Source organism: Microtus pennsylvanicus, chromosome 9 (genome assembly GCF_037038515.1).
Source record: "Microtus pennsylvanicus isolate mMicPen1 chromosome 9, mMicPen1.hap1, whole genome shotgun sequence".
In the NCBI taxonomy this organism is placed as follows: Eukaryota; Metazoa; Chordata; class Mammalia; order Rodentia; family Cricetidae; genus Microtus; species Microtus pennsylvanicus.
The window spans coordinates 25963222-26429591 of NC_134587.1; the positions used below are offsets into that span (position 1 = coordinate 25963222).

General features: G+C 42.0%; 4 protein-coding genes and 1 long non-coding RNA gene across 23 annotated transcripts; 3 read left to right on the plus strand and 2 right to left on the minus strand.

The window, feature by feature from the left end:
* Positions 1–7974: 7974 nt before the first annotated feature.
* Positions 7975–38605, minus strand: Arl6ip6 (ARF like GTPase 6 interacting protein 6). Its single transcript, XM_075985212.1, has 4 exons — positions 38078–38605; positions 36764–36817; positions 23776–23908; positions 7975–9117 (listed from the first exon to the last, which is right to left on the minus strand). Exons 1-4 carry the CDS (start codon positions 38481–38483, stop codon positions 9024–9026), a joined length of 687 nt encoding a protein of 228 aa, XP_075841327.1. The 5' UTR covers positions 38484–38605; the 3' UTR covers positions 7975–9023.
* Positions 38606–39000: 395 nt separating this feature from the next.
* Prpf40a (pre-mRNA processing factor 40A) lies at positions 39001–79088 on the plus strand. Of its 15 annotated transcripts, none has more exons than XM_075985195.1 (26): positions 39193–39654; positions 40571–40702; positions 51865–51945; positions 52802–52832; positions 53964–53980; positions 61444–61554; positions 62452–62572; positions 62809–62862; positions 64165–64189; positions 64996–65349; positions 67379–67487; positions 67916–67980; positions 68336–68500; positions 68952–69060; positions 69632–69782; positions 70672–70805; positions 71525–71639; positions 71800–71903; positions 71994–72110; positions 72372–72509; positions 72905–73000; positions 75317–75403; positions 75484–75580; positions 75677–75738; positions 76711–76842; positions 77952–79088. In XM_075985195.1, the coding sequence occupies exons 1-26, from the start codon at positions 39253–39255 to the stop codon at positions 78042–78044; spliced, it is 3102 nt and encodes a 1033-aa protein (XP_075841310.1). In that variant the 5' UTR covers positions 39193–39252; the 3' UTR covers positions 78045–79088. The 15 variants fall into 15 exon arrangements, with proteins under 15 accessions (XP_075841326.1, XP_075841314.1, XP_075841315.1 ...); XM_075985197.1 differs by having other exon boundaries at positions 39194–39654; positions 71812–71903; XM_075985203.1 differs by having other exon boundaries at positions 39195–39528.
* Positions 79089–83185: 4097 nt separating this feature from the next.
* Fmnl2 (formin like 2) lies at positions 83186–330463 on the minus strand. Of its 5 annotated transcripts, none has more exons than XM_075985192.1 (27): positions 330052–330319; positions 184776–184859; positions 164814–164894; positions 159069–159145; positions 150303–150386; positions 146509–146661; positions 134003–134111; positions 132214–132290; positions 130298–130391; positions 117541–117615; positions 114843–114953; positions 112556–112705; positions 110442–110543; positions 108290–108602; positions 107471–107680; positions 101741–101865; positions 101060–101262; positions 99249–99483; positions 98295–98363; positions 98116–98196; positions 96476–96605; positions 94907–95070; positions 93971–94072; positions 91012–91110; positions 90081–90204; positions 86459–86505; positions 84917–85101 (listed from the first exon to the last, which is right to left on the minus strand). In XM_075985192.1, the coding sequence occupies exons 1-27, from the start codon at positions 330166–330168 to the stop codon at positions 85063–85065; spliced, it is 3255 nt and encodes a 1084-aa protein (XP_075841307.1). In that variant the 5' UTR covers positions 330169–330319; the 3' UTR covers positions 84917–85062. The 5 variants fall into 5 exon arrangements, with proteins under 5 accessions (XP_075841309.1, XP_075841308.1, XP_075841307.1 ...); XM_075985190.1 differs by having other exon boundaries at positions 84964–85101; positions 86412–86505; XM_075985191.1 differs by lacking the exon at positions 86459–86505 and adding an exon at positions 88000–88125 and having other exon boundaries at positions 84980–85101.
* A 70956-nt stretch (positions 330464–401419) lies between these two features.
* On the plus strand, positions 401420–451360 carry Stam2 (signal transducing adaptor molecule 2). The gene is made up of 14 exons (XM_075985213.1): positions 401420–401577; positions 421040–421124; positions 421924–421999; positions 422103–422201; positions 423324–423470; positions 425046–425115; positions 425803–425989; positions 431822–431916; positions 434397–434479; positions 434598–434685; positions 436339–436393; positions 439398–439548; positions 442690–442859; positions 446019–451360. Exons 1-14 carry the CDS (start codon positions 401538–401540, stop codon positions 446245–446247), a joined length of 1575 nt encoding a protein of 524 aa, XP_075841328.1. The 5' UTR covers positions 401420–401537; the 3' UTR covers positions 446248–451360.
* A 9434-nt stretch (positions 451361–460794) lies between these two features.
* On the plus strand, positions 460795–462366 carry LOC142856757 (uncharacterized). Its single transcript, XR_012911718.1, has 2 exons — positions 460795–460867; positions 461390–462366. It is a non-coding gene; the product is annotated as an uncharacterized LOC142856757 (long non-coding RNA).
* The last annotated feature ends 4004 nt before the right edge of the window (positions 462367–466370 follow it).

Sequence of the window (466370 nt, forward strand, 5' to 3'; positions counted from 1 at the left end):
CATGAGTCATCAGCACTGTTTTATATTTAATATTCTATTCTATTCCTTCTGTTCTCCCTCCAGATAACCACTCCCTAAAATTCTGCATAATAGGCCTTTGCAGCTTGTACCATGTCATTGCTCTCTTGGTTTGCTGTCATTATTTCCTACCACAACTGTGCATTAAAAGGTTCTGAGATCTTGTGTACTTGGTATCAGGACTTCTTATTACACATGTTGCACTCGTGACCTTTTTTTGCCCGAGAAATTTCTAGACCATAGTATGTAGGTATATAAAACCAATATAAAAACCAAACATTTTCCGATAATAAATTACAAAAATAAATTTAAAAGAATTTTTTGCTGTACATACAATTTTACTATTTACTAAAGATGAAAGTCAACTTGCACAAAAATAAGATGGATACTCCTGGTTTTTTTTCACATAAGAATTAGATCATCTGAATATTTGATACTTCAGTATGTTGAGAAGGTTCAATGTTTGTCATAGTTGGTTAATATTTTGATCAGTTGTGACTAAACTATCCTGCCTAAACACATAGTACAAAATGATGGAAATATGGCAATTCCAGAATTGTTGAAACCCAAGCCAAAACTCTTTTCTTTTTCATGAAATGCAAGTCAACAAATGAGTGCCTGGCTGTTTTTTAAATCAAACATCCCAACACAACAAAGTCCAAAGATGCATTAATTTAATACTTACTTGTTGAGAAATGATGCTAGGAAAATAAATATTAAGTCTTGGTTTTCCACAATTAAACCAACGTCTCTGTAGCCGTAGAAAACTGTGTACACGGTAAAAACACTGCAGTTCACAACGTACATCATACCCTCAAATTTGAGTCAAGATGCTCTGGGTGGCTGTTAGCGCAGCATAGCATGAAGGCATGCCCAGTACAGAACGTGCGTGCTGTGCATTCATAGCAGAAATTGCTTGGTGCAACATGAGATGCAGACACTTCTTAGATTTGTCACATGCCTTATTTGAATTAATATGGGGTTGTTAAGTGTTCACAAGCTTGTTCCCAATTTTTTTTTGCTACCCCTACATTTACTTATGGGGCAGGTTGAGAAGCTTCGTTTCATGTTACTTCTTTAGGATACATCCAAAGAAGTCAACAAAGGAGGTCAACAAACTGAATTCCATTAGTGACTTCCTGAACTTCTGCTGGGCCATCGGCTGCTGGGTCAAGAAACTCCATATTCTAAACTATAATCTTAATACACTTTAAGTTCTTTAGTTTGATAGTGGTGACGTCAAATTACTATGGAAGTTTTCCTTTTCATATATTATCAGAATTTTTTTTTCTAGACAGGATCTCACTATGCAGCTTGGACTGTGGTGGAATGCACCATGTAGACCAGTGTGATGGCTATTTTTGATTGTCAACTTGACTATATCTGGAATGAACTATAATCCAGAAATGAAGGACACATTTGTGATTTGGATCTTGAGGCAAGACGACAATGTGCCTTTAATCTAGACTTTGAGGCAAGAAGACACCCTTTACTACGTCTACTGAAAGGACAATGGAATCAGGAAGAGAATGTGTTCGTCTATTGCCTGCTTACCCCCAGATTTTCAGCACATGCATTTCTTCACTGGCATTGGAGCCTTCTTCTTCAGAATACCAACATGTACAGAAGAACAGCTGAGACGACCAACCTCATGGGGCTGAGTAATTACTGGATTCTTGGACTTTCTATTCACAGTTTACCATTGTTGGTGTCTTAGTTAGGGTTTCTGTTGTGAAAAACACCATGATGAAAAAGCAAGTTGGGGAGGAAAGGGTTTATTAGGCTTACACTTCAGCATTGTTGCTCATTACTGAAGGAAGTCAGGACAGGAACTCAAACAGGGCAGGATCACAGAGGCAGGAGCCAATGCAGAGGCCCTGGAGGGGAGCTGCTTACTGGCTTGTTTCCCATGGTTTGCTCAACCCACCTTCTTAAAGAACCCAGGAACAGCAACCCAGGAATGGTACCACCCACCATGGGCTGGGCCCTCCCCCATTGATTACTAAATGAGAAAATGTCTTACAGTTTGATCTCAAGGAGGCATTTCCTCAACTGAGACTCCTTCCTCTGATGACTCTAACTTCTGTCAAGGTGACACACAAAATCAGCCAGTACAGTTGGACTGTAGCCTATAAGTCATTCCAACAAATATTGGAATGGTGGTGGCAGTGGTGGCTCATGGCTTTAATCCTTGAGAGGCAGAGGCAGGAGGATCTCTGGATTCAAGACCAGCTTGGTCTACAAAGCAAGTTTCAGAAGAGCCAGGATTATACAGAGAAACCCTGTCCCAAAAAAACAAAACAAAACAAAACAAAAAAATGACAACAAACATATCACTATACCTAGTGATGTGGGATGTCCTTCTGTATATGTGTTGCATTTATTGGATAATGGATAAAGCTATTTCAGCTAATGGCTTAGCAGAGTAAAGCCAGGTGGGAAATTTGAACAGAGATATAGAGAGAGAGTAGGTGAAGTCAAAGAGATGCCATGTAGCTGCCAAAGGAGACTTACTAGTTTGCTACCGGAAACTTACTGGTAGGCCATAGCCTTGTGGTGATACACAGATTGATAAAAATGGGTTAACTTAAGAGCTAGCTAGAAAAATGCCTGAATTATTGACCAAACAATGCTGCAGTTAATTTAGTTTCTGTGTGATTATTCAGGTCCGGGAGACTGGGGAACAAACAAGCAGTTTCTGGCTACAACTTAGCTCAGAGAATTTTTTTTTTTTAAAAAAAACAGGTCTATGGGACAAGCTCCCTGCTACTGCCCTTAGTTGCTGGGTCCTGCTTGGCACCTGGCTGTAATTAAGTTAAACTTACTTCAGTTCATAGGTGACTCCTGTGTTCATATACTTGTCCCTGTGGGATTGCTCATTGGATGCTATCCAGACAGGAAGGAAGATGAACAGCTAACTGCCTTCTGGAATAAGAGTGTGCTCTTTCAAAGGGAACTGAGGCCCGAGAAAGAAATAACTGGGAAGTAAAGACTGACTAAACCACAGAATGTTCACATTTTAAAAGCTATCGGAGAAATAAAAACATGTTTTTTTTTATTTTTTTTTTAAAAAGTCAGGACTGTATGAGCAAAGACAATTATACAAAAAGTTTGCTATAATTACTTTTAAATTGACCTTTTGTTTTTCTGTTCATATTCATTTGGGAGAATATTTAAGATAAATTAATGTGTATCATTAATATAACATTATGGAGATGGGATGTTAATATATGAATGTATTCTATGTAATATATTGATACATTATATATTAAAAGAATTACAATGAATTGTAACTTACCTACAAAATGACAAATGTGTGTGTATATACACACAAATAAATATATATGTATACAAAACAGAATTCCAGCTCTTACTGGCAAACAGATAAACATGAACTATCAATGATCTCAGTTTACAAAATGAACTTCCAAAGCTGTCCTTCAGTCCTTTGCCATGACATGGAGTATAAAACTTTGTTTTCAATAAAACCTTTAAAAAAAAACTTTCTGAGATTCCTCCTTGGTCTTTGAATTTAAAGAAATTTCTTGCATCAATTATATAAATTTCTTATTGGTGGCCTTTATGATACTCACTCACTCCGTCTCTCCCAACTTAAATACAAATGGAAATTTGTTCAATCTGAAAGAATGATTTGATGTAAAATTGATGTAGATTAAATGCCATGCTCTATATATTTTATATCAATATGAAACTCATAAAATCCAACACTGCAGGCACTAACTAAATGTAATGCCAAATAGAAAATGATACTGTCATTATGGTTTCAAATTCCACGTGTTGACTTTCACCTTAGGCAGATTTATTCAGCATTAAGAATTATCATGGGTTATAACTTGCCTAGAGGCAGCAATAACTTTCTCAGTATTTAATACAAATAGACAAAAGTCTTACATTTTTACAACGTGAGTTGTGCTGACAGGTTGTTTGTTTTTGATTTTTCGAGACAGGGTTTCTCTGTAGCTTTGGAGCCTGTCCTGGAACTAGCTCTTGTAGACCAGGCTGGCCTTGAACTCACAGAGATCCACCTGCCTCTGCCTCCCGAGTGCTGGGATTAAAGGCGTGCGCCACCACCACCTGGCTGTGCTGACAGGTTTTTAACATGGTAGCTTTCTAAGAGATTAAAATTCTAGCAGAGTCAACACCTATGAGAGAGTCCAGTTGGCCAGAATTCTGTTTATAATTTCAGTGTTTTCAGAAAGTCCTCTTTCCTCTGGCCTATCACAATGGATTGACTGTCACATCCACTTTGGAGCTCACCCCAAGCCTCCAACTTCTTAGGAGACAAAAGCTATGAGTGGTTTGAGTCTACAGTGGGATCATCTCAGCACTTATGTCTACATTAACAAGTGTAAAACAAAGATGCCTTCCAGGAATGGGAGAGGAGAGAGTGCTGTGCTGGTTGAGGTGCCAAGGAAATGGTGTTATTAAGTTTCATTGGACAGAAAAGGCTGCCAGGGAACACTGAAAGCTAAGTAGTTCATCCAGTTCCATACTCTTTCACCAGTAATACAAAACAAATCTTCATTACTTTCCACGGCTCTGTCTGCCTAAAATGAATTGTCTCTCTGAAGCATTACCCCCTTAAGACTGCAGCATCTGTCTTTCATGGCAAGACAAACGTTCATCAATGCTTTAGACTTTTAGCACAGAGTAGCTTCAGGTAGAAGCCCTATCTCATAAATTTGTAACTTACTGTGAAGTTTTAAGTCTAAGACCACCATTTCACTATAAGGAACCTTTATTATTCTTATGCTGAGAACTTGCACAAGACATTTTTTAAATTATTTATTTATTATGTATACAACATTCTGCCTCGATGTATGCCGGTACGCCAGAGGAGGGTGCCAGATCTCAGTACAGGTGGTTGTGAGTCACCATGTGGTTGCTGAGAACTGAACTCAGGACCTCTGGAAGAGCAGTCAATGCTCTTAACCTCTGAGCCATCTCTCCAGCCCCCTGCACAAGACATTTTAATCCTATTCATTTTCTTTGCTCTTTCTTAAACCAGAGTGACTACGTTCCCTATATTTGATGCATACTTCCTGCAATATAATATGATGTGGGAATCCCCTCTGTATGCTGTGAATACCATTGGTTAATAAAGAAACTGGCTTGGCCTGATAGGGTAGAACTTAGCTAGGTAGGGAAAACTAAACTGAATGCTGGAAGAAAGGAGGCAGAGACAGAGAGAAGCCATGGAACCACCAAAGACAGACACGCTGAAACTTTGTTAGTAGGCCAGGACTTCATGGTGATGCACAGATGAATGGAGATGGGTTAAATTAAGATGTAAGCGATAGCCAGAAATATGCTTAAGCTATTGGCCAAACAGTATTGCAAATAATAAAGTTTCTGAGTGAATATTTCTGGAATGTGGGTGGCCGGAAAACAAATAAGCAGTCTCCTTACAACAATAATGTTTTTGTTCTTCTATGAGGATTTCACACTCAGTGCCTTCTCTTACATTTTCAAACCAAGAATTTGTACTAAATAGAAGTCTAACTTTTTAGCATGAGTTTGGAGTGTTTCTTTTTCTTAAGGAGTAGTCGGGACTTTAGATGAAAGTGTGACCTGGATTTGAATGTTTTTAGTGATCCTATGTACATATGTTGGATTTTTCCGTGTTATCATCTTTGTACTGTCAAACATCTGATATTTTTTCTACCAACTTTATGGCTTTCTGGGACATTAATATAAATTATTTTCAAATCCCAATATCTAGGAGAGTTTAATGGCATTTCATCTGAATTTTGATGAAATTTCTCACATTGTTGGATTCTTCTTTATACAGAGGAAGTGACTTTTTGTTTTGTATAATTTATGTCTTTACATCTTTGTATAAATTCTAAATAAAACTAAAATGCTTTTATTATGGATACTTGTTCTAAAATATTAATTTATAAGTATAGAAAAAAATCACATTGTCTTTTCACTGATCTGCTCAGTCCAATGGCACTGCAAATGGTCAGATCCAAACATAAAAGTAGGTTTTGTTTAAAAGCATACTTATTACACGTTACCTTTACCTTTCTGTATTTTAGGTTTATTTTATTTTATTCATTTATTTTATAAACCAACCAGTTTCCCTTCCCTCCTCTCCAATCCAGTTTCTATTCCCTCCCCTCCTCCCATTCCTTCTACCTTCTCTCTCACCCCACCCCCATCTATTCACAGAGAAGGCAAGGCAAATTGCTCCAAGGAAGGACCAATGCCCTCCCCACTGTATTCAGGTTGAGCAAGGTAGCCGTCCAAAGAGAATGGGTTCCAAAAAGCCAGTACAAACAGCAGGGACAAATCCTGATGCAACCACTACTGGCCCTACAATCTGCCCCAGCTATATACAACTGTCACCCACATCCAAAGGGTCTAGCTTGGTCCTGTACTGGTTCCTTCCCTGTCTGACTGGAGTTGGTGAGCTCCCATTGGCTCAGGTAAGCTGTTTCAGTGGGTGTCCCCATCATGGTCTTGACCTCTTTGCTCATATTCTCACTCCTCAGTTGAGAGACTTTTAATGACTGCTTCTATTTCATTTAAATTGTTTATCTGGTTTTGACTTAATTTTGGTATGTGGTACCTATCCAGAAAATTGTCCATTTCTTTGAAGTTTTCCAATTTTTTTGGAGTAGAGGTGTTTGAAGTATGACCTGATGATTCTCTGGGTTTTCTCAGTGTCTCTTATGTCCTCCTTTTCATTTCTTTTTCTAATTTGGGCATTATCTCTTTTGGTTAGTTTAGATAAGGGTTTGTCTGTCTTAATTTTCTCAAAGAGCCAACTCTTTGTTACATTGATTCTTTGTATTGTTCTTTTTGCTTCAGCTCTTACTTTAGCCCTAAATTTGATTATTTCCTGCCATCTACTTCTCCTGGGTGAGTTTGCTTCTTTTTGTTCTAGAGTTCTCAGGTGTGCTGTTAACTCCCTAGTGTGAGACTTCTCCAAGCTCTTTATGTGTAGACATTTAGTGCTATGAACTAAGTACTTACTTCTCTTAGTACTGCTTTCATAGTATCCCATTATTTTTGGGTATGTTATACATTCATTTTCATTGGATTCTAGGAAGTTTATTTCTTCCTTGCATTTTCTTTTAGGGATTTGTGTTTTGTCTTTTGGTTTCTTTTCTCTCTGGTGTTCTGCACTAAATGGACAAGGGTTCTGGTGACTGAGTCTTCAAGCCTAGTAGGGTGTTCTCTCTGGGATTTGGGGTGCCTAGATCCAGCATGGCCTCTCATAAAGGCTGTCTACAACTTCAGAAAAAGGCAAAATAGGGACTGGAGAGATGGCTCAGAGGTTAAGAGCATTGCCTGCTCTTCCAAAGGTCCTGAGTTCAGTTCCCGGCAACCACATGGTGGCTCACAACCATCTGTAATAGGATCTGGTGCCCTCTTCTGGCCTGCGGGTATGCACACAGACAGAATATCGTATACATAATAAATAAATAAATAAATAAATAAATAAATAAATAAGAAAAAGAAAAAGGCAAAATATATCGTACAAAAAAGAGCCAATATGCAATAGAATCATTGTAATAGCCATAACTGATGGAACACTTAAGTCAAGGGATTGGGACTTAGTAAGACCCTATGTTCCCCTTCACCTCTTATTTTACTTTTATTCATTCATTTTATTTATTTATTTTTCTTGAGACAAGGTTTCTCTAGCTTTGGAGCCTGTGCTGGAACTTGCTCTGTAGACCAGGCTGGCCTTGAATTCAGAGATCCACCTGTCTGCCTCCCGGGTGCTGGGATTAAAGGGGTACATCACCACCACCTGGCTCATTTTAAATTGGGACATTATGAGTCATTTCTAATTAAATGAAAATGACTTTTTCTATTCTTTTCCTCTTGAGAATACAGGGAGAATGTGACTATGAAAACAACAACAAAAATCTTGACATGACAAAATACTTAAGCACAAAAGTTATAAAAGTATATATATTACAATATACATATTAAATTTTAATTATATATACATGTACAGAATATCAAAATACCTTTTCTACTTTGCCAACTATATTTTTGAGATTAAAAATAAAACAGTTCAAATATTTCTACATAAAAAACATTCTGGTTTTCAATTACTAAAAACAAAATAGTACAAGTTTTGCTGCCTTAATATATACATCAAAATAAATACTTTTAATCATGGAAAATAGAAATGGCCAACAGTCTCAAATTTTTTAACATTATGACAAATAGTTTACCCTGAATTTTCAGTATCATTTTTAAAAAAAAAATTTATTTAACCTTAAAATTAAATCAATGTGCTTTAATACATTAAAAAAATACTTAGTAAAGGACAGATTGACACCAACTAAAAAACAAAATTTACAGTTATATAGGTATAAAATGTAACCATTTAAAAAACATAAATTTAATATTATGTAAATATATAAAACTCCTAGGTATACTCCATAAAAATTATAAATGTACATTTGCATTCTACTGATTATCAAAAACTCTGATGTAGTTGCTATAAAATGTTAAAGATAAAAGGCATTGTTTTCTTTCTTTTTTTTAAAATGGTCTCACTATGTAGCTAGAGGCTGGCTTCCAACCCATGGAACCTGGTATAGCAGGTCAGCATTGTTTTCTTAATGTAATATAAAAATAAAAAACACTTCTATCTCAATCAGTAATATCAACATTTGTTAGCAAAAAAATGGATTATACATAGAAAGGTAGACATTATCCTGTATTCAAGTTTCCAAGTTAGATTTCCATTAAAATATCTTTTGGAACTGATAAAATTATATAAGCAAAAGTAAAAAGATGAGGTAAACATCTTTTCCTTTTAAGAAAGCATTTGAAAGTACTCAAACATTCCCATTGCCTAGTTTTTGAAACGATGCTCTATAAGGTCTTCCATAATAATGATGATAATGGTATGTATCTGAACCACATTCCATAGTCTTCTGAGTAGGTAATGTTCATCTCTGTTATTTTCAAACAATCAGGCCTTTTACTAACCATACTGCTCTATTGTGGGTTTACATGAGGCACCATGCCACAGTAAGAGCAGCTACAATGCCATTCAAAATTGCCATGCTATAGCCCATGTGGAAAGAATGTCCAGTCAGTTTCCTAGAGAAAAAAACAGAAACACAAATCAAATAAATAACATGTAATTTGGTATGATAAACTAGTAAGATCTTACTAAAAATGCTTAAGACATCACAATGAGTTTTCTTGAGGTTTTACAAATTAATGTATAAGATAAAAAAAAAAAATACCGGGCACTTGTAGGACTAGTACAGCATCATTAGTTTTAAATTCTTTTTCAAAAGTCCTCCTAAAAGACTCAAGAGATGGCTGGCTTGGTGGTTAAAAATACTGTCTGCTCTTCCAGTGAACTGCCCAGCACCCATATTGGGTGGCTCATTATTGCCTGTAACACCAGCTCCAGGGGATCCTATACCCTTGCACCCAGGGGCACCAGAACAAAAGGCACAAAAGGCACATGTGCAGACACACACACACACACACTCAGGGGGAGAGAAAGAGATAGAAATATTTTTAAAAAATTAAAGCCAACAAACAAATAAGCAAAACTGTCCTGATTTGCTGGTGGATATCTAGTTTGTACAAATAAAGCTTGCCTGAAGATCAGAGGGCAGAGCTAGCCACTAGCTAACTATAGAGGTCTGGAGGTCTGTACAGACAGAAAGGAAGTGATATGGCTGGGCAGAGAGAGGAAAAGATAAACTGGGAGAAAACAGGACCTTAGTCTCATTTCAGCTGGGAAGTTGAGAGGTAAAGCGGCCGTGGTTTTGCTCCCTCATCTCTCTGATCTCTCAGCATTTTCCCCCAATATCTGACTCTGGGCTTTTATTAATACCTACTAGAACTCATGATACATATTGGTGCTCAACATGGGGCAGGAATTCACAAAAAGCTGCTTGCCTATGGCTTTGCAGCCACCGGGATAGGCCAGAGCTACACAGAACTCCAGCTGAAGCTGGAGTCAATGCCATACCTGGCTAGGTTTTCTTTTCTCCCTAAGCCTCTAAGATTTTGTTGTTGTTGCAGCCTCTCTGCAACAAATTCCACAGGCACCTGGGCTCCAAATACCATAGGACTTACCTACTGCCCTAGAATGGCTGGCTCTGCCTTCATGCAGCCCCCACCAATTGTGCTTTTTCCATACAATCCCTTATATTCTTTCCAGACAGCTGGCTCTAACTCTCCACAGTGGATTGTGGGCTTTCCCTATACCACCTCTCCAAGGATAAAGAGTATTTTACATAGACAGGTCATCTTCAGACACTTCAGAGATCTACAGGATATGGCATTTAATATGTTTTCATAACATAGGTTCTTTTCTTTTTTATGACGAGACATAAAAATTATTGTGAATAAAGTCATTTCCTTAATGACAAGTTTTGATTTGTCAAACTTAAAGACATGGCAAGATTTAAAATAAAAAAAGAGGGAATATGGTGTATAAAGTACAGAACCAGAAGTATAACTCTCTTAAGATTCATGTTTATTTCCTTCCAGCCTTTCTTTCTGGCCTATCTCATGAGTGCTCCAATGTCTCTCATTCCCTGAACATTGTCTAGTTGTGTGTGTCTGTCATTTCCCACCTACTACAAGAAGCAGCTTGTAAGGCTGAGGGATATTATAATCTATGGGTATGGCAGTATAGTTTTAGGAGTCATTTTATTGTTTAGTATACAGTATAGTAGTATGTAGCAGAATAGTAGTATGCTTCCCCTAGGCTCTTGACTTATCTAGACTCAAATTCTTGACCACTTTAACAGAGAGACATTGGAGCACTCATCCTTAAATGGGTTATCTTTATCAAAACCCTCAAAGCTTATGGATCTACACAGAAGAGAAGGCATTGAGATTTTAATAGATAACTCTATGGAACCTCATCTTACATAGAGACACAATAGGACTGATACACATATGAACTCAGAGACTGTGAAAATACACACTCAAGACCTACACATGTTCAAACCACACAAAATTTCAGCACTTCTCAGAAATGGATACAAAGTCCCACTTCTAATTAAAAGATACCTACTACTAATACTGCTGACAAAGAGAAAAATCTGTTTTCTTCAATACCATCACTGGGTATGCTGGCTAGTTTTATGTGAACTTGGCATGATAGAGTCATCTGATACAAAGGAACCTCAACTGAGAAAATACCTTCTAAGATCAGGCTGGAGGTAAGCCTGCAGGGCATTTTCTTAATTTGTGATTGATGGGGGAAAGTGCAGCCCATTGCAGGTGGTGACACAATTAGGCTGGTCGTCCTAGGCAAACTGAACAAGCTATTAAGTAGCACTCCTCCACGGCCTCTGCATCAGTTCCTGCCTCCAGGTTACTGTTAGGTTTGAGTTCTTGCCTTGTTTTCTGTCAATGAACTGTGATTCAGGATATGTAAGCCAAAAAACAAACAAAAAAACTACTTTACTCCTGTATTACTTAGGGTTCTTTAGAGAAACAACTTGTTATTCTCTCTCTCTCTCTCTCTCTCTCTCTCTCTCTCTCTCTCTCTCTCTCTCTCTCTCTTCTCTCTCTAACACACACATACATACACAATTAAAATGGTTTATAGACTGTGGTCCAGCTACTTCAATAATGGCTTTCTGTCAAGAAAAGGTGTTCATTCCACGTGGATGGATATCTCAGTTGGTCTTCAGTTTATGCTAGAATTCTAAAGCAGTAAGTGCTAATGCCAGTGAAGGAATGGATTTACCAGGGAGAGCAAACAGGCAAATAGAAAGCACGCATCCTTCTTCCATGTCCTTTATATAGGCTGCCAACAGGTGTAGTCCATATTAAAGGTGGCTCTTCCCATTTCAGGTGATTTAACTAAAACATCTCTTACAGGTGAACCCATCCACTTGTATTTTAGTCAGTTTTAGATGTAGTCACGTTGACAGTCAAGAATCGTCATCATAACCCCCTAATTTGCTGTTGGTCATGGTATTCCATCGTAGCAGTGAGAAAGTAACTAAGACACTGGGTGACAACCACACTCCAGGACAGACCCCATGATGAGGAATAGCTGGGCAACACAAAATGGATTCCATGTTTTCCCTTCACTTTGTATGCTTTTGGTCTTTTTTTTTTTTTAAGTTTTGTTTGTTTTTCTTTAGAGACAGAGAGAGATAAAGAGTTTTAAGAAGATGGGTGGTAGGGTACAGGGGAGGATCTGGGAGTTGTTTGGGGAGGAGAAAGAAAAAGATCAAAATATACTGCATGAAAAATTTTCAGATAAAAAATTTAAAAAGACTACAGTTATCAAGTAGAAGACATATCTTAGAAATTTTATGAATTTAGGATCCCTTCTAATTGTAAATTTCTATGACTATTTCAGACAGAATAAGAAAATACTTCAAAGTTACATACTTGTGTAGTTTTTTTCCCTACCAATTAAGAGGTTACTTACTAATATCTGTACTTAAAGTGAAACAATGTTATAGGGACAGTTAACTACATAATTTATTTGCAAAAAGTCAATCAAGGAAATTCAATAATAAAAATTACTGAATAAGTTAATTTACTAGTTAAAAATCTTCACATGATGGTTCATTTGACTGTATAATAAGACAGAATAGGAAATTTAATGACAGAAGCAGATTGTTTCTAAAATTAGGATCCAAAATGTGAATTCTATCAGGCTTAAATATATTTTCCACTACATTTCTGAAATAAAAATGGAAATAAGTGGGAAATGCTGTTCAATAAGAATAAAATGACTGAAAATAGTTATAAAGAAAGGGTCATTATAATAGGACAATTTCCACGTTAGAGGACGAGTTGTAGAAGAGAAGCCATCTTAGTCTAGTTTCAAAACGTTTTCCAACAATACAGACATACAATGAAGTGCTTATGTGATTCCCACCAGTGGTATGAGTCAGGCTCTAGGGTTAGACATGGGTTTGAGCAACTCTTACAAGGGGTATAAAGACAGAAACGTTGTTTGATCTCTTTGGCTTTTAATTTCTTCTATAAAATTGATGACAAATTTACCCTTATAAAGTTGCTGTGAGGACTACATATCTGTTGCATAACAAATAAATGTTAGTTATATAGCTTGGGAGGAAAAAATTCATTTACTATACTGGCCGATTTGGTGTGTCAGCTTGACACAAGTTAGAGTCATCAGAGAGGAAGGAGACTCAGCTGAGGAAATGCCGCCTTGAAATCCAGTTGTAAGGCATTTTCTCTTTAGTGATCATTGGGGGACGGCCCAGCCCTTGGTGGGTGATACCTTCCCTGGGCTGCTGGTCCTGGGTTCTATAAGAAAACAAGCTAAATAAGCCATGGGAAGTGAACAGCTACCTTCCATGGCCTCTGCATCAGCTCCTGCCTCTAAGGATCCTGCCCTGCTTTAAATTTCTGTTCTGACTTCTTTCAGTGATGAATAGCAATGCTGAAGTGTAAACCAAATAAACCCTTTCCTCCCCAAATAAATTTTTAGTCACAGTGTTTTGTCACAGCAATAGAAACCTAGCTAAGATACTTACAGAAGATGTTTTTTTCTAACTTTACTTCTTCCTTCCTTTTAAGCAAACACCTAAACCTAAAGCACCTCAGCCTAGATATCATATAAATAAGCCCAGGAGGTAGACTAGAGTACACTGGAGTTATTAGCCTATAAACATATATGTGATTTTGCTTAGCATTCTGGTCCTGCTTGTTCAATATTACTTTTTTCATTAAAATATACTACAGAGCTAGTGGCATGGACTCAAATTCAAATCAGTCCTACATGAAGCAGGGAGAGAACAGGTTTCTCCAAGTTGTCTGTGGACCTACAATTACATACACATAATGCAGGCATACACACAAATGAAATATAATAAAATTTACTAGTGAGCATATATTTCCACTGAAATTTTATACTGAAAGTAATTTCTAGTAAAACATTTCTATTAATGTTTAATAATAATGTGTAAAGTAAATATAGAATTATCTTTGTTATTTTCCACAAATGGAAAACATTTAAAATTCAGTAACTGGCAATTTAAGGGACTGTTTTCTTACTTCTGAACCAGAAATCAGGGCACTGAATATTTATGCTATTTGAGCTTTGGCTGGAGAAACTACAGGAAGTACAAATTCCTACTTCAAAGACTTAAAATTTAAAAGAAAACACTGAATAACATTTCAATTATAATAGGTCTTTTATATCCCCACACCATCCTTTCATGTTATTGATCTTCAGATCAAAATATCTGGTGGGAGGGAAATGTCTCTATTTGACAAATAGACATTTTTCTCTTATCATCATTCCTTAAACAATATAGCATTTAAATTTCAACATGCATTCTACGTGACCTAAAGTTGATTTAAACTATGAAGGAGAACATGCTTTGTGCAGCACCTAGAATTAGCAGACTCAAGAAGAAAGTAAAAGTATCAACCATTATCGCTGGTAATTTGATTGACAGGAATTGCTGATAAACAGTACTTTAAGGGAAAATGCCATTTCTCTTACTTGAGTTATTAGCCAAATAAACTATCCTTTACTAATAGGGAGTCACATTATTGGAGGTGCAGCCTTGGAGGAAGTGTGACTTTGTTGGAGGAAGTCTGTCACTGGTGGTGGGCTTTGAGGCTTCAGAAGCTCAAGCCAGGCCCAGTGTCACTGTCTTCCTGCTACCTGCTATCCAGATGCAGAACTCTCAGTTACTTTTCCAGCACCATATCTGTGTGCCACATTGCTTCCCACCATGTTAACTGATCAAACCTCTGATCTGAAAGCCAGCCCAAACTAAATGCTTTCCTTTATAAGTTAGAGTGGTCATGGTGTCTCTTCACAACATAGAAACCTGACTAAGACAACTGCTGAACATACAAGAGGGGGTTCGAATGGTGTCTCTCAGTATTCTTGGTGCAAATAACACAATAGCAGCACGAAAGTATAACAGCAAACAAGTGCAAAGCAAGCAATCAGCTAGGAAACCATGTCATGAAAACAAGAAAACCAAGAATGAATTCTGACATAATTTCTTACAGGATTTTGTTTCATCTATACATATCTTTCACTCAGGAGTAATGGAATATATTTTATAAGGCACACGTGTATTTTAGCCCTAGTCTTCTAGAAGCCACATCTGCTACCTCCAATATAGTTGTTAATATGTTCATTGCAAGTCCCTAGTTAATGAATCTTCATGACACCAGATATCAAAGCCAAGCCCATGATCTATTTCTTTTGTCAGTAGCTTTTCTCTACTACTGCAATTAGCCATCTGACATCTGTTTCATTAGTTCATGATAATAATGAATCTGATTCAACAAGAGGAAGCTTTCCAAAATCTGTATGAAAGATAAGAGTTAATTCATTGTAATCAATGTTACAGCTAGTGTACTTGGAAAAAAAACTTCTAATTTAAATATTACATCAACTTTTCTTGATCCACAAGGTTTATATTAATGCCCAAGATAATCCATAGCATGTTCCTACAATGCTGTACTACTCTACTCAACCTATATTTTCTTAACTACAGTGTAAAGAGCAATGAGAAGCTACAGAATAATGCTAGTAACACATTTAAAACAAACAAGGTTTCAAGGCAGTATAAAAAGTACCATAACAAAGTAATGCCAACCCTAAAATCCAAAATTCTCCAGTAAATTTATTTTCAGTATTTTATTTTTTTCTACTGCATCCTATAACAAAAAGTAAAATAACACTGATCCACAAATTCCATGAAAATTCAACTGTCTCAGCATCTACTTACATACAGAATGTTTTCTCAAAGTAAAACATGTAAAAACATCACATGATTACAAAAATTATCAAAATAGTAAGTGGTTAAAAAAACAAACACAACCTTACAAAAACTTATTCTTTTCAAACTCCTAATTGTGTAGACTATAAGTAACATCTAGGGCGTATTTTAAAAATACGAGGCATGTATGCTAAATTTAATAAAATTTAAAATGTACTTTCTGAAATTAAATCCTCACCAACTCAACATCTGATAGAGAACTGATTTGCAAAATAAAGAACTCAAGAAGCTAAACATCACAATACCAAATAATCCAATTTAAAAATGGGGGGGGGGGTACAGAATTTCAGCCAATTCTCAATACTTAACCATTTAGTTACGTATGTGAACTCTCCTTTCTTAATTTGGGAATGTAGCATTATATAGAATATTGTTCAATTTAATTTTAGGCCTTTTTAACATTACCTTTTCTTTTGTTCTTTCTTTCTTTTTTTTTTTTTTGTTTTTTTTTTTTTTTGGTAAGCCAAGTGATTTACCTTTCAGCAGTTGTCTGGTTTTGATTCTCGAAACTGTGGTTTTTATTTTAATTTTTACCCAACTGTTGTTAAGTATTTTGTTTCCTGGAATTTTGTTTTGAAACAAAAGTAAAGGCTGTGTTAAATGATAAAGAAAAATGGGGTACAGATTTAAACAGAGAATTCTCAACAGAAGAATTTCAAATGACCAAAGACACTTAAGGAATTGCTCAACATCTTTAGCTGCCAGGGAAATGCAAAACAAAACAACTCTGAGATATCATCTTATACTTGTTAGAATGGCTAAGATCAAAAACACTGATGACAGCTTATGCTGGAGAGCATGTGGAGTAAGGGGAACACTCTTGCATTGCTGGTGGAAGTGCAAACTTGTACTCTGAAAATCAGTATGGCAGTTTTTCAGAATATTGTGAATCAATCTATCTCAAGACCCAGCAATAGCACTCTTGGGCATATACCCAAAGGATGCACACTCATACACAAGGACATTTGCTTAACTATATCCACAGCATTATTTGTAACAACCAAAACCTGGAAACAACCTAGATGCCCCTCAATCAAAGAATGGTGGTACATTTACCCAATGGAGTATTACTCAGCGGTAAAAAAATGACACCCCGAAATTTGCAGGGAAATGGATATAACTAGAAAAAAAAAACCATCCTGAGTGAGGTAAACCAGAACCAGAAAGACAAACATGGTATGTACTCACTCATCAGTGGATATTAGATGTAAAGCAAAGAATAACTAGCCAAGTCCACAACCCCAGAGAAGCTAGGTAACAAGCAGGACCCAAGAGAGAAATACATGGATCCCCCTGGGAAGGTGAAATAGACATGCTCTCCTCCGTAAATTGGGAGTGGGGGGGGGCGGGGACAGGGGAGGGTGGCAAAGGAGGGAAGAAGGGAGAAGAGAAAGGAAAAAACATGAGGGAATAGGTGGTTGAATTGGAGAAGGAAAGAGAAGGAGGAGAACAAGGAAAGAGATGTCTTGATAGAGGGAACCATTATGGGGTTAGTGAGAAACCTGCCACTAGGGAAATTCCCAGGATTCCACAAAGATGACCAGCTAAGACCCTAAGCAATAGTGGAGAAGGTGCCTGAACTGGCCTGCATTATTATGGGAAATAAATATATTCATATTCAAGATGCATCTGAGGCACAAATTTGAGTCAGGTTATAAGAAGGCAATATGTTTTCTTGGTTTAGATAACTCCAAATAGCTTCAAAATTTGAGGGATGGCATTAGCGCAAACTTAAAAGCAATCTACGAACATTTAAAATACGCCTTTCTTTTTCTAAAAAAACAAATTTATTTATTTATTTTATATCCCAGCCACAGTTTCCCCTCCCTCCTTTCCCCCCAGTCTCCCCAACCACCCACCTCTGTTCAAACTGCAGGAAGACTAAGCATCTCCCCATTTACTAAGGCTGGGCAACGCTACTCAGTATAAGGAGTAGAGTCACAAAAGCCAGTAAAAAGAGTTGAAGACAATCCCTGTTCCCACTGTAATTACTTTTCTTTTTAACAAATGTACATATTAAACAAAGATATTCAAGGTTATTAAACAGCATAAGGAAGAGATAATTTTTAGCATCAGGATCTCTAGTTCCAGACTCCCCTAGAATTTACTATGTAACCCAGGTTAACTTTGAACTCTCATTGGCAGGCCTCCTGCCTTAGCCTTGCAAATAGGCAAATTGTTAGTTGTGAAACTCAAGTTGAGCTATTATTACAAAAGGTGACTAAAGATTTATTTCTAAGAGTTGAAGCAATCTCTACACCTGCAATGCTTTTGACTACAGCCTGTCATTTCTTCAGTGTTACTCAACAGAAGCAGAAATCTATTTAAAATCACTTTCTTAGTTAAGTTATTCAACAATCTAAGCTTTAGATTCAATTACGCAATATACCAGAAATCTTAAACTTTTTAAACTATATTTATTTGGCTGGGGTGAAGTATACCATGGAATAAAAGTGAAGACAGAGGACAACCTGTGAGAGCTGATTCTCTCCTTCTAGGGAGTCAAACTCGGGTCACCCAGTTTGGCAGCAAGCACATTTACATGCTGAGCCACCTTGCTAGCCAAAAATAAATAATCTTTGATCAGCTTAAGCTTGAAAATTAGAAATCTCTAGCAGCACTTGATTTCCACAGTAGAGCTCTCCTATTGTAATTCCCTTGGAAATAAATCTTGATGTATAATCATAGTATAAAATAATTCATCTTTCTGACATAAGATACTTCCTTATAGCTGGGAATAGAGCTCAATGGTAGAATGCTTGCTAAGCAAGTGAAAGCCCTAGACTCAATGCCCAGCACTTGATGAAAAATAAAAAAAAAAAGGATTTTTGGTATAACTCATAACAATGTTTAGAGCTAATTAACTATGAAAGTCCACCAGACCTATGTTTAGGCTATACAAATTGGTTATTTTGGTTTTATAACCCTACAAAGGTTATAGAAATAAAAGCTGTTAAATTTGACTTCTGACCTAAACAATGGACATTTTTTCAAGTTAGAAACAAGATTTTATTTTTAAATTTTCCACTACATTTATTACTAGTCTACAAAGTAATGTTTGTATTAGGGTGAGATTTCTGGTAATTAAGTGGTTTTATCTTTAGCACGTGAAACATCTGCAAACCTGTAAACAACTAGATGGTGCCTGTACAGAGCTAATATAAAATGTGTGCAGTTTAAATCAGAAAGTGTCACTGACTTAGAGAAAACACAGAGGATGAGGACAGATGTTAAAAAAAAAGTTGTTACTCTACTTAGTAACACTGCAGAACAAAACTGCCATATTATAAAAGCTCAGAGTTCCTTGTCAACAAAGTAACAATTAGTAAAGCTTCTATTGGTTTATTTTATAATGCAGAAGTCAGGGAGTTTATAGGGCAAACTGAAAGCAGTCATATGCACTATGTTACATGTAATGAGTGGGCAAGTTGCTTCAGTTCTTGGGACTCGGTTTCTTCAGGTTATAAAACGGAAGAACAACACTAATGCTAATACCTATGGGTGGCTTAGAGACTTGGCTTCTCTATGATCTTTATTTGGAACTCCTAAGACATTTCTTGTACCAAGATACTGGTTTAAAAGTACTTTTTGGGAAAATTCAACTTTAAGCTAGCTATCCTACCTAACTCCTTCTCTAGTCATAGAACTTTGAGCTGGAGATAGTGATGAAACACTGTGAGGGAAGAACAGTGAGTTATACAAGATTGCTATATAAAACTATAACCTGATGACAACTAAGGAATGCTGTTGATATTTTACAAAATCCAAACTTCTGCTTTGTTTTTTAACAATGCAAATTCCAAGTAGCTAAGACATAGTTCTCCATGTAACTATTTTATAAGTTTATTAGAGCAAAATTTTCACTTTTACATAAGTACTGCTAGAAATAAAAGATAAAGGCACACCCCCCCCCCTTGTTTGTTTGTTCGTGACAGGGTTTCTCTGTATAATAGTTCTGGCTGTCCTGGAATTCAATTTTTAGATCAGGCTGGCCTTGAACTCACTGATATCTGCCTGTCTCTGCTTCTCAAGTGCTGGTACTAAAGGCATGTGACACCACCACAAGGCTTAAAGGTACATTTTCAAAAAGATACTTAATGGACTTTGACAGGAAGATGGCTCCATGTATTTGTATACTTAGCTAAATTAAAAGATATGTTGGTAGAGGGCAAGCTAGTTCAGCAGGTAAACATACTTTTGGTCAAGCTTGGAAGTCCTGAATTCAATCCTAGAACCCACATGGTGGAAGACCAGAACTGACTCCTCTAAGTGGTCCTCCGACCTTCACATATGTGCTATGACATATGTACATGCAGGAGCAGCATTTAATACAATTAAATAAAATGTAATAAAAATTTTGTTAAATAAAAATAAGTGACAAGAAAATTATTTCTTTTTTAGTATCAATCTAAACCAGTTAGTCAGATTGATAATTTCATTAAATGTTTCACTTCATATTTACTGAATAGCAAGAAACGTTACTTCATTTCATTGAGAAATTTGTTTCAGTAAAATGCAAGTTATAAAATAGTCTTGATTTTTTTCCCTTGAAATTATTTATTCTATCTTGTGACAAGGTCTCATGTATCCCAGGCTGGCTTCAAACTTGAATGGCCTTGAACTAGCTGGGATTACACACATGCACCACTACATACTGTCCAGTGCCAGGCATGAAACCCAGGGCCACATGCACACTAAGCAAGCATGCTAGCAACTGAGGTACATTTATAAGGCCATTTTAGAATCTTTCAACAAAGAATCAGAATTAAGCAAGAAAAATGCTTATATTAACTTATTTTAGCAATGTAACATATAACATTATTATAAAATTATTTTTATTAAATCATTATATTATCCATTAAGGAAATATATCTGATTTCTAAGAAAACAGTCTGAAGAGTTCAACATTTTCATAAAGAGTCTATTTTCCTGTGCAAGGACTCACTCTACTGGTAACACAGAGAATATATTCTTAGACAATGTGAAGTAATTATTTTAATGAACACTAGAGGGCAATATTTTCATTTCTAAACTAAATATCACTTTGTGTGTTTATGTGTATACTTGAATGTATTCTTAGGTTTCACTTGAATAAACATACAATTTTGTATTTTAAATTTTGTATGAATACAGCATATTAAAATATATTTTATAAGTACTTTAAAACAAGATTAGACCACCAAGTATACAAAGTATGTGATTGAAAACTATTATTTTAATGACAAACATTCAACAATAAGGGTTCCTTATTTCTACTTACAATTTAATAAAAAGATTAATACATTAAAGCAATACAATATATTTAATTAAGAGATCTTTAGGAGAACACTAAAACTCTTTAATCCTCAAAACTCTTAGTTGCCAAAATAGCTGGAAATTCAAAATTAGCAATCAGGGAAGAAATCAAATATAAGTGAAAGAAAAATGAACACATTACACAAAATTTACAGTCTCTGTTTAAAGATACTGGTGTTGACAGGCAGCAAAATAATATAAATTTGAACTCTTTTTAATGTCTTAGCCAAATAAATTTTCTGACTAAATACTACCAAGTAATCTATAGTATGGTATTTAACTCTTAGCTATAACTCTTAGAATATTTAATTATGAATTAAATTAAATATAACTATGCTGTGGGACAATGGTCTTGTATTGGTTTAATAAAATGCTGATTGGCCAGTAGTCAGGCAGGAAGTATAGGCAGTGCAATGAGAACAGAATTCTGGGAAGAGGAATGACTCAATTTGCAGTCCAGACACAGAGGAAGCAAGATGAGAATGTCTCACTGATAAAAGCTGCCAAGCCACGTGCCTAACAGACAAGAATTATAAGCTAATTTAAAGTGTAAGAATTTGTTAGTAAGAAGCCTGAGCTGATAGGCCAACCAGTTTATAATTACCGTAGACCTCTGTGTATTTCTTTGAAACTGAATGGCTGTGGGACCAGGTGAGACAGAAATCAATGTCAACAAATGGCACCAACGTGGATAACTGCATCCACCATAAAACCTGAGTGAGCTTGAGAACTAATTCTAGACACAAAAGAACAGAGTTAAGCATGGCTTATTGATAGCAGCACTTTCTCAGGTGGGCTCTGTTTGCTAGAGGCAAGTACTACTCTCTTTTAAGAGAGGCTTCCTGACTTAGCTTTAGCTCAAAACCTTGCAGCTCTTTTAAGGTGTTTTTGAAATGCTGACAGCATGTTTCTTGGTGGTGCCAGGGACTTTAAAACTCCATAGAGTTGTGGCAATAAACACAGCTCCCACCAGTAACTCTGCCATAACACTAGACTCTCAGAAAGCAAAGGAATGGGGTGGATCCAGCTGTTAAAGCCTTGGCTTTAATCCTAGCCATATCGCTTACCAAACTGAACATTCATGTGGTCAGAAAAAGAGAGCTATACAGTAAAGATAGATTCAGATGAAGAAAACCTCTAATGGTTGACAATGTATTTAAAAATGTATGTAGACTTGGGAGAGAAAAGAAAAAGGATAAAGTCCTTAAAATTAAAGAGTAGCTGGATGTGGTAGCACATACCTTTAATTTCAACACTTGGGAGGCAGAAGCAGGTGGCTGTCTGTGATTTCAAGGACAACCTGGCCTATAGCATGAGTGCTAGGACAGCCAAAGATACACAGAGAAACCTAGTCTCAAAAAAACAAAAATTAAAAATAAAAGAAACAGAGTTTAATACAAAGCCACATAAAGATGGAAAATACATAGAGAATCTGGGTACTGTATGTTATTCTGTTGTCTTTGAATGGTTTGATGGCGGAGGAAGGAACAACAGCTGCCAAAAGACATCTGGTTATAAATGCTGCAGGATTAATACAACATATATATTTTGAAAATGCCTTGACTTCATAAATTTAAGTTAAAAGATATGTTACTTCAGAAAAAAGGTTTTGCTTTTTTTCCACAGGAAATGAGAAGCTGTGGATTAATTCTGGGTTAAGAAAAATCAGGTTTGATCAAAGAAGACCTCCTGAGAAATTTCTGATAGAAGTGGATGGTCCAGATGACTAAGTTCTACATCCAGAATAGTTTCAAGACACGGCTGAGATGATCAAGCCTCAGAGAATACTCTAGTCAGGACTTGATCATAATTCTCATTTTTCTTTAGGTCCCCATAAGATTATCAGTACCCCTTATCAGCAGGAAGTAGTCTAGAAAACAACATCCACATTCCCAAAAAATGGATTATAGATGTTTGTCTTTGTTTAGAGTGTTAGTTACAAATTGTTATGAACAATGGTTAGGGATAAAGCTAAACAAAGGAAATTGGATTCAGAGTTCTTGTTTTGAAAAAAAGGGGGGGGGATTGCTATAGGACAACGGTCTTGTATTGGTTTAATAAAATGCTGATTGGCCAGTAGCCAGGCAGGAATAGGCAGGGTGACCAGGGAGGAAGTATAGGTGGAACAACAAGAACAGCAGAATTCTGGGAAGAGGAATGACTCAGTTTGCAGTCCAGACACAGAGGAAGCAAGACGAGAATGTCTCACTGATAAAAGCTACCAAGCCACGTGGCTAACAGACAAGAATTATGGGCTAATTTAAGATGTAAGAATTAGTAAGAAGCCTGAGCTAATAGGCCAACCAGTTTATAATTACCATAGACCTCTGAGTATGTCTTTGGGACTGAATGGCTGCAGGACCAGATGGGACAGAAACCCATGTCAACATAACTAAATTAAATATCTATCCATATCAAATGTAAATCTGAAGGCATACAAATACCATTTTCAATATTTTTTAAAATTACATTATTTAGATATGGAATTTAAAGTATTATTCTCCAGTTACCTAAAGGTGAGACCCAGATGCTGAAAAATCTTGTCATTTTTGTTTTAATATAGAAATCTAGAGCTTCAAAATATAACAGTTTATTGATCCTTACTTTTGTGTGTTTAACAGAACTCAGATTTACACACACACCCAACACCTCAAACAAAAAAAACAAACTCAGAAGTACTTACTTGAACCTAGCAGGTGAAAGAGGAGTAGGTGGAAACATTCCTGGTTCAAAAGAATCAAAGTAAGTCACTGTCCAAGAGAAGCTGCAGCAGGAGAATCCAGCAGTTAGAGATAGTGTCAGCAGAGACCAGAACCCTTAATGGGAAGAAAGGAAAAAAATTATTAAAATAATTTAAACTAGATTCTTCATGTCCAGATGCTGATGTAAATTTTATTGTGTTTAGCACATGCTAACTCAAATAAAGAAAAAATTAAGAATGCAGTTAGGTTATTTCATTAACTATTTTAATGAAATTATTACATGTAAAAGCAAAGACAAATTCTACCTAAAATTAGAAAAAAAATTGGTTTTATGACATTTAACTACAGCAAAAATAGTCAAAGCAATTTACTCTTAGCATGTCTTTAACAGTTCTCATTTAAATTCATGAGCAGTAGCTGGCATTTGCTATTGTTTTGTACTAAGTGCCTTCTTTCATTCCAAGACAAGAACTTTTTACATCAATCAATTGTACAATACCTCTTTATAACCTTCCTATGAAAATGAAATACTGATTCTTCATCCTTATTCAGTATATAAACTAAAGTTGACTCCCAACTTACCAAGGAGTTGGGAACTCAAATTGGTCAAGTGAGAACTTTTTTCTCACAGGAATCAAATCAAAAGTGTGGTATTATATATAGTGAACCACAGTTGAGGGATAAGGGTTAGGAAGCACTAGAAAGACATAAAGAAAAGTGACAGAACACAGGAATAAACTGATCTGAAGATTTTTGGATTCTATTCAACTCATTAAGGATATTAAAGGAATAATAGAAGTCTTTAATCTCATTCTCTTTAGTAGTACAGTTACATTTCTTAAAATTTCATTTCATGCATATGAAGGTTTTACCTGCATATATTTATGCATATCATATGTGTGTCTGGTACCTGCAAAGGTCAGAAGAGGTGTCAGCTCCTCTGGAACTGGAGTGAGAAACAGTTGTAAACGGCCACATGGGTGTTGGGCAACAAACCTCACTCCTTTGCAAGAGCAGGACAGAAAGTGCTTCTAACTACTGGGCCATCTCTCCAGTTCTCAGTTTTGTTTTTTTGTTTTTTTCTTTATTTAAGATTTCTGCCTCCTCCCCTCCACTGTCTCCCATATCCCTCCCCCTCCCCCAATCAAGTCCCCCTCCTTCATCAGCCCGCAGAGCAGTCAGTTTTATTTTAACTTCAAGGTTTTGGTTTTGTTTTTTTTTTTTTTTTTTTTTTTTTGGTTTTTCAAGACAGAGTATCTCTGTGTAGCTTTGGTGCCTGTACTGAAACTAGCTCTGCAGACCAGGTTGGCCTCAAACTAACAGCGATTTAACTGTCTCTGACTTCCGAGTGCTGGGATTAAAGGTGCATACAACCACCGTGTGGCTTAAGTTCAAGTTTTGAATAAGTCTTTCATAAATTTAATTCATTACATCTACTCAGCAAAATATCTGTATTTGGTACAGTGCTAAGCAATGGGAACAAAACAGAAAATACGTTGTCTTCACTGAGTAATTCTGGTGAGAAGAAAATAAGAGTATAAATAAATTAGTAGCTATAGATTGAGAAACATGTTTTTGAATAAATTTTACATAACCTAAGATCTCTGGGGAGATAACATCAGAATCTGATTGAGGCTGTGATTCTTGAAAGATGTTAATTCTAAGATTTATATAATTAGACAATAATGTTCAACAGCAGACAACTACCAAATACTGAATGCTATAGGACCTTGTATTTAAGAATTAATATGAACATATGGACCTAGAGGAATGAAATACATTTAGAAGAAAAGCCAAGTAAGTTAGCTTGCAACAGAGCAAGATCTCATAGTAAAAATCAAATAAATAAAAATGTTAATACAGGCTAGGAATGTAGTCCATTGGTAAAATCGTTGCATAGCAGATAGAGGGCCCTAATTTTAATTACTAGCAATTCCCCTAGCTACAAAATATTTCAATACTATCTAGAATATGGAAAACTGGTTGAATCATATTCCACATTATATACAATAAATTCTAAAATGTATCAATAAACAAGGCATAAAAGGGTATGGTGATATAGACCTGTGACTTCGGGTTTTCAGAGACTGAGTCAGCAGGATCATGAGCCTGAAGCAGTCTTCACCTGAGCTACACAGGATAACCCGCTGAAAAATTAAATCGAATATGGAGATGCATTTACTATATAAGGGCATATCCAAATAGAGTAAATCTATGTCCACTGTATATGGACTATATAAGAATGAATATATATTTAGATATTGATAAATAAAAAAATCCCAGAGAAGATTGAGAATTTATCACTGGCCGTCCACAGGGAGAAAAAATGTTGAAGGAGAAGACTATTATGAGTATACTTCATAACTACTTTAAATTTTGATTCATGTGATTTGGGGGAGTGGTGAGACAGCGTCTTATCATTATAGCTCTCACTGTCCTGAAACTCACTACAAAGACCAGGCCGCTTTAGAACTCAGACATCCGTGTGCCTCTGTATCTCTACTACTAGGATTAAAGGCATATGCCACCATGCCTGGGCTCATGTGATTCTTTTAATCCATTAAAAAAATTTTGAGAAGAAATATAGCTGGGAATATAGTTTAGTTAGCACATTGCCTGTGTATCATACATGGGTCCATCCACAGTGATGGGGGCGCCTGTGATCCTAGCATTGGGGAGGCAAAAACAGAAGAATTTGAAGTTCAAGGTCATTCTTCCACATAGGGGGAGTTCAGGGTCAGCCTGGGCTATACGAAACCCTATCTCAAAAATTTAAAAATTAAACCCAGGTTCCAAAATTATTTCTCTAGTAAGACAGTCTTTTCTAAACAGAAGAAGGGCAGAGAAATTATACAATAATGCATGTTTCAACCTATTCTGACTGCTTTTTTGTTTGTTTTTTGAGACAGGGTTTTTCCCTGCAGCCCTGGCTGTCCTAGAACTCTCTAGACCAGGCTGGCCTCAAACTCAGAGATCAACGCCTCCTGAGTGCTGCGATTCATGTGCTACCACACCAAGCTATTTATTTATTTCTTTGTTTTCGAGACAGGGTCCTCTGTGTAGCTTTGGCTGTGCTGAAACTCTCTCTAAAGACCAGGATGATCTCCAACTCACAGAGATTCACCCACATGCCCAGCTCTGACTGCTTCTTGATAAGAGAAGTTCACCAAGGTATATTCTTACTAAAAGCTTACGAGATGCTTTCAGAGTCCCGGAAAGAAAGAAAAAGATCATCAAAGGATAACAAGAATTAACAATTTCCTGGCTACCCAAAAACGATTTAGGGAATATTTTACCAAAAAGCAGGTAAGAAATATGTGCGCTGAGCTGTTTATGTATCATATGAAATTAATAACACTGACAACAATGCTGACATGTAGAGAGTAAGACATGAAACAGTAAGAAAGTGTAGAAGTGTTTTAAGAGACTGGCCTGGCAGTGGTGGGACACACCTTTAATTATAGCACTGAGGAGGCAGAGACAGGCAAATCTCTGTGAGTTCTGGATTACAGAGTTAGTTCCAGGACAGCCAAGGCTACACACACACACACACACACAAAAAAAACCCTGTCATAAAAAAACACACAAAAAGAAAAAGATTAACCTAAATGCTGATGGTTCCTCTTTTCCTGCCCCACCCCACCCCCCTTTTTAAAGTTACCCCATAAGAAGTCTGTGGCAAGGCAGAAAGGAGAAATACCTTATCTCTGACTTTTATGTTATAAAATTACAAAGCTAGTATACAGATATAATCAGTGATGGAAGGGTAAACAAACTTCTAGAAGAGGAAAAAAATAATGAACGTTTTGGAATACAGATGAATTGTTTATGTGGCGTACACAGAAAGATGTTCCTACTTGGAATAAATGTGCTTGTGTTTGCACCAAACCTGAGATATAAAGACGGAAGAGTGCTGCTGGGCTTCCTAGCACAGCCATCCAGAAAAGACGATACACTACAAAGGAAGGTGGTTTTGTACCTCTTGGCAAATGGCTCAAAGATCACTCTACAGATACCTCTAAGTGGGGCACAGAAATAGCAGTGGTCCTATGATTTAAGTACTACATCTAAAAGGACATCCTAAACAGAATGCAAGATGTTTCAACAGTAACTCACTTCAGCAAATGTCGTCAGAATTCACCTCAATTTCAAAACTCTGGCACAGTAACCAGGCTCTAGGATCTTAGCCCAACCTGGGACCAAGAATCACAATAAAGGCTGAGATTCAACCTTCTTGTTACCTAGTGAGAACATGGCAAAACTCACAAAATTTGTGAACTTCAATTTTGCAATGTTTCTACTGGCAAGTAAGTGTCATTTGCTACTTAAATATCTCCAAAGAGAGGTAAACATAACAAGAAAGTTTACTCCAAGATTAGTATAATTTACATAGTCTCTAAAATAAATGTAAAGAAAACCAATTATTACAAACTGTTATAACATGATGAAACTTATACATATCTTAAAAAGGCAAGGAAGGAACTATCATTTAAAACTCAGTATCTTGCTACTTAAACCAACCAGGCTTTTCTATCTCAGAGCTTTCAGAGCAAACCTGTCAAATTGACTAAAACTATTCTTGTGAGTAGCCATATCATTTTTCTCTACCTATTATTTATAAGTGACTTTTTCATAAATAGAGCTGTTACTCACACATGCAAAAAATATTCTTGACATTGTCCATTCTGATTATTATTGTACAATGTCATCAACAGACATTTAAATTATTTTATATTCATTCTCAAATAATAAAAAGCTGCATGATGAGGAAGTCATGTCATAATAATAAGGCTAAGGCTGCACTGCTATTGTAGTCTGTCAGTGCCTATGGTTCTGAAAATTATAAAACTCATCTACAAATAAGTAGGGGAAAAAAGCCAGAAAAGTAAACAACAATTTTGTCAGGATAGCTCCAAAATGAAAGCTCAGTTAACATCATTAGTATGCCATCCCTACAGCTAACAACTCGGAGCGTGCTGGGATCTCTGTGCAAGCAAACAGACACAGGAAACATAACACACAAAGTCCTCGGCTGAAGTTATTTTCTCAGTATATTACCCAGAAGTAAGATTCTCACTTTGCTTTTTGCATGGAGCAGTCTTTGTTGAAGGCTCTTATCAGTACACACAGTTACAGTCTTATCAGTACTTCAACAATGTTGCAAATGACATAGCACAATATATAGACATATGTTCAAGACTTTCAGTGTGAACTAAGTACACACACCTGTCTTCTCTTAAGCTCAACTTTTTAGTTGATATAATGATGAAACTTCATCTTTTCCATCAACTGAAACTTGGTGGACTCAGTGTTTTCAACTAATGCAATGGCGGGGGAGAGTGCACATTTCCTACTCAAATCTTTTTGTTAGTGCATTTTTCACATTAGTTTCAGGGTATGGTTACTTTTCAAATAAATATTAGCAACTGTCTGTATTTCTATAAACTTTTTGCATTAAAGAGGAAAGTATGATGAACTCATATGTGTGTTATTACTCAGCTTCAAACAACTAATGGCCAACTCTGTTCACTCTATGTTCTTTGTACCTGCTTCTTCAATATACAAAAGCAAACAGTCTCATTCATTTTTGGGGAACTAACATTTTGATGGACATAAAGTGGTTTAAATAAATTAGTATTTTTGGCATATTCACGGTATGAAGGTTAAAACTTAAAAATGTATACTGTAAAATATACAATTTTAAATCAATTTGAATTTGTGCTTTTTTTGTCTTATTGCTACAGGTTTTATACACCAGGTTGGCCTTGATACTACTATGTAGCTGATGATAACCTTGAACTTATGATTCTCCTGTCTCTGCCTCCCAGCATGCATTACCAGGCCTTGCTAAAGTTTTTCTTTTTAAAGTATTTTTCTGCTTGACAGTTACATTTGATACGAATATTATTAAAAATCAGAAAAACAATCCATAATCCAAAACCCAGATAAACTATCATTTTTGCTCCATCCTTCCAGTCTGTTTACTTTTCTTTTCCCTAGTTATTCTTTAATGAGGTTATACAAGTTTTTAAAGAGGGTACTATAACAGATATAACTTATTAGTGATATTTATGTGAGATAATTTGTGTTACCCCGCACAGGTGAAAGAAAACTGTATTTTTCCATAATAATTTGTGGGTTTAATTAAAATACACTGGAAATATCAAATTCTGAGTTTAGGTAATTTTTCACTCTAAGGAAAAACTGAGCTTTTCCTAATATCTATTTTACTCCATGTCAGCTCCAGAACTTTGGCTTTTCTTTAAAAATTTAACCATATTTCTAAAATTTTGTATCGTAAAGTCATGATGGAAGGAGCCTCATTTATTCCTCTGAAAAAGAAAGTTGAAATTTTCAGTGATTTCACTTAAGACTGAACCCAGTATTTGTCAATTATTTCTTCCCTGAACATGGGCAAAGATGTGGAAATTTGTTATGTATACAAACTATACAAGTAACTCAAAAACAAGAATAACTTGTTACTGAAAAGTCAATCTGGTCTTGGCCACACAAGGAAATTAATGTTAAATACCAAATGTTAAGGAATGATGGGCATGCATACACACACATGCATACAGACACATAAAATCATGTTTAGAAGCTGTGTATGTGTGTATGCATGTATGTATGTGTCAGTTGATTTGTTTTATTCTGTTCTAGGACTCTTCCTATGTTGCCCAGGCTGGTCTTGAGCTCCTGAACTCAAGCAAACCATCATCTTCAGCTGCCTAAGCAGCTGAAGTAGTTATAAGGAACACAACAGACCCAATCCAGAAGCTTCTTTAGTCACTAAAAGCTGTCCATCAAGTCTCACAATAAAATTTTTGTATAAGCTATGCCATGCATATAAAAATACTAGCCCTACATATTGTAGATGAAGTATTTTCTGCTAAAGGCAATTCCAAGTACTTCCTTAAGTATTTTTCCAAGTTTGCATAAACTGAAAGGTTTTCACACTACATGCTGGGAAACATTAAAGACTGCTGGAAATACCACAATGTTAGAAACAAGACTAAGTTGTCAAATGTGAGAAAATGTGGAAAACTAACAAGCAAAATGATATAACAAAATTTATATGTTTAGGACAATCAACCTGGCCCGAGAACAACCTTTAAAGAGGATTGAGTGGCATGCGTATTAAATAAGTAAGTTTATTAACCTCCCTGGAAAAGCACGTTCAAAGGGATGATTTGCAGAATTATTAAAAGGAGAGCCCAACATCTATAAAGTCTGCAGTGTGATCAATACCATCCAATACCCTGCCTGATTACGTCTGTAATATAGTTGTGCTATATTAATGCTATGATGTTAGTCAATCAGATCAACTAACTCTCCCAAATGCTTACCTCTGAATTTGAGGCCAGCCTAGTCTACAGAGATTTCTAGGACAGCCAGGGCTACACAAGGAAACTCTGTCTCAAAAACCAAACAAAACAAAAACTGTCCTAACAAACCTTTTCATTAAAAAACAAAAGAGGCATACAATCACAATAACAAAATACAAATCTGTATACAAGCTTCCCATGAAGAATTTTTTCAGAGAAAAAAAGATGACTAAATCAACTTCAGAAGTAAGATTTCCTAACAGGTATTAGGGCTTACACTGCTCATTAATCTGTTACAAGTTACCTTTCAGAACTTTTTTCAAATCTTCTTTACATTGTTTTGATTATTTGTCTGAATATACGCTATGCACCATGTGCATGCCTAGTGTCTTTAGGTCAGTAAGAAAGCAGTGGATGCTCTGGAACTGAGTTATGGATTGTTGTGAGCCACTATGTGGTGCTGAGAACTGAATCTAGTTCCTCTGAAAGAGCAGCAAGTGCTCCTAACTACTGAGTCATTTCTCTAGACCACCCAGTGTGTGAGTGTTCTGTTGCCATGTGTATATGTGTATCAGTTGTGTGCCTGAAGAAAACAGAGGTCAGGTTACATTCCTTGACACTAGCCTAATGGACGATTTTGAGTCACGATATGGGTGCTGGGAACAGAACTGGTGCCCTCTGTAAGAGGAGCAAGCGCTTTTTTAGCCCCTACTTTCAAGGTTTAATACATTTTTTAAAAAATGAGCTTAGAAAGAAAAGTGGGGGAGGGGGGGCACATGACATGGTCCTTTGAGTATCTGCTAAAAAAAAAATCTTTGGATCCAACCTTAGGCTGAATCATAATCCAAAGGCACTAAGAAAAAAAAATGTGTATCAGATTCTTTCTTCCTTTTTTTTTTTTTTTTTTTTTTTTTTTGGTTTTTGGTTTTTGGTTTTTTGATACAGGGTTTTTCTGTAGCTTTGGAGTCTGTCCTGGAACTCACTCTTGTAGACCAGGCTGGCCTGGAACTCACAGAGATCCGCCTGCCTCTGCTTCCCGCTGTGATTAAAGACATGTGCCACCGCCACCTGGCTGCCAGACTGCGTCTTAGCCATGTCAAAACAGAAATGCTACTAATGCTGCTACATTCTTACCATACTGAGCTTTATCCCAGCACTAGATTAGGATTCAAAAATATCTATGGTACTCAAAATTTTTAAGTCTATAGGAAGAGAACTCTTCTCATGGTAGAGTACTTACTGTGTTCAAATTACTTTTCTAGGAAAACAAAATAAATCAACCTACTATCAAACCATTGAGGCAGTTTTGTGATAAACTTTACATGTGTCTCAGTGAAATATTAAGTAACAGATCTAATAGCAATACTTACACTAAAAGACTAGTAATAAGAATACCTATAAATAATGTGAAATGATTAAATTATTCTCACATGAATGGCGCCCAGACGTGTGGACAACTGAATCCACTGAAAGCCTGAGAAAGCTTGGGAAAGAGTAAAGCGTGTTTTCTTGGTAGCTGCAATTTCTCGGGTCTGCTCTGCTTGCTAGAGGCAAGCAAGCACTCTCATCTAAGAGAGGCTTCCTGACTCAGCTTCAGCTGCAAAACCCTGCAGCTCTTAAGAGGTCCTGCCATGAAACACTTAAACGGTGTTGACAAAAAGCTGAACGCATTCTTTTCGGTTTTCAGCAATAGCAGGAAAAAAAGCTGCGCCATTTAAAAATGCCGGCTTTCTGGGCTGTCCTGCCAGGGCAAACTCTGACTCTTTTACGCAGGCGGTTCGTGCGGTTTGCAAGCACAGGCTGCTGCACCTTACTCACTGGCAGGAACCTTGAAATGCCATAGAGTTGTGGCAGTAAACATAGCTACAGCCAGTACATCAGCCATGAGGTTGGAAAGCTAAGGAATGGACTGGATCTAGCTGGCAAAGCCACGGCTTTAGTCCTACTGAGATTGCTTGGTAAATTAAAGACTCATGTGGTCAGAAAAAGAGAGATATACAGTAAAGAGAGATTCAAAGACAAAGAAAATTTCTAAATGGTTTACAGTGTATTAAAAATATATGCAAGCTAAAAGTTGAAGTTCTTAAAGTAAAAAAAAAAAGGAAGAGAGTTGTTGTGTGTGGTAGTACACACCTTTAATCCCAACACTTGGAAGGCAGAGGGAGATTGACCTCTGTGACTTCAAGGTGTGGTAGCACACGCCTTTAATCCCAGTGCCTAGAAGGCAGAGACAAACAGATCTCTGTGAGTTCAAGGTGTAGTAGCATACACCTTTAATCCCAAATGCCTGGGAGGCAGAGTCAGGCGGATCTCTGAGAGTTCAAGGACAGCCTGGTCCACAGAGTTATTCCAGGTCAAAGATATACAGAGAATATAAAATAGAAGTAAAAAGAAATGAAATAGAGATTAAAATAAAGCCGCATGATGATGGAAAATACACAGAGACTTTTGATACTGTGTGCTATTATGCTCTCTTTGAATTGTTTGAATGCTGAGGAAAGAGCAAAAGCTACTAAAAGATACTTATTTATAAATGCTGCTGAACTAATCCAACATAGATATTTTGAAAATGCCTTGACTTTGAAATTTGGATCTAAGGACATGATGCTTTGGAAAGGAGTTTCTTATTTTGTTTTCACAGAGGATGAGACCCTGTTCATTTCTTCTATTCCGATATGGTATGATGGACCACGTCCTCCTGAAGGGTTGCTGTGAACATCTTCAGAAAATTGCTTCGCTCAACTGCCAACTGAGATGAAACTAGCACACAGGTTATACCATGAAAGACCTAATTAACGACGCCCCCATTCAGCAGGAAGCAGTTTGGAGAGAAAAAACTGCGCCCATGTTCCCAAATATGGTTTATAAACGTTCTTTTACATTTAAAGGGGGATATGATATAGGTATGAATAATTTGCATTAGTATAGATTTTGCTTTATTGATAGAGATTTAAGGTCAATTTTGTTATATGTATATGTGTTTCTGATCTTGATTAAGGTACTGTGATTGTGTAGTTCATTTAAACATTTAAAAATGTAATGTATAATTAGAAATATAGATTGTTAATAGATAATCATAATAGTCAAGTTTGTAGTCATGTTAGTTAGATTTTCTAGATATATAGATATATATTTCAGCTTAGATCGGCATTCTTCATATCTTTCAAAGACTACGGAATATGCTATTAAATATTTTAATAACTTAGGACTTTTCATGACAATGAGACATGTCTGCTCCTGGCAGCACCAATCTACTTCAAGAAGAAGATGGGCGGGGCTGGAGAGATGGCTCAGTGGTTAAGAGCATTGCCTGCTCTTCCAAAGGTTCTGAGTTCAATTCCCAGCAACCACATGGTGGCTCACAACCATCTGTAAAGAGGTCTGGCGCCCTCTTCTGGCCTTCAGGCATACAGACAGAATATTGTATACACAATCAATCAATCAATAAATAAATAAATAAATAAATATTAAAAAAAGAAGAAGAAGATGGGCATCGAAGAGGCACCTTATGGAGTTTGATAGCCATTTGGGCAAGAAACTGTTCTTGCCTGGACTATTGCATAAACTGGACACAGAGAACCCACAGAGAGAGGACTACTGAACTTGCCTAAAGGTGAGATGATCTTTCGGGGTTCCTGATTCATGAAAGAGTCTGTGAGACATTCTGCCGGACACAACAGATAGTGACTGAACTGACTTTGAAATGTCCTGCTTCATGGAAATGTCTCTGGATACCATGGGCCTGTAGGCCGAAAATGGATGCCCCAACGGTACAGAGGAACTTTGGGTGACTGTCCAGGCAGCGAGATGTCTCTGTCATTTCTAGAGTTTTAAAAGTTGCCTTTTTCTTGTTTGCTTAGGTAATATTGTACCTTTCTGGAGTCTTTGATGGAGTTAAGAATAGTTAGTTATAGTTTTCCTTAGTTATGATAAAGATTATTGTAATTTTTACTTGATAACTGTTTTGTTATATGTAATTTTGCTATGTTAAAGTTAAAGCCTTCCTTTCTTTTTGTTTAAACAGAAAAAGGGGAAGTGATGGAGGAAGGCCATTGGTTAAAAAAAATAAAGAAACTGCTTGGCTCTCATAGGTTAAAATATAGGTGGGTGGAGTAAACAGAACAGAATGCTGGGAGGAAGAGGAAGTGAGCTCAGACTTGACAGCACTGCTCTCTGGAGCAGATGCCATGCTCCCCTCTCCCAGGCACATGCGATGAAGCTCCAACCCAGGATGGACGTGGGCTAGAATCTTCACAGTAAGCGCACCTTGGGGTGCTACAAATATTACTAGCAATGGGCTAGTCCAGGTGCGAGAGTTAGCCGAGAAGAGGCTAGATATAATGGGCCAAGCAGTGTTTAAAAGAATACAGTGTCCGTGTAATTATTTCGGGGCATAAGCTAGCAAACCACTGGGGTGCTGGGGACGCAGCCCCGCCGCTCCTATTACTACAGATTTCTTTAAAGAATTTTTTTTTGGGGGGGGGAAATTATCTGCCCATATACTACAGTAGATATATTTTCTACAAGTCAAACTATGCCTACTTGGTCCCCATGAATCTGACAGAATTAACCTATTACTCTATTTACTCTCCTCTTGATCAGAGACTCAGAGGTTTCTGTCTTGGCATAGTTGTTTCTGCTGTTAAAATAATTGTTTTCCTCAGTCCTGATTTTTAATAATAAAATACGCCAAGTAGGTAAACTCCTCAAAGCCATCTGTGAGAGAGACAGGTATCATAATAGCCCTCCCCACTGGAAAGCCATAAACTACATAAAGTATGACATTTTGGACACTAGAAACTTACCTGGACATTAATGGCAAATAATTCTTACTTTAAAATTTTTATCTCAAAAGAAACTGCTTACAAAAACATGTGAACATTAAATTCTTCTGAAGTCTGTTTCAGATACTATTTATGTTGGCTAAATCTGTGATCAAATTTCTAGTTCTAAATTCCTGAAGAATTGGAAGCCTCTCCCAAAGCATAATTAGAAACTACTTAATGATTTGCCAGATGCAAGTAACGCACAGTAATGTTGAATCCTGTACACACATGATGTGGGAGTCTGCTGTGTGCTGTGATTAACATTAATGAATAATCAAACTGTCTTGGCCTACTGATAGGACAGAACTTCGGTAGGCAGAGGGACTGGACTGAATGCTGGGAGAGAGAAGGGCGGAGTCAGAGAGATGCCATGGATTCACTGGAGACAGATGCTGGGAATTTTACCTGGTAAGCCACTGCCATGTGGCGATACACAGATGAATAGAAATGGGTTAAACTAATATGAGTTAGCCAGTAAGAAACTAGAGCTAATGGGCCAAGCAGTAATTTAATTTAATTCTGTGTGGTGTGGTTATTTTGGGGCTAAGCTAGCAGGGCCAGGACGAATAAGCGCCTGGCTTTCCTTGTCTCACACACATACACATTAGTGACCCATTATAAAATTATGGAAAGTATCTAAATGTCTATCTAAAAAGGAAGTCTAATAACATTTATAACAATGATATATATGAAAAATGCTAATGAATCACTTCCACATGGTATATATACACGATTTTATCCCAAAGCATGTATAACTTAAATATAATTTAGGAAAACAAAAAATAAGTGATCGGATGAACAGAATGAACAGTTCATACCTAACAGCCCAGTATCTACATCATCTTCATTTTTCGAATTTTCTGCATGCAGTTCTGTAAATACAAAAAGAGGTTTAGGTAGCAGAGTAGTACTTCTTCAAGACACGAATATCCAAAGGCTCTGAAGACACTGTTCAACTGTCAAAGGTAGCCTGAAGTCAGAGTGAACTTCTACTTCTCGTTTACCACCTTCAGCAAGCAAATACCTTTACAAGAATCATTGTTTATTTACAAGAATAACGTTTATCCCCTGGGTTGTGTTGAATACCGTTTGTACAAAAGAAACTTAAGAGCACAGTAGACTCTGACTTTAGTTCCTTGCTCCAGTCTCCAAAATACTAATGGCCTCTGTGATAAACTTGTACTTATGAGCATATAACTTTATATTGCAAAAGACAAACTGTGGGCACTTCAGGGTTGAAGTGAAAAAAAAAACGGTCAAAGGTGTTGACAGAGATTTGAAGCAATGGCAGTCAAACTTTTAAGACCCACAGTTAACAGCCCAATAACATATTATGAAGAAGTAATCTGCCTGTCTTCCTAACAAAAATCCCCTCAAACAATGGTAACCTGTCAAAGGGCTACCTGCATCCCGTTAGGGGCTGGGAGAAAATAAAGCAAAACTGGGATTAAACAGATTTAATTTTCAGTAGTAAATGTGACAAAGTGTTGAATCCTTTCAATACAAGATACTGTTTTGAGGTTTCTATTTAGCAATAAATTGGCAAAGTCAAGACTATCAGCTCTAAATTCAAATCTCTTTCCAGTATAATGAACACTAACCACACAAACTCAAATAGGGGAAGGGCTGAAGAGTGTCTTTGAGAGCGTTCCTATTTGGCCAGCATGTCAGTTTCTGACCCGGCAGAACACTCTGCCCTGCAACTACTCTACCTCGTTACAAACACAGAAAAGCTATTGTCTATAAAAGTAGACATTTGGGATGCGGAGAAGAAAGCCTTGTCCTTCGATTTCTCTACGGTCATTTGTGAATCAGCTTTAGAACACATACAGTCTATTTTTTCATGAAAAAACCACGGACTCTGATCAAATAGACGTGCTAATGTTTCAACTCAAGTGTTCAATGCCTCTACATTTCTTTAGAGTGTGGATTTAGTGAATGAAATCCTTTCGAAATGGCTCTCATTATGGAGCAGGGCTGTCCAGCTAGGGAGAGAAGACAAAAGGAGAAAAGAGCGAAGAAAGGTAGTTTCGAGGGAAAGCTTTGGGGAAAATGTGTTGAATGGGGGCGAGTGCTGTACTGGCTCGACTTGACCCTGGACAGACTTCCAAGGCCTGGGCTTCGGTCAGTACCTTTAACGATCAGGTAGGCGATGGCGAGAAGAAAGGCAAGGAGGCCGGCGAAGAGCAGCGAACAGAGAATGGAAAGGACCTGGACGGGCCACCGCCGAGGCTGGCTTCTGGCGGCCGCAGTGGCCGGGAAAATGCCATTGCGCTTCTCGGGCAGGACGGGAGACCCGTCCCCGAGCCGCTGGAGAGGCGGGGCCCTCCTGGGCTCCGACAACGCCCCGGCTGAGAACTCTGCCCGCAAATCGCGGGCCACTTGGTCGCACCCCTCGTCCTCGTCGACATCGCCCTCACCCCAGCCATCCCCCCTAGTGAAGTTGGAATTCACCCGCCGAGTCACGGGGCCGGGGGTGACCTGGCGGCGCCGTCGCGTGGACGCGGACGCGGACCCCGCACGCTCCATAAACGACATGGCGGGAAAGACGGAGAGACCCGAGGAGGTCGAACGTCCGCCGCAGCCCCGCCCCGTCCCGGCAACGGCCAATCAGCGACGGCTGCCGTCGGGCGAAACCAACGCGCGCGGGGCCGCGGGGGCGCGCGAGCGGCCGCCGCCAAGCGCGGCGGGTGCCTCTTCCGGAGGGGCTCCTGTGGAGCGCGCGCCCGCGGCCCGCTCCCACACACAGCCGAACTTCCTCGGCCCTTTCGGGTCCCGTCGGCTCGCACCGCCCGTCCCCCATAACAGCAGCTCCCCGGGCTGGGCTCGGCTCGGCCGCGTCCTAACTGCCAATCGCTTTCTCCCTCCGGCCGGCCATCTCCGCCCCTCGAGCTCCCCGCCAGCGACGCTGCGCGCGCCACCTCCCTCCGCCCGGGCGCGCGCTCAGCCGCGGGCAGGCGGGCGGGCGGGCGCGCGCAGAGCTCGAGCTCCCCCCCCCTCGGAGCACAGGACCCCTCCCCACGCCTGCCCCACGCGCGCGCGCGCGCACTAGGCCGATAACGCTGGGTGCCGCTTCCCCCGCCCCCACCCCACCCTCGGTGGCCTCAGGTTTGTGGGGCGAACGTAACTAGGGCGGGGGGGTGGCGAAGGTGGCAGGACGCCACTGCCGCACCCCCAGCGGGGTGCGGTGGTTCGAGCCCCGGAAGCCGGGTCCCGGCCGTTGTCCCCTTTCCTGGGGGAAGTTGGTGGAGTTTTCCCGGCTCAGCCCTCGACGCAGAAACTTCCTCCGTCCCCCTCCCCCCTCTCCATGCAGGCGACGCCGTGCGAGGCCGAGGCCGGGGGCGAATCGCCGCAGAGCTGCGTGTCGGCCGCGCGCTCTGATTGGACAGCAGGGAAGCCTGTCAGTTTATTGGCCCCGCTGATCCCGCCCCGTAGCTCAGGGCAGCCTTTACCCTTTGGCCCCGGCGGGCGCCAGCCACTCAGATCGCTGCTTGTTGGTATGTGCAGCGGCAGTGGCCGCCGACGGAGCAGTCTGAGCCCGACGATGAGGCCGGGGACTGGAGCCGAGCGTGGAGGCCTCATGGTGAGTGAAATGGAGAGCCAACCTCCCTCGCGGGGTCCCGGGGACGGGGAGCGGAGATTGTCCGGCTCAAACCTGTGCTCCAGTTCTTGGGTCTCTGCTGACGGCTTCCTGAGGAGACGGCCCTCGGTAAGGGATCGGCGGGGTAGGGGAAAGCGGCACAATGAAAAACCGAGTCAGAGAAACAGGAAGCTTTCTCCGAAAGGAGGAGAGTGTACCAGGAAGAGCTGCAGATGGTGGGCTGCGTCCCAGGAGAGAGGGCTGGAGGGCGGGAATGCACAAAGACGGACGTGGGACCTGGGACGTTCCAGGGGTCTGGGCCTACACAGACACCTTCGGAAGGTGCTGGCTCCCCGGCGGGCTTGTATGGCAGAGCCCTAGGCCTGTTTTACCGTCGGGTGCCTTAAGTCCCTGGGACTTGAGAGAGAAGCTGCCATCGTTTCTTTTCGCCGGGAGTAGTGGTGGGGGATTCTGTTGGGAGAATTGACAGCGGGTGTTTAGTTTCGGGCGAGGAACAATGGACATATGTCTGTATGTGTACGTACATATATATATCACCAGAAGTTTACGAAACGGGTCAGTTTGTTATTTACATTTAGTTTCTGGGACAGAATGACAGTCTTGATATTTTACCTGTATTAACAGATTTGACTTCCGAACTAGTATATTTATCTCCCAATGAAGTTACTCTTGGGTACCCACATTCTGTTTTATGTCAAAACCTCATCCAAATTAATGTAATTTTAAGTAATATAAGGTGGCTATATGTATAAAGGGGACAAAGTTGTGTTCTTAAGTTGGAATTCCATAGCCACCAAGGCTAGGCCGTCATTTAACATTGAGCAGATGAGGGGGCTGTAATCCGATAATGGATTTACTTTGTTAACTTTCAGATTCTTTAAAATAACCACTATAGTTTATTTTAAGATTAATATTTGTATATGCTAATATAATAACTTAACTTGATATTGTGCCATATAGGTCATTGATTTTTTAAAAAAAAAAACGTTTACTCAGTGTCTTTTCATGTTTTCATATTTTTCAGATGGGGCATCCTGGCATGCATTACGCACCAATGGGGATGCACCCTATGGGTCAGAGAGCAAACATGCCTCCCGTACCTCATGGAATGATGCCACAGATGATGCCCCCTATGGGAGGACCTCCAATGGGACAAGTAAGAATATGTTCTTTACTTAGTTTTGTTCATTTCTGTTTTATTGTGTGGAGATTTTAAAATGTAGTTCAGTGCTGGACTTCCAGCTATTGAAGGGTTAGTTTATAGCCACATGTTTTCAGACAAGTCATGTTGAGCATCATTGTGACCAAATTTTGAATGTAGTAATACTGTACAAAAAAATTATTTTCCTCAACAAAATTAAGATCTAAAGAATCTTAAGTTGGGTGTGGTGGCACACACCCACACGCGCCTTTAATCCTAGCACTTGGGGAGGAAGAGGCAGGAGGGTCTCTTGTGTTCAAGGCCAGACTGGTCTACAGAGTGAGTTCCCCAGGACAGCCAAGGAAATACAGAGAAACCCTGTCTTGAAAATCAAAATCTTTAAAGGGACATTATACGTATAGGCTCCTTGATTTAGTGACTTCTAGGTTGATTGTTAATGGTCTATGAGTAAATATATATGTGTGTGTGTATATATATACACACACACATATCGAATGATTTTGGTGAACCATGTAAATGTGTAGCATCAGAAAAATAGCAATTACTCAGGATTTTCATTTAGAATGAATTTTATTCTTGGAATATCTTCCTTTTGTTGGGTGTGGAGGGATTTTATGCTCTATTACTAATTCTTCCCTGGACAGTGCGAAATAGGTAGCTCATTTTCTACCTGATTTTTAAAATGATACTGCTTCTACACTCCTAATTGTGAGTTGCCCCTTGTGTCTCTAGCACAAATTGAAAATGGACATTCTGTGGGAGTGATTTGGATTGAAAGATTGTAGCTGAGTCAGTGACACTGGTAGACAGAATTTCTATTTCTAATTTAGAAGTGTTGAATGAAGAAAGGCCAGAGCTTCAGTTCCATGAGCAGTTGTGTCCTATGGAAGGTTCTATAGTACACAGATCCTTGGGCAGGCTGGGTCATCCCATTTGAATGTCTTGATAAGTCATGAAAAATTTTGGTTAACAAAATATTATGGAAAACCAGTTGTATATTTTCTTTTGCTAATGAGTACTGTTGGCTTTGATAATGGTCTAAGCAATGAAGACTAAAGTTATTGGTGAAATTGCAGTGGAAACAGGAGCTTGTGTTTTCTGTTTTTATTTAAAGTAGAATGGCTCAGTGTCGAGTATATATTTTTTTTTATATTTGGAGTATAGCCCTTAATTTTGTATAAATTTCTTATTCAGAGGCACCAGACTAAAAAGGTTCTTCCTGCAGGAGTTCCTTATGTAAAAGATTCCTTTGCTCTGTTACTCTAGAATATCAGTACCTGAAGCTCCCTAGGAGATGCAGAGACAGCTCTGATCCTCTTCTGTACCTTTCCATCTCTAAGCAGCACAAAGCCCTTCTTGTTTTCTTGGTAGAGCTGCTCTAACTAGATAATGAGCTTTTAAAAGATATTTATTCTTTAAATGCTCTGGTTCTTATTTAAAATTAGTTTCTTTCCACAGAAAGATAAAATAAAACAATTTGCTACTGCCAGATGCTTCTCTCTTTTCTGGGGCCTTCTGTTTCCATTGGGCCGGTCAAGGTAAGTTTTGCAAGGGGTTGACCTGCTTACCCTTGCTGTAATGGTGCTGTTGCACTAGCAAACCTGAGGTGCCAGTTAGTCATTTTCACTACAATGCGGACTTTATTTTTGAAGTAATTGGCATAAACTGGTCACAGTTTGTTTTATGGCCCCTTCTCTTTAGCTGTGCCAGTGACTGCCTTCCTAACAAGTTTACTTGCTACTCAGATACTTCAGATATTCTGAAGTTTGCTTCATGGTCTTATACTCCTTTTTTTTTCTAGTCTAGTATGTTTATGCACCATTAAGTACACCTGACTATTTAAATGTTTAGAATTCTTTCTCCCTCTGTTGGTTCCCTGTGAGGATAATGAATACTTTAGGATATTAGCTCTGAAAGTCTCAAGAGAATAGCCATTATTTCATTTTCTAGTACTCATCCCCCCACCAACAAATATGGGTCCTAACTTTTGGTAAAGCTAACTTTTTTTCAGCTTTATGATACTAGGAAGGCATGATAAGCTGAATGAATCCTTAAGGAATCTAGGATTCTTTCTCAAGCTCTGTGAACTTTCTCCTAATGATGAACTGATCATTTTCCTATATCGTTTCTTCTATTTGCATATGCTCAGAATTATTAATAAATAGTAGTCACAATGCAGATATTTGAGAAGAAGTAGGGTGTATGGTTCATGGTGGTGAATAAATGGTCTTGCCATACATCTTTTTAAAAGTTTACTTAAAACTTTTTAGTTTTGGGAATGAAGGCTATATAATTTTCAAAAATAGTTGACTGTAGCTATAGGGTTCTTCATCCATTGTTTGAACTAACTATAGAACACGAAAAATACATTTTTCCAGAACACAGACTTTGCTTTGTTGTATTCCCTATTCAATACATAAAACAACTATATAGTTACCTATGTATAGAGCGTGTATATCATATTAGTTATTACAAGTAATCTAGAGATAATTTCAATTTACAAGATGTCCATAGGTTATATGCATGTATTGCGACTTTTTTTTATGCAAGGGACTTAAGCATCTGGATTCTGATATGTACCAAGGTCCTGGAACAGGTCAGTCTTCTGTCAAGAGATCTGCTTTGTTGACCACATCTAAGTTATCTTTTCTTAGACCAACCAAAGACTAAAATAGAAAGCAGTCTGTATTGCTGAATGGTTATGATCTTTGAATGCTACTCAATATGACAAATTTAAAGCTTGTTTATAAAATAGTATGCAGACTAGACAGTAGTGATCTTGGGTAAAACTTGGCTTGCAAAATTGAAATGCAGCCGGGCGGTGGTGGCACACTCCTTTAATCCCAGCACTCGGGAGGCAGAGGCAGGCGGATCTCTGTGAGTTCGAGGCCAGCCTGGTCTACAAGAGCTAGTTCCAGGACAGGCTCCAAAGCTACAAAAAAAGCCTGTCTCGAAAAACAAACAAACAAACAAAAGAAGAAATGCAGCTAGTCACTTCAAAAAGGGTTTTGTTCAGGGTTTTCTTCACTTAGTTTGTAAGATAAGCTGGAATTCCATTTTCTCCATTTCAGGCGATTAGTGAATACCTAGAAATAGCAAATGTAACTTAATTGTAATGTCTTTTAAATTTTATCTCAGTTGCCTATCGTGTAGATTAAATTATCTCCTAATGCACCCAACTTTTTGGGAAAGTCATACTATACTTGTCAGTTATAAAATTCGAAGATTGTATTACTGGAAGAGCCTTAATAATAAATGAACTTTAAACAGTATGCAAGTTTTTGGAGGGGTCTCTCTTTAAAAAAAAAAAAACGTATTGCCAGGCGGTGGTGGCGCACGCCTTTAATCCCAGCACTTGGGAGGCAGAGGCAGGCAGATCTCTGTGAGTTCGAGACCAGCCTGGTCTACAAGAGCTAGTTCCACGACAGGCTCCAAAACCACAGAGAAACCCTGTCTCGAAAAACAAAAAAAAAACTATTTACTAAATTTTATTTTTCCTTAGTAACCATATTAAATACTTTCCAGAAGAAATTTCTGTCAATATGATCGTGTATAAGGCTGCCTTCCTCCATATCCATTCAGAATAAAACATATTCTGTCTTTAAGATGTTTTCTTGTTCTCTTTTTCTTTTTGTATGTGCTTTTTAATCACCAAGAACATTAAATTCTGTTGTCTTTATCAACTGAGTTTTGCCTTTGCCCAACAGAGTTCCATTAGCTGGCTCATTCTTAAGTGTTTATTTTACTCTTATTTTAATAAAAAAAAATATTTAATGAATTAAGGCTTGAGCTCCCTTCCAGGTTTAACAATTTATGGTATCTACTTTCTTTGATTGATACAGAAGTAAAATTCCTCCTAATTAATTATTAGGCTTTTGGGGGGTGAATTTTTGATAGTACATCAGTGAGTGATTACATTTTATAGCTGAATTTAATTATCTTATTTTAATACTGAGTAAGACAGACTCACAGATCTTTAACAGCCCAGGTTGTGTGCCGTTCCCATCTAAGAAGCTCATATGTTTTTGAACTGGTTTTTTTCAAGACTTCAATCTATCAAAAAATGAAAAGTAAAATATATTTCTTTGCTCAATAATCTCCTTTATTTTTCTCTATCTGTGGTCTAGTATTTAAATTCCACAGCTTAAGTTTGAAAGATCATCTCTAATACATGCCAAAACCATAAATGATGCATGTTCTCTTACTAATCTTTTCATGGTGCTTTAAATGGTTATATTAGTTCTTTACTTTAAGCTTATGCTGCTTTGACCTCTTGATTTCATGATCACTGTCACCATGACATCTTTGCTTGCCTAAATTATTTCCTCAGAAATAATTTTGAACAATGTTGACTTCCTCTTTAAGTAATTTAATACCTATTTGATATGCTTGGAATTTTTACTGTTTTATTTTGGCACTTAGTGACATTTTCTTTATTTTTTTCCTTACTTTTTTCTGATTTCCTACTTTCCTAATAAGTAAAAGATTATAAGCTCTACAGAGCAAGAACCAAGTTGTTCTTGTTAATAATTTTGTAGGTGCTGAGCACAATTCTTGGTGCATTGTGGGTGCTGAGTAATACTTGTTGAATGAATGAAACAAATAGATACTATTTGCTACAATGTAAGGTAGAAAGTAACTCATCCCTGTGTGTCTCCAGGTTACTTGTAACTTTACATTGTTACTGTGTTTAGTATCTGAATCATTGCTTTTTCATTTAGCAAAAACAGATAAAATCAAGTAGATAAGGGGTTTCTTTTTCTTCTTTCCTTTTATTTTCAAGTAAAGAAATCTGAGTACTTATTTCATTCAAGCTCGTCATGTCCTTGAGAATGAAATTTTAACATATACGACTATAACATAAAAGGTGATTGGTAATAGAGTTTTCCTGAGATGCCTTACTGAAATACTTTGTTTTTATTTTTAATGTTAGCCAGTCCTAAAAGCGGCACGTAATAAATTCTCACATAATAAATTCTCAAATCTAGGTAATATCTGTGTATTTACGTTTCTCAAGCAAATACTTTTCTTTATAAAGAATAGTAGCCTAGAACAAATGTTATCTTCACTTTTATACTGTGGTTAGATTTTGACATTTTTTACTAAGACTACAAATGTGCTTATTTCAGCTACATTTAGATGATAACATTTACATGTGAATGCATTCAAAGCTTGAAATACAGTAATGTTTTGAAGTGTTTAATGTTTGGAGTGATCTAAGAAAACTATCTCATTTCAAAAGAATGGCTCTCCCTCTTTGAGATGCACACAATGCTGTTATTGGGAAGTCTTGCAGGCAGGAACCTTTTAAAACAGACGCTAAGTGTCTTTCCCACCACCTTCCACTAGGAGCTTCTTATTCATAAGAAATACTGCTAGCACTTGGTGAACATTCTAATACACAAGTGTACTAGCGGATTGCTCCCCCTCGTTGATGCTGTTCATAGTTTTTCATTTGGTTACCTTATATTATACCTCCATATTTCTTTTTGTCAGACATTTATGTCTCTTAAGAATGTTAATATAAATGTGTGATGTGTAGATGGCTTTTAAAAGCCTCCATCATGTGGAGTGGCTGGCAATACTGAGCGTTCCGGACTATTCCTGGAAAGGTTATAGATACGTCTTTGATTTTATTTTTTTTTTCATTAGTCAACTTAGCGTCTGTTACTTTTCATCTATTTCAAGCAGGGGTTACTTCTAATTAATAGAGACATGATCATTTGCTTTGGTGGGCTTAAATCCATTGTTTCTTAGTGTGCTCAAAGTAGAAACTGACTTCTCTTAAAAATCTATAATGCCAGGGCTGGAGAGATGGCTCAGAGGTTAAGAGCACTGACTGTTCTTCCAAAGGTCCTGAGTTCAATTCCCAGCAACCATATGGTGGCTCACAACCATCTGTAATGGGGTCTGGTGCCCTCTTCTGGCCTGAAGACATACATGGAAGGAATGCTGTATACATAATAAATAAATAAATACTTTTTAAAAAAATCTATAATGCCAGAAATTCAGAACTGTTGGAGGTTGAAATACAGTTTGTTGTATCTAAGGCTCTCATTTTTCATTTAAACAAAATTTTATATGATTTGTCTTAAACTTTGATTTTTTTCAAATAAAAATTATTATTGTAAAAATAGGGTCATATTCATTAGGTCCTGATCTTCAGAACCTTAAGCTCCTTTTGACAATGGGTTTGGAATGGTGTATTTCATCATGTAGTCTAGGAAAGTTGCTGTCTCTGTAAATGAGACTTGATTAATTTCTGTGTGCTACATAATAATGTTTTAGTTAGCTTATGGCTGACTGCATGCATGATAGTAGTCTCATAAGATTAGAGTGGACCTGAAAATTTATGATTTACTATATTTTTTTACTATATACTTTTCCTTTATTTGGATAAGCAAATACTTGTATTACAGTTTCCTGTAGTATTTGGTACAGTAATGGCCCAGTGACATAGCTGTTTTGTGGTCATTGGAGAAAACACTGCTCATGTGTTTATGGTAATATTTTACGGTACCAGTCATAATAAAGACAAGTCATCTATAATACATAATACTTAAGTTAGTAATGATATTAATAGACTTGCTGTTTTATATGTTTACTATGATATCTTTTTTATTGGTTTAGAATGTGCTTCACTTACAAAAACAAATATCAGCTAGGATTGTGTAATAGCAAAATTATGTGTTGTATTTATCAGTGAGTCTGTCTCTACATGATGTATTTAATGTTAATAGATTACCCTTTGATACTAACAAAGTATAAAGATGCAGATAAGTGTAATATTGGTTATAGCTTGAAGAACGTGAAAAGGAGATTATAATGGTCTTCTGTCCCACCGGCTTTAAGTTATATTTTTTAGTATAAAATTTAAAACCCTTAATTTTGTAAGACTTAAGCACCACTATTTTCTGTTTCTCTAATTGAATTTAGAACTATCTTTAAAAAATACAATGGTATTCATTTTTATTCAACTATATTTATGTTGCCTGTTGTAAAGGATTATAAATTCTGTGTTCATGTCTATATAAACTTTGAGAAATTCATAATCCTTATTGAATTTAATCTCCCTTTCTGAAAACTGAATTGACTATTAGTCAAGGGTACATTTGGTAGCTGGATGGTCTAGAGAGTTAAATGAATTGTACACTAACACTGCGGAGCCAGCATTAAATTTGATACTAAATCTGGGATAACTTCTTATTACATGTACTATTGATTTCTATTCAAGGTTATAAAAGAGTTCATGCTGTTTGCTAGAGACCTTTAATGAAGAATATGAACAAAGCAAATGAGAAATAGAGAAGGAATGGCTGAGGAAAAAGTTAAATGAAAAGTTCATTCATTGTGAAAGGTTAAGAGTTACAATAAAATATTGTTGGTTGATCTTTCATGTTTTTAGGTGCTGGTGCATGTAGATTCAGCCATTGACCATTCAAAAATATTTAGAGAAAGATTTGTGTCTATACCGAATGTGTTCTGGCATTTTTACAATTTAAAAACTATGTAGCGTTTGATATTTATTAGGTAATATAAGAAATCTAGATATTTGAAATTTACCAGGATTATGCATAGATTTTATATAAATACGGTGCCATTTTATATGAGATAAACATTTGGAGATTTTGTTAGCCATTATTAGGTAGTACTAGAACCGTGAATACTGTGAGGAAACTCTAGTAGCTGTCATATCTTAGCACTAATTTTAATTGCCTTACATTCATTTTTGCAATTGGTGGCTTAAAATAAGTCCTATCAGGTAATATTTTTGCTGTTGATGAGAAATTGAGGTCCAGAGAGGTCAGTGTCAAAGTGGTCCAAGTTCCCAAAGCTGTTAAGTAGTCAAATTAAGATAGGAATTTTGCTAGTCTGACTTTATAGCTGTGCAAGGCTGCTTCTCAATGTAAAATTGTAAGATGTAATCAATTCAGTTAATCTCAGAGCATGAAGGGTAGCTATAAAGTGTTTCTCTTATTAGGTATATGTGTTCCGAGATTTCCTGTGGATTCCTGAAACTGAACCTTATACATGTTTACTGGTTTTTTTTTTATGGTTTAGGGCCATTATTAAGTAAAATGAGGTTTACTTGAAGTTGTACACACGCACACGGTGTTGCTAAGCCTAAAGTTTTATGTAATATTTTCAGACCTACATTGATCATAGGTTACTGAATATGGGATGTGAAACACAGATAAGAGATGGAAAGAACTATTTTACTTTAGAATTTCTAAGTTCCATAGGTTGTATTTAATAAACAAAACTAGGCATGTGAAATTGTCTTAGTAAATGTTTTCTCTGTGTTAACAAATTATAAAAACACCATTTACCTTTTTTTATTTAGATATTTAACAGAAATGTACTGTCTTTATTGTACTGTTTTTTAATTTGTTTTTGTTATTTTGATATGGGGACATCAGATCCCCTGTGTCTGTAGTTACAGATGATTGTGAGCCTCAATGTAGATGCTGGTTATTAAACCAGGGTTCTGGAAGAGTGGTCAGTGCTCTTAACTGCTGGGCCATCTCTCCAGACCTTGTTCAATTTCTGTGGCATTTATACTGCTTTTATTACTGTTCTTTTTTTTTAAGTATGTAAAGTGGTAAATAAAACACATTTATATCTACAACGAGAAACTATCTGGGATGCTAAAAGCAATTGAGTAGGTTGTGTGTGGGCCTTTGTTTTTACTCATTTATTTATTGTCCTCAAACTTGTGCTACTTCTGAATATTTTATTCTCCTAGTACTGGTCACTGATTGCAAGGCATCATGCATACTAGACAAGTGCTCTACTATTAATCTCGCATCTGCAGTCGTACTTTTATTTTTAGGGAATATTCTGCTGGGGAGATTGCCCATACTGATTATGAACTTTTGGTTTTCCTTCTTTGGCCAGTAGTGTAGTAACAAGAATTTATTTAGGGGGTTATCCACAATACCTGGCTTGAATACATACTGATAATTGGCTTTAAAACTTTCTCCACTCCAGGGCTGGAGAGATAGTTAAGAGCATTGGCTGTTGCTTCTTGGTGTTCACTTTTCCTCAAACACTCTGTCTCTGGTCTTAATAACTAAAACTTATGGTTATTATAGTACTTTATATATTGGCCAAAGTACTAGAAATGGAAAAAGCAACATGTTTTGATTTTATAAAATGTATTATAATACATTTCATGTTAAGCTAATGTGAATGTCCATTTGTACTTAGAAAGTGATGTGTTTCCTGAAATTGTTATGATACTATCATAGCAACTAAACTAAGAGTTTTTCCTTTTTTAGTAAACATTAACAATAGGAGGTGGTGGTCCCAAATAGGAAATCTAAAAGACTTTACAGTTAGAGCTAGGTAAACCCTCCATGTGAAGCAATATGTATGAAATACAGTATCTTATATATTGATGTTCTTCAGTTTCATATTCATACCATCACTTTTAGAATATTTATTTACATAAAATAAAAGCTCACAGATAGCTTTGTCAGGTAAAACAAATGTAACTAGACTCTGCCTGCCAGGACTTAAGAACTACAGGACTGTAGCTCTGTATTTCCTATCGGTCTTATTTTCTAGCCATAACTGATTTCCACACTCGTGAATAATGTTTTAAATTGTGAGAAGTAGGAAGGACAGTGGGATTTTGTCTTTATGTTATAATCGATAGTTAACTGAAGCTATATTAGTTTGCTCAGTCTGTTGATACTATGAATGGTCTCTTAAGTTAGTGAAGATTTTTCTTCTTACTCTACTTTTTAAAGTACTTTTTGCTCCTTAGAAATTACTATTTTTCTTTGTAGGTTTTAAACTTCCACTTCTAAAATTATCTTAGGGTTTTAGTTCAGAATGTAGTTTTTTATTTGTTTTATATATATATGCCATTTTAAACTTTTCTGCTGTGCTTTTGAAGTGCTTCTCATGACAAGTTATCTGTTGAGTTCACTGTTGTTTTCTGAAGCATGGTGGTGAGCATCTCTGAAGGGTAGATGGTTTTGGAAGCAAGCATAACTCTTCCATGTTTGCTGCTGCTTTTTTCATAAGATATGTTATTTCTTTAATCTCTTAGTTAGGTTTTGAAGATGTCCGTGCTTGTTTTCAAATTCTATGCTTTTTATAAAATATTATTTTGACCATATGTTCCAAGAATCATCACGTTCTTCTGATTATAATTTCTGTCCAGTAGATAATTTTTATCTTTTTTTAATCAGTTAACCCCATGCAAGCCTACAGGTGTTACAACCTGTTTCAATTTTAATTTTAACAAGTAATAAAACTACACATAGAAATTCTTCCCTAATTTTATATTTTTAGATTGACCAATGTGCTTATACTTTTCCTATTTTATAATTTATTCATTTAACTTGAAGCTTGAATAACCAGTTTCCTTGTTCAATACTCATGGTTATTACAATTTTTGTCCTCCAAGTTTCTTAGATCCTTTGATACTCTATGTATTAATGTCAAATTCTAATATAGGACTATATATTTTATTTTTTGTAATATAGATGAATACTGAGTCAAATTGTTTAGAAAAGAAACAATCTGATTTTTATTCATGCTTAGTATGTATTCAGATTTTAGTTCCAGTCATTAGTAGATAAAATTAAATTCTCACAAACTAGTATATGTTCAGGTATTTACGTACTTTTCTGTACTTAGGATTATTCTGTACTTAGGGTTTTTATTTATATATTATTTAAATCAGTGTTTAAATTTTAAGCACCAAAGATCTAAGATTATGAAAATGACCAGATTACTATCAAATTTATTTAGTACAGATAAGAATAAGAGGTGAAAATTATGAAAAATTTTTGTCTTATAGTCTCTTGTTTCAAAGAAAGGAGAATCAGTGTTCAATTGAAATGAATAGTCTCAATTTTAAGTTAGACTAAGAAAGTCTGTCTTCTTAATACTTATTTAAATTAACTAAGTAAATTAAATTACTTAAATATTGTTACCATACAAATGAATTATGACGTAAGTATTGGAGCAGTATCAGTATAGCATTCTTCATTCATTCAACAAGCACTTACTAAGCAAGCATATTATTCGTTTAATAAAATAGCATAGTTTCAGTGGTTACATTGTTTCTTAAATTATACTTGCAATCCTGTAAAGTGTTTTGTTCCTACATGGTAACCATTTTTTAACTTTTATTTTAGATGCCTGGAATGATGTCTTCAGTAATGTCAGGAATGATGATGTCTCATATGTCTCAGGCTTCCATGCAACCTGCCTTACCGGTTGGTAATCTTGTGAAAATAATTCTTTTCTGAGTTCTGATTGCTTTCATATGTGAGTAATAATGTGCATGTAGTTTGTAGGACACCTCAAAACTAAAATATAACATGGAAATCATAATTGAGCATTACATTGCAACATATGTACATGTTCAATGATTAAATTAATTCTGTAAGAAACAAGGCACTTAAATTGTGAGAGAAAACCACTGTGGTAGTCTGTATTTTCAAAGGTGACATTTATTAAATGCTAGTAAAAATTGGTATTCAACTTAAAAATGAGAAGACTTAATTTGAAATCCCCCTTTTATTGAAACTTCAGCTATTACAATTTAACTTGGTATGATCTTGAATAGACTTAATTGTTATACTTATGTAATATTTTGGTATATAAATATGATATTAGTATAAACTCCTGAGAGCTTACTGGTTTTAATAAATAGGTATGACATACTTAATTGGAATAGTAAGATTTTGGTGTTTTAATCAAATTATTGACATTTTATTAACATTTGCATATATTTACATTACAAAAATATCCTGTGGAGTCTTCGCCCCTATTTCTGATATTTTAGTATTGGTAAGTTTCATTGACTAATTAATAAGATTTGGTTTTCAGAGCTTTGTAGATTTCAGAATTGAGAGGGAAGGCCTGTGGTTCTCTGTACAATTAATAACCATGTAGTATCTTAAAATGCTTTGAAACGTATAGCAAGCCTGAGAGTTGACCTCTAGAAATTTTATGGTTGTTGAGTTAGTGGCTTATAGATTACACGTGGAATTGATTCATTGTACCATATTTCTATAAAATGTAGTTTAAATAATTTGAATGGTAGTAATTTAATGTCTCCTCTTGCAGCCTGGAGTAAACAGTATGGATGTAGCTGCAGGTATGTCTACAGTGTATGTTGGACTCCATATTATCTGGGGCTGAAGGGTTCAGCACTTGCTATTTTTTTAGAGGACTTGGCATCCTTTCCCCATTCTCACATGGTTAACAACCATTTGAAATTCCTGTTCCGAGGGAATCTGATGCCTTCTTCTGGTCTCCTTGAGCACCAGGTGTAATGTGCTGTACATACATGTATTCTGACAAACCGCTCATATAAAATTAGTTTTTAAAATGATCTTTATGATTGGTTTGTATTTTTGCAGTTTTTGACGATAGACAGATGGCATTTATAATTGCATTCTTAAGTCATAACAACAAAAATGACTGTTACCTCATTGGTGTTTGTAGTCAACCTACTTTTCCAATGCTTTGGCTCTATTGTTGATATTTCTAGTCAGTTGAATGCTTTCCATATATGTGAGCCTTTGTTTTGTTTTACAGTCTTTGCTTTCTCTTTTATTTAAAATTTTAAGTTGCCTAGTTTCTAAAGTTAGAAATTAATTATTTATATGAGCTTTGTCACTGACAAACACCTGAAAATCCCTTATGCCATAAAGCTTTGTGGGGGGGGGTAGTGTAGGACACTAACAAAACTTTCTGCAATAGTAGAAATATACTATAACCTATAATTGTTGTCATATAGTTGTTACTAGCTACATGTAATTGAGTTTGAAATGTGGCTGGTACAATTGAAGAAGTATTTCATTGTAATTTAAATTTTAAGCGGGTATGTGTGATATCTCATGAGTATGGTGCTATATGACAGCACAGGCATAAGATTAAAGTAACTGAGTTTGACAAAAGTTAGAGAATAGAGAGGCATTATTGTATTTTAATAACATATATAAGAAAGAAAGGAATTTAAGTGAGAGTGACAGATAGCCAAAGAGCAAGATGAATGTTTCTCATTTTGGCAGCTGACAGTTAACTTTGGAGATTGAAAACTCGAGTTTTGAAAATGCTTTATGCTATAGATGTTTCATTTGTTTTCTTCGTTGAATGGGAAGCAAGTAAACAGGAAATAAGGGACAACTCATGAGCTTTAATAAGAATAGAAAGGAAGAAATAATAAGTATTGAACCTACTGAGGAGCGTGTCATTTACCGCTGTAAATGTTTTGTCTTTTTAGGTGCCGCATCGGGTGCAGTAAGTACTATTGAAACCCATTACTTGTTCCTTACATTTTTTAAACATGTTACATTGATCCTTGTTTTCTAAAGATTATGTGCTAAACCGGTCCTCAGTTTTTCATGCCAAATGTTAAAGCTTTATTTTAGAATCTTTATTTTAGAGAGTTGGGAGAGATTATTTGTGTTTTATGTCACTATTTCAAAATACCAAGGCCAATTACTTTTATAAAGAAAACAGGTTTTTGGCTTTCCAGTTGCCCACCTGTGGTGGAACACTACCAACATACAGATTTTCATAAAGACCCTTATGGGAAAGACCATCACCCTTGAGGTTGAACCCTCAGATGCTATAGAAAAATGTAAAATCCAGGTTTAGGAAGGAATTCCTCCTGATTGGCTAAGGCTGCTCCTTGCTGGTAAGCAGCTGGAAGATGCCATACTTTGACTACAACATTCAAAAGGAGTCTACCCTTCATCCTGTGTTAGGACTTCATGGTGGTGCCAAGAAAAGGAAAAAGTCTTACAGCATTCTCAAGAAGACTTAAGCAAAGGAAAAAGGTTAAGTTGGCTGTGCTGAAACACACATTGAAATATTGTGAAAAAAATAAGATGGATGAAAATGCAAAATGAGCTGCCTTTGAGATTATCCTGAAGAATACTGTTGTTGTCTGAGGTTTCTGTCCTGCCCGGTTCCTGCAGTCATTAAGTCCCAAAGAAATCACACAGAGGTCTACATTAGTTATAAACTGATTTGCCTAGTAGCTGAGACTTCTTATTAACTCTTATAACTTATATTAGCTCATTATTCTTCTCTATGTTAGCCATGTGTCTGGTACCTTGTTCGGCAAGACAGTCACATCTTGCTTCTTCTGTGGCTGGGTCACGACTGCCAGACTCCTCTTCCCAGAATTCTCCTGTTCTCATTGCCCTGTCTCTACTTACTGCATGGTCGCCCTGCCTATACTTCCTACCTGGCTACTGGCCAATCAGCATTTTATTAAACAAGTACAAGAAACAAATGTTTACAGGGTAAAACCATTGTCCCACAGCATGCGGTGCTGGAGATTGCATGGCCAGTCACTTTGACAGACATTACTGTGGCAAGTCGTGTCTGACTTAACTTCTTCAACAACCCAGAAGACAAGGAGTTGTGCGTGAGTTAATAAAAAGACAGGAATTGGGGGCGGGGGGGCGAAAAATGTTTAGAGCTGGAGAGATGGCTCTGTAGGTAAAAGTGTTTGCTCTACAAGCATAAGAACCTAATTTTAAATCTTTATTTTCAACGTACATTCCTATAATTGGAGCATTGGGGGCCATGACAAGAGAGTCCCAAGAGCTAACTGGCTAGCTGAACTAAACAAAACAGTAAACTTGATGTTTCCCTATGAGAGTAAAGCAGAGAGTGATAGACTTCAAAGTCCTTCTCTGGCCTGTATCTGCATTTGCAAAAATGGTGTGTTTATAATGTGCTCCTACCCCCATCTTCCAAAGGCAAGAAAAGAAATGTATATTCCATACAGTTTTGAATACTGAATAATAGAAGGTCTGATGATTATTTGTTTGACCTGTGGTTAGTGCCACTGAGCTATTTAACAGCGTGACCAAAGACATTACCTTGCTGTACATGCAAGAAAAAAATCAACATGACCAGGGAGTAAGAAAGAGGTGAAGCCAAGGAAGGTTGAAGTAGAATTTTTACTGTTTTAGGCAGAATGTTATGTAACTCCTATAATGTCTCAGAAGCTCATATACTTTGCTAGAAGTATTTATGCAAATCTTTGTTAGATTTTCCAAAATAAACGTGTTGAATTGTACATATTCTAAGTCCTTTTAGGAGTCTCATACTTTTTAAAAAGTTGTGTAACTTCTAGGAAAATTGCTTTTAATTTGTTTTCATGTTTTTAATAGTAGACATTAATATAGCAAGTTTCGTAACTACTTAACTTGCATTATCTTGTGAAGAAAACTTTTCAACTGTCAATATTTGACTTACTGATTTAAACTATTCATCTTACTGTAAACAGACAGAATATTAAAACTTTCTCCTTAAAATACTAGATTGGATAAAAATCAAGAAAATGTATTTTTATTTTCATTAAATAATGGGTTTCATTATGATATATTTAGGTATGCATATAATAAACTTAGAATATATTTATCCTCCTTTGGTTTGTCCCTTTTCAAATAAGTCCCTATTTTTATTTTATAAAAGTTCTCCAATATTTATAGGGACCCAGAATGATGCAAAACTTGTCTGTCTTGGAGGGTGTCGTTTTTAAATGTGAGTGTGCAGCACTCACTTGTGCTTTGACTTGATTCCTTCAGAAATAACTGAGAAGTGGAATAGTGAGTCCTAGTTTAGTTTCTTGAAGAGCAGCAGTAGATGAGGATTCCTGTCTACAACCTTGACAACATTTGTAGTTTGATGGTATTTTTTCTTTTCTTGATAATTCCAGTTTTGACTGCCAGGAGTTAGAACTTCTTTCTATTTCCCTCCTAGTTAAGGATATTGAGTTATTTTCTTATATATTTATGAGTCTTTTGTTATTAAGAATTGTCTGCTTTCTGGGTATGGTGGCCACATGCATATACAAACACTTGGGAGCCCAAGGCAGGTGGATCTCTGAGGTAGAAGCTAGGCTAGCCTGGTCTATCTAGCTAGTTATAGGACAGCCAGGGCTTCACAGAGAGACCCAGTTTCAAAAAGCAGCAAAATATTTGCTCAGTTCACTTATCCACATGTTGTTGGTGCTTAATTTTGGGTTCTTAATTTGGGGTATTTCTCATCTGTGAGACGAACAGCTGGCGCAGAGTTTCTGCCATTCTTAGTCTCTCTACCCTGTTGCTTCTTTTGTTGTGCGTAAGTTTTTAATCTGATAAATTCCTGCTTGTCACTTTTTGTATGATTTTCTGAAGTAGAGTCCTACTCAGAAAGTAATTGTCACTATCCTGAAGTGTTTCTTTTATTAATTTCAGTAGTTCAGGTCTTGCAATAAGTTCACTTTGAGGACTTTTATGAAGTAAGAAAAAATGACCCAGTTTCATTCTCAGTGACTCACTACCCACCTAGTTTTCCAGGCATAATTTATCAAAGCTGTCAATTTACAATTTATTTTGTTAGGCCTACTTGTGAATCCAAATGCCTGTATACTCATGAGGGTTTCTTTGTTGCTTTCATCTTTTTTTTTCTTTTTCTGTAACCTGTTCCCTCGGTTGTGATTGTCAATGTAAACTGAGCTTTATGGAGACTCGTGTAGGAAGATCGTTGAGGTGTATTTCTGGGGATGTCTAGGTAAGGCAGGAGGGTCTCTTGAGTTTGAGCCTAGACTAGTTGACAGACTGTTTTAGGAAGCCAGGGATACATAGTGAAACCCTGTCTCAACAAACTGAAAATAATTTATTCCCATTGTGTGAAAAGTCCTTCCAGATTCAGTAGAACTCTTGGAATGCATTTTCTTCATGTTGCTGATTGTAGAAGTGTATTCCCTACAAAAAGCTGTCAGCATGTTTGAAGTAGTTAAGTTGGCCAAGTGCTCAGATATTAGATAATGAACTTAACAACTCTTCATTCAGTTTTCAAAGTGTTGGTTATATCATATGTTGTTAAACATTTTGGGGAAGGGTTGAGACCTTTCTGTTAATCATATCTGGCTGCAGGCTTTTGAGTATTTTAGAACAGCTATAAAAACTGTTCATCAGTATAGTGAACATACCTCTCAGATACAGTGGGTTCATAAAGCTGTAGCAGATCAGATTTACCAAACAGTGAACAGGACCATTTTTTGACGGAAACTTGACATTCAAAAGTACTTTGGAACTTCTGAGTCCAACCACTGAGCTGGTTGTTGCTGACTGTCATATATAAGCCCATTTGTTATAGCACATCATAATCTATTTAAGAAATGATTTCTTGGTTGATGCATACAATAGGAAGAAATGGAGATTCTGGGTTTTTTTTAATTATTTTTAATTTTTGGTTAGTTCATGAGGTACCCCACCCACTTAAAAATCAAACTTTTTCAGGCCAGGTGGTGGTAGCACACATCTTTAATCCCAGCACTTGGGAGGCAGAGGCAGGTGGATCTCTGAGTTTGAGTCCAACCTGGTCTACAAGCTCCAAAGCTACCGAGAAAAACCCTGCCTCGAAATCAAAAATAATCAATTCCAATTTTCTTCAAATACCAAATGACTACTGAATATTCCATACTGAACTCTTTGGTCACTTTAACAAATGATCATCATGGATGCTTGCGCTCACTTGATCTTTATTAGCTTTGGATATCCAAGCCCCCTAGCTTCTCATCTTCAAGACTCTCCTCTCCTTTGCAGACTTCTCAGTTCTCCCCTGTCTTATTTGTATTTTTTTTTTAGCAGTTCCTGAAACAAATGCAATGTTGATGTTTATTAGAGTTCTGTTTGCTGCTTTATCAACACTTGAAATTCAATTAAGAAAATTTACATTTTGTCTAACATTTCCATAGTATAAAGTATGAGTAATATTAGCAAAAAATGTGAGGATGCGTATTAAAACATTAATCACTTGTGTTAAGAATGTATTTGAGATCCTTGTGCGTAATGAAGTTGTCTCTTTTGATATCTTTTTTTTTTTAAACATCACTTAAACTTTTCTAGGCTGCCTTGGCTGTGTGCTTCGAAGGTGCTGATTTTTGATGTATTTTCATTATCATTTGTCTGAATTTTGTTATATTTTTCTCTGGTTATTTGGATGACTGATTATTCATATAAGAAAGCATTGTTTACTCTCCAAATATTTGTTTCTTTGTCTCTCTCTTCCTCTCTCTCTCTCTCTCTCTCTCTCTCTCTCTCTCTCTCTCTCTCTCTCTCTCTCTCTCTTCAGACGTGCTGATGCTTCTCTGTCTCTTGATATGGAGTTTATCCATAATATATTTTAGCTATGAGATTTCATTGTTTGTTCATAATTTGGAAGTCCTATCTAAATGTGGGAGCGTAATTGAAAACCCCCACTATTTGTTAGGACCTGTGTAGTCTTATCTTTTGGTGTTTGTTTCGTGGTATTGGGCTCTACTCCAGTATTGGTCCATAAATGTCTACAGTTATGGGAAATCCCACACTAGCTCAGAATTGAGAAATAGATGGTTATTTATTTAGGGGTAAACTCACAAATCAGAATATCTGCTTGAACAGAGAATAGAAACTGAACCGGAAAGAGAGCGCAGACGCACGCTCTATATCAGCTTGTATGGTATAAGGCCATGCCCCAGTATGCGGGTAACCACTGGCCATAATACTTCCTATAGCACACAGTTGTTATTCTTTGAATTATTTTCTCTATTAATATGTAGTGCCCTGATAAGAAAATTCTTGGTTGTCAACTATATCCGATAAAGAAACAAAAAAACAAAACTAAAACTAAGCAGCTAGGTGTACTTGGTAGGAATTAATTAAATCATTTTAAGTGGAAAGAACTATCCTAAGTCCAGATCTTAGGGTGGGAAGATCCATCTTAAATCTGGGTCACACCTTCTGGAGGTAGCCTATATAAAGGATATGGAAGAAAGATGTTCTCACTCTTTGCCTATTTGCCCTCATCCTGACTGACAAGTTCCTCTTTCACTGGTATCAGAGCTTACTTTTTGATGCTGGCATATACTTTGGAGCATTGGTGACATCCGGCCTCCTGGACTGAACAGCTGCTTGATTCTTGGACTTTCTGTTGACAGACAGCCATTGTTTACTAGCTGTACCACAAATCTAAAAGCCACTCTATTCTGTTTCCCTATTTGTTCTGTAACTTTCAAGAACCCAGACTAATATATTCTCTTTTTATTGCTCCTAATTAGCTTTGGCTTGAAGTTTATTTTGTTTGATACAAGGATAGCTCTGCCTGCTTATTTACATGGTAGTTTTTTACTTTTGATAGTAAATTTTTTGATCTTTGCTAGCTAAAACAATTGGCTCATCCAAAACACAGACTACAGATAATAATTAAGGAATAGGGAAGGAATTAATTGAAATCAAAACAAAAATATTCAAAATTGAGGAAGCAAAGCTGTATCTTTGAAAAAGTTACTAAGATTGACAAACCTTTAGCCAGTTTGACATAAAGAAAAGGGGAGCCCAGTGTGGTGGCAGAGGCAGGAGGATCTCTGACTTTGTGGCCAACCTGGTATACACAGAAAGGAAATCTAGAACAGCTAGGCCTACATTAACAGACTGACTCAACAGCAGCGAAAAAAAAAAAAGGAAGGAGGAATAAGAAGAAGCCGCAGTTTTAAAAAGAAAACACTATTAGACATTACTGTGAAAATGAATAATCGGAAAAACAGGATAGCCCAGAAGAAACGGAACAATTTCAAAATCTGTATCACCTACTAAAATTAAATTCCAAAAATGTGAGTAACTTAAAGCAGCCTATTACAAGCAATGATAGTAAAGCTGTGATTAAAAGTCTCCCCTTGAAGAAAAGCCTAGATAGGACCAGACTGAGTCGCTGTGAATTCTGTCAAACTCTCTAGAAAGAGTTCATTCCCATTCTTCATTTGTGCCATAAGATAAAAAGTGAAGAAGCAGTACATAGAAATTTATTCCATAAAGCCAGTATTATTTTCATACCAAAATCAGATAAAAACAGAAGAATGAAAGAAAAATCAGGAACAAGACAAGGATACCCACTCTCCCCCTTGTTTGTTTGTTGTTTTTTGAGACATGGTTTGTCTGTGTAACAGTCTGTAAACAAGTAGGTGATATCAGTTGTGTTTTATTTCTACTTAAGTGATGTGCATAGTAATCTATTTGAAAAAATAGTGTAGATTATTTTTAGCATCTCTATATAGAACATGGCTAAATTTGCTACCACTTAAAAAGCTGATGCCTATAAAAGAAGAACTTGTAAAACTCAAACAACTTAAATATCATACCTGAGGACTCATTTTTAAATTCAGTAGACTATTGAATTGTTTGGGTAGATCCTTGATTGGAAATAGATTTATTTATATTTATTATCACACAAAAATCTTCCCCCCTTTTTCATCTTGGTAGTGCTTTTTGCAATAAACCATCTTTGCTTTTCCTTGTTTTACAAACTGTGTCTTTATAGGGGATTGATTTAGAAAATTGTCTGAGTCCTTGTTTTGCTTTTTTAAAATTAGACTAGATAAATGCATTATTTATACACCTTTATATATTTATTATGTCTGTATTTAGTTTGTGTATGTTGTCCATAGGGATAGGTTTATATTGCTAGAGGGTTATCTTGTTATGCAGAAAATACAATGCTGCTATTCTTCTGGGGCAGTCATATGTATAACGCTACCTTTGAATGATTTTTAAAATGTTCTGTCTCTACGTCCATTAACAAGTGAGTTCAGGTAATTTGAACTGTTAAAAAATTATCATTTTATGCTTAAAAGTGGTGTTTTCGTATGCTTGCTGCCTTGTAACTCATGTGAATATCCACTGTTGGATATTTTATACTTGAGTAATTATTTTTTCCTTTAGAAATCAATGTGGACAGAACATAAATCACCCGATGGAAGGACTTATTATTATAATACTGAAACAAAACAGTCTACCTGGGAAAAACCAGATGATCTTAAAACACCTGCTGAGGTAAATGTTTGAGGATTGAGAGTCAGGATTGTTAGATAGCTTGAGTATAGTCCATAGAATTTTAAATTAAGCTATCCGAAGAGCAGTTCTTGCATGTGACAAAGAGTTAATAAAAACTTTTGGTTTACTATTGTCTTATGTTCAAATATGTCTTGAAGAATAAATTGAAGGGGAAAGCAGTTTTTCTCAATGGAAATGTGTTTGGTTTTTAAAAATTATGTGAACAGTTCCAGTTGACTGTGGGGTTTGATGTAATGCAATGAAACTGCCTATAAAATACTGTCTTGTCTTAGAGATAATATTTTCTCTTTGTGAAAATGCCTATGAAAGGGTATTTATTTTGTGTTATACATTTGGCCATTAAAAATAGATAAACTATGACGAAGTTAAGTTTGAAGCATTAAAGCAAGCAGTATTGGATGTTTAGTAGTCAGTGTGCTTAGGAACAGGTAATGTTTTTCACCGAAGAGTGTAAGTCTTACCCAGCCAGTGGTATTCCATTTTTAGCTTAAATAAAGAACTTAAGACAGTAACTGTATTTTCCCTGCACCCCCAAGTCATCTAAAGTACACATGGCTTGAGAAGGAAGGTTGTTAGCATTTTATTCCCCGTTTATTTCTTGTTCATATGCACACATGCTCACAATGTGTCTTATAAGTGTATTTCTTATATAAGTATATTTCTTACCTTTGACAAGTTACTTTCTCTTCAGGTAATATTGATTAATGGAGAAAATCTAAATTCTGTAGAGTTACTATAAATGTTAAATGGTGTATTAATTTAATTGACAACTTTGGTATTTAGAGTTACACAGGTAGACAATGTTTAGTGAAAATGAGTGGATAGTCAGCAGTCCTGAACATGTTATTCTTTGCTGAATGTTTTCCCCTTCTTTAGCAACTCTTGTCTAAATGTCCGTGGAAAGAGTACAAATCTGATTCTGGGAAGCCTTATTACTATAATTCTCAGACAAAAGAGTCCCGCTGGGCCAAACCCAAGGAACTTGAGGATCTTGAAGGTAAGATGGGAAAACAACTCTATTGGGAATTGTTGCCTATATGCCAGTCACTTAGAAACAGCCCTTCCTGAATAGGGATATTTAAACTAAGGCCTTATTCAAATTGGAAAAAAAAAATTGTCTGCACATTTTAAATGATGTAACAGTTTTATGGGCTCTTTATTTTCTTGTTGCTCTAGATCTCAGTTCTATAGATTTTAAATAGACTTTATTTGATTTGATTCCATTGAAACTAGGATACCAGAATACCATTGTTGCTGGAGGTCTTATTACAAAATCAAACCTGCATGGTGAGCTGCTTTGATAATTCATTTTCTGTTATATTTAACATTTAAAGTATGTCACTAATTTTCACTAACCTTGAATGGATGAATCTGCAGTGAAAGACATTAATTCAAACAATCAGTTTTATTTAAGAGTTATATTATAAATGAGCTTTGAAGTTACACTTTGTGTTGAACAAGTTGACATACAAACTCATTATCCTTTTGAATGTTGGTGCATACATGGAACATGTGATTAAGCTTAATAATGATAGTGGGTAGTAGTTGATCTTTAATAGCAATTATTTTGTTCATACATTATCAGTATACATATAAAATACTGATTTTGTTTTAATTATGAAATGTAATATTAATATGCTTTTTATCTAAAAGTTAGGGTAAATAAATATTTCATTTAGGGAAGGATAGTTTTAAACATTGTCAACTATTCACTACCTTTCAAAATTTAGAAAAGATTGTTATCTAGTGTAATACTCAGGGAATAAAATAGCGGACATTGTAATTAAGAACTCTTCTTAAAATACGATCTTTTATCATAAACTGATCTAGATTAGCTAAGCAGAAGGTTATGTGGGGGATTTTTGTATTTAGTTAAAATTTCAGAAATATTTTAATGAGTGATAACGTTTTTTAAATTATGTTTATAAATTTAAGCTTATCATTGCTTACATGGAGCGCCTCATTCCTAGTGATAAGAAATTAAAGTATGTGTCTTACCACCAAATTTAAAGTTTACCAGAGCCTAGAATGAAAACAGATATTGAGTGCTCAGATCTTTAAAGCTCTATCTAAACTGTCTGAGCATGAGTTAATAATGTTATCAATAGTATCCCAAATTGCTCACTTAGTGTCAAGCTCATTTCTGATATGACTACAAATTGTTGGTTTGCATAGCTGCTAATCTGCTTGTAAGTGCTAGTATGAAAAATGGGGGAAAAAAGAAAAATGGGCTCGAGTTTCATGAGTATGATACCAATTTACATTTTTTATCTTTTAAAAAATAGTCTTATTCCTGGAGGCAATACTATTGTATTCCAAAATGCTGAGTATTTTTAGAGTGATTGCAAGGCCAGCAGCCTTTGAAGTATCAGCACTAGGAAAGATTGCTGAACTCTTGCTATTGGCAAGTTTTCATTGCTGTAATGAGGCCTTGAGGAAACGAAAGCAAACACTTGCTCTTTAAAGTGAGTTTTAAATTGTTTTTCAGGTGATAAATTCTATGAGATTATGGTACTTTCTCCTTTTAGAGTTTGTTTTCAGTGGTTTTATTTAAAAACTAGTTTATGACTCTTCTTTTTTCTTTAATAGCAATGATCAAAGCTGAAGAAAGCAGGTAAGCGATTTTGAAAAACAGTAGGGTTTAAAAATTTGGGCCTTTTCCATGACATTCTTATTTTAGTTGTCCTCTTTAAAAAAAACTTATTTAACAGGATCAGGCTAATGGTTTGATGTGTTTGGAAGATTATGAGTGGGATAATATAAATGTGTGTGTGCGTGTGTGTGTGTCCTCCATTACACTAAATTTATTTTATGGTCTTGAGGAATAGACCCAAGGTTTTGTGCATGTTCGCCCTCAAATACTGAGCTATACAGCCCCAGCCCACAAAGTTTTCCTTTAATTTTTAAATATAGATTTAAAGTTCTTATTTTTGATATATGTCAAAGAAGATATTATGCAAAAGAACAGATTGAGATTTTCATGAAATAATTGAATGTTAGGAATTTAATTTGTATGGGCACTTATTTCATGTTACTGTACAGGTATGCTAAATCAAATAATGGTAGAAGCTGGAAGTGATAACACATATAATACTAATTCCAGCTCTACTCAAGAAGGTCAGAGCCACAGTATTGCCTGAGTCCCATGCATCTGAGCCCAGCATAGGCATCATGGCAAGATAGTCTCTAAAACAAACATAAAATTAATATTATCTTTTTTGTGTGATATTTTTGGGTGATTTTTTTAGTTTACTGTCAATGAATTTGTTTAGCCCTTTATTATTTCTTTAGTGTTATTATTTTAAGATTGGCTTTAGTTAGTTTTACTGTTACAGTATTGAAATGACCATTTCTCTCTCTTCCTCCCCACTTCCATACCTTGTATTCACTCTCATGCTGTTTCTCTATTTTACTGTGTAGCAAGCAAGAAGAATGTACTACAACATCCATAGCCCCAGTTCCTACAACAGAAATTCCTACCACTATGAGCACCATGGCTGCTGCAGAAGCAGCAGCTGCTGTTGTTGCAGCTGCTGCAGCAGCTGCTAATGCCAATACTTCTACCACACCTACTAATACTGTCGGAAGTGTTCCAGTTGCTCCTGAGCCTGAAGTTACTTCCATTGTTGCTACTGTTGTCGATAATGAAAATTCAGTAACTGTAGCCAATGAAGAACAAGCACAGATTGCTAATACCACGGCTATTCAAGATCTAAGTGGTGACATGTCCACTAGTGCTGGAGAAGAACCTTCTAAACAAGAAACTGTAACCGAGTAAGTTTTATAACTCAAGAGTTCTGAAAGTCAGTGCCTAACTTAACTATAAGAACTTGTTAATTTAGTCAATGAAATAAAAATCAAGGCAAAAATGAAAAAAAAATCAGTTTACAAACTTCGAGTATTTTAAATAAAGGCTTGGAGTAAGCCCTGGTTAGTTTGCTCTTTAGAGAAATGTGTCTGTTTTCCTTCTCTGATTTATGTGCTCTGTTCCCAGTGCTAAAGAAATAGTATAGATTTCTGTTGAGCACAGATGAGTTTTGGAAGGTGAAAAGCTCTGCCAAATAGAACAGAATTAAACTTGATTTCATTCCTTTATGGTTATTGGTGGTGCTTGTTTTTAAGCTTATTGTAAATAAATTGAAAAATATAAAGAGCTTTGTTGAAAAATGCCTCAGATAAGAGAAGGCACTCTATAGAAGAGTCACCAAAAGACACTCCTTGTAATGATTGCAAAACTGCCTTTTTCGGGCTGGAGAGATGGCTCAGAGGTTAAGAGCATTGCCTGCTCTTCAAAAGGTCCTGAGTTCAATTCCCAGCAACCACATGGTGGCTCACAACCATCTGTAATGGGGTCTGGTGCCCTCTTCTGGCCAGCAGGCATACACACAGACAGAATATTGTATACATAATAAATAAATAAATAAATATTTATTTAAAAAAACTGCCTTTTTCTACCATATGAGCCAAGATATACAAAAAAGGTAAAAATGGATGAATAATCTGAACAAACACTATTATCCAGTTAATATTTAGTCATATTGCCTCCATCTTTACTCCTGTCCGTGTTATTTCTCTCCTGTTAATTTCACCAATAGCTGCATAATGTTTTAATACTGACATAATTAAAAGGAAATGAAATGGTACATTAGGAGGCAATTAAGAGTAGAGGCAACATTTTCTTTTATTCTTTTTACCTTAACTATGCATAAATTTTAAGCATTTTGTGTGGGCATGTACATGTGTGCATTTATACACATGTATATAAGATATTTTCTGTATTCATAAAGGTCAAGTGATAGGACGTAAGCTTTGGAAATATCATTCTACATTTTATTATTGAAATTTTTGAGCACCAAAATACTCAGATGCTCAAAATACCTCTGCAACTTGGTATGATAAGTACATGTAATTATTTCAAATATATATATATATTTGAGTTACTTTTAATGCATAATCTGTTGTATGTTGCATAATCAAATTGCTTCCAAATGATGAGCGATTTCTGTGATCATCACAGACGTTTTATGTGATTACTTTTATTCTTTTTTATGAATATGGAAGGCAGGTTAATTGATTTTTCATGGTTTTAAAAAGTTTTTTCCTAATAAACATTCCACTATAACTCTTGAACTATAATCTTTTAATGATTTTAATTAATTTCTATGTAAAGGACACTTAAAGAATGTTATAGTGCATACATATTACATTCTTATAGCCATAGTTATTGCAGTGTCATTTCCATTGTTTAAACTAAATTATTTTCAGTTCAGTGGACCCCAAACAAGTTGTTGCTAATTCTGTATTATATTAATTCTTTCTGAAATCAGAATTTAGCAGTCTTATGCACAACTTGTCAAATAATATTTAAGGTCTTCTGGTTTAAACAATGATTTGGTGCTTGTGCCATAGTACAAAATCAACCAAAAAGAAGACATAGAATTATTGCTAATTGCTATATTCTCTTAATACTATGTTTAAAAAATTAACTAAGCTGACTTTTGCTAATTGATCACTTAGATTGTTCTGTATACCCTTTTTAGCTTTCTGTGTACATGCAAAAATAACAGGTTTATTAGAGCACTAATATGAAACATGTGAATAAATATAATGAGCTATTTATTACCCTGGAGACTAGTGACACAGGTCAACTTAGTGTCTTCAGACAGTTGTATTTTCAGGGTTCATACAAGAAACTTTCTTCCTAAAATTGGCAAGTTTTAGGTCACAAATAGTTAAATGATTTTCTAAGCAGAAAATAGTTATTGAAATTATGAATAGCATGTTTAAATTTCTCTCTCTCTAGTTTTACTCCTAAAAAAGAAGAGGAAGAGAGCCAACCTGCAAAAAAAACATATACTTGGAATACAAAGGAGGAGGCAAAGCAAGCATTTAAAGAATTATTGAAAGAAAAGGTATTATAGACTTTTTAAGTAACCCTTAATAATTCCTAATAAATGTTCAGTTTGGTGCCTTTATTTAAAATACTAATCTGAACTTTTGTAACTGAAAACAAACTAAATTTGTTGTGTTTTTATTAAAGAATGCTTTTGGAAATTCAACAAGGTATTAGTTCACAGTCATATTTTTTGCCTTGATAAATAAGACTTTTTTATTTAAATTATTGCTTATCTTTTAGTTGGTGGTGATGCAAAAAATACTGTTTCAATTTCAGTGTGAACTTTCTTTCAGTCAATAACTGTATCACAAATTTGCTTCATTGAAAATTTTAGACTAAAAAAATCTGCAAAGGGGGGTGCTTGATACTTTCAATGAGTGTTAAACTTGCTATCCTATAATACCATTCTCTCTGAAAAAAAATTTTTTTTTAAATAATTTTCAGCGGGTACCCTCCAATGCTTCATGGGAACAAGCTATGAAAATGATTATTAATGATCCTCGGTACAGGTAATACAGCAATTTTTAAATTAACTTTACATTAATCTTAGGACATTTAAAATTGTGTAAGAGAGTATAACTTTGTAATAAACAGCTGTTCATAGCTATGTAATTAGCATAAATAAAAGTATTTTATGTGTGCTATGGCCTAAAGTCCAAAAAGCTTATCCTACAATTATAGTACCTTGTTCCAAATGAAATTAGAATATTTTAACACTAGAACTTGCTCTTTAGAATAATTTTGTATCTTTAATAAATTTCAGACCCTTTCTTAATATATGCATCACTTTTTTCTAAAGCACTAACTAGCATTTGATTCTCCAGTCTTTATGTTTACTCTTGTATGATATTTTCTATTATTTAGTGCGTTAGCAAAGCTGAGTGAAAAAAAGCAGGCTTTTAATGCCTATAAAGTTCAGACTGAGAAAGAGGAAAAAGAAGAAGCAAGATCAAAATACAAAGAAGCTAAGGAATCTTTTCAGCGTTTTCTAGAAAATCATGAGAAAATGACTTCCACAACCAGATACAAGTAAGGTTTTTAATGATGTAGGCCCTGTTGTTCCTTTCATGCTTCTTGCTATCTCATCCAAAATAGATGCTAATGAAAACAGCTGTGTAAATGAGGATGTAGCAATTTTATAAGATACCAAAAAATCATTAACTTACAGGCTTACTGAAAGCATTAATTAGGGAATGAACATAGTACAGTAATGGTTGCCTGTTTTATAGTCTGCAGAAAGTGGTGTTGGGGATAAGGGCTATTTACAATACAAAGCCTTACCTAATATGAATTGTTCTAAGAGAAAATAGAGGCTTTTGCTCTTTTTTAAATAATTTTATTGAGTGTTATAAAGTTATCCTGAGTACTGTATTTGTGAGCTTATAGTGGAGAGAATGTCTGTCTTTGAGGGAAAAAAAAAAAAAGATCTAAAATTATAGTGATACAGTAAGCTAGTAACACTTGATTTCATAATCTTTAGAAAAGCCGAGCAAATGTTTGGGGAGATGGAAGTTTGGAATGCTATTTCCGAGCGTGATCGGCTTGAAATCTATGAAGACGTTTTGTTCTTCCTTTCAAAAAAAGAAAAGGTGCGTTTTAAATTACTAATATTTCAACATTCTGCGTAAGACTTTTTCCTTATTTAAATTAGTAAAAGTTGTAACACCAGTTTCTTTAATTTCTTATGTTGTATTTGTATGTTGTATATTATATTGATTCACTAGAAGCTATGTTAAGAGATATTAGTTACACATACTAATAAGTGATTAAATCATGGTGGTGCTGATTTATTCAATATTTATCTGTTAAGTTGTTTTGCGTCTAGTATTGAAGGACACATAGATGAAAGTGCATGTGTCACTGAAAGTTGAGCATAGCTGAATTTCCATGTTGTGAGTGTAACCGTAGCCCTCATGGATTGTATCTGTACTGCATGCTGGTAAGGACATGTGTTTATGGACTGAGGATAGAAAAGCAATACAGATTTTTGGATTCCAACTTCAAAGAGTGATGGAAAACTGAAGGTAAGGACTCTACTACACATTAAGAAAGAACAATAAGAAAATGAAGCATGTTACATTTATGTTAGAATATCTTAAGTAATTATAATTCAGATCCCTTGTTTGAATGTTAAAGGAATTATTCAAACATTTCTTGTAGGAACAAGCAAAGCAGTTACGAAAGAGAAATTGGGAAGCCTTAAAAAACATACTTGACAATATGGCTAATGTTACGTACTCTACTACTTGGTCTGAAGCCCAGCAGTATCTAATGGATAACCCAACGTTTGCAGAGGATGAAGAGTTACAGAGTAAGAACAATGCCTACATAAGGAAAATAGTGAGAAGCAGTACCCCTCAGTGGAACTGCTCTGACTTTTTATGCAGTTGCCAGCTCAGTTTTACACAAGGATTTGTATTTTTGGGAAAAAATACTTTATTTTATAATGGGTTGTTTCTAATTGAATTTTGCTTTAGGGAAAAATACTTTTCTAGAGATCCAAGTTACCTTTAACAGATAATTATTGAAATATGTAATAAGTCAACCGTTTGTAGATTACTGGTGTCTTCTAAACAAAGTGAAGCAGCTACACATAGGAATTCAACAGTGACTGTGGCAGCAGTCACACCTGCATAAGACAAATCGCAGCATGGAGATGGGTGTTGGCTGCAGTTTGCGTAGCTGTAGAATGTTAGCAGCTACTGATGGCTGCTGGAGAGGGAGGCAGTTTTTTTCTGAAATATAGCTCCTGATAAATTTGACCACCCTTAAGTGGAAGACTCTCTCTCCCAAGACATTGTTCTTGACGGGTTTAAATAAGTGTGGAGTGGTAGGGACCACAAAGTTAGCTGAGTAAGTGGAGAGTTTATCTGTAAAGAGGCAGAGGGATGAATATCATCAGAATACACACAAAACTCTTAGAACTAATAAAAATTTGTATCAATAAAATAATGAAAATCTATTTGGGATTAAGTATAACATTGTTCTGTTAGTTCATTTTGTCATGTACATGTGCGCTTCCCTTTATTCTTTGTAGTGTTTGAAGTCTTAAAATTTGTATCATTACAAGATCATGTCTAAGTTCAAATGCAAGTATTTTTGAGCACTGAATTTGAACTTGTAGAGTTTAATGCAAATCATTAAACTGCTATCTTTGTTAATATTTCAAATTTATTTTTTTTATATGAAAAATACTTCAGACATGGATAAAGAAGATGCATTAATATGCTTTGAGGAACATATCCGGGCTTTAGAAAAGGAAGAAGAAGAAGAAAAACAGAAGACTTTATTGAGAGAAAGGAGGCGGCAGCGTAAAAATAGGGAATCTTTCCAGGTAACAGAAAAATGCCTTTTTGAGTTTAGTTCTGTAATATAGTCATTGAATTTCAACAAGGATCAAAACAGCTTTGAGATCCTTGTTTCCAGTTCACTACATAGACTTTGCTTTGAACCATATATGTCAAACTCTTGAATTTCTATATTTTAGAAATTGTTCTTGGATATTTGAGGCAAGGCTGTAGCAAACATTATTCTACTTGAACATAAGATTTTAGCTGAGAAAAATAGCATGAGGGAAAAAGATGAATAATGAGTATATGATTTCCAAAGAACATGCTATAGTACAGTTTAGGAGTGTAACAATTAAGCTCTTATGGGAGTTTAAACACTTTGAAAGTAGTATATTTTTATGTCTGATTTTAGATTTATTATATATATGAGTTTACTTTCTACATGTGTGTATATACCATGTACTTGCCTGATGTTCAGATCCCCTGGGACTGGAGTTAGAAGTGATTTTGAGTGTGGGTGTTAAAAACAGAACCTAGGTCTTCTGCAAGAGCTGCTTCTGCCCCTAACCCTTTCTTTGGATAGTTTGTTTATGCTCATTTGTGATCTAAAAACATTTTTACTCCCATGAAATGGGAAATATTCTTTGTACCTAAAAATGTTGGATAGCACTAATAGAAGCATTTGTGATTTTATTAACAGGTTTTAACATGTTTCTGTATATTTCTAAGGATTTTTCAAAAGTATTTATTTCCTCTTATACAGATATTTTTAGATGAATTACATGAGCATGGACAACTACATTCTATGTCCTCTTGGATGGAACTGTATCCAACTATTAGTTCTGACATTAGATTCACTAATATGCTTGGTCAGCCGGGTGAGATTCTTTTCTTTCCATACCTAAGCTGGTAGTTGGAGTGGAGTGGAGGGTGAGGGGCAGCGGTTGGTGGGGTAGGTGTGTGCCTTATTTTATGTTTGTTTTACAAACAAAAAGTAATTGCAGCTCTTGGTTAGAGCTAGCTTTTTGACTTCTTTAGTTTTTTCATTAGGATCAACTGCACTTGATCTTTTCAAGTTTTATGTTGAAGATCTTAAAGCACGTTATCATGATGAAAAAAAGATAATAAAAGACATTCTTAAGGTAAATAAGACACTTGTTCTTACCTATTTGAAAACTTGGATTCATTCCTTGGAGTTTTGTGTTACTTATAATAAGATTTCTGGTTTTTAGGATAAAGGATTTGTAGTTGAAGTAAATACTACTTTTGAAGATTTTGTGGCAATAATCAGTTCAACAAAAAGATCAACTACTTTGGATGCGGGAAATATCAAGTTGGCTTTCAATAGTGTAAGTTTGATTATCACACATCTAGATTATTATTCACCTAAAAATTACTTAAAGTTGTAGGCTAGTGGGATAAGATACTGTGAATGGATGTATAAGGTAAAGTCAAATAAAATTTATAAAAATGATGGCTGTCTTACCTTTTATTGTTATAGGTCAAGTTGAAACATTTATAAATGATACTGCGATACTGCTTTTCAGAACAATGAATATTTGAAACAGGACTTACACTATCATAACTTACTAGATATGATTTTTTGATAGTTACTAGAAAAGGCAGAAGCCCGTGAGCGTGAAAGAGAAAAAGAGGAAGCACGGAAAATGAAAAGAAAAGAGTCTGCATTTAAGAGTATGTTGAAACAGGCGGCTCCTCCGATAGAGCTGGATGCTGTTTGGGAAGATGTATGTATACTAATAAATTGTCTGTAATGGGGGCTGTGCCTTACAGTTGAAATACACTAAAATTATTCATAAACCATACTAGATATGTCAAAAGTCTTCTGTGATTTGAATTTTAGAGAGGGTTAAAAATTGTTTGAACAACCGCCACCACCTGGGGTCAGGGATTCTTTGGGGTAGCACCTGCTGTCTTGGGACTCTGTAGGTCAGGATGGCCTTGATCTCAGAGGTCTTCCTGATTCTGCCTCCAGACATGCACTACCCTGACCTGCTAGAATTTTTTTGAAAGACAAAATACACACTTTAGGGCTTATCACAGTTTTAGCTCAGATACCTTTTAGTCGTGATAAGATTTTCTTGGCATTATCATATATTCATTCCATGTCATTGCTTTTCAGATCCGAGAGAGATTTGTAAAAGAACCAGCATTTGAGGACATAACTCTAGAATCTGAAAGAAAAAGAATATTTAAAGATTTCATGCATGTGCTTGAGGTAATTCTTAGTTTATTGTGACATAAAAGGTGAAACTTTGAATTTAAAATGGTCAAGTATATTTCTTAACATGCACTGCTGTTTTATAATTCTGATCAAGGAGAGTGAGTGTTTTCTTTCTGTAGAATTGTTTCAAATGAAAAACAGGTTTGCATGGCCTATATGAAAGCTAGCATCAGATTTGCTGTTTGTTTGTCAGCCACATAATAAGTTAGTAGCTAACAATGAGCCTCGGAATATCCTAACGTTTTCTTGGAAAACAACTAAAAATAAAACTATTTGTTTCAGAAGCTGTACTCTTATTAGATGTGTGAACTAAGTTCTCACAAGTCAGTGATGGTACAAATAAGCCAGCTGTGACAACTTGAAGTAACTTGCAGGAAAGGGTTTTCTAGCATTGCTGTTTGACTCAATTGGAGTTAAGGAGACAATTGAACAGGCAAACTCGTTCCCTGCAAGTGTAAGAACTGGAGTTCATGTGCCCCAACATGCATAAATTCAGGGAGGATATGGTAGAATGCCTGTTATCCTAGTGGTATGGCTAGCTATAATATCAGAATCTTCTGTTTCTGGATTCCAATGAGCTATATACCTTGCCTCGGTATAAGGTGGAGAGCAATCAGTGTAAACTTGTGAATTCCATGTATAGTTGCATGTCCGTTTGCACACACGTGTTCCCACACAAACTGAGACCACACACGTGCATACACTTTTTTTTAAAGTTCACTATGAAGTCAGTTCTAGACAACTAATGACTTTTAAGCCAAAAGATAGCATGCATTTATCATAGTATTGGTATGATAGCACATGAGTAATAAAATTATTAGCTGTTTTTGACTTTGTTCTTGATTAACATCAATGTTAACAAATTGCTCTGTTACCATGAAGTCATATGACCTCTATGACTGGTCCTTGTTGGCCTTCAGTTGTTTATATACCTTAGACCAATAACATTTGTATTGTGTAGGATCCTCACAGAAATATAGAACCTCAGGCTCAATTCACATAAATTTTGCATCAGTTTTAATCATGCCCAGATTCTGAAACATTTGACTGTATTTGGAATTTTGAGATAGTGTGCACTAGAGAGTGTATTACCTATCTTTTCTTAATTCAGGAAACTTCCAGGTGCTGAAGAGATGGTTCGGTGGGTAAGAGTGCTTGCTGTGGAAGTATTAAAAACAGTTTAAATCCCCAGCACCCACTAAAAAGTAAAGCATGCATGGCTGTGTGTGCCTGTAACCCAAGCACAGGGGATGGCCAAAAGTAAATCTTAGCTGCTTCGCAGCCAGCCACCATAGTCAGAACAAGGGATTTCTGATATAGTGAGAAACATGTCTCAGGAGAAAAGTTAAAGAAGATGCCTGTGTCCTCATCTGTCCTCTGCATGAGTCCACCTCCTCATATTCTCGTGCATACATCACACACATAGGATCTTCAGCTGTGTGATTTTGGTGATTATGAACTAGAGCTAATGTAGTGAGGTGGTAAATTAAGCTAAAGATGATAGCATAGAAAAGAGCTAACACTTCCAGATTTTGAGACCAGTTAAATTAGGCCTTGAGACAGCATTCAGTGCGATAAAGATGGACTCCTTCTTAATCATATTTTCCATTTCTATTTGACCAAAGGTGGTGTTTTCTGATACATGGGTATAAGCATTAGGAATAAGCAGCTTTTACTGCAGCACCTCTCCTTTCTAAGTAACCTCATAAGTATTTTATGATTGTGTATGCACATGTGTAAGTCACAATGTGCATTTGGAAGTCAGAAGTTCTCTCCTGCTACCGTGGGTCTTGGTCTTAGTGGCAAGCACCTTCACATACTGAACTGTTTTGTAACTGTCCCCATGCCCACAACAAGTTGTTCATTGTTACGAACACAGTTACATAAGTATTCCCTGTCTGAATAAGTAGGAAATGCTTCTCAGGATAAAAGAAAGAGAAATAGGTTTTATAAATCTCAGTTTAAGGATGCCTGTGAGGTTTTACCTTATATCAGTGCTTAGCTTACTAAACAAAATGCCTAAATGTATTATTACATCTAATCATTATGGAAAGAAGTTATACCTTTCTAGGATATAATACTTTTCCTTACCAACCTTTGACAAAAAGCACCTCATTTTGTAAAATATCTAAGGTGTAGAATAGCTAATAAGAATAAGAAAAACAATGATTTCTTATACAGTCATTGGGCACCTTGTCCTAACAAGGTATTATTTTTTTTAAGATCTCATGTGTTGAACTTGTAACATTTTTGTGTGATTGGCTATGTAAAACAAGTGCAGTTCTTTAAAGTTTTCTTTTGCCACTCTAGCATGAATGCCAACATCATCATTCAAAGAACAAGAAACATTCTAAGAAATCCAAAAAACACCATAGGAAACGCTCCCGTTCTCGATCGGTAAGGATGTAAATTGACTGTGACATTTTATCAAAATATTTGTGAGCATTATTATGAATGAATTTATGTGTATTGTTTAGGGATCAGAATCAGATGATGATGACAGCCATTCAAAGAAAAAAAGACAGCGATCAGAGTCCCATTCTGCTTCAGAACATTCTTCTAGTGCTGAGTCTGGTGAGTTTTTTGGGTCTTTTGTTTTGTTTTTTAACTAAACCGTGACATTTTGATTTCCTCATTTTCTTACCTTTTTTTTCTTTCTATGCTCTACAGAGAGAAGTTATAAGAAATCAAAAAAGCATAAGAAGAAAAGCAAAAAGAGGAGACATAAATCTGTAAGAAAGTTTCTATTTCTTAACAATTGCTAGGCTTTGATCTAAGAAAGGATTCATAGGGCCTCTCATCTAATTCTTTATAACCATTTAGCTTGGCACACAAGAACAGAATGTATATAGGTCTTTTGCCTTAATCCTTCATTAAAATCACAAGCTTCAATCAAAAGACATACACCAGCTCTAGATGTATATTAGGTTTACACAGGAGTCTTTCAAAAATGTTAGTGCTTGAGTCCTACCACAGGTGTATGCAATTAGTTAGATTGGCTGTTTTTGTTTTTCCTGCTGCCCACTAATACTTGCCCCAGTCTAACACAAAACTTTTATTTAAGCACTAATGTTTTAAATAACTTTTTCTTTTTGTAATAATTTTGATGAAGAATTATGCCCCTGTCAAACTTGTACATGACCTAGTGAGCAGCTTTGTTAGCCTTGTATATAGCTGTATACATAAACCATAGTTAAATTTGCTTGATGGGAAATGCACATGAGCTGAGGGTGCATCTTATTGGGGTTGTTGGTTGGAGGGGGGGTGCCTGGATTCTAAGGAATAAGTAGTTACACCGTAGTTATTCTTACCCTGTACTTACACTATGATCTAATCTGCTAGTGAGGCTTTTCATGGTGTTTACCCTATCCAAATGTAATCCTTCCTACTGGAAACACTGCATCTAACTCTTTCCCATGACAATGGAGAAATTCAATCAAATCTCGGGTTCAAAGTGCGATATGGTGGCACCCACCTTTAATCCCAGCACTCAGAGGCAAATCGAGGCAGATCTCTCAGAGTTTGAGGACAGCCAGAGCTACACAAGGAAACCCTGTCTCAAAAAAACCTTAAAAACAAATTACATTTTACCTCTCTAAATACACCTAACCTAATAAATGTGAAATTCTCAAATATTGCCTACATAAATCTATTTTTAACAGAATGTTATCAAAATTCTGACACGTTCATTTTTATTTACATAGGATTCTCCAGAATCAGATACTGAACGAGAGAAGGATAAAAAAGATAAAGATCGAGAAAGCGAAAAAGACAGAAGTAGACAGAGATCAGAGTCAAAACACAAATCACCTAAGAAAAAGACTGGAAAGGATTCTGTAAGTACCTTGAATTATGTGTTTCCTGTATGCACAAAAATGAAAGAAATGCTGTTTAAAACAGAATTGTTTAAAGAACAGGCTCTTTGTCTTGGGTCTGCTAACATTGAAGAAAGGATGAAATTCTCTTCACTGCTCCTCATGAGCTACCATCTATTTGAGTCTTTTAGATTTATATTTCTTAAAAAAAAAAGTTAACAGCACAAAATATTTTTCGCTTTAACTCAGAAAGAAAGATGTGGTCTGAATGGTGCAATACCACTAAGAAGTACATTGTGCACTTTGTCCTAGGTTTTCAAATTATCAGGGTTTCTCTGTGTAGCCCTGGCTATCTTGGATCTCAGAGATCTACTTGCCTCTGCCTGCTGAGTGCTGGGACTAAAGATGTGTGCAACTGTGCCTTGCCTTCTCCCTGTAAGATTTAGAAGGCTCAAATCAGGGTCCACAGTCATCTTGTTCATAACTCAATAATTTTCTACAATGTAATTTGATTATATCCAACACTTTTCATCAACTCTTCCCAGATCTACCCCATTTTTTTTACATCTTTTGAATGAATGTGTCACGACCTCCATAAAGTGACTTATTCTCTGTACTTACTTCTTCTGTAGCAGTCATTTAAACAAAACATCTTACAGGTGTGCTCCACTTTTCAAAGGGCGTATCTCAGAAATGATGCAGTATTAATCTTGTTTACTTAAATCTTTTCTGCTTATTTGCGCATAAGATTGCAAGTGTTTACCCAAAATCTCTTTAAAATTATCAAAGAACATACTGCCTAGGAAGTGAGCATCTGGCTTCCATTAAGTAGGATTGTTTCATATTTAATTGTGTGTAAGGAAAGAAACTAGTATATACAATTTTTCCTTGATTACAAATTTTAGCATAAACTGAAGTAGTACCATATATAATCCCAGTCTTTGAATTTTTCTCTAATGAGATCCAAGGAATACTTAATAACCCATTGTTGGGCTTTGGAGTTTTAAAACCCTGTGAAATGTGTTTAAGTGAATGAAACTCAATGTCTACTTTGAAATGTTTGTAGTTAATTTTTTTCTTAATATTTTCTGGGTTAACTTTAACTATAATTATGCTGAATGTCTTTGCAGGGTAACTGGGACACTTCTGGCAGCGAACTGAGTGAAGGGGAGTTAGAAAAGCGCAGAAGAACACTTTTGGAGCAACTGGATGATGATCAATAAATTATACCAAATATATGTTTATAGTATGATTTAAAGTCTAATTCAGACCAGGGATTATTTTAAGTTCAATTTACAAAATAACACTGGGTTTTAATTGTGTCACAGGAAAAAAAGTGCATTTATGTATTGTTATTGTGGACTTTATAAAAGCAAAGGAAATTGAAAATAACTTGATTCTGTATCAAGAATCATATTTTCCTACAGTCATAACTGTCTTTCTGTGACCCTTTCCTAGGGCACTGCAGGATGGATTAAAAGTGGCAATTTACTGATAGCTGCAGACGTCTTTACTTTGTTCTAAGTCATGAGGTGATTTGATTTACTTTATAGAAGTTGGATTTTGACAATGAACATTTTTTTTTATAATGTAGTACAAAAAAAGCACCAGCAACCCATGATTAGACTGCTTTTTTGTGCACTACTAAACTGGTTAAAGCCAACGTTATCTTTTATGGTGAGCTCTTAAGAAATGGGTGTTTTTGCTGGAAACTTGGTAGACCTTTACCTGGTGGTGCTAATGAGCACTGCTGTAATAAAGCCACCATTATTTTTTATGAAACATCTGAATACATTTTAAAAAAGGCTGTGAGGGCATTATTTTGAGCATCTATTTTGAGGTGATGTTTTAAAATAGCTAACATCAAATCAAATTGTAAATTACTTTAAATATATTGCCTTAAGGACCTACTAAAGAATGTGCCACCGAACTTTTGAGTGATAGTTGAAATATCCTTGTTGGGGGGGGGAGAAAAATCAATGTTGACTGAAACATTTTCTTTGAATTTTTAATCCAATCTTTCTCTTTCACTTTTTTTTAATTCCATTGAGGAGGTTGTAAATTGCCTTCCTTATTCACTGAGAAGTATTGAATCCATGGTACACAGTCTAAAACATTTCTGATTTCAATATTTTTGTACATTTTTATCTATTAAACCTTCTCTTATAGTGTGCACTAGTGTTTATTTCTACACAAACTACTCAGCGCTAAGGAAATTGTATGATCATTTACAAGATAATAAATCCCTGAAATTTTGTTTCATCCTTCCCATGGTAGCAATATTACTTTTCTTTTTTAATATTTATGAACATGAATTAGTGCATTTCAGGTCCTTAAAAGTGTTTTCATCTATAAATTTCCTATGGGATATTTTAGAAAGGCAATGGCTTAAAGATAGAATACTCTGTACGTGCTAACTTTTGAAGGTTAGTAATGTCGTTTATACTATTTTCCTTCAGTGTAGGAGGGTGTTTTTGTGTGTGTGTATGGTTTTTTGTTTTTGTTTGTTTAAGGATAATTTAGCACTTAGTCTTCTCTTTCATCTTAGGTGTTATCTTTGTTCTTTTCATTTGATCTCACTGAGATTGTCTCTTTCAAGCTGAGATTTAGATAAAACAAATTGTTTCATTAATTTAAGTGAGTTGGGACAGATCAGTACAACTATTTTTCCATCCTGTCCAGTGTTTTAATTAAATCTAGTGGCCACTCTTAAAAAACTCAAAAAAGGGAGATTCTTTGTTTCTAACCTTCTCCTTGCCATGTCATTTTCTGTTGTGAAATAAGACATGACTTTGAGTAAGATCACTATCTTTGAGAAAACGTTAAATAATCAGATTTCTTGCTTGAGTTTAGTCCTTCCTCTATTGTATGTTACTCAAAATACCTAAGTTTGGCAACAGAATTTCCTTGGATTTAATTTTCAGAGGTGCCAGGTTAGCAATAGTCAAGATTGTTAATGAGTCTGAGCACCTGATGTGGAGGTCAGACGTAGTCTTTAAATCATGCATATGATATTGGAAGGAAACCTGTAATGTTTCACAAGCGAAATTAGAATCTGTAAAACTTGCTTTTAAAGTACAACCTCAAGTTTTTAATACATTTGAATAAAAAGCTATTGATGTGTTTTAGCATGTCCTCAAAATAGATTTCTGTATTTATAATTTCTTCAAATTTTCAGATCCCTATAAAACATTATAAATTGCAAAATATCCCTGCATTAACCTATGCAAACCAGACATAGCAAAAAAAAAGTGATTATCTTGATTAAACAGATTTTTAAAGGCAGTTCTTGTAAATATTACTGTGAACAGATCAATATCATAACAACCCTGTTGATTTAAATAGAAGTTTTATATCAGTGTACTGAATTTTTACTGTAGGAAACTGGAAATGTAATATCATTGCTATAAAATATGTAAATCAAGTCTATTCCATTGTCTTCTTTTAATTGTCCCATTAAACAACTTTAGTTGTTAGAAAAACTTAGTGTGAAGATACTAAATCTTTGGATATTTTAAATCCAGTAGATCATGTTTCTAAATCTTAAATTTGGTAAGACATGATATATCTTTGAATACTTGTTCTTCTGAATCTGACTTATTCAAATGGGGAAGCATTTAATTTGTTTATACATTTCAGTTATGACTAGGACTCTAATGTTGAGACCTTATTTTTCTCAGCATCACTATTAAGCTTGCTTTAAAAATTAATATTGCGCAAAATCATGGTCTCAGAATATTTAATATTCTTATTTTCTCCTATTCCATCAATTTTATGTTGGGAAGATTTGTAAGAGAAGTTAGTATGGCCAGTTCAGCATGGGGATCATTGCAGTCTTCCCAAATGAATTTAAATATGTGACTGAACTATGGATTTTCTTGCAATGTTACTATTTTTTTTCAACATGTAAAGCTTTCTGTGCCTTCTGGTAAGTTTGATAAATGACTAGTCACAATTACTTCATCTTTTCGATTTTTCTTAAGTGGGATCTGATGTTGAATAGCTATGAAATGAAAGAGGATGGTCCTAGAGTAAGGCAATCCATTTAGAGTGGTAATAGCAACTAACAAGTCTGTATGTGGTTTTCTGTGAACTGTGTGTGGTCTCAGACTGTAGTGCACGGCTTTCACTCATTTCTATGCTTTACTAAGCATTTGCTGAATGCGCCTGCTTTTACTCCATGCTTAAAAGTTGATATGTACTCATTAGACATTTTGCATCCAGAAGAGAAAATTTGGATTCACGTTTTACGTAAGCATTCTAATCAGATAGTGCTTAGGGAAGAGTTATGAAAAATGACTTTAAGATTGTAGAATTTTAACAAACGTAATTTTTAAAGTTTTAAAAACAATCTAGAAATCAAACTAGACTAATTCCTTAAATATTTTTATATATAATATTTTTTTTTTGTGGAACTATGAGAGGCTTATGTTTTCTGCTGATGACATATCCCAGGCTAACAATGGTTATTCTGTTTAGTTCATCATTTATTCTGATATCACTGGTAGTCACACAAATTCCTTACCTGGGATATATCTCTTAATTAGGACTGCACCTGGCGCAGAGTAGGTACTTAACAAATGTGGCACATGTACTCATATTAAAAGGCTTAAACAGGCATCATTGCAGTTAAACCATACACTCAGAACTGATGCCTCATTCAAAACTTACAAAATAAGCCTAGCGACTGTGACTTAGAAAGTGCCCAAAGCTTAATGAGAACATCAAATGCTGACTTACAAGGTGCAAACATTTTAGGGTGTCTATAAAGAGGATGAGTCCTGGTAACATAGCACTCCGTTTACTGGATCTCACCTCAGATTAATAAGAAAAGGTGCCACATTCTTTGCTTAGCTATCCTCCATTTTAGCTTGTTTTTCTGCTCTAATTTCCTTAATAAGATGCTATCCTTAACCCTGCTGTACTCACAGCTGCAATTGAGTGGATTGTCATTCAAGGTCATCTTCTGTAATTGATCTTTGACAGTGATTACCCTAGTGCAATTAATGTTTACATTTCAGAGAAACAGGCCAGCCCACAGCCCTGCTCTTCTGTCTGGGGTATGGAGCAGATCACAATCAAGCTAAGCCATTTTTTGATACTATGCTGTGATTGTTACTAGAATATCTATTTGTTACTGATATTTTTTGTTTGTTTTTTTGATCCTGACTATTAACATTTTGGGTAGGTGTTAGTCTGCTCGCCTTCCTCTACAACTGAACAGAGGACTTACTCAAAAAGGTGAGTAATTGGGAAAAAGTTTCTCTTTTCTATGCAATCACCAGATTTTTACTTCTGTTTATATATTTTCTTGATGTAAAGGACCTCATAGCTTTAATAGTAGACCTTTTGTAAATAGAAAAATGGCATATTTTATTAAAAGTTGGATTTGTGTTGCCGTTTTTAAGTCTGCCCATAGCAGTTCTTTGCTGTGGGTTGAAGTGCCCACGACTCTTAGTGCAATGCTCACTTTACATAAAAAGTTAAACCTTACTCTCCCCAAAAATTTATCAACACAACCTCATGCTGGTTCTTTCTTCAAGTCTTTCTTTAAATCTTCACATCGAGAAAATGGATTCCAACAACTTTAAAGAGATGGAAAATGAATCCCAGCACTCAGGAGGCAGAGCCAGGCAGATCTCCCAAGTTTGAGGTCAACCTGGTCTACAGAGCAAGTCCCAGGACAGCGAGATCTACACAGAGAAACCCTGTCTTGGGGGGAAGACAAGACCCAAAACAAGAATTTTATCATATACTGAATAGACTAGCATTCTAAAAGTAGTCATCTGCTATTGCAAATTTTGCTAATTCTGCAGGAATTACCCAATCTTACAAAATGTATGTTGAACACCAAAAGCAAAGTTAGCAACCAGATACTTGGTTACATTTGCGTCCAGTAGAAATTGACTCAAATAGGTCATGGCATTACATTGATTTGTGTTTGTTTGTTCATGAACACTGGGTGAAAGCATACTTAATTCTGAGTTAGAAGTAGAGCATTTGCCTAACATGTGGGCCTTGGTTACATCCCCAACAAAAACCACTGATAACAAAATGCTCTAAATCTAACCAAATCTTTCTTTGAACTTTACTGCCATAGTTAAGATGTGTTAACATTCTAAATGTGTGGAATGGTTAAGATATTTTAAAAATATTAACAGTATCCCACAGTCCTTTGACCACAGCATGTGGGAAACTGTATGAGAGGCTCATGTTCTCAGCCTGGATGTACAACGTTGTATTAAAGTAATAAAGCATATGAAGGAGTAGTTTTTCTAAATATAAAACAATCAGTTTTTAAAGATGATTAAAGTCTATCAAAAAAGTCAACACAATTCAAGGATTACTGCATATGACAGAATAGTAGTGTAAATAGTTTATTTGCTCAAATGGCATGAAAAGACCAGAAAAGTAACATGAATTGCTTTCATAAAACATTTCTAATATTGCTAAGAAGCAGGACCATTAATAGACAAAAGAATATGCCAACATTACTGTCCATTTTGCACTGGGAAATGATCAATTTTTAAGCAAATGCACACCTTTGGAAAACAGCTGCTTTATTTGATAAAATGTCCAATATTCTTATGATCAAATTAATAGTCATCAAAATGAATGTTGACTCAACAAAAAGACAACAATTTTGGCATGTTCTTTTAAAACTATACATTTATGAATGTGCCGGTGGGTGACAGTTTAAAGGGGTCTGTAAATAGGCATACTACTGTGAAATGTGGTAGCTGACTCTTAAAATGTCCTTGTAGTTAAATATATATATATATATATTTAAAAAAACTATAAGTTAAAAGTAACATTCAGATTGTGTAGCATAGTCAGATGAGCATTTTTAAACAATATTTACAATATTACCCAGGAGCTTAGGTAGGAATTAAAGAGAAGTGTAAAAACCATAAAAAACTGCACCAATCTTATAGCAAAATATCTGTACATTTTAAAAGATCATATAACTACACATCCATGAAAAAGGGGACTTTCACCAAGGGGTTCACATGAACACAAGAAATTCAGTGGTTAAATACTATACAATAATTTTTACAATTAATATACTGATGTACCAACAAGATAAGCCAGAAGCAGAATATGTATTATGGGATAGTACAAATTTAGCTTCAGTCCAGTCTTTGACTTTGGAATGGATCAAAATGCCTTGCCAGTGAAGAAGTAAAAATAAGTGACTTAACCACTTAACCCTATCAGTATAATTTAAACTTAATGTGAATTTTCTACAGTCTAATTGGAAATTCTCATATGTGAGAAATACACAAAGCAGTTCAGCCTTGAAAACTCAATACAGCTGTATTGAGTTTACAAAAGGAAAAAAGACCTTTCGATTGTCAGAAGAGAAAAAGGCCAGGTTCAAACATTACACTAACATGTAATCTTGAATGCTTAGAGCTTGTGGTAAATTCTCCCTGACTAACAAGGCACCAATTTCTATTTTAAGGATTGACCCATAATGGTAATTTTAGTGCTACTTAATAAATATATTTGTGTTACTAAAAGCTGCCTCTAGCTCAAGAACAGTTTCTGCAATTAAGTCTTATACAATGTTTATGCCATCTTGCAGTCATACAAGTGAATGCCATTGTGCATGGTACCCTTGCACAGAAACAACATGAGACAAGACAGACTTCTAGTAACACTGCAGTTGCATCCGGTTTGTACTTTGCTGGGGCCAAATGATAGGACATTATCCTGTGACAGTTTCCTTCTCCCGTGTTACAAGTCCTTAAAAATACAGTTGATGAGTATGGCTCGAGCACACAATTTCTTAGACTTCTCAGCAAAGGAAGCCCATAGCAGACACATCCCTGTTATTTACAAATTACCAAGAAACCAGGGTGGGTCATAAGGAACAATCACAATAGCAAATAATGAATTTAATATGAAATTTACATTTTGGTTAAAAAACAGTAACATACTGATGTAAAAAGATTTAAGTCAAATTCTATTGCTTTGATTAATCTGAGCAAGTTATTTCCAATTTTAGGCACTTGTTAACAGGGGTTAAAAGGAAATTCCTATGTGTTTACTAAATCTGAGCCCTTAAGGAAATTTCAGCTGTATTGAAGGCTGCAGCTAAATGGTAGCACATAAAGTTCACATCGGCAGTTTCATGTACACCCTCTCATGAAGGCTATTCTTGGGGTCACATTGTTATTTCTGCACCATTAACGGAACGCAGGTTCTGATCATCAAAGCGCCGCCTCACACTTCGTCTCACCGCATCGGCTCGTCTGTATGGTTGGTTTCTAAGATCTGTAAAGAGGAAAATGCCAATGAAAGAACAGCAGCTTTAAATATGTCTTAGCAAGACAAAGCCAGTTGGCAGCCAGTCAAAGCAGCTTGAGGAGAGTCAACTAATGGGCTCTTCAAACCAAAGACATTTGCCTTTGGTATTTACAGTTTAAATAAGATGTAATACTGGTAGGATTCTGAGATTTAGAGATTTTCTATCATAGTCAATATCTCAGCTGGTTGAAGTGTTTCTGAGATCAGAAGCAACTACTCAACCTTCATGAGGATCTTAAATATCAAGAATGATTGCAATAACTATACTATAAAACTCACAAATCAGACTGGTTTAAATTTGTAGTTTTGACAAATATGCCAGGAAGAACAGCAGAAATGGGTTCCGTTGTTTGCTTGGTAACTGAGAACAGGTTTTTATGAATTAAAATAATATCTCACTCCCTCATTAGTCTTTCCTGCCACCTATTATGTTTGTGCTCCAATCAACAGGGAAAATGGGCCCTAGACCGAGTCTATTGCTAATGCAAGGCAGAATGCATGACATTTAAAAAGATAGCTATGAAGGAGTAAATGAAGCTAGTGCATTCTGGTTGAAAGAGACAGGGCTTTAGTGGGATGAAATGAAGTAACATGAATTTTAGGTAAGCACTCTTAGTATGAAGGCATGCTTTCATGAATAAGGCTAGTCTAGCATGTAGCCTTTGATGAAGTGAAGACATGACAAAACAAAAAAGCAGGTTTTTAAAAATTAAAGGGAGAATTAACATTGTAGACACACTAGACCACATTCTATACTTATCTTTTAAAATAATCAACCTTTAAAAAATCTTAATGCTTTACATAGAAAACAATATGTAAACATTTCGACAAGGCAAAAATGAGTGGGACAGACCTATCCTCTTGGGTTTGTTCCCAATCGGCTTGTTAGCTTCTAAGTCTTAAGTCACTGCAGATTGTGGCCCTTCCCCTATTCCCTTTCACTCTAACCAGTACATTCTAGTCCTTTCAAGGCCCTGTGGTTTGGGGATCCTCAGGTCAATTATTTGTAAAATTCCCAATCTTTCAAAATCTGTAGATCATCTTCCCTGGCCAATAGCCCCCACTGTACCCATTCAAATAAAACTATAGAATTACTAATTAACTTTAAGACCAATCAACTATTTTGCCAATTCATCACAAAAGAATGAGAAAGCCACACGATATTAATGTGAGGCACGAAGACTGGTCAGAGTCTCACCAGTATTACCCTTAACCATAAATAAAAACCATTGAACTGCATATAGAAAGGAGGAAGCTAAGTAAAAAGTGATGCTTGCCAGCTCTGTGTATCCTCCACCACCGGTGTGCTAGAAGAAATCCTTACCCTCGAGTGAACATTTGGAAATTTAGTGATATTATTCTTCTTTAAGGCTAAACAGAAAACAAAAAACACAAAATGATGGTTAAGTAAAAATGGGATGAAAACAGAAAGCAACTCAACTTAGTGTTTAACATTGCTGGGCATGTTAGCTAACAGAGGGCATGGGTTTTACTACAGGTTGTGTTAGGTGAAACAAGGGAAGAATGAGTGTCTTTCTACCCAGCCCTGACCACCTAGTTTCAAGCTGCTTTGAAGATTGGCTCCAGAAAGATATGTAGTCCAGCAGCAAACAGCCAAGCAGATGACAGTTCGGTTTGTTAATTAGCACTGGTGGGTAAGTACACTGGAGAGCAAGGCAACGACAGTGACATCTTTTGATTCAAAGACAAGCACATCTAGCAAATTCACAAAACATACCCAGTTCCATGTCAATCTCAGCTCAGAAGACAATGACTGTTGACAATGGTACTATGTAAGCAACTATGCAAAGACATATCTTTGCTTCTTTTTAAATGTAAACACTAAGCTAAGGAAATTACTTGGACAAATCTTACACCTTTCCCATTTTCAAGTGCATTGACAAGTTTTCCAATAGTGAGTGTGCTATGTCTCTGCCGCCACTCTCTGGCTATGGCCTAATCACAAAAAAAGTACTCTGATTTGACATGGAACGGAGTTACCAATGAAGGGATACGAGAAAGACGGTAGGGAGCTATTTACTCTTTGCTTATACCTCCTGCCTTGCATCTGCTGCAATAGGACATGACAGTGAATAGAGGCCACCTGCCTAGGTCAGAGTTGTTAGGTTGTGAATTGCTGATGTCAGTGTTTAGAAGATTTTATGCCGAAAGGCTCCCCATCGTAAAGCTAATATCGAGTTACAGCATACCTAGGATTATATAAAACACCCGAGAGACCCAATTTGAAGCTACATAAATGTAGCTTTAGAACCTTTCTAGTTTTCACACATAGTATGAATGATTTGATTATCTTAGGGCAGGGGGAGCAATACGTGCCATGGTTCAGGTATGGAGGTCAGTGGACCATTTGCCAGAATTGGCTCTTTTCTTTCATCATGTGTGTATTAGGGCTCAGTCTTAGCAGTCAGGCTTTGTGGCAGGCATCATAACTCATGAAGCCATCTCATTGTTCCCTGCCTCTCATTTTTCTGACCACTTTATGGAATATTTCATTACCATTTTAGCTCAGCATAAGGGTTGTGGTGTCTGTAAGCTTGTTAGGGCACAGTAAATACTCAGTAAACACTGGCCTAGGTAGTTACTGCTTGTCATTTTGCATTCCAAATATTAACCCCAGCAAGTGGTTCTATTAACTGTCACTCACATCCATATCATTGCAAGAATGTGGTATATACATATACTGCAAGTGGCAGTGAGTGTTTAGTAATGACAAACACAAACCATGCAGCATGAAGACAACACATGTAAAATGAAGACGATGGCATTCCATGCTAGCATTTGGTTGGTCCTAAGACACAAGGGCTTGGGGTGGAATAAAAGGTTTTAAAAAAAATCTATAGCAACCTTTTAATAGCGTCAGTTGACAAAGACCAATAGTTTAGTAATGGTATTCCTCAGTGAGAACAGGTTCGCAGAAAAACCGAGACCCACGCTTGGCGGTGCGAGCAGTAAAGGGCACAGTCTTCAGCACTGCATTGAGAATAACAGCCAGACAAGAAATGAGAGTAAAAGGCCAGGGTCTGTTGCATTAGTACATGGTTAGTGTGAGAGGAAAGATAAGCGAGAAGGCAGTATGTATTCCAGTTCACTAAAGTCTAGAAGGAAATCTGGAACCTGAAGGGTGAGGAAGCAGGAAGTGAAAAATGTTCCAAGGCAAAACTCTTCTGGGATACAGACAAATACCAGATATGTGGCTCGTTTTTAGGTAAGGTGGGGGACATTTTGGTTCTTTTTGTTCTTGAGGCAAGATTTGAAACTCATTCTAGTCAAGGATGGCCTTGGCCTCCTAATCTTCCTTCCTCTAGCCCCCTAAGTACTTTGATTGCAGGCAGCCTATGTCCTGAGTTCTTACTGTGTAAAGTTAGATGCTTCCCTAGTCTCAATTAAGCTTGCAGTGGCACTCGGGTATTTACCTTGATTGGACATCCATCCACTCCTACTCTTGCAGAGTAGAGCTTCCCCCATTGCAAAGGAGACAGGGGTGCCCTACAAGGGGTATTCGGCAAGCGACTAAGTACGGCATACTGACACAAATACATGTGTATGTACACTGAGAACAGACTGCCATTTCTACTAGTCACTCGTGCTTTAATAACAGGCAAGGAATTCTTTATTGCTTTAAAAATCTAACCTACATATTTACTTGATTTCCCTATGTTTAAGATGGTCAAAATTCTGTGGTTTAGTTGGGCGGTGGTGGCACACGCCTTTAATCCCAGCACTCGTGAGGCAGAGGCAGGCGGATCTCTGTGAGGTTGAGGCCAGCCTGGTCTACAAGAGCTAGTTCCAGGACAGTCAGAACTGTTACACAGAAAAACCCTGTCTCGAAAAAACAACCACAACAAAAAAATCTGTAGTTGGTTTTTAGAAACTTGACATGCCTATTCACAATGCTGAGTAAGCTAAAAGAAAATTCACGGGATTATATTTCTGAAAAACTAGAATTTGGGAAATACATTTAATAGTAAGAAATTGTTTAGTTATGCGTATGCTTAAAATGCAATGTGGTTATATTTTGGCTTTGTTTTTAAAAGGTGTAATATTTCCAAATGAAGTTATAGTTATGGGAAATGCCTGAAAAAGACCCAGCGACTATATCCTAAGGATAGCATGTACATGCAACAAGACTGATCGGTCACAGTTTACTGTTGAGGTGTATGAGGAATACCTGGAAATACATCATACGACTGTCTACACTTTAACATATTTTTAAGCCTTACCATATGAGCAAAATGCTTTAAGTATCTTAGCTGATAAACAGCATTCATGTGCAAATGAAACTGAAGAGAAATCATTTACTGCCACTGCTAAGCAGGCCAGTGGTCTAAGTATGCTGGTCAGTAAGAGGCTGTATGAAACCCTGGAGAACTGATTCAAAGAGAAAACATGAAGCTAGAAAAAAACTCAAACTAGATTAGCTGAGAGCAGTCCTCAGTTCTGAGCTAGGACCCCATGGATACATCCAAACAAGAGTACAACTTCCTTTTCGCCTTGTTACTTTAAATTAGTAAACAGGTTTTTAAAGAACATGCCACAAAAAAAAAAAAAAAAAAAAAAAAAAAAAAAAAAAAAAACCTACATTGCCTGCTGGTACAGAGAATGGATTCTCCTACAGTATTCCTATTAGGCAAGCACATGGAACCGGCCACAAGGTGGAAAATGGCAAAGGATGTCAAATCAAAGCCAGTGGGAATCTGTTAGGGAAGATGACTTACGGGTCCCACAGGTACAAAAGCGCCAAGATTGTTCAGAGTGTTGGACAAAAATGTATATCAAACTCTAATTTACATCTTGCTGCATAACTCTAAACCTCATTAACCCACAGCTTGCCAACTGTGAACAAAAGGATCTACAGTCTTTGTATGTGGCTCTACTTATGTGAGCAGTGTAATCACTACAGACCACAAAGACGAAATACCCTTTACCTGTGATAATGTCTTCAATGGCGCCATCTTTTCCCTCATATACATGTCGGTTATCTTTAACTTGTCGCCTTCTTAATTCCGCAATTAACTCTTGCTGCTGCCTCTTTGATTTATGGGAAGGAGACTGAGAAGAAAAGCAGAGACTGATGACACTCCAATACCCATCTAGACTTCAGTTTTATATTGAACACCAATAGCTTTGGAATTATAGGCATCCATTTATATATCAGTGTTAGGGATAAAACTCAGGTCCTGATGCATGTAAGCCAAGTTTTTTATTGCCTGAGCTCTCTTCTTGGTTTGATGTAGGCTAGGTTCTGTGGCCACAGAGATAGCTGATAATAGTCACAGACTTTTCTAACTTTGCAGCAAAAACCTGCCTTCCTTTATGGAATACTTCCTTCCAATGCTCCTAGCAAAGACGGCATTAATAAAGGTCAGTACCCATGGACACCATGGAGCATTTCCTGATTTAAAACCCTGATTATCAGATAATCAATCTTGTATGGCTTCTCTGAATATATAACTAAATTCTGTTTTTTTTAAAGATTTATTTATTTATTATGTATACAACATTCTGCCTCTATGTATGCCCCCACGCCAGAGGAGGGCGCCAGATCTCATTACAGATGGTTGTGAGCCACCATGTGGTCGCTATAATTGAACTCAGGACCTCTGGAAGAGCAGCCTATGCTCTTAACTACTGAGCCATCTCTCCAGCCCCTATAACTAAATTCTTGATCTCTATAAACTTGGAGATGCTTCACAGATACCCCTTTCATTCCAGAAGTAGTTGAACAAAGTAACAAAAGAAAAAAAAATTCTACATGCCAGTAGAAAGCGGTGATCAGGATTTTAGAGAGGCGAACTCATCATAGCCCTCTCTACTTTCGCTTCATTCAGGCCCATCTTAGAAGCAGACACTTCTTACCTTTGGGTCCTGCTGTTCCATCAAGGCTTCTTGCTCCAACAGTTTCTCCATGAGAGCTTGTTCCTGCTTTTTCCTCAGCTCATTTTCCTCTTCTGCTTGCTGGGGAAATACAAATTTAAAATAGAGACTGACAGTCACAAAAATGGAAATAATGACAGTTAAGGTTTCTTAAAGCCATTTGAACAATCGAGAGATCCTTCATTCCGCTCCAATTCTGTGTTTCACTGTCTGCATATGACAAGTCTTCAGACTGACAGCTGAGCTGCACCTCAACTAGAAGAACTTTCTTGATGTTCCCTGTCCTGTACAAATAGTTTCTGAGCCCTATCCCTCTGACACGGCATTCAATGATTTTCAAGTGAGTCTCAATTTCTTCTAGAATCTGCCTACTTAGTAACAGCTTCTCTAAAAGAAGGATCCAAGACTGATCTATTTTTTGCTGGAAAAAAAAAACAAAAAACATTTTGCTGGACTTATCTCCCATAAGGGCCATACCACAATGGGATTCTTGGCTTCTCACTACAACTCTCCAGATGAGTCAGAATGACTGATGTGAAGAGGAGAGAGAATGAATTCAGCTCTCTTGAAGTCTTCCTGCCCAAAAGTCTTCTGTTGAGCTATAAACTGACAGAAACGTCATCTGTTTGGTTTAGGGATCGAATATAATTGACAAGTTCCATTCTATCAGTAAGGTTTGCATTTTGATGTCTATTTCTCTCTTTTAAAACAAAGTCTTATCTATTCTTTGACGTGTGTGTGTGTGTGTGTGTGTGTGTGTGTGTGTGTGTGTGTGTGTTTCTCTGTCTGTCTGTCATGCTTCCTTTTGGCTCATAGGAAGGGGAAAAAAGGGCAGTGTTAACTTCCCAGTCTCACTGAATTTTCCATAGTTGCACCATGGCGAGAATGTTGTTCAGTGTCTGTAGAGCAAGGAAAGTATTCTGTGACATGACTATCCATCCTTAGCTCAGCAGCTAGGAGATTGCAAGGAGAAACTGTAAGGCAGAGGAGCACATGTGTAAACAAGCTTGACCACATCCCACAGATCACTGAGGACAGAGCAGCTTCTTCTTGCCTCTGTTCCATACATGTCCCAAATGAAGCCTTTGAGAGCAATCCCAGCACTTCCCATGTTTTATAATTTTTACATACTATTTCTCTTCCGACCTTAGGCTTAGAAATTTGTATCTGAAGAAATGTGTTTATAACACCTCACAGGAGCCTTCAGGGACATCTCTGCAGCTCTTCAGTATGGCCAGACCCCCAGGGGACCACAGAGTACCAGTTAACAGCAGCTGGAAGGCAATGGCCTTCCTCCCATCCCATGCCTTGTGCATCCTTATGCTAAGGAGACTTTCCTTACATTCTCAGCTACCAGACTGACCATGATTAAAGGAAGTAACAAAATAATCTTAGAGTGATAGGCCTGGGGGTGAGGGATCTCCAAAGCCATTAATTAGTCTCCACTCATTTTACAAAAATACTTCTCACATCTCCCATAGGTTTTTTTTTCCACAAAGGTATATATAAACTGCTCAAATCCTTTCTTTGAAATATTTTTCTTAATCCTATCAACATAACCAGTGTTAAACACAGAGAACTCCAGGGAATAGGGACTATTCTCAATATCTGGGTTCCACATTCAGAGTTTATTGTTTGGTTGCTGTGAAGAGACACTATGACCAAGGCAACTCATAAAGCATTTAATTGGGGACTTTCAGAGGTTTAGTCCAATTTCCTTATGGTGAGGAAAGTGGCAGCACACAGACAAATGTCAGAGTAGTGTTTGAGGCCTTTTTATCCTGAAGCAGAAGCAGAGAGAAAGAAAATCTGGGCCTAGTGTGGGCTTTTGAAACCTCAAGGCCAGCCCATATTGACACACTTCCGCCAGCAAGGCCCCACCTCCTAGCTTTTTCCTGACAGCTTAATCAATTGGCGACCAAGCATAGAAATACACGAGCCCATGGGGGCTGTTATTCAAACCAACATAGGAAGGACTGGGAGATGTGACCTTGTTGGAGGAGGTGTGTCACTGGGCTTTGAGGTTTCTAGGGATCATTCACAGTGGGCTCTCTGCCTATTGGTTTGTGTATCTAGATAGGAGCTCTCAGCTGGTGCTCGAGCTCCTGCCACCATGCCTTCTCTCTGTCATCATAAACTCCGGAACAATCAGACCAATTAAACTCTTTTATAAGTTGCCTTGGTCATGGTGTTTTATCACAGCAATAGAAAAGAAACCAATACACTTGGTGCATATATTACAACTAATTTAGAGACAAAATATACAGGAAGATATGCACAGGTTACATCATTTTATGTGAGGGAACTAAATATCACCGGAAGCAGGCATCACCATGCTGCTGAAACCAAACCTACAGGTACTACAAAACCACAATGCTTCCTAAGTGATGAGTTTCTAAAGTCTTCCTTGCTATTCTTTCCCAAAAGGGAAAATCTTGGGAAACAATTTTTCTAGTCACGTGATTTTCCCAACATCAAGTCCGAGGATGGGTCCAGATTTAAAAAAAGCCAAAGCTGAAGTCCTGTATAGCACCATCTTTTACTCCATAATATTGAATGCTAGTCTAAGAAACCCCACCACTCAAATCAGGTCTATAAACAGCACATAGGATCTCCTACTGACATGCCCTGGTTCATTTTGAAGTTATTTGAATTCTCTATGCCCTTCACCTTGTCTGTATGGGTCAACAGTCAATACTGGACAACATGGATGAATGGGGCATCTCCCCTGCTCCAAGCAGGTAACCGGTTGCCTTGTCTTTTTTGCTGAGAACCAGACATGGCTTCATGGAAAAACGAACCATCATGGGATAAGGGCCCTAAAAGCTCTCAGCCTCAGCAGGGCCAAAGAGGCCTCTGCAGAGGAGCCAGGCTACAAACATTTCTGGAGGAGGACACCTACTGGGAAAGTGGGCAGGGCTATGGGTGCTCTCCAACTTACCTTGTAGGCTTTCACAAACCGAACAAAGACAGGGAAGAACACGGAGGGTGGTGTTGTCTTGGGGTTTTCCCCAAAATACTTCACCACATCATCAAAGGCATCCTGGGAAGAAACACACTTTCATTGAATCAAGACATTAGTTCTGCTACCAGGACTAGAAGCTCTGGGGTAGATAAGTAAAACAAAGATGCTTGCCTTGGAGTCTGTGCCCCCGTGGGCACAGAAAACATTACCTGTAATACTTCACTAAAGGCAATCAGGAAGGTACAACTGCTGGACATAGAAACTCATCTCTAAGAAATTCTGTTTCTTCCCTAGGTCCATTAACTCCCCCACACTACACACACGCACACACAAAGAGCTATTTCTTTTATGAGTTTCCTATGGTCAAGACTCAACTCCTTAAACCACAAGGGCAGGAAGGATCTTGGAAGCAACTCTGGCTCTAAATCCCAAAGCTTTGGTTCATACTCCTTGCAATATCCTCACAGAAAAGGACAGTGTCTTCTGTGATCTACCTCAGCGCCTAGATCTATCATGATCTACCTCCGGTTCCCCACACGCCACCTCCTTCTCTTTGCTAACACGAACTCTCTTCTTTGCTTGCTCGTATATCAGAGGTCCTGGGGTGATAGAGGAGTATGAAGTCTAAGACCTACAGAACCTTATACTCCAGGGACCTTTCTTTGGGAGCCCAGGCCTGATGTTACAGAACTGAGTGCAAACGGATCTACGCTGGAAGGAATTTGGGAACATAAGAGAAGGGACAAACAGGGATTCTACAGAATAGCACAAAAGGGTGCACTTGGAAAAGGTACTTTCAAAGACAACAGGGGAAAACTAAACAGTAGCTACATAAGAAATTGACCTAGTAACATTATTCTCCCAGCCCAGAGCCTATGCCTCAGACTGAAGGAGTTCACTCTCATGAGCTACCTGAGCAATCTTAGCATCGTCTTGCAGCTTCTTCAGCTTGCCCTCGTTGTGAAGAATGAACTCTTTCAGTAGCGTGTTGTGGTCATGCATGGTATACTCTCTCTTGGTTAAATCCATTCCCCTCTGCAGCTCCCTGACATCCAGCAGGACATTTTCCAGGGAGACTGATGGAGAGAAAGCATCGAATCAGGATCACATCAGGAGAGGCAGTTCAACTGCTAAGCCAAGTTCTCGGGACTCTGTTTTACTCAGGACCCTTAGAGCTAATTCCAACCTTTAGTCACGGACAGCCTTTAATATCAATAATTCATGAAACGCCACTATCAAATACTACAATAAATTCTTCACATGCACTAATCCTACTCTTCTAGTAATATACTTTGCTAATGAGGAAAGGCAACATAAAGAGATTCTGTGGTCTGCCATGAGTCACACCGTTCAGAGACAGAAGACGGGATGGGAAAACAATCCCAGAGTCCACTTTTTGCGCTGGAGACCAAGGTTCCGCTGCATCCAGCCTATTGGTTTAGTTGTAGATTCAAACAAGCCCAAGCCTCTTACTTCTCTGGATGCTATTGCACTCCTGTAACTTTCCAGCAGAGGGCAGAATTCTACCGGCTGAACTTCAGTTGTATAGCCCACTAAGAACTAAGGCAACATTAGCTTTTTGTTAAGCCTTTCTTGCGTCTAAGAATTTGGGGTGAACCTTGCAATAGTGCTACCACCCAGAGCAGGCACACTCCCAGACTCTTATGAGCCACTCTCCCCAGAGCAGTTGGTCCCAGCTTTGTTTTGCTGGTTATTCATCTCTGCTCATGGATGGATTACAAATCAATGGGGTATGTTCTCCCCTTATTAGACCTGTACTGCTTTATTCCCAGGGCTTCCCCCAGGTTTGACCCCTAATACTTCTGACAGTACCAGCTACAGAGAACATACTCAAAACTCCTGATAAACAAAGGAGCAGTCCTACCTACATTAAGAGCATGTGTCAATCAGCCTGGGCACCATGGACACCAATTCATCCAGTGAGCATATCAATCTCTGTTATTATTTTTCCCCCACAGGCTTTTAATTTCAAAGGAAAATTTCCTGGTCAAACCATCTGTGCTGCTACTTAAGAAGGTAGTCTTGCTATTTGCTTTTCTTAATTGAGATTATACTTAATAACCTTGATTTAGGCAAAGGAAACCCATTCCATTCTGCTAGCTACATAAGTAAGCCCATGATGTGTCTTGTCTATTCCAGCCTGTTTGTAGCCACAAAACCATTTCTTCCTGCAGTTCAGACTCTATAGCTCATCATCGTATCTTATCCAATAGCAAGGAAACAGAAAGAATGATGGGCAGGCAATGGGTAAGGCATATCTCAAAGACCTGGATCTTTAGAGAGAAGGACGCTGACAGAAGGAGTCGGTGGCACCCTTACAATACATTCCAGCCCAGGAGGGCTGCCATACTGACCCTGCTTCCTGCAGTGGGTACTGAAGCGTTTTATCAGGGACTGACTCCCTCATAACTATGATATTAAACATCTCAAGGTAACACTGACAGCTGAAATTAAAAGTACCTGCAGCAGCCTTTTCCACATAATGAAGCTCGTTATAAAACAGAGTAACTTGCTGATACTTTTCTTTTACCACATTTGATATATAGTGCAACAGCGTTTGCTTCCGGTCTGTTGATTTTGTATCCAAGAGCTGGGAACAAAAGGAGACATGGGTTAGGTGCAAGAGCAAGGTGCAGGTGACCATAGTAAATAACCGAGTAAAACTGCAAAAAGCATTCCCAGTGGAGCCTCAAGATTCAATGGATTTCGTGCTCAAATAGCCTGCGAATGTCCTGACCAAGTATGTGCTAGGTGCCAGGGTAGACTGAGCTAGGAATACTTCAGATTTTCATCTTTCTTCCAAGAATTCTCCAAAGCCCTGCATCCGCCATCCATCTGCCTCCCTTCGCTCCGTGGGAAAAAACTCATCACGGTGTTACTGCTTCCGGACATGAAGAAGCAGAACAGAGATGAATGGTGGAGCCAGCAGCTGTATTGTGGCTCCACCCTTCTTCCCCAGCTCTGAGGACCCAAAGAGAGACAGCTGGCTCTGTGTCTGGGTATTCTGAATCTGTGACCTTACCAACCTCAGACAGAAAATGGTAAGGAAAGACCTTCCTTTGCACTGATTTGGTTTTTGTTTCTTTTAACTATTTGATACATAATACCTCGAAACAACTGCCTGCAATCAGAGCACTAGGCATTATAAATAAACTCAGTATGATTTTTTTTAAAATATTTATTTATTATGTATACAATATTCTGTCTCTGTGTATCCCTGAAGGCCAGAAGAGGGCACCAGACCCCATTATAGATGGTTGTAAGCCACCATGTGGTTGCTGAGAATTGAACTCAGGACCTTTGGAAGAGCAGGCAATGCTCTTAACCTCTGAGCCATCTCTCCAGCCCCTCAGTATGATTTAAAAGGTAGGGGGACACGCTTAGGTTAAAGCCATATATTACACTATTTTTTAGAAAGGACTTGAGAATCTGAGATGTTTGGTATCCTAGAAGGTCCTGGGACAAATCCCACACATTGATCAGATTATGATGGGGGGTATTAAATCATTAAATCAATACTGACATGACACTATCAATTAACCATGTCTTCCTTGACTTGGAAGCCACAGTAGATCTGTACAGTCTGAAGAGGATGCCATGGAAGATTACTTTACACTTTGTCCATACAGAAAAAAAGAAATTAAATATGTGCAACTATAATTTTCTAAACAAAATTATCTATTCGTCTGAAGTCTTTCCAGGTATTTAAAAAGCTAAGTAGTTCCCTGTAGTAACTGTTATCTTAAGTCGTTTTCCATCATACTGGAACTTGAGATTATTGCTATAAAATGCAGTATTCATAATTCAGTCTCTTGAGGAAAGAGTCATGGATAAGGGGATACTGAGTGAAAGGCTGTAAGTATCTGATCCTTCCTGTCAAATAGTGTTTCAGCAAATTTATACCAGCTCACCTTCCTGCACTAAGAGGATCCTACTCCAACCCCCCACCCTACCCCTGAGAATAGACCTCTCCCCCCACCACTCACCTTCCTGCACTAAGAGGATCCTACTCCAACCCCCGACCCTACCCCTGAGAATAGACCTCCCCCCACATCTCAGCCTCTGCAGCTGTATGTCCCATATCCCTTTAGTTCACACACCAGATCTAAACTCTGCAGTTTGAATCCATAAACCGCTCCTCGTTTGCTGCTATTCATATAGTTTCCAAGGGCCAAGATGATCTGGAAAAGCAAGAGAGAAAAGAAGTGTTCGTTAGGAAAGCATCCCAGGTACAGGCCAAGTCGGCTCTCCATGAACATAATAAGAAAACTGCACTTGCCTCCAGAATTTTCTTGAGCTTTTGAGAAGACTTGATAGAAACAGATGCTGCTATAATTGCGTGAAGTTGCTGGATTCCAATTAGAAGAAGGAAAAACAGGGAGAAGACTGTTAAGAATGGCAAACTAATTGGAAGCTAAGAACTAACTATACCTTAGGTAACCCTAGCATTACATATGCTCGTCTGAAAAGCTACTCACAGTGACAAGGAATGTGGGAACCCATGATCTGCAGCCAACCCAGAAGCCAGGTAAGATTTCAAGGTAGGAGTTCCCAGTACGCCACCTCTAATCACACACAATTTAGACTTCTAAATCACTAGAGATGTCCAAAAATGCAAAGAGTGGGGTGTGGTGGAAGAGCAGAAATATAATGTTCTCTACAAGTTCTCAAAACACGTTTTGAACAAATATGCTACTGTAAGCAGTAATTAAGGTTTTTTGGGTTTTTTTGGTTGAGAAACAGAACCAAGGACAAACTGATCTTTCTGACATCCCTAAGTTTCTGCCAGACTAAGACAAGGAAAGAGATGGCTGACTAATGTTTATTTCTTACATCCCCACAATCTACTTCAGGAAAGTCCTAAGAAGAAACATCCTCCGGTAAAGTCAGTGCTCCCAGGAATCTCTTGAGCCTGCTGCTCACTAAGGATATAGGGTTGTTTTTAGAAATGAGAAGCACACTTCTAGTCTTGCCAATAAGGAACTGGGTTGTAGAGTACTCTGTACTCATCTGAAAAGCAGAGGATTCTTCTAAACACGAAAACGGTATTTGGGGGGAGAATGGTCACATATAGAGATTTGGATTCACACTGTGAAAATGGGAGTTAAAACCCAAATGTAATCTCTCAAGTTCTGGAAGGACTCATTAGAGTCCATATTAGATTGAGCATAATTCATAGAGATGTACACAAATGAATGGCAATCTACTTGTACCCCTGTCCTGGTCAACTCACAGGAGTGAGCATCTGGATGCTTTCTGCAAAGTTCCCAATGAAGGCCATGATGGTCATCTTCTGCATGAGCCGCTCAATCTTACTGAACTGCATCATGAAGCGGTCTTCGTCTGACAAGTTCTCCACGGGCTTTCTCTCTCTCTCATAGAGCCGGAGCACTTTCACCTCATTCTCAGTGGGCAAGAACCTCATCAAACACTCAACAAAGTCAACCGGGAGTGTCTTCAAGTCAAACCTGAAACCAGCGCCAACAGGTCAGTGTTCAACCACCATCCAACACAGCTCATCTACCACCATGTCACTGGCCTTGGATTCACACAGCTGGACTGCTGAAGCCCCATTCTGGAGCTGGACCACATTGAGCGCCCATTATCCTAACTGATCACCTAGACCATGCTCAAGTAGGAGTGAGATCACCTTAGGGCTCCAGGTGGCTACAGCCATTAGAAATCAAGAGTAAAAAGCAGCATGCAGCCTTAGCCTGGAGCACAGGCCGGTAACGCAGTCCACGAACAGGGCTTTAGACTTTGGGAACATCTGATGAGTTTTGTAAGATAGTTTTGTCATTACTTTGCTATTTCTGGAGACAAAACTCAGTTAAATTCCCATTCTATTCAGATATTTTGATGCAGATACATATATTCCTTGAAGGAATATCAGTTCTTGGTAGTTCTTGCTCAGTTTGAACAAGGATTTGCTTAATTCCTATTTTATACTCCAGACAATCTTTATTCAACAAAACAATGGAATCAGCCATACATTAGTATGGCAAAGAAGCCATATGAGATTAAAACCCAGATTGCACACCATGTTTCAGTGTTGGAAAATAGGAAAGATTGCAGCAGACTGTATTAAATTATGACCTTGACCAAAGACAACAAAATCAGAGCAAATGATCTCTTAGGGTTAGGTAAAAAAAAATTATAAAGTATAAAATTATAAAAGTGATTTCTGAGAATATAGTATCACTGTCTATAAGTAGACTGGGAAGATTTTTTTTCTAGTAGATAAACAAAACCATTACCTTCTGGGCAATTTATAAATTTGAGAGAGAGAGAGAGAGAGAGAGAGAGAGAGAGAGAGAGAGAGAGAGAGAGAGAGAACGTCTTGTTTAAAATGACCAGGAAGTACTAAGAGCAAAAGAACTTGCATTCCTGTTGTCATGAATTAAAACATGCATCTGTATCATATCTGCAGCCAGCATTGGATTGTGTCATTGCAGGGATGCCATCAAATTTGGATTCATCAAATCTGGAGACCATCCAGATCCTCCAGGGAAAACCGCCACCTCTCCCTTTCCTCGGGATCTGCCCCACTCAGCCCTGCTCCCCTTTATGTGAGCACCACATATATAGACCTATATATAAGAGCAGAGCCAAAATGATAAATGCTGTCTGTCCATGCTAGATGTTCTTCTAGACCAGTGGTTCTCAACCTTACCAATGTTATGGTGACCCCCCAACCACTGTAATTTTGGTACTGTTAGGAAATGTAAACATCTGATATATCAGGATATCTGACATGAAAGGGTGGTCTGATCCCCAAAGAGGTCGCAGCCCACAGGTTAAAACTGCTCTTCTAAACTGGCAATGGTATGTGGATATGGCATTTCCCTGGGTACCAGCTGCTGCATTGCTTTCTGTTGTCATCTCTGCTCTGAGGAACAAGGGGAGCTCTGAAGTGTGGGTACCCAGAATTCCTCCGTGTTTGCACTTAGCTCTTGCCACCATTCCCATGATCTGCTGATTTGCACCCTTATTTTACTCCTTAGACGGAGCTCTCCGGGATCTATGCCCCTCCCAGGAACTTACACGTGAATGGCTTTGCATATCTCATCAGCTGTCTTCCCAGCTTTCCTTAGGGTGATGGCAAGATTTTTGGCTCTGTTTGCTTCTAATAATGTCACTTTACTTGATCCCTTCTGTGTTATTTTCTGCTTGCTTGAAGACAGATCAATGGCAGGACCTTGGGCTTTTGTTTTGAATATTTCCTCAAATTCATCCACATTTAAATCCTAAGGTGGAGAAGGCTGACATTGGCAAATTGGATCATGCGGTAAAACTAAGTCATTTCCCAGTTAGCAAACACCTCATCAGTTGGACACCCTCTTAAGCAAAGACTTTCCTTCTGTTGGGAGCTTATTCCTGTATAGCTGGCTGTACTTCTTTTTCTGTTGGGGATACCCCATCACATCCTATCACAAGGCCAGAAGTGAATGTCCAGAGAAGACTGATCCTAACAATCCAGCTCTGCTGCTACTCTCGATAGTTGGTTTACACAGACATCTGCCATAGGCTAAAGCCACGAAAGCTGATGGTCAATACTGAGTCCTTAACCAGCATAGCTCAGTAAAGGCTGTCTATAAATACAAGGGCGGGCGGGTCTGTGTCAGGCATTTATTTTGCAGCAAACAGGCGAACAGGACAGCCTCCTTTGCTCCGCGGCAGATGCACACTGGTGCACCTCTAGTTTATCAGCAAGGAGAAAGATACCTCTAGGATCCGCTCATCATCGATTTCATTGAAGACTGTGCCATTGATCTGATTGGGCTTCAGAGCAACCCAGTTAAACACTGGCATTCGGAACTTCGTCTTGATCGGCTTCTTAATTTTCACAGCTGAAGATGTCAGAGACAATGAAATTAAGTCGCAACTAGAACCCCATCAGCTGCAGGTACAATCGGACAACAGTCCTGCTAATGACCCTTTAACACTGGAGGAAGAGGGCAAGGGGGACCCAGGTGGTGATAACTATGAAGGGCACCTGGTCCTGGCCACAGCCATTCAAGGCCCCATTTGGCTGTGTGACACTGGACTATTATAAAAGCAGATGTACACACAGACGAAGTACCCATACACATAAAATGCATAAATACATACTCTGTCTGTATATACATCTGCCCACCAGAAAAGGGTATCAGACACTTGTCAGCTGCCGTATGTGTTCTGGGAACTGAACTCAGGACCTTTGGAAAATCAGTGAGCGCTCTTAACCACCGAACCATCTCTCCAGCCTCCCCATTCTCCTCTTTTTAAAGAAGTCAGTCATCTTTATCTAGACCTTGTCAGTGAAATGGCTAAATGTACTGAAACAGAGGGATTTATGGGATCTAACATTTACAGGCTAAAAAGAATGTCAACCCCTCTCATTTTGGGGAAAACAAGTTTTAAAAGATAATGGCTTACAAATTCTATAAATTAATTATACATCATAAACAAGGCTTTCAAACATTTATGTGTGTGTATGTATATATCCATACATCAGGCTGTTCTGGGTCCCTCACTTGCCCAGTGTGAGCCCCAATATCCACCATTATTATCAGGAAAGGGGAGGACAGAAGAAAACAAGGTGATAGCACCTAAGCTGTCATTTGGCAGCTACCTGCCTCCGTTGATATTCACCCAATAGGGAGACAGCCGGTGCCTCTCATCCCTCCAGAGTTACAAGGCCATTACAGAGAAGGAATGTCATCAGATAAATCCACACAGAAGCATGCAGAAACACAGAGACACAGCTTTTGCAAAAACAGGCTTTCTGTCACCAAACGTGGCACCCTTGCCCCTATATCAACAGGGTCAGATTCCTGGTCATACTTACTTTTGGTCTACACTGCCCAGGAGAACCAATGTCATCAACAGACAAAGGCTTTCTCTAATTGTGTTTTCATCCACAACGGGTGGAGGGTATCAGTAAGGGAGACAGATGATGGGACAGGTATCTCTTCAACCCAAGTAAGGAAATTTTTCCTGACTTCAGCTAGGCATAGGGTGTAGTTGACAGCAGGGGCCTACAGGTGACCATGACATACACTGTGACCCCAGGACACAAACTAAACAAAGTGGCTTTAAATGGGCAAGTGTTCCACGCAGTGAGACACAGACAGTGGGGGGATGTGGGTTCCTGGAAAGGTACAGCCAATGGTTTTCCCTTATTCTCCTTATTTCCTTAGAGCACAATTCTCTTCGAGTGGGAGGGTTATAACTGACTAAGAAATCTGAACCCTAAGAGAGAAACATTCCTTCTCTCAAAGGGAAGGAATGGATCACGGCCTGTGAATCTAGTCCCTGCCTAAAGGAGGAGCTACAGATTGAGCTGAAACACGGGGGCAAACCTGGAGTCACAGCCAGCCAGACTACCTAGAGACACAATGTCAAACGCAATGGCTCAAGGGAGGATGGAGTGGAGAGATGTCAAGGCACAGGGTGACCGACAGAACACACAGAGAATACTCAACACGCTTGGTGAGGAGCAACCTACAGAAAAGCTTGATTGGCCCATCTTTTGTGGAAGCAGAAAGAACAGAAAATACAAAATAGATATATATGTATTAGATACGGTTAGAGTCAAGTGGCCCAGCAGCTCACACACTCGTAGCAGAGAAGGTCATGCTTCGTGGACACAGTTCAGCAGCACAAAGCCAAAGACTCATTCTCCTGCCTTTGAAGACTCACTTTGTGGTTTTGTTTATATTTCTGTATTTCCCCCTCTCTGGGAGAAAGAAAAACAAAACAACAAAACAAAACATTTATTTGTAATGGTCCAAAGCAGCCATAATGAACTGTACTGGCTATTCCATAGGCTATAGACAAGTTCCTAATAACACAGAGCCAGTCACAGTTGAATAGTGACTGATTCAAGCTTAGCGGAGAGCAAAGGTCACCCACTGCACAGACAGCCTGCCTAGGAATGGAATTAGACTGTCCCATTAGACTTGGAGATGTGTTACACTTCAAGTGAATATTTCATGTGACTAAAACCTGCCTTATAAAATCCAAAGAATTCTCTCAACTAGTGCTGCTCTATTAGGACTTCCTCCTCTGGGACCCCACCGTGATTCCCCACTGGGACCGCTCCTGCACAGTGCGGAGTGGGGTATTCTGCCACGGTTGGCCATCTCAGCTCAGCTCTGGTTCTTAGTTCTCCTGAAACAACCTGCCAGGCCTCTGCATTCCAGAGAGAGAGAAATCAGTGAACAGATGAGGAGAGTAACTTACAAAATAAGCTTCAGTTACTATGCACTGAAAGCCAAATTAAGGATAAATATTAGGGAGATTAGGGAGCCTGCAGAAAATGCCTAATCCCAAGTCAGTAAACACTTAGAAGGGCTTTATAATCTTTTGAGACAAGATACATCCTGTAGCCACTTAATGAAATAAAGAGGACTTCTTCGATCCCACCTACAGAACTCTCCTTCGCTCAAGAACAGTAGAGACTTCTTCCTAGAAGGGTCCTGAGAGCAGCAGTCATAAACTGAGCACAGAGCTCTGTACCATAAATTTAAGACACGTCAGAATCAATAAATTCTAGAAATGAAGGAGTGGTAAAAGCTTAAGACAAAACAAAACAGTAAGAGGGAGCACGGCCCTTTGGAAGAAAGCTGCCTCTGCCTGCAGCTCATTCCCCTGCCAACAACATCGGAATTCTGTCTCAGCTCATGGTAAAGCAAGCGGACCGCTGAGCCACATGTTAGCTTTTGCAATGGAGGAAGCAGCAGCTCCAGGTGAGGCACAGTAGACACATCTCACAGAGGACGCTCATCCAGAGCGACAGGGAAAAGCTTAACCAGCAGCCCAGGTGCACAGGACAGCAGTGGCATCCACAGTCAGTCACCCAGAACAGCCTGGCAACAGAACAGACACCCAGAGACGGTGTGAGGTTTGTCATTTACATTCAGTCTACCGGCTCCACGGTGACTCTCCTCCACCTCTCCTCTTCAGAGGCACTAAAAGCTCTAGAAGAAAGTAGTAGCAGGGAAGACCTTGAAGGAGAAGAATCAGCCAAAAATTTATCATGAAACGGAACAGGCATCGGATTGGTGTCCTTGATATTTTCTAGATGTCAGGGTGCCAGCAGAATCACAGATCTGACATGAACAAATCTGAAAGGGCTGTGGACACTTGAAGAATTCTTGGTGGGGGGTAAGGGGTAGGACAGGGGTGCAGATAAAACTATAAAGCCTTTGGATGGATTGAGAAGAAGAAATTTTTATACTAAATGCTGTCATTTCGACTTGGATACTTCAGAAACAATCACAGCCTTGGAACTTGAGGCTAGCAGGGGAGGGACTCATAGTAACTGAGAGAGTTCAAACATGGGTGGAAGTAGACCCAGTACCACAGGGACAGCCACCTCAGAGCAGAGGGACCAGTACCACAGGGATAGCCACCTCAGAGCAGAGGGACCAGTACCACAGGGACAGCCACCTCAGAGCAGAGGGACCAGTACCACAGGGACAGCCACCTCAGAGCAGAGGGACCAGTACCACAGGGACAGCCACCTCAGAGCAGAGATGCCAGTACCACAGGGACAGCCACCTCAGAGCAGAGGGACCAGTACCACAGGGACAGCCACCTCAGAGCAGAGGGACCAGTACCACAGGGACAGCCACCTCAGAGCAGAGGGACCAGTACCACAGGGACAGCCACCTCAGAGCAGAGGGACCAGTACCACAGGGACAGCCACCTCAGAGCAGAGGGACCAGTACCACAGGGACAGCCACCTCAGAGCAGAGGGACCAGTACCACAGGGACAGCCACCTCAGAGCAGAGGGACCAGTACCACAGGGACAGCCACCTCAGAGCAGAGGGACCAGTACCACAGGGACAGCCACCTCAGAGCAGAGATGCCAGTACCACAGGGACAGCCACCTCAGAGCAGAGGGACCAGTACCACAGGGACAGCCACCTCAGAGCAGAGATGCCAGTACCACAGGGACAGCCACCTCAGAGCAGAGATGCCAGTACCACAGGGACAGCCACCTCAGAGCAGAGGGACCAGTACCACAGGGACAGCTATCCTGGAGCAGCACGACATAGTGTCACAGAGACAGCCACCTTAAAACACCTAGTAGCCCAAAGTGGCAACTTCAGAGCAGTGTTAGTGTGTTGGATCATTTTTATCAACTAGACACAAATTAAGAATCATCTTGGAAGAATGAGCATCAGTTGAGAAAATGTCTCCATTACATTGACCTGTAGGCAAGATGCGGGGTGTTTTACTGAGTGATGATTCATGTAAGAGGACCCAGCCTACTGCGAGCTGTGCCACCCTGAGATCCTCATATAAGAAAGCAGGCTGAGCACGCCAGTAAGCATAATTCTTCATGGCCTCTGCATCACTTCCTGCCTCTAGCTTCCTGCTTTGTATCCCTGCCTGGATTTGCCTCCACAATAAACTGTAAACTAAAATAAACCCTTTCCTCCATTTGGTGATGGTGTTTATCACAGCAATAAACAAACGCAAACAGTCCGCCTAAGAGGAAAGCTGCCTGGTGACACCAGGTGATGACCCAAGAGCAGGTTCTCAACAGGGACGGCCACCTCAGAGGAGAATTACTTAGCATCACGGGGACAGCCACCTCAGAGGAGAATTACTTAGCATCACGGGGACAGCCACCTCCAAGCAGGGTTCTCATTATTACAGAGAAAGCTACCCAGTATCAAAAGACGACAACCTCAAAGCAGTCCTCAGCACCACAGGACAGCCAGCTCAGAGCAGAGATCCCCACGGCACAGGGCAGCTCCCTCAGCACAGCGCTGCCCTCTCATAGGGACAGCCACCTCAGAACAACTCCAAACTCTCGGAGACACTCTAACTAACATGGCTCAGTAGTAAAGAGTAAAATTTCATTTCCAAGGGTCAAAAGTAGTAACTTATTTGAAGGCGTTAGAGCAATTCTCTTCCCCTCTCAGACCTGTCTCCCTTTTATTTCTGGTAAAGCGGGCACACCTTTATGTCCTGGTGAGCAGGAAGACATGAATTACTTGGAAGCTTTTCAAATCCTAAAGAAACGGCTGTTAGTACCACTTCCCCTAGAAGCTTAAAACTTCTAGCAATTTCTGACACCTATAAATGTTCAGAAAGCACGCCTACAAGCCTCTGTGGGCATTTACTCATAACGGCCTGTTCTCTTTTACAGACAGCACTCCAAATACCTTACAAAAGAATAACACTCAATATGAGCGCCTGACTCCGAGCTTTCGCCACTGTAGGGAAAGACAGGGGAAGGCTGGGTGACGAGGTCAGAGTGTGGCAAAGGCTATGCAGAAGACAGCGTTGCTCGTGTATGACAATCTCCCCTTCACTGACTATGTTAGCAGGGATGTCCTAAGGGGTGTGCACAGACAGAAAAGGATCTAATCACTGAAAGAGCAGCTTTAGCTCTCCAGAGGGAGAAATCAGGACTTCTCAATCAAGTACCTGCTTTCACCCTGTGTTCTCACCTGCTAAGCCTGAGTTGAAAACTACGGTGGGTGAAGAAGTCCCAGGCAGCGGGGGTGCAGAGGGAGGTGGGGGTGGTGGTGGCAGAGGTGGAGCTGGCACAGTCTCGGTCGCAGGGCCCGGGAGTGGTGGGGGTGGGGGTGGAGGAGGAGGGGGTGGAGGGGGTGGGGGAGGAGGCGGTGACATAGGCGGTGACGCTGGTCCGTTTTGCGCTGGAGAAAAGAACAAAATGTCATGTGCATATAAAGCATGAGAAAATGAGGTTCCAAATTCTCCAGGCGGCTCATCGGGGAATGCCAGTTAGATCCTGGGAGCCCACATAAAAGTGGGGTGACTACTAACTCCACACAGGTGGCTTCTGATTTTTACAAGCATAGTGTGCTATATACACACACATCGCTCATACATAACGCTAAGAAGCAATTAAATTTTTAAAATAAAATAAAGCATGTGGAAGAAAAAAAACTACTTAAAATGGTAAACATTTCCTTACTGACAAATGGGAAAACATTATCACACGAGCAACATGAAGATTCACAACCTTAATCTCCAATCGTAAACCTTTGTTCTAACTTATTGCATCTTCCTTATTATGGGCACACAAGGGCAGTGCCTGCATAGGGCAGAGGCAACAGCAGATCCTCTGGAGTGGGCAGTTGTGAGCCACGCTATGTGAACTGAGACAAACTCGGGTTGTTGAGAAGAGCGGTGCCTATCTTAACCACTAACCATTTTTCCAGCCACTCAAGATATAATATTTCTTAAGACAAGTAAAAGCACACACGAAGGCACATCTCTACCCCGCCCCCAGGACCCCTTACCTGCTTCGGACATGTCTGATGATGGAGGTAGTGGTGGGGGAGGGGGCAGTGAGGCTCCTGAGGAGGTGGTCCCTGTAACTGGTCCTCCATAGTTACCCGCTGCTAGTTCTGACCCCATGGGCAATGTGCCAGAGACCACGACTGGCAGGATGGCAATGTCCCCATCCCCTTTCTTCTGAATTTTAATGGTCCCTTGTTTCTCCAGTTCATGAATCTTTTTTTCCAGGGTAGACTGTCTTTGAATAGCTTCTTCTTTTTCTTTGACCATTTTCCTTAATGTGTGAACTTGGGTATTTGCATCTTTGTAGATTTCCTGCAAAAGAGATCACAGTCAGGATTTTTCCCCCTTTGGTTTCTTTTTTTTTTTCCAAGACAGGGTTTCTCTGTAACTTTGGAGCCTATCCTAGAACTAGCTCTTGTAGACCAGGCTAGCCATGGTCAGGATTCTGACTTCACAGGACATTCCCAGGTACACCAACTGCGGAAAACAGGTAGAGAGAGCACATGCACTCTGACATTTGGGGAAATCTCTAGAATTCAGCCAGAACATGTGGAGTCCCAGTAATTACCAACTCAACTAATAATGCATGCAATGTATCCTAGCATTGCTATTATTAATGAAGTCCTTTCCATTTCCTAAGTGGAGCTAACTTCATAGGCAGAAAAGAACAGAGCAGAGATAACTTTATCCCCCAAACTGGATTTGGAACATCCCACGGGTATCCTGGCAGTTCGGCATACTCTTTCACTAATTATAAAATCTATTTATAACTCCTGGATGCACATTAACTAATAAGAGACAAAGGGCCCTAAATCAGACTTTGGGAGAAATAAGACTAGGATTAAAACCTCTGCAAACGCTGGCCGTGATGGTGCATGCCTTTAATTCAAGCACTGTGGAAGCAGAGGCAGGCGGATCTCTGTGAGTCTGAGACCCAGCCTGGTCTATGCAGTGGCTTTTCAGGTCAGGCAGTGCTACATAATGAGACCCTGTCCCAAGAAGACAAATAATAAATAAGCAAGCAGGCAACCTCTGCAAAGCCTGCGGTGATCCAGTCATGAATGATCAGGAGCTAGAGGCATGGCTGGATTTCTCTGGCCCTGATAAAAGCTCCTTGACTAAGTTTAGGACAGCGATGGCTAGAATATTTTTGCTTTGGTGATGCTTTTAAGAAAACAACCCAAAGCTTCCCACAACTAATTACTTGTCTTTCTCAAAGTTTAGAGAATAAAACAAAGTTAAATTCAATTCAAAGGCTGTCCCGGCTATTCTGGTGTGAATGGCTCTGTGGAACTGAACTTTCCTGCTGGGCCTCGCATGTGTTATCTCTTCCACAGACCTGGAAACATTCTCCACACCTGTCTGTCATTAATAATCTATGTCTGAACTTGAATGGAGCCCATATGCCATATCAAAACTTGGTCTTGATAGTATGCCAGAAAATAAATATGCAAAGCTAACTGTAGGACGTGTCAGAATGCCAACAGCACACACAGCCATGATAACCATCACATAGAATGTGCCATCACTTTAACCAAGGTGTGAAGGCCAGCCATGTGCCTGAAAGGCCTCCAGGCATGTCGGTTGTGTGTTCTACACGGTGTCAAACACATGGATGGTACTCCATAAATGCCAGATACTTAAAGTAAAATGAGAGTAATGCAAAATCAAATAGCTAGGATTGTCTGATAATTAAGCCGCACTGGATTTTGTTTTTTGGTACCTTTAGGTCTACCCTGTGTGGTGAATTGTTTCCATAGTAACCAACAAATCTGGTTTTGAGTAAAAGCAAAGTAAATAAAATCAATGAAGTCTAAGTCCTAATAAAAATAAGCAAGTGAAATGAATGAATCCATGCTTTTGCTTTTATTTACAACTGCATGGAGGACCTACAGAACCAACTCATCCTCCCCAAGATGGGAAACCAATGTTGCTCCCAAAATTTGTAATCGGGAAGTACTGAAGCTGGAGGTTTTGATTTCGCACACATGTGTACACATACCTTATGTGTACTTTTGAGTGTCGCCTCTGAAATGGTTGCAATAAATACACTGCATCAATGCATTGCTCTGGAATGAACCTGCTCCACACTGGACCAGCCTCCAGCTGGAGCGCCATGCCTATCTGAGCAGCTGCCGCCAGCACACTTACCCGGACAACATCCAGTTCCTTATTCCTTTGCATGAGTTGCTTTTCCAGTTCAACAATCTTGGACATGGCTTCATTCTCCGTGTCCTGCAGCTTTTCAGATAGCTGTGAAATTGTGACGAAGAAACAGAAACATTCTAAGCAGGTCATTAGGCCTTTGGAATCACACATCCTGGCAAACTACAGTCTTGCATATATTCTACAGAATATATAAATTCTACATATATTCTGAGAACATTAATTTTTTATTCTATTTTTATTTAGTTTTTATTTATTTATTTTGGTATTTCGAGACAGGGTTTCTCTGTAGCTTTGGAGCCTGTCCTAGAACTAGCTCTCATAGACCAGGCTGGCCTCGAACTCACAGAGATCCGCCTGCCTCTGCCTCCTGAGTGCTGGGATTAATTGTGTGCACTACCACTGCCCAGCAATTTTTCTAAAACAGATATGATGCTTTGATACAATCACATTTACAACTATTTGCATAGAGGAAACCCTAGAGAACGCAGTCCTATGCTTGTGCTGCAGACTGCAGCTTCTCCCAGGGTAAAGGAACTAGGATGAAGAACACTTAGCATCTAGAGTCCCCTTGACGAGGAGAAAAGAAACAAAAGCAGCTGCATATTTTATCCCGATGCTTAGATTCATGTTCATTTTTTAAGTCCTCAGAAGAAAATCTTGTTGTTTGACACAGGCTTGGCCTCCAACTCATGATTCTCCTTTTCCCAGCATCCCAAGTATGGGATTATAGGAGTGGACCACCACACCTGCTGTGTCTTCCGACAGGGAATTCTAAAGTAACTCATATACCGAGATGTAATGAAAGTAACTTTAACATGACTCATTAATTGAAATCTGAGTGAAAAATATCACTAACATCGATATTTTTGAAGTAGGAACGAGCCAAAGAATTTTCTATTTCAATTGTCATGTCTGATCCTTGTATTTTATTTTATTTTTTACAGCACAAAAGAGAGCTATTGACCCAGAGGGGCAATCATGGAATTGGGGGACTGCCTGTGGATCAGGCAAGGACTGAGAGCAAGCAACGGGTGTTGTTTCCAGCAGTATTTTTTTTAATTGGAAAACACTAATTTTTATAGCTTGATCCTGAAGACATTGGTTTCTATCAAAATGAATAATGTGTACGTAGCCTCCATAAAATCAGTACAACAGCCCCTCCATATCTGAACATCACAGATCTCTGTGTGGACTCACAGAGATCCACCTGCCTCTGCTTCAAATGCTGGGATTAAATGCATGTGTCACCACTGCCCAGGGAAAATAATATCCTTACAAATAGAAACAATGCACCTAATAATTAATAAAGAACAATTCTAATAAACTCATGACAAGCATTTTGTTTTCAAGAGCTCAGAGCGGTACAATACTTCCTCACGTGGATAAGGATGAGGCCCAAGGTGCAGTACTGGGTGAGGGAACAAGAATTTAGGCCTCACAATGTCTGGGTTTTTAAGAAATACTGCTTTCTTGAATATTAAATATGTTAACATCTCAAAGCTTTTTGTTTCATATTAACTTGTGGTTAATAAATTTCTGTGAAAGAAAATCGGGACCCTGTCCCACTGTGCAGTTGACATTACACCAGAACTTGCTTCTTCAAAGACAGGCACAGTTGACAAAGCTGAGCGCTCTCCTGTAAAATGTCTGCAGTTAAAACAAACCTGACTAGAACCTGAGGCATTCCTAAGGAAGGAAAGAGAGTTCTGTATCAGAGACATGGGATAGTCCTGTCCCTCGGGCTTTGACGGCACTCTGAGAAAGCGTGTCATCTCAAGACTCCATTCAGGACAGATTCCTTTTTTCATAGCTACCACACCCTTACACTGTCAGCCACCCTACTCCTGTGTTGGCAACTAAGAAAGCCGGCGTATTTGACATGGGGGAGACGGAGCAGGAAGGTAAGAGGGAACAAGGAAGGGTTTCTCCTGTAAGACCCATACCTTCCTTCTTTAAAGAACCCAGAGGGAAACTGAGGGCGTGCTGGCCCAGAAGTTTCTCGTTCCTACACTCCAAATCCCTTCACTTCCTACCACAGAAGTGAGCACTAGCTCACCCTGGACCCCAGGGCACTTTCGTCTCTGAGATGCCCTTACGTGAGAGATGTTTTCTTCCAGTTCTTCTACCCGCTCCAAGGCTGCGTTCTTGGTTTCTGCATCTTCCAGCAGAGCCCCCACATCAAACACGTTGTCTAGGTAAGCCTGAATTTGAACTTGCAGCTTGTCACTCTCGGTGTGTTTCAGCTTCTGAAAAACAAAATGCCAGGACAGTATTAATTTATTTGTGGACACAGAACGCAATTACCCAGCCCTCTACTCATTCCATTGCAAGGAGCCTACCCTTCCGCATCAGAGTTTAACACATCATCCAGAAGAGAATTACAGCATATCCCTAATGAAGAAGGTATGACCAGACTATCTCCCAGATACACACACACATACACATACAAACTACATTATATATGTACATATAGACTAACTTACCTCAATTCCTTCCTACTCTAGCCTAAATCATTCTTACCTAGGTAAAGTCAAGGCCACAGAGACATTGAAGGAGCATCTGAAATGGAATAGTTACAAGTCCTGTGAAAACTAAGGGGTGTCCATGGAGAAGACCGCTGTGGGGGACATCGTACCAGGATGGAGACCACTGACTGGGGGCAGAAGACAGTTAGCGAGGAGCTAGCAGTTGGAGTCACGCTTGCCTTTGGGTTGTTTTAGTACACATTACCAGAGCTCACCCTGCAGGATTCCGTTCCTAAGATAGCGCCTCGCATGAATAGCTCAGGGCTCCCCAAAGCATGAATCAGAACGGATCTTCCAGTCCACTGGATCCCAGATGAGGGAGCCTGAAGCACCTCAGCGCGTTATTTCTCAAGAGACACTAGAGGCTGAAGAAATCCGAGCGTTCTCCCCTGAGAACCATGCGTTATGATTTCCTCTGGGAAACCATGGAGCTATCATATAGATGATGCCAGTACGTTAACGAACATATCAATGACCACCGGCAAAGAGGGCTGCCTTAGTAAACAAAATATTTATATATCAGAGACATATAATATTGTTTTTCTAATGATCTCTGCCCATCAGGGTCCAGAACCAACAGAACACAGAGAAGTACAGGGCTGGGGGTTGGTACCTTTAAGAGAAATTTCATATTACATAATTTTAAAAGAACAAACAATTTTTCTCTTAGGTTTAAACTGAAATCCTACAGTTTAACTTGTTTTACTTGTAAGGAGAGTACATTGCATCTTAGTTTAAAAGTCAGACACGAGAAAAGAAGAATCTAGAGCTAGAAAACAGTGAGCATCAGAGAAGCAGCTACATGTGCCTTTCCCAAGATTCACAGTCAATAATGGATGTGCACCAATGTCATCCGCTGCCATGACAACCTAGAGCCCAAAGCAAAATCTCACAAAACCGAACCTGCAACACTGATAGCAATTCATAATCCTGATTCTTGTTCAAATCCTGCAACTTGTGGAGCCTGTGAGGAGAGAGGATAAACTAATTTCGAAGCCTGCCAGGGGTGGTGAGGGGTCAATACATTCTGCACCCCAATAAAGTGGGTGCAAAGTAGGTAGTTTCCTGGCTCCACACCTAACAAAGATGAGCAGCTAAACACTGGACACAGCCAAGGGAAGGCGTCCCCATCATCTCCATATCAGGAAACAGCCTGGCGACTTAGGTCAGCAGGCCCTGCCCCGCCACCAGTGCGCTTCCGAATCCAACTGAACCGTTCTCGTGGGAAAGGGAAAACCAAAGCTATCTGACAAAGAGGGGTGCATCCAGTGGACACCAAGGTCCTGGAGGTCATCCATGAATACCACATATGCTTTCTGTTTCATACTGAGGAACTTCAGGGAACTGGCCGGCACGTCTGTGAGGCAGCAAGAGAAAGAAACAACTCCTTCCTCCCAGGGAAAGCTCCAGGAGGACGGCTCTCGTCCGTTTCCTCATCACACTTTTATGCTCTAAGCGCTAACTCATTCTACTGCGCTCTTGGCTTGATCTTGCCTGCTTGAATGGGGTCCCAAGAGTGCCCCCAAATAATATTTTTTTCTAGTTTTGATAAAGGATGCAATGAGACTTGACCCAGACAGAGCTCGAAAGCAAAGTAAAATTGCAGCAGTGCTCCCAGAGGCTGCCTGTCTCCAGAACTAAAGGCTGCAGGCAACGGACCCACAGATGTCCCGGGAATTCTGGAATAATCCAACTCTGCTGGCAAACCGCGCATTCAAATTGGCTCCCTTTAACTAGCACGGCAATTGTTAACCACACAATGCTTTAGGTATTTTGCAGTTACTATGGAAGAGAATCTCTGAGAACAGGCAATAAATCCATTTTTTTAAAAGACACCAAAAAAGATAGTTATACTCACATCCAGGTATTCATCCAGGGCTAATTTGGTAAATTCATATTGGAGGTGAACTCTGAAGTTCATGTCTTCTACCGAATGAACTACAATATTAATAAACTGCATAGAAGCCACCTGAAATGAAATTTCCAAGGGGTTAAATCAGTTCAAACTGCTTTCTCCCAATTTAAGCATATCCAGAACATTTGATTTCACAAGTCTCAGGCTATGCCAATTCCTTTTTCTTTAGCGTAATTAAATCTTCATTCATACACACACACACACACACACACACACACACACACACACACACTGTGTATAAGTGGAGAAATCAGTAAGAAAACAAGCAAGCAAATAAGAAGGCCGCCATCCATTGCTGACCAGCTATTGCTGTGATGTGATGGCTAGCTGGCTAAGGATTCTGCTGTAGGGGACTCTTCTACACTGACAGCTTATGACCTAGAATTGCAAGTCAGCAAAACCACTTTCTGTCCTTGAACTCACGCTATAGACCAGGGTGGCCTTGAACTCACAGACCTGGTTGCCTTTTGTCAGATCATTTCATCACAGCAACACCGGGAACTAGAAGAGTTGTGTGCTGGATAGTTTTGGAAGATGCATGAATTCTCTTAGTGGAAAGGGGACCCTCCTAAAATTATCTTGCCAGTTTTTTTTTCACTTCTTTTCACCTATGTAATAAAAAAAAAAAAACACCTGGGGCTGGAGAGATGGATCAGTGGTTAAGAGCACTGGCTGCTCTCCCAGAGGTCCTGAGTTCAATTCCCAGCAACCACATGGTGGCTCACAACCAACTGTAATAGATCTAGTGCCCTCTTCTGGTCTTCAGGCAGAACACTGTACATATAATAAATAAATTAAAAACTAATTTAAAAAACCACCCACAGAAAAAAGTTTCATGCTACATTAAAGGGATTTGTACCATTTAATATGGGGAATATATTGTTTGGGAAGCTGGAAAGTTCAATGGAATTCCCAAGGAAGTTTATCAAAAGCCTTTTTCTGGAGCGAAATAGAGTTAGACTGTTAACGTCTTTCAATGTTGCTTCTGTGCAGAAGTCTACATGATCTCCTGAGCTCCATGATAGCCGACGAGCCAAGGACAGCACAAGGACACTACTGTGAACACAGCACCACACTGTGGGCTGTGAACAAGGCCCTTAGAACCTGGACACGGGAGGAAATGAAATGACAGGAAATGGCTTCCAGTCTGTTTACAAATGGCACAAGTGTTCTAAGGGACTTACGCTAATTCGAGCACAAAGTCAAATGACCAGGTCAGCAGGCATCATAAACGAGTGAGGTGGGCAATCCACGGCACAAGTTACAGAGAGAGGACTTATCTTTTTAAATAAACAAAGGGGCACGGGCTCCTTGGCTGTAGTAGTTAATACTCCAGCAGGCAGGGGGCAGCCAACAGCCAATAGGGAGGTACTATATATGGTAAATATTATATAGTTGGGTACTTTTAACTTAAAAAAAGAGCAGACATCTATTTTCATGTGCCATACCTAAAGATTTTCACAGGAGAAACGCGTGTATGAATAGGTGCACACCCTGGCTATGGGCTGGCCTCCGCCTTGGCTCTACCAGAACAAGAAAGTTCCTCTTGAGAAGTCATGGGAGAAAAGCTGGCAATGAGCCAGTGCCCAGGGCTCGCGGCACCTATCAACACCTGAGGCCAACATTACTCTAACACATCCCCAAATTCTAACAAGAATGAAAGTCACGGTAAAAGGGACACTTGGTTTTACCACTCCACATCTTAAAAATGAAGTATTCACGCTGGAAAAGCAAGTCTCACATCTAAGGGAAGAGAAAAGCTCTAGAAAGGAGTTTACCTTCCTGAGTTTAGAAGGGGCTGAGGCTCAGACACACACAAATCAGAGGGACTTTTCACACAACAGACCTAACGTCTCTACACACGCTACACTGGAGTCACTGCAGTGGTTCAATGAAAACGTGGCTTAGCATCCAAACCGCAGGCTCTGCATGTGACAACTGTTAGGATGCCTCTTCTAGAGGCGAAGTGATCTGGAGAAGGAGCTCCTGGATCCAGAAGTTTCCTAAAAAGACTGAACTAGGTCAAACCTGTAGACAGGGGTGCACTGGAAAGGAATGGCTCAGGACGCCTCATGAGCAATTCTGGCTTGAGCCCTGATCGAGGAAGGAGGTGGAATTCAGAAGTGCCGAAACACCCTGCGTGCCTTCCTAAGACTAGGGGCTCCTGCAGAGGCAGGGCCATCAGCGCTGTCCTTCTAGGGCAAGCCAGTGGTCTGCAGAGCCAAGCAGTCTAGTCTCTGAGCATGTGGTCTAGAGAGGGCACTGACAGAGGTCAAGAGCAAGGTCAAGATTCCCTCTATCTTGGGACTCTACTATGTAGCACTGCTGGCAACTCAGCTTGGTGGCTACGGCCATTCACAGCAGGTACTAACTTCTTTACTCAACTACTTGGCTTTCCCTTTCATTGCTATGAATTCTTAGCATTCTGCCCTTTACTCAAATGAGAAAAACTTGAAAGAGCACCACAAAGGGAGCACACAGAAGAAGAAAAACATCCAACAGAAGAGTACTGAACTCATTTTCCCGCTCTCTGGAGTGGTCAATTTCAGTGTGGCATATCTTTTGGAGCCGAGACTTGGGGGGGGGGGGGGGGATCTGAAAGTGAGTTTGCATTGGTGAACGTAGTACCAAGTGAACTCACCATAAAATCTATGTTATTGTCTTCATTTCTGAAATGCTCCATCAACTTCTCAAAGCGCTGCTTTTCTCCGCAGACCTGAAACACACATTGTTACTGTGCTTATGACGTCAGAAACATAAGCACTCCAAAATTAGTGACAGAAATTTTAGCAGTAACAATTATTTTGCAGAATACGTTTTTCTATCTCCCTTATACACTCCTTCCTTTTCTTCAAAGCTGGTTAGCTACCAAAGGGAGGTCTGAAGCTGACGAGATGCGGGCCCTTGGCTTCTTTTCCCTGTGGCTTTGATGTTATCAGATGTGTGCTTCCACAACTCAGTTCATAGCCAAAGGCTGGCTATAGAGTTCCTATGTCACCAGTCTTTAGACTCTGTATAAAGAAGACTGACCATCCTCTCACGTCTGTCTTAAATAATCTGAGCATTGACACTACTGCATCATCACAACACAGTGATTATGTCACAAACTCAGGGAACGATTCTTCTTCATCCATTAAAGGTGGATAGAAATTTTCAGTCATCAATGAAGTTGCACCCCAATGACCTGAATTATACACATTTTAGCTCAAATTAATATTTGCATTGAACATGTGAAAGAAATTGGCAGAGTACTCAAAACTCCAGGGTCTACATGAAAGTTAAAGACAGGTAGTAAAAAACAGTTAAACATTTATATCAAAATAATACCTCTGCGGGCTGGAGAGATGGCTCAGAGGTTAAGAGCATTGCCTGCTCTACCAAAGGTCCTGAGTTTAATTCCCAGCAACCACATAGTGGCTCACAACCATCTGTAATGGGGTCTGGTGCCCTCTTCTGGCCAGCAGGCATACACACAGACAGAATATTGTATACATAATAAATAAATAAATAAATAAATAAATACCTCTGAGGGCTCACAAAGTCAAGGATAAATCTTAATTCTGGCATTGTCCTTGGGTGGTTTTATTGAAACCAAACCCTATACCCACTAGTTAGTTCATTCTACCTACAGCAGGTATTTACTTGAACTACAAGCTATATGTTAAATTAGGCTACACATGTTAATGACCACATACTCAAATTTCACTTGTGATCTCAGGGATACCTAGACCAATCCTCAAGAATTCTCCTAAAATGGCATTTCATAACGTAATAATGTAACCATTTAATCCAGTCATGTCAAAATGAACATATAGACAATTGAGAAAAAAAATACTACACTATCAAACATGTCATTATGTAGATCTAGATAATTCAATAAATCTGAATTTTCAAATGACCACTAAATATTGTTGCAAAATTATAAATTCACATACAAGACAGGCAAGGAGGTTTGGACACACTGTGCATGGTCATTAACATGGCTTCCAATCCACTGACCAGTATTTAGAAGGCATTCCTGGCCCTGTTACTAAAGAATACTGACTACAACCACATGACGCTGCTGAAACACTTCATGCTCTACCTCAGCGTAGGTGCAGGACTGGATTTCCTTCCCCTACTTCAACAGAAACCCAGGGGACTATGTGCAAAAGTAGGTTTAAGAACTGCACCTTTTCACCAGGCAGTGTTGGTGCACGCCTTTAATCCCAGCAGAGGCAGACGGATCTCTGCGAGTTAGAGGCCAGCATGGTCTACAGAGTAAATTCCAGTGTAGTCATGGCTACACAAAGAAACCCTGTCTCAAAAAACAACAACAAAAACTGCACCTTTTATTAAGCTACACATTTTGTTTTGTTTCTTAAGACAGAGTATCTCTGTGGACTCGCTTTGTAGATCATGTAACCTCAAACTCCCAGAGAACCTCGGCCTTCTAAAAGCTGGGATTAAAGGTGAGTGGCATCACACCTGGTTTATTAAACTAGACGTGGAAAGATACAGAAGCATAGCAAACAGTGTGACTGTTAGGAGCTGAACTGTCCCTCGCCCAAGCGGGCATGCTGACACTCGGTGTGACTGTAGATAAAAGAGTTCACACGGCAACTTCGGAGCACCACTGTGCAGAGCAAGGACATTGTGGGTACAGCTGAACGAAGCCCCAGGTTCAGAGCAAGCACATTGTGGGTACAGTTGAATGATTCCCATGGTTCAGAGCAGGCACACTATGGGTAGAGCTGAATGAAGCAGTGCTTTAATCCCACAGGGCTATAATCTTCTTCATGAGGTCACAAGGGAAGGTGTGAAGACCAGAAAGTGAGTATGCTCAAAACCAAACCAACTATATGCAGGCACCCTGGTCTTGGGTTCCCAGTCTACAGAGCAATGGGGAAATTATTTTTGTTTTATTAAGCAGCCAGGGGGGCTGGAGAGATGGCTCAGGGCTTAAGAGCATAGGCTCTTCTCCTAGAGATACTGAGTTCAATTCCAGCAACCACACAGTGGCTCACAACCATCTGTAATGACACCTGGTGCCCTCTTCTGGCCCGCAGGCATACATGCAGACAGAATACTGTATACATAATAAATAAATCTTAAAAATTATTTGAAAGATAAAGTCCATTGGGGTTCTGTTGTACCCCATGAAGATGAAGCCACATCTCTCAGAGGTTGCTAGAGCTTCCTTCTACAGACCAAGTACAACCCCACAATCCCTGGTTGTCAGAGAGGTGTCCACCCATATCACATGGAGGCTCATGACAAGACTAGATATTCTTTGGCCAAAGTTTAGATTTCCAAACAGGAAAGTGAGTCCATGCAGAAATAACTCTCCCCACAATGGGAGACGCGGGACTCGCATTCCCAGTTTGGAAAATTGACAATTGACAAGCAGTTTGCTTTGTCCTGGGAGGCTTGATGTGTTACATGTTAAGAGTCAAAACCAAATATGCAAAGGAACTCATCTTGCCCGTCGCCCTAATTGCATCCCTGCCACACGCACAAAGGAAGCACCACTTACTCGCCTTCCACCTATTCCTGGAAACAACCTCGGAATGGAAGGGCAGTGCTGCTCTTGGAGATGTCCCAGCAAACCTGGGAAACCACAGGAGCAGCTGGTGAAGGACTGGCGAGGAAGGAGCGCTTGTATTCCACAGCCAAACAAAACAGAGCCTGCAGCTCCTGTTACCACGATTGGCTATTTCCACCCTCAGTGAGGCAGAGTCCGGGGTCAGATCTGCAAAAGACTTCCACCTCAAGACCAGCGACTGTTGGAGCTCAGTCAGGAGCTGCTGGGCCATTTTCTTCTGCTGAATGTCTCAATTATGAATGAAAACTAAATGTGACTATCCCCTTGGCAGAGTGATTCACCAAAAGAGAGAGTTGACTCAGGTCCCATTGTCCGGGAAGGACAAATGGACGCTGAACTGCCACGGGCAGCGCAGAGTCTGGAGAATAGCTGGGGGCAGGGCAGCAGTGACGGGAGTTTAAACAACGCCTGCAAGGCTCAGTCATTCAACAGCGACACAAGCCAGCAATGCTTCCACCACAGAGAGGCACACCCAGCAGGCCCAGCTCATGGTTGCTGGGACAGAGAGCAGACATTGTAAATGTGACTTGATGCTCCTCACTCTACCCACACCAGGGTGGATAGAAAAGGGAACCAGGAAAGTTCACTGGTTATACTCTGCTGGAGGAGGGAAGTGGTGGGCCCCCAAAGGCATGTGTGCTAAAGGCCTGGGGCCCAGATGGGAAGATTAGGGGGTACTGTGGACTTCCAAAGGGTGGCTCTCAGCTCATTGTGGGTAGCCCCAAAGATGAATGCAGCAAGCTGGCCCCTCCCAGTCCTCAATGAGTTCACAGAGCAAACAGTTTGCTCTCCTATGTGCTCCCACCATGACACACGGGACTCAATATGGACAAAGAGTAATAGTCACCTGATCTTGGACTAAAATTTCCAGAGGCATGAATGAAAAGCAATCTGTTTCCTTTTATGATTGTGTCTCATCTCACATTGTCAGAACATGAAGCTGAGTAACACCAGTGTTAAGACAACGTGATCTACTTTAAACTGTGTCAAAAGGCTCGCACCTAGCCTTGGCCATGTGACTTCTGTTGTCTGTAAATAAAAGCACCTATTATTTCCACTATCTTGGCTAATTTTTATGTCTGCAGTCAAAGCAGCACTTAGCTCTTTGGAATTATCATACTTAGGGCAGGCACAAAGAATTGGTTGAATATAGAAGCTGAATGCTGGGATTAAAGGGGTGTGCAGCTACCACCCAGCTAAATCCTGCTCCCCCCTTTTTAAAATTTTACTAGTAATTTAAAACCGCCCCAAGAATCTACCTTATCGTGTGAGCCAGGCGGTGGTGGCGCACGCCTTTAATCCCAGCACTTGGGAGGCAGAGGCAGGCGGATCTCTGTGAGTTCGAGACCAGCCTGGTCTACAGAGCTAGTTCCAGGACAGGCTCCAAAGCCACAGAAAAACCCTGTCTCGAAAAACCAAAAAAAAAAAAAAAGTAAAGAATCTACCTTATCTATAACCATTCCTGTCATGTTTGTTTTTGTATGAGAAAATTAAGGAAAAATGTACAAACATGTTTACAAAGTGCTTAGACTATGATAGCATGTCATACAAAGCTGTATTCAAACCCAGAATTGATTGTGACTGTTCTAGAGGGGAAGCTTAGAAGAATGAGGGCAGGTCCACTTACACCAAACCTCTCCCTCTTCATTCCTTACTCACAGGATATACCCAGGAACTAACAATATGCATTACTCTGGTGATTAGGTAAACAATATATACTCAAATTTTAATGACAGAAAACTTTCTGGTAATTTCTCTACTTTGAACTATGTGAGGATGAAACGGAATCAACAACTGTGTTCAAGTCTTTGTTCCAAATTACTTCTCATGATTATGAAAAAAACCAGGAAACAAAACCCTTCGATAGTTACATAAAAACATGCTTGTGTTTCATAAATGTTTCAATTCTAAACAAAATTGCAGCTCGACTCACAGGAAGTCAAGCTCATTACATACCTACTGGCATTCTGGGTTAAATTATAGTAAGAAATTGAAAATAAGCAAAATTTTTTAAGTTTGGAAAGTGTCTGTCTTCCAGTTGATCTTGGGGCACATCTACTCCTTACCTAAATCCCTATTACAGTCAGTCTTGCCTTTATCAAGGCAAAGATACTGGGTGGGACACCTACCATGCCTCTTATTGTCCCTACAAAAAAACTTCTCCACGCTGAGAAATACATACAACTCCCTAGGCATTTCCATTACCTCCAAGTTTGCTTAGTAGTTCTTAAGGAAAGGGTGGTGAGCACAGATATTAAACAAAGACCAACCCAACATCTGTAGGAATGAAAACTAGAGGTATAAAATGTAAGTAGGGGACTGACTAGTCCGGAAACAGAAACCAACATACACCAGTGGTAGCAGGACAGCCGTGGCCAGTCTTGTCACTTTGCTTTTTTTAGAATTTAATTGTTGATCATAAAGGATCTTGACGCAATTGTGCATATATTAACACATACATAAGTATACACAAATATGACTTATCTTACCCTTCTTCCCAGAGAGCATGTCTAGTCTCTCAGAGCTATGACTGAACCTCACCAGCCAATGGAGCACTTGGCACTAGACTCTCAAACTGTGAAAACAACTGGCAACTTACAGTTCGATGACACTTAAATTTTTTTTTCTATTTTCACATGATAGAAATTACCTTTAAAAGCAACTAGAACAAATCTGAGATGCAAAATCTCAAGAGAGACTATTTCTTTTGAGGTAAGGTCTAGACGACTAGCTTCAAGGTCACTTGGAAGCTTCAAATGACCTAGCCTCTTACTTCTGGTTCCCAGTGCTAGAACTGTAGGCATGCATTGCCACATCCAGCAACTAGACAAGGATATTTTTAATGCATCTTTACCACACACGTCTGTATAGGATGAAGGAGAGGGAGGGAGGGAAGGAGGGAAAGAGGGAGGGAGAGAAGGAAGGAGGGAAGGAGGGAGAGAGAGGGAAGGAGGGAGGGAGGGAAGGAGGGTAGTATGGATACAGAAGAAAGCAAGGTGGCCCTAAAACAGACATTGAACATGGCTTTGCAGAAATCAAGACTGGACATGACTGCCAAATTCTGACGAGGAGCTGAAACCTCCGTGCTAATGTTTCCTGGAGTTGATACTACCAAAGCTGTCCACAGCTTGGACTTTATGTTATAATGTACATACTGCGCTTCACCCTGTTCTCATGTCCTGTACAACCACAGAACACATACTTCAGAGAACCAGTTCTGAAGGAAGGTTCTAGGCTTGGAGCTTAGCACCCAAGCCTGGGGACGGTGCATGTCTCCAGCAGCACGCAGCTCTTGCTGCTGCTCTCAGGGCATTCTCTTTGTCTAAGAATATGAGATGAAGCCGGGCGGTGGTGGCGCACGCCTTTAATCCCAGCACTCGGGAGGCAGAGGCAGGCAGATCTCTGTGAGTTCGAGACCAGCCTGGTCTACAAGAGCTAGTTCCAGGACAGGCTCCAAAACCACAGAGAAACCCTGTCTCGAAAAACCAAAAAAAAAAAAAAAAAAAAAAAAAAGAATATGAGATGAAGATGCACGTGCCAACTGCTTTACAGCTGCCAGAGGCATGGCTTAGAAGGTATTGTATGTGAATAAAAATATAAAGGAAAAAGGAAGCAATGCCCTGGTTTTTAAGAAGCTGTTCCATTAAGAAAATGAAGCTCCTCTTTGTGTAGTATTGTACTCCTGCTGAGAAGGGTTCTGCATTAAAGTCAGGGTGAGCAAAGTGCTTCCATTATTGCTAGCTGGGTCACCGGATAACCGGGAGCCTCCATGACTGCTAGCCGGGTCACCAGATAACCGGGTGACTCCATCACTGCTAGCCAGTCACCAGATAACCGGGTACCTCTGAGCACCTTAATCCTATCTTGCTTTCTCTTCTCTCTTTATTTTTCTTTTCACTTCCCCAGGTTCACAGAGAAAGAAGGTCCCGCTGACTTCAGAAGTAAATTCAAACAGCAGCTGGCTGTGGGTATAGGAAGAAGCCCAAGGACTCTGAAACATCAATGACAAATTCTGACACAGGCCACATAGGCCAGCCCACATCTTGCCCCATTGGAGCGATATCATACTGGCTCCGTGACAAGGGGCTTTCAGTCTAAACCCAAGAAGAAAGTCTTTACGGATGGAGGCTGTTTAAATAGCTAGAGACTGGAAACCACAGTTCCTCCACTGCCCCTTGCCTTGAGGATCTGGAAACATGAAGACTGTGTTCGTAGCCATGGCCTACTATGTGAACACTCCCCAATTTCTTCTCACGCATGGGGTACTTTACAAGTGGAGATTTGGGGGAAAATGCAAATTCTAAAACTTCATTAAAAGATTACCTTGACAAAAAATGGCATCCTAAATTCTCTTTATCTGCTGTGTTGCACCAGGGTAATCATGTCCTCATACCTGGTACTGTGACTATGTAACTTACATGGGTTCCTGACAGAGTTCACTTAATGCGAATTCTTCAGTCCTTTAGATAGCAGTATTCACTTCCTTACAAGAGGGTTAAGGCAATAATGATCACAACATAGCCATCACCAGGAAATGCACTGGGAAACCCTGGGCAACGTTTCCTTCCCCCACTAGGAAGATTCTCAAAACCACTCACTTGAAAGAAGCAGTAACCACCCTTCCTACTGTCAATCAAAAAGTTTATTAAAACGGACAGTGGTGGTGCATACATTTAATTCCAGCACTTGAGAGGCAGAGACAGGCGGATCGCTATGAGCTTGAGGCCAGCCTGGACTACAGAGTGAGTTCTGGAACAGACAAGGCTATATAGGAAACCTTGTCTTGAAAACAAAAAAAAACAAAAAAAAAGGATTATCAAACTTTTTATTAGGAGGAGGAATCAATCATTGCCTTGAACAAAGAGGAGAAAGGAAGATGAAAAACAACTATACATCTGTAGATAACTCTCCTCCAGCTACTAAGGCCAATGCCATGCTTGGTGCTGAGTGTCAACTTGCCTGCATAGAAAGATGTTTAGGCAAAGAAGCTCCGACATTGGATGTGTTATCATGGAAGTGTTTCCAGAGGTAGCGGGGAGGCTAACATGCGGGGGGGCCACTGAGAGGGAAAGACCCACCCTTAATGTGGGGGGCACCATCCAATAGGCTGGAGGCAAAGGAGTTAGAAGAGGAAGCCTGTACGTGCAGGCACCGTTCTGTCTGAGTAAGTATGAAGACGGCTGCAGCTACCATCCACAGACATTAAACTCCGGCGTCTCCAGTTTTTCAGTGTGGACGCAACCCAATCAGCTCTCTAGGAAGCACCAGACGCTAGCACCAGTTTGCAATTCCTGAGCCATCTGGTTTCACAGACTGACAACTATCAGATTCTCTGTCTTCAGCAGATAGCCAGTTACTGTTGGACTACTTAGTTCCTGCAATGATGTATCACCAACCCAATAAGTTCCCTTTATAAAATATGAATACATGTTATGTATGGTGTGTGTGTTTTCTATTATCCAACTACATTTTCCAAAAGCTATCCACAGCTGTCCCTTCCATTTCACCATGGACTTGGGGGGGGGGGGTCTGAGGGTCTCACTGGCAACCCACAGGATGCAAAAGGAACACTGCATGACATCTCAGTCTGTCTCTGGTACAGGCTTCAGTGACGCCCTTCAAACAGCACTCTCGGTAGATTGCTAGGCGCCATGACCTGGGAACACTCTGGTTGACAGGCCCAGTTGAGCCAAGCTTTCAAGAAATCATAGACCCCAAACTAGGTGCCCCAGTGGAGAAGCCTCTCAGTCAGTTCCATCTTCCCTGAGAGACGCTAGATACAGTCAGAGTGGAGACAGCCTCAGAGAAGCCGCAATCCTGACCCACAGAATCTGAGAGCTGCAGCACCCACACACATCAATGAACAAAAACACGTAGCATGTTAACAGGGCACACGACTTTGCTTCCCACACTCAAGAAAACAGAGCAGCCAGGTGTCCTGGTAAACTCGGTAATCTAGTTCAAGACTGGTATAATGCAGTACATACACACTCTACAACTATGGATCTCATGGCTTGAGAGTTGAAAAGAACTCTTCCTCCTGTGTTTAAAATGTTGAATACTTCCAGACTTAGCTGCATGGTCCATGCTGAATTTATAACCCCATGCCCTCAAACACTAATGAAGTCAATGAAATTAAACTCAGAGTAAATCTGGAAACACCCAAGACTGTCTGTCTTTTTTTTTTTCCTTTCCAGTTTGGACCATTGTGAATGACACTTGACAGGTGTGGTGGCTTCAACAGGGATGCCCCCCAGAGACTCATGGGTTTAAATACTTGGCCCATAGGGAGTAGCACTATTAGGAGGTGTGGCCTTTTTGGAGAAGGTGTGTCACTATGGGGGCAGGCTTTGAGGTCTCATTTGCTCAAGCTGCACCCAGTCTGGCACACGATATCCTTCTGCTGCCTGTGGATCAAGATGCAAAATTCTCAGCTACCTCTCCAGCACCGTGTCTGCCTGTCGCCACGTTTCCTGCCATGATGACAAGGGACTAAATCTCTAAATGTTTTCATTTATAACAGTTGCTGTGGTCATGGTGTCTCTTCACAGCAATAGAAACCCAAGACAACAGGCTTTCTTTAAAAAAAAAAAATCAACTTAATAATGCATAGTACGAGCGCTTTCAGTTGCCCAGTAGCTAGGCCTAAGTCTTCTAGCAACTAGAGGAGGATAAGGGATACTGCCAAAAGTCTTGCATACAAGAGAGCTGGTGGCCTTGAGTGACTCATTTTAGAGGGTTCTGTGTGTCTACACTTGGAAGTTCAGAAGTGGAGGGGGTAGGACCTTTGCTAACCAAGGGGGCTTTTATGCTCAAGCCAGATGTTGTCATTGCAGAAGCAGATGAAAATAGTTACAACTGATCTGAATCCTGAAAACGTTCAGGGATACATGCCAGCAGCCTGGGAGAACTGGTGGCTCAAAACCCCCAGGTCTTATCAACAGTGTTAACAAGCTCTTCTATGGCAGTCTTCTGGAACTCAGCACTTTTCCTGTAACCCAGTGAACGCTTTCTTTGCCGTGTTTTCAAAGTGTCTATTAATTAGGACATTCTCTCGACTATACCTAAGAACATAACGAAAGGAGGGAGGTTAAAGGGAGAGGATGGGAACAAGGTCCAGGGTGAAAACTTATGGGGAACTGACTAGAAACTGTCTGAATCTACAGTGAGGATTGGTCAAGACCCTACGCAGTAGGCAAGGGTTTATGAGTCCATGGATTTCTAGGCGAGGTACATGCTGCTTGAAAGAAAAGAAGGAGCATGACCAGAACTCCCAACAGTGCTGAGGGAGGCTCAGCTCAAGGAAGCATCCGCCAGCTATCCATCCACAGGCTAGTCACATCAGCAACGTCTGTCGTTCTCTAAGGGCCTCTCAGGTGCAAAGGTGGAAGCCAAGAGAAACAGAATCTAATCCACCAAACAAATAAGGCATTCCGGAAACTGCTGCTTTTGATACAAGTCATAATTTCACCTTCATCGTTGCCTGCCAGCGACTGGGTACAGGAATTCCTTTTTCTTCAACTAAGCATGTGCCATCCCCTAAATAGCTAAAACATGAACAATTTTGACAGAGAAATCCTTGACATGGGAAGCTCTGACTTGATTCTGCATGTATCTGTGTGTCTTCTACAAATAAGTATGAGAAAACAAAAGTACCTCCTAAATGGAGAGCTTTAATTCAAATTGATACAATTTTAATATACAATTTTGCTTACAGTATGATCAAATGGTTATTAAACTTATATTACAGGGTATGAAATCTATTATAACTATGGTCATTAATAAATGTGCAGTAAATGTTTCCAGTATAGACAAGATTTGGCATATGACAATGAAATATAGCATGTGATATTTTCAAGTATGGCCTCATGGTAAGGATTCTATTTAGCTTGTATTTTAAATTCATCTCCCAAATGCACTTATTTGTAGATGTGAAATGTATATATTTTTATACGCCATATAGACTCATACACAAACATTTATACATTCTTACCCCTGAAGTTCATTTGTTTTAGAAGCTAGATGTGAACATAAAGATTCCCTATTTTTCATTCTCCTCTTAGAACTCAGGAATGATTTCACTACCACTGAGGCTGTACATATATTTATTTTTAATGTCATTATTTGATGGGTCCCCCTGATTGGCATTAAGAGCACCATCTTCCCCTCTCAAGGCAGTCAGAGGATAGCTCTGAAGTCCTGTCAAATTCACTATTTCCTTTATTCCCCTTAGAAGAGTCGCAGGCATCTGAGAAGTTCAGAACCAGAATGAGTGTTGAACCTAGCATGGCCACTGACTAACCTGCCCATGTTGCTGTGGCTGTACCAGCTACCTGAAATTCTTCTACGAAATTAAACCACTGAAGATGGTTTGCACTGGAGTTGGTAATGCACTGGTGTATGGTTGGTGCTCAAGAAACATGTTCACAACCTTTTCTAGAGACATCCAGCAAAGGTGAAAGAGCTCCTCTGGAATTCCCTCAGGGAACCATATTTAAACTGGCTTGGTATGAACATTTATTGATTCATTGACTGGGACCTGATCTCTCTACACTACCCTGGCTATCACTAGACTGCCCTGGAACTCACAGAGATCCACCTGTTTCTGTCTCCTGAGTACTGGGAATAAAGGCATGTACCACTATGACTGGTAAGCCTGAGTCTTAATGCAGAAATGTTTGGAATTAAATAGTATTGCCAGGCTAAGGAATACCTTGGCTAAGAACCCTACCACCCTAGGGCTCTGAGTGCCTTCAACATTCTCCCAGGGCTGTTTGGAATTTTCTCCAAAAAGGCCTGAGGTGTGGCATACACAGGAGGAATATATAGAAGCAGTTAGTCAGTCTGCTTGGCCATAGTACTGCCTACTACGCCAAAGGAAAACTAGCTACTTCCTCAGTAGAGATGTCTTGATATTTCTTAGCAGACTCACTTGTACCTGTGTTTAATGGCCTCTGTTTTGAAGATCAGTTTTCCCTCCCACTAGTGCAAGGACCTGAACCAAGGCTTTTATACACAAGAGACAAATGCCATACCATCTACCATGGATACACTGAGCCTTATCTCCAGTGCTCAGTCTGTTTCAACCAAATATATCCATCTTTTGTTGTTGTTGGGGATTTTTCTTTCGGGGCGGGTGGGGTGGCACAAGACTCTCCTGCAGCCCAGGCTGACCTGGAACTCACTATGTAGCCAAATCATCATTTTACATCTTTTCTGCTCTGCCCCAATGCTCGGAATTGCAGAACTGTGCACCTCCACAACCACTTTTAACGTGTGTGTGTGTGTGTGTGTGTGTGTGTGTTGGGGGGCGTGGGGGGGAGTAGGTCTGTGGGGAGAGTGTTTGAGCATGCATACATGTGTATGTATAAAAGCATCTCTCAGAAATATAAAATCTTACAACGGGTGTTCCTATTTGACAGATTTGCTAAGTTTTACATACTTAGCATCCAGCAAAACAATGAAAATAAACAGGACATGGGAGAAATAATTATGATGAAAGAATTCATAAAATTTATTGGAATTTAGACTATAAACCTTAATTCAATGATGTGTATCAAAGCCTGCTTGCTAAACGATGTTTCCCATGCTCCAAAGGAAAATGAATACGGCACACAGTGGTAACATGTGCTGGGAATGAGATACCCAAAGAAATCTTCATTCAGCTACATAAGACACTTCAACTGAAACTCAGCCATGCTTCAAGAAAACTAGCTATCTATGCTTCCCTGGTCCTAGAATCAATGAAAAGGTAAACTGCTATATTCAAAGATGGGAGACATTTGTGTACTCTTATCAAAACTATGCGTCCTACCTCCTTGAAGTTATCAAAAGCTGATAAAATTATTTCATGCCCGCCTCTGACAAGACAAACGGCTGCCAACAGTTCCAAGACAAGAGCCTTTGTTCTGTCAAAACAAGAGGAGAAAAAAACATAAATCACTGAAGGAGACATAATGAGTCGGCTGCTCCTTCCAGAATGAACACCCAGGGAACTAAGCGCCGACCCGCACACTCATTAAACCTTCACAAACTACAGGGCACCAAGTGCATTCTGAGACCTTCCTAAGTACGCACTCTGCAGTGAGTGTGGACTGGGTTGGGGTGGTCAGCTTTAACGGTCAATAGCATAACATGACAAAATTTAAAAGCAGCTGGAATTAATGTTTTGCCTTTCACTTTTGGAACTGGAGCCATTGAAAATGCCACACAAGTTTCTAGTATTTCTTCTTATGTCGGAGACCAGAAAAGTGCCCAATTATAGCTGCAGTAATAGGAAAAAAAAACATTTTCTCTGACTCAAGAAAATAAAGTTGCATTTGCAATCATTTGGAAGAAGTGAGAGATGAATTCAAAGTCTGCAAATAAAACGAGAAGAAAGAAACAGCATTGTTTCTCATCATAAGACTACTTTCGCATTTCATCATTGTTCCAGAATAAAAACTACTGCCAGCCTCTTGACAAAGACTGCTCTGAGACTCCACAATGTTGATTGTCTTAAGAAAAATGAATGACGGGGCTGGAGAGATGGCTCAGTGGTTAAGAGCATTGCTTGCTCTTCCAAAGGTCCTGAGTTCAATTCCCAGCAACCACATGGTGGCTCACAACCATCTGTAATGAGATCTGGTGCCCTCTTCTGGCCTGCAGGCATACACACAGAGAGAACATTGTATACATAATAAATAAATATTTAAAAAAAAAAAGAAGCCGGGCGATGGTGGCGCATGCCTTTAATCCCAGAACTCGGGAGGCAGAGGCAGGCGGATCTCTGTGAGTTCGAGACCAGCCTGGTCTACAGAGCTAGTTCCAGGACAGGCTCCAAAGCCACAGAGAAACCCTGTCTCGAAAAACCAAAAAAAAAAAAAAAAAAAGAAAAGGAAAGAAAAGAAAAGAAAAGAAAAATGAATGACACCGTCCCTGTGGCCGAAGTCAGAAACAAGGAATCAAGACTATTTTGTATTTTAGTAAACTACAAAAGCAGTCACAAAACTAAAATATCCAATATGCATACGGGACTTTACAATTTGTATTCCCTTTGAAATTAAAAGGGACAATTGAGAATCAGAGTTTGTTGGGTTTTTTTTTTTAAGAGCAATTAACAGTTTCTAGATAATTCTTCAGTCCTTAAAAGGGCATCCGATGAGAGAGTGTTCACACCTGAAATGCAGAAACCACTGTAAGACAAACTACTTTACAACAACCAGAAAGCAAACAGCGAGTAAAATGTCTACACCATGTGGTGCTGGCCTTGACAGCACACGTAACAAAGGAAACGGTGCATACACTCTTATGTGTGTGTGTGTTTCTTTTTCAGTTTTTAACTTAACTACAAGCGTGAAGGTAACAAGAGACATAAGAGCACAGTGGGCTGCTGAGGTTTCCTGTTAGCTGGTGTAGCCCAACCCTTAGCAATACTCTCTGGACTCCATGCCTGGGTGAACTGGCAACCTAATCCTGCCCATCAATGTTTTCAGTAGAGATTCAAGAAACCAAGCTACCCAGGGAATGCAAGGTAAAGTAGAGAAAAGAGCAGGCGCTGTCACAGTGCTGAACTCTGTTCCCTACAATTTAACCAGGTCAAAGGGACCAACCATTCTACATAGGCAAGGGGTTTACAGCCAGTCTTGCTTGCCACTCTTGGATAATTTTCCATCCGAAAATGGGTAAATGTTGACTAGCCCTCTGCTTTCCTGGTAAGATCTAGACTTGAACATTACAAATGATGCTTACCTGGGGTTCTTGTTGTTCAAACTTAGTGCGATCTCATTGACAGCGTGGGGATGAGACATGACCATGTTGAAACCATACTGAAATGTGGAGGGGAAAAGGAAAGCATTACAAGCTGAGTTTCAATGTTGATTAAAAACCAAACACTTGGGCTGGTGGTATAGCTCAGTGGAAGAGCCTGCCTCCCATGAGCGAGCCCTGAGATCCAGTCCCCAACACTGCCAAAATCCACTGACATTTCTGCTTCATGTAACACTTAATCCTCTAGGAAGGCAGCTGAGCTCTTAGCACATCAGTGTGAGAACAGACTTCTTCCCCCCAAATTCTCAAAAGATGCCATCCATTTTAAAGGGTACTTTGCTCATGGGCATCCTTCCATTATTTATTAATGAACAATATGTTTTTCTTTCTTAAACCAGTGAAAGGTTCTAGTGATTGGAAAATCATATACTCATTAAATCACCATGAAGCCCAAACAAAATCAAGTCCTGGTTGAATTCCCAAGAGCCACCTAGATTTGTTTACTCTGCATTTCAAAGTCAAAGGCCCGAAATGTGAATTTTCCAAGCATTCAGGATGACTCCACCATGCACCTGGGTTGAAGTTCATCTCCCTAACACACCCCCTACCCCACCCCTTGGCAATGGCCGTTCTGATGCACTCTTCCCCTGTCACTCATACAAGCAAGCCAGTCCACATCAAGAATCCAGACACGGCTAAGTGAGCAACTCCTGGGTCTTCTAACCACCCACACAGCTTGATCATCCTCTCATGCCACCAATGGACAAGAGAAAAAATAAGAAGAAAAAAGACTTTTGAGACTGAGGCTAGAAACTGACATGCTAGAGGTCAGCATGGACCACACGGCAGGGCATCTCTCCAAAAAGCAAAAGCTAATCCACCTCCTCTGAGAGACAGACAGGTCTTCGCTCCAGTCTGAGGCCAGCCCCTCCGCTGGAATCCCTGACCTCACTCCCTCTCACCTACTCAAGAACATTCTATGAGCCAGCATGGAGGCACAGGGCTGTAACCCTAGTACTGAAGGTGGTGGGCAAGAGGATCAGGAGTTCAAAGCCAGCCTGAACTACCCGAGATCCTATCTCAAAAAGACATAAAACGTTCTGAAAGATTCGAATATACATAACAGAACCCTCGCTTGACCCCACAGCCAGTGTTCAGCTCGACCTTCCCATTTCCCTTCTGGCTGTCACAGCAAAGTCCCTTCAAAGAATCAAAGTCTAGCAGTGGTTTTCCAACCTGTGGGTCTCGGCCCCTTGAGGGGACACCTGTCAGATAACATTATGATTCACAACAGTAGCAAAATGGCACTTATGAAGTAGCAATAAAAATAAATTTTATGGTACAGGAGCTCACCACAACATGAGGAGCTGTATTAAAGGGGCATACATTGGGAAGATCGAGAACCACGGACTCCAGAGTTTTTATCTTACTGTGTACTCTGAAAGCCATTCTTTAACACCCCCCCACACACACACTTAAACTGCTCTTGCCAACAGCACTGCGGCTAGGCACTTAGCTAAAGATAATGTATCACTACATGATAAATTGTAAATACTAAAATATGAAGCCAAGGACCTAAATATTGAGCAATAGAATGAATCAGAATTTTCTGAATGGAATCTCATAAAATCATACTCTTCACTTCAAAGAATTATACAAAGACCAACACCCATATACATGCACCAGAGAGAGAGAGAGAAATCTAAACCCGATATCACCAGACTCTTTTAAGGCACTGACACGAACACATACTTGACAATTCAACACATACCTGATAATTCATGATGGCTCGTAAACACATGATACAGACATGAACGTCATCTTTCTTACTCACTAATCTTGAATTTTTCAGGGTTCTTCTGCTTGGCAAAGTATTATATCTAAAAAGAGGGGGCGAAAAAAAGGAGCACTCTCATGAAATGACAGGCTCCAGTGAGCACAAAGCATACCAGAGTAAAACAGGTGCATTCATTCAAAGAGCAGCAGGCTAACATCACCAACACCAGCCACTCCAGAGGGCAAGGCCCAGTGGTTCTGTGATCCTATCACCAACCCTTCAGGCTGTATCCCCCACTCAATGAAACTCAACCCTCCTTACAACAGGTCATGGTCAGTGGCCAGGCTAGGCGTGCTGAAGCACTCGAAGGCAGACTGCACGAGAGGGACTGGACTTTAACTCAGACCTTGACCTCCAATCACGGGACCAGATTTTAACCATTTCTTCCCGCTGCTGCCCTCAAGTCTCTGCTTTAAGAATTTAAACCTAGGGGCTGGAGAGATGGCTCAGCGGGTAAGAGCATTGCCTGCTCTTCCAAAGGTCCTGAGTTCAATTCCCGGCAACCACATGGTGGCTCACAGCCATCTGTAATGAGGTCTGGTGCCCTCTTCTGGCCTGCAGGCATACATGTAGAAAGAATATTGTAAAATAAATAAATAAATAAATATTTTTAAGAAATTTAAACCTAGCCAAAGTCACACATTAGTAACTGTGGCTTCACCTTGGCAGACTTGATCCTGAAGCCTCAGTTCTTTACAAATGTCCCCAAAATGTGACTGATCCCTCACCCTAAGTCTGATACAGCAGCTAAAACTTAAGGAGAAAATATGCTAAATATCAGCGTTCGACTGCTTCTGTGTTATGATTAATTTTCTCAGTGCTCCATTATTTTATATTAGTTTACAAATAGTACAGGACAGACAGTGTAATACCAGGCATATAAAACACATAATGCTAAAAGAGTCCGTTGAAGTTTTCCTTGGCAGGAACTCAGGACAGGCAACCTCTGTAACGTCGAGCCTATATAAAACACACTTCACATCTGTAACTACGTGGAGCTTGGAAGGAGGATGAAGGTAGAAGAGGGGATACTGAGAAAGGAAGAATACAATCGAGGGTCGAGGTCAACCCAAACTAGGGATGTATGACAAGGCCATAAGGAAACCTGCTACTTTGTAAGCTAATTAAAAGATTTTGTTTTTAAGTCTGAAACAAGTTCCATACATGTGAGGCAAGCAAGCTAGGGACTAACCTAGCAACCTATGACCCTACGGGGTTAGGCTGCACATTAACCCCAGGTCAGTGAATGATACACTTCGCAGCCTAGGACCCCAACCTCTATCCAGCTGCAACTGTACCTGCTTTAACTATGGAAATAAGTTACTGCCCTTATCAGCACCTTGAGAATTTCTACTTAGAATCTGCAAGGCCGATTTCAGTGTGTCTAGTGCAACTTACAACCATGTAACTTGGCCGTAACTGCAGCTAGTGTATGACACACTTCCTGGGGGTCTAACAGACACCAGGTCAGTCCAGAGAACTGTCACACAGCCAGGCTGACCTAAGCACACACGATTGTCTCAGTTTACACTGAAGTTCTTCCCTGCTGTACAGCAAGGATTAACACAAAGAACTGTATGTGCAGCAGCAAGGACGAACCCTGAATATATTTACCTTTTAAAATACACTTATTATGGTATATCATATGCATCTCACTAATGTTTAAAGAGATATGGGAATATAGCTCAGTGATAGGGCACTTGCTTAGCATGAACCGGGCCCTGGGATCAATTTCCAGTACAAAAAAAAAAAAAACCGAAAAAACTCAAAAGTATAGTAAGATTATATATGTACGATTTCAGTATGTTAAATATTGTATTCATTGATGATTCTCTATGCTCTAGAGCAAAATATCTATTTTTTTCAAAATGCATAGTACCTGGCTTAAATATTCCTTTCCTTAATATTTATGCAAAGCTGAAGTAGGAATGAATGAGAGAGAACAGTAGAATTTGTGTGTTTAAAATCATAACAATACAAAATTGTAAAACCCAACAGAACAGCCAATGATAACTGATCATAGTAATGATGACTCAGCAAATTGTATCATTAGTGCTAAAACTTTCTTCATACGGGAAGAGAACTGAAACTCAAGGAAGTTACATCACATGACAAGTAACAGACAGGAGACCAGACCCGGGGCTCTTCCCAGATTCAGGGACACTGTGCTCTTCTCTAGCAGATGCTCTCAACAGCAGCGTCATCAGCTGACATTCTGCCCCTCCAGCTCTTCAGGGCAGTTAGGACAGGCTGACGGTGTCCGTTCAGTCACTTTTAGGTCTCACCTGCTGCCCTCAACAGTACTGGATGCAGGATTAAGGTACAGTTTGCCCACAGCAACTGCATCTGGGCATCTCTTGAAGAAACCAGATCATTGGTTCCCCTCAGGAAACAAGGACTTTTCTGTTTAAATTTTGTCTTATACACTACATTTTAGGAAATGAAGTTGGTTTTGTTGTTGTTTTTAACTTTATGTGAAATTGTACTTTTCTATTGTGGAATTCTCATGCTAAAAGAATTTCCTTCAGTTCAATAAACGTAACCTATAAATGAACATACTTCTTTCATTTCTGAAAAATATAAGTATTTTCCAAATCTGTAAGGGAAGGTTTTAGAAAATGTCATGGGTTGATATGTATAGTTTTCTGTGTGCACATCTTATGGACCTTGAAAACTTTATAATTAGATTTCTAAGTTTATTTGCTTTAACTACTATCTCAAGAAATTACTGTCATTTTTGCTAAGTTTTAAATCAATTCCAATATATGATCTAGCTAATGCCATTTGATAAACAGTTCTCTATGGGGTGGGCTCTAACAGATGCCCCAAGATGTCCCTCAAATCCCAACAAAATTGTGAATAAAACTCTTATGGTCAATTTACTTCTACAAGGCCCTGAGGACAGGATAAGCAATCTAGTAGGACTGGCCATTAGTCAGGACAGGAAGCCAAACCAAATTTCTTCCTTCTGTTTCTTCTTTTCAGTTGCTTTTGTTTTGTTCTGTTTTTATTGAGGGGGGGGTCTTATTCTATAGCCCAGACTAGTCTGAAACTCACTATGTGTCTCAGGCTGCCCTCAGACTAATGGTAATCTTATCTTCTTGCTGCAGCTTCTCATGCTGGGATTATAAAATTGGCCAAGTTTCTGAGTGAAGGCAAGCCACCTTTTAAAGAGCCTACTGCTTATGCTAACTTCTGGTAAGCACCAATAGAAAACAAAAGATGAAGTTTTTATGTCTGAAGAGTTTAGGAACCAAAAGATAAATATAAAGTAGCAAGCTGGGAGGCCCAAGCCTGGGCATGTGATTGCTATCTCTATCGCTTTAGATTTCACCTGTGATGAACATGCACCCCTCCTCCAACAGGAGGAAAAAAGAAACACACTTCAAAACTTTTAGATGATCTCTATTTAAATCTACCTTAAAAAGTTGGAAAGATGACTAGCGATTAAGAGAACTCCCTGTTCGTGCAGAACACCTAAGTTCGGTCTTGGCATTCTTATGTGGAGGCTCACAACCACCTGTAACTCAGAGAACCCGATGCCCTTCTGGCCTCCTCTACACCCAACCTGAACATACACAGACATACATGCGCTCTAATGAAAAATAAATCTTGTTAACTAGAGACTGAGATCACCTAAGCACCCTCTGCATGTCACCTGGCCTTTGCATAGAGATGCTCAGCTGGCCATGATTCACCCCGATGGGGCCAATAGACTTGCAGCTTTCTAGGAAGAAAGCAAATCATACAACGCCTATAACAAAGCGGTATGTATCATTAGAAAACCTCAGCTTAAAACACTTTAATTCCTGGTATTGAAATATTGACCTAGGTGTCAATAAGGTGCAAAAGAGTGAATAACAGTTTGCCCAGAAAAAGAGGAAGTGTAATTGATGAGTGTTAAGAATTGATCCACTTAGGGATAAAAATATAATGATGATCCGACAGCAATTAAAATTTCCAACGGCAGCAGGCACAGTGGCATACACATAGTCTCAGCACTCAGGAGACTGACGGAGGCAAGAGAACGGTGATGCCAAAGACAGCTTTGCCCATTAGAATCGACCTCACACAGACTGGGTTTAGATTGAGTGGACATCTGGGTAGGAGGCCTGAGGCTGTTGTGGTAAACCACTATCTCTAATTTGAATTGTGCTACAGCAACACCTACAGAGAAACTGACCGCTAGGGTACTTTGCTCCTGAAGGGCACCATGAAACTTCATTTCAGAGATCTGAGCAGGATTCACTCGGAGAGTATCCCTCCAGTTCGTGGTAGTTACTGACAAAAGGCCCCAACAAGATGAGGGAACAGATTAGCCATGGTCTCCCATGGATAAGCAAGCAAATGAGCTTTATATGGTATATGTAATATGTGATTACATATAATATACAACACCTTGTTCAATCCCAGACTCTACCAACAGTGGCGCATATGCCCCTTGATGGCATTTGAAATCGGCTTCTTTGACAAGTTTACACTGAGGCCCCCCTTCTCACCAGCACACAAACTGAGTTTAAAGGAGACAACAGAGGGAAGAGGGGGATGGGAGAAAGGGAAGGATTTCCTGGTCTATTTTGCCCCCTCTAGGGACTACCAGGCTGCAGGTTTCACTCTTTGAAAAGCTGTGGTGGATGAAGAGAGGGAGACACTGGAGTCTGGCAGGAAAAAGAAATGGCACAAACTTCCTGCTCAGAGATTCCATTGTCATTTCCCAGATTGACTCAAAATTTTACTGAAAAGCTTCATTCTGTCCATTTTTGCCTTTCTCTGGTGGGAGCATCTTCATGGGCAATGTCAACAGGCATTTAGAGATCACTGTCTGCCTGTCTGCCTGCCTGCCTGCCTGCCTGCCTGCCTGCCTGCCTGCCTACTTGCTTGCCTGCCTGTCTGTGAAAGACAGAAGTGGGATGGAGTCCTGAGATGTACAAACTGGAGAGAAATTACTGGAACAGCAAAGGGAAGAACAGGAATGTACCCTGGACAATGTACCTGGACCACAAGGTTGGCATCTAACTGCCACCCTGACAGTCTCAAGATGCCCCATATGTAAAACAAGAGTAGCCCAGAAGAACAGCCTGGCTGCTTTCTTTGGAGTTCCTGCCATTTGCAGGGAAACACAAGAGAGGTTAGAGATAATTCTATAGTGAAAAGAAGCATCACGTTTCTCACGCATCACTTTTGAGGACTGCTTTGCCATCTTCCCAAGCAGTGAACTGCAACTGTAGATGCTACCCTAGCGATAAAGAGGAGATTCTGTTTTCAGAGAGCTGCCAATGAGAAGTCACAGGCAAACATACATATAGAAACAGATTATTATAAAACTGACTTAACATAGAACCAAACAGAAGGTAGATGTGGGGCTTGGAGTCATAATCACAGCAGAAAGAAAGTGGATGCTGAAGGATTAGGAATTCAGTGTCATCCAGGGCTACGTGAAATCCTGTCTCAACAAAACAACACACACGGCAAACTGGGCAGGCAGTAAAGCTCATGGGGAAAAAAACGCCTGCTACATAAGTCTGACAACTTGAGCTCAATTCCCCGGAACTCAAGTAAAGATAAAAGGGAAGGATATCACACGTTGTTCTCTGCCTACATATATACATATATATATACACACACACACACACACGCACACACACACAAAGAACTTTTCAACTCTATCCCTGACACTTGCATCTCTGCATGCACACCTCACCAAGCTTCTGTAGCTACACATGTGTGAGAAGTCCTACAACAATGCTAACATGGACAAGGGACCTAAATCTAAGTAGCATCCGCAAGTGTGCTTTGCAAGACTGATGCAGAACGTGTCTTGTTTAGGACCACGATGATACTCATCACCTGTGCCACCTACCTCACCAGTGAAAAAGAATCTCGAAAAGGGCGCACGGCAAGCACCTCAGCCTGCACAGCTGGTTCTTGTGGCAGGAATACACACATTTAGAAAAGAACAGTAGGTAATAAACTTGAGAATAAGTGACAAGCAGCGTGTCTATGGCGATCCTGAGCCAAAGCTTGAGGACAGACACTGCATTAGTTCAGACAGGTGTATTTACAAAGCCCCAGACACTTAGTGAACATCTGGAATCCAGCCACTGCTCACCCAGCGGTGTCTTCAGGTAAGTCATGGCCCATCTATTGTCACAATGCACACATTTATTTGTATACACGTGAAGTTACTCCAGGGGGGTGTTCAACACGTCCAGTGTCCTGGGTTTGGTCTCTAGCACACATATGTAAAAGTTAGTTTGGATGGGGTTGAAGAGATGGCTCCACGGTTAAGAGCACTGATTGCTTTTCTAGAGGACCTAGGTTCAAATCCCAGCACCCACACAACAGCTCAAACAACTGTCTTTAAGTCCAAGAACTGACACCCTCACACAGACACATAGGCAGGCAAAACACCAATGCAAAGAAAATAAAATTAAAAAATGAGTTTGTATAATGTGTAAACTCTGCCTTTCTTCTGTACTTCCATTGTCTAAGGACTGAATACGAACTAGAACACTAGCTGACTCTTGAACCAGGAAGTCCTAAAGTCTAGAGAAAGATTTTCAAAAACATTCTATGTAACTTCATTGTCAACAACTCTGGGATTCTTAAATCCAGCCCCTATTAACCGGGACGGGGGGATATATATTTTTTCTATTGTAAAGGCACTTTCAGCCATAGACATCAATCTAGCACCTATCTGAAGTGCAGGAATTGGAACTGCCTTGGACACTAAAGGTTCAACCAAACAGGAACGCAGTCCCCCACCAGGATGTCACATCATTTGACAGGACTAAACCAACAACCGTTCCAAGCTGGGCCAATAGCACTTTAACCAAAATTTGGGGTTTAAGGTTTCCACTCTTACCCTTTAGACATGACGTCGCTTGGGCATTTTTTTAAAATTAAACATAAAATATATGATGCTTAAAAATGAGCCAAGTACATTGCTAGCTGGATCCAAAGCCAAAAGAAACAAAGCTGAAATAGTTCCATGTAGACAGTTCAAAGTATAGAAAAGGGAGGTAGGAAGAGCGAAATGGAGACGGAGACAATGAGGGAAGGAAAGAGGGAGAAGCGGAAACGTCGTTTGTTCTTAGTAAGGATTGGAATGTTCAGTGTATTCTATATTTCCACTGGAGAGCCAGGCAACAGCTAGAACTGCTTCCCAATGGGACAGCAAGGAAGGTGTCAGCCCAGGATAAGAACGATAAGTCTTGGTTAACCTGCAATGTCTGGCTTCCCACCGTGTTTCCCTTGAAGGCATTTGTTGTGGGACAGCTAGCTTAGCGGCACATGGCCTAGAGAACAGTGTCCAAGGAAACTGTCTCACTTGTGACAGGAAAGTCACGGTGTGTCCACTCATCCTAAACTACCCCATTCTCACACGCTTCCAATAAATCACCACTGACGAGCACAGCCTGGCCTTCAGAATATGATGATGTGTGTTCAAGAGTATGTCTGCCCTCCTCTAAACTTACTGTCCCCATAAGTACTGCAGTGACAAGGTGGGCACTTTCTCAGCTCATTTACAGTGGTTTTTTTCCCTTTCTAAAGCAGGTGACAAAAATTCTTAATCACCATCTGCCACCTCATTTGGGGGCAGATAAAAAACCCAAGGTTAGAGGAGCATATTTTGAGAGTATTTTTCTTGGTAATGTTCCCCTTTTAAGTGATCCTCTCGGCCAACAGTGAGTCAAGTTCTTCACTAAGTAACCTGATAGTTGGAAAACTTAAAACAAATGGTAGATAACAAGAAGAAGAAACAGAAAAAGAATAAAATTCAGGTCGCAATAAAGAAAACCATAAAATCAGAATGATGTCCTATAATTTGGGTGGGTTTTTTCTTTTTCTTTTTCTTTTTTTTGGATTTTTCGAGATAGGGTTTCTCTGTAGCTTTTGGTTCCTGTCCTGGAACTAGCTCTTGTAGACCAGGCGGGCCTCGAACTCAGAGATCCACATGCCTCTGCCTCCCGAGTGCTGGGATTAAAGGTGTGCGCCACCACCGCCCAGTGTGTCCTATAATTTGGGTAGGGGACAAGGGAATGACGAGCACTTCAGGGGACAGTCTCTCCTCAGTAAGATGGAGACAAGCAGCTGAGTTCAGCCTCGTGTGTGTGTGTGTGTGTGTGTGTGTGTGTGTGTGTGTGTGTGAGAGAGAGAGAGAGAGAGAGAGAGAGACAGACAGACAGACAGACAGACAGACAGACAGACAGACAGAGGGATAAAGAGAGAAACTGAGACTCTACTAGTTGAAACTAAAAATGTGGTAATTCCCCCCCCCCAACAAATTCTAATTCTAATTAAAACATTACTTGCTAAAATTTTAACAAAGGGGAAAAACTTAACTCTCAAATAGTCCTATCTTGTAAGTGGAAAGACGCTGAGCTGGCGCTCCCATGCGTAGCATGAAACACCCAGTGAAAGCTGAGGGTCCAGCACAGTGGGAAGTTTAGCGTCAGACCACCTCACTGCCAGCCCTTCCTCCTTCTCTGATCACAGGCAGAGATGCTAAACCCTTAGAGATAATACTGGTGACACTGCCAATAGTCCCTATAGATCACAGGATGGTCTCAGCACAGGGCCAGCACACAGTGCTCATTTAGGAAACACTTTTCTCCGTAGTAAAGCTATGATGATGCTATCTATGTCTGTGTTTTACACTTCTTCTTGAACAATGTGAGGAATGGGATGACTGGGTCAGAAGTGTAAACCATGAGCTAGGCCTAAACTCAGCTCACTTCTGAGTGCACAGGTAGCAGGTATAATCTGTCAGCTCATAACTGTCTGTGAAACACTGTTCCACAGAAATGGCAGCCGGAGGGGTAACAACGAGCTCTCATTGAGGCAGAATATTCATTTCAGAAGGAATGCTGATTAGTGGTTTCTATCCTAACAGCAATGTGGATCACTATACCTTCACCCGAGTGAGAAGGCAGCTGGGGTGATGTCCATAGCATTTCCACCTTTGAACTCTGACCTCTGTCACACCACATGGCTTGTCCCTGAGAGGACAGACTTCTACTCCTCCTTTCTCAAACATGTCTGATTCTTGACACAAGGTTCTGTTCATCTCATGCCTTTTTACCTCTCCTCTGTGTGCCGTAGCTTTTTCTGTTTGTTTTTGTTTTTCGAGTGGGGTTTCGCTATAGCTTTGGAGCCTGTCCTGGAACTAGTTCTTGTAGACCAGGCTGGCCTCGAACTCACAGAGATCCGCCTTCCTCTGCCTCCCGAGTGTTGGGATTAAAAGCATGCACCGCCATTGCCAGGCACAGTAGCCTTTTCTTAACCTGAGAACCAACCCTACCCATCAACAACAAATCCAGTTTAAACCTGGCCCTTCTTCCAGGTCCAAGGTAGTTCTCCATTCATTTCCTTAAAAAAACTCAATATTTTGTCACTACTGTGTCTTATTCAAGTCTTAATAGCATTAATTTTGTCTTAAAATTCCTTTTTTCATGCCTCTTAAGCACCACAAGGTCCTCAGCCATGAGGTGCACAGATGTGCAGGTCTCCACCGGTTAATGAAGCCGGATCTGCAGGCACCTTGGTGGAATCCCTCTCCACTGGAGACAGCCCACGCGTTCTGGGGAAGGCACAAGCCAGGTTTCTGCTGCACCGACTTCAACACTTCTCCCATGGCCGAGCTTCAGAACGCAGCCAAAGGTCTAATTCAGGGCATGTGCTGTACCAGACGTGCTTGCCAGTCAATATGAAGTGGTTTAAAATACCAGGCTGGGATTCGAGAAAGAAACCGTGCTAGTGCCGGGGCTTTGCTCAAAGACCTTGTACTTAATAGCACAGCATTTCTTTTATCAAACTGTATTTATAAAATGTGTTAGAATTTCCTGAAATCTCATTTTCTCCAAGTTTCACCTATACTTTTTGGCAAGGGAACTTGTAAGAGTACGTATCTATGGTATTATCTGTAGCTGAGGCAGAGGAAACAAGTCTGTGTTTGCTATAAAGATACTTATTCACTAAGCAAAACAACCGGAAAACCAATAATACTTTCAGAAGAGTTTTAATATTAATAATAATGCACCCTACTGTAGAGAATCTGATTCTTGAAGAGCTATAATATGGCAACACACCAGAGTATCCAAGGCAGCGGGTGACACAGAGGCCACCATATCATAACATGGAGAATGGTCATGAGACCAGGCCACCATGTGCTACCAGATCTCTTGGGTGCTTTCTCCAGTGGCTTACAAGATGTTCCCGTTGGAAGCCTCATCATCAATATGTAAACTGAAGCTGCTCCAGAGCAGCAGAAGGAGAAGCAGCTTGGGTGGCAATGGAGCTGAAGAGACATGGCCAGGGAGGCCAGTCTGGTGGTGATGTAAGAAATGGATAACACCGGAACAAGGGACAGAGGGACAAGAAAGGACAAAGCAGAGAAGATGATCAGAAGTGAGGTGGCAGTATTAGAAACTAAAAACCAGAAGTTGAAGGGCTGTTGACAGCAGAGGAAGGGGAGAGGAAGAGAGAAAAAAATGTAAACAATCCTTGGGCATATGAAAAGTAACAAGAACCAGACAGCTGTGCCCCGGCTGCTGCTGAATCACAAAAGCTAAACTACTATTGATATAAATTGTTTAGATCCAATAATTATGAATGAATAAATAATAAGATTCAAATCAAAGCGGCATGCAAGTCACCACCATGCTGATTCTCTAATGACATTCAAGTGTCCCCTTCCTTGGGCTTTCAAACTGTTGACACACAAAATGGAAAACCATGACAGTAGTTTCCTAGTCATCTTGAGCATGCCCAGAGAGGTCAAAGGGCTCCCATGTCTCTCCAAATAACATTCCCATTATGCCTACCATGATACTTTTAGTGTAGCTTTCTAACTAAAAATGTAGCCAGGCAAGATCTACCTTGAGCCACTTATGAAGCAGTTCAGTGTAGTTTTGATGTCCTTGGACCCTGCCTACTAAGGTTCAGAGCAAGCAATGAATTACTGAAAAAAAAAACCAGAATCTGTGTTAAAGTGACAGCTGACCAGTATATACCTTTTACAAAAACAAAGATTAAAAACCAAGGTAAACTGTACTGTATAAAATAAAAGCCTATATGTAATTATAGTTAAATAGTAGAAGGCATTTCTAAGTATGAATGCTTACAGAATTTTAGCTACTAAGTAAGTACATATATTCCTCTGCCCATGTGTGAAGCTGACACACACTAGCAGGTTATTTAGCCACTGGCCCACTGCAAACACCGTAAAGTGAACTGCAACACTGTTCCTTATTATTTCTGAATCAATTCATCAGAAGTCCACCAACATTTTTCGTTGTTTGCTAACAAGCAAAATCTGAATGGTTTATTGGCAACATCATAGTCAAACATCAAATCCTTCAGCAGAACTGATGATCTTCATTGCAGAGAAGAAGATTCTCTTAAACATTCAACGACTTTTAAAACCCAAGTTGAAGGAATAAAAGGTAATAAATAGGCAACCAAATGTGCACTGCCTGGAAACCACAGACCCACGGGTTCCAACCTGACACGCGCACTCTGTGATCTAAAACCCATGGTGACCCGAAACACTTAGATGACACTGCCCCGCAGGTCATGTCAGAAACACATGAGAAGGTTTTAGTAAGCTACAGAAATCAAGCAGGACTCGGGAATGAAGATTTCAACCACAGAAGTCGGGTCATGAATCTGCAAAAACTTCAACAATTTCATTTAGACAAGACTTCTATCTTTATTAGCCGAAGGGGTAACTTCCTTATCAGTCAGCTCTAAGTACAATGCTTTGAAAATGATCAAAGCTAGTTCTACACTCAGTGAGTGACTGTAGGTCGGCCTGAATGAACGGCCTGAGATCCCACCCATCAGGGATGCAGGTGGTTAGTGCAGATCCTCTGAGAGCATCCTGGCACTCCAGCAGGCACTGTAAGATGGAGTCATTAGTACAAAATGTCAAGCTGACAGGAGGCATGCCTGGTGGCACTCATTATAAAAATGTATCTCTCTAACCCTGTGGCCTCTGAGTAGGGGCACACCCTGCACAGACACACACCTGAGCTACCCGTGGAGGAACCAGGCAGCACAGATAGATACGGAGTTACAGGGCTCCTTCGATGCTTACATGATAAAGTACAGCCTCTACCCTGCACATGGTATTGACTGAGGTCACTGCACCAACATGCATCCAGGTTAAGAACTTACCTGCTAGAGACTATTTCACTGTTACTTGGTCCAAGCATCTCACCTTCTCTGCTGAATCACAACATGGACTTTCTAAGACGTGTTATGTAAAGCCCTAGAGTACTAGCCAAGGAAACACACCATGAACACCTACGAAATGTTAGTTAGATTCACTGGAGAAGAAAGGTGCATGCGGAAAGACACAACGATGTCCACTCAGGACGAGAAGAGGCAGCGAGGAGCCTGCGCTGCCAAAGCATCTCTCTCGTTAAGGCACTTACCGAAGTGCAGAATGTCTTCCAGAGCGGGACACACTGTTGCCCACAGGGGAGGGCAGGTTGTTCCCTCTGTGCAGGTCCTCGATGGACCTACTCCAGGGCTTTGATTTGTCCACTGTACTCTCCACGGTACTTTCCACACTTTCAAAGTCAAAACTAAAACAAAAAAGGAATGCTACTCAAAACTTAGAAACTAACTTTCAGACACACACGTGGACATTCGTGACCTGCTATTCCTTAACCTCTTCTTCACCACAACGCGAGAAGTCTTTGCAGCCGAAGGAAATGCAAAAGAATCTCTGGGGTCCGGTCCTGGTGTTAGTTTGAAAAACATGAGGATTACAAACACAGGGTCTGGCCAAAGAATTGTTAACAACAAACAGTTAAAACCAGGTCACTGTACATTGCTGCATCTTACTTGGTGGCTGAACAATCACTACCACTGCTATGCTGGAAGGAGGAAGGAGATCGTACAGCTGTCTTCATTTTACTTGAACAAGTTGGAATGTTAGGCTTATACTAATTCATTCCTATCCATCGATTTTTTTCACTGAGTGTTTTCTCCTAGTGTGTTAGCAAGTACTTTTCCAGCCATGTGTGATGCATTACTAGCGAGGCTATGGATTTGCTTTGATTTTGGACTCTCTTCCCCGATGTGGTGGTGCTCTTTAAAGTAAGGCTGTTTTTCCTCTGACATTTTTTGAGGCTATTACTCATGTTAACCATGTTGGAATAAGTGGCAAGTTGAGCTGCTCATTCCTGTGTAGCCTTAGGAACCGAGTCTCTAAACAAGCAGGCCTTTGTATCCCTCTCACTTCCTTACTCACGCAGTGTGTTACTCCACTTTCTCATAAGAATACTGCAGTGTTCCTACCCCTAGTTGTGCCTGATCAGACAGCAGGACAAAATGAGACAGCAGCTATGGTTAATATTCTCTGAAAGACTATAAAAGATCTTGAAGAAAAAAAAAATAATGCAAGTTGGAAATCATCTCCAGATGCTTATAAAGCATGACTGCCAGAGGGGGGGGAAACAAAAACACCAGAATGGCCACCTAAAAACTAGGGAATATTCTCTTACTCTTCCGGTTAAATGCCTAGCAGGGATAGGCGCACAGAGTCTGCACAGGGGTTGATGACAGACTTTTCTGTCACGCCCGTGGATACAGGAGCAATGCTGAGGAGGAGAGGGGCAGAATGGAGCAGTCTAAGAAAGCCTGAAGTACTAAAACAAAAGGTTCTCACTGAAATGGAAGGGACTTGGAGGAACATAGGAAGAGCATTCATGGTACGAACATGCCACAAGCCGTTCACCAAAAGCTCACGTCACACGTTCGTTCGTCTTACTCCTTCCCATGTGCACAGGACCAAAACACAAGAAACACAAACTTTAGCAAACTGGTGGGTGCTTCTATTTCAGACAGATCCAGAACCTGTTGTATTACGTTCCATGCGCTGGAAAATTACTAATGCCGGGGTATAGTAAAAATTTTCAAAATAAAAGACAAATTATATAACTTATCCAGATACAGCAAAACAAAAATAAAACCAACAAACAAAGTGTTTAAAGGTAATGCCCCCAAACAAACCTAAAGACTCAAGAACGGGGAACACCAACTCTGAGTCGAGGTGTTTAGTTGGTTCTTGCCTTACACTGTAGCCTGCAGAATTCCTGCAAAGTATCCATGGCTTGCCTCCACTGGGCTGAGAGGAGGCCATATTTGAGAAATCTGGCTTCCAAGCCCTACTGTCAAGTAAGTAAAGAATTTATTATACATAGTAAACAATTATATTATTTCTCTTTTTTGTTGTTCCTGATTTTTCTTAGTCTTCCTCAAATACTATAAATATATCTATAGGTTTTTAAATTTGCAAGAGGGAATATTCTTTTTGTCATAATATATGATGCATCATGGGATTGGTTGACCTAAAGTAACAGAAATAGGTAAGAAATATTCTTGTAGCCAGGCGGTGGTGGCGCACGCCTTTAATCCCAGCACTTGGGAGGCAGAGGCAGGCGTATCTCTGTGAGTTCGTGACCAGCCTGGTCTACAAGAGCTAGTTCCAGGAAAGGCTCCAAAACCACAGAGAAATCCTGTCTCGAAAAAACAAAAACAAAAAAAAAAAAAAGAAATATTCTTGTGATGGACCATGGTATAAACACTAAGAATATTTCAGAAAACAATTTCTTCTAGTATATGAGAGGTATCAAAATAGAACCATCATACCAGATTTGGTTACTATACACGAATCTGTAAGGCAAGAATAATTGTAGTTTCCTCTACATAAGTATTGGGTGAAGGGATAGAGACTAGAGAAAACTATCCAGCTGCACATTCAGACTCTTCGGAGTGAGAAAACAAAAACAAGTAGTTACTGTTAAAAAGAAGAATGGCAAAGTTGGAGAGAGGGCTCAGGGTTTAAGAGAGCCTGATGCTCTTAGAGAGGACCTGACTTTGGTTCCTAGTATCCACAACGCAGCTCACACTGTCACACCAGAGGATCCGATGCCCTTTTCTGGCTACCATAGCATGGGCACTAAGCGAACAGGTAGTACACATATATTCATGCAGGTAAACGTCTATATACATAAGACCAAACTAAATATGTCTGCCTTGGGAAAAAACAGAGTGGGATGCATTCAGAAAGTGGACGCAGTTTAAAACAAGCATTGTGTACGGCCTGAGAGCCTGTCTTAAAACACATGCACACACTCACCCACTTACACACACTCTCACACTCACACATAGACATTCACACACACTCACCCATCCGCACCACTCACCTGCACACTCACACACACTCACACACACACAACCACAGCAAAGAGAAAAACAAATATCACCGAAGCTGAAGCATGCTCCCTGTCTGATTAGAAACACAGCATTGTTCCGCCTCACTCTGCACATGTGGGACGACCTGTGGAGATTGGACTGTTTCCTGATTAAAGGAGAAACGCTGAAAAGAGAACGTCTCATTCAAATGTACACTTTGCAGCCCTGTTATAAACCATTCCAGAAGTCATGAAAATGGAGAACCGCGAGGAGTAACATAGCTAAGCCACTTAATTTTTTCCTGCCCTGCGCCACGTTCTCATGTGGCAGGAAACTAGAGACTGCAAATGTATAGACAATTTTTTTAAAAAAGAGAATAAAAGTGTTCCTTCCTCCTGGGCCACTATGTTGGTGTCTAGAACTGCATCCTTATCTGTTCGTTTGCCAAAACACACATAAACACATCTATAGCATTTCCCCAATCAGTGCTGGGGTTGAATCCATGACCTCACACACGCTAGGTAAACAAACACTTTACTACTGACCTCCACCCCAGCTGTCACACAGGGTTGGGGTGTGGGCCGGTGGTAGAATACAGGCTTAGCTTGTGCAAAACCCTGCTTCAATCCCCAGCGTACCAAAATTTAATAAAATGCTAAAGGACATTTTTTTTTGCTACTTCTTTAATTTATTCAGCAATGTACCATATATCACTAGTTTTCTACCACATAGATTGATAGACCTTAAGCCCCCCAGGAAAGCCATCCTTTGGCATTGTGGATATTGCTCAGTAGCAAGGCCAGGTCCTGGGTTTGATTCCTAGCACAGCTGGCAAGTCTTCAAGGTGATTTTAACTCACCTGTTTCATTTCTAATACCATTTACGGGATATGTTTTTAGCTAAACAATCTCTAAAATGTCCCCCCTCCTCTGCTTGTGGGTGTCTGCTTTCAGTATGTGATTCTACCACTGGGCTGCATCTGCTGGACCATGTGAAGCTGCTATGCAAGCAAAGTTTTACTTACGTGACTGCGTACTGTGCAAAGGATAGATACTCCACAAGAACATCGAGGCCTTTGTTGTCTTCATTCAAAAACTCTCTGACCCATCTGGGGAAGGAAGAAAGAATGGTTGGCGACAGTGATCACGTGGTTTATGTCCAAGACATGGTGGGTAGCTTTGGCTTTTCCCTAAAACATCCCAAGTCTAAAAGGAAATACAGAAGATGGCCCCGACTGTTTTCATAGGGACTAGGTACTTCTGGATGGGGCATGAAAACCACAGGTCGCTGTGTAAGGACACGGAGCAGAAAGTACTTGCATGTCATCCTTGTATTTGACCATCTGAAGACTTGAGACGACGAATTTCAAAAAGGTTTCTAAGAAAAGGAATTTGTCCTAATGTACTTTCAACCGCACATCACCCCTAGCCTGGTTGCTGGAAGAGCCAAGACTAGACAAAGAATCAGGCAAACTGGGAACATGGTGCCATAGCCACTGCAAATCAGGCATGACTCCAAATCCATTCTCAGTTCCTCTTGGCGCACCCAGCCAAAGAAACCACTAAACCACCAATGAGAGGCCAATGTTTATGGGCCTCTGGAAATTCAGTAAGGATAATGACTTGCTTATTTTTTTCCACGAGTATGAAAACCTTTAAAAGACTGCAGGTACCACAGACCATCAGCAGGACTAACACGAGACAAGTAGCTTTAAAGATCCAGTCTTAAACCATTCTCTTTAGCTCGCTTTGGAGTGCTGTGTACTGGTTCACCAAGAAAATGCACACATTATATTTGCCTTTCATAATGACTCCAAAGGACAAGGTGATGAATCGGTACTTTAAGGCCTGAGGGTAAAATCCTGTCACCTGACTTCACACTCTTCCTCCTATGCATTCCTCAGCAGAGACTGCAGATATCAGAAGGAACCTTCACTCAGTGTGAAATTCCACCAGTTGATGGGTACAAAGATCACTGCGGTAACACAAGATCCACAACCACACACTGCAGTCCAAAGCGGTTGTGTCCCTCTGGGAACATGGTGTCCAAGGCTGCCTGGCTCTGGATGCACCACAGCTACTGTGGAGGCCATGGTTGTAAGCTATGAAAATAGCCGCGGGAAAATGGCCCGTGTGTCAAAGGATGTACCTTGAGAGGTTTGTGTGACAAGAAGAATCTAGTAGACTCCAGATACCTTTTCTGTTTATTTGATTGTTTTGTTTTCTGGTTTGTGCTTTTTCTCCCTTCTCCTTGGTTTCATCTTGATATACAGGTACAGAGAGGAAGTGTGAGGAGTCAGAAGGCGGGAACTCAGACACCCTGATTTATATTCCTCTTCCAAGTCTTCAGTTAGCACCAAAGCTATGCACTTAACCATAGCTGCGTGTAAATACAACATTTAAGAGGAGCCTGGAGTGGCAACATTGGCATAAAAAATCCATTGGTTGGGTCTCATAGAGTGGCTAAACACAGCTCACAGGACTGTTCACTGGTGGAGGCAGAAAATTCCAGAACAGTCACACACATGATCTCACCACATCTACTTCCAGATACTTTTGTTTCCTCCCTGTGCAACAAAGTCTCCAGAGACAGTGATCTCCTTCCCATCCCCGATACAGGGTTTCTCCGTGTAACAGCCCTAGTCATCCTACAACTCACTCTGTAGACCAGGCTGGCCTCAAACTCACAGAGATCGGTCTGCCTCTGCCTCCCAAGTGCTGGTATTAAAGGCGTGCACCAGCACTGCGTGGCAACTGAACGTTTTTAAATGTAACTGGTGGGGGACTAGGGAATGCCTAGCCCTCCCTGTGAATGCTGGCAAAGCTGCTACTTACTGAGGACCTGAGCGTCTTCCTCTTCATTCCTCCGCTACACAATGCAAACTGTCCTGCAGAGATTGCTGTCTTTTTTTTTAAATGATCTATTTTTATTTTATGTACATTTGTGGTTTTGCCTCCATGTGTGTCCATGGAGAGTGTAAGATCCCCTGGAACTGGAGTTATATACACAGTTGCGAGCTGCTAGGTGGATGCTGGGAATTGAATCCATGTACTCTGGAAGAGCAACCAGTGCTCTTAGCGGCTGAGCCATCTCTCTGGTTGGTGTCTTTTTCACATGAAAAAGAATCACTAAATTCCAGGCTATTCGGGACAGGCTCAGTTTCACATATTCTATTCAGTGCTCACTACTGTGGAAGTTCAGAACCACAGCCATTGGAGTTCTGCAGACATCTCCACAAGGAGCACAGATGCCCCAGGACGTCATGAGTACCTGCTACCACTCAAACACCGACACCTCCATCTCATATAGATAAAAACATCAGCCACTCGCATAAGCAGAAAACTGACCCAGACATGAGGAACTTGAACTCAGCCAAGCAGGAAATAGCCAAGGACAGCAGGTCCGTGCATCTTTTGATTCAGTGGGTAATGGGTGCAGTAGATTCTGATGCGGGAGCACGGTTTAATTTGCTTCTTACTTCAACGTCCTAACTGATATCTCACTTGGTAACTATAACCAAAAGCCCCAGAAAGATAACTTTCAGAGTGAGACAGGAACCTAACGCTTAGGTCCTAAAATAGCATGACTCACCTCTGGTGTAATGTCACAAAGCAGATTCAGGCCCTAGAGTTGCAGGATCCTCCTTGGTCGTTTGGTGTCACTCCAATGACATAAGGCATTCACCACTGATTGCCTTGCCTCCTCTATCAATGGCACTTAGCTAAGTCACCCCATAGTAAGGGTATGGCCTGTCAAGAGTCAGCCCTCTCTTCCCTCATCCTCTTAGTCACTACCCTTCCCTGACGGGGAAATGCTGCATGGCTGAGAACAGTCCAGAGTGATCATCCATGAACTGCGAGACTAAGGAAAGAAAACGGGTAAGGATGTCAGAAGACAAACGTTAAGGGAGTGTCTCAAAGCTCAGGGACTGAAAGGAACACGGGGAACAGAAACTTGGCTCAACAGGTACTGCCCCCAAAGCCTGACAACCTGAATTCAATGCATGGGACACACACAATAAAACAAAGAAACACTTGTCTCCCACACAACCCTGCCCCCATACACACAAAGGATAGAAATAACGGGAGGGGGGCACTCCACGCTCTAAACACACATGTCTGATCACACAGTGAGTACGTCACAACTGCAGAGCTCCCTCCTCTCTCCGAGCCTGCTGCTGGACTGTTTCATGTGTTGCCAATGGGCAAACAGTTTCAAATTGGGTGATTATAAGTTTTGGAAAACAGAATTATTTCTGACTCTGACAGCATGGATTACTTCCTGAGTGCCTTGCAAACTCAAATGTGATTACCATATGTTATAAATTTGAATTTAGAGAAATTCCAAATCAGATTCTTGGAAGCTTGGAGAGACAGGGATAATGAGAAAAAGTTCTGGAAAAAAAACAAAAATTGTATCCAAAGAAAGGGCTTTGCGGGCAAATGCAAACAAGTCAGTACTGAAATGCAGGCCGCTCACAATGTGGTTTCAGAGTTTTGTTCTCCCTGCCTCCCAAAGTATCAGAGCCGAATTTCTTCACACAGAAAATTAAGTCTGAAAAACCCTCCTGGTGTCCCAAGGACAAGCAAGATGGCAAGACACATGAAAGGAAGAAGGGACGGGTGTTACGCCTTTGCAGGCTCCTGTAGAGAAAGTCTGACCATTGGGTGGAGAGCTGGAATAAAAGATGCAGAAAAATTGGGGGTGCGGGGAGAAAAGCCAGCATCACCCAGAGCCTAAGCCATTACTCAACAGCGCAGAGATCCAGTTCTCAAAGTGTACCCCATCATGGCCAGGAGTCCTTGAAGGCCTCTCAGCATACCTCTAGGGTTGATCTAATTTCCTAAAAGTTTCTAGACTTGATACATGGAAAGCCTTGGGTTTAAACTGTCAACACCTAAACAAAGCCAAACCTTTGCTGAACCTGACCTGTGAAAGAGACCTGGGAAAACTGCTGAGAACAAAACAGAGATCTGTTTACCACATTCCTCACTCTCTGCCATGATGGGGAAAAGGGCATTCCCACGGAAGAACAGTCAGGAGATCTGTTACTGCTCGATGCTCAAAGCACACATCTTTCTCATTTTCTTCCTGAGAAATCCACAGCCACAGAAAAACACCTGCTGCCCACTCATGCCCCTGGACAGTCTCAGGAGGGTCAAGGATGGAGCCATTTCTCCACAGGCGGCCAATTCACTTGTAAAAATGACTTACAAACTATGATAACATTTTGGGTATTTGAAAGACATTTCCTCCAAAATTCATGAAGCTGGCCTGCTGATTTGGGCGAAACAGGCAGTATTTGTCACTAATGATCAATTTTCAGCTTCAATAAAAATTAAGAATTTAGGAAATGTGTGTTTATATTAATTTGATAGCTTTATGTTAACTAAAAATGTATCCCGATGGCAGCAATGGTTATTAACAAAAATGATTTTTTAAAAACGCTCAAGAATGACACATTGGAAGAGCAGAGTACCTCAGTAAGCCGGCTTCACAAATGATCAGGTCAGGACTCATGCTCCGGTGAAAAACATCACCTCAGTGCATAAGGAAGCACAATGGATTTGAACAGAAGACAGCAGGCGTTAGCGCCTCTGGGCATTGTCGCGCAGAGAATCTTAGTGTACTGCCAGAAGAATCTCCACAGAAATAAATACCAAACCAAACTGACACAGGGTCAGGAAAACTCAGCTGCCTGTTATTACAAAGATAGGAAAGAAGATTCTCAAGAGCTTTTATGAGGAAATAACACTATTATTTACAGGGACTTTTTGCTGTTTTGTTAGTTACAGTTTACAAAAAGTTATTCGTGTTAATATTCACAGTAGTGGATATGTTTAAATATCAAAGTTCGCTACTAAATATTACATATTAAATAAACTTAAAATTTGTCAATTTTAATTTTTAACATGGCAAATGTTACTAGGTTCAATTCATATAAGCAACAACAATTTGTTGGAGTTCAAAACAATTAGCTAGAATGAAGGTGTTCAGAATGTCAAAAAACGTGGGAACTGTTAGTGTGGGCAATAAGCTTTAGATGTAGCCAAATCATAGTTCAAGTCTCAGTGTTTCTAACTGGCATGGAGTGGAATAAAACAATTGGCAGCCGACCTTCAACCTTCCCTTATACATAACAGTGGCTCAGAGTACAGAGCAATAACCCAAACATTTTTATGTGAAGTAATGCAATTAAAGTGTCTAACAAATGCCAACACACACACACGCGCGCACACACACACACACACACACACACACACGCACGCACGCGCGCACACAATTTGTAAACATCTTAGAAAAACTCTGGCCACTCTCTTCTCTTTCTTCTTTGACCAGGTCCAGCTCCAGCCATCACTGGCCCACAAAAATCCTGACAGTCTAGGCAGTTTCTCAGGGCCTTCTCTTTTCTGCATACTTCCCCAACCCCTGGCCAGTTTGCCACAATCTTCATGCCTGTCTTTTTAACCAACCACAAGTGAAGTGAACATCTTTTAGAACATCTGTGACCTTGCATTCAGACTGAAAAGCAATTTTCCATCATTATAGGCGATGGTATTAAAATAAATCGCCTACACCGCAGTTCCGTGGAGTAAAACTAGCAAATCTCTCTGGCGGACCCCTCACCACCACAGCCGCTGCCCAGACATCTGACGCAATTTGGCTTCTGCCCACTCAGATCGCTTGCCAGGGTGCTGTAATGATACTCGGTTCTTTTTCAAGGGCATTTCAAGTAATTTCAGGGGTTTGGACAAGTCATAATCCAATTCTTCTCCAATGTTATAGCTCCTAACAGTAAGTGAATGGGATTATTCCCAGTCAAAGTCTTATTCGACATAGCTCAAAAATTAATTTTCTTTCTCAAAAGATTGCTCCATTTATGGAGTTTTAGGTTTATCTCAGAGCTAAGAAGAAACCTTCATGACAGCTGCAGCTGAGAATGCTACCTCAGCAAAGCCCACTCACCACCCTAACCTTGAAGCCCATGCAGGTGCCAAGAATAATTTTTTTCAGGACAAATGTCCTGGAATTTCAGCTTTTAATTTCTGGAAATTAAAATCTGCTAAGTGCTCAGGTCACTTTAAGTAGACAAAAATTACATTCTACACCTTAAGAATATGTTATTTACTGTTGTTAATTTGTAGATATTTTCCTCGGTGAACCTAAGAAAATTAAATATAAAAAATAAAATAGTTGTTGTATATTGAGTATCATGCATCAGATCCTATAGTAAGCATTTCATTCCTACGAGTTAAGCACTGCTACTCTCATTTAACAAGAAAGATTAATTTAGGTCATATAGTACGTGCAGAGAGCTTGTGTAATTTAAACTTATCAAAGACGAAATTAATGAAAAGGGTCATGGCAAAGGCGTGCACTAAGTTCTCTTCATCATACAAACATGTGCCCAATTATCTTTCTATTATTTTACCCAGAGTACAAAAATGACCTGTCCATCACAGCATACAAAAATTCCTCATGGTAGTAATTGATAAGTTCACTAGCCAGTAATTCTTCAGAATTTGTTCCTATCAAATGAGGTCAGGCCAGTAAGCTGGAAGAAGGAAAAGCCTGGTTCAGAGTTGAGTCTTCAAGGCAGGCAAGAGAAAGTCAGAATCCTTGAGTGTTTTCCTTCCATGTGAGCATGTGCGCTAGTCATCTGCATACAGACAATGCAGCCCTGGATTCTTCTGCAGCTATAGCCACTTTCCCAAGGGTCTCACATAAGTACTGGGCAAGTGGGGAATCTCAGCTGGTGAGGACATGCCTATTGTAGCACCGCCCACAACTCCCTCCAGCTGCTCACAGACTGCACAGGCTCATCTATTCCTCCTACTTTATATTAGAAATGAATGTCTGCTTTAGGACCTGGGGGCCTTTCACATCATCCCAACAATGCCTGAAGATATGCTTTTCACCAGTTGGCAGAAATCCTGCCTGTAAATTATTCCACCATTTTCAGTTGAGAATTGCCAAGGCATAGAACTGGGCCGTTATCAAACAGACTATGGTTCCTGGTTCCTAAGTAGCAGAAGCTATTTAATCTCCTAGGTGTAGGGGCCCCATTAAACTACCACTGCCTTCATTTTGAGGCAGACAAGCCTTGCTGCTTTAACCCCAGAGCCCTGACTGCCTTAATTCTTTCAGAAAGGGCTGCTAGAAAAAGCAATGCAGAGAGCCAACGTACTGGCCAGATAGCTGTAGACACTGCAGTCACACAACCATCTCCGAGCCTTAATTCTTTGAGTCTTGAAAAGGAGCTTAGACAATATTTTCCAAGTTTCAAAATCATGATTTTATGATGTTTTTTTCTGTAGTTCATTTTTGGAGACAAAACCAAGAATCCGTTAATTTTGTGAAGACTCTGTTCTCAAAGAGACAAGTATGGCAATGTAGCCTTTAAGAAATGGGCATTCTACCTCAAGTCTCCCAACAGGACCCTGCAATACCATTTCCTACTTAAATAAAAATCTGAAGCAACTGTGCTGATTAAACATCGAAATAGCTTATATCACTCAGTATAAAACAGAAGTAGATTGCTCTGTATGTCACACATCTATTTTACACACTACTCAGGGAGCAGTATGCTCAATAGAGTATGCTATTGATATATAATTTCACTTCAACAGATCTGCAAGAAACATCAAAGGGAAACATTTGAAAAGTATTGAAGCCTATAGTCTTCAGTCTTCTCTCTCTCTCATGGTAAATCCACAAAGTCAAAATCCAGAAAATATAAATAATTTACCAATGTTTTATTATACTTTGCTCATGTCTATATTCCTAGCATTTAACAGGCTAACACAGGAGGATTGCTCTGAGCCCAAAGCCTAGCTACATAGTGAGTTCAAGGCCAACCAGAGAAAGATTTGCCTATGAAAAAAGACTGATACTTTCTGAAGAACCAAGATTACAAAATAAGGTATCCAGTATCATCCAGACTTGAAGATAAACTACATTACTCAAAGGTCCTATTTATTATGCCATCCCAAGAAGTAGGGGAAATATAAACAAACTCCAATTGCCTGAGGCAAAGCAACCATATTGATGCTGAAAAGGAACTGTCAGAAATGTCTATCGCAGTGATGCTATGAACTTCATTTTTCCTGGTGGAATACTGCATGGTCTCAAGTGTTTAACAAGTAAGAAAGAGACTCAAAACTTGTCTCAAATGCAAAGACAGCACAACACCACCCCGGCTTCCATTCTGTTGTCAATGGAAAGAAATCAAGGAAAGGGAGAGCAGCTTCAACTAAGCAGGCTGAAGGCTGAGAGTTCAAGTCTCAGTTTACACCATTCTTAAATGTTCCTCAGCTGTCAGAACAGACAGGATGTTCACAGTCACACATACAGAAAGCCAAGCACTTGCCAAGAACTGTCCATATTTACTTCATCCAAGCAAGTAAATACAGAGTTGCTACGAATAGGACTGGAGAGATGGCTCAGAGGTTAAGAGCATTGCCTGCTCTTCCAAAGGTCCTGAGTTCAATTCCCGGCAACCACATGGTGACTCACAACCATCTGTAATGAGGTCTGGTGCCCTCTTCTGGCCTGCAGGCATACACACAGACACAATATTGTATACGTAATAAATAAATATATAAAAAAAAGAGTTGCTACAAATACCCAAGTCTGCCCCTCTTGATCCTTATAATCAGCAATCAGGGGATTAAACCCCCTCATCTAAACCTTGGTCTTTCAGTAAAAGGAGAAGCACAATTCTTGGCTATGATTCATTCACTTTCTAACATAAAATCTGAGTGCTAACATGTTGCAGGGGCACACTTACCCAATGTGGTTGGTTCTTAATGAGATTTCCAGTTCTCTTAGCACTTGCGTAGATTCTTGAACACGCCTCCTGAATTTCTATAATTCAACAAAATATGACCTTTAGTACCTGGTGCTCCTGTAGTTTATAATAAATTTAATGCAATATGAAAATACCTTTTCTTCTAAAGTATATTTCTCACGTTTCTTTTGTTTTATTCAAAAGCACACAAATCTTGATCATAAAAAAATTAACTTACAAGAAAGAACCAGAATGTTTATTTCCTGCAATCTCCTAGAGTTAACTATATTCCCTACCCCACATATACCATAGTTAGACCTCTTGTTCAAGAACCCCAAACCATCGCCAGTTTCAATGATTCACGAGGATGAACAGACTCGAGCGAGACACACTCACACACGTGATGTATTGAAATGAAACATTAAATGGCAAAACCAATAAAAGGAAGAGGTGCGTACGATGATGTGAGTGTATAGGAAACCAGACATGCATTTAAGAGTGCGCTTGACCAAGCAGACATGAAACTCAACGGGGTTTTCATTAGGGGCTGACCTCATTAACACACTCTGCCTCACTCAGGCAGCAAGTCCAGATTCCAGCAATAAAACACAGCATAAACCATGTTGTTTTCATAAACGATTGAGGCACAGTTAGCTTTTTACAGAGAATACAAATGATCCCTGATGGCCAATTTGTTAAGCTGGCCCTTCTAAAGACAGCAGTCCTGGGCCTACCAGTCTCAAGTTGATTCTTCTCAGCCTGACTTAAATGCTCAAAACACAAACCTTCAGAGTTAGCCCTTCCAACTAGTCTTCACTTGGAAGGTCAGGTTCATGTGCACATGCACGCATTCAGGAAGCCCTTCTGCACTCTTGCCGATCAAGAGCCTACCTGTCTTTCTAGACTTCTAGTCTTTAATGACTCCTGTCATGATGGTGAGTGTATACATGCTTTTAAATCTATGCAGTCTTCTACATTCAAATGGGGCTGCTATGCCCATCAGTTCTCTGGAGATTTTTTCCTATCAGGCCATTCTGAAAGAAGGAAATTCGAGGTGTAATGCCTTCTTTCAAGAGGCGCGGGCTCTCTGTGCTGTTGTCTGCCCCCCTCAAGCTTCTTTGTTGTCTGGGAAAAGCTTTGTAAATTCCAGCTCAGGGTAGGAAGGACCCTTGTCCTCTGCTGCCACCAAGTGCAACAAGAACAGAGGCCTCCACTTCCAGGCTACTAAGCACGGCTGCGGTTCTCCAGAGGAACAACACCCAGAGGCAAGAAGGAAAGGTTGGTAGCATGATTCCCAACTGAGGGTTGGTTGTGAGAGCTATGCCACAGGCATGAGAAGCAGCAGCCCAGGGAGATCTGTAACACTGCTTGGCACAGGCAGCCTCCTGCTGCCCCTTCTCCTCTTCTCAGAGTCCCTGGCTTTTCGCAGTTGCTATAACTGTTGTCACAAACACTATAAAAAAAAAAAAAGATCTTCTTGGCATTTTGTGACCAATATACAATGGGATATAGGAAATAAAAATATTTCAAATATAAAGAAAAAAATAAAGGTGTTCTGCTTCTGCTGCCGAGAAAGCCCTAATCAACAGCAAGGCCATTGATGGTTTGGAGGGATATCCTAGAACACCTCCCTGCAATGAGTGTACTAGGCATGGGATTAGGTAGAAAAGAGGGAGTGGGACAGGAGACTGACTAAAGGTACCAATGGTCCATGCTTCTTGTTAAGACATGCCAGACAGGTTCTCAGCGGTCCCTGCTGGTCCTGAAGCCTTCCTCAAGTCGAAGAAGTCATCCCTACCCCCCCATGATCTTCTACAAAGAACAAGCATACTACTGAAAACATAGCACAGTAGTAAAGATGTCTGACTAAAGGTCATGAGAAGGGAGAGAAGGAGGAAGGAAGAGAGGTAGAGAGAGGGGGGAGAGGAGAGAGAGAAGGAGAGAAGGGGGGGAGAGAGAAGTGGACTGTTATGAATGCTACATACACATATACAGACAGACACACAGCCTAACAAGGCAAGTAAGTCAAATGCTGAGCTAGAGCAACAAGCAGCAAGCAGCAGCTAGCATTCGCTCATCAGACATCAGCTATGCTGGGCACTGTAATAATGTCTGACCCTGTGACAAACGAAGCTGACTTCACCTGTGTTGCATTCTCCAGGGAGCGGCTCTATTTTTGTTTGGATTTTGGAAGGCAGAGAAGCCTTAGCATCCTCTTTGCTGAGACATAAACAGTGCATGTTAATATTCTGCAAGTCCGAAATACATCCACAAGACTTTAAAAGCTCTTTCAAGAGAAACCTTGAACCTATAGGGCCCAGCGGGAATGCAAGAGCCACAGAGGATCCACTACCAAGCAGTCTGCATCCTCTCTCTTTCCTGGCAGGTACAGGACGGCCAGCTATAGCCCAGGGAGGCAGCTGAGACTGGGTGAGCCACGCCATAGTTTTCTCCTCAAAAATGTAGAGCCGGCAAAGGATCAGACTCCTTTCTTCAGGATCTGTAACCTCTTTCCACGCAGACATGAACACAGCCTCCCCTGAGGCACAGGCTAATAACAGTTGGTATAAAATTAAGAGGCTGGTTTAAGGAGCTCTGGGCTCAGAGATATCTAATTGAGACGCTTCCTTCCCTGCCCTAGGGGGTGTCATTTAAAGCTATTTCTAAACAGAATGTGCTTGGAGGGGTTTTTTTTTTAATTTTTAAGGGCAAATTAAGTATCTTCTACTTAATTTGAACAAAAGATTAATGAATAAACTATTTGAGGACCCTAACCACAGTTAAAGGAAGCCTAGACAGTCTGGCTAAAATTTAAAGGCCTGATTGGAACACTCCCCAACCCCAGACCACAGCTGAGAATTTTAAGCTCATTTTAACTGAAAGTCATGCCTTATTCCAAACAAATCTCCTTTTTTTTCTGGGGCTTAAGCATTGCAATTATGTTGTGTGGAACAGATCTTCTCCTGCTCCCAGCTCCTGACAGAAACCTTACTACAGCAGGGGGTTGGGGTGCTAATCCTTCCCAGTTCATTTCTCCTGAGCTGAACGACAGAACTTGAAAGACAGGGCACAGACACAGAGATCTGTCTACCTCTGCCTCCCAAGTGCTAGGATTAAATGCATGCGCCACCACCGTCCAGAGCCACCACCATCTAGCCCAAAGAGATTTTTTTTTTATTTTTATTGAGCTCTACATTTTTCTCTGCTCCCCTCCCTGCGTCTCCCTCTGCTTCAACCCTCTCCCAAGGTCACCATGCTCCCAATTTACTCAGGAGATCTTGTCTTTTTCTACTACCCATGTTGATTAGATCCATGTATGTCTCTCTGAGGGTCCTCATTGTTGTCTAGGTTCTCTGGGATTGTGATTTGTGGGCTGGTTTTCTTTGCTTTATGTTTTTATCTTGACAGAAGGAGCCATTATGCAGTAAAGGAGAAACCTGGTGCTAAAAAAATTCCCATGAACCCACATAGATGACCTCAACTAAGACTACTAACAATACTGGAGAGGGTGCCTGAACTGGCCTTCACCTCTAATCAGATTGGTGACTTCCCTAATGCCATCATAGAACCTTCATCCAAAATTGATGGAAACACAGCCAAGCACTGGGCAGACATAGAGAGTCCAGATGAAGAGAAGGAGGAGGAATTACATGAGCAAAGGGGGCTCAAGATCATGAAGATCAACTCACAGAGACATCTCTGGACTGATAGCATGCAGGTGACAGTTGTGTAGATTGAACAGGGCACAGACAAAACAAGGACATTCAGGTGGACACATGGGTGAGGACAGAGAAATCAGCCGTCCACACGACCACCACCAGGCCCACTCCTCTTTATTAAGTGATCCCCAAAGGAGGAACTGTTTAACAAGATGATCCCTGGTTTCTTCTGCTTGGTTTGCTTTGTCTCCTCCTGAGGGTGTGGGGCTGGGAGCCCAGGCAGCCATTTCTAGATATGTATCACATGCTTTCTTTCTAGAATGAGGGACTGTTTCTAGAATGAGCTGTACGGTGCATGAAGGAAGAGTTCCCTCAGTCTGTATATAATCACTGCTATTTCACACACACACACACCCCTCAGCTCAGAACAAGCACAGCACTCGTTCATCATCTCAGGTCTGGGGGTTTCTAAAGAACCAGTAGAACCCTCGCAGAAACAAAGAGCATAGCCAAAACTTTTTTTAAAAAATGGGATTTATATTTTTGTGTGTGAGGCATTCCCTAACCTATAAAATTAAGGCTGCTCTATGCTCAGGTCAAGAGATAAATCAGAAAAACTAACAAGAATTAAACAGTTATTACTTTTTGAAGGGAGGGGGGTTGGATGCAGACCTTTTTACAAATGGCCATCAAATTACAAGCAGACACATTGATAGAAGATGTGGGAAACCACGGGACATTCAAGGATTGTATGGCATGGAACCAAAGTGTGGTTCTCTGTTTTCTTTAAACAAAAACTTACTTATGCATATGAATGTTTTATCTGCTTGAAGTCATGCGCACCACATACATTCCTAGTGTCCCCCCACAGGTAAGAAGAGGTGTTGGATGTCTTAGAACTAGAGTTACAGATGGGTATGAGTCACCAGTATATGCTGGGACTGAACTCAGGTCCTCTAAAGGAGCAACAAGTCTGAACTGCTGAGCCATCTCTCTAGTGCCAGGATAGCAAAGTTCGAGCGTAATTTCTATTGTTTAAATCCCTCTTGCCTGTAAATAAACCAGAGGACAAAGACTCAGTCTCAAGAACCCTCCAGAGAAAATAGGAGCTATGCTTTTTTGCAGGACATTTCTCTTTTTTGGGGGGGGAGGGGTTGGAGGCGTTTAGAAGTGGCAATATGAGTTCTAAAGAATTAGAACAAAATAACAAAGAAAAGAGGAAAAAAGCTAGAAGGAGGAGGGCAGAGTGGGTAGAGAGAGGGTCAAGGAAGGAGAGAGTGAGCCAAGATCACTGGAAACACCTGACCAAGAGAAGCCTGCTTTTCTTTTCCCGGGGATCAGCACTGATACAACACAGGCAATTCAGCTTGAGAAGCCTTGAAAGCCAGAGTTGTTGCGGATCAAGGGGAAGACAAGCACTATCTGTTACAAAGTGTATTTACCCATAGTCATCAAGGACAGCTCTGCCCTGAGCCAGCTCAGGGCTGACCCAGCCTGCGGGGCTGTGCCAGGCGACATGCTTAACCACAAGGCATCAGCTTAGGCCAATTGTGCATCTGCACAAAGCAGGGCTTGTTTGTAAAAGGAGAGATGGTTAAGAATGAAATCAGCTATTCCCTCTTTACCTTCCTAAGGCCAGGAGCTGGGCTGGCGTTGAGCCTGAAGCTGGTGCTGAGCCTGAGGGTCGGGCTGGGGCTGAGGCTGGGACTGGGACTGAGTCTGGGGAAGCAAGTTGAAACACCAGCACAGGATGTCAGTATGCAGCTGGGGAGGACAGCCGCAGTGATTTTTCAGGGTTCTAGAAGTGTTTTACGTCATGAAGGACATGCATTGCATTTGCAAGGCCTGCTTTGCTAGAGGCCTAAGCACCTCAGGCCTGGACTCACTACTCTGAGCAGTGGGAACTGACAACATCAGTAACCACCAGAGGGACTCGTTGAAGACTTTCTTTCCTCTTTGTCCTCTCCTGTTGATGGTCTCCAGCGCTTGTTTGCCTAAAGCGCTGGCAAAAAGAAAGTCTGATGCAAGACTCTGCCCACTCCTGAAGAAGCAACAACAGCCGAGAGTGGAAACACATCCACCTTACCTTCCTGGTTACAGCTGGATCCAGGTAGCCTTTGAGCTTCTGGATGTACGTATGGGGAGGGTTCTTCACCTGGAATCGCTCCTGCAGGAAACACAGCAGAAACAGTATGAAGGACTACCGCAGTCAGCCGCAGGAACCACAGTCATGCCATTACTTGTGACCAAACACACCTCAGCGAGAATGTGGCTTTGCTAATAATAACTAGCATGGGCTGATAGTATCTCGTCTTCATAGATTATGTGATCCCTTTGCACAGGAAGAAACCACAACTGGGGGTGGAAGGGAAAGCAGTATTCTCTTTGATAACACAGCTAGGGAGTGATACAGTGAACCTGAATCCATGTCCCCCAAAATCTAGAGGGTGGGCTGCTTCCCCTGCAGGCTACACAGCCGTCACCCAAAGGACCATGCTTTGCCCATTGCTTTTCAGATGTTCTGTGTATTTCTAGTGAATTCTTTGAGATATCTTCAATGTTAACAAACCCTTCACTGTGGAATATGCTACCCTTAGAAATGGCCATATTTGAGCCAAGGCTGGATAAAACCAATTTTTTTCGAAAGGAGTAATGATTTAATTGCTGAAAGGGTGGATGAAATATGGGAACAATTATGAGAGCATGTAAACATGCATGCATGTTATCATTACTAGGTTCCTAAAATGACCTCCCAATTAAAGATCCCAAACTACACACATACACACACACACAAACATAGGAACACATATGCACACACATACATGTGCATACACACACTAGCATGCACACGTGCCTCAAGATGATCAAAGCTAATGTCAAAGACTGAAAGAGAAAAGGTTTAAACTTAGGAAGAGAAGTTCTGAAGGGGGCTGTGTGGACCCGAGCAGCTGAACATAGGTTGTGTATTTTATGTTTAAGATGGATGGCGGTGGCGCACGCCTTTAATCCAGCACTCAGGAGGCAGAGGCAGGCGGATCTCTGTGAGTTCAAACCCTGTGGCACGTGCCTTTAATCCCAGTACTCCAAACTCTGTGGCACGTGCCTTTAATCCCAGTACTCCAAACTCTGTGGCACGTGCCTTTAATCCCAGTACTCCAGCAGCAGAGACAAGTAGATCTCTGAGTTAAGAGGCTAGCCAGGGATACATAGTGAAAGAAGGAGGGAGAGAGGAAAATTTGTATTTCTCTAGCACAGAATCACTAAATTCTTCATACTCCACTCAAATCCTACTTCGTTGCAGGCTTAAAAATGTTAAAAAAAAAAAAAAGGCGGTGGTGACACACACTTTTTATCCCAGCACTTGGGAGGCAGAAGCAGGTGAATCTCTGAGTTCGAGGCCACCTGGTCTACAGAGCGAGAGCCAGGAAAAGCTCCAACACTACACAGGAAAACCCTGCCTTGAAACCCCGCCCCTCCTCAAAGTTAAACAGTTACTTTGCCATATTGAAAATGACATCTTATTACTGACCTAGCCAGTGAAAAGACTACATTGTACTGGTCAAACTAAAGGAAGCAGCTGATGTTCTAATCTGCTTGATGCTACGAGATGACAGCGAGAGGAATATTCCATGTCTTATAAAGCATCGTATCAGGGGAAATTCTGACATTAGCAAACACACAAAAGATGAGAAGAAAATATTGCAATAGTGTATGTAGACAGACGTGATTTACTGTATAAGCGTGCACTGGCCAGGGGTGGCTGGCTTCGAGCGCAGTCAGAGTTCCGGGGAACTGAGGTAAACTGAAACACACAAACCCTCACAAAGCTGACAACTTATGCAAATAAAAGCTAAATCACACAAGTGGACCTAAACTCCCGAGGAATGAACAAGTACCAAAATCCCCAAAAGAACAATTTGTTTTATTTCCAAAAACAGTTATAAATGTCAGAGAAGTTGTTATATGGCACTGCCTGGTGCTATCTGACCATGGAGGGCATGGTGAGACAGGAGAGGACAATGGGGAAAATGAGTAAAAAAACATCTTAAACAGTTACCTACTTGGTCTAACAGTTGATGAAGAAGTCAGGGGCCGTAGGACAGTGGTTCTCAACCACTGGGTCACGACCACTTTAGAGGGTCACATATCAGATATCCTGCATATGAAATGTTTATAATTCACAACAGTAGGAAAACTACAGTTATGAGGAAGCATAACCACCACATGAAGAACTGTATTAAAGGGTCACAGCATTAGAAAGGCTGGGAACCACTGCTCCAGGAGAAGCCAATCCAGTCTTACAACTGTTCAGAAGAGCCTCTAAGGGCTATTAGACTTAAAAAGCATTCTGTAAAGGAAGCCCCTTCCCAGAATATTTTAAACCTCACTATCCTATTTAGACTCCCCATTTGAATTTATTCATATGAATATCAATTTCTGTTGGTCATATTATTCCTTCACTCACACATAATAGAAGACACTATGATTTTAAGACCCAGAGAGAAATCAATTCAATTCTTCAGTTCCAGGGTGTTAAATGTTGTCTCTCTGATAGAGTCCACAGAGTTATAATACAAAGTCGACAATGATAAGAGCCATATGCGATCCTCCTCAGTTCAAAGAGAGGTGAGGCACTTTCCAACTGTGCTGATCAAAGGGATCTCCCTAGAGAAAGAGGGGTTTGGATTGAATATTGAAGAAGAGGCAACACAGAGCTATCCCGAGTCTGTGTGTGCAAGGCAGGAGACAGAAAGTGCTCCATATGAGAGGGCCTGGGAACAAAGGCAGAGGGACATGGAATGTAACTTCAGGGGCTTTTAAAAAGCGGGGTCTCAGGACCTTGGTGTGGGAAAAGTCATGGCACAAAGAATCTCAGGTCAGCATTGGAGCAGACAAGAGAGGGTGCCAGACAGTAAGCTCAGGAAGAGCGGATAGTCAACAGAATCAAATGCAAAATGTTAACGAATAGAAAAACAAAAACATCTGGCTGAAACTGTGTAACTCTTTCTCTTCTCCCAACATTAAAAGTTGTTCTTTTGTGCAGAAAACTAGAACTGAAAAGTCAGCACGCCAGACTCCTTCCACAGCCATGGTTTCTTGGAGAGCTCTGAGGCATTCTTCAGCTCAGTATGAAATCACTTTCCTGGTCAGGGTAAGGGGGGGCATTACAGCTCTCAGACTGAAAACAACTTTGATGAGGCTTTTTCCAAATGATCTCTGTTATTTAGACTAGCCAAGGTTTCTTCTAGCGCGAACCAGTTCAACGGGGCTTTCTTGATCCAAACATTCCATAACTCATTTCCTAATATGTTGGGTTAATTAGGCTTGCTTAATCCATCCATCGCTCATCATTTCTTCTCAGCTGAAGGGTTCCCTCTGAAGTTTTTGATCTGGTGATAGAAGAGGCCACCCTGACAAGGTGGGGTGATGATTTCAGGTGGTCCATCGACCACCACGATGCCTGGAACACAGCGGTGTGCATCCTAAATGCTTGTTATCCTTACTGTGGATCCAGGAACTAGAAACAACAGTGAAGTGTCAAACTGGCACTGGAACAAGCTTTCAATTAACCTCCAAATTCTTCGCTCTCCTATTTCAACAGCCAAAGATTTCCTTTTAGATTGATATGTCTTAAAACATAAACAACCAAAGCCCTTTACCTAATACAAGCGGGGTGCTTTATTAAATGGCAAATTCTCTTTACCTAATCCATCAAATACCTAGGAATCGGCATTGACTTAAGTTCTCCATGTACGTCTCCTAGACAGCAAAGCTTATTCCACACAGCTGTGCACCTTAGCTCTATTCCCAATTAATTAATTCCTCTCTTTATTTGCTCTGCAAAGTAAATGGGCAAGTGCTTGCCAAAGATGATACAGGAAGATATTAAAATGTAGCTGATCTAATATCACTATAGTCTAGGCATTCATAAACACCGTATGAAATGACTGGGGACTACTATGGGCTTGTCTAGCGTATGAGAGGCTCTGGAGTAGACAGGCAGTACTGTCTGTTTTACAGCCTTGTTTCTTCCTTTGAAAAGTGGGGCTATGAAACCTTCCATCCCATTTATTACACAGTCCAAAACCTTTACTTGAGGACATATTCAGAGTGAGAATAAAGACTGGCGATCATTAAGAGTCTTCCAGAGGCGATCGTGTATCATAAAAAATAAAACACTGGGTAGCAGGAACAGAGCTCTCATGAAGATAGAGGGAAGGAGGAGGGGAAGAGGAAGAGAGGGAGGGAAAGGGAAAGAAGCATCTAGGTCAGTGAAGTGAGCCTCTGGGCATGTCTGTGATATCCTTTCCAGAGAGGATGAGACATAATGAATGGATTAATCCTTCAAGGATTCACAATACGATATCACTGTCAGAGATGATGAAAAGGAGCAGGTCACCATAGGAGCACACTCAGTGCCTACACCTCAGCCGCATTCCCTCTCTTCCTCCGCTTCTGACCATCACTATGCAGATTGCTCTAAGCTATCCCCCCTCCCCATCACTGGACAAACATGACCCTAGAGGACCCTTTCAATCATTTATGGCAGGTATTTTGACAGAGCAATGCAAAATTCTACCCACCCCACCCCCAAGCAGCCTCAAGCCTGGGTTTCTATCTTCAGATCACAAGATCAGACAAATAACAGCCTCACTCTTTGCTTACATAGTTAACATCAGTCATTAAACCAAGTACTGGGGAAACACTTAAGAAGGCCAGGTAAAACAGGGGTTGAAAGTAGGTCCTACTAAATGGCTCGCTGCAGAGGACATGCGCCAGCTAAGTGCACCTCCACCGTGAGCAATGTCCATCCTACGAGACTGTAACAGACTTTGAAAGTTGTCCTCTGAGGAGAGCATCATCAAGAGCTGGGTAGTGATGTCACTGTGAAGGAACAAGCAGAGGCTTCCAGGACAAACACCTGAAGATGACACCTTAGTATCCTGAACTGAACTGACTTTACTTGGTCTCCAACATTAAGCAGATGCTGACCTGGATTTGACTTGACAGAAACTCCTGCATCCCCATGGTATTCTGGGGCATCCCCATGGTGTTCTGGTAACTGACAGTTGCTGCACCCCTTGGCCTTCTCCACTGCAAGCATTCACCATGGTGACGGAGAATTTAAAGTCTCTGCCCCTCAGATCAGTGTCCTCTTAGCAAACGCCAAGCCATGTTACTATCATGTTCCCTACTGCCCAACTGCATCTCCAGTGTCTGCGGAATCATTAGAAATTAAATCCAGGAAAGCTGCTCTCCTCTACGGAAGCAAAGTAAGTTTGCTTCATCGCTGCAGCGAGGACTCCAACCCTCTCCTTGACAGTTCTTCCTGAGTGCCAGGTGACAGAGAACGCAGAACTGAGAACGCTGTTTTATGTGCAGACTCCGTGAAGTTGAGTTTCATTGAAAGTCCTTGCGTACAACATCTAGCCTGTCACTCTCACAGGACCAGCAACAACAAACCACATCAACTGGTGGCCCAGAAGCCATAATTACAGGGTGGTCTGAGGTCACCTGTTGGCAATTTTATCCAAGCACTGAAGGAAAAACCCAAAACACCTTAACTATTTGCAAGACATTCAGAAGTTATTTGAGTTTCCTTTTACTTTTCTTTTTTGTTGTGAAAGATGAGAAAAAGACAGGTTTCCACTACCAAGACTATGAACTACACATCCAAGTGTTAAGACCAATATAGAGTAGTATTTGTACGCCTCTAAAATTCTTAACTAACATACTTAAATTCCCCAAAACGTACTGCGTATTTGGCTCTCATCTCAGTGGTACAGTGACTGCCAAGCATATGTTATGAGGTGCTGAGTTTGGTGCCTACCATCACAAACATAAATAAATAATACAATAAAATAAAATTTAGGCTGAAAAGCCACTTCCAGTCAAACATACAATACTTCAATTGTCATGTTTTCCATATCCTGTAACAGTGTCTCCAGGATTACAAAATATGTTTTTAGAATAAAGTTTATTTCAAACCACATAAACAAGTAGTTTATTTCATGCCACATGACTAAGGCAATAAATTAATGTTGTGGTCCCTCCCTCCTTCTCTCTCTCTTCTTTTTTCCTAAAAGGCTGGGTGGACCCTGGCCTCAAATTCACCAAGTAGCCAATATCCTCCTAAGTGCTGGGATTCTACGTGTTCATTTTAAAGAGAAAAGAAATGTAGACTTCCATTCATATTACCAGTTACCAGGCAGGAAGGCAATCAATACTATGTGCTTTGGGGCAAAAGGAAGCCTAAGGCTTTGAGTCAGACAGTCACTGGAAGTCATGGATGCCAAACAGTACTCCTGACAAAGCATTTGTATCAAAAGACAAGTTCAGGAAGCGTTAATAAGATGGCAGCTCACCTGTTACCCCAACACTGGGGAGGCTTAGGCAAAAGCCTGGGCTGCTGAATTCAAAGCCAGTCTGGAATGGATTCTCTCTCAGGAAAAGGAAGGAAAAAGGGAGGAAGGGAGGGAGAGGGGGAGATAGGGAGGGAGGATTGATATATTCCTTTCTCTTCAGGCCATTTCTCCTCCCTCTCCTTGCTCCTCACTCTAACCCTACGTGGAAGGCAGCACTGTCCCCCTCTACAAAAGTCATAAGACAAAGGAACACTTTAGAAAAGGAAAGACACAAACTCAATTCAAAGAGCATAACATTTCCCGGGACTCCAGCAATACTTAAACTCAAAGAGCTTAAGCCCCAGGTCACTGACACCTGCTCCTTTGATAACTTCTCCAGGATCTCAGAAGGAAGCAGCTGCAGACAATGGACAGGGACCTGACTCTGGAAAGAAGCTGTAAGAAACCTGTCTTCTTGGTATCTGCAACTAAATGAGATTCAGTTGCTGAGATTGGGAGACCTTAAGAAAGATGGGCCCTTCAAGTCTCAAACAAAAGATAACCCAAGATAAAAGCATCTTTCAGACAACAAAAAGAGTTGGCACAAAAGTAACTATGCTCCCTAATCAGTTCTTGCCTGGCACACTGCAGAAACAGAGTGTAGGCGAACTGATAACAGTAACCATTTTAAGTATTTTCCCAACCCAGAGAATTACAACAAAGAACACACATCCTCATTTCTGCACCTCACTCTGTGCTCTCTGATAACTCACCTCCTGCTGAATTAATAGCTTCTAAATTTGTTTGTATAAATTCTGGCGGGTTTGACAATTTCACATACGAGCACAATATCTACGTCATTTCCACCCCTCTCTCTCTGACTTCCAACTCCTCGCTATATCCAACTCCTTCTCAAACTCATGAGCTCTTGTGTGTTAGTCTTCCTCTCTCTTGCTCACACAAACCACACACACACAAAACCACTCAAACACACATGTGCGCATGCATAAATACAACCTGCTAAGTACATTTGTGTTGCTCATATGTACGTGTGTTCATGGCTGACCACTTGGGACAGGATAACCTAACAGGAGAGCTCATCCCTGTAGCAGCCCGATGCTCCCTTTCTCAGCAGCCATGAATTGCCTGGAGTTCTGCATCTGGTGGTGGGGCCTTGGGCGATTTCTCCCAAACACGCAGGTATGTCAGCTGGAGTCCCACTGTGCTGGTTTTGTAAACCGTATTTTTGAGATTTCATGACTGTAACTTCCCTGTGCTATAAAGACATTATTTCACAGCGGAAGTCCTAGTCCACTGGCTCTTATGGCCTTTCTTCCACAACATCGCCCAGGTCTTAGGTCTGGGGCTTGTACTGTTGGTGCATTGTTGAGACGGGCACACCACAGTTAGTCATTGTTCTCGACGTTTTGACCAATTGAGAATTTCTCTAATATTCTCCTGTCTTCTCCAAAAGAAGCTTCTTGGATGAAGGGTAATGGTTGCATTTATTTGTGGTGGTGGGACCATTTGGAGTCCTGGCCTCCAGCTGCTCTTCCCTGCTAGAGATCTTTACTTTCCTTCTGATTTGAGTTACTGAAAGCTGTGTCAAAGTTGTTTACCAGCTCTGCTTCAAGAGCACGGGTTGCCTTGCCTTGAGGATCAGAGGATAAGGTTTTCACCTGTTGGCCCACCTGACTGTTGGGTACATAAGCCTCCATGATGTTACTGAATAGAGTAACTGGCTCCTTGCCAGTGACTAGAGGTCTGTGCCTCAGTCTCTTTGCATGTCTCTGTATGTTTCAACCTCCAGCCCCTTGCCCAAAGCTCACAAACTGTATAGTAGCGCATAGAGCGCAGACAGGCGTTGTGCGCTGCATTGTGGTATAAGAATAAATTTTTATAATACAGCTAGAGATTAGATATTCCGGAAAGGGCCAGTAGTAGAGTCTCCTCGAGAGTCCATGACCCCAACAGCAACGGCTAATTACCTAGGCTTACAGTCCCAGGCATGAACTCCCTCTTACAGAGGCCATACATCCAATTCAACAGCTGTTGCTGCCCCCACCGCTGTACCACAGGGGACATAGCCTGCCCTGCTGCTTGCTGTTGTGGCTGGTAGGCTATGGTCAGATTGCTTTTCTCCCACTGCAGCTTACGTAACACCTTCAGATAGTATGAGTTCCAGCTTGACTCCTGCAAGCAGTGTATCCACAGTGTGTGGTGCCTTCTACAACATGGCCTTACCTGCAAGCTACAGAAGGCAACCAAGAGCCATGATAATAGCCTATACTTTGGGGGAGTTTGGGAAGTCTCTTGGATTCCCCTGGCAATTCAAAAGGAGATTTCCCATACCTGATACTAGGGATTTTGTTATATAAATAATCATAAATGTTTATCTGTGGCATTTTCAATTATCCTTAGCATTATATATCTCTCTTCTAACCTCTTTTGCTCTCACTTCCCCCTCCAGTATTAAAGCACCCCCCCCATCCTGCCATCTCTCCTTCATAGCACCTGTGTCCTACTGACCCCCTCTCCAAAGTTCCTTTCCCCACTTCTGGCCCTTTTTATTATGCTGGTATCTGTGGCTGCTCCTGTCGTATACTCATATCTAGAGATTCAGAGCTAGAATCCACAATTTAAAAAAAAAAACAACCACCAACAACCAAAAAAACATGCAATGTTCTGAGTTGGGTTACTTCACTCGGTCGACTGTTTTATCCATTTGCCTGCAAATTCCATGACTGTTTGTTTCACTTTACAGCTGGATAGGATAGTTGTGTATATGTACCACATCTGTATTATCCACTCCTCTGCTGCAGGACATTTAGGTGTTTCCAATCGGAGAAATAGCGAGAAGAGCATCAGTCAACATGAACGAGCAGCATCTGTGGAGTAGAATGTCAAGGCACATGCCGTATTGGGCATCTGCCAAGGAGTGGCAGAGCTGAGTCATATCATGGACCTCCTTTCGGTTTCTTTGAGAATTCTCCACGGTGGCTGCCATCCCTGAGTGAATGGGTGTTTCCTTTTCCGCACAGCCTCACTAGCAATTAGTGCCAGCTCTTTTCTCGACCTTGGCTATTCAGACTAGGGCAAGATAAAATCTCAGAGTAGTTTTAATTGGCATTTCCCTAATTGCTAAAAATGCTCAACACTGTTTAAGGTTTGACCAAGCTACTTTTATTCTTTCTTCTGAAAATTCTTGCTCAGGTCTGCAGTCTAATTTTCAAATTTCGTCATTTCTTTACCTGACTCTTGTTTTCTTTTTCTTTATTTTTTTAGTTCTTTGTATATTCTAGACATTAATCCTCTGCCAGATGTGTAGTTGGCAAAGGTTCTCCTCCACCCTATGGGTTTCCTCTTCACTTAATTGTTTTCTTGGTTGTACAGAGGTTTTCATTTCTACTTGCCAACACTGGACTTAGTTCCCGAGTAAATGGAGTCCGGTCCAGAAAGTCCTCTCTTACACCTATATCTTCCAACATACTCCCTATGCTTCCTAGGAGTTCCGGTGTTTCGGGCTTCACACCAATGTCTTTGAGCCACCTGAAACTGATTTTTGTGCAGCTGAGAGATATGGGTCTAATGTCATGCTTCTTCGTGTCAACATCCAGTTTTCCAGGCATCATTTGTTGAAGATGCTATCTTCTCTCCAGTGTGTATTTTTAGCATCTTGGTCAAATACCAGATGCCAAAAGGTCATTTTGTTTTCTCAACTTTGAAACATTTATTTACTTAGCCAACCACCAGCTTTATATTAACTTCTCAAGAGAACACATCACTTATGAATAACCACAGAATTCTATGGAGTTCAGTGCTTATACATGTAAAAAAGAAAGAATTTTGATATGAATTAAGCCTAAAATAAATGGGCCAACCAAATCTGGCCATCATGGCAGACACAGTAGTTGCCGTTTCCTAAACATTTTCTTCTCTTTCCTGGACCTTCCGCTCTCGTTGTTCTCCATGGCCTACTCAATAGAATAAAAGGGCATAACAAGTGTGTTTCTCTCTCTCCAGCCTCTCCCAAATGTCATCCCATAAATACATCCATCTGTCCACTGTGTCACAGGTTAGGAGATGCTAACCCCCACCAGGTGAAGATAAAGCTATATGTCCAAATTAGCTTCATGTGGGAAAATAATGACATGATTTTGCCCTTGATAACTGCCTCGATCACCGGCCAGACACAGAGAAAGCAGGATGAGAATGCTTTACTGAGAAAAGGTAACAAGCCACATTGCTAAATATAAACAAGAATTATGGGCTAATTTAAGTGATAAGGGCTAGTTAATAATAAGCCTGAGCTAACAGGGCAAACCGTTTTTAACTAATAATAAGCCTCTGTGTGTTTCTTTGGGACTGGGTGGGACAGAAACTTCCATTTACTTAGTATCTAACTTTGGGTCTTGTAAATAAAAAGCTTATTAGAGAAATTATTATCTTGGCATCAGAGGTAGGTTAAACTGTGTCCCCCTAAAGTTTGTGCCCATGCTCTAAGCCCCAAACTAGTGAAGATGATCATAATTGGAAAAAGAGGTTCTAACAGATGTAATGAAATTAAGGATCTCAGCATTGGACTATTCTAGTGGGCAAAGCCCTCATATAGAAAAACTAAGAAAAAGAATACAAAGAAGAAAAAAGGCACATCAAAATGGAAGCAGATGTCGCACACACAGCCAACAGGCACGGAATACCCAAGGCCACCAGAAGCTGGAACTAGCACAGTAGGCATCTCCTCCGGGAACTTTGGAAGGAGCAGGGCCCAATCAGCACCTCATTTCAAATTTCTAGTTTCCAAAACTGTGAGAATAAATTTCTGTTATTTTTAGCCATCAAAGCAGATACTTTGGTAACACAGAAAATGACCAAGAATATGTATACATTGTTAATCTTATTAGTAGTGGTTTGGATGGCAAAGGTATTGTTGCGTGCTATGATTATGAATTTTTGTTTAGACATTTTATATTTTATTTGTTGCAGTGTTGGGGGACAGAACTCAAGGCCTCCTGCAGCTAGACTCGCACTATACCACTGAATGATATATGCCCTCACCCATAAAACCTTTTCATATTTTAAGAAAATAACAAATAATTGCACTAAGGTTAGGAATCACACATTTCAATAAAGCTGATAAATATCAAACCAAGGAGATTAGATTGATAATAAAAATTTATTTGGGGGGCTGGAGAGATGGCTCAGAGGTTAAGAGCACTGGTTGCTCTTCCACAGGTCCTGAGTTCAATTCCCAGCAATCACATGGTGGCTCACAACCATCCATAATGAGATCTGGTGCTCTCTTCTGGCCTGCAAGCAAACATCCAGACAGAATGCTGTATACATAATAAATAAATAAATCTTTAAAAAAATTTTATTTGGAAATATCAGAATGAACTCATAATTTTTAGAATTATTTTCAAAATACAAACGCGAGCTGGGAAGAAAATTTGCCCATTTCTTACCAATGTCACATTTTCATCTATATCATACCCCAGGAGGAGGGAAAAAGAAGGCTCCTTAGAGAAATGCTTGGTTTAAAGGGCAAAGAACTTACAATTTAAACCTAACATTATTTTTGTAGCATAAAACGATTTCTTGGGGATTGGTTTTGTGTCAAAAACATCTGCATGATTTTTTCCATCAGTCAAAGAAGCACTAAAAAAAAGTCTGAAAAATAATATCTAGATTGACACACAATGATGAAAATCCAAGAATTCTGAGTGATATTCCACAGAAGAAGTCAAAGAAACCTCATCAGTTACTTTTTTGAGTTATTCACTGAGCCAAATCGTTATTTTGAAAAAAATGGCATCCGAAACGAAAAGGTCGGAAAATACTCCAGGGAGAATGAAGACCCAGCTGCAAGGGCTAGCTGCTAAGCATGATGGTTGTTGGCTTTTGACACAAAACAGGTTCATCTGGGAAACAGGAATCTCAAAAGAGGAACTGCCTCCACCAGACTGCCAACAGGCAAGTCTATGGGAGTATTTCCTTGACTGATGATTGACAAGGGATGGCTAAGCTTACTCATGTGAAGTGTCACCCTTCAGGTGACAGGAGATGCTAGGTTGTATAAGAAAGCTGGCTGAGCAAACCAAGCAGAGCAAGCATACCTCCATGGTCTCTGTTCATTTCCTGACTTGAGTTCGTGCCCTGGCTTCCCTTCACGATGGACTGTGAGTGGGATCTTTAGGTGAGCCAAATGAACCTTTCCCTAGCTGTTGAGAGCCAGTCTGACCCATGGCTTTCTGATATGCCCTGATGATACGGCCAAAGAAACCTAGCTCTGTGTTCTTCCTTGCTCAGGAGCAGACTTGGCCTGGCCCAGTCTGGTGTTGGACATCAGGCCTTTGAAGAAGCTATGGTTTTGGTTGCTGGGTACTTGGCTTTTCTTCCTGAAGAGACTGGAGCCATCAGTCCCAAAGCCATTGGATGTTCCATCTGTTTTAAGAGTCCCTGTGCCCTCTTTGTATAACATTGCTTTATTAGCCTCCCGCTGACTTGGTATCACTGTATAACAGTTTCTGCAGAGTCTGTCCCATTTCTTTCCTGGAAATAGAGTATAAGATGCTATACTTCTTAGTAAGCTTGTTAAGCATAAGACACAACTTCTGCAACTCCTTTCAACACAAGCTTTCTGTCTTTTTCTTCTCATCTCCTGACTACCTCCCCTTTAGGACCCTGTCCTAAAAAGCAGCCTGCTCGTCTACATCACTGTGATTTTGGTTAGAATGCTTTATCACAGCAAAAGAAAGCAAACAAAGACACCAGTTTAATGTAGAAAGAAATTGGGCAACCATCAATTTGTAACACTCAATGAAATTGATTGAATCAAAGATTATCAGTTGGTTTTAAATTCACTGGGTATAAAACTGTTATGTAACTGATTATATCCAAGAGTGAGACAAAGTGACAGACAAAACTCCTTGCCAACACAAGGGAAAACACACTAAGACAATGGAGCGACCAGATCATACCTGATGGACTAGATAACCTCGATGACAGCCAGGACAAATATCACCTCCTGCGATATTCTCAACAAAACGTTCCATCATCCATCATTCATTAAAGCTAACTGTAGCACAAATAGTTAAAACCCAGAGACAGATGCTGGGGTTCAAGCTGAAGATCAGAAAAGCAAAACAGCCAAGCCACTAGAGGAGTCTCGCTCACCTCTACCAAGGCTGGGCGAATGCAGAATGAACCCTGAGCTCTGTTTCTTCCCTTTAGTACTGAAATTAAGGGCATGTGACTCCCCAGTTCCGGGATTAAAGTGTGAGCCCTCTACCACCTGGATCTGTTTCTGCACTGATCTTGTTTAGCCAGGGGTAGCCTTGAATTCCATCTGCCTCTGTCTCCCAAATCCGGAGATTAAAGGTGTATGACACCATGCCCAGCCTCTAGGGGCTTAGTTTTACCTTCTGAACTTTAGGCAAGCTTTATTTATGAAAACATAAATAAAATATCTCTACATCTTACTGTAGCCAATAGCAACCACAGGACATAAGCTGCTGCGAGGTAAGGAAGCAACAGGCAAAAGTAAAAGATAAAAACTTCCAGTAAGAGGGCCTGCCCAGCATCGTCCCTGGAAAATGGGAGGGATAGGAAGTATTAAGGAGTTATTTCTTTAAATCATGATGGTTTTATTTGAATGAGAGAAAACTCTGATTTCTAAGGCATATATTACCTTTCAAAAATAAACTAGAAAACAAAATATCAAAGGAAAATAACGCTAATTCAGCAGTTAAAAAAGGACTGATTAAATAGAGGGAGGACCAAAATAAAAGACAAAATGAAAGTTAGTAGACAAATTAAAAAGAAACAAATCCCCAAGAAACAATGAGTGAAAAATAAATAGCATGTCGACACACTACAACATTACAAAAAAATATAGTAAAATTTAGCATCAAACAATATCAAGGTAAGGATGTCGGCGGAGGGGGGCAAAGTACAGAAGGCTGGAGGCAGACAGTTGCTCTCCCAGCAGCTGGGGAAGTGGGGCTAAATGTAGAATCAAAGCCGGTTACTTGGGTATCGTGTAAATACTGCTTAAAGCTGACGTCTGGGAGCAGCTGGAGATGGACCCACTCTTGTCGCTGGTCTCAGCCTCCTCCCCTCGGTCTCCGCTGCACTTCCGGCCTGAATGACTTCCAGAACAGACCCTGACCAAGAGGCAGGTCATAAAGCACCATCCCTGCCCCGACTCTCCGCTCACCTATCACCACCGGTGTTCTGGGGAGTCCCTGGTACCTAGAATCTGACACGCCACAGGAGAAAAAAAAAAAAAGCTCAACACCCAGCATTTGCTTACTTGCCAAAGGCTCCAAGTGGTCCATGAACACTGGAACACAAAACCAGGGCTCAGTGAGTGGCTCACTAGGTCCAGACACCAGTTGCACCAGTGTGGAGACCTGAGTTCAAGCCCCAGAGCCCATGCAATGGAGTAGGAAGAAAACTAATTCCACAAAAGTGTCCTCGGACCTCCACGTGTGTCACAGCATGCAAGCTCTCACGTACATTCACAATAATAATGAACGATTTTTTTAAAAAAAAAAAAAAAGAGAGAAAATAAAGTGAGCCAGGGGGTGGTTCGTGCCTGTAACCTCAGATTTTGGGGGGCTAAAGCAGGATACTGCCACAAGCAACAGAGAGGCCGTACTCTACAGTGTGCGTTCTTGGTCAACCTGGGGTGCTACGGAAGAGCTTGCAGAGTAAAACAAAAAAAGAAGGAAGGGGAGGGGCGAAATGGAAGCAAGGGGGTGTGAGATAAAGGGAATAAGGGATGGACCTTCATAAAAAGTTTAAAACCTATTTTAAGTTAGACGTGTAAATTCTTCAGATCGTATTCCTGTGACAAATTAACTTAACCAGCATGTTTGTGAGAAGCCGGGGGCGCTGCACATCCGTATGTGTGAACATGGAGGCCCGGGGACAACCTCGAATGTCATTTTTCAGGAGCTATCTACAGTGTTTACTGAGATAGTCTCTCTCACTGGCCTGCGGGTGAAAATGTCAGTGAAACTGGCTGGCCATCTGTCTCCCCTTGCCCCGCACCGATACTGATATTCCGAGCATCCACCACTGGGACTCTCCTCTCCCCAAGGTTCTAGACTCAGATATTCATGCTGTGCTTAACTGAGCCACCTCTGCAGCCCAAGTTGGTTAACTTGCTTTTCAAGAGCGCCTTGCTTTTATTTTTAAGAAGTACTATAAGCTAACTGTGGGTTTTGTTTGTTTTTGTTTGGGTAGTGTTAGGAATCAGTCCCAGGACTAGGTACATGCGACTAATGAACTAGATTCTCAGCTCCTCCAGATAACTGTAATAGCGTATGCTAAATAGCCCTATCTGGTGGTACAGGCCTGGCTCATCTTTCACTGAGTGGCAGCAGAGCCTTTCCCTTCCCTGGGTTGGGATTCATGCCAAGCCTTGAGGACTGTTATCTGATCTCCCTGAAGTGCTTAACACAGGAAGCTGAGTTTAAGTAGGTATGATTTCCTGTAACCTTTTCATTCATCTTTCTTGTTAATCTTCTCCCATACAGTTCTGTACCAAGGAAGAAGTACTCCCATCTCCGCCGACCACCCCACCCCCACTCCCGCCGCTCCTTCCTCCAGGTACAATGCAAAGCAATACCCAGCTTTAAAAAAAGGCAAATTTGAGTACAAGCCAGAAAAAAAAAATCACAGAAAATAATCAACCATACTACAAATAGCCCAGAAACCAAGAGGCAAGCATTCTAGCTCAGCTTAGGCACGGCACCTCTGGACCACAACGGACATGGATGGACTTGACCCCATCAGCATGAGTCGCCTCAAATGGCCTGAATTTTCTAATGAAAATTTCATCATCTGCAGAGGAACAGTTATGAACCAAGTTCCTCCCTATCACCTGAGAAATCACAGAACAAAACTGTGACTTGCGGGGTTAGAGATTGTGGCATCTATATATGACAGGGAAGCACTACACATGGGATCTTAACAATATGGTTGCCCAAGCGGTTGCATGACACCACCGCCAGCTGACATGCCAAATGGATGGGGAAAACCTCACAGGACCCAACCACTAGAAGAAGAGATACACAGGCAATGAAGGACGACTGAGAGGGGAAGAATTGGTCTTCTCTGGGGGTGAGCACCCTGATAGGTTACCCACTTCCAAACAATAGTAACAGGGGCTGGAGAGATGGCTCAGTGGGTAAGAGCACCGACTCATCCATAGACCCTATGGGGAGAGCAGCAGAGAACACTGGTTAAGACATAAACGACAGTCTGCACCTTCCCCAAAGCCAGGCTGCCTACACCAGCCTTTTCACCGCTAGGCTTCCTCTCTGGGATGGGGCTTTCCCCTTACAGTACAGAGAGGCACTATTAAGAGCAACTGCTTCTGCTGGCTTTTGGCAATAGTAACCATTACTGTTAACCTGGCATCAGCAAGACAGCCAAGGCACCTCAGCGTCAGGAAGCTGCTGTAGGAACGGGGCGTGTGCGGAAGTGACTGGGGAAGGGCTAAGCATTCAGCATTCCAGACACCACCGTGAAGAGCAGCCACCTCTTACTGTGAGGATGGGGAAAACAAGAACTGGGACCTAATACCTGATATGCTCCTCCCTGTCTCAAGATCCCCACCTAATATCTGATATGCTCCTCCCTGTCTCAAAATCCCCACCTCCCCAACATCGGCCCTATGAAGAGACTTTTAGTCTGAGAGAAAACCATGGCTGTCACAAATCTTCGACCACGACGCCCTTTCGAACATATCTGAGGGGTTAAAAGCAATCATGAAATAAAGCTATAAAAAAGCCTGCCACCATGCTCCCTGCCATGCTGATAATGGACTAAACCTCTGAAACCGTGAGCCATCCTCCAGTGCAATGCTTTCCTTTAGAAGAGCTGCCTTGGTCACGGTGTCTCTGCACACCGACAGATCAGCGACGAGAACAACTACATACAGGCAGGCACCAACAATTTGTGAGAAAAGAGGTCACGGGTTTGAAGAAAAAGACAAGGGGCCAGACTGGAGAACTAGAGTGAGGGAAGGGAAGGGGAAATGATGAAATTACATTATAACGTCGAAAAATTAGAGAACCTATTTTTTCTCTAAAAAAAAAAGAAAAGAAACTATTTTTTACAAAGGAAGGCCTAGTTCCCTGTAATGTTAGTAATTTAGTCTACCTTTGCTTCTCTGTTCTCTGACCTCCCCACCTTGGGTCACTGTAATTAAACCCTAGGCCTTGGCAGCCTAAGCAAGCACTTTGCCACCAAATTATATTCCCAGTCCATTTTAATTAGGTCAATTTTGTAAAAGGGTCCCCAGACAGAGCAGGAACTTGAGATCCTCCTACTTTATCCTCTGGAGTGGCTGGGATTACAGATGTGAACCACACTCTTCACCAATGTCTTATCTCATGATGCAGCACACTGGAGAACAGGTCACTCTCTCTACCTCCCTTTAATCAATTTAGAGATTTATTTATTTTTAAGTGCGTGAGTGTCCTGCTTGAATGTATGCCGAGGCCCCATGTGCAGGCAGTGCCAGCAGAAACCAGAAGAGGGTGATGATCCCCCAGTACTGAAGACAGTACCAACAGTTGTGAAAACACCTGGCTGGTGCTGGAACGGGAACCTGGGGCTTCTTGAAAAGCAGCATATGCCTTTATGCTCTTGCTGAGAGTTGCCTCTCTGGACCCTTAATTTAATTAGGTTAATTATCTCAATTATATTTTTATTTGTTTGTTTCTTTGTTGTTGTTGGTTTTTCAAGACACAATTTCTCTGTGTAACAGCTCCGGCTGTCCTGGAATTTACTTTGTTGGCCAGGCTGACTTTGAACTCACAGAGGCCTGCCTGCCTCTGCCTCCCAAGTGCATGTGCCTTTATATATCTATTTTGGTGATATTCTTCTCCCTCTCAACTCGCCCCAGATGTTCCCCATTTTCCTATCTTAGATCGCTATTCTTGATTGTCAACTTGGCTACAACTGAAAATGAACTAAAACACAAAAATAGGGCACTCCTGTGTGGGATGTTTGCCTATCTCCTTCAAATCTGAAACTTGAAGGTAGGAAGACACACCTTCAATCCAGATCTTTTGATGTGGGAGGACCCACCCCTACTCTGGGCCACATCTTCTGCTAGAAGCCTACATGGGAGAAGGAATGAACATTTTGTTCTTTGCCTGCTTGCTTCACCGCCCTAGCAAGCCACATCCATTCCTTCACTGGTCTAGGAGACTGCTTCTTCAGGGTTCCAGCATACACTGAAGACCAGCTGAGGCATCCAGCCTCGTGAAGGGAACAACACCTGGATTCCTGGACCTTCCATTCAGAGGTAGCCATTGTTGCATTAGCTGGACTGAAGCCTGGAAGTCATTCTAATAAATATATCTAGAAAGAGATCCATTCTGTAAGATCTGTCATCACAGAGTGACTCCAAGTCAAAGGATCAAATGATTTTATTCTGACCTCCGCAGGGACCAGACATGCACACGGAGCATACACACACACACACACACACACACACACACACACACACACACAGAGAGAGAGAGAGAGAGAGAGAGAGAGAGAGAGAGAGAGAGAGAGAGAGACAGACGGACAGACATACACACAAACACACATTCACACACAACTCTTGATTAAAAAAAAATCTTTTCTTCTTCAGTTTCCATCTATTCTCCATGTTCATACATAATATGGAATAAGCAGGTGATTTTACTATGTGCCCCCTAGTCTACTTTATTTGTTCCTAGGAACCTGAGCAAAGCAACCTACATCAGGTGTTTAAAATGCTTCCAACAAACATCTTAGGAAAACAGAAACCTTTACCTGTGTTGAACAGAAAATCAATTCAGGTCACTGATACATTTTATCCTCACAGCAAAAGACCTATTTCCCTATTTATAAGGTAACATTTCCCCTTGATAAAAACCACCACCCTAAACAGAGAATAAGTACAGCAATGGTCACTGGCAAATGTATCAACACACAGAAGTGTGTGTGTGTGTGTGTGTGTGTGTGTGTGTGTGTGTGTGTGTGTGTGTGAGAAATGGGGGCCGAGGGGAGGGTGGGGAGGGGGAGAGCACACAAATATACTTGGATTATTAAAAGCAGAACAGGGGAAAATAGCTATATATTTCTAGGTTTTATGCAAAATAGAGAAAAAACCTTTTTCTTTTGAAGTGCATAGCTCACACGCTGGCTTTATTAAGGAGAGGGCCCAGATGGATACTTTAGACACAGAGTAAAATTTGAAAATTAGATGAAATACAACAAATACTCTTACATTTAATTTCATACCCCTCAGAAGGATATGAGTTTGTTATAATGAGTTAAATACAAAAATAGTAACCACCGGGAACTAGCTAAAGGAAGAAGCACTGTTCCAGGCTATCCCCCATTTCCTTATAAACAATTTACCTCCTAGATGAACACACGCCAGTCTACAGTCCTATTAAAGCATGGGACCTGTGCCATGTAAGTGAGCACAGAGCAGGAGCTGCTATGGACGGCAGACAGAAGAGATGTCTCATTCTGAGTTATCCATTCCACCAGCTTTCCCAGAAGACCAAATTGTGAAATCTACCTTTTCCTCTGCAGATTAAGAAAGCCAGAGGTCAACGCGTCAGAGCAGAGGAATCCCTGAGACAAGCTCAACACATACAGGCGGAAACTTGCTTTCTCCATAGAATACGGCTGCTTCTTACCTGATCGCAGATCAGCTCCCACTTTTTCTCATTGTCATACTGCCGCAGCAATCTGGCTTTGTCGGGAGGTAGGTTCATAGCATTCTGTGGAAATAAAACGTAAAAAGTCTTGTTACAAACCACAGTACCTCCCAGGTAGAAAAGAATCACTACGGCCCTTCCACACAATCACTGCAGTGCCCAGCATATGATTCAACCAGGACAGCTGCAGAAGACATTCCCACACCCCTCTGTATTTCATTTATATATGTAAATATATAATAGCATATATATAATATTATAATATAATATATAATACATATTTATATATTTCCATATTCGGTTGGTGAAAGGAAGGGTGGCCTGCTTTTAAACAACCAGACACGCATTTCAGCAAAAGTGACTCTGTCCATTTATTTTACAGTGGCCTCCCTTTGTAATCAATTAAAAGGTCAGAACTAGCTTTTCAGAAAGTATGGCTCCAGTTCAGACACAAAGACACCAACAGAAAACTTGATGGCCAGAATCACTGAAAGAAAATGTTGTTTGCACCAGGTGACAGTAGAGATGCTTTCTACATAAGCCTGGCAACCTGAGCTCACCCCCAGAACCCACATAAAAGTGAGGTGAGAACAAAATAAAGGCAGATAAATAAATAACAATAATTGTCTTCTGTGCTTTCTGTGAAAAGATGCCATTCCTTCTGGACTTGTTAAGACCAGCCATTTAATTCAAACTTTAACTGCACTTGCATATGAAGTTGAGCTTGCAGTGAGTAATCGGCACTAAGGTCAAGATATTTAGACATCAGCATCACACAAGTCCCTACGGCCACCACAACACACATGCTGCAGAGGGCAACATGAACTTGCCTGGATGCAGGCATGTGCTATGACCCTGGTGTCTCATATAACCAATCATACATATGATAAAGATCCTTAGCAACAGGACTTGAGGCAAACTCTGAGCCCAGAAGCAATCCAGATCAGTTTGTGTCCTCCCTAAAGTCCCCATGTTCTAGACAATTGGGTAAAGTACCCAGTAAGGTATTGTGTCTATTGATTATCCAGTCTCAAGCTTGACACATTACAGGCATCCTGTTCAAACCATGCAGCTCCTTGTCTAGGCCAACACTTAGGAAGACAGATACAAAAGTCTTGACCTGTCAATGCGCAAGACCCAACTCTCTGCAGGACTCGGTTTATAGCTAGACCGCTCCTCCTGCCGCAGGGTAAATGGAATTTAGTAGAAGAGGGCAAACTATGCTGACTTCACCGCAGGGAATCACCTGTGATGACTTGATAGGCCTAACCCTTTAAACTCAGCCTGACAATCATGATAATATTCCTAAAATAGATATCTACCATCTACCTATTTGAACCTAAGCCATCAGATTTGAAATCTAGTTACCTGCCTTCAGAATTTTTTAAATCATCTCTTTTAATGCTTTCGCTACTTTTATGCTGACAGTGTATTCAGAAGAACAGAGGATTTCCGAGTTTTGGGAGCTACTACTAAAGCTTCTTAAATATTGAAATGCCTAAAAAATGGGGGAAGGGGTGATAGTTTCATGTAACCCAGCTCCTTGGAGAAGATACTTAGAATAGAATGAAAAAGTATTTAATTGCACTTATGACTCTGATAAACATAAGCAGATAAACAAAGTGAAACAACCAACCCTGAGATACAGCAAGGAATTCCAAGTATATCTTTCTTTGGGGGAGGGGAACAAGATGATTTACTGTTAAATAAACAGCAGTTCATTGCTTATTTGTACCCTAGAGATAAATACTTCCCTCTTAAACCAGTTCCTGACCCTCAGATTGGCACCCCTGGGTATGATTATGTGCAGCACAAGATCGCAGGATAAGTTAAATGAGTTCCCCCCCCCTCCCAGGCCCTCATTAATCTCCAGAGGGATGAAAGAATTTTTTAAATGCCTGAACCACAGTGTCCAAAGCAGCGTATTAGGCATGATGCATATCTAATCTCAATCTTCTAGGCATAAGCATGTGAGCTTGATACGATTTCCCCCAGTTACATGGGAAAACAGGCCTGGGCAAACTTGGCTAACTTGCTTAAGGCTGCGCAGATTCATAGGAACAAACCCTGTGAAGTTTCCAGGATATGTTTTACCAGTTCTAACCGAGTTCATTTTGCAGAAAAATAAAATGTCAAGTTACTTAAAACATTGTGCCAGCTCTCTCTCTGCTCAGCCCTGGTGCAAGCGGTCAGCAGTCAGAACTGGAAGGCCTCGCTGATACAAAAAGACAGGTAAGGCACTGCCTCTGAGCTAACTTTTATTTTAATTCACAGTCTTCGGGTTTGACGAATGTTTATGCAGGATCCTCCCTGTACAAGTTCAATGCAACACCATGGGTGGCACTGGGGAAACCAAATACACATGGAGACTAGAGAGTCTTGTGTCATGCTGGGAAGACAAAAGCTTCTCCCACTCCAGAAGGAAAGGTTATCAGAGGGTAGCTGGGATCCAGAGTGGGGAAACAGCTCTGGGGAAAGGGGGGACATTATGGAAGTTTAAACATGACCGGGGGGTCAGACAAGTGAAGAGTGGGCAGAATCCTGTGGAGCAAAGCACACAGAAAGGAGGCTGTGAGACAGGATGTGGGGCAGAAAGAGCTCAGAAGTATCCAGTGTGGCAGGAGAGAGCCTAAGAGGGAAGGGAGAAAGGAAAGATGGGGAGTCAGAGCCACATCATTCTCGGAAATGCCACTCAAAGCCAGTAACTGTGCTTCTACGCAAAGCGCAATATGAAGCCTATAACTGCCTACATGTACGTCTTTGAACTGCATACATGCAGCTCCTGTGGAGGTCAGAAGAGGGCATGGAGTTACAGTTTGTGAGTCTCCGTGTGGGTGCTGGGAATGGAACCTGGGACGTCTGGAAGAGCAGGTAGTGTTCTTAAGGGCTGAGCCATCTCTACAGCCCCTCAAATGCTTTTAAACAAGAGAATAAGCAAGCAAGGTGCTTTGCAAAATTGCTGGAAGTGCTACATGAAGAAATGATGAGGAGTAGCAAACATGCAGGCAGAGAGACAGGGCAGCAGCACATAGGAGTGGTGGTCATCACCAGAGAACAAGAGTGGGCTGACGAGAGAGCTGTGCAGCTGAGCTCGCCCTCATCAGCAGGTAAAGTATACAGGTGTGAGGACCACAGTTCAGATCTCCAGAACACAGGTCAAAGTCACCCGGGTAGGTCAGCATCCTTTAATCCCAGCACACAGGATGGAGGCTCAGAGAGCAAGCTGGCCAGTCAAATCAGCCAAAGACCAAGTTCTGAGTTTAAAGAGATTCTATCTTAGTCTATGAAAAGGAAAGCAATCAAAAGAAGACACATGTCAACCTCAGACAACCACGTGCACTGTGTGGTGTGGATATGACCTCAGAACCACTTGAAAATGGATGAACATATACACAGCACACACACAAGCCAGAAAGAGGGCAAATGAGGTTCTGAGAGAAAAGTCCCGTGGAACCTGCCTGGAAAGACTTAGATAGCAAGAGGCAGCGCCTTAACTTTTGCTCAAGGTGTATGCTAGTCCATGGAAGGGGAGGAGCACACAGAAGGCAACGTCTGTGTGGAGGAAATAATAAAAACAAAAGCGAGATTTCGAAACATCCCTGTGTAGATCTGAGAACTTACAAGAAAGCCAAGAGAACAGTCAAAGCAGACAGACAGATCCATGGCTTTGGGAGGTTGGAGAAAAGGTCTACCTTGCCCTGAACGAAAAGTCTCTCAACTGCTTTCAGCCTCAAGGACTAGTTATTGTCAGGAGCTGTATCTTCAAATCAAGGTTAAAACTATAGGAAATTAAGTAATTATAATCTCAAAAGACAAAGGCAGTAATAGACAAAACTACACTTGCTAATTGTTCACCAAGCATCTGAACTACCTGCCCACCCCCTTGGTCAGGCCTCTGAAATGCTCAGGCATAGAGTACAGGTAAGTAATTCCGCTGGGATCAGGAGGACAACATCTAATTTAGACTCAGACACTTCACAGAATCTGGTAATAACCACTTGCTTCTGGGAGAAGGGAAGGTGTGAACGAGACAGATGGTTCATACAACCTCCTAGAGAGCTCCTCAGTTAACAGGGACGCAGGCTTTCTAGGAACCCAGGGAAGAAATCAAAATTTTTAAAATATCAATTGTGAGGGCCTGAAAGATGAGTCAGATTAAAAACACTTTCTGTGCAAGCATGAGGGTGAAGTCAACTCCCCAGCATTCACGTGAAAAGCCAGGCGGGGCTTTGTATGCCTGTGACCCTAGCGTCGGAGGACAGAGACAAACAGATCCCAGGAGCTCAACAGTCACACAGTGCAGCCAAAAAGGCAAGCTTCTGGTTCAGTGAGAGACCCCTCTCAAAGCAGTAAATAAGGCAGAGGGAAATAGAGGAAGACACAAAGGTTCTCCTGGGACCTCCACACGTGAGTGTACCCATCGATCAGTCAGTCTCTCTCTCTCTCTCTCTCTCTCTCTCTCTCTCTCTCTCTCTCTCTCTCTCTCTCTCTCTCTCACACACACACACACACACACACACAGAGAGAGAGAGAGAGAGAGAGAGAGAGAGAGAGAGAGAGAGAGAGAGAGAGAGAGAGAGCGCATATATCACATCATACAACTAACCACAAACGAAATGGTTAATTTAGTTGTAGCAGAGAAGCTAATATTTACCCTCCTAGCCAATTTCAAGTTCCATGCAACTATATTCATCTTGCTGTACAAAAAAAATTTTAGAGCCTTCATCTTTCAAAACTCTGTACCCACTGAACAACTCCCCATTCCCCTACCCTCAAAGTCATACGCTTTGATATAAACAAACAAAAAAAAAGAAAGAAAGAAAAGAAAAGAAAAAGAAAATATGATGCTGCAACCTGGAGCTTGGGCATCAAGAGTGAACTTGAGGGGGCTGGAGAGATGGCTCAGCGGTTAAGAGCATTGCCTGCTCTTCCAAAGGTCCTGAGTTCAATTCCCAGCAACCACATGGTGGCTCACAACCATCTGTAATGAGGTCTGGTGCCCTCTTCTGGCCTGCAGGCATACACACAGACAGAACATTGTGCACATAATAAATAAATATTTTTAAAAAATTTAAAAAAAAAAGAGTGAACTTGAGGAGGCAAATGGGGAAAATGCAGTGAGTATGTAGAACATAACTAGCTCGATCCAAATCCTGAAGCTAAGAACTGAGAAGATATAAACTAGAAGAACAAAACGGGGGACTGAGACGGACACTGACAATAAAGTACCGTGGCAAATCAGCCAATACCCAATAACCAAAAATGGAAGTGTGGAAGGAAATGTGAGGGCATCTCAAGGGACAGGGGTGCAGGGGATAAAGACACTAATGAGGCCAGAGCACCCTGAAACGGCACACCTTCAGAAAAGGGACTTTCTTCCTATGGATGGGGCCTGGTATGCAGGGATAGAGGCAAAGAGGGGCATTAAATGCTACAAAATAGTTACTGCTCACTGGACTCTGCAGATGTAACCATGACTCCCCTACTCTTTGCCTGTGTGACTTCAACTAACTCTCAGTTCCCCCTCTTGTGAAATGGAGATGTTCACAGTGTGGCCATGACGGTGATAGTGGTAACTGAGGTGGCAATAATGCCAAAAAAAAAAAAGCCCATCAGGTGATAATACATTTAAAATAGCAGTCAAGCACATGGGAACTACACCAGAGATTATTTATGCTATTGCTATTTTAGTCAAACGCGAAGTGTAAACAAAGGCAAGACTACAGGAGGAGGTAAGCGCTGTACTACACACAGAATGAACCAGAAGGGAATAGAGAGGTAATGTACCATTACTTAGCATGGACTCCAAACTACAAAGCTCATAAGTTACGGGAGAGCAGAGAGAAGTGTCAACTAAGGAAATGAATACACAGGAAAAGGAAGCTCCCATCAAAGTACTCAGAACACAACAGGCAGCTAAATCTCTTATGCTCTCCACGTTGGCATTTTCCCCTGCACCATTATTGGAAAACCAGGCAGTATAGCACAGCAAAGGACTGCAGGGACACGGGGAGCAGGGGTGTGGCTGTCAACTCAGCACGTGGCTCACGCTTCTGTTCCTTCTGTTCCACTGGAAAGCAGTCTGCCTCCGTGACCTCTATTCATGACTACCTGGCATCTGTAATCGTGAAATCTCGCTAATCCAGTGGATGCTGGTAACAGTCAGCTTCTCTCTTGGCACATGATGCAGGCAGGAAGCCAAGGAGATCACCGCAGCCAGTCATCTTTCATTGTCACTGTGACTTTATCTAATCCTTGAGGATACCGATGTCATTCTGAGTAGCCCGGGAAGCCGACAGGTAGAAATGAGTCTCTCCCTAATCTGATCACATCTATAAAATAAAACTTGACCAGAAAACTGTCCTTTGTAGGGAATGAGGCAAACCTCTGACCTCCCATTTCCATCTTAGCGGTAATCTGTTGTTTCAGAACTCTTGCTTTCTGCCAGGCGGTGGTGGTTCACGGGAGGCAGAGGCAGGGGAACCTCTGTGAGTTTGCAGTTAGTCTGGCCTACAGAGTAAGTTCCAGGACAGGCCCCAAAGCTACAGAGAAACCCTGTCTCAAAAACAAAACAATAACGAACCAAAAGAGAAAGAGAGAGAAAGAGAGAGAAGAGAGAGAGAGAGAGAGAGAGAGAGAGAGAGAGAGAGAGAAAGCTTTCTTCCTGCAATGTTGAATAAAATATATACTAATCCTTTATCATATGAACACGATCAGTAAACCCAGAGGTAAATTGGGCTTCAGTCTGTATAACCATAATCTATCCATCGGGGAGGAGAAGGCAGGCGATAACTATGAGTAACATAAGGAGTTCTAGACCAGCCTGGACTACAGAGTGAGACCCCCTGACTCAAAATAAACAAAAAGGTACAGAGCTGAAAAGACAAGCTAGCTGGTGGTCCTAGTCCCGCTGCCCTTTCCAAGTGGCCAGAGGATAGGTCTATGGAAACGGTCATGGTCAGCTGAGGGAGTAGCGAGCTCTGATGCAGGATAAGCTTCGGATCTGGTGCACACAACCAGCTACACTGACAAAAGTGCACCACACACTGGAGATCCTGGATGGACTGAGTGGGAGAGCTGGTCCCTACGGTACCGAGGGCAGCCTTCCTGCACGCCATCTCTCTCTTGCTCAACCACTATTGTATTTACGGTACCGAGAGCCGCCTTCCTGCATGCCATCTCTCTCCTGGCTCCTCGTTTCACGACCTCAAGTGATTCAATACCCGACAGGTGCCAAAACCACACAACCCCCTCTGGCCATACTCTCTGCTAAAATACAGATTCCAGGCAGGGAATAACAGAAGAATATATCCATACTCCAGAAACAGAGGTAGGTAGACCACTATGCACTCAAGGCCAACCTGGTCTACAAAGGGAGTTCTAGGCTTGCCAGTGGGAGGATCACTGTAGGACAATGCAGCCTAACTGGGACCCCTGACCTAACTGGGACCCCGACATTGACTAAGATAAGGAGGTTCTTTATTTTTGCCAGGCCCTTTTTAGGAGGATTTGAAGGAAGCTGCTGGAAAACCTACCAGTTTGTCTAAGGTAAATGAGGTACTATAATAACCGTGAAAAAAGAAACTGAACAGTGGTGGCAGTACTCAGGAAGACTAACAAAAGAGATCCTAGAAGAATCTCACAACAGTAGGTCCCAGGATAGGCACCACTCTACTTTAACTGGAAAATTTTGCTGTATGTGGGAAGAAAAAACTATGCACACAGCACATGAAAAAGGAATCATATGCATACTGTGGAAGGGGGGGGAGTCCTCCTATATTGATCTCCTGTATTCTCAGCTGGGTAAACCACAACATGAGGGTAGGGGCAGCTCCAGGAGCTGAACCCAGACCACCTACACAATGCGCTCTAGAGGCAGACATTCCTCTGCTTCCTACAAGGCAGTGTCATTCTTCTCCAAGAGAACTGGTAAGTATTTGGAGCTATGCCGAGATACTACAGAGGCCATGAAATCTTTACATTACGTAACAACCTGACCCTTCTCACTCAAAACACAAGCCATACCCAAGTCGTACACACCAATCTATCCTCAATTCCAGCCACCCCTCAACATTCAGCAACTGAATGATGAATCCCAAGAGTTGGTCAAGTGTGCCCTGACCCGGGTTTGTCCCCTTCAAAAGAGAAACTCATCTCCAGGTGCAAATGAAACACAGTTTGCCATTCGGCTCAACAACCAGCAATAGAATCACGAGATTTGACAAAGCACCTCTCCTCTTCCGAACAAGCCTTTTAAAAAGGGCCATCTTGCCATGCCCTGATATCAGGGCCTGCTGGCCTGGTGCTGCCACACGGTCGTTCCTGGGCCAGCCGGCCACTGACAAGCAGCCCATTCATCCCCTCCCTCTCCTCTCTGCATATATTTATAAACGGCAGGCACAATATAGCCTCTGTTATTTCTGATGGTGGGCAATGGGGACATTATTTGATAGCGAGGTGCCATACATACCATGCATGGTTTCTAAGCAAATAGGATTCATTAAAGTTTACCCACCCAAAGCATGTTATCCTAATCTCTCCATCTTGTCTTAATGATGAAAGAAAGATCTTAGAATGGCTTCTGGTTATCATGAAGGCAAGAAAGTTTAATCACCAATGTGGTAGTTAGAATCCTTTCTACAGAGCTCAGATTCTAATCACTTGTGATTCATTATGGAATGTAACAGATTTCTAAGCCACAATATTGTTATCTACAAACAATAACAACAACCACAAATGGAGACCAGCAAGAGAAAAACTGTCAGGATCCCTGTGAAACACTGAAAGTACTTCTCATGACAGACATACCGGATGTGGGTGTGGTGCCAGCAGGAGAGGCCATGGCAGAAGATGTTCTAGGCAGACTATAAAGTCAAATGACACACACGCACAAACATGCACAGACAGACACACACACACACACCATATTTTTAATACATCCTAGGATAACTACCAGTCATATGTTGACTGGCCAATAACCTTTTAACCTTAGTTGCCTATCTGCATAGTAAGAATGTTAGTTACTACAGAGGGATTTCCAAGAATCCGGACATACTTTGACAATTAAAAATTAAATGAGTGGGCTGGAGAGATGGCTCAGCAGTTAAGAGCACTGGCTACTCTTGCAGAGGTCCCAAGTTCAATTCCCAGAAACCACGCGGTGGCCCACAACCATCTATAATAGGATCTGATGCCCTCTTCTGGCCTGTAGGCATATATGCAGAACACTCATACGTTAAACATAAAATAAATTAATTTAAGAAATTAAATGATTGAGTACCTGAACGGTGTTTCATGGAGTTCACAAGTACTAGAATACAGACTTTAACACCACGAATTAGGGAGGGAGGGGGAAAGAACGGAGCCTTGGTCTTTGTGCCCTGGAGAACCCCTGCAGTGTAATAGAAATGTCTGCATCATGATTCCAAACCTAAGAGCTAAAAGCCCTACTGCACTACCGTGATGTCAAACTCGGGGTGACGGAAATGGTGAGGAAATATGTCTGACTCCATGAAAACCCCTAGCCTACAGAAGGAGCTCTAGAAGCAGGACTATGAGGATGCAGGAGTGGGTGGTAGCGGGTCGCACCAAAGCCAGACTACTGCCTTTGCTGGGTTCAGCAGCTACAGCAAATAAAAGGCAGGTACCAGGAAGAAGTCAGAATCTAAGACGCCCCAAGGGTACAGTGGGAACCGAAGGCCAAAGCTGCGCGGTACCAGCAGGCGGACCTCTCATTGGCAATCACCAATTCTTTCAGACCAATGGTTCCCAACCTTCCTAACGCTGCATCCCTTTAATACAGTTCCTCAAGTTGTGGTGACCCCCACAACCACAAAATTATTTTCGTGGGACTTTAAAACTGTAATTTTGCTACTGTTCTAAATCTTAATGTAAACTTCTGATATACAGGCAGGATTTCAGATATGTGACCCCTGTAAAAGGGTTGTTGAATCCCCAAAGGAGACAAGACCCACAGGTTGAGAACAGCTGCTTTAAAGAGAAAAAGGAAGGTGTTTTTCTCATAATCTATATGCATTTTTCTCAAATGATCACTGAGGTACTAGGACAGGACATGCCAAAACAAAACAAACAGGCTTACTTAAATAAATGCTTACTGTTTGGACATATGTGTTTAGAACAAGTGAAACAGGTTGTTCTGTTTGCCTAAAAGGAACTACATAAAATTATTTACATATTAACGGTCCTGTGACCTGAAGAGTTTTCAGACGCTAGCCTATGTGAAAACCACCATCCTTTCTTTCAATCATGCTCTGTATTACTGTCTCCTAAGAAGCAGTCTAAAATAAAGCCCTTTAGAAAACTAAAACTTTCATCCCAAGTTATCTAAAATAAATTATTTTAAAGACTTGGATGAGGCTGATTTAAGAAAAATAAGGGATCGCACACATTTTCAACTAGATAAATAAAATTTTATCTCAAATATGAGATCACTCACACACACACACACACACACACACACACACACACACACACACACACAGAGGTTCTACGTAAACAGCACATAGCAAGCAACTTGCCTTGGTGTATTGAACTCCAATCCAGACTCATTTTAGACTATATACACCAGGGGCATAGAAGCCTTTCTCACGGGGGGGGGGGGGGTGAAGAGGGAGGAAGCATAACTGTGTTTTGATTTTCTCTAACATATACAGGACAGAAATACAACAAAACTCGTGTCATGTTTCAGTGTCTGGAGAATCACGCTTCAAATGTGATGGTATTTTAAGACCATTAATCTTGCTTCTTCCCTATAGTATTCTAATCTCAGAGCCACTGAGGAAGCAGTTTACGCTCTATGTATGGCAAAGCCTGGTGTCTGGCACATTAGAACGGATCCAATTATCAGCCGCTCTCTGCGCTGTTAAGATTTCCCATGGGCAGTTTCCACTGAGCACTCTGAGGACAAAGCTTCACTCCTGTACCTGAGTGGGAAGAGGGTCAGATTAGCAGCCTCTTCAGATAAAACCCCCACCGCTGCCACCTTCCCCTACACACAGACAATGCAACCTTTTAAAAAACCCCACAGCCTCCTGACACACAGGGGAGAGGGTTTGCGCACCAGGACTCTCTTGCCTTTGCGGGTCTAAAGTCCGTTTTCAGGCCTACTTGTGCATGGTAGGTCCAACAACAAAAACTGCTTTCCTTCCCATGCTTGCTACAATACAATCTGTTACTAGTTTCCATCCAGAAAACTGTAGTTTACAAAACTTAAACCAGTAGAACATTTGGATCACATCCAAAGAATACGTGGTGTCTTGTTGTCAGTGTCTAAACCCTGGGGTACCCTGAGTCCATCAGAGAGACATTACAGTATACACATGCATTCCCAGGACAGGCTCGCAGACTATGGGACGGAGGGGCAAGTAAGGTCTCAAATTTTGAAGAAAGAAAAAAGTGAAACAGAATCTTTGACTGGCTAATGCTGGGAACAAGTACTCCTAACTCAGCGTGGGGGGACTTTGATTCTCAGGCATCAGGTCCAGCTGCCCAGTTCAACGTGAAGCCCTGCTCCACCAGGTAAATGCAAACAAACATGGCAAGGGGAAGAGACATCCGTTCCCCTTTCCTTGGCCTACCCCACTGGCCACAGCAGTTCATAAAGAATCGAACCTTTAGCTTCTAAGACATGTCTTTTAAAAAAGTCAGAAATCCGTCTCCAAGTCATCTTTCGGGAGAATCATTCTTCAGCGTGGGGGGGCATTCATTTGGTAAAACTGAATATATCCATACGCCAACAACACAGAAAGGACAAAACTCTCAGAAAAAGACAGTCCTTCAAGAAATATAGCTCTACAGAAAGTGCCCGAACTCTGGGCCTCTTATGTGGTTTAATTACACATCAGTGTAGGCTGTTTTTAATTGCCCATAAGCATTTAAAACTGTCAAATGGCATGAGAAATGGGGAAGGTTTCATATAAGAATCCAAATTTTCATCTGATCGTGAAAACCTGGAAGCCTCACCACGCGGGCCTGCGCTGCCAGCATGGCCCAGAGCTGAGTGGCGCCTGCCGCACAAGTCTTTCTCTGGCTTGCCAAGACCCCACTAATCCCTTCTGTCTCAAATCCAAGCACATTTTGCTAGTTTAAGGGATTCGCGTTACCCTTGTAGTCCTTGAGTTCTGATCTCCATTTTAAGGCACGGTTAGGATTCTGCTGTGTGCTACAGAGTAGGAGGGCATATGAAGAAGTTCGAAAACGACAGCTTAAGCGCTTTCTCGGTGGCCCAGAGATCCCCGCCCAGTCTTATCATGCTTTCTCGATTTTCCTCTGGGTGTTGCCTACAACAACAAGTTCTCTTTGGGATTCCCCCACCCAAGCTGTCCTGCTCTGAGGTCAGGACAGTCTCCTTTACTGTTCTGTTTTCTTGACATTGGGTGAGCTCTGAGAGCATAAACTCAGCATTGCTTCAGAGGTCACCACGCTGTCTCCCCACTGTGCAAAAGGGAAGACGGCTAGGCTGACGTCCACCAGGCTGGGACTCAGGACAGTCAAGTGTGGATGACCCTGCAGTACAGCAGGAAGTGGGTCTTACGGAAGCAACACTGTACAACTCGAGTCTCCAGAACCGGTATCAAGAAAGCCAAAACAACAAAGTGCCACCATCACTAAGAAAAGGCTCCACATCCTAACAATCGAGAAATGTACAACATGCCTCTGTGGGTCAGACTGCTTCCAGGCCTGTGCCCCCTAAGAGACTCCTCTTAGAGTTACAGGTGTACTAGAAATTTGCCAGGAGAGACTCACTGACTTACTAGCTGCCTCATATGGATAAGAACCAACTGGAAGGCGCTATGGTGGCTCATATTTGTAATCCCAGCACCTGAAAGGCAGAGGAACAGGGGGACTAGCATTTAAGACCAGCTTAGCCCACACAGCAAATTCAAGGCTAACCTTGGCTACATGAGACCTTGTCCAAATAAAACGGTTTTAAAAGATGCATATTCTAAAAATAAAAAAAAAATTCCTGTCCTATGTTGACGACTATGCCTGCAAGTACATGGGAGGTCCAGCAGGAAAATCAGGAGTCCAAAGTCCTCTTAGATACATGGCAATGTCTAAGCCAGCCTGGGTGACATGAGATTCTGTCTTACACATATGCACACAAGCACGCACATACTGATCACAACACCTGTCCTAGATCCTAGGTGTCCTGTAACAGAACCAGGGAAGCCTTTTCAAAGGCAAGCCCTTGTCATGCTGGTCCTTCCTTTGATTCAAAGTTTGTGACGCCACAGTTATTAACTACCACTCCTAAATGTGAGAAGTTCAGGAATCGTTTTGTATGAGAAGCCCGAATTCTCAGCTCTCCTGCTAACCACAAGTCAAAGGCCTACGAAGAGATGGAGCACAGGCTCTAGGGAACGAGAGAGCACGAAACCTAAGGATGCTTGAGCATCCCTAAGACATCAACAACACGAATTTCTACCACTTCACTCATTCATGCACAAGGCTCGTTTTTCTGGACCCCCAACAGCTCTTTAGCTGCAAAGCCCAATAAGTTCAGAAGGACAGACTGCATATCCATCTTCTAGAATTTATTCTCACCGGTGCTTTGCCAATTAGCAGGCATTCTCTAACCAGGCTGCACAGCAAACAGTCCCCAAGTTTCTAGAGAATAAAAGTTCCTCCTTACCTCTCACTTGTATTTTAAAACGCCATTCACTCGTCCCAAGCTACTTAGGTTGCTGAAAACAAATATCCTCCCTTGCCCTTCACGTAACTGATTGGTCACACAGGCCACTGTGTTTACAAATATGCCAAATCTCTCCACTGGTGTGCAGGATGCATTCCTTCCTTCTGCAACAGGAGTACTTGTCCTGTTTTCATGGATGCTAACTCGTAGATCATGCAGCTGACTCTACCTGTCAGGGTTTTGCTATGTAGCCCTGGCTAGCCTGAAGTAGCTATGTAGAACTCTTAGAGATTCACCCAGTGCTGGGCTTAAAGGTGTGTGCCACCATAGCTGGCTTCTTTGACTCTCTTGTCTTTGATGGTTTCTCCTTTCTTTCTTTCTTCCTCCCTTCCTCCCTCCCTACCTCCCCCCTTCCTTTTTTGTTATTTGTTCGTTTCCAGACATGGTTTCTCTGTGTAGTCCTCGCTGTCCTGGAACTCACTGTGTAGACCAGGCTGGCCTCAAATTTACAGAGATCCACCTATCTCTGCCTCCCAAATGGAGGCAGGGCTAAGCCACATACACAGCACCTGACATCTTTAATGGGTTCTAAAGGGGAAGGAGGCACACCCCAGCAGTAAGAAAGCAAGAATGCATTTTCAAGCTTACACAAGGCCACACCTTCACTAAAAGCTGAAGTCAGGGACATAAAAAATTCAAAGAATGATGTTGCCTGTTATTCACTGTGGTACTATACACCTAACACAACTAAAACTGTAGGCTAATGGAGTGTCTGAGTAGAAGCAGACAGCCTAAGCTTACTGACCCGGAACAGGCAATGGTAACGGCTTGGTGAGGATCGTTCCTAACTGAAGACTGGTGTAATTAAAGTTATAAGCATTTTAGACATTTTCTAAAACAAAGAAGAAGAGTAACTGCTAGGACAGAAATCCAAACGTTTCCAATGACCATAAATAGAAGTTTACTAAATCAAAGAGCCATGATGACAAGCTTCTCATAGCAGACTGAGCAGACACGAAACCGTCTTCATGGAACTCTGCAAGACGGGCAAAGCACGAGCGAACTAACACAGCATCCAAGATGCCTGCATCTGGTGCACATGGTCCACACAGTATCTTCCTAAGTGTGGCCAGGACTAGTGAGTGCGGCAGGCTAATCATTCCATCATTAGTTACCTTGGCCGAAGCTGAAATTATTGGCTGGACTGGAGGTTATGGGTTGGGTTGCCCTTATCAAGTAAGCCCTGGAGAACGTCTACTGACAGGGTGGCACAAACCTATAATCTCAGCAAAAAGAGGGGGAGACAAGGAGATGGCAAGTGTGAGGCCAGTTGAGTCTATAAAGAAAAAAAACTGGGTCCCTATTCTCAAGCAAACAAAACAAATAAAATAACTTTTTTAAGGTTTATATTCAGAAAACACTTAAGTGGCAGAGGTACTTCTGCGGATCTTAAAAAAGCTCCAAGGGGCATATGGCAGGAAGGGAAGGCACCTGCTATGGGGCTTCAATCCTACAGTCACCAAGAACAAAACCATGCCAACACACTGTTTGGAAAAGAAGAGACCACATCCTCTATCAAGATCTGGCAGTAACTGAAGCTAAATTAATACAACAATATGAAGAGAAGCTGAGTATTCAAAAGTGTGAGCATCAATGTTCGGCACCAATCACCACAGATTCCCTCTGATTCATCATGGAACCTCCCACGGTATCAGGAGCTTACCACTCTCCAGCACTCAGCAGTTGAGAACGTTTACCTAGAGTCTCCTGTCTGCATGGAATGAAGCATTTGCAGTTAGCAACTGTATAAAACAACATAGCTTTTTTTCCCTAGGCAATACAGTATTCATATAACACTTAAATTAGGCATAAGTAATCTGGGGATGATTTAAAGTATACGGAATAATCTCTTTCAACCACCCTTGGATTTATGATTCATGGATATTCACAAATGTTCGTATCCTCTAGGGGTACAAGAGCGTGTCGTAGTACCAATTCGTCACCGATATCAAGTAATAGCCTTATGTACATTTTAGAGACAAGCATACATAGCATAATATGTGTGTCCTGTTATCTCATTTAGGATGTAACATGAGTCTTAACTGCTTTTCCTCCGGCTTGTCATGTGACCTACAGAAAAACGGAAACACTAAAACTAAGAGAGCATATGCCCTTCACCCTATTCGTCGCTGTTGTTGTTTGTTTTTGACCTCCCCAGTGCTGGGATTAAAGGCATGGGCTGCTACACCTGCAGTGTCTCTATTACTTCAAAAGAATTAATAGGAATGAATGAACTCAAACATCCTGAGTGACTCTCCGGCTTCCTGTTAGTATTACCTTTAGCTAAAGTTCTTTCTAGGAGGCCCAGCCTTCAAATTCCAGCGGCCAGGCTCTGGAATACACAGAGTAACAGGAGCAGTGAACAGGCAGGGTAGGCAAGCAGGGTGTTTCCCTGCAGGACCGCCAGGTGTTGCTTCTTTCACCTTCTGTTTGTAAAATTGAACCAAAAGAGTTGACTTTTGTGGAGTGGTCTACTGTGTTCCACCCTGTCAGTAATTCCATTTCCTTGCCTACGGACTGACTCTACCTGCCCAAAACATCTCACTACCACATAAACACAGACCCTTCAACAAGTGCGTGTAAGCTGAACAAAACCAGAATTAGATGCTGTTACTTCAGAGCCAGGAGTCCACAGATAGACTAGTAGTCCCTTCCCTACCAGCCTGATGACTTCAAATCTTCTCTACCAACAGCCAAAGTATACAGTCATAGAACCACTACATAGACTTTCTACTTGGAACCAAAGTTAAAGAATAACTTGCCAAAGGAATCCTGTCTCGAAAAAACAAAACAAGAATAACTTGCAATTATTTGGACAAAAGCAATTCCCCCACTATGATATTTGTATCTTTCAAACATTCATTAACTAAATAAAAGCAATACTCTGATCAGATTTATCTGCTCTGTGTATGGTAAGAAAAAGAAACCATCTGGGGACTACAGAGATGTATGGGTGGTTAAGAGTACACACCGCTCTTCCAGACAGTCCCCAAATTCAGCTCCCAGAGCCTGCATCAGGCTGCTCACAATCACCTTAACTCCAGTTCCAGGGGATCCAATGCCCTCTTCTGGTACGTGTATGCACGTGCACGCACACACATACACACACACACACACCCGTTTAAAAAATAAAAATAAATCTTTAAACAGAACTTTACAAAGTCTCTCTGGTGGGCTGGGATTCAGTGTTCTCATTGCCACATCCTGGGTTTGAGTCCCCATCAGGGAAGCCTCTCTTGTGTCAGGCATGTTGGCTCATGCCTTTAATCCCAGCACTAAAAAGGCAGAGGTAGTCAGATAATATGGGTTCAAAGCCAACCTTGTCTACATAGTGAATTTCAAGACAGCCAAGGCTTTAGAGAGACCCTGTCTCAAAATAAAATATAATAATGATAATAACGATGTGAGAATTGCTCTTAGGCCCCGGCAGCAGCAGCAGCAACTGTGTATAAACACTGGAAGCACGTGAAGCAGCAGCAGCTGTGTATAAACACTGGAAGCACGTGAAGCAGCAGCAGCTGTGTATAAACACTGGAAGCACGTGAAGCAGCAGCTGTGTATAAACACTGGAAGCACGTGAAGCAGCAGCAGCTGTGTATAAACACTGGAAGCACATGAAGCAGCAGCAGCTGTGTATAAACACTGGAAGCACGTGAAGCAGCAGCAGCAGCTGTGTATAAACACTGGAGGCACATGAAGCAGCAGCAGCAGCTGTGTATAAACACTGGAAGCACATGAAGCAGCAGCAGCTGTGTATAAACACTGGAAGCACGTGAAGCAGCAGCAGCAGCTGTGTATAAACACTGGAGGCACATGAAGCAGCAGCAGCAGCTGTGTATAAACACTGGAAGCACGTGAAGCAGCAGCAGCAGCAGCAGCTGTGTATAAACACTGGAAGCACGTGAAGCAGCAGCTGTGTATAAACACTGGAAGCACATGAAGCAGCAGCAGCAGCTGTGTATAAACACTGGAAGCACGTGAAGCAGCAGCAGCTGTGTATAAACACTGGAAGCACGTGAAGCAGCAGCAGCAGCTGTGTATAAACACTGGAAGCACGTGAAGCAGCAGCAGCAGCTGTGTATAAACACTGGAGGCACATGAAGCAGCAGCAGCAGCTGTGTATAAACACTGGAAGCACGTGAAGCAGCAGCAGCAGCAGCAGCTGTGTATAAACACTGGAAGCACGTGAAGCAGCAGCTGTGTATAAACACTGGAAGCACGTGAAGCAGCAGCAGCAGCTGTGTATAAACACTAGAAGCACGTGAAGCAGCAGCAGCTGTGTATAAACACTGGAAGCACATGAAGCAGCAGCAGCAGCTGTGTATAAACACTGGAAGCACATGAAGCAGCAGCTGTGTATAAACACTGGAAGCACATGAAGCAGCAGCTGTGTATAAACACTAGAAGCACGTGAAGCAGCAGCAGCTGTGTATAAACACTGGAAGCACGTGAAGTATCAAGAACTGCACAGGAGTTCTGTGAACACTGCAGCATCCTACGGGGCTGCCTCCCTACACATTCTGCTCCCATCTAACTTTTCACAGTTTATAATCTTTCTCTTGCAATGAGGCTCCTTCTGAATTCAATTGTTTTCTAGCAGCTTTGTCCTCCGTTCCTAAGTCTTTGCTGTTTTGTGTCAGATCCTGACTATGAAATATGAAGCACACTGACACGAAAGGTCAAGGGGCTTTCATAAAACACTGGTCACACAAAAGCAGAGTTCGCAGCTTCCTGGAGATGACAGGTCTTCTCTGGCTGCCCTAATACAAGGGTGACCCCTGAGTATCCTTTCACTTCTAGAATTCCCGCCTGGGTTGGCTTTATCCTGCTGTGCACACATATGCACACATGCTGGGAGGGAGGGAAAGCGATCCACCAGGAAATGCTGCTTGCCAACTACGCATGTGCATATGTCTTTGTTATTAATTAAGGCATGCAAGCCATGATTGGTAATGTATGACTGAGTTTAAAGTTTCATAAACTATCCTAAAGGCTGGCTATCCTACCTATAAAATAAAGAATGGCAGAGACCATGTATCTAATCAACATCTTGGTTTGTTCCTTTCTTTATTCACACTTCCTATAAAGTTAGGGTGGCTGGTTTACTTTTGTTTGTTTTGGTGGAATTTTTATGTGGTTTTTACTGTTGTTGTTTTGTTTTGAGACCAGGTCTCACTCTGTAGCCGCGGCTGGTCTTGAGTCTGTGGCAATCCCCCTCCTCTAACCTCTCAGATGTTGAGATTACAGGTAGGGTTTCATGCCCAGCTGGGATGAATCAGTTTGTTTTTATTTCTTTAAATTCCTCACATCTTCCCTTCTATATTATTGTCGGGATTCTGAAGTTCATTTTGTAAAGAAGTCAAGGATTAAATTGTAACCCTATCAAATGCTGAATCTAAACAGGGACAAGTTTGGTATGAAAACAGTTCAACCTCCCCTGCTCAGAGACACTTCATGCAACTGCAGAAACATCTCTTGCTTCTTGAAATTGCCACAGCTCTTACTGGAGCACACCATTCGGAAGTGCTCCTCACAGTACCAATCTGATCAACCGGCGTCTCAAGATAAACCTCTCAGGACACAGCTAGATTAAATGGTGTTTAACACAAACAAATAGGCATTTGCCTTGGTTACAGGTGGCATCAAACTGGGCAGCAGTAGGTATTAAGTTCTTATCGACTGTATTCATAAAAACTGTTGCAACAATGAGACAGTGGAATACAGCAAAGGGAAGGAACAGCTACAAACATAGCAACTGTTTTCTTGTGATCATAATCCATGAAACCGTTCAACTTCCAATAAGAAAGTTTAAGGAAACTCCGCTGATCTTCTCTGGTCCTATGAAAAAGTGTCAGAAAGAAAACACACACACACACACACACACACACACACACACACACACACACACACACACACCTCTTTAATCCCAGCATTTAGGAGACAGAGGCAGGCAGATCTCTGTAAATTCGAGGTCAGCCTGGTCTACAAAGTGAGTTCCAGGACAGTCAGGGCTGTTACAAAGAGAAACCTTGTTTCAAACAAACAGAAATTACTTCTTTGAATTAAAGCTAACTAATTCTACAAGAATACAGAAAATGATGAAGACTCCAATAGGCGCCTTTCCTGGCCCCCCACTGTTCTTGCAGCATTCCCGACACACATGGCTGCTGATGAAAACGAAGAAAAAACTAACTTCAAACGAACTTAACCTAAAAGATGCTGCAGCTGACAGAGTTGTGTGGACAACAGAGCACATTTCCTGCTGAGAAGAGGGGGCAAAGCATCATGAAATAGCTCTGGTACCATGTTGCTTGGGAAAGGGATCTTTGTTGTTGTCCTTTGGTGATGTGGGAGTGTCATATATCAATCTGTTGATTTCATTGGCTAAGCAATAAAGGAACTGCCTCGGCCCATTTCATTGGTTAGAAGATAGGTGGGAGGAGTAAACAGAACAGAACGCTGGGAGGAAGAGGAAGTGAGGTCAGACTCTGCAGCTCTCCTCTCGGGAGCAGACGCAAAAGAGAGACGCCATGCTACCTGCTCCAGGGAAGACGCACGCTATGAAGCTCCCACCCAGGATGGACTTAGGCTAGAATCTTCCCGGTAAGCGCACCTAGGGGCGCTACACAGATGATTAGAAATGGGCTAAATTAATATGTGAGAATTAGCCAGTAGGGGCTAGAGCTAAGGGCCAAGCAGTGTTTAAAAGAATACAGTGTCCGTGTAATTATTTGGGGCATAAGCTAGCCGGGCAGGGCAGGCGGCTGGGGTGTTTGGGGACGCAGCCCCGCTGCCGCCCCATATTACTACACTTTGGATTTTGTGGGGGGGGGGGGGTTGTGTTGTTTTGTTTTGTTTTTGAGACAGTGTTTCTCTTTGTGACAGCCCTATCCTAGCTGTCCTGGAATTTGCTCTGTAGACCAGGCTGGCCGTGAACTCACGGAGCTCTCAGACTGTCTCTGCCTCCCAAGTGCTAGAATTAAAAGTATGTGCCACCAAGAATAACGAGAAAATGATCTTATGAAGGGAAGTGCCTGGTTTCTGTCGTCGTCGTCGTTGTTGTTATTTTTAAACAGGGTTCAATTTATCTATCCCAATGAGTTTGGGAGATAGGGATTTCTCTAACGTAAAATTACATAAAATAAGGAAAACGTTCTAGGGGCAAAGGGCAAAGGACAGAATGAATGGGTGTCAGTACCCAAACTTGTGTGACCCATGAACTCCTTCAACAAGAACAATGTTAAAACCAAGTCAGCCATGCTTGTACAGGTCAACTTTTGTTTTTCATCAGTAACTGGGTACTTGAGAAGCTAGAGCGACAGCTCGGCAATTGAGAACACTTGCTGCTCTTACAGAAAACTGGGGTTCAGTTCCCATTACCAACACGGTAGTTCATAAACATCTATAACTCCAGTTCTGGGGAACTCATGTCCTTTCTGGCCTCCATGGGCACCAGGTATGCACATGGTACACATACACATATGAATATAAAACACTCACACACACATACATTTTTCTTAAAAACGTTTAAAGATGTTCTTTAGCTTAGCATCCTTTTGTCGTACTGCAGAGTTTGTTTTGTTGATACTGTTGGCTTGGAGAATTTTGTTTTGCCTTTGAGCCAGAGTTTCATGTCGCCCAGGCTGGCCTCAAACTCCCTATGTAGCCAAGGATGACCTAGAACTGATCTCCCACCTCTGTTGGGAATATTATTTTAAGGTGTGTTACTTCTGTTTATGTTCCATCTGTTTAACTCTATGAAACGGTGTTTTTTTTTTTTTGCCTGTCCAAAACACCTGATCGTCTGATAAAGAGCTGAACGGGCCAATAGCGAGGCAGGAGCAAGGACAGTAGGAGCTGGCAGGCAGAGAGGACAAGGAGAACCAAGAGAACAAGGAGAGGAGGACGTCAGAGGCCACCCACCCAGCCAGCCACGGAGTAAAAAGAAAGACATAAAGTAAGAAAAGGAAGAAGCCCAGAGGCAAAAGATAGGATAATTTATGTTAAGAAAATCTGGTTAATGACAAGCCAAGGCCGGGCATTTATAATTAAGGATAAGCCTCCATATGTGATTTATTTGGGAGCTGGGTAGCGGGCCCCCCAAAAGAGTAAAGAGTAAAACAACCACAACACCCCTCTCCCTCCTGAACACCAGGAGGTGTGTGCCAACACCTCTGGTTTAAGCAGCACTAGGGATCAAACCAGGGCTTTGTACAAGCGCTTTATCAACAGAGCTACATTTCCAACCCTCTGGTTTCTTTAATTCTGCCTTTTGCAGGGTGTTGTTACCGCCTGGAGAAGTCAAGTGAGTTTAGTCTCCACCACGTAGCCCAGGCTGACCTCGAACTCCCAGGAAGCTTCCTGCTGCTCAGCCTCATGAGCATCTAGCCATATTTAATCTAAAACCATCTTAACGGGAAAACAGAAGTTTATCTCACACTACTGACTTAACTTCAAAAAAAGCAAGTTACTGAGGTAAAACTGAGGGCAGGAGCACGCATGACGTAGCAGACTGAAATTTCTCATGGCCAGGAAGGCTACCTCTGACTGGTAAACAGAGAACAAGCGCTCCTGGCCAATTCACACTCCGTGTCCTTTCACAAAACGGAGTCAGGAAGTAATAGCATCAAGAAGCCACAGGCTCAGCTGACACTGTTTATCTGACCCAGGCTGGAACCCGAATGGCCCCACTCACCGAGGACCCCTGGCCCCGGAATAAGTAACCGTGCAGTAAGACTTCACAGCCCAGCTCATCCCCAGTTCATATTAGAATGAAAAGGACAACTATAAACCCAGCAAACTTCCTCCTCCAACCAAGTTTCTCGGCCAGATGTTCATTTTCACTGGCTTCTTTCCACATCTTTCCACAGTGGAGTGGGGCAGGGTACAATAAGTAAACCCACGATTTCTCAAACAGCCACGCCAAGAGCATCGCAGGAAGGTACAGCTAACAGCAAACCTCACTAGGCGAGAGGGTGAGGCTGGCCGGGGTGGGGGGAGCTGGCAAGGGAGCGGTTCTGCTGGCTCTGTTCACGGCAGCCGTGCTGAGAGGCTGATGGAGAACGCTGTCCAGATGAGAGGAACACAGAGCACTGAGGCCGACTGCTTTCCACTTGGATACAGCAGATGTTTCTGGGCCAGCTGCCCAGTAGATTTGCTTTTCCGTACCCACCCATCTATATTTTTCCTTTTTTCAATCAAACATCCTGTTCACACAATGGTCCATAAACAACTTCTTTGGAGTCTAACTATTTTCATGTTGGTTAACATTTTTTTTTATTGCCCTATGAGCTGTTTCCTGAAAACGGACTGTCTGTTAGCCAATATGAAAGACAAAGGTAGACACGGATCCCAACTGCAACCCACGGCTCATCACCATGATACGGTATCAACAGGCTTGGTAAGTTTATCACACATATATACACACATACACTCACGCACACACGCACACGCACCCTAAAGAAAAGGCACACGGGCTATACATGTAGCAGAGCTAAATTCTTGGCTCACACACAACAGTCAAAAAGTCAGTTCTGAGGCCAAAGGCATCCTAGAAAGTTTATATCCAGGCGTATCATAAACTGTGGCAGGAAACTCCAATCTTCACACACTCTGCCTGAACATAGTGTACTAAGATTTGGATTTAAAAAAACAAAAAGTAAAACTATATATATGTGTGTGTGTGTGTGTGTGTGTGTGTATATACACACCTTGCCTTAGTTAGGCTTGCCATTGCTGTGATGAAACACCATGCTGAAAAGAGGTTTGCAGAGGAAACCTTCCACACCACAGTTCATCACTGGAGGAAGTCAGGGCAGGAACTAAAAAAGGGCAGGAACCTAAGAAGGGCAGGAACCTGGAGGCAGACGATGCAGAGGCCATGGTGTTGGGAGCAGTGAGACCCCAGATCCTGAATTTCTTGTAAACAACTTGTTTTCCCCTGATCTGAGTGCCTACAGCTGCTCTGAGCACGAGACCCTCAGGAGTTCCTGATGGCAGGAGAGTGGTTTCTGGTGGGTTTGGCTGGGGCGTGGCTATCTCTATATAATCTGCCCCTGAACACAATAAAGGGGGCATTCTTGGGGAATTCAAGGATGACCCGTGTCGCTGTCTCTCTGCCTGTGTGCGTTTGTGTATTTTAACCTCCAGCCCCCTTTCCCGAAGCTTGCGAACTGGGTGCCAGTGCACAGAGCACAGACACGGGGGTGCGGTGCGCGGCACCATGGATTGCTGCTTGCTCAACCTGCTTTCTTTTCTTTCTCTTTCATAAACACAATAATCCCTTGGCATCTTCATTTTTCTAGACACTGACTTACCCACTTCCCACAGTTCTCTATCCCAGTGAGCTTTCTCTACCAGGATCTCATCACCCTGTATTTGGGAAGTACTATTGGTCTTGCTGTAGGAGAAGGTCATCGATGCTTCCAAATTACATTCAGGGACTACACAGTTGAGCAAAATCTGCTTCTACCATGCACTTAGACAGGCGGTCATCTTGTAAAGAGGAGAGAGCTGTTAGAATCAGTTCCTGGGTATGAGGCTATTTGCAAAGAAGAATGTAAGGCAAAGAAGAATGATGATGTTAAAAAAAGTCTCCCAGTGGCTGTTATTTAACATTGTTTGGAGGGCTTTTTATGATTTTTTTATCTTAATCCTTATAACAATGTATATCATTATTTTCTCTTTTCTTCTGTCCTGTTGAAAATGATGAAGGCCCCAAGCTAGTGAGGACAGAAGGAGAAGCATTCTAGCCCTGACCCATGCACTCTTGAGTACCATGCTCGGCTGTCTTGATGTGTATGCAGAAAGTGCCATTGCTTCTAAGGCTTGGACTTCGATGCTCAGCTGGCAGATAGCAGACGAGGATTCAATTACATCTTGAGCAAGATGTCAAGATCAGTGACCCCTCCTCCTTCTTCTCCATCCCCTGTGGTAGTCAACTGCAGTGGGAATAATCTTGACCACGCTCACCGGTCTGTAGACTCAGAATAAACCATTACTTTCTGCAGGTGTGTGTTCTGCTTTCCTCGGGCCACTGCTATCAAGTCACCCTGTTCTCCTGCCCACTGACTGGGCTGATGCTCACCATGGACCCTCTATTCATTGATGCAGCTCTTGGTTCACCTCTTTCTCCATCCGTTTTTGCCTCTTTATGTTGACTGTCTTGACTTTCAACTCTTCCTCCAGAAATTCAGCTTTGGTTATCACTTTGCATATTTATTTATATGCATATATTCTCCCCATCAACTTCCTTAATGAACCTAGTCCTTCTGACCTTTGAAAGTATTGGAGATTAAAGGGAGCCCGGGAGTAGAAGAGAGAAAGCCTGAGGTCTGCAGATACTTCCAGGGGACTCTTCTCCCAATGTTGGCCCTCCCCTCCAGTGGCTGCAGAACCTGTCTAGTTGTATGTGGACGCCCTCTCTCGCCTTTTCAATGCCCCAGGTGCCATTATTGTCCAGCAATCGCCTCAGCTGTCCTATTAGCTAGGAGTCTACTCTCTGTTTGGCACCTGAACTAGAAGGGAGGGAAAGATTTACACTATGTAAATACACCCACCCTACACAAAGGTGCCCAAGATCCCTCTTCTCAGTCCCACCATCCTATTGGCCGCTATTGCACACTATTTCAAGCCAAGCAAATGGAACCCTCACGTTTAAGGCTATTATTAGTTTAGGAGGCAAACTGTAAGAGGCCAAATACATGCTGCAAAAACGGCATACATCTCCATGTTTGTGCATTCAGATACAGATATACAACCTGGCCCCAATGAAGCTAATCAATGAAATTATCTGATTATAATCAGTATGATGAATATAATTAATATCTCCTGCATAACTAATATGCCTTGGAAGAACAGCAAATATTGCCCGTGTGACGCCAGTAAAACGTGGGGCTTTAGCGGTGAAAAGAAAGTTTTCTGGCTTGCCAGCTCAGGGTTCTTCAACAACCTGATCTCTCTCCAGCCCTTAATGGTCAACCAATAAGATAAGGCATGCTGCTATCCCACAGCAGGCTCTTCATAAAGCCCTGAGCGTGGCAGGCGGCTTCATCTCCAAAGTGGGAAATTCCTTTAACATCCCCCAAATCACCAACCCCAGCGTTGCAGAGAGGCCATTGCTTTCAAAGAACTAAAATGAAACACTTCTGCAGATACATAGACAATAAATTTCTAAGAGAAATCATGTAAAAGTTTTCTATTTCAAGCCCCTACGAATCGAGACTTTAAGGCAGTTAGTTTCCATAATCTGGATCTACTTTTTCTGTTAAATCCCTTGCCACGGTTTCTTCAGTTTTTTCATGTGCTTTTCAAGATTATTTTCTTGCCATTACAATTTGGCTAGGCCAGGAACAAAATTCAGAAGGAAAAAAATACTAAAAACAATTGGCCCCATCCTTATTATTTAAGACAAATATGAACTAGAAACTGGTAGTCGTCTTTACTTCAAAGTATCTTTAGGTCTCATTAACATCAAGCTGATAATATAAACTCTTAGAGAGAACAAATTCTTAATGTCCTATTTGGTAGTCAATATTCAAAATTAACTTATATGAAATTAACGCATGAAAGGTCCCTAGATATAATCAAGAAATTTTTCTGTATTTGCAACTGCTATAGTTTGTTATTAGTGGGGGAAAGAACCCACGATTTTAACTTTAGAAATGACATTTCTGTATTTTTGAAGTACTCAGGACAAAATAAAAAGCCTGGAAACCTTACAACACATATAGTACCCATTTCTAACACAGACACCAGAAGCCTCCCAGGGCCAAGTGTCTGCTGCTTTTAGACAATACCAAGCAAGCAAAGTCTCATAGAACAAAATAGTAACTAATTTTTATTTAAAAAAAAAAAAGTCCTGGTCAGAATTCCAAAAGCCAAAGCAACACTGTTAACAAAAAAACTGGGGAAAGGGTAAAATGTTTAACCTTCAAGAGAAAATTCAATTAGCCAGAAACTGTCCTTTGTCCAATTAATCCGGTTAATTAAGGTTTTGTTATATAGGACAGCTCATAACAACCTTAAAAATCTATTTTTGAAGTCTAAATGCCAACCACTCAGCTCTGTTGAGCTCTGTTCACTGGCCCCAGCTATGTAAATAGCTTCTGAAAGAATTCAATATTGTTAGGAGCATAAAAAGTTCTTGAATAGAGGGTGGCAGGAAGCTGGAGTCGTGTGACTGTGTACACAGCCTGCAGTGTGGTAGGGGAACATCCTGGAACTTACACTGATTTTACAGTCTTCCTTTAGATGATCCAGGAAAAAGAGCAGAAACCAAAGAGAGGGAGGGTGACAAGAATACCCTGGCACAGGCTTGTTAGAAGGTCACTATCCACCTGAGCACAACGCCTGGTAACCATAGAGACCAGAAGGATTCCTATTTATCTTAGACCGCGTGATATCTGTGTTGTGGTCATTGCCATAAAAAAAATCAAATAATTCCTTCTAGAGATGAGCGGTTTGTTTATTCTAATAATAAAACCCCTCTTTCCAATTTTATTTTCAAAAATTACATGCTTCTTCATTGTACCCACACATCATCAGAGTGTGGTGTAATAAATACATACTTGTTTGGGAGCCTTCTTGCAGGAAGTGACTCCACTAAGCTTTCCCTCAAACTACTCTCTCTTTGCCTGCACAACAGGCAAGGATCTCGTCTTTCTTCCACTGAAGCCACTAGGTGAAAAGGACTCCAGGAAGAACAATAAATCTGGATCATCAAATAAATCTGGCTTCCTCTTCGCGGAGTGTTTGAACTATGCTACGTACCAGATGTCCTCTCTCTCGCTCCACACTACTACTTTGAGGCAGGGTCTCTCACAGAAACTGGAGCTCACCAGAGGTGTGTGCCTCTGTGTGTCTGTGTGTATCTGTGTAGGTGAGGGTATATATGCGCTTGTGCATGCACAGGAGCGTGTTTCTTCCCCAGAAGTCCAGAAGCCCAGCAAACCCCAACAATTCCCATTTCTACCCCAGTCAGTGCTGGGGTTGCAACTGTGTGGGACCATGTCTTGTTAGTTACACAGGTACTAAGATCCAAACTCCAATCTTTACACTTGCATAGCACCAAGTTATCTCTCTTCAACACTCAACCTGACCCCCGCTTTTTAGATGAGGTCTCACACATTTCAGACTGATCTCAAACTCTTCCTGTAGCTAAGGATGACTTTGAACTTCTGATCCTCCCGCCTTCGTTCCCATGTGCTGAGACTGCCAACCTACACTACATACATGTTTTCGAACATTTTAGTCACTATTTAAATACTAAATTATAAAGCACAGAATTGTTTTTTAAAATATAAGCTGGGTACAGTAGCATGTACCTGTAATCCCAGCTACTTAGGAAGCTAAGGTTGGAGGATTGCTTCAGACGAAGCAATTTATCAAGAGCTAGTTTCAAAATATATGAATAAATAAAGTGGAAAGTAAACATCAAATACCAAGTCTCCAAGCAGTAGTAAAGTAACCTTGGAAATGGCCCTTTGCTATTTATAAGAGTTCCTGTGTAAACCTCAGCATGCTGATGTGTCCAGCTTTTGTCAAGACAGGAAACATCATGTAGCAGACACGGCAATCCCCCCCTCCCCCCCAGCATCTATTTGCCTGGAGGAAAGAACAGTTCTTCTGTATTTACTGTATGGTAGGAGCCTTACCCTACCCCCGGGTGCTACTTCATGTTGCTCAGATGGGTCTCCTGCCTCAGCAACCTGAAAGCTAAGATTATAGGCCTGTGCCACCACGCCGATGGCATGTCTTTTTAACTCAGCTCTTTGGCTGAGAAAATGCCAACGTGGACTTTTTAAGTCAGGCAAGCAAGTCAAGAGGCACCAGGTGCTAAGACCTTACATAAGGACAAACATTTAAAGTCATTTTGTAAATGTTAGGGATCTGATGGGAAAACTGAGGAGGCTCCACACTCCCACACTGGGGGCACTGCCGTAGCCTGCCTTGTAGGAGAAGGATAGGTCAAAACAAGCCACAAAGAGATCAAGGACACCAAACACACTTTCTCAGAAGTTTCCCGAAAGAGTTTGAATAACACAACTGACCAGTGTAACAGGTCCATCTGGCCCATCTCTGTAAATACAGCCACCTAACACCTGCACGCTGGGCAAACATATCCTACCCACACAAACTGCGGCTTCCTGACAGGCGCAGGATCCCAGTTGTTGCTGTTTCGTTCTTCTCTCCATGGAAACTACGCACATTTCTCTGGTTCTCAAAAGGCATCAGATGCTGCAGCTAAAAAGATTCAAGAGATTCTTGTAGCAGTCTCGGCACACGTGTGTACAGTTACGGGACAGGAGCCTTGGCAAGCTCACTGCAAGTAAAGACGGTTGGAGAGCAAGGACACAGAGATGAGCTGTTAAAATGAGTAAACCACAATCAAATATCAGGCAAGGGATGGCAATGTGGAGCCTTTTCATGGGACGATGGAGGGATGGAGGGAATGTAGAGACAAAATGAGAAGACAGTGGTATCGGGTTGCCCCTCGCTGGTCAACCTGCCCACTAGGAGAGGGCTGAGCTTGCTTCTTTCTTTCTTTCTTCCTTCCTTCCTTCCTTTCTTTCTTTCTTTCTTTCTTTCTTTATTTATTTATTATGCATACAATATTCTGTCTGTGTGTATGTCTGCAGGCCAGAAGAGAGCACCAGACCTCATTACAGATGGTTGTGAACCACCATGTGGTTGCTGGGAATTGAACTCAGGACCTTTGGAAGAGCAAGCAATGCTCTTAACCACTGAGCCATCTCTCTAGCCCCCGAGGGCTGAGCTTCTATCGCTGGAACTGGGAAGGCTGCAATCCATGCCACCTGCAAACACAGATGATGTGGGATGTCCTCCTGTAGATGTGTTGTTAATGAATAAAGCTGTTTGGGCCAGAGGCAGGGCAGAATAAAGCCAGGCAGGAAATCGGAACAGAGAGAGAGAGAGAGAGAGAGGAGGCAGAGTTAAGGACTTGAGACACCATGTAGCTGAAGAAGAAAGACACCGGAACTCTTACCAGTAGGCCACAGCCTCATGGTGATACACAGATTAATAGAGATGAGTTAATTTAAGATTTAAGAGGTAACTAGGAATCACGCCTAAGCTACCGGCTGGACAGTGTTATAATTAATATAGTTTCTTTGTGATGTTTCGGTCTGGGTGGCCGGGAACGAAAGCGCAGTCTCCTGTTACACTGACCCAAATGAAAGCCCTCATCAGCCAACAAGAACAATCCGGTACAGTTCTGTCACTTTTTTAATGTCTGTCGCTCTGGTTCTGGAAGTAGCTGATTCTAATTATAACCGGCACCTACCACTATTTCAGCACATTCCTCTAGTTAAAGGAAATGATGACTTTCCAGCCAGAGACGCCCATGACACAGACATGAACTTGGGACACCTCAGCTTCTAGTTTCAGCCACTGTGAACGTCTTTGAGTAAATTTAGGTTTTTTTTGTTTTTTCTTTTTAAATTACTGTACCGCAGGAAAAAAAAAAGATGTCTGGTCTTCAAGAATTCCTATGGCGATAGGATTGTTCTATTAAAATTCATAGTAAGGGCCAGTAAGATGGCTCAGCAGTCAAGACACCACCAATCCTGACAGCATGACTTCAGGCCTAGGAACATAGGGAGTGGAAGACAAGAACCTGACTCCACAGGCTGACCCTATGACCACCGAACACCTATCATGGCAGGCATGGATACACACACATACACACAGAGGAAAAAAATGTTTAAAATGTAAAGAAATCTTGGCAGCCTCAAACATACAGTACAACTGACAGACATAATAGCCTCATGTCTCCAGACAGTACAGGTGGCAAACACACCAAAAACTTTGCATCAAGAATGGAGAGAACTTTCCGTGAATAAAAAGAGATTGTTTCCTGCCTTCAGGAACCCAGTAACCATCAAGATATCCTTTAAAAATCATAAAATAGAAAGCCCAGGGCTAGAGAGATGGCTCAGTGGTTAAGAGCACTGGCTGCTCTTCCAAAGGTCCTGAGTTCAATTCCCAGCAACCACATGGTGGCTCACAACTATCTGTACTGAGATCTGATGCCCTCTTCTGGTGTAGAGGCATACACGGAGACAAAATGTTGTATACATAATAAATAAATAAATCATTAAAAAAAAGAAGAAGAAGAAGAAGAAACCCCAAAGTAGACTAAAAAGGGGCTAGGAAAGCTGAGCCTTTATCTTAATGATTCGCCAGTGACCTTGGTCTCGCTAGTGTTCTGACACTGGGGTTCCTACATTCCAGTAGTCCCAGGACTGATGAGGAAGAGCTGATGCATCTCAGAGTTCGAAAACTGCCCGGTTTCTAGAACAAGATCCAGGATAGCAAGATATTCATCAAAAAAACATGACTCAAAAAGATTAAATAAAAAAGAAAACAGAAAGGATTGTTTCCAATTGAACCCTAAGACAGAAATTGTAAAGAGCATCAACGTACATACTGAACCATGCTGGAAATACGCAGTATAGAAGATGCAACAATGTCTCAGTATGTATGAGGCTCGTGTACCAGAGGACCATCGTCCAGTTCCCAAACCCCCCAGCATGAATGAGAGGAATGTGTAACTCTACATCCAGGGCACTCAATGCTGTTTTCAGGCACCTTTTGGCCCTGCAGGTGCTACTCTGAGATGTCTGCAAGCAAAAGCTCCTTACATATAATAAAAAATAAATGTATGAAAACATATTAGATTTAAAAACAAAATGAAACAGAAGACACCTAAATTGCTAAGCCTTAGTATGCGGTCCATGGGAAGTCTGCAGGCCTATGGATGGTTGTTGAGTCTGGAAAGTTAGTGTCTCCTGAGAAGCTTTAAAAGCTAAATACCCACACCAATGATGCCAGACTCTCTAGGAAGACACTCAGGAGTCACTGGTTTCTGAAGCACCACATGAAACCAAAAAAAAGACGTTTCAAGAAAGCCCGAAACTTGTTTTTTCCTGTTGAAAACTTCCTTCGTGGAAGGCACGAGCAACATCATTATGTAAAAGGAAAAGAATGATCACGAAAGGATAGTGGGATGGAACTTGATCAGTCAAAAGTATTTTAAGAAGCCACCAGACTGGACAGCTTCAAAGGAATAATCTACTTTGGGATCTAAATTTCATTTGTAAACTGGGCAAGCAAAGAACAGATGCGGACACAGCTAGAGATATTTACCTCATTCTTCATATAAATCTGAACTGTTTGCATGGCTGGTTCATTTTCTTTAGAGAACAGTAAATGTCCATGCAGTAAGTTAAAACACCACCGCAGAGTGACTACATACATGGGCACACATACGTGCAAAATCTGCAAAGCAGCATGGGAGGCAACTGAGTGTGTGCATATATGTAGCTTGCAAAATACAGCGAATGCGCACAGAGAGACTTTGAAACTATGCCCAACACAAAGCCTGAACTTTTTTTTTTCTGTTACACTCAAAATGAGTCATAGGCAAAGAACACCAGGCTTCTATTCATAGGCCTTTGGAGGTCTCAATGGAAAAATGAACACTGCACGCAAGGCTGGTAATACATTTTTTACTGCGTGCATCTGGTTTTCATGTATGCTGTATTCCTGAAAACGCCTACTGTCAAGAATCCCAGGTTATGGCATGGCCCGGGACACATGGTCATTATCTCTAATGTCAGTTTTCATTTAAAAATCACCTGACCTGTCTTGAATACAACCCCTTGTTCTGCTAATCCAGACAAAAGAAAAATAACAGAAATACGACTAGACATCTCTCAAGTTAGAGCTGTTAGGCCACGGGAGTTGCTGTTCGATGCACCTTAAGGACTTGTAGCTGGCTAAGTCCCCTAGGGCACTAACATCCAGAGATCAGGCAGATGAGGCAGCGGCTGGCTTGGGTCTATTTTTCTCACACAGAGAAGGACCGAAGTCTCACTGCGGTTACTGCTTTTGTTTGTATCATATGCACTTGTATTCTTCCATTTGATACTTATATGACCATGCAGGTTACATGCTTAGACCCGTATCCATAGAGCAGAAAATGTACTTCATGCAACTGAATTTGCAAAAGGAAAATGGAGATACGAAAAGAGTCAAACCGTCCACCTTCATGAATCCACCATCTGCTACTTACATACTTAAAAAGCCAATGGACTTTTCTCTCCAAATAACTACGTTTGACACCAGGTGAAAATTCCCGAAACATTAACTCGGCATTTTACCACCATCTGGAAATGCCAGCACCTGGGGTGCTGAAGGAGGAGAAGCACAAGTTCAAGCCAGCTTAGGCTCTATAGTAAGACCCTGCTTCAAAAAAGTAAAACATGGGAGGAAGGGGAAGCATGCTCATCAATCATGCATTCTGAGAACTGGAGAAGAGCCAGGGACAGTGCTGGTGACACGGAAGCAGGCGATGGCAAAGACAATTGTTTTAAACGAAAATGCACTGTGAAAACAGGGCCAGGAACCAGGCCTTTCTAATATAATGTTATCTCTATGTAATAGTAATAGTCCTTCAGTTGATCGATGTTCTCAGAGGGTTAAGCATGCACACTTTGTTTTTGGATATTCTTCTTCAGAATCTAGAATCCTGACTTTTGGGGATTGCTTTACGTGGTGGTTTGAAGGAGATGTTCCCCGTGGTCTTGGGCACTTGAACACTCGGATCTAGTTGACAGTGGTGTTTGGCGAGGATAAGGTGGTGCAGCGTTTCTGTTACTTGGGGAGGGCTTAGCAATTAAAACCCCAGCACTCAGGAGGCAAAGGCAGGTGGACTGCCTTCAAGGTCAGCCTGGTTTACAGAGCAATTTCCAGGAAAAGGGTTACAAAGAGGAGCTTTGTCACAAAAAGTCAAAAAGAAAAGAAAAGAAAGAAAAGAGGAAGGGAAGAAAAAGGAAGGGAAGGGGAGGGGGGAGGGAGGGAGGGAAAGAAGAAAAAACACAAGTTAAATGCTTTGCCTGGTGGTGAACACATTTAATCCGAGTGCTTGGGAGGCAAAGGCAGCAGATTTCTCTGAGTTCAAGGCCAAACTCTATCTACATAGTAAACAAACAAATAAATAAAAAGCCTCAACTACTTCTGCTTCTGCTTACTGAGCTCTCAGCTTCTGGTTTATAACAGGCCCACAATTGGAGACCAGGCCTCTGTTCAGCTACCAGGTACTCTTAACCCTCTGGAACTGTGAATCAAAATAATCTCTCTTGCCCTTAGCCATGGTGTTTTCTGAAGGCAACAGACAGGTAACCAATACAGCTCCATTCAGGCACGGGCAGCTGCTGTGAAGGTCGCGGGAGTCACAAGCTTTGCTTCTCATCAGCATTGGTCCTGACAAACATTTTTAGCAAAGCACACTTTTGACATTATAATGTTCTTTTCCAGAACACAAGGCAGGTGGCAACTTTCCTGTAATTCAGCTTTTCCACTCAATCTTGATTTAACAGATGTTGGCCGTCAACCAGCGTTCACAACAGATGATTCTCAAGTAAGCAATTGGGTCCCACTGCACCACAAACAAAACCAGATTTCACCCCTAACACTTGAATGTTTTGTTATGTTTCTATCAAATTTTTGAGCAATGTAACTTATGTCCCCAGGTCCCCTGAAGGCCCCAAGGGAGCCCAGGAAAATAGCACTGTTTGGCTTTTGTTATATACACTGTGGTTCTCTGCAAGTTTTAGTTTGGGATACAAGAATTCACTATTTAAAAAAAAGTTCACCACTATTTGTGAATTATCATCGGTGTTTAGATGAATTTAAGCAAAGACTCGAGTGTCTGGATGCTTGCTTCAGTAGGCTGTGCTGACTCATTAAAAGTGGCATGTGTTGTGTGGGGCAGTATTATATTTAGTAGCTGCTGGGCTCATGCGTATAGTTCTTGTGTGTGTGTGTGTGTGTGTGTATATATATATATATATATATATATCATGTCTTACCTCACTCGACCAGAGACACCTTAACTGGATCCATGTCAGACCATAATTATAAAGACTCTAACACATTTTTATACCTCTGTTGCCCAACCTACACTCAATGTCTATCTTCTACTTCCTCTGTTGTTTTAATTTGCTAGTGTGGAGTTATATATGAACCTCGGCAATTTAGACTGGCCAGGACCCAAGAGACTCCAAATGGACAAAAACCTAAACAATCATCAGCCATTTGCTTAGACTCCCGTCTAGATGCCTGCTGATCCTCAGACACCCATTTTCATGATCTATGAACTCCACCAAGCTGACTAGAGGAATGGAGAAGGAAGAAATAAGTTCAGGAAGAAGCCAGACCAAAATCCAGATACATCATTTCCATGCATGTGCGTGCGTGCGTGCGCGTGCATGCGTGCGTGCGTGCGTGTGTGTGTAGCACACATGCACATGAGCATGACGTTCAATGGTTAATTAATGGGCACCTTCCTTGAGTGCTCTCCTCTTGAACACAGAGTTCACAGACTCTGCTCAGCTAGCTAGCCAGCTTGCTCCCTGGATCCTGCCTCTATTTCCCAAGCACTGGCATGTGCATGGATTCTGGAAAAAAACCCAGTTTCTTAAACAGTAGGCTTCAACTCCATACAGAGAGTCAAAAGATGTGCCAACATTGAAAGATTCCTGAACATACACTGAGTGAAACTCTATCCAAAATCAAAAGAGCATGAACGAGCTGTTCTTAGCAGCATTTGACTGTGTTGCGTCACACGGCCGCACAGCAGTCTTTCTTGGTTCTGAAGGCACAGCTTACTCACTCCATGCTGCAAAACACGCCAATATGTCAACAATAGCTCTGTCTACAACACACCCGCTCAAATTTAACACCGCTACGTTATAAACTGTAGTGTTTTGACTGTACATACAATGTTCTCTGTTCTTACAAAGCACAGTGGCTTAATTATGAAAAATTATGAATAATTATGAAAATTATGAAAAATGTCTTTGACTCATGCCACACTCATCAGCATGTATCAAACTGATAATCTTTGGATTTTATTGGGTTAATTCTGTTGTTGATTTTGTTTATTGAGACAGGATTTCTCCGTGCAGCCTTGGTTTGATGTGGGAGTGTCATATATCAATCTGTTGATTTCATTGGTTAAGCAATAAAGAAACTGCTTGGCTCTCATAGGTTAAAACATAGGTGGGAGGAGTAAACAGAACAGAATGCTGGGAGGAAGAGGAAGTGAACTCAGAGACGCCATGTTCCCCTCTCCCAAGTAGACGTGATAGCTCTGCCCTCTGAGACACACGTGATGAAGCTCCGACCCAGGATGGACATAGGCTAGAATCTTCCCGGTAAGCGCACCTAGCAGTGCTATGCAGATGATTAGAAATGGGCTAAATTAATATGTGAGAATTAGCCTAGAAGAGGCTAGATAGAAATGGGCCAAGCAGTGTTTAAATGAATACAGTTTGTGTGTTGTTATTTCGGGCATAAGCTACCAAACAGCCGGGGTGCTGGGGACGCAGCCCCGCCGCCCTTACTACTACATTGGTTGTCCTGGAACTTTCTCTGTGTAGACCAGGCTGGCCTCAAACTCACAGAGATCTGCCTGCATCTGCTTCCCAAGTGCCGGGATTAAAGGTATACTCCAGCACCACTCAGTTTTGTGGCTGATTTGAGATACAGTTTTGCTCATTTAGTCCATGCTGACCTTGTTGTGATCTCTCACCCCTAAAGGAGTGTTGGGATTAGAGGTCTGAGCCACCACTACAGGCTTCCAGCAGCAATTTTTAAAATTAACACAATAAACCAGGCAGTGGTAGTGCATGCCTTTAATCCCAGCACTCGGAAAGCAGATGCAGGCAGATCTCTGTAAGTTTGAGGCCAGCCTGATCTGGGGGGGGGGGTAGGGAGGGGGAGAGGGAGGAGAGGGAAGAGAGAGAGAGAGAGAGAGAGAGAGAGAGAGATCCAAGATAGCCAAGCCTACACAGAGAAACCCTGTCTCAAAAAACAAAAATCAATCAAACAAACAAAAAACAGAAGCCCTAAACCCAAATCCCTCACTATTTTTCATAAAGAAAAATGGCAATCCATTTACAAAAGCATTTCTAATTTGCGGGTTATTCCTTCATCCCTCCAACACCAGAATCTGTGTTTCCCAGCAGAGGTCATTTAAAGAACACCAATGCCTTATGATGCTCCATGGGGCCATTTAGACTCAATTAAATGGCACCTACATCACCAACAACAAAGCCCAATCTAAATTTGTAGGTGAGAAGTTGCTGACTACTCTTAATGACATAACCTTACCTCACTTCCTCTTAATAAAAATACATTTATAGGTGAAACTCCTTCAGAAGCCAACAGTCCCAACACAATCGAGACTCCCAGAGCTAAGGGTCTTTACTGACGTCACGGGGCACAGGGTTAACTCAAAGGGCTCGAGTCCACGGAGCTTACCTTATCACTTCCTCAGTCAGGTTGTCAGGCAACCTGAGCCATGATTAAACGAACTGCCCAAGGAACAGAAATCCAAAATGTGATAAGCTACACAAATATCCTAGAGTTCAAGAAGCTTAGCATAAGCCTTTAGTGCAGAGCTTCTTAGCAGAGAAAATGTTGGCCCTGTTTTCTAGAGTGGTCTCTCAGTACTGCCTCTATTTGTGCAAAGTGAAAGAGTTACGGCAGCCAGGAGTGGTGGGGCCGGCATTGAATCCAGGAACCTGAAAGGCATAGGCTGTGAGTTAGAGTCCAACATAGTCTATATATTAAGTTCCAGACAGCCAGGGCTACGTAGTGAGACCCTGTCTTTAAAAAAAAAAAGTCACAGAAGCACCTGGGCTCATCATCAGAGATAAAAGAAGTCTTTGTTGGTAGGCAGGCTTTTTCTTTGGGGTACTGGCTCACAAAAAAATGACACCGAGACTTATAATAATTATGAAAGCTTGGCCTTAGCTTAGGTTTGTTTCTAACTAGCTCTTATAACTTACACTGACCCATGCTATTAATTTACTTTCTGCCTCATGGCTTTATTACCTCATCTCCCTACTGGCCATCCTGCTTGCTCCGTGTTTCCTGATGTCTCCACCTTCTTCTTCCCAGTGTCCTCTGGACCCAGAAATCCTGCCTCGCTATTGGCCATTCAGTTTTTTATTAAACCAATCAGAGAGACACATCTTCGTAGTGTACAAAAAGATTATTCCACAACACGTGTGTTTTTAGATTATGTATTGAAGAGGAACTTTCTCAGTTCTTGGATTTAGTGGTACACACATGTGGAAACTGTGCTTGCTGCAGAGAGCAAACAGAAACATTTTCTCAGAACTAAAATCCCAGTCATCATCCCTTTCTGTTTGCCAGTCAGTCCCACAAAGCAGGGATTGTGATCAGAGGACACATAAACAAATCCATAATTACACAGAAACTTTTCAGGAGAAGTCACTGTTAAAGGCCACAACCCTGGCCTGGAGGAGCTCTAGCGTCAGCTGGAAGAGAGACCTCTAGGCACAGCCACAGGTGATTATCTTGATGAGCTTAATTGAGGTGGAAATGTCAGTCCACTGTGGGCGGCACCATTCCCATAACTACTCCACCATGATGCCCCATACCCTGGAACTGTGGCCCAATAAACCCTTCCTTGCTTCCTTGAGTTGCTTGCATCATAAGTGGGGGGGGGGGGGGTTCACTGCTATAGGAAAAGTAAAGATGCCTTTACTTGAAACAGTACACCACTGTTTTCCTAGTATATAATTTACATGGTAAAGAGGTCATTAACTTGACCTTGAAAAAGAAACGTAAAAACTTGTGTCACTGAACTATAGAAAGCACACTTACTTGCACGTACGTGTATGTGTGCGCGCATGCACGCACACACAGAAACACATCCCTACAAAGTTGAGACAACAGTGTTCTCGGCCCACAACATTGCCAAGACTTCCTCTGAAACTTAAGGCCTACCCTAGCCACCAGTTCTTCTCAGATTAACACCTGGGCCACTAAAGGTCCACAGGAAGAACTTCGTCATGTGCACAGCTTCCTAAACATGCTGTATACATTATTTTTTTTAGACCTTTCAGTTTGCACCACTTTCTAGACGGGAAAGTATGGATGAAAGAGTAAATGACCCTCAGCCCCATGTGGCAGAGCTGAAGTGGACTGTAAATGAGACAGAAAAGCCAGCATAAGCCACGGCACAGACCCATAATCCCTTATCAGAATTGCTTTGTGCCTGATGCCTTCCACATTTGCAATTCCTCTCGAATCTGAGCCAGGAACAGACATGGCATTACGGTGTGTTCTTTTGAACAGTGGCATCTACAGCGGGTATCTCACAGGCAAAACTCAAAACCCAGGAATTTCTGCAGTAAAGCAAATCGGTCTCACTCAGTGAGACAAAATGAGTATTTTCTGTTCACCAAGGCCATGGAGTACAGATGTAGCCAGGCTCTGGAACCAAATCAATTATTTTTGATAAGAGGCAGGGAGAGAGGGAAGGGCAGAGGAGATGGGGGAGAAAGAGAGTAAGAAGCTTTTTAGTAAGAAATACAAATACAGGGTTGAGACGTGAAAACAAAAGGCACAAACTGAGACATAGCATATTGGAAGGGGCTCACAAGAGCATACTGGATATCTAGAGACCATGAATCTCTGGGTTAACTTATTAATGGTGAAGAGAAGATGCATCAGGCCACCACTGACAGACAGATCACTGTTTCTATCAAGGCAACTCACGACAATGCCTGTCTTACCAAGCCCTGACTACTAGAATATAGAGAGTAGATTAATCAGAGCAACAACACTGCTCTGCTTGGACACGGCGTCACAGCCAGCCAGAGCAAAGTTTCCCATCACTCAATCACACCACTTTAGGATGTGAACAAATGCGTTTTACCTACCGCTCCTTTGCGGGTAAGGGGGTAGGAGGGTGTATACAACAGGTTTAGGAGTATAGATCTAGTTACTCTTCTCAGTTCCTCCTAAAATTGGACTCCTCTCAGGGACTCGGAAACACCCCCAGGCTCCGATTCTGCCAGCATGGAGGTGGGGTGGGGGGACGGCCTGGCTTGTGGAACTTTTAAAAGCACTCACAAAGTCTCTGAAAGCGGCCAAGTTTGGAGAGTTGGGCTGAAAGGCACAATAAGGTGGACACCCGGGCTCACAGGAAGACAAGGCTATAAGCAAAGAACACCATTGTCCCAAGTGCCATCCTAATCCCAAACCCCAAACCGACCAAATGATAGCCTTCCCAGGGCCCTCTAATGAGAAACGACTCCTATTTATAAAGCTCCAGGCCCGGCTCAAAACTTGTCAATGTAACCACAAGGAAACGAAGTTGGCTCCATCTAAACACTCAGGCACTTCCCAGCTTGGCCTGCGTTTGACTGAGAGTTCATTCTTTTGGCTTATTTTGGGTCCTTGCTTTTAAGGCACCCTGTATTCAAGTGCTAGGTACAGGAAATGAAAGAGCTTTCTGGTAAATAATTTGGCTTTCTTTGTCAGAAAAATAAATATATCTTACTTGCTCAATCTAAATGGCTTCTCCTCAGGGAATCAAAACCTTAACAGCCTCCCTGTGTTTTATTTAAAGGGGGAAGGGAAACTAAAACACACACACACACACAAAACCGAGTTGTAACTTCTTGGTCCCAAATGGCCAAGTGAGTTCTCCTAACACTCGTGGCTGTTCATGTAGTACAAAAATCGCATGTAAGGCCCTTGTCAGAGAAAACTAAGAAACGGCAGTCTGTATGTACGACTACTTCCCTGCTCTTCTCTGTGGCACAACTCGGAGAATTAAGTCTTCCCAGCAACTTGAGATTGCATCCCTTGCCTCTTTAGACACAAAGAGAAGGCCTCTAATGTGAAGCCAAACATTCCCTAACACTTCCACAGAACAGGGCTTGGTCACAACCAAGAGAAACCCAGAGCAAGACAGTCAGTGGCTAGTAAGAGGCCAAACCTTCGCCTTCCAAAACCGAATCGCACAGATGTAATCTGAGAGGAAGGAACTTACTCACTCACACAGGAACGGAATAGGAATCAACAGAACTATAACCCAGATCTCGTACACCCTAAATACTCTGCCTCAGACACCATCTTTCTCTAAATCAAACAACACAGTCCTCTGTGAGCGGAAGGGGAAGACTATTCTTGACAATCAGAGCTACTTCTTAAGTTATTTTTATTCTGTGTGAATGTGTGCTTTGCCTACATGTATGTATGTATAGTACATGTATGCCTGGTGACCTCAGAGGTCAAGAAGAGGGCCTCGGGTCCCCCAAAACCGGAGTGGTAAGTGGTTGTGAACCACCACAGTGGTGCTGAAAGCCAAACCCAGGTCCTCTAGAAGAGCAATCTATATCTTAACCATGAAGCCATCATTCCAACCCATGGTTTGAAGTTGTTAAAGCAATAATGCGCACAAAACTCAGGAGAGCAAGGGTGGGGAAAGGAAACAGGGCACATCAATAACATGTTCATTTGCATCCTAACGTTTCAAGTACATGGTATTATTTCAAATGCGATGGCAGGTAAAGGACCAGAAAAGTGAGATATAAACCAATCATGGTACACTAGAGGTCTGTTTCTCTCTGATGGAGTAACACTTATTGATACTCTCAGGGCCCAAACAAAACTGCCCTTTCACAAAGGGAGACAGGGAAGAAATGAAAGCAGGAGGGGAGACAAAGTGGAGAAACTACACTTATTTCCTGGTTCTTATTGGCACGACTGATTAGACATAGAAGTTTGGGCTGCTGGCCTCTCAAGCGGAGTAGGACACACGGATCTCGCCAAACCTCAGGCAATAGGGCGCTGAAGCCATGAGAATCCATATGAAACTCAGGAAGCACACCAACAACAAGGACAGCGGGAGGAGGAAGGCTGCCCTGGGGACCTGCATTTAGGAAGACATCTTCCCACTCTTCTGGGGACTTTTCTAAACTTTGTGTTTCCCACAGTTTCAGCTACCCACTGTCAATTATGACTTGAAAATCCCACAAACAATCCATATGTTTAAAATTCTGAGCAGGATACTGAAACCTCACATGGTCCCCTCTTTGTGCTTCCCAGGACAGGAGCCATCAGTTTGCCCAGCGTATTCTCACTCTTTAGTAGGCTACCTGACCCCTACATCAGTCACCCCGTCCTTTCCGGGCTGTTAGGTCCGCTAAGTGCATCACCGCAGTGTTCAGACCACACTGATTTGACTTAATGAGAGTTCCAAAGCGACACGGCTGCATTGTATTACAGTAGATTATTATCGCTGCTGTTGTTGGTCTCTTACTAGACCTAACGCAGGTCAAACATTATGATAGGTCCATCTGTGTGTGCGTATAGAGAAGAGCACAGTACGCACACAACATGACAGTGCCCTTGGTTGCGTCAGCTGGGTCATCCCCATTGCTGAAGCAGTCAGACTAATGAAGAGTGGTTAGGATGGATGGGTGAGGGGAAGTGTTAATGAGAGTCTGTGTCACTCACGCCTTGGGCTTGTGGTGCTCTGAGGCAACGGAGATACATGCAGATAGCACACGTCATGACAAGAAGCACCAGACAACACGTACATGTTCTCTCAACACGAGAACGGCGAGCGCCAGGTGAGAAGGCGGCCTAGCAGGCGCTTCAGGCACCTACATGCAAGTCCCACCCAAACGAAGACAAAATGAGCCAGATGCTTCACTGGAGTCCCAACTCAGGGTGGAAACAGGAAACTCATCTTGAGCAAGACGTTAATTTCCTCTGACTTCACTTTATCACACGATCCCCAAAGTGGTCATTTGTTGAAAGAGTTTGGAAACATTGCGTATGCAATACGCAGCCTTAATAGTATCGTGATTCTGAGTTCACTTGGATTGTAAAATAAGTACCGATTGAGAAAAATGAACCAGGTCCCATTAAGCCTTCCCACTGAATGGCTTCTCAAGATTGCCGCCCACCTGGCAAGCAGGCCTTCAGCAATGCTCCTCAGAGCACCTGTATTAGCACCCTGCTGTTCTGTAGGGGAGGGGTCAAGTCACATCCACACTCCAGCCCAGAGCGGCCAAAACCAATTATAATGTGGATCACACAAAGAGCTAAATTTTCTGCCAGGCAGTATAGTGACAAGTGCCTTTCATCCAGGAACTCAGGAGACAGAGGCAGGCTGATCTCTGTAAGTTCAGGAACAGCCTGGTCTACAGAACGAGTTCCAGCCAGCGCAACACAAAGAAAGCCTGCCTGGGGGAGGGGGTTCTAAGAAAAATCTGATGTCCACTAGTTAGATACATTTGTTTAAATAAGGTATTATCTGGGATGTAACTCAGTGGTAGAGTGCTGGCCTCGCATGCACATAACTCAAGGTTCGGGTCTCATCACCACCCCCCAAAAAACCCCAATAATACAGCATATAATTTAACATGTAACAAACTTAAAATTATCAATTAAATAACAGGAAAAATGCAGTTTTAAAAATTGTATTTTACACTCACAGCACATGCTAAATTCTGTCAAATGGAATTTGATTTATATTTAGATCTCAGAAAATACATAACTAAAATATGAGTTTATACTCTCAGGTTATCCCAAGGTTACAAAAAGAAAAAAGGCCTATAATAACTGAACTCAGAGGCAGGCAGATCTCTGTGAATTCGAGACCACCCTGGTCTACAAGAGCTAGTTCCAGGATAGGCTCCAAAACCACAGAGAAACCCTGTCTCGAAAAACAAAAAAACAAAAAACAAAAACAAAAAAAAAATAACTGAACTCAGTATCTGCTTTGATTTGTTTATTTAAACTAGTGTCATGAAATAACACTAAAATTTCCTTCCAGTTGCCATAACCCAAGTGTTGCCAGTCACGAGGCTATGGTTCCTGTAACCAAGAGTGTGGCTCTAGACCCTTTCTTTCTTGCTACTAAAGAAGTGCGGATCTCAACCAGGCGGTGGTGACACACACCTTTAATCCCAGCACACGGGAGGCAGAGGCAGACAGATCCCCATGAGCTTGAGGCCAGCCTAGTCTAGAAGAGCGAGTTCCAGGACAGGCTCCAAAGCCACAGAGAAACCCTGTCTCAAAAAAACGGGGGGGGGGGGGGGTAAGGGGGAGGAGTGGGGATCTCAACCAGGCCGTGATGGCACACACCTTTAATCCATAGCTTGGAAGGCAGAAGCAGGTGGATCTCTGTGAGTTCAGGGCTAGTCTGGCTTACTGAGCTAGTTCCAGGACAGCTAGGGCTGTTACACAGAGAAACCCTGTCTCAGCAAACAAAACAAACAAACAAAAGAGGCAGGGATCTCATCCTGTATCAGGTAAATCTGCTTCTTAACCAGACCTTCCAGCGGGTAACAGGAAAGAGTTCTTCTCAACACCGAGGACGGGACTTAGCCTGGCATCTGAAGGAGTCCAGTCCAAGGATCAGGAGACCAAGGGCCTGGGAGGACTCTGGAGCCTCTCTCTCCTCATTACCAAGTAACTCTGCCTTGCTCTACTCTAGATTCCTCACCGATCCAACAGCGATCCTCACAGAACCCAGCCAGCCATGGTAGCTCACGCCTACAAATACCAGCACTTGAGAAGTTGAGGCAGAAGGATCGCCACAAATATTTGGCCAGCATGGGCTATGGAGCAAGAACCAGTCTCAAAGCAAACAAACTGCATAATGGTACCCACAACACCAGATTATTATAACCACTAATGAAGTGAGTAAACCCAGGTATAACTATGCGGTGGCTGGCACACAGCAAGCGTTGAATAAACAAAGCAGCTAGCTTGTACCTCCAGCTGACCAGGCTGTTTCGAAAAGCAAGAAGTGCCGCTCACCAAAAACTCACCCACATGCCCATGCTCTGTATACACTGTAAAAAAATCAAGCAAATTCACCTGCACATGGACATCCTCAAAAACAAATACACACACACACACACACACACACGTGAGGTTCTAAAGAACAGCACCTCCTATCCAAGCAGGATACACAGCTGTAGAGAAAAAAAGAAAAAAGAATCCAGGGCCTTGAGTTGCTGGAGGAGGCAGCAGCATCCAGAAAACAAGCTGTTCCCCTTCATCTCGAAGAAGCAGCGACCTCAGAAGAGGCAAGAGAGCGACTTACCAAACAGGGTGAACCAAATTCCTAGTATACATCCAGATGGTATTTATTAAGTCTAGGGGTCTGGTTACATCTGTTTTGAGATCTCTACTTCATCTCAGTTTGCCAAAAGAATGGCAACTCATCAAGAATTACTACTAAACAGGTTCAGCACGTAGAGGAAACATGCTCGGACTTCCAAAAAAGAAGGAGGTGGAGGAGTTTCTGGGGAACAAAGCAGGATTGGTGATTCTGACTCTATTAGGTTTTGGTTTGGCTTTTTTTTTTTTTTTTTTTTTTTTTTTTGCCTTTAGATCAGCAAGAAAGAGATTCTTGCTGGAACTGTGCTTGGGCACTGGGCTCACTCAAGGGTTAAGGTACAGCAGCATCAGTCCAAGGGGATGAAGCCAAGAACACCGGGGCTTGCCTTATTGCCCCCCTCCAGCCCCTCCGGCCTGAAACGAGGTTTCTGCAACGGAAGGGAGAAGCGAGAACATCCACCACTGTGTCAAAACTTCAGCCCACAGCGTTAAAGAGATGGCTTAGGGGTAAAGTGAGGAGATAAGTTTGAATTCCCCAGAACTCGCATAAAAAGCCCCCAGGCGTGGTGACACACGCATTTGTAATCAAGAAGCCAAGAAGGCAGAGACAGAAGGCTCTGTGGCCAGCCATAGCCTAGCCTGCTTGAAGACGTTCCAAGCCAATGAGATACCCTCTGTGAAAAAAAATTAAAAAAAAAGTCAGACGATATCAGAAGAATGTCTGAGGTTGTCCTCTGATGTCTCCCACATACAATCATGCACGCATGTGTGCCCACACCCATAACACCAAAACAGCAAGGAAAAATCTGTGAAGCTTGACATCCTGGTAAAGGCGCAGCATCTTGGAGCATCAACCAAAACCCCACTTGTGAATACTATCCCTGGCCTCAGACTCACAGTTCTTCTTGGGGATTAAGGAGGTTTCCATTGCCCTTGGAATGGAGCAGAGAGAACAAAGAAAATTTACTCTGCAAAGTCCAGAGAGATATCTACTCCTGAGAATCACAATGCTTTGGAGACAGCAAACAGAATGCCACATTTAAGGGGCTACGTATAATGCTGCCTTCTCCCTCCCCGCGACATCGAGGAAAACCTAAGTCATTTTAGGAACGAGAAAAGGAGGTCACACATTTTGCATGGCACAGCTTCAGCTCAAGTCCTCTTCAGGCCAAGCACCAAGTCAGGCCGTCTGACTGATTACTCAAGCCCAAAGTGGCCCAGAGTGTACCCATTCATCAATCAGGGCACTGAAATGGTACCTAGAAGGAGTAAGGGGACCAAGAAGAGAACGCTATATACACTTGCTAGAAATCAGCTAAGAATAGCCTTAAAGAAAAGAAATAAACCAAAGAGGAATGTCTGGTTCTAGCAGAAATGTTTTCCTCTAGGTAAGACGGTGAGCTGCATTACAGTGGCTCACTGAGCAGCAAAGGAAGCTCCTTCCTTCAGGGATGCCTGGGCCCTCCCAATAAAAGGATTTCACATGTCTAGTGAGCAGTCCCTGGTCATGGGGTTCTGAGCCCCCATGAAATGTTCTGTGTCCACCAGCCCACATGGACATTCTTTGGAGTGTCCCAACACCGCTTGCCTTGCCAGCCTGTTTAGGAAATGAAGTTTCGAAAAGGCTGTGGTCATATCGTTAGTTAGGGTACAGCAGAAATCAGACCGCACATTTCCCAAGTCTCGTCCAATGCTTTTTTCCCCTCAACATGCAATCGCTTCTTGAAAATAACAAACTGCTCTCCACTCAGCAGGCTTGCTATCGCCACCACAAACTGATGCCTCCATTGGGGCTGATGTCACTATCATACTGGCGTGTTCACCCAACAGAAAGGAAACTCGAAGGAACGCTTCTCCTTGCTCTGGGTACAGGGCCACTCGTATCCAGGGAACCAAGTACATTAATATCATTCTCCCATGGAGAAAAGCAAGGCTTTCTGTGTGTGATTCTCAGCCTTCTGTTCTCCATTCATGCCAACAGCTTAGCTTGGGCAGGGCGAGAATGGGCCCACTGGCACAATCTGGAATCATTCCTGGAGCTGAAGAGCAACAAATTCTTAAAGAAACAGCAGCAAAGCCAACTGAAATACAGCTCCATACGCGGACTCACACCTGAAAGTTACATCTGTTGAATGAAGGCCGAGCATCGTTGCCTCTAATTTTAGCACTTGAGAAGTAGAGGCAAGAGGATGGGGAAGTCAGCCTGGGATGTTTAAGACCTGGTCTCAAAAACAAAAGAATCCAAAGCAGGGACTGGCAAGATGACTCAGGGGGTAAAGGTATTGCCATGCACACCCGGTGACCTGAGCTGGATCCTTGGAACCCACGTGAAGTTGGGAGGAGAGAACCAGTTCTACTAAGTTGTCCTCTATGTGTACACCATAGCAAGTGCACGCATACTATGTACGTACATATACAAAATTTAAAACACATACACACACTAAAAGGGCCATAGCCTTCCCACCTCTACAGGGTCCTTCCCATGCCCATGCCGTCTTTCTTCTTTGTCTAATAAGTCCCACTGACCTAAAAACATCTCAGCAAAGTATTCTCAACTCTGGCTAGTTTTACCTCCCTGCTCTTAGCTCTTCTACATCTATTGTCCACAACACACACACACACACTCTCTCTCTCTCTGTTTTTATGGATTCCCCGACACATTATACCATTTTATACCTCCATGCCTTTGTATGGGGTGGCCTTGTCTTCAAAATCATCCCATCCATATTGGAAAAGTTCTGTTTGGTTGTTTGGTTGTTTGGTTGTTTGGTTGGTTTTGGTTTAAGACAGGGTTTCTCTGTATAACAGTTCTGACTCTCCTGGAATTAGCTCTTGTAGGCCAGGCTGGCCTCGAACTCACAGAGATTTGCCTGCCCCTGTTTCCCAAGTGCTAGGATTAAAGGCATGCACCACCACCGCCTAGCTGGAAAAGTTCTTAGACTACTCCCATTCCCCTGCTCCCAAAGCCCCTCTGACTTCAGTGAGCGATGAGCAGCAGAAACTACAAGAAGCACCCTACAAAGAGGCACACTACACTCAGTCTTTGCTGTACGGTTTGGTTTCAGAAGCAGGCATTACCAAGACCTTGGAGGAAAAGGCCTTGATTCTAACCACAATTCTCTGTCTAATAGGATGTGTGGCCTTCAGTAACTCACTGGCCTTGGTTCTTTAGTGAGACAGGCCTATCTCTCAGGACTGCTGAAAGGGTTGGGTTAATTCATGTCTGACATATGGGAAGTACTCGATATTGAAAACTGTTATTTAAGGAGGGCCAAGAAAAAAAAAAGCTATACTTTCATTAGTATCTCAGGGGCAAGGAAAATTTGCAGAGGGATCAATGCTCCTCTGTTTCCTGGGACAATGACAACACCCCCCACCCACACACACATCAATCCTTGAGTTTACAGGGCAGGCAAGTTTGCCAACCTTTGAGTCGGAATCTGATGTGCAAAAAGTGGTAATGCACGGTCACCAAGATCATGTGTTATATCAGGAAAAGAGCAAAGATCCCCCACTACCCAGAGCAGCACTCTTTAGAGGCCCGTGAATCTGCTGGACTACAAACGTCTGATTGTTAACGAGATTCCCCCCCCCCCAAATATCAAAAGAAACATTCTTTATAAATCCAAGCACAAGGGCTCTATTATGAAGAGCGAGAAAACAAGCCACGAATTGGAGGAAGCTGGATACTCTATTTCTCTGTTTATGTGGTGGCAGAAACAAGAGATTCTGGTTCAAGACAAGCCTCCAACACCCCCAGTAGCGTAACCTTTAGTAACTCAATTAGCCTTTGAGTTTCTTTTTATTAGCCAAATGGGTTGTTCTTGCTCCCTCTAATAACGCATGGAGTGTGGTCAAATAATAATATATATGTAAAGTCGTAGGAACCTAGAAAATAAGGTGCCATTTATTCCTTCTCCAAGTATACGCATTCCTAGCCGGTATGTGAAACAAACAGCCAGTGAGTGGGTCTCTGACAAATACATGGATACAATCACAGATTTGTTCCCAAATTTGCTACGATCACCTCAGCTCTGTAAAAGTCTATCGATGGCATCAACACTGCCAATGAAGTCTGCAAGCTGCAGCCAGGCAGATGTTTGGTTTTTAACCCCCACTTTAATTCCAGTGCACACTGATATCCAGAAGCCCTGGACTATGCTGCCCACCACTCAGTGATAATGCTTTACCTTTTCTCAGCCAGGTACCAACTTAAATTTGAACCAAACAAAACTGAATTTAGTTCCTAGGTACGGAACGAAAGGTTCAAGGGTCACCCAGGGCAATCTCCTGCTTGACGGAACCATGCTCATAAGCATGGTTTCCATCGCCGGAAGTTGAACTGCACAGGGCTGCTTGTACGCCGAATTTCACCACTACATACCATCTTGAGTTAAATAGCAAAGGCGTAGAAAGTTTTGCTTCAACATCCAACCTTACACTATTTGTTATTTAGCAAGCAGCCACAGGAAAATCCAGAGTGGCCAAGAAATTGCCCAGGGAACAATTTTCAGGAGATGGGAAGGAAAAACTGGAAGTCACTCTTGCCCCCGAGGCTTCCCTTCTGCCTTTGCGTTCAGAGGCGCCATTCTGCACGCTCTGTGGTGGAACTCTGCGGCCATCACCCAGGAACGCAAACTGGTATGAGACACAGGTTGCATAGTGGGCACCTCAGGCCGGCTTCTGTCCGGACACCTTCTCCTGGTTCTCTCATTTGTTTGGTTAGCACCCTCCCTTTCTTCAGAAGCATTCATGGGATTTGCTTCTACTTCCTTGCATGTTCGCTGTCTCCCTCCTGCCCTGTTCCCTTGTTCTTTTAGGTAGCTAGCCTCCACCCCCACGCTCCTGAGAGCACTTTCTCTTCTGCTTCCTGTCCTCTGTTCTCTGGTGCTGGGCTTCCCCTCGCCCTCCCTTCTCTCCCTTCCACACGGGAGAGTGGCCTCCTAAGTCCAGGGTTCCGTGGACAGTAAGAGCTCTGAGACAGGCTTTAAACCTTGGGGGACTTCCCTGTGGAGTGGGTCCAGAAAGGCCTGGGGATGCTTCTTGTCACATCTGAAGCAGCATCTCCTGGAGACTCCTTCTGCACACAGCCAAGGTGGTGCCCTTCCCTTTGTGCCCACTGCCCTTGGCCCTCTCTCTAATGCATTCAATGCCAGAAACAGCTGCTGGGCCCTCCAGGTTCCTGTGACTCCAGGGTCCTTGGAAATAAAGCTGGGACTTAATGAAGTGCTCCTGGAAACCAACCCCCACTCCCACTGCTACCCCCAGACGGCCCCATTCTAGGAAGGCGGAAGGGTTAAGGGAAGACAGTCAACACTATTCCTGAGTCTTAGTGGGAGATGAACCAATCCTGTGCTTTTTATACCCAATCTGACACCAGTGATTCAGCTGGGGAGTTTAACAGCTTTCTCAACTGCAGCGTCACACCACACAAAAAGCTATTTCCAGCTTGATGTGTGAGATTTTCACTTGTCTCTGGGAGCTACTAAGTCTACAGGCTGAGCTATGGTACAGAAGACAAAATGATGAACAAAAGAATGGAAATTGGCCATCATCATGTTACTGCATCTCCCAACTGTGCACATGCGTGTAGAAATGTACACGTGCATACATACACACATACATAATACCATTTATTTACTCCGCATTTCGGCATCCAAACTATTGAGGCTTTATAAAGTATTTACCATTTCAGCTTTTTCTTGTTTAGGAAACCAAGTTCTCAGCTACACAGAGGCACATTTGGGGCACGTTGTTTCCCCTGTCTTTCTGGTAAGCTGACTCCCTTTCAGCACTCTGCACACAAGGCCTCCAGCACGGAGGACAGTCTGGAACACACCTTCTTCCATCAACAGGTCAGCTCTCTACTTCCCCACTCCTAACTCACCTGCTCAGTCTTCCCAGAGAGCTGCTAACCCAGACGCCAAACCAAAGGGAGTTAAAGTTTAGCTCCCTTTGTTTCTTCTGGGGAGAAACAAAAGAAGCAGAAGAGGGGTAGATGGTAGGGAGAGCAGGGGAGGAGAAAGACAACCCCCCCATCCACACACTGGTTGGACATCCCACCCCCACAGTCCCCAGCACCAGGGCTGAGCATTTCGCTCTCCCCGTCACCACCCATCTCACACAGCCAGCTCTTAAACATATGGGCCACAGTTATTTCTTAGTCCATGGCTCCTAATTAAGGAATCTGCCAATCATCACGCAGGGTCAGCAGTCACCCCCAATCCACTCCTGACCTTTCAGCCAAGGTTTCCATCTAACACAGCACCATGCTGAGGCTAAAGTTGGTTTACTCTTGGCTGTGATGCTGAAGAACCAATCGTTGCATGAGATTAACCGGTCTCTGCAGCTCCCCTGGCAGGATGCCACCTCCTCCTGTGACCTTGGACAAAGAGAGGCCAGGGAGCCTCCTCCACTGTGTGGAGGGACATGCTGTCTTTCCCATCCAGCCCCTCTTGGAGGGGGAAAGAATATATCCCAGTGGGTCTTTAAGGGAATCATCTGAGCACCACCTTTGTCCCATTGCAAGGGGGTTTCTTGTTTTGTTTTAAGACAGGAGGCTGGACACCAGATTTCTAGCTAACCCCATTTATTTGTTTATAAATAAAATTTAATAAGATTTTGCTCCTTCAGCCCACTGTGGTTTCTGCCAGAAAAAGTGGCAGCCCTGATTAGCCCTCCAGTGGGGATTCCTGGAGGGAAACTGCGTGTGACAGGAAGCGGGAAGGCTTTGCTAGGAGATGGTAATGAAGACAGGAGAGCACACAGGCCTTGCCGTTGGCACAGCCTCTCAGTAAGCCGTATTCCAGAAACTCTAAAGCAATCAACCCAGAAGTCCCTCAGAATCTGTCCTGTGGCCCCTCAAGGGGGTTTCAGGAACAGGGAGCGGGAAAGAGTCTGATAGAGGGTCTCCAGTGACCAAAGCCACAAATGTAGTCACTTTGGAACGAAGAGTGAAGGCAGCCGGACAATTAGGTCAGGGTGACTGTGGGTATTGTGGAACACCACACAGGCATATAAATGAATCTCTCCAATCGCTGACGGTCAAGGCCAGGGAGCCTGCAAGACAGAGTCCATTGGGGCTTGGGGATTTGGGACCTGTCTCCTCTCTTTTCTCCACTAGTGGTCCTTTCTCTCCTGTTCCAATCCTCATTTTACCCACTCCCAATTTACCCCATAAGGTCCTAGGTTATCCATATGGTGAGGTCACATTCCTCCCCAAACCGAAAAGTTGAACCAGTGAATGTAAGTGACAGGTGGCTTGCTCCAACAGCTGGCTGTGTGGACTCTGGGGCAGGCCGTGAACTTCACTGGCTCTGCCATTTCAAAACGACAGAATCCTATGCCCCAGCCTACTGGGGTCAATACCTGCTTTAATCAGGTAGTAATTAAACACATTAACATACATTAAAGATTTAGCTCACTGCATGCAATAAGCAGGGGCTGCCCAACTGCCCAACTGTGAGAGACTCCAGCTCAGACACACACCCAGTCTATGTTGGAACAATACTTCTTAAAATTCCTAAAGCAAAGCAAAGGACCACAAGTTCAAAGTTAGCACCTCCAACAGAACACAGGGGAAGGCCCAGCATCTTAGCAGTTCTAGGAGCCTTTGGCTTTCAAACTTTAGTTTTCAAGCCCCGGAACATTTTGTACAACACAGCTTACAGGACGGAATGAAAGTGTCTGGGCTGGGTGAGAATGTGGACAAGAGATGGTGGCCGAGTGACCAGCCACACCCAGGAAGCCGTGCTGAGACCAGAACTGTGGGCCACGGGCACACAATGCACACACCCGCTCTTGTCCCACCTCTAAAGACGACAAGGCCAAGTGAATCTGAACAAGTGGTTGAGCCAGAGGCTGGTGATGATATTTCTGGGGGAGTGGGGAGAGCGAAGAATAGGGAGAACGAAAGACAGGCAGCCAGAGACCTGCCTGAGGAGAGTGAGCCGGAGCTGACCTCCCCTCTGCGTCTGCTGTCAGGTACCCTGGCTACTACCCGTGCCTTTTTTTAATAGAAGAATTGTAAGAATACTTTTTAGAATAATTAACCTAGTTGAATACAGAAATGCTTTTAAATTTTATTCCTGAACATATCCCCAAATGTTTAACAGGTTTTATCTATTGTAATTATAATATATGAAAATCAGATGAAAAGTTCAGATACCTTCAGGTACTGCCAGCTCACTCCACCGTAGAGCACCGCAGCAGGCAATAAGGAAGCTGCCTGCGCCTTTACCTCATTGTGTTATCCAAAACGCAAGCCGTGCAGATTGGTTGAGACTTTTACTCCAGCTATTTTGTGCTTGCCTCATCACATTAAGAAAAGAAACACCATGAGTTATTTACAAGTTCTGATGAATAGAGGTTTCAGGCATTTGGTTTTGAGGTGTATGTACTTTTTCCAGAATGTATTTACTTAATTGATTTCACTAATATAAATATTAAAATCTACTTTATTATTTAAGTACTTATTAACAGAAACTCCTGGGAAGCATTTTTTTAATGTGATTATTTTTACATAGTTACCAGAGAGGGAGTCACAGCTATGGGGTCCAGACAAGAGGAGAGAGCAGAGAAGGACAGTGGATAGTGCAGCAGGATGTGGCTGCTACCCTGGCAGTCTGTTAGAATAAAAAGTTCACCATGGCAACGATGTGCAAACATGGCGATAAGTCTTGCCATCGCTGCAGGAACTCAAGGGAAGAAGATGTGAACCTCCAAACAAGTGACCACGCTGGTACTTTAGCAAATAGGTCTAGCATAAGAACAGATAAACATTTTATTTATTTTTTTCTAAGTTAAAAGAAAAGCTTCTAAATAATTTAGTAACTATCTTTCTTTTTAAAGTCACAGTTCCCATATAAACTTGCTTGTACCAATCAAGGGCAACAGGCTTCCAAGTAGGAAACCATTTCTTCAACTCCAGGGTTCAGCGTCAATAACATGGACTTCAGAGCTAGCCAGCAGCATGGGTTTTTAGAGGGGCATTTACTGTGAAAATCTTGACTTCTACACTAGGGTAGGAGGACCACAGCCCTGCCAGAGAAGCAACAGGCTTGCAGGGGGAAAGTGCGGGTTTACACTATTAACGAAGTCTGCATAAATTCATTCAATGGGAGGAAACAAAATCTTATAGCCTCAGGCTTTCAGAGTCTAGTCCTGCATGTAAAGACACAGAAGCCGAGTTTAGATTTCACTAATCTAAGGGGCTATCACATTATAAAAATCTCACCTTTCAGATCGAGCAGCTACGAGGCACAGGAGTGTTTACAAGAGAAACATGTGACTCCTCTGATCTCGTAAGTTCCACTGTGCTAGTCTTGAGTGCAGAATACCATCCTACCCGAAGACATCTGAGGCTTCCACAGGCCTTTTAGCAGTTTAAGTATGAGTCTCTCTGTCTTGGTTTCTCATTCTGGTGTGTGTGTGTGTGTGTGTGTGTGTGTGTGTGTGTGTGTGTGTAGCTAAAAAACATTTTAACAATCCCATGCTGCAGGGGCTCTCCAAGGGCCAAGAGCAGGAGATGCAGTGGGTGGTGAAAGGGTTGAGAATTTGAGGTCAGTCTGGACTACTCTGTCTCAAAGGGAAACATAAAATCTCATGTAGCTATACAAGACTGAGAAAGTGTACTTTTCATCTCATTCACGCTGAATACCATTTCTACACTTAAAACAAAAAAGAACAAAAACTAAAAAACTAAATTCAGTACCCAGGAGAGTCAAAGTTGCCCACGAACACCATTGCCATGTCTTTACCTCTTATTGTAGCTTTTTTATTAAAATGTTTGTAACTTTCTTGTATTCAAATGCAAGAATGCTTTGGCACATCAGGATGGACACAGGTTATATTGGGAAGGCTTGAATGAAGAAGATAGATACTATCACTATGAGAGGAAACTGGCCAGGGCATATTTCCCTGACATTAATACGACACACATAGAAGTTCCTGGTGTGTCTGTCGGTTCCTCCGCATGAAGAGTGGATAATCCACAACAGTTCAGCATTTGCTATTCTTCCACATATTGTACATTGACAGTTAAAGTAAAGTCTCTCGTGGTGATTTCCCTAGAGTAAAAATCAACGACTTTCATTTTCAGCTTCAACTATCTACCTGGCACTTCACAAAATGCTATATTTAATTTTTCTAAGAGCATGGTTTTTTTTAATACATAAGATTTCTAGCAAGCACAAAAGCAGAGTGAATAGTATTCTATACCTGCATGCATTTTCAAGTATTCTATACCTGCATGCATTTTCAGTAGCATTCTATACCTGCATACATTTTTAATAGTATCCTACACCTGTATGCATTTTCAATAGTATCCTATACCTGCATGCATTTTCAATAGCATCCTATATCTGCACGTATTTTTCAATCATCACCAGCACTTTGTGCTTTTGCCTCTTCCCTCCATCGCGCAGTAGTCAAAAAAGAATCTCAATCAGCATGTCATTTCGCCTGGAGACACTCTGATTATCTTCACTTGAGAAAGACCTTTCTATAACTAGTTGCCAATGAAATAGCACTACTTACTCTAGAAACACGTATTAGGTGGCCTTTCTGAATATTAAAAATAGCTTCATGATTTGCTTACAATGTGATAGTAGTTAGAATGTGGTTTTGGAGACTCTCCAGTTGAGTGAATGTAGCCACTGCCTAGCCATATGATCACTAAGATAAGGTTGGCAAAGATGAAATCACTCCCACACAAGCACGAGGGCTCCCCACTCCCGCAACTGTAAACGGCTGGAGGTGGTGGCTCACCCTGGCAACGCCAGCACAGAGTTTCTAGCCTGTCACTCCGAAACCCACTGCCTGTCTGGCTTCTGCTTCTTCCAAGCCACTGAAAACTCTCCCCCATGGGTGAGCTCAGTGTCTAGCCCAGAGCCTGGCCCTAACCAGGCTGAGTCAGCACTGAGTAAAAGCACACTGGACCGCGCCCTGAGCACAGATGAACTTCCTCAGTGTAAAAAGACAGTCATTCGGGCCCTGCGATGGCACCGCACATTCCGCTGCTTTTCCCATGCTGCCCCTCCCAACCCTCTGATGATAGCTGGCAAAGTAAAAATCAACAGATTCGCTTGCCGCCTCGCTCAAGGCCAGTGTTATAATTGGGATCTGAATGCCACCCCCCAAAGCCCCAGGTTTACTTGGCTAAACTGGTACTAATGGAAGATGATGGAACCTTTAGGAGGAAGTTGGGTGAGCAGTTGAAGATAATATTAAGACCCGGGCCCCCTGTTGACTCATTTTGTTTTCTGGACACCATAAGGTGGGTAGTTTTCCTCTATCTACTGCCATGATGTTCTAGAAGCCTTATAACAGGGCTCAAACCAAAGGTCAAGGTACCACGGGCTGAATTGAGGAGCTTAAACAATTTAACTGAAACAAGGAGCTTAAATTAACTTTCCTTTTCCTATTAAGTTGATTTTCTCTGATATTTTGGCATGGCAATAGGAAACTGACTTATACAACCAATACACCAACAACTGTGCTAGACATGTCAAAAGCATACAATACAATATTATGAGCATCCCGGTCCGTGGGCCATCACAGAGAACCTGACCATTGTTTGGGTGCTTCTTACTCCAGTGGCCGGAACCAACATCTTCCTGCTTGCCCATGCAAGACACCGGAGGGTCGCTTCTGCTGAATTTCTACCAGCTCGTCAAACACCATCTTTAAGGAGCTCTCAACGAGACCCACTTTCCTTACCTTCCATATCATTTTTGTGGCTGCTCTGTTGAAAACAGGGCCACACTACATAGCACTGACCTTTAAACTTGTAAACTTCAGACTCCTGAGTGCCACTTTGCATGTCTCCATCCATTCAAAGAATTCACTCTCAACCGAAACACTGACTGCTTCCTAGCTCTTTCTCCTGCATGCTCACCCTCTGCCCCCTTCAAATGCAGCCTAGGAGATTACTCCCAAGGACCAGGTTCTCTACGGATGAATCCTGAGAGTAAGGGTGGCAAGTCGTGAGGCTTCCCGCCAGACCCACGGGATCACAACCCCTGCGAGTAGACCAAACAACTTGATGGGTTTTTGTTGTCCGATGTTTTTATTTGGGGGAAAAGAGGGGATTACCATTGTTTGTGTTTGAGACAAGTTCCCGGCTATATAGCACAAAAAGGCTTCAAACTCAAGATCCTCCTGCCATTAGCCTCCTTAGTGTTGGGACAGCAGGAGGCATCCAGCCCCTACCTCTCAGTTCTTATCTTAACAAGCCCTCCAGACAGTGATACACAAAAGAAGTTCAAGAACCAATGGATTTATTTTTTTTTAAAAAAAAAAAACTGCTCACAGCACTGCCAGCTCAAGGTCTTCATAGATGCGTCACTGTCCCTACAACAAAGGTCAAGTTCTTAGATGTCACCCACTGATTCCAGCAAGGATGCTAGAGAGAGTCCATAGGGTACAGACAAACAACTGAGCAGTCAGTCTCTGGGTGGGCTATGGAAAAGGTGCCGACAGCAAGGTATCACAGTCTGAGGTGAAACAGGGCTCACTGGGGAAACTGATGATAGTGGGGAGATAAAGCAACTGCTGGGCGGTGGTGGCACACGCCTTTAATCCCAGGAGGCAGAGGCAGGCGGATCTTTGTGAGTTCGAGGTCAGCCTGATCTACAAGAGATAGTTCCAGGACAGGCTCCAAAGCTAAGAGAAACCCTGGAAGGAAGGAAGGAAGGAAGGAAGGAAGGAAGGAAGGAAGGAAGGAAGGAAGGAAGGAAGGAAGGAAGGAAGGAAGGAAGGAAGGAAGGAAGGAAGGAAAACATGCAAGCTAGGAGCTTTCTCTCTTTCAGGTTCTAAAACTGCATCCATTGCTTACCCTACAATCCCACATACACCCCTTTGCAGAAATCCTCCACAACCGACATTTAACATAGAAAATCCCTAGCTACAGAGTAATACAATAAAAGCACCACAGGAAACCCAGGGGCAAGTACTCTCACTTTCAGTATCTGGTCGTTCGGATTACACTCACTTCACACTGTCCTGCAAGGTTCCATGATCAGCCACTTGCTGAGGCAGATCTCGTCTAACTGCACTGCCACAAGCCCCTCGTCACTGACTGAACTCAGTTACAACCACACCTCCGCTTTGAAATCTGTCACTACCACCAGGTTGGGGGGGGGGGGGGCATGCCTTTAATCCTAGGCAGAGGCAGGTGGATTTCTGTGAGTTCGAGGTCAGTCAGGTTTAGAGTCAGTTCCAAGTTAGCCAAGGCTGTTACACAGAAAAACCCTGTCTTTAAAAAAAATAAATAAAAAATCTATCACTACCATATAGTAGACCCTTCTCTCTCTATAAAGCCCCTGTGTGTGTAAATATTAACATCCAGCTACATCATAAAACTCAACAAATATTAAGACTAAGATGCTTTACTTTCAGAGTAAGTGTGTCAAATAAACTGATAACCAGTTCAATTCCAGTTCTAATACCCCATGGCTTATCATCTCAATTGGCAGTCTGTATATATATTAGACAGCCTTTAGACGTTACTCACTATAACACCAGCCTGAGAGCCAGTTAGTCAAGGCTAAGGCTAGACTGGGAATATCCCTTACAAGATGATAGATAGGTAGGTAGGTAGGTAGGTAGGTAGGTAGGTAGGTAGGTAGGTAGGTAGGAAGAAAGAAAGATGATAGATAGGAAGAAAGAAAGATGATAGATAGATAGATAGATAGATAGATAGATAGATAGATAGATAGACAGACAGACAGAGACAGACGGATGGACGGACAGACAGAGATAGAGAGATGGATGGATAGATAGCTGAGACACAGAGAGATAGATGATAGATAAAACAAGAGAGCTCCAAGCTCACATTTCCAAATCATACCAAGAAAATCTTGCCTTCTTTACACCTCCCTCCTTAAAAATGTCAGAGTGGAGGAAGTTTTTTTTTTAGATTCCTACAGTTTGTGCAGGTTTAAACTTTAACCACACTGTGCATGCTGACAAGATTTAGTCATATTTCAGGCATAAATATGAATTTAAAATCTTTTGATAGTAAGGTTCTTCTTAACAGTCTCCTAGTTGTTACAGTGTGAACAAGTTACTGAACACTCTCAGAAGAAAATATTGCCGATTTCACCTGTTTTCTGACACCGACTCTTAGGTACAGACACACAGCACGTACAGGAACACGTTGTCTAAGGATTCATCCTGCTTTATTTTGTAACCATGGTCATCTTTATAAGCCACAAGATGTACATCTAGAACGACTTCTGAAACCAACTCATCCCTCAAGAATGAGCCCTGGGGAGACACCTCAATTCCACGTTCCAAGAAAACACAACTTTTCCTCCAAGGCCCAGCAAAGAATCCCTGATGCCTATGATCTAGCAAAGCCCTCTGTTCCCTGCCCTTATCAGCGGCTGTTTGTCAAGAAGCAGGATGAGTTCACACTTAAAAGACCAGACTGAAAACCAAGATCTGTTGCAAGCATGAAGTCACAGCATGTTCCTTTAACAAAGTTCTCTCTTGTGTCTTCCCACGTGCACGCAGCTCGCAAGAGCAAAAAGTCCTGACTTTTAACTTTAGATCAAGGCAGGCTGACTCTGGTCTCTCAAGTCCGTACACTCTTTGTAGCTTTTCTTAGATGTGCCCCGTAGAAAGGGCCACCTGCCTGATTAAAACACCAGCCTCAGACCCAGTCTGAGGACAGACTGGGCTATATGAGACCCTGCCTCAATCAATCAATCAATATATAAAACAAAAAAGAGCCCCAAGCTCATACTTGCACATTACACAAGGGCATCACTGACGTTTCCCCAGCTGTGAGGGTGCACACCTGTAATCCCCCGGAAAGGACGATCACAGCTTTGAAGACAACCTAGACTCTACAGGGAGATCTTAGCTCAAAACAACAAACAAACCCATGACCAAAATGGATGGATGGTGTACCCACTGTCACCTCCTGCCACTTCTCTGCATCTTACAGGGGCCTCAGAAGACACAAGTGCTGATAAGCACCACCATCTCAGGTCAGTAGAGCCAGTTGGTCCCCCAGGATGCCAGTGAGAACTCACCAGCTAGGATCACTATGGCAGCCTCTTTAGGAGGGTGTGTTCTGACACTTCTCAGGTCAGACAGTGGAGAAAGGATGGACGCCCATCACCCACCAGGTACTGCAGCAAAGATACAGTATTGTCAATTAAGCGAAGGACAATTCAGGACTGGAAAGGCAGATGAAAAGCTCTGACTAATAAGGGTCATTTTAGGGCTCCAAAGACTTTTTAACATTAGAGTTTTTATTACATTAAAGCTCTAGTCTTACTTAATTACCACTGTTTATTATGTAAAAGAAAAAGAAGCTTGGTTTAATTTGATTTAAAAAATAAATAAATAAATACAGGCTTCTTCTCATGGAAGAAATCAATGTTAAATGTACCAAAGCACTCAGACCCTGACTTCATGGTGGGCTTTCCAATCAGCAGCTTATTTTAAATTGATATGAAAACTTGTCATATTTATAGGGAGCCGTAGAGGATTTCAATAGATGTATATATTGTACAGGTTCAAATCAGGACAAACATATGATCTCCTTAAACATTTATCCTTTCTTTCTGGTGACAACATTCAAAATCCTCCTAGCCTTTTGGAAATATAAACTGCTTTTAAACAGCCATTCCCTCTGATTACATTTCAGCGTTGTCAAGGTCCATGTGTTACTTGTTATCTTTAGTCTACTTTTTACCCACGAAGCCAAACTCCTGAGGAAAATAGGGGCATTAAATCTACACTCATGTGCCGTGGCAACACACACACACACACACAGAGACAAGGACAGAGACAGAAACAGAGAGGCAGAGACAGAGAGATCTCCATTCAATCTGTAGGACAGTCAAAATTCAGAATTTCAGTTTTCTTCTCAGTAGATGAGAGATTTCTCATTTGGTTATGCTTCCAATCCCAAATGAACTGCTTTTCTTGTTTCATAATATCAACAACTGGAAACACATATCAACTACATAGGTGTGGACAACTGAAAATTCAAGCATTTTTATGAAGTAAATAAAATTCTAGTTTAGGAACGAGTATTAAACACACCAGGCTCTCCATCTGGCCCTTCTAGCCCTTCACTGTAAGAGCCACAAAACGGCACTGGTCCCTGACTCTGGACTACAGGAACTCTGTCCAGTAGTCAGAGAGACATGCGGCTAAGACAGAGACCCCTTTCGTCCACCCCATCCCTAGAAGCAAATACGCCTGCCATTGCCATTCACATATAGACCACACCCAGTGTCCCCAGAAGGAAAGCAAGCAGACAATCCAGTCCACACAACACTGCAGACTAACATGAAGCTAACCTTAAAAATCGCACACATCCCAAAAGAAATGTGCCCTAAAATCACTTTTGAAGGCCAAAGAATACTAGTTCTGCATGTCTTTCTAAAGAGAAAGTATCAGTTTTCACCCTTTCCTCCAAGGACACATTAGTCCATCTGCCACTCCACCAGAGACACACGGTCATCTACACAGTCTTTGGGGCCTACAAAGGCAAGGTAACCAACTGCTTTCAATCGTAAAATAACCATCCCTAGGACACCATTTCCTACATAGGGTCTGTTAAATCCAGGGCTAATAGGCCTGCTTAGGTCTCATTTAAAGGCACCCCCCACTTTTCATCCCAAGTTTCTTTCTCTTTACATGTCACATGCTGGCATTTGCCTTCTTTCTCATTTTGACATTAGGAGAAGATAGCCCTTAAGAGCACATTTCTCTTAAAAACACCTTCCAAGGTTTCCATGCCTCTTAATTTATCGTGGCCAAATTGAGGACAAAACACCTCCTGCTTCAAGCATATCTCACAAGGGGACTAGTTTCTATTCCCACACACATTCTAATTTCTTTCACAACAAATGTGAGTGAGGCAGGCCAGAATAAACAGCTGAACATTTGCCTTTGAGAATATAAATCTAAGAAACAGCCAGAAGGCAACGATGTGCCAAAAATCAGCTACATAATTCGTGTAAGAGATGTTTTAAGAATAGACAAACTGGAGGCTAGAAGCTGGTCCAGCAGTTCAGAGATTGCATGCTCTTTCAGAGGACCTGAGTTGGATGCCCGGCACCCACCTCAGGAGGCTCACAACTGCTTGTAACTCTAACTCCCACAGGATCCAACACCATCTTCTGGCCTCTAGGGGTACCTGCACTCAGATGCCCATATCCAGACACAAACACATAGAAATCTTTTTTTTAATCTCCAAATTGGATGGAGTGGTCAAGTTCAAAGCCAAACTGAGCTACATGGCAGATTCAGGATCATCTTGGGTTGCCCTCATTTAAGAAAACAACCTCCTACCCACTAAAAAGAGTAACAATTGAGGAGGCGCCTGGTAGATAGAACAAGAAAGACTTTGTCACAGAGAGGAAAACTAAACTCCCAGGAACTGGCCACGGCAGAGTATGCTTGTGATCCTAGCTCTCAGGCAACTGACACAGGTACATCACCAGTTGGCCAGCAGCCTGCGTGACACAGCATGTTCCTGGCAATACTGAGCACACTGTGAGACCCTGTCTCAAAAATTACCCCAGAGAGACTCCTTTTGACCGTGTGGTTTAAATCTGGCGTTCTTTCCAAGGGTCTCTGGATCTTTGCTATGGCAATCACTGGAGTCATCCACACTGTTAGTTCTGTTAATTTCAAGCAGACAGACCCTCAGGGTTGGGCGAGCATAAACCTGTTTTCAAAACCAGCAGCTCTAAATCCATAGCCTGGTAGTGTAGACCAGGATCAAGCTCATAGACTCAATAGTATAATTTCTGAACTTGAACATCTTTTTCACTTCAAAAGCATATGTTACCCTTGTTTTACCAGTGCTTGGTGGCTAATTCTCTTCTCCTTAAACTACTAAGTCATCTCTATTTGATATTTAGAGCATCTGATAAAACTAAGCATGGTTGGGGAAAAAAGACACTCCAAGAGGTGTGCTCCATATCAGACACACATGGCTACACAATGCTAGCCCCCCCCCCAGAGGTGTGCTCTATGTCAGATACACAATGGCTACACAATTCCTGACCCCGCAAGCACACAATGTTGTCTGATAAACCCATGTGTGTGCCCTGCTCCAAAATTCAGGTCTTTTGTGACCTAGGTTCAATAGCAAGACTATCACTACCACAAAAACCAGGAGAATTGATGTACATAACCACCACCCTCCACAGACCACAAAGAATGTGTATGTGGTCTCCTGTACATATACAAGGGTGGCTTCAGGGAACACCAAGGTACCCATAAGACAGAGAAATCGTTCTTACCCACCAACCAAAAGACATTATGGATGGAGCTTGAGAGATGGATGGCTCTGTGGTTAAGAGCACCTGTTGTTCTTGCAGAGGACCCAAGTTTGATTCCCAGTACCCACGTGGTGGCTCACAAACCATCTATAACTCCAATTTCAGGTGATCTGTTACTTCTGGTAAATGGGGTGGCCACACCATTTACCTACATCCTACACTGCCTATCTTTGCATGAGAAAAAGCTCTATAGTCCCCTTCCCACATCTCTGCATCCTAATGTACTTATAGAAGCCAAAAACAGGGTTCTTCCAGTTCCTATAAAGTCTCATGCAAGAAAATGTCAGGGCACCTCAGCAACTTAGTATTTCTTACCAATGCAGTGTGATAAGATAGTTTTACTGCTCACCCCTTAACAACCAAACTCACTGTCTCTCATTCCTACCTTACTCACAAAACAACAACAAACATGTTAGAATCTGCATACTTCAGCATGACACTCGTGAAGACCCTTCACTTCCTTCTCCCTCTTCTACTGACACACAAAGCACCATGACTTAGTAGTGATTTTTAGCCAGTTTTATTTGGCCTCACTTTGGTTCTGCTTATATACAGTGTGCATCCCACTGAGCATACAGAAAAGCAGCTCTTCAATCATAACCTTCAGGTATTTGTCCTATGTGGTACATGCCCTACACACAAGTGGCCGAACAGAAGTGGTACCAAACCACAGAGTGAGAAACACTAGGGGTTGGGGATTTAGCTCAGTGGTAGAGCCCTGGGTTCGGTCCTCAGCTTCAGAAAAAAAAAAAAAAAGACAAAGAGTGATAAATACTTCAACGGTACCAAACTACAGTAGTGAGAAAAATACTTCAATATTTTTATTATTACAGGTGCATACAAAATTTCAATCCCCAAAGCTTTTTAAATAGTCTATCCCATTTGTCTTTAAAAAAGGATGTATGAGGAAAGCTTGAGGAATATATGCATGTACAGACACTTGGGTAAGGAAATCTAATCCCTGTGACCCCCAACCCTCCAGAGAGGCGTGGCATATAAGAACACCTTCCAGAATGTAGCTCTCTATCTTCTGAACCTTGGGTGTGGACAAGTGACCCAAAACTCCCAGTCCTTAAGAGCACAATCCAGAAGCTGAATGCTAGAGCCTGGTGGGCATTACTAAGCATGTGTTTGTGGATGTGGAAAACAAGCAGTCAGGTGTTCAGAGGGGCCGTCCTAGGGATTAGAATCAAATTAATGCTAAGCCTGCAGCTGGGCTGACCAAAGAATTCCCACCCAAGTCCAGGCCCTAGCATTCTGAATAAGCAGCTTATGCTTACCCAAAACAGCATAAATAATTCAAGTGGCTCAGCCTGCCTGCCTGGTTGGCCAACAACAAAAGTCATCTTCCAAAGGCAACGCCAGGCCCTCTGGACAGGTAGGAGGTAGCCCAGTTAATCGGCACACTGTTGTGTTCAGCAGGGGCTCTTAGGGCTTCGTGAAGACCCTGAAGCTGAGGCAACTCCTAGTCAGCATGGTACCACCTAATTGTTTCAGGAAAAAAATGCAATCTAAGGCCAGCCAGGGTCCAGATTATGCCAAAGCTGAGGAAAGACTAGAGTTCCTATTACCTGGTAAAATCCAGGAGATCAAATGTCTAATTCTCATAATATACCTAGTTTGGTTCAAAGGGATTAAAATCTCAAATTCTGATTTGGCTGCGCGCGGAAACATGAGCCCCCAAGCTGGCACTCTTCAAAGGGCCCTCAGATCATACAAGACTCCTCGCGCCTCCACCTACCCACGCCCACTGACATTTGTGCATCTGAGACTGGCCTGGTCTTCTGTGGAAACTCACTGCCCTTTTCATGCCTCCCTGCTACAGAACGCAGACCATAGGAAGCGCCACATCCTTTCTCGGTCGCCCTAGAGCAGGGTGTTTTTATATATGGAGTCTGTGCTAACAGCCTGAAGAGTGCCTCTCAGAAGCTCATTAGCATTGTCACAGTTAAGTTTCCTACTCCTCTGCTCGTCCGTAGTCGGCCAGTGCCCCCTCACAAATGTCCTGTTTTTAATCAAAATGGGCTTTCTCCTTACATGACCATTCACGGTACCCATTTCCTCTATCATGTTAGGAAGAATGCATTGTTGATCTTGCCTTGGAGATTTTCAAAAGCCAATGGAAAATAGGGTGGAACACAAATTTTCTCCAGACTACATCAGACTAGTTCTCCCTCATTGCTGTCTGCAGTGATTCTTCCTAAGCTGTGCGGGAGGTAGCTGTTGGGAAAGGACTAGAAGACAGTAGTGAGAGGGTTAAACACTGACTCTAGTTGATCTCTGCCCCCTGAGCACAGCTAGAGAGCAGCCCAGGCTATCTTCAAGGACAGCCCCTCCACACACCCACCCAGGCTGTTACAGTGTCCTCTCATTGACTTTCTCCAAGTTTCCTCCTGTCTCTCAGCCATGTTCAAACCCATTCCCCTCCAGAGCTGGACCTACTTCGGTATCTTCAGCCTGCGACCTTAAGGGCTGGCTCACCTCACAGGATGAAACAAGACTTCTCTGTCTCAAACTGAGCCTGCTGGTAGAAAGAGAAGGAACGGTGCGTTTATCTTCTACCTCCCAGAAGACCTGCACCTGTCTCTCTCGTCCACCTTTGAGCATTTCGGACCATGAATATATGAAAATCTAGGACATCTTCTATAATATGAGTTGCCACAAACAAGGATATACTTGGCGACCTCTGTACTGTCAGCCAGCAATAGTTGAAAAGCACAGAAAGTGCTGAATTAGACAGTGGACTGTAAAGATGGCCCCAATATGATTCCTGGGGTTCTTTTTCTGATACTGTCTGCCGGCATACTCTCTCTGTTTCCTGAGTCCCTGTTCCCTGTCCTTGGATACAGACATTTAAGAATGAGCCATTTGTTGAACAACTATTAATAATGTCCAAGAACAGGAAATAATAGTAATGTTTAAATTACACCACAGACTACAACACACTGAATAGATCTCTTCACATCCAGGCCTCATACAGTGCTAGCAGCTCCGCTGCTATAAGATCTGCCCATGCACAACCCAGCAGAGGCAGAACACAAACCTGCCTGCCTCTGAAGCCCGTGCCCTCGTCTGTTCTGCAGCCTGAAAACTCCTTTAAAGGCCAAATCTAAGCAGAGGGGTCCCTAGATTCTCCTGTATTAGCATGTGCTGCAGGACCCTGGCACTCTTGAGGAGCACAACATTCTTAAAACTTGCTACAGTCCCAAGAAAAGCTGTGCCTAGCTGGAAGCCCACTGTGCTATTTAAGCCTCAGGAGGAACAGCCACAGAGTTAAATTTATTCATAACAAATGACAAAAGGTCTACAAGCAATAGCCAGGAAGTTTATCCGCAGAAAAGAGTTGCCTTTCTCTGGGCTAAAGGTCACACAAGGTACAAATTTAGAGCTTTGGACCCAGCCATCTGCTGAAGCATCTGGAGACAAAGGGAGGAGACAGGAAAGGAACAAGAGGCAGCCAAATGGCACAGCTCGCTCGCTCTCCCTCTCTCTTTCCTCTCTCTCTCTCTCTCTCCTTTCTCTCTCTCTTTGTGTGTGTGTGTGTGTGTGTGTGTGTGTGTGTGTGTGTGTGTGTGTGTGTGTGTGTTCGTTCTGGTAGATCTTTCAAACAATACTGTAAAATACGATGGGAGTGTCCGGTCTCAAGAAAACTGCCATAATTCTCACAATGCTTCCCTTCCACTTTAAAATATTGCAAAATCAGAATGATTACATCATGGTGTCAGGCTTGAACATGCTCAGTGAAGATGAGCAGAATGAGAGTAAACTGGAAAGAAAACTGAGTCATCTGAGATTTCAAAAAGTCCCAGCCACTTGTCCCAGTTCATGAGGAGAGAACAAACACATCCTGTACGAGAGGCCCCTTTTCCTTCGGCATAGGCATTAGCCAACGGCAGTAACAAGGTAAAAATCACAGCTCATAAAACGTTGCGTGCATATAAACACATAGGTAACAAAGAAGGAGAGCGAATCTTTTCTCAAAAGTATTCAGGACACTGTCATATTTAACCCTTAGTTTCCTGAAATAATTAGAAAATGGTATATTTGCTATTTAAATGACTGAAGTTCAAAACTTAAAGGGATCCAAAAACTTGTTGTTCATCTGCTGGAGAAGGTAGGAGAAGACACATGCATATAATAAGATGATCCAAAACATATCCATTTTTCTCCACCAGCCAAAAGCTGAAACTCTTGGGTCACCTGTGTGCGTGCAGCAGCTTGGTAGACAAAACACATTTTCACCAGGCAGTAGTGGCACACACCTTTAATCCCAGCAGAGGCAGGTGGATCTCTGTGAGCTCAAGGCCAGCCTGATCTACAGAGTGAGTTCCAGGACAGTCATGGCTGTTACCTAGACAAACCCTATCTCAAAAAGAGAAAAACAACAACAATAACAACAGCAAAAACACATTTTCAGCTTTGGGTTGCATGTCGAGAGGTAATCCTGGAGCAACTCTACAGGTCGCACTCCATCCCACAGGGCAGGAGCACCATCTGCTCAGGAAGCCACCAAGACTTGACACCCGTTTATAAGGAACCCCACAAGGACAACCCTGTGAAGTAAGGGTTATTTTCTTCATTTCTGGAGGAAATCACAAAAAAAAACCTAACATTCAAGGAAAACGATTGAAGACAGCAGTTCCAAAAGGCAACTTCTTTTTCCTTCATGTAACACAGGAAATAGAAATGGACTTTTAAATGACTGCTAGTTTCCCTATTCTTGCAAAAGGCTGAACTGACTTTTTGGTGTCGATGTTGGAGATCCAAGCTCAGCTTTGCCCAGCGAGCCACCTCCCTTCCCAAAACAAAGTTTCTGAATCACAGGGACAAAATTACAGAGAAGACACAGAGGAAACTAAACAGAGAATGTTTCGAGAGAAGACAACTTGCAGGAACTGAAGCAGTTGGACACAGCTCTGTGGTCCTTTCCTGCAAGTTAAACCCCACACGTTACATACAACAACTGCTCCCTTTGTTTCCACAATAAACCTGGACATAACTAATGATAAATCGTGACCTATTGACTGGTCTGTCCCTCACTGCCATGACTAATTCACCATTGCCATGCACAACAGAGCACAGAACCAACACACAGCCATCACGTAGAACACTCCAGGAGCGACGGTTTTACCTATTAGTGGTCTAGTTTGCTGTCTGTGCTGTGATAAACACTGTGACCTAAAGCAACTCGCAGAGGGCAGGGTTGTTGAGTGTCTGTTGTTGTTTTCAGCTTTGTTTTTGCTTGCTGTTTTGTTCTTTAAGCTTACAGGTTCCAGTCCCTTATCAAGAGAAGCCAGGACAGGAGCTCAAAGCAGGAGACAGAAGTGGAAACCAATGGAAGGATGACTTTGTTCCCAGGCTCACGAGCAGGTAACTTCTTTCTCAGCCTGACCCAGGGCACGACACAGAGGGCACTAATGGTGCCTCTCACAGCAAATCAGCCAACAAGAAAGGGCCCTCATGGGCCAATCCCTCAGCTGAGGTCCCCTTTTCCTGGATGTGTCAGCTTGACAGCCTAGGTTAGTCATTACAGTCAGAAAACATCCTTCTCTTTGATCAAATGCAAAGTTGTCTTCAAAGAGAAGAGATGTGAATATTCTCAAAGACTGTTATAAGTCAGTATTTCTCCTTTTTTTTTTTTTTTTTTGATTTTTCGAGACAGGGTTTCTCCGTAGATTTTGGTTCCTGTCCTGGAACTAGCTCTTGTAGACCAGGCTGGCCTCGAACTCACAGAGATCCACCTGCCTCTGCCTCCCGGGTGCTGGGATTAAAGGCGTGCACTACCACTGCCCGGCTTTCCTTTAGTTTTTTGAGATAGCATTGCTCTGTAGCTTTGAAGCCTGTCCTGGAACTAGCTCTTGTAAACCAGGCTGGCCTCGAACTCACAGAGATCTGCCTGTCTCTGCCTCCTGAGTGCTGGGATTAAAGGCATGTGCCACAATCCCCCGGCGTTAGTATTGACTCTTAAAGGAGGGCTTTAACAACATCCATGATCCTCATAAGAAAAGAAAAAGAAACAGTTTCCCTAATATATGTCTAAGACAAAAGGATAAGATACACAGAGCCATACATTGGGTGTGATCTCATTTTGTTCAAAAGCAGTGTCAACTCTGTAAACAGGACAAGCATATACAACAAGGAAGTGAATGGGATATACTGTACAAAGTGTAACCCAAATATCATCCAGGTATATGATGTCATGAACCCTGCACAGAAAATTCTCAAACGACTGGAAAAAAAAGAAAGAAAGAAAAACCTTCAAGAGGTATTTATTTCAATAACACTGGGGAAAGAAATTCTAGCTCCCTACCACCCCAACGCCAAAGCAGGAGAAGTAAAGCAGGAGGATGCACTCCTCCCCTAGTAAGGTGGGGGGGGTGATAGACGAGGGACCTAGTGGGGCAGAGTCCGGAAGGGAAGGCAAGGCAAGAAGCATGCCCGTGTGCTGTGTGATTGATGTTTCCTTTCCTCAGAGGGATCAGCTGTGCTTAAAATGCCCTGTTCTCGCAAACAGCTTCTAGGCTTCGTAGAGACCATTATCTAAAAGAACGGGTGATGGACTTGACTGTAAGGCAGACTTCCTTATGGTAGCTCAACTCAACAACAGGAATGAAAAACTTTCCTAAACCAATCCAATAGTGCAATAAATAAAATACACTGTTGTTCTTTAGATCTCTTTGTGTTTAAGAGAAACACACCCCAATTTCGGCTGCCCATCCCAATCTGGTTCTTACTACTTAAACCAAAAACACTGTGCTGTTCAACTAGGATCAAAAGAAAGCAATTCAGATTAAGGTTGAGTGCTTAAGTCTTTCTGCGACTTGACAAAGATGAATTTAAACTCATGCGCAGAACAATCTTTGACTATCAAAAGTTAGTGGAAACGTTGTTTCTCCCTTGAAGCTAAACTCTAATAGGGGACAAAATGAAGTAAGCAATGCAAGACACTGACTGAGGGCTACGGCAGCTCTAGTCCAGGGGGATGAGGCTTTATGTCTCTTTCTACTGTCTATCAGTCTAGACTACTATCAAGGTTATACAAGACTTCAACATACACAAATACCAACTGGGACTGGCATCCCCTGTATGCCCATCGCGACACTCCAGAGGCAGAGAGAAGAGGATCAGGAGTTCAAGATCATCCTTGGTGACATGATCCAGAGGGGGAGGGGAAGAGAAAGAGAGAAAACTGCACATATGTAATAGCATTCTTTTATCCCAGATGATGGTGCTAAGTCATATTTATATATTGATTGTTTCAAACTCTGGTCAAAAAAATTAAAAATCACTAGAAAGAATGTTAAATAGTAAATAGCAGATTTCTATGCTTCCATTTACATAAATTTCACACATATTTCTATTGCAGGCGTTCAGATAAGAATCCTTCCGTCTCAGCTTGTGCTAACCAGAAAGCTCACAACAGAGGGCAACTATCAGACTTCCGTGCAGTGTGGTAACCTCAGGGAGCTGTCTCCAAGATTCCAGCACTGAGCACACACAACTCCTGATGACGCAAGGCCTACACCTGCTGCTTTATACACAAATGTAACCCTATGGTGGACCTTCGGGGGGAGTACAGAAGTCTATGTTGGGAAAGTAGACTTCATTTAACCCTTTCAGGACAACCACTCAGGCTTCATTGCCTCCAAAGATAAATATAGCAGATGGATTCTGAAGGCCCGGCCTCTTCTAATTTTCAACTAGAAAAAGAAAAGCGGTAAAACTGAAAAGTTAAAGGTGGATAAACACCCAAAATCAGCATCCTCTCATCAGCGCTGTCATTTGGTCACGATTGTTCTCAGTACCTGAAATACGGCACCACACACTGTGGGAGACAGAAAGGAATGTCTGGATTCTTTTTTTAATTGATTTTATTGAGCTATACATTTGTCTCTGCTTCCCTCCCTTCCCCTCCCCTCCCCTCCAACCCTTTCCCATCATCCCCATGCTCCCAACTTACTCAGGAGATCTTGTCTTTTTCTACTCCCCATGTAGATTAGATCCATGTATGTCTCTCTTAGGGTCCTAATTATTGTCTAGGTTCTCTGGGACTATGAATTGTAGGCTGGTTTTCTTTGCTTTATGTCTAAAAGTCACTTATGAGTGAGTACATACATTTGTCTTTCCGGGTTTGGGTTACCTCACTCAATATGATGTTTTCTAAATTCATCCATTTGCAAATTTCAGGATGTCATTATTTTTTTCTGCTGTGTAGTACTCCATTATGTAAATGTACCACATTTTCCTTATCCATCTTTCGGTGGAGGGGCATTATTTAGGTTGTTTCCAGTTTCTGGCTATGACAAACAATGCTGCTGTGAACATAGTTGAGCACATGTCCTTGTGGTACAATTGGATTCTTAATCTCCACAAACTGCTAAAGATAACTTATAAATGCATTCGCATGTGCATAAACTGGTTAAGTCAAAAGAAGCCAGTTAAGGGACTAGGGACCATATGGATTTCACAGGTGAAAAGGAAGATGGGTGAGAACCTAGGATCAGAAAGGTCAGTGTGTAAAATTCAGCAGGAAGAAGAATTATTTCCAGGCCCATCAAGTACCGGAAACACCACCAAGGCTTTAGTAGCTCACAGCTAAAATGTCACAGTGTAGGAGGAGGCTGTCACCACTGCCACATGACCAATGCTGTCCAGAGCACTGATAAGGAATGTCCACCCTGAAGAAACAGTGGAGAACTTATCTAAACAGTGGCTTTTTGTACTACTAAAACTGTCTATGTACAAAGGGCAAGTATCAAGACAATCTCTCCAACTAGGCATCTCTGCCCTAAGACTCAAGAGCTTCCCGGGCCCTGTCCCATCATTTCTTGGACATAGCTGTTACGTATGAGCCAGTACAGCTCCACAAAAGTAAACCATACAAGCTGCAAGTGTGTCACACCAATGCTTATCCTCAGATAAAGAAGCTCAGAGAGACTGGAAAATCCTGACTCGAAAGTCACACTGCCAATGGTTATTCCACAGAGCACAGTCCCTTGGGCGCGCTTGCTGCTGGAACAAGAAGTACCTCTCCATCAGTAATGTTGAAGAACATTGTTCCTCAAGCTCAACCACTGAAACACACCTAAGCTAGATGAACAGGCACGTGCACACACACTGCAGGGGTCAACAGAAAGAAGCTGATCAAAAAGAAAGGCTTAGCCGGGCAATGGTGGCGCACACCTTTAATCCCAGCACTTGGGAGGCAGAGGCAGGCAGATCTCTGTGAGTTCGAGACCAGCCTGGTCTACAGAGCTAGTTCCAGGACAGGCTCCAAAGCCACAGAGAAACCCTGTCTCGAAAAAAAAAAAGAAAGAAAAAAAGAAAGGCTTCTTAGACTTGTGAGGTATGCTCAGCCTAGTCCAAGACACGGATGTCCAAAACAGTTGTGGTTGTTGTTGACCTTATAAAAACTGATGCTGCAGAACCTTATGCCTGATTTTTACTTTGAAAAGTACGTGATCCCAAACCAAGTCACAAAGTTGCACAGGTAAACCAGTGGTGGGATTTCAAACTTAGCAGTTTTCTAATCTCTCATACAGTCCTGCGGGTCTGACCCTGGTCCCACAAGGCTCGCTCTCACTTGGGCAAGATGGCTGTCATGAAGGAGGCTCTAAAATGGATGGAAATCTGCCTGAAGCTAAGATTTCCTTTCTGACGACGATTAAACCCATCAGAATAAAAAGGTAGGGGCGTAAGGAGCAATTAATTAATTAATACATTGCAAAGACCTATAGATCAAATGCAAAGAGTCAGATTTTCCCAGAATATATGAACAAATATTCAGTAAATGCTACTGCAGTTTTCCCACAACCTTCTGATGGCCCAAGGACCGAGAATACCAAGCAAAAGCTTCTGTGGTAAGTTTTTCCTCTAGGGGCAACAAGGAACTATCAGCATGATGTCCATCTTCCAAATTCCCATCTCCACTGAGAGTTAGTTCGATCTGCAATCATGCACCTTTATGAGATAGGATGGATTAATTGGATCATTGATGAGGCTCTCAGAAGGCCTCCTTGTCAGACTAGCTCAGCTCTCCTCCCCAGATGTCTGCCATCTGCCGGGTTCACTATGCTTTCTTCCCGCTCATTCTGGTCTCATTTGGGGGGCTCTGGCATACTCAGAATCCCACGCTCTGCTTCCTGACTCGTCATTACTAGCCTATGGCAGTAGCCAAGTCAGCTAATTTGCCTGCCTTTGTATTTCCTCATCTGTAAAATATCCAAAATAAATAATAAAGTGTACTCAAAATGGGGGCTTCTCAGGTGAAACAGGGCTGGGGTCCTGGGTTCTGTCTAGTAAAACGGGAGCTGGGTGAGAGTATGAAACATACCTATTTCAGAGAGTACCTGAGTTCAGGAATTAAATGAGTTAATATTTATAAAATATTTTTTTAAAGTGCCTAATATTAGGTCAGTAATTTGATAGTTGATTAGAATAAAAGGTAAGTTTTGAAATGATTTCTTCCTCTGACAATAAATCATAGGGCACCATAAAAGTCAAGTTTACAAATGAGAGCCAAGCCGGGTGTGGTGGTGCACACCTTTAATCCCAACCCTTGGTTGGTAGAAATGGGAGGATTAGGAGGAGTCTGAGGCCAACCGTGGCTACATATTGGGAATTTAAGGCCAGCTTGGGTAGGTGATAGCCCATCTAAAAGAGAATGAAAGAAAAGAACGGAGAATGAAAGACAGGAAGGAAGGTTAAAAAAAATAGTCATAAAGTTTCTATGGGGGCAATGAAACCATTCTAAAATTAGACTGTGGTGGTAGTACACAACTCTATAAATCAATTATACTTTAAAACAAGTGAGTTTATGACAAAGTATACTTCAACAAAGCAGTTTCTAAAATAAACACACTTTTTAGTCATAATAACAGGAATCAACATTCCAGTTTTAGTTGGTGTTAGAATCCACTGTGCCAAAAGGCTGCTCTTGCTGTCTTGCTGTGCCTTCAGGTAACAGCACGGTCGTGATGGCCATGGGTGTGGGACACAGGAGCTCTTTCCACACAGGGCACCCAGACTCAGCAAGCAGCAATGGGTGGGGACAAAAGCGCACCAAGGAAGCGCGCAGCTCCTGGGAAGGATGTTTCACTCAGCCATAAAACAATGTAAGAACGTGGTAGCTAAGAAGACATGCCTCAACAAGAGTGTACTTTCCCTGAATTTCCTAAGCGTCTTCCTCAGAAGACGGGAGCAGTGGAGTGTAACCCCCATCAAGAAGAGCTCAAATCATGTGAGATTGGTGGTAGTGATTTCAAATCTGCCCCATACAGCCAACAACAGCTTCCTTTCACCTCTCCGCCACCTATTTCCTCCGCAATAAAACTACCTGTTTTCCAAGTGTTGCTAAGTACATGGTAGGCATCCCAGTTCAGGTGCAGTGACAACAAATACTCTATGCTGTAATTATATACAAACATAAAAAGCCACACGAAGAGACCAGCATGCGAAACGGGAAGGCTACCAACACTTTTCATTCATCTCTGTTCTCAGCTCTCCCGGGACAGCAATCCCTGGTAACACTGCCCATATTTACTCAGTGCAAAGGGAAATTAGCTCCACCGCAGTAGCCACGGTTCAACAACGGGAAAACGAGTCGACAGAATTCAACCACCCCATACTTGTTCAAGTTCCAAGAGGAGTCTGGTATTCTCTGAGGAGAGGTGTTTGAAGCGAGCCACTTGAAGAATTTGGGAAATCTGAATGTGAGAGCCCCACCCTTTTGCAGGGCCTATGGACAGTTCCTGGCATCTCTGAATTATGGCTTAGTTTCTTGAGGCACGTCCGCACTGATCTGATGACCTCACAAGTCTGAAGTTAGTAATTGTCCAGAAACATAATCACAATGCTGTGGTGCCCAGGCTACATCTCCATCCCCAGCACAGGTCACAGATGCAGTAAGACAATTGGTGGTTGGTCAAGTGCTTGAAATGACCAGCTTGAAAGTGAGGCAAATCATGGCAGGGTCCATAATAAACCAAAGATGTAGTATTAAAATTCCAAAGTAGTTCATTCACACTACTTCCTAGCCAGACATTTATGGTAGCTAGCCATGCGCTGACAAGGTTCCTAAGCAATGCTAAAAGAGGGGATGGGGCAAAGAGACGGCTCAGAGGTTAAGAGCAATGGCTGTTCTTCCAGAGAACCCAGTATCTACATCATGACTCACAACCAGCTATTAAAGTCCAGCCTCAAGGGATCAGATGTCATCTTCTGCCCTCCACGGGTACCAAACATATGCGGTGAACCGACATACATGCAAGCAATCCCTTATACACATAAAGTATGTTTTAAAAAGAGGAAACGGGCTAATATGAACATAACTATCAGCTCTAAACTGGTCAGCTTTAACACTAGGACTTCTAAAAGCAGTGTTCACATTATTATATATTTACAGAACATTCACACACACACACACACACACACACACACACACACACACACAATGCATCTTACAGGAAGATTAGATAACCAACAGTCGATATCTCCAGGTTGTTGCAAGAGATGGATTCTAGAACCCATATTGTCTTATTCCTGGTCTTCTGCTCAACCTCAGGCTGCCCTTAAAGGAAACCCAGCCTGCTCCCTCTGCCAGCCGATGTCCATGCATTTTGCAGTGCTGCTTGTCTGTGATCCTATTTGGGAGTTGGAGGCAGCAGAATCAGAAGTTCAAGGTCATACTCATCTACAATCGCGTCCAAGCTAGCCTGGGTTCTGTGAGACAGAAAAGGGGGGAGTGGCAGGAAGAAGAAGGTGGGGAGGAAAGAGAAAGGGAGAGGGGAGGGGAGGATTAATTTTCAGTTAGGTACTGTCACCAATTCCACCATGATGGACTAAGCTCCCAGAGTCCGTTAATTTATTCTTCTCTTTGTTCTAGTCACAAATCACCATGCAACCAACTAAGATAACCTGGCAGCCCAGAGCTGTGTCTGTCTGGCATTTGGGGTTCAGATGCGTTTGGTCAGCTCTATCTTGAAAGCTTGATGAACTCAAACCATCACCCACGTGACTGCGTTGAACAGAGCCCTCCTCCTCTCTGCAGTGTGAGGTAGGCATTGGTTACAGATATTTCCGTCCTGAAACTTCAGGTTAAAACCTATTCAGAGAGAAAAAAAAATTCTTTTCCCCCTACTTGGATTTTAAATAATACGTAGCTTTTATAACTCAGTTCTACCAATAATTCACTCTTTGCTTCTAGGCATTCTATATACTCTGAAAGATTCTCCATAGGATCAAATTTGTCTTTTCAGAAAGCATTCTTGGGCCAGAGATGCCTCGGCAGCTAGAGCACTTGCCACCAAGCTTGGCAACTTGACTTTGGTCCCCAGGACCCTCCTAAAAGATGCTTCTCTGGCCATGATGGTGAGCAAACATGCAAACAGAAACACATGTGCGCACACACGGAATAAATAAATGTAAAGACAATTAAAACAATCATTTAGCAAACGTGCCCTCTGAGATAACTGCAGATGGGATTTTTAAGATGCCTTTTCAAGGGTCTTTCACACAGTTGTTGCTTTAGCCTATTTGGTAAAATGGCTTTAACACGAGGCTTTATGGAGCAAAAGGTTTAAAATTACCCTCAGGCTTAAAACTTAACTTTAACTACTTAAAAATGTGTGAACCTCAGGGAAAGCATGAGAAACTGAATGGCTCTGTGGTCTGATGCCTGGTTCTAGCCTTAGACTAATCCATTCCTGTCTCGCCAGAAACTTGCCTTCTACAGCCAGACACTAGTCCAGATTTCGTAGCGCCCAGCAAATACGCTCACTACAAAGCTCCTTAGACGCTACAGGAAACCCCAGGGTGCCTACGCACTTTACCCTATCCTTACCTTTCAGTAATTAAGCCCATATTTGCATGCTTGGTTCAAATTCTAATTTAACAGGATGACTTCAAGATGGATCCCCCCCACAAAAAAATCTTTAGACAGTCAATTGAAAGGCAAAAAGAGAATGATGATGAAGTACTAACAGAACAAGAACTAACATTCTTGGATCAGCAAGGTGCTTCAACAGTTAAAGGTACTGCCAGGTGCCTTTTTCAGTCCACGCACAAATACAAATCGAAATGACGCTAATATGCCACTCCACGCTCAGTAGGGTGGCTTAAAGGAGGAGAGGGTAACAAGTGTTAGAAGTATACAGAGAAATGGGAACCCTCCACACTGTTAGCAGAAACATAAGGGGTCATCACTGCTGTGGGAAACAGAAGTTCAACAGAAGTCATTGAGTGGCACACACCTGTAACCCTAGAACCAGGGAAGAATGGTCAAGTTTCAAGACAGTGTGGTCTACATCCCCACCCCAGCACCAAAATCTAGACATGGAACTACTTTGACTCAGCAACTCCAGTTGAAGAATATACTTGAAATACTGAAAACAGAAATTTAAACAAATTCTTATACGCTAGTGTTCACAGTTGTGTTGTGTAGAATAGCCAACCAAAGTGTCCATTGACAGAAGAACGTCTGAACAAAGTGTGGTCTATCCATGCAATGAAACAGCCTTCAGCACTGGAAAAGAACCAAGTTCCCTTACATACTACAACATAGATGAATCTTGCAAAACAAATCGTATGCAAAGGATACAAAAGCTCTATCCTGCTCGCTCTAGAAAAAGCAGAGTGATAGAGATGGAGGGACTTGAAGAGAGGGACAAATGAGGAGCTGCTGTTCAATGGGGAGGGAGCCTCTGTTTGGAAAGACAGAAACATTCTACACGCAGATGGTGGTAGCAACTGCAACAACATGAACAGGCTTAAAGCCACTGAACCGCACTTAGGAAGAGCTATGAACTTTATCTACTTACTTTTCACCACAGAAAGAGAAAATACTACACATGGCAAAAAAAAAAAGGAAGGAAGGAAGGAAGGAAAAAAGGAAGGAAGGAAGGAAAAAAGGAAGGAAGGAGAAAAGAAAAAAGGGAGAAAAACAAAATCCCCCAAATTAAGCAATGGAAAGCTGAGAGTGACTTCCCCTGCATTAACACTTCCTAAAGAGCACCTAGAATTTCAAAAACTGGACACATTTACACTTACTGATGCTCAATGAAACACGCATTGCAGATCAAAGGAATGGTTCAGTGTCAACAGAATTCTTAGCACTGACAAAATGAGGCACATGGAAAATGAGATTATATTAACACAGGCCAGATTTGCTCCGTCAGATTTGCATTCCCTCATGAGTGAAGAACGGCAAATGACAGAACAGCAGTGTTCACTGCCATGCAGAGAGGACAATATTTGTCCGAGTCACTGAAGCTGAACTGCAAGATCTTCCATCCAAGTGCAATCTTGTTCCTGCCCCTCTTAAAGGCACACTGTCTATCTGGACCAGCGAGCGTTCACACAGATGAGAAGGCACAGCCTGCTCCAGTGTATTACCTGAGACACTCCAGTAAATTCAAGGAGTTACTACGTTGTTTAGTTTTCATCCTTTTTGCTTACTTGATCCACATGTCATGCATTGGCTGTATCACTTGGGAAATTAAAACTTATCTCAATAAGGTATAATTAGATGTTAAATACACCTGCTCAAATTTAATCTCATTTCGAGCCTCTACGTCCTAGAGCTATCACAACGTGAGCTTGGCTAAAAATCAGCAGGACAACTGTGGCTTCAGGAACTCCCAAATGTGATGCATTTGTAGAGGCTGCAGCTGAGGAACATCAACGAATCCACACCCATTGGATCTCATTCTAGCTTTGGTCCTTCAACTGTTACACAAGCCAAGACTTCAAACATGCTCTTCTCAGCATTTAGCCAGCCCTCTCTAGGGAGAGCTGAGGCTAGCATGGTTTCTTACAGACATTACCAAATAGATTCATTCCCCATGAAAGCTGGAGACCAAACCTAGTCACTAGTTACTGTCTTGCTTTGATAAATAAGTGAGCATCCCTCTCTGGCTGATTCTAGGATTGTGATAAAAACCCCACACTTCCCTGCTCTAGCCTAGAAGGGCTCCTTCCATTCTCCAGCATCCACCTCCTGCTTTCTGAGGAGCCCCAGAAAGATAAGGGTTCTTCCTTCTTTCACGCCACTGGGGAAACTATTTCTAAGTGTCTCTGGGGACTGAGCAGGATGTCTATAAAAACTTCCCCTCCATTCACCATCTCTAAGGAGTGTTGCAATCCTAAAAATCCTTATTCCACCCATGCCAGGAGATGTTCCAATGAATGGGGATTTCTCCAATTGCTGGCCAGACTAACACTGACCATGTTCGAGACTTCACAGGAGCTGACAGCAAGAAGAGGGCATCTGCATTCAGCTCTTGCAATTGCCCGGATCCTGCTGTTCCTGTCATCCTTGGGGACCACACTCACTTCTGCATAAAATGCTAGGGCAAATATTTCTCTGGAGAGTCTACTCATAACAATCGGGCATCTTTGTTTAAGTAAGTAACATCTTAGTATTTATCTTGAGAAAACTTTTCTCTGGAAGTCTCCAAAGTTGTGCAGTGGCATTATTACTCCATCTGGCTTCTATTGTATAAAATGGAACTCAAAACTGGCTCACTTGAAACAGACTTGACACAACAAAACAAGTTGGGGTGAGAAGGTAAGCTCTCTTAAACTCGATGTTGGTATCATCCACCTCAAAAATAAGCAAGCAAATTTGCTGACTGCGTGACCCAAATGAGAATGTCCAGGAAGAGCAAAAAGAGCATGCGAATCACATTTGTAGAGTGAATCACTCTACAAATACATGCTTAGGATTTTTGCCCCCACAAGTTTATGAAGTAAATCCAGTGTTACCATGCCCACAGCAAAAATCAATCTCAAATGATATTGTTCACCCAAACCTACTCAGAGTATGCCAGATCAGAATGCAAATCCAAGCTGCAGCTCTAAGAAAAGAACCTACACAACTAGCGATCCTTCATAATGGCTAAGTGGATGTCCGAATTACATGAAGGATCTCTGGGATTGCACGCACACTCACAGCAACAGAACTGACCACAGCAGCCACATGGGAACGCGGCTCACACCCCTACTACAGGCTTCTTTGGGACATGTCAGAATGACCAGATGATCCTCGCCACAGCTGAATCCACTATTATGTACTTCGATTTTATGACATTTTCTATGCCTAACACACACACAAAGCTCAAATCTGAGACGACCTCAAGGTCCTTGGACATGATATTCCCATGCTTGTTTCTCAGAGGTCCCTACGAGCAAAGGCAGCCACTAGCTAAGTGAAAGCTAACTGTCTGCGAATAGGATTAGAGATGACAACCAGCAAGTGTCCAGGTAACCATGATGGTCTACAGTAAGTGTGAATCCGCAACACCTAAGTCAGGAGAAGAACAATCCTCGTTCAACAGCGACAACCCTAAGAGATGCCAAGAGCTGCAGCATAGGAAGGACTCAAATTTAGCAAAACTTAAAAACTCCCCAGCTCTCACTCCAACCTGAATGGGCCCTCCATCTGGCTTAGGAAAGCCTAGTGGTCAAGCTCTCCTCCGACAGGCTCCCAGAGAGACAAACTGCAAGGTGGCGGGAAAACATCCGTCATCACGTTAAAGGTAACCACTGGCTGAAACACTAAAGAAAATAGAAAGTGCAAAGGGGCCATGGAGAACAAAAGCAGAAAAGAGCCCAGTCACACTTCAACACCATGAGAGTGGGCAGAAGCGGTCACTGGAGTCTGTCTTGCTGCCTGTGGCGGGTGTCTGCCAAGCTAACGCTAAGTCTGGGCCCAGCAGAGTCCATCACTTTCACAACTCACTTGTTAGACTCCACACACGGTTAGGAGAGCAAATGACTTTATTGGAAAAGACCACAGAAGATTCTGCCGTCTTGCTGGTTCTTTATGGAGAAAGCCCTTGTTCCTCCCGGCTAGAAATGATTCATTTAGTGCATCCTTGCATGTACACATCGGGCTGGCAGTGTGTCTAGAGCGCACTGGCTTACTGGAATCGGCCTAAGTAGTCTTCTGGGCAACGTCACTAATTGAGGCAAGGGACTCACTTACCCTGCCCACATTCCTAGCCCCTCCTGCTCCGTTCCCCCCACACTCCAGCCTCCAAGTACCAGGCTCCATTAGTACAGTAATAAAAACACTACTGTTTGGTTAGCAGTAATGAGTTCTAGAAGTATCAATGGTGTGTTTCACGAAGAAGGACTATTGTTAGGTGCAGCATCAATCAGGGACAGTAGATACAGCAGCTTTTTTTTCAAAGCATGTCAGGACTGCAAGGAAAAACAGCACAAACCAAGCTCCTCAAGGACAGCACAATGTAGCCTGGACAACTAAAGCAAGCGACCAGTGAACAAATGCTGTCATGGCCACAAAGCTGTCTCCACTGTACCCTCATGTTAAAATCCAGGGGTGACAGTTTTGAGAGAGGGCGTTTCAGTTGTCTTCTCTGCCCACTTCCCAAAAGTCACCCAAACTTGCCAAACTCCTTTATATCCTTAAATTTACTAATGTTTCAAAAGAAAAAAAGAAAGAACATAGTTAGAGAAAATAGTTCCCTGTCTACGAGTTTCAAGGGTAGAAAGTAGGTGAGTTAGCTGCTAACCTTCCTGGGTCTATTTCCTCAGCAGGTACTGTGGGTTGAAATGTGAACTTGATGGTTTGGGATGGATAATAACAGCAAGTTCATGTGGTCCAAATTCACTGCAATCAAATCAAAACACTTGGTCACTTGGCTGAGAAAGGATACTCAATTTCCTATGGAGCTAAAAATGACTGAATTCCTCCTGATCCTGCCTCCAGACTATAGGCATTTACTACCTACCATACCCAGTATAACAAATTATATCTCTAATATAGTTACCAGCTAGAGAAACATTCTGGTACCTTCGTCTTTAGTTAATACTAAAGTGTATCACATGTTTTCACTAGCCGGTATTTGTTTTCATTGAACATACAGCCAAATGCATGCTAGACAATTAGTCTAGATACTGAACCACATTCCTAGCCAAGGGTCTCCAATTTTATCTACCAAAAGGTCTTCCTAATTATCTCTTGGTGGTAGAGGGTTTGGGGTAACTGTTTTTGTTGTTTTTTTTTTTTAAAATAATATAAGGATCCACTAACCTATAGACGAGGAAATACCAAACATTCCCCATGCACTCCCTGATGGTGCTGCCTTAAGGCTCAGCACCAAGCCTGACCAAGCACTGTCTCTGCCTTCTGCACAAAAGGGACTAAGGCGAAAGGAAACAGAAACAATACTTGTTTCTGGTGCAGAGAACCAGCAGACATGAGAAGAGAAAGGAAAGCTGGTGGAGGAACATTGTCTTAACATTATCTAGGCAACAGTCTTTCTTTCCATATTTATCAATATTAGAATGGCTATTGTCAAAATTCCCCCAGCTGAGGGGAAATCGAATTTCTTCAAACAAATAGTAATCCACCCAAAGAAGAAATCTGTAGCAGACTTATACTGGGTGCTCTTTTCTTCTCTGGATTTTCCTGCATTAGCAGTCATGCCTCAGTATCAAGGGCTCTAAAAGGAAAAAAAAAATCCAGGAGAATTGAAATTACAATCAATCAATTCAACAGAACACTGGCAACAATTTTGTTCCACGCTTTTAAAAATAACATGTTATATTTATGTAGGAGAAAAAGGAAAAAAAAGGAAAAACAGAATCAGAAAGTATTCTACCCTAAAGGGCAGTAAAGGGAGATTCCCGCGAAAGCTGCACATTCCCCTGTCCGCCCTAGGACTCCACTGACCTCTACCCTGGGGAGGAGTCTAACTTTCGGTATTCCTGTTGTGTGTTACTAAGCTTATAAGGAACAATACAGAAATACAGCCTTCAGCAGCCTCCAAATGCCACCTGCCCAATAAGGAACAATACAGAAATACAGCCTTCAGCAGCCTCCAAATGCCATCTGCCCAAAAGTTCAGTACTGGAGAGGAAAACAAGTTTCATTTATGTAGCCCAGAGAAGGAGTGTTTCCTTTTTCCTCTTTGCAGTGTTAGGGTCCAAACCTTGAGTCACACCCCCAGGTCTAGAGAGCGCAGACTTCAATGAGTGGCTACATGATAAAGGAAATGCTCGCTCAGCACTCAGCTGCTAAGGACTCTTGAATACAAGATCTTTGGAAGAGGAAACTGAACTGAAATAATTATGTGACCTAGCATTTGTCTTCCAGGTGACAATGGGGTGTTTTTATTATCCTAGCTATGTGACCATCATAATAGAGATCACCTCCCCCGTATCACAAAAACAACACCCTCGGGCTAACACAGATGCCTGCTAACTTAAAATATTGATTGGAAAATTAGTCATCACACATCCACTGAAAGACCACAAAGTACAACAAAGGGCATCTGACACCCAAATAAATAGGTGCCATGTGGGGCTAGACAGCTGGCTCACTGGTTAAGCTCATGGGACGCTTTTGCAGAAGACCAGGTTCAATTCCCAGCACCACACAACGGTCTGAAACTCCAGTCCTAGGGGATCCAGTACTCCCCAAAGACACAGATTTACATTCAGGCAAAACACCCAGACACATAAAATAAAATGATGATAACAATAATTTAAAAATTTTAAGGTGCCATGTGTTCAGCATCCCAGGAATTTGGACACCAGAGAGTCATCGAAGTTAAATGCACTGGTCAGAGAGTGGAAGGTGGCTGGAAGAGGAAGTTGGAGGTGGAAAACGATGAAAATTCGCTGAAAGAGAAAGACAGAAAAGACAGATGACACCATGCCCAAGCTAAGACAGTGATCAAATGACCAGGCCTTTTGCCCAATACAGTTGGGAACATGTTCTGATACCTTACACAATTTTTGTGTCAACATCACAGAGAGGAACTTAAACAAACCTCGACAATATGGGTCAACCACTGGACATGGCCTCTTAGCAAAGTCAAAAGATTGGTAAACACAAGATACATGAAGCTACCACCAGCCAACACAACACGCTGGTTGCGATGAAAAGGGTTTTGGTGTTGCTGTGGTTTGCCTGACTTGGAAGAAGCACATTTTAATACAATAAATAGTGCAACAACAGCACAGACTAACAAAATCCGCCACGCTCATGATCAACATTGTGTACTCGGGACACATGGCTGTCTGTACTACACTTTTACCTAACAGGCGGCGGTTGACATCAGCATCAGTGTGAAGACATGAGATGCCTGTAGCCCTGGGAGACAGACTGTTACAACTCATGGTTATCTGTCATTCTTGTGCTCTGTTGTTATGTTGACCGTGATTGACTGAGCTAAGCAGTGCTATGACCCTGTTCACAGTAAGGAGAGAGAAGAACTGGTGGGCTCTTTATCTAGTCCAAGGTGGGCTAAAATCCTCTTAGAGAATGGAAGAGAGTTTTTTAGGATCCACTTCACACGTCACTTCTCCTTTCCTAAGAGTATTGTCGAGGAAATGTGTGTATAATGAGCGGGTTTTTTCTGCATAACAATCCTGGCTGTCTGTCCTGGAACTCACTTTGTAGACCAAGCTGGCTTTGAACTCACATAGATCCACATGCCTCTGCCTCGCAAGAGCTGGGATTAAAGGTGTGTGCCCGGTCCCTATGGATAGATTTCTAAGAAAAGTAATATGCTTCTTCAGAGAACACCTACTTCTCTTCCTATGGCATGTTTGGTGGTATATATACACTAACATATATTCCCCAAATATAACATCCACTCCTATTTCTTCAGGCTTTTGTTAGAAATTATAACTTCACTTCCCCCTATTAAAAAGTCTCTTTTCCTCAACTCTTGTCTGGTTGGTTTGTTTGTTTGTTTGTTTGTTGGAGACAAATATTTACTAGGGCAAGAGGGGAGGAAAAAAGTAAATGGTTCTTTCACAGTAGTGTGTGAAGTAAAATCAGAGAGCAGGTGGCTTGTTCTTCTTTAACTAAAGGTAATTAACAGTCACTACCACTGCATTTAGTGGCTTTAGACAAGAAACTGGAGGCATAATTCTACCCAATGAGACTTAGAAGGGTTCCCACAGCTAGGACAGTCAACAGAAGAAAGGACTCACCTTTTCACTAGAAGTATAAGCTTACATAAAATGAACAACTGCTATCCATCCTGAAACTGGTGGGTTTGAACCACAGTGCCTTCAAGTGACATCTCAGGAGCCATGTTTTGCTATGACCACCACCCTACTGTTTAGCACACCCTCCATCCCAAAGACAGGTCCTGAAAAATTAGAATTCTTCTTTCCCAAGGTAGGGTCACAGAAACCCAAACCCCCTTTCACCACAGCTAACCACAAAATCTTAAAATGCTAACTTAACTTTACCTTTTCTGAGTAAAAATTTACCAAGAAACTAAGACCCTCATTCATTCCAAAGATCATGTCTGTGCCTGACAAGAAATGATAAAACTGAGAAGCCAAAAAGACTGACTACCCTTGCCAACTTTACCTCTCCAGACCACATCAAACATTCTTTTGATTCATTCACACTTCTACATACCTATCCATGCTTCAATGAACATAGGCTAGTATGTATTATTATGTAATACATGATATATTAATATATATTAACCTAATATACAATATATTAACCTGGTATATTAATATTAAATACAACTTTAACTTAATATATTAAGCTAACATAAATGAACCTAATATATGTGACTATATATAATATATCAAACGAATATATGTATATATATTAGGCTGGCAAGATGGTTCATTGAGTAAATATAGTTGCTGCCAAACCTGATAACTTAACCCTGAACCCTAGAACATACATAGTGGGAGGTGAAAATTGAATCCTGAAAGATGTCCTCTGACTTCCACACATATATCATGGCACATGCATGCCACACACATACACATAAATGCACACAACAGATAAATACATGGTAGGTAGGTAGGTAGAAAGATAGATACATAGATAGATTTATTTTTGTGAATTTTTAAAAAGAAGGTTTAAAAAGATACTGCATTTGGAGGTCCTCGTTCTGAAGACTCTCCTGTCAAGAAACACTCCAGCCAAATACACTCCTAATGCTACACCTCGGGAAATTCCCTCCTCTCCTCCATTCCCTGAGCTTATGATTAGCAACTCAATGCATATCATAGGCATATCAACACTCCGGGGGAGTCTAGAGCAGAAGGAACAGCTCAGGAGTTGGATGAAGTGTTCTAAACCATCCAACACTGTGAAGTCAAGGCCAGCAAACTCAGAATCACAACAGGCACTAGCCACCAGGGCTCAGCTGACAGATCCAGCTCCTCGCACCCAGAGCTGTATCTAAAAGCATCACAGTGAGTTTCCAAGCATCTCCCACACCTACAGCCCCAATCTCTTTGCATCACAATGGACAAAAGAAAAACCAACACAAGTCGCCAGGGGGCTGGGACAGCGTTTGCACAGAACGTTTACTTAGACTATGCAAGGCTCCAAGCTCTGTTACACCGTCCCATCCTACACGCCCACCAAATAAATAAAGAAGAAAGGGGAAGTGAAAGAAAAGGAAAAAGAGAAAAGAAAAACCAGGAGAAGAACACAGAAGGTTTCACTTAAGGAAGCCTACATTGAAACAATGTTGGCTTTGGGTTTTTTCCCCACAGAGGTGAGCGCTAAACTTTCCAAAAACAAACAGTTCTCTCCAGAAAAAGAACAGGATGCTGGGGATGAGTCATTTTGTTGACATCCTAGGTACTGGACAGTTGGAGGCCAGGAACCAGATCAGCTTCCTAGAGAGGACAGATGAAAATGTCACTCCAGAAAAGATCGTAGCTGGGGACATAACTAATGTCAGAAACAGTTCTGTGGCCCAAACCCATTCTAATCTAGACCTTTGCTTAGTGATAATGCCCAGCTCACTTTGGAAAAATGATGAAGAAAATTAGTCCTATAACCCCAGAATCCATAAAATAGCTACATGCTACGGTTAAAACAGCTTCCCAATATAAAAACATCAATCATTTACAGCCTCAGTCTCCACTCCCAGGCATAGACACTTTCTCCACAACAAAGTAAAAACATAGGAATAAAAATATACATTCCAGCACCCTAGCCCATCTCGCCAAGTGTGAGGTTCCATGCTGTCTCGGCTTTTAATACCACCATCTCATCTCCGTATAAGCGCTTGCTACAGCGGTCTATGCAGACAAATTACGTGAAAGATGATTCTTGGGGGGGGGGGGGGGTTCGAGACAGGGTTTCTCTGTAAAACAGTCCTGGCTGGCCTGAAACTCTGTAGACCAGGCTTGCCTGGAACTCACAAAGACCCACCTGCCTCTGCTTCCGGAGTGCTGTGATTAAAGGCGCCACTGCCGCCTCCACCACCACCAGCCAAAGATAATTCTTCTAAATCTATTATCTGAATCATAATTCTATAAAGTCACAAGCATGTATCCACTCATTCATTTATTTATCCCCACTGGCAATCTAACATTAAAAACTCCTTTGTAAGTAATAGAGATAGTTTAAGAAGAAATGGCATGATCGCCAAACCGTTTTTCCTTTAAACTTTATTTTATGTACATTGAGGTTTTGCCTGCATGTATGTGTGAGGATACCAGATCCCCTAGAACCGGAGTTGAAGACATAAATTCTTACTGGAAGGGAAGGGAGACAGGGTCTGTGTAGCCCAGGCTGACCTTGGACTCACAACCTAGCTGAGGCTGAAGACCCTCAACTTCTGACCCTCCCATGTCCATCTCCTGGTGCTAAGACTACAGGTGTGTGCCACCACACCAATTTAATAAATGAATGGAGAAAAGGGACAAATGTCCTAGGAAGAAGTCACTCCTAAGGAGGGGGCAAAGACCCCAGTCACTAAGGACGCTGCACAAGGACGGTCTCGAGGAGTGCAGCGCACAAGGGAAGGACAACTCTTGATGGTTTTTTTAAGTGGGAAAAACCTGTCAACCATAACTTCAGGCAAGTGACTGGGGTGACCCCCCTGAGTTCAGCACTTGCACTTGAGGGGATGTGAGGAAAGCAGATTTGACCTCTGAGACTGTCCTCAAAACCCACAACCTTGCTCTAAGAAGAAAGACCTGACATATCCCTGCCGAGGGACAAACTACAAATCCCCGACAGAACTCCTGACAAAGCCGTCAAAGAGGAAAGGAAAAGTGAGAGTTTACTACAGCCCAAACAAGCACAGAACACACAAGTAAAAAAATAACCAGCATCCCTCATGGGAGGCAGGAACAAAAAAGGGCATCAGGTGAACCTGAAGAAGCATGAACAAAGTACACATTCACTAATAATGACATATCACTGACTGTGACAAATGGCACTAACAAAAAATGCTGGTAAGATAAACTGACTGCATGGCTCTGTCCTATCTTACCAGGCCACAATAGAGTTCACTACAGAAAATAAAAATAGAAAAGTCAAAAGGGAGTAAGAGCTATATACCAGGCTGCAGTGGATAACACTCTTACTATCCTTGGCAACTAGGAAGTCGTGAAGGTAATTCAGCTGGGGTCCTTACTGTTTGCTTCTGTTAAAAGCTGGAGCACTCCAGGACAGCCAGGAATGTTTCACAGAGAAACCCTGTCTCAAAAACCAGAAGGAAAGAAAAAAAAAAAAAAGCTGGACTGCTCATAGAGTCCAGATTCAGTAGACAGATTTTTGGAGAGTTCTCTTTATGAAGATAGAAACAATACTTACAGTCTGCATCTGCCCAATTAATACGATTAGAGGAAAGAAAAAAACTGCTTGGCCTGCTGAGAGAAAAGGCATCTCCAGCAGGCTAAACTCTACACACACGCACACGCGCACACACACACACCCGCCATCCTCTGACTTGAGGGCCCCTCCATTCAGTACTGCTTTTGTTTCGCTACAATTTTTAAATGAGAGCAACTCTAAGTACACGTTGACTTTCAAAGTCTTAAACACAATGCCTGAATTACTTCCAAATAGTCCTACTTTTTCCTTTGCATCTCTTTCCAGCCAGTTTCTTAAGACCTACAAACACAGCATTGAGTAAAGATAATAGCCGATTATTCACCAAGCACCTGTCAGAAAGCAGCCTGAGGTTCAAAGCCGAGGGGGGGACCTGGAGAACCGTCTCTCAGACAGCAAAGCCTCGACCTGCATCAAGATCCTCCCCCTGCTCTCCTGGCGAGCACACCAAATCCATGGCCAACCCAGAAGGGGACTTTCGAATAGAAACATGGATGCTGCTGTTCTTTGATACTTTGCACAGATGTAAGCTAAGGGTTCTTGCCTTCCAGCACTGCTCCTCCTTCCCCTCTCAAGATCAAAGGAGAGAAACTCCTCAAGCAGGAATGACAGCCAGGATGTCAATTCCATTCAAATAATTCAAGAGCAACTTGAAAGAGCAACTGAATCACAGTGTACTAGGGTACGAAGTCACCAGAACTGTGTTTCTAGAGGGAGTCCATTTGTAAGACTGAGCTGCTGAATGTAGACAGAACTTGCACCAATTTTTTGAGATTTTTATCATTTTTAATTGTGTTTATGTGTTCGAATGTGTTTATGTGTTGGTATGTACACAAGTGTCACCGAGCCCAGAAAGGGTGCTTATATCCTCTAGAGTCAATGGTACAGGCAGTGCTGAGCTACCCAGCACGGTGCAGAAAACCAAATTCAGATCCTCTGCAAAAGCAGTACCCACTCAACTCCTGAGTGTCTCTTGAGCATGTATGTGTGTGTGTGTGTATGGACACACCCACACGCACTCAGTTAAATACACATACTTTTCAATCAATGGCTCTTCAAAAACCCTTGAAGAATTGTTTAGGGACTTCTCTAAGATAACGTTTATAAAACTGGCAGATGTCTCTAATTTTCAAAGCTGAAGTCTGCTCCCCTCCCTCCACACACACATCGCTTTACACCACCACCCATGAGTGTGGTCATACCACACGACTAAGGCATGTTGGGACGGAGCTGAAAGTCCTCCAAGTCCATACTGCCTCTAGTACAATTTCCAACATCTTGCTATATGTCACTTTGAAAACTAGTCACAGAATGCTTATAAACTATCAACCGTTTTGTTGATACTATCTGTCCCTTAATTCCTCTCTAGGTAAAATACTCATGGAGAATTACAATCCCTAGAGCAGTGGTCCTCAACTATAGGGACTCCTGCCCCTTGCAGGCCAGGAGTCCCTATAAAGCAACAACTGCATTCAGCAATGTGTAGAAATTTTGGATCGTCACAACAAAGAGGAAACAGTGCTATCCTAAGCCACTCACTAGAACCCATTCATTGCACAATGCCCAAGGATGCCACCTAAACATCCTGCAACGCACAGGACCCCCCATTGGGTCATCAGCTGCTTGACCTGAGAAACCCATTCTAAAGCTGTGGAGGAAACCTGGAACCTGCATGAGAAAACAGGTAGGCGTCAAGTCATGTTGACCCCCATTCTCCCCACAGTACCTTCAAAGCTTCTGCTCCCCCAGCCCTGACCCATGTTACACTGATTCGCAAGGCCTGTCCCACTTGAAGTTCTACACCGCCATTCTTTACTTCCTGATCCTCTTTCAAACGCTGTTTGTCACTCATCTTTTACACCTCTCAGAATGTGGGAAGATCTTACACATTAATTGCTCCAAAAGTATCGGTCAAATATTGGTATGGTTACAAAAAAAATTAAAATTATTAGAAGTGCATTCCTTGACGATCTACCACCCAACCGTGTTTAGCAATACAGACAGCACAGGGACATTTTAACTCTCCCATTGCTTTGAACTAGATTTTATTCCTATTTCAGAGATGAGGATCAGAGTGACTTAAGAATTTTGCCTCAAGCTATATAACTTGAGTAAATCCAAGAACACTCTTCTTTCTACTTCTGCAATTGAGGGGCTTATGTTCATGAGACATTAAGGTAACCAAGAGGCTACCTACCACAGTGGGTTAATAAGCAGAATGCCTCTTTTGTAATTTTTTTAAACCAATTCCAATGTTGGCACATAGGGAAGAGCCTCCAAAAACTCAGGCTTGTATACATTTCCTTTTTTCTTTTTATGAAACCATGGATCGTGTGTTCTAGGCAAGCACTCTACCACTCAGCTATATCCTCATCCTTTTTCATGGGTTTTATTTTGTTTTTTTTTTTTTTGACTGAGACAAGATCTCATTAGCTCAATTGTGCAGGCCTTGAAATTGAGAACCTTCTGCCACAATTCCCAAGTGTTAGAATTACAGCCATGCACCACTATGATTGGCCTGTGTCCACTTTTCTTAGAAGAACTGGATCTATCAGAGAGAAGCATCGAAATAAGTCAGGGTAAGGGAACAAAAGTTAAAATACATACATGCATGCATGCATGCATTCACAAATACAAGCACACATGCAATGTTTTCACCAGAAGTTCCCCGACATTCACCATCTGCAAGTATCACATTCACTATGTCTCATTTTATTTTCCTATATCATACCAGACAATTAAATTTTTCCCTCTAAATTTTTTGGAAGGTACATAAACAATTCCAGCAGATAATTACGATATTCCAAAACCAATTCCTTTCTAACAATCCAAAACATAAAGGAACAAAGGTCTGACTTGTCCAGATAGTTACCCTAAATTCTCCAACATCTCGCCCATCTGGTTTCCTCGCAAACCAACCATCTGCGTTTGTGATGTTCAGTACTTCAAATCAAAGTTACTCCATTTATTAGGTTTCTTTCAAGTTTCCCTTCCTGTATGGATCAACTCTAACATCCTCAAACGGAGCAACACTAATTCTAAGACACAGATAACCCTGATATGTCATTTCCCATTAGTCAATTTTATAATAACATTAATTGTGATTTTTAAAGGAGTGCAACTTGTTCTGTATGAACCAAAGGAGTAATATAGTTATTATTTAGTCTACAAATTCATAGAATAGTGAACGTGCCAAGTGTCACACTCTGTGGTCTTGTGATTCACTAAGCAAGATAATCACTTAAAGAACTTCTAAAATAACAGAGAAGGGGCATGCTTACCCCCTGAATTACAGGTATGTTTTGCTCTAGGTTTTGGCTTTTGTAGGGTTTTGTTTTTTGTTTTTTAGCTGATGCATTTAAGTAACAGTCTTGGAATAACTGTTACTCCCAACGCCAAGTAGAAATGTCACAAGCACGATAATTTCCAAGTTTTGGTTTGTTTTTTTTTTTAATCTTCCTTGAAGAGGGCTGGAGATATGGTTCAGAGGTTAAGGGCACTGCTTTTCCTGAGGTCCTGAGTTCAATTCCCAGCAACCACATGGTGGCTCACAACCATCTGTAATGAGATCTGGTGCCCTCTCTGGCGAGTAGGCATATATGAAGACAGAACACTGTGTACATAATAAATAAAAATATTTAAAAAAAAATCTTCCTTGAAGAGAAGCCTGGAAATTTTCAATAACACTTAAGAGTTAACATCAGACTAAAATGAAGCCATTCTTGTTAACTGGAAAAGAAAACAAAATGTTTAGATTCCAAAACACTTTCAAGGGTACTGAAATGTATCCCTGTTCAGGTCCCGCCTACAGCCAGGGCCTGTGATCCTCTAGATACTGTTATCTTCCAAAATGAGAGAGCCTGCCAGGAGCCTGGGATTCCTCAGTCGGCTGGGCCTGCAACAATGGCTAACCAACAACAATGTTGCTCACTGCATTAATCAAGAAATCTGTTCCCTTAGCAACTACTCTCATTCCTGTTGGGGTTCTTTCTCTTTGTTTTGTTTTTCCAAGCCATGTAGATTCAAATGGCAAACATAGTGGACGACTTCTGATGCAGCTAAGGAAAAGTAATTCCCTCCTCTAAAAATCATAATTCTATCCAGCCAAGTTCTTACAGTTTTCCAATGTGGAAACACTTAGCAGGGGCTGTTCAAATGCTTAGTCTACATCTAAGACATGAAAAGAAATCGGAGAAAGCGGAGAAATGTGGGCGCGGAGCTTCAGTTCTGCAGAAATGCCATGATTAAACGGCAAGGCTGACATTTGTAGAACCACATTAAGGACTTCAGAATCCTACCCACTCTCCACAGTGACAATGCTTAAGCAGAACCTTTCTGCTAACAGGCAGGGGCACTGAAAAATGATTTGAAAAATAAAAGACCCCACATGACTTTTATTCTCATTTTAAAAGGAAAAAAAATATCCATTTTCTTAATTTCCCTATTTCATTTCTCCTATTCATCTCTAACTGGTCTTTGGCTGAAGCTTATTTGAAAGACAAAGACAAAGCCCAAGCCAATTATCCCAAGAACAAACAGTATTCTGGTAAAGGCTTATAAAAATAAATTTGGCCTCCAAAGAAGAATTCAAGAATTCCACATTGTCCTCTCATCTCCTGTGAGCCTGTTGATTTTTTTTCTTAACTCATTACTACTTTTCTCCAATTTCCATACTGGGAAGAGATGTTAAACAAAATCTCTAAGCATACCACTGTAGTCTAGTTACACAGACACGGGTTGCAGGTTTTAAATCAAAATATTTGCATGGTAATTCGGCAAGAGTAATTTTTGGTGATATCAGGGAACAAAAGCGCTACAGGTGTTCTTTATCATCAGCTGAACTGAGAGCAGACATGACTGAAGCTGGATGGGACGGCCAACCCTTGAAACCTAGCTTTGGAGATTAAGGTTCAACAGGTTTATTCTCAAATCACAATTTAAATCACTTTGGCATGTCTCTGGTACAAATAATTAATTCCTGCAAAGGGTTACAGAGTTACCTATCATAGAAAAGTTATTGTGCATATAAATTTGAGGTATGACATATTTCAAAGACGGGGGGCGGGGGGAGTCAATTTTTTTTGTGGTTTCCAGAGTTCCTACTTTAAATGACTGTGATTGATTTGCATGTGTTTGCCTGTGGGACTTACTATGCACCGTGTGCGTGCAGGAGATCTCTGCGTCCAGAGAGAGTGCAGATTCCTGGCACTGGGATCACAGGTGTGGTGAGAGGTCCCACAGGTGCTGTGAACTGACGTGGAGTCCTCTGCGCGAGCAATTAACTGTCTTAATGGCCTTGTTGGTTTATTTCTGAGCTAGAGTTTCACTCTGTAGCCCAGGCTAGTTTTGAACTTACAATCATCTTCCTGCCACCATGCCTGACTGATGTTGTAAATGTATTATTAACTACACACAGTTTCTTTACCTACAGAATCTGGTTGTCATTCTTAAAAAAGGAAAACAAAATGTATTTTTTAAATGTAAGGGCCGGCAAGATAGCTAAGCAGATAAAGGTACTTGTCATCAAACCTGATGACCTGAGTTCAATCCTTAGAAAACAGGCAAAGATGAAGAGACAGACTCCACAACGGGCTCTGGAAATGAGAAGCCTAGAGCAGAGAAGGGCAAATCTGACCATCCCAGGATTGTTCAACATTTGAAAACCTGGTTCTAAGGGAGCTTCAATTAAACCTTACTTTACAGAAGGGTCAACCTCTAGACAGACAGGAAGACCTTGGAATGGCTTTAAAAATCAGCACTCCTAAGAGGAAGCACTCAGTGAGCTGTGATTCTTGAGAGCCTTCTAATTCAGGCAGACCACAGGCAAAAATGCCTCCCTTGATCCTTATCTTGCTCACTTTGGCTTCCTTAAACTCAGAGCACAGCATTTCTCTCCTTGGAGCTCTCACTTTTTCCATCTCTAAACCAGGATGCAGAGAATAAAGCCCACAATAATCCTTAAGGATTTCTGTTATCCATGAAGAGCTGGTGAAGCAGGTACTGACTGATTCTTACATTCGCCTCATTCCCACCAGGCAGGACAAGCAACACTCCTCCAAAAGCCCTAAAATATTAGCACAAAATGTGCAAACTCAGTGTTGCAAAAGGAATGCAGCTTGAGGGCAAATTGCCATGATGACTTTGAAGGGAAGGTCCCAACTATTTGAACTGAAAACAACATGGAAATCACACCCTTGAGTGTCTTTAATGACACGTCCAGGTGGGTTTTGGAATCCCAGAACAGTCCCTGCACCTGTAGGTATCGAGAAACTTAAAGGTCCCTGGTAATTATGATCCACGGCACCAGTGACCCTGGCAAGTCCCAGGGCAAGTGGGGGGCCGCGGCGGGTAAGGGACAAACACTCTATGCAGAGAGAGCTTGGGTATGGAGAGTTTATTTAGTGGGTATTGGGAGGGAAGTGGGGGGGGGTGTAAGAGACAAATAGAAGGACAGAGAGAGAGGAAAGTAGGAGAGAGAAAAAGAGAAGGGGGAGAGAGAGAGAGAGAGAGAGAGAGAGAGAGAGAGAGAGAGAGAGAGAGAGAGAGAAAGCTGCCTCTTGAAAAGAAGAGAGAAAAGGGGACAGAGAACACACCAGTTGGCCTTGACAGGAAGGGGGAGATTGGGAGTGGGCGGAGATTCTCTCTGAAGGGACAGGGTACTGACAGGGAAGGCTAGCCAAAATTATAACACCTGGATTTACTATGATGGTTAACACCACCAAGTTTATTAGGCAGGTAAGCACCAGATAAGAATAAAATACAGAAGAATCTCTTTTTGGACCAGCATGGTGGCAACATTCATGTCATCTCAATTTCAGGGAATTGCCGCAGGAAGACTTTAAGTTCAAAGCCAGCTGAGCCACAGCGGGCAACCGCGTGCTGTCAAGATGAAAAGCTGGGAGGCTGGGAGGGAACCTACACCAAGGTATTCCTAGAAATATGTGAGCTGCCACTATGAAACCCAGGCTGTTCCTGGTTCAGGTTAGGCAGGAGCTCAACCACTGGGCTCTACCACACCCCCTTCCAGAGCAAAGGAGCCTTTTTAGTGCGTTGCCTCCTGCTCTGTTAACCAAGCCTCCACTTGATAGCGTCCATTAAAAAGTTTTAAAGCAACCACAGGAGTTGAGAGTCAAAGCCTCAGCTACTACGTGTGGTGGGAAGAGAATACTCAGGCTGTCTTTCGTCAGGCACGGTCATCCTCCCCGAGGCTTGCTCCATCGATCTCTTTTATACTTCATGGATTTTTAGGAAACATAAAAATTTTGTATTCTTTAAGTGAATAAATAATAGGTCTCAATGACAACAAAGAAGGCTTAATGTAATCCTACATCACTACTTCCTAAGTCACCAACCAATTAAACTTAACAAACATCTATCAAAACCCTACAACAAAGCAAGACCATGGGCTATTACCTGTCATTACAAAGGAGTCTAGGAGGGGCCATCGCCCCGCAAGAGCAAGATAAACCACTCTGGGCCCCAGTGTGGGCTCCTAACACCTGCACTTTCAAACAGCACAGACTACACATACCACTCAGACTTCAGGATTTAACCCACACCCTTTCTGATTTACTTCATTTGAAAATATAATTTAGTTACATTTCTCCCTTCTCTTTCCTCCCTCAAAACCTTCGCAGATACCATATACAACTCTCTTCCCACTCTCCTTCGAATTCATTGCCTCGTTTTTCAGTAACTGTTACTGCACGTACATACGCATCTGCATATACATATATGTTCCTGTGGCAGCATGTTCACTGCTCAGTTCACATTCGGGAGGTCACGCTGGAGAGACTTTATGGATGTAGTCTCTGATGTTTCAATAAGACACAATCTCACAGCAAACTTCCCGGCTCTCTGGCTCTTAGAATCATTCCAGCCCCTCTTCCACAGTGTTCCCTGAGCCGTAGGCATAAGAGCTGTTTTACAGATGTATCTATTGGGACTGGGTGCCACAACTCTGCATTTGGGTTGGTTATGGTTTTCTCTTGTGGTCTCCATCTGTTAGAGAAGTTTCCTTGATGGGGAGTGAAGACTGCACTTACCTGTGTTAACCCAGACCTTCTCATCTATAGCAAACACTCATCTACCATCTACAAGAGATGAGGAGCCCTTACTTTCCCGGAAGCTCGATCCTAGACAGGCCATTTTCATGGAGCATCTCTTAAATCAGCCTTCTATGTTGTCCCATCATTTCTCAAGCTTGGGGGACCATGCAGTGGAGAATGCAGAAGGGAAGATAAGAAACTTTGAGAACTCCTTAAAAGCAGCCAAGGTTTCTGTAGCTACTGCTTTTGACCTGTGGAAGCACTGATGCAGTCTGCAAGGCAGAGATGCCACCAAGACTGAGGTCCCACATCCAGGAGAGGGGTCAAGACACTGCCCACAATCTTTGTAGTTGGGCAGCCGGCCCGGTAAGGCACCGTTATGCGGCAAAAGCGATCACTTGAAGGCAATCTACAGCCTAAGAATACAATTTAAGTCATTCTGAGCAAGCATTTAGATAGTTCCTGTAAGCTGCTTAAATAAAAACTTCATGAAGAAAACCACAAAGCACATGAACTAAAAACCTCAAGTAATAGTAATAACCAATAAATTCAAACGTCTATGGTAAGTTTCTTGAGAGGCCAATCAGTCGAGTACAACTCTGCCGGCACAAAGATCTGCCTTTGCCTTCCCCTCACCCCGCCCCCTACCAAGGAAACACACACACGCGAGGACAGCAAACATTCTGTGACCATCCGATCTAACAATGTACTGCACATTCACAAGCATGGTTCTAATTACGGCACAGAGTCAGCCACCACCACAGATCTCAGCAAGGTGCTCCCAAATGAAAGAATTCTGTAGTTTTTTTTTTATTTTCTTTCAGAGTGCTTTTATTGGAAGCATATTTGTGAAATCTCTGGAAGAAGAAGAAAAAAGAGGTCTCTGGCCTGAGCTCACCCCCCCCATACACCCCTCCCTCCCTCCCTCCCAGCCTGTGTGGATGAGCTCACACCCTGGAAGAGAGGAGACCTGCTAGCTAAGGTCAAGAGCGTATCACACAGTCCCATTTAGACATTGCGTCTTGTGCCCTACATGTTCTTAGCACCAAATGCCTGCTTCCTTGCCCAAGGGTCACTGTCAATTCTTTTAAGAGAGAGAGGCGAACAGAAAGAGCACAGCAGAAGTAATCCCACCCCTCGCTCTGGACTACAGTGCTCACTGAACCTTCCATGTTCCCTGCTTTAAAAAATAAATAAAAACCAAGGCCTAGAGAGATTGCTCAGCCATAAAACGCAGCTCTTGCAGAGGACCTAGGTTCAGTTCCCAGCACCCACATGGCAATTCACAAAAATCTGTTACTCCAGTGTGCAGATTAACAGCCTCTTCTGTCCTCTGTACGGCCTGGGGTACACAGGAGCTAATTCAGGCATCCACACATACATGTAAGTGTAGATTAATTAATTGCAAGATTAAGATTTTTTTAACTGTCTCAGCTTTTTAAATTTAAAATTTATTTATTTTTCTGTGTACTGGTGTTTGGCCTTCTTGTAAATCTGTGCTAGGTATGCAAACAGTTCCCAAGGAACTAGAAGAGGGTACTGGACCCTCTGGAAACAGAGTTAGATGTAGTAATATGGGGCTGCGGCGGGGCTGCGTCCCCAACACCCCAGCCGCCTGCCCGGCTAGCTTATGCCCCGAAATAATTACACAGACACTGTATTCATTTAATCACTGCTTGGCTCATTTCTACCTAGCCTCTTCTAGGCTAACTCTCGCACCTGGACTAGCCCATTTCTTATCATCTGTATAGCACCGGTCTTACCAGGAAGATTTTAGCCTAAGTCCATCCTGGGTAGGAGCTTCATCGCGTGTGTCTGCCCGGGAGCGGGGCATGGTGTCTCTCTCAGGCATCTGCTCCCGAGAGGAGAGCTGTGGAGTCTGACCTCACTTCCTCTTCCTCCCAGCGTTTTGTTCTGTTTACTCCTCCGACCTATCTCCTAACCAATGAGAGCCAAGCAGTTTCTTTTAATTTAACCAATGACCTTCCTCCATCAGTTAGAGACTGTCAGCCTCAGTGTGGGTGCTGGGAATCGAACCCCAGGAATCTGGAAAAGTAGCCAGTGCTCATAACTGCCAGGACTTCTCTCTGGCACACTGTTTTGACTGGACCCAAGAGGTCTTTGGTGGCACCCAAGAGCATCCTGGTGGTCCCCCAGAGCAAGTGCCTGACAAAAGGCCACAAGAAGGAAGTCAAGAAGAAAGTGATTGATCCACTTTCTAAGATTGATAAAATGTGAAGACTCTGGCTATCTTCAGGATTAGAAATATTGAAAAAACAGTAGACACCATGGACTCAAAGGACCAAAGTCAGATCTGATTGGCCACAGGGGTCCTGTGTTTGAAGTGAGCCCTGCTGGCATCAAAAACTCTCTGAGGATGACCCTGTACTTCTGATTCTTCTGCATCAGCTTCCCGGCTGTACGCAGTGCTGGGGATCAAACCCAAGGCTTTGTACATGCTGTGAAGGTGTGTACCTCAGAAGCACTGAAGAGGATCAGAAAGGTCCCCCAGAGACTTCTAAGAAGAAAGTTCAGGCTACTCAGGACATGCAGAGAAGGAAAGGCATACTCTCATCAATGGGACAGCCCCTTCCACCCTGGGTTCTGCACGTCCACAGAAGCAGAGAGCACAGGTGCTTGCCATAGAAACTGCCCCCCCTCCATGCACACACACACAACACAAAAACATAGTCACGGGCATGAGGCAGGGCTCAGCAAGGGAAGGGGCTTGCTGCTACGTTTGATATGATACCAGGCAGAAGGGGGGAACTGACTCTCACGAGCTGTCCTCTGTCCTCCATATCCGCTCTGTAGTATGTGACTACCCACAAAGAAACAAATACATGATATGGATAGAGTCACAATCTTAAGCGTGAGTCATTTCCAGCAGCATGTGTAAACAAAGCGGCTAGCACTGGTATGTAAGGACACATTTTGCTATTTTTCCTGCTAACTAATAAGAAATATTCCTGTTTTCTTAAAGTGGCAAACATAAAGGACTACTGCATTATTTTCATTACTTTGTTAAATTGCTACAGCAGGGGATGCAAAACAGCTCATCAGACAAAAACCGAGTGACCTGGGTTTCTAGGGAAGGGAAGACAGAACTGACTCCACAAAGTAGCCCTCCGCCCTCCACAGTGCACTGGCACATGTGCCCCTCTCCCATGTCATGCACACTCACTACTACTACTGATGATGATGATGATGATGATGATGATGATGATGATGATGATGATGATGAGCCGGGCGGTGGTGGCGCATGCCTTTAATCCCAGCACTCGGGAGGCAGAGGCAGGCGGATCTCTGGGAGTTCGAGACCAGCCTGGTCTACAAGAGCTAGTTCCAGGACAGGCTCCAAAACCATAGAGAAACTCTGTCTCGAAAAACCAAAATAATAATAATAATAATAACAACAACAATGAAAGAGAGAGAAGGGTCCTGACGCCCCAGTCCTGGCTAAGGAAATGCTGGCAGCTGGTGGCTGCTAGAGGGAGAATGAGCCATTTTCTTTTGAAGTATGGCCACTGGTATGTCCCCTATGCACTAGTAGATGGTCATGCCCATGTGCATATATATGGGCTGAACTAACTGGACTTGGTGGATGTAATAAATAAATAATTATAAAAGGAGGACAAGAATTTGTGGGGAAAATGAGATGGGGCTTCTGGGGAAACTCCGAGGGAGCAGTGAAGGGTGGGCATGATAAAGACACTATATGCATACAGGAATGTTCCAAAGAATAAAAATATTTTTAAAAAACAACATTAAAAACAAAATACTGTCACAGCAATAGTGCTCAGTATCCAAGAAGATCGTAGGACATTTTTTTTTTTTTGATTTTTTGAGACAGGGTTTCTCTGTAGCTTTTGGAGCCTGTTCTCTTGTAGACCAGGCTGGCCTCAAACTCACAGAGATCCGCCTGCCTCTGCCTCCCGAGTGCTGGGATTAAAGGCATGCGCCACCACCACCCAGCTTGTAGAACAGTTCTTAAATGGTCATCTTAGAGTCCAGAACAAAGGCTGCCACTGTGTGACACACTCACAAGAACAATAAGACATATTCTGTTCTGACTTCTAGTAAGTTCTCTGCTGTGACCAAAGCTACTAAAAGTTCACAACTGCTGGCAGAGAGCATCCCTGGAGACCTGGCTTTTCTTCTGAAAGTGAACACATGTATGAGTGTGATGTCACATGTATGAGTGTGATGTCACATGCATGAGTGTGATGTCACATGCATGAGTGTGATGTCACATGCATGAGTGTGATGTCACATGTATGAGTGTGATGTCACATGTATGAGTGTGATGTCACATGCATGAGTGTGATGTCACATGCATGAGTGTGATGTCACATGCATGAGTGTGATGTCACATGACTGTGCTGTCACATGTATGAGTGTGATGTCACATGTATGAGTGTGATGTCACATGCATGAGTGTGATGTCACATGCATGAGTGTGATGTCACATGACTGTGCTGTCATATGTGTGAGCATGATGTCACAGGCTCCTCTGCTCAGGGATGTTCCAGACACCAAAGGAAGATGATTCCAAAGTGCCACTGAGGATTTTCGAAGCCTCCTGCTCTCGTAATCATTTCTACTTCCCGGGCAACCTATCTTTTGTAAACTAAAATCTAAGCGGAGACTGTGAGTCCTTCAATAAATCTCATAGCAACTTTAATGAGACAGGTGTTGTCGTCACACTGAGGTGACAAGTAAACAGCAATCAATATTCCTGAATGCTACCTGACAAAATTAGTAAGTCCTGATCTCAAGACAAGCCTCGCTTTATGACATTTGCAACAAAGAAGAAGAAATGCTCATGAGGCGCCTAGTAAGAGCTGAGAGACATTTTTCACGTTTTCTCTCTTAATCATGCTAAGATCTCATTCCATGTAGGAGAAAATTAAAACTCAGTTAAAAAAAACTCATCATAATCGCAGTTAATAGCTGGTAAAGCCAACAGTCTGGGTTGTGACGTCACTTATCTTCTTTACTAGGGCAGTTTCACGGGCCCTGTAACAGCCTCACTCAGCAGACACCATGCCCTGCATATCAACAGCATGGAGTATATAACAGAAACAAGAACGCTTCTCCGCTGCTTCGGGTGTTAATTATACACTGAGATCAGCTACAAGTGGTTATATAATCTCAAATCTCCAATTACGAAAGTCACGGGTGGGGGAGGGGGAGCAACACCTTTAATCCCAGCATTGGGTGGCAGAGGCAAGAGGATCTCTAAGTTTGAGGCCAGCCTGGTCTACAAAGCAAGTTCCAGAACAACTAGGACTATTACACGGAGAAACCCTGCCTCAAAAGACCAAAAGAAAAAAAGACGGGAAGAGAGGAAGGGAAGAAGGGAGGGAAGGAGGATGGGTTACAGAAAAAAAGAAAGGTAAAAAAGGAAGGGAAAGGACAGGACAGGACAGGACAGGCGGGACAGGACAGGACAGGACAGGACAGGCGGGACAGGACAGGACAGGACAGGACAGGCGGGACAGGACAGGACAGGACAGGACAGGCGGGACAGGCGGGACAGGACAGGACAGGACAGGCGGGACAGGACGGGACAGGACAGGACAGGACAGGCGGGACAGGCGGGACAGTCCTGGCGAGGACTCAGAGGATGTTCTCTGCAGAGAGGAGAACACCAGCAGAGCAGCAAGACTGAGAGCGCCCAGGTGTGTGGGACAAGTGGCTCCTTCAATTCCAAGACAACTTCCGAGGACTGTGGCATTTGTTACAGTTACAAAGGCCTCCGAAATTTACAAGAAGTCACTTCATCTGGCTGGCCCCGCGTGGTTACACTATCGATGTCCTGAACAAAGATCAGAGACAGTTGTTTCACTTTTTACTTGGGATTTCAGTTGCTAGGTCACTCCCTGGGGAAGGCTTTCCAACTGTTGCCTAAGGAAACCACAGGCTTTCACTCAAACACTTTTGTACCACTTTGCACACAAATGTTTTGTCCACGCAGTCAATGTTTACTGAATGATTTCTAGGTATCGGATTCTGTGCAGGGCAGAGAGACAAAGATGAACTGAGTTCCTGGATGCTGATGAGCGGTAGATAGCCACCTCGATTACAACCAGACAGAGCCATGGAAAAAGTAGAAACGGGCAGGGTGTGATGGTGCGGGCCTCTACTCCAGGAGGGTAAGGCAGGATCCCTGGATTTGAAGCCAGCCTTGGATATGTAACAAAACCGTGTTTCAAAAGGGTGAAATCAAAACATAACAGATAGTAAACACTACTAATTAGATAGGAGCATGCTGAGGAGGAGGCACTAGAAACAGGTTAAACTCACAAATTTGCCTACATCTAGACCTATTTACTTTGGTGACGGTGTCTCAATATTTAGCCCGGAAAGGATTTAGACTCATGGTCCTCCTGCCTCTGCATCTCAAGTGACGGGATTACATACCTGGTGCAGGCCCATCTTCCATCTTGGCGGATCTACAGTTATAATTTACCTTTATAACGTCACTAAATTTCCAGCCACGGCCTTTCTGACTCTCAATCTTAATGCTATTACGCGGAACAATAGTGTGTAAGACAGACAGGATCAGGTAAGAGCGGGTCCTTGAAGCAACGCTTTACCCCACCTCCACAGCCTCGCCACATCCGCGTGTCTGACTCATTATCTCTTTATAAAAGTCAGCTGAAAACTACCCAGTCAGAACGCCCTGCAATTCTCCCAAGCATCTAAGTTCCCGGTGGCTTTTCTCCTGCCTCTGGTACGGCACTGACCTAGCCCTGCCTCGCCTGCAGGAGCATTCACACACCTGATGCACAACATCCTACAGACACTACTGCAAAATGTACTTCAGCTCAAAGGCTAAGAAGAAATAACAGAAAAACTCATAAAAACATACGGTATCGCCAAACTTAAAAACAACTTAAAAGGACCAAGACCTAAATAAGCAAATAAGAGAATAATTTGAACACTCTGATATGCCACTTCACTTAAAACACTGAACTATTTGGACAACCCCGATTTCTGAGAGCTGTTAAATGAAATAAGGCAGCATGAAAAGAACTTTGGGGAGCTCCGGAGAAGGATGAGCAGGTGAGGTTCTTGCCATAAAGGATGACAAATGGAATTTCATCCATGGTCCCACATGGTGGAAGGTCAGAACCAATTCCCACAAGATATTCTCCAACCTGTGTGTGTGCACGCGCACACGCACACGCACACACACACACACACACACCACTCAAAAGGAGTTACATCAAAAATTTGCTTCATCACAAACCAATCAAAAACATTTAAATAAGAAATTTGCTTCACCACCAACCACCAGTTTTGAAAGGGACTGCAAATGGATTATGCACAATTCAGTGACCAAGTGAACAACAAGCCAACACCAGGCTGTCACTGTGCCTCACTGGTTCCCACATGCCAGTACTGCCCTAAAGTGGCGCCTAATTTCTGATCTCTTGGGCCCCTGCCTTATACATTAGACCCCTGCATCTACCTATAAAATACCATGAGTCTCTAAAGCCAGCCCCTCCTCAGCATCAGTCCTACATGACAGCATCTGAAAAGACAGAGACAGGCTCTCCTTCGCTCTCCTTTCGCTCTCCTTTTTCTCTCCTGCCCTTTGTGTTGTCTTATTATTTTAAGGCCACTCCGGTCCTTCTATGGTCATCCCTTTCAGCACCTGGAAGGCTTCTCCTAAATCACGTGCTTTAAGACACACCTTTTACCACTCTTGAAAAATCCCTCCGGAAAACTCATTCCGTAAAGGCTCTTGCTCATGGCCCACACTTCCTGCTAGCTTGTTAAAAGGACGCCAGTAATGTGTGCTCAGGCAGCAAGCATGTCTACACAGCATTTCATACTAAGCGTCTGCTAAATCCACCAACAAAGCAACCAGGCAGCAAGCCATAGATTACTGTCCCCATTTACTACACAAGAGCCCCTGGGCAGAAGCCACTGCGATCGCTTCTGCAGGCTCAGCAGCTCACACTGACATTGCATAACAAATAAGGAAGCAAGAAGTGAATACGGGATGGGTTAAAGCCACCCATACCCTGGCCGTTAATACAGTGTCCTGGGTACAAAAGGCAGAGACAAAAGTTAAACATGAAACAAAAGACATATCACAAATACGCAATTATGTATATCCAAATGGAACCAGCCAAAAAGTTAAAATGGTTCAGCAGGAGATAGGTGCTTTGCTGCCAAGCTTAACGGCTGAGTTAGATACCTGGGACTCCCATGGTAAGAGAGACTCCAACCCTGTGGGCTGGCCTCGTTTACACATACACACTAAATGGATTTCTGCGTCTGCATTAGGGTGTGGATATACAGTCCTTCCAGAAGTAACTTCAAAGACAGACTGGACTACACAGCCAGATCTTCTCTCTCTCTTTAATGCTTATCTAAGAATTTTAATACTAACAAAGACCTTCAGGAGCTAATGAAGTCTCTCTGACCAAGATCAAATAAACACCAAGTTAGTTATCAGTTAGGTGGCTCTGTATCCAAATCTCATTCAGAAATGGTAATTTGCCTAGAAATTCAGCAGTGAGCCACGTGAGAAAGGAAATTAATAACAAATAGTCTACAAGATGTCGGGTTCTGTGAGGGGCTCTTTATAACCACTGTCACAGTTTACCCTCACAATTAATCTCTATGATCTCAACTGAGTAACTTTGAGGTCAGGTGAGGAACGATGCACCTGGTAGGCCAGCAATTGCAAAATAGAGGCAAGAGTGTCAGGTCAAGATCACCCTCAGCTAGATACTTGGAGGCCAACCTCAGCTCTAAGAAACTCTGCAGAGAGGAGAACATCAGAGTTCTAGCCCAGAACTCTACAGCTCTGCTACTTCAATGCAAACACATCAGCTCCTGTGAGTGGAGCCCCTCTTAAGAGCTGTCACCCTCAATCTCTGGCTGAAGTGCTCGGCCACCTGCCTCAAAGTTTGCGGCTTCCAGTGATCTCTGCCGAGGATACTGGAAATTAACTGGAGCCTGACCAGGCACAGGCAGCCTCTCCTTTCCAAGACAGTGATGACAGCTGCCTTCCTCGGCATCCTTACAGATGTCACTACCTTCACAACACCAGAGCGGCCTCTATGCCGACAGTAGCCAAAAGCAGAGCTCAGCACAGCCCACAGTCGCTGAGTCATCCCTGGCGTCTGGAGGTCACAGTGCGAGGAGTACACACAATTCAGGGCACCCTTGAACTTTCTCCTTCCTCAGAACCCTGACTCAACCTCCTTTTTCCGTTCCTCGAGTCAGCTGATCCACTGGAGAGGAAAGAAGCTTCGTGACTCCAGGGGGTCACTCCTCACTCCTAAGGGAGGGTCATGCCCTCCTGGAAGGTTCTCTGCACTAGGAGCCTTGGCCAAACACCTAGTAAGATGCTAAGAAAACACTTCAACAAAACCTCTATTCAAGAATGCTTAGAAAACCAGGTGTGGAGAAGCACAGGTGGGTGGATTTCTAGGACGTTCAGGGCAACCCTGGTCTACAGAGCGAGTTCTAGGACGGTCAGGGCTATACAGAGAAATCCTGTTAGAAAAAAATGAAGACGCTACTCGGAGTGGCCCTGCTCAGCTGAGTTCAAGAATGCCCATCAAACGATAAAAGAAGCGTAAAACCTAGCACACACCTCAGAATCTACTTTAAAAGAATAATTCCAGTTTTGATTCCAGTTATCTGCTCATTACACAGACCGCCATGGAAAGTCACCTGACACAGTGTTCCCCAGACTCTCTATCGGCAACTGACAGAAGACCAGCAGTCACTTATCTACCGCTGTCGAGTTGCTGTCTGATCAAAACAGTGCAAGTGCTGGAGATCAAAATAACTGATAGTCATATCCTGTTTTTACAACCAAAATATTACACAATCCTAACAGTCACGAAATCTAGACTGTTTAACTCTATTCCAGGTCTGAGATGGCGCAGTGGGTAGAAGTACTTGCTGCAAATGCCGTCTATGATCTCAGATAAAGGGCAGGAGCCCAGAATGGATGCGGCCTATTCGAGGTGCATTTTGACTGCTAAGAAAGCCAAACGGTGGGTTTTCCAAGAACCCTCCCTAAATTCAGCTTAAGGCTTCACAAACAGACTGTTGTTGAAAACTAAAAGAAAAGTCAAGATCATCTCAAAGTCATAGAAAAGGAGGTCAAGTCTTAGGCATACATGAGAGTCTAGATGATTCCCATAGAGTAGAGCATAAAATTAAAATGCGGTGGGGAGGGAGAGGGACAGCCAAAAGCCTCAAGAATCCTTCCTTGTCTGAATTAAGCTTAACACTCGTTCCTCGTTACCAAACATAAGGGGTGCAGTTATAAGGTGAAGTGCAGTGTAGTTCTGGGGACAAAGGAATTACTCTGCACACAGGGACCGGGACATCTTCAAAAATAAACTAGCAGCCAGTTATCAGTCTTGCCTAAATGCCAGTGTGAACAATCCCACCCAATTCTCCCTGGTTCTAGTCTTCTATTCACACTCCAACACCAACTAAACCCTACCCAAGTATAAAGAGAGAAACTCTTCTGTAACCATACAATCCATAAGGGATTGCTACACTTCTCCACTGCCACAAAACAACCAAAACAACTTCGTCTAAGGTAGAACCTTCAAAACACTAAATGTAGGGCACTGGCAGCACACTCCTCTAATCCCAGCACTTGGGAGGCAAAAGAGAAGCAGGCAGATCTCATTCCAGGCCACCCTGGTCTACAAAGTGAGTTTCAGGACTACTCAGAGAAACCCTCTTCTGAAGAAAGGGGTGGGGAGATCACCCTTGACTAATCTCAAGACATTTCTCACCATTTACGAGGGCAATGGAAATCTCTAGAAGAATTTTAGAGACATGATGGACATTTAAGAAAACTAAATCTTTTTTAGGTCAGGACATTGATACAGAAAGTCAACACACATTCCCAGTCACACAACTTGTTTGTTTCAAGGCTGGCACTAGCACACTCATCTGTGACTTGGGTCCCGGCCTGTTTGAGCTTTTATGTTAGAGCTATCCCAAAGACACTCGGTTTGTGAGGACAGAACCGTGTCTTCCAGGGTTCATCTCCGTGAAGTTCTAAGCCCCTCCCTGCTTCCAAAGAAGCACTGGCTTCTTCCTCCGAATTTTATCAGCCCACGGAAAGAGGAAAAGTACTAAAATAGTCTCAATGAAATGAGAGGAAGCCACTATTCTCAGATTACAGGAATGCGGGCCTTAATGATTAGCAATCCACCGAGGGGAGAGGCACTTGCCTGTAATTGGTATTAAACAGCCGATCCTCCAACCAGAGAAACAGAGGAGTTCTGAGTCCAAGGTCAGGCCAGGGAGGTTTTGCCAAGGTTAAAGTACAAAAGGAAAGTTCAGAGCCTTCATCAAAACAGTGGGCCAAGCACAGTAAAGACTCTCTACTTACGTGCAAAAAGTATCCCAAAGTCGTTGGAAGGGATGAGATTACCAACATGAGCCCTGTGTCAAACGCAGTGATGAGCACTCTCCCAGAGAGCCCCAGGTCCAACTAGAATAAACAAATGACCCACAATTTCCAATTAACCACGAAGAGAATGACTATCAGCTCACAGTGGCTACAAGTGATCAACTTTCCCAAAGACATCTTCACATCATGAGCACACTGATCCACAAATCTGATCACACCGCCCTGGTGGACCACCGTAACCCTCCTCCTCCCTGCAGCGTGCACTCATCCGTACTCACATCTGTACTAACTAAAACATTTCCGTTCTTGACAGCAAAGTCCTCGCCCTGAGATCGATGATTACTCCCCACTGATTAGATGGTTCTTCTCCCATACACTATCCTCCATTTGTGAGCTAGGAATTGACGCCGGGTAAGTTAACAATGAAGCAAGGCATTTCAGGAAAAAAAAAAAAAGAACCAAGGGCTCTAATGAAAGCTGGCACCGCAGACCATCCTGAGACCCTATCCTAGTGTCTGGTCGTCTTTCACAGTCGATCAGGACCTATCTGTGTTGCAGAGTACCACATGGTGACACCTGTGGGTCGAGCTAGATGGTTTTGGGGGTCAAATGACTCTTTCATAGGGTCACTTAAGACCATTCGCATATCAGATACTTACATTATGATTCACAACAACAGCAAAATTACAGTTATGAAGTAGCAGCAAAATAATTTTACGGTCGGGGGTCACTACAGCATGAGAAACTGTATTAAAGGGTCGCAGCCTTAGGAAGATTGGGAACCGCTAGACAGTATGCATCTTGCTGCTTCTGACTGCTCACTCTCGGGAAACTCAGCTGCCATGCTATATTAACATGAAAGTAGTCTGTGGAAACACATGTGGAAAGGCACTGAGGCCCTCAGTCAAGAGGCAGTGGCCACGTACCAACCGTGACCAGAAAACACATCTGAAAGAAATCATCCCGTGCAGTCGAGGCTTCACGACTAACTGCAACCTCATGACAGGACCTGCGGCTGAACCACCCACTTCCTGACCCACAGAAACGGTGACTGGTGTCGACCACTGGGTCACACATGAGTGGATAACTTGTATACATGGCCTGGTCTGTGCAATCCTCAGAGAATGAGGGCAGCATCTCTTACTTCAATGATTTTAACTTTGTTCTTTCTGTGGTTAAGTGACGCGGATCACTTCTTCAACTCTTCCCACAAAGCCTCTAGCATTTAAATCAGCTACCTTGGCCAAGAAAGGCTGGAAGTTATCTCAGAAAACCTGACTCCAATGGTTCAATCAATATAGTACAACCCGATACCAAAAAGAAAAACCAAAAAACAAAAAAAAACCTGTATCATTTGAAGAGATGCAAGGGACTAAATTTCTGTACCTGTCCTTTCCTGTGTTGAAAAGGCCTAGTCTTGGTTGGTATGGTGGCATTGGCTATGGCTAATAACCCAGCAACATGGGTTAAGCAGGATAGGAAGAGAAAATTAACGGGACAGAGCAAGGGAAAGGGGCTTACCCAGGAGTCTGACTTAAGACTAAGGGTTAAGAATGTTGACACAACTCACAAAGCAGTCTTTGAAAACTGCTGCCCACAGACAATCCTCGTTTTCATAGGGACAGCAAACAAGGTGACTGCAGTGGTGAAGAAGCCTAAGGCCAAAGCGCATGTGACTTAATTTTAACCAAACTCCCTCCTCACTGGAACCCTGTAATTTTCCAACAGCCTCACAACAAAAATCAAGGACCTTGTTTACAGTCAAAACACACATCTTCATCCCCTTATGCCCCCCCCCCGCATTTGAATCCTTCCATGCTTCTGACTTACCAGTTTTTGTCTTATCGACTGTAGTCATGTCCATATGCCTCAGGAACCACCCTGAGTTCACATACCTGTTTTTCAAAATTCTATTTAATAGGCTCTTTGTAGGTTTTAAGTTTATTTTCTAGGCATGAGTGTTTTGCTTCCATATATATCTGCGCACAGTGTGCACCCCTGGTACCCTTGGAGGTCAGAAGAGGACACTGAATCCTCTGGAACAGCGGTTATGGGTGGTTGTGAGACACCCTATGGGTGATGGGAATCAAACCCACGTCCTCTGCCAGTGATCAGTGCTCTGAACTGAGCCATCTCTCCAGCCCCTATCCTGGCGGACTTTTTTAAAAAGCTAGATCTTGAGTTGCAAGCCTGAAATCACGGTTATTTGGAGAGCTGAGGAAGGAGGATTCCCAAGTTCAAGATCTGCCTGTGCTACTAGTGTTTAAAAGCAGCCTGAGGAACTCAGTAAACTGCTGTCTCAAAAGGAAAAAAGGTAACCACACTTGGGCAAATCTTAGATGCAACTCTGTCTCAGAGAAAGCTATACCACAGTCTTGGGTATATTATACTTTCCTCTGAGCACCTCTCTTTCTCCTAGCGCCTGTGGATAAGCCTATATTACAGTTTAAAAAAAAAAAAGGTGATGAGCTAAAGAAGCAACTCAGTGCTAAGGACCTGTCTACCATGTGTCAAGTCATTCATTCTTCAATACCAGCACACACCCACATAAAAAGTCCTTTCAATAACATTACTTCAGAAGAATGACATGGTATCCTAATGGCTTCTGTGCTGGCTAGTTTTATGTCAGCTTGACACAAGCTAAAGTTTTATGTCAGCTAAAGTCAGCTGAGAGGAGGGAACCTCAATTAAGAAAATGCCACCATAACATGGAGCTGTAGGCAAGCCTGTAGCGCATTTTCTTAATTAGTGATTTGTGGGGGAGGGCCCAGCCCATTGGGGGTGGTTCCATCCCCAGTCTGGTGGTCATGGTTCTATAAGACAGGAAGCAACACTCCTCCCTGGCCTCTGCATCAGCTCTGTCCTGTCCTGACATAGTTCCTGTCTTGATTACCTTCAGTGACGAGCTGTGATATAGAAGTGTAAGCCACATAAACCCTTCCCTTCCCAGCTTGCTTCCTGTGGTAGCTGGAATAGGTATGGCCCCCACAGACCCAAGTGAATGCTTGGTCCATACGGAGAGGCACACTATTGGGAAGTGTGGCCTTGTTGGAGGAGGTGTGTCACTGTGGAATGAGTTCTGAGGTCTTACATGCTGTGTACATAGCATATAAGATTTTAAGCATGTAAGTGTGACACACAGTCTCCTTCTGCTGCCTACAGATCAAGAAGTAGAACTCTCAGCTACTTCTCCAAGCCTGCATGCTGCCGTGTTCCGCCATGACGATAATGGATGTAAGGTTCTTTAGATATATAGAGATTATACTCAGTATAGATAGATAATCTTCAACCTCTTCAAAGAGCTGTAGAAAATGGCCTTTAATCTAACTCAGAGTTTCGTGATAGTGAGACACAATTGCTCCTGGCAACACCACTCCATTCCCGAGAGAATGTTGAGCACCAAAGACACTCCACCTGGAGCCTTTCTATTTGGCAGAACTGGCCTTTGGGCAAAGAAATGCCTATACCTCAACCACTGACACAGATACAGAGCATGCATCAATGGATAAAACAGGACTGTCATATCCTGCCAAGACAGGGTAAGATAGTTTTGAAAAGTTCCTTGCCTTTAATAATGGTATGTCAGTTATGTTAGGCCTTAGCCAAAATTGGTTGACTCAACGTTGCAAACGAGACTTTGGGTGATTGCCCAGGTAGTCAGTTGTCTCTGTCAATTGCTGTCGCACAGCAATACGAACCCTAACTAGGACACTCCCGGTCACGGTGTTTCATCATAGCAATAGTAACCGTCACTAGAAATGCTTTTTGTTTTTTTTGTTTTTTTTTTTTTTTGGTTTTTCGAGACAGGGTTTCTCTGTGGCTTTGGAGCCTGTCCTGGAACTAGCTCTTGTAGACCAGGCTGGTCTCGAACTCCCAGAGATCCGCCTGCCTCTGCCTCCCGAGTGCTGGGATTAAAGGTGTGCGCCACCACCGCCCGGCTAGAAATGCTTTCTACTGTGATAGAACACTGACCAAAACCAATCAGGAAAGAAATGGCTTACAGGTTGCAGCCCCCCATAAAGAGATAACAAGGCTGGAAGGAACTCAAGACAGGAGTTGAAAGAAGAACGCTGCTTGTTGTCTTCCTCTTGTTTCTGTCATCTTGCTCCTTGTACCACCCAGTAGAGTAGGCTAGGCCCTCCTCCACTAATGAATTGTCCATCAGGAAAATGCTCCTCAGGCATGTTCATAAGCCAGTGATCAATCTGATGGAAGCAATTCCTCAATAAGGTTCGCCCTTCCCGTGGCTGTCAATGTCCCAACCACGTCTGCTATCACATGTGGCTACTGGTAGTCTTTTGACCCTTCTGACTTAGGAGTTTGTCTTTTCCACCCTAGTCCTGTCTGTGCACCTCAAAAATCACCCTATGACTTCATATACCCATTTAAAAAGTTCTCGACCGATTCTTTTACTAATTTTTAGATTTATTTATTTTAAATATAGGAATGTTCTGCCTGTATATGTCTGTGTACTGTGTACATGCCTGGAGCCCGTGGAGGTCAGAAAAGGGAGTTGGATCCCATGGCCCTGGAGTTACAAACAGTTGTGAGCTACCATTTGGTTTCCAACTTCTCCAGAAGAGCAGTCAGTGCTCTTAACAGCTGAGCCATCTCTGCAGCCCCCCTATGCAGCTACTGTAATACTTAACTGCGGCTCTCTTGCAAATCCTATGTCCCCTTTAGGTGTATTCTGCCCTGCATCTCTGTGTCTCCGTTAACATCCTCGTTCACATCGATGTTCTTGTGTCATTTTGCTTTGATTCTGGAAATAAGGCCTGCAGTAGCCTAAACTGGCCTTGAACTCCCGATATAACTAAGAACGACCTGGACCTGATCTCCCCCAAGGCTTCTACCTCCCAAATGCTGCGATTACAGACAGACGTCACCACACCCAGCCTTAAAATCTTTTCTTAATAAACACTAACTCTGCTTCAGACTGACTCATCCCAAATTTTTCTGCCGTGTAGCCAAAATTTTGAGCCTCACCCTACCTGACTGGAGGGCCCTGAAAAGAACTCAGGCTGTCATGAGCAGTAGTGTGTGACAGTGATGTCTCTACTTCCACTTAGACAGCCACAGGCAGTAGTGTGGGGCTATGGTGTCTTTCTCTGCTTCCACTAAGGCTGCTGCTGACTGGGAGGCTGAGGCAGGAGGATCTTCAGTCTTGAAGCCAGTCTGAGTGGCATAGTGGAAACCCTGTGTCAAGAAGGAAGGAAACTCTAGTCTCCAATGTGATGGTTTTGGGAGATGAGACCTTGGGGGGAAAACTAGGTCTTGAAACTGTAGCCTTTGTGAGTGGAATCTGCACCCAGCTAAAAGGACCCCATCTTTCGATTTTTTTTCCCAATGTGGTAACAGAAAAAGTAAACAGTCAAACACTTGGAAGGTCCTCCCCAGAGCCAGAGTGTACTGGGTGGCATTGACAGTGGACTTCCGGCTTCCAGGACAATGGGGACTGTGAGTCTCTAACCCTGTGCTCACAAGCAATCCTTCCTCCTCAGAACTTTTCCTTGTTAATGTCGGTAAAGTCATGTGTTTCTAACATCTCCTCCCTCCCCTGGTCTCCACTCTCTGTTCACCGCACATAATACACAAGGAAAAAGCTAAAAACGACTATCAAATCCCAAGGTGCGGTACTTAGCCAGCAAGCAATCAATCCACTCATTACAAACCCCTTATCATCATCACGTATTTATTAATGGTTTTTGTTTCCTCAGATGATGAGCCTGAAATTGGAAAGAAAAAAGACAAAAGGGGAAAGAATCGGGGCAATGGCTGCTTAGAGAGGACAACAGAAGCTTGCAGAACAATCCCGAGGCCCTTATTTCCACATCCGTGCATTCTTTCACACCAAGTCAGGCCCCAAGTGCCTGCCTTGGGAAAGAAACGCTTTCATTTTAATTACCTACATGTCCAGTCTTGGAGGGCTGAATTGCATGTGTCGGTGGCCCAGACAATCAGCGTGCAATGTTTGCACAACCAGCCTCCACCTTCTTCACCTAACATCTCACCTGGCTCACAAATTTTGAATACTAACAGGAATACAAAGAAAATCAATAACGTGAAATATTTTTTTTAAAAAAACAAACACTTGTTTCGAAACAATGGAAACTGTGTTGAAGGTAAGTAGACTGGAATTTATTTCACACCCGATACTTGTGCCAATCAACCACATTGCGTACAAAAGTAATAATTTGATTTAAGATAAAGATACCCTTCGTATTCATTAAATTGCAACCCAGCCAGGTAATGCTGACCCTTCAATTCTGTGTTAATGTAAGAGTTACGAAATTAAACACCTATTGTTCTCTCTATTTGTGGCAACTGAACACAGGAAATGCTGACCTTCCCAGGGCTTCTCCAACTCTTAATGTTCCAAATTACACAACTGGAACACTTTCTTTGGAGGAGGGGGTAGTAAATCTTTTAAATTATTTGCAGTGATACCACCTGGATGACCTCCCCTCTTCCAAGTGGATCTTCTACTAAGGCTCAGCTCACTCAGCACTGACACTTACACCAAACTGCCAAATATCCAGACTACATCGTGCATAGGAAATGCACCTTTGGGGCTGTTACTACAGCCTTACCAAAATGAACTTCCTGCATGAACAAGAGGTAGCTAAAAATTCTGACACTTGAAATTTAGGTGGAAAAAAATGTTAATTGTTCAGTGGCTTCTGATGTGGGAGTGTCATATATCAATCTGTTGATTTCATTGGTTAAGGAATAAAGAAAATGCTTGGCTGGCCCTCATAGGTTAAAACATAGGTGGGAGGAGTAAACAGAACAGAATGCTGGGAGAAAGAGGAAGTGAGCTCAGACTGACAGCTCTGCTCTCTGGAGCAGAGACGCCATGCTCCCCGCTCCTGGGCAGACACACGCGATTCAGGCTAGAATCTTCCCAGTAAGCGCACCTTGGGGTGCAACACAGATGATTAGAAATGGGCTAAATTAATATTAGAATTAGCCTAGAAGAGGCTAGGTAGAAATGGGCCAAGCAGTGTTTAAATGAATACAGTTTGTGTGTTGTTATTTCGGGTAAAGCTAGCTGTGCGGGCAGCCAGGGTGCTGGGGAAGCAGCCCCGCCGCTCTTATTACAACAGGCTTCTCTTCTACAAACCCCCAAGTCAAAGATCTCTGGTCAAACAATCAGCTCTTCCGATCCCTCTGCTTGGATCATCAGCCTCATCCCCTCTCCTTCCCACTCCAGTCACTGTGGTGTGGATCCTTCAGAAACAGCCAGAAAGAGTTGATCCTTTGCGTGCACGAAGTTCTAGCAATGAAAATTCAGCTTCTATATTTATTGCCTAATATAGCCTTTCAAAATGAAACAAAAATTAATTATATATAAAGAGAAATAGAATTATTTCTTAAGAGAAATAGAAAACACATAGTAAGATGTTTGTTTAAAGAGCAGAAATTAAATGTATATTTTGCCCATTTCCAACTTCTGTCTTTTTCAGCACTGAAACCAGGGCTCTGTGCATGCTAGGCGAATACTCTATCACTGAGATATAATCCCAGGTCTATTTTCTTTCTCTCTTCCTTTCTTTCTCTTCTTTAAAATTTTGAGCTGGGGACTCACAATATAGTTGACCTGGTTTGTTTGTTTGTTTGTTTTGTTTTTTAATCAGGTCTGTTTAGAAAAGTCTGTCCAAACACTTGCAAAAATCAATTTTCCCTCAGTCTCTGAACTCTATTAGAACACAGGCATTTGCCCGGCAATGATTTTATAAATTTTTTTAAGCCAACTAGGAAAGAGGGAGCATAATAAATAAAAAGCTGAAAAACTGTAATCTCAGGTAAACAAGATGGCACAGCAGACACTTGCTGCCAAGTCTGATAACATACGTTCAATCCCCAGAACTGGTATGGTTGAGACCTCTGACCTCTACCCATGCTCAGTAGCACACGTGCACACATGCAAGCAAACACACACACACACACACACACACACACACACACACACACACAGGCTCTTACAGAGGCCCCAGGTTCCCTGCACTGGCATCAGGAGGCTCAACAGCTGCCTGTAATTCCAGTTCCAGGGAACCCAACACTGTCTAGTCTCCTGGGCACTTAAATATACATGGTGCACATACATCCATTCAGGCACACACATACAGACAAACAAAAATAATAAAAAAAAATCTTTAAATCTATATAAAGATAACCTGTTATGAGAAAAGAGATTCTATAAGGTTTAGTTTTGAAGCTTAAAAAAAAAAAGCTAAGAGGCATCTACACATCGCTTCTCTTCAGTTCTACGCGAATCACACATGAAAGATGATGAGCAGACAGGTTTTCCCCAATACCTCTGATTGGGAAGCAAATGTGAAAACCACGGGATCGGGGGCTGGAGAGATGGCTCAGAGGTTAAGAGCATTGCCTGCTCTTCCAAAGGTCCTGAGTTCAATTCCCAGCAACCACATGGTGGCTCACAACCATCTGTAATGGGGTCTGGTGCCCTCTTCTGGCCTGCAGACATACACACAGACAGAATATTGTATACATAATAAATAAATAAATATTAAAAAAAAAAAGAAAAAAAAAAAAAGAAAACCACGGGATCTCAGCAAAGTGGTTTTGTGAGCTCACCTGACAAGAACCGAGAAACTAGTAAGCCTCAGACGCCAACACATATATGCAACACTTGTGAGTTCTTGTTAATATGTATTCTGTAGGCCAAGGGCAAGAAAATCAATCTGCAGTTCTAATATGTAGCAAGGGGGTGCCGATGTTCCTTGTCCTGAGACCACATTTGCAAAAGGAAGCAAACCTCAAGCTAAGTGGTGGTGCATTGAGGAAGCCAGCTCCAGTGAACAGCACCAGTCCAGCGAAGGACCCTCGCCCTCACCTGCACTGATTAGGAAACTAGTCCAAAGCAAGCAGATGCTAACCAGCTCCCTCACTGATAAGCTTGAGATGCAATCACAAAGAACTGAGGAATGACTGATACATACCAGAGAACAAAATCTCTTTGAACCAGGTACAGTCAGCTTCCTGGAGCCCTGAGGTGTGGTTTTCACACAGGTGAGAAGAGGCAAGATGAGATGACCTCATACAGGAAGGCAGCCTGATTTCACAAGCCCTTCTAACCTGCCTTACAAATTACCAGTGCTCCCTCCCTCGCTCGCTCGCTCGTGGGGATTCATGGAATTCTCCAGGTGGGTCCTGTGATGCAAGTTACTACTAAAAACCGCATTGACTGGAATGAAAACCTTTCCAGACCGAGGCATTCGGAGCACAGAAAGCACAGAAACCGGCTCCTCTCGTCTCAGTGAGGGTTTCAATTAGTGTAATACTACACCACGGCCAAATGCAACTTGGGAAAGAAAGGATTTGTTCCAGCTTAAAACCCAGGCCACAGCCCATCATCAAAGAGTCAGGAAGGAACTCGGCACAGGGATGGAGGCAGGAACAGAAGCACAGGCTATGGAGGAGTGCTGCTTACTGGCTTGCTCCGCTTGCTGGCCAGGCACCATGTTTGATATCAAAGTATCAAATGCCCCCAATAGAGTCTTTGAGGGACTCTTTGAACTTCCCTCTGAAACTTCACAAGCCAGGTCTCCATGATCTGCTCTGCGCTCAACATTACCAACAGATTCCCATAGGGCCTCCCACTGAGTTCTGAACACACAATAGCTCTTCCAGCCCGAAGTTCCAAGTCCTTCCACAACCTTCTTTGGGATAGGATCAGGTCCATCACAGCAATACCTCCCCCAACCTGATTCCAATTTCTGTCCTAGAGTTTCTGTTCCTGTAATAAACAACTCGTGGGGTAAAGTGGTCCTTTCAGCTCACAGTTCCGTATCACAGACCCTCACTGAGGGAAGTCAGGGCAGGAACTCAAACAGGGAAGGGATCTGGAGGCAGGAACTGAAGCCAAGGAGAGAGAAGTGCTGCTTCCTGGCTTGCTCAATCTGCTTTCTTACAGCACCGAGGACCACCGGCCCAGGGCTGGCACCACCCAAAACCCCCACATCACTATTAAGAAAATGCATACAAGCTTGTTAACATGCCAACCTTATGAAGGCATTTTCTCAATTGAGAGTATCTCTTAGCTTGTGCTGAGCTAGCAAAACTAGCCAGCACACCTCTTTAATCCACATTTTTCCCACCCTTGTTCTGAGTTATCTGCAGCAGTTAATCACACTTCCACTTAAAGAACAGGAACACAAAAAGACCTAAAGTCAAGACTGAAAACACAAGAGAGATGGTAGCCTCGTACACTAAACAAAATGAAATCACTGCTAGAGGGCTGGGGTAAGTGTAGCTCAGGCAGTATAGTGCTTACCTACAATGCATCAGGCCCTGGGTTCATTCCCCAAGCACCATGCAAACTAGATTTGGTAGGACACTCCTATAATCCTAGGACTTAGGAGGTAAAGACAGGAGGATCAGAAGTTCAAGGCTATCCTCAGCTATATAGTGAGTTGAAAACCAATCTGAGCTATATAAATATAAAAAAAAAAAAAACAAAAAAAAAAACCACGTTGCTAGGAGCACGTTAAACCAGAACACATTTCCTGTGAAACTGCCAGGGTTAACATTTATCTTTGTGTATATCTACCCAAGTATATATCACCATGTTTAATGCAGAATCAGCAGAGTATATATGTTTAGCAAACACAACAGGGACATGCACTGCCTCTATTCTGATGGAGAAATCCCTCTATCTCCAAAATAGAGCTGATCTTAACCTCCATGACCTAACTGAGCAGTGTGCTGGCTATATCATTCATCTCCCATGTTCCTAGGGTCCGAGAAACAAGGGGTTAGTGAGAGTTACCCTTTCTTCTGCTCCATTACACTGAGGAGGGGTTCTGAACCTATGATAATCTATGATCTCCAGTAAAATCTCACTCAATGAACAAATCACACGTCAATTATCTGGCACAGACTAGGTCAACAACACCAAAAATAGATTTTAAAGTCTTCAGAACCACATTTTCTCCACCTTATACCTCAATTTCATGAATCCTCGACATAATAAAAGATATTACTTCGGGTTTCTGGGTTTTAAAAAATGGGAAGAAAAGACGCAGACAAGAGTAGGTTTTGTTAATAAATTTTCCTCATTATAGGCAAAAATACTGAACTCTCAGCACTGAATCAGCCAACAACCCAATAAAATCTTTCTTGAGGGGCTAGAGAGACTGCTCAGTGGTTAGACGCACTTGCTGCTCTTCTAAAAGACCAGAGTTAAGTTCCTAGCATCCATATCAAGTGGCTCACAATCACCTACAATTCCACCCCCAGGGGATCGATCCAACACCCTCTTCTGGCCTCCACAGACAACACTCATACACATGTGGTATACACACATATATACATATAAATGAAAAATTTTAAAGATCACTTCTTAAAAACTGTCTTTAACAAAGCTAACTTGGCTTCAGATACTAAGCAGAAACATCACTGAGGAAACTCATTTACTTAAGATCAAAGACATAGGCTAATCCCAAGATCTGGGTTAGTCTCTGGTTGCACAATTTACCATTTTACCAGGAAAAGAACCCACAGTGTATCTAAATAGATTAGGTTATTGAAAATACTAGTCGTAGAATTGCCTCAGAAATTCTGCCAAATTTGCTCTTGCTGCACTAGATTGGTTGAAGATATGTTTTATGGCTTGTCAATGTTTTAGTTTAAAACCCTGGCTCTCTGGCTATCATCAGGACAATGAGCAAGGGAGAAACAAGCAAGTCGGAGGACAAGATTGCCAACACCCCTGCAGCCATCTGTTTAACACATCCATGCATTTGGGCCTCTCTTTAAAGTAACTAAAGATGAATGCATGTACATCACTTAGAATAGAACCTAGTAGAAGAGCAACTCTGTAGCATATGGTAGGTAGATCCTGAGTTTGATGCTGGGTTCTTGTCCTAACTAGCTTTTTGTCAACTTGATACAAGTCAGAGTTATCTGAAATTTGAACCTCGACTGAGACAATGTCTCCATCTGATTGCCTGTAGACCAGTCTGTAGGGCTTTTTCTTGGTTAAAGATGCCATGAGAGGGGCTGGAGAGATGGCTCAGAGGTTAAGAGCACTGGCTGCTCTTCCAGAGGTCCTGAGTTCAATTCCCAGCAACCACATGGTGGCTCACAACCATCTGTACTGACATCTGGTGCCCTCCTCTGGCATGTGGGCAGAGGCAGAATGTAGTATACATAATAAATAAATAAATCTTTAAAAAAAAAGATGCCATGAGAGGGCCCAGCCCACTGAAGATGATGCCACCCTAGGCGCACTGTCCTGGATAGTATAAGAAAGCAGACGAAGCAAGCCCTGAGGGACAAGACAGTAAGGATGTCCATGGCTTCTCCTTCAGTTCCTTCCTGAGTCCCTGCCAACTTCCTTAGATGATGCACAGTGATGTGGAACTGCAAGCTGAAACAAACCGTTTTCCTTCCCAAGTTGTGTTGGGGGATATTCAATCACACTGGGAACCCCAAGTTAGCATTTGCACTAATTAAATAACATTAACCTTAGATAAAGAGGCTGAGTTAACAACTAGTTGACAGAAAGCAACCGTACAGCATTAACAGAGATAAAGAGACGTACCAGGAGTAGTAGGGAGGGATTTTGAATGGTGCATTTTCTGTTTTGTTTTGTTTTGTTTCCCCTCAGAGGAGTAGAAAGAGAGGCTCGTTAAGACATGCCAGCAAGGAAAGAAGAGGAGCTAGTTGCTACTCAACCCCTCTGAGCTAGCATCCCAACCTTTGAATCTCGAGTTTGATTTATAAATAGAATCATAGAGATTTAGCTAAAGCTACCTTTAGTGGCAGCAGCAGAACAGATGACCAAGGGAAGAAAATTCCTGCCAGACTGCAGCCTGCGTGGCTAGAGAAGCAGGCCAGTAACGCAGAGTCGCAAATGCTGGCAGAAATAGCAGTAGAATATAGTGCAGCTGCACCAAGATAAAAACATTTGGCGCCCCATGTGGGGTACCATATGTAACGAGTCTTTCTCTGTCCCACCAGCCCCCTCCCAAATAACAACACAGAGACTTCTTATTAATTATGAAAGCTTGGCCTTTAGCTTAGGTGTGTTCCTAACTAGTTCTTATAATTTAAATTAATCCATTTCTACTAATCTACATTCTGTCATACCACCCATCCCACTTCTTCCGTGTCTCCTAGCTTCTCTCTCATGCCTAGATTCCTCCTCCTCCTCTTCCTCCTCCTCCTCCTTTTTCCTCTCTCTCTCTCTCTCTCTTTCTCTCTCTCTCTCTCTCTGCCTGGAAATTGCACCTATAATTCCTGCCTAGTCATTGGCTGTTTGGCTTTTTATTATATCAATCACAGCAATACATCTTCACACAGTTTACAAATATCCCATAACAACATTGATTTTCATCATGGTGTTTATCTCAGGATTAGAAACCTTGATAGCTCTGTACACACAAAAGTTACTCATTTTTAAACTTAATGCCTAACAATTTAGTAAAAATTCCTAAAATAAGTACAGTTTTCACCAAAAATTATAAAATATGCTCTGCATTTCCAAGGGACCCAATTCTTATCCACTACTACAGTCCCTGCAAACTCACCGCTCCATAATTAACACATGAAAGGGGAGGAGGTGTGCAAATGAGCAAGTGGTGTCAGAGCACTTCATCAGTGTACCAAGGCAAACACAAATACTCCAGTATACCCATCCCAATATGAACAACAGTAAAGGCGGGACCCATGCAAGGTGACTCAAGTCTGTAATCCCAGCACTTCATGAACTGAGGCAGGAGAATCACCACGACTTAGAGGTCAGTCTTCTACACAGTAAGTTCCAGGCCAGCCTGAGCTACTGAGTGAGACTCTATCTCAAAGACACAAAGTTATAATAATGATTAGTGACACAACTCTGACTCAAGGCTAATTCTCCTAGCGCCTACTTTGTTGTTTTCAACACTCAGCTCTGTGCCTTTGAGCTGTATTTAACATCACCTTAGAAAAGGATCCCATGCTTGCCAAGACTGCTGTGAACCTTAGGAGTCCAGAAATATGGAACTAGTTAAATTTTGAAATATCCGCCAGTATAACACTGCACAAACATTCGAAAAAAAAACTCTAATTAAAAAATCTAAAAAGCATGTTCATGCACATGCATAAAACAAAACAAAACCATACTGGAAGAACATATCACAATACTAACAGTGCTTATCTCCATGAGTAGAACCAGTCATGTTTCTGTCTGTTTCTCTTCTCCATTTCGGGTTCTATCTGGTACCTTTACACTAGGAGAGTGAATGTGTGCATACCTCCTTCCACATATCATCACTAGAACGATTTCCCCACCAAAGCCCTTTGCAGGATGCACCCCATTGACCAATGCTTCACAATGGGGTGAATGGCACGCTGCTTTGCAGATGGTGGGGTGACAGTGGAGTGGTACTAGAGCAGTGTCAGCTAAAGTCCCAGGGTGTCAATCACCCCAGCTCTCCCGGCTTCACAGAAATACAAACATCAGGCCAGGAAATGAATGTGTCTAGGAGAACAGTGACATCTCCAGAGGGCTAGGGTACCAACATTGAGACTAAAGCACCAAACTACTTTTGCATATGATACTATTTTACTACTTGATATCAAGAGGGTCAGATGTCATTAGAAACAGATCCAATACACCAGGCTAATGATCGACAAGCTCTCCTCAATGTTAAATACGTATACATATATATTCATACGTACACATATACATATATTCATAGGTTAACATATAGCAAACAAGGCAAAAAGCCCAGAAATTACCCACAAACAACCTAAACACTGAAAAAGGTGGTCTTGTACTTTCAAGTGTTCATTCTTAGTTTAGTGGAAGCAATGAGTGAAAATGAAAATGAACATATCAAGCTAAATTTCAAACAAAGCCTATAACAATCTGACACAATTATTATGCAGATTCTCAACACTTAGACTAGAGAGGTTTGGTTTGGTTTGGTTTGTTTTCCCCAAAATTTTCCTTTAATAGTGTAGTGTCCTTCAGAGAAAAGCTTTTCTAGGTTGAGAAATGAAATAAAGTTCACTATAGAAATATGCCTGCTCTAATTTAGCATCTTCTGTTCATCCTCTTACCTCTTAAATCCTCGCTGTTTCTTCTGAGGTCAAACACTGTAAAAGGCAAATGTTTTTCATCTCTGCACGACCACAAAGCACAGTTACTGGGATGTCAGTGTGAGACCAGGGTACTCCTCAGAACAAATCTACAGGGGAAAACGTTCACACCAAAGAAGATATGGTGTCTGAACAGGTTACTTCAACCAATACACTACTAATTGTGGGAGTTAATTATGTGCTCTGTCTTCTCCATCTACAGACAGACTAGGGCCGGCTAGAGGGCACAGCAGGTGAAGCACTTGCTGCTACCAAACCCTGATGATGGGAGATCCAACCCCAGGACCCTCACAGCGGAAGGAGAAGCAACTCCTGAAAATTGGTCTCTAACTGAGACATGCCCCAAGGCAGATGCACAACCACGCACATACACAGAAAAAAATAAATGCCTTTAAAAATATAAAGTAAGAGCAGCATGCTTTTTAAAAGACTAGAACAGTATAGGAAATGCAACACCATCCATTTAGCAAACACAAGAATTGCTGGTTTTACTCCGCCTTTGGATTTATATATCATGAATGCATATATATTTATATATAGTATGCTTATATATTATGCATACATCAGGCCATGAATGGGAAATATATTTTAGTACAGGCTGTAATCAGTTACTCTCAAGATGTAATCCCAATTCTTTCAGGATAGGCATCAGTATTTACTACAGAAGATAACGTATGATCTTTAGTTAGTAATACAAAAATGACTGAGTCTCAGAAATGAGGCAGTAAGGGTTCCCATTTGTTCTGCTATGAACATCTCATTAATCTTGTTACGAATGGGTAAGAACCATCTGAGTAGCAAAGATGCCTCCTGTGGCTTTCAGAAGCCCCTGTTATGCTTTCATTGCATTTGCCTTCTCTGGCAGGAAAAGGGTAATAGAACAGTAGCGTTCCATTTCGGTGTCTGATCTTTGGGGTTAACAACCTAGTGTGTTGCTGAGATGTCATCTTCTAAACTGCAGCCACGGGCATCCACCCTCACTCTCAGGCAAGCTGCAGCCACGGGCATCCACCCTCACTCTCACACAAGCTGCAGCCACGGGCATCCACCCTCACTCTCAGGCAAGCTGCAGCCACAGGCATCCACCCTCACTCTCAGGCAAGCTGCAGCCACGGGCATCCACCCTCACTCTCAGGCAAGCTGCAGCCACGGGCATCCACCCTCACTGTCACCCTGTATCTTCACAGAGAGAGTAGTAAGGCCATTAACTGTGCTAGAGAGTCACAGGTATGAACCCACACCCCACTCTACCACATCGTAAGGGACACTGTGAAAATACCTTCACGCTGTCCTGAGAAATACATAGGAAGCCTTCACACTGGGAAAATACCTTCGCACTGTCCTGAGAAATACATATGAACCCTTCCCACTGGGAAAATACCTTCGCACTGTCCTGAGAAATACATATAAACCCTTCCCACTGGGAAAATACCTTCGCACTGTCCTGAGAAATACATATAAAGCCTTCCCACTGGGAAAGCCCTTAAAAAATGACAGAGGTTATGAACTCGACTCTTGTAGAAATCAACTCTTCCTTGAGCAAAGGTCAGGCAGAATACAAAGAAAAGAAGTTTCTTCCAGATTCTACTCTGCTGAAAACTGCAAGATATCAAGCATCAGCCGAACCAAACCAAAGACTGGCTGGACAACCAAGATCCTGGTGAAGACAGGCTTCTATGTGTCTTTTCTCACCACTGTTCTTGGTTTTACCAAAAAAAAAAAAAAAAAAAAAAAAGGGAGGGGGTGGTAAATAAAATCATCTCCACACTTACTTCCTGCGGCGTGATCTCTCAAGTTCCCTAGATTATTTCATTATATAAACATTTTTAATTTTTTATTAGATTTATTCATTTTATTTTATGTGTGAGTATTTTGCCTACGTGTATGCCTATGCACCATGTGCATACTTGGTGCCCAGGAGGTCAGAAGAGAGCATCAGATGCCCTGGAGCAGGAGTTCCAGATGGATCTGAGGTACCGTGCGGGTGCTGGGAAGTGAACCCAGGCTCTCGGCAGGAGCAGCCAGTGCTCTTAACTGATGAGCCACCATCTGTCCACCTCCCTATATACTTCTCCAAAAAAGAAAAGTGAAAACTACCACTTAAGCCTTCTGCAACGTAAAATTCAGTGGTAAACTGAGCTATGTATAATGCAATGATTAAGACCAAGAAGAGCTCAAGAGCTGGGAGCTTAAGTTCCAATTCCTGAGTGCATCACTTTAATAACTGGGTGACTGGGGAAGAGCAGCCCAGCCTCTTTGTACTTCAATTCCCACTTCAGTAAACCAGAGGCAGAATATCCACCTGCTTAGGACGTGTCTAAGAAAAAGCACAGATGCACCAATCAACCGCAGCTCAAAGGTAAAACTCAGGGAATATTGTCTGCCATAATTACAATGTTTTCCCCTAACACTTCCAACCTAAGTTCATCTTGTTCATAATTAAACCTTAGAAAAGCAACCAATTTTTTTAACATTCAAAGTTTTACCACAGAAAAATACACTATAAGTTCCTGCATAATAGCTCACTGTCAAAACAATTTTAGTACCAAGGAAGCATTAAGAAATATCTGTTAATTCATTAACATATGACCCTGATCTGTGCAGAATTGAGAGATACACTACACTTACTTTGACAACATTGGGCGAAAGCATTTCAGTGGCCATTACTTCGGGTGAAGATGAGAATGTAATTTCTAAATATATAACTTGGAAACTGACCTATGTGCATCAGGGGAACTAGACAAGTATCTTCATTGTAATGTTACACATAAATAACTTTAAAGAGTTTTTGATTGTTCCCTCTTCTTGGCTCATTAGCAGTGGTTACATTCTATAGAGTTATCATGTACACAGTCTTATCTAACAGTAGATCAAAGCCCCTAAGCAAAATATAGTATTGGGTACTATCTACTAGGAAACCCCAGCCATATAGCATCTCTATTGACTGACCAATATCTGAATCAGTACATAAGTCTGTTTTGTGTATTTGTTTATTAGACAACACACAGTAGATTCATGAACTCAGGACCAATAGTATTATAAATCAAGGGCACTTGCAGCCAAGATTAATGATCTGAGTTCTATCCCCAGAATCTGTAAGGAAGTAGAGAGCCAACTTCAGCAAGCTGTCCTCCAACCTCCTCCACGTATTCCCATGCCAAAGAAAAACAGGTATTAAAAAAAAGCATAGTCTGACCAAAAAAAACACAAACATGATTAAAAAAAAACAACACTAAAAGTGAAAAACCTACTGTATACAAAGTGCAAACTGTAACAAGGCAGCTGAGAGTCGGTCAGTTTTAATCTGTGTTAGTGACTCAACCTTCTCACTGTAGAGTCCATGAATACACAACTATTGATCTGGTGTTGCAAATGGGCAAACTCAGACGGGAGAGACGGCTCAGCAGTTAAGGGCAGTACTGTTTTTGCAAAGGAGCCCCGTTGAGCTCCCAATACTTACATTGGACAGTTCACAATTACCTGTAATTTCAGGTCCAGAAGAGCCAACAACCATTTCTGGGACTCTGTGGGCACCTACACTCAGACATGCACAGATCCACAAAGAGACACAAAGATAAACACACAACTAAAAATAAAAATAAATCTTCAATAGGCAAATGGACAAATCCAGAATCCTCAAAGAATGAAAATGGACTTAAAACAATGTATATATAACCCATTCATTCCATGAGCATGATTCAAAAGTCACTGAGCTGGGGCTAGCCACATGCACCCATAAACATTTCTCAGATAGATTACCAGAGCCCAGCTATAAATTCAGAAACTAAGTTATTTCTGACATGTGTGCACAGAAATGGCAGGTGACAACTGAACAGCTTACTTCCAAAGGGAAGGGGGAAGAAATGAGACTGGGGAGCTTGAGGGTCTCTGTATCATTTCACCTCTCATACTGCGTGGTACTTTACCCTGCTGTTCTGTCCTATTGGGATACGCCATCCAGAATATCCGATTAGGATACAGAGGCTAGTGCTTGTGAGGTCAAGGCAAAAGGATCAGAAGTTCAAAGACATCCTCAGCGACAAGTCAAGTTTGAGGCCAGACTGTGCTATGGGGGGCAGGGGGGACCCCTGAAACTAAAATCTGTCCACTAGGATTGCTTCTTGGAAGAGAAGGCGTACACGGCAGAGCACACACGAACAGTTCTTAAATTAAAACAGCACAAAGGGAGATTTCCTCATAAAATAACAGTCTACATAGAACACTGTGAGAAACTATGACTCTTATGAAGATCTGTATAAACAGAAGGAAAGAAAGAGGCGAAAAGGCGAGAGAAAGGGCCACATTTTCCTGTCCACGCACACCCTACACATCTGCGTCTCCTTTGAGATGGTTGGGAATTTCTTTGTAGAGCAGCGACAGCAGAGAACAGACGGACCCACAAGGAAGCTCGGTCCTGAGACAGAGAACAATGTGACTCCTAAGATAGAGGAGGAGAGTGGGGTACGGCTCTGAAAGCCAACACTGGGACCCTGGCGACAGCAGAGGACTCGGGATGGCCAGAGGGAGCTTTCCACTGGACCAGAGCTGGAATCCAGTGATAGGTGGAAGAAAGATCATCCTTTAGCTCCCAAAGCTGTTTTTGCTCAAGGGAAAAAAAACAAAAAAACAAACCCAAAAACCCAAGTGTTTGTGACGCCGCCGGTTCATTTATAATCGTCCTCTTTGTTCAGTCTTGGCAGCCGCCCCCCTGAGCATTAGGGTAAAGTCTAGCACCCCGCCAAAAATACCAGCATTGCGACTGATGTGTGATTCAAAAAAGCTGTCAAAATGAACACTCCAAGAGGAATGAGTCACGGGCTGGGCCAGGCAGGCTAATATTTTTGTAGCATATTATAATCCTTTTCATCTGGACTCTCTTGGGGGAGGGGAGACTATTATGTCCTTTCATGTAATTCTAAACTAAGTGCTTCAGCAAGTGTGCAAGGGGCATGACAGAACGGGTTCATACCTTCGTTAAAGAATCTATATCTTAAAATTACACACACACTCACACACACACACTACACACTACACACAAGATTCAATCCATGCAATTTTAAGAACCCTCAAAGGTCTAAAAACATGGACAATTGTTATCTCACAGTATTCTAACGGTGTTGTCAAATATTCTTTTATCCCACTAACTCAATAAAGAAAACTCAGGGCAGCCTCACCTGGGAGAATGAGGAGTGTGTCTGTCTCAGAAATGTCTAGACTAAGTTCTCGATGTCGGCGGAGCTTTCATGTGATTTGGGACGGTAGCCTTTGTTTTGCCCGATTCAGCAAGATTGGTAAAGTGTTCTTCCAAACAGATTACCGCAGAGCATTCTGGGGGGCACATGACAAGAAGTGCCCAGGACACTGCAACTACAAGGTTGCCCTTCTCTGCTTCGGAGAACAAGCCCAGTGGCTCGATATTCTTGGTTGGCAGAAATGCCAGGGGTGCTCTTATCTCAATCAGAAGACCATGTAGACACAAGTCACACAAAAATCCAAATGACTTCATTCATCTCGACACAGAGCTGGAACCCGCAGAGTCTCTTCTGTCTCGACGCCTGTGGCCTAGTAACGTTTCGCATGGGAGCTTCACCGCTCTAGTTACAGAGACACGCTGACGCTTCCATTAAGCCCTGAGTGAACTGACAGTGAAATTCCTGGCACTCTTTCTAATAGCGCAAAACACACAGGGTCAAGATAAAACAGCCAATTACAGGCTACCTATGTAGACCACAGTTTAAGACATTATTTGCATATCAGAATGGATGAGTAAATGCAATCTTAAGGCAAGAACAGCAAGCTCAAGCTACCGTCCATTCACTTCTGGGCATTCTGGGGCCTCCTTCCTCTCTCCTCCCGCCACACTGTTGCTGTTTGGTTGTTTGAGAGTTGCTCTGGTTTAGGTTTGCTTTTTGATGACAGGGTCTCATGAATCTTAGGCTAGCCTCACTCTAGCAACCAACCACTGCTACAACTCCACTTCCTGAGGGCTGAGGTTACAGGCATACACCAGGTTTACAGGGGGTTAAGGATCAAACCAAATTCTGTGTACACACTAGGCAAACACCACGTGAACTGCATCCCACATTCTAACAAACCCTGCCTTACAAGTTCAGTTAAAAGCCTGTCTTGGCGGGGAGGTGGTGGCGCACACCTTTAATTCCAGCACTCGGGAGGCAGAGGCAGGCTGATCTCTTGAGTTCGAGACCAGCCTGGTCTACAAGAGCTAGTTCCAGGACAGGCTCCAAAGCTACAGAGAAACCCTGCCAGAGGGGGGTGGGGGAAAGACTGTCTTGGAAGGTTAATGCCAATGCAGAATTCTTACAAATATGCTCTGTTAAGACTACAAGCTTTCCAGCAAAGCAGGTGTGACTGTTTGCCCACTTCTGACACTTGCCACCCACAAGAGTGAGACCCCCGTCCATCACCATCTGGGGTCCAAGCTCCTCCCCCATGAAAGCTGTCCCTGACGTGAGTACTTTCCACCATTTTCCAAGACCCTGGTACAGATAGAGACACACACCTAGTGCTTTAACTGCTCAGGTACAGCGCAAAACTCACTTTCTCTAAAGATTATGTGTTGCAGAACTCGACCCAATCAGTTACGAACATTCATCAGCATAAACCAAAAATGTTCTGAATCTTTAACCTGGGCGTGTACTTGTGGACCGTGCATGGCATGGTTCTGAACCTTTAACCTGAGCGTGGTGCACAGCACATCCATATAAGATCCCACCATCTCCACCTCCATGCCTCTCTTCCGCTAGCGGTTACCACCTTAAGAAGAGGGTATTTAAATCTTTACTTAGCTTTATTTTCTGTGTATGAGTGTTTTATCTGTATGTATGTCTGCGCACCACAGGCATGGCTAGTGCCTGCGGACGCCAGAAGAGGACAAGAGATTCCCCTGGACCCAGAATCGTAGATGGTTATGAACCATTCTATGGGTGCTGGGAATCAAACCCAGGTCCTCTGTTCTTAACCACAAGGCCATCTTTCCAGATCCTCCATGCTTCTTTGTGATTCCTTATTTGGTAGAATTTGCTGTTAAAGATATATAATCTCCTTGCCGTTAGTTCCAGCACACGGGAAACAGAGGCAGGTGGATCTCTGAGTTCCAAGAAAACCTGGTCTACATACAGAGTGAGTTCCAGGACAGTTAGGGATACACAGAGAAACCCTGTTTTGAAACATACATGTGTGTGCGTGTGGGCGCGCGCGCACACACACACACACACACACACTGCCCAGCATAAGAGTGACTAATACTAAACAATAAGAGTTGTTTTCCCACAAGGAAGTTCAAGTCTATGAGTTATCACTGGGGGCTGAACAAAAGGCTTGCTACACAGCCCACGAGGGTAACAACACAGCCATTTTACTAGCGACAAAAACAAGGTTCCAAGACAGTTATCTGAAAGAGAGCTTTGAAACGACCGGAGGACAACTGTTGCTGGAGAGAAAGCCAATTTGAGCACAGCTTTCCGGCCTTTCCTATTTCAACAGTGGGCTGTGCCTTATTCATCCGCTCCTTATTTGATCTCTATTTATAGAGGACATACCATAGCTTCAGGACATACAAGATGAATATAGGATGAAAAGATGCTGAAATAATAGGGACTTGGCTCCGGCTAAGCATCTGTTAGAGCTGTACTTTATTTTATATTATCTTTATTGGAACTGGAGGTCACCATGGCACCTTAAGAACACAGCTTTCTACTTAACAAATTTAGATTCTCAGGTGCAGAGGGAGCTTTAAGATACCTGCCCAAGCGGGTGTGGTCTCTTATACTATAAATGCAGCTGTAAAGCCTGCGGGGGCGCTCTCTCTCTCTCTCTCTCTCTCTCTCTCTCTCTCTCTCTCTCTCTCTCTCCCCCTCCCTCCCCCCCTCTCTCTCTCTCCCTCCCTCCCTCCCTCTCTCTCTCTCTCTCTCTCTCTCTCTCTCTTGCTTCTGGCTCTTGCTTCCTGATGTTAGACTCTGTTCCTGTTCCCCATTGATGCAGAGGACTGTGATCTAGGACAATGATCTGTGACTCTCCCCTAAATAAATAACCCTTTATTATATGTAATTCTGAACTGGTGTGGGATTATTTTGCAACTTCCATCATCACTCAGTTATAACATCCTCAGGCAGGCCCCTTTAGTCCCGGGTTTCTCACAATTGAAAGCTTCCCAATTTCCCAAGCTACCGTTCACATTTGCTAAAATATCCAAAGAAAGGCCACAGGCTGGGCTGGGGGTGTAGCCTGGTTGGTAAGGTGCCCACCTGGCAGGCATCAAGCCTGACATACCCACCTGTCATCTCTGCAGCCAGGAGGGAAAGACAGGAGGGTCAGAAGTTCAAGGTTATCCTGGGCTACACAGAGAGTGAGGACAGCCTGGGATGTGTAAGAGTCTATCACGATCTGGGGGAGTGGGTGAGAAACAGGTCAGAAAGCTCATTAACAATGTCTGTGGTTATCACTGGAGAAATCCTTGTTCAACTCCAAATGGCACCCAGAAAACCACAAACTATGTACATGTGGAACACTTAAGAGGGCTGAGGCAGCAGAGTCCCAATCCTAAATTTCCAGGCCAACCTGGGCTACACTGCAAGACCCTATCTCAAAAGGATGACAAGAAAGGACAGTGACATGGGTCAGTGGGTAAAGAAAGGCACTCGCCACCAAGTCTGACACCCGGAGTCCAATCCCTGGGACTCCATGGGATGGGATGAGAGAATCAGCTCCTGCCGGGTATGCTCTGGCCACACATCCCCACACAAAGATACACAATCACACAAAAGTAAATCACACACATCCCCACACATAGACACACATACACACAAAAGTAAATCACACACATCCCCACACATAGACACACAATCACACAAAAATAAATCACACACATCCCCACACAAAGATACACATACACACAAAAATAAATCACACACATCCCCACACAAAGATACACATACACACAAAAATAAATCACACACACCCCACACAAAGATACACATACACACAAAAATAAATCACACACATCCCCACACAAAGATACACATACACACAAAAATAAATCACACACATCCCCACACAAAGATACACATACACACAAAAATAAGTAATGAAATATTGAAGGCGAAAAGACATGTATAGTAAGTGACCTATACGGTATTATTTATTTGAACGCTGACTTAAAAATTCTCACAAGAAAAAAACTAGCACTATTTAAAGACATTATACCACTGAATAACATTTAAAGGCGTTGTGATAATAAATAGCATCTACAAAATGACAAGTAAGATTGTGTCCAAATGAGTTCCAGGTTCTATGGCTGGATGTCAGTGTTATCCTGGCACACACACATATATTTCTCTTGCAGCTTCTCCTTTAGCCAATCGCCAGGGCTCAACTTTATGCACAAAATTACTTTCTGGAATTATTTCAATGCAGAATTACACATGCTGTACTTTTATGGTCAACTTAGAGGATTTTAGGGAGATTTTTAACTATATACAACTTTTATTTTTAACTTCAGAATCAAGTCTGTATAAACTTTGTATATGTCCCTTGCAATACATTAGCTTTTGAAATAAACTTTTAAAAGTGCAACAGGGTACGAATCTGGGCCAGAGACTAGAAATTATAGATGCACTCTCTACCTGGAATGCCCAGGACCACGTGTGGCTTCAAAAAGATGAACCATGCCATTCTGAGCATCAGCCTTTGTGCACTAACCAGTCCTCCCTTCCAAGCCTGACATTCCATGGGTCTAGAACACTCACAAACTTGAAATTATCACGCATTTACACATCACACAGATTTAACAAGCAAAATGGTGACCAGAAGACACAGCTGCCGGGACAGTCAAAGCCATGAGCTCCTCAGCCTCCACCGTAGGGAGCCAAGAAGGTTGAGTACATCCCACAGGCCCGTTCCTACGCTACTTTCAAGGCCTGTGCAAGGCCCTTCTGAGCCATCAGGGGAAGAAACAGATCTCTTTCAGCCTGAGGGCTCTTCCATCACCCCAGAGAGGCTACCTGCTTCATATCCCACACAGCTATCTAACACAGGTGACACCACTTCGCATTGCTATTTTACTTCCGGCACCCCGGCTATCTCATTTCCATGTCTGTGTGCCCTCCCAGGTCTAGCTGACCTCTGCCCCTTCCCACTTAACTGTAAACTCCTGGATGGCACCCCAGGAGTCTGCCTCACTCAGCATCCTCCAGTGCCAACAGTACTGCCTAGCACGCAGTAAGATCTCAATAGATTCTCTGGACTGCCCCATTAAAAGTATGCACTTATCTTACACGGTGCTAAAGAAGCAAAAGTGCACCGTATAGAATTAAAGCTTTAGTGCAGGGTGTCTAAGATGGAGCTGGACTCTCAGGAGCATCTTCTGGCTTCCTTCCAAGGAAATCAAACACTGAGAACCCAGTGCAGCTTTCTCTCTAACCCTTGAAGTTTAGTCTAATTGTAACTATGCTGATTATGAAGATCTCTGGGTTAGATGACATACAAGATGGACCCTGTATATACATAAAACAGTTACTGCACAGAACAAAGAATGAGCAAGCGTACATTTCATGACACCTTATGGTTAATTTGGGAGAAAAAAAACCTGGGTTCAAATCCTGCCTCCAGTGTTTTGTAGTGACCACTATGACTCTGAAGCCCACTATCCCATTAGCGAGAGGAGGATAGCGCTTCTCTGGAAGGATGTCGGAGGCACCTGCCATGAAGTAGCATGAGTGAGCAGTCCCCTAAGCCTCGCCTTTCTTTACAGAAGAGTGTTCTCTGTAGTTTTAACACAACAGAATTGGATCGCAAACTTCAGTACTTCCAGATATAACTTCAAGCCTCAAACTCTCATGCCCCATTTCCCTTGTTTCTTTAAAACCCTTACTACTACAAGCAGCAATCAGAAAGCATTCTACAAACAGATGTGGCTCATTCAAACATACTTTACTTCAAGTCAAACATACACACACACACACACACACACACACACACACACACACAGGACCTGTTACTCTTAGAAAGCCGTTCACTACTCACTTGACAACCCTATGGCACAAACCAAGCCTGGCTTAAAGACTGTAACAAACCCCTGCTTGTCTCCTGCCACAGCCGCTGTCCTTTTTTCTACTCCTAATTCTTAAGTCAAGTGGAGCTTGATGCCAACTTCTTATCGCAGACGATGAGGTCATGTTGGGCACTTAACTGCCATCCAGTAACATGGGGAATCCCAAGATGAGTAAGAGCCCATGACAACATTTCAGCACAAAGTCAAGTGTGTGCAATTAACCATCAGCTCAGTGTGGTCTGTTCAATGGGTTCTCGGCAGCTACTCCAATTCACTGTCTTCTTCCGGCCCACTGGGTTGCCTAATGAGAGGGTCCCACCCTCCCAGATCAGGCCTTTGCAGAAGCAGCTGCCAGGACCTTGCCTTCCAGGAGCCCCAAGTATAAAGCAGCTGATAAAAGAAAGATGTAAGTAGGTGGCTGAGCCTACAAAAAGAACTACAAAGCCACGTATACAGGCAGCCCGACTGTGCAGCCGCACCTCACAAGGGTGCTGTTTACCAAGTGCCTTGTGAGTAAAGGCTGATTCATACAATAAAGAGATCAAAGCACAGGGAACTGTGTTCCCACCTTCTCCAAGATGATATGAGCCTGGAAGGGCACACAGAGAGAACAGGATTCGGGGTCCCCAAGAAGGCTACATGCGAGTCAGTACGCAGAGAAGCTGGGGGAATGTCTTCCATGCTGGAGCACCAATAGCTGAGGAAAGTTATAAGGAAGAGAGGAGCGAATGGAGAGAAAGCGAGCTGCAACGGAAAACAGGTCTGACCTAACCATGGTCACTGGGATGAGAAGCCTGGCAGAACACAAGTTCTGGAAAGCCGAGTAAGGAAGCCTGACCACCACCAACAAACAGCCATGGAGCGCCGGGTGTGGACTGGAGTAACCGGGGCCTGGATGAGAAAAGCCCACACAACAAAGTTCACAGTCAGATCTTTTCATGTTTCAAGAATTATCAAGAAAGACAGTTAAAAAAAAAAAACAAAGGTTACAACCATGGCTTGGGAGGGGAAAGAAATATAAGGCCGTAAGCAACTCTAGGCGCCGAAGGCCCCAGCATGCACTTGCTGGCTTTCAGTCTGTAAGTCCCTCCCCATGTATGCTTTATTCATGGAGTACAAATCAAAATGGCCTCTTCTCAGCATCACAAAAAGCAAGAGCACTATCTGGCACACCTCTAAAGTGACTGGCAATGGAATACCCAACAACAGAAAGGCACCTCTGTCCACACTGCTTAATACATCATCCTGGACTGAAGAGATCTCTCAACAGAAGTGGGAACCTGACAGTTACAGGCATTTAGAAGCACCACAAGGCACAACCCTGTGGTCAGCTTTTCTCCACTCAAGGGTGACCATCAGGAGAGTTGGCTCAGGCTGTCTGGGAGACAAAGAGTCCAACTTGGCTTGAGGAACAACTGGGGACGGAGGTGAGAATCCAATTCCTGATCTAGGAGTTGTGATACAATGGTGTGTTCAATCTAGAAATAATTTTTCAGTAGATGATTAGGCATTGTCAATCCAAAGAACAACACAAAATCATTTTTTAATTTTTAATATCTGCATTATCATTAAAAATAGGAAATCAACCTCTGGATATCTGGTAGTTATCATTAATTTAAAAATCAAATGGCTATTATTAAAGGACTACATCTTTAAATGAGGCTTGGAGCCTGTTTGATTCACAGATGATGGGAGATCTCTAAGCCAAACAAATGTTTTCCAAGAAAACAAACCCTGAGACTGAAACATTCTATGAAGAAACGGTGCTAGAAGGCAAGCTCAAGGTTTCACAAGCCCAAGGGGCTATGCGGTGACTAATGGTCTAAGTTTACGCCTGGATGGTCTGACTAGTGGGCAGCAGACAGGTTCCTGGCATCTTGGATCCAACATATTAAGGCTACACTGGCTTCCTGGGTCAACCAGGAAGAAAAGAAGACCATGGGAATAGTAAGTACCAACTAGTCCAGAGCCTGTGACCAAAAGAACAAAGTTCTACCAAGAGATCACCCGGGCTGACCGTCTCAGAAGCCGAAAGAGCCTCAATTGCAGCTCACCGATAAAGCTGATCCCCTGCTCACTGCTCTTCAATGCTGGTCCCCTAGATTTCCTAAGGAGATTTGGCAGGATTGACCTCACCGGACAAACGGAGTGCTGCTGCTACCGTGTGAATGGGAACATCCAACATCCAACCTCTGCTGCCTGTTATCACAACACTTCCTTCTATGCGAAAAGAAGCAACAGGACTCAGTGCAAGTGCCGGGGCCAGGGGTGCAGCTTGGCTGATGGAGGGATGTAAATCCTCACACTCTGGAGGTAGGAGAAGGCTACCATTGGCTGTTTATATAGTCAAGTTGAGGCTAGCCCGTTACAGAATACCTTATCTTGAAAGAAAGAAGGATTGAAAGAGAAAGAAGGGAAAGGGGGACGGAAATTGTTTTTTTTGGGGGGGGGTGAGAGTTCTGCCATTGTCAAAATCATCTTCTCTACCTTCCCCAACAACAACAAAATGATATTTTTATAGTCCTGTCCAAATCCAGACCTTCTTTAACTCTGCTCCCAATTACTAGAAACTTTTATCTGATCAAAGAGTCACCTACATACATTTCCTTGGAAGAACTGCATTTTTAGAAGAAAATGAGACACTAATTGCTTCTGTCCTCCCAGTTCCAGGAACAGCACATATGCTGCCCTCAAAACCGAAACCACAAATGTGACCAATTACGAGTAAGAGGAATGACTATTTGCTTACGCTATAACTCATAGAGGGATAACTAGACTCCAACACTGAGAACAATCAGCTCATTCTTGACCTAGCATCCTATTTATCTTTCTATTCTCAAAGCTAATTGCTTATATAAGCATGCCAATTTGCCTTGATTATAGGATTCTTAATAAATGAACGCTGTTTACATTTCACAAGTGTATTTGAATTTCACTCCAGGAAGCCAAGCTCATCAAGTCTTTGTGAGTGGGAAAGCCAGAGATCAAAGCAAATGGTCTGCGTTGAACCAACAAACAATTAGGCTTGAGAATAGAGGCTCAAGGAAGGCAGGAGCACATCTCTGCCTCCTCCCCTCCAGAAGTCCCTCAGAGCCACTGCTCAGTCCTAACCATGGCGTGGAGAGCCTTCTCTGCAAATGGCCATTCGGGTCACCCCACGGCCATTTCTGAAGTTAATAACTGTACCTTTCAACAGGTTTTTATTCTGATCTTCTGTTTTCCCAAACTTCCTGTTTTGGGTTGAATCAAATATCTATCTTCAGGGTTAGTTTTTGATTGTTTGTTGTTTGTTTTGTGTGTATGTATATATGTATTTGTTAGTTTTGTTTAATTCTTAACATTGCCTGATGCTTTCCTAAAATACTCATTCCGCCCCCCCAATGATTTTAATTCTTAACAAAGTTTGGGCTTGAAGTCGAAAGAATAAAATGAAACACTCCTTGAGCGTAGTAACTTTCAAGCTAGGTACTATCAGATCCCACTTGACTCTTAAAAATCCCAGTGTCCACTCACACATAAGTTCACCAAAATGACTACTAGTGAGATTCACGTCAGTACTTTTTAATTCTCTCTATTAGCACATTATTTATACATAATAGAAATAAGTAGTTTTTTTTTTTACTTTGAATTATTTGTATGTATGTCTGCCTGTGCATGAGTGCAGGTGCCCAGAGCCCAGAAGAAGATGTTGGTCCCCTGGAGTTGGAGTTACCAACAGCTATAACCCAAATTTGGATTCTCTGTGAGAGCAGTATATGTTCTTAACTGCTGAACCATCTCTCCAGCCCCAACACAAGCACCCGTGAGGCCCCGCATAGTATCAACACACAATCAGGTTTGTAAACTAGTACTTCAACTGATTTCTCTTTAATAGTTCCATGAAACTTCTGCGGGAAAAAGGAAAAGAAGTGAGTTCCCAAGCAAACATGCATGTGGACAGATCTGAGCGCCACCATTTTCAGATATTATTTGTAGCTTCGTGTCCTCAAAACAGGTACATGGCCAACATGTGAGCTGTATGACATCTTCCTCAAAGCCAATAAGTTTTAGAATAACCAGGACATGGGCACCAACAACCTCCCACACTCCCCCATTGCCCAGATAAGATCTCAGGTAGCACAGGAAAGTCTTGAGCTGGCAAAATCGCCCCAGAGAAAGCAGGGTCTACACATGCAGGCTGTCTGCTTCTCTAACAATGGGTACAGGAACTTAGAATCACGAACTCAATGACAGATACACAGGAAGACCTGTGAGGGGATCAATAAGAACTTCAGACAGTTTGTCCTAGAAAAATAAAATTCAGGCCACTTAAGGGGTCCACCTGGGAACAGTGAGGGCCATGTATTGTTTTAATTTTTCCTGTGAATCTAAAGAGAAAATACAATCTATAAGCATCACATACCATGGTATTCCCACGTACAGACCTGGTCTTTCCATACTTTTAAGGATTCCCAGGCTTCCTGACCAAAAGCTATGGTCCTTAAGTGAATCGACCCCTGATGAAGCACTCCAGCTGCCAGCTCACCCCTAGAAAACAGCCCGGTGCCTGGTGTTCTGTTCCTGGACCGGGTGCATGGGGTGTGGGTAGGGACAGGAAGATCTCCCTAAAACATAAGAATTCTCAAAGGCATGCTCTCTCTCCTCAACTGTGCAAGTAGGTGGAAACCAAGATGATGAACAAAGCCTCTCGAAAGATCATGAGTCCAAAACCTGGGGACACTTGCTGACTGGGAGGGGGGGATTCCACAAAAGTCACTCTAAAAGAAGGCCTCTGTCAAGCAACTGCATAGTTTGACCTCCTCTTCCCTGTTAAGGCCTTCCAGTGTGTTCTTTGACAACTTGCTACTCTGTTCCTAAAAGAATTCCAGGCACCAGTGGCCTCTTACAAAGGAAACAAACACCTATATAATCTGTGCTTGGTTTTGCTTTGGTTTGGTTTGGTTTTCTGGGGGAGAGAGTTGGTTTTTATTTTTTGAGACAGGGTCTCACGTGACGCAGGCCAAGAACGATCTTGAACTTCCTGTCCTCCTGTGTCTCCATCCCCAGTGCTGGTATTACAGGCATAAAAATCATGTTCTTAGGCAGTGCTGGGCAGCAAACCCAGTGTTTCATGCGTGCTAAGCAAGCACACTACTGACTGAGCTAAATCCCCAGCCCTGTGTTTCTTAGTCACTTCCTGACACCTGTGCTCTCTTAGTCCTTTGGGCAACCTTTCTTAAAAGCCAAAGAATCACCACAGGAAACATGGGTCTAAACATTTTCCCTTCTTCGAGTCCAAGAGGGATCTTCAAGGAGCTCCTGCCCAACTTTCGGGTGCCAGATTGTGTGCCTACAGCCTGCTGGTGATGATCCACCTCAAGCAGGGCATCTCAGGGCCAAGTGCTGGAATGTCAAACCACCTAGTAAGTGGGGTGGGAAGGATCTTCCTGCCACATCCTCTTCCACAGATGCTGTGTGCACAATGTCAGTAAAGATATCACTCTCAACTTTTTGGACAACTCTAAACATTCAAACATTCCCCCTATTTTCACCTGAATGTTGGTCACTGACCTCGGGGAGTTTTATTATCCAGGCCCTTATGGAATCATTACAAAAGTTTGTTGTTGTGTTTGTTTTTGCCACGGGGTCTCAATTCTACAGTTCAGGCTGGTTGTCATCCTTAGCTCCCCCAGTGAGGGATGAGAGATCTCGGGCACCACACCTGGCAGACTAAACAGCTGTCTATGACAAGAAGGCAGCACTAACACCAAGCAGGAAAGAATCACAATGTCTTATGTTCTACTCCTTCAAAGCGCTGTAATTTCCCTCAATTATCCTAAAATCTGGGCCAAACTTAATCCCTACCCACAAATGAAGAAAAGCAGGGGCTATGCCAAAAAACTCCAGGAAGTAGTTCCCCTCTTCCTAGCGCAATGCTTTTCCTAGATGATGGGGCAGGGGTGAAACAAATTCTTCTCCCTTGAGGATTTATTTATAGGTGCCCACACAAATTGCATTGCCTAGAATCTATCCTAGGCTCCAAAAACATGTACACTCTGAACACCCTCTGGTCAACCGGTACCTCACATAGCCACTAAGGAAATGCATACGCGTTCACAACGATAGTAGGAATAGCATCTCCACTGCAAGGGGAAGGGCACACAGCTCCAGGGAGCCGCTGCCCAGGGGTGAAACCGTCATGTTTCCAAATGACGACACTCTGCCCCCTTCCACACTCTTTCCCTCACACCAGGGGAAGTGAGAAAACAAACAGCCTCACTACACTGCCATCACCATCTTCTCCACAGACCTCACCCAAGCACTGTTCTTAAAGTAGAGCATAGTGGGAAACAAACCTAACTGTTGCAACCCGACTGTCTGTGTCCCCTTCACAGAGGGGCATGCATTCAAGTGACAGTTGGCTGTTGCCTTTGGTTTGCTAAACCCTAAGCTTTGGCCGGGTGATAGTGGCACAGGCCTTTAATCCCAGCACTCAGGAGGCAGAGGCAGGTGGATCTCTGTAAATTCGAGGCCAGCCTGGTCTACAGAGGAAGTTCTACGACAACTAGGGCTTACACAGAGAAACTCTGTTTTAAACACACGCACACGCACACACACACACACACACACACACTTTAGTTTTCCAATGCAAAATGTTTCACATCTGCCAGGAAAGAAAAGCTAAAGAGTACATTTTTGAGCCACATGAAGTTTTATCTCCATGCCTGGACATCCGAGAGCCAAGCAGATGCCACATTGTCGGGCACCTAGAGGGCAGCCTCAAATGCACCTCACTGCAGCCACTTCTAAAGACATTCTGCCAACTGTATACAGTTTGAACCCGGCACTTACCAGATTCTAGGATGTCTTACTGCTCTTCCCAAGCTCTTTTTCTCCCCAGTTTCAGATTTGAGAAATCATGACATAAGAGGGAAGCCAGGAGAATGGGAAGAAGACATCCGAATTTGGTTAAAATCCCAGGCTGGTGATTTAGTAACAACCACAACGTCAGGTGATTCGGGTAATCAGCACGTACACATCTCTAGCCCTGCGGATGGGCAGCCTGGCAGCAGGCACACACAGAAAGCGTGTGTCTTTTACAGTAGGCACTCAGAAGGGTTCCTGAGTGCCCCCAACTCCTCCCTAAGGCTAAGTGACTAAATCCCCTGGGGGAAGAGGGGGGAGACAAGGAAACTGACTCAGATGAGTCTGAAACTAAAGAAGTTCCCAATTTCAAGGCTAAGATTGCCCTTAAACCACTACTTCATCTTTCTTTCTATATCTGCTCACAGAGCCGTGTGACACATATATAGAGACTCAGGCGACCATGTCAGAAGACTTACACTCAAATCATCCTTTTCCCCTGAAATTCAAAGGAAGAATCCTTAAAACAGCTCCTCAACAAAGGCGACGACTTGTATTCTGCATCTGTAAACAGTGACTGGCACTGAAAATAAACAGTATTACGGAGCGCCTACTGGAAAAGTGGTATTCTTGGATGGACCACTGCATGCAACGCCCACTGAGAAGCTGCCTTCGCAGCATCCCATCTGAATACGAAGAATAGAAAAGGATTTGCTTCTGTGTGAGCCCAAGGACTAGACAGGGCTTAATCAATGCAACAGAAAGCCACACGGGCACGGGGTCATAAATGCGTGGGACCAAATAATGCAGCCTGATGTCACCTATAAATATATATGTATCGATCAAAGACTGCAGGAGATAACTAAACTCATAACTGAAGACGCTTTCGCTGACCAGCAGAATGGAAACATTCTGTGGGATCATATGTAGCCGCACACACGAAGACACACGTCACCTATAGCTCTACTGAAAGGTAGATACAGAAGGTCAAATGAACATTGAGTCAGCGAACCTTTTCCCTAAACATAAGTTTGCAACCACCGTTATAGCAATCCTGAATAAAACCTCGGAGAGGGAGAGACTTTCCTTAGAAGAATTAAAATTCTTAAAATGTGGATCCAGTTTTTAATAGGAACAGTTTACAGGACATTTTTAAATTACCCCTGCTGATCTTAGTCTGGTAGTTGGTGCGTGCCCTCTTCTCTCTTCTTCCTATTCATAGCCGGTGTTTTTTTTTTTTTTATTTTTTTAGGTACGTACAACTCAACTCACACAAGCTGCTGGGGTAAAGGCTATGGTCACCGAGTAGATGTCTAATCTCTGAAATAGGATGGACTTGTGTCACTTTAATTTTTATTTTTAGGTTTTAAGTATTCTAGAGCTGGAGGTTGAGAGGAAGTGCTTTTCTAACCTGAAACAGCTTGTTAACTGTTGATGTAAGCCGTGCTTACAATGAGGCGCTTCTAGACTTTCCTAAATCAAGTTTCCTTCCCAAAATCCCTTGTGATCTTTATTATATAAGGAAGTGAAATGGATCTGGTGTGGTGGCATACACATAAGCCCAGCACGCAGGGTAAGGTAGGTAGACAGAAGCCTGTGGTCAGCCTGGGTACACGGCGAGGTAGAGGTGGGAAGGGAACTAACATCAATAATGCCAACGTGTTTCTCCTTACTCCAGGACGGGAAATCATAAATACATGCATATAGAAAAGTACTAGCTCATAAAATCTCCCTCCTAAAATGTGTCCTTCAAGCTTAATGTCCAGGATTAAGTATTTCTGATGCCTCCAGCAACTCAGGAAACTGAAAGAAAAACAAAGCGGAGTACACTGAGTCAATAACCTCAGGGAGAGGGGACGGGAGAAACCAACAGCGGATGGGATGATCCGGGAGGGTTGCCTTCAGCCTGCTTCACGTCTCTCTCTCAACAGCAAGGGGAACTTAGACGAGTGTGTAAACATCAGCCGTCCAAGTATTTCCCTAACACAAGGATTCCAAAAGTCTTTTAACTTTCAAAAAAAAAAAAGGCAGCATATTTTCTGGTTTTGTTTTTTTGTTTGAGAAACTAGACTACTCTAAACAGCTTACAAAAGAATTGCATCCAGTTAACTGTGTGACACATGGTGGAGGAAAAGTAGCCACAACAAACTGCAGACACTGACACCCCAAGGAGCCTGGGATTTACAATCATAAAAGTCTTCAGACTTCACTCTGTGACCTGCTGGACTCAATAGGAGCACAAATCCACCATGTTAATGAAGGGCATTATTTTCCTAAAGATTAATTCCTACCATGTGTTATTAATCAGCAGAGTAACTGAAAGCTCATGCAAAAAATGCTCTCCCAGTTGAGTAGAACTTAATTGCATTATTGTTATTAGCATGACTGCTGCACGGCCTTCCCTGTGTCACAGGCTCCCCCGCTCCAAGCTCCAAGTACTCAGTCTGCCTCTGTCCTTCTCTCTCTGTCTCTCTCCCTCTCCCCCTCCCCCTCTCCCTACCCCTCTTCCCCCCTCTCTCTCTGGCACACAGAAAGACAAGACAGACAGACAGACAACATCACACTATAAAGAGAAAAGAAAAGCAGCAAACCCAAAGAAAGGCCTGAGAGGCCATGTCTGTCTGTCTGTCACCAACAGTTTTTTCAAGAAACACCGTTTGTCTCTGGAAAGCCAGGTCAAGTATGCACCAGACTGCCTTGAGAAGTAATTACGCTTGGGCTGTTTCATTTCACAGCGTCCCATCTTGCATAACGTGGGAGCAGCTGTGGGAGATCACAGACGATGCAAAGCAAAACAGGCAACCACATCTTTCTCCCCCGTGTTAACAGCAATTTCCAGGGGGCCTAAAAAGGCTGCAGCCTCTGTGCTCCCTGAGCGCACAAAGCCAGCCTGCCATCCAGAACGCGTTCTCGGTATCAAAGCAGCCCCTTTTCAAGGGGATGAAGAAAGGCAGTTCCAATGTCCCAGTCAACGGTCAAATCTCAGAAAACCAAATTTTGATCCAAGGCTTGAGACCTTTCCCAAAGTTCTTAAGTTACATGCCAAAATTCTCTCAGGTAGACACGGGGCTTGGCCGCCTCCATCACAAGTTCCTCTAGCTCTGGCTGCCTTGTCTTAAAGGGGTTTAGAAAAAGGGAAACAGAATGTGAAGTCTAGGAGCCAGGCGTTCGCCCACCCCACCCCCACTCCCCATTTCCTTCCCAACATCCCTTAAGAGAAGCTGGGACCTTAAGTGCAGGAACCAACTGCACTTGAGACCCTTGCTGGGGCAAGGGAAGAAGCGTCACACCCTTTTGAGTTCCCAGTAAAGCAGACTCCGGTTGGGAAGGGCCCAGAAACTTAGTCGCGAAAGGAAACGGAGAGGATTCCAGTCTTTGGTTGGGAAGCTGGAACGGGAAGGCTGAGAGATGGGAAATGCGGGAGGGAGCCGTGGACTCAGCTGGAAGAACTGGGGTCGCCCGAGAAGTCAGGACAGCTCTTAACACGTCCCAGCCAAACTGCACATTTTTGTGGTTTAAGATTTAAGACCAAAGGGAACACACTGAGGTTCTCCCCCGCTCGGGGCGCTTCTCCCCCTTCTGGGTTTCAGATGCCTCCTCCTCGCGGAGGGACCCCGGCGCCACTCTGCTGCCGGCCTCCCCTTTCTCTTTCGGGGGAGCTGTCCATCTGCCCAGCCGAGATGTCCACCCTCCAAGTTCGCCTGACCAAGTGCGGGCGCGGCGCCTGCGGCCAGCCACCTGCGCGCGTCTGCTGCAGACCCCGCAGGCCCAGAGCTGGGCGTCCAAGGGATGCTGCGCAGGGAGTCGGGGTCTGCTGGCTGGTTTTCATTCTTTAAACAAAAAGCCTTAGCTGCTAACCGCTCATTCGTCCCCGGCCAGCCACCTTCCCTTCACACCCACGCTGCACCTCCCGGCACACGCGCTGCGAGGTGCCGCTCCCGCCAGACAATGGGTTCGTGGCCGGCGGGGTAGTCCGGCCCACGGCCCTCTCCCCATCCCAGGACCCGAAGAGAGCGCAAGGAGAGAGACGGAGAGAAGCGAGGCAGGGAGCCCACAATGGGGAAGGTGCGAGCGAGCCTCGCCCTCAGGACGGGAGGACTGGGTCCAGCTGCGCCGCCTGCCCCACCGGGGCCCCGCCGCGTACTCACCAGCACGATGGCAAAGCGCTCCTCCAGTTCACCTGGCTCGGGCATCGGCAGCTTCAATGGCACGTTGTGCGCCCTGAAATCGGTCTGCTGCGAGTCCATGCTCCCCGCGTTGCCCATGTCGGCTGCGTGCTGGAGCCCCGGCTGGCTCCCGGCCCCTCGCGTCCGCGTCCGAAATGCCCACAGCCCCGGGCGCTCGGCTCCCGCCCTCTGCCGCGTCCCGAAGAGCGTTCCGCTCACACCGCTCCCTAGCAGAGGTCCGAACCCAGCCGGTCCCCAGCTGCCCTCATGCTCCCCGCCGCCCCGGCGCCGCCCCGGCCTCTGTGCCTCGCGAGGGGTCTGCAGGGCGCCGGGCGCCGATCCGCATGGTGCTCCCGCCGGCGCCCGCGGCCGCTCGCGCGCTCCTGCTCCTCGGCCTCACGCCCCGGACAGCAACCGCTCAAACACCTCAGCCCCGGCCCCACGGCGAGCGGGTGATCGCGCACCGCGAGCCGACACAATGCCCCCTCTCGGCCCCCGCCCCCGGCCCGGCTCCTCCCACACGCCCCGCGGACTGCCGGGACACGTAGTTTCGGCCCAAACCGGCCACGCGCAGAAACTGCTCGCGCTCCTGGAGGGCCGCGCTGTGGTTGGGCTGTTTGCAGCCAGGACCAGCTGGACGCGTGAAGTGGCTTTTGTCCCTTTTGACTTGACCTCCCTCAGTTTTGACTTTAAACCTCACCTCAGTTTAAAGATCTGCCTGGTCTGCGTTAAATCTGAGTCTTCAGCACTTTTGAGAAATGATTGAATGAATCCAGTCAATCAGAAAACGCATGATTTAAGTTTCAGAAGAGTATAACAATGTCAAAAGATATCAGTAAATAGGACACACATACACACAACACACGGTACATGCCCAACTTCATGAGCTGAGGGTGGAGGCGTGGTTCAGGTTCTTCGGTATCTATGTTGTATGTTTTTTGATGTGGTTGAATGTGTCCTAAACTAATGTGTGATTTATGTTATATGTAGTCAGGGGTATTTCTTAATCTCTGCTGTACATCAGTCTCACTTGGGGAAATGGGTTAAAACGGCACATACCTTGAGTTCTGCCATGTATCTCCCTAAACTGAGAGATGGAGCCTGGGTAGGTGAAGGTACTAGTTTCCAGGTGACTTTGGTACACAGCTTGGGCTATTACCATTCTGAAGGAAATGTCAAGAGTCAGGGCTTTTCCTTAGTAGCTTTGACTACCTGGCCCATGCCCTCCCCCCTCCCCAGTGCTGAGACTGCTGAGGGATGATTTTTAGGGTAATTGCTTATCTTTGCCTCAGTTTCATCATCTGAAAAAAACCATAATGTCTGTGCCTCTCTTACAAGGTTGGGTGCAGTCTCGCTAGAGCTGTGCTGTTCAGATAAAGAACTCAGAATAATAAGTATGGCTATATATTACTACCATTATCATCATCCTCATCATCTATTAATCTCAGCACTTCCTATTTCTGCCTTCGTACTTGTGATGGTTAATGTTATGTTGATTTTTGTTAAGTGGTATGGACTAAGGGCTGCCCAGAAAGCTGAGGGGAAAGAACCATTATTCCCTGGTGTGCGCATTTCATTCAGTCGTCTCAGTAAAGAAGTTCATCTTTGCCAACACAGAAGGGCAGCACCCTTTCTTCCGAGGTCACAAATAGAACAGGAAGTTTGTTCTCTGCTCTGTCTGGGACATTACCTCTCTCAGACATCATTAGTGCTCCTCCTTCTGGGCCTTTGGACCTCAACCAAGACTTAGATCATCGATACTTCTAGGTCTCAAGGCTTCTAATTCAAACTGGAACCCCATCACCAGCTTCCCTGACCTCTAGCTGTGGAGGCAGACCATGTGAGGGACTTCTCAGCCTTCAACATCACATGAGACTATCTTTCACAACAAATCTCCATATATGTGTACATATATGTATATATAAAAATCTCTATATATGTATATACACACATATATGTATGTATGTATATATAGAGAGAGGGGGGGCAAAGAGAGAGAGAGACAGAGAGAGCAAAACACCTGGAAAGTAAGCTCTGTAACTTTTGCCACAAACATATGGAAGAAATCCTCATAAATGTATTTAGTATGCTAAATGAACCACTTCTAATAATCTTTTCAATGTGTTTATGTTTATTATTTTGTCTGTCTATGTGTTCAAACCCATACAGAAGTCAGAGGGCAACATTCAGGAGTGGGTTCTCTCTTTCCAGCATACAGGTTCCAGAAATAGACGTCAACCCATCATGCTTGACCAGAGACAAGCGCCTTTGCCTCCAGCTCATCTCACGGCCTCTCTTCCCAAACACACACACACTGCTGTTTTTATATCTTATTATTATTACTTTATATGTATGAGTGTTTTGTCTGCACATGTGTATATGCACCACACACAGCCCTGGAGAGCTGGGTGGTAACAGAGGGTATCCGATCCCCTGGAATCTGGATCTACAAATGGTGATCCATCATGTGGAGGTTGGGAAGCAAACCCAAGGCACTCTGCAAGAATGAAGAATGATCTTAACCAATAAACCAACTCTCCAGCCCAACTTCTAACTTTTAAAAGAGATCATAAATAAATCAGCCTTTAAAGTCTCAACAAATGTGATCTGTACTTCTGAAGTATTGTCTCAAAGTCAAGGGCAAGCATGCTGTAAGAGAAGAAAACAAAAGTATAGCTACAGACACCACACTAAAGAAAATGAGCAAGAAAGCAGTTAGTCCAGACCAGGTGAGGCATTTCTCATGCACAAGCGTATTTATTTTATTTGAGATTTCTCGACATATATCCTCAGTCTGACTGACACGCAGACTCAGCCCACCCAGAGAGCTGCCCGTCTGGATGGAAAGGCTGGAATTTGTTTCTGCAGTCCAGAAATCCTTTCTATTTCATTTATGACTTCCTCTGGCCGTATTTCTGCCAGGGCCCAAGACCTTTCCCTCCTCCTTGGTCTTATCACATCTAGTCTCTCTCACAAGCTCTAACTCTGAGAGGAGCCAAGGACAAAGTGTGCACATCCGGGAGCCAAAAGGACTTACTGCTGCTTCAAGGTTTGCCATCTCTAGCGTTTGCTTATTATTTATAACGTGTATTAAAAGCAATTCCAAACACCCCGTGGGTTTGTACAATTTGTGTGGAAATGCCCATCAGCTGCTCAGGAATTTTTGTTTAAGAATTGCATAAAGAATGCTTGCTTCGGTAGCACATATATACTAAAATTGGAAGGATACAGAGAAGAATTGCATAAAGAGAAAGGACTGTATTTGCGTGCGTGCGTGCGTGCGTGCGTGCGTGCGTGCGTGTGTGTGTGTGTGTGTGTGTGTGTGTGTGTTTACTGGTGCCCTCAGAGGCCAGAAGAGGATGTCAAAACGCCTGGAATTGGAACTACAGGTGTTTCTGAGCCACCTACGGAGGCTGCTGGGAAGTAAACTCCAGTGTGCTTACGACTATCTGAGTGCCACAGTGGACTCGAGTCCATCCAGACTGAGGCCAGAAAGAAGCTACCCATGCCACTTAAGTTATTCCTGTAAAGCAGAGGCTCACTCAGAAATACCAGGTAGCAAAGTGTCTGTGAGTCCTCATTCCCCATGCTGGATCACGTGACAAGCCTAGAAGCAGAAGACGCTGGTGGAGAAAGATGAAACTCAGGCCAGAAACATTCCTCATCTGGAGAGCATTTGAAATTCTAACAGTGAGACTGGAGAGGGAATGGTAGGAGGGGCCAACACCCCCTCTTTCTAGACCCCTCCCCATGGCTTGCATACTTTAAAAAAGAAGCTCAAATTTCTAGTGTTGCCAACAACAAAGTGGATGCCGCGTCGAATTCTGCACATACTGAAGAGAATACTCGGAGGATGCTTTAGACAGCTTTCTCTAAATGCGGTCTAAATGTGAATTGGATGGATATATGGCACACACCTATGATCCCAGCTCTGGGGAGGTAAAGGCAGAAGGATCAGGAGTTCAAGGTCATCCTCAGTTGTGCAGAATTGGAAACCAACAACGAAATAAAATACCAACTATCAGCAATGATCCAAGAAGCAGCAGGCTGGCCCAGGAGATGACTTAGCAGGTAAGAAGTATGGACCACAAAGTTCACACCCCACAGACATCAACAGTAATAATAACTTTTTAAAAAGAAGAAACAGGCAATGTAAACAGCTCTCTTATTAATTTGGAATATAGAAAATGTAATTATCTTCCCACAGAGGGAATTACAGTCCCATACAATTTCACTAGATATTATATCAGATATTAAATTGGAAAAGATAGAGTCTCTCTTTGTGCATATCTCTCTATGTCCGTGTGTGTGAGTGTACACACGTATGCAGGCGCACGAGTGTGTGCAGGTACACACACCACAACTGTAGTAGTATTTCTTTCAGGGATTATGAATCACAAAACTATGATTTTGGGGGGGGGGGGTTCTCAGCTTTGGAAATAGTTTATTTGGTTACAGAAATCTGGGTTGAAAATCGCTTTTCTTTACATTCTGAAGATGTCGTTTTATCCTCTACTGATTGGGATTGGAGCTGAGAAGGCTTCACTTTTGTTCTTCTGTTATTTTTTTAAGGTTTATTTATTTTATTTAAGGTACATGTGTTTTTGTCTGCAAGCATGTGTGTGCACCACATGCACACCTGTCCTGCCTACAGGGGCCAAAAGAGGGCATTGGGTGCCTTAGAACTGTAGCACGAATTCTAATTGGTATTAATAATAAAAACCCGGAGCCAGATATAAGGGTTAATGCTGAAGATCAGAGAAGCAGTGCAGTCAGCTACTAGAGAGAACTTTCACCTCTACCAATGCTCAGACTGATGGGGCCATCCTGTCCTCAGACCGCATCTGCAGGCTGCTTCTGTCTCCACCAAACCTCAAACTACCCCTGAGCTTCTGTCTCCTCCTGCCTTATATTCCTCTCTCCACCCAGCCATGTCGCTCCTGTCTCCACTTCCCTAGTGCTGGAATCACCTTTGTGTGAGCTCTGTTTCTCTTTTAGACAGATTCTGTCTTGTGTAACCTAGGGTGGCCTTGAACTAACAGAAATTCCTCTGCCTCTCCCTGAGTCCTGAAATTAAAGATGTGTGCCACCATTCCCTGGCCTCTAGTGGCTTAGCTCTGCACTCTGATCTTCAGGTAAGCTTTATTTTTTTTTTTAACACAAATAAAATATCACTACATAGAACTGGAGTTACTGACAGTTGTAAGCCACTTTGTGGGTTCTGGGAACTGAACCTGGACCCTCTACAAGAGCAACAAGTGCTCTTACCCAGTGGCCATCTCTTCAGTTCCTGGTTTTGTATTTTGAGATAGGATCTCACTGTTGTAGCTCTGGCTGGCTTGGAACCCACTGTGCAGACCAGGCTGGCCTCAAACTCATTGAGATCTGCCTGCCTCTGTCTTTCAAGTACTAGAATTAAAGGCGTGCATCACCACACCTGGCCAATTGTCACTTTTTAAATGTACAGATGTTTAATCTTCACTTTCCTTTAAAGATCTCTGTTCTTTATGCCCAGTAGTGGTGGTACACGCCTTTAATCCCAGCACTTGGGAGGCAGAAGAAAGTAGGTATTTTGTGAGTTTGAGGCCAGCCTGGTCTACAGAGCCAGTTCCAGGACACCTAGGGCTACAAGGAGAAACCCTGACTCGGGTTTTTTTGTCTTCGATTTTTCCACAATTTTGCTTTGGTGTGTCTATTTGTCTCATAAACCATTTTCCCTGCTCAGGACTGGATGTCTTAGTTTGTGTTTCTTTTGCTGTGAGGAGATACTGTGACCGCAGCAACTCTTATTTAATTGAGGTGGCGGCTTTACAGTTTCAGAGGCTCAGTCCTTTATCACTCATCGTGACAGGGAGCATGGCAGCGAGCAGGTAGACATGGTGCTGGAGTAGTTGAGAGTCCTACATCTTGCAGAGAACAGGAAACCAATGGAGACACTGGGAGGTTTTCTGAGCATAGAAAAACCCCCACTCCGCAGTGACGCACTTTCTCCTACAAGGCCATCCCTACACCAGCAAAGTCACACCCCTAATGGTGCCACTCCCTATAAGATTACGGGGCCAATTGCATTCAAACTACCACACTGGTCTTGCTTCCTCAATTCAAACATTTTTACTGTTTTTGATTTTTAACTCAGAGGCATCCTTAGCCACTGTTTTTCTTTCTTCACCCACCTATCTTCATTTTAAAACGTAGACATTGATCTTGATTGCTTTGGTCACTGGATTAGCCTCTCACGTGTTTCAGGTTTTACCTCCTTGCTCTGCCTGACTTCCTTAGGACTCCCAACACTGAAATGCTTCGGGTGAGTCCCCGTTTTTTTTTTGTCCAAGTTAGTCTCTCTCTTCTTTTCCTCCTCCTGTTTTCTTTCTTTCTCTCATGCTTTCTTTAGACAGCATCTTGTCATATAGCCTAGAAGGGCCTCCAACTCACAGCTCTTTTGCCTATTTCTCCCAAGGGCTGAGGTTATAGGCACCCCACCCCCACCCCGCCGCTGTTCTCTCTTCCTGCTTTATTCTATTTTTATGGGTTACAGTTCTTCTTCCTATGATTATTTTTCCTATAAGCACAGATTTTGGGAGAGGAACATATTGATATTTATTTGCTGCTCTTTGTTTTCATGGTTATTATGAATTTTAATTATATATTTTTTAACTAAACAGTACTACTCTTATTGTAAAATCTGCGTGTAGACTCTGACCTCTAACATTGTTCCGAAGAGTTATTAACTACTGAAAAATCTAAACATCTCAGCCCAGCCTGAAGGTGTAACTCAGAAGTGGAATGCTTGCTTAGCATACACAAGGCCCTAGGTTTGATCTCCAGCAAAAATGTAGTTCTGAAATATCAGCTTGCCTGAGCCCCACAGAACATACCATATTACACAAATGTATCTCCCATATTATTTAGAAAGAAAATTGATACAGGGTCTCTTAGGTAGCCCTGGTTGGCCTGGAACCCACTATGTAAACCAGGCTGACTTTGAACTCACAGAGGTCCAGCTGTCTTTGGACTCTGAGTGCCGCTGAGACTGAAGAAGTATTCCACCATACCCTTCCATTTTGTTTTAATAATAATCACACTACAGCTTAATTTAATTTATTTATGTTTTGTTATTATTGTTTCATGAGACATGGTTCACTACATATACTTAACTAGCCTTGCTACAGGGACCGGGTAACCCTTAATTTCCGACGAGCCTCCTTCCTCTGCCTAATCAAGTGCTGGTATCACAGGTGAGGGCCGCCATGTCCAGCTTTAGTTTTATTTAGGTAAGTTTAACATACATTTGTAAATTAAAATATATTGTGAAGGGAAACATGAAGGTCACTTTTAAAACAGCTAGGATGTCAAATAGGCGTGTTTCTGCAGGAATCCAAACACGTTAATAATTATAAATCAAAGGCAAAGGAAGAAAGCAATGTAAAGTGGGCCTCCGGATAGGCTTTCGACTCTGCGTACTTACCTTGTTCCTCCAGACAAACAGTTTAAAAATGACCGGGTTTGGTGACGACAGCCACTGGCTACTGTAAGGGTCAATCTTGGTTGCCAACTTGACTGGATTTGGAATCAATTAAGTGATAAACCCCTGGGCACACCTGTATGGATTTCCTGGATCCTGTTATTTGAAGTGGGAAGACCCATCCTTAAATACAGATAGCATACCTTCCAGAGGCAGTAGACGAGAGGGCGTATGAAGAAAAAAATCTTTGATTTATACTTGCTTGTCATCCACTGTGACAACTGAGGTGCCCAGCCTGATAGGCTGAGCAGCCACCAGATTGGCAGCCTCTTCAGTGTGAAGACAGCCAGAGTTGATATCCAGGTTGTATTGTAAGCCAACCTAATAAACCCCCCTTAAATGTCTACTCATTCTGTTAGATTATGTTCCTCGCTAATGCCGTTATATTCTCTATAAGTAATTTGGCAGGCTCTAGAAGCTACTTTTATGCAAAACCCAGCAGCCAGAGATATCACAAAACCCAGAGAACATTGATGCCAATGCTCACCTTCATGCTACATTCCTGGGGTGAACTCCTTCTCTAAAAATCTCCATTTTTTCCCACACAGGGTCTCCCTATGTAGCCCCAGTCTCAACCTCCCTATGAAGATCAAGGTGGCCTCAAACTTTTGGAGATCCTCATGCCTCTATCTCCTGAGCACTGGGTTTATAGGTCTGGGCTACCACATATGACATCCAAAATCCTCCTTAATAAACTCTTATCACAGTGTGTGTGTCACAGTACACGTGTGGAAGTCAGGTCTGGGCTGGGCAATTCAACTCACATCGCCACACTTGCTCAGCAAGCCTTTTCCCATCTAAGCCATCTGGCCAGCCCTGTTATTTCTCCCCCCCCCCAATTTATTCTATTTTGGGGTATGCATGTCTATCCTAGAACGCACGTCAGAGGTAAACTTATGGAATCCCCCTTTCTCCCCCCTTCCCCATGTGGATCCCAGGAATCAAACTGGAATTATCAGACTTGGTGGAAGGTGTCTTGGCCAGCTGATCTGGCTTGCTAGCACATTAATGAGCTACTTCCAAATGGCTGGCTGGGAGCCTGGCATGTAATTCTGTGGTAGATCATCTGTCTGGTGTGAAAAGTCCTGAGTTCAATCTCAGCACGACAACAGACCCTCTACCCAAAACCTCCAACTGACTAATGGCGGCATGGGAGGGTCATGGATCCTGCTGTCTTAGCAGCAATGCCTACCACGAAGGAGCGTGCCGCAGACTGTAGTGTCTGCCTTCACTTCAGAGGTCACTTATCAGGGCCGTGGGAAGCCTGGATTCCCATCTGCACCTGGCCTCCTGTGCAGATAACCAATGCCGTCTCAAGGCTATCCATCTGGCAACCGGCAACAGTTTCCAAGTCTAACAAAAACAAATTCTTTAAAAGAGAGAGAGTTCTTAGAACAAGGGCACTCAAGAGGTCATTTCTGTTTCTGACTGTGAGCGCTTCAGCTAGAAGAAACCACGCAGGACTAACAGGACAGAGGACCCATTTCAGTCCAGTAAAGTTTCATGGACGGTTATGATACCTGCTACTTTCCTTAACTTCCGTCTATCTTCCTCTCTCATTTGTCCTTTGAGAGAGACAGTTTTTACAGTGGAACCATTGGGCTCTTTCTGAACTCAAGAAAAGGAGGCTTGTTATTCTATCAGAGTTAATACTAAACCTTCTGTCTCTGTGTACAGTATATAAGAAATAGGCTTTTTTGTGTGTTTGGGAGTGGGTCGGCAGAAAACTCTGAGTGAAAAAAAGAACAAGCCTACAGTTCTTCTGACTAGAGAATAAGAAGTCCTTGGCTTATAATTTCTACTCTGCATTCAAAGGGAAGGACACACACCTTGTGGGTCTGAGCACTGAGTAGTCTCCTGCTGAGTGGATCCTGGAAAATCCTATTGACCGCTTTAAGCTACAGTGTCTGCGCCTAGAAAATTGAAACAAACACTTGCCTGACCAGATAATTCCTAGGAGTAAAGAAGTTCATTCGCACCTGCATTCGGCTCATGTCTCATGTGCCTGTGCTGTTCGGGAAGAGATGCTTCGGCATGCTGGCAGTGAACTGAATCCCGGGTGTGGTACCAAATACGATAAATGTGCTACAGTGCCTATATGACCGGGTGAAGGCTGACTGTGGGATCTGCTGTGAAGTAGAGCATGCAGCAGCGTACAGCTCCTGGTACTTCCTCTAGCTGCTTGTTCCAGCGATGACGCTGCACACTGCCCACTTGTATGGCAGTAATCAGAGTCAATACCGCTGCCAAAGTAATCCATGCAGGCCACATTATTTAAGTATCTATCCACCTATTTATTCATTCATTTATTCATTCGCTCATTCATCTCTCTCTTTTCTCTCTCTGTGTCAGGTGCATGTGTGTCTGTACACATGCACACACACACACACACACACACACACACTAGAGGCTAGAGGATGACTTGCCAGAGTCGGTCCATGTGGGCCCATGTGAGTCCATGCGGGTCCCAGCGAAGGAACTCACGTTCCTTGGTAACAGGTATCTTTATCTACTGAGCCAGCTCACTGGCACCAAAGTACCATTGTCCAATCTGACTGATGATGCTATCTACCTGGGATGCTGCCGAACACACATTCTCATGTGCTTCCCTCGGGAATTTTGACTTCCTAGATCCAGGATGAGACCCAGAAAGCTGTGTGTATATAACATCTTAAGTGGTTCCTATTTCAGGCAAGTTTAGGAAACGGTGATTAATCGCATGAGATTGGGGAAATGACTCATCTGCAATTAAGTAATAATGCTCTGGCTTAAGGAACAACGCCAAGTTATTTAAAAGCTATTGAACAATTATAGTCTCTACGCTGCTTTAAAAGCTAAATTAGCTGTTATTTCAATCAAGAGACTTGTTCCTCTTAAGATAGAATCATATATAAAAAAGTAAAGTCTTAAAATTTTGAACTGTATCGATTCCATATTAATTTTAATAACCATGTGCATATTAATTAGTATTTGCATTTGCTTTGCTTTTTTAAGCTTTTGAAGAAAAATAAAGCCCTTTGTATTTGGAGTTTGGGTTTAATGGGTTTAATTTGGTATATTATCCAGTTATATGTGCCTCAGCTACAGGGAAACTTAACCAGAGGGAATTTAGTTGTTCAGGGCTCTTCCAGCCCCCTCCTCAACTCACATAGCTACTAAAAAAGATAGGGTTAGAGCCAGTCATTCATGGCACATGACTAGAAACCCAGGACGAGGACATCTCTTCAAAGGCATCAATTAAAGGTCATCCTCAGCTATATTGCAAGTTCAAGGCCAGGCTGGGCTACAAGAAACCCTGTTTCAAAAAAAAAAAAACCTGAATAGATGCCAAAAGTTATATTCTGTACAGAAGAAATTAAATTACCCACAGCTATCGAATGTTACTTAGACGATTTTGGCTTTGCGAAATTAATTTTACTAACGAATGCTCATTGCATTATAACGTTCTCATTGTAATCATTTCCTGTGCAATTACGATCAAAGGGAAGTTCCCTGGTGAAGGAAGGGGGAGAGGGTTAGGCAGCTAATTTGCATGAGTGAATGCTCTCCTTCAAAGAAACAAGTCTTTGCCATGTCTAATCGCTACTCACAAACACCTGTGGAGCACGACTTCTTCCAGGGGTCTGCACTCCATGAACTTCAGACATCCTCGTAAGAAAAGTGCGGACCAAGGGGCCAGCCAGCCTGTCTTAGCTCTGTCTCTCTCTGCCCATTTGTTCTGCTAAGTTAAGGGAATAGAAGATGTTTGTTAAAACTCTTTTAAGAAAGAAGGAGGAGGAGGAGGAGGAGGAGGAGGAGGAGGAGGAGGAGGAGGAGGAGGAGGAGGAGGAAGGAAGGAAGGAAGGAAGGAAGGAAGGAAGGAAGGAAGGAAGGAAGGAAGAAAGAAGCCATTTAAAGTGGGAACAATATGGTTCACTGGGTAATGGTGTTTGTCTTGTAAGCCTAGTAACTGAAGTTCAATTCCTGGAACCCTTGCAAAGGGGAAAGGAGAGGACAGACCCCACAGAGCTGTCCTCTGCCCTCCACACCCCTCCTATGGCACAGAGCATGACCCCACCTGCCCACATATGCACACCCTGTATCCATTTTTGGACTTTGAAGGTATCCTTTTACCTTCTCTCATACGCCTGAAACTGTTTGCCATAAAACTCAAGTGTGATGGATGGGTGTGGGGTTCTAAGTCAAGAGCAAAGTAGAAGACATAGAATCAGGCACAGAAACAGGAAATGGGGAAGACCCACCTGAAAAGACTGGGGAGGGGAGGGGCAGGGAATCATCGTGTGCACTATATAGCCCCAGATGGCCTGTAACTGGCTGAGTAGCCCAGGTTGATCTCAGCCTTGCCTTCACTCCCTGCTTCTGTCTCCTTCACGCTGGGCTTGCACACTCTGCCACTGGAAAGCCTTCTGATGAAAGAACAAGGCAGTTAGTAAGGCGGGCTCTGGTTTTCAAGTTTTCTGAGTCTCGGTCTCCTTGTGTGTAAAATGAAAGCAATTGTAGTGCTCACTTCTGAAGGCGTTTTTTGAGGAATGATCATAACTGCTACAAATCCTAGACTCAGCACGTGGAAAGAGACAGACCAGGTGCTATCTCAGGCCCGGAGCAAGCACACTGTGCACAGCAAGAGTGGGACACGATATGCTATGGGAGAATATTTCCAAATTAAATCAACAGGAACTGGAACCCCAGCAAGGGGTCAGAAAAACCCAAAGCATGGGAAGGAGTGACTGCATTGCTCAAGAAAAGGCTAGGCCCTGTGCACCAAGTGGGCCAGGCAGGAAGCTGCGTGATTTGCTCATGATGTCTGTGAGTTATTTTAGTCCTCATTGGCAGATGCGGAAATGATGGACGATGTTGACCTCTGCCGCCCAGAAGATCTGGGCGCCCATGCTGTCAGTACCACTGAAGGAACTGGTCAGTGATGCCCAGAAATTGCATCATTATCCTTCTCATTGCCTCTGCTGTAAGGCATTTACCAAGCAAGAGAAACGGCCATTAGCACACTAAAGACCTTTCCCCTCCACGCAAAGAAGCTCGGTACCCTTTGCTAGGCTGCTTTTCTCCCGCCTCTGTCTGAATGTGGCTTTGCTGTAGCTGGCACTCAATGTTCCACTGCACAATGTTTTCTCTGCATTGCTTCCTGTTGCTTCTTGTAAGTCACCCTCCGAAGGGCCTCCCCTCCCGCAAGAAGTGCGCAAAGAGCTTGGCACAGGAGACTCCACGTTAAATCAGGATTTCTTTCTAGTCCTGTTTCAGCTGTTGGTTCTGATTGGGCTTCAAGTTCGTTCCCAATCATCGCTTGGCCCTGGCTGGGGCCCTACTTACCTATGATGGCAGCGTCTTAGAAAAAGCCAGGTTCATTTGCAATCCAAAGGATGCCAAGGCATCCTTTATCCTATCTGCCATTCTGCATCCTCGACCTGTTGCCACTTAAGGTCCTGGTATCATCACCAACCTATGACTTTTTCCAATCTGGAGAAGCATGTCTGACCTCCCATTTACCAAAGTTCTTACCCTGCAGTTCTGCCCCGTTGACATCCCTTTCTTATCTTCTCGTGTGCGGGAGGCCACCCTGCCTTGATCTAAATTGTGGCTATAGCTTCATGTTCTGACTCTCTTCTCGGGAACATTCCAGATGGAGGCTCTAGAACATCGCCTCAGTTCACCTTGCAGTCACACCCACTGCTTCCCTCCGTTCCTGGGAAGACCTCGCATTAACTGCTGTCTCCTCACCACGGTGCAACAGGGCGCTTAGCAAGTCTGCAGGCTTCTGCTCGCCACGCCCTTCACGGATGGCTGCCTTTGTAAGGCCTTCTTTTCTCCTCTTACCTTTCTGAATGTAAAGCAACACCTTACACCGCAGTATTCTTGAGCGCACTGTTGTTGGGGTGCTGTGCGTGCGTGCGTGCTTGTGCGTGCGCGCGCACATACTCGTGTTTCATCTCTCCAAGGCGCTTATAGATGGCGGCTTATAGACACCACTCATTTCACAGTGTGATTCATATTCCATCTGCCCTTGAATCATCTGGACGGCTCCATGATGATTCTCTCACTCGCATGAATCAGAATTTCAACGGTGAGCCCACATTGCACATTATGGGGCGGCTCGGGGTTCTTACACATGCAGACTTGGGGACACGATGCATAGGAGAGGGTTGGTAACATTTTTTTAATACCACACTTACCTCCGGCTCTGCGGTTGTGGGACTGGCCCAGAGAAGAGTATCACAAGTTACTTCTTGGATTAAGAAACAAATAAACATAGCTTTAAGCAGAAAGCCGGTCAGGGGAAATCTGTACTACTTTATGGAAGTGTTCGCAGTTTTTGCTAAATGCGTGTGTCACCAACTTCAGTTACTACAGTGCAAACTCCCCCGGGGAGTCAAAGTCCTTACGTCTCTCTTTTTGTTGAGACAGGGTTTCTCTGTAGCTTTGGAGCAGCCTCTCCCGGAACTAGCTCTTGTAGACCAGGCTGGCCTTGAACTCACAGAGATCTGCCTGCCTCTGCCTTCTGAGTGCTAGGATTGATTAAAGGCGTGCGCCACAACTGCCCTGCAGTCCTTGTGTCTCTTTTGCACTGCACTTTTTTTCTGATATAACGTAATTTTAATTCACCTTGCTTGTGATGAAATTTAAAAACTCCTTTATTTCAGCTTAGACCTCCTTAATGTAAGCTGGACATTTCTGGTTATAATCAAAAATAATGCTAAAATGATATTATAATAGCCCAGTAAATACTGTTATGGGGCTATTAAAACTTTTAATATCCTGAGCTACAGACAACTTGACAAACATTTATAGCCCTTGCACATTCAGATAACAGGAATATTAATATTTTGATTTTTTTTCAGTGTTGGGAATAAAACCCAGGGTCTTATACAAACTCTTCCTAACCCTGAGTGACATTTCCACCCAAATATTTTTACTTCCTCATTCAGTTATATCTGTAGGTCCTTTCTGCTTGCTATTCCTGACTCACTTAAGGCTGAGTGGCCCCCAGATACTCGGTATAAGCTTCAATCAGCACTCGTACACCTAAGAAGTAGCAGGGCCAAGACTTAAAGTAACCATTATTTGTGGTGGTAGACTTGAGAACATGGGTGCCCAGAACTAGCCTTGGGGTTTCATTAGCAAGAAGAGAAATGTCTTCACGCTGCTATTTAATAATTCATTTTTTAAAAAAATTAGACATAAGCAAATGTGGGGAACTGAGGAAGCCCTGGGTGTGTGAGGTCGCGAGTGAACGTGTGTTGTTGACACAGTCACAGTCATATCAAGGACTCCAAAGGCACAGCTTTCCTCTGGTCCATGTGTGGGAGTTGATAGTATCTGCAGAAAGTGTCCACCATAGCTTTCTTCCCTGGATATTTCTAGCCTGAATTTCTTCCCTATGTAGACTGTTCTTATTGACTTTAGCTAAACCTGTCTCCTTGATCCAGCTCTACACCAGAAACCCTACCTTCCTTGTTTATTTGTAGGTAATAATCTCGCCCCCTTGTTCAGCTGTAGGCAGTAACTCTGTCTCCCTATCTAACTCTATATAAGCACACTAAGCTTCCCTGGGGCTGCGGGGGCCTATAGGTCACCAAGCCTGGCTTTCCTCTGTGCATCTGTCTGTCTGTCATTCATTCTTTCTCTCACAGGCCCGAGTCAGGTGGGTCCCTGAAGCCATTCCTGGACTCAGCAAGCAGGCTTCCTGACAATACTACTATGACCCTTGTTGGATTTAATACATATACGATAGCTACACACAGTGTGTCTGCCTGCAGGTGTCATGGTTTCCAGTTCTCAACACTCAAGAACCACCAAGGGGGTCCTAGCCTGTCCTTCCTGCCGCCATCTCTAATCCAGTAGACACAGAAGAGAATGGCCTGTAGGAGGAATTAAATAGAAAGCTTTGCTCTTAATAACACAGGGCTGAGCAACCTGTTTGTTGTTTTTTTTTCTCTGTTGGAATGAAATCTTGAAAAGGAAATATAAATAAATAAGTCAGATAACATCAGGGCTGCTTTCCTGAATCTAAGATAAGGAAGGAACTGTTTCCCTAACCTCTTCCAGCATAATTAAAGCTCTGTGGCCGGAACTGAAGGCTTACAAGAGCTGACGTCATGGCTGCTGTTTCCTTGGTGGAGAGTGGAAATGGACCTATCTCTGGGGGTTGAACCAGCGCAGCGAAGCTGTTGGGGACTGGTTTAGATGTGGCGATCACCTGAGATGTTCCTGTGTGTGATTATACTTGACCGAGGTAGAATTCAGACCCATCTCCTGTCAAAGGAGGGAAATGGGCCACATTGATTAATTAGAGTTCACACGGACACACTCACAGTGACTCAGCCTGGCTGCTTGTCTACTCAGAAACCTTTTAAGTGTGCAACAGCAATCAGAAGCACGTGCTGGAACTTCAGGTTTCTCTGTTAGTGATGTGAGCCTCAGCCTTGCTTGGTCGCCCTCTTTCCTTGTCTCTTGTATGGTGCTTTTGATAGAATGACAGGTGGGCTTTTATTCTTTTCTTTTTCTTTTCTGTTTCTTTTATTTGGGGGGGGGGTCAAGATCTCTGGAATTCCAGGGTAGCCTCAGATTTGCTTTGGTGTCAAGGACAGCCCTAAACTTCTGATCCTCTTGCCTCCAACACACAATTGCTTGGGAATACAGGAACATGCCAACATATCCAGTTTAAATGAGTTTATTCTCGGACTTTTTCATCAGAGCCATCAACTCCCCAATAATGACATGGAGACTTAGTATTAATTATGAAAGGTTGGCTGATAGCTTAGGCTTGTTTCTAACTAGCTCTTATAACTTAAATTAACCCATGTCTTTTAATCTATTTTCTTTTACATGGCATGGTCAATTTTACTTTATAATGTCCATGCTGCTTGCTCTCTAACCCTGGTGTCTGCCCTTCTTCTTCCCAGTGTCCTCTCTGCCTAGCTATTGGCTATTCAGCCTTTTATTAAACCAATCCAAGTGACACATCTTCACAGCATACAAAAATATTATTCCACAGCAACAGTGTAATTTCTTTTTATGTGTATACATGTTTGTATGCATGTGTGTCTGTGTATCACATGTGTGCCTGGCTCGTGAAGAGGCCAGAAGAGGGAGTCTGATCTCCTGGGACGATTGTAAACCATTATGTAAGTGTTGAGAATCAAACGAGGGTTCTCTGGAAGAGCAGCCAGTGCTCTTAACCACTAAGTCATCTCTCCATACTCAAAACGGCAGTTTTTACAAAAGCACAGAATTTATCTTTCAACCAGGGAACTCAACAGAACTCTAATAAATAGCAAACCTGCTCTATTTGCTGCTGGCAATTGTCCAGGCTTTAGAGCGCTCTCTTGTCTTTAAGGTCACATGCAAACTGATGTTGTCATCCTCATCCCCTCAGCTGACAAGAGGCTGTTGTGAGCTGTCATCCCCGGCCTCCATTCTCTGCATGCCCCAAGACTGTTTCTCACATCTCTAGTTTCTTCATTTCCTTGTGGTATAAGGAATCCAAAAGGAGCGGATGACTTTTCAGACCTCTCCCTAATAGGGCTTCCTAGTTAGGATTCTAATTGACAGGGATCTGTGGGGGTCCACTTCTTCTAATGGCCTGTTGGCCACCAGTCCACAAGGACAAGGGGTGGAAGCATGACAGAGAGCTTTGTTCAGCCTGGGAACACAATGGAGATAGCTCTCCCAGAGACAGCTTTGGTGAACCTGTTCAACTTTATTCCAGAGTATGGGGACTATAAAGAAAGGATTAGGAACAGTAGCCGGGAAAATTACCTACTTCACATTAAACAGCATGCTCTTGTCATAACACCTAGTACAAGTGTTAGTTATCATCTGTGGAAGCACCGTCCTGTTCTAATATTCCTAGAAAATGTCCAATTACCATATGGACAGCAGGGGGAAAGTTTCTGCAGGGAACTGCGTCCCAGGGTCATCCATCCAAGAGAGAAATCAGGCCTGTGGGCCTAGAGACAGTCCCCAAATAAGGTTAGATAGAGAAAAGGATGCCTTCTGTCAGGAGGAAGGAGTTGTCTATGTTGCCAAGCTTGGAGAAAGCTGCCACGCCATGGTAGATTTCAACCTCTGATCAGCAGGGCCTCCCAGCAGAGATCTGCCCTCCTCTGTCTCCAAGTGCTAGTATTAAATACATGAAAATGCCCTAGTGGGGCTTTCTCTTGATTAATGCTGGATGTGGAGGGCCCAGTCCACAAGTTGGTGCTGCCTCTAGGCTGGTGGTCCTGGGTGCTATAAGAAAGCAAGCTGAGCAAGTCTGAGGAGCAAGCCAGTAAGCAGCATTCCTATAAGGCCTCTGCTTCAGTTCCTGCTTCCAGCATCCTGCCTTGGCTTCCTTCAATAAAAGAGTGTGATGTGGAAGTGTAATCAAAGTAAACCCTTTCCATCTCCAAGTTGCTTTGGTCATGGTATTTCATCACAGCAACAGAAACTCTTACTAAGACAGCAATAGAATGCTGGATGTGGGAGCATATGCCTTTAATCCCAGCACTCAAGAGGCAGAGGTAGGTGGATCTATGTGAGTTCAAAACCAGTCTTGTTGCAAAGTGGGGTAGTCAGTGTTGTTACACAGAGAAACACCTTCTCAAAAAAAAAAAAAAAAAACGAAAAAGAAAAAAAAATTGTTATAATAAACACAACCGCTCATCAATAAATTAACCAACTAAACCAGTTTGATCTCTGAAAGGTGAAATTAGTTTTTCTATTGTAGAGAATGAGCTAAGATTGTGTAGTTAGGGAATGGGAATGGAAGTCAGTAACGGAATGCTTGACTCAGCATGTGCAGAGGTCGGGTTTCTATCCCCAGTACAAGGGAAGTGGGGAAGATTGTGTTACTAGATGTCAAAGCTCAGAGTGGTCAGAGGTCACATCTTCCCATCCAGGCAACTCTTTGCAGTAGGAAAGACTTGTTAGCAAGTTTTCTGTGCATGTATAATAACAAGAAATGCTTTGCTGTCTGCGCTTGCTTCGTGTGGTTGTCTGTTTACTTCTGTTTTTCAGAATACTGCTTTATGACAGTTCTAGGTCACAGCAAAAATAATCAGAAAGTACAGATAGTTCCCAAATACTCCCTGCCTGCACCGCATATGATTACCATTTCACTGGGGTTTTTCACAGCATTTTTCAGAACTACGTGTGCCTTTAGACTTTATGCTTTACAACAAAGGAATCTTAAAGATCAAGACGAAGTTTCCAAGTTTCACTTAGTGGGGATCCACTTCAGGAGTCCGCTATAGCCGTGGGCTGTGCATACTTTATTTCTTAGTGTTTTCTTTGAATTAACTCGTTGTTTTTACTTTGATGTATCTATTTAAAAAAGAAGTTTTGCCTGTCCTATAGATATGAAGGCGATTTAAAAAAAACAGATTTAGAACCATTGCCATTAAAAATAAGTTTGCAGAAGGAATGGGGATATAGTTCTTGGGTAGAGTGTTTATCCTGTATGTCCAAGACCCTGGGTTCAATTCTAAGTTAAAGAGAATTACGTTGGGGCCAGGCATAGTGAAAGATGTCTGTAATGGCAGCCTTGAGGAGGCTGAGGCAGAAGAATTGCCACTTGTTCAAGGCCAGGCTGCTTTAAATAGTGAATTCCTTGCCTCACAAGAGCTATGGAAAGTCCTCTTGTTTTCTGTGAAGGTTTGTTGCTGTGATTGGTTTATGAAATGAACAATAGCCGAAGAGGATCAAGTTAGTTGGGAAAATCGGACTGAGAAGGATGGGATGAAGGATGGAGTCTTGAGTGGCGAACAGACGAGAGAGAAGCAAGATGGGCATGCTGTACTGAGAAAAGGTACTGAGCTACAGGGCAAAGAATAGATAAGAAATAGGGGTCAATTTAAATGTAAGAGTTAGGTAGTAACAAGCCTGAGTTATTGATTATCTATAAATAATATTAAGCCTCTGTGTTAGTTATTTGAGAGCAGGCAATTGGGACAAGAAAGCTCATCTACATATGGTGGCCCAACATGGGGTAGGAATTTACACATAAGACCTAAAAAAGCTTAAGAAAGGATCATAAACACACAAAGAGTGAGCCAAGCGCAGCTTCTTCATAACCTCTTTTTCTTAGGTAGGCTTTGTTAGCTGGCAGTGAGCAGAGACACGGCTTCCTTAAGGGACAGTTTCCTGGCATGGAGCTAGGGGCAAAAAATGGGAGTTTATGAGCAGTAGGTCACATGCTACTTGGGTGGCGGCATAAAACCAGAAACTTCCCAGAGTTGGGACAGTAAACATGGCTGCTAGAGCTGGCAATCAACTTGCCTCCACCATGGGACTAGACTCACAAGGAACCAAGGGGAAGAAGCCAGCACCAGCAAGTCATGGATTAAGTTACACAACAGGATGTTTTGCTGCGCTTGGCTCAGTGGATAATGGCACTCTCCCTTAAGGCCGGTGGCCAGAACCCACATGGTGGAGGAAGACTACTCCACACATTGTGGCACACAACCCCTCACCACCACCACAACTACCACCATAAATAAGTTTTTTAAAGAAAATAATGGAGAAAAATTTAATAATGTATATTAAAATTAAAAGTGTTGTGTGTTCATTGTGAGTAGCATAAAAATTTAATTCTAAACTATTATTCAATGAAAAAGAATACATCACTAATGAATGAATGAATGAAGTCAACACACATCATCCTGCCTTTTTTGACAACTTAATTTTATTGTTATCATTAGTGTGGGAGGTCTGAACATGGGCATTCATATGCTATACAGGTGGAGGTCAAGGAACAATTTTCAAGAGTCCGTTCTAGCTTCCACCTCATTGAGGCAGGGTCTTCTTGTTTCTGTTGCTGTGGAGTGAGCGTCTGTTTGGAGTGGGAGAATCATGGCGACTGTCTGACTTGGCTTTCTTTCTCCCAGAATTCTGTTCAGTCTACTCTGCCTACCTAATTTTCTGTCTTATTAAAGGGCCAAGGCAGTCTCTTTATTTAACCAATGAAATTAACACAAAACAGAAGACTCCCACATCAAATGTTAATCTTCAAAACGAAAGCCAGCTAGCATGTTTCCAGTCATGCTATGTGAGTATAGTTGTACCACAGACAGAGTTGGGACTACGTCTCAGTGAGGGTTTTGTTAAGGAAGGTTACAGAAAGAGATGGTAATATAACCAAAGGACTGATTATAATAATCAACCGTGAAGGACAATTACAATGGGTATAAAAGGAAGATGTGAGAGCTGTGGGGACAGGACAAAGATGCCAGTGGATTATACAATGTGACAGGGATTGGAGCCAAGGATAAGAGTTGTTGTGTGACTACCATAGGCACGAGTGCTGTTGAAAACAATTAAAGGGTCAGATATGATGGCACGTGTGTGGAATCCTAGGTGAAGGCAGGAGGATATGGAGTTACCAGTCACCTTTAGCCATGTAGAGTTCAAGGCCAGAGTAGACTACATGAGACCCTGCATATATAAATATATGTATATGCATATATATGTACTAGGTATGAGTGCTCTGCATGTATGCCTGCATGCCAAAAGAAGGCATCAGATTCTATTATAAACTGTTGTGAGCCATCATGTGGTTTCTGGGAATGGACCTCAGGACCTCTAGAAGAACAGCCAGTGCTCTTATCCTCTGAGCCATCTCTCCAGCCCCCTACTTAAAAGAGAGAGAAAAAGAGACAACTGATACAAGTGGACCAAGATATTTGGGGGTGTTTTTTAAAAGGTGGCAAGACACAAGCTTTGTGTAAAGGACAGAGAAGCACTAAAGTGGACCAGATGAAGGATGGGGAGACAAACCATTCTGAGTTGGAGCAGAGGTGATGAGGGCATGAAGCCTTCGCTCACAGTAAAGGCTCGGGAAATCCTCAGAAACCAGACTTCCTAGGATAGAACGGTGGGGAGGCAGTGGCAGGATGCACATTTTCCTAAGTGTCTCTAGATTGTGAATCAAGTGCCAGGAGATCAAAGACCTGCCACCTCCCGAATATTCTGAAAGCAGCCACACCCTACTCTCCCGTGTTTACTGCTGAGTGTGAATACAGCCTCAGCAATTCCAATCCGTGCTGTCGCCCCTGTTTGAAAACCTTGTCTTGCCTTTGTAGTACTTTTTCTTCGTGGTTTGGACACCTTTTATTGGCTCCATATGGTGAACTCTTACAGGACTCTGTGCTCAATGATTTATGTGCTGCTACAGTTGACAGGAGAAAGAGATGCAGTGTGCAGTTTTAAGCTCCCAACAGCATACCCTAAAATGTCCAGCTGAATAGATTTACATGGTTGACTTAGTGTTAGTTAGGCATTGGCGTTGCTAACTCCCCAAGTGACAAACGTTAAATGGCCAGTATCAGTTTTTCCTGTTCCATCTCATTCATTCATTCATTTACTCAATGTGAGTAGCGACCAAACACCAATACAATAGTAGCTGGTAGAGATATAGAAATCAAAGACAAAGGGCTTACCCAGGCTAGTAGACAAACAAGTAAAAGATAACAAGGGTTCTGATGAAAGTAAATACAGAGGTCAAAAGGGAGATGCTCCCAACCTGGAGCCTAGTAGGAAGTCAGGAAAATATCTGAGGGCCATTAGCATCTAAGCTCAGTTTCAAAATCCTAGCTGCAGTAGGTTCCTTAAAGTCATAAAGTCAAAAGTAGAGTTTAAGCCAGGCGGTGGTGGTGCACGCCTTTAATCCCAGCATTTGGGAGGCAGGTGGATCTCTGTGAGTTCGAGACCAGCCTGGTCTACAAGAGCTAGTTTCAGGACAGGCTCCAAAACCACAGAGAAACCCTGTCCTGAAAAACCAAAAAAAAAAAAAAAAAAAAAAAAGTAGAGTTTAGACACAATAGATGTCCTCTGAAGAAATTAAGAGTCTTTGCGAGGAATTTAGCAATGTGGATCTTGGGGTGGGCCAGGCAGCTGATAGACTGTTGCAGAACCAGATACTGGTATGGGACGTCGGCAGTCAACCCAAGATGTTGGTAGAATTTTATCAAAGGACAATACTACAGAACACAGAACAGAAAGATTATTCTGATGGCAGGACAGAAAGATGGAGCGAGGATATTAGCGTATGATTACAGAATTAGTGATCTTGCTGCCACCAGCGAGACATGATTAAGCAAAGGAACACACAGCATATACCACAATTATTGCATAAATAGAGTCCTTAGATAAGGTGACCATCGAAAGGACAGGAAGTGAGTGATGAGTGAAGTTTTTTTCTTCCCCAGGCACGCACTCTACCAGCTGAGCCACACGGCAGCCCTGTATTTTCACCCTAAGAGTCCATCCCCACATGCTCACATTCCAAATGACAGAAAGATGACCTGACTGGAACCATTTTCCCTCGGGTCCGGGCATGACAGGGTCTCACTGACACAGCCTTGAGACAAGAGTGCAGGGACCAGAAGTCACGAGACAAAGAAAAAAGAATCTGTCACAAAAAGGAAACTCATAAAATTCCAGTGTTTGGGGCTTAAAGAGAAAGCTCAGGACACACAGCTGTGGGAAAAGCAGCTTCAAGTCACACTTCCTGTCACACTGCTGCCAGCTGGATTCTGCTGACTCAGCTCCTCTCTGTCTGCCTCCCGTGGCTAACCTCAGGCAAGCAGCTGCTGCGAGTGACGGGTGGTGGGGAGGGGATGGGGAGGGTGCCCTGTGTCCTGATGCCGGACAGATGTCCAGAATAGGCACAAAAAGTGGAATAGGTGTCTTTGACTGAAATGTCCTTTTTCTTATCTAGGGCTTCTGACTTTTCCTTGCGGCCCAACCTTGGAAATGCAGCGTTGTTTTCAAACAGGGACAAATGCTGTAGTAAGATGAATGTAAAAAAATAAAAAAAGAGAAGAAATGCAGAAAACAAACTCTGCAGCACGAATTCTAGTTAATCTTAATTAATCAAAACCCAGAGACAGATACAGGGGTTAAAGCTGAATATCAGAGAAGCAGAGCAGTAAGGCACTGGAGAGACGTTTTCCCTCTACTAAGGCTCAGATCAAAGCAGTGATCCTCAGATTGCCTAGACTGCACTGTGTCTCCCCCACACCTCAGACTCCACACTCGAGTGAGTTCCTTCCCCTTTAGAGTTCCCTCTCAGCCCAGCCACATTGCTCCTGTCTCCACCTCCCTAGTGCTGGGATCAAAGGTGTGTGACTCCCAAACACTGGGATTAAAGGTGTGAGCCACCTCCACCTGGATTCTTCTGGATTGAGTTCGGTGTAGCCCAGGGTAGCCTTGAACTCACGAAATCTATCTGCCTCTGTCTCCCAAGTCCTGGGATAAAAGGTGTGTGCCACCCTTCCCTGACCTCTAGTGGCTTAGTTTTGTGCTCTGATCTTTGGGTAGGCCTTATTCATTAAAATACAAATAAAATATCACTATGAAACTTGTCTATATCTGAAGGATCAGTTGTTACTAATCTGTAGCCTGATCTCAGAGCCAAGCGATACAAAGTTTTGGTATAGTTGTCACCATCTTTCTCATGTGACATGGTTCTAGTCACAGCAGGCCTGGCACACGTAGGAACTCACAGAGACTGTGGCAGCAGGCATAGGACCTGCACAGATCTGCACCAGATGGGATCTTAGAGCTGAAGGAAGAAGTGGACAAAAGTTCCATCCCTAATCCATGAGTTATCTCCAATTGATAGCTACTTGCAAATGGAGACTTAGTTTTCTCCAAGGGAGTCTCACTGGAAAGTAAATAATTCTTAAAAGCAGGCCCCATGGCCAGCAGTAGATGACCAACACAAAATGAACTCAATGGCATCTTTGGAGGCTCTTTGTCTCATGATATTAAGCCAAGACATGTATATGTATGTATGTATGTATGTATGTATGTATGTATGTATCTATCTATCTATCTATCTATCTATCTATCTATCATCTATCCATCTATATCTGTCTATCTATCTGTCTATATCTATCTATATCTATCTGTCTATATCTATCTATCTATCAATCAATCTATCCATCTATCTACCTATCTCCCTACAAGTCCTTTGCATGTATGTTATAGCTTCCCGTTTTATGTTTCAACAGGATCCTGTGTGTGCACAAACATTTGAGTCTCTATGCATTTCTTGTGATTTTTCTTTGGGTCTTTTTCTTGTTTGCTTGTTTTATCCTATTTTGGTTTGTTTGTTTTTATTTATCATACTGTATTTTACTTTATCTTATTATGATTCCTTAGATGCCTGTTTCTTTTCTAAGAAGAGACAGAAAGGGAAGGGAGGGGAGGTGGGGAGGAACTGGGAGGAATAAGGGAAGAGGAAACCGTAATCAAATTATATTGTATGAAAAAAAGTATTTTTAATTAAAAAAATAGAAGACTGTCATGGAATTTCAAGATATATTAGCATTCGCAGATTTGTTTTTTAACCATTATTAACCCTTTGACTTTTCCATGAAACATTCAGTTGAACTTCAGAATTACTGTCTTTGCCTTATCCCACTTACAGGTTAGGCGTGATGGTACTTAAACCTCTCCCAGATAATGGTGAATAAGGTCATCTAAGGTCCACGCTTGCATAAATGAAAGCTATTAACCTGGCTTCACCGAGGCCACAGATGTGTCTGTCCCCACTCTAACAGTAGGATAGTCTGAGAAGATGCATAATTCCCAGGGGAAAATGATAACTGATTCTGAACTATTGACAACATATTGAAAATCCATTTCCTTCCGTTTGGCTCTCAGAATCCTGACCGTGTTTAGGTATCCATCCTCCTCCACAGGTTTATGGATCGCAGGAAGAGGTTAGCGATGGGCCGGCAGCCAGGAAGAAACGAAGAAGTCATCATATTCAAAGACAATGTGGACAGCGTGCCTCGGCCAAGGTGAGGAGAGGGGAACAGCTGCAGAAGGAAGAGTGGAGGTGGCTTATGGGAGAACGGTTGCCTATAGGGAAGAGGTCAAAGCGGCAGAGTGTTACACATGATCAGCGCCAGATTGCTCACTGTGGAAGAAGAGAGTATAGCAGCAAAAAGGTGAAAAGCGGCGAACCCTGTGGTGTTGAAGTTCAATTGAAGACAGCGTGAAGTCACAGTTTTCTGCTTACACACATGGGGGAATCAATACGGATGTTCATATTTGGGGCTCTCTCCATGATCACAGATTCGATGAACTGTATATATCACTTCTCCATAGATGCCAAGGGTTATGGCCTGAATATGAATTGTCCCTGTGGATTCAAGTGTTGAACACTTGGTACTGGTTTCGCCATTTGGGCAGGTGGTGGGAAACTGAGGAAGCAGGGTCTACCTGGATGAAGTAAATCAATGGAAGTGGAGTGTTGAAGGTTATACCCAGTCCTTTCTCCATCTCCCACTTTCCAACTGTCATGAGATGAACAGCCTTCTCTTCCACATTCCCCTAGCTCCATGATGTCCTGCCTCTCTGTGACATTGATCCCAGAATCAATGGACACGAGGATTGTTGACTGAAATCTCTGAAACTACACACCCAAGAAAACCTGCCTCTTTCAGAATGTTCCCAACGCGTATTTTGTCATAGCAACAAGAAAAGTAGCTGATATGTCAGGGAATGGCTATGCATTCATATACGTGTACGTACACATGCTCACTGTCTACTTAGTTCTGATAGAACTCTGCAGCCCGGACTACACCAGGGCTGCTTATGTAGTACCAGAAGGTAACGCAGCGTTCTTTGATTTAGGTGTTTGGCTGTTGTTTTTTGAGACGGGGTCTCACTCTGTAGTTTAGGTTGGCTTTAGACTTGCTGTGGGGAGGAGGCTGACCTCTTGCCTCTGTACCTCAAGTACTGGGATTACGGGAATGTGCCACCACACCTGGCCTAGAGCCAACTCTCAGGGCTCATCTGACTAACATGGGACATGTTGAACAACAAGATAATCTTAACAATAAATTGCAATGCGAATAAAATAGGAACTTGTGTTCAGACTAACGTAAACAAAAGGGACAGAAGAGGAAAGTCTCCTTTACAGCAGGATTCCAGCGGATAAATCCAGAAGGATTGGTGAAAGGAGGGAATTACCCTTTGGCAAGCACTACGATAATAATTATTCCAGGCAAGAATCACCAGTGCATGCTACCATTAGAGAACAAAAGTGTTACAAATTTTTGCTTAGAGGGCCTCAAAATATCTTCCCATAAGCTAGTTGCTGAGTAACCGAGTGGTGGAACAAACTGGCAGGCACCACTTGAATCAAGGCCTTGAAATTACGATCACCAGGAAATAGAGCGTATGAGGCACCGCGGGCACCGCATCACTTCTATTACGCTGAGCCCCAGATACACAACCTTAACTGTGACAGAAAAAGGAAAATCACATGAACTTCAACTGGGAGCCATGTGCATGATAAAAGGTCAGGACTCACCTGAAATATGAAGGCCAGGAAAGCCAGAGAATGTCCCAGACTGTAGCAAACTCTAGACTAGTTTTTTACATAGAAAAAAAGTTAGCAGGACAATTTTAGAGAAGAGACCAGACATTTCCTAACTGCAACAAACTGTTTCTTTTTATCGTCCTAATAATGTTAGTAGAGGATTTTGAATTGCTTAGTGCTGTGTAGATCTGTAACGTCTTTTGCGCCTCCAGGATATTCTCTCTGAGAAGCTGCCTATATCTGGAACACACCCCGGGGCTTTACCGGGCTGGGTCCTGAGTCAGAAGCATGTCTCAGAGCGATGCATCTTGTGTCCAGCTGCCCTGGGAAGAGCCTCTGCAGTCATGATTCTTGTTCATCTAGAGAGTAGAGGCCTGCGGACGCGGCCTCACGCCATCTTCCAGTAAGAGGACTCGGGCTCATTAGTCTTGCATTTGTCCCAGCCAGTCTTACCACAATGGAGAACCAAGTCTAGGACATTTTACCAGGCTGCGGCCGTGGAGCCTTGGGAGCAGGAGAGCCACAGGGATGACAGGAACAGAGGGTATTCCAGGCTCAACTTCTCAGGAAAGGAAAGCATTGCCGGCATTCCTCACGCCCCGCCCCCGCACTTACTGGGTTAACGCTTGTTTTTGTGCCTATGGAGAAAACAATCTCTAGGGTGCATCTGGAAGCCCAGGTGCTGATATCTTGGAAAGAGGTCAAAGTTTTCTAGACAGGTGAGGCAAATCTGCTAAATGAGCAAACAAATATTTTTAGGTCACCACGTGACTTCACAACGTCTAATGTCAGTCAGTTACGGAAGACTTAGGTAAAGAGGTAGTTAGGGAGCAGAGAAACGCCCCATTGATCTAGCTGTTTAGCTGTCAACACTTCCAGAACATCTTCAGTCATTTTTATTCAGGAATTAAGAGAACAACTAAAGAAGTATATTTTCTATATTGTTAATTGTGTAAAATTATATACACATTACCATGGAGCAATTAGAACATAGATGTGTGTATAATATTTTACAAAGAGTAATAATTTGCTTACAAACAATAACTACTATTTGGTTTTTTAAGACAGGGTTTCTCTGTGTGTCCTGGAACTCACTCTGTAGACCAAGCTGGTCTTGAACTCAGAGACCCACCTGCTTCTGGCTCCTGAGCTCTGAACAAAAAGCTTGCACCAACACTCAGCTAATAAAAATTATTTTAAAAGTTGTAAATTTGAGGGTTTTGTTTCTTGTTTGTGTGTGTATTGATACAGCATTTGACTACATAGCTCAGGCTGGACACTAACTAACTCATGATTCTCCTGCCTCAGTCCTCCAGCTGCAAGAATTACAGTCGTATATCATCATACCCAACCATACCTGTAACATTTATCTAAAACGTCTATTTTGTGGGATGTTATATTCAGTGAGTCAGCATGCCATGGATTTAAGAGTCAAAAGGTCAGAGGTCAAACTCCTTGTTTGAGTTTCTTGATTGTTGGGGAAAGGACGGAAGGAATCTATATGAAGAAGCTGATAAATCCGCGCCGCACAAAGACAAACCAGCCAAATAAACTGCAAAAGCAAGTGAGTATCTAGGTTTACAAAATGGTAGAGAATTTTGTTAGATCATTGCCTGCGGTTTTAGGGTTCTGGAGAAGTCCTTCAAAAGACCACCATCCATGTATGCAACCAGCAAGAGTTTTTTTTATTATTCCATCATGCTGGGGTGTTGTCACACACAGAAACAAGACGGAAAGACCCGCGAGGGACTTGTGGGCTCCTTTTAAGCACAGCAGAAGGTGGTTAGGTCATCTTAGATGTGATTGGCTTAAGCAAGTGGCAATCATAACATTGTGTTCTAATTGGCCAGACCTAGTCAGGGGCTGGTCAAGGCTACAATTTTCCATTTGGGGTAGACCTGGACAAGTCCCAAGCCTTGTCCTTGAACTGCTGACTGTGACTCAGGCCCAGGCTGGTACTGCATTATCAGGCCTTCTCCTTGTTGTTGGGGGTGTTGGGGACTGTCCTTTGTTCATGGCACCTTCAGAAACTGCCTGCTCAGTCTCAGGAAACCGAAACTGAGGCCTGATCTCTGAGAGAAGACGGAACAGGCTGTTGTGGTGTGGCTTCGTCTTCTCAGCAGAGAAGTCTACTTTCATTATCAAAAAGCCTTTATGAGCAGTGCGTAGTGGCACAGGCCTTTAATCCCAGTACTGGGGAGGCAGAGGCAGGCAGATCTCTGAATTCCAGGACAGCCTTTGTCTACAGAGTGAATTCCAGGATAGCCAGTGCTACACAGAGAAACCCTGCCTCCAACCCCCACTCCCCTTAAAAAAAAAGTTTATGAATGACTATTAGGTTGATGATCTTACTCAAGTTTTGTCCTACATCAAAAATGTCCTATGGGCTTTTGAATTAATGTATACTTATTTCAGATGTTTGATGGACTTGGTTTTAAAAAAAAAAGAGAGAAATTTAGGCTGCAGAGAAAGCTCAATGGTTAAGGGTATTTGTCATTCTTGCAGAGGACTCACGTTTAGTTCACAACATGTTGGGGGCTGAGTTGCCTGTTGTTCTAGCTGTAAAGGATCCCTGCACATATGTATACACACACACATACACACACACACACACACCATAAAAATAAATACATCTTTAAAAAAAGAAAGCAAAAAGAAATGCCAGGCATAGTGGCACATACCTTTAATTCCACCCGGGGTAGCAGGATTACTTGGGAGTGTGAGGTCAGCCTGAGCACTATAGTGAGACCCTGTCTCCTAAGAAAGAAAAAGCCCAGGTATATAACTCAGTGGTAGAGTACTTGCCTAGCATGCGTGAAGACTTGCCTTTAGTCCCCAACACTACAAAAAGAAGTTAAGACCTAACAAGCATAAATCTCAAACTGGAATTTCTGATGTCATGTGTGCTTGAGTTGAGTGGGCTGACCTTGGATTAAATTTGATCACTTAATCAGGTCATTTGCTAGAAGGCTTTGGACTATTTTACAGTATCATGCCATCTATTGGCTATCCACTGTCCAACTCTTTGTACCTAGACCATCTAGGCAGACAGACAAACCATTCAGGTTTTTAGTCACACGTTTCTAGAAACCAAGTTGTCCAGACAGTTAACGGTAGTAAAGGCACAGCACGGTGATCTGTTGGCTATTTACTTTTCTCCTTCCACCTAAATCCACGCCGTTCATCTTTGTTGGCTGCAAATCTGAGTAGGAAATCACCAGGGAAACTTCTGGAATTTTTGTGCTGAGGTAATAACCTGTCTATCTTATAGCCACTGTCAGTGCAGATCCGTCGCCGTCGCCGCCACCGAGAGCCTCTTCCTCTTCAACCAAACTGGGAAAGCCCTGCTCGCCTTTCGGGCTTGGCCTGGTGCCATTCTTCAGGGCAGTTTTGGGTGCTTTAGAGTCCTGCCAGCCAGACCTCTCTAGGATGCTGGCGTGAGTCCTTGGCTGAACTCAGCTGTGGTGAAACTCTCAACAGAGCAAAGCCAAGGAGCTGGGACTACTCATACTAGTTCACAGGACCAACGACTGTCTAAACAAGATTTTATTTCTGTCTAGTGGGTGTGGGATAGATTGGTGTTGTGTGTGTGTGTGTTTCTGTAAGATCTATACAATCTGACCAAAGTCCCAGAAAGCTTACCTAGTAAGATTACTTTTCCGCTGTGTCCTCTGGAAGAGATGCCAGGCAGAAGTCCTTTCTTCCAGAGTGGATTCAGTGCAGGAAGCAGCAAGCTGACCTTTCCCACCCTTTCCATTCACAGAGTTGTTCCACAGAGAGAACCTACTTTTGTTCTTGGTGTCTATTCAACCCTTGCCCTGTCCACAGCGACTGCCAAGCCTACCAATCAGTGTCTGTAACTGTGGCCTGAGTCTGTGGCTTGGACACAACCACACCACAGAGGATGGATTCGTTTTGCGACCTAGACTGTGCACATAGAGCAAGAGCAAACAGATTACAAGGGTAAATAATGACCCCGAGGACTTAGAGCTTCAAGTTTGGAAATCTTTTATGTCCAAGTCTTTCATGACTCATGGGCCAGCTTGTTTCATAGACTTCAAATTTTATTTTCAACAATTAAAAAAGCATGAGGGCTAGATGCCTATTGATAAATTTTTATCCGGTTGATAAAGGTACCTTAAGATACTTGAAAATACTTGCTTATGTTTAAGATTCTGGACTGAATGAAGGTAAACTCATTGAGAAGCTGACAGTTCATCTCATTTTTTTTACATTCGGCCACTAGGATGTGTTTAGTCAATACTATCAGAAGATCAGTTTTCCCTCCAACCTGTACAATCCTGAGGATCAAGCTAAACATGCTCTATCATCAAGCCAGACCTTCAGTCGCAAAGCAAAGATGCGGTGATTTAGGTTAAGTAAACGGCAGAGATGGTACTGGTCACTAGCCATGATCTCCAAGGTGAAACACTTTTAGGTGTCACGTTTAGGACGGAAGGACTGGGCGTGGGGTCACATGCAGCAGCCTTCTGTCATTTGAGTTTAGATGACTACCTTGAGGGCATGCTACTCAATTTCTCTGTGCCTCAGTTTCCCTGTCTCCAACTTACAGGTTTGCTATGCAGGCAAAAAGAACTAATTCAATTCTAATGTCTAAAAAGATTTATATGATCAGTGCTACACAGGCATTCATTAAACACCAATGGCCATGGAGAGGTAATGGATTTATGTGTTGCGCCTTATCTAGTTACGTGATTGTAAAATGATTTCTCAGAAATTAATTTGTACAACATTCTGGACGTTGGGTAAATATTAGAGACCCTGGGTGGCAGTGCCTAGCTGCTTGTCCCACAGTGCTGGGGCGGAGTTATGATGTGTAAAGCTCATTGCATGGTTCCCAGGCTCATCACATAACGTATTGCTCACCGTAATTACAACAGGGCTTTTGTTGCTCTGTGCTAATGAATATCTTATTGCATCCTTGGATTTGTGTTTTTGCTTCAAAAAATGGGTTAGTACTTTTGAAATTTTAACTCAAAAGGCAAGGAAGCTCTTTGTGTATTCAACAACATATTATAAAGCGTGGCAGTTACAGTGCTCTAAAGAAGCCCACATACATGTTCAGTGTGCAAATTACATGTGAGAGGTAATTTAAATGCAACACACAGGAGTCCAACCCTTCCTTTCCAAAGCTCATGTCAGAAGGCAATGAAATATTTATGTCAACACATCATAGACATTATATTTCCATATTATATTCTGTAATGAGGAGATAATTTCCATACATATTCATGCATAAACACACCTGTACATGAATATAGAACAATACAGTTTTATTAGTACTATATAACAGTTACCCAAAAGAGATATAGTGGGAAATATTGTAGAATTACTAGGTCATAATCAAAGGAAGTTATCAAGTTTAGGATTATATCCTTAAACTCCAATGTATTATTACTTTTCTTCAGAAAGGGTTTCTAGGCCGGGCGGTGGTGGCGCACGCCTTTAATCCCAGCACTCGGGAGGCAGAGGCAGGCGGATCTCTGTGAGTTCGAGGCCAGCCTGGTCTACAAGAGCTAGTTCCAGGACAGGCTCCAAAGCTACAGAGAAACCCTGTCTCGAAAAATAAAAAAAAAAAAAGAAAGAAAGGGTTTCTAGTCCAGACTGGCCTCTGTTTCCCTGTGTAGTTGGGATGATCTTGAACTTCTGATCCTCCTGCTTCTACCTCCGAGATTACAGCCTTATGCCATCACTGCCGGTGTGTGCAATGCCAAGGACTGAACCACGCAGGGTTTCATGCATGCTAGGCAAGTACTGCACGAACTATGTTGCATCTTTAGCCCTTTGATTTATATTTCATATTCACCGTTCTACCTCGTTTTTATAGATATTGCCTTGATTGTTAATTACAATTATATTTCTTAAAATACAGAAAGGATCCAAAGATAGGTAGGACAGATTGTATTAGTGCCCCATTAGCGCCTCTGCAAGTTACGAACAGCTCTTTTTGTAGTGGGAGCTGAGAACACTGGGAATTTCAGAGTGCTGTGTGCTTTTAGTTAATATTCCTGGGAAAGGGAGGGTGTTTTAGTACTCAGTTAAAACAAACAAACAACAAAAACACATCATCTTCCTCTCTCCCGTATTTTCGGTGGATGAGCAGGAAGGAACCAAACCAAAACAGTGACCTGGAGCAGTGCGGCAGGTGGGCCAGGCCTCTGGGAGAGGAAGACTCAGCAATGCAGTGGGCAGGCAGCCAGGAAGCAAGGGGAGGAAGCCACAGCAGCATCGTAAACTGTGGTGACAGCAGTGGCCTCCGGAGATTGTTTCTGGAGCCTCACCTGCACCAGGATGAGCGACCATCTGAGCCTTGATCCCATAGGCACCTGGAGGAACAATTACCAGAGGCTCTGCCCTGCTTACACCTGAAGGAGCGGTCAACAGAACCACAGTCCACAACTACACCAATTAGAGGAAAAAGGACTCCCCCCCCCAGAAACACAGGCCCCATCTGTTCCATTTGGAGGAAGAGAAGGGTAGACAACAGGGTAACAATACACTCAACAGCATAAAGAGCAATACAGCACCACCAGAAATTAGTAGTTCTACCACAGCAAGACCTGAACACCCCAATGTAGATGAAACAGAAGAAAATTACCTTAAAAATAACTTTATGAAGATGATTGAGGCCCTTAAGGAGGAAAGGAAAAATCCCACTAAAGAAGTAGAGGAAGCCGGGCACTCCTTTAATCCCAGCACTCGGGAGGCAGAGGCAGGCGGATCTCTGTGAGTTCGAGACCAGCCTGGTCTACAGAGCTAGTTCCAGGACAGGCTCCACAGCCACAGAGAAACCCTGTCTTGAAAAAAAAAACAAAAAAAAAAAAACAAAAACAAAAAAAGAAGTAGAGGAAAAGACAAAAAAAAATGGAAGAAATCAACAAATCCCATAAAGAAAACCAAGAAAAAGCAATCAAACAGGTAAAAGAAAGGTTTAAGACTTGAAGACTGAAATAGAAACAATAAGGAAAAAAAAAAGAACAAGGGAAATCTGGAAATGAAAAATCTGAGTAAATGATCAAATACTGTAGAAGCAAGCATAAAAAAACAGAATACAAGAGACAGATGACAGAACCTCATGCGTAGAAGATACAATAGAGGAAATAGATTCATCGGTCAAAGAAAATGCTAATTTCAACAAATTCTTAACATAAAATATCCAGGAAATCTAGGATATCATGAAAAGACCGAACCTAAGAATAATAGGAATAGAAGGAGAACTCCAACTCAAAGGCACAGAAATTATATTAAATGAAATCATAGACGAAAACTTTCCAAATCTAAATAAGGATATGCCTATGAAAATACAAAAAGCTTACACAACACCAAATAGATTGGACCAAAAAAGAAAAAAGCCCCTAGTCCCCTCACCACATGATAATCAAAACACAAAGCATACATAATAAAGGAAGAATATTAAGATCTGCAAAGCAAAAAGGCCAAGTAAGATACAAAGTCAGACCTATCAGAATTACACCCAACTTGTCAATGCAAACAATTCAGAGAAGGTCCTGGTCAGGCGTTATTTAGACACTAAGAGAACACAGCCTAGACTATTATACTCAGGAAAGCTTTCAATAAATGTAGATGGAGAAAACAAGATAGTCTATGACAAAACCAGATTTAATCAATACTTATCTTCAAATCCAGCCCTATAGAGAGAGTACTAGAAGGAAAATTCCAACCCAAGGAAATTAGTTACATCCACAAAAACACAGGAAATAGATCATTCCACACCAGCACATCCTAAAGAAGAGAAATGCACACCCAATACCACTCCTACACAAAAACAAAAATAATAGGAACTGGCAATCACTAGTCATTAACATCCCTTAGTATCAATGGACTCAATCCACTATGAAAAGATACAGGCTAACAGATCGGATATGAAAACATCATCTATTTTTCTGCTGTATACAAGAAACACAACTCAGTTCACAGACATGTGTTTAGTAGTGTTTATCTGTTTATTTGATTTTTAATGGAATGGTTTATGTGGAGCACTGGAGCCAGTTCTTCTTAGAAGGTTTGGCAGAATTTGCAGTGTATTCTGGGCTTTTATTTGATGGTTATTATTTGCTTCGATTATGTTGCTTTTCTTGGTTGTTTAAATCTTCTTTATTTAACTTTGGTGGGCCACATATGTTCAATTTATCCATTTATTTCAGATTTCCCCCAAAGTTTTTGTTTATAGAAGTTTTCAAAAATATTCCCAACGACTCTCAGAATTTCAGTGGAATCTATTGTAATCTCACCATCTTTGTCTAGTTCTATTAATTTGGATCTTTTCTCTCTCGTATTTGGTTAGCATGGCTAGAGGTTGTTTCTTTTTATTTCATTTTATTTTTAAATAATTATCCTCATTTTATGTGCATTGGTGTTTTGCCTGCATGTATATCTGTGTGAGGGTGTCAGATCTTGGAGTTACAGACTGTTGATAACTGACATATGGGTGCTAGGAATTGAAACTGTGTCCTCTGGGAAAGCAAATAGTGTTCTTAACCTCTGAGTCATTTCTTCAGTCCCTCTTTTTTTCTTTTTTAAAAACGAATTAACTTTGTCCTTTTAGTATCTGTTTCATTTATTTCTTCCTTGATCTTTATTAGTTTTGTTGTCTACTACTTTGGGGTTTGTATTATTCTCATTTCCCTAAGCTCTCAAGATGCATCATTAAGTTATTAATTTGAGATATTTCTAGTTTTTAAAAAATTAGTGAAATTTGTTCTTTGCCAATTTTATATGTGTATTCAATGCATTGTAGCTGCAAATTTTCCTGTTGGGGTTTCCTTAGCTGCACCCCAAAGGTTCTAATAAACTTTCATTTTCATTTGATTCTAGGAATTATTTAAGTTTCCTCCCTAGATTCTTTAATAACCCTTTGCTCATTCAAGACCATATTGTTAAGTCTCCACGTATATGTATAGTGTTCTGGGCCAGGCAATGGTGGGGCGAGCCTTTGATACCCAAACTTGGGAAGCAGAGGTAATCAGATCTCTGTGAGTTCCAAGACAGCCAGGGCTACACACATAGAAACCCTGCCTCAAAAAAAACAAACAAAAAAAAGCTTTTTAGTCCCTTTTGTTGATGTTGTAATTGAACTCTGAGGCTTCTCTGCTGATTTTTATTTGGATTATCTATCTAAAAATCAGAGTGTGCTAGTATGGAAGTTACCCACTATTACTCTATCAGGACCTATCTGGCCCTTTATGTCTATTAGTGATTATTTTGTTTCTTGAGTTTCTTTTGCAAATTTACACGTCTCAACATTTTGTGCATATATTTGCAGTTGTTACATATTCCTGATGGGTTGTCCCCATTATTAATATGTTCATGATCACATTGGCTTCTTCCACTCTACTTGACACATGTCTTTCATGTTCAACTCTCAGTCAATAGGTGTTTACACCAATGAGACGAGCCTCCAGGAAACACCAGGTAGTAGGATCTAGTTCTGTAATCTAGTCGGGCTGTCAAATACTCTTCTTGAGTTGAGGCCACTTTTACCTATAAGGTTATTACGGAGGGATAATTATTGTAGTTTTGTTAGTTGGAATTTTTTTGTTTTTGTTTGTTTGCTTGTTTGGTGATTGTCCTTTTCCCCTCATAATATTAAGGGTTTGCTTGTTTACTGTGTAGGACATGGTGGATTCCTTCCAAGGCCTCCTTTGTTCGTCGTCTGTTACTTTCATGAAGGTTATTCTCTCCTGTGCTCTCACTATTGAGACCGATCGTCCTCCGGGGTTAGCATTCCTTTAAGGATCTCCTATAGCGCTGAAGCTGTGATCATGAACTGCCTTCGTTTGGGATTGTCTTAAAATGTTCTTTTCCACTAATTGTAGATGATAGCTCTGCAGGATATGACCATCTTGGTTGGCGGTTATTTACTTTCAGGGCCTAAAAAATATAATCTCACATAGCCCAGACGCTCAGGGTTGGTGATAAAGAGCTGGTGTTATGCCCAAATGTTTACTTTGAGAGTTTGAATTTTTTTTCTTTCAGCTTTCAGTATTGGTTTCTTTTCTTTGCATTTCTGACATCTTGACTATAACGAGTCATGGAGAGTTTCTCCTATCGTCGTGTCTATTTAGAGTTTTAAATATCTCCTGAATTTGGCTAATAGCTCTCCTGGACAGATTCCAAGAAAATGTTGTTTGACAGGCTGCAATATGTCCCCAGGCCCTTTGTCCCTGACATCTCCTACACACTTGAGTACTCCACTCAAAAATCACATGCAGTTGCAGGTGGGCATGGAGGGGAGTAGATGGTGAAACCCTAGGTGAGGATCTGGTGATGCCCCCTTCTTTTTTTTTTTTAGTTTAGTTTTTCGAGACAGGGTTTCTCTGTAGCTTTGGAGCCTGTCCTGGCATTAGCTCTGTAGACCAGGCTGGCCTCGAACACCGGCTACGTTGTTTTGTTTATTCCATTACCATGACTACAAGGTCAAGGTCTACTCTTAGGTCACGACGGCAGTTTTGGCTCCAATGTGGCGTAGCAGGAGGTCATCTCAGGCCTGGAGGAAATGACCCTTCTGCAACATTTCCCCTCAAACACCTGACTGCTTAGAGACTCTTCCTGCCTCTTTTAGTCTCTCCTAACATGCTCACTGTGACCTCAGATGGCTCACCACCACAAAAATACCAACAAGAGGACTGGAGAGATAGCTCAATGAATAACAATGCTTGTGTGTTGCTCTTGCAGAAGACTGGATTCAGTTTCCAACACATATGTTGGGTAACTCATACTGCCTGTATTTCCAGTTCTAAGGAATAGGATGCCTGAATGAGACAAAGAATTATAAAAGGAAGGACATGACTGCTCCTTGGTAAGGTGGAGAAGAAAGTTTATTGTAGACCAAAAAGGAGACTATAGCCAGAAGCAGGGACATCTGGGAGAGTCCAGAGTGGACAGGACCCTGAGGTGGGCCATGTAAGGAGACGGGGCAGAGAGCCAGTACAGTAAAAGGTAGAAAAAAGGCTGGGTAATCAAAATGGCTGGGAAAGGCAGCTGGGGAAAGAGCAGGCTACCCTGGTCTGGGTAGGGGGTGGGGTATGCCAGTCATGCCCGTATAACAGGTAGGGACTAAGGGATGCTGGGATACTTTAAATAGGCACCTCAGTTAGTCATTTGTCCTGGGTTTGAGACCTAGCAATACCCTCTTCTGGCCTATGCAGTAATCTACAATGCATGTGCACATAAATACATGTAAATCAAAAATAAAATAAATATTTAAAATAATACAAACAAGGGAAAACACTAAAAAATGTAAACATTGTGGAAGTTATTTATTAGCATCTCCAGGTTGGTCCCCTAAATTTCACACCTCCTGTCTTCCTTGATCACCTGTCCTGGAATTAGAAATTGTTCCTAGAAAGCCCTATTTTCTAGTAGATGAACCCCAACAACCCCAATAATCATGTTAATATGTCACCATTATTTTGTATCTGTATTTAAAAAAAAAACAAACTCTCTTTAGATAGATCCAATTATAGAATCATTTTGGTTAACAAAGGGGGGAACATGGCTTTTGGTCAGAAAAGAGGGTATTATTATTAGTCTACCGTATGGCAATGAGGAACCGGAAGAAAAATGCTATTTATTTATTTATTTATTTATTTAGGCAAAGTCTCACTGTCTCCCACACTGACCTTGGAGTTCACTCAGTAGACCAGGCTGACCTTGTACTAATAGAGAGTCACTTGCCTCTGGCTCCAGTGTGTTGGTATTAAAGGCATCAACCACCTTGTGCAATAAGCATTATCTTTGTTTCAAACAAACAAACAAATGAAACAAAACAAACAAGAAGTATGCATGTTGAAATAGGAGCGGCTCCTGGCTGCCCGCTAGCTTATGCCCCGAAATAATTACACGGAAACTGTATTCTTTTAAAAACTGCCTGGCCCATTAGTTCCAGCCTCTTATTGGCTAGCTCTTACATAGTGATCTAACCCATTTCTAATAATCTGTGTAGCCCACGAGGTGGCTTACCAGGAAAGATCTTAACCTGCATCTGTCTGGAGTGGGAGAATCATGGCGACTCACTGACTCAGTTTCCTTTCTCCCAGCATTCTGTTCTGTTTACTCTACCCACCTAAGGGTTGGCCTATCAAATGGGCCTAGGCAGTTTCTTTATTAATTAACCAATGAAAGCAACAGATTAGAAAGAAATCACTCCCACATCGGTACGCAGGCCTGTTTATGGGAAAACGCTAGTAAGTCATACTTCCCAAGGAGAGCTTTCTGGTAAATGAGCTTATATTTTACTTGTTTTCCGTATCTGGTGTTGGAGGGAGGCTGTTTGTTCCTTTCCCTACTGCTCAGCCCCAAAATAATCACACAGAAACTCTTATTTAAAACACTGCTTGACCCATTAGCACTAGCTTCTTATTGGCTAACTCTTACATGTTAATTTAACCCATTTCTACAAATCTGTGTATTGCCATGATGCTGTGACTTACCGGGTAAAGTTCCCAGCGTCTGTCTCCAGTGAGGGGGGGGCTACATGGCTCTCTCTGACTCTGACTCCTTTCTCCCATTCAACTTAGTTTTTCCTGCCTATCTAAGTTCTGCCCTATCAACAGGCCAAGGCAGTTTCTTTATTAACCAATAGTATTCAGAGCATACAGAGGGGAATCCCACACCGATCTGGTTTATTGTTTTATTCCTGTTAGTTATTTAACTAGAAGCTACTTGCTTACTAATGAAAATAAAGTAAATTTTATTACTCTCAGTGCTAATAAAATTTGATGCTGAAAATCGACAAAATAGATAGCATGCCAAGGCTACATGCCTTGTTTCCCGACTCTGGAATGTTTTATAGTTTGAAGCAATTAATGGTTTATATCAGACACAAGAGAAACTTCAAATTGATTCTTTTTGTAAGAAAAATGGAGGGCACTCTCTGGGACTCAGGTCACTTGTCTATTATAATTCAGGATGGCCAGATGCCAGGCTTCAAACCTGCAAATCTGTCTAATACACACATTAACCCCAGATTCATAGCTAGAGTTCCCAGAGCAAGTCACTCCCCATTTCCTCGTGTGGAATCTGATCCTGAAGGTCCAGGGTGGAGCCTGGGAATCCGTCTCTAACCTTGCCTAATTGAAGCTTAGACCTCCTCAGGGCAGCAAAGCCTTGTGGCCTCTACCCCGTGTGCAGGCTCAAGCAGCCATGTATTCTGCACAGTTCATCCACACAAGGAATTGGTGAGGAAAAAATTTGCAACAACAGTGTAAGTGGAAATTATTATTAGTTGAGGTGGTAGTTCTTCACTTCTGATTTGTTCTGGGGTCTTGTGCAATCCAGGCTGGCCTCAAACTTACTAGGTTGCAGAGGCTGGCCTTGAACACCTGACCCTCCCATCTCCACCTCTCAAAGACCGTCTCACAGGCGTGCATCACCACGCCTGGTTGCTTCTGGGTTTGAAACAGGTCTCACTGCAAAGCTCAGTCTAGCTTCAAACTCAGGGCCCCTGCTTGACTCCCTTGCTGTTCTTCAATGTTGAAAGAAGCACATTGCGAAAACCCAACGTCAAAAAGGTAGATCAAATGTGAGTTAGCTCACTTTTCTTAATAATTCTTGAATATTTAAGAGATAGTATGGCGGTATTCAATTGTTCACATCCCCTAATGATTTTTAAGGAGCTTGAACACTGAAAAATTACATTTAGTACATGAGCAAGTATGACAGAAAGCTTTATCTGCCAGTGATTTATTACAACCTTAGATATTTGCAGTTAGATTGTACTTAATTCCTAGATGATCGCTCGGTTTCTGTCTGCCTAGTTTAAAGTCTTAACTCAAAGAAACATTTCCCACCAACTGGCAGCTGCCTCTGTGAGTGGGGGCCACACCCTGGCTGGAAGGGCAGAACTGATGTGACCAGAGCAGGAGATGACTTGGAGAGGATTCTGTGAACTACAAAGACATTATCTCTTTGCTTGCCTAAAACTTTCCTTACATCATTGTTAAACATTGTTAAACTTGTACCCAGTTCATCCTGGGACTTATTTAGAGACAGTTGTAGTAAATACTTGTAAACTATTGGCTCATAAAAAGCTAAAGTCTTACTACTTGGGAGGCAGAGGCAGGTGGATCTCTGTAAGTTTGAGGCCAGCCTGGTCTACAGAGTAAGTTCCAGGACAGCCAGGGCTACACAGAAAAACCCTGTCTCAAAACAAAACGAAACAACAACAAAAAGAACCGAAGTCTTTAGGTTGTGTGTGTGCAGGTACATGAATATGAGGCACAGATGTTGCCAAATCTTTATTTCTTACAAATTTACATTGACCTAGTGGAACTAAGAATGGAAGCAGAGTGGGGACCATTTGGGCTGGTAAGCAGAGAAACTGCACCAAAACTATAGATAGCTTGGATGATGAATGAGGACCTGACAGGATGTATTTATGAAACTGTAGCTAAAATTACATCATCAATTTCAGTGACTTTGAAATTTGACTGTTAGTCAGAAAAATTAATAAGTGAAAATGAGTTCATCAGAGTGTGAAGAAATGATTTCCACAATTTGTAACCTAAAGAAACCTAATTGACCTAATAGAGATTCTCAGGCAATTTCACCCTACCCTCTGCTGTAAACAATCAGTTGGAAACATTTTAGCATCTCTGACTGATGGTAATAGCTCCTTGTTTATATGACTGGATGTGATGGCCGGCATTGGCTACAAAGGCTTATCTTAGATTCTAGTTTTAGATGTACTTGTTTACAGTAATGTAGTAAGGATTAGGAGACGCTCCATATATTTTCTTGATTTATTGAGTAGTAAAACCAGGAACAAAGAAATGGGAGAAATCAAAACTTTGATGACAGTATAGAGGCTTTGATTGAAACCAGTTCAGGAAAGATAGTCAAATACTTGCTAAAGTTTTTATAAGAAGTCCTGGGTCTAAGTTGTGCGTTTGAGTCGCATTTGACTAGATATGGATAACAGTTTGATGCATAACACATGTTCACAGCAGCTCTCTTCCTGACAGCCGAAAGGTAGACGCAACCCAGATGTTCGGTAGAACAATGCAAAAGGATCTGAAGGAGACACATCCAATGGAATATTATTCGATCATAAAAATAATAAAACACAGACACATACTGCGATGTGGAGAAACCTCAAAAACTTACGCTCAGTGTGTGATGGTTTGAATAGGGATGGCTCCCATAAACTCATATGCTTGACCCATAGGAAATGACACTATTAGGAGGTCGAAGTAAGTAGGACCTTGTTGGAGGTGTGTCACTATGGAGACAAGTCTCATATATGCTCAAGCTACACCCAGTGTGCCATGCAGTGTCTCCTTCTGCTGCCTGTGGATCAAGATGTAGAACTCTCAGCTCCTTCTCCAGCACCATATCCACCTGCTTGTTGCCATGCTGCTCCCCATGACGCTAATGGAATAAACCTCTGAACTGTAAGCCAACCCCAGTTAAATCTTTTCCGTTATAAGAGCTGCAATGGTCACGGTGTCTCTTCACAGCACTAGAAACCCTAACTGAGACCCAGTGAAAGACTAGCAAGAAGATTCCATCTCTGAGCTATGCAGAATGTGCAAGTCCAGATATAGAAAGCATACTGATATTTAAGAAAGGCAAGAGGAGTGGAGAAAAGAATTGATAATTATGAAATTCCCTAGAGACTGGAAAGAGGTGGTAGTTGTGTATGTACCAAATACATTGAATTGTTCACGTTTTCTGCTTGTTTTTGAAATGGAAACTTACTCAGTAGCTCAGGCTAGACTGGAACTCACTATGTGGCCAGGCTAGCCTCTAGCTTGTAATTCTCCTGCCTTAGCCTTCCAAGTCCAATGAATATAAGCATGTGCAAAATGCCTGGCTAAATTATTTTCTTTAAAACGGACAATTTTGGAGTCAGTGAGGCCTCATTGGGTAAAGATGTTTGCCGCCACAAGCTTGACAATCTGAGTTTGATTGGCAGAATCCAGAGGATGGCACTGACTCCCCTAAGTTGCCCTTTGACCTCTGCATATAGGTACTGTCTCATGCACCCCTACACACACAAAAAAATTTTAAATAGTTTATTTTTATTTGATGTGCGTTGGTGTTTTGCCTGCAAGTATGTCTGTGTGAGGGTGTTAGAGTTACTGACAGTTGTGAGCTGCCATGTGGGTGCTGGGAAGTGAACCTGGGTCCTCTGGAAGAGCAGTCAGTGTAAATGTTACAGCTTGGAAGGAAAGGTATCCTGGCAGTCAGAAGTCAAAGAATACCAAAAGGTCACACTGCACAACAAGCCTCACACAAGAGAGCTATTGGGAAGGAAAAGCCAGGAGGATGGCTGCCTTTGCTTGGGCAAGAAACAGCAGGGAACTGAGCAGAAGACAGGGTTTATACAGGTTTCCTAGGGATGTGGGGTGGGGCAGAGCTTTCCAGAGTAGGGATTGCTGGGATTTCAAGTCCAGAGAGAGCTAGGGCTTTTTACCCTGTAGGACAGGGACAGGCTCCCGCTGTTAGGACAGTTAGTGTTCTCTAGGTGGAACCTGGTAATTGGAGGTCCTCAGAGGAGGGGCTTACAGTTAGTGCTCTTAACTACTGAGCCATCTCTCCAGCCCCGACAAAATTTTTAATTGTAGTAAAAATTTGAATATTTAAAATAAAATGGACCTTTTTCTTAATCATGCGAATTTCCCCTCAACTAAAATAACAGTTTGAGAATGAACACACACACACACACCCCAAAAAAACGGATGTAGCTAATGAGCACCTCAGGCCTGGTTAGCATCTTCCTGGAGAGCAGAAGGCTCCCAGAAAACCCTCCTGGGGCCATGATGAATAAGACTGTAATTCCTTCACTGAGTCTTTCCAGAAAGGCATCTTCCAGGTATTTGAACCCCTCCCCCATGGCTACTTACCTCTAACTTGACTAGACTTAGAATCAATGTAGAAACAGAAACATATTCCTGGTTGCGCCTACCAATGAGGTTGTTCCTAGAAATACTGAACAGTGGGAAGATGGGGAGAAGCATGCTGGGTAGGCAAAGCGCCATCCTGGTGAGTGGAGTCTCGGACTGAATGAAAAGACAGGAGCTGTCCTCAGCATCTTCTCTCTGCTTCCCAGTAGCAGGAGCAGCACTGCCAGCCTCCTCACGTTCTTGCTGCTCCTCCGTGATGACTTAGACCCTCCAGCCGGGAGAGCAAGTAAAATCCAGCTAAGTGCTTTCTTTAGGTATTTTGCCACAGCAATAAGAAGTCCCCTCCTAGAAACAGTGGAACCAGAAAACAGCATTAAAATCAGAACTTAAAGCCCATTCCATATATTACTTTATGGGGGTATGTGTGGCCTGCACAGAGGTCAGAGGACTGACTTGCGGAAACTGGTTCTCTCCCTCCACCGCGTGGGGCCCGGGATGGAACTCCGGTTTGTACGGCAGGTACCTTTACCTGCTGAGCCATCTTCCAGCTCTGAAGTCAGAATTCAGAAGGGGAAGGGATACTAAATGACAAGTAGTCTAATCTTATTTTACGGCTCAGAAAGCTCCGGATCACAGACACGACCAAGCTTAATGAAAAAGCAATGCTGGTTAATATCAGCTGTAGCGTAAGCCTGAGGCCCAAGCCTCCCAGAGCTCTTTCGGCTGTTTCTCGCTGTTTCAGCCTTGACCCTAGTCTCTGGAAGGGTGGGGTCTCTAGAAGGAAGAGTTGGCCAGACAACAGCTGTCCTTGTGTGGACGAGGACTCGGGCCATATTTGGGTGTGGAGGAAACACAGCTGCACCAAGAGGACACAAGCAAAGTGGGTGGTAAATAACTTATCAAAAGTCTGAGACGCCAGCATCCCAGCGCGGGATGCATTTCCTCTTCCCGGGGGCAAAGATCTGCAGCTACAGCCTCCTTTCAGAAGGAAGGGTTTTCCTTGGAAAGCCAAGGAAAATAAGGACATGTGCTCCTCGTATAAATTTTCCCTAAGTATTTGAAATTTGGTAGAATTTTAGAATCAAGATGGATTTCAGGGAAAACTGGCCAACAGTAGAGTTTGTCCTTGTACTTTGTAATTTGTTTGGACAGGTGAGTTAATTTTTGATTCCCTACAAAGATACTCCTTTGGAATTCCAATTAAAAAAATGTTTCATTGTGAGGGGAATTTTCCTCTAATACAGGCCAGCGGCAAGATATTGGAGTTACCATTAAAAGGAACAGTACAGGATTTCACATCTTTTTTTAAGTGCAGTGAAGGGGAATGGAGCTTTTAAAGTGTGTGTGTGTGTGTGTGTGTGTGTGTGTGTGTGTGTTTTAGTTTCAGGGCAGGCGCCAAAGCTACAGAGAAACCCTGTCTTGAAAAACTTTAAAAAAAAAAAGTGGTGGTCTTTGGTGTCTCTTCACAGAAACTTCCACTAAGAAGGCCACAGATCCTAATCATTTGAAATAGTGCCATTCCCTATGAGCCTATGGGGGCTATTTTCATTCAAACAACCAAGGGTTTGTGTGTGTGTGTGTGTGTGTGTGTGTGTGTGTGTGTGTGTGTGTGTGTGTATGTGTGTGTGTGTGTGTGTGTGTTGCAGTTCAGTGTAGGTGGAAAGGTGCCAAGGACGGTGCTAGTAAGAGCTGGCTTGCAGCCAAATCTTGCCTTGGGTTTGGAGAAGGCAGCCACAGCCAGAATGCTGTCAGTATTGGCGCGCTGTTATTTGAAGCTTTGAGAGGTTCAGCCTATTTGATGCCCTGGAGCAGAAAGAAACAATGGTTCTCTGATAATTAGGATAGTCATCCCAGCAGGGGAGACCATCATCTTTGTTTCTCAGGGACTGAAGCATCTTCAGGCTGTGGCTTAATCTTTCTAGTACTTTAACTCTATGAATCTTGGTTAGTGGCAGCCCCTGCCTGCCTTCTCAGCAAAGTCATCGTAAAGACAGAAAATCAAACCTAAGGCTTTGATCATTGCTCAGTACATCTTGCAGCAAAAGTACATCTCGTAGCATCTTGTAGAACCACAGAGGTAAACATGCATTTCCTACCAGAAGCTTATCTGTGTTTAACCCTCTTTCCTCTTTTTCTTTTATCATTTATATTTATTTTCTTTATATTGCACTTATTTATGCTTTGTCGGTTGACTCTGTTTTCTATTTCCCCAACCTCGCCCTTCAGCCTACTAGAACACTTTTCTAGGCCTAGCATTTTTAAAGGTACAAACAATATTTCTGACTTGGTGCTCTTTGCCATAAACATCAAAGCACACATTAAATATCCTCTTTCATACAGTCACAGGACAGTCTTCACCCCTTTTTAAGGCTGTATGCCCATGTTGTCCCCCCTCCCCATCATTTGATGGTGCTATTTCAGTGACCTTTTCTGTTGACAGGACTTTCCAACATCCTCTCTTTTACATTGTTCTTCAACAGTTTTTACTGTTGATGTTTCTTTTGGCAATGACGGCCAAGCTTGAATTTGGATGATCCAACGATGCTGTGGTTTAGCAGAACCCCACAAAGTACCACTTGCCTGGCATTTAGAGTTGTTCCCGTGCCTAGGACTGTGAATTTAGCTCTTGTGTAGAGTCTGTTCTTCTCACTGGTAGAGACCAGTCACCTAGATCGTTGGGCATCAATGTCATTGCAGCCACTCACATCTAGACTTTGCTCATTCCAGAAGTCCTTGGTACTTTGGCAGGGCCTGAAGTCTCCAGTGGGACAAGCTAAGCTTTCTGTTGCAGATGCTTTTCTGAAGCACATTAACAACACCGTGGTGGGCGGGAGGAAGCCATCAGAGCAGAAGCAAAGGTCAGTGGGAAATCTTGGAAAAGCAACTTTAATGCAACAATTTGTGTATACAATGAGCAATAAGAGGATACACTTGAGAGATACACTATTTACATTGTGAAGGCTGCTGGACTCTGTGCATGCCTTGCATTTAGGCCTTGATTTGTGGGGAGCATCTTAGTATGTTCCACTGTGTGAGTGTGTGAGTGTGTGTGTGTGTGTGTGTGTGTGTGTGTGTACACATACTTCTGTGAAAGCCAAGGTCAGTATTGGTTATTTGCCACCATTACTCCACCTTATTCTTTTTCAGATTCATTGAAAAGGCCTTATTATTATTATTATTATTACACGCAAATTAAATTTTGTTTTTAATGTTTGCAATCTTTTTGTTGTTGTTGAAATTCTTTTTTTCATGAAGTATATTCCAATCACACTTTCCTTTCTTCCAAGCCCTCCCAAGATGGTAGCTGCTTAGCTCAAAAAATAGTCACACACAGTATGTGACCATTCGCAATGTTTTATGTGCATGTTGAGGCTCAAACCCAGGATCTCATGCACACATCTCAGGTACTTAATTGACACATAACCACCACACAGGTTTTTTTCCAGCCAGGAACACATATATGAACTCTTTATTTTTAAATGTATCATTATTAGTAGTATTTTGTGTGTATGTGTATAAAGTGTGCATGGGTGTGGGTCTGGGTGTGTAGACATGTGATTCCGTGTGTGGTGTGTGTGTGTGTGCATGTGTGTGTGTAGACATGTGATTCAGTGTGTGTGTGTGTGTGTGTGTGTGTGTGTGTGTGTGTGTGTGTGTAAAGTCTGAGAACAACTTCCATCGATCAGTCCTCTACCTCCGCCATAGGTTCCCGGGACACAACTCAGGATATCAGGATTGAGTGGCAAGCACTTTTGCCCACTGTGCTCGCTCTGCATCTGTCTGTCCTATGAAGAAGAGGACAAACTTTGGGGATTTGCAGAAACGTTTTTGTTCCAGAACATCAAGTTACTTTAAGACACAAAGTCAAAGATGTTTTGCAAGAAGAGACACTAAGCCTAGAGAAATGATTTTCAGTGACAAAAAAAAAACAAGTTAGTGCCAAGATAAATCTGAATTTTAGGTCTTGGATTATTTCAAAATTGACATTTAGTGAACAAGATACAGAGATGGCAGTAAAATGCTCCCTCCCCTCCCCCACCAGGAGCATCCTAATGAGTGAAGCTTTTCTATGCACATAGACTCAGTTAAGTAGACACAGATTCTAAATAATGCAGGCAGGCAAGACGTGACAGCTAACTTCATGTGTTAGCCAGATGGGGTTAAGGAATATTTAGAGCCTGTATTACATTGTTCTCTGGGTGTGTCTGTCAAGGTGTTTCCTGAACCTATAAGCTAAAATCTGCTTTCTTCAGTGTAGTCTGACATTACCAGACCCGCGAGGACTCTCTGGACTGCCAACAGCAAAATGTGCTATCTTGGTTTTGATAAATACATACATACACACAACACACACATTCATACGCATTTTTCATAACCACTACTAAGATTCTTATTAAGATTTTATTAAAGTATAATTGTATACAAAACTCATGCAACTTTCTTTCTATAGCACAATACTGATTAATATTTTAACTTTTTAAAAAAGACATATTTGTGTTTTATGTGTATGTATGAGTGCCTGCCTGTATATTATTGTACCATGGTAACAGACCCCCGGACCTTGACATAACTGACGCCATGATGTAAGTACCATGATGTAAGGCCCTGGCATCTAGCATATAGACAGCAACTCCTACCACAACGAAAGCAAACACCTAATCCATCAGAGTTCAGAGTTCTGGGAAAGTCCCTAAATGTACTAACCTTGCTTTTGGGCCTCGTTAGTGCTGTTTCTGGTTGACTATTCTTGCTAACTGAGGTGTGTCAACCTAGGGTGTGGGTTTTGTGTTTAAAAGCCCACTCTGAGAAAGGCTGGGTACTGTACTTGGGTCCTGAGTACCCAGTATGATCCCCAGCTAGCTAACAAAGACTTTCTATTGGCTTGAATCCATGTTTAAGTAGTCTTTTCTGATGGATACCTCGCAACACCACATCTGTGCCTGGGTCCCCCAGAGGCTAGAAGAAGACGTTGTAACCCTGAAACCGGTGTTATAGGTGGCTGTGAGCCTTCTTGTGGGTACAAGGAACTAATTTGAGTCTGTTCATCCCTATAAGGCCACTACCACAATTTGAGACAAATCTGAAGCAAACTTCATTTTTTTTTAATAATGGGGTGTACCCAAGAACTGACCAGTGAATGCCTCCTAAATCAGGATAAAGGAACAGCTCCGAATCCATCTCTTGGGCCCCTTTTAAGGAGTAAAACCATGAGTGAAAATTTTATGCACCCCTATAATCCAAATCAGACCAAATCAAACCAAATTAGAAAGATCCCAGGTTTAATAGATACCATGCTCCTGGATGGCTTTCGAGCCTCCCCCAGCACCCCCCTCCCACGAGGAAGAAAGACTGGAAAACCCCATCCTTTGGGGGCAGTTTAAATATCCTGCGGGAGTGGTCTTGAGCATCTCTGGGAAAGGGTCAAGGTTTGGCAGACTTTCTGGGGAGCGGAGTCTAGACTGAGGCAACTCTCAGAGGAGGGGGCTTGGGGTGGAACTTCCACCTGCACACTCCAGACTCTTTGGATATATATGGATATATGATGCCAAAGGCTGAGGTGAAGCTTCCACCCAATGAGTAGTTTTACAGAAGGAAGACAATGGGCGGGCAATAAAGAAATACAGGGCAAAAAATATCAAAAAAAAAAAAAATCATGTGGTCACCACGTGATTATGGAGGGTTCAGGGAAGGCCAGGGAGGGTAAGGGTAGTCTTAAAAATAAATCAAGGTTGGGGCTGGAGAGATGGCTCAGAGGTTAAGAGCACTGACTGCTCTTCCAGAGGTCCTGAGTTCAATTCCCAGCAACCACATGGTGGCTCACAACCATCTGGTGCCCTCTTCTGGCATGCAGGCATACATGGAGGCCGAACACTGTGTACATAATAAATAAATAAATCTTCAAAAAAAAAATAAATCAAGATTATGGGTTGGGAAAGGTCAGGTCCTAGGAAAGATTCAATTTATCTAGAGTGTCACTATGACGTTTAGGGTTAGCGTTAACTGTCAACTCGATAGAATTTAGAAACTTGATAGAATTTAGAATTTAAAACCACTATGCCCAGCCAGGCAGTGGTAGCCCACACCTTTAATCCCAGTACTCGGGAGGCAGAAGCAGGCACATCTCTGTGAGTTTTATACCAGTCTGGTCTACAAGAATTAGTTCTCCAAAGCAACAGAAAAACCCTGTCTTGAAAAACAAACAAACAAACTATGCCCACCCATTATAAAGGGAAATCTTGTATTGCATAATGGGAAAAAGAATAAGAAGGACAAGAAGGAGGAGGAGGAGGGAGGAGGAAGGAAGGGAGGGAGAGGAGAAAGAGGAAGAAGAAAGAGGAAGAGGAGGAGACAGAGAAGGAGAAGGAGGAGGAGGAGGAGGAGGAGAAGAAGAAGAAGAAGAAGAAGAAGAAGAAGAAGAAGAAGAAGAAGAAGAAGAAGAAGAAGAAGAAGAAGAAGAAGAAGAAGAAAGAAGAAGACGACGACGACAACATTCATCTTTCTCTGCCTGTGGCTGTGGCTGCAGCGGGTCCTTTCCTGCAGCCATGCCCATCCCTTGCTGCTGCCACATCTTCTTAGATGTCACTGTATCTCCTGGAACTGTAAGCCAAAACAAACCCTTTCCGTTTAGATTGCTTTCTTCTGTGTGTTTTAGCACAGCAACAGAAAACTATGATAATCCTATAGTCTGCAGAAGGGAAGGGATTCCTGTATGTTCTTAACACCTCCTTAACTCTCAAATACAAGGCCAGCAAAAGCGCCATGAAAATGACATTACCTGAATTGTCCTCGAGAGGCTAAGAAAGGAAAAGAATGGAAACTAAAGACGAGAATGGCATTCACAGGGGAGAGAAGGAGACACTTGTGCGATTATGTAAATGCGTAACACAGAATAATCTTTCCTTAATTAACACACACTGCAGACGGAGTGAATTACTGATTCAGCGTAAATGAGCTGGCCGTGTAACCAGTTTACATGACATTCGGTTATTTGGCATGTTTAATTCCACCTTATTATTAGTTAAGAGTAAAATGCACAGCATTCAGTATTTCTAATCTAGCATTTGTGGTAACAATCAACTCAGAAATAATGATAAGATGGCAAAACAAACGATATAAAAATAAGCAGCAGTTATTTAAGAGTTTGGTGATCTACACGAGTTACTGACCCCTGAAGTGATTTTGTCAATTAAAACTCTTTTGCTTAATCAAACATGTCTACCTATTAAATGGATTCTATATCTCTGTATTCGGTACATGCCTAATTGGTGAATTATCTACTATTTTATTAAACTCAGTGTTACCTTAATGCTTACAACATGTATTTTTGGTTTATTAAAAATCCAGTGACTATTGCAAAATTTACCTTCTTTTCAGAAAATGCTGAAATATTAGAAAAATTAACATTCCTCCCTTTTAATATACAATTGTTTAGAATTTCCCCAGATTTCAAAATAAAAAGCTATTAATATTGTTGTCTATACAGTAAACACTCTTAGATTTGTGATGTGTTTGTCTAATTATTCTTTACCAATAAAAACTCAGGGGCCAGATATCAGAGTAAGAACCTGAATGATCAGAAAAATGATAGAGAATCAACCAGTAATTCCCCTTCCCCCCCACTTTCCTCCACCCAAGAACCCCTCTAAGTGCCTCCCTACTACTTCTTGTCTTTCTATTCTGTCCTCGGTCCTCCATAACCTCTGTGGTTAATTTTAGTTTGCTAGTAGCTAGCTCAACCCTCTGATTCAAAGCAAATTTTATTGACAGTCTTGGGGATGTCAAAATCCGATCAAAATTCCACACAGCGGATTTTATCTGAATGCTTTGATTTTATTGCTTTTGTTGCATTCAATAGCTCTGCTTCCCATCCCCCTCCCCAAACATCTCTCTAGTGAGCCGTGCAAGTGACTAATTCTCTTGGTTTTTCCCATTGAAACGTTTTCCTTCATTATTGAAGAAACCTTTCACAGCACAGAGATTGTTACTTTGATCATCTCGCTTTAAGCTATCAAACCATTGTTTCCTGGTTTCCTTTGTTTCTGATCAGAAGTTTGCTCTTGGCTCTTACTGAGCTAATCATGTGTCACGTAATTACATTCCAGGTCAATGATCCAGAACATTTGTGGCGATACCTGAGATGCTCATGATGTTTTAACTGTCATCATCGCACAACGTTGTTATTTTTGGGGTGTGGGGGTGTGGTCATATTGGTGGAAACTTATTGCACTGGCCATTCCATAGAAGTATAGCACCAGCAGCTATATACAATACAAAAATCAATATTTAGTAGCTCATGATGGTAATGTCTATGTTGTTGGTGTATGTACTTAGCACACTATACTCTTTATTTTACAGTGTACGCTTTCTGCTCCCAACACTTTAAAAAAGTTAACTGAAGTCAGATGTGATGGTTTATGTGATAAATCTAATATTTGTGAGAGGCTCAGGCTGGAGAATTAGGGGTTCAGAGCCAGCCTACCCTATGCCCTGAGTTTGAGGCTAGCCTGGGCTATACAATGAGACTCCGTCTCAAAAAAAATTAAATTAAAAGGAAAGAGGAAAGAAAAGTACCATAAACTACCCCAGGCAGGCCCAGCAAGACGGATCATTGCTCCTATAAACCTTCCAGTGGGACTAGCCCAGGAGGAGACAGTGGTGCTGGTGACCTTGACCCTGTGTAGCCTAGAAGACACTTGGTTTTGGTTGTTGTTGGTTTGGTTTTTTTTGTTTGTAGACCTCGAACTCACAGAGATCTACCTTCTTCTGCCACCCGGGTGCTGGAATTAAATGCATGTAATCCACTACAGCCCAGAGTGCATTGGGTTTTAACTTTAAAAAAAAAAACATAATTTTTTAATTGATTTTTTTGGGAATTTTGCATTATGCGTCCCAATCCCACTGATTTCTAAGTTCCTCCATACCTGCCCTTCACCCTTGCAGTGTCTCTCCCCATGAAAGAAAATTTTAAAAAGTTAATCACAAACTAACAAAACAGTAACAACAAAACAAAAATACACTTTGATCCCCCATCTTCCTACCTCTCCATCACTTCTTCATTCATCATAGTGGCATTGGGAGATGCAGTATGTCACGCAGTAGACCCGTTTGTACAAACAGTTTCACTTTCAAATGTTTACTATAATGAGTTATTGGTCTGGTTCAAGGCCTCTGGCTTCTGGGCCCTCACCAAAACTCCTCTCAGATCTCCTCCTGTTACTCCGCATTGTGGAGATCCTGCAGCTATGGTTCCACAACTATGGTTCCCTTCACACACTGCAGCAGGTTATCGATGGGGTAGATGTTGGAGCCGGTCAGCTCAAGGACGGGGATGTGGGCCTGGGTGGTAGCTGACTTGGTCAGTCTGGGCCTCCTCTAGGACCGCCCCTCTCAGGTGAGGGGCAGAGTCAGCTCTCCGTGCCCAGACCGTTGGGATCAGCTGTCCTGTGCTCAGACCATGGGGGTCTGCGCTTCCACCTTCATGGTGAGGGCTGGAACCAGCTCTCCCATGAGGGGTAAAGGGCAGGGCCAGCTCTTCCATGAGGGATAGGACCAACTCTCTCGCTGCAGTGGCCAGTGAGGGGGCAGAGCCAGGTCTCCCAGGGCTAGTGAAGGGTGGGCAGCTCAGCACGGCCTTCGGATTTCAACACACGTGGTTCATGTGGCCCCTGGTGGTAATACAGACTACAGACATCAACACAGACCTCAGTTGCAGCAGGACCATGGGCAGACATAGCCCTTGGCAACAGCTCAGGCCTGGATGTCACCATTGCCCCGGGGTGGCAGCACAGGTCATTCAGATAGGCATGGCCCAAGAGGCAGTGTGGCCCTTGGGTACCAACATGGCTCCAGGTCATGGCCTAGACCCCAGGCATCTTCATGTCCTTTGGTTGTAACAGGAGCCATGAGCATCAACACAGACCCTGGCTCTTTTTTTCTTTTCTTTGTTTTTTGTTGGTATTATAATTACATCATTTCTCCCTTCCTTTTCCTTTCTGGTTTTAGCTTTTTAAGAAGAAAAGCTTCAAAAGTAAAAAAATAATAAAAATAGATAAAAGTTTACAGAATAAAGAGAGAGATAAAATTCTCAAAGAATTAATAAAATGTTACAAGATCCACAGATAAATGAATTTATTTTTATAATATGTATACCATATAATATATAAAATTTATATAAATATAAAATAAAATGTAATTATATTTATTGACAAAGTATTTTGTGTTTTAAGCTAAATATTACAAAAAGTGTTTTTAAAATCACAAAAGTTTATGGAACAAAAATGTTATAGTAAGCTAAGGTTAGTGTCTTAGGGTTGTTTATTGTTGTGAAGAGACACCATGACCTTGGCAACTCTTACAAAGAAAACATTTAATTGGGGTAGTGGCTTACAATTCCAGAGGTTTAGTCCATTATCATCATGGCAGCATGATGGCTATATCTTGACCAGAAGGCATCAGGAAGTCAACTGACTGTCACACTGAGTGAAGCTTGAGCAAAAGAGACCTCAAAGCCTGCCCCCACAGTGACACACTTCCTCTAACAAGGCCACACCTCCTAATAGTGCCACTGCCTTGGTGGCCATTTTCTTTCAAACCACCGCAATTATCTTGTCTTTGAAAATAAAAAAAAAAGGGGTTTTTGTTTTGTTTTTGTTTTGTTTTTTAATGTAGCACATAGCAGCAGCAGCCTGGGCAGTTCAGAAGCTGTCTTCATGTGGGTTTGTGAATGAGAAGAGTGGGGGTACCAAAGGACAGACTTAATTCCAAAGACAGAGACAGGAAGAACATCTGGGATTATGAAAGAGATAACAGGATCACAGAAAAGCATGCAAAGGAGGAAGGTTGTGAAGTCTTCTCCAGCCCTAGCTCTGCAGATTTATCATGTGCCTGTGACCTAGTACACATCCTAAGCACTGGAGCGTGCTCAGGGCTCTCATCACCTCCCAGGACAGGAGAGCTCCGACATGCACAATCTGTGCACCCAACTCCAAGCCTCTGCCTCCACTTGGCAAAACTAACTTCACCTTGAATTTCTTCACAGTTTTCCTGCTGGCAAGGTTCCAGCTGTTAGAGACAATGAATTGTGTGTGTGTATGTGTGTAATTTATATTTACATATGCATTGGTTTTTAAGGGAGTCAGACCCACTAGAACTTAAGTTACAGGCAGTTGTGAGCTGGCATGTGAGTGCTGGTAATTGAATTTGGGTTCTTTGGAAGAGCAGCCAGTGCTCTTAACCACTGATCCATCTCTCCAACTCCCCCAGATTTTCTTTAGCAATGGTATCAGCAATATTCAACAATCAGAACTGATCAAGAGTCAAGAGTCAAAAATCTATGAGCCATAGGTTAGAGGTAGTTTAAGTATAAATAAACAGCATAGAAAATTTATTCAATGAAGTTACAGGAGAAAATTGCCCCAATCGAAGGAAAGATACGAGCATCCAATGAAAAGAGACATTCAGAGCTTCACAAAGCAAATAAGAATAGAGCCTCTCTCACATAATCTAATAGTGTCCTCAATGTTGTCTAAGTTCTATGGGATTGTGGTTTATAGGCTGGTTTTCTTTGCTTTATGTTTAAAAACCATTTATGAGTGAGTACATGTGATAATTGTCTTCCTGTGTTTGGGTTACCTCACTCAAAATGATGTTTTCTAGCTCCATCCATTTTCCTGCAAAATTCAAGATGTTATTTTTTTCTGCTGTGTAGTACTCCATTGTGTAAATGTAACACATTTTTCTTACCCATTCTTCAGTCGAGGGGCATTTAGGTTGTTTCCAGGTTCTGGCTATGACAAACAAAGCTGCTATGAAAATAGTTGAGCACATGTCGTTGTGGCACAGTTGAGCATTCTTTGGACATATACCCAAAAGTGGTGTTACTGGGTCTTGAGGAAGGTTTTTCCTAATTTTCTGAGAAATCACCACACTGACATCCAAAGGGGTTGTACCAGGTTGCATTCCCACCAGCAATGCAGAATTGTCCCCTTTTCCCCACAGCCTCTCCAGCATAAATTGTCATCAGTATTTTTGATCTTGGCCATTTTTACAGGTGTTAAGATGGAATCTCAGAGTTGCTTTGATTTGCATTTCTCTGATGACTAAAGATGTTGAACATATCCTTGAGTGTCTTTCAGCCATTTTAGATTCCTCTGTTGAGAGTTCTCTGTTTAGGTCTGTACTCCATTTTTTTTTAATGGATTATTTGGGTTTTTTTTGATGATGAATTTCTTGAGTTCTTTGTATGTTTTGGAGATCAGACCTCTGATGTGGGGTTAGTGAAGATCTTTTCCCATTCTGTAGGCTGTCGTTTTGTCTTGTTGGCTGTGTCCTTTGCTTTACAGAAGCTTTTCAGTTTCAGAAGGTCCCATTTATTAATTGTTTCTCTTAGTGTCTGTGCTGCTGAAGTTATATTTAGAAAGTGGTCTCCTGTACCAATGCATTCAAGTGTACTTCCCACTTTCTCTTCTATGAGGTTCAGTGTGGCTGGCTTTATATTGAGGTCTTTGATCCATTTGGACTTGAATTTTGTGCATGGTGATAGATATAGGTCTATTTTCATTCTTCTACATATTGATATCCAGTTATGCCAGCACCATTTGTTAAATATGCTTTCTTTTTCCCACTTGATTTTTTTTTTTGCTTCTTTATCAAAGATCAGGTGTTTGAAGATGTGTGGATTGATATCTGGGTATACTATTCGGTTCCATTGGTCCTCCCGTCTGTTCTTATGCCAATACCAGGCTGTCTTCTGTACTGTAGCTCTGTAGTAGAGTTTGAAGTCAGGGATTGTGATGCCTCTAGAAGTTCTTTTATTGTATAGGATTGTTTTGGCTATTTTGGGTTTTGGGGCTTTCCATATGAAGTTAAGTACCGTTTTTTGTATCGGCGTAAATAAATGCAAGGCAGATATTAAAGAATATATACAACTTTAATGTTTAAATAAACTTACAGAACTGAGGTTCCAGCGTAGCCGTTTCACAGGAGGCAGGAAAAGGGACGAGCCGCCTCCCGTGCGCCTGATATGCATTCGCCTGAGGCAAACCCGCTCCCTAAAGGGGCTGGCTTAACCCTACAGTTTTTTTTTTAAGGACTGTGGGGATTTTGATGGGCTTCTTTTCTGATTTGTATCTCCTTGTTCTCCTTTTATGGTCTTCTCTACCCAGAACTTCAAGTACTATATAGAAAAGACATGGAGAGAGGGGACAGCCTTGTCTTGTTCCTGATTACAGTGGCATAGTTTTGAGTTTCTCTCCATTTAGTTTGATGTTGGCTGTTGGCTTGCTGTATATTGCCTTTATTATGTATTTAGGTATATTGCTTGTATTCCTGCTTTCTACAAGACGTTTAACATGAAAGTTTGTTGAATTTTTTTTTTTTGAGACAGGGTTTCTCTGTGGCTTTGGAGCCTGTCCTGGAACTCGCTCTTCTAGACTAGGCTGGTCTCGAACTCACAGAGATCTGCCTGCCTCTGCCTCCCAAGTGCTGGGATTAAAGGCGTGCGCCACCATCGCCCGGCCAAGTTTGTTGAATTTTGTTGAAGGCTTTTCAGCGTCTAATGAGATGACCATGTGGTTTTTTCTTTCAGTTTGTTTATATGGTGTATTATTACATTGATCAATTTTTGCATGTTGAACTATCCTTGCACCTCTGGGATGAAACCTACATGGTCATTTTGGGTGATTTTTCTGATGTGTTCTTTGATTTGGTTTGCCAGTATTTTTTTTTTGAATAATACATCAATGTTCCTGAGAGAAATTGGTCTGTAATTCTCTTTCTTTGTTTTTTGTTTTTGTTTTGTTTTGTTTTTTTTTTTTTGGTTTTTCGAGACAGGGTTTCTCTGTGGTTTTGGAGCCTGTCCTGTATCTTTGTGTGGTTTGGGTATCAGGGAAACTGTAGCCTCATAAAAAGAGTTTGACAATGTTCCTTTTGTTTCTAGTGTGTTGAATGATTTGAGGAGTATGCATTAGTTCTTTTTTGACTTTTTTTTTTTTGGTTGGGAGACTTTTGATGACTGCTTCTATTTCCTTAGAGGTTATAGGCCTATGTAATTTGCTTGTCTGGTCTTAATTTAATTTTGGTATGTAGTACTTATTCAGAAAGTTGTCCATTTCCTTTAAGTTTTCCAATTCTGTGGAGTACAGGTTTTTGAAGTATGACCTAATGATTCTCTGAATTTCCTCTGTGCCTGTTGGTATGCCCCCATTTTCAAGTCTGATTTTGTTAATTTGGATATTCTCTCTGTCTTTTGGTTAGTTTGGAAAAAAGCTTTGTCTATTTTGTTGATTTTCTCGAAGAATCAATTAATTGATTTTTGTATTGTTTTGTTTCTATTTTGTTTTCAGCTCTCAATTTGATTTTTTCCTGTCATCTAGTCCTCCTGTGTGAGTTTGCTACTTTTTGTTTTAGAGCTTTCAGGTGCTTAGTTAAGTCGCTTGTGTGAGATTTCTCCACTTTTTTTTTATATTTATTTACTTATTATGTATACAATGTTCTGTCTGTGTGTATGCTTGCAGGCCAGAAGAGGGCACCAGACCTCATTACAGCCACCATGTAGTTGCTGGGAATTGAACTCAGGACCTTTGGAAGAGCAGGCAATGCTCTTAACTGCTGAGCCATCTCTCCAGCCCTCTCCACTTTCTTTATGCAGACATTTAGTGCCATGAACTCCTTCATTGTGTCCAATAAATGTAGATATGTTGTGTGGTCATTTTCATTGAATTTTAGGAAGTCTTTAATTTCTTCCTTTATTTCTTCTTCGACCCAGTGGTGATTCATCTGAACATTGATCAGTTTCCAGGGTTTGTGGGCTTTCTGTAATTAGTGTTGTTTTTGAATTCTAACTTTAAGCCATGATGACCCGATAAGACACAGGGGGTTATTCCAGTTGTTTTGTATTTGTTGAGGTTTGCTTTGTTATTGAGTATGTGGTCAATTTTAGAGAAGGTTCCATGAGGTGTTGAGAAGGTATATATTTTTTTGCGTTTGGGTGGAATGTTCTATAGATATCTGTTAAGCCCATTTGAGTCATAACATCTGTTAGAACGCTTATTTCTCTGTTGATTTTCTGTCTAGCAGATCTGTACAGTGATGAGGGAGGGGTGTTAAGTCTCCCACTATTAGTGTGTGGGGTTTGACATGTGATTTAAGATTTAGTAGTAGTCCTTTTACAAATGTGGATGCCCTTGTATTTGGGGCCTAAATATTCAGAATTGAGACTTCATCTTGATCGATTTTTCCTGTGATGACTATGAAATGTCTTTCTTCATCATTTTTGACTAATTTTAGTTTGAAGTCTGTTTTGTTAGATATTAGAATAGCTATACCAGCTTGCTTCTTGTATCCATTTGTTTGGAAAACCTTTTCCCAAACCTTTACTCTAAGGTGATGTCTGTCTTTGTATTGAGGTGTATTTCTTGTATACAGCAGAAGGACAGATTCTGTTTCTGTATCCAATCTATTAGCCTGTATCTTTTTTTTTTTTGTTTGTTTTTTTGAGACAGGGTTTCTCTGTAACTTTGGTGCCTGTCCTGGAACTAGCTCTTGTAGACCAGGCTGGCCTCGAACTCACAGAGATCCGCCTGCCTCTGCCTCCCGAGTGCTGGGATTAAAGGCGTGCGCCACCACCACCCGGCTTAGCCTGTATCTTTATAAGCGAATTGAGTTCATGGATATTAAGGGATATTAATAACCAGTGACCGATAGTTCCTGTTATTTTTGTTTTTGTTGTTGGTAGTGTTCTGTGTGCATTTCTCTTCTTTGGGATTTGCTGGTGTGTGATTATCCATTTCTGTGTTTTTGTGGCTGTAGTTAACTTCCTTGAGTTGAAGTTTTTCTTCTAGTTCTGTAGGACTAGATTTGTGGAGTGGTATTGATTAAATCTCATTCTGTCATGGAATATCTTGTTTTCTCCATCTATGTTGATTAAAAGCTTTTCTGGATATATAAGTAGTCAGGGCTGGCATCTGTAGTCTCTTAGTGTCTGCATAATGCCTGAACAGGGTCCTTTGTCTTTCATTGTTTCCATTGAGAAGTCAGGTGTAATTCTGATAGGTCTGCCTTTTATTTTTAATTTTTTTATTTTACTTGGCCTTTTTCCTTTGCTGCTCTTAAAATTCTTTATTTTATATGTTTAATGTTTGTTTTGATTATTATGCAATGAGGGGACTTTTTTCTTGGTCCAGTCTCTTATGTGTTCTATAAGCTTCTTGTACTTTCATAGGCCTTTTTTCTTTAGGTTGGGAAAGTTTTCCCCTATGATTTTGTTGAATATATTTTCTGTGTCTTTGAGCTGGATTTCTACTCTTTCGATTTCTATTATTCTTAGGTTTGATCTTTTCTTGGTGTCCCAGATTTCCTGGATATTTTGTGCTTGAACTTGTTCAATTTAAAATTCTCTTTGACCAGTGAATCTCTTTCCTCTATCATATCTTCAAAGCCTGAGATGTTTTCCCCCATCTCTTGAATTCTGTTGCTTATGCTTGCCTTTGTAGTTCCTGATCATTTACCCTGATTTTCCATTTCCAGATTTCCTTCTGTTTGTGCTTTCTTTATTGCCTCTATTTTAGTTTTCAAGTCTTGAACCATTTCTTTCACCTGTTTGATCACTTTTTCTTAGTTTTCTTTAAGGCATTTATTGATTTATTCCAATTTTTTATTTGTCTTTTCCTCTACTTCTTGAAGGGAATTTTTCATACCCTATTTAAGGGCCTCAATCATCTTCATAAAGTTATTTTTAAGGTCGTTTTCTTCTGCTTTATCTGCATTTGTATGTTCAGGTCTTGCTGTTCTAGAACCACTAGTTTCTGGTGGTACTGTATTGTTCTTTATGCTGTTGAGTGTATCCTGTTGTCAACACATCTCTTCCTCCATTTGGAACAGGTAGAGCCTGTGTTTCAGGGGTGTCTCTTTACCTCAATTGGTGTAGTTGGGGGCTATGGCTCCTTTGAATGCTCCTTCAGGTTTAAGTAGGGCAGGGCCTTTGGTGATCATTTCTCCAGTTGCCTTTGGCCCAAGGCTCATATGGTCACTCCTCTAGGTGCAGGCGGGGCTTAGTGTGAGTCTCCAGTGGTAATATTTTTGGAGGCCACTGCTGTTGCTAAAGCCGGTTGCACTCCTGAGGCCTCCCCAGTGGCCTGCTCCACCCACTGTGCTGCTGAAGCTGCTGAAGTCCCAGAGGACTGGCCCACTTGATGCTCTGCTGAGGGGGTTTCAGCTGGAGACTTATTCATTATAATTGTTTGGCCTTAACTTGGCTCATTGCTAGTCAGCTTTTCTTAAATTATCCCAACTACCTTTTGGCTCAGGGCTTTTTTTTTTTCTTTTCTTACGTTTTTGTGTCTTTCTTTTTACTCCACGACCGGCTGAGTGACTGGATAATTGGGCCCAGATGTTCTCTTTTTTCTCTTGCTCCTCTTCTCCTTGTTTCTACTTCTGTTTTTACTTTCTGCCTGCCAGCCCTGCCCATCATTGTTCCTGCCTTGCCATTGGACATTCAGCTCTTTATTAGACCATCAGATATTTTAGAGAGGCCAAGAATCACAGCTTCACAGAATTAAACAAATGCAGCGTAAACAAAAGTCACACGCCTTAAAATAATATTCTACAACACTCCTGGAGGTTGGCTCGGTGTTTGACTATGTGTGGGTCTCTGCATTTGCTTCCATCAGTTACTGGCTGAAGATTCTATGATAACAATTAGAATAGTCAGCAATCAGAATACAGAATAAGGCCAGCACAGGCACCTTCTCCACTATTGCTGGGAGTCTTAGCTGGGGTCATCCTGTGGATTCCTGGGATCCTGTGAAATCCTTGCAATTTCCCTGGCACCAGGTTTCTCTCTAATCCCATAATAGTCTCCTCTATCAAGATGTGTCTTTTATTGTTCTCCCTCTCCACCCCTCCCCAACTCTAACATCCCCATCTCTCATATTCACATCTCCCATCCACCCCCTCTACCCCCATGTCCCCAGTTGACCCAGGAGATCTTATCTATTTCCCCTTCCCAGGGAGATCCATGAGTCCCTCTTAGGGTCCTCCTTGATACCTAGCATCTCTGGGGCTGTGGATTGTATCATGGCTATCCTTTGCTTTGCATCCAATATCCACTTATGAGTGAGTACATACCATGTTTGTCTTTCTGGGTCTGGGTTACACTCAGGATTTTTTCTCGTTCCATCCATTTGCCCTCAAATTTCATGATGTAATTTTTTTAAAACTGCTGAATAATACTTCATTGTGTAAATGTACCATATTGACTTTATCCATTCTTCAGTTGAGTAGCACCTAGGTTGTTTCCAGGTTCTGGCTATTATGATTAATGCTGCTATGAACATAGTTGAGCAAGTGTTCTTGTGGTAGATTGAGCATGCTTTGGTATATGCCCAAGAGTAGTAATGCTGGATCTTGAGGTAGATTGACTCCCAATTTTCTGAGAAACCGCCATATTGATTTCCAAAGTGCTGTGCAAGTTTACATTCTGACAAAAAGTGGAAAGGTATTCCCCTTACTCTACATCCTCTCCAACATAAGCTGTCATCAATGTTTTTTATCTTAGCCATTCTAACATGTATCTCAGACTCATTTTGATTTGCATTTCCCTGATGGTTAAGTATGTTGAGCAATTCCTCAAACGTCTTTCAACCATTTAAAATTTTTCTGTTGAGAATTTTGTTTAAATCTGTACCTCATTTCTTTTATTGGATTATTTGTTCTTCTGATGTCTAGTTTCTTGAGTTCTTTGTACATTTTGGAGACTGGTTGTTTAGCATAAGAGGCATGCCCACAGGCATGCTTCTTGCTGTCCTTATGAACTGGACAGTTCTACAAAGGGCAGGCCTGCCTGGGTCTGGCAAGGTTGTAACTTATCAAAGCATCATATAGAAAGTGAAAACCATGATTAATAGACCCCTCAGGTTAGTTTCATTGCTTTATCATAACATACATATTCCTATTACTGTTTTCATTCATCATAATCCCTTTAAACTCTTATCATCCATCAAAAACTGAGCTCCAAGTGCCTCTCTACTTTGAAGACTTTCCTAATGATTTGTTAACCATATATTGTTTTTCAACCCTACTTACATACATTGTTTGTCTCATAGAGTTATTTAACTTTCCATGGTATAAGCCACGTATCTCCCACTAGACAGTTTCTTGACATCAGCAACCTCATGAAGGATTTGAAGGTTCAAATCCTTCAAAGTATCTGTCTTTATTGGGTATATCTGCAACCATCATATAGGAATATCCCTCTAGCTTTCTTGTTCTATCTTGAAGCCCTGCTCCCATCTCTCTGGCTCTTTACTTACTTGGTTGTCTCTGTGGTCTTTCCCTTTGAACTAGATGGGTGATTATCATTGTTCCTTTAGTGGTGATACCCTTCCTTCTACTTCTTAGTTAGATTCTACACTTGTAATAGCTTCTGATCACACTGGCCCCACACATATTCTGAACTTGCTCCTCAATTTTCCTTTGAGTTGTAGGAAGAGTTAAAAGATACAGAATCTAAAAAAAATAAATAAATAAAAATTAAATTAAAAAAAATACAGAATCCGTTTATTGTGAACCTCATACAAATTTGTGTGGAATTATGGCTTCAAAGTCTTTTTAATCAGTTTTTGGTGCTTTGAAAATTCTTTTTTTTTTTTACAATTTTTTTTAAAAATATTTATTTATTATGTATACAATATTCTGTCTGTGTGTATGTCTGTAGGCCAGAAGAGGGCACCAGACCTCATTACAGATGGTTGTGAGCCACTATGTGGTTGCTGGGAATTGAACTCAGGACCTTTGGAAGAGCAGGCAATGCTCTTAACCACTGAGCCATCTCTCCAGCCCTGAAAATTCTTATACATTGTGGTATCATTGAAATAACCAACATTTTAAAGGCTTTTAATATTTTTTAATTATGTGTATAAGTGTGTCTGTGTGTGGGTATGTGCATGTGAGTGTAATGCCTGGAGAGGCCAAAAGAGGGAGCTAGATACTCTAGAGCTGGAGTTATAAGCCACTGTGAGCTGCTTGACTGTGGTATATGAAATCAAACTGGGGTACAGGGCAAGAGCAGTTCATACTCTTAACCCACGGGCCATCTCTGTATAGCTCAATAGTCAATATTTTAAAGAGCTTCCTCAGAGTTTTTAACTCTCCTTCTGTTGTAGTAACTTTCAGATGATTTGTATCTAAACGCTTTGCTTTCATTGTCTACCATGTCACATAAGTCTTTGATTAAAAGAAACTCTAGTTCTAAGGTCACAGCTCAGTAATATAGTATTTACCTAGCATCCATAGTTCCTGTGAGGCCCTGAGTTTATTCTCCAGAACCCCATTTCCCACTTCTGTAGCAGGCTTTCTTGGACTGCCAGCCCCAAATCATGACACAGAGACTTAATATCAATTATGAATGCTTGGCCTTATCTTATGCTTTTCCCACTAGTTCCTATAACTTAATTCAATGTGTTAATCTTCATCTATGCTTTGACTTGGGACTTTTTACCTTTTTTTCATTCTGTATGTCCTATTTTCCTGCTTTCTCTGAATCTGTCTGCCTGCTGGCTACCTAGCAGGCTGGACCTAGGCATTTCCCTTTCTCTTTTGTTGTCTCCGGAGCCTAGATTCTTCCTACTTATTCTTTCTGCCCACCAGCCTCGACTACCTAGCTATTGGCCTTTTAGGTTTTTTTTTTTTTTTTAAGACCAATCAGGTGCCTTAAGCAGGCAAGGTTAAAAAAAAAACAACACATCTTTACATAGTTAAACAAATGCAGCATAAACAAATGTAACGCAGGCCGGGCGCACGCCTTTAATCCCAGCACTCGGGAGGCAGAGGCAGGCGGATCTCCGTGAGTTCGAGACCAGCCTGGTCTACAAGAGCTAGTTCCAGGACAGGCTCCAAAGCCACAGAGAAACCCTGTCTCGAAAAAAAAAAAAAACAAAAGTAACGCATCTTTACATAGTTAAACAAATATTCGATTCCACAACAACACCCCCCCAAGAAGGCTTGAAATTCTCAGCTTTATTTTATTTAACTCAATGAGTCCTACTTAAAAGATTACCATGAACCAATTGTTGAAATCTCACAAATGTCATAACTGAAAAATGTAGCAACCCAAAGATTATTAGTTAGAAATTGTCTTTTCTTTAGCTGGTTCAGTATTATAACTTGATTTGTACTACAGCTAGAGACAGTTTATAGATTTCTTTTTAAAAAAAGGTGTGCAAAGGCTGTCTAAAGAAAAGGAGATTTTTTTTCTCATTTGCTTAAATCCCAGATCCCTTTATGAATACAAAAATATAAACTTTTTCTCTGACAGGAGGTAAAACACAAAACAGGTGTTCAGTGTTCATGTGCTTCGTCATTTATGTGACACACTTGCAGTTTTTATATTATTACTATTATTATTAGTGTGTGTGTGTGTGATGTGGGGACTGTGTGTGAGTCACATCCTATGTGTAGAGGTCAGAAGAAGACTTTTGAGATTCGGTTTCTTTCTTGCATCTGGGTTCTGGTGATGTAATTCACACAGCCCAATTCTCTGACATTCATTAGCAAAGAGACTTATTAGAAACATTTTTGATGCTCACTATGAAAGATTGAAATTTGTTATAGGTTGGAATAATGGAACGGTGTATTATTTATATGGCTTCATAAAGTAGATAAAGTGATATTTTTGGCTAAATTATGTCTAACCTGAACTTTGTTTCAAAGTTTGCTTGTTTTTTTAGTGAAGCTAATTCTGGGGTGAAAGAATGTCGCCCCCCACTGTGAAGATTGTGGTATGACAATGAGCAAAACCATTTTTAAGTTAACCGTGAAGAATTAAGCTAGTCCACCAACACGTTATATCCTTGATTTGACTGGCAGTAAAAACTTACTGAATTAAATCGACCTGCTCTTCCAGGAGTCTAGTGATGTAAGATCTTTAGGACTGTAACAGCAAATTCCTTTAAAGTGTAGATGAGCCGAGCAGTAGCAGCACTTTAATCCAGCACTGGAAGACAGAGGCAGGCGGATCTCTGAGTTTGAGGTCAGTCTGGTGTACAAAGAGAGTTCCAGGATGACCAGAGATACATAGAAAGACCCTGACTCATAAAAATAATAAAGCATAGATGAACATATGCACACATACGACTTACTGAATTTACATCTTTGCCAGTTCCTTTAACAATCACTTTTTAGCAGGGCATGGTGGCATACATCTCCCCGCACTTGGGAGGTAGAGGCAGGTGGATCTCTGTGAGTTCAAGGCCAGCTTTGTCTACAAGTGCTAGTTCCCTAAAGCTACAAAGAAACCCTGTCTCGAAAAAAACCAAAAAGAAAGAACTGGCCCCAAAGCTACAGAGAAACCCTGTCTCAAAAAACCCAAAAAGAAAAAAAGTTATTTCTGTTCATTCTTTACTTTACTTACCAAGCCTATATTTTCCCAAAGTGACTATTTTTTCCTATACTACCCTGCCCATTGTCACTTATTTACTTTTGTGCTTGTGAGACGGAGCACACAATGTAACCCAGACTGATTTCAAACCTGCAATTATTCTGCTCCAGCCTTCTGAGTGCTGGGATTATTGGCATTCTCCCCGGTGCCCATCTTTAAGTGATTCTATACCAAAATATCATCGCTCTATACTGAGGGTATACATAGGCATTTCCCTTATTTCTTCTTATGTATTCTCTCCTGGTACTTACATAAGTAATTCTCTCCTTGTCTGAATATAACTCCTTGAAAGCAGTAATTCCGTCATTTATTTTCATGCCCCATGGATCCGTGGTCCTCACCATTAGTATTTTGCATTCAGTAGACAGTGTTTACCAAACAGCCGATAGCATAAATGCTCTTAAGATGCTTTAATTGCTGTGTAGCAACAGTGAAGCTAACACAAAGCAATGGGGTGGGGGAGTAGCTATCTCTGTGCTGTTTGCCTCCCTTCATCCGACTTCAGGTGACCAGTGATGGGGACTGGGTGTTAGGAGGAAGGAATCTGCATCGAACTGGACTTGGGCAATGTATATGTGTCTGTCCAGGATGTGCTAAGTACCAAAGTCTGGGCATCTTAAAAACAACATGCTCCCTACCATGATTGTCATGAATCTACTACTCTCTCCAAATTAAATGTGAGCTCCAAATTAAATGCTTTCTTTTATAAGTTGCTTTGTTCATGGTGTCTTATCATGCTGATAGATAAGAAACTAAGAAATCTAATTACCACCCAAGGGCCCCACTTTAAATTTTCCTGTACGAATTTTGGGAAGTACACAAATGCAGGGTGTATAGTAGTCTAAGCACTGGGTTCGTTGCTTTTGCAAGAAGGGACGTGGAACTTACAAAGCACACTGGTCCTGGTGTTCTGCTTCTGAGGTTATAACATACACATTTAACACTAGGTGGTTCAATACTGACTGCAGGTGCAAAAAAAAAATGGTTCAGTTAAGAGGGTGACCTATAGGCTGGGACCAGTTGAGGAATTCTAGGGAAGATGAGGTGGTGAGTGAGTTCTTACATTTCCAGATGTGAAAAATGAAGACATAAAAGGCAGATATGGAAAGCAAGCAAAGATGGGCTTTTGGAAAGTAAAATATAAAACATGAATTATACAGGAAACACTTCTATTTCTCCTTCACCTGTTTTCCACAGTGATTCACTATCCCAACCACTAATCACATGTGGTATTTAAATTTAATAAGATGAAATCCATTTAATTCAGTTCCTCATGGGGAAAGGATGAAACTGTAGAATCCAGAAGAGGCTGTCTGGATGGATAGCCTTACTTAGGACTTTGAGCTGCCAGATTTCCCTTGATGCTATGAATGAATACAAGTGACCTACTTCCTTTATCTAGAAGACAATGGCTTCATTTGCCTGACGACCCTGTAGAAATTGCACCCAAGAAAGATATCTTCTAATACGCTTCTTCCTCTTTTAAGATTTAGCACACCTCTGGGCAGTGTGGTGCCTAGCACTCGGGAGGCAGAGGCAGGTGGATCTCTATGAGTTTGAGGCCAGACTGGTCTACAGAGTGAGTTTCAGGGCAGCCAGAGCTAAACAGTGAAACCCTGTCTCAAAAAACTCAAAAAACAAAAACCAAAAGATTTAGAACACCACCTTTGGTGTTTCTTCACCAACTCAACTTTTGTTATAGTGTGTCTGGGGAAACACTATTCCTGTTGTGGAATAATAAGGGCAACTTGAAAAGCGTGCACTGGCAGAATCAGAATATCTGAAGATGAATCTTGGTGCATACACAAGTAAGTGGTGTAAGGTAAAGATACCACAGATTTGTTGATCATAAATCTAAGTAACCAAGAACAGCCTAGAAACTGGATTCATCTGAAACTGATCATATTTCCTGTCACCAGGAAGGTAAGTACTCAAGAGATTGCATTAAGAAAAATGCAGAAGTCAAATTACTTTGTACACCAGAATTTGCAGGTTACCTCAGACATGTCTTTTTTTGTTTGTTTGTTTGTTTTTTTTTTTGGTTTTTCGAGACAGGGTTTCTCTGTGGCTTTGGAGCCTGTCCTGGAACTAGCTCTGTAGACCAGGCTGGTCTCGAACTCACAAAGATCCGCCTGCCTCTGCCTCCCGAGTGCTGGGATTAAAGGCGTGTGCCACCATCGCCCGGCTTCTCAGACATGTCTTAAATGCTCAATACCTCCCATAGATAGAGTGGGGATAAAACCCCCAAAATGGTGCACCTTGCTGTTGCTAACACAGGGTTTGCTCCTAGTCACTGCTGAAACTGTGGTTAATGAGAGGAACTCACTAACTGACTAGTCTAGCAGGTAAATACAGACACTTGAGTATGCTCATCATTAAACAGCAGGTGCAGACAGCCTCTAAAATGGTGATTTCCAAAGGCTCACCCTCGATCCTTCGACCCTTTGCTTTTAATAGAAGTGCTTCTAAATTACCTTGCATAGTGTGTGAGTGCTTTGATAGCATCCCAATCTGTCTGCGATTCCTCACTCACATGTAAATTGATATCAGATTATATTCTAATAAATACCAAGTGCCTTATGTGCTAGAAGCAAACTTATTTAATAGGTTCTGCCTCATTTCTAGGTAGCTTGCTTTCCATTCTAATACTGAGCCTTAAATATGTCCAAATATATCCTGAGCATTCTAGATTAAGATGCTTTGAAAAAACTAGCCCATCAACCTGCAAATGTTTCCTTTCTTTTCTTTTTATTCTTTCTTTCTTCCTTCCTTTCTTTCTTTTCTTTGGTTTTTTAAGACATGTTTTCTCTTTCTCTAAGTATGGCTGTCCTGGAACTTGTTCTGTAGTCCAGGCTGGCCTCGAACTCACAGAGATCCGCCTGCCTCTGCCTCCCGAGTGCTGGGATTAAAGGCATGCGCCACCGCTACCGGTTTCCATCTTAGCTTTACAGCAGATAATGCGTTCACCACTCCAGATTACGCCACCTATGAGGATTCTACTATCACTTCCTAATACTAGAGGTTGGAAAACAATTTTTGTTTTTTAAAATCGTAGATATGAAAGGTAATCCTCCACTGCACAGGTCAGCCTGTCTCAAAAGTGAAACAAGAATCCAAACATAAATAACGAAATGTTGAAATAATTCTCAAAACTTAAAAATCATTGAAAAACTGGGAGGCCTAGAAGAGCCCACATTTCAACAAATGGTTGAAATTTACTAGTGGCTGCCAGTTTTAGTTTAAAAACATTTATTTTAATTAATTTACTTGAGACAGGGTCTCACTGTGCATCCCTGTATACCCATCACTATATAGATCCACCTGTCTGTACCACCACACCCAACCCTAAAAACCTTTTAAATTAAAAAAAAAAAGCATGTGTGAGAGTCGGGGTGTCCTCAAACTATTGCGTAAGACCGAGGTCAGAGGACACTTTTCTTTCCTTCCTCTTCTTTTCTTCTTCTCTTCTTCCTCTTCCTCCTTCTTTTTCTCCCTTTCCTCCTCCCCCCTTCTCCTCCTCCTTTTCCTTTTTTTTTTTTTTTTGAGACAGGGTTTCTCCATGTAGCTTTTGGAACCTGGAGCTAGCTTTTTTTTTTTTTTTTGGTTTTTCGAGACGGGGTTTCTCTGTGGTTTTTTGGAGCCTGTCTTGGAGCTTTTGTAGACCAGGCTGGCCTCGAACTCACAGATATCCACCTGCACTGCCTCCCGAGTGCTGGGATTAAAGGAGTGCGCCCACCACCGCCCGGCCTCAGAGGACACTTTTCATGAACGGGTTCTATCCTTCCACGGTGGCCTCTGGGGACTGAACATCAGCTCTTCCGGCTTAGGCTGGAAGGGCTGTTACTGCTGAGCTATTTCATTGGCTCAAGGCGCCAGCTTTAGAGATGTGTTTTTCAATTCAAAAATAGGGCTACATTCTAGAAGTATTTACTGACCACCTACTTTTCCAGATACTGTTTTTAAGACCCTGGGTTCACAGTAGAGATCAAAATTCATGGATATATTCTAATCAAAAGAGACAGGTATCACAATTAGTTGTTCGTTAGAGAATAAATGATAAGAACAACATATAAAGCAGGGTAGAGAAGTACGGGGCATGTTTTGCAGGAAGGGGGTTTGCACAATGACATTCATTTAAAGGCCTGGCTGGATTCTACGGGAACCCGAGTTTATGACTCTTAATAACAATCAAATCATAAATGTTTTTGCACTATAAAACCTATAAAACTTGAGCAAGCCAAAAGCAAGAGTGTACTTTCACTCATCTTTGGGGATTACTTAGATCCATCTGCCTCTTGCCTCCAGAGTGCTGGATTTAATGGAATGCGCCACAACTCCCAGCAGAAGAATGTGTAATTATGTTTCTGAATGTGGGTGTGTGAACGTGAGTGTAAATGCCAACCAAGGCCAGAAGAGGGTGTCAAGTTCTCTGGAACTCAGTTACCGGCTGTTTTACCCTTGTCCCCACTTCCCCACCCGCCCCGCCCCGCCGATACTAGAACTTTGCCAACAAGCGCTCTGAAGGGATGAGTCATCTCTCCACCTCCTTCACTCGAATTTGTATTCCATCCTCCAAACTTTATTTTCATATAGGAGAGATGAGAAGCAAAGCATCTCCCCGCGATCGCTTTCCCGAGTGACTATTTCGGCTTGGTTAACCGAAGAATCCAACGAACAGCAAGCAACACAGCCGTCAATCGACAGATTCTCAACGCCTCCCATAGGCCGGCGGTTCCGTTTCCATAGCAACCGAGACGCGCCGCACGCGCGGGGTCCTGATGGCCAAGACGTGACCTGGTTGGTAACCGAAGTATTCGCATGACAGAGGAGCCACTGTCATAGTCTGGCGCAAAGGGAACCACATCCTGGGACCGCGCACCCGGCCTCGCCTCCGGGACTCAGCCAACTCGCCGGCCACCGGCGTCTCCAGCTGCGACAACTTCCGGCCTCGAAGCTTCCCCCGCCCCCGTGGCTCGCCCGGGTCCTCGCCGTGGAAAGGTGACCGTGGCTGCCGCCGGGCCTGAGCAGGCGTCGGGCCAGGGTTTGCCACGTTAGTAGGTGGGCGATGAGGGAACTGCGGGGTGCTTGTGCTCGGCTAAGCCTCGTGCGGCCCCGCCGGCGGCGCTGGAGCGGAGGACGGCCAGGCTCGGGGCGCACAGGCGCGCGCGGGGCAGGCGCGGAGGCGGAAGTGAGGGCACGGCCCGGCGAGCCGTCTAGGAAGCCGCCGCCGGTCGCTCAGCGGGAGCAATAGGAGCCCTGCCGTACCGTCGCGATTCAACTTCGGATGCCGGCGCCATGCCTCTGTTCAGTGCCAACCCGTTCGAGCAAGACGTGGGTGAGTGCGGTGCCCGGAGTCCTCCGTGTAGGGAAAAGTGGGCCGCGGCCCCAGTGCCTGGGAAACCTGGTGGAGAGCGAAGGGGCGGCGCCGCTCTCGACGGCGGGGGCCAGCCTCGGCGCGTCGCTAGCCGGGCCACCTCCTACCTGTCGGAGGTTGGGGTACCTAGCTGGGCTGTTCCCGTCACCCAGAGCAGGAGTGGGGAAAAGCCAAGTTCGCTGGAGGCTCAAGTTGCTGATACAAACTTCCTGCTTTCTCCAGAGCTGGTTTACACCCTTCCCCCTGGTTGAAGGTGCAGCGGTGACCACCCTGCTGCCTAGGGGCAGTCCCGAACTAGAGACCTGGACTTAACAGGGTTAACTCTCGTCGCTTCCGTCTGCACACACACATTCAAGCAATGATAGTTGCAGTTTCAGCTGTATTTATTGACTGTTTTGAAGGTGCTGCGAGATCTAGTCTCAGAGAATGAACAGGAAAACTCGTAGACTCTGTAAATAGCCCAGAACAATCAGTATTTGTTGGAGTCAACGTTAGTCAGGTCTTTTCTGAATGAGAAAAAGATGGACGGGGTACAACTTAACAGTAAAAGCAAACTGGCTGCCAGCGTTCTTGAAACAGTAGTTAAGAGGCTCCTAGCGACGTTATAGGATTTAGGTATTTTGAATCAAACAAAATGCTACATATTTGAGCAGTGAGCCACCAGTTCAGTTGAAATGTCCTGGTTAAGAGAAGTCTAGAAAGTGCCTCATTTTGTTTTGTAACTCTCAAAGTCATGTTCATGTATATGAGAGTCTAATTATATAGGAAGCGTGTTGAGGATTAGTCTGTGTTTTGGAATAATTAATCATTCTTTTGTTACATTACCTATGTGAGGAATTGCACTTTTTAACTTTTATTGAATTAATTCAGTTTTGACACAGTAGAGTCTGTGTATAGTCCATGCTGGCTTCAAATTCCCCAAATCTCCGTCTTAGCTTGTAGAATTCTGGGATTCCAGGCCCGGGCCTCCCCCAGGCTTGGGACCTGTACTTCTTGCTGTGAATGCTTTCATTTTGCTCTAATGAAATGAGTCAGAAAAAGCAAAACAGGAGAGGTTATTTTATTTTTTCTTTCGTTATGTGTGTGGGTGTTTTGTCTGCATGTTATATTCGTCACTTGTGTGCTGTGCCTGAGGAGGCCAGAAGGCCATGTCAGGTCACCTGGAATTGGTGTTACAGAGGGTTTTGAGCCACCATCTGGGTGCTGGAAGAGCAGGGAGTGCCCTTAACTGAGCTCCAGCCTAACACTGAGTACTTAAAATATAAAAAGCTGTGAGCTCTCTTTTCAAGGAATCATTTCCTAGAAGCCCGATGTTTTCAAATTGAAAACTTGTCTGGTAGCTGTAGTCTGGGTTGCTCGGCCCAGTTTATTTTTCTAAACTTTTCCCTCAGTGGTTTCTGAAATCCTTGCATCACAGCATAGTGTAGTTTTCTTAGGCTCGCATCTTGAGAGAGAGAGGGAGAAAAAGAGAGAGAGAGAGAGAGAGAGAGAGAGAGAGAGAGAGAGAGAGAATCTGTGTAGATTATTTCATGGGCTATGTCAACCAGAACTTGTAGTGTTTATCCATTCGTCCATGACTGAATTCAGTTTCCAAGATGTCAAGGGTGAAAGAGTGGATTTGGTGGAGGCCTACTTAAACAGATGAATGCAACTAGAAAAAAATGGAATGAAATTCGAGGAGCTCAAATTGGTCAGAAACTTACATCAGAGGAAAATTATGTTTTATTTTTCAGACCTTAAGGACTCTTAATGTGAAATAATACAAAGCAAGGCATTATGTGCCTTGAGCATTACAGTTCCTTTACAGTGTCGCTTTTTTATTTATTTATTTTTTAAGACAGAGTTTCTCTGTGTAGCCCTGGCTGTCCTGGAACTCACTTCTTAGACCAGGCTGGCCTTGAACTCACAAAGATCCGCCTGTCTCTGCCTCCAGAGTGCTGGGTTTAAAGTCGTGCCCCACCAGTGCCCGCCTCTTTTCAGCATTACTTTTATTTCTCTTTTCTCTTCCTTGCTCTCTCTCACCCGTGTTCACTTTTTTAAAAATATTTATTTATTATGTATACAATATTCTGTCTGTGTGTATGTCTGCAGGCCAGAAGAGGGCATCAGACCTCATTACAGATGAGCCACCATGTGGTTGCGGGACTTGAACTCAGGACCTTGGGAAGAGCAGGCAGTGCTCTTAACCACTGAGCCATCTCTCCAGCCCCCCATGTTCACTTTATTCACCAAAGATTCCTGGGGTGATCCCTGTGTATCAGGCATCATGTTAAGTTCCATAGAGACAAATTGAATAACTATCCTGGGTTCTTGCTCCCAAGACACTCAAGAATGAGGAAGGATGCATGCTCAAGTAGATAGTTGTTCTGTGCTGTGATTAATGCAGTGTGGAAGCCTGAGGAATATGTAAGATGGCATAAAAGTTATTATCATCTGTGACGCCAGGACAAGCAATAGTGTCAGGTAGGCAGTTCCCGGGGTAAAGGTCACCCTTGTTCTTTCCCTCCCTCATTCTCCTGACATCATGTCTTCAGTAGGAAGCATGCCCCTCTTAGACTCTGTCCAATAAGACGTGAACTGGAGCGTTTCCAAGGAGCAAGTAAACACGGAGGCTGCGGTGGGCAGATGGGGGGCTTCTGTTAGAGGGAAAAGATACTGGCATGCAGACCTCTTCCTGTCTGCAACAGTCTCTGGAGAGGCAGCTGTCAAAAAGAAGTTCAACCCCTTTGTGATTTCTTACTGAAGCAAGAACTGAAAAAGGCATTTCAGTTTATCTTCTCACATTCGGAGGAAGATGATGTTTTCTCCCTTTCCGAAGAGCTGAGACAGAAGTATAATGGTTGGTCTGTGCGCAGTGAAGGGATGATGGAGTTCAGGTTGTATGAGGACAGTACAGAGGTCCAGAGAGGCAGAGTGGTCCAGGTGTACAGGAAGAAATAGGCCGTCTCCATTGAATGGGTACAGGGAAAAGGCTAATGGCCCAACTGTCCGTGTGAGCATCCACCTCACCAGGCTAAAACTGGAGAAAGACTGCAGCAAACAAACAAATAAATAAGAAAATCCTGGAACAGAAAGCCAAGGTGGAAAGGAAAAGGGCAATACAGGGAAGAAAATACTGAGAAGACACAGGAGTAGAGGAATTTGATATACAGCTTACTTTAGAGGCTGCTTGAATTAGAAGGGTGGGTGTGCGCTATTTGTTTGTATTCAGTAGCAGGTTGTTAGCTTAGGTGCAGAGTCATTGCTTGGCTGTTTTATGCCCCTACCCCAGTGCTTGTTGGTGTCCTCTTTCCTCTTTGCTCAAACCAGGCACCTTTTTGTCTGATAGTCTGTGCTCTGGACTATTTATCATCTCTTGCTAATTGTTTGTGCCATTTTAAAAGTTTACATATTATTGTGTGTTTGGGTGTGCATGTGCCATGCGGACCATGTAGCAACAAGGCACTTCCTTGTTGAATCAGGTCTCTTGCTTCCTTGCTGTGTTCTAGCTGGCCAGTGAGCATCCTGGAACAATTTTTCGCAGGATTGCTAGGTCTAGACCACTGCATCTGGCTCTATACATGGTTTACAGAGTTTGAACTTCGGCCATTAGGCTGTGAGGCAGCTATTTATCTGCGCTTAATTTATTTTACTCTTGAGATGGGACCACACTACGTGTCCTGATCTGCTCAGACACTCTCAGGTAGCCGAGGCTGGCCTTGAGTTTGAGATCCGGCCTTGGCTTTCTGAGTGCTGGGTATTCAGGTGTATGCTGTCGTATCTGACTGTAGGTATTTGTCTTTTATAGGCCATCTCCATTCATTCATAAAGACATTTGTGCCCACAAAGCTGAGTTTTGATTTACTCCAGAAAACTGAGAAGGCGGGTTCATGTGTGAATGTCCCTTTTTTTATTTTTGTTGTTATAAGACTTGACCAAAAGGAATTTAAGGCTTACAATCAGGCAGTTTTATCTCAGTAAAAATTAGTAAGAAATCTCAGTGTAAAAATAGAAGCATTTCAGTAATACAGATGGATTTTGTACAGTCAAATTTATAACATTTAATTTAGTCTTTGAACATATGGTTATTATAATTTTTGTAATTTTTTAAAAAACATTTTGGTTATGGGTGAATATGGCTTTTTGTTGTTGTTGTTGTGACATTGTATTTTTTCCGTACCTTATTTTGTTTGCATGGTTCCAGAAATGCTAGTACTTTCAGATATTTTGAAAGTTTAATTAATATCTTTGAAGTTTTCTTTAAAATGTCAACTATTTTGAGCATATGTATAAAACGCAGCATGAACTCCACCCCTGCCAGCCACCCAATTCTGTCAGTTTCCACTACCAGGACACGTTTGAGCTTTCTAAAGAAGAGAACATTCACAACACTGTGGAATGTATTCTTAGCAGCCGCTTTTGCCATTCTTCTCCCTTCAGAGTTAAATACTCTCAAAAAAAGAAATTTCTATTTTTAAATTAGTTGTAAATGTATATATTACATATAGAAGCACACTATATACATTTATATACATTTAAATTAGTTGTAAATGTATATATTACATATAGAAGTACACTATATATATTTTCATGTGTTTTCTTTTTCTTTTTTTGTTTTTTTGAGACAGGGTTTCTTTGTGTACACTTCGTTTTTGTTTTTATTTTTTTTATTTTTTTTTGAATTTTCGAGACAGGGTTTCTCCGTAGCTTTTTGGTTCCTGTCCTGGAACTAGCTCTTGTAGACCAGGCTGGCCTCGAACTCACAGAGATCCACCTGCCTCTGCCTCCTAAATGCTGGGATTAAAGGCATGCCCCACCACCGCCTGGCTTGTTTTTATTTTTTAATTATGTAATTTTTTTTAAAAAATAGGGTCTCACTGTGTAGCTCTGGCTGTCCTGGAATTCACTGTGTAGACTAGGGTGGCCTTGAACTCACAGAGATCCCCTTCTGCCTCCTGAGTGCTAGGATCAAAGGCACCTGCTACCACTGACCAGCCTAGTAGTGTACTTAACTTCTGAACATCTCTCCAGCCCCAAGTAACAAAGATTTTGATTGTAGCATGGCTTACAATTCCTTTCCTAAATTTACCACAAGTGTTAACCAACGTTGTCAGCTTCCTTTGCTAAAACAAGCATTGTACTGGAAAGGAGACATTTGGAATTGCCTATACATTCTTTCCCCTTAGCCTTTCTTTAATTTACTTTGTTGGTTTTAGTTGTTTGAGATTTATTTGATGTGTATGAGTGTTTTGCTTGCATGTTTGTGTGTGTACTGCTTGCATGCCTGATGCCTTTGAAGATCAGAAGATCCCTTGGAACCAGAGTTAGGGATGCTTGTGAACCACCATGTGGTTGTGGGAATTGAACTTGGTTCCTCTGCAAGAATAACCCATGCTCTTAAACCCGAGCCATCTCTCCAGCCCCCATATTTTGTTGTTTGGAGATAGGATCTTGTGAATCCCAGGATAGCCTGGAACTGGAGAGTAGCCTTAAATTTGCAACCATCCTCTCTTGCTCCTTCCCAAGTGTGCGATAATCTTCACCCTACTCATCCTTTCTGGTGTTTGTTTGTTTGTGTATTTTGTTTTGTTTTTTGGTTTTTCGAGATAGGGTGTCTCTCTGTAGCTTGGGAACTTGTCCTGGCACTCGTTCTGTAGATCAGGCTAGCCTCAGACTCACAGAGATCTGCCTGTCTCTCCCTCCTGAGTGCTGGGATTAAAGGCGTGTGCTGCCACCGCCCGGCTCATCCTTTCTGTTTTAAGACTGAGTTTCACCTTGTCCACTGGCATCTTCGGCTCTTCCAGGCATTGTAAATATTGCTTCTTTGTAAACTGCCTTAACATTTTCTTGGTGTAACTGCCAGTGAATGTGTGAAGGACAAGCACCTGCTTCCCTATACTGTCTCATGGAAACAGCCCTTTAACTGTAGAGACCTCTCAGCTAGCACTGCTAGTCTCCGGAGGCCTTCATTCGATTTGCAGTGAAGGGATGTTGAAAATGGAGTATCTTGTAATGTAGTTCTTGCCGGGACTGGCAGTTGCTGCAACTCAGGGGCTGTTTACTGGTTGTGACATTTAAGAAGGCGTGGTCATGGGGTTATGACCCAGTAGATACTGCTTTCTTAGCAGAATCATGTCCTGTGTTTGGTGCACAGTCCTGCCAAACGGAAAAGGCTTGAAGGAAGCAATACTGGTAAAGGTTTTTAAATTTTGACATGTCGTCTCATTGTGTTTTAGCATAGGCTAGCTTTGAATTTCAGGGTCCAGTGATCTTTCTGAGTGCTGGGACTGTAGGTCAGTGCCATGATGCCCAGAATTCGGGAAGAGGGAGGCAGCAGCAGCAGGGTGTGTTTTGAGGCAGGGGCTTACAATGTTGCTTAGACTGACCTCAGACTCACTATCTTCTTGCTTAAGCCTCCCAAGTAACTGAGATTATAGGCATGTACCACTGTGCCTGGCATGTTTAATATAATTTCATTTATTTATTTTTAATGTTTATTTATTTATTATGTATACAATATTCTGTCTGTGTGTATGCCTGCAGGCCAGAAGAGGGCACCAGACCCCATTACAGATGGTTGTGAGCCACCATGTGGTTACTGGGAATTAAACTCAGGACCTTTGGAAGAGCAGGCAATGCTCTTAACCTCGGAGCCATCTCTCCAGCCCCTATAATTTCATTTATTTCGAAACTGGGTCCTGCAGTGTAGCCTAGGCTGACTTCAGACTTTGGATTCTCTGACTTACCCTCCTGGCTTCTGGGATTATAGATGGGTACCACGTTCAGTTCCCACAACCACATGGTGGTTCACAAGCATCCCTAACTCTGGTTCCAAGGGATCTTCTGATCTTCAAAGGCATCAGGCATGCAAGCAGTACACACACAAACATGCAAGCAAAACACTCATACACATCAAATAAATCTCAAACAACTAAAACCAACAAAGTAAATTAAAGAAAGGCTAAGGGGAAAGAATGTATAGGCAATACCAAATGGGTACCACTTCAGCTTCCTCTGTAATGATGAAATGCGTTAGGGAATGTATACTGTGACACGTACTCTAATCCTGGTACTCAGGAAGTTGAGGCAGGAAGACTATTTATATTTAACCCATGAGTTCAGGGCTAGCCCAGGCCGCAATACAGCAATGATGTGTCCCCTCCAAAAATTAAATAAGGACTATATGGACAGTGAGGTGGCTCAGCTGGTAAAGGTGTTTGCCACCAAGCCTGTTGACCTGAGTTGCATCCCTGGAGCTTACATGGGGAAAGGAGAACGCTGTTTATTTGGTTTCTTGAGATAGGGTCTCATGTACTCTCAGGCTGGTTTCAAACTGCTGTGTAGTTGAGGCTAGCCTTAAACTCTTGATGTTCATGTCTCCTAAGTGCTGGATATAGAAATGATCATATTTATTTTCTCGGGTCCTCACCTAAGAGTATTACAGAATGCATTTTTAGCAGAATTAGCCCAAATGTCAGTGAATCTTCATGAATAGGAGATCTGCCTCTGGATTCTTTTTGATCTTAAGTGATTTAATTTTAAAAGACAAGAAAATGACTTTTGATTTCCCCCGCTTTTTCTCCTATATGCCAAACTCCTTAGTGTCCCCCATGGGAAAAAAAATGTTGGTCACTGGATGTGGTGGAGGATGCCTTAGTACCAGGACACAGGAAGCAGAAGCAGGTGGATCTCTTGAATTTAAGACTAAAAAACCAAAAAAAAAAAAAAAAGACTAGCCTCATCTATATAGTGAGTTCTAGGTCAGCCAGGGTTGTGTGATTAGAACTTGTCTCAAAAAAAAAAAAAAAAGGAGGAGGAAGAAGAAGAAAGAAAGGTGTTGACATAGCCAGCGAAAGGAAGAACCAGCAGAGCAAGCAAGATGTACTGTCTGGTTTTGTGTGTCACCTTGACACAAGCTAGAGCCAACAGAGGAAGGAGCCTCAGCCTCTTTGAATTGCGCCACTACCGTCCCGCCGGAGGCAAAGCTTCTCACTGGACGTGGAGCTCATGGATTAGGCTATGCTGTCTGCACAGCACGCCTCAGAGATCTTCCTGTCTCTACCTCCCCAGTGTGTGTGTGTCTCTGTGTGTGTGTGCATGTGTGTGAAGCCCTTCACCCACTTGATCCATCTTCTGCCCAGCATCAAGAATACTGAATACTGTATTTCGAGGTGAGAAGTAAGTGAAGTTAATCGTGGTATTTTACTCAATTCTGTGTTTGTAGGATTTGTCCTATCCAGCATTTTTAGGATGTTTATATGTAAAAAATTTGAAAGCTAACTTGGAAAGAACTTACTATTTAGCAATTTTGAACAAAAATTGTATGTATGCAGAAGTTAGTTTAATATTAGTGTTTCAGTCAGGTGTGGTGGTGCACACCTTTAGTGCCTGCACAGCCAGGGTTACATAGAGACCCTGTCTCGAGCAAACCCTGAGCCTCACACGTGTACATGCGCTAGGCCACACCACTATACTGTTTCGCTGTATAACCTATGCTAGTAGCTCCTCTGTGTCTCATTTTCACCATCTACAAAGTAGAAATGCTTTTTTTGGCTGAGGAAGAAATGAGTTAATACACAAACTGCTGAAAAGCCGTTATATTAGTACCATTTCATTTGTGAATGTATGCACAGTGCACAGAGTTGTTTTTAATTTAGTTTTTAAAAAAGATATCTCTTAATTGTATGTATGTGTAAGTACAGGCATACATTAGATTCCAGGTGGGTGTATGCATGCAGAGGCCAGAAGAGCTGTCTGATCCCCAGGAGCTGTAGTGTGTGCCATTGTGAGTCATGGGTTCTCTGGAAGAACTGCAAGTGCTCTTAACCACTGTGTTCTCTCTTTCCAGCCCTAAACTTAACTGTGTGGTTTAAGGGTGGGGATGTAACTCAAGTTGCTAGAGTGATTTTTTTTCCCCCTGGCACATACAAAGCCCTGGGTTTGACCGTCAGTACTGCATAGATTAAACATGGTGGCACCTGCCTGTCCGCTCAGCATGTGAACTCAGAAGGCAGAAGCAGAGAAGTTCAGGGTCATCATCCTCAGTTACCTAGTAAGAAAAAAAGAGAGAATTACGTGGCCTGCATACTAATAACCCAAATAATTTTAACAGCACAAGCACACACCATTTATTCATAAATCACAAAGATGCACTTTTCTTTTTTTTTAAATATTTATTTATTTATTTATTAAGTATACAGGCCAGAAGAGGGCACCAGATCTCATTACAGATGGTTGTGAGCCACCATGTGGTTGCTGGGAATTGAACTCAGGACCTTTGGAAGAGCAGGCAGTGCTCTTAACCTCTGAGCAATCTCCCAGCCCCTAAGATGCACTTTTCTAATGTTTCAAATAATTATAGTGAACTATTTCCAAAGAAGGGACACATGTTTTCAGTGGAAGCCATCAGCTGCGGCTTTCTCACCTGCTATTCAGTTTTTAATTTGAAACAACTTGTTTGCATTTTTTTCTGAAAAATTTTAAGATAAAAATTACTGATTTTTATTTTATTAACACATAAAAAGCTTGTGTTTTTCCTCCAAGGTTGCAGTATTTGTTGAATGTACCCTTAATTTTATACACTTCCACACAAGGTCCCACCTTCTGATGTTGTTACATCAAAGATTATAAAATTAGAAGGTTGGCCGGGCGATGTTGGCGCACGCCTTTAATCCCAGCACTCAGGAGGCAGAGGCAGGTGGATCTCTGTGAGTTCGAGACCAGCCTGGTCTACAGAGCTAGTTCCAGGACAGGTTCCGAAGCCACAGAGAAACCCTGTCTCGAAAAACCAAAAAAATAAAAAATAAAAAAAATGATAAAATTAGAAGGTTGTAAGAGCAGAACCTTACCCCAACCCTATATGCTTTCCTTACTACCTGTGTGGTTGTCACCCCGTTGTGGATGAGCAGTGTATGGATCAGAATGTAGCTCTCAGCTACTGCTCCAGTGCCTTCCTCCATGTTGCCTTGCTTCCTGCAATGATGATAATGAACTAACTCTCTGAAATTGAAAGGAAGCCCAGTTAAATGCTTTCTTGTATAAGCATTGCCTTGGACATGGTGTCGCTTCACAGTAATAGAACAGGGACCAAGACAGAATTGGTACCAGGGACTGGGGTATTGCTGTGATAGGCCTGACCAAGCTGCTTGTTGGCCAAGTGTGGACTTTGGACTTTGGACTAGAAGAGAGGTTGAATGCCTAAGTGGGTAAATGGCCATCCTAGTAGGAGTATGAAAGACAGCGGTGCTGAGAGCAGTAAATTTTGACAGATGAGCCCAGTTTCAGAAAGGAGCTTATAAGTAAGTGGCCTACAGACAATTCTTGTGATATCTTGGCAAATGTGATTGCTTTTTGCACTGTCCCAGAAAACCTGGCTGAAGTTAAATTGAAGATTTTAAGATAGCCTAATATTGACCTGTCATGTAGTTATTGGTAATCACTCTTATGCAGATCCACAATGAAAAGGAGCCAGCTGGACAAATAGAAATACAAAATGTTCAGTTAGAGGAGAAAAGGTGCACTAGGAAGTGAAAAGGAGCACCAGGAAGTGTCATAGAACTAAGTCCAGTGCCCAAGGAGAAAGACAGATACTAAATGGACTGGAGGGGTGTTGACCTCACCACCTTGCAATACCCTCTTGCAAGTGGGCATGACCCCACCCAGCTAAACTTCCACCTTGTGAAAAGGAATTAAGGAAAAGCTTAACCGGGAAGGAAACCACCAACAGCAGAAAGCTGATGCAGATGTAATCGAAAGAGGGGTCCAAGTTCCAACCCTAACAAGGAGGACCCAATGTAACTTTGGTTGGCCTGGGACTCACAACAATCTGATCAGTGCTTACCTCTTAATCAAGAGTGCTGGGATTAAAGGCGTGTACCACCATGCCTGACCTTTTTTGATTTTTCAAGACAGGGTTTCTTTGTAGCTTTTGGTTCCTGTCCTGGAACTAGCTCCTGTCTGGAACCAGGCTGGCCTCGAACTCACAGAGATCCGCCTGCCTCTGCCTCCCGAGTACTGGGATTAAAGGCGTGCGCCATCATCGCCCGGCTTCATGCCTGACTTTGATATGATGTATTTTAATCATAATAAAATTTTATATTGCTTTCTGTAGCTGTCTTTTATCTCTATATATATCCTTGTCTTACCCATGTGATTGGAGGTTATAAGGTATTTTGTATTTTGGCTTTGGTTTTAGCCCAGTTGTTAAAATACTTGTAATATGCACACAGCTCTGGGTTCAATCTCCGGGACTGCACAGACTGGGTATGGTGGTGCACAGCTGTGATCCTACCGCCTGGGAAATGGAAGCTAGAGGATTGAAACTGAAGGTCATCCTTGGCTATGTATAGTTTGAAGGGCTGGAGAGATGGCTCAGAGGTTAAGAGCATTGCCTCTCTTCCTAGAGGTCCTGAGTTCAATTCCCAGCAACCACATGGTGGCTCACACCATCTGTAATGGGGTCTGGTGCCCTCTTCTGGCCTGCAGGCATATACACAGACAGAATATTGTATACATAATAAATAAATAAATAAATAAATAAATATTTTTTAAAAAAATATAGCAGTTTGAGGCCTACCTAGATTATTTGAGACCCTATCTTTTATTTAATGCATTAAGAGTACTAACAGTACATAATGTCTAATGTTTCCCATTTTAATAGTTTATACTCATTTAATGAAAGATTTAAACCATGAATTATTGTAAAGGCAGTCCTTACCATCTGGTCTAATATATTTGTATCTAATTATAATGATTTAGTTAGGCAATACCAGTACCCTAGCAGTAAGCCGTTTGCTACCCTGGGCATAAAATTTAGGAGAACTTGGCAGGATTTTAAACTGCAGAACTATTAGCTAATAGTATATAAGATGTGTTTGTTTGTTTGTTTGTTTGTTGGGTTTTGTTTTGTTTTTGAGACAGTCTCATTATGTAACCCTGGCTGGCCTGAACTCACTACATAGACCAGACTGTCCTTGAACTTGGATGCGTCTACCTACCTCTGCCAGCAGTGTTTTAAGTTGTTTGTCAGTTCGTTTAAAAGTTAGCACAGTTGAGGTTCTGATTACTAACTTGTTTTTAAAAATATAATGACCAGTATCCATATTTCTTTCTTTCTTTCTTTTTTTTTGTTTTGTTTTTCGAGACAGGGTTTCTCTGTGGCTTTGGAGCCTGTCCTGGAACTAGCTCTGTAGGCCAGGCTGGCCTCGAACTCACAGAGATCCGCCTGCCTCTGCCTCCTGAGTGCTGGGATTAAAGGCGTGCACCACCACCACCCAGCCAGTATCCATATTTCTTAATTCTGTGTTTGTATTCTTAACTCTGCTTTTAAGTCAGAGGGGTTTTTGTTGTTGACTTGTTTTTTTGTTGTTGTTTTCTGTAGCGATGGCATTTGAAGTTGGCACCCCACATGCGCCATGCAGGTGCTCTACTACTGAGCTGTATTCCATTCCTAGCCCTTACTGAGTTTTTCAGTTGATAGTCTTTACTTTTTAGTTAAGAAATTCCATTTTTGGGGCTGGAGAGATGGCTCAGCGGTTAAGAGCATTGTCTGCTCTTCCAAAGGTCCTGAGTTCAATTCCCGGCAACCACATGGTGGCTCACAACTATCTGTAATGGGGTCTGGTGCCCTCTTCTGGCCTGCAGGCATACACACAGACAGAATATTGTATACATAATAAATAAATAAATAAATTTAAAAAAAAAAAAAAAGAAATTCCATTTTTATGTTTCTGGCTTCTGCCAAACACTTGCTAGTTACTCTTATTACGACCATCTATAGTGGCATATTATTTGTGTTTTAATAAATAAAGCTTTCCTGAAGATCAGAGAGCAAAGCAGCCACACTAGTCAGCCATACAGGCCAGGGAGTGGTGGCACACTCTTTTAATCCCAGGAGATAGAGGCAGAGGGATCTCTGTGAGTTCAAGGCTACCCTGGGCTACACAAGATTGATCCAGAAACAGATCCAGGTGATGGTGGTTCACATCTTTAATTCTAGTGTGTGGGAGTCATTTTTAATTACTTTTAATCCCAGCACTAGGGAAATAGAGTCAGGAACAATATGGCTGGGCAAAGAAAGGGGAAGAGACAGGAACTCACTGGAGTGTGGGGTCTCAGGATTCGTGGAGACAGGATCTCACCCTTTTGGTCTGAAGATTTGGTACAGGTAAAAGTTCTCTCTAGTGGCTGACTGCTTTGCTTTTCTGATCAGCGTGAACCCCAATATCTGTCTCTGGGTTTTTATTATTTATGCTACAACCATCTTTGCTTTGGTTCTTAGAAATGTGTATGATTACTTTGGATTATGCTGACATCTTTTATTGACCCCTGTTGTATCTGTGAAGTGATCATAATGTCTGCTTATATTATGTTCAACATTGTGTTTATTTTTTTGTCAGGTAGTTATATCAGTAGACCATCTTGAAGGTCTTGTTATCTTGGTCATAATTTTGATTTTGAAATTTAGATTCTAAAGGACTCTTAAGAAGTGGCCTTTTGTGAATGTATCATGTATTCTGTTCACTTTTTCTTATTGAGTAGGCTGCCACAACAAGATGCCATAGTCTGGGTAACTTAGTAGAAATTAGTTTCTCAGTTCTGGGGACTGCAAGTCCAAGGTTAAAGTGCCATGTCTGGTGAGAGCTCTCCTTGGGTTACAGACAGCAGTTTTCTAGTCTGCAGTGACTCTTCTGGGGAAAAAAAAAAGGCACTCACCTTGTAGCGCCAGGACTTCATCCTTGGGACTTTGCCACATCTCCAAATCCTGCCATACTGGATTTAGGGCGAGTTACATAGGAATTACAGGAGTGAGACAGAGCATTCAGATTTAAAGGCAGACAAGCCCCAGCACTGTATGCTTTGCTAGATCACTGCTGAATTTCATGGAGCTCCACCTTCCTGAGGACCTGTGCTTGAGGTCTTTTCTCTCAGTTCCTGCCTTTTGACTTGTCCACTTGGGCTAGTCTTGGCTTGGCATGTTCGTGCACAAAGTTGGGGCCACCATGTGGCTCGGTCCCCATTTCTCCTTCATCGCTCCTTCAGAGTCCTCAGAATTGCACAGCGTATTTCTCATCTCCCACACTGCTCAGCTCCTACGTTCTGTCTTACTCTAGCGCGGTTTGGTAGAGTAGCAGGTTTCTACCAGATCCTTTGTCCTGTTGGAAGAGAAGACCAGTCAAAATGGATTCTCATTTCAAACAGTAGGAGAAGCCTGAACGACGAATTGTTTGGCGAAGCTCTTCTTTTATATAGTTCGTTTTCTATTACCGATACAGCCTGTTGTATTAAAAGTTTTATGGATAGACTTGGATGCTTTTCCAATCCATGCTGTGAACATAATGGGCTGTGTGGAGGAGACTTTGTTCCTTGTTGGTGTTGAGGGAGTTGGTCTTAGGATATTGTTAGACTCTTTGTGCTCTCTTTCATGGTGTATTTGAGGTTTTCTATGTACAGGAATCAAAGCCTGGTGATGAAGTGTTATGACTTACACCCACCAAACTCCGGTAGTTAGCATTTAGTCCCCAGGCGGGCTCTTTGAGCTTTCCCTCTATGCGCTGGACCTGGGATAATATAAGATGCAGCTCTAGTGCTGGGCAGAGTGGCATGCTGGAGAAGAAAGGCTTTTAATTATAATATTTAAAATTTTTACAGGAGTTTAAAATACTCCTAAGTACATAATTTAAATGTTACTTAGTTCACTTGAAAATGAAGTCCATTTTGGCAGGCCATTATAAAGTCTTCACATTTTATACATTTTAAAAGAATAATTGTCAGGGGCTGGAGAGATGGCTCAGTGGTTAAGAGCACTGCCTGCTCTTCCAAAGGTCCTGAGTTCAATTTCCGACAACCACATGGTGGCTCTCAACCATCTGTAATGAGGTCTGGTGTCCTCTTCTGGCCTGCAGACATACACACAGACAGAATATTGTATACATAATAAATAAATAAATATTAAAAAAATAAAGAAAAAAAGAATAATTGTGAGTCCTATATTTATACAGAGTAAACTAGGCCTGATGGAATATTCACATTAGAATACTTCCATTTCCAATGGGATTCAAATCAAGTAAAGAGTATTTTCTTTCTGTATTTTTGTACTATGGTAGGCTTTTGGGCTGTATCAGAATAAGCTCTGTACCTGTTTGTAGCACATGGCCAAAAATGAAAAAATAATCATGCAAAGTTGTGTTCTAGCAGAATGCGTTAGATCCAAGGTTAAACTTGATCTATTGATTTGTCGAGCAGCATATGTATTATATATAGAGGTAGTCAACAAAGTAGATAACGATAGTGCTAACTTTTCAAATAAATGAGAAAGGATAGATTCTTCTGTGGGATGGTCTTTCTGTACTCTGTGAGTCTGTATTCCTCTCGTTAATAACAAAAGCTGTTTGACCAATAAATACCCAGGCAGGATAAGTTTAAGTGGAACAAACAAGCGAGAACTCAGATGAGGAAGGGCAGAGTCGGGGGAGGTAACAGCCCAGCTGCCGGAGCAGAAAGATGTACTAGATCACAGCTAAAGCCACGAGCCATGTGGCGATACATAAATTAATAGAAATGGGTTAATTTAAAAGTAGGAGCTAGTTATCAATAAGCCTGAGCAATAGGCCAACCAGTTTGTAATTAATATTAAGCTTCTGTGTGATTGTTTTGGGATTGGGTGACTTTTTTGTTTGTTTTTGAGGCAAGGTTTCTCTGTAGCTTTGGAACTTGTTCTGGAACTCACTCTGTAGATCAGGCTGGCCTTGAACTCACAGAGATCTGCCTGCCTTTGCCTCCCAAGTGGTGGAATTACAGGTGTGCACCACCAAGCCTGGCCCTGAGAAAGGACAGATTCTTAATGTTGGAGCTGCTTAACAAATTTTGTGACAGTTTTTATTCCTGGCTTATACTTTATACTAAATAAGATTCAGAATTGCATATGACCAATATACATATAAGTCAAACTCATATGTATATACATATGACAAATATGTATACATATAAGTCAGACTTATATGTAAGAAAGAAATAATATGCATACAAAAGAGAATATGGGTAAATATTTAATTTTTAAGTAATTCAAACTTCATGGCATATTATAAAAAGGAAGAGTGGTCGGTTCTGTCATGGCTTAGGTGAGTAAAACTCTTAGGCAGAGGAAGGCTATTGTAGTATGTGTGATTTAGTCTTCACCCTGAGGATAATGCAACATACATGAGAAGTCCTTTGCCCTCTGAGGCCTTGCCTTCTCCACTTTGTCACCTACATGAGTTCACAAACAGACCTGGAGCCACAGAACCCCAGTACTGTTGCCTTTTGTTGCCACATGATATTGCTGTTGAAGCTCCGTCTTAATTGCTTACCAGTAAAGCTCAGGGTACTCTAGGATTCCGCTAGGGCCAGTTGAGCGTTACTTTAAAGCTCTTTGAGTTTGTGTTCTCGTCTGCAGCTGTGTAGCACGTTGTAGCATCATAGGCTATAGAAGAGCATCCAGCATACACTCGTTCATTCACGGGATGGTGTTGATATCTGCTGCGGGCCTTAGGTACTGTTTGATGTGCTAGAAATAACGATAGAGAACAGGAAATCCTGCTGTAATAGAAGAGGAGGTAAAAGGAACAGACAAAAAATAAGATTTATTCTCTTAAGCAGCCATAGAACGGCCTATGTATGACATCCTACCAATCTTTTTCAAATAGGATTTCCCAGGCTGGCCATGATCTCCCTGCCTCAGTCTCCAGAGTGCTGGAATTATACACAAGTGCTACTATACCTTAAATGGTAAAATTAAATAAAAATTTTTAATCCTTTTCATTTTAATACTTGGTTTATGTGGGGCATGAATATGACCAGTATCCATTGCGTAGCAAAGACACTGAGTACTGGATAGATTTTAAGCCACCCTTTGCTGATTTATTTATTATTTATTTATGCATGTACTCTCTACCTACCTCAGATTGGCATGGAACTCACTTTGTAGCCCAAGATGATCTTGGCTCTTACCCTTCAACTTTAGCCTCAAAGTGCTAGAATTATAGGCATGAGTCACCATGCCTGGCTTACTAGCCACTTCACCTACCTTTTTTAGGGACTCTGGTATTTGTCTGCTTCACCCCCTTCTCTTCCCCTTTCTCTTCCCTCTCTCTTGTGAACATGCACACACATACATAATGGAATATTATGCAACTGTTAAAATAATGGTATAAGATAGTCCCAGAACAGGGAAATGGGCACGGGATCCCACCCGTAACCAAGATGCTATCTGCAGTTGATACCCCCTGCAATGGGAAAATCAGTTTTCTTTACTCCATTGTCACTGGGTGTATCAGCCACACTCCAGGGCAGGCCCTATGCCCAGGAGCCAACATATATAAATTCCTTGGTTTTTGTTTGTTTCTTTTGTAGATGTTGTTCAGTTTTGACCTTTTTTTTTGTCTTTTGCTTGTTTTGTGGGTTTTTGTTTGCTTGTTTGTTTTATTATTTTGAGAGAGAGAGAGAGAGAGAGAGAGAGGCAGAGATAAAGTTGGTTGGGTAAGGAGGTGGAAGGATCTGGAAGGAGTTGGGGGAGGGGAAATATGATCAAAATACATTGCATGAAAAATATTTAGTTAAGAACAACTTTAAAAAATAAAATGTTGGTATAGATGTATATTTATGAACATGGGGCGATTTATTTATAACTGGAAACTTAGCAAAGTTCTCATTAGCCTGTTCATGATGCTGATGACAAATGCTTTGCTGGGTCTTCGTTTCCAGGAAGAGGGGCCATTAGTGCGACTTTGTGTCTCTTCCTCCCTTTCTGTGTTCTCTTCACCTCTGGGGCTCGAAGTATCAAGCCCACAGGACCAGTGCACTTAATGCTCCTACTGGTATCAGAAGTCATGGCATTCTTCGTAATGCTTCTCTTGCTTATAACGTAACTAGTGGGTAAGTGTGAGAGCAGCCAGCTCTTCTTGAACCATCTTACCCGAGTCCTGCCTGAACCACGGGGTACTTTACTTCTCTGTACAGGCTTATTCCTGCAGGGAGAGGTCTGCTCTTGGCTCACGGTAGCAAGCCCATGCACCTAATGCTCTTCAGTGCTGCTGGGGCTCAACCCTGGGGACCTGCACGTGTTAGGCAAGTGTTCCACTACCGAGCTGTGTCCGCAGCCCTTGCTTTGGCTTTTTGAAACAGGCAGCTCACTCTGGCCTGGGACTCCTGAGTACTCCAGGCTGGCCTCCAGACTTCTGCCCTAGAGCTGAGGTCACAGGTCTGCATCAGCACACATGTCACAGGGTTCTTTAAAGAAAGTTCCAGTGATTAGCTGAGGTGAACTGGATTCTATGTGGTTTTCTTTCCTTTGCAAAGTAAAGCTGCCCTCTAAGCCCGGTGCTTTTGTCTTCTATAAATTACTCCTTGTAGAAAAACCTACTCTAGAGTCCCTGCTGTCCTTCCTACTTATTACTGTGGCACCTGGGATGAATGTGTGTGTGCTAGTTTTGAATTATTTATTTAAAAGGTCGTTAAAATCAATCGTTCTCATTTTGGCTACTGAGGATGGAGTCAGGGCCTCAAGCATGTTAGACGAGACCTCTACAACTCTGTTCTGTACTGTCAGCCCATAAAATGTTTATAAATTGTCAGCTTTTGTATTTAGTTATTAGCAAAAAAAGTTGTATGCTTCCCTTCATATTGAAATTTTGTTAAAATTTTATACAGCCTGGATGTGGCAGTTCCTGGTTTAATTTCAGCATTGGGGAGGCTTTTGTAAAAATCATTAGTTTGAAGTCACCTGGACTTGATAGTGAGGTGGTCTCAGGAAAAAGTTAATATAGTTAAGTGCTGTGACTCAGCCATTATTTCTGAAGATGTCCTTAGTCAGATGGGGAATTTAACTTTGCTTTCATCATGAAATATTCCAGATTACATAAAGGACTTTGAGGATAAAACTGGTGTAGTTCATGTCATTATAGTTAAGTTGGCCCTGGCAGCACATGTCTATAATCCCAGTTCTTGGCAGGGCGAGGCTTTTTAAAAATATTTTTTCCTTAAGATTTTTTTTTGCTTTAGATTTATTTGTTTTATATGTATGAGTGTTTTGCTTGCTTGTATGTCTGTGTATTGTGTGCTTCCTGGAACTGGAGTTATAGACAGTCATGAATCACCATGGGGTGCTGGGGATTGAACCCAGGTCCTATGAAGAATAGTGAGTGCTCATAATCACCAATTACCCGAATTCCAGGCCAGCCTGGGTTACAGAGTGAGAGACCCTGCTTAAAAAATAAAAACAGAGCAAGTAAGCAAAAACCCAAACCTCAAAAATAAAACTGAGGTTAGTAGAAGTGTGCTCTTTTCTGAAATTCTTCTGTAGTTCTCTACCTTTGAGTAGAGAAGAGGTAAATTCTTAACTATTGTCCTTCATTGGTATCTTAATGTGTTTTAAAGATATGTTCTAATTTTTATTTACTATATCTTACAGAAAAAGCCACAAACGAGTACAACACCACAGAAGACTGGAGTCTGATTATGGACATCTGTGATAGGGTTGGAAGCACTCCCAATGGGTAAGATGGTCACGGGTAAGCAGCTTGGTTAGCTTGTGTCTAGACAGTGGAAATTGAAAGGACATTGACAGGCTGGTTTTAATGGTAGCATTTATTTAAATTTGCTATGTAACTGCTTACTTAACTAGCTGTTTGGTTCAGGGAGATAGAAATAAAGAGATCAGTGGGCTAGATTTTGTTTTGACTTTGTCCTGAGAAACAAAGGCAGTGTTGGACTGAAAGCCTGATCTGTATTTAGATGTAGATAACTAAAGACTTTGACAGCAGGACTGCCTGCTAACCAGGAATACAGTGGCTATGGGTGGGGGGTGGATTTCCCTGTGAGGTGGACTTTTAGGTAGCCTTTCTAAATACAGTACGAACTTGTGCAAAAGAATGCTTTTGTACAGGACACAGCTAGTGAGCTGCGCCGGTTTTCTCCAGCAGAGGGTGGTTGTGCAGTGTGCTAGCATCCGCTTCCATAGCACATTCACGCGTGTGGGGAGCCTTATAAGACGATGTGTCGCGCTAGCTCTTTTCACGATGAGAGTTTGCTTGTGGACAGCTCAGTCTGTCTGGAGAAATAGCCTTTCTATGGTACAGTTCTCTATGCTGACTAGCTTTGTGGTGAAATGATGTTTCTCTTATTATTGGAATACACAGTTTTATAACATTTGTGAGCCACAGTGTACAAAGTCACAGAGGCTTAATAAAGATGTCTGTAGAATTTTATTTTTAAAGCTGTTAGTAATACCTCGTATTTTTAAAATTTGAATTAAAACTCTCAAACAATTCTTAACTTTCTCCATTTTTTTTTTAGAGCAAAAGATTGTCTGAAAGCCATAATGAAGCGGGTGAACCATAAAGTCCCTCATGTCGCTCTGCAGGCGTTGACTGTGAGTGGATGCCATTTCAGCTGACCCTGTTAAAGTGCTTTCACTTCAGTGACTGAGTCAGAACATTTGATGTTTATGTATTCATTTTTATTTTAATTGATAGCTTCTTGGGGCTTGTGTGGCAAACTGTGGAAAGATATTTCATTTAGAAGTATGTTCCCGTGATTTTGCAACGGAAGCTCGTGCTGTGATAAAAAATAAGGTAAATTTTAAATTAAAAAAGAAGTTTAAGTCATTATACAATAAATGTACTGTGCATTGTTTTAATTCTGTGTAATAAAGTTTCATTACTAATGAAAGCACTATTAAATAGTTAAAGTGCCTTGTCATTGATTTTTGATAGTCATAGCGCCTAGGCTGTTTGTTTTCTTTCATATATATGTGTGTGTGTGCATATATGTGAATATACAAGGTATCCATCTTGTATATCCATATTCATGTATATGTATATACATATACACATATACATACACACACACACACATATATATTATGGGTATGAACTCATCTTGGCTAAGGCCTGGTCACTGCTTTGACCATTTTTTGTGTAGACCGCCTTGTTTATTTTTAACTATTCTTGAAGCTTGACTTTGTCAGGGTCATACAGATAGAAAGTGGTGTAGTTGGGATTCAGATCTGGGTGCCTGTGACTCTTGACTCCAGACTTTGCCACTGTTCTGTACTGACTTCCACTGGAGTTGGTGAAGAAAGGGAAGCTTCATGTAAGAGCAGAGTGGGTGCCCCTTCTCTGCAACACAAATTCTGAAACACTATTCCTCAGGTTGATGTGAAAATCCTAATCTCATAGTGAGTATGTTGAGATAACAGAGCGAATAGCCTTTAGTACACAGAAGTCTTTTGAGTAAGAAGTATTCTAAAAAGGTGATTTTTTTTTTCCATGAAGCTATTCTATCTGAAAATGTGAATAAGAGCCTGTCAGTTGCTCAGCTAGTTCAGAACTTACTGCTCTTAGCTGGTGTTTATATTCTTAAAGAGAAATTCAGTGGTGATTCTCTGTTAATAAAGTTCAATTGTTTTCATTTATTTTTTGAGTGTATGTGTGTGCATGTGCTTACTTGTTCATACCACAGTGTTTGTGGAGCTTAGAGAACAGCCGTGGGAGTTGCTTCTCTCCCTTGACAGTGTGGTCATGGGGTCAAACTCAGATGCCAAGCTTGGCAGCAAGCACTTTTATCTGCCAAACTATCTTGCCAGCTCGCTTATTAACTTAAGTCCTTACTTTAGCTACATGGGAGTTTTTTGTTTGTGTTTATCTTTTTATTTTTTTGGTTGCTTTATTCCTTTTTCTTTGCCACTTTAAAAGGCTCATCCTAAAGTCTGTGAGAAACTGAAATCTCTAATGGTGGAATGGGCAGAAGAATTTCAGAAGGACCCCCAGTGTAGTCTGATAGCTGCAACTATTAAATCTATGAAAGAAGAAGGAGTGACTTTTCCTGCAGCAGGGTCCCAGGTGAGAGGCTCATCCAGACCGTGGTTTTCCTCTGCAGAGCTCATAGAAAAGCCAGCAGGGAATGTGAGTTGGTGTGCGTGCGTGCGTGCGTGCGTGCGTGTGTGTGTGTGTGTGTGTGTGTGTGTGTGTGTGAAAGCAAGGGAGTAGGATAGTGGCGGTCAGAGGACGACTGTGGGGTTGGTCTCCTCCTTCCACTATGTGGGTCCTGAGGATATAACTTCCACCAGGCTTACACCTGTCAGGCTGGGCGGCAGGTAAACACCTGCTGAGCCATCTTGCTCTTAGCAAGGAATATCTTATTGTCTGCATCCCTTGAGAGCCTACTTATTGTAGTACTTACATAGTATACGTTTAGTAGACATCTCGTTTTTCAATAATTTTCTTCTACATATCAGAAATTTCAGAAGTAAAAATATAAATAATACAGCTAGTGCTCCTCTAAAGTCTGGAATCTTGTGAGAAATATAGGATGTTCCGGTCAACCTTCTGTTTAAGAAATAATGATAAGGAGCTAGAGAGATGATCCATGGGCAAAATGCTTGCTTTTTTGTTTTTTGTTTTTTTGGGGGGGTACATACCTGATATGGCCTGAGTTCAGTTCCAGGAACCCATGTAAAAATGGAAGACAAGAACCAGCTCACAAAGTTATCTTCTGACTAACACACTAGCACACATGCACCCTCAACCCACAAGTTAAATGTTTAAGAAGAAATTTATGGTAAATTTGAAAGAAGGCCATATACGTAGAACAAATTACTACTGGCTGATGGATGATGACTAGATGTTGTCTTAGCACCAAGAAGAAAGCAGGACTACAGATTCAGACAGTGAGGACATAGAGAGGAAGAATTTTGAGATTTGAATGTGTTGTGTTAGATAGGGTGGAAATAGAAGAGATGGTGGGAAGGGCTGCTGTGGACAGATTCGTGGAGTTGAGCATGGCCTGTTAACAAGTGAGCATGCTTGGTAGAGCTGCAAGACTGGGACTCGTCTGGAGAGGTAAGGGTGGCTGAGTATTCTGGGGAGTCATAAAGAGCAGGCAGTCTGTCCTTCTGCGTGTCATTCTCAAAAATGGGTGTTAAAGAACTGTTGGTGTCCAGAGTCCTGGACACCTGTCTTAGGCGCCATCAAACTCAACAGGACCCTCTCCAGTCTTCTGCTGAGTCTGCAAGGTTGCTCCTCTCCAACCATGGGTATTCTTTTCCTGTCAGAGCTCTGAGCTAGTAGCTAGCACCCGAGTGCCTCTCCCTGAATAAGAGACCTTCAGCAGTTGAGGCCAGGAAGAGGTATCTGTTTGTTCTGTAAAAATCGTCGGTACTTCCTTTATGCCCAGTTCTGTCAGATACTTAGATTGATGTAAAATATTAGTCATCTTGTGTGTTTATAATGTTTTCTTGAAAATTGATGTTTAGTGTTACTGTTTAAAACAATTGCTTAAATGATCATGAAGAACCTCACTTTTAAGTGGAGCTCAGTTGTCAGTATTATCAGTGTTTTAATTAGCATTGCATGTAATTATAGAGCTTGTGCTTCTTTGAAAGGATAGTTGTGCTCATTTTACTCGTACGCTTGCAGACTGTCGCGGCTGCTGCCAAAAACGGTGCATCATTGAACAAAAACAAAGAAGACGAGGACATAGCTAAAGGTAAATGATAAAACGCGATAATTTGTGCTGCTCAAAATAGCTTTACCAAGATATTTTCCTGAAAGAGAAATTATAAAAAGACTATAGACTTAGTTCTACCTCAAATCTAAAAGCTGTAGGGTCTTAAAAGTCAGGAAAACCAGTGACATGACACAAGATGAGTCTAATTCATTTTATTTTTCAGTAACATATATTTAATGTTCTACCTTTAGAGAGTTACATTTCACCTTTTCTTAATGCCAAAGTTATGACTCAAGCACAGAAATATGTTCGTGGTTTGTCCTATATGGAAAGCTACCCATATTATAATGTCACAATCTGTTTGCTATAAAAATAATAGCTGCTGTATATTACAGGCTGTGATAATAAGGCATGAGCAGAAATGTTATTTTAAAAATGTTATGTGTCTCTGTCCCCTCGTGAATTTAACCACTTAGCATTTGTTTGGACAGGCTTGATGGCATATACCCAGAGTCCCAGCATCTGCGAGGTGGAGATGAGTACCAGGAGTTAAAGGCCACTCTCAGCTACTTAGGGAGTTCAAGACTAGATGAGACCCTGTCTCAATAAAATGAAAATGCTTGCTTGATTTATTGCTAAGTATAAAATTGTTATCTAATATTTTAAAACATCTTTAGATGTTACAATTAATTCTGGATATGTTTCCTATTTAATTTTTCCAACTAGCTATTGAACTGTCATTGCAAGAGCAAAAGCAGCAGCATGCAGAGACAAAGTCTTTGTATCCGCCTGTAGACATTCAGTTAAATAATAAGACTGCGCAGAGAGTCAGAGCTTTATACGACTTTGAAGCTGTTGAGGACAATGAGCTCACCTTTAAACATGGTGAAATTATCACCATTTTGGATGACAGGTATGTTTTATATGTCTATTTGTGGAACATTCTAAAAACAGTATAGTATCTTTAGCTGAGAACCAGGAGTATTTAGGTTTTTACTTTTAGTCAAATAATCCGGTCTTCTCTTACTTGTTTCTTGAAGATTAGACTAGGTAATGAGAACCTTGATGAGAGCCGTCGAAAGTCATGCTCCATCAAAAGTCTTCACATACAGCTGCTCTATTCCTCCCACAATTCCTTTATCTTTTAAAATTTTAAGGAATAAAATAGATTGATCTGTCTTGAGCCTAAATTCCGTTCTTTGGTTTGTTTTTTGTCTTGAGACAGGTTCTCACCGGGTAGCCTAGGCTGTCCTGGCCTCTAAGGCCTCCAGTCTCAGTTTTCCAAATGTTGAGGTTCTAGAGAGTGCAGACGTGTCTCTCTCTCTCTCTCTCTCTCTCTCTCTCTCTCTCTCTCTCTCTCTCTCTCTCTCTCTCTCTGTGTGTGTGTGTGTGTGTGTGTGTGTGTGTGTGTGTGTGTGTGAGCTTTACTTTTAAGACAAGGTGACTTGGTCTGCTGAGTTGGCTCAGTGGTCGGAGCTCTAGTCTTATGACCTGAGTTTAGTCCTTTGGACCCACATGCTGGAGGGAGAACTGCCTCCTGTAGGCTGTCCCCTGACCTTCCCGCACACATACACAAATAGATAAATAAATGTAATAGCTCTTTCAAGTTGACGAAACTTTGCAGCAGTGAGACCAGACAGCTGTGAACAGAGTTGGCATGTGTACCTGCTTTCCATTCTAAATAACACATTGAGGATACTAGTCAAGGAAAGATAGGTAGTTTTCATTTTTAAGTAAACTTATTTGTGCACATGCATGCATGAATGTGCCCCCCCCCCCACTACCACCACTGTGTGCACGTGGAAGTCAGGACAGTTTGCAAGAAACAACCTTCTACCATGTGGGTTCTGGGATCGAACTCAAGCTGTATGCTTGACTTTAACCTGCTGAGCCATCTTGCTGGCCCTAGTCTAGCCTGTTTTTAAGTGGATAGATACATATGGTTTTGCTTTGCTGCTGTAAGTATTTATAGAGAAAATGTTATGTAATAGACAATTTATAATAAAAAATGAATGAGGACACAGTTCTGTTTTTGTGAAACTTAAGGGAGTTAAAATAACTGTGTAGACAATGATATGCAGGACAGAACCTGGTGATACCATGACTCAGGCCACAGAGAATCAGTCTACATTTGGTGTAGATTTGTGGTTTAGGAGGCCTCCTCAGGGACCACTTTACTTCAGATGAATCTTAATGGCAATTTTTTGTTGTTGTTCCATGTTTTTCATTGCCAAAGACTGAACCCAAGCCTCATATAGTCAGAGTAGTGTTTTGCTACTGTGTTGTATCCCTAGCTCCTTGGGTTGACTTTGAAAAAGTTTGTAAGATACTGAAAGGAGTCTGAGCATTAAATGGAAGGGTTGATTAAAAAGTAAAAATGAAACTTTAAGAAAAAGATTGGAGCTGGATGTGGTAGTGCACACCTTTAGTTCTAGTACCTGGGAGGCAGAGGCAGGCAGATTTCTGTGATTTCAAGGCCAGTCTGGTCTGCAGAACCAATTCTGGGATAGCTAGAGCTACACAAAAAAACCCTGTTTTGAAAAACAAAAAGGAAGAAAAAAACAAAGAAAGAAATGGAGATGATTGGGATATCACTGCAGTTCTGGGTTTATTGCTTAATTGTTCATGGTAGACATAGTGTTCTCTTTTGTTCTTGTTTTTTTGTTTTCTGAGACAAGGTTTCTCTGTGTAAGAGTCCTGGCTGTCTTGGAACTCTCTTTGTAGAATTCTCAAATCCACTGAGATCTGCCTGCTTCTGCCTTCCAAGTGCTGGGATTAAAGGCGTGAGCCATCACCACCCACCTAGACATAGTGTTCTTCATGGTGACTCTACTCATCACCACCTGACTGGACATAGTGTTCTTCGTGGTGACTTTACTCATCACCACCTGACTGGACATAGTATTCTTTGTTGTGACTCTACTCATCACCGCCCGACTAGACATAGTGTTCTTCGTGGTGACATTACTCAACACCGCCTGACTGGACATAGTGTTCTTCGTGGTGACATTACTCATCAAGGACACTGCTTCCTTTTGCCATTGTCACTACAAAAGCCATCAGGAAAGTTGTCTTGGGTAGTGTTCATATCTGAAGAGAAAGGCTGAAGTTTTTCTTGATTCTGAGACTTAAACGTATTTATTCCTTATGGGGAGTGGGGCACGTGTGTGCTGTGTCACATTTGTAGTGGTCAGAGGACAACTTTCCTTCCACCATGTGGGCCCTAGGGGTCAAACTCAGGTTGTCAGGCTTGGGAAGTGCCTTTAACTGAGCTATATTGCCAGTCCAAGACCTAGAACTAGATTGGAGAACCTTAATCTCTCTTTTAAATCTTAGAATAAAAAGGTAGGTTTTTATCTGTGTGTTTTATTTTCTTGTTTTTCCATCACGACTGTAAGAAAATGTCATTTTTATTTCAACAGCCTAATTTCTCTTTTGTCTTGACAAGTGTCAGCTTAATCTTCAGAAGGGAACTCTTTCAGTTGCTTTTCTCTGCTGTAGCCTGACAGATACAAGTGGGGAAGCTCCCCCCCAAAGAGTGAAGAAATTAGCATATATAATATCTCAGAACTATTGGAACTATTGATACATCATTTTCTGATCTTAAGAATTTAGGCAATAGATAGCTCTTTTATATCTTCTCGAAACTCCGTAAATGAAATGTTCCAGAATCTCGGAGATTAATTGATCATTAATCCTAAAATTCTTTCTTAGTGGGCACCTCAGTGTTAAGAGTTTGTGCCTAGAGGCTGAAGAGATGGCTCAGTGGTTAGGAGCACTGACTGCTCTTCCAGAGGACCTGGGTTCAATTCTTGACATCCATAGGGCAGCTTTCAACTGTCTGTAATTCCAGTTTCAGGAGATCTGACACCTTTACACCAATTCACATAAAATAAAGTTAAATTAATTATTAAGAAAAAAGAAAAAGAGTTTGTGCCTAGCATTAAAAGAGCTTCAGCTGTGGTGTCTAGTCCTACCAAACAGAAAAACAAACAAACAAACAAAAACATCCTTAAGAATGGCGGTCAGCACATGAAATTTCTATTAAGTAGGAAAAAAGGGATAACTATGACTGTCCATGTGGAAAGTCCAAGACAGTCAGTGGGCAGACTATTAATAAACAGCTAAGTTTATGTTAGGGTTATTAGATATAAACTTAATATACAAAATCAGTGGTATATTTAGAAAATGTAGTAAAAAAGATATCATTCACAATAGTAACAAAATTTGCCCTCAGCAGTTATGAGGATTAAGTGCTTTTGCAGGGAGCCTGGGTTTGGTTCACTGATCCAACATGGCAGCTCACAACCATCTGTGACTCCCGTTTCCGGGAGTGCAGCACCTCTTCTGACCTCTTCGGGCTCCTGCGTGCGTGTGCTGCACATACATAACACTCAACACACATGCTTACGTGTAAAATAAAATAAATACTTTTAGATTTTTATAAGTGATATAGTACAAAGGTACTTAAGCCCTTTATGGAGAAACTATAAGTACTTTGAAAGTTAAGAAATAATAAAAATATATTTATAAATGTACAAAAGGAAAGAGATATACCTGATATAAAAAGATGAATCTTAATATTGTAAAGATTTAGGTTTTCTCATATCACATAAGTCAACTGGATTTCCAATTAAACTCCTTTTGAAATTCTTTTTCCCAAAGAATTTGAAAAATGCTTGTATTTTAATAAGGAAATATGAAGGTCTGCAATAAATGAAATAAGATGACAACAGGAGGGGCGTGGACTCTTCATGGATGCATTGGACAGAAATTAGTCACTTCCTAGGCAGATGACATAAAATTGAAAACTTATACATTGTTATACAGCTTTTTTCTTACTAGTTTTAGACCATGAATGACTATAAGTAAGTGAAACCCAGGAAAAAACCCTGTAGATACTGAATTCCTCTCCTGACTATTGTAATGAAGTAAGATTCTGAAATAGGCTTATGAACAGATACAGCTGCTGTTTGACAGTTAGGGAGGGCTCACAAATTCTTCTTTTTTTTTTTCAAGGATGAACTTTTAATTATTTCTGCTAGATTGATTAGCTATTCATCTAATAAAATGAAGTTTGATTTACACAGTACTTTATGTTTGACTTCACATAAGTTAGTGACCTGTACATGGGAGATGGACAAATATGAAAATCTCAACTATCAGGCAAATCTGTGGGAGAACAGACTTAGTAATACAGGGCAGAGAAAGATAACATGTAAAACGGAGAAAAGATTGCTGAGTCAGTTTGAGAGCGGGGATGGGCTGAATTCAGACAAGCTGCTGCTATTCTGAGTGCATAGAGAACTACAGTCCTTGAAAAAATGTCCGTGAGCCAGCAGGACAAGCTAAAGGGCAAGGAGAAGAGCAGTCTGTGGAAGAGGCCATAGGCGGTGCTTGGACAGTGCAGGTGAGGTGTCAGGCGCAGGCGTGGACAGTTACCAAGCACAGGAGAAAATGACTTCCTCACGTGCATCTTGGGAGAGAAGGAACGCATACTCTCTCTGTCTTTTCTAACGAACATTTGACATATCTGTAAAACTGAGCATGCTTATATCCATGAGCCAGTAAGCTGTTTGTGTTGTCTCCCTCTCCCCCCATTCTCCCATTTTGGGGAGACAGGGTTTCATTGTTTTGCCATTTTGTCCAGACTGGCCTTGAACTCCTGGGCTCATGTGATCCTTTCCAGGTAGTAAGAACTATAGGCATATGCATCACACCTAGCTTGCAGGAACCTAGAATAGTTGTTCCTTATGGGCCTTCTAATCCAGAATTGTTGCTATTCAGTCTTTTGTTTGTTTTTTGAGACAGGGTTTATCTGTGTACCCCTGGCTGTCTGGGAACTCACCCTATAGACCAGGCTGGCCTCAAATTCAGGGATCCACCTGAGTCTGCCTCTTGAGTGCTGGGATTAAAGGTGTGCACCACCACCACCCTGCACTATTCAGTCTTTTTATTGTTGAGAGATTGGGAATGACCTGGAATGACCTAAAAAGTCCATCTTCACAGAAATGAGTAAATTAAATATAATGTGTACTTCAATAGAACTTTGAAAGGAATGAGCAGGTTCCAGAAGTAGTAATCTATAAAGTTTTAAAAACTTTTAAAAAACTAAAATCTAACAGTAGTAAACTAAAAGGCGCTCTGTGGAGTAACACATGTCTCCATTTGAGTGTTGTTTAGCTGTCTGCTTGTGAAAGGGTGGAAAATAGGTGGGGGGAGCTGCTGTCTAGCTTGGATGCTGCTACTGTAGATGGAAGGATTTTGGCTTGGGGCTTAGTCATGGAAAATTGCTTTAAAATTTAGTAAGGGGATATAGATTTTCTTTGATTTGTACTTTTTTAAAAATATCTTTTCATTAATTTGATTTTTTTTTTGTTTTTTGTTTTTTGGTTTTTTTTTGGTTTTTTTCGAGACAGGGTTTCTCTGTGGCTTTAGAGCCTGCCCTGGAACTAGCTCTTGTAGACCAGGCTGGTCTCGAACTCACAGAGATCCGCCTGCCTCTGCCTCCCAAGTGCTGGGATTAAAGGCGTGCGCCACCATCGCCCGGCATCTTTTCATTAATTTGGGAAGAAAATTATTTCTGCTGTGACCGTGCAGGTATTACAGGCATACCCCACTGTGCTTCTCTAAGAGAACAGCTTGTACAGCTAGATGTGAACTAAGGTGTAAAGTACGACAACTGTTTTCAGTTTCCCGTTGACAGGATGCAGAGCCAATGACCGTTTTCCTGCTCTGTTTTCAGTGATGCCAATTGGTGGAAAGGAGAGAGCCACAGAGGAATAGGACTCTTCCCCTCTAACTTTGTCACGACTAACTTAAACACAGAGCCTGAGCCAGGTGAGTTAACAAAGGGTCCTGCTTTCTCAGAGACACCTCAGTCTGTTGAAATTGTTTTCCCTTGACTTGTATTATTGACACTGAAGAGTGGATGAGAGCTGGGCGCGGCAGCCACACCTTAATCCTGGTACTTAAGAGGAAGAGGCAGGCAGATCTCTAAGTTCATGAACTACATAGATAGTGAGTTCTGGGCCAGCCAGGGGCAAACGAAGAAGAGAAAAGAAAAAGAGGAGTAGTATTTAGTATTTACTTTCCTTTTAATTGTTTGTCTATAGGTTTTGCAATGTAATTTAACTAGATTAAGGAACTAATTTGGCTCATGTCAGTTCCATGACTTTGTATTTCAGGTCTTTGAGTATTGGTGAGTATAGTGTCGATTGTGTAAAGTAAGTATTTCAGTGAAAACTTGAGAAGCAGTTTGATGTGATCTGCAAAGACGTGTTTGCGAACCATAGTGAAGGTGGGACCCACACAGCCAGGCAGCCAGTGCTGAGTGAGACAGTGGGCTTTGTGGTTCTTAAGTTTTACATTTATTCCACCTTGATTAGATTGTTGGTCTTCATCTGCAGCTATAAACCGTGTAGTCAGCGTGCTGGCTGAGAACGTGGCATTTGTTCTCCGGGCATGCTGTGGAGATCTGAGGTGAACAGAAGCAGCTTAGAGTAATGCTGGTTCAGTCCTTCTGTGCTCACACTGTTATGAAATCCGTACTTCCGATGCAGGGGGAGGAGCTGTAGCGAGGGATTTAGAAGCCTCCAGGCTTGCTTACAGTGCATTTAGACTGCTGCTGCCACACAGCTGCAGAAAGCGCATGCACTGAAAACTGCAGCCATCATGTACAGCTTTGGTATGCGGCCAGCGAGTCCCTCAGATGACTGAAGTTGGGTGGGGGGGAGACTTAACTCGTGTGTTTGCAGAATACATTGCTTTCTCTCAGGCTTTCTTAGGGAGTGGGAGCCCTGGGAACTTTTCAGATAACTTTGTAAACCATGGCAGACATCCTATACCGTGATTTCCCTGCCTTGGCCTAGTTTGAAGAGTCTGACCTACTGTTTCAACAGTATTCAGCTGGGAGTGTATTTCAGTAAATGATTTCCCAGTCCTAGCATGTGCAGAGCCCTAGGTTTGCTCCCAGTCTTCCTTTAGTAATATTACTATATTTATAGTAATAATACCTTTAGTAAAAGGTAGTCTTGATCCTCACCCCTGTGTTTTGTTGAGCTTTCTTTGTGTATAACTCAAAGTTAGCCAGATACTTAAGTTGGGCGCCTGCTGGACTCCATCCTTTGTTTCCATTGTTTTTTATAGTAACTTGGTTTCAGTCAAAATTTAATTAAGTGCATTTTAGCACTGCTCCGGGGAACTTGTTTGTTTTTTGTTTTTTTTTTTTAATTTATGTGCAAAAAAAAAATTTATGTGCAGTGGTATTTTGTAACTCCAGTACCCTAGAACTGGAGTTACAGACAGTTAGGAGCTGCCATGTGGGTGCTGGGAATTGAACCCAGTCCTCTGAAAGAGCAAACAGTACTCTTAACCACTGAGCCATCTCTCCATCCCCGTCCAGGGAACTTGTGTTAGATAGTTTTCAGGATATGTATTTATTTCCCTTCCTTCCTTCCTTCCTTCCTTCCTTCCTTCCTTCCTTCCTTCCTTCCTTCCTTCCTTCCTTCCTTCTTTCCTTCCTTCTTCCCTCCCTCCCTCCCTCCCTTCCTCCCTCCCTCCCTCCCTCCCTCCCTCCCTCCCTCCCTCCCTCCCTCCCTCCCTCCCTCCCTCCCTTCCTTCCTTCCTTCCTTCCTTCCTTCCTTCCTCTAGCTCTTGTAGACCAGGCTGGCCTTGAACTCACAGAGATCTGCCTGCCTCTGCTTCCTGAGTGCTGGGATTAAAGGCGTGTACCACCGTCGCCCAGCTTCAGGATATGTATATTTATAAATCATTTTTCAACATCCTCTCTATGAAATACTTTTTTGTTGTTGTAGCTTTGTACTATTTTAACTATCAGAGTTAGGTTAAAACAGGTCTATATTTTCTTCAGATAGGAAATACAGGTTGGGCTTTTTATTTATAAATATAGAAGGTTCGAGAATAGATGGAACTTAACAGTTATAAGTGAACTGGCGTAGGGATAGAGTCTGTTCGCTTGCTTGTGTATTTCTTCGCCCTGGTGGTAACATTCAGTTTTCAGCTGTAGTGACAGCGCCTGTAAATGCTACTCACTTTCCTACTCGAATGTAGGTCCATGAGCACGCAATTCTTCTGCCTATTAACTGGTGTGTGCATAAGTACTGGGAAGGAGGTTTGGCACACTGTGAGTGCTGAATAAATATTGTGTGTGATGAATGACTGTATGTGATATCCTGATTATGAAGTGTGATGACCAAAGAGCCCTTCCCACCCATGGATAATAATAGACCACTTAGAAATAAATGACTACATCACCAAAGTAAATGTTGAAGAACTTATAACTCACTTTGTTTCCATAGCAACGGTGGACAAATTGAATGTAGTTGATGATGAAGTGGAGGAAATTAAGAAATCAGAGCCTGAGCCTGTTTATATAGATGAGGTAACACCCTTTTGTTTAATAAACCACCAAGATTTTAAAGATGTATTTATTATCTTTGAGGGTGTCTGGGCACAGTGCTTTTCTGTGGACTTCTTAGTGTCATCTGTTCCTTTTTTAGGATAAAATGGATAGAGCCCTGCAGGTTCTCCAGAGCATAGATCCGAAGGATTCAAAACCCGACTCCCAAGAGCTCTTGGACTTAGAAGGTATTAGTTAATACCGCTTGACATATATATTACCTGTTTATAGTGTCTTGAGGTTTTTTTTTTTTTTTCTGCCTCCAGTTTGCTTTCTGAGATTTGAAATTCTGGTGAAAAACAGACATGTGTAATAAAGTAGTGAAAGCATCACTTAAGGCATCGTCATGGCCATTCACAAAGGGAGTCCTTGTGTTCCTTAAGTCATTGTGAAGTTGGCCACAGAAAGGGAAGAGTTAGAAATAACAACCTAATAAATCAATCAAATCTACACCTAAAAGTGCTTGTTTTGTTTAATGGTCTCCTTACTGTGTATCCTTTTATCACTAAGAGATTAAAGCAAAACATATTCGTTTGTGTTTTAAGAATCCTTCTTGGGTTTCTACACCAAAACCAACCAGCCAACCAAAAAAGCAAACAAAAAACCTGCAGTACTTTGGGGATCTGGGGATAGGAGGTTGTACATATAATTCTTGCATGAAGAAAGCTAAGGCAGGATGGTTGTCATGAGTACAAGGCCAGTCTGGACTATGAAGGGAGACCTTGTCAAAAAACCCACAAAAACCAAACAATTTCCTTTGGAAAAAATACAGTACATAGAGAAATCTTAATGTTTTTGAATAGAAGGAAGCTTGGCTCTGAATATGGAGCTTTTTCCCATTATATTTGTGTTTTTATCATTTGGAAATATATGAAGTACTTATTTTTTATTAGTGTTTTTATATGTTTTTATGTGCATGGTATATGGTGTGGGCTAGTATCCATGTGCACATGTGGGGTGCAGAGGATGGCTTTCTGCCGTTACCTCTGTCCCACAGGATGGTCCTTCCTGGAGGTACCTCTGTCCCACAGGAGGGTCCTTCCTGGAGGCGCCTCTGTCCCACAGGATGGTCCTTCCTGGAGGTGCCTGTCCCACAGGCGAGTCGTTCCTGGAGGTGCCTGTCCCACAGTAGGGTCCTTCCTGGAGGTGCCTGTCCCACAGGATGGTCCTTCCTGGAGGTGCCTCTGTCCCACAGGATGGTCCTTCCTGGAGGCGCCTCTGTCCCACAGGATGGTCCTTCCTGGAGGTGCCTCTGTCCCACAGGAGGGTCCTTCCTGGAGGTGCCTGTCCCACAAGAGGGTCCTTCCTGGAGGTGCCTGTCCCACAGGCGGGTCGTTCCTGGAGGTGCCTGTCCCACAGGAGGGTCCTTGGGATCAAGCTAGGTCACTGGGCTTGTATAGCAGACTCCTTTATCTGCTTAGGTATCTTATCAGCCTTGCATTTTAAAAAGTCTTAAATAAATGAAAAATGCTCCTATTTAATGTGCATGCACATGTGGACATACTTTATACAGTGTGGGTCAGGTTCACTGTACTTACCTAGTAGTTCTGCAGATCTCTTCAGACTTTGGGATAACTGTCAGTTACCCCTATAAACTTGGTTAATGAGTCCAGGAACAAGATGGGATTTTATTCTAATCTTGACCTTGCCTTGGTCTGCGATAGTCTTCTACAACAGTAAAGGTGCTGTAAATGTTGATAAGAATAGATCTTTTATTATCTCTAGCATAAGTTTATTTCTCAGTATTTTATATTATGATGCGTGTTCTCTTGTTTAAAGATTGTTGAAATGACTTGAGCTGCATTAAGTTTCTGTGTTTGTAATTATTTCTGTATTTACAGATATTTGCCAACAGATGGGTCCAATGATAGACGAAAAACTTGAAGAGATTGATAGGTGAGGTTTTTCTTGCACTGGAAAATAGTATCATTTCCATGTTTGCTTGTTGTGAGTGAGCTTCCGGCTGGAGACAGTGCTTCTGGAACTGTAAAATCTATTGCAGTTCCTATTTAGTTGCCAGAGTCTTACAGCTGGTTGCTGTGTTTATTCTGAGAACATTCTTTTTCATCAACAGTAGTGTCTGATGAGCATAGAATAGTGGACTCTTGCATTGGATCGCACCAGTCACTTTGTTTCGGGGCTGGAATTGAGTAATTAAGAATAAAGTGAATTGAGGACAAAATGCAAATGAGAGTTTTAGACAAGCATTGACGTGCTATACACCCAAAAGAGACATCTGTGTACATTACAAGGAGAATTTCTCTAGTTTGAGGAGCTGAATGCAATGTGGCGACTTTTCCTGTTTTCTCTCGTGTCTCTGTTGCTGGTGCCCTTTCAGATCCCCTGTCTGGAGAAGGGGCAGCACTGGTGGGTGAGCCGGCTGTCAGCCGTTTGCCAGCTCTCTCTGAACTGGAAGGAGAAAGTTGAGGACTGGAGTCCAGGGGAAGGAGTTAGTCTCCATTCTTCTCCCTTTCCAGCCCCTAAAATAGTACAGGAAGGAAAGAATTAAGTTGTTTAATTTTCTAATACACTTTTTAAAGTAGGAATAGCAAACCTGATGATTCATTCAAAGAAAAATAGTTTTGTTTCATAGAGTATTTTAAAATTATTTTTATAAGTATTTTGCTTTCATGTATGTCTGTGCATTATGTATGTGCCTGATTCATGCAGAGACCAGAAGAGGGCATCAGATCCCCTAGAACTGGAGTTATAGATGGTTATAAGCTGAGAATCAAACCTGGGTCCTTTGGACGAGTAGACAATGTACTTAACAATTGAGCCATCTCTCTAGCTCCTCCATAACAAACTTATACAAATCCTTTGTGTTTTTACAAAAATGAAATAATCAGTGGTATATTAATCACAGGCATACTTACACGTCTTCTATGAAGTATTAGTGAGTAACCAACTGGAAAAGTTGAGAAAGAAAATGACCAGATTGCCATAGGTGTGACTAGGCATACATTTTCTTGGACCGTAAAATCACCCAAGCCATTTAAAGTCCATACTAAACCTGGGGAGATATTCAATGATCAGATGGTGTGGTATACAGCACAGTGATATTTATGACTATAAAAATGCAGCTAACTAAAATGCCTTTCAGTGTGAGATTGGTTTTCAAAATTAAACATTATGTATTTCATAGTAGAAATCATTGCCATTGATAAATATTTGTTGATATGGAATGATGCCATATATAAGGGAAGATATGACAGTGTAACCTTATTTTTGTTCAATAAAAAGAATGTCACTAAAGAAAACTTTGTAAAGGAATTAAAGCTCGGGATACCTGTCTCTGAATCACCTTCATGTAGGTGCTTTAGACCATATAAAAAGTAGCCATTTAACTTGTAAAATTTGGTCCATTGTAAGTTGCCATTTATTACTTCTAGGGGACTAGACAGAGTTGTACAAAATCAGAAGATTTTTGCTGTATGTTCCCTGGGCAATGTTTAGATTTGTTGTTTGTTATACAATAAGATATCTGGTTTTATTTTTACTTCCTCAAAACCACCAAGTGAATAAAGAATAGTGGGGACTAGCATGTATATATATATATATATATTGATTTTACTTGTGTTTTCTTGGTAATATTTAAATAATTTTTTATTTTACTTTTATTGATTCTTTGTGGATTTTACATCATGCATTCCAATCCCACTTATCTCCCCATCTCCTCAAATCTGCCTTCTGCCCTTGCAGCCTTCCCGGAAATCAAAACTAAATTTAAATGTAAAACATAACAAACAAACAAATAGAAAGCCTTGTTGGGGAAGCTGTAGTGTGGCTGTTGAAGCACAGTTTACCTTTTAGTCCATTCATCTTTACTTGCAAGTGTTCATTGTTGCTGTGATTGGTATGCTTTGAGGACCTGGTTCATGCTACACTATCAATATTGAGATCTCCCTGGGGCTCCTCTTGGTTATCCTGTTGTCCTGTGTCATGGGGATCCTGCTGCTTTGGATCTGTAGGTTCGTCCTCTTCACATGCTCCAGCAGTTAATAGATTGGGGTTTGGGGGGTGGGCCAACTCATAGTCTTGGTTCTATAGCCTGGGTGGTAGCCAGGTTGGTAGCTTGCTAGCCCTTTTCCTAGTCGTCACTACCCAGATGAGCTCTTCAGCACTGCCTTGGCTAGCTATAGCATGGGGCAAGGCCAGCTCTACTGTTTTACACAGGCAAGGTCCAGGGTCCTCTCTCCTGATTGTTGATTGCTGTAAGGGGCATCTTTCCTGCTCTCACACCCTCGGGACTGGCTCTCCTGCTACCAACAGGGTCAGGTCTAGTGTGCTGCCTAGGTGGGGAGCAGGGCCTGCTCTTCTGTGTGCTGCAGCTGATGTAGGACAGGGCTCGTTCTCTCCCTCTTCTGTCAGAGCGCCGGGGTCAGCTCTCATGTCTACCACAGGTAGCCAGGGGTGGAGGGAGGGGGCATCTTTTTCTCACCCATGTCTTCGTATAGCATAAGGGGAGTTAAATAATTCTTTAGTTGACCTTTCATGGATCTAAGCAAGTTAAAATGTGTATGATTTTTTTTCCCATTGTGCTCTTGTTTAAGTCACAGATGCTCTGGGTATCACCTGCACACTGTGCTAGTGAGATTTATAACTAAGGCTTAGACTTTTACTGAAATGGGACTATTTTTCTTTGTAATTGAATTTTCAACATAAATCTATAATATATTAAAGCAAATTTTAGTACAAATTATGAATTGATTTCCATTATGAGGTAGAGACCTAACTTTCCCAGCTGAGCTGTTGACTGAATTCAACAGCTTCTCCTCTCAGGTTCCCTCTATGACTGTCCTTTCCTTGCGTATGAAAACAGCCTTTTGAAGTATGAATAGAAACACTAAACTCAGACAATCCTGCACAATTCTGTGACAATACCTTTCTTCTCTCCCAGGCGGCATTCCGAGCTGTCTGAGTTGAACGTGAAGGTCTTGGAAGCGCTGGACCTGTACAACAAGCTGGTTAATGACACGCCTCTCTACCCGGTCTACTCCAAGCTTCACCCAGCACACTACCCATCCGCAGCAGCTGGGCTTCCAGGGCAGGTGAGCGTTGCTTTTCAGAAAGTTAAATGTTTAAGAGCATAATATTAAAGATCTATTGCCCTTCAATAACATTATAAAACTCGGATTGGAGGGATGGCTCTGCCACTAAAGGCTAGGTTTACAACCCAAAGAAATTTTAAAGTTGTCTGGGTCAGCTTCTCTTCACTGTGACAGAATACTAGAGAAAAATGGACTGAAAGGAGGAGAGTTTGTTTGACCTAACGATTCCAAATGTCTGAGTTCATGGCCAGCTGGCTCCATTGCCTTGGGCCTGGAAGAACGAGTGGAGCACAGCCCCTCCCTCCTCACGGCAGCTGGGAAGCGGAGCAGTGAAGGTCTGGGGCCGACCTAAACCTTCAAACGTTCTCAGTAACCTGTTTCCTCCAGCAAATCTTCACGTTATATCCCAACAACCTGTGGGGTCACTATCACATTGATCTGTTCACTGGTAAAGTTAGCTCTCGAGCACCAAGCAACTGGAAGTCAAACCTCCCAGCATACAGCCCAGCCTTTAGTGTGCTGTGTAAACCCGCTGGGTGAGATCAAGTATTTCTTTCAGAGCTTTCTTCAGGATTTGTCCTAGGTAATTGTTTAAAAATTAGTTAATGGGTGCCTTCTTTTTTCATTTTTCTTTATTCTTCTCTCATATATTACATCCCAACCAATTTCTCCTCCCTTACTCTTCCCACCCCAACCCCAGAATCTCTTCTCTCCCCCAGATTCACTCCTCCTTTTCCCTTCAGAAAAAGACAGGCAGGGATATCAACCAAACATGGCATATCAAGTTACAATTAGACGAGGCACATTCCCTATTAAGGCTGGACTAGACAACAGCAAGCAACAGAACCAGAACATATATGCAGAAGACCTAGGTCAGACCGTGAATGTTGCATCAGTCTCTGTGAGCCCCTATTAATCCTGGTTAGTGTGGACCATTTTCTTATGGTCTCCTGACCCCTCTGGCTTCTACAATCCTTCCTCCCCCTTTTCTTCAGGATTCCCATGCTCTGCCTAATGTTTGGCTGTGGGTCTCTGCATCTAAGAGCTCCTCTTTTTCTCAGAGCATGCCTTATATTTTCTTAGATTCATGACTTCAAAATTTAAAAAAAAAAAAACAGGCAGTGGTGGTACACATTGTTGAGAGGCAGAGGCAGGTGGATGTCTGAGTTTAAGGCCAGCGTTGTCTACAGAGTGGGTTCCAGGGTGGCCAAGGCTACACAGAGAAACCCTGTCTCAAACAACCAAAAAAAGTCTGTGTAATAAAGCTTTGCTGCAGACCCCTGGGGTGCATCATCGTAAGCTGACCATTAACATCAGCATCACTTTCTCGTGCTTCCCATGTTTTTGTGCTTGCCATCTGACATTAGAAAACTTAGGTTTTTAAATATCCCCAATTCTGAAATATTTTTCAAATTTTGGCCAATTAAATTTATATTGACATGGATGAGCAAAATTCGTGTTAATTTATGAAAACGAGTAGAGTGTGTGAAGGAGACACCAAGGAGAAAAGTGGAGTGTGGGAGCATAACTCAGGTGATGTGACACAATATAATTGCTAAGTTTTTTTAAAAGGTTACTGTGGTAACTGTCACACTAGAGAAGCATTTATCATGCTGTGCTGTGAAAATCACGTATGAGCTTAGAAAGGATTTCTGGGTACAGAAAGACTCCTGAAGTTTACCCACTGTTCCTTCTGTTTTCAAAACTCTATTTGTTGCTTCTGTGAAAGTGGAGCGGAGTAGAAATGTCTGTCCCACAGTAGACTGTGTGTCTGTGAAGGGTGGCCATTCCTGTGCCAGGTCTGTCTGCAGTCAGTGCACAGCTGGTCTTTTTTGCCTCAAGGCTTCCTAAGGGTTTACTTTTTTCACACAGCCTCTTAGTATATGAATTCATGTGTGAATTTATTTGAAGTATCCAAAAATTCCCATTCTCTTTTGAAAATGTGTCTACTAAGAGTAGATGGAGTTACAGCACCATTAGTTATGTCTGAGGATACTTAAACCGTGAGCTGCTCATCAGTGCTTACAGTCTCAGCCTCTTAGAGGTGGGCTGCCAGTCATTGCTGAAGAGAGAGAGAATGCCATTGGACTGAATGTAGTTTATGTGACATGCCTACTATTCTAAATTTTAATGTGATCTTTGCTTTAAACAAAACTACACCAGTGATTACTACTGTATGTATTTATTAAACATATGAATTGTTTTGAATGCTGTTTTGAGTAGACCGATAGCTCCTTAGGGAGCTGTCCTATGCAAATTGCATAGCTATACATAAGAATCTGGTGACTGGGGTTTCCTAAGGACGCGTTTTGTCATATCCTCACAGCTTCTTTCTCTCTTACCTTCTGAAGGCAGGTAGGTGTCTTAGGCTTTATTGCTGTGAAGAGACATCATGACCAGGACAACTCTTACAAAGGAAAGCGTTTCATTGGGGTGGCTTACAAGTTCAGAGGTTAAGTGCATTATCACCATGGCAGGAAGCATGTGTGCAGGCAGACATGGTGCTGGAGAAGGAGCTGAGAGTTCTACATCTAGATCTGCAGGCAGCAGGAAGAGAGAGTGACACTGGGCTTAAATCTGAAACCTCAAATCCCCGGTGACCAATTCTTCTAACAAGAACACACCCCCAGCAACGCCACACCTCCTAATAGTGTCACTTGCAGTGAGCCTGTGGGGAACATTTTCATTTAAACCATTGTAGCAGGAGATGTGGTGCACAAAGCAGAGAGGGCTTGGTCCTGGCCTCTCTTTGAACCTTCTGTTCAACAGGGAGGAGCTGGAGGAGGCATCCTGGAACGAGAGTGCCGAGACTTGTCATTATCGTGGTGGCCTGGAGTGGTCAGGGAAGGCTCTGCTCTGGCAAGATGTAGATAGAGTCCAGCTTTCTACTTTAAAATAGTTTCCATTTTTTCCTTCAAAACTGAAAGTCAAAGAACCATTAAAAAAACATTGTAAATGTTCATTGATTAGACACCTTGAATTGGAAGTTCTCCACTTTTTGTTCCAGTGTGGAAAGATTGGTAGAATCAGATTGTTCCCCAAATAATTAAAAATTTTATTTCCTTTAAGTCTTACAGTTTTGCATATGTTTAGTGAATGATTGAGAGAGCAAGGTATCATTTTTTTCTCTTTGATTAATAGACATATCCAGTTCAGACGCATGGTGGGAACTACCTGGGTCATAACATTCACCAAGTGTCTGTTGCCCAGAGCTATGGCCTAGCACCTGATCCTATGGGCTCACTGAGATCTCTGCCTCCAAATATGAGCTCCGTAGTAACAACACATACCGTCCAAACTCCATATTTAAGGTAAGTTTTGGAGAGCTGTGTTAATTTTTCTTAGTTTTAGATTGAGAACCTACAAACTCTTGTTACACTAAGTAATATTCCTACTTTTTACTTTTGTTATTGTTGCTTGTTTGTTTGGTTTTTGAGACAGGGTTTTTCTATGTAGCCCTGTCTATTTTAGAATTTACTGTGTCTACCAAACTGGCCTTGAACTTTGAGAGACCTGTCTGACTGCCTCCTGGATTGAGGTGTGTGCTCCCACACCCACTCTCAACATTCACTCTTAAGGTGGAGTTACTGAAGTTCCCACTACTGCTCTCACCAAGTAGAATGGTGCTACCTTTACTTCAGCGAATACCTTGGTAGTTGCTAAGATTTAAACACATAATTTAAGATCCTAAACAAAAATCTTTTTTCTTTTCTTTATTTTTTATTTTTTATTTTGTTTTTAAGGACAAGGTTTCTCTGTGTAGCCTTAGCTGTCCTGGAACTTGTATTGTAGACGAGGCTAGCCTAGAACTCACAGAGATCTGTCTGCCTCTGCTTCCTGAGTGCTGGGGTTAAGGGTGTGCACCACCACTGCTTGGCTCCTAGAAAAAGTCTTTATTTTGTATGTAGTGGTCTTTCATAGGGATTGATGCCATGGTGTTCTTAACACATGCTGTGGTTAGTTAGCCTAATGAAGTAATGTCAGGATACTTACTTGTATGCACTCCTAAATGTTTAAAAAAAAAGTTACTGCTTCATCCATAAAAGGAAATAAGTTTGAATGATGGACTTTAGTTTAATATTTTTATACAAAAATTTATCTGATAATCATGTTTTAAATCTTCCAATCTATTTACTCTATCACAGAAAATATGTATTCAGTATTATATGTAGTTACCCTCCAAGGTCCCTTTTCAACTTAAAGTTCATGAGTAGGAAGTTTAAAGACTAATGAACTGTATCTGTGGGTTAAATGACAGTTTTATTATTCTGAGTGACAGTAGAAATTATGAGAAAAAGCTAATGTAATATCAACATATTAATCCTCTGCTGTAAGCAATATATTTGGTGTGGTTTAAGATCAAATATGTTTTTAATAATAGGAGAAAAGCAAAGTCTTGTAATTTGGTATGGTTTATTTCCCACTTAGAGTGTGAGTCAGTCTGTCTAAGTGATTGATCCATAAAGTACTATGCACAATGCAGGATACACGGTTGTGCAGGTACACAGTTGGGCAGGTACACGGTTGTGCAGGTACACAGTTGTGCAGGTACACGGTTGTGCAGGTACACAGTTGGGCAGGTACACGGTTGTGCAGGTACACAGTTGTGCAGGTACACGGTTGTGCAGGTACACAGTTGGGCAGGTACACGGTTGGGCAGGTACACGGTTGGGCAGGTACACGGTTGGGCAGGTACACGGTTGGGCAGGTACACAGTTGGGCAGGTACACGGTTGGGCAGGTACACGGTTGGGCAGGTACACGGTTGGGCAGGTACACAGTTGGGCAGGTACACGGTTGGGCAGGTACACGGTTGGGCAGGTACACAGTTGGGCAGGTACACGGTTGTGCAGGTTTAGAGTTTCAGGGTACATGGTTAGGCAGGTACACAGTTGGGCAGGGTACACGGTTGTGCAGGTTCACAGTTTTGCAGGGTACACGGCTGTGCGGGTACACAGTTGTGCAGGGCACACGGTTGTGTGAGTACATAATTGCTGAGATCTTGTCAAATAAACTCTCAGGGGTGTGGAGATGCAGAGGTTCATCTTTAGCAGGGTTTGCTCTCTGAAGCAGGGCATAGGGATCACAGACAAAGTTTGCTTCTTCAGTGCGAGGTTAAAGTCAGTTAAGTAAGCCTTGTAATCTTAGATTTTGTTGTTTTTCTCAGTACCCCCTTTTTCCTGTTTTTCTTCAGTCTTTAAAGTTTACTATAATGTACAGGAGACTCCAAGATAACAACACTGCCTTCTAACTATTGCATGGAACCTTGAGGTTTAAATAAAAAATATAAGTCTTAGTACTTTGGATATAGAGGCAATGCGATCTCTGTGAGTGCAAGGTCTGCTTGTGAGACCTTGCCCTTCAAAAATACAGGTAGGTAGGTAGGTAGGTAGGTAGGTAGGTAGGTAGGTAGGTAGGTAGATGGATGGATGGATGATGGATGGATATCATCTCGGTGAAGGAACAGCTTGCTTTTTGTCTGATTTCTTACTTCCACTTGTAGCTCGTCCTCTGTCATCACTGAGTTTCCTTACTTGTTTGTTTGAAAGCCCCCCCCCCATCTCTTTGGGTGTTTCAAGATTTCTCTTGCCCCTTTTGTCACTTGATCCCTCTCATTTCCTTTTTCTTTATTTGTGTGTGCAGTGTGGGTGCATTTATGTGGTTGCATTTACCTTTCTGGTTTGCTGCCCATGTGGACATGTGTGGAGGCCAGCAGTCAGGGCGTCTTCTTCGGTCTCATCTACACCAATGTTTGGTTATTTATTTTAAATTGTGTGTGTATGGTTGTTCTGTCTGTGTGCATGTCTGTGAACCATTTGTGTGCCTGATGCTTTCCAAGGCCAAAACAGATACCAGATCCCCAGGAGCTTGAGGTACAGATGATTGTGAGCTGCCATGTGGGTGCTGGAAATCAAGCTGGGTCTTCTGGAAGAGCAGCCAGTGTTCTTAACTGCTGAGCCATCTCCCTAGCGCCATCCACCTCTCTATTTATTTATTTTGAATGCATTCCCTCACTGAATCTGGAGCCAAGCAGTCTGTTTTGGCAGGAAAGCTGCCTGTGTCTCCCGGTCCTGGGTTAGTTGAGGCTCCAGGTTCAGGTCCTCGTGCTTTCACAGTGTGCACTGTCTCTACTCTGAGTCAGTTTTCCAGCCCTGCTCTTCTCAGTAAGCATAAAAAATCATGCCAGGCAGTGGTGGCACACACCTTTTAATGCCAGCACTCACTGGGAGGCAGAAGCAGGCAGATCTCTACGAGTTTGAGGCCATTCTGGTCTACAGAGAGAGAGAGTTCCAGGACAGCCAGGACTGTTACACAGAGAAACCCTGTCTCAAAGCAAAGAAACAAAATTATGTTAACAGTATCTGGTGACTACATAAGCTTGAAAAGAAGATGGAAGAGAAGTGTTTGTCATGATGCTCTGTTGCCGTAATGTAACCTAAATGTCATTTCTGTGTGGAATTTCCTTGGCAGCCCTGCACAGGACAGTGTTTCCAGCCCTTCTTACGGGAACCAGAGCTCTCATCTTCAGTCAGCGGCAGGTCTGACGGCTTACACACAGCCCGTGGGGATGTCAGCAGATGTGTCCTCTTACCAGAACACAGCATCTGGGCTGCCACAGCTGGCTGGCTTCCCAGTGGCAGTCCCTGCACCTCCAGCCGCACAGCCGACCCCCAGCTACCACCAGCAACCTCTCCTTTAGAGACACACCAAGGCTGTTGGAGTCCCTGGATGTGTGTCACTCAACCCAGAGGGTTCTGATGGGAAATACTAAGACTTTCCCCTCTCAATCAGAAAGAACCATGCATAATAAAGCACAAAACCCACCTTACCCTGAAGGCCATCAAAGGGTTGGTTTTTTTTTTTTAAGTCCAGTTCGCTTGAAGCTCATCTTTTGATCAGAGGCAGCTTACCAATGTTTCGGGTTAGTTTTGCTGTACTTTCTGGGGCCTCAGTGAATAAGTAGCCTTATAACACTACAGTGGTGTAAAATAGGAGTTGAGACTTTTTCTTTAAGGAAACGACTGTTTCCTTTCAGATGTGATTTGAGGAGCACTGAAGACCTTTAAGCGTTTTTGTCCGCGTTTTTTTCCGAATTTCCCCCACCCTATTACTTTTAGTGTAAGCCTTTAGCTCGCCAGTGTATTTCCTGTGGGCTCCTTAAATTCCAGTTGTGTTTGCAGCGCTGTCGGTTCTGCTCTCAGTGTTCACTGAGGAATAATTAGCATCTAATTGTCTGCAGAAGGAACAAAAGTGTTCTCTGTTACCAGCAGTGAAAGCCAGTCAGTGCAAACGTGGCTAAGCAGCTAGCCAATCCTGTGACAGCAGAGGGCCTAGGAATGCCCCGTACATTAGCCTTCCCTGAGGAATCCCTGTCTTTAGGATTGCCACTGTTGGCCTTTTCTAGTGACTTTGGCCTTGTCTCATGAAGGTGCTGTCATTTGGCTTTCCTTCCCGCCAAGAGAGTATACTTCTTAGGGAGACTTTCTTCCTAGTCTGCCGTGGTAGAAACCATCCTGGGTGTGAAGTGCGAGGTGGGTGTGTTACCTTCTTACAGAAGTGACTGACATTCCAGTGGTAAGCTGCTGAGGAATTGTGCGTTCCCTCAGAAGTAAAGCTGAGCCTTTGCAGAAACTGCAGGCAGTGATTTGGTAGAAAGGGTGTGACTGACAGGAGAGGACAGGCTGTCTTTCTGAAGTCACATTTTAAATTAGTGCATAAATTAGTTCATTAGATCCTACGTACTGTGGGAGCTGGTGATAAACTAAAGGGGTTTTCTCTTAAAACTTTGCACATTACTCTACTGTACCAACTTTTTACATATCAACAAACTAGAAAACACAGATGCACGGGCTTCAGATACATTATACTTAGACTACGAACGTGTTCCAAGCTTAATTTTTTAAAATAAAAATTTTTGCATGAATGCATTTCTGTATATTTTTAAGCACTTAATCTTTCTATTAAAAATCCTTTGGAAGACAATTTGTAAATTTTATCATTACTCTATTTACAGATATTTGATTACAAATATGTTCTTTTTTCAAAGAAACTTTATTCTAGAACATGCTACTGCATAAAACGGCCCACACTGAAGAGAACAGTTGGTACCTGCAAGCCTGTGTTCTGTGAGTGTCTGATGTTAGCACCAGAGACTGGAAAGATTTTCAGCCTTAAGCCAAACCCCATGTTCTGTTTTACATGTTGCATTTCCTTTCAGGTGAACTCACTTATGTACTTACAAGAATGTACTGTAACATGGCACCTTACTTTTTTGGAAACAAATCTTGTGTTCTTTAACAATTAAGGGAATAAATTTTAAAGTATCCAGTGCTGCTCTGGAAAACATTTGCATAAATGACATACCTTACCTTACTCTTCTGAGCTGTTTTTATAAGCTCATCCCAATGTTTGTGCATTCCATGTTTAGTTCTTGTCTAAATTATGAAAGCTTTATTCAGTAGAAGCCTTTAAGTCATTGTAAATACTGCATACTCACTAAATGGGGACCAGACAGTAAAGCTCAGCTGTTCTGGAATAATGAGACATGATCTGTATATAAAGAGTATATATTGGTGTATGTGAAGTTTAATATATGCAGAAGTTTCTTCCTCCTCAAAATTATTTTATTTTATCCACTCATAAATTTGTGTTGTGGAGTTATTGAAAGCATAAAGTGATATTAAATCTGTATTGATCTGGTTTCAGTATTAATACGAAATGTAAAGATATATTTTTTCTTCCCATGATCCTATGAACTGTACTTAATTTAAGATGTTTGTAGTTATTTATTTTCTGCCAAAGGAATAGTCTACCTTCATATTTCTACATTGGGTTCATATTTAATGTTTTCTAACAAAAAATTTTCATTTTTCACATAAATCTTGATATATTTGAAAATCCTTTAAAAAAAGAATTTTATGATATAAAATATCCCCTAAATATTAAAGTGGGGTATGTTTGAAAAATGAACCATCAGCCAGCATTTTTTTTATTTGGTAATTTGTTTACAAAATTATCTATACATTATCTTTTTATTAGCATTTAAAGATGGATTTTTATTATGCTCTTTTAAGTACTTGATATCTGACTAATGATTGTAGTGTAAATTGAAGATGATAATAAAGATTCATCCACATTTTGAAAGCTAATGGTAAACATGACTGGGCTAGGGATATAACTCAATGCTAGAGTTTGTTCTTCACATATGGAAGGCTTTAATTTTATCCCAGTGTTGCAAAAAGGGTGAAGAGGGCCTTAGGGATCCTTCTCTCTTTTAAAAATTGTGTGTGTTTTATGTATATAGGTGTGTTGTCTGCATATATGTCTGTGTACCACATGCATGCCAGGTTCCCTCAGAGGCCAGAAGAGGGCATCAGGCATCAGATCCCCTCACTGGAGTGAGAGAAGGTAGTGAGCCACCATGAGTGTTGGAAGTTGAACTGGGTCCTCTAGAGCCGAGCCATCTCTCCACCCCTGGAATTGCTTTTAAACTTTTTTTAGGGAAAACAACATGCAAGACCCCCGAGTTCTAGGACAGGGTCTGTTGAATTGTTATAGTGTGACCCCAGTGGTTTTTGATTTTTTTTTGTTTTTGTTTCATTTTGTGTTTTTGAGTCAGGGTTGCTCTGTATATCCCTGGCTGTCCTGAAGCTCACTTGAGCTCACAGAGATACATCTGTCTTTGCCTTCAAGTGCTGAGATTAAAGGCATGGTAACAAAGGTTACCAATGTTGGTTTTAATGCTAATAGATTATAAATAATACATCACTGACTTAATGATTCTACCAAAAGGTAGTTTTCTTTTTTATTTACATCAACTTTAGCTCATAGATAAAAGGGAGGACTCAGTTTGATTTTGTTAGCTTGTTTGACTTCATATTTTCTTTATAAGTTTCTGTTCCCTACCCCCCACCCTGGGAAATCTTACTATAAATTTGTGAAGCTAAGATTGAATTTGAGAGTTTTTTTTTTAACTGACTCTAAAAGGAATGATGTGGCTTACATGCTAGAATGAAATGAAGTGTCCCTTTTACCTCAAACCCATGGCTACTTAGAATGTCATAGGTGACCTTACTTGGAAATAGTCTGAAGATAAGGTTAGTTAAGGATGTTGAGCAGAAACCATTTTAACACTGGATGGGTTGTAAGTCTATGATGTGTCTTGGATGGAAAAATGGAAAGGCAGGACTTAGTGAATGAAGCCCCATGGAGGTGGAGACAGAGGAAAGTAAGGACTGCCTAGAACCACAAAAGGAACAGGGAGGGACAGGACTTCACCCTGAGCTGTTGAGGGCGCATGCTCTGTGAGCGCTGCAGGTGCAGACTTCTAACCTCCAGAGCTGGGAGAAAAGTGTCTGTTGCTTTAGTTAAATAAGCCTCTAAAGTTATAGCACTTGATTACAAAGTCCTGGGAAATTAGCACATAGCCAGTTCTAGGTAACTCTCATTAACATTAGTAGGTTTTCTGTCCTCCCCCCTCAATAGTAGGTTTCCCTGCCGATGCAATAAAATGAATTGAAAAAGTATAAGAGCAGCTTTATTTGGGCAAAGCAACGCCCGGGTGGGTTCTCCAGACCCGGAGATGGAGGCTGGAGAAGCCATGCCCACAAACGAAAGCAGGGAGACTTTATAGGTTGTAGGCTAGGGGTGATGGATTGATTATGCCCACGTATAGTCAAAAGCTGAGCGCTTTAGGGGGACACTTGGGCAGCTGGCTATTTGAGGGGAGGAAGCTACAGTAGCCACTAAGAACTCAGAACTGGGCCTTTTGGTGCCATTTTTTTTGTTTGGAGACTGGGTTTTGGAGAGATACACAGGAATGGGGCTTTGTGGGTCCTGCAGGGAGCTGGAGGCTCCATCCAGACAAACCTTGACACAAGAGTTGTCAAAGATGCATGCAGTCTAGTGGGCTAAACCACAATGAAAGTGCATGATGATAAATGAATCTAAAACCCCTATTAATCCATTTTAATAATTTGTTTCCCCATGTCTGTATTTAAATATTTGTTCCCTTTATGCGAGAGATATTGACAGGTAACAAGCGCTGTTGATTTGGACTTACCGCCTACTCCTCTGCCCATCATGAGTAATGAATAAATATTAAAAGGCAAACAAGGAGCACAACTAGGTAGAGACAAAGGCTACTGAACAATGGGGATTAATGGTAAAAATGAAGCTTTTAAAAATAAAAATACTTTCAAAGCAAAGAATTAACAGTACTTGACATTAAGTCTAGGAAGCAGTGATTTTTTTTTTATTTTTGTTTTTTGAGACCGGGTTTCTCTGTAGCTTTGGTGCCTGTCCCGGAACTAACTCTTGTAGACCAGGCTGGCCTCAAACTCACAGAGATCCGCCTGCCTCTGCCTCCCGAGTGCTGGGATTAAAGGCGTGCGCCACCACCACCACCCAGCGAAGCAGTGATTTTTTTAATTGATATTCACATTATAAAATTAACCACTTTAAAGCAAATAATTTTAATGGGATTTACGTATATACATTCACAGTTCACCGTGAGTTTGAAAACCAGACAGTTTTGTGTTTGACTCTTTCACTGAATGACTTTTACTTAACTTGTTTCTGTTTCTGGTGACCAATCCTAGAGCCTTGTGTTTGTCAGGCAAATGTTATACCTCAGAGCCATGCTTGATGGGTTTGCTGTTTGTGGTCTTCCCCACCCCACATGACAGGTTTTTCATGTAGCTTTGTAACCTCTCCTAGAACTTGCTCTAGACCAGGCTGGTCTTGAACTCACAGAGATCCACCTGCGTCTGCCTCCGAGTGTTGGGATTAAAAGTGTGTGCCGCCACCACCTGGCTTGCTGTTTGTTTCTATTGTAGCATGTACTTCATTTTCTTTTATAGCTGAATAATGCTATTATGTGTGCATATACTGCAATACATAAACACACCACAGCCAAGACAAGATTTCACAGTCAAGCTCCTCCCTATTCAGCCTCTAAGCCTAGTCCTGAGATCAGAACTTGGTAGCATGGGATGGGCTCAGAGAGTGTGGTTCTGTCACACAGAGTAGGTCCAGCACCAAGGAACCAGGAACTCAGGCAGGTATACCCAGCACTGTTTTATGAAGAAGTAGAGATGACATCAAGGCCCATTTGGTTTTGAGTATAAGGGGGTCTGTATTGAAGCAGATGCCTGTGTTTCTCCATACCATTTAAAGGTACCTGGGGGTGGGGGGTTAGAGGGTAGGAGGATCCACTGTGAGCTCAGGCCTCTGTTGCATTGAATCCCATATTGCAACATTGATCTTTCCCCCTTTTCCACTCCTGTGTGCTAGACTGACCCACACCCCCACATTGCTCATGCCCCAATCATTTGGTCCTGTTACATTTTTTCCTTAGTAGAATGCTTTTGCCCATTTAATGAGTTAAATGATGTCACTGGCCCCAAACAACACTATGTATGCTCTTGAAGCAGTTCCCACTTGCTCCTATTCTGTTCCAGTGTCTCTCTGTAGTAGACACTATAATTCGTTTTATTTAATATGCATTTCTAACTGGTCATCTCACTTAAATTAGTCTGTATAGAAGTCAGTAAACAAAATAATGGTGCCTGCCGTCCCAGACTCCTTTGCAGTCAGAGGTGATCATTTTTGATTCAATAAGATCAGAGGTCAGAGGTCTTGGGAAGGTCTTCCTAGGAGGAAAGTAAAAGGTTTTAGAAGAGAAGCTTTGGCTTAGTGGATCCCATGCCAGGACATAAAGCAACAGTGTTGTGACCCTGCGGGCTAAAGTCCCAATGGCTTAGAAAGATAACATCTTTGACTATCTGAGTTCTAGTTTGGATTTTATAAGTGAATGAAAATTAAAGATCTTATCTACCAATTTATTGGCCCACTTGCTGTTGGGTAGGGTTTTGAACTGTGCCTTAATTTCCTAGCCTACATAGGTCTGAAGAAGCCTTTAGAACTCTGGGGCACATTTTAGTTGTATTCCTGGTGCTTTGCACAGGCATGTAATCTAAATGAAATGAAGACGAAACTGAGTTTAGGCAAGAGCTGCATGGCACTTTCTTTGCTTTCTTTTTGGGTTCTCCTTACCCTCTTTTGGGCATTTTTCTTTCTGGCTGCTGTCCCCATCCCGATTCTCTGCCCGCATCTTGCATTTGCCCTCTTCAGCTGTTTTCAGTGAGTTGACCCCTGTTTTCATTTTCTAAGCCCTTGGTGAGCTGGAGCTTTCTTTCCTAACCCTACATTTACTTTTCTTTCCCGTTTGTCATCCTGGTTAGGAACTCTCCATTGTGACTCAGTTCATCCTGGTAGCTTCACATAAGGGCTAACCACCCAGGATGTAGAATCAATAAAGGACCCTCGAATTGGCTTAACAAGCCGCAGAAGTCCCTCCCTATAAGCAGCATGCTGGGTCTGCAAACATTCCCTTTCTCTTCAGTCCTTGTCCTGGCACAGATGCCCTGACGGCCTGAGAGCCGGGATTGCTTTACGGCTCTCTTGCTTTACAGAGTTCCCACCGCTCTTTGGAGTGTGGGCTGTTGGACTTCCTCTCCTACCAGTCTCTCTTCTCAACTAATCCAGCTATGTGTTAACCGCCAGTTAAGAGCCATCAGGGCACTGGCTGGTCTCTTAATTCATAGAAAAGCTTTGACCTCTCAACTGTGGTTGAATCCCCTTTCCCTTCTGGAACTGGAACATTCTCAGATGGTGGCGACTTCCACTAGCTTGATCCTTTTCTCTATACCCCATCATGGCCCTAATTTGAAAGGCAGCTAATGAGTCTGGCCCTGATCCCCCTTATTTTGAGTAGGTACCCAGACAATGGGCCATGCAGCCTCAAACCCATTACGATTGGTACACACTATGCTAAAGGCCATTCTTGACCCCTCAGTTTTCCTCCAGTGGCGCTCAGCCTGTGATGATGCAGCAGAGACCCAAGCCTGTACAAATTTGCAATGTCACCCTTGACAGGCTTACTGGCCGTGGACAATACACTAGTCCTGGATCTCAATCTGTGATTGCCTATTTCCAGCAAGTGTCCGACCTAGCCTTCAAGGCCCTCCAACTTTGTAGGGCCCAGGGCCCAGGGCAGTATAAACTATAGTAATCTGGTCCAGCAGGCTGTGGAAGCATTTCCTGAATTTTTGACCCGTGTCACCAATGCTGTTGAAAAGTGCATCCCATCTGGCCCTACTAAGGATATTTTTATTAAACAGCTAACCTGGGAGGGTCTCAACACCATCACCCATAATGCCATTGCACTGTGAGAAATGAGGATATTTATATGTAGGTCTTAGCTACCCGTGATATTGACACACAGAACGGGCCCATTTCCACCCTTACAACTTCCACCAGTACCTTGGTTAATGCCAAACTTGACAAGGATGATAAATCTGCTCCACCAGACCATTCTTACTAGGGATGTGGACAGTCTGGCCACTTACATAGGGATTGTTCCAGGGCTCGTCCAAAGACCAAATGCCCTAAATGCCAAAAGTCCTATCATTGAGCAGGAGACTGTAGAAGCTCCCAACAACAGCCTTTAAACTCCAAATGGGGCAACTCTCAGCCCAGGAAGTAACAGAGAACACTGACTCAGCAAACCCAAAAGCCTTTTGGACCCTCCGCATTTTTCCCCATTTTCTCCCATGGTGACTTTTTCTAGGTGGTAAGCCCATTAAAGGATGGATAAACACTGGGGCCAGTGCCACCATCGTCTTGCTCAATGATGCCAAAGCCTTCCCACATTGGAAGTTCAAGGATGGCCCCACCATTACTGGGATGGGTGGTGACTCCACCCCTAAGACCTCTGTTCACCAAGTTTGTTGGGAGGACTTAGACGGTAACCAAGGCAGATTCTGCCTGTTGTGTCAGATGCCCCCTTACCCTTTGGGGATGGAACCTTTCGGAAGAAATGGGTGCTGTCCTCACTACTGATGACAAGGCCCTTTATGAGGATATAATCATCACATGATAATATGGGCCAGTCAGGGCAACAGTCCTGCTGCCCTGACTATGCAGGGCCTAACCCCCAATCCTAAGGGCCACTGACCATCATTCTAATGAAGTCATCCCACAACCTATAGCCTTAAATTGTCTCACAAACAAAACAGTATGGATGGATCCGCGGATCCCAAATTATCAGCTTTAGAAGATTTGGTTAAGGAGCAGCTTTCCCTCGGTCGTAATGAACCATCCCATAGCAGGTTCAGTACTCCAATATTTGTTATTAAGAAAAAGTCAGACAAATACTATCTGTTACAAGATGAGACTAATACACAAATGGAAAAAAACAGGGTCCCCCCCGGGTGGGTTTGCCACACGTGGGTGCTGTTCCCCAGGATGGCATATTTTATTAATGGACATTGAAGTCTTTTTTTTTTTTTCTCAATATTTCTGGCACCACAAGATAAAGAGCAGTTTGCCTTTACAGTTTGGTAGCCTAATGTACACAAATCTGCACAACATTACCAATGGAAAGTCTTATCACAGGGCATAAAGAAAAGTCTCATAGTTTGTCTAACATATGTGCAACAAGCCCTAAAAAATATTCCTCAGGGGCTGGAGAGAAGGCTCAGAGGTTAAGAGGATTGCCTGCTCTTCCAGAGGTCCTAAATTCAATTCCAGGAACCGCATGGTGGCTCACAACCATCTGTAATGGGATCTGGTGCCCTCTTCTGGCCTGCAGGCATACATGCAGACAGAATACTGAGAATACTGTATACATAATAAGTAAATAAATATAAACAAATCTTAAAAAAATATTCCTCGTGACATGTTGGTAATCCACTATATGGATAATATCTTATTGGCCCACCCACACCAAAAAAGAGTTCAAAAATTCTACCTCAAATATTAGATTTAATTTAAAGACTCTCCATCTTCACATTGCCTCAGAAAATACAATGGATGACCCCTTTTTCTTTCTTGGGGTACCAGGTTAGTCAGACAATATGTCTGCTCACTGCCTCCATTGAGGTACACCCAAGGTATTCTTACGTTAAACTCCAGGAGTTATGTGACGCTATTAATTGGCTTAAACAATTTCTCCCTATTCCTGATGAAGAAATGAGAGGTGTCTGTCTGTCCTGGAGTCAGTGTATCCCAGATTGTAGCTCCTGCTTTAGCCTGGGCCAGGGAATGAGAAGGCAGTTACATCAGAGCCACAGCCTCGACTACAAGCCAGAACCCAGAGAAAACACTGTGAATGTGCTGGCTACAAGAAATATAGAATAAAATAATTAAATCAGCTAGTAGGTAGCACCTAAATAGAAGCCACTACTCCAGACATGTGTGTCACTCATCTTCACGGTGATTGTGCTTACAGCTTGCTTTGAGCTGTGTTTCCATAGCCATCTGAATCCTTTGTGCCCTCCAAGATTTTATCAGGGAAGAATGTCTTCATGTAGGTTGGATTTTCAAGTTTGATGAGGGGGCAACAGAAGGAAAGAGGATCACAAGAGAGGGTTATAGGAGGCATGTGAACATGATCAGAATATCTGTAGGAAAACATCAGAATGGAACATTTCATACTATTAATATCTGCCAATAAAAATGTACATAAAACTTCAAAGAAAGGTGTGTTATCCATTTTTCATGACTGTAATCTTTAATATTGCGAATATCCATAGCTCTTGTACCTTTAAACAGAATTTCAGGATGTGGATCAAAGCATCAGAGCAGAATAATCTTGGAGAAATTCTTGAGCAAGAAAGAAGAAGACAGCTGTGTATGGTGCCTCATACCTTGTAATTCCAGGATCTGGTGGTTGAGGCAGGAGAATTGCATGGAGCTTGAGGCCAGCCTGGACCATATGGTATAAAAACAACCTATTCTACACCCCATAAAAAAAATAAAGGTGAAAGTTCTGTACACTTATGTGGCATTTGGTCATAAATGTAAAAGGCTACACAAATCCATAATATGCAGCATTTTTACTAGCTGAGCCGGCTCCCCGGCCCTGTCCACATTTCTGATGCTTTCTTGTCTTTCTCACACTCACCAGAATGACTCATTACTCAGTATATCAGGGCCTCCTGTGCTCCAAGTCTTCCACATTCTCCCTGCAGACCACATGGTCAGACGTATCACAGCAGCAAACCCATTGTCATTGCTGTCCAACTAACTATAATTGAGAATGATTTAAGGGAGAAAGAATTTTGCCTTAACTCGGGATTTAAGATGTTGTCATCAAACTGGACTCCATCTAAGGTAGAGGGAACTTTCAGTATGGCATGCTATAGCTGATGAATCAGGAAGCAGAGGGCCAGACCTGAACTGGGGAGTAGCCTTTAACCTTGAAGTGCCCACCCTTTGTAAGTTATGACCATCACCTAGGCCCTAGGCCCAAAAGGTTCTACTAATCCCCAAACTACATTGCCAGCTGAAGACCAAGTGTTCATTACATGAGCCTGTCTGGGACGTTTCAGATCCAAACCATAGCAAAACAATATTCTTAGTTCATGGCCCCTGGACAAAATATGATTTGATTTTTAAATATAAACCCACAGCGTATTGTATTGTCCTGGGCTTTGTTCTACAAATACTTTATTTGCTCATTTGTTTTGTTCTTTTAAAGAGTACCTTGAATAGGAGGACTTCGGCTCCAGGAAGCACTTAGGAAAATACATCAGTGGTACATGAAGTCTGTGAAGTGTCTATTGCTGACAGTGTTCCAGCAGGATTCCATGCTCTGATAAAGCAGAGGGTAGTAGCTTGCCCTTGCTCTGGATTAATTCATTCTCTTCATCTCAGATTTCTGATTTGCTAGTTGTTGAATTTGTTTTAAATGCGTTACTAACTTACCTTGAAATTCGAAAATTTTAGGATTTTAAAAATGTTTTGCTTTAAAAATAGAGTCATAGAAAGATTGTGAAGGCAGTTCAGAGAATTGGATTATCTACTTCCCTACATTAGCATCATGCCTAGCCTGGTACATTTGCCTGCAGTTCTGTGTTGAAGGTTTGTCTTTTACATATTTATTCATTTATGTAACTATTTACTTATTATATCTTGAAGGGCTATTTTATACTAAGAGTTATATTTCACTATTATCTTATTTTTATATGCTCTTTTGTTTTTTTTGTGACAGGCTGACTTGGGCTGGCCCTTGAGCTTATGACAATTCTCCTGCCTCAGCCTCCTGAGTGCTGAAATTACAGATGTCTGCCATCATACCTAAACTCAGTCCTACTTTTATTTATTGCTTATATGGTAATGTGGGATGGAAAATACACAAAGAGTCTGGATTATATATATATATTATTGTGTTTTCTTTGAATTTTTTTGACTGTGAATAAGTACAGAGAGACATTTCATTATATGGGCTACTAAGCTAAACCAGCATATATAGTTTAAAGGTCTCTTTTGGAAAAGAGGTTCTGCCTTTGTTTCTACAGGATGAAAACCTGTGGACTCCTTCCAAACTAATGTGGTTTGATCAAACAAGACCTCCTGAAGCAATGGCCAGATGGTCCAACATCCATGACAGCTTCAGGACTGCTGACTGAGATGGACCTACCACACAGGGTACCCCATGAAAGACCTGATAAACAGTGTCCCCAGTCAGCAGGAAGTAGTCTAGAGAACAACACCCAGATTCCATAAATGATTGTTTATAAATGTTTGTTTATATTAAAGGGGATATGCTATAGAAATGAATACTTTGCATTGGTATGGCTCTTGGTTTATTGATACAAATTTAAGGTCAATTTAGTGTATATGTATTTCTGCTCTTGTTTAAGGTATTGTGTTTGTGCAGCTCATTTAAAAATGTAACATATAATTAAGAAATACAGGTTAGTAGATAGTCATCTATAATAGTCAAGCTTGTAGTCATGTTAGTTAGGTTTTCTAGATTTACAGAAATATATTTCAGATGGATAATTATTCTTCAAACCTTTCAAAGACTAACAGAATATGGCACTTAAAATGTTTTTAAAACTTAGGAGGCAGGCGGATCTCTGTGAGTTCGAGACCAGCCTAGTCTACAAGAGCCAGGACAGGCTCCAAAACCACAGAGAAACCCTGTCTTGAAAAACCAAAAAAAAAAAAATGAAAAAAAAAAAACTTAGGATTTTTCATGACAACGAGACACATCTGCTCCTGACAGCACCAAACTACCTCAAGAGGATGATGGGCATCGAAGAGACTCCTTACGGAGTTGTTAGCCATTTGTGTAAGAAACTGCTCTTTCCTGGATTGCTTGATGGTGTGTTGTATGAACTGGACATGCAGGACCCACAGAAAAATGACTGCTGAACTTATGTAAAGGTGAGACAGTCCTTCAGGGTTCCTGCTTCATGAAAGAAACAATCAGACAATCTGCAGGACACAGAAGAAAGCAACTGATGAACTTTGCTAGTGTCGGAGCCCTTGTGGGTCCAACACAGATTCCCTAACTGGACTGGAACAGAGTCGCGAGATATAATCAGACACAACTTACACGGTCATCATGGAAGGGCAAGATCTCTCTCCAAAGATCTCTCATTTATTCTCCAAACAGCTTATATACCCTCACATCAATAGAGCGGGAACACATTAGGCTGTCTCCTAGGCAACCAGGTGCCTGTGCTCAGGTCACGTCTGCATCTAGCAGTCAGGTAGGCCATGAATTAGCATCTCTTTAAGACGTCCTCCAAATTACAAAGGGAGGAAGCACCAAACATCCTGACCAGTTTCAGTCAACACCTCTCCTCAGGAGATCTACATTTCTCACAAGTACATCCTTGGTATTGTTAGGCAGAGACAGCTTGTTTGCAGAGCTACGTGATCAGCTGAGACTGGGCCTATGGCTCTTGTGCCATACCGAAATATGGGCCTACATGTTAGCACAGGCAGAACAGATCTTTAAATTGCCTGTGTCATGGGAAAGTCTGCCAGATACTATGGGCCTGTAGGCTGAAGACGGGTGCTCCAATGTTAGGGAAGAAATTTGGGTGACTGTTCAGGCAGCAAGATGTTTCTGCCAATTCTAGAGTTTTGGTAGGTGCTTACAATGCACTCACTTCCTGTTAACTTAGGTAATATTATATCCTTCTGGGGTCTTTGATGGAGTTGAAGAATAGATACTTATAATTATAGTTTTCCTTAGTTATGGTAAAAGATAAGGTAGATATAAATATTGTAACTGTATTTTTGCTTTGATACCTGTTTTGTTATATGTAATTTTACTATGTTAAAGTTAAAACCTTCCTTTTTATTTATATGGGAAAGGTGAGGTAATGTAGGATTCCCCTCTGTATGCTGTGAATACCATTAGTTAATAAAGAATCTTCTTTGGGCCTATTGCAGTGCAGAATAGAGCAAGTCAGGAACTCTAAGCAGATAGAGGAGGAGAGAGTAGGCAGAGTCAAAGAGATGCCATGGAGTCACTAGAGGTGAAAGACACCCTTGCACCAGTACCAGAATTCCACAAGCTTCGTGGTAAAATATAAAGTGATAGAAATGGCTTAATTTAAGATGTAAGAGCTAGTTAGAAATATGCTTAAGCTATTGGCTAAACAGTATTGTGATTAATACAGTTTCTATGTAATTATTTCAGGTCTGGGAGGCTGGGAAATGAACAAGCAGATTCCAACAACATTGTTCCACTACAGACCTCTAGGAGCTCTCTTAGGTTGTTCCTGCATTCCCTACATTGTATATGTATAAACTGAAGCTTTGGGCTGTTTGTTTCTAAAGCACTCCCTTGCCATCTGGTACCTCGAGACACTCCAGGATCACTACTTGTATTTCCTGCCCCAGTCCTAGCATCAGCAATTTCCCTGGGTGTCCTGGTTTCATTTCTTAGAATATAGTATCAGAAACTAAGATATTATACTACACGTGTTTGTTCTACTTCTTCTAGATAGACCCTCATCTGAAATCAAATAACATGTACTACCGCAAATATGTACATATAGCTATAAATATTTCTATATGTAATCAACAGTACTTATGAAAATTCACATCTGAGTTGCTTATTTTCCTTATTCTTGGGATTTAAGAATTATTTATATGTTTGTAAATTCTTCAGACTTGTGTCTTGCAAATGTTTTCTCCTAGTATGTAGCTTATATCCATTCTCTTAAAAATGTTTGTCACAGGTTGGGGTGGGAGTCATTCAAGGAAAGGAGATATAGCACTGTGATATATAAGGGAGAAGGGAAATAATAGACTAGTGATGTGGGAGTGTCATATATCAATCTGTTGATTTCATTGGTTAAGCAATAAAAAAAACTGCTTGGCTGGCCCTCATAGGTTAAAACATAGGTAGGTGGAGTAAACAGAACAGAATGCTGGGAGAAAGAAGCTGAGTCAGGGGTCGCCATGATTCTCCCACTCCAGACAGATGCAGGTTAAGATCATTCCTGGTAAGCCAGCTCATGGGCTACACAGATTAATAGAAATGGGTTAGACCGATATGTAAGAGCTAGCCAATAAGAAACTGAAACTAATGGGTCAGGCAGTGTTTAAAAGAATACAGTTTCCGTGTAATTATTTCGGGGCATAAGCTAGAGCTAGCCATGTGGGCGGCCGGGTGCCGGGGACGCAGCCCTGCCGCTCCTATTTCAACAGACTAGGAAGGATTAAATGCAGAGGGAGATTGGAAGGCAGCTTAGAGGAGAGAATTCAGGAAAGGATAACTATGAAAGATCTTTAGAAAAAGTCATGTGGAAACCTATTATAATAGAAGCTTCATAAAATATAATACATATACAAATGTACTTAAAAAGTTTAAATGGGGTTACCCTATAACTTACCCTATAGGACACCATAGACTAGCATAACAATCCTTGTGCTAGGAAGGACTTACTTCTTTTGGAGTTGTTGACCAGCAGGATCCAGTAGATCCCACAAAATAACATGCTATTTCTTTTGGTCACTCTCCACAGCTTGGCAGTAAATCTGACAACACCACATGCTTGAGTTACAGAACACGGAGAACTCGATCTGGTGCTGACTTAGAAGCTCACTCACTACTGGCTAGCTTTCACAGTGCTGGACTGTGCCATGTGCACAACCAGAGGAGAAAAAAAAATCACTTCTACCCAGCTGTGAGCTACAATAATGACCAGCCAAGCAACATATGCCCCCCGGGGTCAGCAGTGGAATGGATGTTCTTGGAGTAACCAGCCACCTTCTGCTTGAGGTTTAGACCCGTTCCACAAGACGGAACCTGTATACCTGGTGCTGTTATTGAGGCCAAGCACCTATGCTTAAATAGACCTTAGGGGAGAACTCAATGGACAGTTTTAAACTACTTCCTCCTGATTTATTGATGTACCTTTAGATTGGCAAATATTTCAACCTTAATCAGAGAAGCTTCTTCTTGCAGTAGATGGTGATGAGCACAATTGGTCAAGGTGAAGACCATAAGAGACGGCAGAATGCTCACCCCTAAATGGGATGTCTGTATCACACACCCTCCCCACAAGGCTCAGCGAGCATTGTCAAAGAGGGGCCAGAAAGGTCTGAAGAGTCAGAAGCTAGACCAAGGCCAAGCATACAGTGGGGAAGTGGAGATGAAATCCCACCCCTAGTAGCAATTCACATACCTGTCAGGAGAGAGAGAGAGAGAGAGAGAGAGAGAGAGAGAGAGAGAGAGAGAGAGAGAGAGAGGAGAAGGAGAAGGAGAAGGAGAAGGAGGAGAAGGAGGAGGAGGAGAAGAAGAAGAAGAAGAAGAAGAAGAAGAAGAAGAAGAAGAAGAAGAAGAAGAAGAAGAAGAAGAAGAAGAAGAAGAAGAAGAGAGTTTTCTTTTTCTTTAAAGGTGTTGCCTGATAGGTCAATCACTTTCCAGCTCCATACCTATGAGCACAAATTGAACTCTGCAAAAAAAAAAAAAAAAAAAAAAAAAAAAAAAAGACACAAAGTTGAGTAAGAAGCGAAAGGAAGGGCTATAGATATGGAAAGAGTTGAAGAGGTACGAATATGATCAAAATACATTGTATGAAATTCTCAAAGAATTGGTAAAATGTTTTTAAAATATTAAAATATTAATTGAATTTTAAACCCAAATTCTGTCACTGAGCAGAAGGTCATCACTTAAATTTAGCCCTCAAATCAGTTTTTTAGTTTCTTGGATCAATCATGCTTTAGACTTGCTGATTCTAAAAACCTCATCAAACGCAGAATCAGGTATATTTTGTGCTAGACGTGGTTTGTTTTTTATTTGCTCTTAGCTCTGTAATACATTTGGAATTATTTTTTTAAGATCAAAAGAATTAAAAATAACAGCTTAACTGTCAGAGAATTCACATGCGTTGCGACTTATCTATTTAAAGAATATTTAAGACTTTTAAGTTTGGTTTTGTTCAAGGTGAAGTCTTTCTGTGTTTCCCAGGCTGCTCCCAGATTCACATGGCCAGGTCATCTTCTTGCTTCCGCTTCCCAAGTGGGCCACGGTGCCCAGATAATCCAGTGGTTTTGTGTAAGTATACAAGTGTGCAGTAATCACTCTATCTATTCTTATAATAGTCAGTTCATCTGGAAAACAAAGCGCTTGGATGCCAGGGATGCGGCTCAGTGAATAAAACACTTGCTGACAAGGACCAGAATTCAGAATCTTGGCACCCACATAAAAGCAGAGCTCAGGAGGCAGGGACAGGACTCCTGGGCCAGGCTCTCTAGCTTCCTAGCGGACTCAGTGATCGCCGAGTTCAGCAAGAGAGTCTGCCTCAGTAAATAATGTGAAGAATTCCTGAGGAAGACACCCAAGGTCAGGCTTCTACACGTACTTGCTCACACAGGAGAACAGGCACACAGGCACACAGGCACACACACACACACACACACACACACACACACACACGGTACATGCACACATGCATACACACACACACACGGTACATGCACACATACGCACACCACATACATAGTAATGCACAAATTAAAAAGGCACCTTATGCCCTGGAGCTATTTCTTGAGCCTCTCCAACCCTAAGCAATCTCGAATCTATTTTCTGTGCGTATAGATTTGCTTATTCTGGACCTTTCAAAGAAAAGGAACCATACAAACCTGCGACTTGGTGAATGCTTTTTTTCACTCGGCATAATGTTTAAAAGAGAATTTTAAATTTTATGTGCATAGAGGTTTCACCAGCGTGTGTGTCTGTTTCCCATGGGCATGCAGGATGGTGGAGGCCAGAAGAGGCCATTGGATCCCCCTGGACCTAGAGTTACCATGTGGGTGCTGGGAACTGAACTCAAGGCCTCTGTAAGAGCAAAAAAAAAAATGCTCTTAACCACGGAGCCATCTCTCCAGCCCCTTTCCTAATATAGCGGTAGATATTCTAGTTGGTGTGCAGTGGTAGCTGACCCACATTGGTTTGTGCTATTATTACAGAAGACCCGAGACTAGATAATGTATAATGAGCAATAATTTAATGTTTTTGCATAATTCTAGAGGTAGAATGCTCAAGGTCAAGGTGCTGGCATCTAGTGAAGGCCTTCTGTGCCATCATATAGCTGAAGGCAGAAGGGCCAAGACATAGCAAATGGGAGCCAAAGTACCTGCTTCTAATTGTCTAATTCCATTCCCAGAGTAGAACCCTTATGGTAAAATGATCTCCCTAATACTGTTAGGATATAATTAAATTTCAGCATGAGCTTTAAGACGGCAGTTGAAGCGCATGGTGGTTCTGAGTTGCACGCTCCGGATGGCTGGTGTTATTAGACACTTTTCACTCGCTTTGTGACCACTGGTATATATTTTCAGATCCTCTGCCCACTTCAGCGATATCCAGGCCCATCCTGGGGGTTGTCTTTTCACTTTCTTGATTGTAACCTTGTAAGCACAAACGTTTTTGATTTTGATGAACTCCAATGCTTGTTTTTCTTCTTTTGGCCCGTGCTTTGATGTCATGTTTAAGGATCCACTGCCAAGTCCAAGGTCATGATTTACTGTTCTGTTTCCTTCTAATGATTCTATATTTCTAGACCTTTTATTGAGATTTCTAATTTAGAGTTTGAGTTTTTATAGGCTAGTATGAGATAAGAATCCAACTTCATTCCTCCCTGGTGCTGGGGTAGGAACAATGGCATAACTCTTTCTGTGTGTCTTAATTACTATTCTGTTGCTGTGAGGAGACATCATGACCAAGGCAACTTATAAAATAAAGCATTTAGTTAGAGGCTTGCTTACATTTTCAGACGGTTAGCCTGTGACAATCACAGTGGGGATTGTGGTAGCATACACCGAAGCATAGGTGCTGGAGCAGTAGCCAAGAGCTCATATCTGATCCAAAAGCTGCAGACAGAAAGCAAGATTGAGCCTTGTGAATGCCCAGTGTCCCACCTCCTCCAACAAGGCCACACTTTCCCATCCTTCTCAAACAGTTCCACTAACTGGAAACAAACCATTCAGACATATGAGCCCATGGGAGCATTCTCATCTAAACCCCCACATTGGCATCATTTTAGAAGCGGCTAGCCTGGTAGGGAAGAACAGCAGTATTAGGTTCCCCTGGCTTGTCTCTTCATGATCCAGAAGCAAGTTCCAGCAGGACCCCAATACTCTCAATGAGCCTGTGGGCGACATAGAGTGTCCATCACATGAGTGGGGATGGTCAGAGGGCAGCCTTTACTACCCTGCCATGCTCACTCTGAACTTGGTCTCAGCATCAGATAGCTGGGGGAGGGAGCAGCATCTCTCTCAGGAAAAGTAACCCTGCTCCCCAACTGGGAGCTAAGAGGAGAGGAGTCCTGTGTTTCTGACTACACCTGAGTGGGGTGGAGTTTCCCTCTCTGCGTGGGAAGGGAGGAGAAAGGGGACAGGCCTTGGCTGGAATGCCAGAGACTCACACCTCCCTTTCTGAGGTTCTAGGGTTTTCTTAACCCTCTTCTGCATAGTGGTGTGCCCATCGGGCCCGTCTCTAGAGGTGAATTAATAACTCTCGCTGCTTGTGCTGATAGGCAATTACGCAGAACTCCTTCTGCTGTCTGGCTGGTGTGAATTCCATTTTGATAACCCAGCCAGTGAAACCGGGCAATGAGAAGCCAGAGCCTGCGCAACCATTTAATCTGTGTGTATTGATGGAGCGACAACTAAGAAAAGGGTTCCAAACTAAAACTGCATAGAGATAATGGCGACTAAAGCGGCGGAGGTGGTGGGGGTGTCTATACTTTCAGATGGACCCTTACCCATAAACTTCATGGGGCATCTACTACATAAAAACTACATAGATACCAATGAGCTAATTTGCAAATTAGATTTTTGCAAAAGTGAGAATTAATAAAACTAAGATAACCTGGGCCAAATATCTAGAGAATAAATGCTCCAGTTTTCCAGACACAGGACAATCCAGGATCACAAGGGTCAAAATGAATCTCAGTGGAGGAAGAGTGAGCCGAAGAGGCTCGGAGAATGCTAGGTGGTGTGTAGATCGGGTGGAGGGCAGATGCCATGGACACACTCTGAAGCCGACTGGTGGGTGGGTCAGAGCCGTGAGTGGGCCTGCCTGCTCTCTGGGTTTGCACAGAGAAGCCAGTGTGGAGGGCCGAGTTTGGGAGTGTGGGTATCTAAGGCCAGGCAGAGAAGCCTGGTTGTTACATCACTGAGCTGAGACTTTACCTTAAAAAACAGTAACTTGAGCAAAGTGGTTTCAGAAAAATGGCTTTTCCTGTACTGTGTAGATGGATTGGGGTTGTGGGGTGTGTATGTGTGGTGTGTGTGCGCGCGCGCGCGTGCGTTTTAAAACCCAAAGTCTGGATTAAGTGAAGGGGTGGAACTGTAAAGAAAGTGTGTAATGTGTGTAATGGATGGAAAAGTAAACACAACAGTTGTTTTTATAAATAAATAAAACACTTAATGCAAGGCGAGGGGGACTGACTTAGCGATTTTATGTCTAAGTTAATGACGACTTTCTCCAGTGGTAAC

What these genes read in the sequence shown, in the direction of transcription:
- Arl6ip6 (XM_075985212.1), bottom strand. Translation starts at nt 38,483, where the DNA reads ATGTCGTTTATGGAGCGTGCGGGGTCCGCGTCCGCGTCCACGCGACGG. An exon ending in CGCCTACCTGATCGTTAAAG is followed by an intron (nt 36,818 to 38,077) that starts GTACTGACCGAA and finishes TTGTATTTACAG; the next exon opens with AACTGCATGCAGAAAATTCG. An exon ending in CTTTCACCTGCTAGGTTCAA is followed by an intron (nt 9,118 to 23,775) that starts GTAAGTACTTCT and finishes TTTTTTCTCTAG; the next exon opens with GAAACTGACTGGACATTCTT.
- Stam2 (XM_075985213.1), top strand. Translation starts at nt 401,538, where the DNA reads ATGCCTCTGTTCAGTGCCAACCCGTTCGAGCAAGACGTGG. An exon ending in CCCGTTCGAGCAAGACGTGG is followed by an intron (nt 401,578 to 421,039) that starts GTGAGTGCGGTG and finishes TATATCTTACAG; the next exon opens with AAAAAGCCACAAACGAGTAC. An exon ending in TTCCTGCAGCAGGGTCCCAG is followed by an intron (nt 423,471 to 425,045) that starts GTGAGAGGCTCA and finishes GTACGCTTGCAG; the next exon opens with ACTGTCGCGGCTGCTGCCAA.
- Prpf40a (XM_075985195.1), top strand. Translation starts at nt 39,253, where the DNA reads ATGCAGGCGACGCCGTGCGAGGCCGAGGCCGGGGGCGAATCGCCGCAG. An exon ending in AAACAAGAAACTGTAACCGA is followed by an intron (nt 65,350 to 67,378) that starts GTAAGTTTTATA and finishes CTCTCTCTCTAG; the next exon opens with TTTTACTCCTAAAAAAGAAG. An exon ending in AGAGGATGAAGAGTTACAGA is followed by an intron (nt 69,783 to 70,671) that starts GTAAGAACAATG and finishes AAAATACTTCAG; the next exon opens with ACATGGATAAAGAAGATGCA.
- Fmnl2 (XM_075985194.1), bottom strand. Translation starts at nt 330,168, where the DNA reads ATGGGCAACGCGGGGAGCATGGACTCGCAGCAGACCGATTTCAGGGCG. An exon ending in GAGCCATCATGAATTATCAG is followed by an intron (nt 132,291 to 134,002) that starts GTATGTGTTGAA and finishes TCCACATTTCAG; the next exon opens with TATGGTTTCAACATGGTCAT. An exon ending in AGCTCAAGAAAATTCTGGAG is followed by an intron (nt 98,197 to 98,294) that starts GCAAGTGCAGTT and finishes TTGCTTTTCCAG; the next exon opens with ATCATCTTGGCCCTTGGAAA.